Source organism: Loxodonta africana, chromosome 10 (genome assembly GCF_030014295.1).
Source record: "Loxodonta africana isolate mLoxAfr1 chromosome 10, mLoxAfr1.hap2, whole genome shotgun sequence".
Lineage (NCBI taxonomy): Eukaryota > Metazoa > Chordata > Mammalia > Proboscidea > Elephantidae > Loxodonta > Loxodonta africana.
The window spans coordinates 20,369,067-20,945,782 of NC_087351.1; the positions used below are offsets into that span (position 1 = coordinate 20,369,067).

Here is a 576,716-nt window from a genome sequence, read left to right on the forward strand (position 1 = left end):
AAATCTGTTCTTGAGATGGTGTCTAAATTCAAGTGGGATATGCTCAAGGTCGTACTTCGGCTCTTGTGAACTTGTTCTAATTTTCTTCAGTTTCAACTTGAACTTGCATGGGAGCAATTGATAATCTGTTCCATAGTCAGCCCCTGGCCTTGTTCTGACTGATGATATTGAGCTTTTCCATCATCTCTTTTCACAGATGTAATGAACTTGATTCCTGTGTATTCCATCTGGCAAGGTCCACGTATATAGTTGCTATTCATGTTTTTTGGAAAAAGGTATTTGCAATAAAGAAGTCATTGGTCTTGCAAAATTTTGTCATGTTATCTCTGGCATCATTTCTATCACCGAGGTCATATTTTCCAACTACCTATCCTTCTTTGTCTCCAACTTTCACATTCCAATCACTAGTAATTATCAATGCATCCTGATTGCATGTTTGATCAATTTCAGACTGCAGAACTTCGTAAAAATCTTCAGTTTCTTCATCTTTGACCTTAGTTGTTTGACTCTAGTTCTGGTTAATAAAAAGTAACTTTTATCTTTACTGCTATTTTTTTTCTTTTTTATTTCCTTCTCTCATTTTTACCTATTCTGTTGCAGTAACTCATTTTACCCTGCTTCAAACTCTGTAGGACCACTCTTGGGTATTTGCCCAACTCACACTGACTCACATCTCTTTGCAAATTGTTCTTCCATTCACAGTTGGCTGGTCTTTGTTACTTCATTTCTCTGTTCCTGTGGCTTTTCTAGGAAGTACTTCAATCCTTTTCTGAGGACTGGCTGCACTCTTGCCCTCAGGTATCCAGCAATGTCCATATAGTCCTATAACAAATTCCCAATGTTTGCTTAAGCAGTTTGAGTTGTTTTCTGTTCCTGGAAAACAAAAGTTTTAATTAAAACTTAATCCTGGGCTTGAAACTTTTCCCACTAGTTACTTCTAAAAAGATGTCTTCTTTTCCTGACCATCTATGGAATTCTAAAACCAACGCATCTAAGCATTAAGAGTGAGTTCAAACTGTCTCATTTTTCTTTTCACCCTACAGATGTTTCAAAGGAATTGCACAGTCAAGTTTAAACAAGGTTTAAGACCAGCTAGCTACAATCAAGTTCCTCCTAACAGCTTTAAAATAGTAATTGAATTCAAGGGAGGATCATCAGGGTCTCCCATAGACACTAACTGCAAGTTTATTGACTTATCGGAGCAGTTCCATTTTAAATCGAACTTGAAATAATATTGTTACTCCCTGTTTTCACACACTTATATTTATATGACCTGATATGGTAGCTTGCTTAAAAAAAAAAAAAATCAGTAGAGCAAATATATGTTTATATAATAGCATGGCATAATGATTTAAAAGACAATATTTACAAAAGAAGGTTGGTTTTTGTTGTAGACTGAGTTGTGTCTCCCAACAATATGTGTCATAAATCCTTACCTCTATAATTGTGGTTGTAATCCCATTTTGGAATGGGTTTCTTTGTTATATTAATGAGGCCATATCAGTATGGTATGTGTCTAAAGTCAATCACCTTTGAGATCTACAAGGAGGAGGTAGGAACAAAGAAGCAAGCACAAATGGGGAAGAGAGGTGCCACATCATATGAGATCTCCAAAGAACCAAGAAACAGAAGCTGAAAAGAGACAAGGACCTTCCTCCAGAGCCGCAGACAGAGAAAGACTTCCCCCTAGAGCCAGTGTCCTGAATTCAAACTTCCAGCTTCCTAAACGATGAGAAAACAAATTTTTGTTTGTTAAAGCCACTCACTTATGGTATTTCTGTTATAGCAACACTATATAGCTAAGACAGTTTTATAATCAGAATTCCTAAGTAAATCTGAGGAGAGAAAGGGTTAAGTACACTTAGAATTAATTTCATATATATATCTGAAGAGAAGAAAATATCTATGAGAAAACAGAACGCTTTCACTGGCTAATAGAAAGGCATCATCCATAGTCACGTAAATGCATCAAGAATAACACCGAGAGACTTTGGTTCTTGCAAGCAGACTTATGTTTTCTGAAGAATCACTAATTGCATGTTTCCTCAGGAAGCTCCCAGAGACCATGAAGCATCACATTCCCACCTTCCATGTCTTATTACTGCCCTTACCCTTGACACCATCATTATTATAGAATAAGTCAGGGCCAGCTGTAGGCTCAATTATAAAGCAGAAATCTTTTTCAGTGTACTTTCCCCAGGTAGGCCCCCCAGAGTCCTCACACTACCTTGTCTGTCCAGGAATTCTCTACCCATAATGCTCCTTTCCTGTACAATGCCCAATGCTCTTGACTGCACCTTCCTCCACTGCCATCATTTACCTCTCCAAGTCCTCTTACTTCAGAGCCCTGATCTTTGCTAATAAAAATAGAGCTTTTAGTTGGTGCTAATAAATTAATCCATTACCTCAATTGGCTAATTAGGTTTGTATTTTAAGAGGGCTTCTGGAGACATTACTTATATTCCAGAAGGTCAGGAGTGTATCTGAAACATCTTCTACATATCCTACAGAATGTAACATGATGCAGAATTTGTTGTAGGTACCCAGTATAAACTTGTATTGAATTCATGAAGAGAATTAAACCAGATGACGCATTGTAAGTTTTTCTTAACGTCTTTCCACCCATCTCTCCTCTCCTTCCCCATGCATCTATGTGTTCATGCCAGAAGAGGCTAAGTTAGTCAAATTATATGAGACTTTAAGCACAAACCACATAATACATCTGGAATTTACAAGCTTTTCTCTGTATTATAACCCCCATTGAAGTCGTTTAAACATGCTTTATCTCAATTTCCTCCTCCATGAAACCTGGTTATTATTGATCCATTATTCCTACAGCCATTGGTAACATTCTGTTTTGGTGAAACACTTTGGGAGCCTTCCAGGAAAACTGTCAGAGAAAACTAAGTATATACTAATAAGTTTTTTTTTTTTAAGGTATTGAGCTTCTATTGTAAACAAAGTATTGTGTCAGATGTTATGAAAGAAACAAATATGACTATCACTTTCTGTCTTTAGAGAGCTTACAATCTAATATGAAACTTTATAATATAGCTTATCTTACTAATGGTAAAATCACACCATGAGCAACACCAAAGTACAGTTTTTACTCATCTTTCAGAAGCTTTCCTCTAAATAAATGTGAAAAAATGGTGAAGAACCTCACAAGTTCTAAAAAGATGAAGTCCGAAGAACCTAGGTAAGTACCTGAATGGTTTTCTATGCTTGACTAGGTGGCTGAGCAGAAATTGACCTCATAATATCTTCATAACGGTCCTTTAAATGACATTTCTCTCCCTGGAATCTAGGAATTTACCATAGAATGCCATGCTAACAGAGTCTGCACCTTGTTAACATTAACAGTGAACTTCAGGTCTTGGCGGATGTACTTAAGGGGCAATATAACACAGAACTTCAAAGCCCAGAAGCAGCTGCAGAGGAATGAAGATAATGGTTAAGCTAGGGAAGTTGGAAGGCTGGTTAAACTTTGAGTAGCTCTAAACAGGGTTCCTTCCCATACACACTCAATCCAACAGAAGGCACATCAGATCAGATGTTTGACTTTACCCTGACCCTGTCATACAGCTTAGTTGTTTGGGCAAATTTATATTATTCCAAGCACTTCTGCCTCTGGAGAGAAAATTTATCTGGAAATGGCGCTGTGTTATTTGGAAATGCTGAAATTTTAACACATAGTCCTCTTCTGTCAATATTACCTAATGGAAAATCCCAGAAATCAGAAGGTCAAATACACCTACCAATGTTCAGAACACTCTTTAAAGATGCTGTCATTAACTTGTCCCTAGGATTAAGATAAGACATTGTTTTTCTTCCTAATTCCTGCTCATATGGTGGGAACACATTTTTGAAAAGATTGCTCTTTGAATATTCACTTCAAAAACAAGCATGGAAACTTGAGTGTGAATCATATTCTCCCATTCTGCACTTGGAGATTGACCTGCCAGCTTCTTACCTAACACTCCAAGGAAAAGAAGATTTTCTTTCTAAGAGTGAAATAAAAGCATCTCTCATTTCAAACTTTCCTCTGTATAAGTCAGTTTTTGAGTCAGGACATGAACCTAGCATTGAATGCAGCTATCCAAGAAGTAGGTGTGTCCAGGAAATGGGAGGCTGACAGATGGGGAACAGTAAAAGGGCATTTTTATCTGGTCTCTGAAGAAGACTTGTGGAAAATTTTTCCAATTTTTTTCTAGAATAACGAGAGTAAGCAAATGTTTGGGAATTAGGTAAAAGCTCTACCTATGGAGAAATATGGCAGTTATTAAGGCACAACATTTTCTAACTTTAGGCTAACATTGTTAAGGCTCTTTGTGTGTGTGTGTGTGTGTGTGTGTGTGCGCGTGTGCGTGTGTGTGTGTTGCTAAAGTTAATTCAAGTCTTGCACCATCACAGTTTTTCTTTCTTACCCACATATTTCCACCTATATTAATTGTGGGTTTACTTCACTAATTTTGCCTATAATTTTAAAGCAAAGAAATTGGGCTTGTTGTCTTACTTGAGTATGACCCTACTAGATAAGTTATGGGTTTTCTCTTCCTTCCTTCTTTCATACATTTTGTATAATGATTCTTCCTGAGTACTACTCCCAACACTCTTCCCTGTGTCTACTTTGTGAACTCAGCGCACCAAATCACACGATTGGGTAATGAATATCAAATCAGAGTTTTGTTGCAAATCTTGCTTGCAAAGAAAGTGAACACAATTGGTTTAAAAATGAATTCACTTCAAGAAACCCAACTAAAAACTTGGAGCAGAGAGGTGGAGCTTGGCCATCACTGTATCTCTGCAGGCTACCCTTTTTAAATTGATTCTTGACCTGACCTGGTGACAAATTTAGTTTTAGGGAAGCCTGGTGTTTCACACACACACACACACACAAAATCGATATTCTGCCCATGTATCTGCTTCTTATCCTTTTGTATCATTTTATGTTAAAATAGCCAGCTTGTCAAGAGCTTTGGCCTTTCAGAGATGAGCGCTAGAAAAACATGAATACATAGATGTCTTTTTATGTATGCTTTTACTAACCAAATTTAGCTGCAGAGGGATATAAAAGACAAATGTGTTGACAAATGACAAGATGTTACTCACTGTAAAAATATTATTGCATGCACACAATTTCCTGTTATGGTGCATATATTGACTGCAACTTTATTCAAAATGAGCTGCATATTAAGGGAAACATCTTGCCTTCAGATCTGTTCTAGCATGATTTTGAATGCTCTGCAAGTAACTATTTCAAAAACCTTGCCCTGAACCCAATAATCACAAATAGATGTGAATTCCCCCGTGAGATACCACAAATTAAAAAATGGATTTTATTTGAATCAAAAGTGGTTTTGGCCTGAAATAGATAAAAATATTTCAGATAAAGTCTGTGAAGGATGCGACTCTGGGGACACATTAAGGAGTGTAACTGCCAACCTCTGCTGAAGTGAGTGCTATTCAATAATGATGTACAGATAGACATGTGGTTATTTGAATTTATTATCCATCTTTCAGTTAAGTCGAAGTCTTTAAAGACAAATTTGGCATCAAAAATATCATTAGTGTTTGTGAGGAACTTGAAAACTCTAACCTTTTAAGTGTTTAGATAGGTTGGTTCTAATATTTTGATTATCCAGAGGATATATATGGATGATCTTAGTTTCAGTATCTACTAGCAGTATTAACTGGATTAGGTAGTCTAACTTTTTAGCTGAATTAGATTATGTTTTAATAAAAAATACAAGACATCAAATGTTAATAGAGTCGTAATCAGGAATTCATATATAATACTTCTTACTCTCCATCAAAACTTGGCATACTTAAATCTAGGTTAATATCATACCATGTAATCATAATTGATGGATCAAAATTAGAGCCAGTAACTGGAACAAGTTACACATGAAAGGAATAAATTTCCAGGCACTCTTCTTAAGCAAACCCAGACTCTTGGACACAGAATTCAGTGGGCTTTTAAAAGTTATGTCACAGAGGCCATCAGACCTCAGCTAGGGTTATGAACTTAGATGTCTTATTTTGCTGGACTCAAACAGTAGAATCAAAATAGCTGCAGCCAAAGGTTATTCAGTATTCTCAATGTTAATTACAGTTTCTCCTGGTGGCTTATGTTATGTCTGGAAAGAGCATGACAAGCGAGCCCATTCTGGATTAGACAAGGCAAATGACAGACACAACACTGAACTTAAGGTCTATATTTGGGCATCAGTGTGTCTGGCAGAAATGCAGGTCTAATGATTCTTCCCAAAACTAGTCCAAACATAGGCAAATGGCTGGATTTGGTAAGGTTTTCAGCATCCGTCAATTTCATACAAGAAATAGGTCCCCTTCTTTGTCCAGTCTTACTTTAAGTCAATATCTGACTCTAAATTTTTCCTATTGTCTGTTCTAGCCTTCATATCTTACAGAGCCACCACACACAAAGAGGCAAATATTTTTCTGTTAGATCTTCAGGGTGGGGATTCTACTGAGGTCAGTGTTTCAGAGCTTAGTACAGGATGTCCCTTCAGCTTTCTGAATCCTGGCTCAGTGAAATCACTGATAAGCCAAGCCTTTGCTCCTGATTTCCCACAGAGCTGAAAAAAAGTATAGCCAAAGTAAGTCAGGGAGAAACAAGTAAAATGCATTTTCCCAGCCCAGCAAGTTCCCCTCACCCCCACCATATACTCCCACACACCATCTCTGTCTCTTTTTTTATTTTTTTTTCTTTCTCTTTGGCTTATGCTGTTCTTTTTTGGTCTCTGGCCCTAGTTATGACAGCTGATTGACATAGCTGGCAGTTCCCCTGGTGTCTGGTTAGGCAGAATTCCCCCTGCAAAACTAGGATACAAAACAAAGAACAGACAACAGCGTAGAAAGGAAGACTGAACAAAACAGAACCAGGAGAAATGCAATACTGTTTGCTGAAAATATTTTTAAATTTTTCAAAAAAAGGGAACAAACCTTGAAAAGATTGTTTAACGCATCTGTGTTGCTTTTCTTCTTCCTTCTTCTCTTTCTAGCCATCCCTCCCATCTACCCTACCCCCACCCCAACATGCACACCGCTTTTTGGATTCTATTTCTCCATCTGCATTTTTCCTTGTTTTTTTTTTTTTTTTTTCCCCCTGAGTCATAAACATTTTATCAGGAAGAATTCTCCCTATTTCTTACCCTCCTCAGAAGGTGGACTCCTCCTAGATGATGAAATCATGATTGCATTAAGTGAAATTGTGGGTAACTTATTGCTGTTTCTCCTCCCCTTTAATACCTTTTCCCATCTCCCTACTAAAAAAAGAAAAAAAAATTCAAGCTACCCTGTGTACTATCACTATGCAGGGTCCAACACTCCCAACCTAAGAAAGCCTTTCTGCAAATGTTCTTACATGATAGATAGCCCTCTCCCTCCTCCCTCTATTGAAACACCTATTGTGTGGGCCATTTCCCTGATACATTTCTCTCACTTCTCTATCAAACTGTAAAAGATCAAATAAAAGTGTTTATTAAAGTATTTTTTTTATGGGTAACTTAATATGTCATCCCTTTTAGTGGTTGTCTTAGTCTGGGTTGTCTAGAGAAGCAAAATCAGTAGAGCCTATAAATATACATAGAGAAAAATTTATATCAAAGAAATGGCTCATGCAGTTGGGTTGTAAAGGCTGGAAAGTCCCACATCTGTGGGTCAAGCAGGAGGCTTCTCCTGACTCACGTAGCTGCAGGGGCTGGTGAACCCAAGATCAGCAGGACAGACAGAGGCTTTTGGCTCACGGGCTGCAGAGACCAATGAATCCCAAGAATGGCAGGCAAGATGGCAGGTAAGCTGCTAGCTCAAGTCCCAAGAACCTGAGGTCAGACCAACAGAAGCCAGCTGCAGGATCCAGAATGAGTAAAAGCCCATGAGACTTACCGGAAAGTCCACCTATATAGGATGCAGGCCATACCCCCAAGAAAACCCCTTTCAACTGATTTGCTATTCACAGCAGATCCCATCATGAAGGTGATCACATTGTATCAGATCTTATCACGGATGTGATTACATCATTATACGACTGCCCAACTGCATCATAACTGCCAAGCCACTGAGAATCACAGCCCAGGCAAGTTGACATACAACCTTAACCGTCACCGTAGTATATACCTTTTTATTATTATTAAGTCAAAGATAAATATCTGATGATGGAAGTTCAGGCTTCAGCAACAGGCCTTCTGAATTATATTCTGATTTCATAATACAGGCAACCATCTATACTGTTTATCACACAGGTTTGCCCTATGTATCAGACAGGAGCATAAAAAAAAATAGCAGCTCCTTAATCACGTTTATCTTAGAGTAACTTTTTATGAGATTTGAACTCAATACTTTTCTGTCACTCATTTTTATATATTAAGTTTTCCTGAACTTTTAGAAGGAATCTTGGTTCACATAGCTATTATACCTTTACAGAGCATTCTATTCTGTTCCTTTTGTGTTATGTTAATTAAAAAAAAAATGGTGCATCTAACAAAGAACTTACATCCAGAATATATTAAAAATTCTTAAAGCTCAAAACTAAGAAAACGAGCACCCCAGTTTAAAAAATGGGCAAACGATTGAGCAAACACTTCAAATTAGCATAAGATATTAGTCATTTGTTGTTGGTGTTAGGTGCCATTGAGTTGGTTCGGACTCATAGCAACCCCTCTGTACAAAGGAATGCCTTGTCCTGTGCCCATCCTCATAATTCCTGCTATGTTTGAGCCCATTGTTGTTGCCACTATGTGAATTCATCTCATTGAGGGTCTTCCTCTTTTTTGCTGACCCTCTGCTTTACCAAGCATGAAGCCCTTTTCCAGGGACTGACCCCTCCTGATAACATGTCCAAACTATGTGAGACAAAGTCTTGCCATCCTCGCTTCTAAGGAGCATTCTGGCTATACTTCTTGAAGACGGATTTGTTCGTTCTTCTAGAAGTCCATGGTATATTCAATACTCTTTGCTAACACCATCATTCAAAGGTGCCAACTCTTCTCTGGTATTCCTTATTCATTGTCCAGGTTTCACACACATATGAGGAGACTGAAAATGTCATGGCTTGGGTCAGGTGCACCTTAGTCCTCAAAGTGACAACTTGCTTTTTAATGCTTTAAAGAAGTCTTTTGTCACAGATTTGCCCAAGGCAATAAGTCATTTAATTTCTTGGCTGCTGCTTCCATTGGTGTTGATTGTGAATCCAAGTAAAATAAAATCCTTGACAAATTAAGTATTTTCTTTCTTTATCATGATGTTGCTTGTTGGTCCAGTGATAAGGATTTTTGTTTTGTTTACATTGAGGTGTAATCTATACTGAAGGCTGTAGTGTGATCTTTATTGGTCATTAAGAAAATACAAACTGAAACCATGGGATACTACTACACACCTATTGGAATGACTAAACCTTTAATAGACTGACCATGCCAAGTGTTGATGAAGATGTCGGTAAACTGCAATTCTCATATACTGCTGGTGGGAATGTAAAATGGTACAGCCACTTTGGAAAACAGTTTGGTAGTTTCTTAAAAACTTAAACTTACACCTACATTATCATCTAGCCATTCTACTCCTAGATATTTACCCAAGAGACATAAAAGCATATGTTCATAAAAAGACTTATACACAAATGTTCATCGCTGCTTTACTTGTAATAGCCCTAAATTGGAAACAACCCAAATGCCCATCAATAGGTGAATGGATAAACAAATGATGACCTATCCACATAATAGAATACTACTCAGCATTTAAAGAGAATGAACTAACACTACATTCAACAACATAGATAAATCTCAAAATAATCACACTGAGTGAAAAAAAAGTCGGAAAAAAAGAGTACAACTTCATGATTTCATTTATATAAAACTCTAGAAAAATGCAAACTTATCTCTAATGACAGAGTGTAGATCTGATTGTTTCAAGGGGATCAAAGATGGGCAGGAGGGAGGGATCACAAAAGGGCAGGAGGAAATTTTGGGGAGTGACGAATATGTTCACTGTCTTGAGTGTGGTGATGGTTTCCTATGTCCAAACTTACCAAGTCATACATTTTTTTTTTCTCAGAAGAAAGGCCTGGTGATCTATTTCCAAAAGATCTCAGCCTTGAAAATCCCGAGCCAGAATCAACTAGACAGCAACTGGTTTTTCATCGGTAAAGTGAAGATTATTATACATATATTAAGAGTTTCTATTTTTTTCTTTTCTTTTCTCTTAATCATTTATAACTTTCATTTAGAAAAGAAAGTACTGTGACAACTGTGATTTCGGGATTTGAGGGGCTTATGTACAGTTATCCAAGAGCCCCATACTTGCTTTTTTTTTTAAATTATACTTTAGATGAAGGTTTACAGAACAAATTAGTTTCTCATTAAACAAATAGTACACGTATTGTTTTGTGACATTGGTTACCAAACCCATGTCAACACTCTCACTTCTCAAACTTGGGCTCCCAATCACGAGCTTTCGTGCCTCCTCCTGCTGTCTAGTCTTTGCGCCTGGGCTGGTGTGCCCGTTTAGTCTCGTTTTGATTTACGGGCCTGTGTAATCTTTGGCTAAAGGATGAACCTCAGGAATGACTACATTACTGAGCTAAAAGGGTGTCTGGGGCCCATACTCTTGGGGTTTCTCCAGTGTCTGTCAGGCCAGTAAGTCCGGTCTTTTTGTGCGTGTGTGAGTTAGAATTTTGTTCTACATTTCTCTCCAGCTCTGTCTGGGAGCTTCTATTATGATCCCTGTCAGGGCAATCAGTGGTGGTAGCCAGGCACCATCTAGTTGTACTAGATTCAGTCTGGTGGAAGCTGTGGTAGTTGTAGTCCATTAGTCCATAAAGTCATACATTTTTTATATGCGAGATCCAGTGTATGTCAATTAAACTTCAATAACACTGTTAAAAAAAAATAGAGAGGGTTGCCTTCTGAGATTTTCTCTTTGTTTTCCTCCCCTTATGTTTAACTGTACCTTCTGTTTCCTTTTTCTGTTCAATTTTGATTCTGCTCCCAGAGTTTCTCCTCATTGTGGGGCCTTGTCCTGAAGAAACTCCTTCTCATTGTGGGAGCTCTGGTATCAGTTTCAAGAGTTCCTAGGAGCTAGACTTCTCTAGAAACTTTCGAACATGGGACCCTTGAATTCTTCTGCTCTTTGAGTGAGAAAAGACTCTCCCAGTTTCACCTCTGCTCTTAAATTGGCCCACTGCCTTTTCCAGGTAATACTTGTTGGTTATTTTGAGGTTTCCTTCTTCTCAAGTCTATCAGACATTCCATTGCTTCTCTCTGCTTTCTCTCTAACAGATATTAATAGTGCACAGCTATTATGGCTGTAGGAGGTGGTCCTTATCCATTCGTCTTTTGGGGTTTGTGAGGATACCTAAGTACCTAGTTTTATCCTAAAGGTCGTGTATTGGTTTTGAGTTTGCTATCTGTTTGTTCTGTCTGTTTTTATACAGATTTGGGGAATTATGAAAACTGCTTTCAGTGCTGCCCCTATCTTCTCAGAATCCCTAGTTGACATTCTTTTGAACTTTAGTTTTTTTTTTTGTTTGTTTTCCAGAAATACTGTCATTGCTCTGTTGACAAAAATCGTGCTTTGGTAAGATATCACATGCTAAAATTGGTCATTTATTCACATACTATTTATTGAATGCCAACTACATGCCAGATACTATTTTAGGCTTTGGGGATATAGTGGTGAATAAGGTAGATGAGGTCCTTGAGTTCATGGAGCTTAAATGAAAGAAGGGAGGCAGACTACCAAATAAAATAAGAAAGACATACTATTCCAGTTTGTTAAATGATCAGCATTCAGGTAGTAACTGAACCCCTGTCAATAAATGATGTGACTCAGGACAAGCATGTAGAATTAGAAGAAACAGAAACCCCAATAATTTTGCAATATTAGGTGTAAGAGCCCTGGTGTCATAGTGGTTAAGAGTTCAACTGCTAACCCAAAGGTGAGCAGTTTGAATCCACCAGCTGCTCCTTGGAAACTCTATGGGGGTGGTTCTACTCTGTCCTATAGAGTCCCTGTGAGTCGAAATCAACTTGACAGAATGCTTTTGTTTGTTTTGTTTGTTTTTTAGGAGTAGACTTAGAAGAGAAGCCATGACAAAGGCTGAGAAAGGAAAGTCAGAGTGGCAGAAGTAGGCCAGTATGCCAGGAGAGAATGAATGAGATGTGAAAATTTGAGAAGACAAATGATTATTTCATAGAGCTTGTCCATGAAGGAAGAAAAGAGATAGAATGTCTTAGGTATCTTAAAAAAAAAAAAAAAAAGAAAGAAACCCATTGCTGTAGAGTTGATTTCAACTCTTAGCGACCTTATAGGACAGAGTAGAAGTGCCCCATAGAGTTTCCAAGGAGCACCTGGTGGATTCGAACTGCCAACCTTTTGGTTAGCAGCTGTAGCATTTTTTTTTTCACTTAGGTATCTAGTGCTGCTTTAACAGAAATATTGCAAGTAGATGACTTTAACAAACAGAAATTTATTTTCTCACAGTTTACCATTACCTGTTGTCATCAAGTCGATTCTGACTCATAGCGACCTTGTAGGACAGAGTAGAAGTGCCCCATAGGGTTTCCAAGGAGCAGCTGGTAGATTCGAACTACCAGCCTTTTGGTTAGCAGCCAAGCTCCTACTTAACCACTGCACCAGGGCTCCTTCTCACGGTTTAGGAGACTAGAAGTCTGAATTCAGGGCACTGGCTATAGGGAAAGACTTTTCTCTTTTTTTCGGTTCTGAGGTAAGGTCCTTGTCTCTTCAACTTCTGTTTCCTGGTTCCTTGGAGAACTCCATCGGCTTGGCATCTATCTTCCCCCATCTCTGCTTGCTTAATCTGCTCCTTTTATATTTCATAAGAGATTGATTTATACATATCCTACACTAATCCTGTCTCATTAACGTAACAAAGACAACCCATTCCCAGATGAGAATATAACCACATGAATAGGGGTTAGGATTTACAACACATATTTTGGGGGGACACAACTCAATCCATAATATAGAGTGATAGGACAGTAGCAGAAAGAGGATGCAAGAGTATGTTTTGTTAAAAAGAGGGAAACTTAATGTATTTAGGGGTGGTGAGGAAAGAGCAGTGTTAGAACGAATATAAAGAAATAGTGATTTTTGCACCACTAGAATCTCAGTATGGAGCACTTCCAAAAATATCCCAAAACGCTTTGGTAGAAGGAGGGCTAGACACTCAGCTAGGCACTGGATAGGCAGAGATATAAGACTCCATCCTATCCTGTCCCACGAGATTCTCACAGTCTAGCAAAGAGGGTAAACAGATTTACTTAATTTATTAATTATATTGGCTATCTTGGAAACCCTGGTGGTGTAGTGGTTAAGAGCCACGGCTGCTGACCAAAAGGTTGGCAGTTCGAATTTACCAGGCGCTCCTTGGAAACCCTATGGGGCAGTTATACTCTGTCCTTTAGGGTTGCTACGAGTAGGAATCAAATCGACAGCAAGGGTTTTTTTGGTTTATTGACTATCTCAAATTGTCTGCCTCAGCATTGTGTGCTGGATTGTAAACTAGTTGGTGGAATTTTGTTCCTGGAAGAGGCCCTAGTGAATATCTACTGTCTCTTTTATTTAATGATTAAACTGAGTCATAAACAGTTTAATTAACTTGTCTAAGGCTGCTACAGCTCATTAATAGAGATCTCAGACTAGAATTGAGTGTCCAGACTCACAAGCCAGGAATCTTTTTGCTTACACAGTGCAACACTTTACTAAAGCATGCATATTTATATTATTTTTGAATACTTCTTTTGTGTTTAAAATATTTAAAATCTAATCCATCAATTTCAGTAAAAAAGAACACTTAGAAAAATCCAAAACCATCCTGCTACCAACATTCAGAAATAATGGGAAAAGACAACAAAATTTTTAATGCATATCTAAGCTTGAAAGAGAAAATCCCAGGTGGCAAAAACAAAGAAGGAACTGAAAGCTCTAATAGCAAGCTGACTGTGATCCGACTGCAGCAGCCCTCGGGTAGGGTCCTCAGGCTTGGCAATAGTCAGGGGATTAGGGCTGTAAAGCACCTTCAAGGAGAGTAGGCATTACCTTGGACCTACATGACACAAGGACTTGGAACAGAAACTGGGCATCATGTCAGGACCTTTAAAGTCATACACTTAGACAAAGGAAAATAGAAAAAAAAAAAATACCCCGCCACCCAAGGAAGATAGCAAAGAAGTCTGTCTATAAGCTCTGGGAAAAGAAAATGATTAATTAAAATCCCAAGCCTGCAACATGAACAGATTTAGAGACTGATTTTAAACCACTTTCACAGTGCAGAACTCTCCCCAAATGAGGAATTAATATAAAAATTTGCAGAAGCAAATTCAAAACTATTCTGGAATTCACACGCATACTCGCCCACCCCAGTACACACACATACACACAGCACCGCTAAAGATGAGCTCAATGATAAACCCTATCAAACATACAGAAGAATATGCAACATCAGAGATTGTTTCTTTCTGTATGTAAACCTTTTCATGAATTTTTATAATAGTGATCTCATACGGTGTTTGTCCTTTTGTGATTGACTTATTTCACTGAGCATAATGTCCTCCAGATTGATCCATTTTGCCAGATGTTTTGTAGATTCATCATTGTTCCCTACCATTGCATAGTATTCCATTGTGTGTACAAGGGAGGGGAACGGCGGGGAGGGAAAAACACTGACTAGACAACAGATAAACTTGACCAAGGCAAAGTCATAGAAGATTCATAGACACATCCAAACTCCTTGATGGTCTGAGTTACTGGGCTGAGGGCTGGGGACTATGGTCTTGGAGAACATGTAGCTCAACTGGCATAACACAGTGTATAAAGAAAATGTTCGACATCCTACTTTGGTGAATAGTGTCTGGGGTCTTAAAAGCTTGTAAGCAGCCATCTAAGATACCTCTACTGATCCCACCCAGTCTGGAGCAAGGGAGAATGAAGAACACCATAGACACAAGGGAAAGATTACCCAAAGGACTAATGGACCACAACTACTACAACCTCCACCAGACTGAGTCCAATACAACTAGATGGTGCCCGGCTACCGTCATTGACTGCTCTGACAAGGATCACAATAGAGGGTCCCAGGCAGAGCTGGAGAAAAATGTACAGCAAAATTCAAACTCAAAAAAATAAAACAAAAAAAGACCAGACTTACTAGTCTGACAGAGACTACAGAAGCCCTGAGAGTATCGCCCTGGACACCCTTTTAACACAGTAGTGAAGTCACTCTTGAGCTTCACCCTTCAGCCAAAGATTAGACAGGCATATAAAATAAAATGACACTAAATGAGCACACCAGCCCAGGGGGAAGAACAAGAAGGCAGGACGGGACAGGAAAGATGGATGAATGGAAAAGGGGAAACGAAGCTCAAGAATGAGACACTGTTGACATGTCATGGAGTTGGCAACCAATGTCACAAAACAATTTGTGTATTAACTGTTTAATGAAAAACTAATTTGCTCTGTAAACTTTCACCTAAAGCACAATTAAAAAATATATTAAAAAGAAAAGTCAGCAACAAAACCAATAGGTGGATTAGCTTCCTACAAATGTTGATTGCTGTCCCAGTATGGCTTGGACTTTACTACTTAATGTTCATTGTCAACTCTCAACTGCAGGCATCTGACATCTTTGCCTGGAGCCTTTCTTCAAAGCAGCAGCAGCAGCCACACTGTCCTTGTGCATGGAAGGCTACATGTTCCAAGGAGTTAACATCCCCCAGAGTACTCTTTACCCAATGGGTAATATACAAATGTCCCAGGTCCCTCACTCCTGGGTGGAGGAGTAGGGGTGTGATAACTACTTCCCATGTATTTCGCATACTACTTCTACACTGCTTCCCATACATTTCCTTCATCTCCCAAATAAGCCACTTACACTTGAATCTTCTCGAGGTCTGCCTTTGGAGAAATCTGACCTAACAGAATAATAGAACAACAATCTGACTGAGAATATAAGACAACTGTGCAAAAGACATGAAAGAAGGAAGAAAAAGTATAAATAAAGAACTAAATCTATGACAAAAGAAGAGGCAGATTTTGAAAAGAAAGAAACAGCTGTTATAGAGTAAAGTACGCAATCATTGAAACTACAGTGAATGGGTTAAAGTAAAAGTCAGTTAGTGAACAAAAGCATGTCTTGGGAAATTATCAAGAATTTACAGCACAGAGAGGAAAAGAGATAAAAAGTACAAAAAAGAATAAAATCTACAGAGTATAGACAAAGAAGGGCAGTATACCTTACAGGGTGACTTAGAAGAAATGGTATAGATAGTATTCAAATATAAAATAGCTCAGCATTTTCTAGAATTCAAGAAAGATGAGAAGACTCAGATTCAAGAAACACAAGTTCTGAACAGGAGATATACATATGTGGTTTAAAGTCAAGAAAGGTGTGTGTGAGGGCTGTAGCCTTTCACCATACTAATTCAATCTGTATGCTCAGCAAATAACTCAAGACACTGGACTATATGAGAAAGAACGTGACATCAGGATTGGAGGAAGACTGATTAACAACCTATGATGTGCAGATGACACAACCTTGCTTGCTGAAAGTGAAGAGGACTTGAAGCACTTACTGATGAAGATCAAAGGCCACAGCCTTCAGTATGGATTACACCTCAACATAAAGAAAACAAAAGCTCATAACTAGGCCAATAAGCAACAGCATGACAAATGGGAGAAAAGATTGAAGTTGTCAAGGATTTCGTTTTGCTTGGATCCACAATCAACAGCCATGGAAGCAGCAGTCAAAAAATCAAATGATGCATTTCATTGGGCAAATCTGCTGCAAAAGGCCTCTTTAACATGTTAAAAAGCAAAGATGTCACTTTGAGGAATAAGGTGCACCTGACCCAACCCACAGTGTTTTCAATCACCTCATTTGCATATGAAAGCTGAACAGTCAATAAGGAAGACCTAAGAAGAATTGCCTTTGAATTAAGGTGTTGGCAAAGAATACTGACTATACAACATGGACTGCCAAAATCTGCCTTGGAAGAAGTACAGCCAGAATGCTCCTTAGAAGCAAGAATGGTGAGACTTTGGACATGTTATCAGAAGAAACCAGTCCCTGGAGAAGCACAGCATGCCTGGTAAAGTAAAGGGTCAGTGAAAAAACGAAGATCCTCAATGAGATGGACTGACACAGTGGATGCAACAAGGGGCTCAAGCACAGCAATTGTGAGGATGGCACAGGACCAGGCAGTGTTTTGTCCTGGTGTAAACGGCATTGGTATGAGTCGGAAGCATTCATGGCACCTAACAACAACAAATACATATATATATATAATTCACATTTGAACACTCTCAGTGAAATTGCAAAATCATCTTAAAGAAAGTGAAAATCTAAGAAGCAACCAAAGCAAACAGTGCCTGTGTGGGATTGACATAAGTACAGTAGACTTCTCTCAGTAGCAACAATAGAAATAAAATATAATATCTTCAAAGTGTTAAGAGAAAATAACTGATAGCCCCAAATTCTATGCCCATAAACAATTATTCAAGAATAAAAGCAAAATAAAAATGTTCCCCAGAAAAACAAAAACTGATAAAGTTTTTTATCATTTACAGATCCTTATTTAAAAATAAGGTGCCCTGGTTGTACAGTGGTTAAGTGCTTGGCTGCTAACCAAAATGTCAGTCGTTTGAACCCACCAGCTACTCCACAGGAGAAAGATGTGGCAGTCTGCTTCCAGAAAGATTGCAGCCTTGGAAACCCTGTGGGGGAGTTCTACTCTATCCTATAGGGTCACTGTGAGTTGGAATTAACTTGACAGCAATGGGTTTGGTTTTGGGTTTTTGTTTAAAAATCTACTAAAATATGGGTTTAAGACAGAAGAAAATTACAGAAGAAAAAGTAAAATTGGGGAAGCAATACTGAGCAAAGTAATAGATAAATATGTGGGAGAACCTGAATAAACATTGACTATAAAAAATAATAATAATGACTTACTTAGAGGGAGGAGCTAAAACCAAGGTTGAACTGGAAATACTAGGAATATTAGGTAATGTAGCACGTCATATAGGGATGGTACTAGAAGTTGAAATACTCAAATGTCCTGGTATTATTGAAGGGGAAGATAGATACCTTAATTATCTTCAGATTTTACCAAGTTAAACATGCACATTTAAAATGTAATGATTTTTAAAAAAGCAATGATAACCACTAAGGAAAAAGTAACTTATTTCTACCAAACTAGTAGTAGGCACTAGTTTTTTTTCTCAGTAGTAAGGAAAATGAAAAAAAAAAAATTTTTTTTTAAACTTTGTCAATAAAATATAAAGTAAAAAAGGAGAAACAATTAAAAACAATAAAAAGGTAAACTGAAATCAGAGAAGATGGTGTGTATACATGTATCATAATGAAACCAAATGGACTAAAGAACTCGCAGATTGGATTTTTTTAATCTACTTGTATTATCTTTTCAAGAAACTCAAAAACATAGTGTTGGAAACTAACAGTAAGATGCCATATTTAAAAACAAATACAACAGCGATTTAAAAATGAAAGAGATCACAGATAGATCATGAAAGAAAAAGTTGTTATCAGTTTTATTGGTTACCTATTGCTACATAGCAAACCACCCCCAAAATTTAGTAGCTTAAAAGGATGTTTTTATATATATATATATATACACACACACATACATACACACACACATAGTCAAATACAGCTTTCTTTATATGTCTGTCAGATAAAGTGTGCTTATTTTGCTATTCTAATCTTATATATTCTTATTAATTATTAATTGCTCATGAGTATCATGTCAGCTGGGCACATCTCCTGATTTTGGCCAGGTTCAGCTTTGACTTTGGACTCAATCATGCTTCTAGGGGTGGGAAAATAAATTTCTTCTTTTGATGGGAGAAGCTACAAAGTCACATGGCAGAGAACATGGATATATATATAGAAAGGTCATTGACTAGGTTCATCAGTGCATTCAGTCTAGGACATCCAGCAATTACTAACAAAAATAAAGCCAATATTGCTATAATATTAGAGAAAATAGATTTTATGGTTAAGACAATAATAAGAAAATAAGAACCATGATATAATATAAAAAATTAACTAGTCTCCAGAGAGATACAAATTATATACATGAAATCTATATCTACCTAACAAAAAAAAAAAAACTGAAATTTTAAATGAATTACATTGGCAAAACTTATAAAATCACATTATAATGAGAGATTTCAAGAGACCACACTGACAAGTTGATCGAAAAGACTTAAAATTAATAGGGATATATAAGATTAGAATAGATAAGCACACCTTATCAATGGACATATAGAGAGCTCTGTATCTGACAATTAGTATGTGTTTGTATGTGTGTGTGTGTGTGTGTGTGTGTGTGGTGTGTTCCTTGTAAGTTTATATGAGAATATTTACAAAATTGACCATGATTTGGCCAAAAGCAAAGTCTCAATGAATAGTATAGAATTGATATCATAAAAAAAATTTTTTTTACCAACTATATTATATCTCTGATCATATTGCATAAAAAGGGAAAGCTCAGAAATTTATATCAAAAAAGATAACTTCTGATACTCCACTGGTCTCACCCCTTTGGGAGTAAGGAAAAATGAAAAAAAGCATAGACACAAGAGAAAGATGAGCCCAGAGGACTAATGGACCACATCTACCACAGCCTCCACCAGGCTGAGTTCAGTACAACTAGATGGTGCCTGGTTTACCACCACTGACTGCTCTAACAGGGATCACAACAAAGGGTCATGGACAGAGCTGGAGAAAAATGTAGAACAAAATTTTAACTCACAAAAAAATACCAGACTTACTGGCCTGACAGAGACTGGAGAAGCCATGAGAGTATGGCCTCTGGACAACCTTTTAGTTCAGTAATGAAGTCACTCCCAAGGTTCACCCTTCAGCCAAAGATTAGACAGGCCCATAAAACAAAACGAGACTAAAGAGGCACACCAGCCCAGGGGCAAGGACTAGAAGGTAGGAAGGTACAGGAAAGCTGGTAATAGGGAACCCAAGGTCAAGAATGGAGAGTGTTGACATGTCATGGGGTTATTAACCAATGTCATAAAACAATATGTGTACTAACTATGTGTACTAATGAGAAACCAGTTTGCTCTGTAAACCTTCATCTAAAGTACAATTCAAAAAGAAAAAAACTTCCCCTCCAAAAAGAAAAAAAAAAAAAAAAAACCCTTAAGTTTGGAAATTTAAAAACACATAGATAAATGGATCAAAATTGAAACAGTAAAGGAAATTAGCAAATATTTAGACCCGAAGAACAATGAATATACTAAAACCTAAACTAAACCCAGTGCTGTCAAGTTGATTCCGACTCATAGCAACACTATAGGACAGAGTAGAACTGCCCCATAGAGTTTCCAAGGAGTGCCTGGCAGATTTGAACTGCCGACCCCTTGGTTAGCAGCTGTAGCACTTAGCCACTATGCCACCAGGGTTTCCATGAATATACCACACATCAACATTTAAGAGTATAGCTAAAGCTATACTCCACAGGACCTATGGAATAAAACTAGCAAAAAAGAATAAGATCACTATAACCAAAAAAACCAAACCCAGTGCCATCGAGTCGATTCTGACTCATAAGATAACTGTAACTAAGGTTAATTCAATATTAGTGCTCTGTCTAATTTCAACCAATCTTAGAAGAAATAAACTCAGAATTTTCCTTAGAAGAGAAGATGGTAAGACTTGGACTCACTTATTTTAGACACCTCATCAGGAAAGACCAATCACTAGTAAAGGACATCCCTCAATGAGATGAACAGACATAATAACTGCAAAAATGGACTCAGACATAGCAATGGTCAGAAGGTGGCGCAGGATGGGGCAATGTTTCCTTCTGTTATATGTAAAGTTGCTACTGGTCAAAGCCAACTAGACAGCAACTATCAACAACATAAGTTCATTGATCTCAGAGCAACCACTGCGTAAACTACTATATTATCTTTATTTTACAGATGAGGAAGTTTAATCTCAGAGAAGTTCATAATTTGCCCAAGATTATGCAGAAATTACACAAAGGTGCAAACCGAGGCCTTCTTACATAAGAGCCCGGGTACTTAGCTGATGTTAAACTATACATGGACTGCCATGGAAAGATCTCTAAGACACATTTTTCAAGTGAAAAAACAAGATTTCTAATAATACCTATGGTAAAAACCCATTTATGTAATATCAAATTTCAAAACCACATATGTGTATAAAAACACATATTTATGTATTTTTATGTAAATGATTTATGTAAATGAATGTTTTATCTGTTAAATCTGGGAAGTGGAAGTGAGGAAGATGCAGGGTGAAAAAAGACGTTGGGTTTTAAAACTACATGCTCACTGAATATTTTTACATTGTTAATATACTCACAATACTGGCGCACTTAAAAATAAACAGTTGCGGGGGGAGGTAAATTAGAATGTGATATTGAAAAATAACTCCAGTGGGAAAACTTCAAAATATAAATGCACATGAGAATGGCTGCACAACTCAAAGAATGTAATCAGTGTCACTGAATTGTACACACAGAAATGGTTGAATTGGTATATGTTTTGCTGTGTATATTCCCAACAAAAACAAAATTAAATTGAAAAATAAATAAATGCACATGCGTAAATATATATACATATATATAGCAGACTGCCGTATTATAAAAGCAGTATAGTTGTTTAAGCTAGTAATCTGGAGAAACAGTGGTAGGGGTGTATGTATACTACATATACTCCTGGTACGCCCTTCGGTGTGATATTTGTGATTCCAGGTTTGGATTGTTTTCATACTGAAATGCCCTGCAATCATAAATAAAGATCAAGTTTATTCATTTAACACATCAACTGCGTGCCAGTCACTGTTCTAGATTCCAGATACAATGATCAATAAGATAATGGCAATTATCACGTCAGTGAAAAATAGGAAGATCCTCAACAAAATAGATTGACACAGTGGCTGCAACAATGGGCTCAAACATAGCAATGATTGTGAGGATCGTGCAGGACCTGGCCGTGTTTCGTTCTGTTGTGCATAGGGCCACTAAGAGAACCGATTGAACGGCACCAAGCAACAGACAACAATTTTCCTAAAGCAACTTAAGAGTTTAGTGGAACCTGATGGGTCTCTGTGTTGTTCTACATTCAATATTAGAGATGTCAGGAAGTCAGTGGCTAATACATAACATTTCTGGAGGAAAGAAAACCCTGAACTGCGTAAAAAAATATATATATATACATATGTATATATATATATATATTGCATTTTTTAAAAATTGTGCTTTAGGTGAAAGTTTACAGAGCAAATTAATTTCCCAAGAACTGAGTAAAAATATTTAAAATTAGTAGATATCAGAGGATCCAAAGCAAAATTGTTGTAGCTGCTGTCAAGCTGGCTCTGACTCAGGGTGATGGTGATCCTATATACAACAGAACAAAACATTGCTCAGTTCTCTTCCATGTTCATGATCACTGGTATGTTTGAGTCCATCGTTGTGGTCATCGTGTCAAGTCATCTCCCTGAGGATCTCCCTCAACCTTCCTGGCCCTCCACTTTAGCAAATATGATGTCCTTCCCCGGCAACCTGTGCCTCCAAAGTAAGCGAGTCAAAGTCTCAGGCAATATTCTGTGAGCCATAGGGTTTTCATAAGCTAATTTTTTGAAGGTGATCACCAGCCTTTACTTCCTAGTCCTTCTTTCTTTCATCATTCGAACTAGACAGCAACATTTGGAAAGATAATTACAAAAATGAAGAAAGGTAGGGGTGGGTGAAAACATGTTTTTTTTTTTCTGAAGTAGCCTGCATGCATCAATTTTTAGATTATGAAAATACCCTTTCTCCGCTGCCACCACCACCATCACAGCCATGTGTAAAATATCCATTGTATAATATTTGCCCTGCTGTTGTGTGCCGGTGAGTCCATTTTGACTCATGGCAACCCCCTGTGACAGAGTAGAAATGCCTCATAGGGTTTTCTAGGCTGTAACCTTTATAGGAGCGGATCGCCAGATTTTTCTCCCTTGGAGACACTGGATGAGTTCGAACCACCAATCTTTTGGTTAGCAGCCAAGTGCTTAACCATTGTGCCACCAGGACTCTTGCTTATATCCTAAGCAACAGTAGCAGTACATGCATTCCAAGGGTTATGATTCCTCAGAATAGTTTTCAAAAGCAGAAGCATTTCAACATGTTATGAACTAGTTATTTTACTTTCTTGCTGCTTTTGAATTTAATCCTTCCAATTTAGCTGACAATTACAGAGAGACAGGCAAATTCTCGAAGTCATTATGCCTAGGGAGTTCCATAAAAAAGGGACGCTGTTACAGACCACCAGAGCATTGGATTGACTAAAAAATTCCTGAGAAAAAGGTCAGAAACAGTTGGGCACGTCAAATTAGATTGAAATTCTAAGTATTCACCCACTGAAGTATAGAATACATGTAGACTAAAAAATAGAAAAAAAAAAAAAAAACTTAAGAAACGATTGTTGTCTTTATGACTTTTTTTTTTTAAACCTGTACAATTCATTTGGGCAAATAAAGGTACAAGAGGAATTAATCTGAGAGATCAGAGAAAGCAATACTTGAAGTATTTTAGGAGGTGAAATTTGGCACTTTAACGAAAGTGTTTTTCTCAGTATCTAAAAAGGATTTTCTGTTTTATTTTCTCAGTAGCCTTTTAGAATAGCAAAGGAAAAACAATTACCTCGTGGTAGATAGAAAAATGAAAACCAAGGAAAGTAATGTGGATTAATCATGGTTATACACTAAGAATCAAGCACTCAATACCTTTATTAGCAAATATGAAACAAAAACCTGTCCATTCTAACCCTCTTTGTCTCAATGACCATTATTTTACAAATTTAACTTCAATTCTTAGAAAATTTCCCGCGAGTCACCTGATTTGATCGGCAAGTTTACAAATTGTAAGATACACATGAGGCTAGGTCTCTTCTTGAATAGATTCCCTAAGTCCAAGGCAAATAAATAAAATGGGTAATCTATACTAGATATTTGTTCCCTGAAAATTATCGATTCTTTTTTTCCTTAGTATCAGAGGCGAGTGTGGTTAGAGGCAAAATAACATTTTGTCTGATTAAAAGATGTTACATTGATACTATTCAGTTGAGAATAAACTTTTTTTTTTTTTTAGCTCCTGATAAATCATATGAGAATAAGTGTCAGTGCACTGACTTCAATCTCGGACAATAAATCATGTCCTTTAGGCCAGTTAGTCGTGAATATCCAATCACTTCAGTGTCCTCTTTTACTGCCTAGAGAAGATGAGACCCTGATAAATATTTATAAATGGCAATTGTTTATACAAACTGTGGTATCTTCTGGTGCAAAAGAATGCAAATAAAGTTAAGCAAAAAAAAAAAAAAAAAAAGGAAGAAGAAGAAGCTCTAGCTTGTTTTTCACAGGAAAGTATATCCTCAGACTCTCAGCACTTTTCTACTTGCTTTTTCCATATTAAACTAACTTTGAGCTAAAATTAAGCAGCCCTGGTGGTGCAGTGGGAACCCTGGTGGCATAGTAATTAAGAGCTATGGTTGGGCTGCTAACCAAAAGGTCAGCAGCTTGACTCCACCAGGGACTTGGAAACTCTACGGGCAGTTCTACTCTGTCCTACAGGGTCGCCATGAGTTGGAATCAACCAACGGGGACAGGTTTTTTGGTTTGGTGGCACAGTGGTTAAAGTCATCAACTGCTAAACAAAAGGTAGGTAGTTCAAAACCACCAGCAGCTCCTCAGGAGACAGGTGTGGCAGTCTGCTTCCACAGAGATTAACAGCCTTAGAAACTGTATGGGGTCACTGTGAGCTGGAATCACTAGATGGCAGAGAGTTTGGTTTTCAGTTTTGAGCTAAAATTACTGTGAGACAATGAAAGAAAACAGAGCAAGAACCATGCTAAATGGTTGAGGAGGATCAGGATCATCAGTCAGGGATATGTGGGAGAAAGAGAAGTCACAGAGTTTATCATCTGGTTAGGGAGAGAACACCTACACACATAAGGTGACTTACCAGGAGTGAGAGAATATTGGCAAATATAAACTAATGTGCACAAAACTTCCGTAACCATGCCACTGACTGATTGTTGGTGTTGTTAGTCAATTCACCATTACACTTAATTAATTAGCAATGAGTTACTTTTTATTCGTATGTGTGAGACTGGGGGCAGGAAGAAGCAATAAATACACACACACATACTTCTATTGTTTAAAAATTATCCAAAATGTGCTCTTCTAGCAAGTATAGCTACTGTAACCATAGATATTGGATTTTCTGGGACAGTTCTCATTTCAAATACTGGGCCTTGCTGCTGCCATGAGTACATTTGCACACGTCATGCCATGTTTCTAGATTTAAGGTAGATGATCTGCATTGGATCTTTCCGTCAGGATTTTGTAGACTTCAGGCTATCAGGATGAACATCAGCAATCTCATAAGTCTTTTATGAAAGACCTCTAGGTTCATTTTAGTAACATATTTTTCCTTGGAAACCCTGATGGCATAGTGGTTAAGTGCTACAGCTGCTAACCAAAAGGTCAGCAGCTTAAATCCGCCAGGCGCTCCTTGGAAACGCTATGGGGCAGTTCTACTCTGTCCTCTAGGGTCGCTATGAGTCGGAATCGACTCGAAGGCAGTGGGTTCGGTTTTGGTTTTTGGTATTTTTCCTTAAAAACAAAGAATATCAAAAAGATTACAGTTTGTTCAAGGTTCTAGTTAATTAATCTAATAAAGCATTCACATATATAAAAGAAACATTCATGGAGACCTCATCAGAGTTAATGGAATTAATCTAGGCAATAGATTTAACTAATGGCTATGGAAATGTAAGCTGGCATTTTTCATACATCTCAATATTAATTGCAACATCATATTAGGCACTGTAGGTTAGTCCACTCAAAGCTTATTCCCAAAAAAGTTTTTTCCTCCACTTCCTCTACTCTAAAAATTGGAGCATTAAATATTCAATTTCACAGCCTCCTTGGTAACTATGGCGGCCAGTCGCGTGACACAGCTCCTCACAAGGAAAGCTGGCAGGATTCTTCTGCTGAGAAGACTCTCCTTCCAGAATAAAAAGGCAAAGCATTACAAGGTAATATTTTCCCCTCTCCCTGTTTGGAATACAGACATGGTGCCTGGAGGTTCGATAGTCATTCTTATACTAATGAATGAACACAGTAAGAAAAAGGCTAAGACCACCCAGAGACAGGGGCTCTAATGTTGTTAGGCTGCGAAGTTATTGCCAACAGCAGCTGATTTCTGGCCTTTTTTGTATGCAAGACAAAAAAACACCTCTTTTTTTTCAGTTATTGTTTACTTTGTTTCTTGCAAATGAACACACCCCTAACTAACGAAATTGTCTTCTATGCTTACCAAGTTTAACAGGGGCACTGTCCTGTCTACTATTATCTGGTCGTTTCTAACCACAAACCTGTGCTGTAGGCATAGTAGTATCTCATAGAAATGGTAACAATAATAACAATTGTAGTAATAATATTAATAGCAGTTTAGCTTCATGGCATTTACCAAGTGCTGCTGGTATACTGTGTTTTATTAGCATTATCTTATAAAAGCCTTAGTCTTTTTAAAGCACCCTCAAGATTTTTTAAAGTATAAGGTTCAGAAACACAGCACAACACATTTTATACACTCACTCAATTAAAACTCAAAATACAAATAATTCTTCATCATTTTTAAAATCAGTTTTTTTTTCCCCCAAGAAATTTCAGCATGAAGCATTTAGCCACAATTTACTTCTACAGGTCTGAATGAGATGACTTTCTTCCTTCCACCCTACCCTCCAGGCCAGAATGGGTGTTGCTCCTCTTTGCTCGCATAATACCATCGGAACATTTCCATCACACTATTTGCCACATCTATTAGTTTTTTTTTTTCTATTAGTTACCTGCCTGCCAGTCCCCGCAATGAAACTTTCTTATGTGTCCTTGGGTTGTGGGTACCTAGCATACTTCATAAAACATTGTGACTATTCAGTGATTATTTGTACAGCAAACAAATTTAAAAACTTTTTAAAAATTGTCTTTAACTTTTTTTTCCCCCTCTTATAACGCTGTTCTTCTCCATCAATTATTTCATTGGCTTATACCATCCTTTATATTTCTGCCCCTAGCAACATTTCTGAAATATCTGAAGAGGGCTTCCAGCAGTTTAACTGTGATTGTAAGGGCTGTGTACCTTCAGGATGTCAGTACATTTTGTTTAATTCATAAGGATGGCAAAAAGGGTCAGAACAATCAGTAGATCTGATGTTGAGTCAAGCTACTTGTTTCACTTAAGTGATTGGCAAGCCAAGACACAGTAAATAGTAACTGTCCATGAGGAGTATAGTTTAAGTTCTGATTATACATTCAAAAAATATTTCCTCACTGGCTAAGACTTTTCTTTCTTAGTTGATTTTTTCGTCATCAGAATAATAGCAGTAGTTTTTCGAAGGTCAAAAAAATGCATAAATACACATATGTATACATGAAGGGTCGCTTTGAGCAGCAGGTTTGGTTTTTTGGTTATATATGTACACACACATATATACACATTCACATAACCACATGAGAGCCCACAGCGCTAGCATTTCTATGAAAAATCAGTGAGTCACCACATGTGTGCCAGAATTGATCAAATTAAAATTTCAACCTCTGGACACCTAAAAAATAGTAACAGGGTCAATAAAACCCCGAAGTTAAGGAAAAAAATGAAATACCAGGTCTCTGAATCCTTTAAATGAACGATTCACCTTCACAAGGTCCGCTAGCTTGGCGTTTATATTTACTGTGCCAATATACGTTTTATACTGAGAAATCAACAAAACGATTCAAAGCGCAAGGAATAACATCTGTGTCTTTGATAACTTTACTCTTGGAAGTAATCTCATTATTCTAGCTATCGATACAAAGGTTTTAAGCAAAGGGTATGTAAACGTATTGGTCTAGGTCTTGTTTAGACCATTATCAGTTTGCAATTATACGCTTTTTAAAATGCATTGAGTCATTAGATCAATACGCCTAAAAGGAACCAAGGAAGGAAAATTGTTATTGCTATAATTGTTTTGTGGGTCTGAAAAGCTACCTACGAACAGGTTTTTTGGATGAAAAAAAATTCAGTTATAAAATTATGGTTGCATGTGGTTAAATTGCACATGTTTGGGATTATATTATAGAAGGCAACAAAACTGTGAGCATCATCTTTCCTTTCTCCCTTCTGAGCAGGCAAGATCCCCAAAGTAGCTTTGAGGGTACTTTATTTATGGGCCTGCTAGTTCAGGAGCCACACAACAATTCATCACGCTCCTGCTTTGTGCCATCTGTTACAAATAAATATCCCTGCCTGCAACTTTCTTTCGGGGCATGTGTTTACTGTTATGCAGATGAATGCAATATGGGAAGACATTAAAGTTTAAAAAAAAAAAAGAGAAATTGCTTATGAAAATGTCTATCGAACGTATATATTCCTCCTACTTGTGTACAAAGGTTTAGATCACGAGAGGCCCACAGCCGGAGCAAGCGCTAACTCAAAGCTCCTCGTTTAGCTTGTTCTCACCTGGGGAAAAGGTGAAAACAAGCGGGGGCAACACTGCCGGGTTAGCCAAGAAGTGCGTGACCAGCGCCTTCTTCTCAAAGTTCTTTTAGTCATTTCACACAACATATTGCTGTGACTCGGGGGAGGAAAGGGCAGATAGGTAATGCGGGAACAGCATTAGAGAGGTTTGAAGGCCGCAGTCAGCATCCAAGCTAAAGAGTGAAGCAAAGCCTCTAGGGGGTTGTGAGAAGCGGAGTGACACGGTCAGAGCTCTCGGCGAGCAAAGCAATTCTGAGAAGTGTGTAGAAAATGTCTGAAGTGGGAAGAGGCTGGAAGGTTGGGAATCAAGCCAAACAAAAAATGATGACAGTGACTCCAAGTGTAATAAACCCTAAACAGCCTCTGGAACCAGTTACTGACTCCTCACAAATACTTGAGACAGTAGAAGGACCTTTTCTCCTCTATCATCCTATGCTTCTTTTTCGCCTCTCCCCAGAATTCTCACAGACCTACAGACATGAAGGTTTTAAAGGGCCAGCCACAAGGACAGAGCAGGGTATACCCTCAACACACTAAATTTCAGTACGGAAGTAAAATTATCTTTATCCCATGTGGATGAGAACACCAAAGTTACAGAACAACAAAAAAATCACATGCAGCAGCCCTAGAGGACAGGTAGAACTGCCCCACAGAGTTTCTAAGGAGGCGTGGTGGACTCCAGTTGCCGATCTTTTGGTTAGCAGCCGTAGCACTTAACCACTATGCCATCAGGGTTTCCAACGATAGACACAGTGATGAGAAAATATCTCATTGACTTAACAGAAAAAAAAAAAAAAAAAAAACCTTGAACCAGGCTTTTTTTCCCTAAACAACCAAAAAGCAAACCAAGTGCCGTCAAGTCGATTCCGATTCATAGTGACCCTGTAGGACAGAGTAGAACTTCCCCATAGAGTTTCCAAGGAGCGCCCCCGGATTCGAACTGCCAACCCTTTGGTTACCAGGCATAGCACTTAACCACTACGCCACCAAAAAAAAAAAAAAAAAAAAACAGAAGGAGCAAAAAATTAGGAGAAGCAATCTAAAGATACTCATTTGACTTTTGGGTGCTTCAACTGGTTGGATAACTCTATGGGGCAGTTCTACTCTGTCCTATAGGGTCGCTACGAGTCGGAATCGACTCGACGGCACTGAGTTTTCTTTTTTTTCAACTGGTTAAGTTTAGAATGTATATGAATACTTATACATAATAACATTAGAATAATTTTTCATACCAGTAGTGCATATCACAAAAAAAAAAATCTCACTTTTTTCAGTGGTGGAATAAAGAAAGTTGGTACTTAATATGGACAATTTTACCCTAAAACTCAATTTACAAAAAAAATTCTATTCATGGTTGTGATTTATTTTTCATGCTATAAATAAACTGTATACAATCAGCTATGAATTTATTAGAGGTACTTATGGTCCAGGTAGAACGTTTTCCTTGGTAAATCTAAAAGGGTACCTCCAAATTAACATAAGAGAATAAATGATTTTCCAACTTCAAGATAAACTACAACTCTTGTCCCCAGGGTGTCATTAAAGACCTTGATGTATCTTCTAAGGCATATTTTTGAAAGTCTCTTCTCTTAGCATTTTAATATTCTGTAATGTTTTCTGTTAGTCACTTTATTACTTCCTTTAAAGATTTAATTCAATTCTCCTTGACATGTTTCTCAGAAGATTAATTGTTCCTATTATTTATCTTTAGAATAAGACATCTCCTTAAGATCCTTTCCCTTTTTATTGGACTTAAATATCTCTGGTTGGGAATTGGGAAGATTGCAGTTAAATTTAAATCACCAAAAAAAAAAAAAAAAGGAATGTCTTTCATTCAACTTGGATATTACACCTTAACTAGTTCATTTTGCTCACAGTATTTTCCAATTTTGAAAGTTCCTAGAATGCTAATTTTAAAACAGCTTATTATAAAAAGTAGATTGCTGATTTAAAAAAATAAATAAAAGCACCTACAATTACCATTATTTACTAAATTGTTTGATTCGGGGTTGCAGTAATTGCTAAAACTGGTAAAAACTAATTAATTGTAGGGCAAATTGATAAATGCCCAATTACACTGCTAAATCACTATCTAAATAGATTAACAGGTCAGGTGTGTAGGCAATACTTGTGTATTCCTTCAAATGGAATAGTTAGAAATGAAGAAAACAACTTTCACACCTGGAACCTTGAATGTCCTGGAGTGAATTGTTCTTTTAACCATGACACTCATTTAAGCAATGGCACCAGCCAGCCTTTACTGGGAATGGGCTTTGCACTAAACTAAATCCACACTTGAATAAAGTCAAAGAGGCGGCATGAACCTCTATGGCTTAACATAAAGGGGGAGAGGGGACAGTGAGAAAAAGTTTCAGGTCTTGATATTTTCCACTTTGCCAATCAGGCTGAGTATTTCTTATTTCCTTTTCACCTGAACTGTATGCTGGGTACCAAAACCCCTTGCCGTTGAGTAGGTTCCACCTCACAGCAACCCTATAGGACAGAGGAGAACTGACTTGTAGGGTTTCCAAAGAGCAGTTGATGGATTCAAACTGCTGATCTTTTGGTTGACAGCCAAACGCTTAGCCACTGCACCACCAAGGCCCCATTTGCTGCATAGGGGACAGCAAATAATGGAAGGAAGGTAACCTTCCAGTGAGTGAGAACAGACCCTTCTATTTGAGAAAAAGAATGTCAGGTCTGCAAAAGCCAAATAATCCAAAGCACCCAAGAGGAAAATACCCCGAGTGACTCCAGCACCTTGTTCTCCTCCCCAAACAAGCCCTACCCTGCTATCAGTTTTGATAAGCAGGCTTTCCTCACCCATGAGACTATAACATGATAATGTCATTCAATAACCCTCACACCCTTTCCTGCTATTTGTCCAGCACAGGAAACTGAGGATTTTCTTGTCGTGTGGACACAGAGGAAATATCGAGCCAGCAAATACTGACCCTTGCATGCAAACAGACCCATATCCTCTTTCCGCCTGACAACTTCCTTCCTGCATGCTAAGAACAATCTACCCTTCATTTTTTTTTTTTTTTTTTCCGGATTTCTTTATACTGACTACTCTGAAAGCCCTTGGGGAGAAGACCACTGTAAACTTCCACCCAACAGCTGGATTTTCAAACAAATAGGCTGACATTGAACATGGCTGAAGGTATTGGAGACACCCTCTAAATACAGTCATAATTGTATCGGAAACTGTTCACCCACCTCAAAGAGAATTTGTGATTTTGCAGTTACCTAAAGAATTTGGCCCATATGGACAACCACATTAGATGTTTCAAACTGAAATCCAAAATATTAAAAATAAGATTATAGGCCAGAAAGATCTCTTCTCCAGCTGTTCTGAAGAAATGAACCTGGTATTGAATTATATTCTTCAAACCTGGGTATTTAGAAGACAAAATTTAGACCTAGGAAGGCAGAGAATCCATGGCTACACATCCAACTTAAGCCAACAAATCTATTTTGCTCTTTCAGTTAGCTTAGGCTTACCAGAGACATTCCAAATCACCACTGAGCTTTGAGTTGATAGTAAAACCTGGGGAGATAAGTTGTTTTCTGGCCAATCACACGTCACACCACAAGCAAGGACATATTTCTTCCTGAGCTACTGAAAGCATAAGCCTGACAGTCAAAAAACCATGTGAGTGTGGGCTCTGTTTGGAATTACTCATCCAAGTATTAAAAAAACAAAAGATCGCAAGTTCTGAAAACCTGTTCTAATTCTGAAAAAGGTTAATAGGTAGCTCTTTCATCCTTCCATGGAAGTAGTTTCTTAGAATTTGGTGGTTTATAATGGGCAAAGTTAAAAAGCTCTTTGAATACCGTTGTCAATAATTTCATTTGGTTTAAAACATTTTACTTCTGGGTCAAACCTATTATCAGGACATGCCTATGCAGCTAAGGCTCGGTGCTGTGGAACAGGGAGGAGAAGAAGGCTATCAGAGAAAGCAATGCTGCCAAGCACAAGGACTATCTATTATCACCAGCTGCCTCTTACCTCATATATATATATATATATATATGCGAGCACTCTCCAACACATCTTCTGTACATATAAAGTGATACTTCACAATGGCAGAAAAGAATAAACACGGCTATTTCTGTATGGCAGTAGTTGAACCTGTAAATAGTGTTCATGGCCAAATGATTACTTTTTATCATTTTATCCAACTAATAAGTTTTAATGTTTTTAAACCTTACAGCATATTTAAAAGCATATGATACTAAAAGGAATGAAATGAAACTATGGATGCTATCTCCAGTATTCTAGTGAAGGAGAGACTAAAACTTAGTTTTCCAGGCCCCAAACCCATGTTTCATTTGATCATATATTTCATCACCATGGTGGAATAAACATACACAGCTCAGCTGCTAACCAAAAGGTTGCCAGTTCTAATCCACCAGACACAGTTCTACTCTGTCCTATAGGGTCGCTATAAGTGGGAATTGACTCGAAGGCAATGGGTTTGCTTTTGATTTTTAAAAATAAAAATGATATTAATATATTCCAAACACTTACTGAGTGCTTCCTATGTGCCAAGAAATGTTCTGAGTTTTGTATGGATTATTACATTTAAGCCCCACTGCAACTCTAATTCATTAAAGGAAACCCTGGTGGGGTAGTGGTTAAGTGCTATGGCTGCTAACCAAAAGGCTGGCAGTTCGAATTCGCCAGGCGTTCCTTGGAAACTCTATGGGCAGTTCTACTCTGTCCTGTAGTGTCGCTATGAGTCAAAATTGACTCGACGGCAGTGGGTTTGGTTTTTTGTTTTTGGCAACTCTAAAAGGTATTATTATTTCACAGCATTGGCTGGCCCCTACTGAGCGCTTACCATGTGTAAGACACTGTTCTTAGAGAACCAATTAAATTAATCCAAAAAGAACCCTAGGATGAACCGGCTATAGCCATTTTAACAGAGGAAGAAACTGAGGCACAAAAACACTACACTACTTTCCCAAGCTCATAGCCCTGGGAAGTGGTGGAGCTGTAACTAGGAATTAGAGAACCTGAATTCTAACAACCCTGAGTCTTGGAATCTAAGACCTTGAGTGAGCCACTGGGTCCCAGTTTCCTCCTCTCTAAAAATAGCCATCCTGCCATCCTCACAGGGCTGTTATATGGAGCAAATGAGAAAAGGAGTGTGAATAATTAACATGGAACTTCTCTAACCCTTAACACACACAATTTCACTTGACTAAGGCTAAAAGGCAGGCTGTGTGTCAATTCAACATAAAAGCCAAAATTCTCCTCTTGTGGCTTTTTGTTTGTTCGCTTTCTTTAACAATCGCTGACATTTTCATAAGCTTGTTCAAAAGGAAGAAAGCCATGCCATTTTGAGAGCAAAGAGCAATTTACTTCATAATTGATTGGGGAAAATGTCAAGAAAACTAAGAAGCAAAGAGATATTGGTGTTGGCTGCAGCAATAAAAACAACCCACCAAACCTGGAAGAAAGTTCTTCAAAAGCACTTAGAAGAGAATCTTCTGCAGCTATCGTGATTTGTTTAAAGGTGTTGCTGTATGGGCTCTCATACTCAACCAAGAGGTGCCGATTGGCTAATTTCAGCTCAGTGCTTCCTGAGGGATGCCTGATCTCAGAGGGAAGGCATGGAGCAGCAGGGACACTCAGGGTCTCCAGCCGCAGACCCCAGCTTTGCGGAGGTTTCTGCTACACCCCCACACCTCCACATGGCCCCCAGTGCCACAGAGGCAGCTCATAGGACCACTGAACCTCCCAGGAATGAAGGCTGGCAAGCACGAATGGGCACATACATAGTGGACTCTCAGCTTTGTTTGGAAAGATGAGATTCCAGAGCTTGAAAGAGTTTTTTTTGTTTTTGTTTGTGTTTTTTTTTTTTTTTTTTTAATAATTTCATGTATTATCTACCTCTGTTCTCCCTTCAATGGTGGTGGCTGGTTAAAACCCGACTACATGCTTTTTCAATAATGGCAATGGTAAGATAGCTAATGTTTATTGAGTGCTTTCCTCACGTAAGAGGCCCTGTGCTAAAGGAGCAACCACACATTCTCTCTCTTAATCCTCACCACATCCCTTGACGTAGGTATTGTTGTAATATTCATCTTAAACATGAGGAGTTTGAGGGACAGAGAGGTGATACAAACCCTTAAGATTTGATTTCAGCCCCCAGGCTCCTAACCCATACATTAAGGAATAACTTCTGATAAAATATGGAGAAGAATAATCAGTGAATTTATTTCAGTCAATAAATCAACGGATAGTTGTACCATCCTAGATAAAATGTGTGAACCAGGCAGACATGTATTGTCTCTGGCAATATAGCGCTTACAAGCCAGCAGAGGAGATAGATGTTGAAAAAAATAATTGTAAGCATATTGAATCTTAAGTAGAGTAAGGGGAACATTTCTCAAGGGCATTTAGCCTAATCCAGGGAATTCCTGAGAAAGGTGCATTTAAATGGAAAGAGGAAGGATGAGTATTAACTAGATAGAAGGAGGGTGAAGAGAATGAGAGAAACAGAAAAACAGAGAGAGAAGCAGTGGCATTTGTGAAGACAGGGAGGAGCATATCAATACAAACCAAGCCCATACATTTCTACGCACATACTACTTATATACAAAGGACCATGTGAGTGTTCTGCACTATACAAGGACGAATAAGATGAACCCTCCCCTTCAGAAACTCAAAACGAGAGATATGGGTGGCATAATGAAAGCAAAAAAAATACCATGGGAGGATAAGAGAAATTAACATTGACATGGAAGCGATCGCTTAACTGTCCTTGACAGATGGGAATAACCTTCAAAATGTGGTGAATTTTCCCCTCTTGATTAGCCTCGCCATCCTCCCTTCTAAGGAGCATTCTGGCTGTACTTCTTCCAAGAGAGATTTGTTCTTTCATTCCTCTGATATATTGATATATATTCAATATTCTTGTCCAACACCACAATTAAAATGCATCAACTATTCTTCAGTCTTCCTTGTTCATTATCCAGCTTTCACATGCATATGAAGCGATTGAAAATACCATGGCTTGGGTCAGGGGCACTTTAGTCCTGAAAGTGACATCTTTGTTTTTTTAACAATTTTAAAGAGGTATTTTGCAGATTTTCCCAAGGAAATATGGCATTTGATTTCTTGATTGCTGCTTCCACGGGCGTTGATTAGGAGTCCAAGTAAAATGAAATCCTGTACAACTTCAGTATTCTCTGTGTTTATCATGATATTGCTTATTGGTTCAGTTGTGAGGATTTCTGCTTCCTTTATGTTGAGGTGTAATTCATACTGAAGGCTACAATCTTTGATCTTCATCAGTAAGTGCTTCAAGTCCTCTTCACTTTCAGCAAGCAAGGTTCTGTCATCTGCACATCCCAGGTTGTTGGTGAGTCTTCCTCCTATCCTGATGCTATGTTCTTTTTCATATCATTTAATTCTCAGATTATTTGCTCAGCATACAGATTGAATAAGTACGGTGAAAGGATACAACCCTGACACACACCTTTCCGTATTTTAAACCATGCGGTATCCCCTTGATCTGTTCTAACAGTTGCCTCTTAGCCTATGTATAGGCTCTGCCTGAGCACAATTAAGTGTCCTGGAATTCTCATTCTTCACAATGTAATCCACAATTTGTTATGACCCACACAGTTGAATGGTTTGTACAGGCAATAAAACGTGAGTAAACACCTTTCTAGTATTCTCTGCTTTCTGCCAAGATCCATCTGACATCAGCAATAACATTCCTCATTCCAGGTCCTCTTCTGAATCCAGCTTGATTTCTGGCAGTTCCCTGTTGATGTACTGCTACAATCATTTTGAATGATCTTCAGTAAAATTATACTTGTGTGTGATATTAATGATATTTTTCAATAATTTCCACATTCTGTTGGATCACCTTTTCTTTAGAATGGGCACAAATACGGATCTCTTTTCCAGGTTGGCCAGGTAGCTATCTTCCACATTTTTGGCATAGACAAGTAAGTACCTCCAGTGCTGCACCCATTTGTTGAAACATCTCAATTGGTATTCCGTCAATTCCTGGAGCCTTGTTTTTTGCCAATGTCTTCAGTGCAGCTTGGACTTCTTCCTTCAGTACCATTGGTTCCTGATCATATGCTATCTCCCAAAATGGTTGAACGTTGACCAAGTCTTTTTGGTACAGTGACTCAATATATTACTTCCATCTTCTTTTGACGCTTCCTGTGCCATTCAATATTTTCCCCGTAAAATCTTTCAATATCGCAACTCAAAAAAAAAAAAAAAAAAAAACTCAAAACTTGAATTTTTTCTTCAGTTCTTTCAGCTTGAGAAATCCTGGTCATATTTTTACCTTTTGGTTTCCTAACTCCAGGTCTTTGCACATTTCATTATAATACTTTGCCTTTTCGAACCACCCTTTGAAATCTCCTTTTCAGCTCTTTCACTTCATCATTCCTTCCTTTTGCTTTAGCTACTGTGCTTTCAAGAGCAAGTTTCAGAGTTTCTTCTGACATCCATTTTGGTCTTTTTCTTTCTTTCCTGTCTTCTTAATGTCCTTTTCTTTCTTCATGTCTGATGTCCTTGACATCATCCCACAACTAGTCTGGTCTTCAGTCATTAGTGTTCAATGCATCAAATCTATTCTTGAGATGGTCTCTAAATTCAGATAGGGTATACTCAGGGTCATACTTTGGCTCTTGTGGACTTGTTTCTGTTTTCTTCAGCTTCAGCTTGAGTTTGCCTATGAGCATTTGATGGTCTGTTCCGTAGTCAGTTTCTGGCCTTGTTCTGACTGATGATATTGAGCTTTTCTATCATCTCTTTCTACAGATGTAGTCGATTTGAATCCTGTGTATTCCATCTGGTAAGGTCCACATGTATAGTTGCTGTTTATGTTGTTGAAAAAAAGATATTTCCAATTAGTAGGTGGTTGATCTTACAAAATTCAATCATGCGATCTCCAGCATTATTTCTAAGGCCATGTTTTCCATCTCCCGATCCTTCTTTGTTTCCAACTTTTGCATTCTAATTACCAGTGATTATCAGTGCATCTTGATTGCATTTTTGATCAATTTCAAACTGCAGAAGTTGGTCAAAATCTTCAATTTTCTCATCTTTGGTATTAGTGTTTTGAATATTATTCATATTAACTGGTCTTCCTTGTCCACCCACCTTGTAGGTGTATGGATATTACCCTATCAATGACAGTGTTGTACTTCAAAATAGATCTTGAATGTTCTTTTTGACAATGAATGTTTGACACCATTCCTCTCCAATCTGTCATCCCCGACATAGTAGACAATATGATTGTGCCATTCAAAATGGCCAACATCAGCCCATTTCAGCTCACTAATGCCTAGGATATTGATCTTTAAGCACTTCATTTCATTTTCGACAGCTTCCAATTTTCCCATATTCTTACTTCCTACATCCTATGTTCTGATTACTAATGGATGTTTGCAGCTGTTTCTTTTCATTCTGAGTCAGAAGTAGCTACTGAAAATTGAGGCATAGAGATGACAACAAGGACAGTGGTAACAGACTAAGCAGGAGGGCTGTGCTGAGCAAATTCCTGGCATTGTTCACAACTGGTTTTTACCAGACAGAGCATCCATCTGCACCCTATACAGCAATGTGAAAAGAACAAAAAGGTTAAAAACAGAAGGAGAAAAGACATTATCATACTTCAGAAAACAACAGTAAAATATGTAGTCCACAGAACTTTTTGTAGTTGGGACCACAAAGACCCTGAAACATAATAACTAGTCATGGAGTAAATGTAAAGAGAATCTGAAAGCCCTTGAAATATATACATGAACTGCTCAGCAGCAGAAAAAAACTAAGATGGAAAACATGGACACAATAAAGAGAAGGAAGAAGCTGGTGAACTGCCTGTGACTAATAAACAATTGTCAACTTCCTAGCACAATATGCTATAATAAATAATAAAAAGCAGAAATATATCTGTACCATATGCCCACAATAAATAATGACATATATTTGTAGAATTATTTATAGCACCTGAAGCATATACTTTGACATGTATTATTTCAACTAATCTTGTAAACTGCCTGGTAAGATAAGTGTAAAGCATGTCAAAATGGAATGCCAGTACATACTTATCTATTGAGAGATAAAAGGCCAAGAAATAAGATTCTAAATACCTAAATCTTGTCCTAGACCAGTCATCCTTCCACAAGGTCCCTGAATGAAAAAAATGTCCAAGGGGACAAAGAACAATTTTTTGCTATCTGGGGCTTTGACTCCGAACATTAACACAAGACTTTAGTGTTCTGGTATGGTCCATGTTGAGACTTGTTTCACCCCAGAAAAGTAAACTCCAGTAAAATATAGGCAAAGTAGGTCTAAAGGTCTGTACTGATTACTATCACTTCAATCCAAAGCCTAAATATCAGATCTTACCATTACAATGAAAGAAAAGGCCAATCTAGAATGCTAGTGAAAAGTAGTAAAGATTCCAAAAGCAAGAGAATGACTGCCATAGTATTCACTCTGGACACTGGAAACCTCTTCCAAGTCACTCTCACTTCATCACTCATGTGGTAAAAAGAGAGATGGCCTATTCCCCCTAAAGGGAACTTGTCATAGTCCCTCATGGGACTAGAGGCTGGAGGAGGGGCAGAGAAGAGGAGAACCTAAAAAGGCCACATTCAGCCTTTACCATGGCATAGCTCTTAGCGCTGTGTCAGCACCATGAACCCCAACAACTCATAGCAGTGTTCCTCCATGAAAGGAAGCCTCGGTTTCTTTCTCCTACAGAGATGTCTTAGTAGTCTTGCTTTATAGCTCTCAATGACTTGACTAAGAACTTACAATAATGAGAAGTAAAACCAGGAATGGAATCCAAACCATCTACTTCAAATTCTCTGCTATTAGTTAAAATGGAAATTTCTATGTTTTATTAAATTAAATCTTTATGATGTGATTGATATATTCTCAAATAATATCTTTTTTTCCAAAGCCCCATTTATCAATTCGTTTTCTGAAGTAGAAATGCTGAGGCAAGATGAAATAAAACAGCTATACTGTCACTGTTCTGATCTCTTCTGAGAAACACATTAGCATCTAAGGAGGGACTTCAGACTGAGGAGCACAGCTCTTGGCTTATACTGACTATTTGCTGAAAGTGAGGAAGGTACTCTGAGCCCAAGTATATCTGGTGCTCTTGAAGTAAGGGCCCTAGTTATCTTTGCAAACACAAGTGAAAGCACCCCCATAAACCCATTGCTGTCAAGCCAATTCCAACTCACAATGACCCTGTAGGACAGAGTAGAATTGTCCCACAGGGTTTTCAAGGCTGCAGAGCTTTACAGAAGCAGACTGCCACATCTTTCTCCTGTGGAGTAGCTTGTGGACTGGAACTGCTGACCTTCTGGTTAGCATCTGCGTGTTAAACAACTGCACCGAAGGTTCTATACCAAGTGACTAATATGGCCTGCCAGCAAGTTGATGGAAGCCACCTTAATCTAATAGTTTGCTTCATGAGAGCTTATTTGGTTTTAATAAAAGTCCTCAATAAAGATGGATTATCCAGCACATAATTTCTCTTGCTTCTAATTTAAGAATCTGGTAGATAAAAGCAAAGAAAATGTGAAGGACATGGATCATAACCTTATGACATTTGGCATGATTTCTGAATCAGGTATCGGATAGGTTTATAAGCAACTATCTTGCCAAATCTTATCAAAACCTAAAAGACAAAAAGAGAAAAAAAAAATACACACTTATAATTGACATCAAAAAGGAAGTCATTTTATTTTTAGTACATTTGCTTTGGAATGAGAGCCAACTAATTGGAAAGTGTCCATAATTTAACCAATATCAGATCCCCTTACTACATTCCCCATTGAAACTCAATAAATGTTATTTTCCAGATTTACTGACTTTACAGTTTTCTCCAGTTAATGATCAGCAAGCAACTTTTATTACTTTAAATGAAAACAAAATGAAGACCTGAAATTCTGTGATCAAGAATTGATTTCTGGCGGACAAGCAAAATTGTTTGGTCTATTTTTATGGTTGATATAATTGTATTCAAAACCCATAAACAATGTACATTCACTTCAGTACTTTTTTTCAGCTCGTCTTTGGTCATAAAGTTTAATTAAAACAAAACATCCCTTAGGTAAATCAAAGGAAGTGCCATTGAAATAATATAAACACCCAAGAAAACCTTGGGCTGTTTCCACACTCAAGTCTGATTAGATGGAAACGCACCAAGCACTTGTGTCAGTAGACCAACCAATAGAGCTTGTGATTAGGAGAACTGCCTCTAGTATTAAAGGCCTTTGGCATAGTTTCTTGGAAAATCTGAGCCAAATTTCTCTATTCCAAGAGAGGGTTTTCCACTTGGAGGCTGTAGTATCTATAAAGGCTATCACTCATGAACAGGGTGTCCTCTATTTAGCTGTCAGAAGGCCTGTCTATCGCAGGATTCAGACTGTCTGTCCCATTTGGCTGATGTCAGAAACTTACGCAAGAGTTATGGCAGAGAAAACATGTTTTCCATTACGCCTGTACCGAAGTGTTGATTAAGGTGGCACATGCCAGACCTGGGAGTAGCCAGCACTCAAAAATAGTATAGACCTTTTATGGATGCTGAAATTGTTTCCAGAAAATTCAGTATCTAGCTTATCTTTTTTTTTTTTTTTTTAAGACAGGAAGGAACCCAGAGCCATTTGTGCTTATTTTTAAGCTAGGACTTTAACCATTTCTGATTTTTTTAAACCATATTCAGACCTTTCTTTTGTGTTCGTGGTCAAATAATCTCTTGATAATTGGCAAGTAGATTCTATGGGGGGAAAGATTTCAAATGTTACTTACAGTATGGTGCTGTCTGTAAAGAAACTCTATGAAAATGATTCTTAACCTTTTAGAATGATGAGCCCTTTGAAAATCTATCAAAACCATACATTCTCAGAAAAAACTTATGCAGGAACACTCAGAGTTCCAAGAGCCTCAGGTTGAGGATCCCTATTCCAAACTAAGCCAGAAACCAGTCGAATTTTTACTAGTAAGAATAGAATCCCTTTATTAAAAAAAAAAAAAAGTAAATCCTGATGAGTCCATGAAATTTAAGCAGGTTTGAGGAGTTAACAGTTTGTCATTCTGCAAAACTGTAAAATAAAGATTATCCCAAAGGTCAGCAGGACCTTTGTGTGTGTGTGTGTCCCCTACTGAAGGCCAACCCATTGGTGTGTGTATTGGTTTCCACTGAACATCAGTCAAAAATGCATTGCTCTCCTTTTAGGAAATATACGGACCATAATCTCTGAGAGTCGCAATGACTTGGTTTGCCAGATTTAGCAAATAAAAACACAGGATTCCCAGTTAAATTTGACGTTTAATAAATGGTGAATAATTTTTAGTTTTAGTATCTTACGCATATTGCATGAGACATGCTTACACTGAAAAAAATGTGCATTGTTTTCCTGAAGTCCAAATTGAACCTGGGGCCCTGTATTTTACCTGGCAGCCCTATGCTGACCTAATCCATAGCCAACCACTGGCTATCCCTGAAAGTGGGATCTGGCCTTCTAATACTTTCTCAATAGGAAGTGATGAAACTTGCCGCTCGGTTTCCCAGTGCCACTTCAGCAAACTCCTCAAGCAAGCCAAAGTGCTATAAGATTGACATTTCCCATTCCTGGTTTTCCTCTCTAATTATCTGACTCTGGTTTTTCAGCTCTTTGATCTCCATCTTTCTAAATCTGGGCATTTGACAATCATCGGTCCTTGGCCCTTTTTCTTCTTTATCTTTTCAGACTTTCTTTGCATTTTCATTCACTCCCACCACTTCAGTATCTTTACCAATGACACTCAAATGAACATTGCTATTCTCCCTAACTTCAACTTGCTTTTTTCTTTTGTCTGCTGAGTGAGCCTCATGTCAGAAATGGACTCATTAAATCCTCAAAATAGTTATCTTGACCTACTACCAAATAGCAAAACATTGTTTATTCTTTTTAGCTCCCTTTGTATCTATTTCTTAAAATATTTTTCCTATCCGCTGCCTCCTTTGATGGCCCTCCACCTCTACTCTAGTCCAGATTTTCATCATCTCTTTCTGGTATTATTGCATTAGCCTCAAATTTGCCTCCCACTTTCTAGTCTCTTGCCTCTAAAGTGCATCCATATCATGGCCACATTAATCTTTCTTAATTAACCATTTATTTGGTGCCTACTACATTGCAGGATGGAAACCCTGGTGGCATAGTGGCTAAGTGCTATGTCTGCTAACCAAGAGGTCAGCAGTTCGAATCCACCAGGTGCTCCTTGGAAACACTATCGGACAGTTCTACTCTGTCCTATAGGGTCGCTATGAGTCGGAATCGACTCAACGGCAGGGGGTTTGGTTTTGGTTTTTTATATTGCAGGCACTTTTCTGCATGCTGGATATACAAAAATGATAAAACTGGTTTTGCCCTCAAGAAAAGTATATTTCAGTGGAGGAGACAAAACTTTACGCAGAAGAATGTAATTGACCCTAGGACAGAGAATAGCACAAAGTACAGTGGTTGCAGGAACATATTAGGGGTCTGGGTGATGCTTAGATAACATCTAAGCTGAGTTTTAAATTGGATTTAATGGCAATAATGGCATTAGCCATTAAGCAGAGAGACTTGAGTTCCTGGCAGAGAGAATACCATGTGCAAATACATGGCAATATGAGAGAGTGTGGCACTTTCAAGAAACTTCAAATAGTCCAGTATGACCGAAACGTGTAATTCCAAGAAAGGAGTGATGAGGTTGTATAGATAGGAAGGTCCATATAAGCAGTATCAAGGGTTTGAATTTTACCATGAAAGCAGTGTGCAGCCATTTAAGCATTATACGTACAGTAGTGATGTGATCAGGCCTGTATCTCTGAAACAGGGATGAAAACAGCACAAAAAATGGTCAGTAGGGGAGGGACAAGGCCTGAGACAGGGAGACAGAAAGAAGTCCTCCAGGAATCGCTGTGGGAATGACAAAGGCCTTTCACAAGTCAGTAGCCATAGTGATGCAAAGGAAGGATTCAAAAGATAGGAAGGAGATTTTAAATTACTTGGTGATTGTTTAGATGTTGAGGGTAATGAACACTATGTCTTGATTATATCATCAAGCCTTCTACAATTCCCATTACCTACAGTAGTGGTTTTCAGCCAGGGCCATTTTTTGCCCCTCAGGGCATTTGGTAAGGTCTGGAGACACTTTTGGTTGTCAGAAAAGCAGAGAGTAGTAAGGAGGAGAGGAATGCCATCAGGCCAGGGATGACGCACAGGACAGGCCCTCACAACGAAGAATAATCTGGCTGAAAATATTCATAGCACCAAGGTTCAGAAACCCTTGTCTACAGGACTAAATGGATCCCTCACTTTGAAATTTAAGGCTGTTTACAATATCGCCTAACTTCCTTTCCAAACTAAATTTCTACCACCCTACAAGTGCTCTATGTATATAAAAAAACACCCTACAAAAATAATCTATCCCTAATGAGCCTCTCACTTCCCATCTTACCAATCTTGCTTTTACCAGTGTTATTCTCTCATCCAGGAACATCCTCCAACCCCCACGCACTTGTCAAAAGGCACTGCTGCCTTCTCCAGGAAGCCTTTTATAATTTGCCCTTTTGGATTATCTTAGTTAACTTGTGCTGCTGCAACAAAAAATATCACAAGTGGATGGTTTTTAAGAACAGGAATGTATTACCTCACCATTCTGGAGGCTCGGAGTCCAAATTCAGGGCATTGGCAGGGCTAGGCTCAGCTCTCTCTGTTACCCTCTCCGTCTCTCTCTCTCTCTGTGGGCTTTATAGGAAGGTCCTTTGTCTCTTTCAACTTCCAGTAGCTGTTGGCAATACTTAGCATTCCCGAACTTGCAGATGCATCTTCGCATGGTGCCTGTCTTCCCCTTGTATGTTTGTCTCTGTGTCTATTCTGCTCTTTTTATGGCACCACTAAGAAGTTACTAGGTTTAGGACCAACCCTACACTGGTATGGCCTCATAACAAAGAAAACCCCTGTTTCCAAACAGGGGTTTGGACTTCCAGTTTCTGGGAGGATATAATTAAATCCATGAGATGGATAACCTCTCTCCTTCCTTTGCCCCTCTTTTGTGGCATTCACTACATTGTACCTGTAAACGTGCTACCAGCTGGTTCACCTTCCCACCTTACTCCTTGAAGAAAGGCCCTGACAGGCCTAGTGTAGTGCCTTCAACAGAATAGGCATTCAATGAATATTTGTTAAAATTGGGTATGATTTTCTAAATATCAGTTGTCTAAAACCATCAACGTCTAGGCTTTCCTTTTATTCATGCAGTCTAATACTTAGTCCTGTAAATAAGGTTGCTTTCTTAGAAAATTAAATATACCTATCTTCATGTTCCATGAAATATATCAGAGTTTTGTCCTCAGGTTCTTTTCCAGTCCAGGTTTTGGATCTGCTTTGTAGAGGAGATGCTTAAGATTCCTTATATATTTTTACACACTGATTTACCTGTCTACCAGGTGTTCTACATTGCCCTCCAACTGCTCATTTTAAGCTATTTAATTCTACAACGCATGTTTCGTTGCTGATATCCTTAGAAAATTTTTCTGCCTGGTAAAATAAAACCTCTTGCTTGTCAGCTTAATAAATGTCACTAAACTACCTCATAGAAACACTGGGAAATATGAATGGCATCGGTGGCCAAGACTTTGCTTCTCGATTGTTACTTTATTGCCTTTTGACTTATACAAGACTTACTTAAGGACAAGGATTGAATATTGCTTACTCTTTTGAGGGCCATGCATTCATGACGGGCATTTCCTTTGCCCACACACTAATTCATCTCTCGCCACCTCTGAGACAGTTTATTTTTTTCAAACCCAGTAAGCTCTATGAGATTGAAAGGAATCCGTGAATCGCCGTGTTGCTGTATACAGTGAGGGTAGGCTTGGCAGTTCTGGTTGTTGCTGCCGTGTTTGGCCTCGAGATGTGCATACCAGTCTCCAGTACAGGGCATGACAAATCAAGCCATGATACCTTCTAATCTATATGGACTATCGGCTGGTAAAAAGTCTGATCAAAAAGTTATGCCTCATCCCCTTTCTCTCAAACATTTCAGCCTTTGTGACAATTGGGTTTTAGGGTTATAGACTATTTTGTGCTACAAAGGATGGGTTCCAATTTTATTCTTTGGTCTTAGTTTATCATTAGTGCCAATTGTATTCTCGGAGATATCTACCTATATAGACTATAGATAGATATACATAGGTAAAGATATACGTATATATAAAACCACAAAAATATATCTATATATACAGAGAGAGAGAGAGAGAAATACAAAATAAAGCCCTAAGAAGTCAATTGTTCCTGAGAAGATAAAAAAGTGGGAAGACAAAGTGTCAGAATGTTTTGATGTTTTCTTTGAACTATTTATCCTAGTCAGAATTATAAGCCATTTACTTCTATGCTCCTTCCTCTGGATTGACACAGGGTAAATGCAGCCTTCTGGTTTATGCCGGACCAAATATGATCATATTGCACCACAGTATGAGCCCCTGAAGATCACGAACCACATCTTATTCATTTCGTTTGCCTTCACATTAGCTGGCCCAGGGTTCTGCACGTTCTAAGCGTCCAGTAATTGGTGTTGCCTTTGAACTTGGTCAGTCTTGTGGTATTAAGATGGGTGTAGTCTGAAACGGCTCCAGTAAATCCCTCTTAACCACTAGTTCTTTCTTGTAATGGTAAGTGTTGAGTCTTCAATTTTCAGATAAAACTTCAACTAAAAGTTATCAAGCTGGCATAAAAATATATTTGTCTCCTATGAAACTTGATAAAATATCAAGAATTATTTAGAAAGAAAAATGGAATGAAAACAAAGAAAATGATTAATATTAGAATAGTAAGAAACTGATTATATCTAATTGTTCAAATGATTTAAACATGTAATACAGTTTAATCTAGTTATGTATTTAATCCAAGTGCTAAAATTGTCCAAATGCTTACTGTATTGCATTGTTTTGGTACAGTAACAACATTGAAATGAAACCCAGTAATCTCCAAAAAAAAAAAAGGATATTTAACCAAAAATCTGATTCCTAATAGATGCTTCTAACAACATCATTCCCAAAATGTTCAGATAACTAACGTTCAAGGTCTCCTTTAGGGCAAGGCCAGCCAATATAAAGTGAAGCACATATTTCTCAATTATATGTTAAGTATGAACAAAAACTTTTATAATAACAATTCTGTATACAAAGTCATGAAACACTTTTTACATCTTCAAAGAACTTCCACAGATCGCTTTGATTCTCATTATCTTGAGCTGGGCAGGCTCTTCCCAGAGAAGGAAATAGGACACACGATTTTTTAGATAACTTGCCAAGTTCACCCTCATCTAGCAAGAGACAGAGACAGGAATGCCACCCATCAGAACGGAATGCAGAGACCGCACGTGCCTCCTGTGGCTGTATCACCAGAATATACATAGCAGATTGCCTAGCAACCGTAAACACTCAAGCGTTCCCATCATTCATTCATTCAAAAGCAATTTACTGATTATTCATAACGAAGGAAGGAATGCAACTCATCTGGCTCTAACAGCAGGGTTTTACCCTAAATGTACAGACCATAAATTCAGAATCAAGGTGAAGGATAGTGTGGTACAGCACTCAGATTCCCCTGCAGGATTGAGGCATTCATTCTCTCAATTCGAAGATCACAGCCGCACCCCTTTGCAGACTGCCCTCATCCAAAGGAAACTGCCTCACCCAAGACATGTTTCCTTCTGAGGACAGCCTGTATCCAATGACTGGCCAAAGAAAGTGCACAAAGCCTGCACTTTGGGAAATCTCTGAAGGATCATCCCAGCTTCAAAACGCCAAATCAAAAATCATCTGAGACTGCTATTGCAGCTACATTGCAAGTCAACTTCTTCCTCTTCCCAACCCTGCTTTACTTGCTCCCTCACAGGTGGTGTTCCCGGGAGCACACCTCAATAAATCGCCTGTTGCAAATCTCCAAGTCTCAAGTCTGTTTTCCCAAGATCCTGAACTGTGATACTTGGTACCAGAGGCTGTCCTATGATACATAATCTAAAATGGGATTTTGACTTTTGGGATACACCCAAGAGGCCTTTTACACTGTAAGCTGCAGGTGCGTCTTACTTTGGGCTCCTCAGATCAAGAGATCAGCAGGTAAGGAAAGGTGCCATCATCCTAACAAAGACAATTGACCCTGATAATCAGGAGGAGGTTGGGCTATTTTTTCTCAATGAGTAAAAACAAGAAAGAATACGTTTGGTGCCAAGTGGTCCACTGGATGTCTCTTGGTGCTCCAGTGGCCAATTTTAACTGTAAATGGACAAACACCTCAGTTATGGCCTGAGAAGAACATGGTAACCATTGGCTCAGGGTTGCCATTGAGTCAATTCCGACTCATAGTGACCCTATAGGACAGAATAGAGCCCGCATACGATTTCTAAGGAGCAGTGGGTGGATTCAAACTGCCAACCTTTTAGTTAGCAGCCAAATGCTTAACCACTGCGTCACCAGGGCCCCTGAACCAGAAGAGGTACGAACCAAGGGTGAGGGGAAATCTAGAATGCATAGTGGAGGAGGGAAATGATAATATCAGGTACAGTCTTGAGACCAGCTGTCCTGACAGGGGCTGTAGCTCCTCCAAATTCTTTTGTAAGTTTCCCAGGAAAAGAAACCAACCAGAATATTGGAACAGTACTTCCCAGGTGGGGTGAATTTACTACATAAAGCAAGTGGATTTGAGTTGCAGAAGGAGTGGACTCTACTGGATGCTGTGGTTGTCCCCCAAATCTCCCTTCAGAACCAAGTTACTTATTTCCTCATCTGTGGCCCTATCCAAAAATCACCCCTGGCCAAAGGTTGCTGTTTGACTAAGTTTATGTCCCCTCCCTGGGTCAATCCACATTCAGTGATTGGCCAATGCAGAGGAGCAAAGGCTCAATCCCCTTGCTCCTGTTTGGAATATCTTTGCAGGAGCACCCCAGTTCCAGAGTCTCCTGTGGAGTCACCCGAAGCCGCTGTGACAACTGCATTGCAATTCAAGTCCCCCCTGCCCTGTTTTTGGTTGCCCTTGCCTGCAACCAAATCACCAGGTAAGACTCAGTGTCTCAGGAAACCTATCCTGAAACAACCAAGAATCCAATTCAAAAACAGCTCTATTCTTTATATTATACATCCTTAAAATATTTCAAAGTTTGGTTTTTCTTCCTCTGGGTTAAAATTTGTCATTCAGGTAACAGACTTGAAAAGGAAAAACAAACCAACTTTTTTCCTTCTAATGATTCTGGGGTAATTTTACCGGCTCTTGGCTTACGATCAGCTTACTTATCAAAAAACTGCATATGACATTATTGAGCTTTAATTTCACCTTATGCAGTTTTTTTTTTTTTTACAGTAATATTTTACAAGGCTCCTCTGCCTGCTGACTCAGAACCCGTGTGGTAGCAGGTCTGACAAAATAGATTGTCAAGATGTATTAAATCAATAATCCGTGCACTAAAGAAAATTTACACTATGAGTTCCACTCTATTCTCTAATATGCATCACTACAAAGTTTGGGGAAAAGCCAGCTGCTGCAACCGGTGCATAAAGAGGTAATTTCTAGGTTTTTTCTTTTTTTTTTTCTTAAATGTGTTGTTTTTAATGAGTGGAATTTTGTCCTAAGGCATTCAAGTCAACCGTACCGAAATTTAGCATCACAGAACCACAGAGACCTCAAATTGAATGGGATCTCAAGAGATGGTTTCATGCAGCCTGACTCAAAGCAAAGTTTGCCTAAATTATGCCAAATACGTTATTTTCTAAGGTGTTCTTAAAGCTTTCCAATGGATTTACCCATTCCACGACTCCAAAATACTCACTGACAATAAGTTCTTCTGCATGTCCTAATGGTAATATTTTGGTGGTGTTGTTCCCTCCATACCAGAAAAGTGAAGCATCTGTACATCTTCCTAATCCTCTTTCCTATACTTGGGAACGAGAAAAGGCTCTGAAAACTTTTCTTTAATAAACTTTTTTTTAACCTGTTATTAGATCTTATTTTCCAAGATATCATCTAAGTTTTAAATCTTTCTTTTAAATACTGAAGTGCTAAATAGAATAAAAATTTCACTAATTGAATAAAAATTAGTAGAAAGCCCTGACCAGTGGCATTTCATCTTAGGAATGTCAAATAAAAATAGATTAATTTGAGGCCGACACAGCTGATGAACTCATTAAAATCTCCATTCCCAACCCTCTTCTCTCCTGAATCACTATAGAGGCTGGAGGAACTTAATGCTGAGTGTTGTTTTTGTGTACCTGAGAGTGGATTCCAGTGCTGATCGAGTGGGGTTTTACCAGCCTTCCTTGCAGCTATGGGTGGCCCGTACTCATTGCCCCCGAGTTGATTCTGACTCATAGCGAACCTGTAGGACAGAGTAGAACTGCCTTGTAGAGTTTCCAAGGAGCACCTAGTAGATTTGAACTGTCGACCTTTTGGTTAGCACCTGTAGCCCTTAACCACTACACCACCAGGGTTTCCAAAGGTGACCAATGGGATGTAAACAGAAGTCTGCCAGGGGCTTCTAGGAAAGTTTTTCCTTTCTTCATAAAAGGGGATGAAGTTTACATGGCACTTTTCCCCTTTCATCCTGCCCTGAACATAGACTAATGTGTGGATTACAGGTGCCATTTTACAACCATGAGGTAACAAGCAAGTAAACAAAAAGCCAAAACAGTAAGGACAAGGGAACAAAAATGTAGAAAAGGAACTTGGGTTCTCAGTGGCCTTTTTCAGCAACTGAACCAGCAGAAGCAAAAGCCTGTCACACAACTTATTGTTATATGAGAAGAATAAAACTGTGTTTCAGGCATTACTCTCCAAGTGTTCTGTTCCTTTTGTCCCAACACAGTCTTAATCGATACCATGATCATGACGATGATATACTTAATGTGCCACTTCTATGAATGAGATTCCTAAGTATGTCCCAGCACCAGCCTCCTCTTCTTGTGCAAATGTTCAGTTAGTAGCCCACATTATCCATTTACATCATTTAAATTATTACGAAATCTTTTTCAAGCAATATAACTTGTTTTCCCCCCCTAATTGCATCACTCTTCTGTTAGAGAAGGAAACGATAAGAGCAGCGATGGCAAGAAAGAAGGCATATGTAGATTTTAGGGTCCTTGGTTTTAATATTACCATGTACTACTCATGCGGATTTTGAATAGATTATTTCATGCTGGCTTTGCGTGGGTGGATGGGGAGGGGCTGGACAGTGAGAAGAATCCTTAGTCATCTCAAGACCCAGTTGCATATGAATTGTTTTTTCAATGGGTGTCTTGTTTCCATTCCTTGCCACATGAAAAGTCATGAGGCAAATACACTCAAACCTCACTCAAGATTTTTTTCTTTAAAAGAATTTCTGGCAAAGGCAGTTTCTTTCCAACCAAAAAGGATTTGTTTTCAGTTCTAAAGGTCTTTTTAATAAGGTTAGTATCATTCATTGGGTGGTCCTACAGCTTCAATTCCAATGACAGCATAATAATGAGATTCCAGTTTTTACTCTTGCGGTAATAGGAAGCAGGTATTTGCAAACATATTATATATGCCAACATCATCAGCAGGCTCAGAGAACTCAGAGAGCTTTTTAACACTACCACAACCATAACCCCAACCACCACCCTAATGCTATTTACCTTCTTTTGGTGGATACGATTTATGCTCTAGATTTCTAGAAACGAACTTATTTTACAGATATAAAATATATGGGGTAAGGAAAAACAATTTTCTATGCTAATTTTTTTCAGATACTTGTACAATTCAAAAAAGTAACATGGTGGGGAGATAGAGTGAACAATAAGGAATAATTATGCACAGTGTAAAATGTTGGATTCTTTAAGCTTTGATTAAAATATTTTCATATGCCCAAGCTTATGAAAATAGCTACCATGTCCACTGAGCTTTAAATAGGTTCTTTTTAGGGGTTGATAATCGAAGGAACTAAATGCAAAAAACCATTGCTGTTGAGTTGATTCTGACTCACAGAGACTCTATAGGACAGAGTAGAACTGCCCCATAGAGTTTCCAAGGAGCACCTGGTGGATTTGAACTGCTGTAGCTCTTAACCACTATGCTACCAGGGTTTGTATTGAAGGAACTAGAACTCAGTAAAAATGTTTAACCTGTGGTTGGCTTTGCTAGCTAAGATGAAGAAAAAACCTTACTCCTTGGAAATGAGACAGTCTTGGTCTCATTATAAAGGTGCACTAAACACAATCCCTCAAAATACTGTAGTTAATCAAGAGAGTACTATAAAATCACATTAGAAGCCATCATAGACACTTAGATCACATTTTGTAGCTTATCCATCACACTTGTCATAATTCAATAGGAACATGTATGATCATTTGTAAGTGGAGTTTCATCACTGTCCTATCTGACTTTTCTGGTCATTAAATAGTAAAATTCACTGTTTAAAAATCATTTCATGTGCTTCATTAAAACCTATAGGAAAACTGAGGTTTCCTAAGAATTCTTTGTAAAAATACTATAGTGAACAAAAGATGCCAAATTCTATCAGGAGTTGTTGGTGATTTACTGCAATAAGACCAACTTGAAGACAAGTTTGTACCTTGCCCGATTCTATCTAAAGACTACATAATGAAAAAGCTTTTGACAAGTTGATTAATAATACCGAGCTGTTAAAGTTCAGCTGAGTGAGCAATTAAACATTCCAAACAGCAATGAACCTTCAGAAGGTAATTTATGTTAATTTTATGCACAAGAGCTCAGTAGCTTTTTAATTTGATAGAATGTTAGTAGCACGAATTTCTAACAAGGGAGTGTCAGGGTTCCATACATCATTGAGATTACTTAAACATTTCAAACGTGGCTGATGAATGAAGTTTCTTGAGATGTGGGGAGATACAGAAGGTGTTGGAAGGTTGAGATTATTCATCATATCAATTATTGAGAGTGGATGCACTGACATCATACTCTCTGATTGTGTTTTATGTCCACAGTAAAGATAAGTCAAGCTTGAAATAACAGACCTTCCTGACTACAGTATCTGCAGGTAATTCAACTCCCTTTACTTCTCTCCCCTTCCTCTTTATACCTTCCTTCAAGCTCATTGCTCTTCTTTTATTCGTACCTCTTTTATTCCTCAAATATCCAGTCCTCTTGCTTGAACAATCACAGTGAAAGAACTAGGAATAAGGGCAGGAAGGAGCCCTAGTGGCACAGTGGTTAAGAGCTCAACTGCTAACCAAAAGGTAGGCAGTTCGAACCTATCAGCCACTCCTTGGAAACCTTATGGAACAGTTCTACTCTGTCCTTTAAGGACACTATGAGTCAGAATCAACTCGACAGCAACAGTTTTTATGATTTTTTAAGGGCAAGAAGAGAAGAAAGAGAAAAAGAGAGAGAAGGAAGAATAAGTTCAAAGCTAGAATCACAGTCTCACAAAGTTAAAAAGAAATGATAGAATAATTTAGTTTGGACGCTTTTCTCTAATATGCTACACTCACATGCATGCACACACATATACACACACTTGTGCATATACACACACACACACCCCAAACATGAAATCCCCTCTACCACATCCCCACCAATGACCACCCAGCCTCTTCTTTACCACCTTCCTCTTTGAATTAACGTACCACATCCCTAAAAAAAAAAACTTTTTTTTTCTTTTCAGATCATTCAAAAATAATATGACCTCATTGAGCAGACATGAACTCCTTTTTGCTGGAATTTCTACCCTAGAATCCTGGAATTACAAAAGTAGAAGAGATCTGCTGATCATGTAGACTAGAGGTTCTAAACTTTAGCTCATGGAATACAATATAGTTGGCTGACATGTTTGTTTAATCCACATCTTTAATTAAAAAAAAAGTGCCAACTTTGAAAAACTGGGTTATTTTTCATAAAAGTCTGGAAACCTAGGTTGAAAAACTGAAAATAAAAATTTGAATCTTTGAAAACACATGTCCTTCTATCCCCACATGGCAACATTTGGCTGGAGCTTAGTAGTGGCTGCCTATTTAAAGGAGACACGCTCTCTCCAGTCGAGCACAGGCCCTACCACCCCCTATAGTCTTATATCGGGGCAGATTTACTCATGTGTGATGCCAGCCTGGGCTATGCAGGCATTTGAGTTCATTGTCTCTGACTTAGATTAGCATCTTTATTTTATAGTCAGGGAAATAAACCCAACAGTAATGTGACTTTAACCAAAGTTACCAGCTAGTTAATAGCAGAACCAGGATCTTTTAACTCTAGTCTAGGTCCATTTCATTACACTACAGTATCATTTAGTTCAGCTTACTGTCCGATCATTTTCATGTGTTTTTTTAAGGTAAAAAGGAAAAAAAATACATTAACCTGTCATGATAATACAAGTTATACCTTGATATCAATTTCTAGCGATAAACATAAGAATAAAATGAATAAGGATAAATTTAGCCTATTAGCAATTAAATGTTTTTGACACAGGGGTGTTCGGTTTTCTATCAATGTGCTCCATCATTGCTACAGATCCGTGCTCTAAAATCAAAGTAGCTCATTAAATAGAAATTACATCATTGGAATAATAACAAGTATGGTCTGTCTTATACATATGTCTATAAAAAACCCACTGCCGTCAAGTCGATTCCGACTCATAGCGACCCTATAGGACAGAGTTGAACTGCCCGATAGAGTTTCCAAGGAGCCCCTGGTGGATTCAAACTGCTGACCTCTTGGTTAGCAGCCGTAGCATTTAACCAGTACGCCACCAGTGTTTTCTCTCTCTCTCTCTCTCTCTCTCTCTCTATATATATATATATGTAGGAACAATCCCAGTGAAATAACTAGGAATAAGGGCAAGCTATCTACACAACATGTACCATTTGCTGACAAAAGTCAGTTATATTTCTCTGCTTCAGACACAGAGATTGAGTACGAGATCACCATGACTATTTTCTAATGCTTTTGTTTCATCAAATGGGTTGGAAAACAAAACCAAACAAGTAAACACAAGCTCATCTAGCTATCATCTCTGCAGATGTCGTTTTTGGTAATGTGCTATTAGAATTCAGGTCAAGTAAGCAGTCTTGCAGATGAAGTCAGAATTATTTAGGCAAGTTTCTTCATACTGCCCTGTAAAGCTGTTTCCTTCACATGGGAAACTTCCACAAAGACTACTTGTTTACAGGGACCATGTGCCTCATGGTCCTCCTTTGTGTTTCTCCCTCCCTGGTACTAAGCATATGTTTTTAATGTTAACACTCCCTCATCTACAGAGACCATCTGCTTATTAAAAAGAGTGTTCTCCTCCCTTCTAAGGCAGCTTTTTCATGGAAACTCCTCTCTGCCAGTTCCATAGATTCAGGGGAAGGGGAAAATGCTATAATATCCAGTTCCAAACAACAGGGTGTGGAGAGCTGGGTGGCCTTTGCAGAAGTGGAAGGTGCTTGTGTGAATCCAAGAAAGGGAGGTGTCTGTACTGAAACTGTGGGCCTGAAACTGTGCTTCTTCTGCCCATATTAAAAAAAAAAAAAAAAACCCGCTGCTGTTGAGTTGATTCCGACTCCTACTGACCTGAGCTCTGCCTATGTAGCCAGCAGATAAAGCATGATGGTCCTGTCTCCCCTCCACCATCATGATCTAACTCAATAAATTCAGGTATTTCGTTTTCCATCTTTGCATCTGTGCTCAATCTTAGCAATAACCATTGCTGTTGAATTGATTCCATCTCATGGATGACCCCATGTGTTACAGAGTAGAACTGCTGCATAAGGTTTCCTGGCTGTAATCTTTATGGAAGCAGATAGCCAGGCCTTTGTTCCACGGTGCTGTTGGTGGGTTCAAACTGCCAACCATTAGGTTAGCAACCAATCACAAATTGTTTGTGCCACCCCGATACCTACTCTCAGGAACACAGATATTATAATAATAAAATATAGGTTTCCCCAAAAACGATGCACTTAGCCTTGAAAACAGTAGAAATTGGTCAGTCCAATGAAGGTTACAGACAGAAAGCACTCCATGAGCAAAGGTGTAGTGAGAGCATGTGGTCTATAGTAGTACAAATTTCACAGTATCTTTAGAGCTTAAAAAAAACTCATTGCCATCGAGTCAATTTCGACTCATAGGGACCCTATAGGTCAGAGTAGAACCGCCCCATAGAGCTTCCAAGGAGTGCCTGGTGGATTTGAACTGCTGACCTTTTGGTTAGCAGCCACAGCATTTAACCACTATGCCACCAGGGTTTCCCTTTAGAGCTTAGGGTATGTATAAAAGAGAAGCAAGAAACAAATGAAAGAGAACTAGAGGAAGACAAAATATTGAGCATGAAAAACCTCACACGCACTTGGGATGTGTGTCTAAGAGCACAATAGCCCTGAAAAACCTCAGCTATCATCAGCATCATTGGAGTGTTCTCTACCTAAACCACAGCTGCGGTCCACAACCTTTCAGCTGCACAGCCTGGGGAAGATTGGTTGAGAAAGTGTTGTAGTGTGGTAAAGAGAACTTTCCCCCAGTGAAGAGGTGCCTACTTGTATTTGAAAGAAACTTCGTAACTTAATAGGGAGTAGTATTGGTGGGTGGGTGGTGATGAGCAGGAGAGGAAGGCAAGAGAGGAAAATACACCCCTGGTGGACCAAACCACCAATTCCCCTCTCTGGAAGGAGAAAAGTGGCCAGAAAAGGGCAGGAAAAGCAATCTTCTGCCCACCACAAGGACATTGTGAAGTTAGGAGAGGAACAGGAGAAGAGGTTCTGGTAGTTAACATGTCCGACTACTTTGTTGCCCAAACTGATACATTTTTGAGATTAAAACAAAGCACAATAATTGTGGGACAACAGACACAAACTAGGGGTATCCAGGATACACAAAGACAAATGATCACTCTGTTTAAAACACCTCTGGATTTAAAAGTCTTAGTCTTTAGTCTCTCCTCACTTAGTGTCTATACTTCTCTCCTGCTTCTCTCTCAACCTTCCCTAACTCAGGGGATAGTATTATCCTCTACAGTTGACCAAAGCCAGAAAATTGATTCCAACCTACCTATTTCTTATTCCTAAAGTTACTCCTTCGCTTAATTTAACTTCCTCCCAGGTTTTAACGCATTCCCACTGCACTTAGAAAAAAATTCGAACTCTTTGGCCTACAAGGCTATGCATGATCTGGCCCTGCCTACATCTTGAACTTCAGCTGATGTCATTTTCCTTCTTTTCTCTATCTCTCTGGCCTTCTTTCCATTTCTAGAGCCTACCAAGAACTTTCATGCCTTGTGGCCTTTGCACAACAATTTCCTGTAATGCACTTCCCCTAAACCTTCACATGCCTATTCTCAGTCTTCATCTTAACCCAAGCATCTTCTCCTGGAATAGGCCTTCCTTGACCCCATCCTCCACCCACAACCCATCTAAAGAGGTTCTCTCCCTCTCCACACCCACATGTGAATATCAGAGTAAACTGTTTTATTTTCTTCACAGCACTTATCAGAGTCTGAAATTATTTTTTTTATCAATCTAGTTCAGTTGCATATCATCTGTCTCTCCCATTAGTAAGCAGAGAGCAAGACTGCCTTGTCCATTGCTAAAGTACCAAGAGTCTAGCTCAGTACCTAGCTCTCGGTAGGCACATAGTAATTCTTTACTTGAGTGAATGTTGAATCACTGAACCACATCTAAGGCGCTTTTCCATCATTAGAGCCTACGACTTTTAATCAAGACAAAGAGGAGGAAAGGGAAGATAATGAGCCCCCACCACACACACCCGCTCTTGAAAAAACAAAGAAGACGAAACAGAGCCCACAGAACAGTTTCATGTTCTTAGCCTTTCCCTTAAACATCCTTCAAGTCTTCCAGCTCCCTGCTCAAGAAATCGCCTCCTAAAGGATTATGGGGCCTGAATAGGGTCCATTTAAGTGCTCCTGTTTCCAACTCCCAGAACTTCTCTCCTGCTGTTTCTAGTACTTCACAGACATCAGCTTGATATACTTTGAACATGGCTAAGAACCAAAACTGGGCCTGCTGGTAGATTTCTCATAGCTCCAGGCTAAACATCTTTAGTTATCTGACAATCAATATGCACGAATGTAATTATTTGTTTTCTAGGAGTTAGATGAACAAGATCATTCAAAACTCTTGTGTTATTAATACATGGTAATGAAAGTGAAATATTAATGACTTAGTCAAGTGTATTAAGAATGCGAAGTGCTGTGCAAACTGAAAACTTGCATCTTAGAGGAAAAAAAGCTCAAATGCACCAGATGGTTTGGTGACAGCCATTATATTTAGTGCAGTCTCAGCAGATATGTTTGATAGCCTTCAGGAAAGGCCATCAACTATGCAAAGGCAGGGTGCTGTACCTGATTGTCTGGGAGAGAGGTGCTGATGAAATCAAAAGGATGGAGCTGAGTTGTGCTTCTTTGTGTCTTAAGTGTGCTCTGCCCTGAATGAGATATAAAGCATCTCGGGCTGACAGTGAACTGCACTGGCAAGGTCTGCCATTTGCTTCCCTCACTCCTGCACTGAGCTGTCATATCTGTGACTGACCTTAGAGTAACTAGAGTAACGGTTCTTTATACATCTTAAAATGTGATGGAGTAGAAAAAGCACCAGACAAGAAGTCAGCAGAACTGCGTTCCATACAGCCGAACACGGAGCAGCGCAGTAGTACTGAGCAAGCAGTATCGTGCTTTGTGTCCAAGTTTCCTCATCTGTAACATGCCGATGACAAAGCCTACCTATCTACTTCTCTGGGATTTTTGAAAAGATTAGAGATAACATTTTACAAACAGATGATGCAAAAAACATAATTTAAATCTTCTAGAGACCCTCTCCACGCCCAGCTCTCAAGTTTTAGTCTCAGGCCCCATGTTAATTTTCTTATGACCTTCTGTTTTGAAGCTCAATTTGCTTTTTCTGTTACATTTCACATCTGGCTTATTCATACTTATATAAGAGGTATAACATTTAATAATATTTTCTTCATTTACTCAAGGATTGTCTTTTGGAGGGATACTCTACATATCAGGCAAACGCATATATGCCTTTTCTGTCATTTCAGTCTGTCCTTAACTATTCTGGCTGATAATTAAGAAGAGAAAATAAAAGCCAAACCCTTTGCTGTCAATTCAATTCTGACTCATAACTAACCCCATAGGGCAGAGTAGAATTGCCCCATAGTGTTTCCAAGGCTATGGGGAAAGAGCCCTGATGGCACAGTGATTAAGTGCTCAGCTGTTAACTGAAAAGTTAGCAGTTCGAACCCACCAGCCACTCCACAGGAGAAAGATATGGCGGTCTCCTTCCGTAAAGATTACAGCCTTGAAAACCCTATGGTGTAGTTCTACTCCCTCCTACAGGCAAGGGTGGATTATCCAATTGGCAAGGTAAGTACCATGCTTACCTTATCTGTAGTGAACAATTTCACATTTTTTCACCACATCAAAGATTCTGCTTCTAGCTATGACTGGCATTTTTCTCTCTCCCAGCCCCACATTACCTTCCTGTAGAATCAAAACCTCTTTTCAGATTTACAGTCCCTGACAGGGGCAGATGACCCAGTAAGGAAGGTAAGCATAGGCTTACTTGTGCTTACTAACTAATCTGTAGTGAACAATTTCACATGGGTTTCCTCACATTTTAGAAACTACAGATGATCTGGTAAGCAAGGTAAGCATCGTGCTTACCTGTGTATTGGATAATCCTCCCCTGCCTATAGGGTTGCTATGAGTCAGAATCAATTCAACAGCAATAGGGAATCTTAATGGCTTAACCATTGTGCCACCAAGGTACACTTAATCACTGTGCTACTACCATGGATTGAATTCTGTCCTCCCAAAATATCTGTCAACTTGGCTAGGTCATGATTCTCAGTATTGTATGATTGTCTACCATTTTGTCATCTGATGTGATTTCCCTATGTGATGTAAATCCTATCACTATGATGTTAGCGAGATGGATTAGGCGCAGTTATATTGATGAGATCTACAAGATTAGATAGTGTCTTAAGCCCACCTCTTTTGAGATATAAAAGAGAGAGGCCAATCTCTTTTGAGATGTAAAAGCAGCACCGGGAGCAGACCAGTTCTTTGGACCTGGGGTCCCTGCACCTGAGAAGTTGCTTGACCAGAGGAAGATTGATGACAAGGACCTTCCTCCAGGTCGACAGAGAGAGAGCCTTTCTCTGGAGCTGATGCACTGAATTTGGACTTGTAGCCAACTGGACTGTGAGAGAATAAATTTATCTTTGTTTTAAAGCCATCCACTTGTGGTATTTCTGTTACAGCAGCACTAGATGACTAAGACAGCCACCAATGCACACTTAGCCACTGCACCACCAAATCCCCTAGATTAAGAATACAGAGGTAAAACGACAGAGGAAAGAGAGAGAGAATACTTATTTATCTATCTACCTATTTATTTATACATATATACATATACACACACACACACCAAAACCAAAAACTCACTGCTGTTGAGTTGATTCCAACTCATAGCGACCCTATAGGACAGAGGAGAACTGCCCCATAGGGTTTCCAAGGAACAGCTGGTGGATTTGACCTGCCAACCTTTTGGTTAAGTAGCCAAACTCTTAACCTTTATGCCGTCAGGGCTCCTACACACACGCAGACACACACACACACATACATATATTTTTACATATACATATGGATACACACACACAAGTCCCAAGGTGATGCAAATTGTTAAACCCTCAACTACTAGCCAAAATCTTGGCAGTTTGACCCGCCCAGAGGCACCTCAGAAGACAAACTTGGTGATCTTCTGAAAGGCCACAGTCTTGAGAACCCCATGGAGTACAGCTGTACTCTGTACATATGGGGTTGCTGTAAATCAGAATCAACTTGACAGCAACCAGCAACAACATATATGCAAGTCCTATCATTTTACCTCCAAATAAGGAAATGAATCAACTAATGCATTCACATTTTCCCCAGTCTGGCACCATAGCTAAATATCCACTAGCCACAATTCCCACCTTCCATCTAGGGTATAGAAATGGAAAGCATTAGCCCAGGTCACATGACAGAGAGTAGAAAGCAATAATGGTTGGAGAAGTAATTTCTAGAAAGAATACTCCCCTTCCTTGTACTTTGTTATTATCCTGCTATGGCATCCAGGCAGTATCAGTCACACATGAAACTCCAAAAAAGCTACGACTGAGGTCTTGAAACTCCTATTCATTCTCCTATGGAAGGGGCCTGGTAATTTAGAGATAAAGATTGATGTGTTTAAAGGACTGACAGAATTTTCTCACTAGCCCATACCTGTCTCCTGCCCCCAATAAATCAGAGAAGCCAGCATACCATCGGGTACTACTGAGGGAGTCTGAAATTCAGAGATCCTGCCAGTTCGACAGAATTTTTCATTTTCTAATCCTTAATCTTCTTCTTGATAAACTCTGGTCTCACTCTATTTTAGTCTGCCTTTTATCCTTGTTATCTCCTCTGGCTCTGCCCTAATGATTTCTCCTTAAAAATACCCATGGCCCCCAGACCTTCTGTTGGCCCAGGACAGGAACCATTCCCAAAGCCAACCCTTCAGACACGGATTGGACTGGACAGTGGGATGGAGAGGGATGCTGGTGAGGAGTGAGCTTCTCGGATCAGGTGGACGCTTGAGACTAGGTTGGAATCTCCACCTCGGAGGGGAGGTGAGAGGGTAGAGGGGTTTAGAAGCTGGCGAAATGGACATGAAAACAGAGAGTGAAGGGAGGGAGCGGACCGTCTCATTAGGGGGAGAGCAACTGGGAGTATGTAGCAGGGTGTATATAAGTTTTTGTGTGAGAGACTGACTTGATTTGTAAACTTTCACTTAAAGCACAATAAAATTTTTTTAAAAAATACCATAAGTTTTTGTTGTTTATCCATTCAACAAATATTTACTGAATGCTTGCTATGTACCTAGCACAAGGCTAGACACTGAGAAAGACATAATCTTTACCCTCAAGCATCCAACAACTTAGTCAGTGTTGAAATCATTCAAACGTCTTTAATAATCTGACCATTAACATCCAAAAATAAAAGTATACTCTTTGTAATAAACAAGACAAAAAAGGCTTTGCTTCACTAACAAACAAAACACAAAATCTCAGTAGCTGAACACAAGAAAGCGTTCTTCACACTCACACCTCAATCTGATACAGTTTACATGGCCCTTCTCTGCTGGTCCCATCAACTGGAGACTCTGGAGCTACAGGCTATATCCAGCTTTAAGTTCTGCCATTTCACATCCAAGCATACAGATTTAATTTCCCTCTTACTCTTTCTTGCTTCTGACCAGAAAAAAAAAAAATTAATGGTCATATTCCATTAGTAAAAATTAGTCACACAACCCACCCAGATGCATGGGACCTGGGAAACATTGAGGAGCACATGAATTTTGGTGATTACTAACATTCTCTGGCAAAGTCTTCTAAGATGAGCAAGCTCTAAATTTTATATTACCTCATAATTTTAAATAAATTGAAAATATTAATGTCCACCTACAAACTAATTTCTAGCACAATGTCTGACACAAAGCAGTTACTCATTAAATGTTTGTTGAATCTTGCAAAGAGTAAACAAAAGAGTAAACAATGTCAATGAAATTAATGGTTTACCAAACACTAAAGATATGCATAGTGGAAAAGTTATTTAAAGATAAACAAAAAGTCCTAAACCATTCTATATTGCTCTAAACGGGCAAGTAAGTTGTACAAGTAAACGGTACTTAAGAGGTGGGAGCAATCACCTTGGATTGGCATAGGCAAAAATGCTATTTTGTTTTAAGGCAGTGGAATTTGGTTGAAATGGTAAAGATTTGGACTGAGAGGTCCTATCTGATAGAAATCAAAGATGTACATGTCCGTAAATGCAAAATGTATTTGAGAATCAGTAAGTTAAACAGCCTGGTTGGATAACAGGACCTACGTAGGGAAATTACTATAAGAGAAGTTTGGAGGCATAATTTAAACTTAAATTATTACCTGCTACACACAAGGTAAAAGTTTTGAAGAGACGAACAAGGTAAAAGTTTTGAAGAGAAGAATAGCATCACAGATGTTACGGAAGGGAATTTGGGCTCTTGGATGTTCTTGGCTCTTGTCCTTAGGTCTAATTCGTCCCTCAAAATAAGACACAAGAATAAGTACAAAGAAGGTATAAATAGAGTCCTGTACTAAACAAATGTGAAATAACTGTTCAACATTATGGCAATTTCAAACTTTATGGACTGAGGCGGGGTAGACCATGAAATTGAAATAGCAAACTTTGGCCAGTCTTGAGGTCCCTGGGCATCTATGAAAGGCAAATAATTCAAAAACCAAAAAACCAAACCCGTTGCCGTAGAGTCCTTTCCGACTCACAGCGACCCTAAAGGACAGAGTGGAACTGCCCCATACGGTTTCCAAGGAGTGCCTGGTAGGTTCGAACTGCTGACCTTTTGGTTAGCAGCCATAGCTCTTAACACTATGCTACCAGGGTTTCCAAATAATTCAAAGGAGGTATGGAATGAAGATAAAGCTAGTCTGGGTATGTTGGTACAACAGGACACATTATCTAATTATTTAGAGAAATGATTTATGCATATTTGTGATTTATTGATGATTATATTGAAAACATTTTTTTTGGAAAGAAATGCAGATAATTTGGCTTCCATAATTATTTTTATGGGTCTCTTTAGAAAGTTTGTTTAAAAACATCAAATTGATGAAAAAATTTGAACCACGAGAATGGTTTTCAGTTCACAAGCATATTCAATAACTGTTTCCCTTTAATTTTTTCCCCTGATACATTTACATTTGGTTTTATTTTTAAATATTTGATTTTAAGACTTTTTCAGGCAGATTGCAAACCACTTGGTTGCAAAGGTTATCCTTGGCAACATTGTTCAGCTTCATCTGAAATAAGTTCCAAAGCAGGTCAGCACTTCGGTGGGAGTAGATATTTGCAATCAAGCCCCATGATATTGAGTCCTATGAAGCTCTTATTTTATCCAAGAAAAAAGAAAACTAGTGATTGTTTTCAGTAAGAAGAAAATATGGCAAAATGTGTTTGAATAACATAGGAACCAATTGCAGGACTTAATCCATTTGGCCAATTTTCTATCCATAACCTGGATCAGTGGTTTCTAAGCTGCTGGGTGTCAATTTAGGTTGCACTATTTGGAAAGGACACTGTACAATACAATACAATGCAATGGATCCAAACATACCCCAAATAGTAAAGGTAAACATTTATGAAAATTTTGTTTTAGTTATATATGTGTGTGTATATTAGGATGTAATATAAAGTTATCTCTTACTGTTGGTCAGGGTCAACAAGTTTGAAAATCACCAACCTAGGGAGGTTGTAAGGAACGTGCATAATTATAAACAGTTGTGTCAAAATGGGTAAATAGTAATTAGTTCTCATTGTGATTATAGCATAGAATCACAACCACAAAATACATTCCTTCAGATACTGAGTAGATCCTTGAAAGTACCCAGGTATTTTCTAACCATTTTAACAGGTCTTTTTCTCTCTTAAATGTGTAAGGTCTAGCCCTTCTTGACAGAGGAGAAATAAAACTGAGATTAAGTAGTTCTAATTTATCTGTTACCATTATGCCATTTACTCCTAGCAGAGGGTCAAGAGTTTCTAGTTTGTAAAAACTAGATGCTTTTCTAGTTTTTCTTACTCTGAGCAGAACTAAAACCAAGCTTTTTTTGGTCACCCACTGTCTTAGGCTGGGTTCTCTGGAGAAGCAAAACCAGTAATGCGTATAAATATATATAGATTTATATTTAGGAAACAGCTTATGCAATTGTAGGGGTAGGAATGTCCCAAGTCCTTGGATTGGGATAGAGTCTTTTCCCAATTCACTGAGCCAAAGAAGCTGGTGAATCCAAGATGAGCAGGTTGGAGAGCAGGGATCCCACTCATAGGTTGAGATGGTGGAGGAACCCCCAAGGTCAGCAGGCAAGACTGCAAGGATTCTCCTGAATCACTTAGCTGCAGAGTCTGGTGAACCCAAGATAGGCAGGTTGGGGAGGATCACTGTTGCTCAAAGGATGTGAAGATTGGTGAATCCCAGGATGGACAGGTAAGCTGCTAGCTAAAGTCCCAAGAACCAGAAGTCAGACAAGAGACAGCTGCTGGATCCAGAACAAACCAACAACTTTTGCAAGGTGAGCAGGAAGGAAGTAGGTGGTAGAAGGCGGAGAGATAAAGGCTGAGGGGCGGTGAGCTGCCACAGGCCCCACCCCCCATACCACTCAGCAGGTTCCATCATGGGGGTGACCACTTATCAAATTTCAAGAGGAAAGTGATCACAACATTACACAACTGCCAAAACACTGAGAATCATGGCCCAGCCAAACTGATACACAATCTTAATCATCACACCCAGAATTTCACTTGGTCCCTCAGCCTTTAGCTTCCTAACCCCGTTCTTATTGATTTGTGCCACTCCGTATGTTGATTTTAGCCACATAACCTTTCTTCCATTTTTGGTCAATGACTGTTGGAAAGATGGATTCACTTGAGGTCTCACATCTAGCAACAGTAAATTATTACACTGTCTCCCGTTTTCCTCTCTCTCATCTATAATTTCATGCCAGCATATAGTATTACGTATTGTTAACCACCTATTTTTGTGCCCTTTGGTGGGAAGCCTTTGACCTAATTTTCTCAACGTTTCACCTTTCCTTGGCTTGTATCCCTACCTACAGAACAAATCTCTTCCCACACCACTACTGCTTTATTCTCCACTAACATCTGGTCTAATTCATTTTTAAATGTCTATTCTCAGTTCTCAGGGATGCTCTTGGCCTTTTGGTAAATCCTTCATTTCCTCCTGCCTCACTTGACCTTTCTCCTTGGCATCCATACATGCTTCTTTATTCTCCAATTCAATTTGATCATTAAAGCCTGTAGCTATCTCCTGCGTAACAGCCCCTTCAGGTCTCAATATATACAGTTTTCCTCTTGACATTATTCTCTACTGAACTCTTTGCTTCCAAAAAAAGGTGACCTAGTTTAAGTAGGCTTTTTATGAAGGCAGTTTTCTTCATTTCCTGAAATATTAGGTACTTTCCCTGCAGTTATTTCACTTTTCACAAAGTAATGAGAAAACATGAGCTTTTTCACTATAATAAAAAATGCAGGATAATTTAATTTGGTGAATTTTGGAATTTTTATATTTTTCCCCTTTAGAAAAGCCAAACAATGCTAATAATTTTGATGATCCATTCTCCCTTCCCTGCCTTTACAGTAGGGGCTTTCCTTCTTCCATTTCTCACTGGGACATGCGACATAGTATTACATTCATAGTGTAGCACTGGAACACGCAACATAGTATTGCAGTGACATGTTAGCGCAGAATCACCACCAGCTTGGCAAAGGCAATCCAAAGAAGATTTTATCAAATGATTCACTTTTTTTGACTCCCACTTTTCTCCTCTTTCTGAACCCTGTTTTCATTTTTCCTATGTGGCCTTCCTTCAAGCCCAGCGCTCTCATGTACCCAAAAACTGTCTGACAGAGCAAAAGATAAATATGATAGCCTGGTTTGTAGTAATATGTTAGTGACTTACAGTGTTACCCCTCGCAAGAGAACCTGATGGAAGAAGATCATATTTAAATTACTTTCATTGTGAGACTTGGACTCTGTGACATGAGTTTTAAGTGAGAAATTAGAAGTAGGGGTGACTCACAAGCTGAACCCTGTAGGTGACAGAGTTCTGCATCTTCATATACATCTAACCCAGAGCTTACCTTGGAAAGGTCCTTGTTTCACTTTGTCTCTAAAGAGACATCCTTCTGCTAGGGAGTCTGCATCTCTAGTCAGCCATGAGCAGTCCATTTCCCCTTGCTCACTACCTCTCTATAAAAATTAAGGCAGATCCCAGTGATACTCACTGTATGCCTTGGGCTTTTTGGAATGTAGGCAATAATCAGCTACAGAGATTGACTAACATAACTCCTAAATATTAACTCTGCCACATTTTGAATGTTCAGTAAATTTAGAAACATAAACTAAAATGGAAAGAGTGTGAATTCCACGTAGAATACAATAAAGATGTATAGGGTTTTGCAAAATATTTGCCCCTCGCAAATACTGAGAGCTGAATTTATATGCCCTTTTTTTTAGCTTAAAAGAAAATGGCATCTGAAGAGTCTCAGGAAGTAGCAGTTTTAAATTCTGGTTGGGCTCCAGGTGCTAGCTTTACCATACTGCTGCTCTACTTTAATAGAAAGTTATATGTATCCAGAATTCACAGGAGTCTGGTTGGCTTCTATTCAGGACAAGAGTGAGAGGAGAGGTAATCAATATGCCCTAGCCTGTCCTGCAAGGTTTATTTTAAAGATTACTTTGAGTTATGGTAGGGTCTTTGTGAAATAGATCATCCTTACAGAGTAAAGCAGATCCATGGAGGTGTCCCGGATGGGTCTTCAGGGAACCAGAGCAAAATGTCAAGAAGCCCTCGAAGTCTCTGTTTTTATTTTATGAGGAGTGGAGGGTCGATAGTAGTGATTGGTAGAGCCCAGTTGATGAAAAGGTCCATAACATGGGAGGATGCTTCCAGCCGTGATTGGCAGAGGGACCAGGTTGCAGCTTAGAGGCAAGAATTAAAGTTGCATAAGCAACACGAGCCAAGCCCAACACTGGGTAATCTAGAAATAGCCTTGTCAGAAAAGCCATGCTAGAGAGAATTACAGAAATCAATTTTGGTTGCAAGCAAAGCCTTGTTTAAAATTTCAGCTTGCTAGATACTAACAACTATGAGAGATTCTTCGATTCAAGAAAATAGGAGGCAAATGCTTTGGGGCACCACTGTGTGATTGACATGGTTAGGTTGCAGGAGAGAAATGTGGTGTCTTTATAACGAGTTTGGAAAAATCTTCACATACTGTTACACTGTGGTAGTTTTTATTATTACTCTAAATATTACTAGTAAGTGAAATAAAGTAATGTTTACGGAAGTTCTATATGAACTTTAAAGAATTTACATTTGTAAATAGTTGCTACCAGTTTACTCCCATATTAACTCATTCTCTCAGAACTAGTAGAATCCCTTTTGTAGTGATTCAGAGCTTGTGGTAACTGAGATTATATTCGTGACAACTAAAAAGCTTAAGTAACAGAAAGTAATTATTATAGAACTATCTTTGGTGTAGATGAAAGAAGCAGATGGAGGCTAGTGAAAGTCCATTTGATCCATGAACCTGATCAGATAAAATACACACAAAGGTAATTTGACTAAAATAGCTTCTCAGAAACTCTTGATCCTCAGGGAAATTTCCTAGCTCTGGTTGTTTTCACTGTTTCTCTTTTCTGCCTTCAATGCTCATGCTTATCCCTCAGCTTGTAAACTCTTCATTTTATTCTGCTATTCTTTCTAAGTATGGGGCCAATTCATAACTATGTCTGCCTTGATTTATTCATCCTGAGCTTCAGTATAACCATGTAAATACTTTGTAATCTGGCCTTTATCACCATAACTCCACTACAACCAAATTTCTTCACGCTCATCAATGGATTCTTCTACTTCACATACTTCCAACTTCTGTATGACACTTTAAGAGAGTCCCTGGGTGGAACAAATGTTTAAGTTCCACCCTGACTACTAACCAAAAGGTCAGTGGTTCAAACCTACTCAGAGGCACCTTGGAAGTAAGGCCTGACAATCTGCTTCCAAGAGGTCACAGCCTAGAAAACTCTATGGAGCAATTCTGCTCTGCACACATGGGGTCGTTATAAATTGTAATTGACTCGATGGCAACTAATAACAACATGACATTTAATGTTTTGATCATTTGCGTCTCTTTTACCAACAAGTTCTCTTCTAATCTCTGCAACTACTCTTTCTCCATACCTAGTTTAAACTTCTAGAAACTCTTCTCCACTCCCACCATCCAGTTCTTATTTAGATTTTAGTCTTTGACTCTATACTACCTTCCCGATGCCATCTTTCCTTCACAGAGCTCATCTATTCTTGAGACTTCAACCACCATCTTTAACTTCCAAATATATGACTCCACAAATCAGTCTTGTAATACCATTTCCACTGTATCACTCAAACTCCTCTAAAATAACAATCATTGTCTTCTCCCTTAAATTTTTTTTTTTTAATTAGCTTCCTTTCCAAATTCTCCAAAGTTAGTTCATTTTATTACTATTCTCCTGGTCCCAGTCAAAAAAGAAAATCTCATACTCTGTTAAGTGTGAAAGAAAATGAATTTTATTTCTATAGCTGAGCAGCACTAGATAAAAAATTCAATGTGCTCTGCAGTTCAAGTGGAGAGAGGGGTCTATATACATAGAGAACAAAGGAAATATAGGGGGTTGATCTATTGTAAGTAAGATCAACTTCAGCTTGAAGTCCTTTGAAATGCAAAAGTAGACCACTTGGTTAGGGAGGAGTGAGTTACCACATAGGTGTAAGACACCAGCTGATTTGTTTATACTTGATTGTAGAACTGTAGTCAGCTATTCGTGATTGTGCACCTGACCCAAGCCATGATATTTTCAATGGTCTCATGTGCATGCAAAAGCTGGACAATGAATAAGGAATACTGAAGAATTGATGCCTTGAATTATGGTGCTGGCGAAGAATATTGAATATACCATGGACTGCCAGAAGAATGAACATGTCTGTCTTAGAAGTACAGCCAGAGTGCTCCTTCTAAGCAAGAATGGCGAGACTTTGTCTCGCATACTTTGGACACGTTATCAGGAGGGACCAGTTCTTGGAGAAGGACATCATGCTTGGTAAGGTAGAGGGTTAGTGAAAAAGCCATGACAGGATGGATTGACATAGTGACTGCAACAATAGTCTCAAACCTAGCAACCATGGTGAGGATGGTACAGATCTGGGCAGTGTTTTGTTCTGTTGTCCAATTCATGGTGACCCCATGTGTGCAAAGACAGCAGAACCGACTTGACAGCACCTAACAACAGCAGCATTCATCACTGTAGTCAGTTCTGGGGGCAAATTATTTACACATTCTTCCCAAGTGATATACATCCTGACATTTTGTTTCCTGAGAATGCATATGGGTCCTCTTATTCTTAGTCTGTCATGAGCACCTCCAGTTTGAAACTCTTCTGTTTACATTTCCCCCTTTTGATCAATCCTCTGCTAGAGAGTGCTTATCACCCACAATGGAGTAGCCTTTCTTCTGCAAGAACTTTGTCTGTTTTCTTGAGTAAAAAATTATTTTCATCATCTTGCCGAGCTAATAGGTCTCATCTTCAAGGTGAGTAGGTTTTATGGGGAACCTCGTAACAGACAAGTCCATATTCAAGGAACATTTTTCAGGCAGGATAGAATGATAGAGGTCAAGATGAAATACACCCAGGGAGACAAAAGAAAGGTGATTAAACAATACAATCACCAGTGAAAGCGTGTGAAGCCCGTATGATTTTATGTGAAGGGTCAAGTAGTTTTGAAGTACAGCATTTCATGAATAAAATGCATTGAACTGAAACAAAACAGCATTTTATAATTACAATAATAGAAAAGATGAGGAATATAAAGATTCCAAAATAAAGTACCAATTTTTCCACCATCCACCTCAAGAGGAAAACTAATTATAGTATCTGTTAAGGAAGGAACAAGATCACTGAGATTCAACACTATGCCTTGTATATGGGAAACAGTGAGTAATATTAGCACTATTAGCAGGAATATAAACAATCAGTTTTAATAATGGCATAGGTGCCTCTTTGTATAATAGTAAGGATGTTGATAGCTATTTGGTTTTGAAGAAATACTTCTCTCATCGTAGTCATTTCAGTATTCATTTCTTGGAGTCCATGGGCAGAATCATTTAAAACACTCTAAATATATTTAGTCAGAACTTTGACATGTGCCATAACATCTTCTAATCCTACTTAAGGTACAAAAATGGAAGCCAAATGATTATACCATTGAAATGCAGATCTGAACTAACAAGTTCTTAAAAGGGGGACATCAGCTGGAAGAGGTAAGTCAGTTAATATTCAGCCTTGGGTCCAGCTGAATCTTATAGTACATCTGCTAATCTATCTAGGTGAGAGCCAGGGCCAAAGGTTACAGGCACATAACCAAGACATGTTTTTTGAGCTAGTCAAATAGCAAGAATCAGAAGATGAGAAAAAGCCTTTACCATACAGTATTCTGTAGCCAGCATAGTGTTATCAGTTACTGAAATAGCTGATTCTTACACCAAAAAAGAGAAAGAAAAAATGGTTTTTATATCTAAAAAACAGAATATTGAGTGTCAGCAATATTCTCATACAAACCTTATAGAGATTCTTTAATTTACTCAGTCCTATGTAATTAATTATGGTTCTATGCAATTCTGGACCAACAATACTCTGAAAACCACATCAGCTTCTACATAAGAGTTTTTATAAATCTTGATTTAGTTAAATAATATCCACTTTTGATATATTATAGTCCTCTTTAGAAGTCTGATACAGTTCATTTTTGTTGAAATATTTTGGTCAAGCATTTTCAGTGAATCAGCAAAGTAAAACTTATCTGCAGATGACAACTTAAAAATGCCCATGGTTAAATTATAAAAATAATTCTTAAAAGTGAAAGACCTGATGAGGACTAATTACAAAACTAATGCAAAGTAAAAAAAAAAAACTTTAGAAAAAATATCTCTGAACATAATGATTATTTTTATTTTCAAAGAACTTCCAATATAACACATAATAATCTTGAGACATAACACTAAATAGTCAGGATATACCAAGAATATGCCAAGATTATCACATCTATAAACACCTGAATAGTAATAAAAACTCCATTGGTAAACGATGTGAATTCCCCAGTTAAAACCATTGGCTTTTATGATGCTAGATTTAAAGGAAACAAAGTTGCAACCAAGTTAGCAATTTAAATAATGAAATTATGACATAATATTATATGTTTGTTGTTTAATATCAGGCAAACATTACTGACACATAAATTTTAACTTAAAGAAAATTTGATACTACTCCCGATTTGACAACACATTCACGTAATTTTATAACATATTAAATAAAACTTTTTTAGCACTTTTGTCTTTATAAAACAGAAACAAATTTTTGTGGCTTTCCACGAAGTTTCAAAGTTGGCAGGAGTTTATCGTAGGTCACCGAGAAACAACACTTAAGTTCTTTAACCAAAAATCTTAAACATAAAAACCTTAACTTTTTCCAAAACCATGCAGCTTGGTTTTCAACGCAGGAATTTATTCTGCCAAACCCTTGTCTTCAAGGCAGATTGCATGAAGAATAAAATTAACTCTTCAACCCAGTAATAATTTTATCACAACAGTGAGAAATCCAATTCTTTGCTTTATATGCTATTTGACATAAAAGCTTTTATTAAAAATTCTCATAAAATAACCCATTAAACTTTTACACAAAGTAAATAACAACTTTGACCACATAAGATAAATTCCTTTAATAAACTTTTTAAATTTCTTGTCCTTTAAGTGGCAAAAATGATCACACTTATTACTAGACCCAAATACATATATATGCATGTGTAATTTCTCTGTGACTTAAAAAGTAATAGCCTACGAACTTCAATTATAGTGAATATCCATTAATTCAATTTAATACCAGTAGGTTACCTAAAAATCTTGAAAATTAATTTAAGCCCATATAGTACAAAACATAATTACTGTTGAAATAAAGTTTGTCTAAATAGTCTATATTTCCATTCAAATTTTTAACATTTCTTATATTTTCTCAATCTAACAGATTTGTCCATGGATTTTTTTGTGTTGGGGATCCACCCAATTTCCAGTATATTAAGACAGCATTTTTCTTTTTTATTTTAGACCTCATTAATGTCCACATTATTTATCTCATTTTCTTTTGTTTTAAAAACATTTCACCTGGTTGGGAGAGGTCTTTTCAAAACCTTCTCTGGAGTATTGTAGGTCTCAGAGGCTTATTATCAAAAAAGAATTGGTTAATATCAATTAATTTACATTTGTACAAGTTGCCCTAGGTATTTCGAAAGACAAGAGATAGCTAAATTATTTTCCTTCTAATTTTTTACTATTCTCTTGGTAAGCAGTTTAGCCTTCCTTCTTCTCATTCTGAAATTAATAAAAATTGCTCCCATTCGCTATATAAAACACATTTCATATAATGTCTAGCTTAAAATACTAAGAAAGGTTTTCCTTTCAAGATTTTGCTTTCAAGGTTGAAAAACATAAAAACTTTCGTCAGAACAAATTTATTTTCATTAATTCTTGGGAATATTAGGACTATTTAATTTACATAAGTGCTTATTTATCATCAAACTAATTAAAGTTTTTGAGGAAATGTTATAATCTAATTTAATAATACTATAGGGTCGAGATGAGTCAGAATCGACTCAATGGCAACAGATTTTTTTTTTTTTTTTTTGGACCCAGAGATAGGAAATTATTATATTTTCATAACCCCATCTTTTGCATGCTTTATAGGATCCTTTAGAGAAAAAATTTAGAATAATTTGTCCTTTTAAAGGCCTTGTTATACCAATAAAAATAAACAATCCATCCTTTTTAGTGCACCTTTCAAACAGACCAGTTAATATCAAGTTTTTCTCAATGTAGATACTGAAAACCCAACTCATAACACAGATGCAAGAAGCAGTTTTTCTTGGAAGAGAAAAAAACTAAGGCAAAAGACGGCCTCTAAGAAAAAAAAGAAAAACCTAGCAATTGCTACAGCTTTCTAAGGCAAGATGGAAATGGAGACACAAAATGAGACAGAAAAATGACATAAATTCACCAATCTGTGAGACCAGCTCAAAACCTAGGCTTACAACACAAACATGAGATAATTGATGAAGGTGGCTACACTAAATAACAGATTTCAGTGCAGATGAAACAGCCTTATATTGGAAAAAGATGCCATCTAGGACTTTCATAGGGAGTAGAAGTCAATGCCTGGATTCGAAGCTTCAAAGGACAGGCTGACTCTCCTGTTAAAGGGTAATGCACTTGATTACTTTCCAGTGCTTATTTACCATTCTTAAATTCCTAGGGCCCTTAAGAGCTATGCTAAACTTACTCTGCCTGTGCTTTATAAAGGGAACAGCAAAGCATGGATGACAGCACATTTGTTTAGAACATGGTTTCACTGATTACTTTAAGCTCACTGTTGAGACTTACTGTTCAGATAAAAAGGTTCCTTTCAAAATATTACTACCCATTGACAATGCACCTGGCCACCCAAGAGCTCTTATGGAGATGTACAAGGAGATTAATGTTGTTTTCATGCCTGCTGCCTTAGGCTGGGTTCTCTAAAGAAGCAAAACCAGTAAAGTGTATAAATACATATAGAGAGAAATTTATATCAGGGAAAGGACTCATGTGGTTGTAGAGGCTAGAATGTCCCAAGTCTGTGGGTAGGGATAGAGATTGGCAGGTCAGAGAGCAGAGCTCTTGCTCATAGCCTGTGAAGATCGATAAATCCCAAGATCAGCAAGCAAGACGGCAGGTTAGCTGCTAGCTCAAGTCCCAAGGACCAAAGTTCAGACAAACAGGAGCCAGCTGCAGGGTCCAGAGCAAACAAAAGCCCGATAGCCTTGCCAGAAAGTCCACCCACATTCCACACAGGCTAAACTCCCAAGGAAACTCCCTCTCAACTGATTGGCTTACTCAGAGCAGATTCTATTACGGAGGTGATTACATTATATCAAATATCATCATGGGAGTGATCATATAATCATACTACTGCCTAACTACATCAAAACTGCCAAACCACTGAGAATCATGGCCCACCCAAGTTGACACACAACCTCAATGATCACACCTGCTAATATAACATCTATTCTGCAGCCCATGGATCAAGGAGTAATTTCAACTTTCAAGTTTTACTATTTAAAAAACATATTTTATAAGGCTATAGCTACCATACATAGTGAGTCCTCTGATGAATCTGGGAAAAAGAAATTTGAAAACCTTCTGGAAAGTACTCACCATTCTAGATGCCATTAATAACATTTGTGATTCGTGGGAGGAGGTCAAAATATCAACAGTAACAGGAGTTTGGAAGAAGTTGATTCCAACCCTGATGGATGACTTTGAGAGGTTCAAGACTTCAGTGGAGGAAGTAACTGCAGATGTAGTGGAAATAGCAAGAGAACTAGAATTAGAAGTGAAGTCTGAAGACATGACTGAATTGCTGCTATCTCAAGATAAAACTTGAACAGATGAGGAGTTGCTTTTTATGGATGAGCAAAGAAAGTGGTTTCTTGAGTTGGAATCTACTCTTGGTGAAGATGCTGTGAACATTGTTGAAATGTAACAAGGGATTTAGAATATTACATATACTTAGCTGATAAAGCAGCAGCAGGGTTTGAGAGGATTAACTCCCATTTTGAAAAGAAGTTCTACTACGGGTAAAATACTATCAAACAGCATCACATACTACAGAGTAATCTTCCTGAAAGGAAGAGTCAATCAACACAGCAAACTTCATTGTTGTCTTATTTTAAGAAATTGCCACAGCCACCTCAGCCTTCAGTGACCACCACCCTGATCATTCATCAGCCATCAATATTGAAGCAAGACCCTCCACCAGCAAAAAAATTACAACTCACTGAAGGCTCAGATGATGGTTAGCATTTTTTAGCAATAAAGTATTTTTTAATTAAGATTTTTTTTTAGACATAATGCTGTTGCACACTTAAGACTACAGTATAGTGTAAACATGATTTATATGCACTAGGAAATCAAAAAATTCATGTAACTTACTTTACTGTGATATTTGCTTTATTGCAGTGGTCTGGAACCAAACTGGCAATATCTCTGAGGTAAGCCTGTAGAGTAATTCTTGGATGAGATTCACTTAATTTAACAGTAAAACTGGTCCTAGATAAATGCATTAACTTGCCAGAGTCTCCAACGGACAAATTTTATTCAGACCCTTTGACTAAGACTGAGTATTAAAAAAAAAGTTTTCTAAACAAAAAAGAGAGAGAACACAAATGGGAACTCATTTTCCCAAAGTGATCACTGAAATTCTAAATTTCTTCAAATATATTCAGCTCATAGTGTTTTTTGAACATGAATCCTGAATCAGCATCCCAGTGGCAGGTGTGGGAGCAGTGGGAAATCCAGGCTCATTTATCAACGATGTTAAGAATCTTATTCTCTTAAGTTGAATTGTGCTTTCCCAGAGTCAAATAAAATTCCTAGCAGGGAGTTTGCCATGTTGTTTGGTGTTTTGTTTCACAGTTTGTCTCTGTTGCACGAGAGTTTTCTTGCAACTGGTGGGCAGCCTATTGCTCTGTCCCATCTCATATTCCAGCTTATCCTTTCACAGGTGTCCTTCTGTCCTTGGTGAATGCCATAAGGACATCTAAGGTGCTCAACCTATGCCCACATATTTTTGCCCCTCTAAACACTCTGGGATTTCTTCATAACAACCACACGAAATCTGGTTTCATTCTTCCTGAACCTAACTAATTCTGCCAGCTAGAGGCCTCGTCTCTTATTTTAGACCTTAAATATACTGGTCTTTCCAATTGGAAAAATCCCCAAAGTGACCACTTATTTTCCAAACTGTCTCTAGTGAGGTTATACCCGACAGGAACCAAAATGCTTGTCAGGCAGTGAGCAGGAGCCCCGGAAGGTGGCTCCAAATTTCCTTTACATACAGTGCTCCTCAGTTTATAATGACAGTCAAAACAAACTTTTACTTGCAAGAACCAAACCAAATTTTTTTATTGTGGAATAAAGCTTAAAGAGCTATCAATGCAAGAGAGTGCAGCTCAAATTTGAGAGGTTTTTTTACCTTAACAGATTCCTGAGTATTTGCAGAAGTGGATAGTCCAAAGCAGCTCAGCTGGTACTGTGCCCATGTCCTTGATGCCTCAAGGATCAGAGAAGATAATGCACTTTCAAAATCCCACTTCTGATACCGGAAATGTCAAAGAAAAAAATCTCGTACTCTGTTAGGGGTGAAAGAAAAGGAGTTTTACTGAGGAAAAATAACAGCTATAGCTGGGCAGCACTAAGTAAAAATACAAAGCGCTCTGCCATTCATGCAGAGAGAGAGGTCTATATACCTAGAGAATAAAGGAAAGGTAGGGGGTTAATGATTGTAAATAAGATCAGCGTCAGCTTGAAGTTCTTTGAAATGTAAAGGTTGACCGATTGGTTAGGGAGGTGAGTTAGCACTTGGGTGTGAGACTTCAGCTGGTTTAGTTACACTTGATTGTAAAATTGTAGTCAGCTATTTATGATTGTGGAGCCCTGGTGGCATAGTGGTTAAGAGCTTGGCTGCTAACCAAAATGTTGGCAGATTGAATCCACCAGCTGCTCCTTGGAAACCCTATGGGGCAGTTCTACTCTGTCCTCTAGGGTCGCTATGAGTCGGAATGGACTCGATGGCAATGAGTTCAATTTTTATTCATGACTGTAGTCAATTCTGGGAGCAAATTGCTTACACATTCTTCCCAAATGGCTTGCATCCTGCTGTCCTTTTGTTTCCTGAGAATGCATGTTGGCCCTATCATTCTTAGTCTGACATGAGTACCTCCAGTTTGAAACTTTTCTGTTTACATCCCCCATATTTCAAATATATTATTTTTGACTTTGTCCAAATTAAATCACTGCCAAATCCTAGGAAATTACTCTCCTGGGTTCATCATTTCTTCTTTAATTTCCATTACTACCACATGAACATGGTTAATTGCTCATTTCCTGAATCATTCTGATAGCTTTGTAGAGGTATCCTTGCCTCTATTCTCTTCTTCTCAAGCTGAACCAAAAGAAAATATTTACTGCATGTCTATTATATTCTATATAGACATCTTGTATATCTCTGCCTAATCAATCTTCAAAAACTGCTGCTATTGTTATGCTGCTTTCCATTTTAAAAGCCAGGAAAAAATATTACCTCCTTCTAATCAAACTGATCTCTTCATTTCCTTAACTACGCAGTTATTATTCTCTAATCTCTGAAATGCTGTCCTGTTTTTGCCATTGACATTAATTCTGCACTTTTCTGAGAACCATCCTCCACTATTGACCTCTTCTATGAGGCATGTTCTGACTAATCTTAGTCCAAAAACGATATTGCCTTAAGTTTTTCTACCACTTTTCTGTGTCATACAATCTAGACTGTGCCTTTCGCTGCTTGATATTATCTAGTCTATCTGGACCATCAGTCTCAAGAGATAATATAATGTATGATTACATTTAGATGATGTTTTTGAAAAAGACAAATCTATAGTGATATAGAATACATTAGTGGTTGCCAAGGGGTAGCCAAGAATGTGACTAAAAAAGGATAGCACGGGGGAGGGTCTGGGGCAATCAAACTTCTATATCCTGACTGCGGTGGTGGTTACACAAATCTGTCTGTGTGTTAAAATTCAAAGAACTGTACACTCCAAAAAAAGTCAATTGTACTGTATGATCATTTAAAAATTACTCAGGGATATGGGAAATGTTTCCATCATTTTCATTTTGAAAACTTTGGAATAGAAAGGGGGCTATGAAAAGATTAGAGCTGGTTCTGTGGATAAAGTTTTTAAAATGGAATTTATCTCCTGGGTTATGCATGGCTCCATAATGAGTGCGTGGGCATACGTAGATGTTGTATAGATTGCTATAAGCATGAAGAGAAACCATGAAGTAAATTAAGATTTTATAGTAAATGCCACTCAGCCAATTTGGCAAACAGGCAAAAATCTGTCTCTCAAAATATTTTCACATGGATTGTGGCTATGGGTGAATGTGACAGTAAAAAGCTAAGCATAGGCACAAAGAATCAACTCTGAAGGTATAGAACTCTGGAAGTGTTTCATCACAATTCTTTCTCTTAACTCAAGGTTATTAATAACTAGTAAAGAGTACAATCGCGCCCAGAGTCCACGACTTTTCTGTGTTTTTATTTCCTATCTTGATAGAAACAATTGTGATATTTACACATTGTCACAGAAAAAATAGAACAGTGACTTGTTTCACAATTTATGCAGCTGGTGCTGTGTGTGTGTGTGTGTGTGTGTTTTAATAACATTATCATGTTTCTGAGATAAAATTTTCTCCTTCTGCAATTTGGGATACAGTGGGGGTGGTGAGGGAGCAATAATATATCATCTGTGACTCCTGTCTGATGCTACATTTGTGGCTAAGTGCCTGACTCTGGGTGAGCTTTACCAAAAACTCTCATTCTTTGGGAGGCTTTTCCTATTCTCTTGTAATTTTCATCAGTCAAAAAGTTACCACCTTAGGGAATCATGCCTTCTTTGCAGGCAGCTGAAACTTCCACAACTTTTTGTCAGGCAGAACTCTTCTGACCCAAGGCATGATCGATATATCTTAAAGTTAGGGCACTCGCCTTTTCTAACATTATCTGCAACAATTTCTTTTATTGCCTACACAGCTGGAGACTTTCTTATTGAAATGTAATCAGCACCGTAATAGCCCTGGCACTCTTCATGCTCCCAATGATCTCTTCAAAGGCCTTGAAGTGCTCCTCCTTGAGGAAAGCTGGATCAAATATAAGAGTTTCTATAACATCTACTGCAAAGGCCCCAGGCTCTCTGTGGGACATCTTAGATTTTACATGATAGGCACTCCCCCCTCCCCAACCCCACACCCCTGAAGCATCTCTTCCAAACATACTAGTCAAGGTTCAAATGCTTCTTTCCCAGGAACAAAAACAGGACTTGAACATAATCTCTTTTAGAGACCTTGGGTTCAATCAGATGAGAGCTCTAAAGCTTGTTGAATGGCTTGTCACACACCATGTGAGTCCAGGCTTTGGACTGGACTCACATGGTGTCAAGGAGGCCAGGGAAAAAAACAAGTTATCCCCCAAGAAGGTCCAGCATATCAACACTACCTCTCCCCTCTACCTCAAGCCTCATTCGTATGGGTAGTATCTCAAAACCATTTTCTTAAAGATCTCTGTGTCAGTTCAGGAAGTCTTAACTACCTCCAGGCACCATTCCTTAGGGAGTTTAACAGGCTCTACAGAGAACCCAGAGCGACAAGTGCAGAAATTCAAAGAAAACCAGCGTAATTAACTAGCTATGTTTAACAACAGCAGTAATCCTAATAAAGGAGAAAATAGAAAAAGGATATCACAAGTCAAGTTTAAACAACAGGAAAATTACTAGATAAAAGGCAACAAGGCTGAGGGTAATCTTGATTTCAACCTCAAAATGCTAAAATTTTAACCTTTCTGAAAGATCCCACCCTTGCAACATCCATTGTTTCTGGCCAAATTTTTCAATTAGTTCCATCATTGTCTCTTGTTTCCCCTTTCCTAGCTGTCTTACTCATCTAGTGCTGCTATAACAGAAATACCACACGTGGATGGCTTTAACAAAAAGAAATTTATTTTCTGACTGTCTAGTAGGCTACAATCCAAATCCAGGGTGTCGGCTCCAGGAGAAGGAGTTCTCTCTCTGTCGGCTCTGGGGGAAGGTTCTTGCCATCAGTCTTCCCTTGGCCTGGGAGCATCTCAGTGCAGGAACTTCAGGTCCCAAGGACATGCTCTGCTCCGCCCAGCACTGCTTTCTTGGTGGTATGAAGTCCCCCCTCTCTGCTAGCTTCCCTTTCCTTTTTATCATAAAAGGTGGTACATACCACACCCTAGGGAAACTCCCTTTATATTGGATCAAGTATGTGACCTGGTAAGGGTGTTACAAGCCCACCCTAATCCTCTTTAAGATAAAATTACAATCACAAAATGGAGAACCACAGAATACTGGGAATCTTGGCCTAACCAAGTTGCTATACACACTTTTGGGGGACATTATTCAATCCATGACACTAGCCCAAATGCTTCCCTGTTTACCATTCTCCTTCTCTTCTTATTTCTCTTTTTTCTGTGTCCTCTCTCCATTTCTTTTCTCCTCCCTGTCATGCCATACTTGTTAAAAATTGTTATTTGCATATAGCATTCATAATAACTTCAGATCCTAGCAAAGTGACTTGCACAGGAGAAGCTTTCAATAAATAATTCATTTAAGATGACTTTTTCCCCCCTCTCCTTTTGCCAGTTTTTCACTCCACTGAGCCACCGATCTTTTTGTAGGTCACAGAATAAATGGAGTGCAAGGATTTTACTTCAGGAAGAAACAGGAATCAGGACTTTTGTCACCGACTTTCATGAACTGGGCTTCCAACTTTTAAATGTGGTGCATAATTGACACTTTGATACTTTTAGGCTATGGTGTATTCTCACACTCTCATAGAGAAAAAATACTTGCTGACACAATCAGGAAACAGATGGTGACAAAGATCTTATACTTTGGTGCCAATCAATATGTTTTACTTGCCATGACTAAAATCTCAATTGTGGGACCCAGGAATTTAAAGGAATTTTTCTGTTCTTTTTTTTCTATCCTTCAAAGACTATCTTTAAGAATCTTCAGGACTTAAAAGTTTCACTTCATTTTCCCTCTTCAGTATTATTAAAGCAATTCTAGGCAGGTTTTGACTTGTATCTGCAAGAAAAATAGTGAATTAAGGTATTTTGCTCTTCACTGTTAGTGAGAGAATAAGCCTCTGAACTCTTGCTCCCTACCCCTACAAACACCACTCTGCAGTGTAGCTACCCTGGCCTTGAAAAATAATCTTCTAGAGAATGTTGAATTCTGCAATTACTTATTGAAAGGCAACAGAACGACTCTCCCCAACCCTTCATACCTGTTCATTTACAATATATTGACTACTTGCCAACAAGTAAATAAAAGGTATATTTCTAGAAGGGGTGGATGGTAAAACTGTTAATCAGAATATGAAAAATGTATGAGTCAACAGTCTGTGTTTAAAGGTAAAGAACCAGGTCATCTCATTTGACTGGAAACTCTTCCACCAGACCAGAAGTTTCTAAAGGGCAGGGACAACGCCTTCTTCTACCTCAGTGCCTGCATAGCCATGTTTAACAAATATTTGCTGAGTCGCATCTGAAGCTCTCTACGAACGGGCCAGATGGATGTCCACGAAAGAATCCCTCCTTGTTAATGTATCCTTAAAACATTTAATTTTCGTTATGACTTTCAGCATTTGGAATGCCTAGAAATGTGTAGGTGAGTGAATCTTTAGGTATCATCTTTTTAAGCAATTGTAGGAACCTGCTTTAATCAGCTATCTTCTCTTTCATTGGGATTTTTTCTTCCAGTATTAAAATCAGTCACTGATACCTTTCAAATAATTGGAAAATATATGTTGAGCAAGAACTACATGAAGCATATAGAGCCAGAAAACTACAATGTGTTGACATATACTTTATGCAAAGTGCACGTATGATATATAATTTAACCCTCAAAAAATTATGGAAGAGAGCTATTATTATTATTTCCATTTCATAGACCAGGAAACAAAGATTCAAAGATATTATTAGTTAACTAGCCTAACACCACATAGTTTGTGGCAAAGCTGGGGTATAAACCTAAGTCTGTCTGTATGCAATCTCTGCTGCACAAGAAGATTAATCCTTGGGTCTGCACAAACCCTGTGCTCTTACTTCTAGGATCATAAAGAGATCATTACTTGTAATTTCTCAATTATTTCTCCAGTAGTTTACCCTGTACAGTTTTTGGCTCTGACATCCCAAAGGAGCTCTGCTGATACAGGTCTGGTTTTCATCCTTATCAGAAGTTCTTCCTAGAAGTTCATCAGTGGTTAACTCCAGATCTAACACTTCCTCACATTTCAGGCTTCCTGATGAACTATCGAAGGAGCCCTGGTGGCACAGTGGTTAAAAACTCAGCTACTAACCAAAAGCTCAGTGGTTTGAATCCACCAACTGTTCTGCAGAAGAAAGATGTGGCAGTCTGCTTCTGTAAAGATTACAGCCATGGAAACCCTATCGGTCAGTCCTACTCTGTCCTATAGGGTCACTATGAGTTGGAATCGACTGGATGGCAACAGGTATGAATAAACTCTTTCAGCTCCAGACTGGTTACAATATGAGAAAACACACTGTCATAGAAATGAATGCATGATATATGCATGATATATTTCCTCCACTTCAAATCCTCCAACCAATGTCCATTTCACTCAGAGCACAATTGGCCTACAAGGCTTTTGTCATCTGCACCCACATCTATTACCTCTCTGATGGCTCACACTGCTGTCCTTGGTCCATTCCACTCCACTTCCACATGCTACACTCTCCTCCAGCTACCCAGATAGCTTATCCCCTTACTTCCTTCAACTACTTTTCAAAAGTCACCGTCTCAGTGATATATATACTGACCTCCCTATTTTAAATTGTAATGAAACGTGACCTAGTGCTCTTAATCTCCTTGATCCTGCTCAGCACTTTTTTTCATAACATTTATCACTTTCTAGGAACTCTGGTGGCAAAAGCTCAGCTGCTAACCAAAAGATCAACAGTTCAAATCTACCAGCCACTCCTTGGAAACCTTATGGGGCAGTTCTACTGTGTCTTATGGGGTCACTATGAGTCGGAATCGACTCAATGGCAACAGATTTGTTTTTTTTTTTTTTTAATCACTTCCTAAGAGATTCTATATTTTAATGATTTATTGGTATCATTACTTATTACCAGTATCCCCTACTAAAATATAAACTCTACAAGAGCAGAGATTGTTTCAAATTTTGTACATGGATGTATTCCAAGCACTTAGGCCAGTTTATATAATAGGTGTTCATTAAATGAATGACTATGTACGTAAACACATATATACATGTACACTCTGTCATCTGAATTTCTCAGAAGGAAGAACATAACACAACATTAAGAACTGTAATAATTAGCCTAGTTTCTGAATTTATATTCAACCCACTCTACTTCATTTTTTTTGCATCAATAAATCCAAAAACTGTAGATATCAGTCACTGATACCTCTCAAATAACTTGAAAGTCAAAGCTCCAGCTGCATACATACATACAAGAGCAGATATCATATATATGTAATATACATACATGTATATATGATATATACATGTATATATATCATGTATATATGATATATATGCTGTAAAATGGTTTATTTGAATCCAAGACCTCAAAGTCTGCATATCAGAGGAAAAATACTCTTACATAAACTGAAAAGTGTACACAGGTCATCATAAAGATTGTTCTGACTAGTTTGTCTTTTCATCTGTCTGTCTCCAACTGTTTGTTCATCATTCAGCTTCCTGCTGCCTCCTTAAGTCTGTGCTATTCTCTCGGATGTAGCCCTCTATTTCTCCCAACTCAATAGGAAAACAGTCTTCCATGAAACATGGTGCTGTAGCCCAGACGTCCTTAAGCACTGAATCAGATTTATTGCTGGCTTCATCACTTATCAATAAAACCAGCTTACACACCTTACTCTATCTCGACAACCGCCTCTCCAGACATCAGGAACCAAGGTTTACAGAGACTCCTGACTTTATCTGGGCCCTGTGATGTACAATATCATGGCAACAAGGCATTTTCTCTTTGTTCTGGGGAAACTTGAGCCATAATGTGCCAGCCTGGTGTTCATGCTGATTGTGATAAGGAGCAACACGCCAAGCTTTTTCTCTCACTTTTCTTTCTCTTCTCTCTCTCTCTCTTTTTTTTTTTCTCTCCTCTCTCTCTCTTCTAAAGAAACAGGTGTTGGCATGGATTAGAGAAAAATTACATCATCTCAAAGAGAAAGGAAAAATGGAAAAGAGAAAAAAAATAGGGACAAAAAAAAAAGTGGCAATGAGACCCAAATACATTTGCACATATAAAGCTGTTCTAATGAGAGCCAAATTGATTTGACATTCAGTGGCAGTTTGAAGCCAAGAAAAGCAAAGCAGGCTACAAAAGGCCTAGCTCATTGTTTATGGAGTGTCATACTCTATCATCTGCGAGACCAATAACAGGGATGGGAAGACCTTTAAAGGCAGGGTGTGTACTGGGAAGGGCTGCGAGGATACCACCAATGTCAGATCTGATAGACGGATTGGACACAGCTTCTCTGGGCTGAGATGGTGCTTGTCAGATGAGGCAGATATTCTCCGCAGATTATACATTAGCCAGCAAATCTGTAAAGTGTTAGCAATCTTTGAGGATTTCTGTTATGCACAGGAAGGCACATTTTGTGTTAATCTAAAAAAAAAAAAACTCATAAAAATATAAACCAATAAAAATGAGTAATGAATTTCATGTCATTCTAAGGAAACATGAGTAATGTCATAGAAGCATCATTACTATCACAAAAAAAGGTGGTTCCCTCACAGGAAGCAATATACATTGCAGGTATGCACACTGATACAGTCAGAAGAAAGAAGAAAATAATATTAAAATAAAATTTATTTCCATTAGCCTTAATTTTTAAGAGGAAAGCTTTTTAAATTTTTGGCTATTTCAACACTATTAACTGACCAGGGATTTACTATTTTTCAGCTCTCTGTTACAAATACCTGGAGAGGAATGAGGTGTTTATTAAACGTCAACACATGACAAGGTGGATTAAGTAAGTCTTCCAGGAAATATGTGAAATGCTAGAGAGTTGCAGTCTGTGTCTAAAGAAGGGTTTTTCTTTCTCCCTGCCTTCCAGCCTGAAGCCCAGTCTAAGTACTGCTTTGATATTAGATTCTGTATAAGATTCAGATATTAATGTTTACTTTTGGACTTCACAAAGGAAAGCTGATTTCATTGCAGAGCAATTTGTTGAGTGATATCAAATCCAAAAATTCAGCTTCTTTCATCTCAATTTTCTAAACACTCATAGGGCTAAGAATAGAATTTGACCTTAAGTAATTTAGACTTCACTGTGTCTCTCTAGTATAGATTTTATGGCACCATAAAATCCTGTGTATACAGAAGAAAACATTCTTTGATGGTTACGAGGATGGGGAAACTGGAGAGGGGAATTTACCAACTAGATAGTAGACAAGAATTATCTTATGTGAAGGGAAAGACAACACAAAATACAGGGGAAGTCAGCACAACTGGACTAAGCTAAAAGCTGAGAAATTTCCTGAACACAACCAAACACTTTGAGGGACAGAATGGCAGGGGAAAGGGTCTGGAGACCATGGTTTCAGGTGATATCTAGGACATGTAGCTCCTAGATCAAGGGAAGATTGATGACACTAACCTTCCTCCAGAGCTGAAAGGGAAAGCTTTCCCCTGGAGCTGATACCCTGAATATGGACTAGTACTTTACTAGATTGTAAGAGAATAAATTTCTCTCATTACAGCCATCTACTTATGGTATTTTTTTATATATATAGCAGCAGAAGATAACTAAGAAACTAAAAAGAAGGACCCAGCGGTCTACTTCTGAAAAGATTTAGCCCGCGAAAACCTTCTGAACAGCAGTGGAACACTGAAATATTGCTAGAAGATAAGCTCCTCAGGCGGGAAGGGACTCAAAAGACAACTGGAGAAGAGTTGCCTCTCCAAAATAGAGTAGACCTTAATAATGTGGATGGAGTCAAGCTCTCGAGACCTTCATTTGCTGATGCGGCATGACTCCAAATGAGAAGAAACAGCTGCAAACATCCATTAATATTCAGAATGTGGACTGTACGAAGTATGAATCTAGGAAAATCAACAGTCATCAAAAATGAAATGGAACGCATACTTATTGATATCCTCAGCATTAGTGAGCTGAAATGGACTGGTATTGGTCATTTTGAATTCAGCAATCATATGGTCTACTCTGCCGGGAATGACAACTTCAAGAGGAATCGTGGTATTGCATTCATCTTCAAAAAGAACATTTCAAGATCTATACCGAAGTACAACACTGTCAGTGACAGGATAATATCCACACGCCTACAAGGAAGACCAGTTAATATGACTATTATTCAAATTTACACACTAATCACTAAAGCCAAAGAGGAAGAAATTAAAGATTTTTACTAACTTCTGCAGTATGAAATTGATCGAACATGCAATCAGGATGCCTTAACAATTACTGAAGATTGGAATGCAAAAGTTGGAAACAAAGAGGAAGTATCTGCAGTTGGAAAATACGGCCTTGGTGATAGATATGATGCTTGAGATCAATCTCATGATAGAATTTTGAAATATCAACAACTTTTTCATTGCAAATACCTTTTTTCACTAAAATAAACAGTGACTATATACATTTTTTTTTTAGACCTCAGCAGATGGAAGACACAGGAATCAAATCAACTACATTTGTGGGAAGAGACAATGGACAAGCTCAATATCATCAGTTAGAACAAGGCCAGGAGCCAACTGTGGAACAGACCATCAATTGCTTACCTGCAAGTTCAAGTTGAAACTGAAGAAAATTAGAACAAGTTGACGAGAGCCAAAGTATGACCTTGAATATATCCCACCTGAATTTAGAGACCACCTCAAGAATAAATTTCATGCGTTGAACACTAATGATGGAAGAACAGAGGAGTTGTGGAATGACATCAAGGACATCATACATGAAGAAAGCAAGAGGTCATTAAAAAGGCAGGAAAGAAAGAAAAGAACAAAATGGATGTCAGAAAAGACTCTGAAACTTGCTCTTAAACGTCAAATAGCTAAAGCAAAAGGAAGAAATGATAAAGTAAAAGAGTTGAACAGCAGATTTCAAAGAGAAGCTCAAGAAGACAAAGTATTATAATGACATGTCCAAAGACCAGGAGATGGAATACCAAAAGGGAAGAACACACTTGGCATTTTGCAAGCTGAAAGAACTGAAGAAAAATTCAAGCCTCAAGTCACAATATTGAATGATTTTATGTGGAAAAATATTAAACGACTCAGGAAACATCAAAAGAAGATGGAAGGAATACACAGAGTCACTATACCAAAAAGAACTGGTCGACATTCAACCATTTCAGGAGTACCACACAAGCAGAAACCAATGGTACTGAAGGGAGAAGTCCAAGCTGCATTGAATGCATTGGTGAAAAACAAGGCCCCAAGAAATGACGGAATACCAACTGAGATGTTTCAACAAACGGATGCAGCACTGGGAGTACTTACTCGTCTATGCCAAGAAATTTGGAAGACAGCTACCTGGCCAATTGACTGGAAGAGATCCATATTTATGCCTATTCCCAAGAAAGGTGATCCCACTGAATGTGGGAATTATACAACAATATTAATATCAAACACAAGTAAAATTTTGCTGAAGATCATTCAAAAGCAGCTGCAGCAGTATATCGATATGAAACTGCCAGAAACGCAAGCCGAATTCAGAAGAGGTTGTGGGATACCACTGCTGATGTCAAAGGGATCCTTACTGAAAGCAGGGAATACCAGAAAGATGTTTACCTGCGTTTTATTGACTATACTAAGGCATTCCACTGTGTGGATCATAACAAATTATGAATAACATTGAGAAGAATGGGAAATCTAAAAGAGTTAATTGTGCTCATGAGGAACTTGTACATAGATCAAGAGGGAGTCGTTTGAACAGAACAAGGGGATACTGTGTGGTTTAAATCAAGAAAGGTGTGTGTCATGGTTGTATCCTCTCACAGTACCTATTCAATCTGTAAACTGAGCAAATAATCCAAGAAGCTGGACTATATGAAGAAAAACGGGGCATCAGGATTAGAGCAAGGCTCATTAACAACCTGTACTCTGCAGATGATGCAACCTTACTTGCTGAAAGTGAAGGGGATTTGAAGCACTTACTGATGAAGATCAAAAACCACAGCCTTCAGAATGGATTACAACTCAACAAAAAGAAAATAAAAATCATCCCTGATACCAAAAACAGCTAAAAACACCAAAAAAAGAAAGAAAATTACAGACCTATATCCCTTTTTTTTTATATCCCTTATGAGCTTAGATGCAAAAATCCTCAACAAAATTCTAGCCAATAGAATTCAACAACATATCAAAAAAATAATTCACCGTGACCAAGTGGGATTCATACCAGGTATGCAGGGATGTTTCAACATTAGAAAAACAATTAATGTAATCCATCATATAAATAAAACAAAAGAATCACATGATTTTATCAATTGATCCAGAGAAGGCATTTGACAAAGTTCAACACCCATTCATGATAATAGGACTAAAGGAAAATTCCTCAACATACTAAAGGGCATTTATACAAAGCCAATAGCCACCATTATCCTAAATGGAAAGAGCCTGAGAGCATTCCCTTTGAGATTGGGAACCACACAAGGATGCCCTTTATCACCTCTATTATTCAACATTGTGCTGGAGGTCCTAGCCAGACCTATTAGGCTAGATAAAGAAGTAAAGGGCATCCAGATTGGCAAGGAAGAAGTAAAAGTTATCTCTATTGGCAGATGACATGATCTTATACACAGAAAACCCTAAGGAATCCTCAAGAAAACTACTGAAACTAATGGAAGAGTTTGACAGATTATCAGGATAAAAGATAAACATACAAAAATCAGTTGGATTCCTCTACACCAACAAAAAGAACATCGAAGAGGAAATCACCAAATCAATACCACTTACAGTAGCCCCCAAGAAGATAAAATACTTAGGAATAAATCTTACCAAAGATGTAAAAGACTTATACAAAAAAAACTACAGTACACTTTTGCAAGAAACCAAAAGAGACTTATAGAAGTGGAAAAACATACCTTGCTCATGGATAGGAAGACTTAACATTGTAAAAATGTCTACTCTGCCAAAAGCGATCTATAGATTTAACGCAATTCCAATCCAAATTCCAAGGACATTCTTTAGTGAGATGGAGAAACAAATCACCAACATCATATGGAAGGGAAAGAGGCCCCAGATAAGTAAAGCATTACTGAAAAAGAACAAAATGGGAGGCCTTACTCTACCTAGTTTTAGAACCTATTATACCACCACAGTAGTCAAAACAATCCAGGTTCTGGTACAACAACGGATACATAGACCAATGGAACAGAATTGAGAATACAGACATAAATCCATCCACATATGAACAGTTGATATTTGACAAAGGCTACAAAGCAATTAAATGGGGAAAAGACAGTCTTTTTAACAAATGGTGCTGGCATAACTGGATATCCATTTGCAAAAAAATGAAACCAGACCCATACCTCACACCATGCACAAAAACAAGCTCAAAATGGATCAAATACCTAAATATAAAATCTAAAACAATAAAGATCATGGAAGAAAAAATAAGGACAACTTTAGGAGCCCTAATACATGGCATAAACAGTATACAAAACATTACTAACAATGCAGAAGAGAAACTAGATAACTGGGAGCTCCTAAAAATCAAACACCTATGCTCATCCAAAGACTTCACCAAAAGGGTAAAAAGATTACCTACAGACTGGAAAAAAGTTTCTAGCTGTGACATTTCTGATCTGCACCTGATCTCTAAAATCTACATGATACTGCAAAAACTCAACTACAAAAAGATAAATAACCCAATTAAAACATGGGCAAAAGATATGAACAGACACATCATTAAAGGTGACATTCAGGTAGCTAACAGGTACATGAGGAAATGCTCACGTTCATAAGCCATTAGAGAAATGCAAATCAAAACTACAATGAGATTCCATCTCACTCCAACAAGGCTGGCATTAATCCAAAAAACACAAAAGAATAAATGTTGGAGAGGTTGCGGAGAGATTGGAACACTTATACACTGCTGGTGGGAATGTAAAATGGTACAACAACTTTGGAAATGGATATAGCACTTCCTTAAAAAGCTAGAAATAGAACTACCATAGGATCCAGCAATCCCACTCCTTGGAATATATCCTAGAGAAATAAGAGCCTTTACACATATGCACACCCGTGTTCACTGCAGCACTGTTTACAATAGCAGAAAGATGGAAGCAACCAAGGTGCCCATCAATGGATGAATGGATAAATAAATTATTCACACAATGGAATACTATGCATTGATAAAGAACAGTGATGAATCTGTGAAGCATTTCATAACATGGAGGAACCTGAAAGGCATTTTGCTGAGTGAAATTAGTCTGTTGCAAAAGGACAAATATTGTATAAGACCACTATTACGAGAAATAGTTTAAACAGAGAAGAAAATATTCTTTGATGGTTATAAGAGGGGGGAGGGAGGGTTGGAGAGGGGTATTCACTAATTAGATAGTAGATAAGAACTACTTTAGGTGAAGGGAAAGACAACACACAATACAGGCAAGGTCACCACAACTGGACTAAACCAAAAGCAAAGAAGTTTCCTGAATAAATTGACTGCTTCTAAGGCCAGTGTAGCAGGGGCGGGGGTTTGAGGACCATGGTTTCAGGGGACATCTAAGTCAAATGGTATAATAAAATCTATTAAGAAAACATTCTGCATCCCACTTTGGAGAGTGGTGCCTGGGGTCTTAAACGCTAGCAAGCGGCCATCTAAGATGCATCAATTGGTCTCAACCCGCCTGGACCACAGAAAAATGAAGAACACCAAGGACACAAGGTAATTACAAGCCCAAGAGACAGAAAGGGCCACATAAACCAGAGAATATGTCAGCCTGAGACCAGAAGAACTAGATGGTGCCCAGCTACAACCGATGACTGCCCTGACAGGAAACATAACAGAGAACCCCTGCGGGAGCAGGGGAGCAGTGGGATGCAGACCCCAAATTCTTGTAAAAAGACCAGACTTAATGGTCTGACTGAGACTAGAAGGACCCCGGTGGTCATGGCCCCAGACCTTCTGTTAGCCCAGAACAGGAACCATTCCCAAAGCCAACTCTTCAGACAGGAATTGGACTGGACAATGGGATAGAAAAAGATGCTGGTAAAGAATAAGGTTCTTGGATCAAGTAGACACTTGAGACTATGTTGGCATCTCCTATTTGGAGGGGAGATGAGAGGGCAGAGGGGGTTAGAAGCTGGTGGAATGGACATGAAAAGATAGAGTGGAGGGAAGGAGCAGGATGTTTCTCTGGGGGAGAGCAATTAGGAGTATATAGCAAGGTGTACACAAATTTTTGGATGAGAGACTGACTTGATTTGTAAACTTTCACTTAAAAAAAAAGATTTCACTTAAAGCACAATAAAAATTAAAAAAGAAAAAAATCCTCACAAATGGACCAACAACCAACATCATGATAAATGGAGAAAAGATTGAGGCCGTCAAAGATTTCATTTTACTTGGATCCACAATCAACACCCATGGAACCAGCAGTCAAGAAATCAAAAGACTCATTGCATTGGGCAAATCTGATGCAAAAGACCTCTTTAAGTGTTGAAAAGCAAAGACGTCACCTTGAAGATTAAGTTGTGCCTGACCCCAAGCGATGGTGTTTCCAATCATCTCCTGTGCATGTGAAAGCTGGACAATGAATAACACAGAAGAAGAGTTGATGCCTCTGAATTGTGGTGTTGGAGAAGAATAGTGAACATATCATGGACTGCCAAAAAAAAATGAACAAATCTGTCTTGGAAGAAGCACAGCCTGAGTGCTCCTTAGAAGTGAGGATGGTGAGACTACATCTCACATACTTTGGACATGTTGTCAGGAGGGATCAGTCCCTGGAGAAGGACATCATGTTTGGTAAAGTAGAGGGTCAGCAAAAAAGAGGAAGACCCTCAATGAGATGTGTTGACACAGTGGCTGCAACAATGGGCTCAAGCATAACAACAATTTTGAGGTTGGCACAAGACCAGGAGGCAGTGCTTCGTTATGTTGTACGTAGGGTGGCTTTGAGTTGGAACTGACTCGATGGCACCTAACAACAACTGTAGAACAAATGGGAATTTTGTTAGTCACATTTTTTTTTTGGACAGCTATGAGATCTTTACTTGATATTCCTTGAACCTGATACATCTTGATGCCTGTCTGCCCCATATCATGAATTGTGGGGCAGTGAGGGGAGACAGAGAAGTAGCGTGTGAAAAACAACTGAGTTTGCCAAGCCCTCTAGTTACCTAGGTTCAGATGGTGGATTAGAGGCTTTTTATAGCACCCTCATGGATCATAGACACCTTACTCTGAACCAAAACAATATCTCTTAGCCTGTACCTTGTGCAGGATACAAGGCATGAAACTAAGGAAGTAGCCAGTGTATGACTCACTGTTTCTCTTCCTGCCACCACCACGCTAAGGGAGACACCACAAGGACACCACAAGGAATTCAATTCTACAAGCATTTATTGTACCCAATATATATTAAAATAATAATGCTAACAATGGTAATAAGTTTAAAAAAAATTTTTTTTTTTAATTTAAGGAATAATCCTTATGACTTACTTAAAGCAATTCAAAATTTGTTCACTGGATTTGTGGTGAAATTTTTCTTTTGCAATTTTGGCATTGATGGTTATATTAACTAGTAAAAGACAAAGATTGGAAGCAAAAAGTTTACTGATCATTTCTTTTTTTTTTATTGTACTTTAGATGAAGTTTTCCAGAATGAACTAGTTTTTCATCAGTTAGTACACACATTGTTCTGTGACAGTGGTTAACAACCCATGACATGTCAACACTCTTCCTCCTCAGCCCTGGGTTCCCTATTACCAGCTTTCCTGTTATAATCAAGTAGTATTTCTTTAAAAAGTGCTAGATTGTTTCTACTCACGTCATATTTTTCTGTGTTTTTGTTGGCATATGAGTATGTGGCTTTCAATATTGGACAAATCAATGGTCTGTTTTCTGGCATGAATTATCAATTGTTCATGGGGTTTCTTATTATGTATGACACCACTGCTTTCCTTCACAGGCCACGACACACATTTTTGTAAAGTTGGCTATCCTATCCTTGGTTCAATAAGTCTAAAACTGAATATCAAACTAATACGTATGTTATTCTGTCTCTGAAACAAAAATTATAGAGAAACATTCATGTTTCTTTTCTCAACTTTGTTAAAAACTGTCACTGGACATAAATAGAAGAAAAATAATAGCTACTGTAGCTAAGTGCTCTTGTTTCATATAATACGTTAATACACGAGACAGGTCTTATTACTACCTCTAAGTCTAAGATGGCCTAGACTGGACAGCAACTAATAAGAACACGTTGAAAATGTCTAGGAAGTTCAGAATGGAAAGGATCATACAGCCAATATGTAGCTAAATGAAGATTAGCTTGGTCTCTCACGCCCTTAACTCCAATTATATTGCCTCTTAGCATTATAACTAATGTCACTTCATACAAATCCTAGCCCTGGAGAGCAAAACTATAATGGGCATCTCCTAGTGATAAAAAAAATTGGCTGCCCTTTCAAACTCAACTGTTAGTTATTTGGATTTGTGGCATGTACACCTCTGAGAAGTTCAAGTCACATGGTTTTCATAAAATTTTTATGAAGTCATTTATGCTCACTAAACACGTATTAATGATAAAAATAGACAAAAATATCCATTTAATCCCACTGGCCCAACCTGAAATCTAACTTTCTACTTTTAAATTCATCAGTACGTGTTAATATGGGTGTTATGGATTGAACTGTGTCCACCAAAAATATGTGTTGTAAATCTTATACCTGTGATGGAGCCCTGAAGGCACAGTGGTTAGGAGTTCGGCTGCTAACCAAAAAGTCAGCAGTTCTGATCAACCAGCTGCTCCTTGGAAACCCTATGGGGCAGTTCTACTCTGACCTGTAAAAAAAAAAAAAGTCAATCTAAATTGGAATATACCTGTGGTTATAATCCCATTTGGGAATGGGTTTTCTTTGTTATGTTAATGACACAGAATTAGTGTAGGATGTGTTTTAAATGAATCTCTTTTGAGATAAGAGCAGATTAAGCAAGGAAGCACAGTTGGGAGAAGATACAAGCCACATGATCACCAAGGAACAAAGAAACAGAAGCTGCAAAGAGATAAGAACCTCCCCCTAGGAGCAACAGAGAGAGAAAAACTTCTTCTAGTGCCAATGCCCTGAATTCAGATTCCCGGTTTTCTAGACTGTGAGAAAATAAATCTCTGTTTGTTAAAGCCACTCACTTGTTATATTTCTATTATAGCAGCACTGGATAACCAAGACTCATAGCGACCCTATAGGGCAGAGTAGAACTGCCCCATAGAGTTTCCAAGGAATGCCTGGCGGATTTGAACTGCTGATGACTCGATGGCACTGGGTTCTTGGTTAGATAACCAAGACAACGAGTGTTTCAGGTACTTTTCACTGTTACACTTAACGGAGCGCTATAATCAAATAAGTTTATAAAGTAACATTACTAAGCATTTGGCAAAGCTAGTTTGCCATTATCCCCCACCCGCCCACCCGTCTCCTCCACAATTACTTTGCACAGAATGACAGGTTAAGAAATGGCATGTGAAATGACAAAAGAAACCGGAGTTTTAAATTGATGTATGCATTTGCTGCTCTAGAAAACATAGTTTAGCATTGGATCTCAACAAGCTGAAAGCATCATGCCCCTTCCAAACATGAAGAGTTGGTTTCTGCTTGGCAAGCCAAAACAGGTCCATTATTTCTACTTTGTCCCAGTGAACTTCATTATATTTAAATCTCAGATACTTGAAACTTTAGTTCTCAGGCCAATAAGTTTAGATCACAGATCATAACTTTGAGACAAACAAACAAGCAAACAAATGCCTGTGACTAAGAAAAATGTCACTATCCACCACCATAACTTACATACAGGGAAAGAACCCCGAGTTTCTCACTCAAAACATATTAATATCTGCTTTATCTCCAGTTCAAAAAACCCCAATTTCTCCAATCACCAATCTCATGGAAGATTAGATGAAAGAAATTAATTGGTAAAGATTGCTATTTGCAGGTGCAGTGAGAGAATGAAACATTTTGGTTGGTAGTCTGATAGCAAGAAAAACATAAAAACAGACATAATTTGAACCGCATTCCCACCTGAGGCTACTTACTGTAGGAGCAAGCAGCCACCCACAAATGGGACCCCACAATGTTACATGGATCATTAATATATTGTACAACACTATAATTTGCATCCTTGGGTAAACAGGATTTCACAAAAATTATAATGAGTATATTCTGTATAAAAAGGCAAAGAATTCCTAATACATTTTTTCAAAATTATTTCCTTATGAAATGCTTCAAATTTTTCTCAGTTTTGATATTTAAAGGATAAACATTAGAATAACCAGAATACTCAAACACAAAAAATTATGCATTCCCTGAAGCCTCTAGGCTGTGGTGGTTTTATTAAATATAATTGTTTTTTGAAGAATGATACTGGTATGTCTGAACTGGCTGGTGCCCTTAACAGCTCCCTATCTACCCACAAACAAAGCCAAGGGCTTTTTATAACTGCAATTCCAAGTTCCAGAAGATTTCTCTAAGCTCCATTTCCTAACCACCCTTCCAAATCCACTAGGTCAGGCTTGGTGTCCCCAGCCACTACGCTGTTGCTTTGTACCTGCTTTGTGGTTCAATTGCCTACTTAGTTGCCAGTTCTGGCTTCATACCTAGACATAATCTTTCAGATATCTCATAGCTCCATGCTCTAGAGGAATACTGTCTAGTAGACATATAATGTGAGCCACATAGGTAATTTAAAATTTTCTACTTGGAAACCCTGGTGGCATAGTGGTTAAGAGCTACAACTGCTAACCAAAAGACTGGCAGTTCAAACCCACCTGGCACTCCTTGGAAACCTTATGGGGCTGTTCTATTCTGTCCTACAGGGTCACTATGAGTTGGGATCAGCTCAACAGCTATGGGTTTGGTTTTTTTGGCCACATTAAAAAAGTAAAGAGAAACATACCATTTTGATACTATAACTGAACTCAAAAAATTGTATTTAAATCAACATACTAAAAATCATCATCATAAAAATATTGAGATACTTTACATTCTTTTTTAATACTAAGCCTGAAAACTGGTGCGTATTTTACACTTACTGCATATCTCATTTTGGACTAGCTTTATCTCAAGGACTCAATGGCTACATGCGGCAAATGACCACTGCATTGGACAGCCCAGCTCTAGAGCACTTGGGCCATACTGGCTTACAACTCCCAGAATCCACTCCCCGGCTGGAGCTTCAGATTCCCTGGGTGTCCCTGAGGGTATTCTATGAAGTATGCTACCATATTATTCACAAAGGTACTGAGTATGCATTGATATTTACCTAATAATAATACCATTTTTAAACAACACTGTCATTTACTTTTTCTGCCAAAACGCTTTTTCCCCCAATTGGCATCCACATCAACTATGTAAGGCAGATAAAGCAGGCTTCAATATCCCCATTTTATAGATAGGCAAGCTGAGACCCAAAGAAATTAAGTGGTTTATTTAAGGGCATTCAACAAAGATAACATCTCAATGGAAACTTCATGATTTCCAGTTCAGAACTCTTTCTATGATTCCATATTACTCCTTCATACAATATAGCAATGAGTCTACTTATTGATTCTTGGATGCAAATTCCTAAATAATGCAGACATCTGGTCAGCGGTAGCCTAATTCACTCTTTTGAGCAATGATATCAAATATAGATTGCAACATGCACAACCAGCCAATAGAGATCAAGGATAATAAAAGAAACCCTGCATGAAATATGTGGGAAAGAGGTTTTCTCTTCAAGTATAAGCAGAACTAACACTTGGGTGATGATTAAGTCACATTGAGAAACCTCAAAGACACATAAAAAGAGAAATTCTTTGGGGGCTTGGCTTCTTGTTTATTTTTTAGAAATGAAGTGATCTAAAAAGAGCGGACAAGCTTGTTCAGTTATAGCTTTCATATAATTACCACAAACTCTAATGCAAATTAGACTGTAGGTCTGCTCAATGTACATTTCTGAGCTTGCCAAATTATGTTTGGCAGTGTGGTCAAGCAAGAACAGATGCACACTGGGCCGAGTTTTCTTGGGCTGTTCAATAATTAGGAGGACCGTGTATTATAATAAACCACATCCCCTTGGCTAAGGTTTGCATGCAAATTGCACACTAATTCACTTCCAAGATTTTTGGAAGCTCACCAAGAGAGAGGAAAATCAGGAAAATATACTGTTTACTTCAGGAAATTTGTTTAAAACTAAATATGGCTCATTTATAAGAGGCATTGGGGAACTCCGTAAGAAATGTAACAATAGCTTTTTTTCAGATTCCATTCAGCAAGAATAAGGAAGGGCTAACAGGCTCCTTTGAAGAGTTTTCCTGTGTCATATGCCATTTCTAACCATCTCCTTATGAACGCATGGGGAGAGTACTAAGTGGAGGATAAACAGCGGCTTCACGTATCTGTAAAATACCACATTGCTCAAATGGAGGGTGAAATCAGATCAGTGAGTGAGACTTTGTCAACATTTTCTGCAATAGGTAGCCAGCCGCCTCTGAGATCAGGAAGTGAGTAGGTTGAAACTAGTTTCTGCAAAGCCAAAACATCCATTTTAATAATAAGAGCACTTGCATTTCAGCTGTTATTTCTTAGCAATCCAACAATTGAAAACACTGTCTAGAACGTAATATTAAAAGCACGAGGACTCAAAAAAAAGCGAGAAGCAAAGGACCAGAGCATATGCCACAATTGCTATATATTCTCATCTCCTTGCAGGGAGAAGCCAATACATTCTAGCCTCCTAATCAATCACTAGGTAGAAGGCTTCTTCAAATCAGAGCAGTGGGCAGACAACTCGTACTCTGAAATAAACAGTCACTTGTTATCGTGACTCGACGGCAGTGGGTTTTTTGTTATCATGTTGTTGAGGAGACCTGCATGCTTGTTCCCAGTAGTCTTTTTCTCCGAACTCCCTATTTAGACTATTTGCTTGAGTCCAATATTAACTTACTCACTACCTGGGTCTACATATGCTAACTCTGGTAGATACAGAGATGCACTGCTTGGATCACCCCTTCCAGGCAGGACTTGCAGCCCAGGTGTGAAGAATGCAGGCAGCAGACAGCCTTCAGCTGTCAGCTCTTTCAGGTTCTGCCTCAGCCACAGAGAACCACTTCTCCCGAGTTGGTACCCATTGGGGATGGCCCCCATCTGGTGACTGAGCAAGGAGGGAGTATAAAGGCCAATCATTAGGCACAACTCAGGATGGCTCTGAAAAGCCATATTCACTCCAGGGCTCTATTCAGCTCAATCCTCCATCTTCCTTTCATATGTGTTAATCCCCAACAAACATCTTGTGCTATAAATTCCATCTCTTCATCTGCTTCCAGAAGATCCACCCTGTAGCCAAGCTTCTGTCAGTGCCCTCTGCCCAACCACCCTAAACCTATAACATGAAAGCTAGCACTTGAACGTGTCCTCCAATTGGAGCAGACGCTCACGCCTCTGATATCCATGATCCTTCAGGACTCAGAGTAATCATGTCTCTTAGCAGAGTTCCTGGTCCCAACTCTTTCTAACCTGATTATATTACTCACTTGATAGCATTCTACAGAAATGGTGAGTACAGACTTCAGTAGTAGATGCATAATGGTAGTGAATAATCATCTTTTAAACGTTATTTTGCAGTAATTATAGATTCACATGCAGGTGTAAGAAATAATACAGGAAGATCCCATATATCCTGTACCAAATTTCCCCCACTGGTAACATCTTGCATAACTAATAACTGTAGTACAATGTCACAACCAGGAAATTGACACTGATACAATCCACTGACTTGTTAAAATTTCCCTAGCTTTATTTGCATTTAATTGTGTCTCTGTGTGTGTAGTTCTATGCAACATTATCACATGTATAGATGTGAGTAACCAGCACACAGTCAAGATTCAGAAGAGTTTCACCACAATGATCCCTCCTGTTAACCTGTTACCCATTATACTCTCCTTCCATCTCTCCTTTCTAGTCCCTGGAAACCACTGATCTGGTCTCCATTTCTAGAATCCTGTTGTTTGAATACTGTTATATAAACGGAATCATGCAGCAGGTAATCTTTTGAGACTGCCTTCTTCATTCAGCAATATTCCCTTAAGATCCATTTAAGTTGTTATGTATCAATAGTTCTTTTTTTTTTTTTTTTTTTACTGCTAAGTAATATTCCATGGAATGGATGTACCACAGTTCATTTAACCATTCATCCATCGAAGGACACTTTGTTTCCAGTTTTTAACTATTAAAAATAAAGCTGGTATGGACATTCACGTACAAGTTTTTATGTGGACATACGTTTTCATTTCTCTGGGATAAATGACCAAGAGTAAATTTGACGGGTCATATGGTGAGCACATGTTTAGTTTTGTAAGACACTGCTACACTCTTTACTATAGTGGCTGTTCTGTTTCCCATCCCTATCAACACTGTACTAGTGATCCAATTTCTCCACATCATCACCAGCATTTGGTGTTATCACTATTTTGCTTTTATTTTAGCTATTCTGATTGGTATGTAGTGGTATCTCATTATGTTATAACTTTTTCTTTTCAAAATATCTAAGATGTTGAGCACCTCTTCATATCCTTATTTGCCATCTGTATATCTTATTCAGTGTAATGTCTGCTCATGTCTTTTACCAATTTTCTCATTGAATTGTTTGATTTTTTTACAGTTGAGTTTTTAAACTTCTTTTTGTATTCTAGGTACAAGTTCTTTGTCCACTACATAATTTGCAAACATTTTCTCCCAGGCTGTGGTTGTCTTTTCACCACCATAACAGGGTCTTTTGCAGAGCATCAGTTTTTAATTTTGATGAGGTCCAATCTATCATTCTTTTCCTTTTATGGATGATTTTTTTGTTGTTGTTGTCAAGTCTGAACAATTCTTTTTCTTTTTTTTTTCATTTTGACTTTTTGATAGAATTGTATTTCTATGCACATGGTAAAAATAAAACTCAAACAGTCCAAGAAGGCATAAAGTCAACAATGTGTGTGTTTTTCAAGGTATAAATTCAACAATGTGTGTGTGCAAATTCAAAATTTCAATCTACAAATGACTTTTAAAATAAAACAGCAGTAAGCATCACTCTACAAACTGGGAAAAATTACAGAAAACACACGTTGCATAAAATAGTGAATATAAATCAAATATTTTATTGTAGAATATTTTCAGATGATGTATTTCTTCCCAGTTCAGTGAGATTCATTATTAACATACATGAGGATAACTCACATGGCATTCAGTGTTTTCCCATTTATTCATTCAACCAATGTTTTGAACAATTACTGTAAGCTTGGTGTAACCACTCACTCACTTTCATTCAAAAACCCTTAACAATGCAGTTTTATATTTATTACTAAACCAGTAGTATTTCTACTACACCGTCCTGTAGAACTCTGGAAAAAATGAAGTTATGTACTTTCAATTTTTGTTCTAAACCAGTTCTTGATTTATTAAAGATAAAACAGTGATATCTAGTTTTAGGGTGGAAAGAAGTATAGTAAAGTGTCAAAGGATGGAAAAATTTACAACAAAGACAGTTAATTCACTATGTAGTTAATAAACTGTTCAAATGCAAGAATTGTTGACAGCACCAAACAATTTAGTTAAGATAAATTTGAGAAGATATGATGGCTTCCAGAAAAGCCTTAATAATGCTAGATAACTGAGCAATGAAATGTAACATAAGATTGAGTACAAGTGAATATAAAATAATACACAATGGCAGGAAATTTTTAATTTATTTGTAGACACATATGGACTATAAATCAGTTGTAATGGCTCAAGAACAAATAGAAATGTCATTATAAATAGTTCAACAAAGCCATCAACAACTGTTCTTAAAAATGAGTGAGGCTTCATGCTTTGCATGCGTAAAAAATAATGTGGAGGATATGTTAATACTAACTATATTGCCACATTAAATACTGGATTCAAATTAGAAGTACCTAAAATTCATCAAAATTTAGAAATATTAAGCATATTATTTAAAAATGTTAATATTAAACACTACAAAAATTGTAAATAAATGCATTTTGTAAAGGAAAATATTCCAGACAGGAGTTTCTGCAAATGACTGGAACAATATTATGTAAACCTGGCAGCTGAGGCGTGGACACATCCAACAATGAAGACTGGAGAAACAGAGAGAGCTAGTCTTCAGAGGCTGAAAATGACAGAGAGACGCAGAGATGAAAGAGAAAAAAGGATTGCTTGGGTGCTAAAACTTATAAATTTCTCACTTTTAAGGCTTAATTGTATTTCTGTCCTTGAGTCCTATGACATGCGTTTGTATTCTTATAATAAATGGCTTTTTTTTTTTTTGCATTTAAAAATATTATGCCCAGCCATGATGATATAGGAAGTACTAGATTTACCCTACTGCCTTAAACAATTGGAAAACCAGACAAAATAGATGAAACAACATAGACATTGGACAACAGGCAAAACTGGACAGTGATCCTTGAGAAAATGGAAACAAATTATTTGATCCCAACAAGTGCCTCAGCTCACTGCCTGAAGAGACTTTCCGGGCCACAGCACGGGACAGAAACCCAAACATAAACTGCAATCTTGCTGAGTTTAAGAGACAAAATTTCAATTTTGGGAAGACCATGGTAGCTAGAATTTTAAGAGCAAAGTACCAGAAAGTAGAGAAGATTGCTGCAAAGAGAAAGAACACTGGAGAGCTGCAGAAAGACTTCCCTTGAGTCCTTAGCTGAGTACTGACCTGTACACGAGTGTGAGGTGAAGAAAAGAACTACCAGAAGGGAACAGACAGAATAATCCTCAAAGACTACATAGTTCAAGAAATAGTTCTCACCAGGCAGAGTAGAAAGACCTCCTACAACATGTGGCATTAGGTTGAGTTCTCAGAGGTATTGTCTCTATAATGAGGGAAAATCGGCCTACACTAAAGGCTGTTCTGGACATTCACTAACAAAGTTTGAAAGGAAACCCACAATGGAACAAATTTATTCCAAGTAATTTAACTATACCCCAGAACCAAGCTATCAATATGTAAAGGATTATTACTCCTTCCCAAAAAATCCAGCAACCAACAATATAAAATTCATCAAAACTACCAAGCATACAAGAAGTAGGGAAATGTGACCTACAACCATGAGAAAAACAAATTATTAGAAACGTACTCAAAATGGCAAAAACGATAGAGCTAGTAGAACAGAATGGTAAAGCAACTAAAATAAATATGCCCCATGTGTTAAAGAAGGTAGGGGAAAGCGTGAGCATACTGGGGAAAGAAATGGATGATTTTTTTAGAATGATTTTTGTGGGTGAACAATACAATACAGGAAATAGAAATTACGCTGAATAGGATTAAGTATGGACTAGGCTTTTCAGAAGAAAAAGTTAGATAACTTGAAGACAGTATACTACAAGCTATACAAAATGAAACACACAGAGAAAAAAACGAGTAAAATACAAATAAAAGGAGCATTGGGCACTGTGGGAAAATATCAAGTAGCTTAACATAAGGATGACTGACGTCTCAGAAAGGGGAGAGGCAGAAAAAATATGTTAAATAATAATGGTTGAAAATATTTCACATTTGATAAAAACTATAAATTCATAAATCCAAGGAAGTCACTAAAACTGAAGCAGAAGAAACATGAAGACTACACAAAGGCACATGATAATAAAACTAATCTAAACCATGGATATAGGGGAAACAAATCTTAAGATCAGCCAGAGAAGAAAAAGACACATTACTTATAAAGGAAAAAAGAATTATAGCAGATTTTGCATACGAAATAATGCAAGCCAGAAGAAAATGGAAGAACATCTTTAATGTACAGTTATCCTTCAGTATCTGTGGGGGATTGGTTCCAGAGACTCCCACAGATATCAAAATCCAGGATGCTTAAGTCCGTTATATAAAATGGCGTAATATTTGCATATAACCTATGCACATCCTCCCGTACACTGTGAAAAATCTCTAGATTACTTATAATAACTAATGCAATGTAAATGCTATGTAAGTAGCACTTTACGCTCCCTCTTAGCTTTTTAGGAACTGAACTGATCACTTAATTGCTTTTTAGAAGCCATTTTTTTCACAGAAACAAAAAGATGCACGCAACACAAGTAGCAAACGAATGAGATACAAGGCAAACAATGCTTAAACAGTGAAAATATGCGAAATGGCGGGAGGCTACAGCAAGGTATGTCTGCATATCATTTCATTCCTGTGGATTCAGTGTAGTGCTTGGCACACAGCAAACTCGAGTTTTGCTTCTTGAAACTTTTTTTTTTCCCAAATATTTTGATCTGCAGTTGGTTAAATCCGCAGATGCAGAACCCATGGATGCGGAGGGCCAACTGTACAAATAAAATAAACAAACAGATAACACCTGTCAACCTAGAATTCTATAAGTGGTAAAAATATCTTTTAAAAATGACGGTAAAATAAAGACTTATTCAGACTTAAAAAAAAGCAGACCAAATTCATCCCCAGGAGACCAGTACTGCACAAAAGATAAAAAGAAGTCCATCAGGCAGAAAGAAAATAAAACCAAATGGAAATTTGAATTTACTCAAAGAAATGAAAAGGACAAGAAAGGTAAGTATATGAGAAAGTGTAAAAGATGTTTTTCTTTTCGTTTTTTAACTCATTAAAGTAAAAAAAAAAAAAAAAAACATGTATTACAATCCTTGTAACCATTAAAAGGAAAAAAAATTATAAAAATAACACAAGCGGGGAGGGGAAGAGCCAAAATGGCTCCCTAGACAGACACACCACACTGTCCCTCTGTAGCAAAGATCTGAAAAACTAAGTAAAACAGATACAAACATTAACCCCTGTATCCCTAAGCATCAAATGAAGCGATAAAGAACTAGATCAAACACCAAATGGAAGAAGAAACTGATGGAAAACAAAGAGGAGAGATAAAGAGTGGTATCTTCCGCCAACTAGCACCGCACAGTATCACCATCTTGAAAAACAGCCAGCAAGGACCCTGGACAGGGAGTATGAGAAGGCAACTCCCACAGGAGACAGAGCATCCCGTAACCAGAGAAACACACTTTCCCACCTTTGATACTTCTGGTGAGTAGACGCAAGAATCCTCCCAACTCAGCAGCTGCCACTGCAGGGGTTCACAATATAAGCCCCCCACCCTGGGGTTGGCCCACCCCTTCCTACCTCTTGACATTTTTTTTTTCTTTTTTCCTTTTTCTTCCTTTTCTTTCTCCCTCCCACCTAGGCCAATACATCACTTCACCCCTTTCTGCTAGCCCCTGCCACCCTGTTTGGGCTAGAGAGCCACCAGCCCTCCACCGCCATGGGTCCACCCTGCCCCTACCCACTGGCTCCCACTGTGACCTCATTTTTTTGTTTGTATGTTTTTCTTTTTTTTTTTTTTTTTCCTTTCTTCCTTTACTTTCTTCCTCCCACCTAGCCCTGTAAACCACCTCCCCACTCATGCCTGTTGAAACCCCATTGTGTGACAACAGCTAGAGAGCTGTTGTCCTGGGTCCACTATGTCCCCACTCACTAGCTTCTGCTATGCTGCCATTTTTTTCAATTTTTTTTTCTTTCTCTTCTGTCTTTTCTTTCTCCCCCACATTTATCACCTCTTCTCCCTTCCCATTGGCACCCAGGTATGCCCTGCCCTCACTCGCCATCCTCCACAGTGCCACCATTTTTTAAATCATTTTTTTCTTCATTTTCTTTGTTTCTCCCACCTAGCACCATACCCCACCACCCACCCTCCTGCCAGCCTGCGTCACACTGCTGTAGCCAGAGAGCCACTGGCCTGCCACTGCCCCAGGTCCATCCCACCCAAACCCACCAGCTCCCACTGCACTGCCTTTTTTTTCTTTCTAGTCTTTCTCCATCCCTCCTAGCCCTGTACACCACTTCTTCCCTTCCCACCAGCTCCCATCACACTGCTGTAGCTAGAGAGCCACTGGCGCACTGGCCTGCCACTGCCCTGGGTCTACTCCATCCACACTCGCAGGCCCCCACCATGCCGCCATTTTTTTTCTTTCTTTTCTTTCTCCCCCCCACCCTGCCTTATATGACACCCCCCTCCCTGCCCACCAGCCCCTGGGTCTGCCCTGCCCCACTCACTGGCCTTCACCATGCCACCATTTTTTTTCTCATTCCTTTTTTGTTTTATTTCTTCTTTCCTCCTTTTCTTCCTCCCTTCTACCTAACCTGTACATCACCTGCCCCTCCTTCCTGCCAGCACCTACCACATTGCTGCAGCTAGAAAGCCACCATCCCACTGCCACCCCAGGTCTACCTCACCTGCATCAGCTGGCTCCTGGTGCACCACCATTTTTTGTTTGTTTTCTTTTTTCTCATCCTTTCTTCAATTTCTTTATCCCCCCCACCTGGACCCATAAGTCACCTCCCCTCCCTTCCAACTGGCCCTCAGGTCAACCCCACCCCAAATCATCGGTGCCCACCAGACTGCCATTTTTTTTCTCTCTCCCACCTAGCCCTGTATGTCACCTCCCCTCCCTTCCCACCAGCCCCCAGATCTGCCCATCAACATTTGCTGGCCCCCACCATATCACCATTTTCTTTTTCTTTTTTCACTTTCTTCATTTTCTTTCTCACTCCCACCTACCCCTACATATCACCCCCCCATCCCACTGGCCCCTAGGTCTAATCAGCCCCCACCCACTCACTGACCCTCACTGTGCCCCATTTTTTCTTTTTCTTTTTTTTTCTCTTTCTCCCACCCACTTAGCCCCATATGCCACCTCCCCACCATCCCACCAACCCCACAGCACCACCATGGCTAGAGAGCCACTAACTCTTCACTGCCCTGATCCACCCTGCCCCCACTTGGCTGCTTCTGCCATGCCATTTTTTTTCTTTTTCTTTTTCTTTCTTTTCTTTCTTCCTCCCACCTAGGTCTGTACATTACCTTCCCTCCTTTTGCTGCCCCTGGAAGAGCCCCACACCCACTCACTTTGCTGCCCTTGTTTTTTTTATTCTTTTTATTTTTCTCTCTTTTTTTCTCTCACGTCTAGCCCCATATGTCACCTCTCCCCCTTCCTGCCAGCTGCTGCCATGTTGCTGCAGCTACAGCATCCCTGGTGCTCAGGCCCACTTTTGCACCAGGTCTGCACCATGCCTCCCCTCCTGCTACTTGACCAGCTACTGAAAGGTGGGAAGCAAGCCTGTATCACTCCCCATCTGACATCCTCACCCTTCTGGTGAGGAGTTGTGAATGCTTCCACACCGCTGGACCAACATCAGGAGGCAAGCAGTGCCCAGCCTGTTCACCCTCAGCCACCTTGCCAAACCAGTGCACAGCATAGAGGGCTCACCCTGTCTGCTGCTGTCCTGTCAACCTGGACAAGGTGGTAACAGCTATTATGCCCACAGATGAGCAAACAGCAAAGCACGTCCTGCTGGACTGCCCTGATATATCAAAACAAAACAAAAAACCATAACGAAACAAACAAACATACAACAAAAAATTAAGAAAAGAATACTTTAATGTGTTGGAAACAGAAGACAATGTCAAAACATATTTTAAAAAGCAGGACAAAATGGCACCAGCAAGTTGCAAAATAAAGAATCAGATAATCTTCTGGAACTACCTAATATAGAATTCAAGACTAATATTCAGTGCTTTCCAAGAGATTAGAAAACAAATCAAGGAAAATACAGACAAAAATGAGGGAAACACAAAGGAATAGAAGAATTCAGGAAAATAACACAAGAACAAAGTGTCAAAATAAATAAACAATTAGAAATCATACAAAAACAGTAACTAGAAATCCGAAAGATAAATAACAAAATTTCAGAAATGGACAACTCAACAGAAGATTTTAGGAGTGAATTTGAAACACAGAAGGACAGAAGCAGCGAGATTGAAGGCAAATCCATGGATGCCACTTTTTTGGGGAAAAAAATCAAGAAAATCTAAGAATTATAGGGGACACAATCAAGAGCAAAAATTTGCATGTGATCGGAGTTCCAGAACAGGGGGAGAAAATGGAAAAAGCAAAGAAGATTGTTGAAGATTAGCTGGCAGAAAACTCCCCAAATATCATGAAAGACAAAATGCTGACCATCCAAGAAGCTCAACAAGCCCCATATAGAATAGACCCCAAAAGAAAGTCACCAAGACATATCATAATCACACTTACCAAGAGCAGCTTAAGAACAATGAAGTCACATACAAAGGGGAAACAATAAGATTAAGCTCTGATTACTCAGCAGAAACTACACAGGCAAGAAGAGAATGTGATGACATACATAAAACTTTGAAAGAAAAAAACTACCAATCAAAAATAATATATCCTGCAAACTCTCTTTCAAATACAATGGCAAAACTAGGACATTCCCAGATAAACAGAAATTAAGGGAATTCATAAGAACCAAGTCAAACTTATAAGAAGTATTACAGGGAGTCCTTTGTTTTGTTTTTTTTTTGGTTAGACAACAAACAATATCAGACAGCAACCTAAGTCGAGGACACAGGACAGCTTCAGCCAGATACCAACCTAGATAAAGAGCTCTCAACAATAAAACAATAAATAAAAGACTTAAAATAGGAAAACAGAGATGTCAATCTGAAAATGACAACAATGTCAAAACAATAAAAGGGGGACTAAATGGTTTAAGTATAGAACTTTCAAGTGAAAGGAAGTCAGAGTGATGTCCAGTAATAAAAGACTGGTTCAAACTTAGGAAGATAAGGGTAAATTTCATGGTAACAACAAAGTTAACAAACCTACTCATCAAAATAAAAAAGAAGAAAAACATATAGACTCAATAAAAACAAAATCTATAATAACAAAAAAAAAATTCACAAACAAAAGCACAGGAAAATAAGAGGAACAAAGAAAACCTCAGCACCACACAAAAAAAAAAAAAAAAACACAAAATGACAGCAACAAACACCCATCAATAATCACACTGAATGTAAATGGCTTCAATGTACCTATAAAGAGACAGAGAGTGACAGAATGGATTAAAAAACATGACCCAGGAAGGGGCAAGAACTGGTTGGACGGACACAGTGAACCCAGGGTGGAAACGGAGAGTGCGCTGTCATGTTGTGGGGACTGCAACTGATGTTGCAAAGTAATATGTGTATAAACTTTTGCATGAGAAATTAACTTGAGCTATAAATTTTCACCTAAAACACAATAAAAAATAATACAATCGATGCAAAAAAGGCATTTGATAAAGTCCAACACCCATTCCTGATAAAAATTCTCAATAAAATAGGAATGAAAAGGAAATTTCTCAACATAATAAAGGGCATTTATACAAAAGCAATGGCCAACATTATTCTCAGTGGAAAGAGGCTGAAAGCACTCCCCCTGCAAACGGGAACAAGACAAGGATGCTCTTTATCACAACTCCTATTTAACATTGTGCTGTAAGTCCTAGCTAGATCCATAAAGCAATAAAAAGAAATAAAGGGCATTCGAATTGGAAAGGAAGAAGTTAAATTATCCCTTTTCACAGATGATATGACCCTATACATAAAAGAACCCCAAAGATTCCACAAGAAAACTTCTGGAGCTAATAGAAAGGTTCAGCAGAGTAGCAGGATACAAGATCAAATACAAAAATCAGTTGGATTCCAATACGACAACAAAGAGAACTTTGAAAAGGAAATTAGGAAAGCAGTGTCATTTGTAATAGCCCCTAAATGGATAAAATACTTAGGAATTAATCTAACTAGGGATGTAAAAGATCTATTCTAAGAAAACTGCAAAACACTATTGCAAGAAACCAAAACAGACCTACATACATGGAAAAACATACATGTTCATGGATAGGAAGACTCAACATTGTAAAAATGTCAATTCTAGCCAAAGCAATTTACAGATATAATGCAATTCCTATTCAAATACCAACAGCATCTTTAACATGATGGAAAAACTTACCACCAGCTTTATATGGAAAGGAAGGAGGCTCCAGAAAAGCAAAGCATTATTGAAAAAGAACAAAGTAGGAGGCCGCACACTACCTGATCTCAGAACCTACTATACAGCTACAGTAGTCACAACAGCCTGGTACTGGTACAACCACAAACACATAGCTCAATAAAACAGAACTGAGAGACAGGACATAAATCCATCCATCTATGGTCACCAGAGTCCATCAGATGGGGAAAAGACTGTCTTTTTAACAAATGTGCTGGCAAAACTGTATGTCCATCTGTAAAAAAAAAAAAAAAAAAGAAACAGGACCCATACTCACACTATACACAAAAACTAACCCAAAATCGATGAAAAACCTAAATAGAAACCCTAAATCATGGAAGAACAAATAGGGACAATACTAGGGGCCATAGTACATGACATAAATACAATACAAACCACAAGTAACAATGTACAAACACCAGAAGATAAACTAGATAACTGGGAACTCCTAAAAATTAAACACTTATCAAAAAAAAATTTCATTAAAACAGTAAAAAGAGAACCTACAGACTGGGAGAAAATTTTTGGCTATGACCTATCCAACATGGGTTTAATCTCTAAATTCTGTAGAATACTTCAACATCTCAACAACAAAAAGACAAATAATCCATTCAAAAAAATGGGCAAAGGATATGAATAGATACTTGATCAAAGAAGACATTCAGGTCACTAACAGACACATGAGGAAATGCTGGTAATATTAGCCATTAGAAAAATGCAAATCAAAACCACAATGAGATACCATCTCACTCTGACATTACTGGCATGAATTAAAAAAAACAGAAAGAAAATAATGAATGTCGTAGAGGTTGTTGAGGGGAGGATTGGAACTCTTAAGCATTGTTGAGGGGAATGTAAAATGGTAAAACCACTATGGAAAACGATATGATGCCTCCTTAAAAAGCTAGAAATAGAAATACCAGCAATTCTACTCCTAGAGATATATCTTAGAGAAATAAAGCCATCACACAAATAGACATACGCACACCCATGTTCCTTGCAGTATTATTCATAATAACAAAAAGATGGAAACAATCTAAATGCCCATCAACAGAAGAATGGATAAACAAATTATGGTACATACACACAATGGAATACTATGCAAAAATAAAGAACAATCATGAATCTGTGAAACATCTTACAACATGGATGAATCTGGAGGGCATTACGCTGTGTGAAATAAGTGAATCAAAAGGACAAATATTGTATGAAACCACTATTAGAAAAAAACAAGAAAAAGTTTAGACACAGAAAAAAATAATCTTTAATGGTTAGGAGTGCGGGGAGCGGTGGGGAGGAGAAATCACTAACTAGATAATAGGCAAGTGTTAACTTTGGTGAAGGGAAAGACAACGCATAATATAGGGGAAGTCAGTACAAATTGAACAAGGCAAAGTCATAGAAGCTTCCTAGATACATTCAAATGCCTTGAGGGACCGAGTTACTGGGGTTGAGGGCTGGGGACCATGGTCTTGGGTGACATCTAGGTACATTGGCATAACATAGTTTATTTAAAAAAAAAATTTCTATATCCTACTGTGGTGAGTAGTATGCAGAGTCTTAAAAGCTTGCAAGTGGCCATCTAAGATACATCTACTGGTCTTGTTCCATCTGGAGCAAAGGAGAATGAAGAAAACCAAAGACACAAGAAAAATATTAGCCCAAAGAACTAATGGACCACATGAACCACAGCGTCCACTAGCCTGAGCCCAGAAGAACTAGATGGTGCCCAGCTACCACCACTGACTGCTCTAACAGGGATCAAAATAGAGGGTCCCAGATAGAATAGGAGAAAAATGTAGGACAAAATTCAAATTCACCAAAAAAAGACCAGATTTACTGGTCTGACAGAGACTGGAAGAATCCCCGAGACTATGGCTCCTGGACACTCTGCTAACTCAGAACTGAAGCCACTCCCAAAGTCTACCTCTCAGCCAAAGATTAGATGGGGTCAATAAAACAAACAATAAAACATGTGAAGAACATGCTTCTTAGTTCAATCAAGTATACGAGACCAAATGGGCAACGCTCGCCCAAAAGCAAAGAAGGCAGGAAGGGATAGGAAAACTGTACGAATGGCACAGAGAACACAGGGTGGAAAGGGAAAGGTAGGGAGTACTGACACAATGCTGGAATCGCAACCAATGTCACAAAACAATTTGTGTATAAATTTTTGAATGAGAAACTAATTTGTGCTGTGAACTTTTACCTACAGCACAATAAAATTAAAAAAATAGTAACACAAAGGCTTAGAAGGGCAAAATGGAAATGTACCTTTATAATTTCTTACACCACACATGAAGTGATAGAGTATTATTTGAAGGTAGACTGTGACAAATTAAAGGTGTGTAAACTCTAAGGATCCCTAGTGGTGTAATGATTCAGTGCTCAGCTAACTGAAACATCAGCAGTTCAAACCCACTAGTGGCTCCATGAGAGAAAAGACCTGGCAAACTGTTCCCATAACATTACATCCTAGGAAATCTTATGGGGCAGTTCTACTCTATCCTATAGGTTAGCAATGAGTCGCAATCAACTTGACAGCACACAACAACAACATAATGTAAACTTTAGGACAACCATATAAAAAATAAAGAAGCGTTGCTAATATGACACTAACAGAAATAAAATGGAATTGTAAAAAATAACCAATCAATCTAACAAGAAGAAAGTAAACGTTGGAAAAAAGGAGCAAAGAACAAACAGGACAAATGAATTCTAAATAACAAGATGGTTGATTTAAACCTCACCTTATCAACACTCGCATTAAATGTAAGTGGTACAACGGGTCAGTGATAGAAATGTTAATTATCTTGATTGTGATGACAGTTTCATGTATATATATAAGTCAAAACAATTTATATTGCATGTGTAATTTATTGTACTTCAATTATGCCTCAATAAATTTTAAAATAACATAATTATAGAAAAAGAAAGAAAATAATGCAATTTAAAATGCCATCAAAAATATGAAACAGATAAATTTCCAAATATTCCAAGTAAAAGGCAAAAATTGTCAGTTATATGAAAACATCCAACACCTAACACTATTCTTTCTAAAAGAAACTTATTTTAAATATAATGATATAAATGTTAAAAAATAAAATAATTTAAGAAGTTATACTATGAAAGTACTAATAAAAGAAAGAAGTGGTTATATTAATATTAGACAAAGTGACTATAGAACAAAGCCTATTACCAAGGATACTATAAACCACACCTATTGCTATTGAGTTGATTCTGACTCAGCGACCCTGCAGGACAAAATAGAAGTTTACCATATGGTTTCCAAGGAGCAGCCAAGCCTCTTAGCCACTGTGCCAACAGGGCTCCCATGACCAGGGATCGAGAGGGTCAATTCATCATGATAAAAGGGTCAATTTACCAACAGTCCATACAAATCTAAATATATTTGAACTTAATAACAGAGCTTCAAAGTACCCAGAGCAAAAACTGATAATACAGAAAGCAGAAATAGACAAATCCGAAATTATGGTTGGAGATTTCAATACCCCACTCTTAATAATTAAAAGGCTAATTAGAAAAAAATATGATATGATATGTGTGTCTGTAGAAGACACGAACAACACTATCAACCAACTTTACCTAATAAATATTCATAAATAACTCCACCAAGCAATAGCAAAAATACACATTCATTTCAATTGCGTATGAACCATTTAGAAAGACAGACCATGTTGTGCCATAAAACATGACGTACTAAAATTCAAAATACTGAAAACATATAAGGTGTGTTCTCTGACCACCATATATTTAAATTAGAAATTAATAATAACAAGACATCTAGAATATAGAAATAAACAACAAAACAATACCTGGAAAATCTCCAATTTTTCAAAATTAAATGACACACTGAAAATAACCCCTAAGTCACAGAAGAAATCACAAAGTAAATTAGAAAATATTTTGGACTGAATTAAAATAGAAGAATAAAATTTGTGAATTGCAGATAAAACAGTGCTTATATTAGAGAGAAAAAAGGAAGGCCTCAAATCAATGATCTAAGTTTCTACTTTAAGAAATCGGGTAAAGAAGAGCAAGTTAAAGTAAGCAAAATGAAGAGTATAATAAAGATAAGAGCAGAAATAAATAAAATAGGAAACAAAACAACAACAACAAAAAAAGAAAGAATATCAAGGAAACCAAAAGTAGGTTCTTACAAAAGATCAATAAGATTGATAAACATCTAACCGAATGATCAAGAAAACAATATCAACAATAAGAAAAGGGACATCACTACAGATTCTATAAACATAAAATGTTAATAAGGGAATTTGTGAACAACTGTATGCCAATAAGTCTGATAACAAGATTCAATAAAAAATTTCCTTGAATGACATGAACTACCAAAACCAACTCAAGAAGGAATAGATAAGCTGAATTGCCCTGTATTTATCAGAGAAATTGAAATTATAGTTTTAAAACTTTCCACAAAGAAAACTTCTGGCCCATATGGCTTCACTGGTAAATCCTACTAAACATTAAAAAAGACAAACAATTTTACAGAAACATCCAGAACGTAAAAAAAAATTCTTCCCAGCTCAAGCAATGAAAACAGCCTTATCTTAATACTAAAACTAGAAAAAGACATTACAAAAAAGAAAACCAGGAAGCAATATTCCTCATGAACGTAAGTACAAAAATCATTAACAAAAATTTAGCAAGCCAAATCCAGCAATACGTTAAAAGAATAACGTATCATTATTTTTTCAGGAATGCAAGATTGTTTTTACACTAAAACAATTAATCATTATAATTTACCATACTAACAGACTAAAAACAAAAATCCATATAATATCTTCATATATGCATAAAAAAACTCACTCATGATAGCAACTCTCAGTAAACTTGGAATAGAAAGGAATTTCCTCAACTTGATAAAAGGCATCTATGAAAAACCAACAACTAAAATAATAATTTGTGGTAAAAGGCTGATTCTTTTCATCCCAGATCACGAAAAAGGAAAGAATATCCACTCTTACCATTTTTATTCAATATCGAACTGGAGGTCCTAAAACCTGTTACTGTCAAGTCAATTCCAACACATAGGAACACCATAGGACAGAACAGAACTGCCCCACTGGGTTTCCAAGGAGCTGCTAGTGGATTTTAACTGCCAACCTTTTAGTTAGCCGCGGAGCTCTTAACCTGCACCATCAGGGCAGTCCTAGCCATGGCAATAAGGCAAGAAAAAGAAATAAATGGCATACGAATTTGAAAAAAAAGAAGAAGGAAGCTGTCTATATTTGCAGACAGCATGATCACCTTCACTGAAAACTCTCTAAAAATTACAGAACTCAAGTGAGTATAGCAAAGACACAGGTACAAGACAATACACAAAAATCAATTGTATTTCTATATACTAGCATTGAACAATTTCTATACACTAATAAGACTGAAATTACAAAAATAGTTTAGCTGTTTCTTAAAAGTTAAACATTCACCTACTATATGTCCCAATCATTTCACTTCTAGGTATTTACCCAAGCAAAACAAACAAATAAAAATATGTCCACACAAAGACTTGTACAAATACTCATAGTAACTTTATTGGCAATAGCACTAAACTGGAAACAACCCAAAATGTCCATCAACGGGTGAATGAAGAAACAAATTCTTGTGAATCAATCCATAAAATACTACTGGCAATAAATGGAAATAAAGTATTCATATGTGCAACAACATGCATGAATCTCAAAATCACCATGCTTTGTGAAATAAGAAAAAAGAGGGTATAGTACTGGGTGATTCAATTTACATAAAATTCTAGAACATACAAGCTCATTTCTAATGACAGAAAGTAGGTTAGTTGTTGTCTGGGGCTAGGGGTTGAGGGAGGGATCACCTGCAAAGTGATATGAAGAAATTTGGGATGGTGATGAAAACGTTCATTATCTTGATTATGGTGTTGGTCTAGTGTGTGTATATAAAAGTAAAAACTGATCAAATTGCATACTTTAATTGTACATGCAGTTTATTGTACTTCAATTGTACCTCAATGGAACTGAAAAATAAATAATTGAAGGAGATAGGAAAAGAAAGAAAAGGATGCAATTTAACACAGCATCAAAAATAGGAAACCCTTAAGGATAAATTTAACAAAATATGTATAAGAACTTTATACTGAAAGCTATAAAGCATTATTAAAAGAAATTAGAAATTGACAAAATTTATATGGAAGTGCAAAAGACCTAGAACGACCAAAACAGTTTTGAAAATTAAGAACAAAGCTGGAGGACTTACTCTATGATTTCAAGGCTTATTAAAAAGCTACAATAATTAAAATATTGGTATAGAAAGACATATGTGTTAATGGAAAGGAGTCTCTGGGGGGTGCAAATGGTTAAGCGCTCAACTACTAGCTGAAAGATTAGCAGTTCGAACCCATCCAGAAGCACCTGAGAAGACAGGGCTGGTGATCTGATTGTGAAAACCCTATGGAGCAGTTGTACTCTGCACACACGAGGTCACCAAGGGTCAGAATTGACTCAACAGCAACTACCAACAACAACAGGTTAACGGAACAGAAGCCCAGAAACAGACCATATAACTATGGTCTATTGATCTTTGATAAAGGTGCCAAACTGAAGATTTTCAACTGGAAAATTCTATTTCAATGTGCTGAAACAATTGGAAATTGGATATCCATAAGCCAAACGACAAAAAGACCTCTACATTGAACCCTTACCTCACTATATACAAAAATTAACTCAAAATGGATCATAGGCCCAAATTTAAAACTAAAATCATAAAAATTCTAGATGAAAACCTAAGAGAAAATTTTAGATTCTGTAATTTTTGAAATCCTCTTAAATAGGACTTCAAAAATTACAGAATATAAAAGAAACTTGATCAATTGTGTTTTATCAAAATTTAAAATGTTTTTTTCTTCAAAAGGCACTGTTAAGACAAATTTATGTCTTACTCCAGGCCTACAAAATCAGTATCTCTAGGTAGGTTTCTATATGTTATTTTGAACTACAGTGAGGGACGAGAATTATTGCCTTAATGCTTCAAAACTAAAAACTTGATAATTTCAGGCACAAGAGGAGCCTTCTTAATGCCCTCAAATTATACCATATTGGTGGTGTCCATATAAGACCAAAGAAGAGCCATAGGGAGGAAACATGAGACATATATATTCTTCAGGAAGTAAGAAATTAGTCCTAGAGAAGAAAAGGATCAATTAATATTGGCCTACAAGTACATCTGGAAACCCTAGTGGAGTACTGGTTAGAAGTTCAGCTACTAACCAAAAGGTTGGCAGTTCGAATCCACCAGACGATCCTTGGAAACATTACGGGTCAGTTCTACTCTGTCCTACAGGGTCGCTGTGGGTCGGAATCGACTTGATGGCAATGGGTACAAGTACACAGAATGATCTTCATGAAGTGACCTGGGAACAGAGTGCAGGACAACAACAGCAACAAAAGGCAAAATGAAATACGGAAAATTTAGGCTAAAAACATTAACTCGTTCTTGATAGGAGGTTTTTAATGGGTCCTGGAATCTTCTCAAATATTTATTAAGATAAATCACCCCTCAGTAGGTAAAATGATTCTATTCACAGAAAGATAGTTTAGGGACCTCAAGTTTCTCTTTCAGGGCATTAGACTCAGGGACCCACTCTGTGCAACTGGAAAGAGTGGCATCAAAGTCCATTCTCAAGGAGTGCCTTTTCACAAGTCGCAGGTCAAGAAAGTCCTTGCACAAACACAATATATAACCTTGTAACCCCTTGTAAGTTTGTACCATGTTAATGTAAAGCTAAAAAAGCTGTAATGCTATAGTTGCCTTTTTTCAGTCTACTTATAAGCAAAGAGTAGTAGCTAAGAAGGAAGATGTCGAAAATTTTTATATTTTTACTACTTAATTATTACAAAAGAAATGCATGCTTATTTTAATAAATTGAGCTAAATACAAGAAAGAAAATAAAAATTATTCATAGTTCAACCACCCAGAGATCATTAGAATTCATCCCTTAGTATCCATCTATGCACTGACATCCAGATCACAACAATGGAATCATGCAGTACATACTGTTTGAGCTCCTGAGAAATACATTCTCATGTTGATATATGGACGCCTCTACTGTCCCAACTATTACGCAGGATGAGATTCAAAAAGCTTCGATTAAACATGTGGTCCTAAAGAAATGTAAGTAGACTCCCAGCCAAGAAGAGCTCAACACTATGCTGAGAGTTTGGTAGTCTAATTTACCTAATTGCAACGACCATAGTTTAATTGTGTCTATTTTTTATTCTGGTGGCTTTGAACTGCCTACCTTTTGGTTAGCAGCCATAGCTCTTAACCACTGCACCACCAGGGCTCCATTATAAATATGGGAAGTCATTATTAATGGAAATGTCTTTCATTTTCTCTATCCCCAATTTTCTCCATTGTTTGCAAAGTGGACATTAACTGCTAGAAGAGATCAAAGAATCAAAAGTTATCATCCTTAAAGAAATTTAGATTCCTGGTCACTTTTTTGTGAGCTTTCACTCCTAAACTATAACAAATGATAACTTTTTTGCTTTAAGAAAAATATTATATTAATAGGAGATATTATCGTTGCTCATTCTTGCTATCCTTTTCCAATGACCACAGGGAGCCAAATTGAGACACCCAGCTAATTACTAATTCTTTATTGGATTTATCGCCAGAAGTGTTGCCAACAGGGAATTGGAAAGAGAAAACAATAGAGCTTCCTAAGTAGAACACGGACCACAAATCCTCAAATTAGCTCTAATAATTAAGGCATCTTTTGAAAGGCTTCAATGACAGGATAAACTCATCTGTCTCTAGTGTAGGACCCATATCAATTACCCTGGGCATGGAGAGGCTGGTACACAACAAAGAAAACCAAAATACAGAGGGTGACAGTCCAGACAAAGCCTGACTCTGGTCAAAAGGAGCCTCTCCAAGAACTATCTTTAAGCCAAGTGGTTTTAAATAAGTTTAAATACCAACAGGGGGTTAATTTGAAACCAATTTGATTCTATTTCTGAATTAATGCTTTTTAAATCTGCTTTTATAATTTCTGCTTATAAAGGATTGCCCTTCTGGTATAAAAACTGAGCCAAGACTCAGTTATCAAATACTACGAAGGGTTCTGCTAATTAGATAGTTTATGTGTGATGAGTTGTTGACACTGAAATGATGTGTGTTAAATAATTTTAAAATATTCCTTGGGGCACTAACTTGGTGGCTCAAAGCATCGTTCTTCCATTTTTCAGACCGTGCTTTGAGTTAAACTAGTAAAATTAATGTGATAGTTGTAGCACATTTCTTAAATAGAGACTCATTCATATCTCAAAATTATCTATACGAGAGAATAAATCTTCTGGCACTCTTTATGAGGCTGCTCTAGACTATTCTAACTAATCTAATACTCTTTCACGTGCTGGTTGGTCTTTAACTGCTTGGTACAGACTGCCAGAAAATTCATCATTGCTGCTATTAAACAAAATTCTCAGGGTTTGCGCTTTTCATAGTGTTTCTTTTAAGAGTTTTTTGTTGGTTTTTCCTCTGGCTTCTTTTTCTACCTCCAAATAGGGTAACCCAGGAAAAGTCTCAGAGACTGAAATATTTTTTCCCATGTAGGTAAATTGAAGCTCCAGCTGTTAAGCGTTTTTCTTTCTGTCAATTTTCTTTTTCCAGTTATGGTCTGCAAAGGCACGGGCCAAGAACAGTCCACAGGGAATGACTTGGAGCCTTAGAACAAGCTGGTATCTTTCTATTTCCTAGAGGAAAAAATACTGGACACCAGTCTTTAACATCAGGAAAGCCACTAATTAATTAACCCATAGTTAACAGCACAAGTCATTCTTCATTATATCTGGGATTTAATTTTATGCTCCCTTTTAAAAACTGATTTTATTTACTCCTTTGTTCCTTTAAATTTTGCCTTTTGCCTTTTCTTACTCTTTAAGAGACATCGTCTTCTAAAGCAACTGTATCTTATGGGATTTCAACCCATGTCTCATAAGTCTTCCTAGTTTTTAATGTTTAATTAATAGCCATAATTTGTTCAACCTCTATATACATGACTCAGAAAAAGAAATGGCTCTTTTTAAGTAATGTAGCTCTCTACAAAAGTCACAAAACTGACAGGAACCTTGAGTTCATATCCTAGTGTTGCCACTATCTGCATAGCCTCAGGCAGGTTATTTACACCCTAAGCCTTGGTTCTATATTTGTAAAATAAGGAGCCCTTGGTCTTCGTATTTGTAAAATGAGGAGATTAGAATGTTTCCTGCTCTGATATTCTATGATTCTCTTTATCCAAGAAACTTACTGTTGTGAAAGAATAAAAATGGAATTCACAAGAGGAAATATTTGGCAAACATTCATTCTAAACTGTTTTTGTTAAGTTTCTTCAAAGGAGGTTTTGAAAAAAATTATCAACAAAGAAAAGAGAACTTTGGGCATCAGGTAAAAGAGCAGTGGACAAATTAGATAGTAGATAAGAACTACTTTAGGTGAAAGGAAAGACAACACACAATACAGGCAAGGTCACCACAACTGGACTAAACGAAGAGCAAAGAAGTTTCCTGAATAAACGCAATGCTTTGAAGGCTGGTGTAGCAGGGGTGGGAAGTTTGAGGACCATGGCTTCAGGGGACATCTAAGTCAATTGGCATTATAAAATCTATTAAGAAAACATTCTGCATCCCACTTTGGAGAGTGGGGTCTAGGGTCTTAAACGCTGGCAAGCAGCCATCTAAGATGCATCAATTGGTCTCAACCTGCCTGGACCAAAGAAGGATGAAGAACACCAAGGACACAAGGTAATTACAAGCCCAAGAGACAGAAAGGGCCACGTAAACCAGAGACTACATCATCCTGAGACGAGAAGAACCAGATGGTGCCTGGCTATGACTGATGACTGCCCTGACAGAGAACACAACAGAGAACCCCCGAGGGAGCAGGAGAGCAGTGGGATGCAGACCCCAAATTCTCGTAAAAAGACCAGACTTAATGGTCTGACTGAGGCTAGAAGGACCCCGGTGGTCATGGTCCCAGACCTTCTCTTGGCTCAGGACAGGAACCATTCCCAAAGCTGACTCTTCAGACAGGGATTGGACTGGACAATGGGATGGAGAAGGATGCTGGTGAGGAGTGAGCTTCTTAGATCCGGTGGACACTTAAGACTATGTTGGCATCTCCCGTCTGGAGGGGAGATGAGAGGGTTAGAAGGAGGTTAGAAGCTGGCGGAATGGACAGGAAAAGAGAGTGGAGAGAGGGAGTGGGCTGCCTTACTAGGGGAAGAGCAATTGGGAGTATGTAGCAAGGTATATATAAGTTTTTGTGTGAGAGACTGACTTGATTTGTAAACTTTCACTTAAAGCACAATAAAGATTAAAAAAAGAAAAAAAAAAAGAGCAGTAGATAAGGAGTGGGGACTTGGTTCTAGTCACAGTTGTACTATTAACAATTGAGTAACTAAGAACTAGTTATGGAATTGAAAGTTCTGAGGCCACAATCGGACTCAAAATTGAAAAAGTTTTGATGATCTCTTAGTACCTTTCATTTCAAAAATTCTATGACTCTATAAAATGGTCCAAAACCAAGAAGGAGGACAACTGGAAATATTCTAACAGTTATTAGCAATGAACTCTGCTCTTTTGCTCCTGGTTAGGTAAATGCTGTCCCAGATGATCTCCTCAGAAGTAAAACATACTTTTGGGGACCCTGAAAAAATGCTTTGACTAAGGGCAAATTTCTGAATCTACACTGTGTAAGTTCTGATGATGAGCTCAAACTTAGTTGCGTTGAATCAAAAGCTCTATGGAATACCCAAGGGGAGCTATTCAGTTAAAAGTTGGGCATATTGGTTTGAGCTTAATAGAGGCATTGTGACTTAGCAGTCATTATCATATAAGTCATAATCGAAGTGACGTCAATGAATGAGATTACCCGGAAAATAGTTATTTAAAAAAAAAAAAAATGGCTGGGGAGTGTGAGGGGAACCAACATATGGTTGTGAAGCTTTTACTTTTTCAAGGACATTAAAAGTGTATAAAAGTAGCCACCTACTTTTACTTTCGTTTCCTTAAACAGAAGAAATGATATTTCGATGCAAAAAATATGAATGACATAACCTTAAAATGAATGATTATCATTCAAATTAACCAATTAAAGTTTATAAAAGACTTATTACATTGTCTTTCATCATAAAGTGACTTTATCATGGAATGACACCATTCTGAAGACCAGCATTTGGGAAGCACTGGTACCCACGAGAAGACCAAGGACAACATTCACCCAGGGAATACTCCCTATAAGTGCTCATCAGAAAAAAGAAGCCTACAAAGGAGATGAGAGTAGTAGGCTAGAGAAGCCAGGGAAAAAAAGCAAGAGAATTGTGGTATCTTAAAAGCAAGGGAAAGAAAATATTTCAAGAAAAAAAACATACCCAATAGTTTAGATGTCACTGAAGACCCAATATGTTTCTTAACAGAGTTTACTGATGTTCTGAAAAAGAATTGTTTCAAGGTGAAATGACATGACATGAGGACTTGACCTCAGGGCTGACTCAGGGCAATACAACAACTTTTGTTATGACTCCTAAATTCAAATTGGTAAGCATTTGTTGAGCACTTAGTGTGCCCAAATCAATTTAATAGATTGCTCTGAAAGGTTAAAGGATTAATAACACACTCTCTGCCCTCAAAAAGCTAACCTCAGAAAAGACATAAGAAATGAACATTAAAAAAACCTATAGAATACAATGTTGTAAGCCATATGAGCCATAAAAGAGTTACCAAGCACTGTGAGGATATAAAAGAGGATGAGAACAATCAGAAAACTAAAGAAAGTGATGGTATGTGTGCTGGGCTTTAAAGGATGGCTATGATTTGAAATGCAGAGATAGATACAAGAAAAAGTATAGCAGTAGAAGCAGAGAGAAAGGCAGAAAAGGCAGGAAAGTGCAAGTCATGTTCAGAGAGCAGACAACAGCCTTCCTCGGCTGTCATAAGATAGGTGCAGGCTAGGAGGGAAATAAAAAATCATGCTGCATATAGTTTGGAAAATCAGGTACCATTCTCTCTTCCAGAGAGTGGCATTTCTTCTTGGCAGTCAGCTGTGACAGCGTAGTCTTTGCAGCAGAAATCTGAATCCTTGAAATGATTCCCACAGAAAATGTCTAAATTGTAAGTTCTTTCTACACCTTTCCTCCCCATATCCATTTTTTTTTTTTTTTTAACATTTAGTAGATTTAGGACAAACAAGATCAATTAATATCAATTAATTATGAAAAGTTCTTGATACAGAGAAGAAACAAGAGTTCTGCCTTCCCACACAGGTCCTTTATGGCTGTAAAATGTCTATACATTGGCATGCAGTGTCAGCCTCCCTGCTTTAGAGCAGCTTTGGTAGTTACAAAATCCTAAACAGCAGCCAGTTAACTGGATGTTTTTTTTTCCTTCTACGATTTCATAATATAAGTAGGCCAAGAGATTTTAAACATACTCCACATAGCTAGGTCACAGCAGAGGACACAGACACCTTAGGTCTCTAAAATGTTGTGGAAGGAAGATAAAATTTAAGAACTGCAAGCTTATGAGATGGCACAAGGCTAAGAGAGAGAAATTTAACTCCTAGTTAGGAAACATTTCAGCAGCATACATGGCACACAGAAAGCTGAAGGATGCTGAGGAAGGCCTCTAACCTTAAGCTGCTCTTTCTTCCATAGAGCCCTGGGACAAGTTTCTGGTATCTGACTCTGCATCTTTTCTCGGAGTGATGTTGCCATCACAGTCATGCTGAGGACGGATATGTAGGACCAGCTGCTCACCATGACCTTCATCATGATCACAGTCATCAACACCACATAGTCATGAAGAATCTACATAAGTATAGGCCAATTCGCACTTTATATTTACATAAACAGCATTATGTCTCTGTGGCAGACAAACCCTAAGGTAGACCCCCATGATCCCTACCTCCTGGTGTGCACATCTTTGTGTACTCCCCTCCCCTCAAGTGTAGGCAGGACCCGTGACTTGCTTCTAAATAATGAAAAATGCCAAAGATAACAGAATGTATGTGATTACATATGTGTGATTACATATTATTGAAGGGCCCATCTCTTTCTCTCCATTGTTGACTTTGAATAAAAAAAAAAAAAGCTGCCATGAATCCTACAGCTTCTAAGAAGCAGATCCTTCCCCATTCAAGTCTTGGTGAGAACACAGCCCTAGCCAATACCTTGGTTATAGCCCCTTGAGACTTTAAGCAGAGGACCCAGCCGAGTCGTGCCTAGACTCCTGTCCCACAGAAACTGGGAGATAATAAATGTGTGTTGTTTTAAGCCACTAAGTTTGTGGTAATTTTTTATGCAGCAATAGAAAAAATAATATAACCTCCAAAAAACACACTCTTTAAAATAAATAATTAAATACACCATATACAAACAACAAGAATATGAATTAAATATAGCTATGGGCTCTTTTACTCTTTCTGCAGCAAAAAGAAATAGCATGACACTAGTTAGGAATGTTGAGCATATAAATATCTACAACGCCTCAATGTCGTTGTTGTCGTCAGGTGCCATCGAGTCAGTTACAACTCATAGCAACCCCATGTACAACAGAACAAAACACCACTCAGTCCTGCACCATCCTCACAATCCTTGTTACGTTTGAGCCCACTGTTGCAGCCACTGTGCCAATCCATCTCATTGAGGGTCTTCCTCTTTTTTGCTGACCCTCTATTTTACCAAGTATGATGTCCTTTTCCAGAGACAGGTCCCCCTGATAACGTGTCCAAAGTACGTGAGATGAAGTCTAACCACCACAGTATGACAAACTGACTGACACGTGGTGGTAAAGTCTCAATATTAGGGAGCCAAACAAGAGGATTAAGATTATCATGACGTCTGAGCAGGCAATTTAAGGAGTGTCAGGAGAGCTCCTATGCCCCCAATTCTCCTCAATCCAACACCAGAAATATGAAAATGTACCTGAGCCCTTCACCATTTTAGCCAAAGCTGTTGAGCCCTGTGTTTATGTAAATACTCATCAGAAGATACTTTAAACTCTTATCTATTATTTTCACATACTGAGAATGAAGTTCTGTATCAGAAATGGAGAAAAGCATGAGAATGCTGCTGATCAGGCCAGCTCTATTCCTGTAAGTCTCTGCCCTTAATCTGGCAGAGTTCTCTAAGATCCACATGAAAGCAATACTCCAAGATTGCTCTAGGTTTTCAGAATTGGATATTGAACCAATCATTTAAACAGCTAGTTCATTTCTCCATCCTCTCTACTTCCCTCATTGTGTTTCACTGGTTGTGTCTTTGCCTTATCCTTCCAGTTAACTCATTGTCTGGCTACTTTCCAACTTCCCAATTTCCAATCATGGTTCCATGACTGTTTTTATCTTACTTACCATTTATTCTGAGGCTCCTAGGACATTTTTCTACATAACATCCTCCGTGACTTCCTCCGGTTTCAGTGAAGCACTGTTTCAGCCAGCATCTCACCTGGGCAAAGTTCATTCCCTGCAAATAAGATCCAGATACAGGCACCTGAGGAAAGAGGAATGAGAAGAGCATGAAAAACAACCTTTACATAATCCTGCACGGTTGTTCTTTAGTGTTTATACAAGCAGATATTTAGACTCACTTGAACTTGAACTGTCTGATTCTCCACCTCTTCACTATCCAGGACTCAGCAGTGGTATCTGTGGGAAATAATGAGAATATAAAATTATCACTTTCTCCTGATTCATTTCAACATTCATTAAATAACTTATATGCAAGGCACTGTGCAAAGTACTGTTAACCAAAAAAAAAAAAAAAAAAGAACAACATTGCTGTTGAGTCATTTCTGACTTGCAGAGACGCTATAGAACAGAGTTTTCAAGTCTGTAATCTTGTACTCTTTACGGAAGCAGACTGCCAAATCTTTCTCCCACAGAGCGGCTGGTGGGTTTGATCTACCAACCTTTCAGTTAGCAGCCAAGCACTTAACTGCTGTGCCACCAGGGCTCCTAAAGTACTGTTAGTGGTCTTGAAATGAATAAATCAGGTCCCCTCTGCTGTGTTGAAAAATGGGAGTAAATAACTCAAATAAGTATAGTATGAGACAGAAAAATAGTGCTATGATAGACACAAAGCGACAGAAGGAAAAGGTTGTATCAGGTTGGAGTAATCAGTAAACTTTTGGAGAGGAAGGAGTGAAAGCAATTGACCGGTGATGTTACTAGAAGAATGAAGACAGTGACTCAGTCTAATCTTATAAATATGATAACTGAACTTCTGCTTAAGTACACTGATAATGTAGAATGTCTCTGGTTTAGGACTGCTTACAGTAAACAAGTCTACAATCTAGGGATGTATGTGGCATGGCTCTCTGAGAATGTGATATAACTATATGACTGTCTGGGGCATAAAGTGGAGATGTTCTAACTTAAATGCTTCCCACTCCGTGAGGTGGCCTGCAGTCCTCAGTACAGACCTGCCTATTATCCTGGGCTGTGTGCAAAAACAAGGTTGTGGAAAATCTTGTGGGATGTCCCAGCTTTCTCTCTACCTTGCTTGTACCTTATCAGAGCTTGTATCCTTGAAATTAGCAGTGAAGCTTGATCCTGGGTAAGATATCTGATTCCTTCGGGTCTGATTTGACAATCTGATCCTTGGTGTTACCTCAGTCTTTATGGAGGAGGTGGAATTTGGAATGAACTTTGAGAGGTGTGTGGGATTTTAAAAGGTAAAGGTGAGGCAACTAACATTCCAAGCAGAGGGGAAAAAAAATCAGGGAGGGACAGAGATAAGAAAGTAAACAAACATAGGATATGTTCTGGGTATAAAACATAAATTCTAGTTTGGCTAGAGTATAAGAGATACCTAAGGGAATACTTAAAATTATAAAGCTATAAATTATAATGAAAATTGGGAGCTTCGAGTTTCAAGCTGATTCCTTACACTTAATTTGGCTGGAAATCAGAAACCATTGAAGGCTTTTGTTGAAGAGAATTACAGCATCACACCTGTGCTTCAGGTAGATTTCTCTAGCAGCTGTGTGCAGGTGGCCCTGGATCAGGGAGAACTTATTCAGATTAAAGCAACAAATGGTTAGCTCAGTGACTCATAAAATGAGGTCCATGAACTCAGGTGAATGTACTGGCACGATCTGAAGTTTTCCTTGAGGTCACTGTTGTTGTTTGTTTTTTACCATTAAAAAATATTGTATGTGCTTTTTGATAACAATTTTTAAGTGCATATTCAGGATCAACTAGATGACCACATTATAATTTAATTTTGCCATAAATCTCAGTGCTCATGCCTTCCTTCTGTTTATCATCTTGTTGGCGCTAATTACAATTAAATATTCATGAACTAATAAGGAAAAAATAAAAGACTTCAAATGTAAAATTGTATGCATGCCAAGTGAAAGGAAAACATTTTTGTATTCATTTGAATTAAAAAAAAAAAAGAGGAGAAAGTTGTGAGAGAATTACATCATCACAAAGTACCTGGTAGTACTTATTGAACCCCAAAAAACTGGAATGCGTATTTTCCTTTTCCCTTCAGACTACTCTCTCTACCCTTTTTTACTGTTTCTTGCTCAGGACCTGCACCAAGGGGATTCCTGACCCACTAGCTTCCATTTGGGTTAAGCCAATGGGAGTCAGTAGTAGGAGGCTGAAGTGGTAGAAAAATGAGATCAGAGATCAGAAGAATGAGGTCAGATCACTTTCTTGTCTTCCTCCCTGCTGGATTCCTACAAGTTGATTGTGTGCCTGTAACAAATGAACCTGCCTTGACTGGACAGTAACTAACATCAGCAACAACAACAAAGACCACACTCCTCTAAGTTGTCCCCCTCCTGAAACTGCAGCCACGCTCTCCAGGTACTGGTAACGACTCCTTCCTTTAACTCTAAAGTCTCAGAGGTGATAATAACTCTTCACTGTTTCTTTCCCAAATTACTTTTGATTTCTTTTAAGCCCATCTACATCCGGTAGCTCTTCTAAGCCCATCTACTAAAGAGAGTTTAATGTTCTCTTCATATACTCCTTCTGAAGCGCCATCCATTTTCTGCCATGATCATTCTGCTAATGACGCGCCTCAGTGGTCATTATTTTGTTCATATTGTGAGCATCAATTTGGTTTCTGCAAAGCAACGTCATCTGCCCCATTAAAGTAAATGTGTTACTCTGCATCTTATCGGCTTTATAGTTTCACTTGTATTTAATTTATTAGTTTATTTTGTTTTTATAGTTGAGTATGTATACTCTAAACATAAGAAAGTTATGCCTAGTTTTATGTTTGTATATATTTAGGTAAATTAATTGTAATAATTAATAAATCAACTTTAAAATTGTTTTTTCTTTCAAATGAAGGTCGTATATCACTCAAGTTTGAGAATCACTAGCCTAGCTTATTGCTTCCAACACAGCTTCCAAATATCTCTAAGAAGTGTCATAAAAGTTGTCAGAGTGTGAAATAGGCAATTGATACTGAATGCATACAGAAAGCCCAGAACTTCATAAAGCCTATTTATCTCTAGAAGCTATGGCCGGGAACAATGCACATTCTCCCATCCACACAGGGATCTGAGATCTACATTAACCATTGTGGCTTTCATGAATGCCAGTCTTCAAACTCCGTACCAGACAATTGCATTCAGAACATCTTCTAGTCAAGCTAGTGGAGTGAATTCATGACTTGACACACCCCTTACTCCAAACACATAGCAAGTATGAAAATAAAAAAATAAAAGACATAGCAAGAAAAGTATATATATATGTATAGCTGCATACTTGCAGCTATGTTAGGGGAACTTTTGCTGATTGATGCCTTGGACTAAAGAAAAGTCTCATGCCTAGAGAATTAGGAGTACAGAAGTCAGCCTTATAAGAAGGACTAATAAAACCTGTCTGTTGACTTCGTGATTGAGGCTTCATTATCCCAAATATCATTATAGGGAAGAGACTTCATCATTTTATAACCTTGTCCTGGAATAGAAGCTGGCACAGGAGTTGTGGTATATCATCAGTTAGAGTAGGCTAAACTATGTTATAGTAACAAATGAATCCAAAATATCAGCAAGTTTATACAACAAAGATTATTCCATGAACACATGACAGTGCAATGCAGGTCAGGTGATTTTCCTTGGCAGCTGTCCTCTGAAAGTTACCTGGGAAGTTGGGATGATTTCATCTAGCAGCTTTGCCAATTCAGCATTCTTTACAATCATTAACGATATGGAAATCACAGCTATCTCACACATGCCCTTAATTGTTTTGGACTACAAGTGATATATATTATTTTCACTGCCAGCCCGTTTGCAAACTACACACATAACCCCATAATAAACAAAAGGAATGCTGGGAAGTATGAGAGCACATGAATATTTGCTGAGTAGGACCCAGTGGATGACCCTCAAACTTTCTAGACAAGAAGGAGGTAATCCCAGAGAGAGCAAATAACTTCCTACTGAAAACAAGCTTGCAAACCACTGTTTCAAAACATATGAAGAAACTTAATCCTAAGAAAGAAACCGATAAAAACAACAAACAGAATATGAATTCTTTTCATATGAAATTAATTTTATAGAAAATATTGATTGACAAAGGCTTTAAAGTTAAGTGTATTTCATATGCACAGTAAGATAAATTAATTAATAATGTCTATTCTGGGTTTTGTTTTATTTACAAATTATTAAAAAGGGAAAAAATTATTTCAAAAAATGGGGACTGAGAGCTGAAGGGTACAGGGTCTTATTTTGAGATAATAAAAATGTTCTAAAATTGATTGTGCTGATGTTTACACAATTCTGTGAATATACTCAAAGCCGTTGAATGGTATAATTTAAATGAGTGAATTGTTCAGTACATGAATTACATCTCAATAAAGCTGTTATAAAAAGAAAAGGAAAAAAAAACTATCAGAAATAGTCACTGAAGTTAAAAATGCAGTGAGTGAATTAAACTAAATTAAAAAAAAATTTTTTTTTTAAATCAAGTTGAGGAAGGAATTCCTGAAGGCATGCTCAGAAAAGACCTGAGAAGACCCTAAGCTTTCACCTCTAAGTAATCTGTAAGTTCAGTGTAATCAGGAAATGAAGGCTAAAAAATAGTTATAAATAATCTAAGTATTGAAGGAGTATTCTGGAAAGTTCTTCACCATCATCTTTGTTGTCTCCTTCACCATTTTCTCCTCCTCCTTCTTCCCCTCTCTGATTCATTCTCTCCCTCTCACTCTCTCATGCTGTTACTCTGACTCCAGCTCTCCCTCTCTCTTGGTGTTGGTGTTCAAGGATATCTGTCAAAAAACTAGCTGAACACAAGCTAAAGGAACAGGGACTTCAGAGGTCATACATGAAAAAATACAGACTTTACAAAAATTTGTTTAGAAAATCGCTAAACCAACAACAACAAAAAACAGCTACAGCCTACAACAAGCAACAAAAACAAACCCAAAGGAGAAGGAAGAATCTAATTTCCAGAGTTACCACATTACAATACAGCATGCTTGGAGATAATGCGGATTCGGTTTCAGGCCACCACAATAAAGCAAATATTGCAATAAAGGGAGTCACACGAATTTTGGGGTTTCAAAGTGCATATAATAGTTATGTTTACACTATATTTTAATCTATTAAGTATGCAATAGCTTTATGTCTAAAAAAAAATGTACATGCCTTAATTAAAAAATACTTCAATGGTGAGAAATGCTAACCATCATCTGAGCCTTCAGCAAGTTGTCTCTTTTTACTGATGAAGGGTCGTGCCTTGATATTTATGGCTGCTGACTGATCAGGGTGGTGGTTGCTGAAGATTGGGGAGGCTGTGGCATTTCTTTAAATAAGATAACAATGAAGTTTGCCATGTTGCCTGATTCTTCCTTTCACAAAAGATTTCTCTGTAGCATGTGATGCTATTTGATAGCATTTTACCCACTGTCGAACTTCTTTCAAACTTGGAATCGATCCTTTGAAACCTTGCTGCTGCTTTATCAACTAAGTTTATGTAATGTTCTAAAAGCTTTCTTGCATTTCAACAGTGTTCACAGCATCTTCACCACAAATACATTCCATCTCAAGAAACCATTTTCTTTGCTCATCCATAAGAAGTAGCCCCTCATTTGTTAAAGCTTTATCATGAGATCGCAGCAAGTCAGTCATGTCTTCAGGCTTCACTTCTAGTTCTCTTGCTATTTCCACCACATCTACAGTTACTTTCTCCACTGAAGTCTTGAACCCCTCAAAGTCATTCATGAGGTTCATAATCAACTTCTTCCAGACTCCTGTTAAGGTTGATCTTTTGAATCATGAATGTTCTTAATGGCATCCAGAATGGTGAATTCTTTCCAGAAGGTTTTCAATTTACTTTGCCCAGATCCATCAGAGAAATCATTGTCTATGGCAGCTATAGCCTTATGAAATTTATTTCTTAAATAATAAGACTTGAAAGTCAAAATTACTCCTCAATCCATGGAGTGCAGAATGGATGTTGTGTTAACAGGCATGAAAACAACATTAGTCTCCTTGCACATCTCCATAAGAGCTCTTGGATAACCAGGTGCATTTTCAATGAGCAGTAACATTTTGAACGGAATCTTTATTTCTGAGCAGTAGGTCTCAAAAGTGGGCTTAAAGTATTCAGCAAACCATGTAAACAGATGTGCTGTCATCCAGGCTTTGCTGTTCCTTTTATAGAGCACAGGCAGAGTAGGTTTAGCATAATTCTTAAGGGCCCTAGGATTTTCAGAAAGGTAAATGAGCATTGGCTTCAACTTAAATTCACCAACTACATTAAAAAAAAAAAAGTGTCAGCCTGTCCCTTTTAAGCTTTGAAACCAGGCATTGATTTCTCTCTAAGCTTGAAAGCCCTAGATGGCACCTTCTTCCAATGTAAGGCTCTTCCATCTACGTTGAAAGTCTGCTGTTCAGCGTAGCCGCCTTCATCAGTTTTCTTAGCTACATCTTCTGCATCACCTGCTGCATCTTCTACATCACCACTTCCTGCTTCGCCTTGCACTTTTATGCTATGGAGGCATCTTCTTTCCTTAAACCTCAGAAACCAACCTCTGATAGCTTCAATCCTTTCTTCTGCAGCTTCCTCACTTCTCTCAGTCTTCAGAGAATTAAAGAGAGTTAGAGCCTTGCTATGGATTAGGTTTTGGCTTAAGGTAATGTTATGGCTGGTTTGATTTTCTATACAGACCACTAAAACTTTCTCCATATCAGCAATAAGGCCACTTCTCTTTCTTATCATTTGTGTGTTCACTGGAGTAGCACTTTTAATTTCCTTCAAGAACTTTTCCTTTGCATCCATAATTTGGCTAGCCATTTGGTTCAAGAAGCCTAGATTTTGGCCTGTCTCAGCTTTTGACATGCCTTCCTCGCTAAGCTTAATCATTTCTAGCTTTTGATTTAAAGTGAGAGATATGAGACTCTTCCTTTCACTTGGACACTTTGAGGCCATTGTAGGGTTATTAACTAGCCTAATTTTAATACTGTCAAGTCTCAGGGAATAGGGAAGCTCAGGAGAGGTAGAGAGACTGGGGAACAGCTGGTTGGTGGACAGTCAGAACGCACACAATATTTATTGATTAAGTTCACCATCTTATTTGGGCACAGTTCATTGTGCCCCCAAACAATTACAGTAGTAACATCAGAGACCACTGATCACAGATCACCATAATAGACATAAGAGTAATGAAAAAGTTTGAAATATTGTGAGAATTACCAAAACGTGACACAGAGACACGAAGTGAGGACATGCTGTTGGAAAAATGGCACCAACAGTCTTGCTCGATGGAGGGTTGCCACAAACCTTCAATTTGTTTAAAAAAAAAAAAAAACTGTATCTGTGAAGCGCAGTAAAGCAAAGTGCAATAAAACAATGGTTACCTGCATTCAGAATTTTCAGATTTCAACAACAGATACAAACCATTCAAAGAAACAAAAAGAATGACTTATTCACAGAAGAAATTAACAGAAACTCTACCTAAGGAAACACAGATCTTGAACTCAAAAATCAAAAACCAAACCTGTTAATGTTAAGTCGATTCCTACTCAAGCAACCCTGTAGGACAGAACAAAACTGCCCCCATGGGGTTTCCAAGGCTATAAATCTTTACAGAAGCAGATTGCCACATCTTTCTCCCATGGAGTGGCTTCTAGGTTCAAACCACTCACCTTTCGGTTAGCAGTTGAGTGCTTAACCACTGTGCCACCAGGGTTCCTGATATTCTTAGTAGAGTTTAAATCAACTCTTGTTAGTATGCTCAAAGAGCTAAACTGTGGGCAAAGAGCTAAAGAAAACTCCAAGACTGATACATGAACATAAAGAGGATGTCCGTATAGAGATAGAAATTATAAAAAGGAACCAAATAGAAATTCTGAAGCTGAAAAATATAATAACTGAAATTATAAACTCACTAGAAGGTTTCAGTTGCAGATTTAGGAGGCTGAACTTGAGGGTAGGACAATTAAAATTATCCAGTCTAAGAAGTAGAAATAAAAAAGCATGAAGAAAAATGAACAGAGCATAAGAGACCTGTGGGATACCACAAAGTGTACCTATATATGCATAATAGGAATTTCAGAAGGAGAGGAGAGAAAGGGCAAAAAGAATATTTGAGAAAATAATGCCCCCAAACTTCCTAAATTTGATAAAAGACACAAATCTACATATTCAAGAGGCTCAATGAACTCCAGCAAAGATAACACGAGGAGATTCACACCGTGATACATTAAAATCAAACTGTAGAAATCCAAAGACAAAGAAAACCATGAAAGCAGCAAGAAGTGGCTCATCATGTATAAAGGATTCAGATTAACAGTAGATTTCTAATTAGAAATCATGGCGGACATAAGAGAGTGGGATGACATTTTTTAAATGCTGGAAGAAAAAAGAAAAAACCATTAACCAAGATTTCTACAAGCAACAAAACTATCCTTCAAAAAGATGAAGGAGAAATAAAGACATTCCCAGATAAATAAAAGCTGGGGGATTTGTTGCTGGTGGATTTGTGGTACAGGAGATCTAAAGGAAGTAGGGAAGTTCTTCAGGCTGAAAGAAAAGGACAGTAAACAATAACTCAAAGCCATATAAAGAAATAAAGAACTTTCATAAAGATAACTACATAACTAAATATAAAAGTCAGTATTATTGTATTTTTGGTTGGTAACTTCTCTTTTTATTCCCTACATGATTTAAAAGAAAAACGGATAAAGCAAAAATTATTAATTGATATTTATGGGCACACAATGTAAGCAATATGTGGGCAAATATATAAAGATGTAATTTGTGACAATAACATAAAAGAGGGGGGCGAAAGAGAGTAGGAGCAGAGTTAGTTTATGTGACTGGGGCTAGGTTGGTAACAATTAAAACTAGATTGTTTTAAATTTAGGATGTAAATTCTACTCCTTGAGGTAACAACTAAGAAAATATCTTTAAAAGTATGCATGAAAGGAAACGAGGAAATGAAATAGCGCACTAGGAAAAATCAATTAAACACAAAAAAAGGCAGAAACAGAGGATATGAGAAACAAAATGGTATAAAATATAAAAACAAACAGCAAAATAGCAGAAGTAAGCCCTTCCTTACCATTAATTATATTAAATATAAATGGATTATGCTGCAAACAAAAGGCAGTTTGACAGAAAGTATTAAAAACACATGTTCCAAATATATACTATCCACAAGAAACTCATGTTAGATCCAAAAGACACAAATAGCTTGAAAATAATATATAAAAATATATATACAGCATGCAAATAGTAACCAAAAGAGAACTGAGGTGGCTATGGTAATATTAGACAAAATAGACTTTGACCAGTAGGATAAGGAGCCACTACTTGTCTGTCAGTTCGTCACACTGTGGCGGCTTCCATGTTGCCGTGCTGCTGGAAGCTATCTCACTGGTATTTCAAAGACCAGCGGTGTCACCCACGGTGGATGGGTTTAAGCGGAGCTTCCAGGCTAAGACAGACTAAGAAGAAGGACCTGAAAATCTTGGCAAATGAAAACAGTATGAATAGCAATGGAACATTGTCTGATATAGTACCAGAAAATGAGCCTCTCAAGTTGGAACATACTTAAAATACCCCTGGGGAAGAGCTGCCTCCTCAAAGTAGAGTTGACCTTAATGATGTGGATGGAGTAAAGCTTGCGGGAGCTTCATTTGCTGATATGGTACAACTCAAAATGAGAAGAAACAGCTGCAAATATTCATTAATAATCAGAATCTGAAATGTATGAAGTATGAATCTGGGGAAATTAGAAATTGTCAGGAATGAAATAGAACAGTTGAAGATCAATATCCTAGGCATTAGTGAGCTGAAATGAACTGATATTGGCCATTTTGAACTGGGCAATCATATGATCTAATATTCTGGAAATGATCTACTGAAGAGGAACAACTTCACATTCATTGTCAAAAAAAAAAAAAAAATTCAAGATCTATCCTGAAGTACAACACTGTCAGTAATAGGATAAAGGGAGAAGAGTTAATATGATTATTATGCAAATTTAGGAAACAACTACTAATGCCAAAGATGAAGAAATTGAAGATATTTATCAACTTCTGCAGCCTGAAATTGAAAAAAAAAATGCAATAAAAATGCATTGATATTTACCGATGATTGGAATGTGAAAGTGGGAAACAAAGAAGGGGTATCAGTCTTCGGAAAATATGGCCTTGATGACAGAAATGACACCAGAGATCTCATGATAAAATTTTATAAGACCAATGAACCATATGTTGGAAACACCTTTTCTCAACAACGTGAATGGCAACTACATTTGGACCACGTCAGACGGAATACACCGAAATCAAACCCACTACGTCTGTAGAAAGAAACGATGGAGCAGCTCAATATCATTAGTCAGAACCAGGCCAGGCGCTGACTGCAGAACAGACCACCAACTGCTCATTTACAAGTTCAAGATGAAGCTGAAGAAAATTAAAACAAGTCCACGAGAGCCCAAATATTACCTTGAGTGTATCCCATCTGAATTTAGAGACCGTCTCAAGTATAGATTTGATGCACTGAACACTAATAACCAAAGGCCAGATGAATTATGGGGTGACACCAAGGACATGATACATGCAGAAAAAAAAAGATCATTAAAAAGACAAGGAAAAAAAGACCAAAATGGATGTCAAGAGACTCTGGAAGTTGCTCTTGAATGTAGAATAGCTAAAGCAAAAGGAAGAAGTGATGATTTCAGAAGACAAAGTAAAGTATTATAATGAAATGTGCAAAGATCTGGAGATAGAAAACCAAAAGAGAAAAACATGCTCGACATTTGTCAAACTGAAAGAACTGAAGAAAAAATTCAAGCCTCAAGTTGCGATATTAAAGGATTCTACAGAAAAAAATACTGAACAATGCTGGATGCATCAAAAGAAGATAGAAGAAATACAGAGTCACTGTACCAAAAAGAATTGGTCGACTTTCAAACATTTCAGGAGGCAGCATATGATCAAGAACTGATGGCACTAAAGGAAGAGGTACGAGATGCACCGAAAGCACTGGTAAAAAACAAGGCTCCAGGAATTGACGGAATACCGATTGAGATATTTCCACAAACGGATGCAGTGCTGGAAGTGCTCATTTGTCTGTGTCAAGAAATTTGGAAGACAGCTACCTGGCCAACTGATTAGAAAATATCTATATTTGTTTCCATTCCAAAGAAAGGTGATTCAGCAAAATGCAGAAATTATCGACCAACATCATTAATACCACACGCAAGTAAAATTTTGCTGAAGATCATTCAAAGATAGCTGCAGCAGTACATTGACAGGAAACTGCCAGAAATTCAATGCGGTTCAGAAAAGGAGGTAGAAAATATTAAAAGGAAGTAAAAAAGGCTCCGGAGTGACAGATACACGTAGCTAGCTTGGATAAAATACAATTTTTTGTGCTTTGGTATGTTCCCCCACCCCTATACCTTTTCTTTTCCAAGAGTCGAAAGATAATCAGTTCGGACCTGGTTTCATATAGTGAATTCATTTAAAATGTTTCCTATTAGTCCAGGTAAGTATTGAATATTAACTATTCATAAAAGGTACGTGTATTTTTGAGACTATAGAGAAGTGTTATATTTCTGACTTCTGGTGAGAACAAAGTATCTTTGTCCAGTTCTCCCAATGGAACACAAAATTACACACCAAAAAAAAAAAAAAAAACCAAACCTGGTGCCGTCGAGTCGATTCCGACTCATAGCAACCCTATAGGACAGAGTAGAACTGCCGCATAGTGTTTCCAAGGAGCGCCTGGTGGATTCGAACTGCTGACCTTTTGGTTAGCAGTCGTAGCACTTAACCACTTAGCCACCAGGGTTTCCAAATTACACACACATACATACAATTAAAATGCGCTTTTCCCTATGTTGCCAGGCTCTTATAGTTCAGAAGCGTAATACCCTACTCCACGGGCCATTCCAATTGTTGCATGATGGTATCTTCGTCAAAATTAAATTTCCCACCTGCAGGTGGGAAATATGGAAAGAATATGACACCCAGGTTTTATAGAATGAATTAGTTTGTTAAAAACATTATATATATATATATATGTTTTTTGGCCATGAAAAATAAAGATACTATGTACTATCCACCATGCAGAGCTTTAGTTATAGTAATTGTTTGGGGTCAATCATGTCAAAATTTAGGTGTTTGGGTCTTTTTCTCTGGCTGAACTGGCTTTGCTATATTAAGGTGAGAAAAGGTTAGCAAAGTGGATATGTAGTTGCTGTTTGATTGTGGCATGAAACCACTGTAATGAATTCATCTACAGTTCATTATTGCAAGCAGCAAATAAGTTTGTTGCTTAGTGGTGGTGTTTATAAGACAGATAAGCAAACGCATTTTTACTGTAGAAAAATAGTCATTATATAAAATTCTTTATAATATGAGCATTCTTTCATCAGGAAGCTCACTGAATGGGATAAGCTTTGTTATACAAACCCCCTTTTTGTAATATAATTTGATACAGTGAGCTTTTTTATTCTTTTTTTCTGTCATATTTTAAAAGCCCAAGTCATATGAAATGCAGTGGTCATTCTGTTATAGCTCTGTGGTCTGTGTCACAAGAAAAATGCAAAACGTTAATAAATTATCGTGTACATCAAAGGAACGGAGAAATCATTCAGTGACGATGCAAAACATATGGGAAATCTGGTTTCCAAGAAGACCATGACTTACAAAAGTTTGGAATTTCTGGACTGATTTTTTAAAGAAGAACAAAAAAATCTGATTTCAGCAGATTTTAATTCATCCTTGCTTCAAAATGACATCACTTTAGTTACAGATTGGAGCTGGATTTTCAAAGAGCTATATAATCAATCATTATTTTCAGAGCCATAGATGTGGCTTCCATTAGTTCTTACTATTTAATTTCAACAGTTTCTTAGAACGAAAATGCCTAAACATGTAAGAAGAGGGAAAAAAATTAGATTTCATTTTACCATGGATCAACTCAGATAATTTTGACAAAATTGAACAATTTCTAGCTTTCTAACTACTGACTCCAAAGAAAAGGTCTATGAGTGAGGCTACTAGTATTTATGCATAATCAATAAACTACTAATCTGTTACTTGTTACTCCAAGGCATGGGTTGAGTAATAAGAGAATACAGTCACACTGAAACTAGAAGAAAAGCAATGTCTGAGTACCAGAAATTCAACAAAGTCGCAAGGAGTTATCACAATTTTGCAGAGATCTTGGGAGGAAAAGTCAGGAGTCCAAGAAGACATGAAGTTCAAGGTACAACACAAGTAAGCAGAACAACACCAGGAGACATTAATATTGGAGTTTTAGGGGTTTGTCTTCTATGTACTTTAACTTCTTGTTATAATGCAAAGTGATCACGGGATTGAAATAGAAAAGCTATACGTACATATAAAGTTAAAACAGAAAACAAGACAGTTTACAGTTTAATGCTAAATGAATGGTAATAAATTATATAACTGAGCCTCCATCATTTTCAAAAAATGGTCTAATGTTTCATCTCTCAGTTTATTTGAAACTTACATTTAATTACGCTATTTGGCTATTGTTCCTTGGGAGGTAGACATTGTGTATAGAAGAAAATTATGGTAGATACACCCTTTAGCTCTTGTCTTCCCAGAGTCAATTTGCCATAGCACACAATTTTTGATATTTTACTGAGTCTATTATATTCAATTACATATTATTTTAAAGGTAGTCTAGTCAAACTGAACACATAGCTCTAAATAATCATCATTAGCAGTTTTCATTGCAGAATGCAAGATGAACAATGGAACAACATGTTGATAATACACAGCTATTCCACCTCTGAGATATGATTTTCTGTCTGTGTTTGATCAAAAGCAAAACAAGCTTACTGATATTAATACAGGCCATTTTCTAACTCTGCCTCAAGCTATTTCAACCTCAAGCTTCCCATTTTCAAAGACATTAGGTCTTAAGGGACATGTTGTATTTTAAGCTACTAGTCAAATTGTTCAATTTAAAAATACATCTACCTATGATGTACATCTCAAGCAAAATCCATAACAAAAACGAATGAACAGTGTTTGATGGAATTTAGAAAAATAACCCTATTAGAATAAAAATTTGGATTAAATTCAAAAGCAAGCAGACTTACGTGAATTTTTCTAACTTTAAAAAATTCATAAACAAGAATAATAAAATAAAATATCTCAATCTCTCTCTCTCTACCTTGTTATTTCTAGGACCCAAGCTTTATCTAATATTTCCATCTTTAGCTGTGAAGTACATTGCTTTGAAGTTGTACCATTGTCTTCTAATTTGTGATAAAGACTCAAAATAGTATCGGTATTATTTAGTGTTAGGCAATAACTAGCCATCTTACTGAAAACACAGGAAATTTGAGCCCCCAGTCCTTTAGTTACTTGTGAGTTGGTAAGTACTTATGAATTGATTTGAAAAGGAAACACAAAATTCCTGCTGGTTATCATGTGAAGGATGATGTTAGACCCTGGTAAAATGTAAAATAAGTAAAGTTTGCTTTGGAAGTCCCACCTGCCCCATCACTCTCATTCTCTTCTCCCCCCTCCCCACCCATAACGGGGACAATTTTAAGCCTCACAGACGTGAAGGATACACATCAGGGAGGCACTGTGGAGGGAGGAGGGATATTCAGCAGATGGTAGTTAATGGTAGTGACTCTGAAAATAAAACATGTGTGTGACTGGGTTAGGATGCTTCCAACATGCTCTCTAAAAGGTTTTGAATTATTGCCCTGGTCTTTAAAAAAAAAAAAAAAAGTAGTCATTCAGTCAAAAAATACTGATGACGCATACTGTGTTTATATTAGTAAGAAGGCATCTTGTTTGTTCCCCTTGTCGTATAAATTAACTACACATAAACAATCCATTAATGATAAATCTATTTTTAGATGATGTTAGATGCTGAGTGCTAGAACTGGCGTAAAAATATCCCACATTCTAAGTTCAGAGAACTGCCAGCAATTGAAACCCCCTTCACCACTCAGGGCTTGCAGACAGACATCCTTTCAATATAACCACAAAGACCACCACCACTACCACCACCCTGGTTGATACAAAAGAAAGACTGGGTATGGAAAACAAATCAAAAACCCATTGCCGTCGAGTTGGTTCCGACTCATAGTGACAGAGTAGAATTGTCTCATGGGGTTTCTAAGAAGCGGCTGGTGGATTCAAACTGCCGAACTTTTGGTTAACAGTCAAGCTCTTAACCACTGCACCATCAGGGCTTCCTGGGAAACTAGGTATAGCTTTTTGGGAGAGTGCAATGGTGTTTGGAGTCCCTGGGTAGCGCAAACAGTTAAGCACGCCATTACTAACTGGCAATTCAAACCCAACCAGAGGCACCTTGGATGACAGGCCTGGTGCTCTGCTTCCAAAAGGTCACAGCCTTGAAAACCCTATGTAGCAATCCTACTCTGCACACATGGGGTTGCCATAAGTTAAAATTGACTGAACAGCAAATAACAACAGCAGTGGTGGTTGTTAAGCTGAAAAGCAAGGCTATTGCTTCCCCATCACTTTTCCATAGAGGAGGAGAGATGGTGTACATCTTCCAAAATAGAAAGAGAAAGGCCCTCAGAGAATTATTCTCAGAGACTGAAGAATCCTGCCCTCCAGTAAACTGGAAACTTCTGATCACCATTTATTTAAAAGTTTCCAGGCCACTTAGCCCTCAGGCTGTCTGATGCTGAGTGTGAATAAAGGGCAGGAAGATGGTGTGAGAGAGAGGGCAGTGAAACGGCTGGCATTCCACGGTTATTTGTGGCCCGTGATCCATGATTTCCTATATTAACCCCAAGTAAGATGGCTAGCCTTGAGCCATCTTGCCAGTATCAACACACCCCTCAAAAAGGCTGACTACTAAGGAAGGGGATTCCAGCAGTCAGAAGCTGTGGGTGAATGGCTTGTAAGAAGGGTTGAGTCTAGAAGGAAGAGATTAAGGCCAATTTGTATCGCCTATGCAAGGGGATTATGGAGAGGAGCCTCCTGGAGCCCTCTAAGTAACCAGAGAATGGTGGCCAGTCAGCATTAGTAAGAGAATAGACTTGTGTAAGAAAAGAAGCCGTGTGCACCAGAGAAAAAGTGCAGGAGAGAGGGAAGGAGAATGAAACCATAAATCAATCTGAAGGCTGTAATATTGAATATAAAATTAAAGTTCCAAAATATACAGGACTGGGTCTTTCAAAACTAGAGAGATACTGCTCTGATAACCAAAAATGACTGGAGAGTCCTAAGTTGGATGGAGATATGGTTAAGGTAGTAACTCAGCAAAAATCGGAGAGGTCAGCATAGTACAGAGTCATCCAAAAAGTTGATGTATTTTATGTTTATCCACCAACAGATTGAAGCTTCTCAATAAACTCATTACACATTTTAAATTCTTTATCATAGTAAATTTTTGAATAAAAAGAAATTCCTGAAAATCATACCATACTCACACACTGATGTCGGTTACATATATTTCCTTTTAGTTTTTGTCCATGTATATAGTTACACATTTTACATCCATACATTCATAGTGCAAGTAAAATTTTACACTTTTTTTTCTGTATCAGCTTCTATCATATTACGGCCATCTATTGTAAAAGACATATTCCAATCCATTAAATTATTGTTTTATAATTTGTCATTGATGTCTGGTTTTTTAATATTTGTTTCTAATTTTTGCTACTATAGATAACCAGAATTTCAGTTCACATAGTTTTTAATTATTTTCTTGAGTTATTTCTTAGACTCACGGGTCATTAATGTTTCTCAAGGTTTTTGATAGACTAAAATTATCGAAATTGTTTCCATAAGTTTTATGAGGGAGCTAGCAATGAAGTCAAATACGCGCTTCCCCACAGTCTCAGTGACATTACTTCCTATCCAATTTTAAAGCTTCGCTTACTTTAATAGATACAAAATGGGCCATTCTGGTTGCTTTAATCTGCATGCCTTGGATTCCTAATGAGGGTGAACATCTTCCTTGTTTGTTTAGTGGTTTTGTTTTTTCCTGGAGAAGTTGTCTCTTCATATTCGTCGTACATTTATCTATACTTCTCTTGTTCTAACCCCCCTTACAGCACACATGTGCATGAACAGGAGCACAAACAGCCCCTTACAGTAAGGACGGTCCTCTTGTCTTTATTAAATTATTAAAGAGCTCATACCATTTGGGAGGAAAGGCTCATCATTAAGTACATGATTTCTACTCAAGTAATTACATTCTGCTAATTGGGCCTGTTCTCGTGGCATTCCTGAGGGACAGGATTCTCCGAGGCTGAGGAGTCCAATGTGGCTTAATTTGAACAGTCAGAGGACAATGTGCTTCATGTGTGGGCAAAGCCATCCTTTTCTGACATTGCTTTTACCCTGACAATTATTGGGAAAGATCCACTTATATTCACATTACACATTCTAATCCTCCATTCCCATCCCAGGGCAGAAAGTTTAGAGCTGTTATACAGTCTAGCAGAGACCAAGGCTCACACAGTCTTTAGTAGAGGACATGCTTGGGAAAAATAGGATGGGGACAAGTGGCTCTCCTACAGCAAAGGACACTAGAGATGGTGCCCTTCAGATGCCTCTGGTCCAAATATGCTTAGAGCCCAGGCTCCGACTCTCTCTAAGGGCGAGACCTTCCAGCAACATGAGTAAGAGGAAGGTTATGTGCATTTCTGTGAACCCTTAAAAGAGTTCCTGTTCACATTATTGAGGCACAAGTTTCCCTCAGAGCCCTCTTATAAAATCAAGGAAGTTGTCCTCGAATCTGTAGCTACACTCCTTTAGCCTGGGTCCCATGGTGAAACAACACTGTTACAATGAGAAGTCAGTGACTATTTCCCATAAGCCTTCTTCTTTGCCAAGAAAGTTAAGCCTTCAGAGAGAGAAGGAAACTTCCAGGAGAAAGTTAGGTGGTGAGCAATAAATATGTGATAAGGCTGTTTGATTTTTAGGTGAAGACAAGTTGTTTTAAAGACTCTAAAGACTTTTGGGTGCACTTACAACATTTGTGAATAACCACAACAACAGTCTCCATTGTTTTATTCATGAATGATTTATTCCAACCACCCTGTCTAGTTTCTTAAATTTACAAAGGACCAGTTTACATTATAACTTTCTGCCAACCATCTCTCTGCATTATATAAATAAAAGGATTGTCAAAATGAAAAAAAAATATGAATCCAAGGAAAGAAGAAAATTATGAATCCATAGGCTGCCAGAAGAATGAACAAATCTGTCTCAGAAGAAGTACAGCCAGAATGCTCCTTAGAAGCAAGGATGGCAAGACTTTTTCACAAGTACTTTGGACATGTTACCAGGAGGAACCAGTCCCTGGAGAAGGACATCATGCTTGGTAAAGCAGAGGATCAGGGAAAAAGAGGAAGACCCTCAGTGAGGTATAGCTCAAAAATAGCAATGATTGTGAGAATGGCACAGGACTAGGCAGGGTATTGTTCTGTTGTATATAGGGTTGCTATGAGTCATAACTCGATGGCACCTAAAACAACAACAGTAAATATAAAGAAATAGTAAATTTTATTGTGACAATTACTCACGTCACCAGTTCAGACCTGTGTTCTCTCTCTGATAAGTCATTGATTTCTTTCTCCCATTTAACAAATATTTATTCATTGTTGATGGATATGATGGAGATATGATGGTTTATAAAATATGCAAAACCCTTTACTTCTTAGCACTTATATCTAGTTTCCATAAAAATATCTCATTCTCTAGGAGACACGGTCATTAATTTGAGTGGCACTGACTGAATATTTCACTTTTCAACTGGTTATCCTGGTATCATATAGAACTCAAAGCATCTGCTCTATATAGGTTCAAGAATATAGTTTCTAAAGGGGAAAATACCACTAATGTCATTCTTAAATATAAAACGGCGGATACTTGAAGGAGTGCTGCAAGATATACAAATTAAAAAGAAAAAAAAATCTTGTCTGAGCAAAGACCCACCTACGGTTTTTGTTTCCTCCCTTTTGCATTGGCCTTTACTCTTGTATTTGTTTGAATAAAGTAATGGGGGAAGAACGGATGACAGCCCTTCCTGATGCTCAATAAAAAACTGGCTTGTGCCTTAGACACTGAGGGGAGTGTTCTGAGAAGCAGCAAACTTGCAAAAAGATTAACCAGCCAGCCTCTCCAGCTTCATGATAGCTTACTTATGTACTCCAGACTCCAGTCACATGCTTCTTGAGACCAGCCATGAGGCCCTTTATCGGTTGGTGTTTGGGAGTGTCTGATGTATAGGGACCAGCATTTTGAGTGCATTTAGGTAGGAATCAATTTTTACTTTGCTTTTTCCTCCATGGACACAGCAATCTTGGACTGGTCCCAAGTGCTCCCCTGGCTCCATAATGGATGAATCTTTTATGGAGATAGCTGATTTGGGAAAAGGCATAATGTAAAACAACCTGGTGTAAATTATAAGGAACTGGAGTGGAACTCAAGCATACAGTATGCCATTCGCAAGTGTAACTCAGAACGCACAAGTCTGGATACACTGTATTTTCCACCGGCTTAGCTCTCTGCTGTGATTTAGATCTAATAGGATACACATGCTGTTTGTCTTTATATTGGCGATATGCTTATAATGAATTGTATGGCTTCCATGAACATACTAAGGATTGAGTGAATTAATTTTCCTGTTTGGTGACACCAGCTCGTCCTATTCCAATGCAAAATGTTGATGGTGTCAGAATTGTGCTGGAGTATAAAATGTAAATATGAGCACCTACATTTGAATATAGGCCTAGGAGTCTCTGTGTTCTTTTTGATTAGACTATTAAGCTTATGTGTGAAAACACATGAGTGCATGCCCAAACACATATATGCACACTCACACGCACCTTCCTTATAGTTTGCTCTTAGGATGGTTCATTCAATTCCTGCACGTGAATGTAGCCTTTTTATGCTTCTATTTTTCCAGAAGAGCACTAATTGATTCCAAACGAAGATGATCTAGAGGTAAGCTGAGTGCTAGAGCCCTGGTGGCACAGTGGTTAAGAGCTTGGCTGCTAAGGTCAGCACTCTCTAAAACTTCTTGTCAGAAAGCCTAGGAGTAAAAACCTTATGCTGTGTGATTTAGCCAGGATGCCACACCTGTTCTGTGTTCTTGATGTAGCATGAGGTCATTTAGATACTCTAGTCATAATGTTCTAATTTTGAAATGCCAAAACCCAAAAAAACCCAAACTCTTTGCCATTGAGTTGATTCCGACTCACAGTGACCCTACAAGACAGAGTAGAACTACCCCCACAGTGTTTCCAAGGAGCGGCTGGTGGATTTGAAATGCCGACTTTTTGGCTAGCAGCCGAGCTCTTAACCACTGCACCAAAAATTTCTATTATGAATTTTGTTGATGATGTGATTTAAACAAAATAATTTTGGAGGATTACGCAGTGTCTAAAAGCAGGGAAGATGTTCAGGGTGTGTTCCACCTTTCACACACATGCACCTGGAAATACACTTACTGGTGGGAATATCTTGAAAAATTAAAGGTACACTGCTGTCTCATTAGGGGGAGTAGGAGTATATTGCAAGTGTACATACATTTTTGTATGAGCGACTGACTTGATTTGTTAACTTTCACTCAGAGCACAATAAAATTTAAAAAAGTGAAAACACAAGCTACAAACTGGGAGAAGATATTTACAACAAATACACCCCAAAAAGGATTAATATTAATAACTTTATTTTTTGATCTATTAAACAAATATACGGAAAAAATTAAAGGCACATGAGGATGGCAAAAGAGTTTAAGAATAATTTTCAAAGTGAAAATAAAGATAAAACAGTTAAAGAAAATAAACTTATTTCTTAATTCACTTCAGCTCAATTCCACAGAAAGATTAATTAGTTGTACAGCCATTTATTAGCTTAAAAGAGGAAAATACCAAATTTTGCCTTACTACATTTAAGTGTTTAGTCAAACTATAGATGGCTGTACTTGTATCTTGCCTCCCAACACTCCCAAATACCCACATGTGTGCACGCATGCACGTACCTGCACACGCACATACCACATTCTCAGAATAAACCTGAAGAAGACTGCTGCTTGCATCAGAGTGTACTGATGCAAATCTAAGTCGCTTCAATATTGGTTTTCCAGGGCAAACGATGCATAAACATGGGAAAGAGGTGCGAGTCCTTCTTGTCTTCTCCAACAGACACATAAATAGAACCCATGAGCAATTAATAATTCTCAACTCAGAAGATGAGATAAAAGGACGGAACACTTTCTGAGCAGTAAAATATCAAATCCTATACGAGGACAAGATAATCTCAAGAGGCTGGCAAACATGTTCTCTCTCTGTGGGAATAGATATTTTGATAATGTCTCTTATCACTGCTGTTGTTGAATTTACTCATATTATTGCAAACATCCCTGTGATTGACTGGCATGAGGTTGTTTTCCACGGTCCCTCACCTATGAATCTATGTTGAGACTAAGTAAGTATCTAATATTATCACTGGGGTCTGATATAATCTGAAAAAACTAAACTTCTAAATACGTAAATCCTTAGATCTCATAATAGATTAGTATGGTGAGCTCCAAGAGTCAATTCTTAGGTTTTCTTTGTTTCCTTTTACTTCTGGTATCAACATTTCTGAACGATAGGTCTAAAATATCTCACCATAACACTCAAGGTTGACATATACAAAAACACATTATTTTTCAAGCCAAATTTCATAGAGAGATATTTATAAGAATACACAAAATATTACCGATAGTTAAGAAAAATAGTAGCAACAATAACAGCTTTTTACATTCAACAAATGACTTATAGATTAACAATTTCATGATTGGGTTCTTAAATCAGAAATGTTTCTAGTCACTGTAAAAATCTGTGTATTAATTTAAGGAACCCTGGTGGCAGGCACAGTGATTAAATGCTCAGCTACCAACTGAAAGGTCAGCAGTTGGAACCCACCAGCTGCTAGCAGGAGAAAGATGTGGTAGCCTGCTTCTGTAAAGGTTTAAAAAAAAAAAAAAAGTTACAGCCCTGGAAACCCTACGGGACAGCTCTTCTCTGAACTAGAGGGTCTCAACTGGAATCAACCGGACGGTAACAGGTTTGGTTTTTTTGTTTTGTTTTTTAGTGTATTATTCTACACAAGAAATATCTTCAAAGACGGTCAAAAGCTCATCAAAACTGAACTTTTACCACGCATTTAAAATCTGCCCTATGCATGGACTTCAAACATTTGTAGTTATTTCCCTCAGTCTTTGCAATACACCTGCTAAAATTCCCATCTTGTGAAAATCCTCCAAAATATAACTGTTATTCTGCTGGGAGTGTGGCAACTCAAGCAGCAGCTCTGACATTAAAACCATCGCTGGTGTTTTATCTTCTTTGTATCGCTTACCCCCCAACAGGCCTGATAGCTACATGCCTGAAGCTAGGTCAGAGCAGAGAAGGCTTCTTAGCCAGCTCACTGAGGATGCTGCAAGCCCCATTCCGACCTTTCTTCTCCAGCAGTAAGTGGGGCTTCCTCTGTGCCATTTCCACACTTGTAAATATTTTAGTCAGTAGGATCCCACAGAAGCAGAAAAAAAAATCTGACTCTTGCCCCTTCTTTCTTCTCACATCTTTTTCTTCTCAGAGGGAGGAGAAGGTTTTTTGTTTCTTGTTTGTTTGTTTTAAGGCTTTGATGCTTAGAAAAGTAAGCAAGGCTGTAACAACTTGATATTTTTCCACAAATAATTAAATATTCCTCTTCAGAAAGTTTACTGTCAACATTGTTAGTGATAATGTCGGTGCTAATGATAAAAATAAACACTACTTATTGGTTGGTGCTGCCGGTCAGTGGCCTCTAGATTTTCAAATTTTATGAACCTGAAAATTAATCCACAATAAGAAAAAAGTGGGAAATTGACATAAAGTTGCCAATTCTTCATTTTCTCATTTTTTATTTTCCCACATGAGGTAATTTGAATAAACAACTACTATCCTTTATCACTTTCATATCATAAAAAGACAATTTGACACTAAAGTAGTAAGAAGAATTCCTGAATATAGGTAATAACTTGTTAAACTGGATAAATTTGGCTTAATAAAATGCTCACTACTTTGTTTGGTTTTCTTTTTTTGCCAGATCAATAAAAAGTCAGCAAAGACTGTGATCAATTGGTCTAGGTTTTGCAAAGTACTATCTAAGTTACGGAGCCCTGGTGGTGCAGTGGTTAAGAGCACGGTTGCTAACCGAAAGGTCAAAGGTTTGAAACCACCAGCTGCTCTGCAGGACATAGAAGTGACAATCTGCTTTTGTACAGATTTACAGCCTCGGAAACCCCGTGAGGCAGTTCTACTCTGTCTCATAGGGTCACTACGAATCAGAATCTGCTCAACGGCACTAGGTTTTATCTAAGGTATAAACGTATGTCAGCGAGGGGAGAGACGCTGTCTTTTCAATGACTGGTGACTTTTCCATCATTCTTTTTGTATTCATTTTTGTTATCAGCGCTTTTGGGCCTAGAAATAATCTGATTACAGTTCATCGGCATCTTGCTTGTCAATTAGAAACAGTTAGAATTTCAGAGACCTTCCAAATCCACTACTTAACAATGCCTTCATTTTGTAGATAAGAAACCTCGGTCCAGTGAGCCCATTTTATAAAATACCACACAATCTTCCGCAATTACAGGTGTCAGCCTCCACCTATTACCATATGGTAACCTTTTAAGTTTATATGCAACATTCTAATGCTTAATAAGTATCAGATACAGTTACACGTTATTTTGGTTAATACTTATCACAACCTTATGTTGTAGATGTTAGCAGTCCCACTATACAGATGTATATACACGCTATACTCTTAACCACCAAAAAAACCCACTGCCGTTGAGTCATTTCTGACTCATAGCAACCCTATAGGTCAGAGTAGAATTTCCCCATAGAGTTTCCAAGGAGCACCTGGTGGATCTGAACTGCCAACCTTTTGGTTAGCAGCCGTAGCTCTTAACCACTACACCACCAGGGTTTCCTCTTAACCACCATACCACCAAAAAAAACCTGTTGCCAAGGGGTCAATTCCAACTCATAGTAACCCTATAAAACAGAGTAGAATTGCCTGGTAGGGTTTCCAAGGAGTGGCTGCTGGATTCGAACTGTCGACCTTTTGGTTAGCAGCCATAACTCTTATATATATGTGTGTGTGTGTAAGAGCTTGCTATGAGTCAGAATCGACTCAACAGCAACAGGTTTAGTTTTATATATATATACATATACATATACATATACAGATACAGATACAGATACAGATACAGATACAGATACAGATACAGATACAGATACAGATACAGATACAGATACATATACATGAGGGTAAGACAAAAAGTATTGCCACTAGGGATCCAGTTCATACATGCATGGGTTTATTCTAAACAAAACATGTTTAAACACGTCTCTGCAATCAGTGGATGGCTGCAGACAAGTTCTTTCAGTAATATACTTGTCTCAGTCTCATCAGGGTGTCTTCAAAGAAAAAAAAAAAAAGGATACTTTTTGTGCCATGGAAAAAAAAAAACTATTGTAACAAGTTTATATGAATGATGCCCCAAGTAAAACAATAGATGGATCCAGCATTTTAAGGAAGGTCAGGAAGACCTCAAAGATGAGCCAAGAGAGGGAAGACTGCTCAGACGGTTATGGCGACTGTTCCTTGGGGCTCTAAAGGGGTACCAGCCACATGAAATGAAGAAAAACGTGGTTAATTATGAAATAAGTAAGAAAAATATTCACATGTGGGTGTTAGGTGTTCCTCATCTTTTTGCCTCTTTGTTTTCTAAAGAAAACTCTCTTTGCCAGCCCAATTTCCAAGCTTAAATGCAGAAATGGCAAAATAGAAACAATCCTGGTCAGCTGAGAGGAGGGAGGATGGACACAAAGGACAGAAAGCAGAGAGGACTGGGGCTTTGGGGAAAGATTTTTGGAAGGATTGATAAATGACAGGCTCCAATTCAGCTCTGTGGTATAAGGCCAACAGGGAGAGAGACTTTTGTGAAATGTGGTATGGGTTATGAATTTCATCTTCTTTAGTGTTCTTCAAGAAATGAACATAAGATTGGAATTCTATTTCAATATTTTTTGGTTATTAATTTTTTTGGTTATTAGACATATTTATTTCATGTGACAGCACATAGTTTGGACTACAAGTAGCTCTGGATGACATGTGGGTTACATAAGAATAGTTGTGTTTTACATTTGACTAGCAATTTATGCTTTTCAAAGATTATAAATCCGTATTATTATGTTGGGCTCACTCAAGAAATCTGTGAGGTAAGCAAGGCATCATTATTATCCTCATTTGAAAAATGTGGAGATCACAGCTTAAAATTAAGGGATTTGTCCACGGTTATTTATACAATTGTATAAAGTAAAAAAAAAAAAAAAATTTTTTTTTTTTTTACTTTATACAATTAAAGTAGCAGGACCAAAACTATGACTTCAATTTCTAGACTGTAAATCCAATGCTTTTTCTACTACCACATAAACAGCATAAGACAATTAATAAACAATATAATAAAGGGTACAATTAAGTACATGTAGACCCACGACTGGCACAGAATTGGATCTCAGTAAGTATTTGTTGTAAAGAATTTCGGATAAGACAAAATGAGCATTCAATAAATTTTAGTTGTTATTATTATTAACCAGCCTTATGATCTATGTAATCTCTTAGGCGTATATGTGGTTTTACATGTTCATCAGACATTATCAATGCATACATTTATTCAGTTCATCCATTGATGCATCAGAACTTATTGAACATTTATTGTAAAATGAACAGCATACTACGAATAACAGGAATAACTGAAATAACTTAAAATTGTAGAGCCCATTGCCATTGAGTGAATTCCAGCTCCTGGTGACCCTAAAGCACCTTGCATGTGCTCATGTTTATCTCGTCTGATCCTAACTAGAAGAAATGGTTTCTGCCCTCAGGAGCTTACAGTCTCCATAAGAAAACAACAGGTTACAAATAAATTCTGCCAAACACTAAAAAAGTGTTTTATTTAAGTTTTGCAATATTGAGGATCAGCACTCACTCAGGACTGAGATTCATTAAAAAATTGAGTGGGTATGGGGGATGGGGAGCACCGAAGTAGGAAATGACAAAGTTTCCACCATCTGAGCCTAGACTGGGCTCCTCTCTCACACAAGGCTTTGAAGACTAGACTCAGGAGGTTAACAAGGCCTCAAAGTTCAAGATAAAAAGAACAACAAAAGTGGGCAAGGTAGGAAAGGATCCATGGTGGCAGTAGCACCTCCATGACTTCTTCCATGGAGCAGTTAAATCCGCTGTACAGATTTCCAGGTCTATGCAACTTCCAAATAAGAAGGGTTGAAACCCCGAGAAAAAACTATTCGGGCAAAACTTCTCAGGTTACATACAACCTGAGAAAATCTTATAGGGCAGACACTATGTCTCTTTCCCCAGAGTTGGTATTTTGATATATCCACTTACTCTTTCATACATAAATCATTGACTGTATAGCCACCTCACACCTTAGAGGATGGTGTAGGGGGAGTTTGGGTGGTATTCCTGAAGAAAAAAAGAAAAAGATCCATACAAAATAGGTAGACTGGGGAACCCAAAAAAAAGAAACCGCAAATGAGAGCATAGGACAAGAATTTCAGCTTGAGTGTTCCATTCTTTTCACTAATCTCTTGAGTCAAGCTGCCTGCCCATCAGGAGATTTGCTCTCTGGTGGATTTCTGGAAGAGAAAGCCACCATTTGCTCGCTTTGCCCTGGGGCCACCCAGCTGCCAAGTGCCAAGTGAACAGAGGTGCATCAAGAGGCCTGCAGTCAAAAGGCAGCAGCATGGCCAGTTGCCATCAATTTCTGCAGCAAGTCTGGCATCTTGGCATCTTACTGCTCTCCCCCTCCCCCAGGTTAACTGCTAAGAACCTCGGCCTTGAAAGCTGCTTATACTACCAACTTCAGCTGCTGCCCTTCTTCCCTGCACACTCTAACGCCTCACCTCCTTACACCCTGGGAGTAAAATGAAGTCTCTCATATATCTGGTTCTGTTGGTGAGACCACCCAAGCTCTAATGTAAATGTTTCTCTCCCCCCACCCCCATGGGTAAAGGCAGAATTGCCACGTCCCCCTTGGACCTGATTGCTAGGCAACACTCAGCCATGTGAATTTGTCACTTCTGTTTGGCGCAAATTTCAATTTCACCTCCAACTGTAACAACACTGCTCGATATATTTTAGATGCCACTGTGGTTGGATGGCATCCCAGGAAAGATGTGAAGTGCTACTGCCAGGAATGAATGATTGGCATTGGGTAAAGCAATTCTCTGAACTCAGCCTTGGCATACCATTAATTGTTAAGTCTGTTCTGCTACCACCAACCTCTTGTCAGAATCATGTCTATTGTAAGCCTTTCCGACAAGAGTCCAAATGGTAAAGCTCTCTCCCTCTGTAAGATCATGCTTCGACAATGAAGCAATGGGTTCTCGGCTCACAATATATTACTTCCTCCTGCTTCCATCTATTGGCTGTACTTTCATGTGCAAAGAAAAATAGTTCCAAGTCAGAATATTACTGAGCTAAGAGCTACTGTGTTCCCTTGCAGGCTCTGGCCCTGAATAGTTATTTTACCTTCCCTTTGTTTTCTTCATCACAACCTGTTTTCATTCATGGTTACAATTAAACACTGCTATGCAGAAACAAATTATTAATAGAAGAAGATAAAATTAACACTGAAAATACTCTGCTGACAATAAATGTATAATATTTGATGTGTAAAATTTACATACTGACATGAAATCAGAAAACATGCAACATGCAAACAACTATAATTTTTAAATAAACCCGTGCCATCACTGGCAAGATATGATGATATAATTCTCAAAGACTCCACCTAAAATGGTCTGCTCAATGTTTCTACATGTGTGTTGAATATTGCTTGCCCTTAAAGACACATTCAGTTGCCTAGCCATCTATTTGAATATCCTCAGATGCTATGCAGTTGTTTATAACCTGTTGCCATCAAGTCGATTAACAATTTGTAACCACCCTATAGGGTTTTATAGGGTAGAGCAGAGCTGCCCCACAGGATTTCCATGGAGTGGCTAGTGGATTTGAACTGCTGGCCTTTTGGTTAGCAGCCTGTGCTCTTAACCACTGCACCACCAGGGCTCCTGCAATTGTTTAAATGACTCTAAATGTACAATGCTTTGATTTCTGTACTCTGTGCTAAATAATGACCAAAATGTGAAATCTGTTTTCTTTCCCATTCCCCTTCAGTCCTCTATCCACCAACTTTTCAGTCAGTTGATTATGGTTTCCTCAAATCAAAACATCCTCAGAAAGCTTGGGAATATTTTCCTAGAGACTAATTAAATAGAAGGAGTCAGGCAGCTATGAGTAAAAATAGTATTTCGGGCTTTACGTGCATTTCCTAATTCATTGGGAACAAAAGGAGTTTCTGTAACAGTGTGAATGAACCATGAAGTGTGCATGTTCTTTTAAGAAAGGCCAAGGGTGCAGTTCTATTTTCTTAGCTCTGCTTTCATATTTATGTGTCTCATTTCCAGCTCATTGCTGTTGCCTCAGTTGTGCTATCCATCACCACTTTTATCCTCCTTGTTCCTCAAAAAGAACATAAAATCCTTTTTTATGTGGTGGTAATATTATTGCAAATAAAAGCAAATACCAAAATCTTTATTAGTCTGCCAAAATAATAAACTATTTAATAAAAGCATGCTGTAAAAATAAGGTCATTTGCATCACTCAAGTTACTTGCAGGAAATACAGAGAATTATTGGTCAAAAAAGTACAAACTGACAGCAATTATTTCTGTCCTTCATCTGATGTGCTGTGCAATAGGGTTAAAATTTTGTTGATGCTCTGCATATTTTCTGGTTTTAAATGCCTTTAATATTACTCAAATGCTGGTTGCACACTGGGAAATTAAAAAAAAAAGTCCAAATCTCACAAAATACCGATTTCCTCTTTGGAAAAAGATTTTTGGTGAGGAAAAAGGAACAGTTAGACTGGACTTTTGTGGGTACTTTTTTCAAAAACGTGGAAGCTGACCTTCTGACAACCTTGATATTCCAAGATTTACTGCCTAAATATTTACCATTTTAATATCCAATATTAATTTTATTTGCTTTGGATTTGTGTCCACGCTTGAGCTGTATAATTTTCCCCCTCTTTGTATTTCTCTTTTGTCATTTCTGTATTCAGACCAATATAAGATGGTTTATTTGAGAAGGTTAGTTTAATACCGAAAGTTAACAATAAATGTACTATTTCTAAATAAATGTCTAATGTTTGATCTTTTAGCCTATTGTAATGTAAACCCACCAATCCTTTTTCTTTGCAATTTCCATCCCCAGCTGGCAGAACTGCAAATGTATTATTGATATGTTTGGAACGTAGCAAAATCAGTTGCCGTGGTGAGGATTAAAATATCATTTTTATAGTCCCTACATTCCCAAGAACAACCTGTACACCGGTTCTTCTGAATAAGAAGCAAACATGACAATTAAACAAACATAAATCTTTTCAAAACCAGATATTAAATATTTACATTACTTATGGCATGAAGACATTTAAAGTCAAGAAAAGGTTTTCAAACTCTGGTCATTGCTAGTTCTACTTTATAAAGCCTTTTGTCTACGGCTGTTTGCTTTGGATCACACATTAACCATTGCCAGTCTTATTGATACCAGGTAAACATAAGAAACTTAGGTGCAATTTGTACACCATGTAATGATCCTGAGGGATAATTCCACTATGAAAACGTGTACATGAGAAATAATCACTTAGAGGCAAATTGAGGCAATTAAATTCAAATACTATGCAATATAAATAGGATTTTTTAAATTTTATTGTGGTAAAAATACACTTAACAAAGCATATGCCATCTCAACAATTTCTGTATGTACAATTCAGTAACACTGATACATTCTTCAAGCTGTCCAACAATTTTGGTATCATTTTCCAAATCATTCCACTACCATTAATGTAACCTCTAGGAAAAACACCTTCTTTCCCTGTTCCTTCCACCCCTGGTAATCACTAATAACCTTTGGTTTCTGTATATTTGCTTATTTCATGTAAGTGAGACCAGACAAAATTTGTCCTTTTCCAACTGACTGACTTCACTCAGCACAATGCTCAAGGTTCCTCCACGTTGTGGCATGCATCAGGACTTCATCTCCCTTTATGACCGAGTAGTATTCCATTCTCACACTATACCATATTTTGTTTACCCAGTCATCTTTTGATGAACATTTTGGTTGTTGCTGCATTTTGGCTATTGTGAAAAGTGCAGTGATGAACATTGGTGTCCAGGTTTCTGTTTACATTCCTGCCTTTACTTTTTCCGAGGAGATACCTAGGATTGGGATTGCTAGGTCATATGGTAGCTCTATGTTCAACCTTTTGAGGAACCACCAAACTGTTTTCCACAGTGGCTGCACCATTTTACATTCCCTTCAGCAATGCATGAGAGTTCCCATTTCTTCACAATCTCGACAATATCTGTTGTTTTCCATTTTTTTTGTTGTTTGCTATTCTAATAGGAGAGATGGAAATCAAAACTACTCCTATTAGAATGGCAAACAACAAAAAAAAAGGAAAAGGATTCGACGGCACTGGGTTTAATGGCTAATGAGAAACGCTGGTGGCAATTCGAATCCACCAGGTGCTCCTTGGAAACCCTATGGGGCAGTTCTACTCCGTCCTATATGGTCACTATGGGTCAGAATCAACTCAACGGCAATGGGTTTTTTGATTTAACAGCTAATGATATTGAATATCATTTAATGTGCTTGTTGGCCATCTGAATATCCTCTTCGATGAAATGTCTCTTCAAGACATCTGTCCATTTTTTGATTGAGTTGTTTATCTTTTTGTGTTTAAATAGAAATTTTTAAAAATCTATTGTATGTTACACCAAATCAAATATTTATTTTGGCCAATGCTACCACTCAAATGGATCAAGGCATACAATCTAACCAACTATGAGCAACTCATGATAGGACAAAAATCAAATCTAATTCCCTACATTCTGTTTTCTTACACAGATGTAGGATCTGAAAAATTTTTTGCCACATCTAAGGTTCTTTGTATCTCAAGAGTTCTTCATCTGAGTCCAAAATGTTCTAAGTTTATTACAGGCCACATTTGGCATGTATTATAGAATAAATTGTGCCCCCCCCCCAAATTTATGTTAAGGTCCTAATCCCTGGTAACTGTGAATGGGACTTTGTTTGGAAACAGGATCTTTGAAGATGTTATCAGTTAACATGAGGTCATACTGGAGTAGACTGGGTCCTAATCCATTCTGAGTGGTGTCCCAAAAAAGAAGAGAAGAGACACAGAGAGAAGGAGGAGAGTGGCTAGGTGAAGATGTATCCACAGGTCAAGCAATGCCTGGGGCTACCAAGAGATGAGAGCAACAAGGAAGACCATTCTCCTAGAGCCTTACACGGCCCTATGGAGACCCTGAATTTGGACTACCAGCAGCCAGAACTGTGAGAAAATAAATTTTTGTTGTTTAAGGCAACCCACTTTGTGGTACTTTGTTACAGCAGCCCTAGGTAAGTAATACCATGGGCTTTGCATGTATTCATTGTTATGAGATATGTGTGTTCCCTAAAAGTTAAGCACCACTTTATATCTTGGGATATTAAGGGTTTCCATTTGACCAATCAGTAGGCAATAATACTGTTGCCTGAACGGAAATAAAACCTAATGTTGTATATTTTAACTAAGAGATTTAGGTAGACGGTGAGATGTTACCATCAAATGAATAATCTGGCTGGTCTACAGTGAGATGTTCAGCTCAAGGAAGAAAATCATAAGACTTGAAATTTTTGTCCAAAGTCCAAATAAACCATTTTTCTTTTTCCTAGAAACCAAATGATTTCTAAGATACTGGCCTTTTACCTTCTAGCCTCATAAAGATCACACTGGTTCTGCAGAACTTGCAACAGAGTAAGCCCTGAGTTAAATATCTGCAAGTTATGGAATCCCATTCTATATGGAGAAGAGCCTGAGATTATATTTCTAATCTGGGCCAAATGCTGTGTTTTAGTCAGTGACACAGTGTGATAGCCCCTACAAGGTCACAGTTCTTTTTTTATTTCATCTGCAAAAGATTAAGAGTCTATCCTAAATAGAGCTAGCATCTCCTGAATAATATTCGCTGGATTTGTCGACTGTAAATTTATCTAAATTCTTCCACCATTCTTCTGGATTCAGCAAACTCAGTACTGGGGATTGTGCCAGGGGAAAGTAATCATGTGTAGGAGACTCAAAAGAGCTGAGATACAAAATCACTGGGATGCTGCTTTGGGGTAAGGTTATTTGTTATGGAACATGCTCTGGCTAACTGTAACACAGAGGGAAGGACATCTGCCACCCTCTGCCTGGCCATTTACGTCAAGAATCCATTCTTGCCATTTTTTTTTCTAGAGACAGTGCAAATCTGCACAGAGGGCACCAAGATGAGGCTGCAGCTTCCCTCACAGGTGGAGGAGGCAGCAGAAGTGGCATTTGGGTCCTCTGGGACCAGTATATGCCAAGGTCTTCTGAAGACCATTACAGAGGCATCATCCCATTTGCTGCTCCATTCTCAGGTACAGTGATGACTTCGAGCCCCAGAAATATTTGTTCAGGGGAACCTCTGGAAAAAGACTGGAATTCATGCTACTAAAGGAATGTAGGCTTGGAGCATTGTGATTTGGTTATAAATATAAATGAAACTTAGTTTTTACCACATGTGGCACTTTTTATAAATCCCTGTTTTACACAGGAGGAAACCACATCTCAAAGATGATAAAGGTCTCAAAGCTCACATAACAGACCCAGGATTCATACCTGGATTGACCTGGCTCTAACATCAGTACCCTTTCCATTACACCAAATGCTTCCCTGACTTGCCCATCTACTTCTTGCTTTTAAAACTTGCCATGTCCCTATGCTTATATTTAGGATGGTTATGCCACCTAAAAAATAATATTAGCATAAGTCAGATACTTAAAGAATGTGTGCTGGGAGAGGTAAATCAAGCACAGGCAGAAATATAAAAGGTGGTTTTCTGGTCAAGGGCCTCTCAATAAATGCTGATAGCTCTGTCTAAACACTTAAAATAAAACAGGTGTAGAGACTGTGGGGAAAACAATAGAAATTTATAAACAAGTAGATCCATATTTTGATTGTGTAAACTAGATAGTCATACCTTCCCGTCTTAGTTATCTAGTGCTGCTGTAACAGAAATACTATAAGTAGATGGCTTTAACGAACAGCAGTTTACTCTCTCATAGTCTAATAGGCTAGAAGTACAGGTTCAGGGCGCCAGCTCCAGGAGAAGGCTTTCTCTCTCTGTCAGCTCTGGATGAAGGTTCTTGTCACCAGTCTTCCCCTGGACTAGGAGCTTCTCTGCACAGGAACCCCAGGACCAAAGGATGTGCTCTGATCACAGTGCTGCTTTCTTGTTGGTATGAGGTCTCCACTCTCTGCTTGCTTCCCTTCCCTTTTCCCTCTTGAGAGATAAAAAGTGGTGCAGGCCACACTCCAGAGAAACTCCCTTTACATTGGATCAGGGATGTGATGTTAATAAGGGTGTTACAATCCCACCCTAATCCTCTTTAACATAAAATTACAATCCCAAAACGGAGGACAACCACACAATACTGAGAATCATGGCCTAGCCAAGTTGACACATTTTTGGGGGACACAAATCAATCTATGAGACTTCCCATACTTATTTCACCCCAATTAAAAAAAAAAAAAACACTGTCGTTGAGTTGATTCCGACTCATACAGACCCTGTAGGACAGAGTAGAACTGCCCCATAGGGTTTCCAAGGAGCGGCTACTGGATTCAAACTGCTGATCTTTGGTTAGCAGCTGAGCTCTTAACCACTGTGCCACCAGGGCTCCAGGGTAGATGGTTAATAAATACATTTAATTAACTAATTAAAGAAAAGATGGTACAGCATTGTATTAGTTTCCCATGGCTGTTGCAACAAATTCCCACAAACTTAGTGGCTTAAAACTTCAGAAATTTATTCTTATAGTTCTAGAGGTTAGAAGTTCAAAATCAGTTTTACTAGGCCAAAATCATGGTGTCCCTCTGGAAACTCCAGGGGGGAATCCTTTCCTTGACTTTTCCAGCTCCTAAAGCTACCTTCCTTCATTGTGGCTCCTTCTACCATTTTCAAAGCATCTTGCTTCAGTCATCAACATTGTTTTCTTATTCTGTTCTATAGTCAAATCTCTTTCTGCCTCTCACTTATAAGGACACTTATGGTTACATTTAGAGCCTTCCCAGAGAATTCAGGATAATCTCCCATCTCAAGTTCCTTTTGCCATGTAAAGTAACATTCACAGTTTCCAGGAATAAGACCTAGATATCTTTGGGGGCCATTATTATAAAATTTTTATTTATTTTTTTTATCTTTGGGGGCCATTATTCAGCCTACCGTGGCATTCATACAGAATCTTTGTTAAACTGGAGAATTGAAACTGCTATTCAGATATTTTAAACAAAAGACTATATATGATTAGGGCATGAGAAAAATATTTAATGAGCGCTTACTTGTGTGAAGCACAGATGTAAATACTTTACAGGTTGGTAGTAACAAAACAAATTATGAGGTAGGTACTTTATTATTCTCATTGTATGGATGGAGAAACTGAGGTGCACAAAGTAAAATTATAAAACTTGCCCAAGGTCACAACTATTTCTTTAAATTATCCAGATTAATTATTTGCACATACAAATAAATTTCTTAAAAAGTTGTTTGATATTGCTTATGTGGTTATGCCAGTACAGTATGGACATGCGGCTACAATTTGTTCATCGTATCAAAGTTATTTTCCCAACAAACTTTAATCCCATTACTTTGATATTCTTACTTGGCATCATTTCTAAACAATAAGCTCACTATTCTCTCATTCTGCTACCATTAATGACAATATTAATTTTATTTCCTGAGCACCTTTCTTTCCTCCAAAGGTCACAAAATCTAGGATAGGATTATCTAGTAACAGACAGCAATTTCTGGCATCAAATAGCGCATGAGATAGACAGTGGGCCTGACCTATTCTTAATTTCTTTTGTCACTTAATTCATTGACTGTTTATTTTTATCTGAAAGTCTTCTCTGAATTTGTTCCACATAACTTCAAATTTATTTTCAATGGCCCATTACAGGCTTACATACAGAAATGTTTCCCTGGTCCTTATAGGTCGCCCATGTTCTTGTTTTTCTTTGCGGTGAGAGAGAGGAGAGTGAGCAAGAACAGCTCTGTCATTTAAGATCTCTTGCACACATTCCTTTGAGAATCTTGGAGTTTTCTCTAAGCATCAACGATTCTTTTTCTCTTTTTTCCTTGAGTTTTGAAGAACACACCTTAATAACAGAAAAGTTGTAAATTTGAAGACACAGATGTAGAGTTAAGTTTGCTCCCAAACCCACTGACAGCAATTATGGTTGTTACTTTGTTTACAGATAGGTTTTGAGTCACTCCTAAAATGCATGAGTTCTTGTGTTAGTGGATTATTTTCATTCTGGCATTATCTAGTTGTGTAATTGTCTTGGATCCTTCAGCTTAACTTAGTGAATTGACCCAAATGGTGAGTGTTTTAGACACTAAACCATTTAGAAGGAAGAATGGTTTTCGGCAAACTCTGGTCTTTTAGCATCTTTTAACCCGTGATACTGTTAGTGGTTTTATACATTTCTCTCTATCCCAAACAAAAGAAATAAATATCCCATTTTTTTTTTTTTTAATATTATACATACAGAAGATTTCCAAGAGATAGCAGCTGAATAAAATGGGGGCTAATTGGCTGTGGTGATTGGTCATTTTCAAACAAACCTTAGAGGAAAGGATTTAATTTTCTTAAACTATGAATATTGACAGAGCAGGTGATATTGAGAACAGGCAATAGATATATGAACCCTACGAGGCACTATGCAGTCAACAGGGCCATAAAGTGTAGAGGTTAATTAATGCAATGGTAGAAATCTGTGAGATAATTAGAGAAACGAGACAGATATTGTATTTGTACCTTTATTTCAGCCTTGAGAATAGCACTTATTTTAATCCCCTGGAGAATTACAAATATATATATATATATATATACACACACACATACACACGAGAGGAAAAAAATGTCAAAGCATTGGTTTTACGACTCATAAGTTTAGCGTGATCTGTAAAACTTTTTCATTAAAAAGTTACTGGAGAAGAAGCATCTGAAGTGGAACAGGGAGCAGGCTCAAGTGACTTTGCAGTTTTCGGTAGCATCAACTGCTGCAGTGAAAACAAAGATTTCTAATCTTAGAATTTGGCAGGTGAGTGAGTAAAAGATTTCCCAATATCATGATTTTATTTTTGAGAAATAAATGGATTTGTGGGGCTTTTTTTCTTCTTCTTCTTCTTTTGCCTGTTCCACATTCAGTCATGTATTTTATTACCCACTTAGGATGTTGATTACGAATATTTTTAATTAAAAGGATTCTAGGTTCTCTATTAACTGAGCATTTTCCTAGACCTTTTGCGTCTTTTGGGATCAGTAAGGTAGTTTAGGTCAGCCAAAGTGAGTGTATCCTTAAATACGCTGATACTAAGATATATGTAGGCATGTGCATGAGTATGTTTGAAATGCTAAACAGGACCTAATTAAGAGGTTGAGGTTTTTAATGTTAGAGTTTCTTTCTCAACATTATTGGTTTCTGTCACTTTATTAATTTTTCTCTCAACGTTTTTATTTTACTGATTGCAAGTGTCACAAAGAAGGTGCAGAGTTGCTGGAGATATTTTTACACCCTTGCAGCACACCATCTTAGGTTTCCTTCAGTGCAATGAATGGTGTATTAATGAGGGCTGTTGTCAACGCCATGCCAATAAAACTGCCAATTAAGACAAGAAAGGTATTTCTAGAGTTTTTTAAAAGATAAATTAGTCGAGTAATTGGACTGTATAAAAATACATTAGAAAAATAAATTCCACACTATTCAAATGCTTTTGAATAGACTGTATTCCACCTATAAATTCTGCTGTTCTTCAGTCTGTACACCAACCTTGCAAATATTCCCTTATTTAGTTGCCCACTGCAAGTAACCATGTAGGCTTCGGGAATAATAAAGACTATGAATTTACTATTCAAGTCTATGTCTCCTGAGGTGAGGGCAGGTAGGGAAAATAGTAAGCAAGTCAATTTTTAAAAATTATTTGCAAGACTGCTGTAACATGCTTTACAGAATGAAAACAGATGGCCTTTAGAATTTGCATTATATTGATAGGGAAATTACAACCCAGAATATTAAGGGTATTTTTTACTACTGTGGTGAAGGGATACATGCCAGCCTCTCAGAGAATATGGTGGTTTGCCCTGACTGTGTAAATCTGTGAAAAAGCCAGATTTCCACAATATTACATCTTGCTGGATAAAGTCATGTAAGTTAGTAAACCCTGTTAGCTGTCATTCTTCAGTGGACTGAGTCCTTCACTTATTGTACATTATTTTTTAAGACATGCTATGGTTTATTGCCAAGTATTTTATACCTAAAATCCTTAAATACTTTTAAACATTCATTAATTGCTCTTAATTATTAGCATAAATTTAAAAATCTTTGGTAAAAGTTTTTTTAAAACACATAAGGTTGGAATCATCTTAACTGTTTAGAAATGGTATAAAAATAACCACACCATTTAGTTATAGTTATTTAATATTGAGCCAATTCAGTATGCATTTTTACCTCCATAAACTTGGTAATCCTCTAAAAAACTCCCCTTACACTAATGTGGAAACCCCGGTGGCATAGTGGTTTAAAAGCAATGGCTGCTAACCAACAGGTCAGCAGTCTGAATCCACCAGGCACTCCTTGGAAACTCTGTGGGGCAGTTCTACTCTGTCCTATAGGGTCACTATGAGTCAGAATCGACTCGACGGCAACGGGTTTTGGTTTCTTTTTAGTTTACACTAACGTAGACTTGGTGACTTGATTTAAACATCTTTCTCTCTCTTTTCCCCCCCTTCTCTATCAGAGGAAGACAATTACTTCTTTAACATTAATACTTTCCCTATAAGGAACTGAATCCAGCCATATGAGTGAGCTAGGAAATGGATCTCTCACCAGTTGAATGAGGCTTCAACTTTGTGGGAGACCCTGAACCAGCGGACACAGCTAAGCAATGTCTGGATTTCTGACCCACAGAAACTGTGAGACGATAAATGATCATTGTTTTAAACTGCTAAATTTGGGGATAATTTATTATGCAGCAATAGATAACTAACACAAGAGAATGGGTACGACAGAGAATAACAAGCACAGTTTACCCTTTTTGCCTCACAACATTCCTTTCTGCCCTTCAATTTGACAAGGAAACTCTTGCCTCCCACACAGAAGTGACACCAAGTCCCATCAGCTCTCATAGCAGTGGAGTGATTTCAGTTTATTCATTCTCTTTCCCCAAATTTAAATTGTATCATTAATCATCCACAAGAACACTTGATATTCTGTAGCAGAGAAAACGGAAAAAAGAAAATGCAAATTAACGTAAGATGTTGTTGTTGTTGTTAGGTGCCGTCAAGTTGGTTCCAACTCATAACAGCTCTATATACAACGGAACAAAACACTGCCTGGTCCCATGCCATCCTCACAATCATTGTTACGCTTGAGCTCATTGTTGCAGCCACTGTGTCAATCCATTTCACTAAGGGTCTTCTTCTTTTTCATTAACCTTCTACTTTACCAAGCATGATGCCCTTCTCCAGGGACTGGTCCCTTCTGATAACAGGTCCAAAGTATGTGAGGCAAAGTCTTGCCAGCCTCACTCATTTGATTGCCACAGTTTCCCAATGCCCATTCTTATGGAATAAGAGATGCCTCAGTGAATGCCCTGAATTCCACACATGTTCTCCTTTCCACTGTTACGTAACAGTAACCTAATTTCCCATGGCAACTGACTACAGTTACCTTGGCTAGTAGTAGCATGAGGAGTCTAAAATAGCCAGGAGACAGTCTCTGTTTCCATTTTAATGGGTCCTGGCAGAAGTGGTTGGGAATTAGGTCTTTAAAACCTTCTGAACCCTTAAATGAATTACTAGGTATAATAGTAAGAGAGGTGCCTCCCACTTTCATGTTTTTAGGATCCTGAGCCTGTTTTCTGCGATGAGGAAGATGGCATACATATTTACTACTAATTGAGGGCATATATTACATGCTGAAGGAAAGCAAGCTAACAATACAGGCTGTTGTTTCTAAGCTGGTGCCTTAGCTGAGTTCTCACCAGGCCATTCCACTGTATAAAGCCAGTTGCTTCTATGACATGTATGTAGTAAGATTGCTAAAGTTTATGGGCATGAGGTCACTGCCACTTCTTTTGTCATAAAATTTAGTTCTAGAAGCAAATATGGGATACCATGGTGAAGGATAAAGCATTATACCAAAAACAAACCAAAGCCGTTGCCGTCAAGTTGATTCCGACTCATAGCAACCCTACAGGACAGAGTAGAACTGCCCCATAGGGTTTCCAAGCAGCACCTGGTGGATTCAAACTGCCAGCCTTTTGGTTAGCAGCCGTAGCTCTGAACCACTATGCACCAGAGTTTCCATTATACAGGCCCACAAACGGTGGTGCTAGCAGAAGCTTTGCTGGCAAGGAAGACAAATCTGTATCTGTAATACATATCTATTCCTGTGAGACCAAATCACTGCTGTCTCCACTGTGAAATCATCCAATGTAATAAACCTGTCGTCAAGCATCTAATTGGTCCCTCTGGGGAATGGTAACATATTGGTAGCTCAGCATTGATTTACACTCTTGATAGATTGGCTATTCATCAACGGCAATAGCCAGATCAGCCTTGATGAGGTTCATGCTTTTGAGTCCATGCATAGTCTCCATGCCTCCCCCCAAGACCATTTTGAACTTGGGTTCACTGAACAACTACTGGGATGGATAGAGAAAGAGGCATGCAACTGAAACACAATTACTCAAATTTTCACTGGTATTATATGCAGTAATACCCTGGTGGCATAGTGGTTAAGTGCTACAGCTGCTACCCAAGGGGTCGGCAGTTCGAATCCACCAGGTGCTCCTTGGAAACTCTATGGGGCAGTTCTACTCTGTCCTATAGGGTCGCTATGAGTCGGAATCGATTCGACGGCTCGGCGGGGTTGGGGGGGAGTATGGAGTGTCAAGAGGGACAAGGCATTAGAATATCATGTGGCTACGACACTTGATCACCATGACAACAGTGTGTAAGGTACTATGAGACAACATGGAAGGTCTCTTTCCTAGGCTGCAATATAAAGGAAGGTTTGCTGTGTGAGATGTTGAAGATTTTACAGCCAAGAATAGAGAGGCAAGTACCTATGTATTTATATGTTTTAGCAAATAGGATCCTCTAAGTATATATGTGTCTTTGTGTCAAAAGGGTCTGTGAACTAAAACTGTTTGAGAATCTTAGGAACTTTAAAGAAAAAAACTTTGTTATTTTGGTATCTGCCAGAATATGCAAAAGCACCCCTAATTCAATTTTCCAGTTCGTTCTCCCTGACCCAACACCCTTAGAAGTCATTCCTATATATGCTTTCAGGCTGCTGCCCGTTCAACTTGGCAAGATTGTTTGCCTTCCTGAAATAACTCAGTGACCTCCAAATCTTAGTGACCTCCAAAATGTCAGTGGTTTACAAAACCAAAGATTCACTTCTCAATCATGCTATATGTCCATCATGGGACATCTGTGGGCTCTGTTTGAGAACTCAGGTTGATACAGCAACCTCATTACAGAGGGCAAAGGGAATCAGTGAGCCATGTGCTAGCACTTGAAGGTTCTTTCCAGAAGTGGCTTCGATCACTTCTGCTCATCTCACTGGCCAAAGCAAATCACATGGCCACTCCTGAGTACGACAGGGTAGAGGTGGATGATTCTCCCACAACAAGGGGCTCCACAGGGAAGGAAAATAGAAAATTTGGTGAACAGTAATAAAATCTACTACATCTACCAGATGAGATCCTACCGATGGATGGAAATGGAGTCCTGAGAAGTCTTGATAAGTCTTAGAAAACAAAGATCTTCTCCACGAGATGCAAAATTAATGCTGGGTTTTTAACTAGGTTTAACTGATATGGAGGAGTCCCCAGATGTTGCAAACTGTTAATGCTCTCAGCTGCTAATCAAAAGGTTGGAGGTTCGAATCCACCCAGAGTAGGCACCTCAGTAGAAAGGCTTTCTTATCTCTTTTGAAAAAATCGTGCATTGAAAACCCTATGGAGTACAGTTCTACTCTGACACACAGGGAGTCACCATTAGTCAGAATCAGGTCACCATGGCAACTGCAACTGATATGGACAAAATGTTCCTATTCATTCACACTTTGGTATTCTGCGCTAATAGCATCTGAATATTTTTACTGTCAACAAATACTGTGCATTTCAAAAGTGAGCAGAGTTAAGGATAACACACATTTTCTTTTGCCTGAGAAGGAAAAGGAGTAAGTGAGGAAGAAAGAAAATCTATAAACAAATCAGGTAGTTTATTTATTTGCTCTTTATTAATTTGTGTCACCACTTTTTATTTTAAAAAAGATTTGAGGCGGAGCCAAGATGGCGGACTAGGCAGACGCTACCTCGGATCCCTCTTACAACAAAGACATGGAAAAACAAGTGAATCGATCACATACATAACAATCTACGAACCCTGAACAACAAACACAGATTTAGAGACGGAGAACGAACTAATACGGGGAAGCAGCGATTGTTTCCAGAGCCTGGAGCCAGCGTACCAGTCAGGTACGGCACAAGCACAGAGACCTGCTCTACCCTCCTGAACTAACCCCGGGAGGGGGACCAGCCGGTTCCACGGGCGGCGTGGGACGCAGCCGGTAGGAGAAGTCCCCGGGAGGCAGTGACTGGTCTTGGAGCAGAAAGAGCAGCATCCGAGCCGGGGAACCGTCCCGCAGGGATTTGGACTGGACGCAGGTACGCCATAAACACGGAGAGTTGCTCCACTCCCCTGAACTAACCCTGGGAAGGGGACCAGCCGGGTCGCGCGGGCGGCGTGGGACGCAGCCGGTAGGAGAAGCCCCCGGGAGGCAGCCACTGGTATTGGAGCAGGGAGAACAGCGTCCCAGCCGGGACACTCGGTCACGGCACAAGCACGGGGACCTGCTCCACCCATCTGAACTAACCCCGGGAGGAGGCTCAACGGGTTCTCGGGACGGCACGGCCACGCGGCTGGAGGGACGAGAAGTCCCCGGGAGGCAGCGACTGATTTTGGAGTCGAGAGTGCACCGTCCCAGTAGGGGAGCCTTGACGCTGGGCGTGGGGCTGGAAGCGGAGGATCTGACCGTGACTCCAGTGGGCCAGACCCCCTGGGGGCAATCTCCACACAGCCAGCACACATAGGTGACGCGCCCGCGGGAATCTCAGATATAATAGTCATTCCAAGCAAGACAAGCAACTCTGGCTATATTCTGAGGTGCTACTCTCCTATCTCTCTGTTCCCTCCCCCACCCTCCCCAGGCGGCTTCATTAACATCTGAATAGCCTGAGCCAGAGGGAGAACTCTTGACAGGGATCTGACTGCATTTTTTTTTTTAGCGGATTTTCTGGAAAAACTAGTTTCCCAGTGATGGCTCGGAGACAACAATCCATATCAAACCACTTAAAGAAGCAGACCGTGACAGCTTCTCCAACCCCCCAAACAAAAGAATCAAAACCTTTCCCAAATGAAGATACAATCTTGGAATTATCAGATATAGAATATAAAAAACTAATTTACAGAATGCTTAATGATATCACAAATGAAATTAGGATAACTGCAGAAAAAGCCAAGGAACACACTGATAAAACTGTTGAAGAACTCAAAAAGATTATTCAAGAACATACTGGAAAAATTAATAAGTTGCAAGAATCCATAGAGAGACAACATGTAGAAATCCAAAAGATTAACAATAAAATAACAGAATTAGACAATGCACTAGGAAGTCAGAGGAGCAGACTCGAGCAATTAGAATGCAGACTGGGACATCTGGAGGACCAGGGAATCAACACCAACATAGCTGAAAAAAAATCGGATAAAAGAATTTAAAAAAATGAAGAAACCCTAAGAATCATGTGGGACTCTATCAAGAAGGATAACCTGCGGGTGATTGGAGTCCCAGAACAGGGAGGGGGGACAGAAAACACAGAGAAAATAGTTGAAGAACTCCTGACACAAAACTTCCCTGACATCATGAAAGACGAAAGGATAGCTATCCAAGATGTTCATCAAACCCCATTTAAGATTGATCCAAAAAGAAAAACACCAAGACATATTATCATCAAACTCACCAAAACCAAAGATAAACAGAAAATTTTAAAAGCAGCCAGGGAGAAAAGAAAGGTTTCCTTCAAGGGAGAATCAGTAAGAATATGTTCTGACTACTCAGCAGAAACCATGCAGGCAAGAAGGGAATGGGACGACATATACAGAACACTGAAGGAGAAAAACTGCCAGCCAAGGATCATATATCCAGCAAAACTCTCTCTGAAATATGAAGGCGAAATTAAGATATTTACAGACAAACACAAGTTTAGAGAATTTGCAAAAACCAAACCAAAGCTACAAGAAATACTAAAGGATATTGTTTGGTCAGAGAACCAATAATATCAGATATCAGCACAACACAAGGTCACAAAACAGAACGTCCTGATATCAACTCAAATAGGGAAATCACAAAAACAAACAAATTAAGATTAATTTAAAAAAATAAATAAAAATACACATAACAGGGAATCATGGAAGTCAATAGGTAAAAGATCACAATAATCAAAAAGAGGGACTAAATACAGAAGGCATTGAACTGCCATGTGGAGAGTGATACAAGGCGATATAGAACCATACAAGTTAGGTTTTTACTTAGAAAAATAGGGGTAAATAATAAGGTAACCACAAAAAGGTATAACAACTCTATAACTCAAGATAAAAACCAAGAAAAACGTAACGACTCAACTAACATAAAGTCAAGCACTATGAAAATGAGGATCTCACAATTTACTAAGAAAAACGCCTCAGCGCAAAAAAGTATGTGGAAAAATGAAATTGTCAACAACACACATAAAAAGACATCAAAATGACAGCACTAAAAACTTATTTATCTATAATTACCCTGAATGTAAATGGACTAAATGCACCAATAAAGAGACAGAGAGTCACAGACTGGATAAAGAAACACGATCCATCTATATGCTGCCTACAAGAGACACACCTTAGACTTACAGACACAAACAAACTAAAACTCAAAGGATGGAAAAAAGTATATCAAGCAAACAATAAGCAAAAAAGAAGAGGAGTAGCTATATTAATTTCTGACAAAATAGACTTTAGACTTAAATCCACCACAAAGGATAAAGAAGGACACTATATAATGATAAAAGGGACAATAGATCAGGAAGACATAACCATATTAAATATTTACGCACCCAATGACAGGGCTGCAAGATACATAAATCAAATTTTAACAGAATTGAAAAGCGAGATAGATACCTCCACAATTATAGTAGGAGACTTCAACACACCACTTTCGGAGAAGGACAGGACATCCAGTAAGAAGCTCAATAGAGACACGGAAGAGCTAATTACAACAATCAACCAACTTGACCTCATTGACTTATACAGAACTCTCCACCCAACTGCTGCAAAATATACTTTTTTTTCTAGCGCACATGGAACATTCTCTAGAATAGACCACATATTAGGTCATAAAACAAACCTTTGCAGAGTCCAAAACATCGAAATATTACAAAGCATCTTCTCAGACCACAAGGCAATAAAACTAGAGATCAATAACAGAAAAACTAGGGAAAAGAAATCAAATACTTGGAAAATGAACAATACCCTCCTGAAAAAAGACTGCGTTATAGAAGACATCAAGGAGGGAATAAGGAAATTCATAGAAAGCAACGAGAATGAAAATACTTCCTATCAAAACCTCTGGGACACAGCAAAAGCAGTGCTCAGAGGCCAATTTATATCAATAAATGCACACATACAAAAAGAAGAAAGAGCCAAAATCAGAGAACTGTCCCTACAACTTGAACAAATAGAAACTGAGCAACAAAAGAATCCATCAGGCACCAGAAGAAAACAAATAATAAAAATTAGAGCTGAACTAAATGAATTAGAGAACAGAAAAGCAATTGAAAGAATTAACAAAGCCAAAAGCTGGTTCTTTGAAAAAATTAACAAAATTGATAAACCATTGGCTAGACTGACTAAAGAAATACAGGAAAGGAAACAAATAACCCGAATAAGAAATGAGAAGGACCACATCACAACAGAACCAAATGAAATTAAAAGAATCATTTCAGATTATTATGAAAAATTGTACTCTAACAAATTTGAAAACCTAGAAGAAATGGATGAATTCCTGGAAAAACACTACCTACCTAAACTAACACATTCAGAAGTAGAACAACTAAATAGACCCATAACAAATAAAGAGATTGAAACGGTAATCAAAAAACTCCCAACAAAAAAAAGCCCTGGCCCGGACGGCTTCACTGCAGAGTTCTACCAAACTTTCAGAGAAGAGTTAACACCACTACTACTAAAGGTATTCCAAAGCATAGAAAATGACGGAATACTACCCAACTCATTCTATGAAGCCACCATCTCCCTGATACCAAAACCAGGTAAAGACATTACAAAAAAAGAAAATTATAGACCTATATCCCTCATGAACATTGGTGCAAAAATCCTCAACAAAATTCTAGCCAATAGAATCCAACAACACATCAAAAAAATAATTCACCCTGATCAAGTGGGATTTATACCAGGTATGCAAGGCTGGTTTAATATCAGAAAAACCATTAATGTAATCCATCACATAAATAAAACAAAAGACAAAAACCACATGATCTTATCAATTGATGCAGAAAAGGCATTTGACAAAGTCCAACACCCATTCATGATAAAAACTCTTACCAAAATAGGAATTGAAGGAAAATTCCTCAACATAATAAAGGGCATCTATGCAAAGCCAACAGCCAATATCACTCTAAATGGAGAGAACCTGAAAGCATTTCCCTTGAGAACGGGAACCAGACGAGGATGCCCTTTATCACCGCTCTTATTCAACATCGTGTTGGAAGTCTTAGCCAGGGCAATGAGGCTAGACAAAGAAATAAAAGGTATCCGGATTGGCAAGGAAGAAGTAAAGTTATCACTATTTGCAGATGACATGATTATATACACAGAAAACCCTAAGGAATCCTCCAGAAAACTACTGAAACTAATAGAAGAGTTTGGCAGAGTCTCAGGTTATAAAATAAACATACAAAAAATCACTTGGATTCCTCTACATCAACAAAAAGAACACTGAAGAGGAAATAACCAAATCAATACCATTCACAGTAGCCCCCAAGAAGATAAGATACTTAGGAATAAATCTTACCAAAGATGTAAAAGACCTATACAAAGAAAACTACAAAGCTCTACTACAAGAAATTCAAAAGGACACACTTAAGTGGAAAAACATACCTTGCTCATGGATAGCAAGACTTAACATAGTAAAAATGTCTATTCTACCAAAAGCCATCTATACATTTAACGCACTTCCGATACAAATTCCAATGTCATATTTTAAGGGGATAGAGAAACAAATCACCAATTTCATATGGAAGGGAAAGAAGCCCCGGATAAGCAAAGCACTACTGACAAAGAAGAAGAAAGTGGGAGGCCTCACCTTACCTGACTTCAGAACCTATTATACAGCCACAGTAGTCAAAACAGCCTGGTATTGGTACAACAACAGACACATAGACCAATGGAACAGAATTGGGAACCCAGACATAGATCCATCCACGTATGACCAGCTGATATTTGACAAAGGACCAGTGTCAATTAACTGGGGAAAAGATAGCCTTTTTAACAAATGGTGCTGGCATAACTGGATATCCATTTGCAAAAAAATGAAACAGGACCCATACCTCACACCATGCACAAAAACTAACTCCAAGTGGATCAAAGACCTAAACATAAAGACTAAAACGATAAAGATCATGGAAGAAAAAATTGGGACAACCCTAGGAGCCCTAATACAAGGTATAAACAGAATACAAAACATTACCAAAAATGATGAAGAGAAACCCGATAACTGGGAGCTCCTAAAAATCAAACAGCTATGGTCATCTAAAGACTTCACCAAAAGAGTAAAAAGACCACCTACAGATTGGGAAAGAATTTTCAGCTATGACATCTCAGACCAGCGCCTGATCTCTAAAATCTACATGATTCTGTCAAAACTCAACCACAAAAAGACAAACAACCCAATCAAGAAGTGGGCAAAGGATATGAACACACATTTCACTAAAGAAGATATTCAGGCAGCCAACAGAAACATGAGAAAATGCTCTCGATCATTAGCCATTAGAGAAATGCAAATTAAAACTACGATGAGATTCCATCTCACACCCGCAAGGCTGGCATTAATCCAAAAAACACAAAATAATAAATGTTGGAGAGGCTGCGGAGAGATTGGAACTCGCATACACTGCTGGTGGGAATGTAAAATGGTACAACCACTTTGGAAATCTATCTGGCGTTATCTTAAACAGTTAGAAATAGAACTACCATACAACCCAGAAATCCCACTCCTCGGAATATACCCTAGAGATACAAGGGCCTTCATACAAATAGATATATGCACACCCATGTTTATTGCAGCTCTGTTTACAATAGCAAAAAGTTGGAAGCAACCAAGGTGTCCATCAACGGATGAATGGGTAAATAAATTGTGGTATATTCACACAATGGAATACTATGCATCGATAAAGAACAGTGACGAATCTCTGAAACGTTCCATAACATGGAGGAACCTGGAAGGCATTATGCTGAGCAAAATTAGTCAGAGGCAAAAGGACAAATATTGTATAAGACCACTATTATAAGATCTTGAGAAATAGTAAACCTGAGAAGAACACATACTTTTGTGGTTACGAGGAGGGGAGGGAAGGAGGGTGGGAGAGGGTTTTTTATTAATTAATCAGTAGATAAGAACTGCTTTAGGTGAAGGGAAAGACAACACTCAATACATGGAAGGTCAGCTCAATTGGACTGGACCAAAAGCAAAGAAATTTCCGGGATAAAATGAATGCTTCAAAGGTCAGCGGAGCAAGCGCGGGGGTCTGGGGAACATGCTTTGCGGGGACTTCTAAGTCAATTGGCAAAATAATTCTATTATGAAATCATTCTGCATCCCATTTTGAAATGTGGTGTCTGGGGTCTTAAATGCTAACAAGCGGCCATCTAAGATGCAGCAATTGGTCTCAACCCACCTGGAGCAAAGGAAAATGAAGAACACCAAGGCCACACGACAACTAAGAGCCCAAGAGACAGAAAGGGCCACATGAACCAGAGACCTACATCATCCTGAGACCAGAAGAACTAGTTGGTGCCCGGCCACAATCGATGACTGCCCTGACAGGGAGCACAGCAGAGGACCCCTGAGGGAGCAGGAGATCAGAGGGATGCAGACCCCAAATTCTCATAAAAAGACCAAACTTAATGGTCTGACTGAGACTAGAGGAATCCCGGCGACCATGCTCCCCAGACCTTCTGTTGACACAGGACAGGAACCATCCCCAAAGACAACTCATCAGACATGAAAGGGACTGGTCAGCGGGTGGGAGAGATGCTGATGAAGAGTAAGCTAATTATATCAGGTGGACACTTGAGATTGTGTTGGCAACTCTTGTCTGGAGGGGGGATGGGAGGATAGAGAGAGAGGGAAGCAGGCAAAATTGTCAAGAAAGGAGAGACTGAAAGGGCTGACTCAAGAGGGGGAGAGTAAGTGGGAGTAGGGAGTGAGATGTATGTAAACTTATATGTGACAGACTGATTGGATTTGTAAATGTTCACTTGAAGTTTAATAAAAGTTATAAAAAAAAAAATCTTTAAAAAAGCAAAAAAAAAAAAAAAAAGATTTGAAGGGGTTTAACAAGGATTCTTCCTCATTATTTAAAAATACCTAACCAAATAAAAATATCCACTAAAATTTTCCCCCAATTTTTTTTCTGTAAAAGGCAATAAATTTCTCAATGCAAAATTGCAACCACTCCACATAAAATTTATGCTAAAATGATGTGTATGCATAGGTACAAAAAATAAATAAATAAAACATAGGTACAAATAAATAAATAAATGCTTATGAGGAGATAGGACAGTGTTCTTTTTTTAACTTCTGGAATTATCAATTTTTTTTCTGTTTTTCAGAAGATTTCTTTAAAAGATATATTAATTTATTTCTTATTTATTTTTTTATTGTGCTTTAAGTGAAAGTTCACAAATCAAGTCAGTCTCTCATACAAAAATTTATATACACCTAATTGCTCTCTCCCTAATAAGCCTGCCGCTCCTTCCGTCTACTCTCTCTTTTTGTGTACATTCTGGCAGCTTCTGACCCCTCTGCCCTCTTATCTCCCCTCTAGACAGGAGATGCCAACATAGTCTCATGTGTCTACTTGATCCAAGATGCTCATTCTTCACCAGCATCTTTTTCTACCCATTGTCCACTCCAATCCCTGTCTGAAGAGTTCGCTTTGGGAATGGTTCCTGTCTTGGGCTAACAGAAGGTCTGGGGACCATGACCACCAGGATCCTTCTAGTCTCAGTCAGACCACTAAGTCTGGTCTTTTTACAAGAATTTGGGGTCTGCATCCCACTGCTCTCCTGCTCTCTCAGGGGTTCTCCATTGTGTTCCTTGTCAGGGCAGTCATCAGCTGTAGCTGGGTACCATCTAGTTCTTCTGGTCTCAGGCTGATGTAGTCTCTGGTTTATGTGGCCCTTTCTGTCTCTTGGGCTCATAATTACCTTGTGTCCTTGGTGTTCTTCATTCTCCTTTGCACCAGGTGGGTTGAGACCAATTGATGCATCTTAGATGGCCACTTGCTAGCGTTTAAGACCCCAGACGCCACTCTCCAAAGTGTGATGCAGAATGTTTTCTTAATAGATTTTATTATACCAATTGACTTAGATGTCCCCTGAAACCATGGTCCCCAAACCTCCGCCCCTCCTATGCTGGCCTTTGAAGCATTCAGTTTATTCAGGAAACTTCTTTGCTTTTGGCTTAGTCCAGTTGTGCTGACCTCTCCTGTGTTGTGTGTTGTCTTTCCCTTCACCTAAAGTAGTTCTTATCTACTATCTAGTGAATACTCCTCTCGCTCTCTTCCTCCCTCCCCCTCTCGTAACCATCAAAGAATATCTTCTGCTCTGTTTAAACTATTTCTCGTAATAGTGGTCTTATACAATATTTGTCCTTTTGCAACTGAGTAATTTCACTCAGTATAATGCCTTCCAGATTCCTCCATGTTATGAAATGTTTCACAGATTCCTCACTGTTCTTTATCGATGCGTGATATTCCACTGTGTGAATATACCATAATTTATCTATCCATTCATCCATTGATGGGCACCGTGGTTGCTTCCATCTTTTTGCTATTGTAAACAGTGCTGCAATGAACACGGGTGTGCATATATCTGTTTGTGTAAAGGCTCTTATTTCTCTAGGATATATTCCAAGGAGTGGGACTGCTGGGTCGTATGGTAGTTCTATTTCTAGCTTTTTAAGGAAGCCCCAAATCGATTTCCAAAGTGGTTGTACCATTTTACATTCCCACCAGCAGTGTAGAAGTGTTCCAGTCTCTCCACAACCTCTCCAACATTTATTATTTTGTGTTTTTTGGATTAATGGCAGCCTTGTTAGAGTGAGACGGAATCTCATTGTAGTTTTGATTTGCATTTCTCTAATGGCTAATGATCGTGAGCATTTCCTCATGTATCTGTTAGCTACCTGAATATCTTCTTCAGTGAAGTGTCTGTTCATATCTTTTGCCCATTTTTTAATTGGGTTATTTCTCTTTTTGTAGTTGAGTGTTTGCTGTATCATGTAGATTTTAGAGATCAGGAGCTGATCAGAAATGTCATAGCTAAAAACTTTTTCCCAGTCTGTAGGTAATCTTTTTACTCTTTTGGTGAAGGTTTTGAATGAGCATAGGTGTTTGATTTTTAGGAGCTCCCAGTTATCTAGTTTCTCTTCTGCATTGTTAGTAATGTTTTGTATACTGTTTATGCCATGTATTAGGGCTCCTAACATTGTCTATAATATCAATTTTGTAATAAATAATTTTAAATATTCATTTTCTATTACTATATCATCAAGTATCTTCCATTATTTTGATTTCTTGGATACATTTATAGTAAATTTTGCTTGCTTAAGAATCGTACCTGTTGCATTCTATTATATCTTTTAGATAAATTAATTCATACCAACTATATGCTGTCCTTCCTTATACCTGTTGCTGTTAGGTGTCATCAAGTTGGTTCTGACTCATACTGACTCTATGTACAATATAATGAAACACTGCTCGGTCCTGTGCCATCCTCACAATCGTTGCTATGTTTAAGCCCACTGTTGCAGCCACTGTGTCAATCCATCTCATTGAGGGTCCTCCCTTTTTCACTGACCCAAGCATTATATCCTTCTCCAGGGACTGGTCCTCCCTCCTGATAGCATGGCCAAAGTACATGAGACAAAGTCTCATCATCCTTGCTTCCAAGGAGCACTACAGCTACACTTCTTCCAAGACAGATTTGTTCGTTCTTCTGGCAGTCCATAGTGTATTCAATATTCTTCACAAACATCATAATTTAAAGTCATCTGTTCTTCTTTGGTCTTCACACTAGTTCTCAAGTACCATTTCTTTCTATGTGTATGTACACACGCTCAGATATACACATCTGAAGCAAAATTGCTGGTTGCTATGAGTCAGAATTGACTCCATGACAACAGGTTTTTTTTAACACAATAAAATTTTAATCTATCAGGTTCTGGAGCCCTGGTGGTGCAGTGGTTAAGAGCTCAGGCTGCTAACCAAAAGGTCAGCAGTTCAAATTCACCAGCTGCTCCTTGGAAAGCCTACGAGGCAGTTCTACTCTGCCCTATAAGGTTACTATGAGTTGGCATTGACTCAAAGGCAACAGTTTTGGTTTTTTTGTCTTTTTTATCGGGTTTTACAAAAAGAGCAAAGCCGATGTACAGAAATTTTATCATTGATGAAGTAAAAGCTCAAATAGAAAGAGGCCATAATTAAAATGTTGATCATCAAATTCTAACGTATTGCTATAACTGCAACAAATTTTTTCTGAATTTGAATTATTTTTTCATAAGCTAGTTTTCCAATTCTTACTTCAAATTGCTCTACTTCAAAGAGATACGGGTTTTCCACTTAAATGAAGGAATCTATTCAATTATTCTTGTTGCCACTAAGTTACCATTTAGAATTTAGTTTGTTGGAATTTTGAATTCCCCTAATTACTCAAAAATACACAGCTGGGGAGAGAGGGCTATTCGTAAGCGTTTTCCAGAGCCATGAGATACTGTTACGAATGATGGCAGGTTATATATGTTCCATGATGAAAAAGAAATGACAGATGGGCACTGACGATGCTTCCAATATTTTCCAAGCTGTAGTCGACGAGTTTCAAATGACTAATTTAGAGTCCAGAAGTATTTAAATATTTGGACAATGTTTTAGAGGAATAAAAATAGGTGTAGTGTTGAGTCTGACGTCATCACATACTAAGCTTATTTAACAGAGAAGTTCTCAGTGAAGAGAATCAGTGGTTGAATATATCTCCTCTACATTTCTTGCAAACTAGTTTTCCCCCCGAATGAGATTCTCTAAAGAAGAAATGTTTTCTTTTTTTAAATAGATTATTAAAGCTCTAAAAATTCAGAATGTGCAAGAATATACGCCATTACTCTTTGAAGAAAAATTGCAGAGTAGACAGTTTTATGATTCTGAAACTTATAATCTAGCTTGTAAGTCAGGAAATCTGAGCTCTAGTTCCACTTCTGCCACTAACAAACTGTATGGCCAAGTACTAATTACCTGATATATCTGCATTTCTGTTCCTTTATTTGTAAAATTGGGAAGAAAGTATTTTCTTCAACCTATTCCACAGGGATATTATTAGAATAAATGAAATAGTATTTGTCGAAGTACTTGGAGCTGGTCAAAAGAAAGATGATCCATAAATCTAAGCTGTATTTATACAACACTATATATTGCACAGAGCACTGGTGGTGCAGTGGTTAAGCGCTATGGCTGCTAACCAAAAGATGGCTCCTTAGAAACCAGCAGCTGCTCCTTGGAAACCCTATAGGGCAGTTCTACTCTGTCTTATACAGTTTCTATGAGTTGGAATTGATGGCAAAAGGTTTTTGGTTTATATATTGCACTGAAAGGAGCCCTGGTAGCTCAATGGTTAAGCATTTGGCTGCTAACCAAAAGGTTGGCAGTTTGAACCCACCAGATGCTCCAGGAGAGAGAGATGTGGCAATCTACTTCCGTAAACGCTACAACCTTGGAAACCCTATGCGGCAGTTCTATTCTGTCCTATAGGGTCACTATCAGTCAGAATCGACTCTGTGACAATGGGTTTGGTCTGGTTTGGATATATCCCACTAAACCTGAAACATATTCCTATAAAACAAAAACAATGAATAAAATTATTAAGAAAGAATCTGGAAAGACAATTTTTGAATAAGGGAATATTAAAAATATCAATACATCACTTAAAAAAATTCTTAAGTTCTTCCATGATGTAATTTTATAGAAGAAACATCTGGCCGTGGAGATGGTATTGGTTGTAGCAGATATAGTCTTATTTTTAATACACTGAATATGTGACAAGGAACTCCAAAAAGATTTTCATCATTGATCTCCAACTTATTGAGACACCTTGACAGTAGAATCTACAGGACTTGGTGGCTGATTGGGGAAGAAAAAAGGAGAAAGGGAAGTGAAGAATTACCCCGGAGACCAGGTTGGTTGGAAGCTGGTGATGCCTTTAAAAAGCAAGTTGGTAGGTGTGTGAGTTGTGGCGAAGGATAGAGGAGTGTGGCATGTGAACATATTGACCTTAGCTTTGACCAAGCTGGAGATGAAGGTGGTCACAATTCTTTAGAGTAGTTACATTCCACTCATATTTTCATGGGGCTTCATCTAGCCACTTTAGAATTTGGAGAACTTGGTGTCTTTGATGAAGACTTTTTTACAAATCACATTCTTTACCAAACAGTAGTCAAAAATTTCAGATAAATCTGTATGTGGTGATACAGAATAATGTCCTAGATATACTTGAAAAAAACAAGTACAGACTAGTGAATATAATATGCTCCCTTTGGTGAAAAATAAAAGTGATACAGGCTTAAATGTTCATAAAGTCCTTTGGAAAGACACACAAAAATGGGTAATGTTTTGCCTCACAGGTAGGGATCTGCGGGATTGGAGGTCTAAGGAGGGAGGGAAACTTTTTATTCCTTTCTCTGAAATCTACACTGTCTGATATGTATATAGCCACTGTAGCTTTCTTTTCAGTAGTGTTCGTTTATCTTTTTTTCCCCCATCCTTTTACTTTTAACCTGTCTGTGTCTTCATATTTAAAGTGAGTTTCTTGTAGACAGGATATAGTTGGGTCTTGCTTTTTTTGTCCAATATGACAGTCTCTGCCTTCTTAGATGCTTAGACCTTTACATTTAATATAATTACTGATATTGTTGGGTTAAAATATACTATCTTGATAATTGTTTCCTGTCTCATCTGTTTTTTCTTACTCTTTCCTATTTTCTCCTTTGTTGGCTTAATAACCATGATTCTTAGTTTTGTATTTTTTTTAGTATTTGTTTCAGGACCTTCAAAAACCGGTTTGTCTGACTCCAAAACATATTACACTTTGTAGTACTGGAAAATACTAGAATAACCTTTCAACCTTTGATAAAATTACAGTCCATAAAAGATTGGCTGTACCATTTTTGTATTCCCACTAGCCATTTATGAAAGTTCTAGTTGTTCCATATCCTTGTCAACACTTGGTATTGGTAGTCTTTTATTAATTTTAGCTATTCTAGTGGGTGTGTAGTGGTATCTTAATGCGGCTGTAATTTACCAAGCAATGCTTTATTTATTTTGCTTTCAGTGAAAGTTTACAAATTGAGTCAGTCTCTCACACAAAAACTTATACACGCCTTGCTATGTAACCCTAGCTACCTTCTCCCTAATGTGACACCACACACCTCCTCTCTACCCTGTATTCCCCATGTCCATTCAACCAGCTCCTCTCCCCCTGTGCCTTCTTATCTCGCCTCCAGACAGGAGCTGCCCACATAGTCTCATGTATCTACCTGAGCCAAGAGGCTCACGCCTCACCAGTGTCATTTTCTGTCCTATAGTCCAGTCCGATCACTGTCTGAAGGGCTGGCTTTGGGGATGGTTCCAGTCTTGGGCTAACAGAGGGTCCAGGGACTGTGACCTCTAGGGTCCCTCTAGTCTCAGTCAAACCATTAAGTCTGGTCTTTTTCCGAGAATTTGAGGTCTGCATCCCACTGTTCTCCTGCTCCATCAGGGATTCTCTCTCGTGTTTCCTGTCAGGTCCGTCATCGGTGGTAACCGCATACCATCTAGTTCTTCCATTCTCAGGCTGATGTAGTCTCTACCAAGCAATGTTTTGATGAGTTCTATTTCCAATTTGGGCTTTCTTGTTGGCAAAAGAATGAGTTCACTTGTGGAACGTTCTCCTTGATTTGTGTGTGTGCATATATAAAATGTGTGGCATTCTGGTTTATTAATGAGTCTTTGTGAATATGCACATAGCTTCCATCAGTTCCCTACTGTTGACGTGGTAAAGTTGAGTTTTTTGAATGTATAGCAGTGAGGACGACTACTACTACTACTACCACCCACTGCCATGGAGTCAAATCCGATACATAGAAACTCCATAGGACAGAGTAGAACTGCCCCACAGTGTTTCCAAGGAGCGCGTGGTAGATTTGAACTGCCAGCCTTTTGGTTAGCAGCTGAACTCTTAACCACTACAACACCAGGGTTTCCCTATAATTCTCTGTAATTTCATCAAAGTATTCACCACCTGTGAGACCTAGCCTGAAGCAGTCAGATGGCCTTCTGTCTTTCTTCCTTCTTTCCCTCTTTCTTTCCATTCCTCCAATAACACATTCTTCCAACTACCATCTACTCTAATAACAAAGATAAAATGTGTTCATTTTCAAAAATTCAAACACTTTGGAAAGCAAAAATATCCATTCAATTTCACCACCCAGAGACAATCACCACCAAAATTTTGATGATTTTTTTCCAGACCTCTATCCAGGAAAAATAATAATAATAATAGACTATGTTATTTTTTTTTTACTATCTCATTTAATCTTTAAAACAGTTTTGTGTCGTCGATACTATTTCTAACTCCATTTTACAGATAACTAAATACATTTTCAGTAAAAAGATTTAAATTACAAAGCTTAGTAAACTGAGCTTCAAATTGAGATAATCTGATTCTAGAGCACAAGCGCTTAACCACAATTCTGTACTATCTCCCATAGGTACGCCTCTTGCTGTGGCAGATATCACTTTCGTGTGGCCTTTCTAGCCGTGGTCTTTAACTCCCACCCAGGTGTATGGGTGGGACTGTGCAGATAGGGTAATTATGGCCCACCAAAAGGATTGGCCAGTTTTGCTGGGCTTGAGGTGAGCCACCCCAGAGGCGGGAGGGAGAAGATACCACTACCAAGGAAGGAGAGTCAGCACATTCTTTGGACCTGGGAGCTCTGCGCTGAGAAGCTCCTGGGACCAGGAGACGGGGAGAGAGAGCTCTAACACTAACAGCAGCGGAGACCTGGCAGCAGGAGGTGACATAGTGGGCTTCCTAGCCCACGGAGTGAGAAAGCTGGGTACCTTTGGGCAGGGGCCTAGGGCCAGGGACAGGCGTGCCTGTGAGCACTGGCTGGAAAGAGCCTGTCCTGATGGAGGAACTGTATCCTGAGTGTCCCTGAACCTGAATCGTAACTGTTACTTCCCTAATAAACCCCATAACCATGAGTATTGTCTGGAGTTGTGTGTGGCCATTGCAGTGCATTATAGAACCCAGGAGAGAAGTAGAGAGTGCCATGGAAGGGGCAGTTGGCGTCAGAATTGATAAAGACGGCGGAGAGAGGAGGCATATCTGACCCCTGCCTCATAGGAATCAGCCTTGGGCAGTTGATCTCGATTCCTCTTTCCCCTTGTGAAGTTAGAGGTCAGACACTGCTCCCACACCATTTTTACATATGTGTGTATATATGTGTGTATGTGTATTCTTTGTATGTTAATGCAATCATATTAAATCTCATGGATATACTAACATGTTAATACATAGAAATAAATAAATATCATTGTTTTAATTATTGTGTAATCTTTTACTATATAGCTGTATTATTTACATTTACTGTTTGCATGCAACATGTATCATTTATTTAACCAATTCCTTAATGACCGACATTTAACTTGTTTTATATTTTCCAAAATGATAAACAACATTGCAAGGAACATTCTAGTATATACACCTCTGTACTATTGTTCAGTTATCTCCTTAAGATTAATCCCTAGGAAATGGAATGCTTAGTCAACGTGTACGTACTTCAAAGATTTAATAACCCAAAAAACCCAAACCCATTGCTATCTAGTCGATTCTGACTCATAGCAACCCTATAGGACAGAGAAGAACTGCCCCACAGGGTTTCCAAGGCTGTAATCCTTATAGAAGGCAGACTGCCACATCTTTCTCCCATAAAGCAGCTGGTGAATTCAAATTGTCAACCTTTCGGTTAGCAGACAAGTGCTTAAACACTGAACTGCCAGGGCTCTTTAACGATTCAATCCATAGCCCAAATAGCCCTCCAGAAAAGTTATATGTTATACATACAGTTGTATGCCCTCCAGAAAAGTTGTTATCGACCAATTGAGCATAAGATTATTCCTTTCTCCATAGGCTTGTAACATTGGTCTCTATTCTCACCAGGTTTATTTTTTTAATCTTTGCCAACCTTAAAGTTAAGAAATCATATCACATGGTTATTTTATCTGCCTTTACATTTGTTAGTGGGGCTAAATATCTTGAACAGTGTTAAAAATATATAAGTACTGTACATAAAAAAAATTTTTTGTACATACATTCTTCTAAAATAGTCAAACAATACAGACATATATGTTTAAAAAGTAGAAGTCCCACTTCCCATTCTTCTCTTCAGAAGTAAACATTATAACAGTTTAGTATATAACTTTCTAGAGTTTTTAATATCTACATACTCTGCATATGCATATAAATTTTATATTATATATGATTTATAAAATTATATATAACTTACATATAATTTTACATTGCAAAGAATGGGAATTCCAGAACACTTAATTGTGCTCACGAGGAACCTTTACATAGATCAAGAGGCAGTTGTTCGGACAGAACAAGGGGATACTGATTGGTTTAAAGTCAGGAAAGGTGTGCGTAAGGGTTGTATTCTTTCACCATACCTATTCAGTCTGTATAAAAGCTGAGCAAATAATCCGAGAACTTGGACTATATGAAGAAGAACAGGGCATCAGGATTGGAGGAAGACTCATTAACAACCTACGTTATGCAGATGACACGACCTTGCTTGCTGAAAGTGAAAAGGACTTGAAGCACTTACTAATGAAGATCAAAGACCACAGCCTTCAGTATGGATTGCACCTCAACATAAAGAAAAGAAAAATCCTCACAGCTGGACCAATGAGTAACATCATGATAAACAGAAAAGACTGAAACTCTCAAGGATTTCATCTTACTTGGATCCACAATCAACAGCCATGAAAGCAGCAGTCAAGAAATCAAGAGTTACATCACATTGGGTAAATCTGCTGCAAAGGACCTCTTTAAAGTGTCGAAGAGCAAAGGTGTCACCCTGAAGACTAAGGTGCACCTGACCCAAGGTGTGGTATTTTCAGTCGCATTATATGCATGTGGAAGCTAGACAACGAATAAGGGAGACCGAAGAAGAACTGATACCTTAGAATTGTGGTGTTGATGAAGAATATTGAATATACCATGGACTGCCAAAAGAATGAACAAATCTGCCCTGGAAGAAGCATGACCAGAATGCTCCTTAGAAGCAAGGATGGTGAGACTGTGTCTTACACACTTTGGGCACGTTGTCAGGAGGTATCAGTCCCTGGAGAAGGGCATCATGCTTGGAAAGATACAGGGTCAGCAGAAAAGAGGAAGACCCTCAATGAGGTGGACTGACAGTGGCTGCAACAATGAGCTCAAGCATAACAATGCTTGTAAGGATGGCACAGGACCGGGCAGTGCTTCATTCTGTTGTGCTATGAGTTGGAACCAACTCGAGGGCACCTAACAACAACATATATAATTTTATTTTGTCTTGATATGAATGAGAACATTTCTGGAGCTTATTCAAAATACATCTTGGAGAATTTTTCTTCATCTGTTACACAATATTTCATTGCGTGGAGGCACCATATTTATTTAACCAGTTCTGTTAATGAACATTTAGATTCATTAATTATATATATATTTTTTCCCAACAAATATGTATTAAGTACCTACTGCATGCTAAGACTGTTCTAGAAATGAAGAACACAAAATTCCTGCCTAGATTGTTTCCATTTTGCAAATAATGCAAGGTACATCCTTACACATTTTTGCACATATGTGAGTGTAAAATATTTCTGTAGGATAGATACCTAAAGTGGAAAAGTGAAATCAAAGGACATAAGCACTTAAAATTTTTGATAAATAAACACAGAATAGACCATCAATAAATACTGGGTGAAGGAATAAAAATTACTCGTGAAAATTAAATTATAAAATGAACACCTGGGCAGATGTTTTATTTTGTGTGTGTGGTGTTCACAATTTAAAAAGTAGTTCCCCCCCACCCCAAAATTTTTAACAGCATTTAAGAAAATGAAAATTTCTGTTACCTCTAAAAACCGAAGGCCTGGTGTCATTGTGTTCACATGTGCATGGGGTACCCAGAGCTGAGTGATGAGGGAGCAGTGGCTTGCCAGTCCCCAGCACTCCAAATTGTCTTATGCCATTTCACTCGTTTGTTACTTGTCTCGTTCCTATAGCCTTTGAATTTGCTGTCTTCCATTATAGAGAAAAGAAACCTAAAAGAGACAAAACCACTCTCAGGCCTACAATGTTTAACAATAGCTTCATGTAATATATCAATTCATATAATAAAACTATTTGTGTCTTTCAGAAAAGGGTTTGTTAGCTTAGAAGCATAGAAAAACAAGGAGAGTCAGGAGGTGAATGACGGCAATGCCCTTCCAAACACATCTAGGGAATAGGATATTTTGGCCAGATAATTAGCTGTACACTTCAATGGCAGATACAGCAGGTGGTTAAGAGCATAGTTCAGAGCTTGACTGCCTGGGTTTGAATCCTGGTCCTGCTACGTAATAGCTCCAGAATCTCAGGCAAGTCATTTAACTTCTTTGGGCTCAGTTTCCTCATTTGCAAATGCATTGGTTTGCTGTGATATTTAAATGCAAGGGTGGATTATCCAACAGGCAAGGTAAGCACGGTGCACACCTGGCTTACCAGATCATCTCCAGTGAACAATTTCTCATTTTTTCCACCACATCGAAGATTCTGTTTCTAGGTATGGCTGGCATCTGACTCTCTCCCAGCCCCACAGCCCTCTTCCTACAGAATCAAAGCCTCTTGTCAAATTTACAGTCCCTGATGGGCAGATTAACCAGTAAACTAGGAATGCATGAGCTGTGCTTACTTACTAATCTGTTGTAAAAAACTGCGCATGGGCTTCACGTCAAAGATCTGGTGAAATCCATGTGAAATTGCTTGCTACAGATGATCTGGTAAGCAAGGTAAGCATCGTGTTTACCTTGTCTATTAGATATTCTGCCCCTGATTAGATGACTCACTATACATAAGACACTTAGAAGATTGCCTAGCCCACAACAAGCATTACAAGAGTTAGCTGCCATTACTATTAACATAGATGCAATAGATGCTCATATTCTGATGCCCTGAACATATGCTCTAAATGATAACTTAATTCCTTGTTCCCTAACTCCTCATCGAGACCTTCTGATGGCTCCCTATACGGCATGCCTGCAAGGAGAATGTGCTGGTTTGAGATTTAAATCCTTCAAAGGTATCTGGAGTAACTACCTGTAGCTTCTTGATTTGATTATTTCAGTCTTTATCAATCAGTGCATCATTGAGATGTGCTGCCAACAAAGCAGCAATCAGTGACAGCTTGCAACTTTTATTACCAGCAACACTGTTTGGCTATGGAGAGTTTCCCTTAAGTAAGCTGGCAAGGGATTGAGGTTTCTTGAGGCTGACTTTCCATTCACCTACTTTGTTGGCTCTATAAACCAACCTATAATCATTTACATGTAATACTTTGAGACTGTGGGAAGTGAGTTCACGATGCCTTTGAAAGGTGAGTCTTGTGCAATTCATTTCAATATATTATAAAAAAATTACTTTAGGCTGTACTATAGGATCACTATGAGTCAGAATCGACTCGAGAGCATCAGGTTTGGTTTGGTTTGGCTAGACTTTACTGACATAAAATCTTCTCACTTGTTGACATTGACTGGGCTGAAGTTACCTTTATACTATCCATGTAGAACGCTAAGCATATAGGGGCCTTGCAAAATCAACTGTTCCTGAAATTTGGGCAAATTATTTATGTTGTTGTTAGGTGTCATTAAGTCAGATCCAACTTACAGGGACATCACGTACAACAGAAGGAAACACTGCCTGGTTCTGCATCATCCTCACAAGTCATTGTTATGCTTGAGCCCACTGTTGCAGCCACTGCGTCAGTCCACCTGATTGACGGTCTTACTCTTTTTCACTGACCATCTACTTCACCAAGCATGATGTCCTTCTCCAGGGACTGGTCCCTCCTGATAACATGTCCAAAGTACGTGAGATGAAGTTTTGCTATCCTTGATTCCAAGAAGCATTCTGGCTATACTTTTTCCAAGACAGATTTGTTCATTCTTCTGGCAGTCCGTGGTACATTCTTCGCCAACATCATAACTCAAAGATGTCAATTCTTCTTCAGTCGTCCTTATCCATTGTCCGGCTTTCACATGCATATGAGGTGAATGAAAACACCATGGCTTGGGTCAGGTGCACATTAGTCCTCAAAGGGACATCTTCGCTTTTTAGCACTTTAAAGAGATCTTTTGCAGATTTGCCCAATGTAATACACCTTTCGATTTCCTGACTGCTTCTTCCATGGGTGTTGATTATGGATTCAAGTAAAATGAAATCCTTGAAAACTTCAATCTTTTCTCCATTTATCGTGATGTTGCTTATTAGTGCGGTTGTGAGGATTTTTCTTTATGTTGAAGTGTAATCCATACTGAAGGCTATGGTCTTTGATTTTCATCAGTGTGTCAAGTCCTTGAATCAAGGTTGTGTCATCTGTATATCACAGGTTGTTAATGAATCTCCCTCCAATCCTGATGCATGCCACGTTCTTCATACAGTCTAGTTTCTTGGATTATTTTCTAAGCATACAGATTGAATAAGTATGGTGAAATGATACAACCCTGACACACACCTTTCCTGACTTTATACCACCCAATAACACCTTGTTCTGTATGAACAACTGCCACTTGGTCTATGTACAGGTTCCTCAGGAGCACAATTAGGTGTTCTGGAATTCCCATTCTTTGTGACTGTTGTCCATAATTACGATGCACACAGTTGAATGCCTTTGGATAGTTATTAAAACACAGATAAACATCTTTCTGGTATTTGCTGCTTTCAGCCAAGATCCATCTGACATTAGCGATGATATTCCTCATTCCACGTCCTCTTCTGGATCCAGCTTGAACTTCTGGCAGTTCCCTCTCGATGTACTGCTGCAACCACTTTTGAATGATCTTCAGCAAAATTTTACTTGTGTGTGACTTTAATGGTAAAAAAAAAAAAAAAGGTCAATAATTCCCACATCCTGTTGGATCACCTTTCTTTGGAATGGGCACAAATATGGATTTCTTCCATTTGGTTGGCCAGGGAGCTGTCTTTCAAATTTCTTGACAGAGACAAGTGAATACCTCCAGCACTGCATCTCTTTGTTGAAACATCTCACTTGGTATTCTGTCAATTCCTGTAGCCTTGTTTTTCACCATTCCCTTCAGTGCAGCTTGAACTTCTTCCTTCAGTAACAGTACTTCTTGATAATTTGCTATGTCCTGAAATGGTTGAATGTTGACCAATTCTTTTTGGTATGGTGACTCTGTGTATTTCTTCCATCTTCATTTGATGCTTCCTCCATCATTCAATACTTTCCCCATAGAATTCTCCAGTATTGCAACCCAGGGCTTGAATTTTTTCTTCAGTTCTTTCAGGTTGAGAAATGCTGAGTGTGTTCTTCTCTTTTTGTTTTCTAACTCCAGGTCTTTGCACGTCGTTATAATACTTTACTTTGTCTTCTCAAGCCGCCCTTTGAAATCTTCTGTTCAAGTTTTTTACTTCGTCATTTCTTACTTTTGTTTTAGCTTCTCGACACTCAAGAGCAAGTTTCAGAGTCTCTTCTGACATCCATTTTGGTCTTTTCTTTCTTTCCCAGCTTTTTAATGACCTTTTGCTTTCTTCATATACAATGTCCTTGATGTCACTGCACAACTTGTCTCGTCTTTGGTCATTAGTGTTCAATACACCAAATCTATTCTTGAGATGGTCTCTAAATTCAGGCTGAGTATGCTTAAGGTCATGTTTTGGCTCTCATGGGCTTCCCCTAATTTTCTTCAGCTTCCATTTGAACTTGCATATGAGTAAATGATGGTCTGTTCCACAGTCTGCCGCTGGCCTTGATCTGACTGATGACAGTGAGCTTTTCCACTATCTCTTTCCACAGATGTAGTAGATTTGATTCCTGTGTATTCCATTTGGTGAGGTCCATGAGTATAGTCACCGTTCATGTTGTTGAAAAAAGGTATCTGCAGTGAAGAAGTAGTTGGTCATGCAAAATTCTACCATGCAAACTCCAGTGTCATTTCTATCACCAAGGCTATGTTTTCCCACCACCAAATCTTCTTTGTTTCCAACTTTCACATTCTAATTGCCAACAATTATCAATGCATCTAGATTGAATGTTTGATCAATTTCAGGCTGTAGAAGTTGGTAAACATCTTCAGCTTCTTCATCTTTGGCATTAGTGGTTGGTGTATAAATTTGGGTAACAGACTTATTAACTGGTCTGCTTTGTACGTGCATGGATATTATACTATCCCTGACAGCATTGTACTTCAGGGAGAAATCTTGTCATGTTCTTTTTAACGATGAATGTGAGCCATTCCTCTTCAATTTGTCCTTCTCGGCATAGTGGATCCTGATTGTCGGATTCAAAATGGCCAATACCACCTGTACGGTAATGCTATTCAGCTACATGCACCCCCTCCCTAATGGAACCAGCTTTCCTCTTCCCTGAAGCATGCTGGGGATGAATTCACCAGGGACTCGGGCTAAAGTACAAGGCCGGGAGTGGCATGACTGGGCCAGCGGCCAAAATCAAAGAATGCCTTAGCAAAAAGAAGGAAAACATCTGGGCCTGGACGTGAAGTCCCTGGAAACACTGATTGCCTAAGGACGTGGAAGAAAATGATGGCCCTTGGTTCCAGCTGGAATAGTATATAAGCTTGGGTCCCTTGCTAGGTGGTTGTGGAAAATACCCCAGCCGGCTGCCACTGGAGAGAGCTGCTTACCCATGTCAGTAAGTTTCCCTGAATAAACTCATGAATCTGGAAAGGGCTATGTGGCAGTTTTTCAGATTATCTGCCAGGATGCATAGTAAGGTCCTTTCCTTGCTGGGGCTGTCCCCCGACACCAGTCTTACTAATGCCCAAGGTCTTTATGTGTTCCATTTCATTTTTGATGCTTCCAATATTCCTAGATTCATAGTTCTCACATTCCACGGTCCAGTTATTAATGGATGTTTACAGCTGTTTCTTCCCATTTTGAGTCATGCCACCTCAGCAGATGAAGGTCCCCAAAACTTTACTCCATCCATGTCGTTAAGGTCGACTCTACCTTGAGGTGGCAGGTCTTCACTATTCGTATTTTGAGCGTTTTCCAACCTGAGGGGCTTTTCTGCTGGCGGTATACTAGACAATGTTCCACTGCTATTTGCAAAGTTTTCACTGGCCAATTTTTTTCCAGAATAGACCGCCAGGTCCTTCTCCCTAGTCTATCTTAGCCTGGAAGCTCTGTTGAAACCTGTCCACCATGAGGACCCTACTGGTATCTGAAATACTGGTGGTGTAATTTCCAGCATCCCAGCGACACGCAAGCCACTATAGTACAACAAACTTACAGATGCATGAGGAAATAACTTATAGGCAAATGCATATTACTAGTTAAAAATAAGTTTTACCTATTAATTTGAGTCTTCTCAAAAATGCTTTGCCAGGATTCAAAGTTAGTATGTTTGCATATTTGTGTGGGAAACCCTGGTGGCATAGTGATTAAGAGGTATGGCTGCTAACCAAAGGGTCAGCAGTTTGAATCCACCAGGCACTCCTTGGAAATTTATGGGGCAGTTTTCCTCTGTCCTATAGGGTCATTATGAGTTCACATCGACTTGATGGTAACAGATTTCATATGTTTGGAAGTTATTTAAAGCATTTAGACTTTCATAAATTCAGCTTAGTTCTCCTTAAAATACTGTTCTTAGGTTTGAATTAATTCTTCATTCTACATTTCTTGCTCCAGCAGGAACAATGTGAAACGAGTGTAAGTGTTCATTTCCCTCATTATGAGATTTTGTGAGAGTCATCCTATCTCAGTCTGGCAGCCATGGAACCCCCCGATCAGATGTTTTTTCAAAAGAACCTGCTGTGGGGAGAACATGTGACTGATTGCCTCCAGTTGCAGTAACTTTGGACTCACTGTTCACTCCATGTAACCCTTTCCTAGGGCTACTCCCAGTCTTTGATCGAGCATAGTAGGAGTACTAACACCTGGCTTTCCCTGCCTGCACAGCCTCACATGGCCCCACTAACAAAATACCTCCATAGGCATGGAATCCCACCCAGCAGGGCATCCATAAGGAAACCCACTGTACAGAGAAGGTGTGGGAGTGGCCCATACTTACGGGATCTAATTGCCATTATCACAAAGTGTACCATCTAGATGAAGTTAGCCTCAGGAGGTACTAGAAACTTAAAGACTACTAAAGTCACAGCTGAAGCAGCAGCTCAGAGGCAATAATTTGCAAAGATGGAGTGCTGTCCTTCAGGGTATAGTACAGGTGCTAAATCAGAGATCACATCCCATTGCTACTACGTCTCCAATACAAAGAATACACGGATCTGTGAACCAAGAGGTGAAAACAAGAACGGCCCAATGGCCATCCCTCCCACCCACCAGGGAACTCTGTGCTGTTTAGAGTTGTAAGTCTTGGTTTCCAAAGGTTTGCTTTCTTGCTGGGATTCCACTGAACTCCAAGCTACAGCTACCACCAGGGCATTTTTGATTCTTTGCACCCAGAGGCCAGCAGGCAGGAATAATTGACTCTGATTAGCAGGAGGTGGGCTGCTTTTACACACTGGGGGCAAGGAGGAATACATCTAGATGATGTATGATCCACTTGGGTGCCTCTTGGTACTCCTTTGCCCAGTTGTATCTGAGGAAGGACACATGCGGCAATTCCAGACTAAGAAGGGTATGACAAACAAGGACTAAGATCGCTTAGGAATGAATGTCTGGGTCATACCACCAGGTAAGCCAACAAGATCTGAGCAAGAAGGGAATAAGAGAATGGAGAGAGGATGAGAGCTTGAGTACCAGTTGAGGCCCCAAGAACAACTGCAATGACAGGATTTATACTTCGTCCCCTTACCCTCCCTTTTCGAAATTTACCCGTAGGAAGAGAGGTTCGCAAAAACCATGGTGAGCTGCGACATGAACACTGTCAAGAACCCATTCATAGTCTCCAGCTGCTGAACTCTGGATCCACCACTGAGTCTGCAGCAGGCCAAGCTTCCCCCCACCCCTCCCAGCTCTCAGACCATGGCCGAGCACAGTGGAGATACTAGAACCAGGCCATTCCTGCCCAATTTGCGATTCCTCTAATGGGCAACTTTGACTCAGGGCTCCCCACTGGTCTGTCCGAAACTCCTAGAGCTGAAACTGTAGTCAGGCAAGGGGAGAGGAACTTTGCCTTCACTCAGCTACCCCCAGAAACCCTGATGGCATAGTGGTTAAGTGCTACGGCTGCTAACCAAAAGGTCGGCAGTTCCAATCCGCCACGTGCTCCTTGGAAACTCTATGGGGCAGTTCTACTCTGTTCTATAGGGAAGCTATGAGTTGCTTTGGCAACTACCGCCCCCCCCCCAAGAAACTAACTGCACTCTTTAGCTTTTCAGCTTTTATCTTCACTCTTCTTCAAACCTGTGGAGAGGATCCAAATGCGAACCCGAATTCCTCAGGGAAGAGAATCCTGCCAACCGCAGCATATGTAAACTTAACTTTGCTACTACAAAAATCCAGCGTCGCCACGCTAGGGCCCCGCGACGCCTTCTTTACCCTTCCCCCGGCAGCTTCAGTGCCCTCACTTAGGTGGCTAGGTCGTGCCTAAACACTATTCTGTTCTAAGCCGGGATGTCCCCGCCACAGGGGCATGGCGTCGATGTCGCGCATCCTCCGCGCCCAGGTCCCCAGCAGGTAGTAGCCGCAAGGGCCTCAGCGCAGGTGCGCGGACAGGCGGCGGAGCGAACACCCGGCCGAGGCCCCGCGCGCGTCACGGCGGCGGCGACGCCAGTCCCGGTTCCAGCCCGCGCCCGCGGCACGCACGCGCACTGCGCCCAGCATGAGGGTCGCGGCTCTGATCAGGTAACGTGGCGCCCAGGCTGCCTTCCACCTTTCCTGCCAGCCTCTCGTGCGGTCAAGTCAATGGGCAGAAACCGCCACCGCCGCAGAAAGAGAGGGCGAGTCTGCAGGAACCGCGTGTGGGGGCTTCGGCTGGCTCTCTTGTCCACAGGAAAAGGCGGAGCTTTCGATCTATTGCCCGGCCTCTCCTGTCCCCTAAACTCGCGCTCCTCCTCCTGCCCGTCGCCGTCCCTCTGGTCTCCTGGTCCTTAAACTTGGTTGCACATTGGATTCACCTGGGGAGCTTTAAAAACACTGATGTTTGGATCCAGCCCCCAAGATGCTGATATAATTAGTCTGGGTGCGGCTCGGCGTCGGATTTTTAAAAAAAACTCTTAAGGGGCAGCGAAGTTTAAGAGCCTCTACTTGACTTATTCAGCTATCCCTGTCCTTTTCTCCTCACTCTCTTGCTTCTTATCTGTAGTTCCCTTCTGACTTCTTGCTAAGCCTTTCGCTCCTGGATTCCCCCTCCTCGTCCTCACTGTTCCTTATCCGTTTCCCTCCCACACAGCACTACCCCTCCTTCACCTCTGTGCCACGTGTGTGGCTTGGAAGGCGGGAGAGATGTGCGTTGCTTGTGGCATGGATTTTTTTTTTTTTTTTTACCTCGGAGATAAGTACAGAGAGATGATAACTCCCCTCGTGGTGGAGACGAAATTCTAGCAGTTTTATCCTAGATCCAGATCCAGTTGCCTTTGCCATTGCCACTTACACATTGTTTTAAGTGATCTGCGGTTAAAGAGCTTGGCTAATAACAGAAAAGGTTACTGCTTGGAACCCACCAACCCACCAGCCACTCAGGGAGAAAGATGTGGCAGCCTGCTTCGGTTACAGCGTAAGGAATCCACAGGGCAGTTCTCTGTCCTGTAGGGTCCTATGAGTCAGAAGTCAGTCGACTACAGTGTTTTTATTATTATTATTATTGTTGTTGTTGTTTTTAGGTGCTCTCAAGTGGATTCGGACTTCTAGGGACACTGAGTACAGCAAAAGGAAACACTCTCCAGTCCTGAGCCATCCTCACATTGGTTGCCATGGTTGCGCCCATTGGTGCAGCCACTGTGTCAATCCATCTCATTAAGGGTCTTCCTCTTTTTCTCTGACCCTCTACCAAACATGATGTCCTTCTCTAGGGACTGGTTCCTCCTGATAACATGTCCATAGTATGTGAGACATAGTCTCGCCATCCTCACTTCTAAGGAGAGTCCTGGATGTGCTTCTTCAAAGAGATTTGTTTATTCTTTTGGCAGTCCACAGTATATTCAATATTCTTCACCAACACCACAATTCAAAGGCGTCAGTTCTTCTTCGGTCTTCCTTATTCATCCAGCTTTCGCATGTATATGATGCAACTGAAAATACCATGGCATGTGTCAGCCACACCTTAGTTTTCAAGGTGACATCATTGCTTTTCAACACTTTAAGGAGGTCTTTTGCAGCAAATTTGTCCAGTGCATTGTGTCTTTTGATTCCTTGACTGCTGCTCCCATGGGTGTTGATTGTAAATCCAAGTAAAATGGAATCCTTGACAACGTCAGTCTTTTCTCCCTTGATCATGATGTTGCTTATTGGTCCAGTCCAGTTGTAAGAACTTTATGTTGAGGTGTAATCCATACTGAAGGCTGTGATCTTTGATCTTCATTAGTAAGTCCTCTTTGCTTTCAACAAGCAAGGTTGTGTCATCCACATATCACAGATTGTTAATGAGCCTTCCTCCAATCCAGATGCCCTGTTCTTAATATGGTCTATCTTCTCAGATTATTTGCTCAGCATATAGAAGGCACTGGGTTATAGATTGAATAGGTGTCCTGAAAGGATACAACCTTGACGCACACCTTCCCTGACTTTAAACCATGCAGTATCCCCTTGTTCTGTTCGAACGACTGCCTCTTGATCTATGTACAGGTTCCTGATGAGCACAATTAAGTGTTCTGGAATTCCTATTCTTTGCAGTGTTGTTATAATTTGGTATGAGTCACACAGTTGAATGCCTTTACATAATAAAACACCAGTAAACGCCTTTCTGGTGTTCTCTGCTTTAAGCCAAGATCCATCTGACATCAGCAGTGATATCCCTGGTTCCACATCTTGTGAATCTGGCTTGAATTTCTGGCAGTTTCCTGTCAACATGTTGCTGCACCCACTTTTGAATGATCTTCAGCAAAACTTTATTTGCGTGCAATATTAATGATATTTCCACAGCCTGTTGAGTCAACTTCCTTGGGAATAGGCGTAAATATGGATCTCTTCCAGTCGGTTGGCCAGGTAGCTGTCTTCCAAATTTCTGGGCATAGCCGAGTGAGCACTTCCAGTGCTGCATCTGTTTGTTGAAACATCTCAGTAGGTACTCTGTCAAGTCCTGAAGCCTTGTTTTTCACCCAGTGCCTTCAGTGCAGCTTGGACTTCTTCCTTCAGTGCCATTGGTTCCTAATCATATGCTACCTCCTGAAATGGTTGAACACTGACCGATTATTTTTTTTTATGTCAACGTACTGGAATAAACAGAAGTGTGAAATCTATAGTAACCCATGTTATTTGGTAGCTAAAGTAAATCCTATGATTTACAAGCTAAAGAGTGTTATTGTCAGCTGCCCTCATGTTGCCCCCACTTATGGTGACCCACACAATGCAGAGTAGAACAAAACCTTCCCTGATCATCTGCCACCCCTGACTGGTTGCAGATGGGATCATTGTTGTGGTCCACGGGATTTTATTTGGCTGATTTTCAGAAGTAGATCACCAGACCTTTTTTCTAGTCCATCTGATTCTGGAACCTCTGCTGAAATCTCTTCAGCATCATACCAAAACACCAAACCTGTTGTCGCTGGGTCGATTCTGACCCATCTGTACTGACAGATGGTTGGTGGCTATGCGGAAGGTGCGTTAACCATGAATTCCACTAGGGTCTCCCACGGGGAAGGTGAAGATGCTACCGCTGAAACTAAAGACTGAAAGAACACCCAACACCAGTCGTCACGGACTCAGTTCTGACCCCACGTGTGTCAGGGTAGAACTGTGTCCCGTAGAGTTTTCACCAGCCCTTTCTTCCAAGGTACCTCTGGGTAAACTGGTAACTACCAACCTTTAGGTTACTTTAGGTTACCCTTAACCAAAACTAAAGGTAGACCAGTTTCAGTGCTTTAATTCTCCATATATAAAGTGAAACCAAATTTAATAACCACATAAAAAAGAGTTTAGATGTGTTTGTATCGGTAAGCCCACTTAATATTTTATAAGTGTCCTAGTTCAGTGTTCTAGGTAACTCATGGAGACCCTGGTAGGGTAGTGGTTAAGTGCTATGGCTGCTAACCAAAGAGTCAGCAGTTCTAATCCACCAGGCTCTCCTTGGAAACTCTGGGGCAGTTCTACTCTGTCCTATAGGGTCGCTAAGAGTTGGAATTGACTCGACGGCACTGGGTTTTTAGGTAACTCAGTCCTGACTTACTGATCTTTTAAGGACTCTTGATAAAACATTTAAATTCCTTATATAGTGATTGGAATATTCCACTTCTACTTCAGTGTCATATTTAGGAGGCTACATTATAATATCACAATAATTATTGTTATTTAGTAAATTTCCCCTGTAAAGTGAATGATTAAGTTTTAACCTTTGTGGTTTTCGTTTGATCTAGATAGATAAAAATTAAAAGTAGCCCAGGAAATCAGTAATTCATCCACGGGCAGTTTGCCAAATATTTAACTATTTAAGTAAGAGACAGACTGAAGACTCAAAAATCTTGGAGGAGGAGAAGAGAAGAAGATGGGTGTAGCCCATTAAGCGGAGTTTCTTAACTGGGATCATTGCACGCCTAGGGCAGCTTTAGATGAGGGGATTTATTAAATTGCATAAAAGCATTCTGTGGGTCATTTGTACATTTTTCTGTGAAAGGGTCTGTAGCTTCCATCTGTGACTCAAAAGAGTTATGTCAAAGGATTTCAGTAGAACATTGAGTTCGTTTCTTAAGCATTATGGTCTTGATATATTTATAATTTTTAGTGGTGGTTCAGTGGTAGAATTCCTGCCTTTCATGTGGGAAACTTGAGTTCGATCCCTGATTAATGCATCTTACGTGCAGCCACCATTGGTCTGTCAGTGGAAGCTTGCGTGTTACTATAATGCTGACCAGATTTCAACAGGGCTTCTAGACTAAGATGGGCTAGGAAGAAAGGCCTGGCTATCTGCTTCTGAAAAACAGCCGTTGAAAACCCTATGGATCAACGAAGGTCCCATCACAGCTGATCATGGGGATGGCACAGGACCTAGAAGCGTTTCCTTCCATTGTACATGGGGTTACTGTGAGACAGGGCTGACTCCACGGCGGCTAAAAGCAACGGAGTTTGTAATACCTCTTTGAAAAGTTACTAAATACCACTAAGCATTTTTGCAGATTATCTTCAAAAAAAAAAAAAAAAAAACAGAGCAAAAATGGATCTTGTATGAAGTCATTGAGAGTCAAGGTTGTTCAACTGGTGGAGACCAAGAATTTTATTTATTTAATTTTATTTGTCTCGGGTGTGTGAATAAGGTATAGTGCTCATTTCCCACAGAGGCACAAATACAGAATATTTGGCTTGAATGGTATCATAAGAAAGTTCAGATGGTAAAGAATAGGCAAGGAACCAAGAAAATCTCTGTGAACTCTTTATCTGTGCATATCTGAAAATTGAGAATAGACCATAATCTCTTTCAGGTGATTGAGGTTTTACTGGCTAGAGTCTTCAACCAGTTGATTTTTGGGATGTTCATTCCAAAAAAAAAAAAACACCCCCAAACCTGTTGGTGTTGATGTTTTACTGCAAGATTTATTTGTTTATACCCCGCCTTGTTCTAGAAGGGGTTTTGGACTGCTTACCGTAAATGGGTGCACAAAATGTAAGAAAGGTGGCCTGCAGAAAGGGGCTAGCAAAACGCTGGTGAAGACAAAGATGAGACAGAAATAAGGCTAAACATGCACAGCACATTTTCAGTTGTTGTTGTTAGCCGCCGTTGAGTCGTCTCAGACTCACGGCAGCCCCATGTGTTACTGAGTAAAACTGCTCCATAGGGTTTTCTGGGCTGTAATCTTTACGGAAGCGGTCTGCAGAGCCACTGGATGGGATTTGAACTGCCAACTTTTGGCTTAGGAGCCAATTGCAAACCGTTTGTGACACACAGGCTCATTACATTTTAAAATGCAAATTATTCCAGATTCCACCAAAAGAAATCCTGCTGTTCATGTTTTGTTATATCCTTCGCTCTACTTTGTGTACGTATTTATGTAATTTATAAATACAGATTTTGTATATTTTTGTCAAGGTTTTTATTTATTATGGGATTTGGCCAAACTGCTCACAGTGTTAACTACCTTGCTATGTGGCTGAAAACTTCGAGATCATTGAGCAAAAATAATAAAATATCATCATAAATTTATTGAGCATTTGCTGTATGCCCGCCAGTGTTAAAGTATTTATACCTTACTCAGTAAATGACTATTGAATGGATGAAAACATATATTCTTATTTCACCCTTACAGTGAACCTGTTGTTGTTGCTGTCGAGTCGTCCCCCAACTCATAGTGTCCCCGTGCACAACACAATAAAACCCGGCCAGGTCCTGCGCCGTCCACATAATCGGTCGGGGATAGGATGGTTGTGATCCATAGAATTGTCATTGGCTGATTTTCAGAAGCAGGCCACTCCCAGGGCTTTCTTCCTTGTCTGCCGCAGTCGGGAAGCACCACCGAAACCTGTTCAGCATTGTAGCCTCACCCAAGCCTCCCCTGAGAGAGGCTGGTGGCTGCACTTGAGGTGTGTTGAGTGGGGATTGAAGCGAGGTCTCCCTTGTGATAGGTAAGATTTCTACCACTCAACTCGCATCGCCCCCGTAGGCCATACTGACTCGTGTTTGTGTCTTCACATTTAGTATTATATGCAGCACATAGTAGATGCTCAGCTAACTCTGAGTCTGTGAAAAGAATCTGACCAGTTTTTCTAGGCTTTTCGGTTCAGGCAGGCTAGATGGTGATACGGCTGAAGTCTTCCTGGCATTAACTAAGTGCTTTGTTCTATTGTCCAGTAATGTTTCACCTGTTTAGAATCTCAGTATTTCCTTTAGCCTTTATTTTTGTGTTCTTTTTAACAAACTGCAAAAACAGGGGCAGACAGTATTTCAGAGCATTGAGATAAAATGTCCTCGAATGCTGGCTGTGTTGCAGTGACTCTTGTGCTTCAGCCTGAGAAGCGTTGGGTCCCTTCTAGGCCTACAGTTTAGTTTTTCTAGGTGTTTTAGCTGCTAGCTTCTTTATAGGGAGATGACTTAAATACTGACATAAATATTTAGCTATTTCATTACTGTTGCAGATACCTCAGTTTAGAGTTCCTAGCCCTAGAAGATTTAGAAAATGAATACTCTTAGGCTGTTCTAATTTTTCATTTATTTAAAAAACAAACAAATAAAAAAAAACAGTTGTTGAGTTGACTCCAACTCACGGTGACCCCACTCTGCTCCTTAGGATTTTCAGTGGCTGATTTTTCAGAAGTAGATTGACAGGCCTCTCTTCCTTGGCACTTTTGGGTGAACTCAAGCCTTCAACCTTTCCGTTAGTAGGCGAGCATGTTAACCATTTGCGCCACCTAGGGATTCTGTTATCAGTATGTATTCAAAGTACTTTACATACAGAATTATCAACCTTTGAGTCTGCATAAATCATTATTTTTAATATTAAAGGAAGATTTTTCGGTTCATAAGAATAGTGCTTTGAAATAAATGAGAGTCCCTGGGTGGTGCAAATGGTTAACATGCTCAGCTGTTCACTGAAAGGCTGGAGGTTTGAGTCCACCAGAGGTGCTTTGGAAGAAAGGCGTGGTGATCCAGTTCTGAAAAATCAGCCATGGAGCCTTGTTCAACTCTGACACACGTAGCCTCACCGTGAGTTGGAGTCGGCTCAGCAGTGGTTGATAGTAATGAGTGCTTATCATGTGTATGGTCTATATAGTGCATTTGTATTATAGTTTCATTTCTCGAAGAATATACTTATGTTTTTGTTTTTCAAGATACCACTGAGCCAGAATTTACCTTAGAGTGTGATCATTAGCAGTGTGTTTATAGGTAATTGAATAATAAGCATAAATGACAATATAGGATCTTAGGGATAATTTTAAGCTGATGTGAACAGGTGATGGATAATATAAATTTTGTGTACATGTTAAAATTACTATTGTTTTTTGAAAAGCTCCACAACAATGGGATAGAAGGGAATATAGCAAAGGGACAACAGCATAATACTCGCTGAGTGGGATTGTGAGCCATTTCTTCCATTTCCTAAACAGCTGTAGTAAATTCTGTAATAAAAAGCAATTAAAAAGTAAAGGTAATGATGGATGCATTCTATACATTTTATAAGATTGAGAAGTATGTGACTGTAGCTTCCAGCACATATGAGGATAGAAGCAATGCCACAGGAACTTCAAATACCAACAGAGTCATTCATGGTGGGTAGGCTTCAGCAGAGCTTCCAGAAAAACTAGGGAGGAAGGCCTGGTGATCTGCTTTTGAAAATTACCCAACAGAATATTGTCCAATATGGTGCTGGAAGGTGAACCCCCTAGACTGGAAGGCACTAAACAGTAGCCACAACAATGGACTCAAACATACCAGTGACCATGAAGATGGCACAGGACTATGCAAAATTTCATGCTATTATATATAAAGTCATCATTAGTTGGAACCAACTAGTCAGCAACTGACAACAATTTATAACTGGTAAACGTGGCTATGGTACAATCGAAAGAGTCACGGAGTTGAAGGCAGGATGTCTGAGTTTGAATTCTTAGGCCGAATTTCTTCTAGCTCTGTGACTTAGGTCAACTGACAACTTTTTGAGGTTCACTTTTCTCATGAGTGTAATAGAGATAATAAATCCTACTTACTTACACCCTGGTGGTATAGTGGTTAAGAGCTACGGCTGCTAGCCAAAAAGTCAGCAGTTTGAATCTACCTGGTGCTCTTTGGAAACCCTATGGGGCAGTTCCACTCTGTCCTTTAGGGTTGCTGTGAGTTGGAATCAACTCAGTGGCAACAGGTTTTTGGTTTTTACTTATTTACAATGTTAATGTCATAATTAAACAGGAAAATATATTTGAAAATTCTTGTTCAACTGTAAGACCTGTGTAAATGCTAAGAGATATGCAGTGTGTATGAATGCATAAGCAGGTATATACATATATGCACTTAAACTTTGATACAATGAGTCTTTTTGCAGTTCATCTTTGTGTAGATTAAAATGAGAAATGGTGTGTGTGTGTGTGTTTTAGGGAATATGTGAAACTGAAATTCTTATGGTCTGTCATTAGCTAGGAAACCCTGCTGGCACAGTGGTTAAGTGCTATAGCTGCTAACTGGTCAGCAGTTCAGATCTACCAGGCACTCCTTGAAAACTCTATGGGACAGTTCTACTCTGGGGTCGTTATGAGTTGGAATCGACTTAACTGCAGTGGGTCTGGTTTGGATTTTTTTTATCATTAGCTAGACTGCAAAGAGCATCATTTTTGTAATGAAAGAGTGAGCCATTCTCTGATTTTACGATGAAGCACTTAAACTCAAGTATATTGAGTAACTTAGCTTAGCATCCCAGAGTTGGGAACTAAAATTGTGAACTGTAGGACCTGTACCTAACATATGCTATTTTGTGGAGTTCTAGGAGGAGAGTATGGTAGTCAGCATTTCCCAAGCTTATTTGATCTTGAAAACCTTTTTTTCTTAGAGTACTTGTTTAAGTTTTGTTGGGCACAAGTGTTCACAGAGAACAATCAGAATATACTACTTTAAAACTGTATTTGAAATGTTGGCATATTTTAAAATAAATTGTAAGGCTAAGTTCTGATTGTTGATGTAAACTGTTTAAACTTTTATATTCTGAAGAATTAGTAAAGTCTTCTTGTGCTGGGAAACTAGAATACTGAGGTTTAATAAGAAATTGGGGAGCACTTTCTTAGGGGAATATCAGAATCTGAGGAGAGGGAGAGTGGACCTTTTCAGACTTCACTTTGCTGCTTGCGCTCTCCCCTCGAAAAGTTCTGGAATGAGAGTTGTTACTGATGGGCTTGGTGGAGACAGACAAATACTGAAAACTAATATAAAAGGCAAAAAGCCTAGCTCCTTAGGTCGTTGGTTTCTGGGGCTCTGAATAGCTTGAAACATTGCATGGGTAGGGGTATGTTTGCAGACCTTAAGCAATGATTGGAAAGAAGCTAAACAGGAGGAAAACAAATATAAAAGAGAGAGAGGCAATGATAAAAGGAAGGAACGTTTATAGTGGGAAGTAGTAGAGTGTCAAACCAAAATACCACGGAGATTGCCCCTCAGCCTTGTTACAGATGAGCTACCACTTGTCTCGACTATGTGATTTGCTGCTGCCTTAGGCCGATTCGGAAACCCTGGTGGCGTAGTGGTTAAGTGCCTATGGCTGCTAACCAAGAGGTTGGCAGTTCAAATCTGCCAGGTCCTCCTTGGAAACTCTATGGGGCAGTTCTACTCTGTCCTGTGGGGTCGCTATGAGTTGGAATTGAGTCGATGGCAGTGGGTTTGGGTTAGGTCGATTCAAAACCAGAATTTAGAAGTTCCCTTCAAATTGTTATTAGATTTATGGCTTAAGCCTACTTCTGCCATTATGTATTCATATATCTAAGGTGATGATTAACCTTATCGGTGTAATTCAACATTTCTTTTTCTATCTCTGTGGAAGTTGAATCCACAAAATACCTAAAACTGTCATTAGATTGGGTCTCAGATCTTTCATTTGATCCCTTATTTGATGATGGCAGCCAGTCGTTGGATTTGTAAGAGTGGAACAGAATAAATGTTTTTCCTACTTTATTATAGTGAATTTCACCTAAAGAGCATGTATTATAAATGTTTAGCTGGGATGTAAAATTAAATCATTTTTATTTGCGTATTACATATTTGTATATTGCATATTAAATAAAGGCGCTGACTAAAGTATGTTTGCATATTGTGCATTAAGTAATGGCACTTGTTACATACCAAGAAGTTACCGTGTTCTGTTTAGAATGTTCTTTGCTATAATGGCATATAATTTCATAAGCTCTTGTGAGTAACAACCTTAGATATTCAGATTTATCTGCTCAGCTTGCTTACAATTTGGAAATGATGTGTGTTTTTTGCATTCTAAGTACAAAACAGCCCCTCGAATAGTTCGAGAAGTTGAATAAATATTTTATTCTATGTTTACACTCAGGAACCTGTGTTGAAGAACGGTAACCTGCTACTTGTTTCTTTCTTTCTTAGTGGTGGCAAGGACAGCTGTTATAATATGATGCAGTGCCTTGCTGCTGGGCATCAAATTGTTGCTTTAGCGAACCTGAGACCAGCTGAAAATCACGGTGAGCTCATGGGTTAATGGGGAGTTCTCTAAATGACTTAATCTCCAGCTTGATAATTGCATATTGTATGCTGTATATGAAGGCAAAAAAAAGGAACTAATATATTTCGCGGGGCCCTGGTAGCACAATGGTTAAATGTTCGCCTGCGAACCGAAAGGTTGGCACTTTGAATCCACCAGCCACTCCTAGGAGACCCTGTGAAGCAGTTCTAGTCTGTCCTATAGGGTTGCTGTGAGTCGGAATCGATGGCACTGGATAGATGCTAAGTTCTAGGTGTATTTTCATTTATGTATCCTTTAGGCCTCATAACAGCCCTTAGAAGGAAACATCACTAATCTTTCTTTTTACGGACAGGAATTCTGAGACTCAGAGTTTAATAAGTTTGTCCAAGGCAGAATAGCTAGAGCAGACTTGCAGAGCTGAGACTTGCACTTTCACTGTTATAAAAGAAGAAAGCAGAATCCACTTTCAGGTTGATGTTCTGTGAGCAAAAGAAAGACATTCCCTTACTCCTTGTGGCAAGTCAGGCAAGTGTGTTTTTAAGGCTTCTGCCTTGAGACGTCTTGGTGTTTAAAAAGCAGATGTTTTTATAATATATAACACACATATAATTATACTTTCCCCTCTTAGTTTCTATCTTGTCTTCAGCTTTTATAACGTGAATTATTGTGGTTACCATGTGCATTAATGTATAATCTCCCATGTGCTCATGGCTCATTGGCAGGGTGGATAAGATGACAAGCAAAGTATATCTTTAAATTATACCTCCTAGTAGAACAGAGACATTTATTTAGAGTACTGTTAGTGAGAAAAAATGTAATAGTAAATGGAATTAGAATATTATCAAGAAAAAAACTGGAAAAAATCTTTTGAAAGTATAGTTCTAGTAAAAGAGTGTAGATGGCTGTGGGTTGGTAAATGGAGAGGATTTAGCTAATTTTGATTTAAAGTCAGCAGGAAGTTGGTCTTTGTTAATGATGAATTGATTGGTAAAGTGAACCTTAGTGAGAAGTGACTGATTGCTGATTGAAATGACTCTACTTCCCACTGGAACAGAGGTAGACAGATTTGTGAACATAATGTGAGTACATGGAAGCTAGTCTGATGTGAACATAATGTGAGTACATGGAAGCTAGTCTGATGTGAACATAATGTGAGTACATGGAAGCTAGTCTGATGTGAACATAATGTGAGTACATGGAAGCTAGTCTGATGTGTTAGGTTCAAAAACCTTGCGTGTGAGAATGTGAAGGTAGCCAGTGGTGGTTTAGATTGTTGAGGGGGCCCTTAGGCTATCATTCCATCATCCCTTTTGGTAGGAATATTTACATTTATTGGAAAGACTAGACCTGTTTTGTGTATATGCATGCGTACATACATATATTTCAAATACATTGCTTTGTAACCCTTTTTTTCTTTTTTAACTTAATAATATAATGTGAGCATCTTTCCACGTCATTAAGTATTATTTTGCAGTAGCATTTCTTATGTCTTTCTTTGGAGCACAATTCCTAGGAAAGGTACTGCAGGAAGAAAAAGTGGTCTGTGGATAGATAAATTTGAGCTTTCATACTCTACCCCTTATTGGAGCATCTTTAGAATCTTACCATAGGAAGACGTGTAGCAAAGACACCTATTTAACATCGTTTATCTCCATGTGTTAAAAAACTATTTGCCCATAGAATCCTTTTTTCGTCTCATACCTATTAATATCTAAAGGGATTTATATTCTTTAGAACGCACTTTAGAAAATGCTCTTCAAAATTATATCATTGGCTTCATAGTGTTTTATAATGTGACTGTACTATAATTTTAAAGCTATTAAACTAATGCTATGATGAATATCTTTGTAAATAATCTTTATTCGTGCTTTTATTTCTAAAAAGTGGAATTACCAGACCAAAACGTTTGGGGTGCAGGTCTAATCTGACATACGTGGGGTCGCCATGAGTCAGAATTGACTCAGTAGCCACCAGCAACAAGGTTTTGTTGAAGTACTGAATATAAAATATGTTAAGAGCATCTAAATTTTCTTCCTACAAGTATTTGTCACTTATTAAATGAGTAGATATTTAATTAAAAAACGTTCTTTCTACAAGTGTAGATGACTTCATGAATAACCTTGAATGATCTGAAAGTACATTTATGTGTAGTAAAGTGCTCAACCAGCAGCTGAAAAGTCAGCAGTTTGAACCCATCCAGAGGCACCTCGAAAGACAGGACTGGTGATCTGTTTCCAAAAGGTCACAGCCTTGAAAACTCTATGGGGCAATTCTACTCTGCACACATGGGGTTGCCATGAGTTGGAATTAACTTGATGACAACTAACAACAATGATAAAGTCTTTAATTGAATAAACGAATCAAAATTTATTGGATACTTTTGCTTTTTTAAAAGTCCATTGTGTACAGTTTTTAAAAAATTATAATTGTATTTGTAATTAGTGGTAGAGATAAGTAGAGCTGATATGAACTGCATGTAACTATGGACAAATATGCAACTCTTATATTTTATTTCACTCCATAAATGCAGAAAGACATAGTATAAAAAGCTTTAAGTTGTGTGCTGACTGCCGTCCAGGCAGTAAAACCTAGATCAGCTTTCAAATCCACTGTCTTTTTCACTCTGTTTTGCTGATTATTTCTGTTTTAATTGTTGCAGTTGGGTCAGATGAACTGGATAGCTACATGTATCAGACAGTGGGTCATCATGCCATTGACTTGTATGCAGAAGCCATGGCTCTTCCCCTCTATCGCCGAACCATAAAAGGAAGGAGTGTGAATACTGAACGAGAGTACACCAAATGTGAAGGCGATGAGGTTGAAGATCTCTATGAGCTTTTGAAACTTGTTAAGGTATGCAGAGTGACTAACTGTATCTTCTGAATTTAATGTGGGAAACATAGAGTAATAAATAATTTCTGTTAGTAGTCTGACTATTCTTTGAAAGGATATTTTGTTTATTTTTAGACAGAGAAGACTGTTAGTTTGACTTTATATTAAATGGTATGTAAAATAAATAAGACTTTTGGTACAGTTTTTTGGCTTTCAGTATTCTCATATAATATTTAAGTTTTTGTTTTCTTTAGGATATTGGAGCTGATGGTCATTGAATCACTGTTCCAACAAATACTTTTTGAATACCTGCTATGTGGTTGGCGTAGAGTGCTAGGAACTGGAGATTGGGCAGTGAACAGTTCGGAGGGAGCTTACTTTCTAGTGGGAGGAGACAAACAGTAAGAAAACAGATGACATGCTTGGTGGTGAAGACTGTTAATGAGGAAGAATAAAGCAGAGTGAAGGTGATTGTTTGATGGCAGGGGTGGCTGCCGGGGTGGTGCTGTATGTGGTGGTCAAGAATGAGAGGACTGTGCCTTGCTTAAATCACTTACGTGTTAGAGTTTGGCAGCCATTGTGCACTCATTGCAAGTTTCCCTCAACAGAAAATTTAGGAGAGAAAGTGTGGAGCTTTTATATGGGTAATATGCTCAGTGAATGCTAATTAATAGAGATGATTTATATTAAGCAGTTACCTTTTCATTCTCGTTGATAACCAACTATTAGAATACAGTTAAGTATTCCTCTTCTTAAAAAAGAATTTTTATCTGATAAAACGGGGAATGTAAACCAATATTTCTAGGAGTCTTAACATTTTTCATACATGAAAGAAAATTTCTGCCTCTACTTCTACCAAGTGATGTTACTTTTTATTTTCTTACTCTTAGTGAACTTGAGCCTTTTCAGAAGTTACATCATGAACCCATATCATGAAAATTTGCAAGTCCCCAAAAAGCTACTTCAGTGCTACTCTTTAGTGCTGATCAAAGTTTAATATCAATTAAGGATTTTTATTCGAGTAACATATGAAGCATTTGAATTCTTTTAAATTTGCTTGATTAAAATATTTCTTATTTTGTATGTCAGAACAGTTTTATTTCTTCTTTGTACTTTAAAAAAAAACTGATAGGAGTGGAGAGAAGGAGTGTGCTATCTCATTAGAGGGAGAGCAACTAGGAGTATATTGCAAGGTATATATAAATTCTTGTATGGGAGACTAACTTGATCTGTAAACTTTCACTTAAAGCACAATAAAAATTAAAAAAAAAAAAAACACCCTGACAGAAAACACCTTGAGTTCTATAATTTACTGTTTAGTTATGGATAGCATAAGAGGTAGGTGGTTTTGAAGGAAATCATAAGTGCCTGGTTTCTTCCTCCTGGGAAGATACATGCTAATAACAATTCTTTAGATTATCAAACAAAGGGGAAGGCATGAAAGAGTACAGCTTGTTAATAGTACTCTTTTCAGAAGGATGTAGCTAAGACCTTGATAGTGTTCACTTTGATGGATCAAATATTGAGTGCAAAGCCTGGGTTTTCAAATTTTCTTTTTCACAGTACAAAGAAACTGGGTATTAAGATTTTAACAGACACCATATTACAAAATTGGTAGGATTTACACTAGAAGTAATTGAGTTGCTGAAAAATCTCAAACTTGATAACTTTGGAGAAGCTCTGTGATAATAACAGCCTTCCAAGAAAGGGAAAGATAATAAATTACTAATCAATTTAATTAAAAATGGTCAGATTAGTAGTAATTAAGAAGAAATTTCCCTTTCAATCCATGCTGTCTTTGGAGAAATGGATGCCTCGCCATTATCTTTATAGTAGCCGTCAGTTATGACATAAATTAATGCTAATGTTAAATCTTGACAACTTCTGCTTTGGAAGTTCGTACATGATAATTATAACTATAGTTGAAAGAGATGTTATCAAGTTGTCTGGGACTAAATAGGTCCTTCTTTTCCTGTGTAGAAATATTAATTTCACTATAGGATATTTTAAAGACATAAATATCGGAAATATACTGCTTTTATGGAAGAGATTATATAACCAGGCTTTTATAGTTAAATTCCTTTATGAAACACTGGTACAGAGAGTCCAATAGAGGACTTACATATTCTAATGAATAATTGAGTAATTATGGGAAAAAACGAATCTAGAAGAGCTATAATTCTTCAAGTTTGTCTCATTCTTTCTGAGAAAATGATAGAACTGCATTTTTTAAAATCTTTTGAATATTAATGGACTACTGAAAGCATTTAGATTCATTTTCTTTTTAAACATTTATTTATAGCAGGTCGCAGTTTTGTGACTTTTGCACGTCAGTCAGTCTTTTGTTTTTGTAGCTCTTTTTTTCCTTCAAATATTAGAGCTAATTTTTGACTAAGAGATGTTCCTTTTTGCAAATAATTTACTAATTAGTGAAAAAATAGGAAAAATTTGCAAGAACTTACAGAGTTACAAATCTGTTGTCTTGTAGAAGTCATAGAAACTAATAGGAATATAATAACTCTATATGTCTCATAGATTACTGGTTACTATGCAAACTAGAAAAACATATCTCAAGCTGTTTGCAAAATATCTAGTGTTCATATAGCTAAGCTTTCTTTTTTTCTTTGGAATTTCTTTAAAATAACGTTTTGGTTCTCATCTGGATTAATTTGGCAAATATATAACCTGTATTATTTCCTGAAAGTATAGTAACGTTCGAATTCTGCTTATGTTTTTTTAGTCACATAGGTAATAAAATATTTAATGAAGTATGTATAAAAGCACCATATCTCTATATAAAATATATTTCAGGATCCGCATATTCTTTCATTCTCCACTGGGTTGGAGCTACTGCTTATTGTAGCTGAAGTCCTCCTCTTTCTTCACTCACCCATCTCAGTGGAATCCATCTTTAAGAAACTTCCTTAGAGAGGGTAATTGCAAAACCTTATATTTTGAAAATGTTTCTCTTTTGCCCTCACATTTGATTGATATATTGGTTGGATTTAAAATTTTAGGTCGAAAGTCATTTTTCCTCAACTCCTTGGAGGCATTACTCTATGCTCCTTGCATTTTATTGATGAAAAGTTTGATTCTAATGCAAGTTTTGTCCTTTTTTTAAAAAGTGACTGATTTTCCCTCTCTACATATTTTTCTGATTATACCCTTATTCTTGGGTACGGAAATGTTACAGGGGTGTTGCACTGGACACCGCGAGTTGCTTCCTCTGCATCCCTTCCACAACTCCCTACAGGAAAAAAAAAAAAAATTTTTTTTTTTTTTTAAAGTAGCGGCATATTCCTGTCCTCTCTGCCTCATTGATGATTCAGGAATGAGCATGTAATGCAGGTGAAAGCCAGTCACAAAATGGTATTCCCCTGGCCATGGTGATTGGATGAGGGTTGGTTATGTTAACTTAAACTGGTCAAAATAGAATGAAGCCCAAGATGATGGCTGGTTGGCAGAAAATAAACTCTTACTCTTTCTGTACAGGGGGATATAAATGATTGTTTTATCTTCTCTCTCTCTGACGGAGAACCTTAGAACTCTCACTAGTTGTTTTATTCTGTACAACCTTTGGGTTATTGTCATAATACTCACTGGATCTCTACTTACATGATGTTGTGCTCCAAATTTAAATCTCCAGACTAAACCTGTCCTCTGAGCTCTACCTAGCCAACCTAACCTAACCTTTTCAACCCTTCTACTCTTTCCTCCTTCTTTTCCTCTCTTCCTTCCTATCCTTTCCTCACTTTCCTCCTATTTTCTTTTAAAAATAGTTGGCCATAGAGACTACAGCAATGATGGTACCCTTTATATTAAGTTGCTTATTATTTCTTCACCTTAATAGCCTACCAAACCAAACCAAACCAAAAAAAAACAAAAAACCAAACCCTTTGCCTTCAAGTCAATTCAAACTCATATCAACCCTATAGGACAGAGCAGAACTGCCCCATAGGGTTTCCAAGGAGCACCTGGTGGTTTCGAACTGCCGACCTTTTGGTTAGCAGCTGACCTCTAAACCGCTGTGCCACCAGGGTTTATCCTATTAAAAAAAAAAAATCCTATAGGCATGGTAAACTCAACAAGTTCAAAACTTATTCACTGTCTTTCTACCCAAATTTGTTCTATTTCCTCTATTTCTCTCTTGATTATAGCATCATCGTTTACCCTGTCACCTACGTCAAGACCTGAGTCTCAGTACTAGACTTTCTTTTTTTTTATCAACCCTCCCCTCCTCACCCCAGCCACCACCATTAGATCTCTAGGTCCTACTGATAATACTTCTATGTCTTCCGAAATCTGACCATCTGACCTCATTCCCACTGTTAGTGTTTTGTCATCTGTACTGTGTAGGAGTCTCCTAATTAGTTTACTTTCAGTATTGCCCTGTGCACCATCACGGTGTCTGTCACATTGTCCACAAATCTGTATGAATACTCACAGAATTCATTATTACGATAAAGTTCACACACCTCAGCCCGGCACGCAAGGTGCTTTAAGATGAGGCCCTTGCAGTTCTACCAGCCTGAGGCCGTCGTTTCCACAGAAAGCTCTGGGTTCAAATTATAATCAACTAATTAGGTTTCTAGGAGATTGCTCCACATGTCTTGTCTGTGCTTTTCTATAGCGTCATCACTCTGTTTTTTAGAAGAGCTTCTTCTCACTTCACACCCTTCTGTGAAACCTATTCTAATTCACGTTTTTCCTAAGTCTGTCTTAGCGGTTTGTCTAGACCTCTGTATGGTTGTCTCTCTTGCTAAACTGTGAGACCCTCAAAGATGTGCTCAGTGCTGATCATTTTTTGTCCCTAGTGCCTAGCAGAGATGGTATATAGATGGCTCTTAAAAGTTTGTTGAACAAATTAGCTTAGTCCAATTTAGAACCACACATAGAAATTATTATAAAATATGCTGTAAAACCATTGATAAATTAATTTTGTTTTTCCATTTAGAAGCTTAAATGGAATGGGCATTATAGTAAAACTTTTCAAAATAAGAAATCCTATTTGGTGGTACAGTGGTTAGGCACTCAGCTGCTAACTGAGAGGTCAGCAGTTTGAACCCACCAGCCACTCTGCAGGAGAAAGATACGGCAGTCTGCTTCCATAAAGATTATAGCCTAGGAGACTCCATAAGGAGTTCTACTCTGTTCTGTAGGGTCACTATAAGTTGGAATTGACTCAGCAGCAGTGGGTTTTATCATATTTGGCAGTGTAGCCGCAAAGTGTCCTAAGGTCAATTTCCAGCTGATTGTTTCATAAAAATGCAGAACAGGTACTTTTCAAATTTTTGGTATCCACATTCTAGAAAACTGGCTTATTGTGGTGAAAAATTACCTTGTGGATATCTTTTCACTTCAGGTCCGGATAGTGGGACCCTCAGGACTAGATTGCTGGGGGACTCTGAGGCAGATGCAGGGGGTTTGTAGTGGGAGAAACATTCATAATGGTCTTAAGATTTGAAGGAAGGACCCAGACATAATGCTAATTAAACAGGTGCATCGCCCTGTACAGATTGCTCCTGGCTGTTCAGCACCGCACAGCTTGCCTCAAGCCTTGTCAGTTCCCAAGATTTTGGCCATTAAACCTGGCCCCTTGGCATAAGCAATGCTTTTCTAGTGTTGATTCTGGACTCCAAACATGAAGAGTTAGAATTGGAACATAGAAGTGTTGTTTTCGGTCCCAGGTGTGGTTTATTGAGGCTGTTTTTTTTTTTTTTTTTTGTCAACTGTGGCCCTTGCAGATGATTGAGTCAGACGTGTATGGTGAAGCACATGATGGAAGATCAGTCCGGAAATAAAATGCTGGGCCATACTTGTCAATTATTGCAGTTCCTAAACTTATCACATGTCCAAAGTATCATCTATAGATTCCCCCCAAAACCCTAGAAAACATGATTCCCTCGTTGTAGCAAAGCTGCCATTCTTTCTTCTCAACCTTGAACTTTCTCCACTTGGTATCAATGATTGTGTGTGCTTGTTAGACATGCACATATGTACTTTTTTCTGTTTATCTTTTCCCTGATTCAGTGCATCTCTATCGATTTAGCAACTGACTTTTATATCCTTGTATTCCTTTTTTCTACACACAATAGGTTCTTATCATCTAGTCTGTATATTTCAAAGTGTGTTAGATAAATTTGACTTCTCTTTCAAATTTCATGTTTTATTTTTCTTTATGCTTTTCAACCCCTGGTGTTTGTGACTTTTTTGTTTTTTTCTGACTATGCTACCATTATTTTCTAGGAAGCCTTTCTTAGATGCTTCTCTCTAGACTTGTATTGCTTAAGATGCCAGGTATATGTTTTTATCCTACAGCTTTTTACCTTATTTCTAGACCTGTAGTTTACCTTGTCTTTGCTATATTCTCTACTACATGACTGAGAGCATGTCACCAAGACTGGCAAATATGAATTAATGTATTCCTTTATTGTCAGTCTTACAAAATTATTCATTTTTTGAGTACAGGACTTTGTGGGTGCCCACACAAAATACAGCAATTGCTCACACAGCACGGTGCTGATATATGATAGATACTGAAATGTTCTCTGTGCATCGACTTTCCCTTTTAAATTGGATACATCATCAATTGGTAGATTTGTAATGCCTAAATCATAAGATATCCACAAAAAGTGATGATACTAGCAGTACATATCTGGAGGATTTTTTTAATCGGTAAGAGATGATTTGATAGGAGTTTGTTCTGTGATGTGCTGAAGTGAGAAAAAATTGAGCGAATCAAAAAGATGTCTTAGTTGACCTTGACTTTTCCTATTAACTTTAATCCACCCTGCTGCCCTTTAGAGATTTTTCTTTTTTCTTTCATTTATCAAACACTTATGGAACACTTGTAATATACCAGTACTGGAGAGTAAAAAGGAGTATGAGAACATAGTCTCTGCTGTTATGGACCCTGAGGAGATGAGACACATACACGAAGAAACTGAGGTATAGAGGAACAGTTGCCATCAGAGCGTACAATTAAAGGGCTATGGGAATTCAGGAGGAAAGAGTCCCCTTGTGTTGGGGGATCAGGAGAGGCCTTATGGGGGAAATTACATTTTATATCATTTTTTAAGGTTGGTTGGATTTTGACAGAGGTAGAATGGCTAAGGAATTGCCAATTAAAGGCAGAGCTAGCTAAAGTCGTGGAAACCGGAAATCATAGATACATTAGGGAAATTGTCAGCAATTCAATTTGGCTAGAACTTAGAGTTTCAGAAATAGTGGTGGGAAATATATCTGGAAAGGTTGACTGATGCCAGAAAAGAGAGTGTTTTAAGTTTTACGTGGTGGAGAGTCCCTAAAGTGGAATCTTCCAATGTCGGCTTAATGGGTCACAACCAGTTTTTTTTTTTTTTTTTTTAATGAAAGACTAGAATAAGAAAATTTTGCAAAGTGCATTGTATACAATAAGGGTAATTATGAAATGTGTGTTTCACGCACAATATGTTACGTGTATACTGTGTATGTATATATTTCTTACTTTTAAGCAAGTTCTGTGGCCAAACCAATTTGAAAGCCACTGCCTTAAAGGATTTTACAACAGGAGTGATGGAATTGTAGAGTTGGAAGGGAACTTCAAGGTCATCAGATTGAACCAGTGGTAATGCAAGAAATGGATTGGAAAAGTATTGCCCTGGTGATGAGTTCAATTTGAAAGCTAAGATACTGGGCTAGCTGAAAGTTCATGAGGACCTAAACTGAGGGAGTAGCAGTGGGGAAGGTGAAGAAGGGACATTGAAAAAGTAGATTGTTGGGGCTTGATGATAGTATATACATAAACAGGGACAGGGAGTATATATAAGTTGCCTTGAAAACTGTTGGTTCCATGGCTAATATTTATTCAGTTCTCCATGGGCAATATTGGTAGTCAAAGTGAATTATGTTAAATATATATTGCAGATATAATGATCCTCGATTTTACAGCATCCTATCTTTGTCATCTCTTTAATCTGGTATAAGGTGTTATAGAAGATGCATCGTATCAATCTGGCTTCATTTAATCAAGATTAACTCTTACAAATTTTGGTTATCTTTGTCATCTCTTTAATCTGGTATAAGGTGTTATAGAAGATGCATTGTATCAATCTGGCTTCATTTAATCAAGATTAACTCTTACAAATTTTGGTCCTGGTGGCCCTTTCAGTTGAACATTTAGCATCTTCTTCATGAAGTTTTATGGAATACACATCAACTAAAATATTTTATCCTTGTTTTTTGACTCTAAATAAAAAATAGCATGGATTCATAGAAAGCAAAATACATGATATTAATGTGTTTTAACATGATAGTGCATGAAGATGCAATTTGAATTATTATTATAATTATACTGAAAAATTATTTACTGGTAAATCAAGCAAAGTATGATGTCTTAATAGGTTCTGTAGCCTTTTGGGCGTGACATCAGATTGAGCCTGGCTTTAGACCTGTAAATTAATTGACCCCTTATATCCTCCTTATGGTCTCCCTCCAGTGTCTCACCCTCTGATTTATCCCTCAAATTCCTAACAGGTTAATCTCTCTAAGGTACAGATCAATCACATTTCTCTCTCCTTCAAAAATCTTCTTAGCTTATCATTGATTCATTTGGCTTTTCACAGTATGTTTAGTTACTGTGCTTTTGTGTTAATCTTGTATGCTTTTCTTTGTTTAAAGATTATAAGTATGTTGAGGGGCAAGGAGTGTCTTTCATTCTTTTTTTTTCCTTATGTAACAGTCCTTGTTTTGTACTTCTCTAGAACCCAGTTATTCTATCTGTAAAATGTGTATATATCTACCCTTTTGTCTTATTCATCTGTTTTGAGAATGAATGAGTAGATACATAAGAGCTTCTTTTGGTTTCTAGAAAGAAAGATGCTTTGTAAATTAGGTTTTTTAAAAAGTTTTCCTTAGCCTATTATGCTTATGCGATTCTTAGGTCTTCTCCTCCTCTATTCCTCAGCTTCCAAAATAATCCAGCAAATTTAATGTCATTTTTTTCATTGCATATAAATTTCCATTATCATATTAATATTGAGTAGTAGCTGCTAGTGGGCATTGAGATGAGTGTAATTCCTCTTGCCTTTATTAGTAGTTAACGCAGAAAAGAGAAAAAACGGTAATCATTCAAATCGTGAAAGAGGTTTTAATGGCGGCAAATTTATATTATATATTGGGCTGAAATTATCCTTCTAGATTTGTTGCTTATAATTTTTGGCCTTCTCCAGACTTTAAAACTCTTTCAGTCAGGTAATTCACTCTTCCAAATGGCATGTGGAATTAATTTTTTTTTTAATCTAATTTTTTACATGGGTAAATTGAGGCACAGTTCAATAGAAAATAAAGAACCAAAGATGACAAAGATTCTGGTTAATAGATGTTTTCATTTCATTAAAGATTATTTTTGCTTTCTTCCTATGATTTAACTCTATGTTTATCTTTAAAATCTAAGTAGTGTATTTTCTATTAACTTATTTGTAAAAGTCTCCAAGCAAGGTCTTCCATTTGAGAGTTAGGTGAATTGAGTGGAGAGAATGTAGACTTTTCAAAGACTATGTAAAAAATTAAAAGTTAAAAAAAAAAAAAAGAGACAACCCCTTGACTGTCCAGAGACAGTAGACAGGGCAAGTATGCACGCTCCTGTGTGTAAAAGCAATTAACTGGCAATACCAGCAGTTACACCGTATGTATTAAAGCATTCACAGTGCTGGAGCTGTGCGGTCACTTTGTGTACTTGTACACAGTGGGTGCTCAACAAGCAGCTGTTGTATCAAACTTACTGAGCAAAGTTAGACCTATCTGACCTTGACAAAATTCAGCTAATATTGATCCACGCAGATATCTATGATGGTACATTGACAGACCACCAGAGGCAGGAACTATTTATCAGACATTGGAGTCCCTTCCTTGTGCGGAATTATTTGCTGCCTACTAGAGGACTGATTTTAGATCCGTCGAAATGGCCTATGGTCTATTTTGAGAAAGGCCCTCATGGACTCTTTCTTAGGTGGTGATTTTGCAGGGAGCTGGTGTGGAGAGAGAGCATCATCGTTTGATAAAAACCCATAGTCTTCCCTTTTGTGCCTCCCACAGTTTAGCTCCTTTAAACATTTCTGTTGGTGTCACAGTCATTTTTGTGGTGTTCTTAACCGTCACCCAAGCTCTGGTCACAGATTTTGAGTGCTCATATAGCTTGCACTTGACCATAGGAAGCTAATGAGAATGAGACTTCACAGCATAGGATCATGCAATTCTTTAAGACAGGACTTCTTAGCCTGGAGTGAAGTGTGGGAACTCTTTGAAATTTTATGCAAATTTTTGTGTATGTAAATTTTTTGGAGAGGTCCAAATTTTTAGTATATTTTCAGAGTAGAACTTCTGCTCTAACGATCAGTTTCAAAAAGCTTTGTAGCCTGTGGGTGTTCATGGCTACCCAAGTGAAGAATCAGTTGTCCTCTGAAGTTGGAATAGGTGGTACGTTATGTGCTATGAAGTGAGAGGGGCTTCTCGGGCTTCCAGAGAGTGAAGAGTCACATGGAGGCTTTACCTGCGAGCAGATGAGAATGCCGTGCATATCTCAAGGGAGAAATCAAGATGTCAAAGAGTAGCGTGTAAGGTGGCATCTTAAAATTTCAGGTCAGAAGTGATGAGAGCCAGCGAAGGGGCAACAGGCTAGGGGACCAGTGCGTGCTCTGACTGGTTGAAGGAGCAGTGGATAGGGATGTGAGAGGCATTCCTTCTGATTTCCTCAAGTGTAGTGTTCTTTTTTTTTTTTCCAGTGTTCTTTTTTGAATTTCTTTTGCATTTGGTACCTTTTTTGGGTAGTTATATTCTATTTTTTTTTTTTTCTATTATGCCTTGTTTTATGTAATTATCGGCATATATAATATATCCTCTGTTTTAGTTTATAAATCTCTTGAAGGCAGGCCCTGTGTGTTTCTCCACTGTGGACACACTGCTAACTCTTGCTCGCCCCCAGCCTGACCCGTGAGAGGTGCTCCAAATGGATGTGTTACATATTGGCTGTTGGGTTGCTGCTGAGGATTCTTACCATATCACACAGTCCAAGTTGTGAGGATCCAAGGGTGGTATTTTTCTCAGGACTCAGTATTTGTAATGGTTTTGCCTTACCTTAGCTATTGGCGAGTTTTTATTGTATGGGCACTGTAAATTATGCAACTGATTTTAGTTTCCTCTTTGTAATAGTTGTTAGAAAACTCAGAGTTTTGATTTTTTTCACCTTATTGTAATTATAATTGCTATTATTTATGCAGCACTATCTGGTGCCCTGGTGACACAGTAGTTAAGAGCTCCTGCCACTAACCAAAAGGTCGGCAGTTCGAATCTATGAGCTGCCCCTTAGAAACCCTGTGGGGCAGTTCTACTCTGTCCTATAGAGTCGCTGAGTCGGAATTGACTCAACATCATCAGCTTTGGGTTTTTTTTGTTTTGTTTTTATCTGCCTGGTAGGAGCCATGGTAGCACATTGATTAAGCACTCAGCTGCTAACAGAAAAGTCGGTGGTTTGAAACCACCAGGAGAAAAATATGGCAGTCAGTTTTGGTAAAGACTTACAGCCTTGGAAACCTTATGGGTCAATTCTACTCCATCCGACAAGGCTGCCACGAGTTGGAATCAACTCAGTGTCAATAGGTTTGATTTTTTTTTTTTTTTGGTATCTGCCAGGCACTGTTCTGAGCTCTTTACGTGTATGTTCTAAGTTATCCTTACATCAGCCCTGGCTTATTATCCCTGTTTTGCAGATAAGTAAACAGATACAGATAGGGTAAGTAGCATGTCCAAAGTTAAACAGCTAGAAAGTGCCAGAGCATGTACTTTTAATCACAACATTTACTGCCTCCCAGCATTGCATTTGTGTTAATTACTGCAGATATTGCAATATAAGAATGTATCTGTAGTACATATATAAATCAGTAAGGCGTGTGAACTGGCAGTGAGACAGAGAGGCAGGTATATGGTTTAATAAGGGAAGGTGGGGTTATTGAGTCAGGAATTAGTGATCTGTGTTTGATCTCAGCTAGTTTCAGAGTCCCCAGAATAATTTTAGATCGTTGCTACTCAAAGTGTGGTCTAGGGGCAGGTGCTAGCCCATGAAGTGTTTGTTACTCATCCAAGGTGAGATACATACATGGATATACACACACACGTATGTAGAAATGAAAAATAAGCATTTCGAACCTTTTGTAGTCATTTGAAAGAGTAATTTTACATCTGTTGAATCTAATAATAGAATTTTGGCCTTGTATTTTCTAGTATTTTAAAAATTTCACTTCTACTGCAATTTGTTTTTATTATATTTTACAAAAGTTTTGGTCTTTTGAGGGTTTGGAAATTTTCAAAAGCGGGCTTTAACATAGACTGCGAAGCACTGTGTTATTTTGTAAGATTTTAACCATGGTTTGTTTGAAAAAGAAAAGAAAATCTGCAGTTTGACATTATATTCTAATATAAGCCTATTTCTGAAAGTGAATTAGTACATTTGGCTATCTTGTCAGTTTCTAGCTTCCCTGAGAAGAGGCCCTAAATTGAATTGGTTTTTTGGAGGGAAGGCATTTTTCATTTTTTCACACACTTAGTACTTTTCTCAAGAATAACACATTTTAATTAAGACCTTGATCTAAAGTGATAGCAGGAGAAACTTTTCCATCATCCATAGTTACAGTTCCCTTTCTTGATTTATCAAAATAGCTATAAAGCAATTTGAATTTTTAAAAAATCTGTTCAAATTAGATATAGTTCCCTGGAATAACAGAAAAATATAAACAACAACAACAACAACAAAAAAAAACATTGCTGATGATGGCAGCTTAGTATTACAGGTTTTCTGTCTATAAAAAACAAAGGTAGCTTCAGTGAGATAATATTTGCAATACCAGTTCAGATTTTTAATTTTCTTTTTTGGGTGGATTGGGGGTGGGGAGTCCTCTAATATAATATGTTCTAAAATAGGCTCATGTAAAGTTACCAATCCTAACAAGGGTCTTTGGATGTCCATAAAGTTATAATTTCCTCTTTAAAACAATCTCTAATTAGTGGTCCCCCTAAGGTGGCTTTCAATAACCAAACCAAACCAAACCAAACCCAGTGCCGTCAAGTTGATTCCAACTCATAGCGACCCTATAGGACAGAGTAGAACTGCCCCATAGAGTTTCCAAGGAGCGCCTGGTGGATTCGAACTGCCTACCCTTTTTTAGCAGCCATAGCGCTTAACCACTACGCCACCAGGGTTTCCTGCTTTCAATAGGGAATCCCTTACTATTTTCTGGATGTTTGAAAGTATGCCTTCAAATAGAGAAATGAGTTAAGGAGATGAACAGGCATTTCACAGAGAAATTCCAATGTCCAAAAAAAATGGGTCGCTCTGAGTCGGAATCCACTCGATGGCAAAGGTTTTTTTGGGTTTCACTAATCTGAAAATGCAGCTTTCACTTTGGCAGCACTAGGAAATAATAATGCTTGGTTTTGGAGAAACGGGTACCCTTATGAGCTGCCAGGAGCCTTGTAAATTGCTTCAGCCTTTCGGGAGCATAATTTGGTAGTATTCATCAGACGGTAAGATATATGAACTCTTTATTAAGTGATTTCATTTTGGGGAATTTATCCTAAGGAAATAATTGAAGATGCACTCAGAGATTGAGAATTGATTTGCAGACTAAATTATGGCGTGTCCAGACAGTGAAATACTGTATAACATCAAAAATGAAGCTGCAGAAACATATATATATATATATATAATTAAGAGAAGGAAATACACCATGTTCTGTACTAGTACATTTTTGGTAAAATGTATCTGTATAAATATGTGTATAGAACAATCTCTGAAGAATATATGTTAAGTCTTTATGTGGGAAGTATTAAGGGGGTTTTATGATGTTTGCACGTTTTATTTTTTTTATAATGAGCGTGTACTGCATTTGAAGCTTTTTTGAGAGGAGGGTGAAGGTGGGGTTCGAGTCCTGTATGAGGAGGAGAAAGGCTCAGTTTTTGGTACTTGGCAAAAGGCAGTTTCGGTTTGCTGCTCTTTGTATTTTATGTGTTGAAGTTTTGGCCTCCTTTTAAAAATGCACAGAATGGAACAGGGGGAAAGGAAACCTGATAATCAACAGGATGTCAGCCGTTCCCCAGGTCCTTTCTGAAGGTTCAGGAGGGGCCTGTTTTTCTTTCAGAGCTGGTTCTTGAAAGCTGTGTTTGGGAGGGTTTTTTTTTCCCCCCTGACAAATGCCTATCATTTTCTAAACAAGAAGGCCAATGTCCTAGTTAGGTGTGTGGAGTTATTTTCATTCGCTTTCAGTCCTGTTGTGTTAATACTGAATAAGCAGAGACAGCCTGGCTGGTGGTGAAAGATGGTAAGCCGGCCTCAGGGCTTTTTCTGGTCAGCCTAAACCTCTGATTGCCACGTTTTCCTAATTTCCCGTTTCCAGGGCATCACTAGAGTGACCTTGCTTGCTGAATACGATGCTCTGAATCTCCAAGATTTTCACATGCCTTTGGAAGTGGGCAGCCAGGCAATTGTTTACAGGACTCCCAGTGAACTGTGCACTCGCAGCAAGTTTGATAAACACACATTTCCTCCTTTTATCAGTGAGATTGCAGAATGTGAAGTATGAGTTTCCAGTTTTGCTCATTCCCCTCAGCCCTTTTCCTGTTTAAAAACTTAGACGTACTAATTGGATGCTGATTTGTCCCTGTTTTTTATTTTGCTTACTGGTAGGTGACGGCTTATTCCAATACTTACCTAGGCAAGGCTTGGCAAACCTTCAAAAATAAACTTTCCACGTATTCAGCTTAAAGGAGATTCATCCCAAGGAATGTAATGTGAGCACTAATTAACAGTAATGACTGCTAATCACTTTGCTTTTTACACTCCTTCAGGAGTGCTGCTATTATCCAATGTACTTAAATAAAATGCTGGTATGTGAATCAACAACCCTACGTTCCTCTTAGCAGCGATTGCTCACAATCAAGCTTTGCATGAATTAGAGTTAACTAAAATTGATTTTAATATGCTATGTTTCTTTCTATGATAATAAAACTAAAATATTTTTATTGAGTTAAATATCCTGACTATTAAGACATTACCTGGTTTTTTTTTTTTTTTTTGGCAGTCATCCTCGTGGCCGATGAAAACCAATATTTCAAGTAAATTTTCTCACAGTTCATACCATTCTGTCTTAGATTTCCTCAAAATTGCATGTGACATACTCTTCATAGTCACAGCAGTACTTTGATTCTGTTGTAAACATTTTGTAAGATCAATGAAAAGCAATAGGCTTGTGTTTAATTTTTCTGAATTCGTGCGTTTGCTTCCTGGCGGGTCTTACAGATTCTTTAAATTATATAGTCCATTTATATAAACTTGGTTCATAGGACTATGTGTTCAACGTTCATTAAAAAGGCTCGTTTTATTATGTTTAGTGTGTTATTAGACCATTATAAAAGCTTTCTGCTTATTTACATGCGTTCAACGTACCTACAAACTGCCTTGCCTCAGGAGGAGACTCAGCAAAACTCATAAATTAATAATTTAAGGGAGCAATACTCAAGTAGCATTTTGGTTAAGTTAATAAGTTAAAGCCTTAGAGTTAGGGCTAGTCACTTCAACAGTGCTTTATTTTTGACTTTTATTGGCTGAAAATAACTTGTTAAACGGGTGCTTTAGTAATAAAACGAAATCTACATACCATCCAAAGCCCCTTCCCTTCTTTGGATTTATGAGTAGGTTGACATATTATTGAAGAATTTTTAGCACTTTCACAGTTCTGCGCTTTGATTTCAGAGAAGGCGCTAATCTCTCTAGAAGTTTGAAAGTGGCAAATGAGTTGCATATCGTTTCTCCAGGGAGTTTGGGGGTTCTCATTACAGGTTCGCTATGAGTCAGAATTGACTCGACGGCAGTGGGCTTGGTTTTTATTAGAGGCCTTAGTCTAATGCTAGTTACCTGTATTAATGTTGATTTAGCTGACGTGTGGTGTGGTGTTGTGATTTGATGTGAGTTAATAGAATATCCTTTCTGATTTTACACAGTATCTCTAGTTGACGGGGGAATGATGTTATAATTCTCTTAGCCAATATCAGTGTTTCTTCAGAGGTTCAGCAATTCAAGGCATTATTTTAAATTACCAAAAGTAAAGTAATGAAATTTCCCTTTTGACTTTTGTATTACTTGTAGTGCTGAAAAACTTAGACATTTTTGGTGACTAAACAAGTGGGAAAATTAAGTGGTAGTGTCATAAGAAGGTTTATATTTTAAATACCAATCTATCGGGAACATTGCAAACGTGTGTATTTAAAAGGAAAAAAAAACTGCTTCTGTAGTTGTGAATTGAATTTGGTTTCAAAGAATTATAACAGGAATAATGGGAAGAAAATAGAAAAATATATGGACGCTTCATTGAGTGCTGTCCATATGGAATCATGAAATTCTTGAGGATTACCGTATGTGATTATTTTATGTTGAGGAATTATTTCACAATAGCATAAAATGTAGATCTATGAGGAGAAACTTGCTTCTCCTATTTTTCTTGGACGTTGAGTTCTTACGTGAAAGAAAACGGTGTTTAAAAAAAAGGGAAGGATTTCAATTTTTGATCTGTGTTTTTTGCAGTGTTTTTACTCTCTTGTGAGAGTGATTGATTTGCAGCTGTCATTTTACCCAAAGAGGGGACAAATGGAACTGGCCTTTTAGACAAAAGTATGCAAACAGACTGCATTCTTTCCCTCGATGGAATTATGGAAGGATTGCATGAGGTGCCACATTCATTTTCCCATTGATTGTGAGCAGGAGTCTGCAGTGGGGTGCTGTTTCCAATGGATAAGGAGGTGCTCTGATTAGTTACCTTTTTCATTAAAGCACCACAAAGGGAAATGCCAAATGTGTGCAGTGCTGTGCTCTCATAGTGACAGTTGTTTTTGTCAAGTTTTTTTTTGCCCCATTGAAGTCTGGCCTATTTTAGAAAAACATACATTTTTTTTTTTCCCTCCCCTCTCATATTAGGCTTAGTAGATTTCCAGCCTTTGACCCCTTAAAGAAATTAGACATTATAGACAATTTTCTTTCTCTAGGCTTCTATTGTAAAGCTTCAAAGCTGATGCAGCAGTGCCCTCTATAGTCTTTTCGTGAACAGTAGATAAATGTTGATGGTTTGGAATATTCAGGTATGAAGCAGATACTTAAATTTATTTTTTGCTCAGACAAGCGACCCCTTTTTCCTAAGTAGACATTCTTGTTTTTCACTAGTGGCTTTACTTTAAACAAAGGGAACAAAAGACCATTCTGAATTTTCATTTAGGATTATTGGTTACCTCTTGTTGTTAAAAAAAAACCCAGTGGCAAATCTCAAGTTTTATCAGACATTCATCTGAGTAATCTGAGATAGGAGTCTTACAAGCTGTACTGTCTCTTCATGAAATATCTTTTTGAAGTTGAGCTCCAATAGGTGTATGTTCAGAAATAATTTAGTTCCTTTGTACTTGTTTTTTGTATCTAATTAGAGTCTGAGTGGGCTCCCTGGAACTGAACTTTTCCTTCTTCCTGAATTGAGTAACCCAGGCTTTATGTATGACATTATTTGAATTCAAACCAAGGGAGTTACACAATGACTAAAGTATTTGTCATGCATTAGCATTGATTTAAATTTTACATTCCCCTGCCTTCCGTTTTGAGTTACCTATTTGTGTATATACGTTGACAGCTCAGTATTTCACTGTAAAATACAACTCTATGTGAAATTATTAAATGATAATAAAAGCAGACATTGTATTTCGATACGAGAGGAAGAGAAAAATTATTTTGCTTCTAAAATTTTTTATTTTGCTTCTAAAAGTATTTGAGTAAAAAGAACATGGCCAAATCCTAGCTATTTTTACTCAAATTAACTAATATTGAAAGCATCTCTTAACCTCTGATCCTACTTTCTTATCTATAAAATGGGAGTAAGAATGGCTTATCTTCTGAGGTTTTGGTGAGGATTAGAAATAATGTAGATGAGGTGCTCAAATGGTAACTGTTATTCTAAACATTACAGCGTAAAGGTCAGTGGCTTTGTTTTATATTGGGAAACTTGTAGTATATACCTAGAACACATCTAATGTGCTTTAATAAGATAAGAAAGAAAAAAAGTAACCTATCTTGTACCTTGTGGTGATGTATATGAATCTGAAAGCTGGCGTGCATTTTGGTGATGTGGACTGACAAGGTGAGAGGTACATTAACTTTCAACTCCCTGCCAGCCTCATCCCCGAACTTCTCAAATAGGCCATGTTTATAAGTTTTATTTTAGTAGGCCATAGATTGGACCAGTAGTTGGAAACATGCAAAAACTAATAAACCAAACCCAAACCCAAACCCGTTGCCATCGAGTCGATTCCCTCTTTTAATGACCCTGTAGAACAGAGTAAAAGGGCCGCAGAGGTTTTCCAAGGAGCAGCTGGTGGATTAGAACTGCCAACCTTTTGATTAGCAGCCAAGCTCTTAACCACTGAGCCATCAGGGCTTTGTGAAAAGTAATAGTAAACTTAAAAAAAAAAAAAAGAGCCTCCCCCCCCCCATTAGTGTATCTGGGAATACTTAGGAAAATGTTCCCAGTTGTAGTCTAGAGCTCATATTCATACTCTCTAGGTTAGTGGCTTTGCTGTCACAACCCAGCTACAGAGAAGACTGACATGTAGAACAAATGAAACGGGAGCTTTTCTAGCTAAAGTGGCCATGGCCTAGAGTCCTTCCCCTTTGAAGGAAAAAAGTTTGAAAGCCACTTAGTGCTGTACTGTGTATGTATATATGTGAGTGCACACAAACACACATACATGCCTTTTGTTGACTGCGGAGACCTTGTCTTGATTTGATTTCATAGCACCTAGTTCTGTCTGTACCTAGCACATAAAAAATGCTCAATTAGTGTGTGCTGAATGCAGAATACTTCCAACATCAGGCTTTCCCCTCTTACTGATACATAGAATTTGAGATGCCTAATTTTTTTTTTTTTAATGTGGTTTTTTTTTTTTTTAATGTGGTAGTGTAATATTATTGTAATTCTTTCCCAGTGAGCCATTTAAATAAAGCATACTTACAATGGAATTTATGAATTTACTTTTTAAAACTCAAGCAGAAATTGTTTCAGCTACAAATAATAATAGGAAATGAATGAAAAAATACTCAGAACATGTCTGTAAGAACTGTCTTTAAAAGCTGAGGTATTATACAATGATGAATTTGGCTAAAAATTAGACATTTCAAATGACCCCATGATAAAAACAATCTTGAATAATCTTGCACAAGGAACTTCTGAATTGAATTGTCTCAAGTTTCAGTGAAGCATTGTTTTTTTTTTGTATTTATTTGTGTTTCATATTGGTTTCAAGTAACCTGGAATTTAGTGTTATAATAAACCACCTGTTCTTTTCAGTATATCACTAGGTTAAAAATTGGGAACTGTGAAATTGTCTTAATTTTTAATCATTACAAAGAAGAAACCAAGACTTAAAGCCAATAGAAAGAAAATGAACAAGGTTTTAATAAACCAAATATGGTGATTCTTTTTAAAAATAATGACCATTGCAATAAGAAACATGCTTAAAATTAAACTCTGGCTTACAAGACTGACAAGATGCTGTCTATGAAAAAAAAAGTTGAATAAGATTTTTTTTCTTTGCAGTGAAGGTAGCAAATTAAGAATCCTCTTAATTAAAATAGTGATAAATGTAGATTGCATTACTGAAGACAGTGAATTACAGCTGCTCTGTCTAGTGAGAGCCTGCATAATTTACCAAGACTGTACAAAGAAGCCACGGAGCAGCCGCTGCAGACGGTTAGAGGATATGTCCTGTTTATTCTACATACATATCTTTTTTTAATTAAAATGTCAATGATAATTTTATAGCAGTCCTCAAAAAAAATTCTTTAAATTTTTCTGTAGTGATAGAATATGAAATAAGATCATTACTGTTGCTGAATGAAGCAGATTAAAACTGAGGAAAAATAGCATTTTATTTTTTATTATTTTACTTTTTTTTATTATGAGCAGATACTGAAATAAGTGATGATATGTATGTAAATATGTTTTCTTTTTTCTTTACGTGAGCCTTGCATGAGAAAAATGTGGCAAAATCTTTGACTATACATTTTATTTACAATTCTTTTGGAGCCACATGCAAGACTCGGTTGGCACCGCAAGTAATATCGTTTACAAATAACGGTGTACGTGGGTACCAGTGTACCAGTTGCAATCATGTTGAGCTTGAGTCGTGGTGACCCCATGTGGGTCAGAGTAGAGCTGTGCTCCGTAGAGTTTTCAATGGCAGATTTTTTGGAAGTAGATCTCCGGGCCTTCCTTCCGAAGTGTTTCTGGGTGGACTCGAACTGCCAGGCTTTGGGTTAGCAGGTGAGCGCGTTAACCATTTGCATCACCCAGGGACGACTGTGGAATTCTCCAGGTGAGGCAGCCACTTCGTGGGGTATATCAGAATTAGCTGGAGGGATATCACCCCCTCAGCCCATCGCTGGATGTATGATGAGGAATATTATACTGCCCGTATGATGTCTGGAGGCACACACACACACAAAAAAAAATGGTTAAGAACCCCTGTTACACTGCATATAATTTTTTCCTTTGATAATAACTGATGGTATCTTCATTATTAAATATCTTTAAGAAAACCAATATTGTAGGTACCAAGAAATTCTTTTTTCTTTTTTTTTTTTTTGCCTCTAAGGGGTAAATGAGGACTTTGGAATCAGACTTGGCCTGTGTTCTAGGCTTAGGACTCTAGGCTCCATCACTTGCTTGCTGTATGACCTTGGTTTAGTTGACTTTTCTACACCTTGGATTTCATATTTGTGAAGTGGGGTTAATAATAGTACCTAGGGTTGTTGTGAGCTATAATGGGATAATTCATCAACGGGCTGTTGTAAAATGGATCATTTGGGAAGTGTTAGTAAATGTTAACTGTTATGTTGTTAGTAGTAGTAGTATTTGTCACGAAGTACAACAGTTTCTCTTGCATTGGGGCAGTAAACCAAACTGGTTCCTGTTGAGTTGACCCTGCTTCATGGCAATCCCACATGTGTCAGGGTAGAACTGCACTCCACAGGGTTTTTGATGACAGATTTTTCGGAATTGCCAGGCCTTTCTTCTGAAGTGCCTCTGGGTAGACTCAAACCTCCAACCATTGGGTTAGCAGCCTGGCCTTAACCATTTGCACCACCCCAGAACTTGCTTGCATTTAACTTTTAAGATGATTATTTTCTGTCATGATTCTGTCACGTAGATCCGATTCTTCGGGAATTTAGGCCTGCCCCTACATGTTTTCAGTGTCGTGTTGTGGAAATGCCTCTGCTCCCTGTTTTGTCTTTGACTGTCCGTCTTCTTTGTGCTTCATATATCAGCTGCTTTGGCATCAGTAAAAATGATCTGAAAGTTTGCACATTTCAATATGTCTGTCTGGGGCTTTGGTTTAGCTTCGTATAGGCTTGAACTAACTGAATATTTTCCATTGTTCGGTTTTCCTAAATGGTTGTTCCGATGATCACCTACTAAAAACTTGTTACCTGGAAAAGCTTTTTAGGCAAAAAATGGGCACATCACAAAGGATTTGAAAAACTTCTATGAGGGAACAATATGAGGAAGAACTTCTTAAGGCGATTTTATTCTATGTAGCTTTTTACTTTGAGTTTCAATAAAATAATAAATGAAAGAGGTACAAAGATAAGAAGTCACGTGCTATATAGAACCATCACTCATAATGCTTACACATGCTGATTGAGTCATAGAAGGTTAACGTGCATCTTTTTTTTTTTTCCTTGCTGCGTCCTAGGCATTTTTCTAGCTGCTGGGGATGCAGATGATTAAGGCGCAGTGCCTGTCTCAAGGACTTGGCGTTTTAAGTTTTAAGGGAGAAAGCTGCTGCTATATGTTAATCAAAATTAATACTTGTGGTTAACTCTTTGCTCTTTTTAAAATGCTCCGTATTCCTTATAGTTTACCTCTTTGCTCCATGACTTGTTGTCTATTCTTTGCTTGGCCGGTGTGACTGCATTTCTCCTAGGAAGATTCAGGATTGCTTAATCTGTGCCCTTTTAGGAATTAATGCATATGATTCATGATTTAGCTTGTACTTTGGAAACCCTGGTGGCATAGTGGTTAAGAGCTGCAGCTACTGTCCAAGAGGTCACCACTTTGAATCCACCAGGTGCTCCTCGGAAACTCTACAGGGTGGTTCTGCTCTATCCTATAGAGTTGCTATGAGTCGGAATGGACTTGATGGCAGTGGGTTTGGTTTTTGATTAATACTTTGAAGTAGTTGATCAAGTCTTTTCTTAATCAGTTTAGTCTTAAAATCTCTAGGTTTCTTGGAGATTAGTTAAGCTTCCCTCTCCTGGTTTTCTCCAACAGAGAACAGTTAATTACATATTGACATAGTTTTTTCATTGCATCTACCACAGTACTTGGAAAAGGTGTTTGCCAAAGTGAAGTATGATTCAGTACTAAGATAAAATCAAACTTCCAATTCAGCGTATACTGAAGTCATGGTTTGGACACGAATTTATTTCGTATTTTGAATTAGTTGCTTTGGAAAGCCAGACACCTCCCTTATTTATGGAAGCATCATCACAGTTATTCCAGATGCTCTTTAGGACTGTTATGGACTACATTCAGTTAAAGACTAGGTACAATTCTATAAACATTGATTTTAGATTATTATCAAGGGACCTTGTTTTCAGATGGAGTTCTAGAGCACATATTATTAATAAACAAACAAATCCATTGCTGTCGAGTTGATTCCAACTCATAGCGACCTATAGGACAGAGTAGAACTACCTGGTGGGTTTTCTAAGGAGTGGCTGGTAGATTCGAACTGCCAACCTTTTGGTTAGGAGCCCAGCTCTTAACCAATGTGCCGTCAGGGCTCCTTATTTCTTACAGTACCTGAAAATGTTTCTTTTTGAAATATCATGACTACCAGAATACTTATGTAGAAATAAGTTGTCTTTAGCTTTGAGCCCTTGACTTCTCCTTCACACAATTGTGCATATGGTTTCTTCTCAAACTGTTAACTGTGTATATTGTAGACAGAACAATGCTGTGTAATAAGTAAAACTAATCTAGTCTCTGAGGAATTTACATGGTTATATAATGCCAAATTTATGTTGATACTGTCTGCTTTATGGTTAACTGATAATTACCGACTCTCTACTGTGTGTAAAATCATGACTGTTTACTGAATTTCCTGTTTCGGCACTGGGTTTTTTTTTTTTTTTTTATATAATGGATTTAGTGCGACTATAAAGATTTGTACTCTTTACCTCATCTATTTATTGACTTGAAATTAATAGATCAATCAAATAATTTGAAATATACATGTTGTGAAAATGATTATGAAGCATTTGTAGCAGAAAAAAAAAGATTTTTATAAGAAGTTAAGGGAAAATGTAAGTTTCAACTTAGTAATTAAATAGTAATGACAATATTGTATTATAAAAAGACATAGCTTGTGAATTATACACCTATTTAAATGTATAATATTTATTATCTTGACAATTCAAAGATGTGTTTTAACTGTTTGGCAAAAGAAAAGAGCAGTCTTTGTTGCTGTCAACTTTGTAGAAAATAGAATTAAGATCTATAAGTTTTGTTTTGATATGACTTGATAGTAGTAACGTCTTTCCTGATGTTCAGCCCGAGACTTGGAATAAACCTCCTAAAACTAAATGTTGTTATCATTTACTTTATTAATTTATTTACTGCAACTTTTTAATATCTTTTCGTAGCTAAATAACAGCGTTAGATGGTTTCCCCTTTGACTTCGTCAAATTCTTTTCTAAGTAGAATTTTTTTTCAGTAGAAAAAAAAAGTAGATCTCTAGATCTGACTTCACTGCATTTTTTAAAATTTTATTCTATATTGTTTTTATGTTTAATTATCTGCTTTTTTTGTCCACCTTCTGCCTGTCAGACAGTCTGAAGAAAGAGTGTGTTTCCTCTGAGACTCGGTCTTTGGTGCACCTACAGAAGCACACAGTGTCTTTCTCAGCAGAATGGTTTAATTATAGCCTTGCAGGGTCCTCACCCCTGCGCTTCATGCTTTGTTTTTCATCTGAATTCTCATTTAATTTCATTTGATACTTAAAAAAAATTATGCTTTTTAAATTAAAGAAAGTACATAAAAGTTTAAAAAGCATGATGAGTTTACTCAAAATTCATTTTAAGTTTAACATTTCGAGTTAACATTTTGACGTATTTCTACACATACCCATAAGACACACACAACTACATATACACATGTGTGTATGTACACACACACACACATACATACTCATTTTCTCTGCCATTAAAACCTCTTCATGAACATAATTTAATGGCTACTTAAAATTCCACCATGTGGCTATATAATAATATCCTTAATGATTCCCTAATTTTGTAAATTAGGTTGAATCTAATTTTTACTATAAATAATAGCATGTTGATGTGGGTACATAAATTATTGTCTACGTTTTAAAAAATTATTTCCTTACTGTAGATTTTCAGGCATTGAATTAATGGATCAAAGTATATAATTACTATTAAAGCTATTGATACATATTGCTTTTTCGATATCTATAAATAATATACCTGTTAATGTGTTTATTATTTATATTTTGAAATTCTAAATCTTTGTTTAATATATCTGAAACTTCAACTTTGAAATTCTGTTTTTATAACTCATAACATTTGGTGAATATATGCTGGTGAATACAAGTAGCATTCTGCCCATCTTTGTATTTTATTTTTGGAGCAAAGTGAAAGAGACATGATTTAGGGTAGCTCAGGTAATGTAAGAGATAGGGTCATTTTTCCCTATGATCATGAGAAACTGGTTTCCAGTGACTTAATATGGCTACTTTGGGTAGATAAGCAGCTGCAAAGTGAACTCGATTTTAGTATACTGTGTACTAAAAAAAAAAAAAAAAAATTTTTTTTTTTTTTTTTGGTACTAAAAACACTGTGGATGGACACGGACACAGATATAGACACATAGGTGTTACTCTTTCAACAGTTAGAGATACAGTGTTAATTATGATTTATCTGTTTTCAATAGGTTCCGTTTTCTAACGAGCCACAGGATATTCTGCTACTGAATATCAGCTTACTTATTTTCTATTGACTTTGTTAAGTTAAGCAGTGTTTAGAAATGATTTCTAATATTGGCTAAGTAAAAAAAATGATGATAAAAATATTGAATTAATCATAGTTGATTAATCATTTTGGGCATATGTTTTTTTATATCAAACATGTAATATCTTAGATATATTTCAAACTCCACAGATTATTACTGTGGGCGTAGACCATTACTTTAGGTCCACTAAATATCATCTAGAAAATTTCTTATGCTTCCCTTCTTTCTCAAGAACTTTGTTGGTGATTACTGTTACAGTATTAAAAACAAAATTATAGCCTACTATTTTTAATTTAGTTACTGGACCTAGTACTATTATAGTATGTTTGTAGGAATAAAACAAATAATGCTTAATGCTTGTTTTATGATTATTATTAAATGATTACTTAGACTTTGGAGAAAATTTCACATCACCTTATTATTGTAACTACCTTTAGTTGCTGATCCCATTAACTCTCTTTCCATGTTTACTTGTATCTTTTAATGCAAATTATAGAATACTGGCTTCTGTGACACACTTTTTTTTTTTTTTTAAATGCTTATGTCTTGGTAGTTTCTTGTTAGTGTTATGAAAAACGTTGCTACCACATTGACTAGGACATGTATGTGTGAGTGTGTGGGTGTTGCTGAGAGGGGCCGTTGCTGCTCTTTTCCAAGCTGCTGGGCTCTTAGTTTGTTTTTTCAACTTTTCATCTACAAACATGTTTACATATATACACCATGCACGTTTTCACAAGTCTGCTTTCCCCCTTTCTTACTCTCGTTCTTGTTCTATCTTTTCTTTCTTTTCTCCTCTTTCTCAGCTCTCATGTGCATGCATACATGTACATACACACACGTAAATGAATTTTCAAGTGTTAAAAGTGAAGGCTACAGAATCCAGATTTAATGTAGTAGCTTCAGTTTTACTCAGATTTTATCCCTGTTTTCTCTTTCATTATTTAAGTTCTGGTCATCGTAGTATTTCTGTGTTTTTATGAGTACCAGCTGTTCACTGTTTTACATCTCTTGATGATGAATAAATGGTGGAACCAGATAAACTCTTAGACAAGAGCTTCTCAAATTCTCGTATACAGATGAATCATCTGGGGATCTTATTAAAAATTAAAGTCCTGATTCATTGGGCCTGGATGGAGCCTGAGATTTTTCTAACAAGTGCCCAGGTGATGCCTATGGTGCTAGACTGTGACCACACTTTTTTTTTTTTTTTTAATTGTGCTTTAAGTGAAAGTTTACAATTGAAGTCAATTTCTCATACAAAAACGTATACAGACATTGTTATGTGACCCTAGTTGCTCTCCCTATAATGTGACAGCACACTCCTCCTCTCCACCCTGTATTCCCTGTGTCCAGTCAACCAGCCCCTGTCCCCCTCTGCCTTTTCTTCTCACCTCTGGACAGGAGCTGCCCACATAGTCTCATGTGTCTACTTAAGCTAAGAAGCACACTCCTCACCAGTATCATTTTATGCCTTATAGCCCAGTCTAATCTTTGTTTGAAGGGTTAGCTTTGGGAATGGTTTTAATTTTGGGCTAACAGAGAGTCCAGGGGCCGTGTCCTCTGGGGTCCCTCCAGTCTCTGTCAGACCATTAATTCTGGTCTTTTTATGGGAATTTGAGTTCTCTACCCCACTTTTCCCCTGCTCCATCAGGGACTCTCTGTTGTGTTCCCTGTGGAGTCTCTGGTTTATGTGGCCCTTTCTGCCTCTTGGGCTCATATTTTCCTTGTGCCTTTGGTGTTCTTCATTCTCCTTTGCTGCAGGTGGGTTGGGACCAATTGATGCATATTAGATTGCTGCTTGCTAGCTTTTAAAACCCTAGATGCCACTCACTAGAGTGGGATGCAAAACATTTTCTTAATAAACTTTGTTGTGCCAATTGACCAGACCCCTGCCCCTGCTACTCTATTTCTCGAAGTGTTTGGTTGTGTTCAGGAAACTTCTTACCGTTTTGTGACCACACTTCTAAGTAGTGAGGTTTTAGACTCTTGTTTGCTGCTAATTTAGTATCATTTATTTAGAAAAGGAAATTTTGAGTTCGAAAGTCAGTTTCTTCATGTATTAGCTATGAGAATCTAACATCTACAAGGATTGGAGTACTTTTTTATTTTTTTTTTTAAACACCCAGGTGGTCATGTGTTTCCCTAGTTGCTCTCTGAGTTAAGCAGTTTTAAAGCCTGGTGATTTAAAAAATCCGTGAGTCCCAGATCTTTTCTGGTGGTTCCACACAGAGCTTTCTTAAGTAGTTTGCTACTTAGTCTAGACTAATAATGGCATGTATCAAGGGTATTTTTGGTGATTAAATTTTATGATATCTCATTCCCATTAATGATTTAAAAACTTTTCTGCTGGTAGTTGCAGGAGTGGGGGTAGAAGGGGTTGGGAACAGAGTTGGAGACCCTAGGGTAAATCTGAACTAGCTTACCTCAGACAGATGCTTTGATTCTTTGTCACCTCAATGATTATTTTTCTAAGAGAATCATGGACAACTGGATGGATATGAATTACCTGTTGAAAGTGAGAAAATCACCAAATATGTACGTAGGAGTTGTTGTTCTCGTTTTGCTTTTAAATAAAAAGAACCACACAGCTCCCTTTACAAAAATGGGTAGAGCTTCCAGTAATAAGGACATGTGTCAACATCCTGATAGTAATTGAAAAATGGGCTGGTTTCAGAAGGGAGGTGACATGGACAAGTTCTGCAGGTTGGGCCATTACTTACAGCCCAGTAGTCAAACGTGACACTGTCAAAACAGCTGTATCTTTAATGCTGATAGTTATAGTTTTTTTTCACTGTACTTTAGATGAAGGTTTACAGAACAAACTAGCTTCTCATTAAACAGTACACAGATTGTTTTATGACATTGGTTAACAACCCTGTGACATGTCAGCACTCTCCCTTCTGAACCTTGGGTTCCCTATTACCAGTTTCCTGTCCCCTTCTGCCTTCTAGTCCTTGTCCCTGGGCTGGGGTGCCCCTTTAGTCTCATTTTGTTTTATGGGCCTGTCCAATCTTTGGCTAAAGGGTGAACCTCAGGAGTGACTTCATTACTGAGCTAAAAGGGTGTCCGGGGGCCATACTCTTGGGATTTCACCAGTCTCTGTCAGGCCAGTAAGCCTGGTCTTTTTTTGTGAGTTAGAATTTTGTTTTACATTTTTCTCCAGCTCTGTCCAGAACCCTCTATTGTGATCCCTGTCAGAGCAGTCAGTAGTGGTAGCTGGGCACCGTCTAGTTGTACTGGACTCAGCCTCTTGGAGGCCACATCTAGTTGTACTGGACTCAGTCTCTTGGAGGCCATGGTAGATGTGGTCCATTAGTCCTTTGGACTAATCTTTCCCTTGTATCGTTAGTTTTCTTCATTCTTCATTGCTCTCAAAGGGGTGAGTGAAGTGGAGTGTCTTAGATGGCCGCTCACAGGCTTTTAAGACCCCAGATGCTACTCACTGAAGTAGTAGGTAGGACGTTTTCTTTATAAACTGTATTATGCCAATTGAGCTAGATGTTCCCCAAGACTATGGTCCCCATAGCCCTCAGCCCAGCAATTTGGTCCCTCAGGGAGTCTGGATGTTTCTATGAAGCTTCCATGACCTTGTCTTGGACAAGTTATGCTGGCTTCCCCGGTATCATGTACCGTTTTACCCTTCATGGAAGTTACCACTTATCTATTGTCTATTTGGTATTTTCCAATCCCCACTTCTCCCCTCCCTGGTAATCATCAAAGATTGTTTAATTTTGTGTGTAAACCTTTTCATGAATTTTTATAGTAGTGGTCTCATACAGTATTTGACCTTTTGTGATTGACTTATTTCATTCAGCATAATACCCTCCAGATTCATCCAGGTTTTGAGATGCTTTGCAGATTCATCATTGCTCTTTATCGTTGTGTAATCCTCCATGGTGTGTATGTACCGTAGTTTGTTTATCTGTTCATCTGTTGATGGGCATCTAGGTTGTTTCCATTTTTTTGCTATTGTGAACAGTGCTGCAGTGAACATGGGTGTGCATATGTCTATTTGTGTGACGGCTCTTATTTCTCTAGGATATATTCCTACGAGTGGGATTGCTGGATCATCTAGTATTTCTAGCTTTCTAAGGAAGTGCCACATTGTTTTCCAAAATGGTCGCACCATTTTTCATTCCCACCAGCAGTGCATAAGAGCTCCAGTCTCCCCGCAGCCTCTCCAACATTTGTTATTTTCTGTTTTTTTCATTTGTGCCAGTAATGCCTGGGTGAGATGGTATCTCATTGTGGTTTTGATTTGCATTTCTCTAAGGGGTAGCGATCTTGAACATTTCCTCAAGTGCCTGTTAACCACTTGAATATCTTTAGTGAAGTGTCTGTTCATTTCCTTTGCCCATTTTTTAATTAGATTATTTGTCTTTTTGTTGTAGAGGTATTGCGTTTTCCTGTAGACTTTAGACATGAGACCTTTGTTGAATTTGTAATAGCCATAATTCTTTTAGTCTGTAGGTTCTCTTTTTACTCTTTTGGTGAAGTCTGAAGCATTTTGGTTTGCAACGTTGTTGAGAAAAAATGGTCCGGTTACCTAATGTGGTTGGTTTCTAAGGTGGCAGAAGCCATATCCTCTCTTATAAACTCTAAGAAAGGTGGAAAGCCTTGCCAGTAAACACTATGCTTGAAAATTAATTGCATTTTAATTTACGGTAAAAAAAAAAAAAAAAGTCATCCAGCATGGATCTTTCATTTTCAAATCTTTTCAAACGTTATTTTAGACTGGGTACAACATTCAGGTTATATTTCCAACCTGATTTGTCTGCATACTTTCAATGAATATAGATTGCCCCTTCTTTAGTCAGCATACACTTAAAAAGCTTCTGTTTTCCCATAATACAGTAGAATTATTTGTGGTAATGTTATAAGTCTCTAAACTGCATGAACATTATCCTGCTGTTTTATTGTTTTATAATGTAAAAGTAAATGCAAGCATTAAGAAATGTGCGGTGCTGTCAGGCTCCTCCAGGATTTAAGAAAATTGCCCTAACTATTGAAGAACTGAAAATAATCTTTCAGGTCTCAAAGAGCAGTTGTTATAATATTGCCTAGCATTTTGCTTTCTTTTTTCTCTAACTATAGTGGTGATTTGAGTCAATGCTGAAGAAATTCAGATTTTATTTGATTTCAACAAACTGCTATTGCCTTGTAAGAATTACATATAAAATGGCATGGATAAAAACAGCAGGAAAATAGAGAACCCATTCTTAATTCTGCATAAGCTTAACCAATAGGTCTGTTTCCTGTAATAGTACCAAGTGTGCAGCCCAATTTCTTGTTCTGATTTGTGAATTTGATCTAACGGGCGTAGCTAGTATGTGTTAATCACAGAACTGTGAAATTATGTTGGACTGCAAGCTCTTCAGAAGATGAAGGAAATATACAAAGTCTTAAAGTCAGGGTCTTCCCAAAAAGTTCTGATACGGCATTTTGGATTTTCAAAATGTGAAGAAGTAGGTATTCCTTATGGTTTTAGCCTTATTATAAAATATTTCCATTTAAATGCAGATTTTGATTTTCCATCTGGGACTAGACAGGAGCCGTTCTATTATACTACTAAAAGAATAATCCACTTTAACATAACATTTCTCCCTAAAGGGATGGTCTTCTCTAGTCATAAGGTATTATTTTTCTGAGAAAGATATTAACATTCATGATGTAGCGATTTTACCTTGATTTGAAAGATGTTTTGTTCTGGCAGTAAAAGGGATTAGGAGAATGTCTTTTGTATCCTGTTGCTAAAAAAATAGCCTTACCTTGCTCAAGATTAGGTATTAGTGATTTTCCAAGTGTTTTGGAGTGAGGTATGCTTTATATACTTATAATATAAAAAACGTTAAGTTTAGTGAAATGGAAATTGTCCGATTCATTCAGTTGAATTCCTAAACATTGAGTTGTACAAATATGTTTGTTTTTTTTTTTTCTCTAATTCATCGAGTAGCATGTTTGAAAATTTCTGAACATGTTGCAACACTTTTTTGCCTTTCATTTTCTTTATGCTTTGTGAAGAAGCTTTCCGGATACACAAGAAAAGCATTACAGCAACTGGTTACCGCATTCAGTAGTGCAGATGTGTTGATTTTGCTTCAGCCTCTAAATTTATTAAAACTTTAGATAAAGAAGGATTACATTAATTAAATAGAATGTCTCAGGCAGAAGAAGGAAGGCTGTGAAAGCTGCTCTGCTGTTTGCTGGGCAAAGTCTTGGCGTGCAGAACGTAGCTATCCCAGGCTTAGAGCACGTTGGGACCTTGCGTGGGACGCCAGCGCCATGCCCCTAGGCGCACTGTCACTCAGCCGGCAGATTAATTAACCAGAGGCTGCACAGTCCTCTGCGGAGCCTCCTGCTTTCAGTCAGCCCGTTCTTGAGGCAGAAGATACAAGGTTTTAAAAACCTTGAACATCCAAAAAAGTTTTTTTTTTTCCTTGACAAAATCACAGTGTAGTGACACTTTTCTGGAAGTCGTTTTACGTGCGCGTGCACACACACACACACTTACACGTATTTTTTTCTTTTGCATCGGTGAGTGATTTTAATGCATCAAAAACTTTAAAACCCAACTAAAGCATGACGTTTATAGCACCCAAAAGAGGGTTTTTCTAATATCAGCGTGCATCCTTAAACAGTCCTAATTAGTGGTTTATTAAATCACCCTGGATAGTGAGCTTCCAGTTATGAATTAATAGCAGCAAATTAACTTAAGTAACTCAGAATTGTACCTCATTTTTTAAATAAGTACTTTTTATTTTGTAAAATCCATTAAAACTTATTTTGTTTCTTGGGTATAATTTTAATATGTTACTCCTTATTTCATTGTTCCTAGAAACAGATACCCTGTTGAAATTCAAAATGAAGTTATATCTATAAATTTATGCATTTCAAGAGTTAACTTTAAAAATACTTTGTGTGTCTGACTGATTACAAACTTTGTTCACTCAGATTTTCATTAAGATTGATTTTTATCTTCAGCAAGGACATTTCCATTCATAAATACCTAGGAAATGTTTTGGGATGAATGATGATTTCTACACTGTAACAAACACTGAGTTAAAAAAAAGTTTTAATATATTTTACCTGTATATGCATCTTTATAATTGAGAACATTAAATTTGCTTGTTACCTATTTTTAATTTGCCTTATTTTATAATTATATTAAGCATCATTAATCGCTTATACGTAAAATATTAATAAATATGAGTATTTTCTAAATATAGATCAAAGTCTGTGCACATAATTAATATTTTGTTTGTATTTTAAAATTAGGAAAGAACAAGGAAATAACTAAATGCAAAAAATACATGTTTTCATTTTTATTTTTTAGCAGTGTAGAATCCGACACCCTACCACCTCCACCTTTTTTTCCCTGACACTGTCAATTTTTTAGTGTTCTCACTGGAATTTATTTTGTTGTAGTAAATAAAAGACAAGTCATTATTAAACAGATTTTGCTGTTAATTCAATGTATGATTACCCTTTGCCATAGGTACTTGTAAGGGCTTTTATCCAAAATAAAATTCATTAAAAATGCAATTAAAAAAAACTATTGTTAATGACTGCTTGAGTGACTGGCTCATAATTGGCTCATTACAATAAAAAAAGCAACTGTTTAAAAATCCTGACAATGAGATACAGTACGGAGTGAACACTTTACTGTAAGGCCCTATGTAATTACAAGATCCTGAAGGTGAAGCAGAGAAGCATGCAAGCCTGAGACTCCAACACAACTTTCTCTTTGACACCATACAGTGAGCTCAGGTCATGGCCCAGCATGGGCTGTGGAAGTAGGAGCCTCTTAACTTGCCGTGTCCCACACCGAAGATTAAACTTAGGTAGTATTCCACTTAAATGCTGCCACTCAGACTCCTCTTTGTTTCCCTTCCCCAGAAATCTTTTCAGTTGACTTAGATTACAAAGTTGTAATCAGGAAATCTTTAGTTCTGTTGGGCCTAAACTAACAAAGACAATATTGTCATACAAGCCGTCATTATTACCTGCCCTCTTGTTAATGCCAGAAAGCATGTCAGTAGCTCCTTTTCAAGCTCCAGAATTTTTTTTTTTTTTAAACATTCCTACAGATTCGTTTTTGTTCTAGTATTTTGGTGATTACTATTTTTATTAAATTAATTTTTAATAAATTTTAATTCTCTTTAGGCCACGTGTCTTAAGTAAGATAAAAATAAACTTAGTAATACAGGAAAAAAAGAATTTGTACATGATAAGTTTTTCATTTAACGAATGGGAAGTTTTCTCTCTCTTTTGGCATCTTGAGCTTGCCAGGGATTTGACCCACTGTGGTTCTAATGATGAACTCTGTGTTGTCAGATGTCAGCTGTTCTCCTTAGAGAATAAAATTTAAAAATGCTGACAAGTGTAAATAAGAAAGTCATTGAATCTCTGCTTAGAGTTCCACCTATAAGGCAGAAATGTTGAGTTCCAACAGCAGTTTAAAGGGCCTCTTTAATGAGCTCTATACTTCCAAAATGCCTTTCCTGTTTGAGGCTAAAAAAACAGTCCCAGTTGTAAAGACTGATGGCTCCTGCTTTTGTTTAGTCTACAACCACAATATTAATGTTGCTTTTGTGTTCTGGTGATTGACTTAGGTATAATTTTTCAGTACACATATTAAAAGTTGAGTTATTTTGAACCCTGAACCTTTATAGGCCAATCCATGTGTGAACCTTAGAGATAAGCAAGGCAGCCAGTGGCTTCAGGACTGGAATTAGTCAAGGCCACTCACACCATTAAATGCAATCAGAGGATGTTTAGTTTAGGAGTTAAATATAAATTAGGGGGGAAAAAATCAATGAGATATTTTATTCAACAGTTTTGAAAAGAAATAAAACAAATTTAATTGACTTCATTGTAGATTAAGTAACCAAACTGCTGGATATTTCGTCATTACTCTGTTACTTAACCTTCCTTTCAGCACCTTATTTGGTAACCTTTTGTTTTTTTTTTTTTTTTCTCAGTAGAATTAAGGGAAATGCCTGCCAGGAAACAACCATTTAAAACATAGTAGAAATCAAATGGATTTCTGGTTGAATTTTTCTTTAAAGATCTACCCAATGCAGTTTTCTATTACTCTTATAAATGAAACTATGTAATACAGTGGTTCCCACGCTTGAGGCTGAATGAGAAGATATTCAGTCCACCTCATATTTAAGTGCAGGTGGACATGTAAGCTGATGCCTTTGTGATTTGTAAATGTAATTTCACAAACCACTTGATAAATGCCATGACTGTCACACCAGTGCCAAAATACTTTATATATCCAGGAATTAGTGGATCTGAGAAAACTAACACTAATACTTCAGTGTTTGGTTCATGAGGATATTTTGTAATATTTTTAATCTGATGGCTATTCATGCCTATGTCTCGTGGCTTGGATACAAGCCTGTCATTTCTATCATGTCTTCACGTATCTAATTTACTCAAGGATTGCCTTTGTAGATGGTAGAGTTCTTTGCTTACTGGTACTTCAGAAATGATGGTCTATACTGGTATTAACATTTAAACAAAAGTGCCCTTTGCATGTTGCTAAGATTTTAGACGTTTCCTAGACAATGATTAATTAAGATTATGATGTCTTCTATGATGGATTAATTTATCTTGCTATGTCCAGAGCACATTGATTTTGAATATTAGAAAAGAGCTACATCCATTCTTTCATCAAATGTGTTCTGAATGACTGTGCCGTTCTGGGTGCTGCATGCAAATATCACTAAGATAATGTCCCAGCTCTCAGAGAGCTTATTGTTCGGATTGTTAATTACAATATAATATTATGTTGTTATGATAGATATTTTTAAACAAATGTGGGAATATAGAAGCTGGAGAGATTAGTTATTTTTAAAACCTGGAAAGGGATGGAATGCGTAGTTGAGAAAATATACATGAGTAATGATTCATTAAGGGAAAAAGATGAAGAATGACTTTCCAAACTGAGAGAACATTCTCTGTGAGCACAGGGATGTGACAAAGCATGGTGTATTTGGTGAACCTCTCATAGATTGGTATGCTTAGAAGAGCAGGTGTGTTTATGTATACGTAATGGCAGCAGGGATGGATTACCCAATAAGCAAAGCGCACATGGGCTTAATTGTGCTTACTTACTAATCTGTAGCGCACAATTTCACCTGATTTTCATTGTGCACTAGAGATTAACAAGTAAGCACGTTTAAGCCCATGCGTACCTTGCTTAACATAAGCCGGCACACACCGTGTTTATTGGCTAATCCACCCCTGAATGGCAGGAAGTAGGAATGAGAAGGTAACCTGGAAGCAGATTGTAAAGAGCTTTGTGTACCCTGCTGAGGAGTTTGGACTCTCCATTCTGTAGGTTATGAGGAGTCATTGATGGTTTCCAACTTAAGAAGCAAAATGGATAGATTTGTATTTTGTGACAGTGTGGAGGAGGCCTAGAGAGAATAGAGGTGAGGGCTAGGTGTTTCAAATATACTTCAATTAAGATATCTCAAAATAGGATGTAATGCTACTAAATAGGAAGAAATTAGGACTAGATAAATTGATCATAGGGGTCGTCAGCATATAATTAATAATCAAAGTCATATGAGTAAATGCACACGCCCAGGGGATGAAGTGTAGCACTGTGGGGAAGAGCTAGGGCTTTGGTGCCTGGCTGCCCACCTGCCACTTACTAGCTGTGTTACGCTGGGCATGTTGCTTTACCTCTCTATGCCTCAGTTTCCTGTTCTATGAATCCACTGCTGTCGAGTCAGTTCTGACTCATAGAGACACTACAGGACAGGGCAGAACTGCCCCATAGGGTTTCCAAGGCTGTAAGTCTTTATGGAAGCAGACGGCCACAACTTCTTCCCATGGAGCGGCTGGTGGATTCCCACTGCTGACCTTTCAGTTAGCAGCTGAGCACTTAACCTCTGTACCACCAGCGCTTCTTCCTGTTCTATAAAATGGGAATAGAAATTCCCTGTCTCATAGAGTTGCTGTGAGGATTGAATGAGTTAATACAGTGTTAGTGTTATTATTGTGATGCTATTATTTAGAGCTGAGGGTAAGAAGGGAAAAACGTTTTCCCCCGTGGTCTTTCAGTAAGGAGGAAGATATGTTTAATCAGTAGTATTATTTTTAGTAAAGCATTTGGTAAGATGAGAGAGATTTGGATGTGTTTATAAGTTAGGAAAAAGCAGCCAATAAAGAAATGTTTGGAAGGTACAGGTTAGAAAAGAGACAATTGATAGAGCAAGGTCCAGGAAGATTTAGAAGTGATGGGACAAAGAGAATAGGTGAGTGGGCTAGCTCTGGGCAGAAGATGGATATGTTCAGATGTGAGAAATGGAATGACAAAGGACCATCCACCTAACAGCTTTTTTTCTGTGAACTTGGAGGCATGACCATTTACTTCAAGTGAGTGGAGGTGATGGGATAATTAGGGGATTTGAGGAGAATTTTAAATATTTGGAATGATCTCTTAGGAGAAAGGAAAAGGAAGCTGAGGATTGTCAAACTGCCCAGAGCCCAGGTGTGGCTGGAATTCAGAAATTTGGAAAGGGAACAGTCTTTAAAACTTAACTTCAGTTAAATTGAAAAGAAAACTAGAATGTTTGTTAGGTAAGATGTCTTATTAGGAAGCAGGTTACTTACTTATCTTGAAGATAAATAATAAATATATTTTATTATGGAATATATTTAAAAAATTCCAGAAATAGCAAACAATTGCTAACTAAACTTTTTATGAGAATAAATCTTTCATACTTCAGATTGGAGAATACGAAATTAATATGAATTTAAACGAATACAACTGTACAAGGAATACCTTTCTGGGCAAGAAACCACAGCTGTGCAGTCACTTTATGATGGTCATTTAATATATCAGTGATGAAAGAATAACACACCAGGAAACAATTCATAAAATCAAATGAATATTCCTCCCGCTCCAGTGGTAATAATGGTGCTAAGCAGAAGTAGGTGTGAATACTGTCTACCTAGATCAATTAAAAACAAAATGACATACCCACAAATGACCAAAATAAATGCACAATGACATAGTGTTGCAATTTTTCTTTGTCATCCCTAAGTTACTTCAAGGAAAAAATTATACCAATTAGCATTTTTACTTTGCAAATATTACTTTTTAAATGTTTTCCTATATTTAATTTATAAAGCAGTTTTCCCGTTTTTAATAATTGAGAATAATCTTTAAAGTATTGTTGTTTAGTATATTAATTTGTATTTCAAAGGTTAATGAATACCCCAATGTCAGCTACTTACTGTTCTTTTATTGTTGAGAAATGGACTGCTTATAGTTTGGATTCATTGGTTACAAAACAAAACCCTGAGAGATTCCTTGTCAATAGGGGAACAGTGGTTGGAAATAGTAATGTAGAAATTTTAGTAGTGTTTTATTTCCTCTCATTTCTAGTAACTACTCAGGGTCTCATTTAATAAATTCTTTTTTTTTCTAACTGAAGAAAGTTTTAAATATATATAAAAGTGGAAAGAATAGCGTAATCAACCCTATGTATCCATCCCTCAACTTCAGCAATTTACAAATAATGGAGTACTTCATTTAAAATGCACAGATTCCTGTGATGTCGTGTGTGTGTGTTATTGTATTTTAGATGAAGGTTTACAGAGCAAATTAGTTTCTCATTAAACAATTAATACACATACTGTTTTGTGACTTTGGATGCCAACCCCACGACCTGTCAACACTCTCCCTGTCTCGACCTCAGGTTCCCTATTACCAGCTTTTCTGTCCCCTCCTGCCTTCTCATCCTCGCTCCTGGGCTGGTATGCCCATTTAGTCTCATTTCGTTTTATGGGCCTGTCTTTGGCTGAAGGGTGAACCTCAGGAGCAACTTCAGTATTAAGTTAAAAGTGAGTCCAGGGGCCGTATTCTTGGGGTTTCTCCAGTCTCTGTCAGACCAGTATGTCTGGTCGTTGTGTGTGTGTGTGTGTGTGTGTGTGTGTTAGAATTTTGTTCTGCATTTTTCTCCAGCTCTGTCCTGGACCCTCTATTGTTATCCCTGTGAGAGCCATAGGTGGTGGTACCCGGGCATCATCTACGTGTGCTAGACTCAGTCTTGTGGAAGCTTTGATACTTGTGGTCCATTAGTCCTTCGGACTAACCTTTCCCCCACGTCTTTGGTTTTCTTCACTCTCTCTTGCACCAGATGGGGTGAGACCAGTGGAGTGTCTTAGATGGCTGCTCACGAGCTTTTAAGACCCCAGATGCTACTCACCAAAGAAGGATGTAGAACATTTTATTTATAAACTGTGTTATGCCAGTTGTGCTAGATGTTCCCCAAGACCATGGTGTCCAGCTGTCTTGACTCCAAAATAACAATTAGTTATGTCTTAATTATAAATATAGAAAAGTCCAGAGTAGCATTTAAAAATTAAGCATAATTTTGTATAAACAGACCTTGGAAGGAGCAACTTTTTTTTCCTCCCCAGTACCCTAAATGAGCATTTTTAAGCTCTTGCTTTCATTATTTTCTAGTTAGGAAAATCAAAGCATCATAATTCTAGGTAATTTATCCCAAAAATTAAAATCAGGTAAGAACACCAGCCACTTAGCTGAATGAGGATTGGACTTCTCTTGGGATTGTTACGTGCTAAACTTAAATTGGGTAAGTTAGGGTCCGGGTTGAGGGCATCTTTGAACCATTTGGTTGTCCTTTATTTCCTGCTTAGGAGAACACTGAGATTCTCAATTATTTTAAAATACTGCCACCCTTAAAACTAAAAAAAAAATTAGAATGACTTCCTACTTTTTCTCTAATAAAACATCAATTTAGTAATGTGAGTTTCTGAAGTTTCTTAATGAGGGAACAAAAATATGTTTAGAATTTTGTATTTTGCTTTATGGTTAAACGTATTTGCTCTATTTACTAATAAATAAATAAACAACAAAAAAAAAAACCCTAAATGACTGGACCGACTTTCCAATACTCATATCAACTCAGTGGTTTCTAATATTTCTTTAAGTATGTGTGTAACAGAGACTAGGCTTTTGTATTTTACTAGAAAATTGAATAAAAGTTGTAATATGCAACTAGGTCTTCTTTGATCTTTATCTTTTTGTGTGAGACAAGATGAAAAATCCCAGAAAAAGTAATACTTGTCGGAAATTTACTCCGTATCAGCAGTTTTGAGGACTAATAGAATCTTTGAGAAATAAGCTAGCAGGAAGGCTACTTTTGCATTCATGAGCATCACTTTGCTAAAAGATACAGAAACTAGATACAAATAAAAGGCTAAGTTTCAGTAAAAAAGTGACATAAATATGAAAGGAAGGTCTAATATCTTAGATCATTATTACTTTTAATTGTCATATGGCATTGGGGGAACTATCTTGTGGAAGGAGAATGGGCAATGAGAGGGGAAAAAGAGAAGGAATAAGTGGACAGTTTCTGAATGGAGAAATTCATATGATGGATAATCAAATGGAGTCCCATTTTCTTTATGTTAAAAAATTAGTCAATATGTTAAAAAAAAGTACATATATCTACCTGCTGACTTGTAATAGAAACAAATGCTGGAAGATATCACAGGTTTGCATGAGTATGATGCCTTGCCCGTATTTGGATACCCTGTTGTTAGTTGTTAGGTGCTGTCAAGTTCTGACTCACAGTGACCCTATGTGCAACAGAATGAAACACTGCGCGGTCCTGCACCATCCTCACAATTGTTGCTGTGTTTGAGCCCATTGTTGCAGTCACTGGGTCAGTCGAGCTCATCGAGGGTCTTCCTCTTTTTCACTGACTCTCTACGTTACCAAGCATGTAGTCCTTCTCCAGAGACTGATCCCTCCTGATAACATGTCCTAATTATGTGAGATGAAATCTTGCCATCCTTACTTCCAAGAGGCATTGTGGCAGTATTTCTTCCAAGACAGACTCGTTCCTTCTTCTGGCAGTCCACTGTATATTCAGTATTCTTCTCCAACACCATAATTCAAAGGCATCAATTCTTTGGTCTTCCTTACTCATTGTCCAGCTTTCGCGTGCATATGATGTGGTTGAAAATACCATGGCTTGATTCAGGTGCACCTGAGTCCTTAAAGTGACATCTTTGCTTGTTAACACTTTAAAGAGGTCCTTTGCAGCAGATTTGCCCAGTGTGATGCATCTCTTGATTTCTTGACTGCTGCATCCATGGGTGTTGATTGTGGATCCAAGTAAAATTAAATCCTTGACAACTTCAGTATTTTCTCCATTTATCATGATGTTGTGTGTTGGTCCAGTTGTGAGGATTTTTGTTTTCTTTATGTTGAGGTGTAATCTATACTGAAGGCTGTAGTCTTTGATCTTCATCAGTAAGTACTTCAAACCCTCTTCACTTTTAACAAGCAAAGTTGTGTCATCTGCATATCACAGGTTTTTAATGAGTATTCCACCAATGCTGATGCCCCATTCTTCTTCATATAGTCCAGCTTCTTGGATTATTTGCTCAGCATACAGATTGAATAGGTGTGGTGAAATGATACAACCCTGACACACACATTTATTGATTTTAAACCACCCAGTATACCCTTGTTCTGTTGGAATGACTGTCTCTTGGTCTATGTAAAGGTTTAGCATGGGCACAATTAAGTGTTCTGGAATTCCCATTCTTTGCAATGCTATCCATAAGTTGTTATGATCCACACGGTCGAATGCCCTTGGGTTGTCAATAAAACAGAGGTAGATGTCTTTCTGGTATTCTCTGGTTTCAGCCAAGATCTGTCTGACATCAGCAATGACATCCCTCATTCTACGTCCTCTTCTGAATCTGGCATGAATTTCTGGCAGTTCATTGTTGATGTATTGCTACAACTGTTTTTGAATTATCTTCAGCAAAATTTTACTTGCATGTGGTATTAATGATAATGTTCGATAATTTCAGCATTCTGTTTGGTCACCTTTCTTTGGAATGGGCACAGCTATGAATCTCTTCCATTCAGTTGGCCAGGTAACTGTCATTCAGATTTCATGGCATAGACAAGTGAGCACTTTTAGCGTTGCATACATTTGTTGAGAAATCACAGTTGGTGTTCTGTCAATTCCTGAACCCTTGTTTTTCACCAATACGTTCAGTCCAGCTTGAACCTCTTCCTTCAGTACCATTGGTTCTTCATCATATGCTTTCTGTTGAAGTCGTTGACCGTTGACGAATTCTTTTTGATACAGTGACTCTGTATATTCCTTCCATCTTTTTTTGATGCTTCCTAGGCCATTCAATATTTTGCCCTTAGAATCCTTTAAAATTGCAACTCGAGGTTTAAATTTTTTCTTCAGTTCTTTCAGCTCGAGAAATGCCACACATGCCTTTCCCTTTTTGTTTTCTAACTCCAGATCTTTGCATGTTTCATTATAATTTCATTATCTTTTGAGTCGTACCATATCAGCAAATGAAAGTTCCAAAAGCTTTACTCCATCCACGTCATTAAGGTCGAGTCTATTTTGAGGAGGCAGCTCTTCCCCAGTCTATTTTGAGTGTCTTCCAACTTGAGGGGGCTCATCTTCTGGTACCATATCAGACAATGTTCTGCTGCTGTTCACTGGCCAATTTCTTCAGAAGTAGACTGCCAGGTCCTTCCTAGTCTGGGTTAGTCTTCCACAGTGGAAGCTGTGCTGAAACCTGTCCACCACTGGTGGCCCTGCTGGTATTTAAAATACTGGTGGCATAGCTTCCAGCGTCACAGTAATAATGCATACCATCACGGTATGACAAACTGACTGATGCATGGTGGAGTTCCTCATTAAGCTGCTGAAAACATTTGCAGGTTGGAAAGTGTAGCCATCAGTGACCCGTTCATTGACCTTAACAACATGATTTGACTCATGGCAAGTCTAAGGTTCAAGACTAAGAGTAAGAAATACTTGATCAAGGTAGAGCCCATCACTATCTTCGTGGAGTACGATTGCATCGGCATGGTACTGGAATCATTATGATTCTGATTATATGATGGTATACCCTGATGTATTCATTGCCCTGAAAAATGGAGGGCTTACTTAACCAATGGTGTCAAAATATTCCCCATGTTCATGATAGGAGTGTATCTAGAACACAAGGACAACTCCCTTAAGATTATGAGCTACATCTCTTAGCTCATTAACTGCTCCACTTCCTTGAACTGTGGAAATCTGCATGGTTATAGTCAGCGACCTTGTTGACATCAGCGGTCTGGGGCCTCTTTCCTTACAGCAGTAGCCAGAGGACTGTCTTCCTCAGCTCTTCCCTCCTTATCTTCTCCCTTCCCCAAAACACACGGGGGAAAAATTCTCATTTAACTTAAAATTTTCCCTCCATTTCTTTGGAGGTGAAGTAGGGGGGCAGAAATATTTCTGTATTTTGTGCCATTAATAAAATTTCCACTTCACCCAGCATTGGTGGAGTGAGAGAGGAGGTACAAACATTAGATCAATATGCATTTATAACCAAAAAGATCAAGGAACTCTCATATTCATCAAGAGCTGAGGAAAGAAGGGGGAGGGAAGAATGTAAGGAAGGAAGAAAAGGAAAAAGGAATGAAGGAAGGATTTATCCTACCATTGTACAAGCTCTGATGGTCCTGCCCATAGATTATTTTATTTGGTTCTGTTCATAGTATCTCAAAAGAAAGTTTGTTAAGGGTAAAGGAAATTGGAAAGGAGTGTGAGTAGAATAAGCAATTCATCCTAGACTTGGTATTATAGAACTGGCAAGAGACACATTTAGGAAAAACAGAAAAGTATAGGCTGGCTTACACAAGGAAAAGTCTACTGCCAGAACTCGCTACTCTGAGATGTGCAACGTTGTGAGAATACTAAATAAATTATCCCATTCAATGGAATTTTGTGCAGCCTTAACGTAATTGTTAAAGTCTATATATTGATACATCAAATGTAGCATATAACAAGATCCAGACCACACATATATTTTGACAATATCTATGTAGAAACAACTCTATAAAGGGCATATAACAAAAACTGGATGATGGGGTACATAAATTGGAATGGTAAAATGTAATGCTGGACTTACATTGTGAAAAATATTACAGCATTAGGAAGTGTCGGTTGTTTGCAATGATACACGAATCATTAGGGATCATATTGTGTCTATTCCCATGGTGGAATGGCCCATTCCCATCAATGAAACCTGTACTCCCCACTGGCAGCCGTTTCTTAACTGTACTTCCTGGGAGTGTGGGTTTCGTGAGAGGAAAGAATAGAGTCTTAACTTTATGCTTTGGCAATCCCTGACAACCTGTGCATATTATAACCTTTTTATGATAGTCAAGGAATAAGAGGACTTTCTAATTCTGTATCCCAAGAAGTGATTTCATTTCTAAACCCGAGAGTAGGGAGGAAGGAGAGAATGAGGTATAGGGAAGCGAGAAATTATTACTTATACAAGCCCATGACTTTGCTGCTAAAAAACAAAAGATTTTAAAGACATTTTATCATGCTAGATGTATTCAGGGCAAGCCTCTTGGAGAGCTGACAGACACATAGGGCTATGGCAACAAAGACATTTGAGAGAGATAGTATTAAGGGCTTTTAAACTTCTGAAAAAAGGAACATTGCTTAACTCAGTGTAGGAGGTTCTAATCATTAAAACTTGATCTTGCCTGATGCTGTGCTTAGTAGTCTTATGTCTGTTCAACCTGTGAAAAGTGAAAAGGATGGTGTGTGCAGTGATAGACTGATGTTGCATAGACTTCCTTCTAGTTGTGAGAAAAGAAGAGCACTGTTAACAATGACAAGCTCTTTTCACAGATGGCACTCTTGGTCTGCTTTTATCAGTTAATTGGTGTGGTGTTTGACATTTCTAAACTGTTGTACTCGTATTACACTAGTGGATAATATTAGAATAGTCATTATGTCTTGAATACTGGGTATTTATAATAAATGATTTTGGAAAGGCATTGCATACATAAATGTTAACTAAATAGATTTGAATTAGATCAGTTTATTGCCTTGGTTTTATTACTTTTAAATATAATTTTGGGTCATCCTTTTGCCTCCTTTTTATTGAGAGTTGATTGGAATTTTGAGAGAGCAACAGCATTCGTAGTCTTTTTTCTTTTCCTTTCTCTCCCCCAGAATATTAGAGATTGATAAACTGCGTGTGTATTTTACTAGCACTGAGTTGTCTATGTTATGGAATAGCACTTTCAGCTTCCGACTATGAATATGCCTATCAAAAACTTATGAGTATGCTCCCTAAAAACGAAACAAAAACCCATTGCCGTTGAGTCGATTACAACTCATAGCAGCCCTATAGGACAGAGTAGAACTGCCCCACTGAGCTTCCAAGCTGTAATTTTTACGGAGCAGACTGCCATGGCTTCCTCCCACGGAACGACTGGTGGCTTCAAACTGCCAGCCTTTTGCTTAGCAGCTGAACTCTTTAACCACTGTGCCACTCTCCCTAGGTCAAGGAAACTTGCTATGTAAAAAGGAACCCATTATTGAGAGTAGAATTGATTCCAACTCTGCTGGGTAACTTTATATTTTGATGTCATTGATGATTTTCAAAATGGGTAAAAAGTTGGGAATTCACTCTCAAGTCATAACAAAAATAAAAATTGCAGTATAAAGGAAAGCTTCACTAAGTCTATTTTGGATTTCAAGATATTTCTTTATAGTTTGCTTTTATCATATTTTCTTTCATTCATGTATATATTTAGCAAATTTTTATGGAGTACCTATTGTGTGACAAGCAACTATGCTTGTTGCTGGGAGTATGATGGTGAGCAAAAAGATTCACTTTCTATGAGCATCTGTTTGGAGTCCAGTAATTAATGCTTATGTTAATTAGTAATTAATTACATAATTAGATATTAGTGTCTATAGCCATTAATCAAATAAATCATCTGAAAACATAAAAGTGCCACTATGGCAATTACAAAAGAGAAGTACAGCAGGCCGTGAGAGGGAGTTTAAACTGGTCAGAGATTAGGAAAGACTTACTCGAAGAAGTCAGGCTTGAGTGTAATAGGTTTTCCCAATCAGGCAGCCACTGATTAAATGCTGGGAAACAGGAGTGTTTCAGCCAAAGAGATGGGCAAGAGTAAAGACCACTGGGCAGGAGAATAGCCTGGTGAGTAGTAGAGGCTACAAGAAAGCCATGTGGCTGCAGGGCCCAGAGCAAAGGCCCAGAGTATGTTCAAAGAGGAGGAGAAGTAGCTAGATCTGGCAGCAGTCATTCCAAAAAAACAAAAAACCCACTGCCGTCGAGTTGATTCCGACTCATAGCGACCCTATAGGACAGAGTAGAACTGCCCCATAGAGTTTCCAAGGAGCACCTGGTGGATTCGAACCACCAACCTCTTGGTTAGCAGCCATAGCACGTAACCACTATGCCACCAGGGTTTCCACAGCAGTCATTAGGTGTGTTTTATTTGTAAATATTCATCAAGATTTCCACTTAGATACTCTTTTCTGTATGTATATTATACTTCAGTAAAAAGTTTACTTGAAATTTGTTGGGATATTCTTCTGTAAATAGTTTAAGTCTCCAAAGATTTATACAACAGAGCACCCTGGAAATCCTCTTATACCCCTTCCGAGTCACTAGTCCCCTTTAATCAGAGGTAACCACTATGCTGGCTTCAATCACAATAGGTTATAGGTTATTTTTGCCTGTTCTTAAACTACATGTCATTGAAATCATAATATTTATGAGCTTGTATCTGACTTATTTTGCACGATTTTATGTATACGAGTTACTTCTGTTTGTTAACTTTTATTGCACCATAGTATTCAATGAAGAAATTGAAGATTTTTACCAACTTCTTCAGTCTGAAATTGATCAAGGAAGCAATCAGGATGAATTGATAATTACTGGTGATTGGAATACGAAAGTTAGAAACAAAGAAGAGGGATCAATAGTTGAAAAATACGGCCTTGGTGATAGAAATGATGCCTGAGATTGCATGATAGAATTTTGCAAGAGCAACAGCCTATTAATTGGAATTATCTTTTTTTCAACAACATGAATGACAGCTATACACGTGGCCCTCGCCAGCTGAACTACAAAGGAATCAGATCAACTACATCTGTGGAAAGAGACGATGAGGAAGCTCAATTATCATCAGTCAAAACAAGGCCAGGGGCTGACTGTGGAACAGACCATCAATTCCTCATATGTAAGCTCCAAGTTGAAGGTGAAGAAAATTAAAACAAGTCCACAAGAGCCAAATTACCACCTTGAGTATAAAAACCCATACCAAACCTGTTGCTGTCAGGTCGATTCCAACTCATAGCAACCCTAAAGGACAGAGTAGAACTGCCCTGTAGAGTTTCCAAGGAGCGCCTGGTGAATTTGAACTGCTGACCTTTTGGTTAGCAGCCATAGCTCTTAACCACTATGCCACGAGGGTTTCCACCTTGAGTATATCCCACCTGAATTTAGAGACCACCTCAAGAACAGATTTGATATATTGAACACTGACTGAACACCAGACAGGTTGTGGGATAGTATCAGGATGTGATACGTGAAGAAAGCAAGAGGTCATTAAAAAGACAGAAAAGACCAAAATGGATGCAGAAGAGACTCTGAAACTTGCTCTTGAGCATTGAGTAGCTAAAGCAAATGAAAAAAAAAAAAGGTACAGGTAAAGAACTGAATAGAAGATTTGAAAGGGCAGCTTGAGAAGACAAAGTATTATAACAGCAAGTGCAAAAACCTGGAGTAAGAAAATCAAAAGAACATGCTTGGTATTTCTCAAGCTGAAAAAACTGAAGAAAAAATTCAAGGCTGAAGGATTCTATGGGGAAAATATTCAAAATATTGAATGATGCAGGAAGTATCAAAAGAAGATGGAAGGAATATACAGAGTCACTGTGCCAAAAAGAATTGGTTGATGTTACAGCCATTACAAGAGGTAGCATATGATCAGTCAAGAACCATAGTATTGAAGGAAGAAGTCCCAGCGCCACTGAAGACACTGGCGAAGAACAAGGTTCCAGAAATTCACTGAATACTAATTGAGATGTTTCAACAAACTGATGTAACACTGGAACGCTCACTCATCTATGCCAATAAATTTGGAAGACAGCTACCTGGCCAACCGACTGGAAGAGATCCATATTTGTGCCCATTCCAAAGAAACATGATCCATCAAAATGTGGAAATTAATGAGCCAGTTAGCATTACGCACAAGTAAAATTTTGCTGAAGATAATTCAAAAAATGGTTACAGCAGTACATCAACAGAGAACTGCCAGAAATTCAAGCCAGATTCAGAAGAGGACATGGAACAAGGGATATCATTGCTAATGTCAGATGGATCATGGCTGAAAGCAGAGAATATCAGAAAGGTGTTTACCTGTGTTTTATTGACTACGCAAAGGTATTTGACTGTGTGGATTGTAACAAATTATAGATAACGTTGCGAAGAACGAGAATTCCAGAACATGTAATTGTCCTCGTGCAGAACCTGTAGATAGACTAAGAGGCAGTCATTTGAACAGAACAAACAGGTATTGTGTGACTTAAAATCAGTAAAGGCGTGCATCAGAGTTGTATCCTTCCACCATACTTATTCAATCTGTATGCTGAGCAAAGTAATCCAAGTAGCTGGACTATATGAAGAAGAACACTTCAGGATTGAAGGAACAGTCATCAACAACCTGCAGCATGCAGATGGGACACCTTGCTTGCTGAAAGTGAAGAGGACTTGAATCACTTGTTGATGGAGATCAAAGCCTTTTGTATGAATTACACCCAACATAAAGAAAACAAAAATCCTCACAACTGGACCAATATACAACGTCCTGATAAATGGAGAAATGAGTGATGTTGTTAAGGATTTCTTTTCAGTTGGATCCACAATCAACACCCACAGAAGCAGTAGTCAAGAAATCAAACAATGCACTGCATTGGGCAAATCTGCTGCAAAAGACCTCTTTAAAGTGTTAGAAAGTAAAGGTGTCGCTTTGAGCACTAAGGTGTTTCTGAATCAAGCTTCATGGTATTTTCAGTCACCTCATATGCATGTGAAACGTGGACAGTGAATAGCAAAAACTGAAGAAGAATTGATGCCTTTGAATTATAGTGTTGGTGAAGAATATTGAATATATCATGAACTGCCAGAAGAATGAACAAATCTGTCTTGGAAAAAGTACAGCCAGAATGCTTAGAACGGAGAGTGGCAAGACTTCGTTTCAAGTACTTTGGACATGTTACTGTGGACCAGTCCCTGGAGAATGACATCACGCTACATAAAGTAGAGGATCATCGAAAAAAAGGAAGACCCTTGGTGAGAGGGATTGACCCAGTGGCTGCTACAGTCAGCTCGAACATTGCAATAATTGTGAGGATGGTGCAGTATCAGGTAGTGTTTCATTTTGTTATACATAGGGTTGCTATGAGTCAGAACCAACTTGAGGGCACCTAACGAAAACAGTTCAATTTATTAATATACTGTATTTTGTTCTTTCTATTATTGATGGCCATTTGGGTTATTTTCATTTTGGGACAGTTACAGAAAGTGCTGTTATGAATATTTTTGGATGACTTTTGCTGTACATATGTAGCTATTTTTGTTAGGAAGGTATATAAAAGTAGAATTGCTAGGTCATAGAGTATGCATTTGTTCAACTTCAGTAGGTACTGCTGTACAGTTTTCAAAATGGTTGTTACAGTTTACACTCCCACCAGCAATGTATGAGAGTTCTAGTGACTCCACTTCCTTGTTAGCACTTGGTATTGTCAGTTTTTTTTTTTTTTTCCTACCGTATGGATATCCATTTGTCCTAGTGTTGCATATTGAAAAGACCTCACTACATTGCCATTGTCATAAATTAATTGATTAAATATATGGAAATCTGTTTCTGAACTTTCAGTTCTCTTTCATGGGTTCATTTATTTCTTCTTGTGCCACTAGAACACTTGCTTATTATGGCAACTTTGTAATGAGTCTTGCTATCTGGTGGTGTATGTTTTCCAACTTTGTTTTTCTTGAAGAATGCCGTGACCATTTTTCACTATTTTACAATCAAATTCTAAGATACAAAACTAAGTTCCAAAAGTAATCAGCTGGCGGTTTGATTGGGATTACATTAAATCTGTAGATTAATGTGAAGAGAATTGGTATTATTGCAATATTGGGTCTTCCAATTTATAAACATTAGTACATCCTTCCATCTATTTGGTTCTTCTTTAATTCCTCTCCGTAATGGTTTGAACATTTCTGGGTGGAGGCCACGCACGTATTTTGTTCAGTTTTATTCCTAGGTTTCTTTTCATTCCAGTGGTATCAGATTATTTGTTGCTGACATATAGAAATACAGTTTTAATTTTGAAATAAATACTTTGTACATAGCAACCTTGCTAAATTTACTTATTAATTCTAGTAATTTAACTCTTTATTGTTTTGGATTTTCTAAGTACACAATCGTATCATCTCTGAATAATGACAGTTTTATTCCTGATCTCAGGATGAAAGATTATAGTATTTCACCATTAAGAACGATACTTGCTGTAGGCCTTTTTTAGGTACTTTATATATATATATATATATATATATATATATATATATATATATATATATAAATCAGGTTAAGGTAGCTCTCTTTTTCTTTCAGTTGCTCGTTTGATAGTTTTTATTATGACTGGATTTTGAAGCTCTTAGACTATATGCTAATAGTTACTATCATGAAGAAAAAATTGGTGGGATTTATTGTGATGTGGAGAATGGCGGAAAAAAATGTTCACTGGAAATTGAAGTTTTGTGATGTTACTTAATATCTGAGAAATTTGAAAGGAGTGATTTAGAGGAAACTGGTAAAGCTAGTTTCAAGTATGAAGTGTCATTGAAAAAGTTAAAAATTTGGTCATCTAATATTTGTAAAACTTTAGGTGTTTGTAATCATCAACAATTGAATGATTTTAACATAATTTTTGTTTCTTTAGTGTTTGCCAAACAGGTGGACAGGAAGCCTGGTTGGTCAGTGGTTTAAGCCCTTGGCTGCTAACCAAAAGGCCAGCATTTCGAACCCACCAGCCACTCAGTGGGGGAAAGATGTGGCAGTCAGCTTATGTAAAGATTTACTGCCTTGAAAACACTACTAGGCAGTTCTGCCCTGTCCTGTAGGATTGCTATGAGTCGGAATTAACTCGACAGCAATGGGTTTGGGGGTTTGAGACAGGTAGACTAGTGTTGTTATCCAGTTTGTTTTCAGTTAACAGTAGAAATAACTGCTCTGGTACTTTGCCTTGATAGTTTGAAGTTTGGTATTGACACTGGAAGTATGTGCAAAAGGCTAAACTATACCTTGTAAAAACTGTTATCATTTGAAACTGTCTGGAAATCATTAAAAAGACTTGACTTTGGGTCATTCGGAAATAGATGGGTGACAAGGAGATTTAGTAATAGTAGTACTAATAGTAGTAATAATTAAAGGTAGTGTTCTTTTGAACGATTAAAACGTTCTTGGTTTTGTTCTAAATGATTTACACGTATTAACACAACCCTTACGTTGACACTCATGTTTTTGCTGTTGTTGGTTGCCATGGAGTCAATTCCAATTCATGGAATACTATTTTATTCCCCCTGTTTTTACAGATATGGAGGGTAAGACAAGATAAGGAACTTGCTCAAGGTCACATAGCTTATAAATGGTGGAGTTGTCACTTCGGAGCCTTCTCTGTGTTATGCTGGTACAGAAATCATTAATTATGCAACAGACTGTTAAAAGAACTGAAGAAGTAATAGCACATTTTGTTCCCAGATTCAAAAATACAGAAGGAACAGCAGAAAGGTTAATAAAATACCCCCATGTGAAATACAAGAGAGTTTTCTACCTTAGGACTCCCATATTTGTCCTTGTCCCTGTCTTACATGTTAGGTGCATGGTCCCTCTGCCTCCTCATTCCCGAATCATTTAGTCTAACCGCCACCCCACTGCTCCCCTTTCCACCCCCAACCACTTCACTTGCCCTTGATAGCAACAAAACTGTTCTGAAGTGAAATTAGAAATAATGAAGAATTTAGTTTCAATAGCAATAAAACGAGTGGAACTTTTTTTTTAATATCTAAAATTCTGGGATTGCTGAACGTAACCTTTAAGACTCTTGAAAATGCCTGAAACAACCCTTTATACATCCTGGAATGTGCCACAATACTTCCTCCTATTTTTCTCATTAAACCTGTTGTTCCTCAAGCATTGTGTATTTGAGAAAAAATCTTTTATTCTTGTGTTTTAAATCCAATTCTGTTTTGTTACTGTTGTTATTACTTATATTTTAACTACCGCTTTCTTCTCTTTTTGATTATATAGGTAAAATATAAATAAAACCCTGCTGCTGTTGAGTTGATTGCGACTCTTAGTGACCCTATAGGTTAGAGTAGAACTGCCCCATAGAGTGTCCATGCAGTGCCTGGTGGATTCGAGCTGCCAACCTTTTGATTAGCAACTGTAGCTCTTAACCACTTTGCCACCAGGGTTTCCGTTACATAGGTATATATGGATATATTATTAATTCAGTAGGTTAGCCTGAGAATCTAAGCATCATTTAAAATAGTAAGGTGGAACCTAATTCTTTTGTGGGTTAAAATTTGCCTACACACAACGCACACTCAGTATGTGTGGCAGTTTAATACATTATTTAGACTAGTGAGTGAGCTGGTTAGGTTTTTTCTGTCTTTAGCTACAGATTCGATTTCTAACCAAGGAGAACCACCGTGGGTATGTTTTATATTGACTGCAAAAAACAACCAAGTGAGAGGGTTTTGATGGGTCACCATGAATCCACTACTCTTAGATAAATAGCTTAAAATCATTAGCCTTCTTAGGAACTTAACAGAATTATCCATTTTTGTTTTAATTTTTAATGTAAAAGATAGCACTAAAAGTCAGATCAAAGTAATTTGCACTTTTGGATCTGTATTTGTTAAGTTCTGTCTTGTGTCAAGTAAACAGAATAGTGGAATTCATCATTTTATTTCTTCTATACCTTTGCTCTAATGTATTAGTATAGTGGTTGTGAACCCAGGCTCTGGAGCCAGCCCATCAGTGTTCAGATCCTGGGGCCATGTGACACTTAGTAGCTGTATGTTCTTGAGCAAGATACTTGATCCCTCTGTGTTTTGGTTTTCTTATATGTAAACTCAAAAATAAAAGAAAATACCTTGTGAAGTTCTAGTGAGGATTGTAAGAAAATGTACGTGAAACTCTTAATAGAGAACGTGCACTTATTAACTCAATGGCTGTTAGCAGTGCCCTCAAACCTGAAAATCTGAATCAGTGTTGATGGAAATTATTCTTTAGGAGAGAAAAAAAAAAATTCTGAATGTTAGGAAATCTTATTCCTATAGATTACTGTTACTGATAAAGAAGGAGGGAACTTTTATTGATTACCTCCTAGCAATTACATGTTATACGGTCTTCATCTGTTGGCCGGCAGATATTCTCAAGTCTGTAATGAAGAACTTGAATAACATAGTAAGTGAATTCATTACTTTTCCTGTCTGAAGGCAATGTGACTTATGGGAGAAAGTCTGACTCCCTAATTTACAGCAAATGGGCTAGGCAGGAATAGGAGAGACCAAGAAGATATTGTGTCATAACTTTAGTAGTTGAGCCATATGGCCTAAATCCTGAAGCTGCATGTGTCTCTAGAGCTGGGACTGTATTCATGGTTGGGCACTCTTAAGAAAATATTGTGGCCTTTAGGAAAATATTGATATCTTCAATATAAAACTGGCCGAAATAGTCAACTTTGAATTGTTGAGTATGGCAGGTCAGGTGATTAACAATGCTACTGAGGAAGTGATTACGAGAAAAACTTGAAAGGAGTTGTTGGTTTAGGGCACTTTGTGGAAATTTTTCTTTTATCATCCAATCCAGTCATCCTACTGTCAGCCAAACCAGGTAACCAGCAAACATTATGGTGCTTTCGTTTACCCTGTGCCAGACAGTATTCCTAGATATCCATTAACTTCCTCTTCGCTAGTATTGAACAGCCTTTCGTCTGTCTTCCTTCTCGTGTTCTTTAACATTGTATACATACATAATTCTCTTTAAATTCCCAAAGCAAGCCGAGATGGCACAGTGTGTTTTAAGCAATGTGACTTTGTCAGACATCACATTCTTCCAGATATATTTTTCCAAATGGAAAGATGGCTCAACATTTTCTATTATTATTTTAGATGAAATGCTCTGCAATATGTTGTTGATATTGTACTGGAGTAAATACTGTATGCTCAAGTCTCTCAGGGACCCTCATGAAAATGAGATGCATGTCCCAGGAGGCTATCGCAGAAAAAGAGAAATTCTAAATAAAATAGCATGAATGAAGAGGCACACATGAATTTATTACAAGAAAATACTCTTTTGTATAATCCTGGACCTAAAGAAAATGACACTTTTACAGAGCAGATTGCTGTTGTTGTGTGACTCCATGTGGTCACATATAGCTTAAAAACATATAATAACTCATACTTTCTCTTTATTGGTCAAATAGACTGATGGTGTTTGTTTTACAGTGATAGAGCATAGTTCAGTTATTAACTGTATCCCATATTCATTTCATCTACTACAGTCCTCTCTTCATGACTGAAAATCCAGCTTGTCTTTTCTCTCTCTGTATGTGTGTGTGTGTGTGTGTGTGTGTGTTTAAGGGATAGCCACAGAAATCCCAGACCTTACTGTTAAGTGAAATGCAAATTAACTCAAGAATTGAGGTGCAGTTGGCAAAAAGACTACTGAGCCTAGAGTACATTTATACCAAGTAAGGAAAAAATTACTTAAATACTGTTCTTTTAGCCTCAGGATGTTTCCTTTAAGTTAGGGTGCCCTCTCTGCATGAAGGATGTACTTTCTGGTCTTGAGCATTTTCCGTAGTTTTGTTTATTTGTTTGCCAAAAATAGTTTATTTCCTTTTGCAATTAAAAAAAAAAGTAATCACTACTAGGTTTTTTAATACAGAAAAAAATACTAACACGTGTTTTGTAATCCCATAACCCAGATAACCTTTGTTGACATTCTAAAAAAAAGTTAATTATTAGACAAATAAAACTGCACAGGAAAGCATAGAATTTATTCTCCATCCTCCCAAAGTAAAATGTTACAGTTTTTATACATTGCTCTGGAAAAAAAAATTTTTTTTTATTTAATCTTTTATTATATAGACAAAAAGAATCTTAATCATTTTTTGTACACTGTTCTATACCTCATTATTTTTTCTCCACTTAATATTATGTTGAAGGTCAAATATTTGCTCTTGGCTCGGTATTTTTGATGACTATTTAAAGAAATTTAAACACAAGGAACATATAGGCCCTTCACTGCAAGAGTTTAGAGAATGAATTTTGGCATAATTCTAGTTAAAGTATGTGTAGTATTCCTTTGAAATAATTTATTAATTGGGTCTTGTTACAAGTGACAGAAACCAAATTAAGCTGCCTTAGGCTAAAATAAAAAAGTTTTAAGAATGGAAGGCAATCTCATAGTACTGGGACTAGAGATTGGAGCACTTTCAGAAGCCTGATTCTCTTCTTTGCTTATCCGCTTCATTTTCTTTGAGTAGACTGGTTTTCTCAGATCCTCAAATCACATGGTAAAATCATGGCTACCGCATAGATTCAAAGTTTATAACTCTCTGTTTAACAGTCCATCTTAGCCTGAGATTGAAATCTCTTAGGTCCAGTTTCAGATTTCTGAGAAACAAACTATGCCCAGCTCGGGGTAAGTGCCTAAGTGTTGAACCAATTAATATTACCAGGGGGACAGAATCTTGTAAAAAATGACTTCCAGGGCCAGCAGTGATTACCTCATAAATGGTAGGCAGGTGCTTTACAGAAAAGAGGAAATGGACATACAGTTCAGTATGTATTTACTACATTCATTGACTGAAATTACAAGCTGTTAGGTGACTTTATAGCTTGCTGTGTACAAAGTTTCCATATCAATCTTATAGTTTTAGGGGATTTAGTAAAATTCAAGTCTCATTATTTCTGAATCACAGATTCTATGGCCCCGAACCACATTACTTAATTCTGTTTTCCTGGTTATAATTTCCCTTTCATCTGGGATCATTTTTTATCTCTTTATAGCCCCATAGAACTTTATTTTACCTAATGTACAATTTATTCCCTTTCTTGATTTTCAAACTGAAATTCAGTTACTTAGTCTGGTTAGTAACTTCCAGTCTTCCAAATTCCAGAACCCATTTAGAGGAGGATAGTGGGGTGTACTGAGAAGGGCATGAGCTGAGAAGCAGGAGGTCTGCGTGTAAACTTGGCTTTCAATTATATCACTATAATTCAAATATAAAAATAATGTAGTAAAAAATCCCAAGCTTACCTCACAGGATATTGTGAAAAGTATCATTTGAGATAATGTATTTAAAATACCTTGTAAACTCAAAAGTATTATATCTAAACAGGTTATTATTAGACATTTGTCTTTGACGTAGGGAGATTGAAGCATGGGAAAAAGGAAGTCTTGCCTTGCTGACTGATAACAGTGTGTGACTTGGTAGAAGAATAAAGGAGAATTGAAAAGAATAGTTGACCGTATTAATAATATGTATAGAGAATTAGATTCACTTTTAAGGTTGCCCATACCTGAAGATAATCCATGCTGATGTTTTCCTGCAGAGGCTGAACCATAGTATTCTATGGTTTTTGCAATTGCCTTTGTAACGATCTGATCTTGTAGTGGGGTTGGCAAAGGGGAGTAAGGCTGTTTAGTTATTGTGACGTAATAACATTTCCTAACACAGGAGTTGTGTAGTAATGAGTTAAAACACTAATAAGACAACACATGGTAACCCAAATAAGAACAATAAAATTATATTAAAAATAAGAAATGGTTGCTTGTGTTTAGTTTCTGCAAATAGTATTTTCTCCCTCTTTTTAAACCTTTTATTACGAACATTTCGGATATACACAAAAGTAGAAGATACAGTATAACAAATCCCATTACCCATCACCTGTTATGGTTGTTGTCATTGTTGTTAGGTGCTGTTGAGTCAGTTCTGGCTCATAGCAACCCTATGTATAACAGAATGAAACACTGCCCGGTCCTGCACCATCCTTAAAATGGTTGCTATGTTTGAGCCCATTTTTGCAGCCACTGTGTTAACCCATCTCATTGAAGGTCCTCCTCTTTTTTGCCGATCCTCTGCTTTTCCAAGCATGATGTCCTTCTCCAGGGACTGGTCCCTCCTTATAACATGTCCAAAGTACGTAAGGAGGAGTCTCACAATCCTCCCTTTTAAGGCGCTTTCTGGCTGTACTGTCTGCCTGTTCATTCTTCTGGCAATCCAAGTTATATTCAATATTCTTCACCAACACCATAATTCAGAGGCATCACTTCTTCTTCCATCTTCCTTTTCTAGCTTTTGCATGCATATAAGGAGATTGAAAACTCCATGGCTTGGGTCAGGCGCACCTTAGTCCTCAAGGCAACATCTTTGCTTTTCAACACTTTAAAGAGGTCTTTTGCAGCAGATTTGCCCAGTGCAATATGTCGTTTGATTTCTTGACTGCTTCTTCCATGGGCCTTGATTGTGGATCCAAGTAAAATGAAATCCTCAGCAACTTCAGTATTTTCTCCATTTATTGTGATGTTGCTTACTTGATCCACTTATGAGGATTTTTTACCTGTTGTGGTAGGCAACCTTTAAGATAGGCCCCCAAAAGTCCCTGCTTCCTGGTATTTATGCCTCTTGTAATCTCTTCCCCTTGCATGTGGGCTGGACCTAATGACTCCCTTCTAGTAAATAGAATATAGCAAAAGTGAAGGGACGTCACTACTGAGAGTGGGTTACAAAAAGATTATGGTTTTTAACTTGTGTGCTTTCTTTTGTGATCTCACTACTCACCCTGAGGGAAGGCAGCTGCCACGTTGTAAGCTTCCCTATGGAGAGGCCCACATAGCAAGGAACTAAGGGAGGCCTCTGCCTTATAGCCAGTGAGAAACTGACACCCTCAGTCTAACAGCCCTCAAGGAGCTGAGTTCTGCTAGCAACCATCTGAATGAGCTTAGAAGTGAAACTTTCCCTGGTTGAGTCTTCAAATGAGATCACAGCCCTGCATGACAGCGTGACTACAACTTCTTGCAAGACATTTTTCCAGAGGCCCCAGCTATGCAATGCCCAGATTCCTGAAACACAGAAACCGTGAAATAATAAATATTTGTTGGTTTAAACCAATAAATGTTGGAGTAATTTCTTTTACAACAATAGGTAATTAACCCACCCATCTTTAACAATTACCAATGTATTGCCAAACTTGTTTTATCTATACTTTCCCACTCCCTACCCCTTGCTGGTTAATTTTTTTAACAGCTTTATTGCATGTTATAAAATTCACCCATTGTAAGTATACAATTCAGTGATTTTTAGTAAAATTTATAGAGTGTGCAGTCATCACCACAACAGCTGTAGAACATTTCCATCACCCCAGTGAACTCCCATGCCCATTTGAACCCCTACTACCATCCCTCAACCCCAGACAATAATATATACTTTTTTGTGTCTGGATTTTTTTCACATACCATAGTATTTTTGAGATTCATACATGGTGTGCATGTATCAGTACTTTATTGCTTTTTATAGCTGGATAGTATTCCATTGTACAGGTGTACCACATTTGGATTATCCATTCACCATTTAATGGAAAATTGGACTGTGTTCAGTCTTGGGGCAAGTATGTAAGCGCTACTATGAACATTTACATACAATTTTTGTCAGGACATGTGTTTGTAATTCACATGAGTAGATACCAGGAATGGAATTGCTGGCCTTTATGGTAAATTTGTGTTTAACCTTTTAAGAAACGCCAAATTGTTTTTAAAAGTCCCACGGGCTATGGATGAGGGTTTCAGTTTCTCTACATACTTGGTACCAGTTGTTACTGTTTGACTTTTTGATTATAGATACTTTACTGAGAGTATATTGATATTTTATCATGGTTTTAATTTTCATTTTCCTAGTGACTAAAGAGGAGCCCTGTGGTTAAGAGCTTGGCTGCCAACCAAAAGGTCGGAAGTTGAAATTTGCCAGCCGCTCCTTGGAAACCCTATGGGGCAGAAACTCTGTCTTACAGGGTCACTATGAGTCAGAACTGACTGGACGGCACCTAACAGTAACAACAACAGTGACTAAAGATGCTAAACATTTTTTTGTGTGCACTCTAACCATTCATATGGCTTCTTTAGTGAATTATCTATTGAACTATTTCCCTCATTTTAAATTGTTGTTTGTATGCTTATTGTTGAGTTGTAAGAATTTTTATATATCCTGAATACAAATCTTTTATCAGATATGTGATTTGCAAATAATTTTCTTTCAGTCTATGACTTATCTTTTCATCTTCTTAATGGTGTTTTTTAAGTTCCAGAAATTTTAAATTTTGAAAGCTAGCATGTCAGTTTTTTTCTATTATGGATCATGCTATTGGTGACATTTCTAAAACAATGTGACTCAGATTGTCTCCTGTGTTTTCCTCTGTGATTTTTACAGTTTTACTTCTTACCTTAAAGCCTATGATTCATTTTTTAGTTATTTTTTCAGTGTGTGTAATGTGAAATAAAGGTCCAAATTAATAATTTTGCATAAAGATATCCAATTATCCCAGTACCATTTATTGGAAAACTATCCTTAGCCTTATTGAATTGTCTTGGAACCTTTGTCAAAAATCAATTGGCCATAAATGTAAAGGCTTATTCTTAGACTCTTGATTCTGTTCCTTTGACCTATGTGCTTATTCTTACTCCAGTACGATTATCTTGATTACTGTGGCTTTAAGGTAAACACAGAATGTTCAGAAACCAGGTAGTGTTAAGTCTTCCACTGTATTCTTTCCTCTGTCCTCTCTGCACAAGCCAGTGGTCAGCCAGTGATGTGTGAATAGTTTGGGCCCTTTCTTGTCTCTGCTACCCACGTGTCTGTAGACCCTGTCAGTTTCTTCTATGGCTGTTTCACTTCCTTGATCTCCCTGTTAAATTTCTGGCTACTCTGAAGGTCCATTGCCTGCCCCTATTAGGACTGCAACTTCAGGCTAGCTGAGTCACTGGTCTGGTGTCTGTTAATTTGCACAGTCATTACTGACAACATTGCTGGCCTGGGAATTTTCCATGCCTCACTCTAAATCAAGCCAACTCCCTCTGGCAATGAAAACTGCTGGCTTTCACAGTTTGCCCAGCCTTGGTATGGGAACAGCCTCAGGCAAAAATGCCAGAGACTCCTACTCTCCTTACTTAAAGCTGAGTCATTTTTCATGAATAGCTACTTTCACAATGTAGTGTATACCTTTGGTCAGTTTCTAGAGCCTTAAGATAATTGTTTTTGACAGTTTTATCATTGTTTTTTGGGGACAGGTTTGCTGATAATAAGCTTACTATATTGGAAGTCTTGCCCATTTTTGTTTTTTCTCTTTTGCAATGCTTTATTATTTTTCATTTTCAAAAAAATTTAAACTTATAAAGAAAGTGAGGTATCATAATGAGATCTTGTGTACCTGCTAGTCAGTTTCAACAATTAAATCCTAACCCATCTCGTTACATCTATATATCCACTTACATTCCTCCCTCCATTATGTAGTTGAATCAAATCTTAGACATCATATTTCATTCATAAATATTTCAGAATTTGTCTCCAAGAGATGAGGTTTTTAATTTTTTTTCCAACACAATGGTAATACCATAATCACACCTTTAAAAAATTCATGTTAATTATTTAATCCATCAAAAATTCAGTAAGTGTTCAAATTTCCAATTGTTTCATAAATGTCTTAAATTGTTTTTGTTTTGTTTCTATAGTTTTTAAAATAAGTTTCCACCTAAGTTTTTCTCATTGCAGTTGGTTGATATGCCTTTAAGTCTCTTGTAATATATATATATATATTTTCCCTCTCTCTTTCTCTCTTAACTTATTTGGTGAATAAACTAGATCACTTGTCTAGTAGAATTTCCAGCAGACTGATAAAATTTCCACAATGTACTGCATTGTGTTCCTTCGTCCTCTATGATTTTCTGTAAATTAGTAGTTGGAGCTAGAGTTGTGCTATCCAATATGGTAGCCACTAGCCACATGTCACTATATAAATTTTAATTAATTAAAATTGAAGAAAATTAAAAATTTAGTTTCTCAATCTGACTAGTCACATTTCAGATGCATGGTACGCACATTTGGCGAGTGCTCACCATGTTGGATAGTGTGCAGATAGAACATTTTTATTATTACAGAAAGTTTGATCAGATTCAAAGTTGATTTTTTATTTTTGTTTATTTAAGAATACATCAAATGCTGGTTTGTTATTCCATTAGGAGGTACATAATATCTGATTGTTTCTCTTTTTTTGTGTATGATGTTAGCAGCTGTTGATGATTATTGCTTAGGTGTATTCTTTCATTAACTGTAGCAATATGGTAATAGCCCAACCCTGTCATTCCTACTTCGTTTATTACCTGGAATATTCTATAAAAAGAAATTTTTCGTCCACTACTGTTTGGTTACCTAGTGGTTAGCCAGTAATACAATATAGAAAAGATAGGATAAATTCTTAATTCTTTCCCTACTTGAAAATACTCAAGTGTTATCGTTGTCATTAGTTGTGGTTGAGTTGATTTCGACTTGTGGAAACACCAAACACTATACCCAAGTTTAAATATACAGTAATTTAATTTCTCTTAAGTTTTTCTAGTAGAATCCTTAATTTAAGACTGATGTTAGTATGCTGTTGGCTAAGCACTCAGCTGCTAACCGAAAGGTTGGCGGTTGGACCCCAGGGAAATCAAATGTGACAGTCTGCTTCTGCAAAGATTACAGCCTAGGAAACCCTACTGGGCAGTTCTCCCCTGTCCTATACAGTCACTATGAATCAGAATTGTCTCAGTGGCACAGAGCAACAACATGTGTAAAATATTATAGTTCTTGTTTTAAACTTTAAATCTTTAATTCTTGGATAAAAAATATTAAACTACTATAGGTTTTAAAGTCATCCTACATAAAATTCCGCAAGTATATTTGCTATTTATGTAGTTGGTATTTGGGAAACCCTGGTGGCTTAGTGGTGAAGTGCCACAGCTGCTAACCAAAAGGTCGGCAGTTTGAATCCACCAGGCACCCTTTGGAAACTCTACAGGGCAGTTCTACTGTGTCCTATAGAGCCGCTATGAGTTGGAATCGACTCGACGGCAGCGGGTTTGGTGTTTTTTTTTTTTCGTAGTTGGTATGGCATGGGAACCTATATAGCCTTAAGATTGAATTGTTGGGCGTGTTCATTGACACCTCATCTCTGCAAAATAATGTTAGTTTATTAAATCTTGGAAAGCTTGTTTATGCCAGATTTGATTTTAACTATAAATTGTGATTAAGTCTCTGATGGTGGTCATCCTTACACAGGATTTCCCAAATTGTCTTTAGGCAAGTGTTCTGTAAATATTTGAGCTTTTAGAATGAGAAGCCACAAAATAATACATATTTATTTGGTTACAAATAATCATCTACCTGATATTTAGCTAACGTTCTAAACTCTTCTATTGCGCTGAACCAACCCCCGAAACCAAAAAATCAAACCCGTTGCCGTTGAGTCGATTCCAGCACATGGCGACCCTGTAGGACAGGGTAGACCTGTCCCATAGAGTTTCCAAGGAGCACCTGGTGGATTCCAACTGCTGACCTATTGGTTAGTAGCCGTAGCACTTAACCACTACACCACCAGGGCTTCTGAACCAACCCCAGAGGGAAAATTAGATTGATAGTATAAAATCAGAAAATTGTTTGATTACTTTTTATTTTGTTTTTTTCCCAAAGTTTAATATTAATTTATTTCAGTCATTGCATATCAAAATAAGTATTAATTATCATTAGAGTCCTCCCTATTCTGGAAAATAATTTGAAAATATATAGATTTGTATTCATAATCCAATAGTAAATACATTATTTTAATAGATGACTTTTCTTGTTTTGCTTTCAGTTAATTTTGGAGGATGGACCTAGTGTTGGAATTATACAGTCTCAACTAAAAGCTTTCGATAATTCTCTTTTTGACTAGAGTTTTTAATACTTACAAATCATTGTGCTTTTTATTTAAATAAGCTCTTACCACTGTTGCATAGATCTGAAGTTATATAGCACTAAAAGGGACAGTGTTGTGACCATTAATGTGGGCATGTGAGGTCAGAGGGAGCAGACATTGACAATTAAACCCTATGATATGAGAAAAGACCAGAAAGCTGCAGGGACTGCTAGAGGCAGCTAGATTAAGTCACCTCTTGGCCACCGGTTTGGATTTCATCCTGTAACTCTCAGATAATTTTTCAGTTGCTCTTTGGTGAACTCTGAAATGTGTAGAAGACTTGGAGAAGTGTTACCTAATTGTAACCAGTGTTAGCTCTTAATGGAATTCCATCGTCAAAGGCTTTTCCTGAAAGGTATAAATTGCTGCATAGCAGTTAGGAAAACAAAACCACTTCCTCTGTACTTCGGCTAATTCTTGAATAAAGCAGTGGTTTCAGAGGGTCTGTATTAAGGTCTTCAATGTGTTGAAAATCAGAACATTAAGCCACAATGATCCCATACCCATCTATAGGCAGTAGCTGTGTTATTCTGCTGGATCACTTTAATCTGTATGGGTCTCTGGCTTAGCAGCTTATATTTGTGTAGAATTGGCCCAATTCTTCTGTCATAGGTCTGCTTACTGAGAAGTCGCACTTGATAAAGAGGAATGAGAATCTTCTCGCAGTTGAATACATTATCTGATCACAGCAGACAAGAAGAATAAAGATGATGAGGCATTAATTTGAAATTTTCTTTGAGGGTTTGGGGCTCCTATTCTGCTTTGTCCATGGATTTTTCATAGCTGCTGCCTATTTTGTCTTTCAGATGTAATTTCTTATTCTTTTCAGATTTAGTTTCTTGTAGTTGTTACTGATATATCAGTTTATAAGATAGCCTTCTTTTATAGTTAAAGCAATCTTCATTAGGAATCTGAGAATGCTTTGAAAATCATAATATGCTCTGAAAGTTTAAGGGTTTGCAAGCCTGTCTATCGAATAATTGTAGGAACTTTTAAATCCTCTTACTAAAATAATCAGGTCCCTGATAATATATGCTGTTCTAATTGACAATGTTGTACATGGCTGTTGGTGCTCATTGTCATAGATTAAAAATGATCTGTCTTAAGGAATTTAGGACCTCACTATAGTTTTAGACTACCCTAGATTTAATTTTTTTTTTTTTAGATTTAAAAAATTTTTTTTTTTTTTTAAGAAATTGCATAGATTTCATTTTATGCATTATATGGAACTCTGGATAAATGATCTTGAAATCATATGCCTTCCTTTAATAAACTATTAAATATTTGGTTTACTTTATAAAATTCTTGAAGTAGCATGAGGGATAATAAGCTCTTTCTTAATAAAACCTCTCTGAGAATGTTAGTTTTAAGAATCCCACTTCTCCAATTCACTGCATATTTTCATCATCTTTGTGTGGGTTTGTTTATGCAGGCGGTGCCCGGGTTCAGAACACCTGACTTAGGTACAACCCGTAGTTTTGAACCCACCTCCATAAAGCCTATTACATTAAAAATTCAAGATATATACAATGGTTCGTAATAACAAATGGCTGGTACTTTTCAATGAGTATCAAAACATTATTACTATATTATGTTAAAGATGTTTTAGTGTATCTGGAAGTATTTCTTTAATGTTTTTTATATATAGAAGTGCACACTAAATACGAAAACAAACATTGAACTAACCGAAGTTAGTTATGAACTGTACCTAACTGTTCTGACTTACGTATAAATTCGACTTAAAGACAGATTTAGGAAAGGAACTCATTCGTAATCCAGAGACTTGCCTGTATACATAGGTGTGTGTATGTGTGTTTGTATGTGTATATATATAAACTGTCGCTGCCTTTCCTCTAAGTTCTTTTTTTCTTAAAAATTTGAGAGGTAATTTGAATGTTGACTCTAACATTTCTCTCCAGACGGACATTGTTACATTGGAAAGCAGTTCTGTTTAGTTTATAGGCTTATCAGTAACCTTTACACATAATGTGATATTGTCTGAATGTCTTATTTTGTTCAGCTTTCCCTGGCACTGATGAAGCCTAAGGCTGCTGTTTCTTTGAGTTACTGATAATTTTTTATCTGATTAACTGACACATTTAGTTGAAATCAGACACAGCCCTTAGGCTGGGCATGGATTTAATTTAAAAAGTATCAAAGGTTTGCTCTGTGTGCTATTTAATCATCATGTTTATCAGGCAAAGAAAAATTACCGGAAGGACCATAGGGAGAGGGTTATCTCAAGGAGCAGTAGCTTGGGAAATTGATAATAGCTACAAGGTAATTTACTGCTAACTTTTACATTCATTAATATAACATTTCCCGCTAATAATTACACTGCATGTAATATACTAATTAAATTGAAAGCATTATCACTAATTTTCTTTTTGCTGAACCCTAAGATGGCTGGATAAGAAGTGAGAATACGAAATTGAGGAAAACCCATGTAGTCACACCAATTTAAACAATTGGTTTGTTGGCTAGTTAAAACATTTTGGAGCTAAAAATGAAATCACTATGAACATTTAGAAAAGCTCTCATGTTAGGCTTTGACAAGGAAATGAAAACTCTTAATGAATGAAATTACTACGTACCATATGCTTATAAAATATTGCACTGGTCTGACTTGTAGAAGTAATATGTCTACCAGGAACCAATGCATCACTACTATGCATGTGTATGATGGCACCACTCTAATGAATGAATATGCTGGGTTGATGGAGTACCCTTACGCTGTAAGGCCTTTGCAGTAACTATGCTTGTTATATAGCTCTTAACGCTTTGTGATATAATTCATTTTTTACTTCAAAAAATATTTCATGTGCATAACAAAACACAGTAGCTCCAAGTCAATATTTAAGAGAAAACCTACACCCCTTAAAGATCTTTTAACAAAAATAACAACAAAAAAAATTAAAAAGGAGTTTATTTAAAATTTTATGTAATTCAGACAATAAATGTTATACTTTGATATATTGTTATTGTATAATTGTACATTTTAATCTAGCAGTAAGCCTCCAGGGTTCCCCCCCCCCACTTTCATTAATGATATGCATGGGGTATAATAAAAACCAGAATAATACAACCATTTCAGCTTATATGAAAAATAAGACCCGTAATTAAGAAGTCTTATCTTTGTAGATACAGTAAAGTATTGTTACCTCTAAATGCCTCTTGCCACAATTTTCAGATATTTTTGTTTTTGAAAGGCTTATGTTGTGTTCAATTTTAGAACAGAAAAGTTCGGTGGTTTTCATGGAAAGAAAATGTTATGAAATGAAAACCTTTATTAGCTGAAAATCTGCATAATCTTTGGCTGTGTATTCTTCATAGATTATTTTTCTTAACAATTAGCATTCTATAACTTTGAATTTTGAATGTTCTGAAGATTAAATACATTGGAGTTTCTCTAAAATACTCATTGTTACTTTCAAGTGGAATTCCATCTAAAGTCAGTCTTGGACCTGATTAATCATAGGGACTTATTTTAAGGAACTTTCACCCCTAAGTAATCCCATAGCATAGATCTTGGTGACTTTGTAATTGTGAAGTTTCAGTGCAATTTTGGAATTGACTCAACGGCAAGGGGTTTGGTTTTTCATTTCAGTGTAATTTATTTTTTCGTCCATACATTGCGTATAGTAGCAATAAGCTAAAATCATCAAGTAGAGAAAACACTGACTCAGTGCTTTTGTGTGGACTTTTTAAAAATTACATTTTCAGATTGCGTTTAAATGATAGTTTTCTAATCTGCTTTATGTCAAGTGAGGCCGTGCTTCATCTGCTTGGTTTAACGCAGCACGACTGAGTCAAACTCCGCCCTCTGAAATCGCCTGTGAATCCATCACCTCGACTTTAGACACGACCGCGTTTATTAGTCGCACCAGCTCAGTATCAGAATAAAAGACTTGGGAATAAATCTGAGAGCTTGTCTACTGCACCCTCTTATTTTACTGGTGAGGGAACTGAGACCCAGCAAAGTTAAGAATCTTGGCTGAAAGACTCACGTCTAGTCATTATCAGAAATGTTACTCAGTAATATTCTATTTCTATTATGGTATCTCAGTCAGTTAGGAATGATTCTTATTTTTATAGATCACATCTAATAATTTAAAAATTCTGCACATTTCAAAAACTTTTTATTAAAATGTAGTATGCCTTCTCTTGTCCCAAAACTTTCTTTTTCATTTCTTCTAGGCCCTTTGTGGCCATTCCACAGTGATATCTTTATATTTTGTTCTCCTGTAAAATTTTGTACTATGTCTTAGTTATCTAGTGCTGCTATAAGAGAAATACCACAAGTGGATGGCTTTAAGAAAAAAAAAAAATGTATTCTTTCACAGTTTAGGAGGCTAGAAGCCTGCATTCAGAGTGCTAGCTCCAGGGGAAGGCTTTCTGTCTCTGTCGGCTCTTGGGGAAGGTCCTTGTCATCAATCTTCCCCTGGTCTAGGAGCTTCTCAGCACAGGGAACCCGGGGCCAAAAGACACACTCCACTCCCAGCTCTTCTTTCTTGGTGGGCAGAGGTCCCTCTCCACTCTGCTCAATTCTCTCTTTCATGTCTCAAAAGAGATTGACTCAAAATACAACCTAATCCTACAGATTGAGTCCTTCCTCGTTAACATAACTGCCTTTAATCCTACCTCATTAACATCACAAAGGTTAGGATTTACAGCACATAAGATAATCACATCAGATCCCAAAATGGTGAACAACCACACAATACTGGGAATCATGGCCTAGCCAAGTTGACACACATTTTGGGGGACACAATTCAATCCATAACGTACTATTAATTACCTATTCGTGTATCCTTTTTTCTCATTTAATTTTTTTCTTTCAGTTTACATTATGACCATTACTGTTATATTTGCTCTTTCATGTTTACCCCTCTTCTTGACTGTCTTTTTTATCAAATCATTATACCATGCTTTCAGCTTCCTCTTGTACTTTATGTCCAGAAATTAATAATATTAAAATGGTAGCAATACTACTCTGGAGGAATATAAAATGATTCAAGCCAGCATTAAAACTCCTAGTTTCTTGAGCAACTGCATCAGAAAAGTCTGTTATTCTGTAACTGACCACAAAGTATCAAAGGCTTGACTTGAGAAATACGTAATTCAATTCAGTCAATTTATGCACAGTAGGATTGCAGTCTCTTTACTGTTTACCATTGGTTGGCCGTCTCGGTGAATGCTGGGTCTGCAAAGACCTTGGCGAGTTTATTGTACTAGCTCTGATTAGATTCTCCAGTGTTGGTTTCTGAGCACCTTTGATTGCAGAGAGAGTTCAGAGAAGCTAAATAAACATTCATGTCTCTAGCTTCTGAAACCATTTCTGATCTTTGGGTTTATTTCTAGCTCTGCCCTACGACTGACATGTGACCCTAAAACTAAAAAAGTCACCCTAGCAATCTCTTGGGTGTGTGTGAAGCTTAACAGGGAGAGAAGATCTATAAAATACCATCTCCATGTTTTGTTTAATTCTTACTCTTCTTCCTGTCCCTCTATTCTAGTCAATATTTAATAGATGGCAGCTGGAACCAGGATAATTATATTTAGATTAAACATGCTTCACTAGGTCTGCTGGTACAGCGCTGCATTACTCAGATGCAAGCGTGAAGCTCGAAGGAGGGACCAAATCAAGAATGGTGATCATTGTTTAAGCTTTTTCTTAGTGCATGAGGGGCAGCATTCTAACTGCTCCCTTCATCGCACTAAGCCCTTATGTTCCAACTCTTGATGTCCAGGCTCTTCTGAACGAACAGTGGTTACTGAAAACATTTCATGCATTTACTGCTGCTTCTTGCAGCTGATGCTCATTACCATATGACGCTTATTGATGAGTAATAAGTGTTTTTTAATTATTTGTATTCTTTACATTTACATAGTATTTAAATATGGTTGAGAGAAACATCATTTGCTTAGCAGTCAGTATTCTTTTTCCTCATGGATCCTAAAATGAATAACTAAAAGATCGTGTACCAAGAAAAACTGGCAAATAGAACTGTGTTTTGACTCTATTAACTATTCATTTACATCTTATTCAGGTCATACGCAGGTTAGCCTTAAAAGAATTCTGAGAAGCATGGTATTTATTTTGAAACTTTGCTGTTCTGGCTGTTGGTCTTTTAAATTTGTATTTATGAAGGGCAAAAAAGAGTGAAGAATGTAACTGGTCCTCAGTATTTGCTTTTCCTTAGCGCAGTTCCATATGTTTATGTGGCAACATTCTGCTGGAGTTTAAAAACCTAGTGACTCTATAATTGTAACACCACTTCAGGCAATAATATGTAGAGCAGGGCTAATTGGAAAATTTCCTTGAATTTTTCTCTTAGAGAAAGGGAGAGGAAAAAAAAGAAAAAGCTTTGTTTAGAAATCAGTTTGCTGCCAGATTTGCTAAGGGCAAGGATTTAGAGGATTTTCTTCTTGTTGTTAATTTTCTTTATTTATTGAATAGACAATACGCTTGCCTGGTACAAAATTCAACAGGTTCAAAGGTATATCTTCACCTGCACTTACTCAATTTCCTCTCTCTTCCAACCCAGCCAGTGTTGTCAGTTTCTTATGTATTCTTCTACATGTGAGGTATTTCACGTATATGTAAGCAAACACACAGACGCACACACTTGCACAGTGTACTGTCCCTAGCTTTTTCCATTTAATAATATATCCTGAAGATAATTTCATTTCAATAAATCAAGAGCTTTCTCATTATAATGGTTGTATAATATTCCATTATCTGTATATATTATTAATTTAACCACTACCCCATTTATAAGGAGCCCTAGTGGTGCACTGGTTAAGCGCTCAGCTGCTAACTGAAAGGTATGTGTTTGAAACCCACCAAGTGCTCTGCAGGGGAAAGATATGGCAGTCTGGTCCTGTAAAGATTACAGCCGTGGAAACCCTGTGGGACAGTGCTGCTCTGTCCTACAGGATGCTATGAGTCAGAATCAAATCGATGGCAGTGGGTTTTTTTTTTTTTTTAATCCCACTTTTGAACATTTAGATTGTTTCTGATTTTTTGCTATTATCATGAATATTCTGGTACATATTTTGTTTTATGCACTTAAGATAGTTTTCTAGGTGGAATTTCTAAGGGTCCAAAGGGGGTGTGTATCTGTAATTCTTTATAGATATTGACATAATCCCAGTATAGGCATTCTAAAGAGGTATACCAATATATATTCCTTTTTTCCTACCCCCTTTAAAGTTCTTTGAAAGAGACACTCTGATTTTGATGAAGATTTAATGATATTTTTAGTTTTCAAATCACCAGTTTTTAAAGAGACTTTTATGTTTGCAAGCAGATCAAACTAGGTAGGTTTGTACATGACTATGTGATTTCTGACCTGGGCTTTTATTTTCGTTTCCTTAATGAGAAGAACACATAACTAACTAGGAGTAGCGAGACTCCAACCGGACTATGAATTTTTGGTTTTCTAGCAATGTTATCAGGCTTCATGATAAAAATAAAGGAAGCCCAGCTGTTCAGTAATCTACATGGTGCTGATAAATTAAGGCATATAAACGTGGATTTTCTTGCTTCTCCCAGCTTCTAGCAAAGTGATCTGTAGTTTGAAATTGAGCATCTTAAAGATTGCTCCACCTAAATGTCCATGTTTGATATAGCCAGTGAAGTTGATAATTTCCAGATTTGTACCTAAGAGAATCAGAAGAAAAGAAAGTTACAAATAGAGCTAGTATCTCTCACTTTTTAACCTGTTATGTGACAGTGCAGTAAGCCATTTTTGATGCGTTATTGCATCTTATTTGTTAAGTCGATGTGCTCAAGGAAGCCCTTGCTAGACAGTAAGCTACATGGAGGCAGGTACTATGAGTGCCTGTGGACTGCTCTGTGTGGAAAGACAGCATTTCATGTGTTGAATGAAAAAAATAATCTGTTGGGCTTTTCTGTTGCTGATTTTTAGACGCTTTACTTTGGTTAATAGTTTTTTCTTTTCTTTTGAAAAAATTTTCTTAAATTTATTACATATGGTTAAGGTCACTGTGTTGGTCCTAGGCCTCTTTGTCTTTATATCCATTTCTTCCTATTTCATGCACTCCTTGGTATCCCAAAGGGGCCTGATTTTTGTGGCTTATTTTCCTATTATTCCATTAGCTAGCTTTTCCTTAGGTTTGGACAGTGGGAAACACTGGGGAGATTAGAGGACAAGAGGAAGGAAGAAACCTTGGCCCTTCCTCAGTTGAGACTCAACTGTGGCTGGCTGTTCTCTTGCTTGAGCTCTACTTGACAGCCCTGCTGAGATTCCAGCTTCCACCAGGGTACTTGGTCCCTGGGCTCGGGTAAAATCCTGCCTTTGTGCCTTCAGCCTAGGGATAGTAATTGCTTTCTGCTATTGAGTATCCGCAGGTTCTCTCACTGTGCCCTGTTTGGCTTCTCAATTCTGTCACCAATTCCCTTACTCAAGAGTAGTTTAACCAATTCCCTTACTCAAGAGTAGTTTCCATTTTCCTGGTCTTAAGTCATCATAGTTCTAATTTTATAAAATATAACTTTAATACACTAAATAATAAAAATAAATGCCTATTCCTTTACATTTATTATTATTGGATCCATGCAATTAACTGAATTACTTACATGCATTCTTTTGATGAATAAATAGAATGTACTATCCTGGATGTTGTAGGAGCCCTGCTGGTGCAATGGTTAAGGACTCAACTGCTAATTGAAAGATTGGTGGTTCAAACCCACCCAGTGGCTGTGTGAGAGAAAGACCTAGAGATTCGCTTCTGTAAAGATGGCAGCCAAGAAAACCCTATAGGGCTGTTTGGCTCTGTCACATATTATAGCAATAGTCAAAATTCACTCCACAGCACCCAGCAACAACAACATGCTAGGTGCTATCGGGATGCCAACAGAATCTAATAAAACAGCAAGCACGTACATAAAATAACATGTAAAATGCCCGAGTAAATACAGAATAAGAGGTATGAAAGGTTTACAGAAGGAAGAGATCACTTCTGATTGGAGGCATCAGGCTATAGTATCATGGTTTGTGAAGAGGGAGCAGGATTACATTAGGTGGAGATTGAGGACAGATGGGTAGAAAATTCCAAAGAGAAGAGTAAGACCAAAGACACGGTTATGGGACGTTAGTGTATTTAGCCTAAATATTAGATAATTATGAGAAAGATTTGTGAAAAATAAATGTGGTTTTGAGAGAAAAACTTATTTGGCAGGTACGGAGGGATTTCATTTGAGGAAGATAAATCTTTTAGTTGGATCAATTGGAGGGAGAAGAAATTAGAAGCTGAGAAAGTAATGGTGGGTCCATTAATATGATTCTAGGGAGAGATAAGAGGGTCTGAACTAGGAGTACTGTTGTGAAATACTTAATTTTGCAGGCCTTGGTGACTGGATATTTAGAATCTTTGTATTCCCAGTGCTTATCGGTATAGTAATCACCACAGAGATTGGAGACAGCTTGATATGACTTCTACATTTTGAGCCTGTGTGATGTTAGTGACAATAATCGAGAAATGAGGAAATGAAGAACATTAATGAGGGAATAAGTAGTATTTATATCGCCCTTATGATTAATGGAGCACTTCCCCATATGTTACGGTAGTTGCCTCACATAACCCTATGAACTAGATATTAGGATCTATATTATAGAGATGAGGAAACTGAGTTTATGAGAGTTAAGGGATTTGCACAAGATTTTTATTACTGGTTTTCTGTGAAGCTGAGCCTTTCAACTCAAATCTTCTGGCTTTATGTTTTTCTCTTTTTAATAATTCATTTTATTAGCTTCTTCTTGACCACATTTAAAATCTTGTATTCTTTTGACCATAAATTACAGTTCTGTAAATAATTAGGATGAGATTGATTTTGGACATGTTTTTAAAGGAAAGTTATAAACCTTTAAAAAAGTTTTTCTTCTCATAGAGAATATAGTTAGTGTTCATAATTGAGGTAAAGATAGGAGGTGTTGTTGTTTTGTTTTTAGTGAAATGCCATGCTTTAAAAAAAATTTGAAGTTAGGTGCCTTTTCTCATGCTGTGTTATTCTTGAACTAGATAATGTTTTTGTATGTTAGTAAAAATGAGACTGAACTAGGAAATGGCATATCAGATTTTTCCCATAGTAGTGCCACCCACATGTTTTGTGAACGTGTACAAGTCATATCACTTGTTTTTTTATTTAGTACTAGACATGATACTTCTTCCCTTGACCCTACATTCCTTTATAGAAATTGTACCATCTCTCTTTGCAACAAAACTTTTTGAAATATTTATGTATATTTTCTTTCTGGGCTCCCATTCTCTTCTTACCCTGGTTTAGATCAGCTTCTGTCAACCACCAGTTTATTGAAACTCCTTTTGTCAAGGTCAGTCACAGCTAAATCTAGTGGACTCTTTTTTAGTATTATTTCTTAATCCCATTCTTTTTCTTTCTTTACTTCTTTGTAATACTTCGCACTGTAGACTCCCCATTCTTTTTAAAACTTTAGCCTTGACTTCTATGATAATCTGTCCCTCCCTACTAGTTTTCTATCTCTTTGTCTTTAGTTTTCTTTCAAGACTCTTCTTTCTCTGCTAACTTTTTACATGTTGCAGTTCCTCAGGGCTTCATTCTTCACCCTTTTCTTACAGTCTTCATCTCCTCATTGTTCGATTGCATCTCTTTTCAGGGCTTCGCTACCAGTGATATACACTTTTATATCACTCCCTTATACCTGTTTTTTGAGCTCCATACCTGATTGCCTACTGGACATCTCATTGAATGATCAAAAGTTACATAAGACTCAGTGATGCCCAGAATGGTACTCATCTTCCATCTCTGTATTTCTTACCAAATCAATGACATTGCTCTTCACCAAGCCAAATACTTGAGGGCATTCTGAGTTGCTCAGCTACATTCCACCAAAATCTGTTGCTCTTTCCTTCTAAACTTAACAGGAATCTGCCTTTTCCTTGTCATCATTATAAGCACTGCCTTAGTTTAGGCCTTCATCATTTCCATTTCTTAGTTAGATTTCTTTAGGATTTTCTTAACTAGTTTTGCTTCTAGTTTTTTCTGATCAATAATCCTATATAATCTTTCAAAAATATAAATCCAACTATGTCCTTATCATGCTTAGAAGTCTTTCAGTCAACCAGCCTTCCTTTTTCCCCTTTTTTTTTCCTTCATTTACAGAATATAATCTAAGCTCTTGGCTGTGGCCTGAAAAGCATGGCATATGACTCTATTCATGTTGTGGCTTCTGTCCAGCTTTTATGTCTGATCTTCTGCTAATTGCACTCTTTCTACTAGCTTTACCCTTTCCACCAGCTTTGCCAGTTTTTTTTTTTCTCCTTTGCTTTTTCTGTAACTTACCCCACAACTCCTGATAGTCCTGCCCATTGAGAAAATAGGTTTGGTCCTTCAAGATGGGTCTGGTCCTCTTAATGACTATTCAAGCTTTAGCCTCCCACCCCCACCCGACTCCAGACTCCAGAGGCTTTCCTTGCTCCTACAGTGGAATCAGTGAGAGGGGGAAAGAGAGCAGTACAGGATGAGGATAGAGAAATAATGGAAGGATCTGTCTTACTTTGAGTGAAATGTGATCATTGGAAGGTTTTGAGCAGATGGAACATTTAGCTAAGAGCATTGAGGAAGCACTGTGAGTTAGGGGCTGGGACAGTCAATAGCTCACTCAGGGTGGATAGTCAGGCCAATTAGAGTTAAGAGATTTTACCTCTCCCATTTATTACTGAGTGACCTTAGGCAAGTTATATAGCCATTCTTCACCTCAGTTTACTTATCTGTAAAGTGAGGGTAATGAAAGCTTTCTTGAAATTTTTAGGACGATCAAATGAAATAATACATGTAACATGATAAGCGCAGTGCTTTCCAGTTGCACTGGTAAATTCAGGTTAAGCAAGTGAATGTTGAAACAGGATAAAGTTTCAGTAATAGCATTATTCATATCCAATGACGTTATTCTTCAAGGAATCGAGTTTTATCAAATGTGTATGATTTTACGTGTGTGTATATATACACACACATTCTAATGTGATCCCATTGCAATTGGAATTTTATATGAATTATTTTTTCTGATAGTACTGATCTGAACCTAAATTTTAGATCATTATAAACCGGTTTATGTAAGCTGCATTTTAAAAGTTATTTTAAACGAACCAAAGGCAAATTTCCCTCAGAGTTTGGAAAATGAGTTCAGAAAGCAGCTCCTGAACAGATTAAACATTGCATATCAGATTGGGATCCTTAGAAACGAAGACTTTTTAAGTGCGACTTTGTTCTCCTAGCAGGGGTTGAACAATTTAATCTTTATTTTTTTGCTAAAGAGTTTTACGTAAGTTTTCAAAGTGTCACCTTATCTTTTTTAGCAAGAAGAGCATTCTTGGCAGACTCAAGGAAAAGAGCAACTGCAGCTCCCGACTCCTCTTAGCTTTATATGTAGGTTGCACTTGGTGTGAGAGGACTTCATACCATTGCAACTAAGATGGAGACTCAGAAGTAAAATAATACAGTGTTAGTTTTAAATGTCCTGGCAAATGATTATGATCTTCTGTGATGTCTTTGCCATTTAATTTTTAACCTTAACAACTTTTTCCCTGTTTAATTGAGAAAACAGCCCACAAAGTGTGATGATAATGCTACAAATTAGTGACCTCATACTCTGTCATGAGCTTGCTGTTTAATGGGCTGACTCCAGATGGTGATCATTTCTCATTATATATATATATATATTTTTTTTATGTTGATGATGCTAAGAAAAACAAAAGCTTTTTTAGAAGAAGTCAAACGAAATTTTTATTCAGATGACTGAATATATCACTTGGAAATTCTGCGTTCCTTTCAAAATGATATCGTATAGTTTTCATTTCTGTGGTTATTTTTTACTGGTTTGGACTTGTGTGATTCTATCAAAGCGAAGAATTGAAAAGTTTAAGGAAAAAGCAGCTTGTGCTTTACTAGCCATATAAATTTTATGTTTGGTTATCTAAGCCCTGGAACATCATTGGCATTCACAAATGTTTCTTATTTAATAATGTCATGTTGCCAGAAGCCCAAATATTGCCACTCAGCTATAATGCAAGTGCGCTTCTTTAATGAATGGTTCATATTAAAAATGTTAGAATGCCTTTCAGATGAAAAACACTTTAAATTCAGCAGATCATTTTTTTCTCAACAGGCACAAACTCATTAACAGAATAATACTGGTAACTGAGGCATTTTTCAAAGAAAATAATATCCCCGATAAATGCATGCTGCACATCTTCTCATCTTTAGAATAAGTAGCCCTAATTTTCATTGTAAGAAAAGGGCAGCTTATTTTCAATTTATCTTGTTGGCTCTGTGTACCAACTTTTCAGTACCAAGACAAGCGAATATTGAGTGAATGGTGTCTAATTTGGGTCTAGATCTCTACCGTTCTAATCTTCTAAACTTTCAGTTGTCGCCATTACCAGGTAGCTGAATGCCCTCATCACTCCGATGTCTGTGTTGGGTGCCTTTTGGCTGTGGGGGGTATGATTGAGCCTTGCGTGTGAATTGGAATACGCCTTCCAGCTCTGGATACGTTTTGTAATAGAAGTCCATTCTATCTAATACGTGCACTGGTTTTAAGGGGAGTCATTGATAAGTCTTTAGGACTTATAAACTCTTGTGGGCAGGTCTATGCACATTCTTCTTTTGGTGATTAGAACATATTAGGCCCTTACTGATTGTTTAAAATGAAGATTCAACCACACAGTCAGCTGCCAAATAGAGATCTACCATTAGGGATTGTGTAGATTTGTTAGCTGATATTATATATATATTTGGAAACCCTGGTGGTAGTGGTTAAGTGCTACAGCTGCTAACCAAGAAGTCGGCAGTTCAGATCCGCCAGGCACTCCTTGGAAACTGTATGGGACAGTTCTACTCTGTCCTTTAGGGTCTCTATGGGTTGGAATCGACTTGACGGTAGTGGGTTTGGGCTTTTTTTTTTTTTTTTTGGTTATATATATACTTAGAGCCACATTTGTTTCTTTGAAGAAAAAAATTAACAACAACGTTTGGTGGATTTTGTTCATAAATGCTATATTAAGGAGGAAATAGGAAGACACTAGTAGGAGCTGTTATTTATTATGCATCTATTTTCTTATAGTCAGCAAGGGCTAAACCCATTGCCGTCCGGTCGATTCCAACTCATAGCAACCCTATAGGACAGAGTAGAACTGCCCATACAGTTTCCAAGGAGCACTTGGTGGATTTGAACTGCCCACCTCTTGGTTAACAGCTGTAGCTTTTAACCACTATGCCGCCAGGGTTTCCAAGCAAGGGCTAGGGAGCATCATTTTGACTGTTTAGTGTTTGGAGTATAATTTAAAGAAAATAGTATTTCCTGATGTCATCTCCCAGGCAGTAATCCCTTCCTTTGTGGCCTATTATACTCAAAATAAGGAGCCCCTGTGGCATAAACAGTTAAGCCCTCGTCTGCTAACCAAAAGGTTGGCAGCTAACCAAAACCTACCCATTGGCCCGTGTGAGAAAGACCTGGTGATCTGCTTCTGTGAAGATTACAGCCAAAAAAAACCTGTGGGGCAGTTCTACTGAGTCACATGGGGCTGCTGTGAGCCAGAATCAGCTCGACAGCACCTGTCAACAGCACACAGCACATAGACGTATGTCACATATTTTACGTATTTCTTTACATGGCCATCACCCTGCCCACCTCACCACTAGATTTTAATGTCTTAATGTCAGCGACTTTAGTGTTTTCTCCTTTCTAGTTTAGGATCTGTTCCACAGTAAAAAAGAAAAAAAAACAAACCAAACCAGATGCTGTTGAGTCAGTTCTGACTCACGATGATCCCTGTGTGTTCCGGAGCAGAACTGCGCTTCCTGGTGTCTTCAGCAGCTGTGGCCTTTCGGATGAGGATTGCCAGGGCTCTCTTCTGAGGCACCCTTGGTGGATTCGAACTGCCGACCCTTCGGGTAGTAGCCGAACGATTAACTGTTTGCACCATTCAGGGACTCTACCTTTTAAAATAACTGTTTAAGAAGTGCACAGATAATTTTGTCAGTTTACCAGCACATACGATAAGAGATGAATATGTATATGCGTATATGTATTTTTAATAACTTTCTTCCTGAATAGAAAGCAATACATGTATTTAAAAGTACACAGTCATAAATAAAAGAGCAAAATCAAATACTGCCGTTCAGAAATAAACGTTATTTCAATTTGTTCTATTTTTGGTTTTCTTTTAAAAAAATATCCATTTTAGCGTACACTCTATGGGCTTTTATTCCACTTAACTTTATATCATAAGTATTTCTTTATGTTAAATATCCCCTGAAAATATGGTTTTAATAGCTGCTTTGTTTTCTCCCTTCTAAAAGTACCACAGTTTATTCAAGCGTTCTTATATTGTTTAGTATTTTAGGACTTTCCAATTTGTGTGTGTATGTATTTACATAAAAAACTACATATGTATGTAAAATGTAAACATGGTAAATACCCTTATATAAAAACTTTTGTGCACATTTATGGTTATTTTTATAAACTAAAGTAATTACTAGAAGTGAAATATGAAATTGCTTTTCAAAATTGTTGCACTGGTCACAGCCTCGTCAGTATAATACAGTTTCCCATATCTTCATCAACTTTGGATGTTATCAAATTTAAGTAAATATACACACATACACACGCCATTGCGTCGGACTGAACTCATAGTGACCAAAGTACGACAGACCAAACACTGCTTAGTCCTGCACCAACCTCACAGTCATTGCTACAGTCGAGCCCATTGTTGCAACCGCTGTGTTAGTCCACCTCGTTAAGGGTTTCCTCTTTTTCACTGACCCTCTGCTTTACCAAGCGTGAATATCCTTCTCTAAGGATTCATCTGTCCTGATAACATGTCCAAGTAAACGTTGTTGTTAGGTATCATTGAGTCCATTTCGACCTATAGTGACCTTATGTACGACAGAAAAAAACACCACCCTGTGTTCTGTACCATCCTCACAATTGTTGCTGTATTTGAGCAGCCACTGTGTCAGTCCATCTCATTGAGGGTCTCCCTCTTTTTCACTGACCTTCATTCACCACCCAGTGCTACTTTCCAGGATAAGTCATCACAGTTGGCAATGTGCCATGAATTCATTAAGATTTTGTCTTTCTCTCCTTTAAAATAAATGCTCATCACAACTAAGAGTTTCCAGCATTTTCTTTCGAAGACTAAGGGCCGGACTTATGTATACATGTACAGCATGTGAATGCATGCACAGAGACACAGGTTTTCATAAATCACCTGTTTGCTACACAGTTACTTTCACCCTCAGTGGAGAAGCCTGGAAATTGCTGTGACTTTTCTTCCACATTAGAAATTAAAAATGTATTTTGAGAGGCATGGCTGTGTATCTTATATGCAGCCCTTGGTTTCTTAAACAGTGTGTTGACATATTGGTTCTTCCTGAATAAATCCTTGGTATAACTCCTTTTTCCTACCGGTAAGTGTGGAAATAGTAATACTGATGAAGCTATGCCTGTACCAGTTTGTGACTATGTATGTATGTTTGCTTTTGCAAGGGCCTTCTCCGCTGTTATGATTGGCAGTGTAGTTCAGATAGCCGCCTAGACAAGCTTCCCAGGAATCTTGCAAGTTTGTCTTACATTGACAAAGACTGAGGGGGAAAAGTGATGTAAGCAACAAATGGACCTGTGATGTCTGCTTTTTAATCTGGTAGTAGCTGACTTTGTAAGAATCTCTTAGAGTCCCTTATTTATGAAACGAGGATGATAATGATAACCTACTTCAGAGCATTGTTGAAAGCAGTAACTAGTATAAATGTTTAATGACATTAGGCACTGCTGTTTCTAGTACCTCAATGATGCTGTTGCTGACTTTATTATTTCCTGGGTTGAACTTACATATTCATCATTGATAGTGATACTGGCCTAAGCCGAATGGTTTCCGTTTGTGTCTGAGAGACCTTGTGGCTTAACAATTTGCCAGGCCATTAGGGTCCATTTTTTGTCTCTAAGTTCTGTCTTACTGACATTATTTTTAAAAATTTTCTTCCCCCTTCGGTCTTAACTACTTATTTAGCTTTTGGTCACCTTGATGTTTGGAAGATTGGAAGATGTGTATTCAGCTTGTCAAATTCTCTGAATATTGTTGAATTTGATAATAGATATTCATTGATTAATTAATTGTATTTATTTCACTGGGTCTGAAGTTTATTGTTCGAAGAATTTGGCAATGATTTGTGCTGTTTCCCTTCAGATGTTTTTTGGTTTTGATTCCATCAAAAATGACTGTAACTTCCCTCTCAGCGGTCATCACCAACCTCGTAATTATAAAATCATGGTCTTGTTGAACTTTCTACAGTATGTGGTACCACGTATATAAGAAAGAGCACAAGTGTGCTTGGTGGACAGATACCAGTTTAAGGTTAATGATGCTACTTATCATCTATGTCAGCTTGAATGTGGTTAATCTTCTCTTCTCACGTATAAAATCAGTTCAGTAGTATCCTGGGTTGTTATGAGGATTAACTGAGATAAGATATATAAAGTACGTAGCACAAGTCTTGCCACATACTGAATACTCGATGATTTGTTACTTTAGGCTTCCCTTTATACCAAAATACTCTCTCTGTCTTTGTGCGAACACCATTACTATCTCCCGGTTGTGTCCCCTATCAGTATGAGCACTCTTTTCTAGTGTCTTCACTGAATTCTTCTCCCTCTTCTTACATGCTCATATATGCTGTCATCTTACACTCAGCCCTCTTCTCCTTTTATGTCCTGTCTCTTGAGGACCTTGTTTACTCCTGTGCTTCAAGTTCTATATGCTGATAACACCCACTTCTTTCTCTCTACTTTTTGGAGCTCTAAAGTTGTATTCAATGTACCTAAGAGCCTTATTGTCTTTGAATATCTAGTAAACATACTGAACACAACATATACTAAGCTAAATAAACTCCGTATTTTAAAATGTGTATTTCCATTTGCGGTTAATAGTCATGGAAACTAGAATCTTAGGTCCCACTGTTTACATATGCTTCCTGTCTCTGTTCAGTTGGCTCCACTATTCTGTTAATTTTGTCTCTAAATTATTACTCGAATTTGGTCTCCTATTCTTCAATTCTTTCAGACTAGGCTCCTTCTCTTTCTGTACTCTCTAATCTGTCCTTCACATTGTCACCAGGTTTGTCTTGCTACATGTAAATATATTGTCATACTCACATCTTAAAATCCTACAGTGAACCAAGAGAAATAAAAACATATGTCTACAAAAAAGACATACAGGAAAGTTTATAGCAACTTTATTCACCAAAATCTCAAACTGGAAGTAACCCAAATATCTATCAACAGGTAAATGGATAAACAAAATATGGTTATCCATACAATGGATAAAAAGGAATACGGGAACGAACTCTGGATAAATGCACGTACAACATGGTGAGCGAAAGAAGATAGAAACAAAAAGATAGATACTGTATGATACCATTTATATAAACTTCTAGAAAATATAAAGTATAGTAACGGAAAGCAGATTGGAAGTTGCCTGATGCTGGACAAAGGGAGGATCGGGCTGCAGAGGATCTTCCGGGTGTGATGGAAACAATCTGTGTCTTGATAGTGGTGGCGGTTTTACTGGAATCTAAGTTGTCCAAACCCCTGAAATATACACTTGAAATGCATGAAGTTTTTTGCACATGGATTGTACCTCAATAAGACCCACTGCTGTTGAGTTGATTCCGACTCATAGCGACCCTATAGGACAGAGTAGAGCTGCCCCACAGAGTTTCCAAGGAGCACCTGATGGGTCCAAACTGCTGGCCTTTTGTTTAGCAGCCGTAGCACCTAACCACTACGCCACCAGGGTTTCCATGCCTCAGTAGACTAGATTTAAAAAAAAAAAAAAGAAAAAATCCTATAGGGAGGGGCTTTCCATTGCCTTTGGGATGCAAGCCACATTCCTCCGCAGTTTGGGCCCAGTTTGCTTTTCCAGTCTCTTAATACTTCCACTCCTTGATGTGTGCTCTCAATTCCAGCTATTCCCTTAATATACTGAGCACTTAATTTTGTTGCCTTGGATTAATTTCTTCACCTGCTGAGTTGTTCCCCCACCCATCTTTCTTTCCTTTCTCAACAAAGCCAAATCAGGTATGTCCTCAAAGATTAGGACCTTCAGTCACCTACTCTGTGAAACATTCTCCAACTCTTTGGTTTGATGTCACTTTCCTTATTACTTAGTTTTAATGCCTGAACTTCTCAAGGGTAGGGATAATATTATTTATGAAACTTGTATATAGTATAGGCATGTAGAGCATTTTGGTAGTCTGTTTTAATATTAAGTGTAAAAATTAAAGAATGATAACACAGCAACTAGCAGTGTCATTGGGAGAGGTTGGTTATGTGGCTGCTCGTATTTGGTAATATTACGTTGGTGGGTACTGTGTGGTAGCTGTCCATGCTAAAGACTTCAGTTTGTGTACCAAGAAGTTATCAGTCTCTCTGGTATAGACTAATACAAACCAAACTCATTTAGGCTAATGTCTAAATCAGAATGCCAATTCATTAATTTATAAAGCAGACCACTTGTGTTAACTAGATAAAAATGCTTGTTTTGATGGATTTGCATAATCTTTCAGGGCTGGAAAATAAGGCAACCAAAACTATAGTCTGAAGGCTGCTTAGTGGGCATAAAATTAGAGCACAGGGAGTTGGTTAGATATTCAGTATATTTTGCAGCACACCCATCTTTATTTCAACTGTGGCATAATGTGATTTGTTTGCTTATGTCTTTATGCTGCCTCAGTGTGATATCTTTTATCTAGTAGCTGTTCTCTCTTGGTTTCTCAGCTGACCATTGCTGTAATTTTGCCACTATTGTTAATTTACTGACTTTTCTTCCCCCAAAATGATATGGGTCAGGGTCTGAAGTGTGAAGGGGCAGATGGACTATGTGATAGATCTTTATATTTTAAAGGTGTTTTTCTTTCTTCCAGTGAGTATTTATGTTCAGAATGATTAAGCATTCAACAGAAGTCTTACCTATCTCTGATTATTCAGAACTCGCTATTTTGGAGAAGTTTGTGGTAACTAGAGTGAGAGTTGCCAAGGGTTAGTAGGCTACTATTGAGAAGAGATAATGGACCAGAGGTTATGGTTCAGGAGTGAAGGGCTTTGTCTGTCAAAGTAATGAGGCCTTTATCCAGGAGGAGGAGGAGGAAGAGTAGCAGTAAATAGTAGTAACAGTAAAGTAGTGGTAATAATAAGAGTATGATAGTGAAAGGAGAAAATATTTATTGAGTTCTTAGGAAGACCTGGACACTGTTATTTACTTGAGTTATTTTACTCAATCCTCACAGTAACCTTAAAACAAGAGTGATTATTATCACCACCCTACAGATGGGGAAGCAGGCCCGGAGGAATTCAATGACTTGTTCAAAATCACGGATATAGTAGGTGGTAGGGCTGGATTGCTAACTGGCAGTTGTAGTCATGCTTGTTGAGCAAATAAAGCTAATGGTCAAGGTATAGGCCTAGTGCTGAAGGCCAGTCAGAATGCAACTAGGTCTGTGATTCCGGAGCTGACGCTTTAACCTAACCCAGAGCTGACGCTTTAACCTAACGCGGAGCTGACGCTTTAACCTAACCCGGAGCTGACGCTTTAACCTAACCCGGAGCTGACGCTTTAACCTAACCCGGAGCTGACGCTTTAACCTAACCCGGAGCTGACGCTTTAACCTAACCCGGAGCTGACGCTTTAGGTGTCATCACACAGAAAATAAAACACGGAAGTAAAGAGAATTTCAGAGAATGCACGTAGACTAAAAAGAATTAAATAGTAATTATCTCAGGGTTATAAAGAATAGTGAGCATTAAAGAGAATCATAGCACATTAGCAATGTATTAAATGGATAATAAATGCGAATTATTATTTTAACAGTGATTAGACTTAGCTTAGAATGAAAAACATCAGTGGTTCTTTTCTTTGTTTTCATGATCTGTAGAGAAATACACAGGTCACATGCACACAGTACTTCATATTTTCTTGTGTCAGAACTTCAGATAAGCAATTACATGGGATAGGAATATAACTAAAATTTTGATCTTCTGACAAGTCTTTTGACTATTCTGTGGTCTCTTCCCTATTGGCATTTAAAGAGTAACACTATGCCTTGACTTTTTCTAACGAGTACAGTGACTTTTATGAAAAGAAAATGGGTAGGAAGGTTAGAAAAAGGTTACAACCAAAATGTTCTCACAAAGTTGCTGAAATAAGAAAGTAAAGGAAATAGCTCTTTTCCTGGAATCTTATCTGATAGAATCATTTTATTTTTGGGAGGTTTGATCAGATTTTGGAGGGAAAATTTTAAATTGACTTTATCTCCAAAGACATGAGTGATTCTTGTGCATTTTTGCTTATTTATTATGGCATCCTTTTAGGACACATGGGGTTATTTCAGTTTTACTTGAAGCATTGCTTTTGTTTGATGTGAAACACTATTGTTTCCTTTTGTAGGCATGATGAAAGTGATGAGAGGTTTCCAAGTTTGGAAAGACCAGTGTATTAATAATGAAGTCATTTCTCTGAAGCAGTTTCTTCTGTACCTCCACACGCTCAGATGGATTTTCTTTTATTCCTGTTCGAGAAATTTCTATTCAGTTTGTTATTAGTAATGACCCCCCAATCACTTTCTTCATATCTGCTTCCGAGATAACAGTCCCCTTGTTTATACCTGTATTCTGTGTTACCCTGCCCTAGGTGTATTGTCTTACACTTCTTTACATTAAATCTCATCTTAGACCTCTCCTTCCAAATCCCCAAGTTGTCCATATCCATCCATGTACTTGATTGATCTTCTTTTCCTTTAATCCATCCTGGCTTTGTGTCATCCACAAACTCAGCCAAACCTGAATTTACATTCTCTACCAGGTCATTGGAAACCCTGGTGGTGTAGTGGTTAAGTGCTACGGCTGCTAACCAAAAGGTCAGCAGTTCGAATCCACCAGGTGCTCCTTGGAAACTCTATGGGGCAGTTCTACTCTGTCCTATAGGGTCACTATGAGTTGGAATCTACTTGACAGCAGTGGGTTTGGTTTTTTTTATTTTTACCAGGTCATTAGTAGGTATGCTGGATAGAAAAGTCCTCGTCCCTATGGGACTCTGCTGCTTATACTGCTGGATGTTCTTACTAGTAACTGTTGATAATAATGTATGCCTTCTTTCCTACTGTAGAATTCTGTATCCACTGTGCTATATTGTTTTCTAGGCAATGCCTCTACCATCTCTTTTTCATCTTTTACTAAATTTCAGATAAAAATCATCATATTGTTTAATTAAAAAAAAAAAGTTATTCGTTGTTATTGTTGTTAGGTGCCGTTAGGTTGGGTCTGACTCATAGAGACCCCACGTACAGCAAGGAGGTGTCCTGCACCATCCTCACAGTTGTTGCTGTGTTTGAGCACATTGTTGCAGCCACTGATTTAATCTATCTCATTGAGGGTGTTCCTCTTTTCCGCTCACCCTTGACTTTGCCAAGCATGATGTCCTTCTCCAGAGATTTGTCTCTCCTGATAACATGTCCAAAATTTTTGAGATGAAGTCTTGCCATCCTTGCTTCTAAGAAGTATTCTGGCTGCACTTCTTCCAAGACAGATTTGTTCGTTCTTCTGGCAGTCCATGGTATATTCAATATTCTTCATCAACACCATAATTTAAAGGCATCAATTCTTCAGTCTTCCTTATTCATTGTCCAGCTTTCCTATGCATACGAGGCAATTGAAAATACCATGGCTTGGGTCAGGTGTACCTTAGTCCTCAAAGTGACACCTTGGCATTTTAACACTTTTTAAAAAGGTCTTTTTGTAGTAGATTGGCCCAGTGCAATGCTGCCCTTTGATTTCTTGACTGCTGCTTCCATGGGTGTTTATTGTAGATCTAAGTAAAATGAGATCTTTGACAACTTCAATCTTTTCTCTGTTTATCATGACATTGCTTATTGGTCTAGTTGTGAGGATTTTTGCTTTCTTTATGTTGAGATGTAATCCGTACTGAAGGCTCTAGTCTTTGATCTTCATCAATAAGTACTTCAAGTCCTCTTCACTCTGAGCAAGCAAGGTTGTGTCATCTGCATAATGCAGGTTGTTAATGAGTCTTCCTCTGGTCCTTATGCTGCATTCTTCTTCATATAGTCCAGCTTCTTGGATTATTTGCTCAGCATACAGATTGAATAAGTATGGTGAAAGGATACAGCCCTGACGCACACCTTTTCTGATTTTAAACCATGCAGTATCCCCTTGTTCTGTTTGAATGACTAATGTAAGCTGAAAAAATATTGTTCTTAAGTAGAAATTTCACAGAAAATTTCTATCAGACATCAGTAAGTTTGTTAGTGCTTTCTCTGTGGAAAATGACCTCTATTTCTTTGAGCTTTTAAGTGAAAAGATTAATGAATAATTTTTTTCCTCATAGCTAGGAGAATGACTTAACACACGCTTTTTTTCTTGAATACTCATTGTATTTTAAGTAAATTACTCTGCTTCAAGAAGACTTCCTAAATGAGACACAGTTCATTTATAGTTTTCAAAGCATGATGCAATACTGTATGTTTATTTTTTTAAGTTGTATATTTTTTCTTTATTTTCAGGAAAAAGAAGAAGTAGAGGGAATATCAGTAGGTGCTATACTTTCTGACTATCAACGTGTTCGAGTAGAAAATGTGTAAGAGAACACTAATTTGTTCTGTATCTTGAACATATATGTATTTTAAGAACATGCGCAAAGGAAAATGAGTAATTTTATCCAAACAATAAGTAAATGTGATATTCTGCATGCCCAATGGAACCAAATTTATGTATTTGCCAAAGTAACAAAAGCCTCACATTTACTTTTTTCCCGCCCTTAGATTATACGTGAGAGTTCCTTAACTTAATATAACCAAAAAACCCGTTGCCATCGCCTCGATTCCAACTCATGGTGACCGTACAGGACAGAGTAGAACTGCCCCATAGGGTTTCCAAGGAGTGACCGGCAGATTTCAACTGCCGACCTTTTGGTTAGCAGCTGAGCTCTTCTTAACCACTGTACCACCAGGGCTGCTAACTTACTGTAAGGAAAAAATATATTTATAATAAAAAATTGAGATAAAATTTGAAAACTAAAAAATATCTTAAGTATTTTCTTATTTGATTTCATATACCTTATTAATCTCTTTTAATTCATCATCATTTGTACTACAGATAAGGAAAGTACTAATATTTTAAAGGAAATAAAAAAGGCTTATTGAAGGAATGAATCTGTTTGGTTCATAGAATTCAGATATTGGCCAAAAATATTCATTAGTTTGAAATACTTCTATAGATAGCCATTCAACTTTCAAGGAATTTTTAAATTGTTGTTCCACCATCTTCCCTCCGTGGGATGTAACACTAATAAAAAAATTAATCTGTATCTACAAATACCAAAATGGTAAATTCTGTTGACACATTCTGAAATCATAAGAACAAATGATAATAGTGATTATTTAATGTTGACTTAGAAAAACACCACCTGAATTAATTTATTTTTCATTTTTAGCTTATCATTGGGACAAATAAAATACATTCATTAGAGATTTTCCACATAATTATATTAGCAAAAAAAAAAAAAAACTGTGGCCTCCAAAATTAATCTTGAGCACAACTTGACTTGGAAATAAGTTATATTTTCCATTCAGAAGATAAATGGAATTGAGGTGAGGGTCGTATTTATGTAGTAGTTTCATATTATTAGCAAAGAAGTGTTATATTGACTGTGTCATTGAAAACGTGTATTAATAAACTTGAAAATATGTTTTATGTGATTTGTATTTATTTTCTGATACATTCCAGAATGGACTTAAGGCAGTTAAAATATAAACCAAAAAAACCAAACCCGTTGCTGTTGAGTTGATTCCGACTCATAGCGATCCTATAGGACAGAGTAGAACTGCGCCATAGAGTTTCCAAGGAGTGCCTGGCAGATTTGAACTGCTGACCCTTTGGTTAGCAGCCGTAGCACTTAACCGCTGCGCCACCAGGGTTTCCAGTTAAAATATACAGAACATTAAAACCAATTGAAGGGAAGGCAGATTAAATTACAGTCAAGTGAAGGGAAGCATAATGGTTTCACAGTTAGGGGTATATCAGAATCTCTGGAGAATGGAAGTTGGAAGTGGGGCAGGAGATCAAGCATGTGTGTTTTGTAAAACCTCTGCTTCCCTTGTGCTGCTTCCATTTGAGCACAACTTATCTACACTTGGGATGGCCTCCATGCCCCTTAAGCTATACATTAGATATAATATTATTCTCAGCAAGTTTGGAATGCCAATGAATTTTAGGTTGTATTCTCTGAAAATTATTTAGTTTACAGATCTATATTTTGGAATAAATTCAAACCCATGTGGTTTAATAGATAGCCAAAATGAAGATAGGACTGACATCTGTGAAAGTTAAAAAAAAACAAATGGGGATGTGCTCCTGATTAGGAGGTTGTCTTATGTCTGCATGAAGGTGGCCCACGGCAAAGCCATGTGTGTAGGCAAGGGTTTCCTCAAAACTCAGTCTAAGGGTTGAGATACCCAAGTTCTATACCATAGACCGTATCTGCAATAATACTATCCTTGAAATTTTTAAAAAGACATGTTACTGGGAGTCAGTTAGTCTCCAAACTCAGTTTTGAATTAGCCTACCCCAATTTGTGATTTGTGTATCATCATTATATTTTCAAAATATGAAGAGTTTAATAGACATCACAAGATCAAATGCAGCATTGCTTTACAGAGGAAATGTTTTTGAGCTATGGTATGAGGAATTTAAATAGGTAAAAATTTTTGACTAGAGTTTAAATTAATTAGTCGAAAGGTTATGATGATTAGTGTATCTCAAAGCAAGAACTAAGGATTTTGCAGTAGGCGCAAGCAGGAATAAAGTTTTATTTTTTCAATTAAAAAATTTTAGTAGCTAACAAAAGGGTAGCAAGGCTAGTGTAATTAGTAGGCATTAAACAGTAGCGAGAGGACAGCAAGAATTGTAATGTACATGTCACATGGGTAGTTTAAGTTTTATTGTGTTTGTATTCATAAACTGTCTCAGCATTGCTTTAGGTGATCTGGAATGTGCATAGAAAAATTATATAAAACAATCTCTGTAGTGAGGAAGGGTTTAGCTTCTTTGGAAGTCCGTGTATATGTACAGTAAAAACAAATAGTGATATCTTTAAGACCATGTGTGCGTAAAGGCCACCACTTCTCTGTCAGTTGGTCATGCTCTAGTATCTTTTGTGTTGCTCTGATGCTAGAAGCTATACCACCAGTATTTCAGATACCAGCAGGGTCACCCATGGTGGACAGGTTTCAGTGGAGCTTTTAGACTAAGACAGACTAGGAAAAAGGACCTGATGATCTAGCTCCAAAAAAAAAAAAATCACCCAGTGAGAACCTTTTAGATAGCAATGGAAGATTATCTGATATAGTGCTGGAAGAAGAGCCCCTCAGGTTGGAAGGCAAGTGCTGCCTCCTCTCAAAGTAGACGTGGGTGGAATTATATTTCAGAAACTTCATTTGTTGATGTGGCATGGCTCAAAATGAGAAGAAACAGCCGCAGACATCCATTAGTAATCGGAAGTGGAAGGAACGTATGAAGTATGAAGCAAGGAAAATTGGAAGTTATTAAAAATGAAATGAAAGATCAATATCCTAGGCATTAGTGAGCTGAAATGGGCTGGCATTGGACATTTTGAATCAGACAATCATATAATTTAATGTGCCAGGGCTGACAAATTGCTGCGTTGTATTCTTGGCGCAAAAAAAAAAAAAATTCAAGATCTATCCTGAGGTACAGCGCTGTCAATGATAAGATAATATCTATATGCCTACAAGGAAAACCAGTTAACACAACTATTATTCAAATTTATGCACAAACCACTTATGCCAAAAATGAAGAAATAGAAGAATTTTACCAACTTATGTAGTTTGAAATTGATCATAAATGCAATCAAGATGCATTGATAATTGCTGACGATTGGAATGTAAAAGTTGAAAACAAAGAAGATTCAGTAGTTGGAAAACATGGCTTTGGTAATAGAAATGATGCCAGAGATTGCATGATAGAATTCTGGAAGACCAACAACTTATTCATTGAAAATATTTTTTTTGCCAACATAAATGGCAACTATACACATGGACTTTACTAGATGGAATACACAGGAATCAAATCGACTACATTTGTGGAAAGCGACCACAGAGAAGTTCAATATCATCAGTCAGAACAAGGCCAGGGGCTGACTGCAGAACACACCATCAATTGCTAATATGCAAGTTCAAGTTGAAGCTGAAGAAAATTAAAACAAGTCCACAAGAGCCAAGGATACAAACCTGAGTTTATCCCACCTGAATTTCAAGACCATCTCAAGAATAGATTTGATGCATTGAACACTAATAACCAAGGACCAGAGGAGTTGTGGGATAACATCAAGGACATCATACATGAAGAAAGTAAAAGGTCATTAAAAAGTCAGAAAAGAAAGAACGAAATGGATGTCAGAAGAGACTTTGAAACTTGCTCTTGAACTTAGTGCAGTTAAAGCAAACAGAAGAAATGATGAAATAAAAGAGCTGAAAAGATTTCAAAGGGCAGCTCAAGAAGAAAAGTAAAGTATTATAATAACATGTGCAAAGACTTGGAGATAGAAAACCAAAAGGGAAGAACACACTCAGCATTTCTCAAGCTGAAAGAACTGAAGAAATAATTCAAGCCTCAAGTTTCTATATTGAAGGACTCTACGGGGAAAATACTGAAGGACACAGGAAGCGTCGAAAGAAGATGGGAGGAATATACAGAGTCGCTGTACCAAAAAGAATCGGTCAGCATCAGCCATTTCAGGGGGTGGCATATGTATGATCAAGAACCAATGGTACGGAGGAAGAAGTCCAAGCTGCAGTGAAGACATTGGCAAAAAAACGAGGTACCAGGAATTGACGGAATACCAATTGAGATGTTTCAACAAACAAGTGCAATGCTGCAAGTGCTCACTCACCTACACCAAGACATTTGGAAGACAGCTACCTGGTCAACTGACTGGAGGAGATCCATATTTGTGCCCATTCCAAAGAAAGGCGATCCAATGGAAAGTGGAAATTATCAACAACATCATTTATATCGCATGCAGTGAAATTTTGACGGGCATAATTCAAAATGGTTGCAGCAGTGCATCAACAAGTATCGGCCAGAAATTCAAGCTGGAAGAGGGTGTGGGATGAAGACTGTCATTGCTGATGTCAGATGGATTTTGGCTGAAAGCAGAGAATACCAGAAAGATGTTCACCTGTATCTTATTGACTGTGTAAACCATTAAACCGTGTGGGTCATAACAAATTATAGGTATCATTGAGAATAATGAAAATTCCAGAACACTTTGTCGTGCTCATGAAGATCCTGTACATAGACCAAGAAGCAGTCATGTGAACAGAACAAAGGAATACTGCACGGTTTAAAATCAGAAAAGGGTAGTAGTTAAGGCTACTGGTTAAGGCAAGCCTACTAGTGAAGCATACTAGTACGGCAAAGGTACTAGTTAAGACTACTAGTTCAGGCAAGGCAACTAGTTAAGGGTCCTAATTAAGGCAAGGCTACTAGTTCCGGTTAGTAGTCAGGCTAGGGTACTAGTTCAGATGACTAATTTAGGGTACTTGTCAAGGCAAAGGTACTCTTCAAGGCTAGTTGTCTAGGCTACTGATATATGCCACTAGTCTTGCCGACTAGTCCAGCTGACTAGTCTAGGCTACCACTCTAGCCTTCTCTTGTCTACTATACTGTAGTCTGCTTTCGTCTACCCTAGTCTACCCTATCATAAACTACCCTACCCTAACCTTTTCTAATCTATTCGATTTGATTCGTTTCAAAGCATTTCGATGCTTGTGGACGCGATTACGCTTGAATCGGCTCGATTCGGCTCGATTCGGCACCATCAGCTCGATTCAGCTCGATTTGGCTCCAATCGCTTCGATTCAGCTCGTTTCGGCTCGATTCGACTGGGTTCAGCCTTATTCGGCCCTATTCGGCTCGATTCGACTCTTTTCTACCTGTTTGTCTCTATGCGACTCCATTTTCACTCCATTCTACTCTATTCTGTTCTACCCTACCCTGCCTTACTCTAATCTATTCTCATGGATTCCATTCGACGCGATTCGAAACAATTTGACGCCATTCATCTTGTTTTGTTGCCATTTGGCTCGATTCGCCTAGAATTGGCTCTCTTCAGCCATATCCTGAACTATTTTACTCTATTCAACTCTATTTGACTCAATTCTACTCTACTCTTCTCTACTTTTCTCTGCTGTACCCTACTCTACTATATTCTGTTCTTTCTATTCTGTACTGTTCCATTCTATTCTGTTCTACCCTGCCAGCCACTCCCCTCCCCTTCTCTAATCTATTTCATTCGATTTCACACATTTCCACGCGATTCGACGCGATTGGGCTTGAGTCAGCTCGATTCACTTCGAATCAGCTCAATTTGGCTCCAATTCACTCCATTCGGCTCGATTTGGCTCAAATTGCGTCGATTCTGCTGGATTCTGCTCAATTAGGCCTTCTTTGGCCCTATTTGGCCCTATTCTGCTCTAGTCGACTCTTTTCGTCTCTATTCTAAGCATTTCACACCATTCTACACTATTCTGCTCTACCCTAACCTACACCACTCTAATTTGCTCTAATGGATTCGACGCGATTCCTCGCAATTCGTCTCCATTCGGCTCTATTCGACTCTACTCTATTAGACTCTAGTCTACTCTATTGTACTCTAGTCTACTCTTCTCTATTGTATTGTTTCTGTTCTATTCTACTCTATTCTACCCTACCCTATGCTACCCAACTCTAATCTATTCTAATCCATTGGATTGGATTCGATTCAACCCATTTCGACGCGATTCGCCTCAATTTGGCTCTGTTCAAATCTCTTCTACTCTACTCTATTCCCCTCTACTCTACTCTTCTGTATTTGTTCTGTATTGCTCTATTCTGTTCTGTTCTGTTCTCTTCTATTCTGTTTTATTCTATTCTACTCTATTCTACCCTGCCCTACCCTACCATACTGAACCTCCCCTACTGTAATCGATTCAATTCGATTCGACGAATTTGGACGCGATTCGGGTCGAATCAGTTCCATTCGTGTCCGTTCGGCTCCATTTGGCTCGAATAGTGTCGATCCGGCTTGATTAGGCTCGATTTGGCTCCATTAGGCTCGATTCACTGGATTCGCCTCCTTTTGGCTCAATTCAGCTTGATTCGGTCCTCCTCGGCCCTATTCAGCACTCTTCTGCTCTGTTCAGCTCTTTTCTACTCTATTTGACTCCATTCGGTTCCATTGCACAGGATTTTACCCCATTCTACTCCTCCCTACTCTGATTTCATGGAATTGATTCGATGGGATTCTACGTGGTTTGTCTTGTTTCATCTCCATTTGGCTCGATTCGACTCTGTTCTACTCTACTCTATTCCGCTCTGCTCTACCCTTTTCTACTCTATTCTGTTGTATTCTTTCTATTCTCTTCTACTGTGTTCGATTCTATTTTAACTCTATTCTATCCTGCCCTATTCTAATCTATTCTACTGGATTCGATTCCATGCATTTCAATGTGATTCAGCTCAACTCGGCTCCATTGCGCTCCATTCATCCCCCTTCAGCTCAAATCATTTCGATTCAGCTGTAATCGGCTCCATTCGGCTCTAGTCAGCTCTATTCGGCTCTATGAGACTCTACTCAACGCTATTATCTCTTTTCGACTCCGTTAGACTCCATTAACTCCATTCTACACCATTCTACTCCATCCTTCTCTATTCTATTGTATTGTACTCTAATCTACTCTAGTCTATTCTAATCGATTGGATGTGATTTGACTTGAATCGATGGGATTCAATGCGAATCGATGGGATTCAATGCAATTCGATGGGATCTGACGCGATATGGCACGATTCCGCAGGATTTGGCGCGATTCGCCTTGATTTCTATCGCTTCGGCTCTTTTTGGCTCTATATGGGTGTATTTGGCTCTATTTGGCAATACTCAACTCGATTCTTCTCTACTCTTCTCTACTCTACAGTACTTGACCCTATTCTATTCTTTCAGTTCTGTTCTGTTCTATCCTGTTCTGTGCTACTGCATTCTATTCTAGCCTACCCTACCCTAACTTACCCTACCCTAATCTCTTCTATTCTGTTCAACACTCTTGAACGGGATTCAACCTGACTTGGGCCATATCAGCTCGATTCAGCTCCTTACTGTGCCATCAACTCGATTCGGTTCTGATCGGCTCTTTTCCACTCTATTTTGTCTTTTCAGCACTATTCGATTCTATTTGACTCTAGTCTATTCTTTCTGTTCTGTTCTATTCTACTCTACCCTACCTTTCCCTAACCTGACCTGCCCTACACTAATCTATTTGATTTGATTCGACACATTTCAATCCGATTCTACATGATTCGTCTCGACTCACCTAGAATTTGGTCGATTCAGCTGCCTTCAGCTCTGTTCGGCTCTATCCAACTCTATTAGACTCTATTCTATTGGACTCGTCTCTACTTAATTGTATTCTATTGTTTCTGTTGTGTTCTACTCTAACCTCTCCTACCCTACTCTACTCTAATCGACGATTCTATGCATTTGAACACAATTCCATGTCATTAGGCTTGAATCGGCTTGATTTAGCTCAATTTGCCTTGAATTGGGTCAATTCGGCTCGATTCTGCTCGATTCAGCATAATTAGGCTCGTTCCAACCTTATTCGGCCGTGTACGGCTCTAGTCAACACTTTTCTAATTCATTCGTCTCTATTTGGCTCCATTCAACACCATTTCACACCATTCTACTCTCTTCAACTCCATTCTACACTATTCTACTCTATTCTATTCTGTTCTACTCTGCGCTACTCTAATCTATTGTAATTGACTCAAGTCATCGTGATTTGTCTCTTTTCCAATCCATTCGACTCGATCCAGCTCGAATTCGATCTGTTCATCTATATTCTGCACTATTCGACTCTGACTATTTTACTCTACTCAACTCTACTCCATTCTACTCTTTGCATTCTCTTCTCTTCTACTCTATTCTAGTTTTCTGTGCCCTACCCTACTGAACCCCAGCCTATCTTACACTACTCTAATCTGTTCAATTGAATTCGATTCCATTCAGTTCGACCCCATTTGACACAATTGGACGGGATTTGGTGAGATTCCACGAGATTTGACGAGTTTTGGTAGGATTTGATGGAATTCGACGAGATTCGCTGCAATCGGATGTGATTAGGTGCGATTTGGCTCGGCTCATTTTGTTTGTCTCTATTTGGCTCGTTCCAGCTCCATTCGGCTGCATTCAGATCAAATCTGGTCGAGTTGACTCGATTTGGCTCAGTTCGGCTCTATTCGGTGCTATTCAGCTCTATTCAACTCTTCTCTACTCTATTCATCTCTCTTCGATTCCATTTGGCTCCATTCCACACCATTCTACACTATTCTATTCTACAGAACCCTATCCCACCCTGCTGTATCCTAATCTAGTCTCTTCTTTTCTATTCTGTTTTATTCTATTCTCATTTGCTATTTTCTCCTTTCCATCCTATGCTATTCTACCATACCCTACACTAAACTAACCTATCCTGACCTATGCTCTTCTATTCTATTTTCTCTCTTCCACCGTATGCTACCCTACCCTATGCTACCCCACTGTACCATACCCTACTCCATAGGGGTACTCAATAAGAGTACTAATTAGGCTGTCTGTTGGGTGGAGCCAAGATGGCGGACTAGGCAGATGCTACCTCGGATCCCTCTTACAACAAAGACACGGAAAAACAAGTGAATCAATCGCATACATAACAATCTACGAACCCTGAACAACAAACACAGATTTAGAGACGGAGAACAAACTAATACGGGGAAGCAGCGATTGTTTCCAGAGCCTGGAGCCAGCGTACCAGTCAGGTACGGCACAAGCACAGAGACCTGCTCCACCCCCCTGAACTAACCCCGGGAGGGGGACCAGCCGGTTCCACGGGCGGCGTGGGACGCAGCCAGTAGGAGAAGTCCCCGGGAGGCAGTGACTGGTCTTGGAGCAGAAAGAGCAGCATCTGAGCCGGGGAACTGTCCCGCACGGATTTGGACTGGACACAGGCGGCTTCATTAACATCTGAATAGCCTGAGCCAGAGGGAGAACTCTGATAGGGATCTGACTGCATTTTTTTTTTAGCGGATATTCTGGAAAAACTAGTTTCCCAGTGATGGCTCGGAGACAACAATCCATATCAAACCACTTAAAGAAGCAGACCGTGACAGCTTCTCCAACCCCCCAAACAAAAGAATCAAAATCTTTCCCAAATGAAGATACAATCTTGGAATTATCAGATACAGAATATAAAAAACTAATTTACAGAATGCTTAATGATATCACAAATGAAATTAGGATAACTGCAGAAAAAGCCAAGGAACACACTGATAAAACTGTTGAAGAACTCAAAAAGATTGTTCAAGAACATAGTGGAAAAATTAATAAGTTGCAAGAATCCATAGAGAGACAGCATGTAGAAATCCAAAAGATTAACAATAAAATAACAGAATTAGACAACGCACTAGGTAGTCAGAGGAGCAGACTCGAGCAATTAGAATGCAGACTGGGACATCTGGAGGACCAGGGAATCAACACCAACATAGCTGAAAAAAAATCAGATAAAAGAATTAAAAAAAATGAAGAAACCCTAAGAATTATGTGGGACTCTATCAAGAAGGATAACCTGCGGGTGATTGGAGTCCCAGAATAGGGAGGGGGGACAGAAAACACAGAGAAAATAGTTGAAGAACTCCTGACACAAAACTTCCCTGACATCATGAAAGACGAAAGGATATCTATCCAAGACGCTCATCGAACCCCATTCAAGATTGATCCAAAAAGAAAAACACCAAGACATATTATCATCAAACTCACCAAAACCAAAGATAAACAGAAAATTTTAAAAGCAGCCAGGGAGAAAAGAAAGGTTTCCTTCAAGGGAGAATCAATAAGAATAAGTTCAGACTACTCAGCAGAAACCACGCAGGCAAGAAGGGAATGGGACGACATATACAGAACACTGAAGGAGAAAAACTGCCAGCCAAGGATCATATATCCAGCAAAACTCTCTCTGAAATATGAAGGCGAAATTAAGATATTTACAGACAAACACAAGTTTAGAGAATTTGCAAAAACCAAACCAAAGCTACAAGAAATACTAAAGGATATTGTTTGGTCAGAGAACCAATAATATCAGATATCAGCACAACACAAGGTCGCAAAACAGATCGTCCTGATATCAACTCAAATAGGGAAATCACAAAAACAAACAAATTAAGATTAATTAAAAAAAATACACATAACAGGGAATCATGGAAGTCAATAGGTAAAAGATCACAATAATCAAAAAGAGGGACTAAATACAGGAGGCATTGAACTGCCATATGGAGAGTGATACAAGGCGATATAGAACCATACAAGTTAGGTTTTTACTTAGAAAAATAGGGGTAAATAATAAGGTAACCACAAAAAGGTATAACAACTCTATAACTCGATAAAAACCAAGAAAAACGTAACGACTCAACTAACATAAAGTCAAGCACTATGAAAATGAGGATCTCACAATTTACTAAGAAAAACGCCTCAGCACAAAAAAGTATGTGGAAAAATAAAATTGTCAACAACACACATAAAAAGGCATCAAAATGACAGCACTAAAAACTTATTTATCTATAATTACCCTGAATGTAAATGGACTAAATGCACCAATAAAGAGAGAGTCACAGACTGGATAAAGAAACACGATCCATCTATATGCTGCCTACAAGAGACACACCTTAGACTTAGAGACACAAACAAACTAAAACTCAAAGGATGGAAAAAGTATATCAAGCAAACAATAAGCAAAAAAGAAGAGGAGTAGCAATATTAATTTCTGACAAAATGGACTTTAGACTTAAATCCACCACAAAGGATAAAGAAGGACACTATATAATGATAAAAGGGACAATTGATCAGGAAGACATAACCATATTAAATATTTACGCACCCAATGACAGGGCTGCAAGATACATAAATCAAATTTTAACAGAATTGAAAAGCGAGATAGATACCTCCACAATTATAGTAGGAGACTTCAACACACCACTTTCGGAGAAGGACAGGACATCCAGTAAGAAGCTCAACAGAGACACGGAAGATCTAATTACAACAATCAACCAACTTGACCTCATTGACTTATACAGAACTCTCCACCCAACTGCTGCAAAATATACTTTTTTTTCTAGCGCACATGGAACATTCTCTAGAATAGACCACATATTAGGTCATAAAACAAACCTTTGCAGAGTCCAAAACATCGAAATATTACAAAGCATCTTCTCAGACCACAAGGCAATAAAACTAGAGATCAATAACAGAAAAACTAGGGAAAAGAAATCAAATACTTGGAAAATGAACAACACCCTCCTGAAAAAAGACTGGGTTATAGAAGACATCAAGGAGGGAATAAGGAAATTCATAGAAAGCAATGACAATGAAAATACTTCCTATCAAAACCTCTGGGACACAGCAAAAGCAGTGCTCAGAGGCCAATTTATATCAATAAATGCACACATACAAAAAGAAGAAAGAGCCAAAATCAGAGAACTGTCCCTACAACTTGAACAAATAGAAAGTGAGCAACAAAAGAATCCATCAGGCACCAGAAGAAAACAAATAATAAAAATTAGAGCTGAACTAAATGAATTAGAGAACAGAAAAACAATCGAAAGAATTAACAAAGCCAAAAGCTGGTTCTTTGAAAAAATTAACAAAATTGATAAACCATTGGCTAGACTGACTAAAGAAATACAGGAAAGGAAACAAATAACCCGAGTAAGAAACGAGAAGGACCACATCACAACAGAACCAACTGAAATTAAAAGAATCATTTCAGATTATTATGAAAAATTGTACTCTAACAAATTTGAAAACCTAGAAGAAATGGATGAATTCCTGGAAAAACACTACCTACCTAAACTAACACATTCAGAAGTAGAACAACTAAATAGACCCATAACAAAAAAAGAGATTGAAACGGTAATCAAAAAACTCCCAACAAAAAAAAGCCCTGGCCCGGACGGCTTCACTGCAGAGTTCTACCAAACTTTCAGAGAAGAGTTAACACCACTACTACTAAAGGTATTCCAAAGCATAGAAAATGACGGAATACTACCCAACTCATTCTATGAAGCCACCATCTCCCTGATACCAAAACCAGGTAAAGACATTACAAAAAAAGAAAATTATAGACCTATATCCCTCATGAACATTGGTGCAAAAATCCTCAACAAAATTCTAGCCAATGGAATCCAACAACACATCAAAAAAATAATTCACCCTGATCAAGTGGGATTTATACCAGGTATGCAAGGCTGGTTTAACATCAGAAAAACCGTTAATGTAATCCATCACATAAATAAAACAAAAGACAAAAACCACATGATCTTATCAATTGATGCAGAAAAGGCATTTGACAAAGTCCAACACCCATTTATGATAAAAACTCTTACCAAAATAGGAATTGAAGGAAAATTCCTCAACATAATAAAGGGCATCTATGCAAAGCCAACAGCCAATATCACTCTAAATGGAGAGAACCTGAAAGCATTTCCCTTGAGAACGGGAACCAGACAAGGATGCCCTTTATCACCGCTCTTATTCAACATCGTGTTGGAAGTCTTAGCCAGGGCAATTAGGCTAGACAAAGAAATAAAAGGTATCCGGATTGGCAAGGAAGAAGTAAAGTTATCACTATTTGCAGATGACATGATTATATACACAGAAAACCCTAAGGAATCCTCCAGAAAACTACTGAAACTAATAGAAGAGTTTGGCAGAGTCTCAGGTTATAAAATAAACATACAAAAATCACTTGGATTCCTCTACATCAACAAAAAGAACACCGAAGAGGAAATAACCAAATCAATACCATTCACAGTAGCCCCCAAGAAGATAAGATACTTAGGAATAAATCTTACCAAGGATGTAAAAGACCTATACAAAGAAAACTACAAAGCTTTACTACAAGAAATTCAAAAGGACATACTTAAGTGGAAAAACATACCTTGCTCATGGATAGGAAGACTTAACATAGTAAAAATGTCTATTCTACCAAAAGCCATCTATACATTTAACGCACTTCCGATCCAAATTCCAATGTCATATTTTAAGGGGATAGAGAAACCAATCACCAATTTCATATGGAAGGGAAAGAAGCCCCGGATAAGCAAAGCACTACTGAAAAAGAAGAAGAAAGTGGGAGGCCTCACCTTACCTGACTTCAGAACCTATTATACAGCCACAGTAGTCAAAACAGCCTGGTATTGGTACAACAACAGACACATAGACCAATGGAACAGAATTGAGAACCCAGACATAGATCCATCCACGTATGAGCAGCTGATATTTGACAAAGGACCAGTGTCAATTAACTGGGGAAAAGATAGCCTTTTTAACAAATGGTGCTGGCATAACTGGATATCCATTTGCAAAAAAATGAAACAGGACCCATACCTCACACCATGCACAAAAACTAACTCCAAGTGGATCAAAGACCTAAACATAAAGACTAAAACGATAAAGATCATGGAAGAAAAAATTGGGACAACCCTAGGAGCCCTAATACAAGGTATAAACAGAATACAAAACATTACCAAAAATGATGAAGAGAAATCCGATAACTGGGAGCTCCTAAAAATCAAACAGCTATGGTCATCTAAAGACTTCACCAAAAGAGTAAAAAGACCACCTACAGATTGGGAAAGAATTTTCAGCTATGACATCTCTGACCAGCGCCTGATCTCTAAAATCTACATGATTCTGTCAAAACTCAACCACAAAAAGACAAACAACCCAATCAAGAAGTGGGCAAAGGATATGAACACACATTTCACTAAGGAAGATACTCAGGCAGCCAACAGAAACATGAGAAAATGCTCTCGATCATTAGCCATTAGAGAATTGCAAATTAAAACTGTGATGAGATTCCATCTCACACCAGCAAGGCTGGCATTAATCCAAAAAACACAAAATAATAAATGTTGGAGAGGCTGCGGAGAGATTGGAACTCTCATACACTGCTGGTGGGAATGTAAAATGGTACAACCACTTTGGAAATCTATCTGGCATTATCTTAAAAAGTTAGAAATAGAACTACCATACAACCCAGAAATCCCACTCCTAGGAATATACCCTAGAGATAGAAGAGCCTTCATACAAACAGATATATGCACACCCATGTTTATTGCAGCTCTGTTTACAATAGCAAAAAGTTGGAAGCAACCAAGGTGTCCATCAACGGATGAATGGGTAAATAAATTGTGGTATATTCACACAATGGAATACTATGCATCGATAAAGAACAGTGACGAATCTCTGAAACGTTCCATAACATGGAGGAACCTGGAAGGCATTATGCTGAGCAAAATTAGTCAGAGGCAAAAGGACAAATATTGTATAAGACCACTATTATAAGATCTTGAGAAATAGTAAACCTGAGAAGAACACATACTTTTGTGGTTACGAGGAGGGGAGGGAAGGAGGGTGGGAGAGGGTTTTTTATTAATTAATCAGTAGATAAGAACTGCTTTAGGTGAAGGGAAAGACAACACTCAATACATGGAAGGTCAGCTCAATTGGACTGGACCAAAAGCAAAGAAATTTCCGGGATAAAATGAATGCTTCAAAGGTCAGCGGAGCAAGCGCGGGGGTCTGGGGAACATGGTTTGCAGGGACTTCTAAGTCAATTGGCAAAATAATTCTATTATGAAATCATTCTGCATCCCACTTTGAAATGTGGCGTCTGGGGTCTTAAATGCTAACAAGCGGCCATCTAAGATGCAGCAATTGGTCTCAACCCACCTGGAGCAAAGGAAAATGAAGAACACCAAGGCCACACGACAACTAAGAGCCCAAGAGACAGAAAGGGCCACATGAACCAGAGACCTACATCATCCTGAGACCAGAAGAACTAGTTGGTGCCCGGCCACAATCGATGACTGCCCTGACAGGGAGCACAGCAGAGGACCCCTGAGGGAGCAGGAGATCAGAGGGATGCAGACCCCAAATTCTCATAAAAAGACCAAACTTAATGGTCTGACTGAGACTGGAGGAATGCCGGCGGCCATGCTCCCCAGACCTTCTGTTGACACAGGACAGGAACCATCCCCGAAGACAACTCATCAGAAATGAAAGGGACTGGTCAGCGGATGGGAGAGAGACGCTGATGAAGAGTGAGCTAATTATATCAGGTGGACACTTGAGATTGTGTGGGCAACTCTTGTCTGGAGGGGGGATGAGAGGATAGAGAGAGAGGGAAGCAGGCAAAATTGTCAAGAAAGGAGAGACTGAAAGGGCTGACTCAAGAGGGGGAGAGTAAGTGGGAGTAGGGAGTGAGATGTATGTAAACTTATATGTGACAGACTGATTGGATTTGTAAACGTTCACTTGAAGCTTAATAAAAGTTATTAAAAAAAAAAAATCAGAAAAGGTGTGTGCCAGGTTGTATCCTTTCACCACACTTTTTCAATCTGTGTACTGAACAAAATTATGCGAGAAGCTGGACTATATGAAAAAGAAGCAGCATTAGGATTGGTGGAAGGCTCATTAACAACCTGTGATATACAGATGGCACAACCTTGGTTGCTGGGAGTGAAGAGAACTTGAAGCACTTACTGACACCCATGTACTGAGCAAATCTGCTGACAAAGACCTCTTTAAAGTATTAAAAAGCAAAGATATCACTTTGAAGACTAAGGTGCACCTGACCCAAGGTATGGTGTTTTCAGTCACCTCATATGCATGTGAAAGCTGTACAATGAATAAGAACAAAGAAGAATTGATGACTTTGAATTATGGTGTTGGTGAAGAATGTTGAATATACCACCGAGTGCCAGCAGAATGAACAAATCTGTCTCGGAAGAAGTACAGCCAGAATGCTGTACTTCATCTTATGTACTTTGGACATGTTATAACGAAGGACCAGTCCCTGGAGAAGGACATCATGCTTGTTAAAGCAGAGGGTCAGTGAAAAAGAGGAAGACCGTTAAGATGGATTGACACAGTGGCTCCAACAGTGGGCTCAAGCATAGCAATGATTGTGAGCATGGTGCAGGACTGGGCAGCATTTTGTCTTTTGTACATAGGATTTCTATGAGTTGTAACTGACTGGACTGCACCTAACAAAAACAATGTGTAAAAGACCAAACATGTGGTACATTTAGTAATTATTGGGATTCTGTAGGAGAGAGAGAGAGTGAGATCAATGTTGGCCTTAGTGGTCAGCCAGGCAACCTACTAGGGATGATGGCTTTTAGAGTCAAGTTCTTGGTTTGAAATCTGATCTTAGCCATTTCCTGTTTGACTAGGGCAAGTCACTTGAGTTTGACTGCCATTTATTGAATATCTATTTAATCCAGGCATTTTAGTACATTCTTTATCTATTTTAGTTTTATTTGATTAATTAGTAATAGTCTTCCCTGAGAAATTGACATTTGAGACAAGGCATGAAGCAAGTGAGAAAGGTAGGGAGCGTGCCTAGTACATTAGGCAAGAGTGAGTAGACCAGGGGTGGTAGTTTGAAGTGAGAGAGAGAGGTCGATGAAGTCTGAAGTCTGAGAGGTAACCAGGGCAAGATTCATGAATATCCATGGCAAGGACTTTAACTTGGAGCGATGGGGAGCCACTGGAGGATTTCGAGCAGAGGGGATCTCATGGTCCCTTTTATGTTTTAAAAGCATCATGTTGGCTCTGTACTGAAAGTGGGTTTTAAAGCGTCAGGGATGGGAGCAGGAAAAGAAGTTAGGGGGGTATCGACTCCAGAGATGATGGTGGCTCAGGTCAGAGTGTTAGCAGTGGTGTTGTTGAAGAGTGATAGGATTCTGTATTGTGCCAAATTGGATGTGGAATATGGGGAAAGGAGGGTTAAAGGATGACTTCACTCTTCTTTTGATCTTCTCAAGAACTTTGGTAGGAAATATTTTTATTTTTATTTTGGACTAGAAAACTAAAGACAAGGACTTATTTTATTTAACTTGCCAAAGCTTTACAGCTAGTGAGTAGCAGAAACAGATTTCAAACCCAGATTTGTCTTGACTCAAAAATCCATGTCCTTTCTATTGCGCCAGGAATATAAAGTATCTAGTAAAATCCCTGCAACATAATAGGTACTCAATAAATTGTACTTTTTGTTTTAATTTTGTTCTCTTTGCTCAGAGCCAAATTCTGAAAAATATTTCACTGTTAGTAGATAAGAATAGTTCAGATAATCATAAATATTATAAATTTAACCAATGTTATGTTTATCTTATTAGAATAAATTTGCCTATTTTATATTCGCTTCCCAATTTTGATACCCAACGACATCCTAAAAATGAGAATAATCATTAGTATTTGGAAGCTCTTTTGCATAGATTTCTAAACTTAGAATCCTACTAAAAATGGTATTTTTAATCTGGAGATTTCATTTTTATCTGTTTATGCATAGCATGTGGAAATTAAATATGTTTATGCTGTATATATAAACTTCATTATGCAAAACATGTTTTTTAAAGTATTTTAAATGCTATGATCCTTGAGAGATGCAGTATGTTTAAAATAAAAGTAATTGATGTAGATTCAAGCATAGAAAATTAAGATATCATCTGGTTTTTTTTTCTGTAGGTGTAAAAGGCTTAATCTCCAGCCTCTAGCTTACCTTTGGCAGAGAAACCAGGAAGATTTGCTTCGAGAGATGATATCGTCTAACATTCAAGCAGTGATCATCAAAGTAGCAGCTTTTGGTACGTAGCCAGACTTTCAAGGGACTCTCTGTTACCACACAGATAATCTCAGTTCACTAATAAGCAGTTACAACAAAAAAGGAAGGATGATTTAGGATATAAAAATGGAAAATCTATGTGGAGTTAAAAGCTGAAGAAACTGAGTAAGCATCATGTATAAAGGGGAGTTTAAAATAGGTCTTTGACCATTTATAAAGGGTTAATAGTGAACCATTTATCTTTTTTTTTTTTTTTAATATATAACTGACTCAAAAACTGATATTGTATTATGGTCCTTCATTTGAAGTTCTCTTACAGGATTTGGAATTCAGGCCTAGGAAACAGAAAATATAGACTAACTTTTTTTTTGGATGCTTTTTAAAATCTGTATTGGCAAAGCATAATATTTTCCTCAATTTTTTTTTAACCTATTTTGAATAGTACTTCAATAAAAAACTTGCTTTTGTTTACGGTATCAGAAAATCAGAAATAAAGAGAGCAAAGCGGGGAGGGTGAGAAGACCATGTTTGAGAAATTGTCATTTGGTCTGTTATCACAGACATAGCAGACAAATGGTAATCGGATTCAAATATGGATATTACGTATGGACAAATTTAATTTGTTTTGAATTTTTATGATTATATTCATTTTCAAGAAATCACAGAATTTGAGCCCAATACATTTATTTCATGAACCTGTTAAAGAAAATGCCCTGGGTCCTCAGGTTTCTCAAAATCTAAATCGTGTAACTAATTTGAGAGTGTTTATCTCCCTGATCTCTGACAAAATGAGGTCTCAAGCTGTGGAAGACTTTATAGGTAAGTTCACACTTTAAGCAGTATTAAAAGAAAGGCAAACAGTGTAGATCCCATAATATTTCTCCTCTTTTCTAGACCAGCTGAAGTTGAGGTATGGCCTTTAGTAGAAACCCGTATTTAGAGGATCAGCAGTTGTTCTCCTTAGCTGTTAGAAAGATTGAAGTGTAATTGTGTTCTCATTTTTGAGGAAAGGTTACTTAGTAACTCATGATTAAAGTTCTCACAACATATTACTTGTCATATGAATTTCTATGTGAATCTGTATGCTTTCCCTATGTGTCTGTCACTCTCAATCTCTCTTTTGGATTTTCTAAGATTGCATAGTACTGTAATGAATGTATGTGTCACCTTAATGGAAGCAACATATGGTATCCGTTTTACTGTCAGAAAATGAGATGGTATAGGACCTGAGAGGCAATTTACCTTTTTGGAAAGACAGAGCCATAGAATTTAACTTTACTGTTACCTTTATGGAGCTCTGGTGGTGCAGTGGTTAAGAGATTGGCTGCTAACCAAAAGGTCGGCAGTTTGAATCCACCAGCCTCTCCTTGGAAACCCTACGGGGCAGTTCTGCTCTGTCCTATAGTGTCACTATGAGTCAGAATCAACTCAACGGCAGTGGGTTTGGTTTTGGTTTTTGGCCATCTTTATAATTATGTGTAACCGATATTGCACGCCCCTTTATTTGTGTGTGCCTCTGTGGGGGTTAGAGATTTTCTTCACATACATTTCTTCTGCTGCACAAGAAGAAGTGTATGTGCCAAGAGTTGTGACATCTGTACAACAGACAGCTGGAAGAACAATTACACTGAGAATCACAGGGAGATGTGATTTTGCTTCAAAAAATAGAAATAGTAGTGGTTTAACTATAATGGGAGTTTTTCCTGCCGTGAGCTCAGTGGTGTGGAAAAGCATCATTTGGTCACAGTGCAAACCATTCCTCAAGCTACTGCAGCAAAATGTTCCCAGTCTGTTCATCCTGAAAGCAGTACCTCCACTTCTAGATCTCCTCTCGGAACCAGGTCAACTCACGCCAAGGCTCTCACAGGCATTCATTCCATAAAAGTGGCTGACTCAAGTGAATATGTTTATATTGAGGTCTTTTAGTTCCTCTGATTTTACTAGTGATTAGAAGACTTTAAAAGGTTTTCCATGTTCTTAGAACACTATGGGTATATCATGTTTTACAAGAGACTTTTTTCAAGCTGTACCATCCATTGTAACTATATGTAGAAATTATTTTAATGTTATTTTTTATTTAAGCAATTAAGTAAAACTTTTTAAACTAAAAGAAAAACTTAAAAAAGATTAGCCATATTAAACTTTTTGTACAGTATAAATCTTAATGAAAGATACCATTGCCGATGTCAGATGGCTCTCAGCTGAAAGCAGAGAATACCAGAAAGATGTTTACCTGTGTTTTATTGATTATGCAAAAGCATTCAACTGTGTGGATCATACCAAATGATGGATAACATTGCAAAGAATGGGAATTCCAGGACACTTAATTATGCTCGTGAGGAACCTGTGCATAGACCAAGGGATAGTCATTCGAACAGAACAAGGGGATATTTTGTGGTTTAAAATCAGGAAAGGTGTGCATCTGAATTCTATCCTTTCGTCATACTTATTCAATTTGCATGCTGAGTATATAATCCAAGAAGCTGGACTATATGAAGAAGAAGGTGGCATCAGGACTGGAGGAAGACTCATTAACAACCTGTGATGTGCAGATAACACAACCTTGCTTGCTGAAAGCAAAGAGAATTTGAAGCACTTATTCATGAAGATCAAAGATTACAGCCTTCAGTAAGGATTACACCTCCACATAAAGAGAACAAAAATCCTCACAACTGGACCAATAAGCATGATAAACAGAGAAAATATTGACATTATCAAGGGTTTCATTTTACTTGGATCTACAGTAAACAACCATGGGAGCAGCAGTCAAGAAATCAAACGATGAATTGGGCAAATCTGCTGCCTGAGACCTCTTTAAAGAGTTAAAAAGCCAAGATGTCACTTTGAGGACTAAGGTGCCACCTCACCCAAGCCATGGTATTTTCAGTGGCCTCATATGCATGCAAAAGCTGGAGAGTGCATAAGGAAGATCAAAGAAGAATTGATATGTTTGAATTGTGGCGTTGGTGAAGAATAGTGAATATACTGTGGAGTGCCAGAAGAATGAACAAATCTGTCTTGCAAGTAGTACAGCCAGAATTCCCCTTACAAGGGAGGATGGCGAGACTTTGTCTTACATACTTTGGATATGTTAATAGGAGCAACCAATCCCAGGAGAAGAATACCATGCTAGGGAAGTAGAGGGTAAGTGAAAAAGAGGGAGACCCTCAACAAGATGGATTGACAGAGTTGCTGCAACAATGGTCTCAAACATAGCAAGGATTGGGAGGATGGTGCAGGATCAGGCAGTGTTTCATTCTGCTGTACATAGGGTTTCTATGAATTGGCATCTAACAACAACACAGCAACATAAAACTGAGCTAATTTGTCCTTGGTATCTCAATGACAAAAGTGTACATGTGATTTTAACAATTATAGTGAATGATTTCTATTGATTACGTATAGGTGCACAAAGATGAAAGTGATTTTCGAGAACAGTGTTAAATAAAAGTTTATTGAGTGGCACATTACTTATACATGAGGCAGTGCAGGTCTCCAACCCCCCCCCCACCACCCCCCTTTTAAAATTTTCAAAAAATGATTTAAGTAAAAAAGAGGACAGTAGGACCTTTCCTTGAGGGGAAGGGGTTCTTTAAGTTTTGTGGCCGATTAGACCACAGAATGATCTTAGAATAGGAAAGGTTTAGTTCTACACGGTTGCATAAAAATATATTTCTGATAATTATATTACATAACATTGGTGTTTTACAGGCGTCAATGAACTCATGAAATCTTTACATTAATGACTTAATGTTTAAAGGAATTTCTACTGGATTTTAGTCTTATTTAAAGAGTTATTTGCTCATTGTATTTTAAGAAGCGTTAAATCTTTTAGAGAGGTTTGTTTTTAATTGTGTTCATGTTGCATTGTTATATAACGTTCAGTCTTCATAGATAAGGGAAAGATTCCATTTGTTTTCTGTCCTCCCTCCTCCCCAGCCACTGCCTTCCCGGAGATACACACCAAAGGTACACTGATCATCTTTCTGGATTACTTTTTTTTATTTATATATGTACAATTAGAAATACCATGATTGTTTTGTGGATTTTTAATTATTACATGAATGGTGTCTTACACTGTATATTGATCTACAACTGGCTTTTTTTCACTCAACAATACATCTTGAAGATTTTTTTGCCTTGTCAATAGATATATAGACTTGCCCCATGTTTTGTTTTCTTTTTAAGTAACTTTTTATCAAAATACAAATATAAAAAGGTACACAAATAGTAAGCATACAACTTAACAAATTTCACTCAATCTAAATAGAAGGAAGAACTCACATAATCTTACAAATACATTGACAGATGTCCTGTCAAAAACAAACAAAACAAAATACTAATGGTATTTATTAGGAGGTGACAGTTCTTATCTTTGGACTGCTTTTAGTAGGATGTATCTGGTTGCTACTATTGCTTTTAGCAAACAAGCCTGGAATCTTTGGATTTGGGAACATGGTTCCCTGGAACAGGTCGCACAAGATATGTGGCTATCTGAATATGAAATGGAGATGGCTCATCACTGAGATAGCTATCTTCTGTGTAACTAATGAGAACTGCATGCATTGTTGAGGGACCTCACATGATAACCTGGATTAGACAGAGCGTGTTCAGCATGGCAAAGAAGGCCCTGGAGAGCTGCCCTGATGATCCTGGGCATCTCTCTTCTTCCCTTGTTTCTGTTGATTGTTTCAATCTTTTGAAATTATTAGTAAAGCTCGATAGTAAGTAAAGTCTCTGATTGTATGAGTCTGAATGGACAAGCCAATCTTTGTCATTGCAGATTGGCTTAGTCAAAAGGATTGTCTTTCCAACCCACAGATATAAGATATAATGCATTTTGACACAAGAAAAAGAAGGGGATGGAAAAACACGATGAGATCTTAACTACTGTTAGCGCCTGGAAAAAGCAAGACCCTTAAAAAAAAAATGAAAAAGATGGTAACCCACCACCCAGTGCCATCGAGTTGATTATGACTCATAAAAAAGATGGTAGTTGGAGAAAAAACAGTGAGACCAGTTTTATGCGTCACAGGAAAATCTGCTTCTTGAAAGATATATTTGCTTTCAAAGTAACAAAATTAAGACTATTGGCCATTAGGAAAACCAGACAGATAGTTGAAGACCAAGGTCTGGTGACTACTGATTGCTAAGAATATTCTGTGTAAGAGTTAGGGAACTTTATAGGAAAATATCAGAAGAAGCTTGAGGTGTAATTATTGATACAGATTCTTAGAATTGACGTCAGGGAGCCACATCTCTATTTTCTATTCTAGACATGGTTGAATGAAAGGATTACTTACACTGAGCAAATACTTCTAGATGATACGATAGTTCCTTTTGGATGTTTCTGAATGGTATGACAACTAGCCTCCAATAGTAGGTTAAGGCTGGAATTTGGCAATCTTACACTGAGGAGGTAACTGCCTCACCTCCTTCCCAAACCACAAATGGAATACTTCTCCCAAAGCAAGAACAGGAATGGTACAAGTACAAGCAACCGTAGGCTAGCTTTATGATGACCAGAAGGAGACACATAATTTAATGCCATTGGCACAAATGATGATGTGATGAGGGTAGGTCACCAAATGTAACCTTACTCTTGGGATGTCAAGAGAATATTCAGGGGCAGTAACAGATCTGTTGGCTTACCATGCATAGTGCTGCATAACAGAATAAAGTTCTAAGCCAGCCAAAAGAAAGGGGTCCCAAAGGTGAGAAATGAAAAGACAGGAAGACGACAGATAACTGGCTGGACTGAGTAGAGTTTTTAGATGACTTTTGAAAAATAGAGTGAAAAAATAGGAAATTGATGGAATTTCCACTAAGGAATGTAGAAACCATTATTAAGCTTTAAAGAATGGGAGAGGCATCCTGGCACCACCTTTTAAGTTGCCATAGCAAATTCACTATTTATTCTATTCCAGAGGAATTCAAATCCAATTTTGAGGATCATGATCTGAAATGGAAAATTCTTTAAGAGGGGACTGAATTTATTCCCTCCGTGCAGCCATAGAATCTGGAAAATACAGACTGAGTAGTCAGATCTACTTGCCTAGCCCCCAGCAGGGACTCTTAAGCCATATACAACAATGGGGATAGAATACAGAACTTCTTAGGATTGGCAGGCACTATGTTCAATGAATACCAATCCCTATGGGAGATAGTTGAAACTTGTGGCATATGGAGACTATGTGGTGGAGAAAACCAAAGTAGAATAGGACTCAGGGTGCATGTGTGTTTGTATTTGTGTGTGTATGTGTGTGTGTGGCTGTCGAGTCAGTTCTGACTCATGAAGAACCCATGTGTTTAGAGTAGAACTCTGTCTTTCAAGGTGCCTCTGGGTGGGTTGATTATTCTGTAGTTATTTGACCTCTACCTGAATGTATAATTGTACATATAATGTATAATTGACATGGATATTGTGTGTGAATAAAGTATGTTCTTCTTACTCTTTTCACCAAGAATACGTACTAAGTCTGGCCCTACATCTAGTTTTGGCCATGTTAATTGGGAACCTTTGAATTTCCCAAGCCCTCTTTACTAGTAAACATTAAGCAATAAAGAATTCCAAGTGGTCGATAGAAGGTCACTGTCCAGTTTTAACAGTCCTGCCTGGCTAGTACATAAGTTCCTGGGGTTTAACAATCCACTGTCAAGGATTATACAAGGAGGTTCGTCTGATTGCTATAACTGTACCTGATATGAAAAGACTGCACAGAAACTGCAAAAGGACAGGGGAAACTAGATGCCATTATAGCCCTGGCTACTGCCTTCTTTTCAAATTCAATTTTGAAGCCCAGCGAGGTACACTTTGTATTCTCATGGGATGGAACACAACATACATGCACCATATGCCAACTGAGATATTTAAATTTATCATCGTAATCCAGTGAAGTGAGACTTGAGCTTGAAAACATTAAGATCAAGGTAGTGCATTATATTAATGAACTCATGAGAATTGCCTCTTCAGAGGAAGAAACTCAGAAAGAGTTAAGGACTGTAGTTACTCATACAAAAGATAGAGACTGGCTGAAGAATTCAGCCAAAATTCAAGGGCTAGCCCAGTCTTAGGAATTCCTGAGAATTATATGGGCTGGAACAACCTGGGACAGTCCTTAAACTGTGAAGATTGAGTTCATAGCACACACGTACTCCACCAGTAAGCAAGAAGCTGAGAGACAAACAGGGCTTTTGGGATTTAAGCAAAGCCATATTCCTCTTTCAGGAATCCTGTTGGCCCTTATTCATAAAGTCTCCATAAAGAAATCTCAATTTGAGCGGAAACCTGAAGCAAGTATTAAAAGAGGGTTTTGGTAAAGGCAGTTCCCTAAGAGAAGGGAAACAAGTGAGAGTGCTACTGTTACCCTGGCTAACTGCCTGAAGGTAATTTCCACAGAGAGAGAGAACTGAGAGTCCAGGTAATTTCATTAAATTATAGGGGACAGAGATCAAAGTTCAGGGGGGCTGTCATGGATTGAATTGTATCCTCAAAAAATATCAACTTGATTAGGCCATAATTTCCAGTATTGTGTGATTGTCCACCATTTTGTCATCTGATGTGATTTTCCTATGTGTTGTAAATCCTATCTCTATGATGTTACTGAGGCAGGATTCGAGGCAGTTATGTTAATAAGGCAGCACTCAACCTACAGGGCTAGGTTGTGTCTTGAGCCAGTCTCTTTCTGAGATACAAAAGAGAAAAGCCAGCAGAGAGGAGAGGTACCTCATACCACCAAAAAAGAAGCACCAGGAGCAGAGAGCATCCTTTGGACCCAGGGTCCTTATGTTGAGAAGCTCCCAGACCAAGGGAAGATTGATGACAAGAACCTTCCTCCAGAGCTGACAGAGAAAGCCTTCCCCTGGAGCTGGCACTCTGAACTTGGACTTCTAGCCTTCTAAACTGTGAGAGAATAAATTTCTGTTTGATAAAGCCATCCACTTGTACTTCTGTAAGAGCAGCCTTAGATATCTAAGAGGCCAAGGGCCTAGAGTTTGTGGAGCAGAATACCACAGAGAAAGTAGTTGCATGGAGGTCTCTGGAGACCTGCAGAAAGATTCCCTCCAATCTTTGGCTGAGTACTAATGTGCACATGCGTGAGAGGAAACTGCCTCAGGTTGGGTAAAGAGCCATCAAAAAGAAGTAGACCGAACAATTTCCAAAGTTTATGCAGGACTTGAGCTAGTTTGTGTTTCCACCAGTGAAAACATCTCAAAATACATAAGGTAATGGGTAAAATTCTTAAAAACGTATCACCTTAATAGTAATGAGTCCTATACTAAAGGCTGCTCTGAACCTGATCTAATGAATCTTAAAAGCAAGCCTTAGAAGAATCAAACTGTTTCCAAATTACCCATCCCAAAGCAAAATCCAAAACCATAAATCCAATACACAGTAAAAAAAAAATCCACAATGTCCTACATCCAAATTACTAGGCACACGAAGAAGTAAGAACATGAGGAGAAAATTAATCAATTGAAATAGACTCAGATTTAAAATTAGGAGGTAAGGAAGTTAAAACATCTCTCATAAATATGCTTAGTTGCTTAAAGAAAAGTAGCAGAAAACATGATTATGACAAAAAGAGAAATGAAAGATATAAAAAAGACCCAAATGCAACTCTAAAAAAGAAATATCCAAAATGAACAATACACGGCAATTAGGCACTGCAGGAGAGAAGGCAAGTGAACTTGAAGACTTAGAAGCTATCAAAAATGAGCCATGGTGGGGGGCGGGGAGACTGAAAATACTTAACACAACATCAGTGAGCTATGGGACAATATCAAGTAGCCTAACCTAGGTGTAATTAGAGTCCCAGGAACAAGATGGGGGAGAATATTTGAAAAAAATCATGGTGAAAATTTTCCCCAGTTTAATGACAAGTAAATCTATAGATCCAAGATTTCAGTGAACCTCAAGAAGAAGAACATGAAGAAAACGATAAAGCCCATTATAATCAAATTGCTGAAAACCGGTGGTAAAGAAAAAATCTTAACAGCAGCCAGCCAAAACGGATTCACCTTGTAGAGGCACAAGATAAGAATAACTACAGATTTTTCTTCAGAAACTATGCAAACCAGAAGACAGTGAAGTGACATCTTTAAAGTACTGAAAGACAATAAATGTCAACCAAGAATTCTATACCCAGTAAGAATAATTTTCAGAAATGAAGGTCAAATAAAGATACTTTCAGATGTACAAAAGTTGAGCAAATTCATCATCTGCAGCCCTGTACTATAAGTAATATTGAAGGAAGATGTTCAGTCAGAGGAAAATATGTTTGATGGATTTTTGGATCTATACAAAGGGATAAAGAACAATGTAAATGGTAAATGATAAAGGTAAAATATGTTTTTCTCAATTTTTGAATCTCTGTAAGATATAAATCAGATTATTTAAAGCAAAAACAATAGTGTATTACAGGGTTTAAAACGCATGGAAAGTAATATATATAATTATAATAGAGGAAATGACCAAAGGGGAAATGAAAATATAATATTAAGATTCTTACATTATACGTGATGTATTACAATATTATTTAAAGGCAGACTGTGATAACTTAAGTATAACGTAAACGATAGAACAAACACTAAAAAGTGAGTCATTTTGTCAGTTTGTTGTACCGTGATCATAATGTGTAGCTATGATGCTGGAAGCTGTGCAACCGGTAATTTTAATACTGGCAAGGGTCACCCATGGTGGACAGGTTTCAGCAGAGCTTCCAGATTAAGAGAAGCTAGGAGGAAAGGTCTGTTGATCTGCTTCTGAAAATTAGACAGTAAAAACCCTGTGGATCAAAGCATACTGTCCAAGACTTTGACTCAGTTACTTTGGACATGTCATCAAGAGTGACCAGTCACTTGGGGAGGAACATCATGTTTGGTAAAGTGGAGGGCCTGTGAAGATGAGGAAAACCCTCAATGAGATGGACTAAAACATTGGCCACAACAATGGACTCAAACCTACCAATGATCATGAAAATGGTGCAGGACTGGGTAACATTTCATTCTGTTACACATAGGCTCACCATGAGTCAGAGCCACTTTGCCAGCAGCTAACAACAAGAACAGAAAGTAAAACATGGGAATATAATTAATAAGCCAGTGTTGCCGTTGAGTCAGTTCCGACTCATAGTGACCGTATGCGCAACAGAAGGAAGCACTGCTTGGTCCTGCGCCATCCTTACAACCGTTGTTATGCTTGAGCCCATTGTTGCAGCCACTATGTCAATCTACCTTATTATTGAGGGTCTTCCTCTTTTCCCCTGACCCTGTACTTTACCAAGTATGATGTCTTTCTCCAGGGACTGATCCCTCCTGACAACATGTCCAAGGTACGTAAGATGCAGTCTCGCCATCCTTGCTTCTAAGGAGCATTCTGGCAGTACTCCTTCCAAGACAGATTTGTTCGTTCTGTTGGCAGTCCATGGTATAGTCAATATTCTTCGCCACACACCACAATTCAGAGGTGCCAATTCTTCGGTCTTCCTTATTCATTGTCCAGCTTACACACACATATGATGCCGTTGAAGATACCGTGGCTTGGGTATTCTTCAAGTTGACATCTTTCCTTTTTAACACTTTAAAGAAGTCCTTAGTGGAGAGTAAGTCAGATATTAAAAAAGAATAAAAAAGGAACACAGAACAGATGGGGCAAATAGAAAACAAAATGCAAGGTGGTATATTTAAATACAACAATTTCAGTAATTACGTTAAATATATATGGCTAACAATTTCAATAATTACGTTAAATGTGGCTAAACACCGCCAATTGAAGAAATTTTCAGATTGGATTAAAAAAAAAAACAAAAAAACAAGACCCAATTGTACCATTGTCTACAAGAATCCCACTTTAATTATAAAGATATAAATAGTTTGAAGGTGAAAGAGATTGAAAAATATATTCCATGACAACACTAATTAAAAGAAAGGTGAAATGGTTACTGTATTTTTACACAAGTAATGCACACCTTCTACATTTGTTTGCCAACTGTCCCTCTCCCCTGTGAGTTATTTTTATGAGCATACTATGCTAATTTTTTACAGCAACATGTGAAAAAAAAATTGGCATAGCAGTGCTTATGAAAATACCTCGTGAGGGGCAGGGCATGTTTGACAGAAGAACATAGAAGGTGCACGCTATTTGAGCACAAATACAGTATATTAACATCAGATAAAGCATATTTATTCTTTAACATTCCTACTAAGGAATATTACCAGGGATAAAGAGGAACATCTCAAAATGGTAAAGGGATCAAATTATGAAGAGCATATAACAATATAAAGGTTTATGCACCAGTAACAGAGCTTCAAAATATGCAATGCAAAACTGATACAAGGAGAAATAGACAAAGCAGCAGTTATACTTGGAACTTTGAACTTTCAATATTTCTTTGTCAATGATGACTAAACCAAGTAGACAGAAGATTATTAAGGATATAGGAAGTTTGAACATTACTACCAACCCACTTGTCCTACTTGCCATTTGTAAAACACTCCACTTATCAACAACAAAATACACGTTCTTTTCAGGTGTACATGAACTATTCACCCAAGTAGACCATATTCTGGACCATAAAACAAATCACATTATATATAATCATATTGAAATGATACAAAGTATGTTCTTTGGCCACAGGAGAATTAAAGTAAAAATCAGTAACAGAAACCTGGAAAGTCCCACACATTTTAGGGAGTTAATTGATACACTTCAAAATATGTTGGTCTAAGAAGAAATTACAACGGAATTAGAAACTATTTGAATTGGATGAAAATAAAACTGCAACACATCAAAACTATTGGGATACACGTTTTATGATTACATTTATGATACTTTTAAAAGAGGAAAGTACAGTGAGAGAAGGTAGGTTAGTGGTTGCCAGAAGCTGGGGATTAGGAAAAGATTGAAAAGCAGGAATGAGATAGACTGCAAGTTCTGTTATCAATTTTTGGGGTGTTGTTGTTGTTAGGTGCTGTCGAGTCGGTTCTGACTCGTAGCGACCCTATACACAACAGAACGAAACACTGCCTAGTCCTGCGCCATCCTTACGATCGTTAAGCTTGAGCTCATTGATGCAGCCACTGTGTCAATCCACCTCGTTCAGGGTCTTCCTCTTTTCCACTGACCCTGTATCATTTCAATATGATTATATATAATGTGATTTGTTTTATGGTCCAGAATATGGTCTACTTGGGTGAACAGTTCATGTACACCTGAAAAGCATGATGTCCTTCTCCAGGGATTGATCCCACCTGACAACATGTTCAGAGTATGTAAGACGCAGTCTCGCCATCCTTGCTTCTAAGGAGCATTCTGGTTGTACTTCTTCCAAGACAGATTTGTTCATTCTTCTGGCAGTCCATGGTGTATTCAATATTCTTCACCAACACCACAATTCAAAGGCGTCAACTCTTCTTCGGTCTTCCTTATTCATTGTCCAGCTTTCACATGCATATGATACGATTAAAAATACCATGGCTTGGGTCAGGCGCACCTTAGTCTTCAGGGTGACATCTTTGTTCTTCAACACTTTGAAGAGGTCCTTTGCAGCAGATTTGCCCAATGCAATGCGTCTTTTGATTTCTTGACTGCTGCTTCCATGGCTGTTGATTTTGGATCCAGGTAAAATGAAATCCTTGACAACTTCAATCTTTTCTCCGTTTATCATGATGTTGCTCATTGCTCCAGTTGTGAGGATTTTTGTTTTCTTTATGTTGAGGTGTAATCCATACTGAAGGCTGTGGTCTTTGATCTTCATTAGTAAGTGCTTCAAGTCCTCTTCACTTTCAGCAAGCAAGGTTGTGTCATCTGCATAACTCGGGTCATTAATGAGTCTTCCTCCAATCTTGATGCCCCGTTCTTCTTCATATAGTCCAGGTTCTCGGATTATTTGTTCAGCATACAGATTAAATAGGTATGGTGCAAGAATACAACCCTGACGCACACCTTTCCTGACTTTAAACCAATCAGTATCCCCTTGTTCTGTCCGAACAACTGCCTCTTGATCTATGTAAAGTTTCCTCGTGAGCACAATCAAGTGTTCGGGAATTCCCATTCTTTGCAGTGTTATCCAGAGTTTATGATCCACACAGTCGAATGCCTTTGCATAATCAATACAACACAGGTAAACATCCTTCTGGTATTCTCTGCTTTCAGCCAGGATCCATCTGACATCAGCAGTGATATCCCTGGTTCCACGTCCTCTTCTGAAACCGGCCTGAATTTCTGGCAGTTCTCTGTTGATACATTGCTGCAGCCGTTTTTGAATGATCTTCAGCAGAATTTTCCTTGCGTGTGATATTAATGATATTGTTCTATGATTTCCACGTTTGGTTGGATCACCTTTCTTGGGAATAGGCATAAATATGGATCTCTTCCAGTCAGTTGGCCAGGAAGCTGTCTTCCATATTTCTTGGCATAGACGAGTGAGCACCTCCAGCGCTGCATCTGTTTGTTGAAACATCTCAATTGATATTTCATCAATTCCTGGAGCCTTGTTTTTCGCCAATGCCTTCAGAGCAGCTTGGACTTCTTCCTTCAGTACCATCGGTTCCCGATCATATGCCACCTCTTGAAATGGTTGAATATCGACTAATTCATTTTGGTATAATGACTGTGTGTATTCCTTCCATCTTCTTTTGATGCTTCCTGCATCATTTATTATTTTTCCCATGGAATCCTTCACTATTACAACTCAAGGCTTGAATTTTTTCTTCAGTTCTTTCAGCTTGAGAAACACCGAGCGAGTTCTTCCCTTTTAGTTTTCCATCTCCAGCTCTTTGCACATGTCATCATAATACTTTATTTTGTCTTCTTGAGAGGCCCTTTGAAATCTTCTGTTCAGTTCTTTTACTTCATCAATTCCTCCTTTTGCTTTAGCTGCTCGATGCTCAAGAGCAAGTTTCAGAGTCTCCTCTGATATCCATCTTGGTCTTTTCTTTCTTTCCTGTCTTTTCAGTGACCTCTTGCTTTCTTCATGGATGATGTCCTTGATGTCATTCCACAACTTGTCTGGTCCTCGGTCACTAGTGTTCAATGCGTCAAATCTATTCTTGAGATCGTCTCTAAATTCAGGTGAGATATACTCAAGGTCGTATTTTGGCTCTCGTGGACTTGCTCTGATTTTCTTCAGTTTCAGCTTGAACTTGCATATGAGCAATTGATGGTCTGTTCCACAGTCAGCCCCTGGTCTTGTTCTGACTGATGATATTGAGCTTTTCCATCATCTCTTTCCACAGATATAGTTAATTTGATTTCTGTGCATTCCATCTGGCGAGGTCCCTGTGTATAGTCGCCATTTATGTTGGTGAAAGAAGGTATTTGCAATGAAGAAGTCGTTGGTGTTGCAAAATTCTGTCATTCGATCTCCGGCATTGTTTCTGTCACCAAGGCCATATTTTCCAACTACTGATCCTTCTTCTTTGTTTCCAGCTTTCGCATTCCAATTGCCATTAATTATCAATGCATCTTGGTTGCATGTTTGATCAATTTCAAACTGCAGCAGCTGATAAAAATCTTCTATTCATCTTTGGCCCTAGCAGTTGGTGTGTAAATTTGAATACTAGTTGCATTAACTGGTCTTCCCTGTAGGAGTATGGATATTATGCTGTCACTGACAGCATTGTACTTCAGGATAGATCTTGAAACGTTCTTTTTAACGATGAATTCAACACCATTCCTCTTCAAGTTGTCATTCCCAGCATAGTAGACTATATGCTTGTCTGCTCCAAAATGGCCAATACCAGTCCATTTCAGCTCACTAATGCCTAGAATATTGATGTTTATGCGTTCCATTTCATTTTTGATGATTTCTAATTTTCCTAGATTCATACTTCGTACATTCCAGGTTCCAATTATTAATGGATGTTTGCAGCTGTTTCTTCTCATTTTGAGTCGTGCCACATCAGCAAATGAAGGCCCCAAAAGCTTTTTACTCCATCTACTTCATTAAGGTCAACTCTACTTTGAGGAGGCAGCTCTTCCCCAGTCATCTTTTGAGTGCCTTCCAACCTGGGGGACTCATCTTCCAGCACTATATCAGACAATGTTCTGCTGCTATTCGTAAGGATTTCACTGGCTAATGCTTTTCAGAAGTAGACTTCCGGGTCCTTCCTAGTCTGTCTGAGTCTGGAAGCTCAGCTGAAACCTGTCCTCCATGGGCGACCCTGCTGGTATCTGAATATTGGTGGCATAGCTTCCAGCATCACAGCAACACACAAGCCCCCACAGTACGACAAACTGACAGACACATGGGAGTTTTGGAGTGGTAGAAATGTGTTTATATGTTATAGTTGTGGTTACATGCCTATGCAGATTTATCAAAAATTAACACATTTTACATTTAAAATTTAATTTTATTCTAAAGCAATTGATAAGATTCCCCCAAGGGTAAGCACTGGCACATAGCTGGCAAGTGGATTATATTAGGCTTATTCCAGTAGCTCCAGAAGACTACAAATGGGTATTAACTGAGATTTATGTCTATTCTTTTCTAAGCCTTATCTCGCTGTTAAAAAAGCAACATTGGAAAGTATAATTAATGATTTGAACAGCCAATTCTGTATCATTTTGTCCAAGCTTGGTATTTTCTGATCAGTGTACATTGCCCAAAAAATGGACCAGAAATATATTTCATGGACATGCTACATTTTTTTATTACTCTCAGAGCGTGCTGCCGTCAAAAATTAGAATGAGCAATTAAAGAACTAGTTTATTAAAACACCGGGTTAAGAAAAGTTTTAGATCAGGTAAGTAATGCTGGAACTCTACTGGAGAGGTTTCTAGGATGGGGAAGTAGGAATGAGGTGATGGGAGAGGATACGAGTACACAGCTGCACATCTCCCTTTTCACAAAATTTGTCTTTTGTTTTGCCTGACCAGGTAGTCCCAGGCTTGAGTTTAAATTTATATGTGCAAAGGAAAGAGATATCGGGACCCAAGATGCAGTGTCAGTGCCCTTAAATTTGACAGTGTGTGTTATTTAAGGCTCTTAGGGTTCATTGTAATTTCACCCCATGTAGGCAAATTAGGGTCTGTTAGTTATCTAGGACTGCTGTAATGGAAATACCACAAGTGGGTGGCTTCAACAAACAGAAGTTTATTCTCTCACAGTCTGGTAGGCTGGAAGTCTGAACTGAGGATGCCAACTCCAGGGGAAAACTTTCTTTCTCTGTTCGCTCTGGGGGAAGGTCCTTGTCATCAATCTTCTCTTGGCTGAAGAGCTTCTTAGAGCAGGGATCCCTGGTCCAAAGGATGTTCTGTGCTCCTGGTGCATCTTTCTTGGTGGTATGAGGTCCCCATGTCTCTCTGCTCGTTTCTCTCTTTTATATTTCAAAAGAGACTGGTTTAAGACACAGTCTAATCTTGTAGATTGAGTCCTATCCCATTAACATAACTACCACTAATCCCTTCTCATTAACATCACAGAGAGGATTTACGATACATAGGAAAATCACACCAGATGACAAAATGGTGGACAGTCACACAATACTGGGAATCATGGCCTCACCAAATTGATACACATATTTTTGGGGGACACAATTAAACTCAAATCCTGGTGGCGTAGTGGCTAAATGCTGTGGCGGTTGACCAAAGGGTCGGCAGTTTAAAACTGCCAGGCGCTCCTTGGAAACTCTACGGGGCAGTTCTACTCTGTCCTGTAGGGTCACTATGAGTCAGAATCAACTCGATAGCAATGGGTACGGGTAATTCAGCTCATGACAGGGCCTATCTGTAAACGTAGCCCCATTACCAAATAGCCTGTCAAATCCTGCAACACCTTCCTGGGTGTGGGTCCAAGCTGAAGTGGTAATAAAGCTGCTGATTTTACTGGCCTTTTAGGTTTTCCACAGTCCAGAAAGCTCAACCATAGGGGAAGAGTATGATTCAAAACAAGTAATTAATAGAAATAAGAGGATCGTAGGAGAAGGAAAGGCACTTCTAAGTGGATTACAATTCTGTAGAGAAGTCCAGTCATGTGACTTCCGTACTAGAGCCTCAGAGCTGGAGAATAATACTTCGGTATCTCAGATCCAGTGCAAAATACTTCTGATGTTACAAGAAAAATCTGGACCTGTTTTCTCCAGAAAAGGAAAACAGCACTACTTGAAGATTCCATGTAGATAATTTGGAGTGATGAATGACAGAGTACCACTTGATGCCTCAATGTAGGGGTAGTTCACTACAGTTATCACTCAGTTCTTGGTTTATAGGTTATATCTACCATTCTGCTTATTTTTAGATGACTATTACTAATGAATTATATAGAATAGAGGACTCTGAACTGCAGATCTTTTGCAGTCTTTGTGGGCATAAATTAAAACAATATGTTGCTAAGACATAACGGAAAGTGTTATTTTTACTGCTTACTATTATAGCTTGATCTATGCATAGTGTATGCAGAATGTATGAAGGTGAATAGAATTCATTGAAGGAAACTGGAAGTAGAACTAGACCACCTTTGAGGGAGATGGATTTGGGGTGTGATACAGTGAACTGATATCACTGATAACTCCTCTCTGGAGATGTGCAAAGTGCGTTTATGGGAGATCTTTGACACACCCAGGCAGACCTATATTTGAGGGGGCATAAGGTAATAATTGACAATCTCGTGGGACATATTATTTTTGTGTGCAAACCTTTTTCCTGTTGCACAAATTTCACTACTGTGCCAAGGTAACCACACACGTGGTGGCTTTACTGGGACTGTCCCTGCTGTGCTAGACGTTCTGCAGGGATTTTAGGTACTGTGTCAGACCAAAATGGTGTTCTTGAAAGCTCATCATGATGAAAGAGCTTGATAATCTAAATACAGACAGTAGACGGTGCTCTTTCTAGAAGAGTGATGTATTTGGAAATGGCCCTGGAGGGACAACAAAGCTTTAAATAAATTGACTAATTGATTAATTAATGGAATGGCATACTAGTCAACAAAATGTGGGAAGAGGGCCTCTACCCTTATCCAGGAAAGTCTCCTGGATATTATAATCACTATGGAAGTTGCTACTTTCAGAGGTCTACCCACTTGTGGGAACACTGTGGTGACCCTAAATTGTGATAAGGCATTAGTAGACAGTGTGGCTGTTATATTTGTTCTCTAATGACCCATTACCACAGATAAAGGGGATTTCTCTTTCCCATGTTACAGCTGATAGGGTTTGGACAGATAAAGGAACCACTGACATGAACATGTTGCATAATAGTGCCTGGAAACCAATGACTGTTAAAACCTGTATTGTGATACCTGGGATATAGTTAGGTCCAGAAACCAGATGAAATCCACAATTTACTGAGCAGTAATCTCTGGACACTAAAAAAACCCACCACTCTGTGAATCAGAATTGACTCAAGGGCAATGGGTTTGGTGTTTTGGGGGAGGTAGCGTCCTTTCTTCTTCTCTGGACACTACCTCCCAAAAAACACCAAACCCGTTGCCCTTGAGTCAGTTCTGATTCACAGTGACCCAGTAGGACAGAGTAGAACTGTCCCATAGGATTTTCTAGGCTGTAATCTTTATGAGAGCAGGTTGCCAGATCTTTCTCCTGCAGAGCCGCTGCGTAGGTTCAAACTGCCAACCTTTTGGTTAGCTGCCAAGTTCTTAACTGTTGCACCACCCAGCCTCCTTAGAAAAGTAGTTTTTGTTGGGAAGAAATGGAGAATGGTACTGTAATTCCAACTTTACATATTAATCTGGGCCAACTACATCCTGTGTGGAAAGGAAGGACTTGGAGAGCTATTATGATGGTCCTGGACCTCTCCCTGATTTTCTGTGCTTTTTTTGTTCTATTTTTGAAATTATCAGTAACGATTGATACTGGGTAAGGTCTACGATTTGTCTAAGTCTGATTTGAAAATCCAGTGTTTGGGGTTATCTCACTGTCTCATTCACTTTATACCACATTATATATGTGGCACTGTAGAGAAAATATTTTTATGTTTTTATAGAGTTAGGGCTTTCGGAGCAAATTTTACCGAAACTTGGAACCTAGGATAAAAATAAAGCATTAGAAGTTAATTCATGACTGAACAAAACCACTTGCCGTCAAGTTGATTCCAACTCATGGAGACCCCATGGGTGTCAGGGTAGAACGGTACTCATAGGGTTTTAATTTTTTTTTTTTAATGTGGTGAAAACATACACGCTAAAACCTTTGCTAGTACAACTTCCACATTTATAATCCAGTGATATTGATTACATTTCTCATGTTGCGGCACCATTATGGCTATCCTTTTCCAAAATATTCCACCACCATTAACATAAACTCAATGCCCTCCAGACAGAAACTCCCCTTTTCTCCCTCCATGCCACCCCTGGTAACCATTAATAATATTTGGCTTCTATGTATTTGTTTATTTCATGTAAGCAAGATCATACAGTATTTGTACCTTTGTGACTGCCTTTTTCGCTCAGTGTGTTTTCAGGGTTTATCCATGTCATGACGTGTATCAGAACTTCATTTCTCTGTATGGCTGTGTAATATTACATCGTATGTGTTACCACATTTTGTTTACCCATTTATCTGCTGATGGACCTTTCAGTTGTTTCTCCCTTTTGGTTATTGGTAAAAGTGCTGCAGTGAACATGGGTGTACAGGTTTCCATGGGGTTTTCGATGGCTGATTTTTCAGAAGCAGATCACCAGGCCTTTGTTCCAACGTGGCTCTGTGTGGACTCAAACCTCCAGTTTTTCAGGTAGCAGCCCAGCATGTTAACCATTACCAGAATGAACAATGGTTTTCAGCCTTGGTTGTACATCAGAGTCACCTGTGGAGCTTTTAAAAATCCCAGTGCCCAAACTGCACCCCAGACCAATTAAATCAGAATACCTGGGGGTGGGACCCAGACACCCAGCAGTCTTTTATATCATTTCAGGTGATTCCAAAGTGAAGCTAAGGTACTGAACTTCTAGTCTGGAGTAGAAGTCATAAACTACTGCCCACAGGCCAAATCTGTCTCACCACCTATGTATGTAAATAAAGGTGTATTGGAGCACAGCCGTGCTCATTTGTTTACATATTGTCTGGCTGCTTTCATGCTAAAATGGCAGAAATGAGTAGTATGACCCAGACTGTCAGCCCTACAATGTCTAGAATATTTAGTCTGGTCCTTTATAGAAAATGTTCGCCGGCCTTGGTCTAGAGTGCCTGAATGGGTTTCTCAGTCTAGTTCGGCACTTTCATTGTTAGCTGGGTGTCTTCAAGGAGATTTTAAAGCCTGGAGGCTTGCCGTCTGCCTGGGAGAATTCCACTGATCCTCCTCCTTTGAAAAGTTGTCTTCACGCAGTGCAGTTCTTATTTCTAACTTAGATTAAAGGAATTTGAATCCTTTGCCTGTACGTATTGGTGTTTATGTCAGTCACCATCACCATTTACTTTTTTCCAATCCATCCCTTCCCCTCCCCATTTTCAAGACCCTGAAGTTTGAACCCATATTGTTGTCGCTGTTATTATTATTTGAAAATCCAATCTTTGGGGTTATCTCACTGTCTCTTTCACTTTATACCACATTATATATGTGGCACTGCAGAGAAAATATTTTTATGTTTTATACAATTAGGGCTTTCTGAGCAAATTTTACAGAAACTTGGAACCTAGGATAAGAGTAAAGCGTTAGAAGTTAATTCATGACTGAATAAAACCGCTTGCCGTCAAGTTGATTCCAACTCGTGGAGACCCCACGTATCCTCCTCTTTCAAAAATGGATTCTGGCACTTGCATTTAATAGTTGAATTTGCAAAACTTCTTTGACATGACTAAGTATCTGACTGGATTTTGATGTTTACCACTAGTTAGTTTATGTCAGAATTTCTCTGCTCTTGACCCCTTTATTATCTTCATAAGTCATTCAGATGGAACATACCAAGTCCCTGGCTCAGGAATTGTATTTCAAAATATTTTTTCTTTTCCAAGCCCAGATTATGTTTCTTTTGCCTTAACACATGAAAGCTAACACATGCTGGTAGATAGAGTTTTCCCCTTCTACAAGTAACTTTTTACCTGCTTGCTTGGAGAGAGAGAGAGAGTGTGTGTGTGTGTGTGTGTGTGTGTGTGTGTGTGTGTGTGTGTGTGTCTCTGTGCGCGTGCGCACATGCGCGTGCTAATAAGTCAACATTTTCTGTGGAAGCATCTCTTCCCTCCTTCACAGGATGCAGAAAACGCTTTCAGTTTAATTCAGCAAGCTTTCCCCATCCCCGCTGCTAAAATCAGGCTCCTTTTTCTTTTTCCTGTTGTATTCGTTGGATTGATTTCTGGTAGTACCTATGCATGGCCTAACAGCTCTGTTACAGATTCCTACCCAAGAGGATTGTCAGTGGTGATGGAAAATCCCATTGCAGCAAACACTGTCCGGAAGCCTGAAGCCTGGCACCTCTTTAAGGAGTGTAAATCAGTTGAGTACTCTTCGGTGAAACATCATATAAAACCAAAACCAAACCCATTGCCGTCAAGTTAATTCCGACTCATAGCAACCCTGTAAGACAGAGTAGAATTGCCCCAGAGGGTTTCTAAGGGCGACCTTCTGGTTAGCAGCCGAGCTCTTAACCACTGCACCACCGGTCCTCCAAACATCCTATGGGTTTTTTATTGGTTTATTTCCTTCTCCTGCAATCCTGTAATTTTCTTATACTGCTACACTTTGTGCTTCACTAGAGGACTCTTGTCCATATTTGCTGGCCCACCTGTTGACATTACTCTGTATAATTGGTTCCCAACCATGGCTGCATATTAGAATCCCCTAAGGAGCCTTTGCAAAAGTACTTTCATGTAAGCCCCACTCCCAGATACTTTGATTTGATTTGATTTTTCTGGGGTGGGGCATAGGTATTGGTATTTGTTAAAAGCTTGCCAGCTGATTCTAAAAAGCAGCCAAGATTAAGGACCACTTTCTGCTTATTACAGTAATCTAGTGTATTACTCCATAGATTTTTTTCCATGTCTGCTTGATATTAAATTGCTCATCTCTGTTTTATTCCATTATTTTGTCTATTTTTTCACTAATTCTTTTAACAGAATTGTTTTTCCAGGAAAGTAGGCCGTGTTAATCTGGGCCTTTATTGCCTATGGCACACTGCATTTATGCACCTTAGCATAAGGAGTAGTTCTTTATTTTATTGTGGTTTAACTTGATCTTTCAGGCAAAAGTGTTAGACTCAAAGTCAAAGTATGTCATTTCAAGGCCTGATTTTGCCACTTCTTAGCCTTATAATCTAGAAAATTTATTTAACCTTAGGGCTTCCATTTTTAGAGTCTCTGTGTGGGCACAGTGGTTAAGCACTCCGCTGTTAACTGAAAAACTGGTGTTCCAACGCATTCAGTGGCTTCACAGGAGACAGACCTGGCGATCTGCTCCTGTAAAGATTACAGCCAATTATAAAACCCTATGGGTTCTCAGGAGAATTCTGGTTTTACTTCTTCTAAGACAGATTTGTTCGTTCTTTTGGCAGTCCATGGTATATTCAATATTCTTCGTCAGCACCACAATTCAAAGGCGTCATTTCTTCTCCAGTCTTCCTTATTCATTGTCCAGCTTTCACATGCATATGATGGGCCTTACATACTTTGGACATGTTGCCAGGAGGGATCAGTCCCTGGAGAAGGACATCATGCTTGGTAAAGTAGAGAGTCAGGGAAAAAGAGGAAGACCCTCAACAAGAATGATTGACACAGTGGCTGCAACAATGGGCTCAAGCATAACAAAGATTGTGAAGATGGCACAGGCCTGGGCAGTGTTTCATTCTGTTGTACACGGGGTTACTATGAGTCGGAACCAACTAGATGGCACCTAACAACAACATGTAAAACAAATGGTATAATACATGTGAGGAATGTGCCTCTTAGATCAATCAAGTGTATGAGACCAAATGGGCAACTCCTGTCCAAAGCAACAGAAGGCAGGAAGCGACAGTAAAACTAGACGAATGAACACTGGGAACCTGGGGTGGAAAGGGGAGAGTGCTGACTCATTGTGGGGATTGCAAGCAATGTCACAAAACAATTTGTGTATAAATTTTTTAATGAGAAAGTAATTTGCTCTGTAAACTTTCACCTAAAAAAAAAACAATAAAATTTTTAAAAAGTCAAAAAAAAAAAAAAACCCTATGGGGCATTTCTGCTTTGTCACATGTGGTTGCTAGGAGTGGAAATTGACTCAATGGCACCTAATAACAACAGCAATGTATGTGAACAAGTAAACTGAGTGGTTAAGCTTTTCACATGTCCTTCATTTGTTGTTTCATTTTCCTGTTTGAATAAGGAGAATCTTAGGTGTTGTGTAACTGTGTTGCCACATAAATCCAGCACACCTCTCTTTCTTTTCTCCACCTTTAAAAATCACTGGGAGTGTCTTATGAAACCGATGGAATATAGCGAAGAAAGTTAAAGCCTATGGTGTTCAAAGGAACTATAACTAGGGATTTTTTTTTTTTGGACAGGTTCATCAGAATCGGTTTCTAAAATGTGGTTCAGCCTGGGGCTTTTTGTTTCCTGTACTGCACTTGTTAATTCTCACATTTTTATTTACTTCTTTAAACATATTATAGATCAGATATAGTCATATGTTTTAGGAAACGAGCTGAATCACTGTTTCTAAATAGCAATAATTCTAGTTTATCTTAAAATGTTTAACTTGAAAGATACAGGAAGTACATTCATAGTTGACATTGGTGGTGATTTACACTAATTTTTCAAGGATGAGCTATTTGTATTAAAATTTAAGCAGTTAAAATTACAAATATAATGGTTAGTGCACAAAGCCAGCTTTATAAGGTCTTAAAGAGGAAATACCCCAAATAGTTTTAGATAGTAATTAGATTGAAAATCACTGATTTTATTTCATTTAATTTCTCCCCCCCACCCCCCTTTTCTTTTTTTGGCTACAGGGTAAAGAAAGATCTTATCACAATGAATTTCTCACCTGGCTCTGGCAAGAGTAATTAGATGTAAACAAATTTAATGGAGCCAGTGTGTTCTGGGGCCATTCAACTGTGCTTCAGTAATTGCAGTTTTTTTTCAGTATGAAGATTGCTTAACATACCAAGTGGCAAAAAAATTACAGCACAGGTTACCTACTTATCTTTTAGGTCAGTAATCATAGGTACTTTTAAAACCCTGTGGCAGTGAACGCATTAAAAAAACAGACTCCAGTCAGGAAAAGTGAATGCTGGTGATGGTATGCAGTTATTAGATCTGTGCCTCTAATTTATCAGCATTGGCTTGGCTTCGAACTACTCCTGTCCTTAGTCTCCCTTCGTTCTGTTTACTCTCAGTAAAAAGGTTCAATATACACTTAAACAATATATGTTGGAACAATTAAATATCTTTTTTTTAATAATTTCCCTTTCAATTCAATGCACATAACTTTTTTACAAATCAAGAAGGTTAACCTTTCTCCACAACCCAGATCTGTGTTAAGAAATTAATCTTTTCCTCTTTTGTGTAATAGATTAGGTTTAGCCCCCTGTGTATGATCTCCTACAGTTGAGCTCCCATTCAGTCACTGTTTTGACTTTCGCACTCCTAGCTCATAAAAACTGTACAACAATATGCAATTAAGATAAAACAGCATTGTTGTGGTGGTTATTAGGTGCCATCAAGTCTGTTCCGACTCATAGCAACCCGTGTACGACAGAACGAAACACTGCCCGGTCCTGTGCCATCCTCACCTTGTTGCAGCCACTATGTCAGTCCATCTCACCAAGGGTCTTCCTCTTTTTCTCTGAGCCTATACTCTACCAAGCATGATGCCCTTCTCCAGGAACTGGTCCCTCCTGATAACACGCCCAAAGTATGTGAGAGGAAGTCTCACCATCCTCCCTTCTACAGAGCGTCCTGACTATACTTCTTCCAAGATGAATTTGTTCTTTCCTCTGGTAGCTCATGGTATATTCAATATTCTTCGCCAACACTATGATTCAGAGGCATCATTTCTCTCAGTCTGCCTTATTCATTGTCCAGCATTCGCATCCATATTTAAAAAAGCGACTGAAAATACCCTGGCTTGGGTCAGGCACACCTTAGTCCTTAAAGTGACATGTTGCCTTTTTAACTCTTGAAAGAGGTTTTTCCAGCAGATTTGCCCAGTGCAATATGTCATTTGATTTCTTGACTGCTGCTTCCATGGACTTTGATTGTGGATACAAGTAAAATGAAATCCTTGACAATTTTAATATTTTCTCTGTTTATCATGATGTTGCTCCTTGGTCAAGTTGTGAGGGTTTTGGTTTTCTTTATGTTGAGGTATAATGCATACTGAAGACTTTGACCATCATCAGTAAGTGCTTCAAGTCCTCTTCACTTTCAGCAAGCAAGGTTGTGTTGTCTGCATATCACAGGTTGTTAATGAGTCTTCCTCCAGTCCTGATGCCCTGTTCTTCTTTATTTAATACATCTCCTTGAATTATTTACTCAGTATACAAATTAAATAAGTATGGTGAAAGCATACAACCCTGATGCAGTATTCCCTTGTTTTGTTTGAAATGACTGCCTCTCAGTCTACATACAGGTTCTGCATGAACACAGTTAAGTGTGCTGGAATTCATTGCTATTCTTCCAGAGTTATCCATAATTTGTTATGATCCACACAGTCGAATGTCTTTACATAGTCAATAAAACACAGGTAAACATCTTTCTGGTATTCTCTGCTTTCAGCCAAGATCCAGCTGACATCAGCAACGATATCCCTCGTTCTATATCCTCTTCTGAATCCAGCTTGAACTTCTGGCAGTTCACTGCCACTGTACTGCTGCAGCAGTTTTTTAATTATCTTCAGCAAAATTTTACTTACATGTGATATTATTGATACTGTTTGATAGTTTCTACGTTCTGTTGGATCACCTTTTTTTGAAATGGGCACAAGTATGGATCTCTTCCAGTCGGTTGGCCAGAGAGCTATCTTCCAAATTTCTTAGCATAGACAAGTGACCGCTTCCAGCATTGCATCCATTGGTTGAAACATCTCAGTTGGTATTCAGTCAATTCCTGGGGCCTTGTTTTTGGCAAATGCTTTCAGTGCACCTTGGACTTCTTCTTTCAATACAATCTGTTTTTGATCATATGCTACCTCCTGATATGGTTGAACATCATCCAGTTCTTTTTGGTACAGTGACGCTGTGTATTCCATCCATCTTCTTTTGATGTTTCCTACTTCGTTCAATATTTTGGCTGTAGAATCCTTCAGTATATACAACCTGAAGCTTGAATTTTTTTATTCAGTGCTTTCAGCTTGAGAAATGCTGAGCATGTTCTTCCCTTTCGGTTTTTGAACTCCAAGTCTTTGCACATTTCATTATTTACTTTGTCTTCTTGAGCTGCCCTTTGAAATCTTCTCTTCATCTCTTTTATGTCATCATTTTTTTCTGTTCACTTTAGCTACTCAGTGTTCAAGAACGAGTTTCAGAGTCTCTTCTGGAATCCATTGTAATCTTTTCTTTCCTTCCTGTCTTTTTAATGATCTTTTGCTTTCTTCATGTATTATGTCCTTGATGTCATCCCACAACTTGTCCTGTCTTTGGTCATTAGTGTTCAGTGTGTCAAATCTATTCCTGAGATGGTCTCTAAATTCAGGTGTGATATACTCAAGGGCATACCTTGGCTCTCGTGGACTTGTTTTAATCTTCTCCAGCTTCAACTTGAACTTGCGTATGAGCAGTTGATTATTTGTTCCGCAGTCAGCCCCTGGCCTCTTTCCGACAGATGGCTTTGAGCTGCTCTGTCGTCTCTTTCCACAGATGCAGTTGATTTGATTCCTGTGTATTCTTTCTGGCTAGGTCCCCCTGTATAGTCACCATTTATGTTGTTGAAAAAAAAGGTATTCCCAGTTAGTAGTCCATCGGTCTTGGAAAATTCTATCATGTGATTTCGGACATTATTTCTGTCACCAAGGCCATATTTTCCAGCTACTTATCCTTCTTTGTGTCCAAGTTTCACATTCCAATCACCAGTAATTATCAGTGCATCTTGATTGCATGTTTGATCGATTTCAGACTGCAGAAGTTGGTAAAAATCTTCAATTTATTCATCTTTGGTATTAGTGGTTGGTGCATAAATTTGAATGATAGTGGTATTAACTGTTCTTCCTTGTAGGAGTATGGGTATTATCACTGACAGCATTGTACTTTAGGATACATAATTATCAAAATATTATTCATATTAGGGATATTTTTTTATTACAGAATTCTTTTCAATATTGAATCCTGTTTGAATTTAAAATGTGATTTAATTTACCTATAGTTTCTCAGAAACGTATCTCTTGTATAAAGACACCAGATTTTGGGTGGAACTGGGGTTTATAAAGAATGTAAGATAAAACAATGACTTGGTAATTAATTCATAATTAGTTAAACAAGTAAACCTATTGTACAGGTAATAAGAGATCTGTACCAAAATGTAGGGAGGCCTCTACTGACATGTCACATCCTTCTTTCTTTACCCTACCCTTTTTACTCTTTTAGACAATCATTTGAATGAGCACGTGAATGGCGTGCTGATTGCGTTTGCAGTTGACTCAAGTAGTTGTTGGATCAGTAGTACTTTGAAGGATAGAGTCAGAATTCTGATTCACAGTAACCGATCTGAACTAGTGACTAAATATGACCAAGTCAGAAATAATAGGGGTAAGTGTAAAGTCCCTAAAACCGATTCACAATATAAGATGGAAGAGACATAACTGAACAATAGCGCTCAAGATAAAAGTCTTAAAGGTTCTGTGGCACTAAGATTAATATTTGCCAGTGGCACATTGTGGCCAGCAAAGCAGCAATGAGATTGGAGGTCGCACTCAGTGGTAACATGGAATATTGTGTTTGTTATGGACGCCTTCGTTTATGAGGGTTACAGCTACATTGTGATGGACACCTTTGTTTATGAGGGTTACAGCTACATTGTGATGGACATCTTCGTTTATGAGGGTTACAGCTACATTGTTATGGACACGTTCGTTTATGAGGGTTACAGCTACATTGTTATGGATGCCTTAATTTATGAGGATTACAGCTACATTGTTATGGACACCTTCGTTTATGAGGGTTACAGCTACATTGTGATGGACGCCTTCGTTTATGAGGGTTACAGCTACATTGTGATGGACGCCTTCATTTATGAGGGTTACAGCTACATTGTTACGGACGCCTTCGTTTATGAGGGTTACAGCTACAGTGTTATGGACACCTTAGATTATGAGGGTTACAGCTACAGTGTTATGGACGCCTTAGTTTATGAGGGTTACAGCTACATTGTGATGGACACCTTAGATTATGAGGGTTACAGCTACATTGTTATAGACACCTTAGTTTATGAGGGTTACAGCTACATTGTTATGGACGCCTTAGTTTATAAGGGTTACAGCTTCATTGTTATGGACGCCTTAGATTATGAGGGTTACAGCTACAGTGTTATGGACGCCTTAGTTTATGAGGGTTACAGCTACAGTGTTATGGGCGCCTTAGTTTATGAGGGTTACAGCTACAGTGTTATGGACACCTTAGTTTATGAGGGTTACAGCTACATTCTGATGGGCACCTTCGTTTATGAGGGTTACAGCTACAGTCATTCAGGAAACAGGCAAAACCAACCATTAAATCTCAAGTGTGTGGAAAAGATACCGTAGAAATAGCCCTGAGAATGGAGACGCCAGTGTGTTAGCAGCAGAGAGCTACAGACAGGGTTACGGTCAATGTAAATGTTCTTTTTCTTTTTTTTTTTTTTTCCTACTAAGAGCAGAAATTGTTTTTTATAAACAGAGGGAAAAGATTGCATTAGAATGAGACATATAAACAACTGTAATGCAGTGAGTGGAGAGTGACCATAACAGCGAAAGGACAAGAGGTAGTGCCACATAAAGACTATTTAAAGGAGCTATTTAGCCTGCAGAGCAGGTAGAAGGTTACCGGGCTGAGGAGAACGGGGGTTTTTATAGCAATCCACAGGATTTGAAAGGCTGCTGGCATTTTGCATAACATCAGAAGGCTATTTTACGAGCAAGTGGTTGGTATACAGTGACACCGGTCTTGGCTTGGATCTGGCACTTCCTAACGTTTGGAGCTCTCAAATGGTGGCATAGGTGGTTGCCCCAGGCCTTTGCGTGTTCCCCGTGGCCACGTTTGTTCATGTCTATACCGCATGGTCTTTCTCTTCCCCTGCACAATACTGCTCTTTCGTGCTGACACAGTAGAGGTCGTAGAGTTGGTCTTTCTACTAAGGGTGCATTTTTGGGCAACAGTCCATCTTCTCTAATGGCCTCTGGCTTCACCCTCAAAGATTTGGATGATATGCCACTGCTTTTGAAGGTAGTTCTGTAGAAAAAATTTTAGAAATGGTTTGATCAAGGGCAAATATACGCTATTAGAATAAGTATGTAGCATCCATGGGTGACCACTTTGAAGGAGACAGCCCTTATTCAAATACACAGAAATCAAACTCACTACTTTTTCACGTGATTTCATGAAATGCTGATGCATATACAGAGCACAGCGATAAGAAACTTAAACTCAGTTGTGGCTTTTAGGTTCCATTTGATTGGTAAAAATGTGTTACAGTCTTAAACTTTGCTGTTGCCTATTCGTGTCTTGTTTCCTTCTACATTTGGGAGTGCTTCTCCTTTCTCTACTGTTATTCTGCATCTTATCCATAGTGGTATTCCTTTTTTGTTTTTTTAAAATTTAAGGTTATCTATACTACTGGAAGAAGTAATCCAGTGTTAGGGAAGAAAAGAGAAATTGTCCCTGAAACTGTTTTCATTACTTAGCAAGTTTTTTAAAATTAATGACAGAAGTTTCTCTTGTGGCCTCTCCTCCCAAAGACTGCGCTTATTTATTTTCCCCGATAGTCTCATGTGACCTTGTTAAAAGCTTCATGTAATTCCCAAATAAATTACATTTACTGGTTTACTTCTATCTAGTATTTTATTGACATTTCCAGATAAGTTTAATAGGATGGAGAGAAACAGTGTTCTCTTTATAGACTCACTGGGTGATTTGACCTTCACAGGTTAACCTTATCCTGATGTTGAAGGAAGCTATTCTTAATTAGACTCTATCAGTTTCCCCATTATCACCGGGAGAACCTCTGCTCTGTGATTTTATAAATCTTAATTTGATTTTTCTTTTTTTCCTTTCCTAAAGAAAAGCTTCATATTAGCAAAACCGTAATATTTGGAAAGAGTTGCTGGTTTTCTAGATACATTGCGTGCCCTCGTCTGTAGCTCAGCCATTTCACACTTTATTTCCTTCAGAAACTCTCAGATGAATACCATCTGGGCATGGTGATTTATTGCTGTGGAATTTCTCAGGTTGCTCTCTTATTGCTTCCTAGGAGATTGCTCTCTGCTACTGCCCCACTGATTCCCTCAGAAAGTGCCCTTGGAAGAGTCGTTTCCCCGCTAGCCTGTACAGCAAAGGTCGATGCAAAAAAAAAAAAAAAACTAAAACTTCAGTGCTACTTCTCATCCTCTTACTTGGGGCTCTCATTGCCTGATGAGGGGAAGCTCAGAGTTAGTAAGACCACTCGTATCGGTTGTCTAGTCCTCGTGTTACCTTTTGTCTTTTCATTTTTCACATTCCCCCTTCCCTGACAATACTTTTTGGTATTTAATTCAGCAAAAATAAATTGTTAAAAGATGTTCTAGATACTTTCAACATGCTCATAGGTATCTCTATAGAATTGTTTCAGTTTTTTGTTTTTGTTTTGTTTTTTTACCACCCACAGATTTTTTTTTTTTTTGACCTGTAAAGTAATGACACAGTGCATGTATCTCTCATAGCCAGTGGCCTTATCTGTCTTCCAAGAAGCCTTAATGGTTTTGAAACTGTTAACTTGAGCCTGAGAGCTGCTAAACTTTTTTTTTCTTTTGTATTTTCAGCATATACTTTTTAGTCTCATTTTTTGAGTTAATATCAAGAGATGCCCGTACTAATTAGAACATGAGCTTTAATTGTGCAGCCTTTCACATTGCCAGGTTCCACTCCTCTGCAAAGTCACCTGTGGTAATCCCCCTATGTTACAGTAATTTGTTTCTTCTTTTATAGCTGCCCAAATAAGCCAAGACAAGGCATATTAATTATTGCTTCTACTTATTGTGCTCTTCTGTCAATCATTTGGCTAATAATGGACATAATTAAAATCATTTATTGTGATAGCCTTCCTAGAAAAGAATGTTGAACAGTAAAAGTTGAAAGCAATTTGCATTATTCTTTCATACTCTATAGTTAACATAACGTTTTTTTTACATCTGAACTTTGTTCAAATGATTATTTTGTTAAAATAAAAAAGATTACTTAATATGCTTTCAAGAAACGCAGGTGGTGCAGTGACTAAGCACTCGGCTGCTAACCAAAGGTCAGCAGTTCGAACCCACCAGCGCTCCACAGGAGGAAGATGTGGCAGCTGCATCCATAAAGATTAAAAGCCAAAAGAAACCGAACCTGTTGCCATTGACTGGGTTCCAAATAATAGTGATCCTACAGGACAGAGTAGAACAACCCCATAGGGTTTCCAAGAAACAGCTGGTAGATTCAAACTGCTGACTTTTTGGTTAGCAACCAGGGCTCCCCATAAAGATAACAGCCTTGGAAACCCTATAGAGTCCTATAGGGTCACTATGAGTCAGAATCCACTCGATGGTAATGGGTTTTTCTTTTTTTTGTAATGTGCTTCCAAGTATAGTTACTTGTGATTAGAATACATTTCTACCTTTATACAAAGTACTTCAGCTTAGATTTTTGAACTTATAACTCAAGTATTGAAATATGAAAAGTTAAGACTTTTTAAAATTCTAAAATGTGTTGTAAATTATCTAATTACCATTTTCAATTTAAGGAAAAAATCGAGGTTTAAATATTAAATTATGAATATATATGATAAAATCTTAAATTTTAAATTCAAATATTACCGATCACACAGCTGTCTCTGAGTAGGGTAGTGTGTAAGGGGGGTAACAGATTATAACAGCAGAGTAAATCAGTGCTGATTTAGTTCATTTTATTGGTGGCAAGTCTTTTCTTTCACGTGGTAGGGCATATTCTAAAATAAGTTAGGGCTATACTTATTTGATGTTGGCATTGATATGTTCTGTGAATTTTTTAAGAAATTAAGGTTCTAGTCCATCCCAAAGCTATTTTGTAGATAAATACTTATATTACCTTCCAAGAAATATTGGTGGCACATTGGTTAAGAGCTTGGCTGCTAACCAAAAGGTCTGCAGTTCAAATCCACCAGCCGCTCCTTGGAAACCCTGTGGGGCAGTTCTGCTCTGTCCTGCAGAGTCACTATGAGTCCAAATCAACTCGACAGCAGTAGGTTTTTTGGTTTTATAATTCTAAAACCTTTCTTTCTCCCTTTATCTTAACCAGTAACTCCAATTCCCACTACTCTTTAAAAGTAAAAACAAAAAACATAGAATGCAATGTTCACAAAGAAATAAAATAGAATCTTTCTTAAACCCATGCTATTATAAAAGATAGCCCTCTGTAGTAATATTTACAGCTGTGTCAGGCAGCATGCACTCAAACAACTTTGATGGTAATATGTAATTAACTGAAAACATCTTCGGAAAAGGTAAGTCCACAGAATCTTTTTTCTGTTTATCTATGTAGTAGTCAGACTATTCAAAGACTATACTATTCAAGAAGATATTTATGTGTAGTACCTCAGTACCAGTATTATTCCATATTTGGCGTGGCTGCAAAATGACTTATCGTAGCTGAGGGCTCAGCATTTATGTATTAAAGCTACTTGAAGCAAGGATATATTATAAAGGTTGTAGGTCTTGTCCTCTGACAAATTCTCTTTCAGGTAGGTAACATAAACCTCACGATGGTAATGATCAGCGTCCATGTATTATGAAAGCCACCTCAATAAAAATAGAGTTAAGTCTCCTTAAAGATCCCTGAGTGACGCAAATGGTTTATACTTTATTGGTAACCTAAAGGTTGGTGGTTCAAACCCACAGAGCGGAACCGTGGAAGAAAAGTCCTTAAGATCTGCTTCCATTAAGATTATTGTTGTTGTTAGGTGTCCTCGTGTAGATTCCAACTCATCACGGCCTATGTCACAGTGTAAAATTGCACTACAGTATTTTCTTGATGATCATCTTTACGAAAGCCAGGTCTTTCTCCCACGAAGTAGCTGGGTGGTTTTAAACCACCAACTTTTTGGTTAGCAGCCAAGTGCTTAGCCAGTTGCACCACAAAGGCACCTTTCTGTTAAGATTACAGTCAGGAAAACCCTATGGCGCAGTTCTACTCTATAACGTATGTGGTCGCCATAAGCCGGAATCAATTCGACAGCAACTTACAACAAGTTTATCTGATAGCCTTTGCTAAATAGGATAAATCTAGAGGGGAAAATATGATCTTTCATGCAATCCTCACTCAAGTAGAAAGGAGAAAACTTCTTAGAAATGTAAAAAAAATCTCAATAATGAGGTGCTTAGAAAGTATGCATATTAAATTTACGTGTTATATTAGTGTTAAAAATACAAGTAAAATTTGCATAAATATACATAGGTCAAGGACAGTGTAAACTTATATAAGAACCAGGTGAAGGATTGCATCTCCCAATGCAAGGTCAACAAGATCAGAAGGGCAAATGCCATGTCTCACCCACAAAGACTGTGAGATTTGGTCTAAGACCAATAAGCTGAGGAAGCCACAGTCCACGCTGGAAAGTTTTGAAGCCTGGAACCCACCAAAAGAGTAAGTCATCCAAAGTGTGCTGAACTTGGGAACAAACTAATCTAGGCTGTTGGATAATCAGATGCAAGAACTGACTAGGAAAGTTGAGGTATGCCAAAATAGATGAATACCGCTGTATGAGCAAGTCCTAGTGCTGTAACAAAATAATGTAAATAAGTCAACCAAAAAAAAAAAAAAGGAAACAGAAGTGTGAAGAGGATTCCAAGAATGAGAAAGAGAGAGCCAGAAATGGAATGAAGTGTAGGGGAAGAAGAAAAGTAAGTGAAGAAAGGGAGCCAGAGTCAGTGCAAAAAGACACAAGTAATTCCCTGTGGCATTAGGGGAATTGCATCTCACTCTTCCGTTCTCAACTCAGAGGTTTGGGTTGTAATCAGGGTTCTCAGAGTCCCCCGTACTTCCTTTTATAGCAAGTTATTCTCTCATGGGAGAAAAGTCATAGTACAGCATGTCCTTTGAATATGATTCCATCTTCACTGTAGCAGAATTTAATTGAGGTTCTGGGTATGTGAATAGTATTCTTTCCCACTTTCAATCCTGATATTTTCTTCTTCCTTTGCTCAGTAATCTTTTCAGTGCAGCTTGGAATAGGCAGGGAAGAAAGAGAGAAAATTAGATGCCTGTGCTTATCTCGCCAAGAAGTACAATTGAAGGATTTTAAAATAGAAGGAAATCCAATCAGACTTGCATTTTGGGCATTTCATTCTGACTACAGTGTCCATTAAAGTTTGGTATTTCTTAAGACTTTCTTGTATTTTCTCTTCTCACTTTAAATATTCTCCTTGAATGATTTCATCTCAGGGCATCTATTTCTGTATTAGTATCTGCAGTCTAGACCTCTTTCCTAGACTCTAACCTGACATACTTAACAGCCAATTGGATATATCTTCCCAGGTGATTCACAGGAAACTCACACATGTCTAAAATTAAATTCACCCTTTACTTTTCTTCCCAAACTCTTCTGTTCAAGTGTTCTAAATATGAAGTAAGTGATGTCACCATCTTTAAATTTACTCAGAGCTCAAAATCTGAAAATGATTTTGCCTTTTCCCTTTCCTCTAGTCTCCACACCGAGTTCATAAGCAAGTCCTATATATCTTTTCTACCACATGCTGTTTTCAAATCTGTTCTCTTCCTTCCATCCCAATGCCTTGTCTCATACATCGCCTCTCACCTCGACTACTGGAGGAACCTCTTTACTCACCTTCATACTCCAACCTTGTTCCCTTTCAAGGAGCTAGCCCACAACTACACTGGTCTTTCTAAAAGACAACTTAGATTATGTCATTCCTCTGCTTAGAATTTCTCTGTCTTCTTTCTGACCTTACTTTCAAGTAGAAACTCCTTAAAGTAGAATACAAAGCCCTATAGGGCCTTGCCTTTGTCCATTTTTTAGCCTCAACTTTCACCTCTTCAAACACACTATACTTGTGTCGAGCTTCTTTCCACTACCATCATGTTGAAAACTGATAGTAAAGATTAGGAAGATGTTTCTAAAATAAATACTTTAAATCCTCCTTTTTTAAAAAATTTTCTCTTTGTTCTACACGTATCTTTCACTTTTTAATTCTCTATATTTAAAAACTGTGTAGTGTTTTTAAAGGTAGAAAAGAGACCATGAGCTATATCACCAGCAGGTATTGATTATCTTTAACTGCTTAATTATACTTAATATGATTTATTGGTCATTCATTTCATGGATGCTTTAGATCTTAAAGGAGCCCTGGTGGTGCAGTGGTTACGATCTCAACTGCTAACCAAAGGGTTGGCAGTTCAAATCCACCAGCTGTTCCTTGGTACCCTATGGGGCAGTTCTACTCTGTCCTCTAGGATCACTATGAGTCGAAATCAATTCAGTGGCAACAGGTTTATAGATCTTAAAAGTGAATTCATAACGTATCTGGGGCTACTTAATATTACTTACACTCAAAGTAAAATACCAATTTTAAGGTTTTAGAAAGAAACTACATGCTGAGGTAAGTCCTAATGCAACCTTTAAGATGAGTAAGCGTTTTAGTGCTGTAATTGTAGAAATGGAAGATCTGAAACTTGAAATAAGTTCCCAGACAGTCACTTTCAAATATGTGTGGTTATTTTTTCTTTAGAGATTACGTAACCAGGATCCTTCCTTATTTGTTTTTCTTTTTTAACACAAATTTCATCATGTTATTATCAAAATGCCCAATTATAGAATAATGGTGGGCTCAGCTTGAGTCTGGGAACAAATAAAAGTTATATTTACCAATGAAAGCATTTAAGTCTTGAAAATGGAACCTACTTGTTCTGGTGGTCGGTGAGCCTGTTAGTAACAGAAAAAGATTATCAAGTTTTTTTGTTTGTTTGTTTTTTTACTTTTGAAGATACCTAGGGTAATCAGTTTCTATCTGAAATGGATTTAACAAGACTTATAGGCAGACTAGAAATTGCTTCTCAGAGTGATTATACCTTTTCTAATATCACCTACTGATTTTACAGTAAAAGTCTAGGCTACCAAAGTTGAGATGAGAACACAATTCATTTTGCTTGACTTTGTTATAAATAGCATTATCAAACATTTTGTGATGTTTCTCTCATCATATATTGGGCTGTCTTGAAGAAATAAACCTCCACTTGCTTTCATGACAGTAGATAATAAATTGACTGGTATAATTCAGTTGAGAAGTTGAAAAATGCCTTGAAAATAATGGGGCATAACATTGTGGGGTTAACATTTATTCATAGATGATGCAATTAAATAAAACAGGCATTAACTTCAAGGTCAGCCAGTAAAGTAATAAAATTGAATATTTTAATTGAATTGTAATTGCTTCCCATTGATACATGCAAGTAAAGTAAAATAGATGTCAGCTCTGCAAATTATGATTCTTCCTCCTAATTAATTTCTTCATTCTGCATAGAGTTATCCAATGCCTAGGTCTTGTTGTGGGTTTATTCATCCACCCAGCTTCCATCAAGGAATGTCTATAAAACATAATTAAATGGTTTGGTGTCAGGATTTACAGTAAATTTTTTTCTGCACTTTGGAGAATAAGCTTGTTAGTAACTTAAGGTGATTTATACATGTATTTGAGTCGACTGTACTCTAAATATAATATCATCCTGGGTCCTATGGATTATAATCATCTTCGTTATTAATATTGATATTTCTTGTTATTGATATTTATATCAGCGTTAATAAATGTAACCATCTCAGTGATTATAAAGGTTTTCGTAAGGGAGATAGATACCGTTGAAATTCGCATGCCACAGCTGACTAGTTCAGGAGGTAAATTGAACTGACTGCTAGGGTTCTGGTATAGCACAATTTATGTCCATTCATGGCCCAGGCTTCACTGGAAAAGAGACAACTAAATTGAATGAAACTGAAAAAGAAACATCTTTTTCAAGGTCTAGGATAAATTAAAGTTTTTAGATAAAGTTGAATTGCGTTCAAAAAGCCCATGAACCATTGTGGCTTTTTCATAGGCTTTTCACAGCCCCTTGAAGGACTTTAAAGCAATGCTGCTTTATATAAAGTAAAATAGGAATGATGACATTACAAAGATTAGGAGGGAGATTTTCAAATTATACTGTAATTGTATTGGATCTAGATACTAGGGTTTATTTAAAGAGAGAGAAAATGGTGCATATTGGACTGGCTGCATTTTCCCATTAAGTGGCTACTGTTTAAAAAATTGAAAATAGAATGAATGTATAAAATGGATTTAAAATTACTGAGGCATTGTTATATATTCTTAGACTTTAAAATGATTCTGTGTAAAAGAATCATTTGAGAGCAAATGTATATTAGCATCAGTCTTGAGTGTGCTCAGAAATACAAGTGGATTCTTCTTGGTAATACAAGTAAATTAAACTGAGGGTTATTTATGTTGTCTAAGCTTTAACTCAAGCATATCTCATTATTTTAAATGTTTCTTTATGAACCACGTAAAACATAAAAATTAAAAAAGTAAGTTCAACAGTAAATACATTATTCATGTTAATCTGACACTGACCTTCCATTCTTAATTATAAAAAGAATCTTGAATGGAAAAATTCTCAGTGTGCATCATCTAGTTAGAAAGTACCAAAACCAAAGTATGTGAGGTCAAAACTAAAACATTAAAAGAACTTCATAATTATAGATTAGATTTTTTTCATGTTAAAGTGCTCTGTTTTTAAACTTATTTTACTGATTGTCTTTTTCCATTAAGAGAAATGAAAATAAATGTTATAAAGTGTGTACATACAATACTATCCCATAACCTGTTGCCATCATGTCAGTTTGGACTCATAGGGACAGAGTAGACAGAGTGGAACTGCTCCATAGCGTTTCCAAGAAGCAACTGATGGGTTTGAAGTGCTAACCTTTTGGTCAGCAGCCTGACCTCTTAACCACTACACCCTCAGGGCTCCATACAATACTAAGATGTTTTTAAATGAGGAAACTTATAAAAAATATATATATATATATATGTATATATATGGAGGTATAAGAAATTAAGTATTGAATCATTCATTATATTTATAAAAATAAAGTACAAAGAGTTTTCATTTGCATGTAGTTTAATATTTATGGAATCAATATTCAAAGCGTTAAAAAAAATTGTCAAAAAAAGTTCTGTATCCGAATATATTCTGGGGTAGAATGAATCCTTTTCCCACTACATCCCTGACCAATATCGTCCCACATATAATAATAGCCTCAGCCCATTTAGAAAAGATCTCAGAGATTAAGATCATTTTAGGCCATTGCTGTCTCAAGGGCAGTGGCTTGAATTGCAGGGATCTCTGGATCTTATCCAAGAAAATATTTTATAAAAACAATCTGAAATGCATTTCATATGGCCAGTGATCATGAGGTCCCCAATGACCTGTCACTTCCTAATGAACAGAAAAATAGAAGCAAAGGCAGACTGCACTCGGATGGAGTAACTAGCAAGGCATCAGGAGAAAAAGACCTAGATAGTCTTTATAATCAAGTACAGAGGAACATCTTAGCCTCACCTGAATATGTGTTTTATGTTGTGTTGTTAACCCAAGGGTCGGCGGTTTGAATCCGCCAGGCACTCCTTGGAAACTCTGTGGGGCAGTTCTACTCTGTCCTATAGGGTCACTGTGAGTCAGAATTGACTCGATGGCACTGAGTTTGGTTTGGTTTTGATTTGACTTAAAGCAGAAAGATGCATTCAGAAGAACATGTAGGCTGTTAATAATGATTCTAGACAAGCAGGTTCATTATTCAAACTTGGACTTCTTTGGGAAAAGAATTACAGTCAGTTTAAATTATATTATATATAATATTATATTATTAGATAACTCCTAAGTCATTATTCATGCCAAAAAGTCTACCTAAATTACCAAATACATCCTTCGTTAATTTTAAAATGTTAAAAAGTTGTTTATTTCTCAGGTCCTGCCCTTCTCTTGCTTATATATGTCCACTGAAATCATCTGTTGTTTTGTGTATGTGAAATGTTATTACTGATTGGTCTGCTTTATATGAAACGTTGAAAGCATCAGACCCATGAATCATAGTAGCTTGTACCACCCTCGCTAAACTTGGCGCAGACCCCGTTACGAAACCTGTAAAACCCCACACCTGCAGTTTATTTCATCATTAGCTGGGAGAGAAAAGAAATGTGGCTCTTTTATTTTAGTTACTTTATAGTTTTAAAATAAATTTCTACAGTAGCGAAATGGCCTATAGTGCATTTCAGGAACGTAGTTTAAAATCTTAATATTTTAAATTTTGACATACTTGTTTCAGCTTCATAGAATTTTCAGTGCTTAAGCCAGGAATAGCTAAATTGAAAACTTATTTTATCAATACAGAAAAATCTTGAAATAAACAACTTATTTTTGCCAAGGTGTACCTGTGTGATGGTTGGAGATTCATGTGGAGAAGTCGTGCCCAATATGGCTTAGATTTACACATTTTGCTGACTTTCCTGTGTAAAGACAAGTCAGATTATTTTATCCACCACAGAAATGCAGCCATCTCTGAAATAAGATATAAAAGCTGTTTTCTATAATTTATCAGTTTAGAACTGGGGCCTGATGAATCTATAATGAATAAAAAAGACTGCAAGAAAAGCGGAAGGACCACCAGTTTGATCTTTTATTGCCTAACTCTGCAAAACCATATGCTCTTAAGTTCTCTTTCATGCCTTTTATACAGGCATGTATTTACTCCCAGACCCTCATTTATAATGTAAAACATGAATTCTTAGATTCAGGCTTCAGAGACTTTTAAAATGATTTTAACAATGTGTACCCTAGTTACCATATGCCGAGTATGTGTTCTGTGACCAGTGTATATGAGAATCAAGGAACTGGGAGGCTAAAAACAGACTTACACATTCATGCTTTGAGTGTTCCAAATTTCCATCCCAAATCCATAGCAATGGTAGAGGAATATATGAAGGAAAAATTTTGAAAGACATAGCTGTGTCAGAAGACATTGTAAACATCTCTGTGAACTAGAAATGAAAGGACATATAAAGTAGTAGGCAGCACTGAAGCTTGGGCCTGTAATACAGGAAACAGGAACAGGCAAAGGCAGTTGAAAGATCGTATCCTCTGAGGAAACAGACTAAAAGCATTCCACATGAGGAAGAACCTTAGAGAGATAAAGAAAAGCATAACATCCAATTTTTTTAAGCAACCAAATTAGAAGAAAAAAAAAATTCAGTCAGACTGAAACAGCAGGATGATGTGAAAAATAACTGAATAGAAGTTTAGAAATGAAACATACAGTCATTAAAAAAAAAAACACACACAGTTGGCAGAATAAATTCTAGATAAGCCAAATCCAAAAGAGAGCTAGTGAAGTAGAAAGTAATTCACCCAAAGGCAACAAGGAAATAGAGGGGAAAAAAAATTGCAAGAGCAATTAGGAAATATGGAGGATAGACTGAGAAATTGTAGTATTTGTGTCATATGTGTTCTAGGAAAAAAAAATAGAGGAAGAGGCAGAAAAACAATAATCACACATATAATGGCTGAACATTTTCTAGATTTAAAGAAAGGCTCGATCCTTTAGATTTAAAGTGCATAGTAGGTCCTATACAGAATAAATACAAATACGCATGTCGTATTAAAATTACAGTGTATCTCAGGTAAGTTGAAATTTTTACAGCCTTCGTTGTGATTTGCCGTTGAGTCGGCTCTGACTCGTCACTACCTCATGGACAACAGAATGCGACGTTGCTCAGTCCTCCACCCTCTTCACGATTGTTGGTTATCTTCAGGCCAGAGCTATGGCTGCTGTCTTTTCACTGCCTTCCAGCCTAGGGGCTCATCTTCCAGCGCTGTATCTGACTGTTCCGTGGTGGTCCGTAGAGTTTTCACTGGCTAATTTTCAGAAGTAGATCACCAGGCCTCTCTTCCTAATCTGTCTTAGTCTGGAAACTTTGCAGAAACTTGTCAACCATGGATGACCATGCTGGTATCTGAAATACTGGTGGCACGGTTTCCAGTATTACAGCAACACACAAGCCACTGTATTACTACACACTAGCAGACAGGTGGTGGGTGTGCAATCTAGTATAGAGAAAATAAAGATTCCTTATATGGGAACAGGTGTGAGACTGACAGCATAATTCTCATCAGGAATGAAAAAGGCCAGGAGAAATACTACATTACAACTAAATTATGTAATGGTGTGAGTGAAATAGAAGTTTTACAGATACATAAAAACTAGGAGAGTTTACCACTCATAGATCTTCAGTGAAAGAATAAAGCATGGACTGAGTAAGAAATAGATTGTGTCCAGGAAAAACAAATGAGAAACATTGATGAGAATAGAAATTGTAAAATATGTTGGTAATCTTAATTATTATTTATTTTCTGAAAATAATGGAATTAAAATTCTATACAATAATAGCAATGTGGGAGAGCTTCTTTAGTGGCTAGTTAAAACATGCTCTTTTTTCTTGGTCAGAAGGGGGCTAAAGATGCTTAATAACTTTAGACTTGGAAATTATGGTTTTGAATGTATTTTAAAAAATTACAAGTGATTACTGAAAGAGTAAAAATTCAACTTACACCTTCAAATCAGCAGAAGGAAACAAGCAAAGTGATCTTTTTCAATCCAGTATGATGTAGAAAACAGAAAAGAAAAAAATATGAAATAGGTTGTAACAGAAAATCCACAATAAGATTATTGAAACAGGTTTATACAGATAAGTAATGAAAATAAATGTAAAAGTATATTTAAAATGTATTTGTAAGATGGGATAAAACAAACAAATCAATGTATGCAATTTGCAAGGGGCATTCAAAACAAAAGTACACAAAAAACTTGAGAATAAATGATGAGAAAATATATACCAGAAAAATATAAACAAAAGAAAACTGGCATTGTTTACGACAAAAATCCTCGATGGAGATGAAACTGACACTTTGTCTTAATAAAAAAAAAAAAAAAAATCCCACCAAGAAGCTTTAAACTTATGAATTTGTATGTACTTAACAACATAACTCTTACATATATAAAGTAAAACTGACAGAATCATGAGAAGAAATGATCAAAACCATAATCATAATGGGAGATCTTACCACTTCAGTTAGAAACTGATGGGTCATGAGGACCAAATGCTAATAAGGCTGTAGAAGCTTTGAATCAAATAAATTGGGAATCAGCAAAAAAGTTGTAAAACTAAATAAGCGTATTTTGAAACTTACAAGTACAACCCTGTATAACTCAATAAAAGAAAAAATACTGAAAACTCTATGACAGTAAAAGTAGTTGTTAGGAACTGTCAAGTCAATTCTGACTCATAGTGACCCTGTGTGCAACAGAACAAAATATTGCCCAGTGCTGCACCATTCTCAAAATCGTAGCTATGTTTGAGTCCATTATTGCAGCCATTTGTCAATCCATGTCATTGAGGGTCTTTCTCTTTTTTTGCTGACCCTCTAACAAGCATGATGTCCTTCCCCAGGGCCTGGTCCATCTTGATAACATGTCCAAAGTACGTTAGACAGAGTCTAACGATACTTTTAATGAACATTCTGGCTATACTTCTTCCAAGACAGATTTGTTTGTTCTTCTGGCAGTCCATGGTATATTCAGTATTCCTTGCTAACAGCATAATTCAAAGGCATCATTCATTTTCAGTCTTCCTTATTTGTTGTCCAGCTTTTGCATGCATACGAGGCGATTGAAAATATCATGGCTTGGGTCAGGCAAACCTTAGTCCTCCAAGAAACATCTTTGTTTTTAACACGTTAAAGACAACCTTAGCATCAGATTTGCCCAATGCAATGCGTCATTTGATTTCTTGACTGTTGCTTCCATGGGTGTTGATTGTGAATCCAAGAAAAATGAAATCCTTGACAACTTCAATCTTTTCTCCTTTTATCATGATGTTGCTTATTGGTCCAATTGTGAGGATTTTTGTTTTCTTTATGTTGAGGTGTAACCCATAATGAAGGCTGTAGTCTTTGATCTTCATCAGTAAGTGTTTCAAGTCGTCTTCACTGTCAGCAAGCAAGGTTGTGTTATCTGCATAATGCAGGTTGTTAATGAGTCTTCCTCCAATCCTGATGCCCCGTTCTTCATATAGTCCAGCTTCTCGGATCATTTGCTCAGCAAACAGATTTAATAAGTATGGTGAAAGGATACAACCCGGACGCACAACTTTCCTGATTTTAAACTATGCAGTATCCCCTTTGTTCTGTTTGAATGACTGGCTCTTGATCTATGTACAGGTTCTTTATGAGCACACGTAAATGTTCTGGAATTCCCATTCTTCACATTGTTATACATAATTTGTTACGATCCACACAGACGAATGCCTTTACGTAGTCAATAAAACACTAGTAAACATCTTTCTGGTATTCTCTGCTTTTATCCAGAATCCAATAAGACATCAGCAATGATATCCTTCATTCCATGTCCTCTTCTGAACCTGGCTTGTATTTCTGACAGTTCCTTGTTGATGTACTGCTGCAACTATTTTTTAATTATCTTCAGCAAAATTTTATTTACGTGTGGTATTAGTGATATTGTTTGATAATGTCTGTATTCTGTTGGATCATCTTTCTTTGGAATGAAATAAGGACAAATATGGATCTCTTCCAGGCAGTTGACCAGGTAGCAGTCTTCCAAATTTCTCAGCATATACAAGTGAGCACTTCCAGCACTGTATCCGTTGGTTGAAACATGTCAGTTGATATTCCGCCAATTCCCGAAACCTTGTTTTTGGCAAATGCCTTCAGTGCATCTTGTACTTCTTTCAATACCATTGGTTCTTGATCACATGCCACCTCCTGAAATGGTTGAATGTCGACCAATTCCTTTTGGTACGGTGACTCTGTATATTCATTCTACCTTCTTTTGATGGTTCCTGCATCATTTAATATTTTCCCCATAGAATTCTTCAATATTGCAACTTGAAACTTGAATTTTTTCTTCAGTTCTTTCAGCTTTAGAAATCCCAAGCGTGTTTCCCTTTTTGGTTTTCTAACTCCAAGTCTTTGCACATTTTATTATAATACTTTACTTTATCTTCTTGAGCTGCCTTTTGAAATCTTCTGTTCAGCTATTTTGCTTCATCATTTCTTCCATTTGGTTTAGCTACTGCACATTCAAGAGCAAGTTTCAGAGTCTCTTCTAGCAGCCATTTTGGTCTTTTCTTTCTTTCCTGCCTTTTTAATGACCTTTTGCTTTCTTCATGTATGATGTTCTTGATGTCATCCCACAACTCGTCTGATCTTCAGTCATTAGGATTCAATGCATCAGATCTGTTCTTGTGGTGGCCTCAATTCAAGGGGGATATACTCCAAGGCCGTACTTTGGCTCTTGTGGACTTGTTTTAATTTTCCTCAGCTTCAACTTGAACTTGCATATTAGCAATTGATGGTCTATTCCACGGTCAGTCCCTGGCCTTGTTCTAATGATATTCAGCTTCTCCAGCCTCTTTTTCTACTTTTCTACAGATGCAGTCAATTTGATTCCTGTGTATTCCATCCAGCTAGGTCCACTTGTATAATCACCGTTTACGTTGTTGAAAATGGTATTTGAAATGAATAAGTCATGGTCCTGCAAAATTCTAGCATGTGGTCTCCAGCGTCTTTTTTATCACAAAGGCTGTATTTTCCAACTACTGATCCTTCTTATTTGTTTCTAATTTTTGAATTTTAATCACTGGTAATTATCAGTACATCTTGATTGTATATTTGATCAATTTCAGCATACAAATGTCAGTAAAAATCTTCTATTTCTTCATCTTTGTCATTAGTGGTTGGGGCCTAATTTGAGTTATAGTCATATTAACTGGTCCTTTTGATGATGAATGTGATGCCATTCCTCATCATTTTGTCATTCTCGGCATAGTAGACGGTATGATTGTCGATTGAAAGCTGAGCTCAGTAATGCCTAGTATATCCATCTTTATCCATTCCACTTCATTTTTGACAACTTCCAGTTTTCTTAGATTCATACTTCATACATACTATGTTTTAATTATTAATGGGTTTTTACAGCTGTTTCTTTTCATTTCGAGTCGTGCCACATCAACAAATAAAGGTCCTGAAAACTTCACTCCATCTGCATCATTAAGGTCGACTCTTCTTTGAGGAGGCACCTCTTCTCTTCCCCAGTCATCTTTGGAGTGCCTTCCAACCTGAGGGACTCATCTTCCGGCACTATATCAGACAATGTTCTGTTGCTATTCATAAGGTTTTCCTTGGTCGATTTTTTTAGAAATAGATCACCAGGTCCTTCTTCCTAGTCTGTCTTAATCTGGAAACCCCACTGAAACTTGTCCACCATGAATGACCATGCTGTTCTTTGAAATACCAGTAGCATAGCTTCCAGCATCACAGCAACATGCAAGCCACCACAGTACAACAAACTGACAGAAAAGGGGTAGACAATGAAAGTACTACCTTTAAAATCTGAGATGTCCCTCAAAGGATACTTAAATTCTTCTACTTATAATATATATGTACATGTAAATGAAACATTCAAATCAAAAAGCTAGAAATAAATAAAATATTAAATAAATACCAAGAAAGGTGGAATGACATGGGAAGAGTAAAATTCAGGGCATTGGAAAGGGGTGGGGGTGGGGGACACTTTGATGAGACTCCCAAAATTGCCAGATATCTTCCAAGATCTACCAAAAATAGAAGAACAATCACCAATAAAATATGCTGTCCTAAAGCAAATTCGTAAAACAAATGGCAAACTCTAGAAAAAGCACACATGATAATTTTCTAAACCAAAAACTAATGACCTTGGCCTTGGTTTAGAAATGTTTCCATATTAATAAGAAGAAATAATTAATCTTTTAGAAAAATTGCTAAAGGATACAAATAGGCAGTTGACAGGAAAAAAGTTAAAAACCTGGCCATAAATTTCTGGATGAAAAAGAGAGTAAACCTTAATCATACAAAATTAAAGATAGGCAAATAAAACTACTAGTGAGATAAATATCATTTTTTCTCTATCAGAATGGCAAAAGTTTTAAATTTAGGAAAATTTGATAAAAGGAGGAGCCCTGGTACACAGTGGTTAAGTGCTCAGATGCTAACAGAAGGGTCTGCAGTTTAAAAACCACTAGTGACTCCATGGGAGAAAGATGTGGCAGTCTGCTTCCATGAAGATTACAGCCTTGGAAACCCTATGGGGCAGTTCTGCTCCGTCCTTTAGGATCACTCTGAGTGGGATTCGACTTGATGGCAATGGATTTAATGTCTAAAATCACTGAAAATATTGGAAAACACATCTCAGTAAATTTGGACAAAGTGTATGTAACAATGTCTGCTCATGCTTTAAAAAAAAAAAGAACCAGGAAATCTTAACAAATGAGGTATGGAGGGAAACTTTCTTAACCCAGTAAAGAGATGCAACATGGCATGGTAATTTAAAGCATTGACTCTACAGCCAGGCTGCCTGAGTTTGAGTCCTGATTCTAGCTCTTGGTAGTGGATGACCTAGTCAGTTAATCTCCCTGTGCCTCCATTTGCCCATCTGTTAAATTGCCACACTGATAGTATCAGTGGATTATTATGAGAGCTCAATTACTGAATATTTGTAAAGCACTTAATAACAGTACCTTGCACATAAAACCTTTTGCCCTCGAGTCGATTTTGACTCACAGTGACCCTATAGGACGAAGTAGAACTGCCCTATAGAGTTGCCAAGGAACAGCTGGTGGATTTGAACTGCCAACCTTTTAGTTAGCAGCCAAGCTCGTAACCACTGCACCACCAGGGCTCCACCTTGAATATAGTAAGTACTATATAAGTTTTTTTTTTTTTTGGAATTAATTTCCCAAAGAAAATTTAGTTGTAACAGTCACCATGTTAATTAGCAAACTTTCTACTGATGATCTAAGTAGTAAAAAAAGATAAAGACAATTGTAGCACCAGAAGTTGTAGCTCCTGGAGTTATGAGTTCTGATTAGAGTCCTTTTGTAGCCAACTAACCACCTCTAGGGTATAGATTAATACCCACTGCCATTGAGTCGATTCAAACTCATAGAGACCCCGTAGGACAGAGTCGAACTGCCTCATAGGGTTTCCAGGGAGCACCTGGTGGATTCAAACAGCCAACCTCTTGGTTAGCAGCTGAACTCTTAACCACTATACCACCCGGGTTTATCATGGTTGATAGCAAAAACAAGGGCCATCCTCAGTGAGATGAATTGATGTGACACGATAGCCACCACAACGGACTCAAGCATACCAGTGATCGTCAGGGTGGCACAGGACCGGGCACCGTTTCTTCTGTTCTGTGGAAGATCGTCAGGGTGGCACAGGACCGGGCACCGTTTCTTCTGTTCTGTGGAAGATCGTCAGGGTGGCACAGGACCGGGCAACGTTTCTTCTGTTCTGTGGAAGATCGTCAGGGTGGCACAGGACCGGGCAACGTTTCTTCTGTGGAAGATCGTCAGGGTGGCACAGGACCGGGCACCGTTTCTTCTGTTCTGTGGAAGATCGTCAGGGTGGCACAGGACCGGGCACCGTTTCTTCTGTTCTGTGGAAGATCGTCAGGGTGGCACAGGACCGGGCACCGTTTCTTCTGTTCTGTGGAAGATCGCCATGAGTCAGAGCCTCGTCAAAGGCAGCTAACAACAACAACAAATACTTAAGTTTATTATAGTAAATTGCAGGTGGCATCACACAGACTGGTACACATATGGAAGCTTTGCTTTTGGCAGACATGGCAGGTACCTCAGTAGGGAAGGGATTTCATAAATAGTCTTGATTATCCGTAAATGAGAGACAAAATTGCAACACTACCATATATAATAACTGAGAGTAAATTCCAGGCGAATTAAAGATGTAAATGTGAACAGCAAAATTTTAAAACTTTGAAAAGAAAATGTAGGGACTAACATTATGACCTTGGGGCTAGAAAGGATTTATTAAGAAGCAAAGAAAAATAATAATAATTTTGACTAGTATAAAATTAAAAACTCATATTTATCAAAAGACCCATACCTTGTCACCCCCCGAGAAAGAGTATAAAGACAAGCCACTGATTAGGGAAGACACAATACTGACAATGAAGGTTATTACTCAGAATATATCAAGAACCTAAAATCATGAAATGAGAGACAAAATTCAACATTAAAATTAGGCAAATGGTATTAATAAGCATTTCCCAGAAGTGCAAACCTGAATGAATGGCAGTAAAATCTGAAAAATGCTTATTCTTATTGTAATCAGAGAAATGGAAATTAAAACAAGTATGCAGAACAATTTCGTATCTATCAGATTGACAAAGATTAAAAAATCTAACAGCAACAAATTATTTTTAGCGTATGTAAAATGGGAATTCTAATTCCCTGATGTTGGCATTATAAATTGGTAATACTTTTTTGCAGAGTAATTTGACAAGATCTAATAAAGTTTAGATATATATATGTAGAGAGAGAGAGATACATCGATTAGAGTTAGATACGCTGTGGATTCTATTGTGTCTGTGATATTTTATTTCTTATAGAAAGAGTTTTGGAGGAAATATGACAAGATGTTAATGCTTGTTAAATGTGGGTGGTGTGAAATGGGTGTTTGTTTTGAAGTATTTCATTAATGTATTCATTTTTAAAGATTGAATTCCAAAGCTGTTTACAGGAATAGAGGAACTGGACAAAATCAAATAGTTCACATACATGTTCACTCTGTCAGTTGAAACTTTAATTTTAGGGAACATAACATGAGAAAGAATAAGATCACCAAAGGAGGAGTTGACTCATCTAACCTAGCTAGCTCTACTAGTCTAAGTTGTTTTGCCTAGGGTTCGATCTCCTTTAATACTCACTGACAAGAACCCTGAATCTTCACTTTGTTTTTATTACTCAGATACATTGTTATAATATCATGTTACCAAAAAGGGCAGCCAACTAGAAGCAGAAAAATATTATTTCGTTTGTGTCATTTATAAACTGAATGGTTTAAACCAGTAACAAATAAAAATAACTTTATATGAGGCTAGGAAACCGTGGTGGTATCGTGGTTAAGACCTCAACTGCTAACCAAAATGTCGGCAGTTTGAATCCACCAGGCGCTCCTTGGAAACCATATGGGGCAGTTCTACTCTGTCCTGTAGGGTCACTATGAGTCAGAATCGACTCGATGGCAATGGGTTGTTTTTCTTTTTTTTGGTTTATGAGGCTAAGGCAATTTCATATATATGAAAGCAGATACCTAAAATGAACTCATTCATTTCTTTGTCCACTTCAGCACTTTTTTGTCCCCTGAGTCTCGATGTGCAGGAAGAGTTTTTATTGCCACACATTTGTGTACCTGCGCCCCATGATCTGCATAAATTCTACTCTTATATCAATTGAGTGTAACTATCAGAGGCCACGCCTGTGCTATTGACACAACAATGATTTTTCAGGACTGTTTGTTTCTGTCTTTACTTGGAAAACAGATTGTTGCATGAATGGTCATCAAAATGAAGTGTCATTTAATTTGCCGATACAGTTCTTTGTTTCCCATATGCTACTGTTCAATGAATTAATTATGTAGGCATAACAGTCTGCCATTCTAGTATTCCCTTCACTTACTCACTAAGTAAGAAAGGTCAAGTGCAGATAACATAGGGATGAATTGGGAAATTTATACCATTATCCATGAGTAAAATAACAACAATAATTTTAAGGCCAAGAATTCAAATTTTTTATCTTTGTTGCTTTTTTTTAAATCATAATTCCTCAAAAAGGAGAAAAGAACCAAAACAATGTGTCTGATAGTTGACACAGTATAGTTGGAATGAATCTTATTTTTCAGAAGCAAGAAAATCAGTCACCCAAGGGTAATTAGTAAAGGACATTTTACTTTAGGATCAAAGCAATTTAAAACATACACGCAGACAGGTTTCGGTGAGGAGGGGGCAAGAGGAGGGGACTGTGTCTTTAAACTTCCAATCTGGTACTTATCTTTAAAAAAAAAAAATTAACCTTTCTTGACAGGTTTAGATCCAGATAAGCATCTTGGAAAAACCCTGGATCAAATGGAGCCTTATCTCTTAGAGGTAAGAATTTACTCCAGTTCTCACAATATAGGCATCCAAAGGAGGAAAAAAATAGTGCCTTGACATGATGATAATAAAATGAACTTTATTTTAGAAAAAAATCAGCTACTGTCATAATATATTTTTGTGGAAAAAATTAAAGTTCTAATGGATATAAGAATACATTTTATGTTATGAAGATTATTACCAGCCTTGTTACTTGAATGTGAGAGTGAATAAGCTATATACCTAAAAGGAAATTGTTCTGTCAGAAAGTTTACTTTCAATCAAACGGACATTATGTGCCATTGGAAAAGTACCATACTGCTGGAGTTCTCTGCTGGTCTCTGACCAGATGCTTTGTTGTCAGAAACATGAGTGGAAACTTCTTTTAGAGATGATCTAATCTAACCTCCTCTCTTTTACCAATCAGGAAGTTAATCTACAGAATAGTAAAGACACTGACTGTTCCAAGGATTCAGGTTACAATGTTTAACCCTTATCATTGTCAAATCCTGAAGTGTTCTAAACCTTAAAGAAAGATTCAGTTATTTTCATTTGGTCTTTTCTAATAACTGTATTGTATATTGTCAGATTTTGGAGGCAAATACTATGATTAGTATGGCAATGCCTCATAAACTAGAATAGTATATTACTAAAGTTTAATTTCCACAATCATGATGGAAAAAAGAAAATCAGCCTACTTCTATGAAAGAACTGAATTCCTCTAAGTCATCATTTCCCTGTCCCATACTCTTAATTCATCAACATTGTCTCCAGGCATTGTTAATGTCATTGCTATGATATAAACTGTTAAAAGTTACAGTTCTCACTAACTTTATGGGTTTCACATTTTCTTTCAGGGTTATGTCTAATTGATTATATTATAATTTGTCGATATATACCAAATGCCTAGGAACACTTGAAATATTAATTCCTTCTTTCATTAAGCATTATTAAATGTGCCAGGCAGATAAGATTAAAAAGAAAAATGAAATGATTTTGTAACTGTGACAGATTATATTTGGTTTCTAGATAATTTGATCTCATTTTTTTTTTTTTATAGGGTAGAGCTGCTTTCCATTACCCTCTGTTAGGACTTATCTCTCCAGTTCTTTGTTCCACGGCCACCACTATATCTACATTCACATCTAGTCACTACCCTCTAACTAGATTTGTTATTAGATGTTAGGTGCCATGAGTTCAGTTCTTACTCATGGCGACCCCATGTACCACAGAACAAAACACTGCCCAGACCTGTGCCATCCTCACAATAGTTGCTATGTTTGAGACCATCGTTACAGCCACTGTGTCAGTCCACCTAGTTGAGGGTCTTCCTCTTTTTCACTGATCCTCTGCTTTACTGAGCATGATGTCCTTGTCCAGGGATTGTTCCCTCCTGATCACATGTCCAAGTCTCTCCATCCTCGCATCCAAGGGAGCACTCTGGCTGTATTTCTTCCAGGAGAGACTTCATTCTTCTGGCAGTCCGTGATACATTCATTCAATATTCTTTGCCAACATGTTAATTCAAAGCCATCAATTCTTTTTTGGTCTTCCTTATTCATTGACCAAATTTAACTTCTGCCAAAACAATGTAGATAAGTAGTTAAATTAAATTTATGGGAAGTAAAAGAAAGAACTTCGGAAACAAGAGACTGATTTTGGCAAAAGAGCTTCTTCTAAGCTGCCTCTAAAATTTGGAATTAGGAGTTCAAATATCATGTGTGTAAAAATTCTTTTTAAGAAAAGCAAGTAAGACTTTGAGGATTGCCAGGATGTTGGTTATGAGAATATTTAAACACAAAAGTGCAGAAATGATATGATTCAACATCAGCTAGCTCCTCAACATGGCCTGGCAATATATCTCCCTTGAAAAACTCTTTCTGTGTTCTCTGTTAAGGCTATTTCATTACTTCTCTGCTCCCTTCAAATCTCAAATCACTTCACCTTTCCCCTCACTTGGAGTGGACGACTTTTCTTCTTCACAAAAAGAAATAGAAGGCATCATGCTATAAATCTTTCCTCCCCCAGCACCACACCTACAACCTTAGATGTGCCCACACCTATCTTTCTTTCTGTAACAATGGGAGAAGTGTCCTTTCTCTTGTCTATGGATAATCCCCCTCCTGTGCTCTAGATCCCATCCCCACCTGCCTTTTCAGGGACTTTAATCATCCCACCCCCTCCAGTATCTTCAGCCTCTCTCTTTATTGTCTGTTTCACATCAGTGTTGAAACATGTCCAAGCCTCCCCAACCTAAACAATCCCTCTCTCCACTTTAGCTCTTTTCGTAGCTGCCTCTCTTTCTTCTTCGCTTCGAAACTGAAAAATGTTTAAATAGTTCCCTGTATTCCTTATCTGTGCTTCTTCATGTCTCAGATCCTTCGTGTACCTGGAGCCTGACTTCTGCCTCCACCTCCAAATGGCTTCAGCTCTGACCAAGATCGCCCAGAGTCTTCATTGTACCATCCCCAATAGACAGCTTTTACTCCCTATTTGTCAGAGTTTTAAATACTCCTCCCTTCTTAAAACGCCCACATTGACATTCATATGCAGTTCTTTCGTTCTTGTCACTCTTTCTTAGTCTCTTTTGCCGGTTCCTAGTCTAGGTTATCTTTTCACTCTATACACTTATTGTGCATGATCTCAGTCACTCCCATGGTTTTAATTACTGGTTCAATTCTGATGACTTCCAAATCTTTCTAGCCCTGATTTCTCTGCTAAGCTCCAGTACCCAAAAGCACCACAAACTAAACCTCTACAAACTGGATTGTGGCTTTTATATCCATTGCCTTTTGCCATCTTCTTAATTCAGGTACCTGTTACTTCAAGCCTCGAGTATTACTGACACCTTCAGATTTGCCTCTACCTTCTGTTTTATTTCCTAAAGAACCAATTTTGCTTACTGCCTCAAGATAATTGGTCTAATATATATTATACTTTAATTGTGTCACTTACTTCAAGACTTTAAATGAGTCCCCATTGCCTACAGGATAAAATCCAAAATTGTTATACACTTCTCTTTCCCTCTCACACCGTATGCAACCCTTTAACAAGTCTTACCTGCTCCAGAATATATTCCGATTCCAAGCACTTCTCACTGTCTCCACTGGTATCACTAGACCATCGCTTGTACTAGGCTATTACATCAATTCCTAACTGGCCTCCTCACTTACACAGATGCCAAAGTGATATTTTTTTTAATTGTAAATCAAATCATATTATTCCTTTGCTTAAAATTTAAATAGCTTCTCATTGCAATTAGAATAAAATCCTGGGTTATTGTAGCTCTACCTCAAATCCCTATCTTCTCTAGCTTGTTGTCTTCTAGCTCAAGTCCCTATCATCTCCCTGTCTTGCCCCTTGTCCATCCATTGTCCATAGCACCACCATCATGGTATATATGAAATGAAAATGTGATCACATTACACCCTCCTTATAAGTTTTTCAGGGGCTCTTTCTCTGTCTTAGTTATGTAGTGTTGCTATAACAGAAATACCACAAGTGGATGGCTTTAATAAACAGAAATTTATTCTCTCATAGCTTAGGAGGCTGGAAGTCCAAATTCAGGGTGCCAGATCTAGGGGAGGTCTTTTCTGTCTCTGCTGGCTCTGAGGGAAGGTCCTGGTTACCAGTCTTCCCCTGGTTTAGGAGCTTCTCAGTGCAGTGATCCAAAGCACACACTCTGCTCCCAGCTCTTCTTTCTTGGTAATAGGAGGTCCCTGTCTCTCTACTTACTTCTCTGTTTTATATCTCAAGAGAGATGACTCAATATGCAACCTAATCCTGTAGATTGTATCCTAACTCATTAACGTAACCTCTAATTGCTAAATAAGCCTCCTTTGAGCTGCCACTTTCCTCTTTGTCCTACGTATGTAGCAGTTATTATGCTTTATTATATTTTTCTCTTAGTGTTTATATAAAACTAAGGCATATAATATATAAAAAGTAGGTTAAAACCCTATACAATGATGAAAAATCTTCCACTGACTCTAACTCCTGGTTTTTCTGCCTTTCTCAGAGCAACCACTTCTTTCTGTTGTAGTGTATCTCTTCAGAAACATTTTTCGCATATGCAAACATGCAATTTTGGATCCATTTTTACCTAAATTCAAGCATACTGTACACATTATTCTCCATCTCCCATTTTGGCACACATAAATCCAGGTCATTTGTTTCCATAACTTCATTGTGTTTCACACAAAGATATGCTATAATATATTGAACGCATCTTTATTGATAAACATTTCGTTAACGTTTTCTGCTGTTATAAATGATGCAGGAATGAACATTTTTGTACATATATTTCTGGGGCTATGTATGAGTTTATCTGTAGGATAAAATCCTAGAAGTAGAAATGCTGGGTCAAAGGCATATATGTTTTACATTTTAATGGATATTGAAGACTTGCATTTTCAGCTATGGTGGGACAAGTTGCACCAGACCAACTTTCCCAATGCAAACAATAAGAAAAAGTGTTTGAAATTAAAACAAAAATAATTACTTGAAAACATTAAAGAACTACTAAAGCAGAAGTAAATTGAGGGACCAGAATTCCAGAGAGAAGAGAACCCCAAGGCATTGTCTCTTTTTCTTTCAAGGCATTTGCTGATTTAAAAATGACACAGATGTGGTAAGAAGTGAAGTAGAAAATTCCAGCTGAAAGGCTGAGCAGGGCTTTCAGTAGTTTCATAAGGTTCAGAAAACAAAAGTTGGCCCACCAAAGAGCACCTACCAAAGACCTGGCTAGCATTCCAAGTTTTCAGCTGGGACACCTAAATGGCTTATACCTTGGGAGTAAAAGAAAATCAGAAATAGCCCAGCCCTTGCAAATACTCATATGCAGCTTTGAATCAGTTCAGTCTCATCTGAATTAAGGTGATCTCATCCTAAATTTTTTTTTCATCCTACTCTTACTATCTGTGAGAAACAAACAAAAGGAATTCCCCCGTAGAGAAAGAGAAAATAATCCGAAGCCTCCATTATCTCTAAAACATTTTTCAATTTTTCACACCATTTTCAATAATCAAAAATTACTAAGCATATCAGGAAAGTGGGTGACATAACTGAAAACTAAGAGAAAAACAGACAATAGAAACAGTCCCAGAGTATATCCAGATAGTTAAATTATCAGACACAGAATTTAAAATAATTATGGATAATATGTCCAATAAATTGGATGAGAAGATGGAATATTTTGGGAAGAATTGGAAGCTATAAAAAGAACTAAATGGAAATGCTAGAACTGAAAAAATATAATATCTGAAATTAAGACACTATGAATGGGTTTGCCAGTAGTTTAGATATAGCCAAATACCAAAACAAAAACCAAACCCATTGCCGTTGAGTCAATTCCAACTCATAGCCACCCTATAGGACAGAGTAGAACTGCCCCATAGAGTTTCCAAGGAGCGCCTGGTGGATTCGAACTGCTGACCTTTTGGTTAGCAGCCGAATTCTTAACCACTACGCCACCAGAGTTTCCATAGCTGAATAGGCAGTTAGTAAACTAAATATCCAGAATGGAGAACAGGATGAAAAAATGAAGAAAGGAGTATAAGAATGCAAAGGATGGAAGTTTATCATACATGTAATTGGGATTAGAGGAGTAGAGGAAAGCAGTGCTTGAAGAGATTTTACTCTAGGACTTGACTTTGGTTGTCTCTGCTGGTTTTGACAAGTAGATTCTCAGGATGATTTTAAAAAATCCCTAAAAGAGATGGAAGAATATTAGTGGATAGGTGTACATTTTGAATAGGAATTCTATTTCCTGAAAGTTACAGAAAATTATACAAAATAGTCAGAATGTCTTTTCCTTTAATCTTTTCTCCAACTTCTACATAGTCTAATCCATGTGTACGTGAGCTCTCCATAAAGGAAATGCTCGAGAAATTTTGTGCATCTAGCAATTTGTTTCTCACCTCATTCATAACAGTTATCTAGCACAACCTGGGTTTTAATTCATACTACCTAGATTTTTTTTCCCCTCTGTTGCTTTGTGTGTGCGTGCGTGTGTGTGTGCGCGCACTTAGAGCCTCAAACAGTTGTCTGAGAGTTTGTGTATACATACAGAATGAGTCACCCATCGTCTGTCAAACTTTTATCTCCTTTCTGCATTTAGGTGGTATGAATTTTCTTTTTAATTACCTAGAGCCCTATCATCTTCATCATTGCCTAAGACAAATCAGATATTAAGGGGATGCCTACAGCTAACAATTTTTATAAATAATGTGATTAACCTCATTAACTGAGATGAAAGATCAATCACATATCCATTTTTCAACTTGTTGACACAATTATCATGAATAGTCAAGGAGTACAAAAGAAAGGGAGAAAACAGGTAAATCTTGAACTGGGAGGGTAGGAGAAGGAGGGTTAAGTAGAGGAACCCATTTTGTTGAGCCCTTATGCACCCCTTGTGTAATGTGGGGCCCTGTGCTTCAGGGATTTGGACGTGATTTGTTAATAGTAGTAAACAGATTTAGCTAATATACTAATGCTTTAATATGCCACTATATCCAAGAGTTAAATTTTTTAAACTAAGTGAATTTTTCAATTTTATTTTTGCAGAAATTAATATTTACTTCTGAGCACTGTAGACAGGTTATTGGCAGGGATGTGGAGAAAAGGTGATACTTTTGGGCAAGCAAGAGTAGTCTTCGTAGTTTATTCAGATCATACAGGATAAGGGGCAGTGTGGGACAGTGATCAGTAGAGGTGTACCCAGATGCCCAGGTGTGAACCCTGGCTCTACTGCTTACCCGAGACCTTGGTCTAGTTAGTTCCCCATGTATATAATGGAAATTATAACAATTGAATGTTATAATAAGGTGCTTAGCTTTGTATCTGGCACATTTTATGTGCTCAATAAATGTTAGTAATGCTTACTGTTTTAAGTTCACCACATTTGTTGAAAAATTCTGAAACTTTTCTTCTTTAAAGATGTATAGACAACTGACCAGATACTATAATGGGAATAATGTCAAAACTGTCAAGAAATTATTAACTGGCATTGCCAACATGTAAAATGATAATCCTTACATAAAATTAGGCAAAGGCTTTGGACAACCACTAACCGGTACAGAATGCCTCAAAACATCTTACGTGGATGTAAGGAAATACTTGAACTGATTAGTAATCAGAGAAGGACAAATTGAATCAACAGTGAGCTGTTGCTTTGTGTCGGTTCATTTGGCAAAAAATAGAAAGCTAGATAACACCATTTGTTGACAGGTGTGGGTTTTCAAGGCTGTGATCTTTTAAAAACTGGTCACCAAGCCTGTCTTCCCAGGCACCCCTGTGTGGTTTTGAACTGTCCACCTTTCAACTAGTAGTCGAGTGCTTAACTGTTTGCACTACCCAGGTATTGAGATTATTGGAGGTAATATGGATGTTTATCTCTGCAATAGTTAAAATGTGGTAGGTACAAATCATGAAGTATAAGTCTGCAGTTAGAAAAACATATAGGCATACCTCGGAGGTATTGTGGGTTCAGTTCCAGACCATCCCAATAAAGCAGATATTGCAATAAAGTGAGTCACATGAATTTTTTGGTTTCCCAATACATATGAAAGTTATGTTTATACTGTAGCCTGTTAAGTGTGCAATAGCATCATGTCTAAAAAACATGTACATACCATATTAAAAAATACTTTGTTGCTAAAAAAATACTGACCATCATCTGGCCTTCAGTGAGTCATATCTTCTTGCTGATGGAGGGTTTTGCCTCGATGTTGATGGCTGCTGAGTGACCAGGGTGGTGGTTACTGAAGGCTGTGGTGTTTGTGGCAATTTCTTAAAATAAGACAACAGTGAATTTTGCTCTTTTGAGTGACTCTTCCTTTCACGAAAGATTTCTCTGTAGCATGTGATGCTGTTTCATAACGTTTTACCCACAGTAGAACTTCTTTCAAAACTGGAGTCAATCCTCTCAAACCCTGCTCCTTCTTTATCAGCTAAGTTTATGTAATATTCTAAATCCTTTGTTGTCGTTTCAACAACGTTCACAGCATCTTCCCCAGGAATAGATTCCATCTCAGACACCACTTTCTCTGTTCATCCCTAAGAAGCAACAACTCATCCATTAAAATTTTGTCATGAGATGGCAGCAATTCAGTCACATCTTCAGGCTGCACCTGTAATTCTAGTTCTCTTGCCATTTCCACCACTTATGGCAGTTATTTCCTCCACTGAAGCTTTGAACCGCTCGCAATCATCCAGGAGAGTTGAAATCAACTTGTTCCATGCTCCTGTTAATGTTGATATTTTGACCTCCTTCCATGAATCACGAATGTTCTTAATGGCATCTAGAATGGTGAATCCTTTCTAGAAGATTTTTACTTACTTTTCCCAGATATATCAGAGAAATCACTGTCTATGGCAGCCATAACATTATAGCCTTACAAAATGTTTCTTAAGAAATAAGACTTGCAAGTCAAAATTACTCCTTGATCTGTGGGCTATAGAATGGATGTTGTGTTATCAGGCATGAAACAACATTAATCTCCTTGAACATCTCCATCAGAGCTCTTGGATGACCAGCTGCATTGTCAATGAGCAGGAATATTTTGAAAGCAATCTTATTTCCTGAACAGTAGGTCTCAACAGTGGGCTTAAAATATTCAGTAAACCATGTTGTAAACTGATGTGCTGTCATCCAGGCTTTGTTGTTCCGTATCCTGCACAGGCAGACTAGACTTAGCATAATTCTCAAGGGTCCTAAGATTTTCAGAATGGTAAATGAGCACTGGCTTCAACTTAAAGTCACCGGCTGCATTAACTGCTAACGATAGTCAGCCTGCCCTTTGAAGCTTCGAAGCCAGGCGTTGACTTCTCCTCCCTAGCTGTGAAGTCCCAGACGGCAGCTCCTTCCAGCCTAGGGCGGTCTTGTCTGTGTTGAAGCCCTGTCGTTTAGTGTGGCCACTTCGATCAGGTACGTTAACCACATCTTCTGATTACTGGCCGCAGCTTCTGTGGCAGCACTTGCTGCCTCATCTTGCACTTTTATGTTATAGAGACGGCTTCTTTCCATAAACCTCATGAACCAACCTCTGCTACCTTCAGACTTTCCTTCTGCAGCTTCCTCGCCTCTCTCAGCCATCACAGAATTGAAGAGAGTTAGGGCCTTGCTGTGGATTAGGCTTTGGCTTAAGGGAATGTCGTGGCTGGTTTGATCTTCTATCCAGACCACTAAAACTGTCTCATATCAGCAATCAGGCTGTTTCGCTTTCTTATCATTCGGGGGTGTTCACTGGAGTAGCACTTTTAATTTCCTTCAAGAACTTTTCCTTTGCATTCACAACTTGACTAACTGTTTGACACAAAAGTCTTAGCTTTCAGCCTGTCTGTGCTTTCGACATGACTTCCTCACTAAGCTTAATCATTTCTAGCTTTTGATTTAAAGCAAGAGATATGCGACTCTTCCTTTCACTTGAACACTTAGAGGACATTGTAGGGTTCTTAATTGGCCTAATTTCAGTATTGTTGAGTCTCATGAAATAGAGAATCCTGGGGAGAGGGAGAGAGATGGGGGAACGGCCAGTCAGCGGTGGAGCAGTCAGAACATACGCAACATTTAATGATTAAGTTCACCGTCTTATATGGGCAAGGTATGTGATGCCTCAAAACAATTACAGTAATAGCATCAAAGGCCACTGATCACAGATCACCATAACAGATATAATAATACTGAAAAAGTTTGAAATATTGCAAGAACTACCAATATGGGACACAGAGACACCAGGTGAGTGCAAGCTGTTCGAAAAATGGCACCAACAGTCTTGCTCGACTCAGGGTTGCCACAAACTTTCAATTCATAAAAAACATGGTATCTGTGAGGTGCAATAAAACGAAGTATGCTTGTTTTAGATATACAAATAGCAGCAACAGTGCGGGGGGTCGGGGGGAACAACAACATCTAAATAAATTAAAAAAAAAAAAAAAACAGGCACATAAAATAACAATACATTTGCAGGACCATAAACAAAAGATACAAATTAAACACATTAGAATGGTGGCCTAAGTGTGTGGGGGAAAAGGCAGCTAAGGATTAATTACAAAAACAGGATATAAAAATACCTGGCCACTGCCAAAAATTTGGGAGATACTGTTGCTGTCAAGTCCATTCCAACTCACAGCGACCCTGTGGGGTAGATTAGAACTGCCCCTTGGGGTTTCCAAGGATCAGCTAGTGGATATGAACTGCCGACCTCTGGTTAGCATCATAGATCTTAACTACTGTGTCACCAGAGCTCCATCATAGCTGTTGTGCCCCAGAATGAACACCAGTAAAATAGTGGTATATTCCCTGCTGGTTTATGTCCTGGGAGTGTGTTTATACACAAGTTCACTTAGTTGTATATATGTTATTACATAATTAGGTTCAACTATACACACAGTTTTGTCTTCTTTTTTCTCCTAACATTATGCCATGTTCATTTTCTCACATAATAACAATGTATCTTGAAAATACATTAATTAATGGCTATATAAAAAAAAATAGTCTATCATATTCATATTCTACATATGGATGCATTGTTAAATTCTTAAATGAGTTACCTTTGTTGAAAATATTGGCTAAATTATTATAAATAATGTTATAATTATCATTCTAATAAATTTTCATGCACATTTCTGGGTTTTTTTTATGATTAAATTCCTAGGAATGTAATTTCTGGGTCAAAGAATACAACAGCTTTAAGGCGTGTATGTTTATTATTCTAAATTAATTATGGAATAATTTTAACCATTACTTCTTAAACTTCTGCAGCTTCCTAAAATTATCATCTGATAGGTTAACAGTGGATTCTAAATCCATTTTATCTTTTGTGCTTTTTTTTTTTTTTTAACCCAGGACCATTTCTCATTATTCAAAAAAAGGAGGTAAATTTTAATACAAAAAGTGAATCAAATTTTTAAAGGTCTAGGACTGTTCTTTAAATGTTTATTAGCAGTATTCTAATAATTAAATTTAAAATGGCAACCATTTTTTAAAAAGTATTCTAATTTTTGTGATATTTCAAAACGTTTTGAAAGTTCAGATTGTTCACTGGTGCTGCAAACCTTGGTACAAAACCAACTTCTCGGTCTTTTCTTTCTCCCATTTCACCATGTCTTATACCTCATTATTTTGATATTTATTTTCATGTTTCTAAATAGCGCATTTCTATTACTATTTTATTTTTTTCCCCCAACTTTAGCATTTTTTATTGACTTCCTGCTCTAGAATATGCAGATTTACCTGTCTTTTCTTCATTTGTCTCAATCATATATAAACAAACCTGGTCCCGTCAAGTTGATTCCAACTCATAGTGACCCTATATAGGACAGAGCAGAACTGCCCTGTAGGGTTTCTAAGGAGCAGCTGGTGGATTCAAACTGCCGACCTTTTGGTTAGCTAGCTGCTGTGGCTCTTAACCACTGCGCACCAGGGCTCTTTGTATCACAAGAGGGGTGTAAAAATACAGGCTTCCTTTTCTAATTACTCCCTACCTCATAAGAGTTTAGGCCCAGTCTTTTATAAGTTAACTTGTCTTCCCTATGGGCTTGACACAAGCTCAATTTGTAAATCCCAATTACCTGTCACTTAAATAAAAAGAAAAGGGAAAGAGAATTTCACCAAAACTGATTTGATCTGTGGGTGAGAGACAAGAATTTAGTAAGGCTTGATGCCTGCGAGGCCAACTTTACGGAAGAAAACACCTTTGACTTTGGAATCTAAGAGGAGGCAGAACATCTTTGATGGGAGATTTTGAACTTTGAACATACTGAGTTAGAAAGATATGTGGAATTTTTGGTGAAAGTGTCTGATGGTGCATTGCAGTGTCCTCTAATAAAGTACAAAATATGTATCATGGAATTTCAAAGAAAAAAAATGCATGTTGTTGAGAGAGTTCAGCATAACCTCAGAGATAATTGGCGGCCATAATAGACATGAAGGATAGATAGAATTTTTAACTGGCTGGGCAGTTAACAGGGGAAGAGAATAGTTTATACTAATTCCTGAGGCACGAAAAACATGGGGTATTTTTGGAGGTTCCCCTCATTTGATTGGAGTGTAATTTGAGTGCTATGAGATGAAGCTGAAAAGGAGTTTGAAGCCCTAATATAGTGAGAGGCTCTGAATGATATAAAAAAAACTTAATGATCTAAACATTGAGTAACTAAAGGTTTAAGAGGGAAGAAGTCAAATTCTTAAAGATGTGCTTTAGGGAGTTTGACTCTGCAATACTATCCCTTGGTGGTTATATTTAAAGGGAAGTGGCAAAGGTCCTCCATAGTTAGTGGCTATTCCAATATATGATTTTGAACAAGTCCTTCACATCTCTCTGAGTGTGTATTGTAGATGAGCTCTTAGTTTTACTGCCATGTGGTACTAATAGAATTGGATAATAAATATATGTGAGGACTTTTTAGGTGCCTAGTTCTGTGTCAGCTACTATGAGGAGTACAAAATAAGTCAGAGACTTAGCGCTTTTGATGGACTTTAGAGTCTAGCAAGTGGGAGGGGGACCCTGATAATTGGATCAGATAAAGCCAACTGCTACTTACTTTGAATGCAGTTGGGAGCTAAAAGATGGCAGAAGGCTATATGCCCTAAAGTAGCTAAGGACAATATCATGCAAGGGTTAGCATTTAAGCTTGATTGGAGAATGGGTGAAATTTACATGGCTGGTGGCAATAAAGTGAATCAATATGGATGAAAATTTCTTGGCATGAAGACCCGCAGGGTCATTGAGGACCTTAGTCTAAATGAAACTCAGAGTTGGTGTCGTTTGGTTAGTAAGAAACAGGTGTGGTGGGAACGTGCATCCCAGTCATGAAGGGCCTTGAGAGACAGGCCAGGTGAGTTGGAGTAGGAAATAACAAGATATTGAAAAGAGATTTATATTATTAAAAGATATTTCAGGAAATTTAGTCTGGCAAAAGTATTCATGAACTGGGAGGAGAAGAAATTGGAAATGAAAAAGTCTAAGATGCTGTTTATAAGAAACAGCTGCAAGAGCTCAGAGTATGAAGCTGCTGATAGTAGGAATGGACAGAGAGGACAAAACTGAATAAAAGATTTTGATGGACAAATGGAAAAGAAATTGCCACCAAATTGCCAGAAGCTGAGAGAAGGAAAGATCAAAGATTAGTCCACACATAAATGTTGGAGAGACTGAAAGCATCTATTTCTGCAGAGGAGAACAGGGATGAGAAAGAACTTGATGAGCTTAGTCTGAAAGATACTGAATTTTAGATTATAACACATAAACCAAAAGGCATATGTTTTTAAACTATGAGATTGAAGCACAATTGAGATGTTCAAGATAAAGATCAAGGTTTGTTATCTATCAGCATGTTGTAAAAGAATTAGGACTCTCGACTTTAAATCCTGGTTACGTTTAGTTCTAAGCTTTGTGACCTTTGCAAATCAATTTAGTTTTCACCTCTGGAATGGGAAATAAATAAAATTAACACCCATTTAAATTTTTTTATTTATTTTGTTGTTGAGAAAATATACACAGGAAAACATACATCAATTCAGCAGTTTCTACGTGTACCATTTAGTGACACTGATTACATTCTTCGAGTTGTGTAACCATTCTCACCCTCCTTTTCTGAATTGTTCTTTCTCCGTTAACATAAATTCATGGCCCCCTAAAATTCCTATCTAATCTTTTGAGTTGCTATTATCAATTTAGTCCAATATAGATAGTTCTTAAAAGAGCATAATGCTCAAGGCAGACATTTTTTACCAGTTAAGCTAAACTATTGTTTGGTTTTAAGAAGACTTCAGGGAATATTTTTGGATTAAGATTTAAAGATTACCTCAGGGCGGTAGTTTCAGAGATTCATCCAACCTTCATGGCTCTGGGAAGTCTGGAGTCCATGAGAATTTGAAATTCTGTTCTGCATTTTCCCCCTTTTGATCAGGATTCATCTATAGAATCTTTGAGTAAAATATTCAGTAATGGTGGCCAGGCACCACCCAATTCTTCTGATCTCATGGCAAAGGCATTTTATTGAGTATATGTCATGTACTGGACAGTACATTAGGCATTCCTCTTGTACAGTTTTATTCCTGGAAATAGCTCTCTTATGAAGTAGGTTCTGTTGTCATCTCTGTTTTACAGATCAGCAGTCTGAGCCTCAATGAATATATGTACCCCAAGATCACACAACTAGAAAGTGACAGAGCCAGGATTTGAACCATAGACTGCCTCTAAAGCCAGTCAGTGCTTTTACCAGTTATGCAATGCTGCTTTCACTATGCATCACTATAATATGTGTGCTTTTGTTAGTTTGTTTTCATGAGCTGCCGTGGAGTCCACCCCAATTCATGGCGGCCCCATGTACGTTCAGACTAGAACCCTGCTCCACAGGGTTTTCAGTGGCTAATTTCCAGAAGTAGATAGCCAAGGCTTCTTCCAAGGCACCTCTGAGTAAACTCAAACCTTTCGTTTAGCAGCCAAGCACATTAACCTTTTGCGACACTCAGGGACAATACGGGCTTGATCTACAGTTAAGCCTGTATTTATTAAGTGCTTAGTAAATATACTGTGCTAAGTGCGTTTCATGAATTGTTTTATTTAATCCTCCAACAAATCTATGAGGTTGAGACTATTGAATTTTACATTTTACAGATGAGGGATCACTGAGAGGGTGATTTTTCCAAAGTCACACAGCTGGGAAATATCAGAACTAGAATTTGAGCTTAAGTCTGATTTCAGAAAGTATGCTTTTTTTATTCTTAAAAGTTGTTTTGAGGCTTAAATGAAATAATTATATTGTTTTCCTAATCCTTAAGGCATAAAGCATTTAGTCTTTAATTAGTAGTAATAGTAGTATTAATATTAGCAGCAGCAGAATAGTGTAAAGGTGATGTTTGAAGCCATGGAGTGCATGAGCTATCAGTGGGAATAAATTGAGAGAGAAGAACCGTTGTAGAGAAACATAAGGGATATTTATAATTCAGGAGAAGTAGGAGGGAAGGGAGTCAGAGAAACACAGAGGTAGCTTTGAAAATATGATATTATGGAAGGCTAAGGAAGATAATTACAAAAATTTGAAGCATTAATGGTGTCACATACCACATAAAGTTTAAAAAGGAGAAGGCTTGGGTTCTTCAAGCAAACTGCTGATCTTGCTCAGATCTCTATACCAGTAAACAACATACCGTCATCCATTTTCCCAATGCAGAAAGCTGGGAATTTTTGTTAATTTTTTTAATTTCCCTCACTCCCTCATTTAGTTAATCTTGCTCAGATCTCTATACCAGTAAACAACATACCGTCATCCATTTTCCCAATGCAGAAAGCTGGGAATTTTTGTTAATTTTTTTAATTTCCCTCACTCCCTCATTTAGTTAATCAACTTACTCAGTCTCAAAATCTCTCTCAAAATATCTTCCCTCTGTTATCTTACCAGCTCTGAAAACTTTAACCTTTGCCTAGATTCTTCCAGTAACTTCTCAGTTCTTTCTGCTTCTAGACTTGTTCCCCTCCAGCTCAGTCTCCAGTCTGTAACCAGAAGGATTCTTGTAAAATGCAAATACCATTAGTTCAGTTTTCTGCTTAAAACTTACCCAACTCATAGCGGCCCTATAAGACAGAGTAGAACTGCCCTGCAGGATTTGTAAGGAGTGACTGGTGGATTCAAACTGCCAACCTTTTGGTTAGCAGCTGAGCTCTTAACCACTGCACCACCAGGGCTCCATGAATGGATATATGCAGCGTAAAATTATTTTGCGTGTTAAACATACCATTTATAAAATGAAATCTTGGTAGTTTTCATAAACCCATGGTTTTCTCTGGATGGAGGTGGAGAGTAAAGTGTATTTTGATTTATTTTTTTATTTTTGTCATGGGCTGAATTGTGTCCCCCCAAAATATGCTTCGTCTTGGCTAGGCCCTGATTCCCAGTATTCTCTTCCATTTTGTGATCCAATGTAATTGCCCTCCATTTTGATATTGTATGATTATCCTCCATTTTATGTGTTGTAAATCCTAAATCTCTCTGTTATTGAGGCAGGATTAAGGTTGAATGTATCCTGAGTCACGCCCTTACTAAAGGGCGTGACTCAGGTCACAGCCTTATTGAAGTCATGCCCTCACCGCCTTACTCAAGTCATACCCTTGCTTGAATCGCACCTTTTATTTTAACAAGAGGAAAAAAGAGAAGCAAGCAGAGAGAAGGAGGGACCTCACCATCACCAAGAAAGAAGAGCTGGGAATGGAGCATGTGCTTTGTATCCTGGGTCCCTGCACTGAGAATCTCCCAGACCCAGGGGAAGATTGATACCAAGCGCCATGGAGATCTCCAAGGAATGCCAGGCCCACAGATGTTGAGATAAGAGCCTTCCCCCAGAGCTGACAGAGAGAAAGCATTTCCCTAGAGCTGATGCCCTGAATTTGGACCTCTTGCCTCCTAAACTGTGAGAGAATAAATTCCTACTTGTTAGAGCCACCTACTTGTCATATTTCTGTTACAGCAGCACTAGATAACTAAGACGAAATTTTGTGGTTGGGGTGAGGCGCTGCTTTAACAGATACCTAAAATGTGGAATTGGTTTTGGAACTGGGTAATGGGTAGAGGCTGGAAGAGTTTTAAGGTTCCTAATAGTAAAAGCGCACTGGGTTTTTTTTTTTTTTAATAGTAAAAGCCTAGATTGCCTTGAAGAGACTGTTCGTAGGTTATGGACATCAAAGGCAATTCTGGAGAGGGCTTGGATGGAAGTGTGAACTACAGACAAAGTCTTTCATCTTAGAGAATATATATGGCTCCTGCAACAGAATGTTGCTAGAAATGTGGACTTTAAATGTGCGTCTGGTGAGGCTTTAAAATAAAATGATGAACATGTAATTGGAAAATAGAGGAAGGGCGATGTTTTTAATGCAGTGGCAAAGAACTTGTCTGAATTTTGTTCAAATGTTTGGTGGAAAGTAGATCTTGTAAGTGGTGAACTTCGATATTTAGTTGAGGAGATTTCTAAGCAAGACCTTAAAGGAGCCACATGGTTTTTCCTTTGGCTTATAGTAAAATGTGAGAGGAAAAAGGTGGCCCTAAAAATGAACCACGCACAATAAAAACAAAACTTAAAGATCTGGAAAATTCTCTTGTACAAACTAAGGACATATGATCTAGAATTTTCACAAGGATGTGGCTACACAAACATTTGTTAAAGAGATTAAGCCTGTGACTGATGGACCTAACCAACTACCACAGCAGAAAACCCATAAGCTTAGACTGAAGGGAACAGAGAAAGGAAGAAAGGAGAGAAAGCTGTTTGTCTCTTGGAATTCTACAGACTGGAAACAGGTCAAAGGAGCTACATATGTTGTCCTTCAAGAAAAGAAAGAAGTCATCCCTGGAGCAAATCAGAGATCAGCAGAACTGTTGGAAGGAACAAGGGAAGCAGAGCTGCCTTTGTCGCAGCGGGTGGGGCCAAGGCCTCAACAGTTTCTAAGGGTGGGTTCGTGGTCTCCGGGATCAGAGTTGCCTTTCCAGTGGGCCTGAAAGTTGGAGCTGAAACCCAGGGCGAAGGGGTCTCCACTAAGAATCCGGAAAGCATGGCTAACACCCAGAGTTTAGAGTGCTAGGCTACTGCCTAGATGCTGTCAGATAACAGAGGATTATTTTCGAGCCTATAATGTCAGTTGTTCTGCTGGGTTTTGGACTTCCTGGTGCCTGACATCTCTTCTTTCTCTCCAGTTTCTCCCATTTGTCTGCCTTGTGCCTGTTCTACCACGATTCTAGATTTCACACATTCACAGATGAATACGAATTTTGCCCAAGGATGGAATACTCCTAGTCTCACATATATTTGATTTAGATGATTACTTTTGGGATGATATGATGGGGTGAATGTGTTTTGCATGTGGCAAAGACATTAATTTTGGGGAGCCAAAGAGTAGAATGCCATGGATTGTATTGTGCCCCCCCAAGATATGTATCAATTTGGTTAGGCCATAGTTTTTGTGTTGTTTTTCAGTTGTAAGATTAATAACAGATAAATGAGACTGGTTTAAAAGATGAAAAATCTTTATTTAACAAGAAATTCTCAGAACTTTAGTTTTTTGAATTTTTAAAGGGCTAAAAATTTAAATAGGGAAATAATAAAGCCCCTAACCTTTTCAATTCAATAATCAGCATTCAAATGGAATTATTATAAATATGAATGTCACTGTGAACAATAAGAATTCCAGAACACTTAATTATTAATCATGAGGAACGTGTATATACACCAAGAGGCAGTAGTTCATACAGAACAAGGGGATACTGAGTGGTTTAAAGTCAGAAACGCTGTGTGTCAGGGTTGTATCCTTTCACCATACTTATTCATCTGTGTGTTAAGCAAATAATCTGAGAAGCTGGACCATATGAAAAAGAACATGGCATCAGGATTGGAGGAAGACATATTAACAACCTGCGATATGCGGATGAGACAACCTTGCTTGCTGAAATTGAAGAGGACTTGAAGCAGTTACTGATGAATATCAGTAAAGACTACAGCCTTCAGTATGGATTGCACCTCAACATAAAGAAAATAAAAATCTTCACAACTGGACCGATAAGCAGCGTCATGATAAACAGAAAAGATTGAAGTTGTCAAGGATTTAGTTTTACTTGAATTCACAATGAACACCCATGGGAGCAGCAGTCAGGAAATCAGACAATGTATCGTATTGGGCATACATGCTGCAAAAGACCTCTTTAAAGTGTTAAAAAGCAAAGATGTCACTTTGGGGACTAAGGTGTGCCTGACCCAAGCCATGGTGTTTTCAGTTGCCTCATATGCATGTGAAAGCTGGACAATGAATAAGGAAGACTGAAGAAGAATTGAAGCCTTTATTATGGTTTTGGTGAAGAACATTGAATATACCACAGTCTGCCAGAAGAACGAACAAATCTGCCTTGGAAGCAGGCGAGGCCAAGATGATGGAATAGACAGACACTTCCAATGAGCCCTCTTACAACAAAGACCCAAAAAAACAAGTGAAACAAGTATATTTTGACAAGATAGGATCCCTGGACATCAAAGGGAAGGTTAGAAAATGAAGTGAGGGGCAGGGGGAGGAAGAAACTGTTCAGAAGCAGAGAGGAGTTACTGGACCTGAATCACAGGGAGCCCTCAGGCACCATTCCCGGGAGCAGCTGCGGTGGGATGGTACTACCCCCCGGCTGCAGTTTCCTCAGGGAGAAGCAGCCAGCCACATGGCCTACTCATACCTCTGGAACCAGAGAAGAGCGGTGCACTCAGCAAAAGCTAAGTACTTGCGTATATTTTACCACACCCCCCACCCGCAAGCCAGCTTCAGGCTTCAGTGGCTGTTCATTTCCTTGGGCCTGAGATAGGCCCTGTTGAGCACCTGGAGCCATCCTCCAGGCCCTGGAGAAGAAATAAGTCTGCAATTGGGGGAAAAGATAATTTGCCAGCTCCACTAACCAGGGGAGCTCAGGACAGAACCGGCTCCTGTCCAGGCATAAATGATCTGTGGACTTTGAGCGCCTTTCCCCCCTGCATGGACCTGTGTGGTTCTATTTCAGGAGAATAGGCCCTTGTTGGCAGACTACAACTGTTTCAGCTGTGCAGTAGAGAGGTGGGTGTTTGATGTTCGGCACTGCTTTGCCTATTAAATAGGGTCTTCACCTACCCACATCAGGGGCCTAAGAACTGGTGGCTTCACTCAGGTTACCCAGCCACTGCAACCAGGGTCCTAGGATAACCAGTACCTCCCAGTCCTTACAACCAAAAACATTGGGTGCCCATGGTCCATCTGCAGAACCCGCCTACCTATACGCTCTAGGGAACAGGGACACACTTTCCTCAGAGACACTTGGGGGATGTCAGAGCGTGACCCCCTACTGCAATCAGATACCGGTACCTACACCAATCACCCCTGCCCCTCTAAGACTGTAGGACAGAGCCTATACCATACACTTTATGGTCAGCTACCTGAACACCTGAGCTGAGACCATACAAGAAAAGTGAATGGACTCCTAGACTGATATACCTGATAACAGCTCTAGGCATCTGGGGACAGGATGTCAGAGCTCCAAAGGTGAAAATAATCAAGCTAGCTCACTCAAGCAACCCATTTGGGCATATCAAAACAAAACAAAGCAAGGACCTATGATACAGTAAGCAAACATAAGATAAACTAATACAATAACTTATAGATGGCTCAGAAACAGCAGTCAATATCAAGTCACATAAAGAAACAGACCATGATCACCTCAACAAGCTCTCAAAATAAAGAATCAAGGGATCTTCTAAATGAAAGTGCCTTCCTGGAATTACTGGAGGATGAGAACCTCCGGATTGGACTGGACAATGGGATAGAAAAAGATGCTAGTGAAGAATGACCTTCTTGGATCAAGTAGACACTTGAGACTATGTTGGCATCTCCTATCTGGAGGGGAGATGAGAGGGTAGGTGGGTTAGAAGCTGGTGGAATGGACACAAAAAGAGAGAATAGGGGAAAGGAGAGAGCTGTCTCATTAGGGGAAGAGCAATTAGGATTTTTTTTTAGCAAGGTGTATATGGATTTGGTTTTTTTTTTAATATATATAATTTTGTAAGAGAGACTGACTTGATTTGTAAACTTTCACTTAATGCACAATTTAAAAAAAAAAAAATCTGCCTTGGAAGAAGTACAGCCAGAATGCTTCTTGAAATCAAGGGTGGTAAGACTTCGTCTTAGGTACTTTGGACATGTTATCAGGAGACACCAGTCCCTGGCGAAGGACACCATGCTTGGTAAGGTAGAGGATCACTGAAAAAGAGGAAGACCCTCAACAAGATGATTGACACAGTGGCTGCAACAATGGGCTCAAGCATAACAATTGTGAGGATGGTGCAGGACCTGACAGTGTTACATTCTGTTGTACGTAAAGTCACTCTGAGTCTGAACCAACTCGATAGCATCTAACAGCAACGTGTTTATGTAAATCAGTATGCCATAAAAATGACTTGTTTGAGTAATTTTCTTACATTTTCTATAAATTTACTTTTAAAATGCTCAGACTCTAAGGCATTCTTATAAAGCTATGAAATGACCTAAGTCAGCCACATCTTCAAAATATTTGTTACAAAGCTTATCTTAACAGTATATAGTTACCTGCAAACCAGTGTTCCCCTTCTCTAACAATTTTATCTAAAAGAGAACATAGAACAATTTAGATAGTTGTGAAACAATAGCATTAGTGACATCACTGGTTTGGTGGCTAATGAGATACTAAAAACACTATCAGGTGTGAATTTTATTCAGCATTTTAGGATCTCCAAAAATAGAGGATTTGTAGTAGGGAAGGGTGTTTCTGTTTATTTTTCCCTACTCTCTACCATCTCCCATGTTTTTGTCCTATATTCTATTTCTCTAAAAAGAAGTCAGTACTTTCTCCTCCCTTTTACTTGCTAATTCTGTTCAGGAGTGGCTCGTGTTCCTGGTTCATATTAGGCCTGTCAGTGCATGTCAGTCGGGCCCTTTTCTGGGAGCATGCAAGGGTTTTGGACCATGGGGAGGATAGCCAGTCAGTCCTTGAGTGCTGTATGCTAGATGCTGCTAGGAACACACTCTGAGAGAGTCTAAGAAATTTAGAAACTGATAGACTTCCGAAATAAGAGCCACATATGAGCTATTTAGTATTTTTTAATGACTATGATGCTGATAAAAGAACTTACTGAAGAAAAATAAAAAAAAAAAACACCAAACCCATTGCCATCAAGTTGATTCTGACTGATAGTGACCCTACTATAAAAACTATTTGGAATGATTAATGCCAGGTTTGAGTTAAATCCAGAGACAGGCCTGAGACATGTTAGAAATAAAGTTTCTGCTTTTCTGTGAGCAGTGTAGACATTACTGAGACTGACCTACAGGTTTTAGAAAAGGAAATTGAAGGTTCTACAACAAAAATATGTCTCTAGAATGTATACATCTGAATTCTTCACCTACCTAAACTGGCCCTTTTTATCACATGCTTTTGTGCTACAAAAATTTTGCTGTGTTTTAGCAGAATATTCATTCAAGGAAGTGTCTGGCAAAAGGCTAGTGTATGCTTTGTTTCTTGACAGGGGTCTCTCAAGACATCCAAAGGCCTTGGAATTAGCTAACAAACAGCCATGTCGTAGTTTCCTAGTGCTGCCATAATAGAAATAACAACACATGGGCAGCTTTAAAGAACAGAAATTTATTTTCTCACAGTTCTAGAGGCTCAAAGACTAAATCAGGTCCTCTGCCATTCTTTTCTTTCTGTGGGCACCTCTCCTGGTTTCTGGTGTCCACTAGTAATCCTTGTCATTCCCTTGCTTGTAGATGGATCCTCACACAGTGTTTGTTGTCTCCTCCTGTATGGGCTTCTGTGTCTCTTTTGCTCTTTTTGTATCTCAAAACTGATTAGTTTTAGGACCTACCCAACTCTGGTGTGGCCTCCTTAACATAACAAAAGAAACCCCTATTTCCAAATAGGATCACATCCACAGTTACAGGGGCCAGGACTCCAATACATACTTGTAGAGGACACAGTGAACTCCATCACAGCCAGTAAAGATGGATTTTTCTCTGAATGCTTACGTCCATTACAGCTTGAATAGTAGAGTTTAGAGGGACTGCAAAAAACATCCTAAGTATTCATAATCAGATTTCTTTGTTTCTCAGCCATAGAAACCCCCTGACTTTTTATCCAAACTTCTTGACTTGGAATCTGTGTGTTCATGCTAACGAACGAGTAATAGGAGGAAAGAGAAGAGATCATGCATAATCATCTATTCAGGCAACGTAATTATTTCATCATTATTTTGTAGTGTTGGAAAGTAAAATGGAGTGAGTTTGGAGCCCTGGTGGCACTTGTTTTAGAGCTTGACTACAGGCCAAAAGGTCAGCAGTTCAAATCCACCACCTGCTCCTTGGAAACCCTATGGGGCAGTTCTGCTTTGTCCTGTAGGGTGGCTATGAATCAGAATCAACTCGATGCCAATGGGTTTGTTTTTTAGTTTTTTTTTTTTTTTCAAGAGACTGGGGATATTATCTTATTGTTAAATCTTCATCATCCAGCAAGGTCTGGCTAATAATCACTGTTCAATAAATATTTGTTGAAGAACTGTTTGAATGTATGTTGGGGGACTGTTTTATATGAATTGAAAATATCACTGGACTGTACATCAAGAATTTAGTGAATTCTGTCTTGAATATATTATTATTTTTATGATGGCAATATGTTTGTTTAACATAACAACCTACATTATTTTTACTAGGGACTGATAGAGCCATTTCAGTATAAGAACATGCCGATCTGAATTTTTAAAAAAATTATTAATCTTTGGTGGTGGATTGCAGAAATTACATAAAGCTTCAATGAAACAATATTTTGTAATATAAGGAAGCTAATAATTGATAAAGTATACCCAAACCAAATCAAACCCGCTGCCATTGAGTCGATTCTGACTCTTAGCAACCCTATAGGACAGAGTAGAGCTACCCCATAGGGTTTCCAAGCAGCCGGTGAGCTCAAACTGACTTTTTGTTTAAGCAGCCAAGTGCTTAACCACCGTGCTACCAGGGCTCCTTTGATAAGGTATACCAAAACCCAAACCCATTGCCATCAAGTAGATTCCAACTCACAGTGACCTAATGGGACAAAGTAAAACTGCCCCATAGGTTTTCCAAGGAGTGGCTAGTGGATTCGAACTGCCGACCTTTTGGTTAAGAGCCATAGCTCTTAACCGCTGTACCACCAGAGCTCCTTGATAAGGTATAAAAAAAAGAAGGTATACTCCCCATAAAAAGAAACTGGCCATTAAAGTGAAAAAATAAATAAATAAATAAATAACAGAAATACCACAAGTGGGTGGCTTTAACAAACAGAAATTTATTCTCTCAGCATTTAGGAGGCTAGGAATCCAAATTTAGGGTACCATTTCTAGGGGAAGTCTTTCTCTGTCTGGTGGCTCTGAAGGAAGGTCGTTGTCTCTCCTGAGCGTCTGCTCCTGGGTGATCTTCATGTGGCTTGGCATCTCCCTTCCCCCTTGTCTGCTTGCTGACTTGCGTGTTTAATCTCTTTATATCTCAAAAGAGGTTGACTCAAAATATGCTCTACTCCTGCTTCATTAACATAACAAACATAACCTAATCCTTATTAACATACCATAATTCTGCCTCATTAATATAAAAAAAATAACCTATTCACAAATGAGATATAACCACAGGCAGAAGTTAGGATCTACAACAAATCACAAAGTGGAGGATAATTACATCAGATCACAAAATGAAGACAAACACACAATACTGGAAATCATGACCTGGCTAAATTGACACATATTTTGTGGGAGCACAGTTCAATCCATAACAGTTCACTTGGTGGAAAGTTATTGAAATGAGAAGACTAAAAAATAGGAGATCAGCAGAGAATAGAAAGGGACAGGCATTAGCTAGCTGGCAGTACAAGGAAACACCCTGGAAATCTGTATCCTGTTAATATCCCTACATTTTTTATTGCAAAACAGATATTAATTTAATCTGGTTTAGTATGGTAATCTGTTCTCTTTTTCTGCTCCTGTAAGGAGCAACTCCCATAATTCTGCTTTGCTGATTCTCTACTTCATGACCCAACAGTATGAAAATTTACCTACCTTGCTCTTGTGAGCTTCTATAGAAAATGCCACCCAGTTTTCTTTCCCTTACTTTTCTTGCTGTTTGGCTTTAATGGAATCTACTTATAGTGCCCTGGTGGCATCGTGGTTAAGTGCTACAGCTGCTAACCAAAAGGTTGACAGTTCGAATCCGCCAGGCACTCCTTGGAAACTCTATGGGGCAGTTCTACTCTGTCCTATAGGGCCGCTATGAGTCAGAATCGACTCAACAGGACTGGGTTTGGTTTTTTTTTTTTTGGTTTACTTATAGTGCCATTCACTTTACTACTGATTCTTGTGGGGAGCCGTAGAATTCTCATAGATGCATGCTTGGATTCTGAATGGTAGCACAACTACAAAAATAATCACGTAAGTAAATACATAACCATGCAGGTAAACTAAAGGACTTAGGCTATAGTCCCAGGACTGACAATAACAGAGTAATAGAACGTCAAAGAAATCACTCTTCCTTTGGGCTAGGAGGACTTTGGGCTAGGAGAGGCTGAAAGCAGGAAGAGCTGTGAAATTCGGAATTGAAGAGATGGAATCATAGAGATAAAGTGTCAACAGGGAAGCAGAAAGAGTCTTATCTATGACACACCCAGGGAAAATGCTCCCCTGGCACAAATTTCCAGGCATGGAAGAATCAAATGGATTGTTTACTTTCAGTATCTAGATTATTTGAATAATATAGCTTATATCAAATACAAATAAGGGAGTTTTTGACTGCTTGCTTTTGTTTGTTTTTTTTTTAATTTCAGTTTTGATCAAACAACTTTACAAGGCAACCCCAACCTTTCTTGGAATTAGACCTTCCTAAAGCCTGGAATTAAACCCTGGTAGTGTAGTGGTTAAGTACTGCGGCTGCTAACCAAAAGGTCACCAGGCGCTCGAATCCACCAGGCGCTCCTTGAAACCTCTGTGGGGCAGTTCTACCCTGTCCTATAGGGTTGCTATGAGTCGGAATCGACTCAATGGCAATGGGCTTGGTTTTTGGGTTTTGGAAAGCCTGGAATTAGACCTTTTGTCTGGAAACCCTGGTGGCGTAGTGGTTAAGTACTATGGCTTCTAATCAAAAAGGTCAGCAGTTCGAATCCACCAGGTGCTCCTTGGAAACTCTTTGGGGCAGTTCTGCTCTGTCCTGTCGAGTTGCTGTGAGTAGGAATTGACTTGACGACAACGAGTTTAGTTTTTTTTTGGTTTTTTTATAGCTTGTGTGGAGGGACGCTGGTGGTGCAGTGGTTAAATGCTTGGCTGCAAACCAAAAGGTTGGTGATTCAAACCCACCAGCTGCTCCACAGGAGAAAGATGTGGCAGTCCACTTCCATAAAGATTTACAGCCTTGGAAACCCTACATGGCAGTTCTGCCCTGTCTATAGTGTCACTATGAGTGGGAATTGACTCAACGGCCGTGGGAAATGGGGAAGGCTCGTCTACAGCACTGAAACTTCACTAGCTCTCAGTACTTTTGCAAGCCTCATAATAGTAATGACCTCGTGCATAGTAACTATATCTGTGACTCTGTGACTTCTTTTTGTTCACGGGAAAGGCCTTGAGTTGCTTTTTCTGTGTTGCTGAGAAACTCCCTAAACAAAACATATTCCCTCCCCCCCGTAAATGGGTCAAAAAGGGGAGGGACATAATTTGGCTACATACATTCCCATTTACTATGTAATGACTTAGTTCCTTTCCTCTTTAGCCTGCCTCTGAATCTAAAGCTAGTGTTATTCCTATAATTCATAGCCTTCTCATTATATACAAAAATGTTGGTCCCTTTCAGCTTTTTATAAGAGTCTTGGGATTATTAAAAATCCTGTGCCTTATGATACCATTTTTGAAATGGCTTTGAACACATCTTTTAAACAGATAGATAAAGTGATTTTCCTATAGCTTGCAGTCAGTTTTGGAATTAAAACTTCCTGAATGGATATTTTTTTCAGGACAAACTAATGCAAGTTAAGTGAGCATTCTTGGTGTCTAAGTTCCCTGTTCCTTTTTTCCCCTTTTTTCAGCTTTCTGAGAAGTACGGAGTCCATGTTTGTGGAGAAGGTGGAGAATATGAAACGTTCACTTTGGATTGCCCTCTATTTAAGAAGAAAATAATTGTGTAAGATACCGTTTCATTCTTCCTGTTCCTTAAACTTAAGTGATGGAAGCAACTTAACATTAACCTTGAGGCAACTTTTGTTGGGAGAAATAGAACACGTCCTCTCAGTTCACAAACACTCAATTTGTTTAATACTGGTGAAGTCGTCCGAATACCTAAATCAATACCTGACAAGAGGAGGCCTTCGTAGAAGGTTGTAAACTTTTTAGACATTGCACTTTGGTTTACTTGCTGATTATGGCCTGCAGTAAAACTGGTACCTACACACTGACACTTTTATCCTTTCATGAAGTGTGAATTGCCTGTATTATTTATCTTTCATTACAGCTACATTTGATAAACTGCCACATCAGTAGCCTGTGGGTTCCATTACATCCGTCCTCTTTTTCCTTTTTCTTGGCTTTAACCCCTTAGAATGGTAACACTCAACATTTCTCTTCAATTATTTGGGGTTATTTTTTACATATAAACTTAGTTTCAAATGAATTCAGTTTATGGTGACTGGCGTAATTTCTTTGCCATAAATTGTTAAAATTAGTGTGGGGAAAAACAGGAACTTTTCTTCAGTTCGTTACGTTATTACCCGTGCTCTAATTTATGTAGCTCTTCTTGTATGCTAAGAGAGCACTTTATCTGCTTTTCCTAAGCTTGTCTGCTTCTTGGAAAAGATCGTCAGAATTATACTTGATTTCAAAAACCTTATCTGATGAGAGATTGAAATCTGTCTTGAATGGGCAGCTCCTATATTTTCAACACTATGAGCCAACTTCTTTGTACATATTAATAATGGGAGAAGGGGTGGTATAAGAAAATTAGGACAACCTTAAGTGAATTTCCTAAAATATACATTTATCTAGTGAAACATAAGCAAGTCATTTTCCTTACCATATTAACAGTGTTCACGCAGTCTTGTTTCCTTCATGTCACTCTAACTTTCTTGTCATTAATAATAATCTTACAATAATGATATATTTGGCAAATATTTATCAAGTACCTATTACGCCCAGAGCATTCCACTGGGCATCACCAATGTCAAAGATAGTTCTAGCTTTCAAAGGGGTGGGATGAAAACACATCTGTCAATAGTTATGTTGCTGTTGTTTGTTGCCGTACAAGGTGGTAAATAAAAAGAGTCATAATAATAAGTTTCTAGGTGGGAAATTTTACTTCTGGCCCAGATGATCCCAAAGTGATTCATGATGAAGTATGCATGAGCCATTACTTCTATGAAGTAATATTGTTTGGCTGTTCAATAAATGATTTGCACTCTAGGGTGAAATTATAGTATAATGGGAAACTTGCAATATATTCGCTTGTTAATATGGGACTCACCAAATTAGGGGGAAAAAAGTACAACAATAAGAGAAAGAAAATTTCAAAGCATAGTAATTTTCCCATTTGCCTGGAGACTTGAGGTACTAGAACATCCGGAGTCTTAATTCACAACGCAGTATTCTAAGACATGCACTGCATTATGCTCCATAACCAAAAGTCCTGTTTAGCATAGTACTGTAGACCTGCAAAATGAATCTTTTTCAGCCTCTTCATTTTGCAGACAAGGAAACTGAGGCCACACCCGGACAATGACACGAGGGAACTCGTCGTGCTGTTAAAAGAGGAGTGCTAGGGAAGGTGTATTAAAACCTTCCAGTGCCAAAATGAGCTGTTCAGTTCAGTCCAGCTGAGTAATCATTTATTGAGGCCAGTTATGTGGGTAGAACTCTGCAAGCTGCTGCCTGCTCTGTAGGAGTTTCCATGTCCAGGAGAGACTGACAGGCACATCAGCAGTCTGTGATAAGTGATAACATGTGGGTGTGTACTGGAGAGCACAGAGGAAGCCCTGTCTTTTCATTCCCCCCTTATTCATTATTAGTTAACCACCAATCTAATTCTGATGCTAAGTATATCCCTTGCATCTCTACCATAATAAAAACGAAGGTCACTGTGTACAAATTTTTAAATACAAGGGACATAGTCAATGAGATGAAATGAATTCCCAGGTGATACAGGACAGCGGTTTTTTTTTTTTTTTTTTTTTACAGGACAGCTGTTAGAAGGGAGGTAAGGTAAAGTACTTGCTTGTTTCCTCCTCACTGCTGAGTGCCATGTTGTGGTGCTCTGTACTGTTGTGCCTTAAAAGGTAGAAAATACAAGTAGGTGAGGACAATGGAAAATGGATGTAGGTGTCATTGGCGTGAGTAAGCATGCATATGTTAACGTGCTTGTATGTGGAGTGTGCACGTATGAGAGTATGTATTCATGTAAAGGTAGGTAATTGAAAAATCAGTATGGATGTGTGATAGTTCTACTTTACATATGTGTGTAAATGTGAGGTTACATAGCAAAGTTTAACTATCTGGTCACTTATTTATTCAGCCAACATCTAATGAGTACCAGGCAGTGCGCTATGTACTGGGACGAGGGGTCGGTGAGCAGGCGCAGGCAGACAAAGCTGAACAAACTTCGTATGCCTGTCTAAGAAGGAAGACAGGCACACACACACATGATCTAGTGGATGTGTTATGAAAGGGCTATAAACGCCTACTAATGCACCTAAAGGAGATAACTAGCACTGTCTAAATATGTCAGGGAAGGCTTCACAGAAAGGACATTTAGGATGCCTATGAGGTTATGAGGATAAGAAGGATCCCTTTTGGCCCTGTGGTTAAAGCACTCGGCTGCTCCCAGAAGGGTGGGCAGTTTGAACCCACCAACCACCCCACGGGAGAAAGATGTGGTAACCTGCTTCTGTAAAGATTACAGCCTTGGAAACCCTATGGGGCTGTTCTACTCTCTCCTTTAGGGTCACTGTGAGTCAAAATCCACTGGATGGCAATGGCTTTGGTTTTGTGTGTGTGTGTTTAATGGGGATAAGTGTGAGTCTATGGTGATTGTATGTATACATTTTGGTGAATACGGGATCATATGTTTGAGCAAGAGAGGTAAACAGTGCCTCAGCCCCAGACTGGCAGAGTTATCTTTTTATTGGAGAGGTAGGAACAAAGATCATGGCTGATCTGAAGAGATTATGCCGTTTTTCTCTTTTGAAATGAGGGATAGGGCCTGACCTGACACTTCAGGAGTCTGGCATTGGGTAGGAGAGGCTTGGACTTGATCAACTGCCCATTTGAAGTTGTAAGTAGGAGTGAGCCAAATGCAGCAATGGAAGGGAATAGGGCAAGTTCTTAGCTGTGGAGAAGCCTCAGGCGTTCGGGAGCTAGTGATGGCACTGATCACTGCATTAATGGGGAAAGAGAGGAGGACAGCCAATGGGAAAGCATTTTCCCTGGGGCACAATTGTCCTTAATTGTCTGAGTTAATCTAAGGATATTTCAGTAGACCCCACCTCGAGATTTTAGGGAGAGTAAGATCCATGAAGCAAATGGAGACCAGTGATCATGGAAAGTTGTTTCAGGTGATAATTTATGGAAGCAAAAAGGAGAGCAGTAGTAGCATTATTCTGAGACTCTAAGCTGTTCAGTTGAGATCTAGTCTCTCTCAGTTGACTCTGGCTTTGTACAAGTGAATGGAATGACGATAGTCCATTAGACATTGTGGATTTAATAAAATCCATAAAAATTACATTCTTCTTCATTTGGTGCTCAGAATGCTGTATATTTTCTCTGGATAACAGTATCAATTCAGACTGCAGTGATTACATCAATTAAGGGAGCTGTTTGCTGTCAGCCTTCTATTTCTAGTGGGGATAACTGTCATGAGAAGAGAGGGCTTATAACCCTTTCTACTGAGGGTAGTGTTGGTTAGGGTTAATTATAGTTGAGGTGCACTCCATTGTCAAGGATATCAAAACCAAGCTCCTTAGTTTAGGCGTAATTAAGGAACAGGGTCAGTTTCTAAGGCGGGTTCAGGAACAGAGTGATTGAAATTTGATGTAAGTGTGAGATGGTAAACAGAAGTTGAGGTTTGATTCTGGTTGCTAAATCAAATAGGAACAGAGCTGATAACTCTAAAGGAAATGGAGAAATAAAACTAGGGCTAAGAAGACAAGAGGGGCTGCAGCCAGAAGGGCAGGTAAGAGGGCCTCCTTCTCACTTCCTCTTCCTCCTCCTCACTGTACCTGTGGCATCTTTTTGCTACCTCACAGTGGCTGAAAGGCAGCCTGTGAAGTCAGGTTATACCTTCCCATAAGGATCCTCTTTAACGATTCTTTTTCTATCATCAGTTGCTTTGCTATTTCAGCTCATAGAAGCCATTCTTCGTGTTACTTGTCCTGAGCATTAATGAGACACATATTTGATACTACAGATTCATGAATGATTTTTTTTTAATCAAACACTTTATCTGAAATCTTTCAAGTGGAAAGTAAGATTTTGTGCATGAAAGTTTAACATTTTGGAGGTAAGTATTTTGAAGTCCCTTCTATTGGCGCTAATTAACTTTGCATTACAAACTTGATGCAATTTTTTTTTAATTTGTTGTATTACTACTGTTAAAATGCTTACAATAAATTCATAAAAACAATGTAACAAATTCCTGAAGCATTAAAGAGATATGCGGGACTTCTATTTTTTTAAAACTTCAGTTGAGATGCAAAACATTATCACTTTCTTAATAAACAACAGTAAAAAGCAGTTAGTCATTAGAACTTCACACATAATGTTAGTTACTCATATGTGCTTTACAGGGTACCTTTGATAGAAGTTAATCTACATGTATCCATATGGTACCAGCAAGCAGTTCATACCATTTTACCTGAATGTGGTAATTACTGTGTCAGACGATCAGTCTTAATGGCAATGAAACTGCACTATCAAGAGTTCATCTAGAGCTAAAACCATCACCAGTATTGCTTTTGTGAGGGATAATTGAGACTTTGTGTGAAACACAGAGCGAATTACTTTTTTGAAAATGAGAACAATCATGACGATAAAGCACTATTGTTTAATGTCTATCCCATACCAAGCAACTTTGTGAAAATGAAATTGAATAGAAGTTTAAATCTCAAGATTGCTAGAAGAGCTTTGAGTGAACCCAAAAGTGAACTATGTGTCCTTGTAAAGGGAGAAAGCCGTGTTACTTTTTCTTGAAAGCTTTGTGTTCTCAATCCTTTCTTAAGTGTTGGATTCTTAAAAATAGATACTAATCTCTATACATCGTATATCAGTGGAAATAGATACAAAATGAGAATTCATTGGCCTCTTCCAGTTGGTAGCAGGAGTGATTTGCCACAATTAAGATAGTAGATGAGCGCATTATAAAACGTTTGTGTTTCAGGGATTCCTCTGAAGTAGTCACACATTCAGCCGATGCGTTTGCACCCGTAGCCTATCTGCGCTTTTTGGAAATGCACTTGGAGGACAAGGCAAGTAGCCCTGAGATGCACGGTCATTTCAGGAGAAAATAGAGATGTGTGCGTTGGCTCTTATATATAGTTCTTTAGCACCGGATCAAAGGGTAAAAAAATTATTACGAATTTTTTTTTCCAGATCCTCAGTCAATAAAAAAGAATTTTACATACTTGAATAGTTTTGAGTACAAAAGATAGCACAGTTCTGAAGATGTTGCAGTTCAGTTGGAAATGGAAATCAAACGATGAGAAGACAGGACAATATATAGACAAGTATTAAATCATCTAGTAAACTCAGGGTAAGGCTTATTGTACATAAACATTAGGAGAAAGACTTGAGGATGAATTGGATCTTCATTGTACAAAGTTTAAGAAGGGAGGAGAAATAAAAGCTTTTCAAAAAACAGAAATGAAAGATGGAAGATGGGGAAGAAACATGCAGAGCTTTATTTTAAATACACCAATCGTCAAGGTACAGCAGAATGTTGATTTAAAGATGTCTTGTGGAATAGGTAAAGATGTGGATTAGATTAGATTGAAAGATCGGTTCCTTGTCATATTTGCGTTATATTTATCACCATAGAAAATGTTAGCTGAAGTTATGGGAGGAAATGAGAGTAGTGACAGAAAAAAGATTGCAGTAAACCCTGTGCGTCTTTTGTATTATATCGCCAAATCTCGAGGCACATCCACAGTTATATGGCAGGTCATCTGAATAATCAACAGGATCAATGAAGTACAAAAAGAGTAAGAAGGCCAGAAATCTCAGGCCAGGATGGGAGAGTTTTCAGAAATAGAGACTAGTTATTGGTGTCAATTCTCCATAAAATTTAGGATGGACAAGATTGAAAATAGGTCATTGAATTGGGCTGGAAAATGAGTATTGGCAACCTTTTGTTGAAGAGCTGGTAACCCTCAAGAGAATGAAGTTACGTTGTCCAAAAGTCTTTCAGACCCACTGAAAGGAATGCCTTACTTCTAGGTCTCTACAACTTTTGCTGCCTGTGTACATTCACAGAATATCAGAACCACTGAGTTCTTGTTTAGATGCTTCTGCCATCGTGTTTATGTTCAGCTCTACCTGAATAGCTCACTATCCACTTTGTCGTTTTGATATTTCATTGGTCTTCACAGTCCATTTGACCTATTGCAGAAAACAGTGTTACTTCCTGAAGGTGAGATATTTACTGACACTGAATAAATATGAGTGTATTTTCCTTGTTTTTTCTTTTTTTTAGGTGTTCCCGGCGCCTGACAACAACAGAACGTCTAATTATGTACATAATTCTTGAAAAGCGTTTTGCACGTGATTGACTAAGCTACCATTTCTATTTGAAAGCATCCCATGACATTTTCTCAATTATTTTGGCCAGATTCTTCTTACTACAGTTGTTTTGTTTTGTTTTGTTTTTTGCTTTTGGTTATTTACAAATGTATACCTTCATCAGATGAAGTTAATGGAACCATGGGTTCATTGGGGAAATGTGTCTTGTTTCATTATTAGTACTGCCGGCTTCCTAGGATTCACTCTTTCTCTGTCTTTTGTTAATACATCCTCCTCATCTATAAAAAAACTATGTGATATATGAATTATGATCGATGTGATACATGCATTTTTTTTTTTTTTACCTCATATCCAACACTCATTTCTGCAGCCTTTTTTCACTTTCGTCACAGTGGTTTCTTTTCCTCCTTCCCTCTTTCTTTTTCCCATCTCTGCCCCTAATATCATGATGCAGAGGCATTTGAAAATGAAGACGGGAAGGCAATCACTTCATTTAGCCAATCAAGCTTCTTCTAGTGGGTGTCACCAAAGTGATGTATCATTTTTGTTTTGAATGTATTCATTATCGGTTAATCAGGAAAAATATCGACTCATTGTTTTATAGTTGATAACAAAATGCAATTTTTTAGTATTGTGCTGATGTTAAAATAACTTTCTTTTATCTTCAATGTTATAACTTAATATGGTAAATGTTACCTCAGAACTGTTTTTGTAGCAAATAACAGGCTGTAAGGTGGCAAGCTTATTGCAGCAACCAGAAGTTTTATACCCTCTTGGTGTGAATCCAGAGGGAAATAGTTTTTTTTCCCAGAAATCCTATTGCACCTCAGTGACTTTGGATTAATTACCATGTCCCTCCATAAGTCAGTCACAGGGTCCACCGCAGAGTGCTGGCCAAGTCACCAGCCGTAACCCTGAGCCTACCCAGGTAGTAGAGAAAATGATTCTCCAGAGGAAAAACAAAGTTTGGTTACCAAAAGAAAAATGAATAGATGCTAAAGAACAAAACTAACAAACACTAACCCACAAAACTACATTGCCATTTCAAACACAGATTAGGAGTCCTCCCCAAATAACAGTGATGCCTAGACTGAACAACCTTGAATACTGCTCTGAAATCTGTATCTCTTCCCCAAATTGCTTCAGTTTCCATTTGCTCTATAACATATTCTCAGTCCAGTTTGATCTCACTTTACATTGATGAAATTCTGTTGGTCATTTTGCATCCTCATAATCTTTTTCTTTGATAATATTGGCCACCATCTCCTTCTTGAAATTTTCCCCCGTAATACTTACATACCACTGTACTATTCTGACTTTTTTCTACTGCTCTCAAGGTTTCTTCTCTCTTGTTCAGTATCTTCTCTTCTTACCTTCCACATGTACATATGCCTCAAGTTCTATTTATGGTTCCTTTTTTTTCCCAATGTTTTTCTTTCTGGAATTTTCCCACAATTTTAGTTACTGCCTCTGTGCAGATGATCCACAAATCACTGTTTCCAGCCTATCTAGTAATCCCTCTTCTTTCTCCTTAACTCTACATGCTTATTTCTGACTAGTTGTTTGACATGGCAGCCAGTACATCTCAGTTTTAATATGTACAGACCTTGAACTCATTATCCCCTCCAGTTGTACTTTTCCCCATTTTTGTTATTTAACCCAGCTGTTTTCCCCCTGAGTAACTGAGGCACAGAATATTGGCGTCATCCCTGACAGCTCTCTCTCAATTACCGTCGACATTCAATTGGTTACCTAATCCTTCATGTTCTAGTGCTAGATGGCTCTCGCACCATTCCATCCTCATGCCCTCACTAAAGTTATATCTTGCCCAAGAGTTTAGGCAAGATACAGCTTCTTTAAGTGGCCTCCTTACTTTCATTCTCTCTCTGTTCGATTCCACTGACATATTAAGTTTCTTTCTGGTTTTCAGCTTCCTGCACAAAACCCCACAATACTGCTAAATTTTCTTCAAAATAAAAATATTTAACAGTGGCTTGAAGGCCACCTGACATGTTCCTTTAACATCCTTTTTCAGTCTTGTTCCAGTAACTCCCCTGCATGTATCCTTTGCTCCAGTAATACTGAACCATTAAATACCCCCTTACTAGGCCCTGGTGGCACAGTAGTTAAGAGATTGAGTGCTAACCAGAAGGTCAGCAGTTCGAATCCACCAGCCACTCCTTGGAAACCCTTTGGGGGCAGTTCTACTCTGTCCTATAGAGTCAGTATGCGTCGGAATCGACTCAACAGCAATGAGTTTGGTTTTTTGTTTTAATTTATTTTTTTAATACCCTCAGCTACTACATTTGTTTGCCTTTGCTTGTTGTATTTTATCTGCCTTCCTTTTTTCTTCCCGTCCTTTAACTGTTTGCATCCTGCCCATGATGCAAGACTGACCTCAAATACTCTCATACATTTAGCCACATACAGGTGAATTGCCTTAGCCCTTTGTTTCTCTCTTTCTTGTGACTACTATATTTATTCACCTTTATATTAGAGTTGTTTGAGGGCATGTCTTATTATTTCTTCTAAGTTGTAAATTTCTTGAGGACTGAGATTGTTTCTTTTTCATCTTCATACCCTTTGTAACAGCTGTTAGTTCAAATAAAAATTTTTGAATTTAACTGATTATTTGTTACTGTCCATTATTTTTTCTTTTTACAGACTCTTTTAATAGACATGTACATCCATTTCATTTGGCATATCATTTAATGACAGTCACTTGCTTATTTTTCTATCTCATTAGAGAAAAATGCACCAACCAAACTAGAATATAAAATGCAGCTTTTAGAGAGGTTGTTAGTATAAATTTTTAGTTATCACTGAGATTTTTCATTTTATATATGATAACCCTTAAACTTTTCTATTAAATAATTGATCTATTTGAATTTTACCTTTAAGTAAAATCTTAATTTATTTCTGAGTATAAAACTGATATCAACTAAACATGGAATCCCAAACAAAATAGCTGAATAATGGAAAGCTCTGGGTTAAAAATGGGGAAATATATTAAAATTTCTTAGGGGCCCTGACTTCATTGCTTATGGCAAAATTGATGCTAAAATATACCATATATCACTACAATGACAAGCTTGAGAAAATGAAAAATACAAAGCTTTACATAAATCAACCGAAAGATCATATTAAAATGTATAACCTTTTACAGAGGAATCAAGATTTTTACTTTTAACTATTCAGAAGCTGTTCTGCCTTAAGTAGCTGATTTTCAAACAGCTTATGGGAAATCATATTTCAGATTGTTGACAAAGCCATTGTATTTTTAATGGGACAGGGTTCACAGAAACTTAGCCCCAGTTTTACTGATGTACCCTGCTATCACTTAGTGCTTAATTTTTAATTTTGTTGATATAATTTCATGAGTACTAACGTACCCTATGAGCCCTGGTGGCATAGTGGTTAAGAGTTCAGCTACTAATCAAAAGGTAAGCAGTTTGAATCCACCAGGCACTCTTTGGAAACCCTATGGGGCAGTTCTGCTCTGTCCTGTAGAGTCACTATGAGTCAGAATTGGCTCAACGGCCGTCGGTTTTTTTTTTTTTTTTCATGTACCCTGTTATCACTTGGAAACCCTGGTGGCATAGTGGTTAAGAGCTATAGCTGCTAACCAAAAGTTTGGCAGTTGGAATGCACCAGGCGCGCCTTGGAACCCTGTGGGGCAGTTCGACTCTGTCCGATAAGGTTGCTATGAATCAGAATCAAATTGACAGCAACGGGTTTGGTTTTGTTGTTGTTGCTGTTGGTATTATCACTTAGTCCTTAATTTTGTTTTTTATGGAAATAATTTCATGGGACAATTATGTGTATTTTTTATATAATTATAAAAGCTCACATTCTTAAAAGTTGTAAATGTTGAGCAATACCATTGGTCTCAGAGTCCATTCTTTGCTCTTGCAGATTATTTTGCTTTATTTCAGAAATATCAAATATTTTGAGAAACTTTATAACATTAAACTATCCTTGTACTTTTATTTTTCTGTTCAATTTGACAAATACCTATAAGCATCTGCCTTGTTTTAAGAACTGTGTGGGTCTACATGGGGTTCACTATAAATATGGGCAAATTACAGAAAAATTCCAACTTTAAGTTGAAGTAATTATCAGTAATTACAGTGAAAGTTATCCCTCGTTTGGCTAATCTGAACTAAAGTTATGACCCTAATGTATATTTTATGCTCCTCTTTTTCTAAAAACTAGTGATAGAAGCAGGGACCTTACATATTTATTCATGTTTAAATGAGAATAGTAAGAGATGGGGCATATAATCACAAAAACCCATTGCCATAGAGTCAATTCTGACTCATAGTGACCCTATAGGACAGACTAGAATGGTCCCATAGGGTTTCCAAGGAGTGCCTAGTAGATTTGAACTGCCAGCCTTTTGGTTAGCAGCTGTAGCACTTAACCACTGTGCCACCAGGGCTCTTACAATCATAAGACTGATAATATTGGTTTCTTTGAGGGGGAAGACTGGAAAGAGGAAAACACAGGAAGCTTAATTCTTTACGTATCTGTAACTCATTTTTTAATTTGAAAAATATTTGATAAAGAAAATTAACAGAGAGGATAATGAGTTTCTAGTGCTAAATAAATTTTATTCTAGAAGGTTTTAGCAGTCTAGGTGACAAGAGACATATTAGGGCCCTTAAAAACTTTCCATAGAACTCACATGAAAGCAGTATCCACAAGTCAAAGTTGAAATCTAGTTAACCCTAAAGTACAAAATCTTAACAGAGACTCCTAGGAATAGTATATGAATCAAAGATGCCTAAAAGTTCTGTGATGGCTGGCCTCCTTAGTATGTCCTGCACCGAAATTTGCTCTAACTGCGCAGAGCTACCTGCATAAATTCAGCAGTCTCCTCCATGGAGATATGGCTGCCACTGTCTCTATTAACCAAAGCCAAACCAGGTGCCGTCGAGTCAGTTTCTTCTCATGGCAACCCCATGTGTGCAGAACAGAACTGCGCTCCACAGGGTTATCAAGGCTGTGAACTTGCAGAAGCAGAGCACCAGGTTTTTCTTCCTCGGTGCCTGTGGGTGGGTTTGAACTGGCACCCTTTCGGGTATTAGTTGATTTAACCGTTTGAGCCACCCAAGGACTCCTACTATCTCTACAACCAAAAAAAAAGGCATTGCTGTCGAGTCAGTTCTGACTCATAGCAACCCTACAGGACAGAGTAGTATTGCCCCATAGGTTTTCCAAGGAGCGGCTTTTTGAATTCGAACCGCAGACCTTTTCGGATAGCAGCCAAGCTCTTAACCGCTGCCGCACCAGGGCTCCACTATCTCTATGCCACCTCAAAAACATTCCCCAACAAATGGGACAACACCCTTTGCTATCAAGTTGATTCTGATTCATAGCAACCCTGTAGGACAGAGTAGAACTGCACCATAGGGTTTCGGTTTCTGAGGAGTAGCTGATGGATTCAAACTGCCGACCTTTTGGTTAGCAGCCAAACGCTTAACCACTGCACCACCAGGACCCCAAATGGGGCAGAGGAAGGGGATAAATGATGACTTTTACTCACCAACTTTTGGTTCAGCACTACCTTATTTTTTGTCCACCTTTGCCATCAGGCTAAAGAGCAGAAAAACAGATTTGATAAGAAGGAGCAAGGCACTTAGAGTTTAAAACCAAAACCTAAATAATATGACTTGGGCTAGGATTGTTCTTGGGACTTAGGTACCACTTGACCACTGATGCTGCAAATGGTCACTGGGGCAGGTTATTAAATCAAGAGTCAAATACGTATAAATTTAGAAGGCTTCTTGACTCATTTCTGTCCCTAGTGCATGGACGTCAGTAGTAGTAACAGCATACACCTGTATCCAGAAGTCAGGAAACAAACTGGGCAGAGGAGGAGTGTTCTCGTACCCTAAACTGTGGGAGACTTATCCCTTAGGGGAGAGTAATAACAAAAATAACCAATCAATTGATTTCCGTCTCTGCTTTCAAATTCTAATTGACTATTTTTTAACTCATTATTTAATTGTTATAGTATACTTTGCACCTTTTGTTGTTATTATTGATGCTGTCATTGTTTTAAGAAATAAAGTTTCTGATTAGTGTTTTCATAAAGTTTCCATTGCATACTATTTATTCATTTAACAGGTATTTATTAAGTGTGTACTACTATTAGCCTGGAAACCGTGGTGGCATAGTGGTTAAGAGCTACGGCTGCTAACCAAAAGATCAGCAGTTCAGATCCACCAGGTGCTCCTTGGAAACTCTATGGATTTAGTTTTACTCTGTCCTATAGAGTCGCTGTGAGTCGGAATCGACTCGATGCCAGTGCGTTTGGTTTTTGGTTTACTATTAGACTGGCGGTGTTTGGACACTGGAGATACAATGAATTGAACAGCCAAAAAATATTGCCTGCATCGAGCTTACTTCCAATGGAGTGAGACAGACAAACAAATAAATAAAATATATAGGATGAAGGGATGATGGGAGAGTTGTCATACTGCCCACTGACATGGGGATTGCATCTTAAGGGATAAGTATGATCTGGGAATTCTGTGATTCATGTGGTGAAAGATTTAACCCCAGATTGAGAGTAAAAAAATGAATCCTTTTGGACTCAAGCCAGATGGTAGTACTGAGCTATTAGTGTTTGGGGAAGGGGAAAGGGCTAAGAGTCATCAGGAGAGTGTAAACCCAGCCAGTGATTTAGTGAACTGGAAGATAGGCTAAAAGAAAATATTCAGAATGAAGCATGGAGAGAAACATAAAAAATATACATTAGAAATAGGACACATAGAAAAAGTAAGAAGGTTGAAAATACAGGGAATTAGTGTCAGAAAGAGAAGAGAGGGATAATGGGAAAGATGCAATATTTAAAAATACAATGGCTGAAATTCTGTTCTGCAGTTTCTGCCCTTTGATTCAGATTCTTCCATAGAATCTCTCACTAAAATATACCCAGACTTTCTGGAGCCATATGGGCTGGGTGAACCCCCAAAACTATTGCTCTAAAATGACCTTTAAACCTTAAACCTCAAATTCTAAAGTCTTCTTAAAACCAAACAGTAGTTTAGCTTAACTAGTAAAGAATGTCTGCTTTGTGCATTGTGCTCTTTTAAGATCTATCTATATGGGCACAAATTGAGAATAGGAACTCAAAACATTAGATAGGAACCCTAGAGGGCAGTGAGTTTATATTAATGGAGGAGGAGCAATTTGGAAAAGGAGAGTGAAAATGTTGCACAATTTAGAGAATGTAATCAATGTCACTGAATTGTGCATGTATAAATTGTTGAATTGGTATGTGTTCTGTGTATATTATCAACAACAACAACAAAAATAAAATCTGTTTTTAAATAAGATGGAAAAAAAAAAAGATAATGACTGAGAACTTTCCAGAATCAATGAGACACACCAAGTTACAGAGTCAAGAAGTTTTATGAATCTCAAACAAAAAAGAGATCCATATCTGAGCACATCATGGTAAAATTGTTGAAAATAAAGGACAAAGAAAAGATTTTAAACAGCCAAAGTTGGTTAGAGTGAAACCTAGCTTTTCTGTGGAAAAATTAGAGCAAAAAGAATGGAATCATATATTTTAAATGCTAAATGAAAATGCCTGCCATCCTAGAATTCTATACCCAGAAGAAGATCCTTCAAGAATAAAAGTGAGGGAACTTTCAGGGATTATAATAATACATTTGTCAAAACTCACTGAATGGTACAAGTATGGTGTATCCATTTTCCTGTATGTAAATTTTTCCTCAAGATATATACAAAATATGGACTCTAGTTAATAACATGCATAATGAAGTATTTAGGAATAAACCATACTGTTTGCAACTTAGTTTGAAATACATCAAAAATATAAACTGTATCAATGGTGAATGTATGAGTAGATAGTTACATGATAAAACAAACAGAGCAAAATGATAATTGTAGACTTTAGGTGGTGGATATATTGGTGGTCATTGTCAAATTGTTTCAGCTTTTCTATATGTTTAAAATTTTTCTTAATAAAATATTGGGAAAAATAAAAGTGAAGTTAAGAAATTTTCAAACAAAAACAGAAAACTCATACTAGCAGACCCACATCAAAAGATACAAAGCAATGTTAAGGGAGAAAAATAATCCCAGATGAAGGTCAGAGATGCAGGAAGGATCTAAGAGCAATGAGATGGGTAAACATGGAAAAATCTAAATGAATATTGTCTGCGTAACAACAGTGTAATATCTCTTGAAGTTTAAAGTATACACAGCATATAAAATAACACTTCATGTAAGTCAGGGGATAGGGAAATGAAGTTAAATGGTTAAAGACTTTGTATTCCTTACTAGGAAGGCAGGCACCGTGGTGGCACAGGGTCTAAAAGCTTGACTGCTAACCAAATGCTTAGATTATAAATCAAGAAAACATAAACTCTAGGATATCCACTAAAATAATATAAATGGGTATAACATGCAATCTAATGAAGGCGGAAATGTAATAATATAAAAAACAATTTTTAAAAAGGCAACATAAAAGAGTGAAAGAAACAACAGGTAGCACAAACAGAAATCATATGGCGTGATTATGGATTTAAACACATATATTGCTAATTGCATTAAGTATAAATGCTTTAAACATTCCAGTTAAAAGACAAGGAATATCAAAGAACATAAGTACGCATAAAAAAAAAATCAAACACTTTGGAAGAGGTGCAGCTAAAAATAGGGTATAGAAAGTTTGAAAGTAAAAGGATGGGAAAACATGTGCCATGCAAACACTAGGCAAAAGAACTTATGTAACTTTTAATAAAAGACAAAACATGCTTTAAGATGAAAAGCATTACTATAAAGTGCACTTCATAATGTTATAAGAAACAATTCACCAGGAAAATGTAACAATTTTAAATTTGTATGCTTGTAATAGTATAGCCTCAAAACATGTGTAACAAAAATTGGCAGCGCAATAGGGAGGAAATTGACAATTCTATAGTCATTGTGAGAGATTTTCACGTACCTCTCTCAAGTATAGATAGAAAAAACAGGCAAAAAACAAAAAAAGTCTTTAGGAATACGTTAAAACAGCACAATTAGCAAACTTGACCCAATGGGCATAGAGAAACACTACACCCAACAACTGCAGAACACATATTCTTTTCAAGCAAACTAGAAGTTACTTTAAAAAATGACCCTATCCAGGAAACCCTGGTGGTGTAGTGCTTAAGTGCTACAGCTGCTAACCAAAAGGTTGGCAGTTTGAATCCACCAGACGCTCCTTGGAAACTATTGGGCAGTTCTACTCTGTCCTACAGGGTCACTATGAGTCGGAATCGACTTGATGGCATTGGGTTTTTTGTTTTTTTTTTAATCCAGAGCCATAAAACAAGTCTACAAAGTTTAAAGAATTGAAATTAACAGGAAATACCCTCATACCACAATAAGATTAAGCTATCAATCAGTCACAAGAAAGATAGCTAAACGTTCTTCAAGTCTGTAGAAGTTAAGCAATAAATTTTTAAATAATCCATAATACAATAAGTAAATACCAAAGGAAACTAATAAAAAATTTAACCAAATAATATTGAAAAATCTGACATGTCAAAACATGAGAAAAGAAATAACATTAAAGGAGTACTGCTAGTGAAATTTACCTTCAAATATATACGTTACATACGAAGAAAGGCTGAAAATCAATGAGCAATCATCTTTAAAAGTTAAAAAAAAAAAAGAATAGCAATTTTTGCCAAAAGATACCCAGAAGAAAATGTAAGGATAAAAAGAAATTGATTAAATAGTAAACATATAATAGAGAGGTCACCAAAGCCAGGGATTGATTCTTGGAAATGACTAAAATCTATCAATCCCTGACAACACTGACCAAGATAAAAAGAGAGAAGGCACAAATATGCAATACCAGAAATTTAAAAACAGAGGTCATGACTCCTTCAGATGTTAAAAAAAAAAAAAAAAAGAATATTGCTCTATAACCACATTGTTGTGGATTGAATTGTGCCCCCCCCAAAATTCATGTGTCAACTTGGTTAGGCCGTGATTCCCTGTATTGTGTGGTTGTCCTCCATTGTGTGATTGTAATTTTATGTTAAGAGGATTAGGGTGGAATTGTAACACCACCATTACTCAGGTCACCTCCCTGATCCAGTGTAAAGGGAGTTTTCCTGGGGTGTGGCCTGCACACAGATGAAAGGGAAGCAAGGAGAGAGTTGGGGACCTCATGCCACTAGGAAAGCAGCACCAGGAGCAGAGCATGTCCTTTGGACACAGGGTCCTTGTGCGCCTGAGAAGCTCCTCAACCAGGGGAAGATTGAGGACAAGGACCTTCCTCCGTAGCCAACAGAGAGAGAAAGCCTTTCCCTGGAGCGGACGCCCTGAATTTGGACTACTAGACTGTGAGGAAATAAATTTCTCTTTGTTAAAGCCGTCCACTCATGGTATTTCTGTTATGGCAGCACTAGATGACTAAGTCACACGTTAAGTCAATAAACTTGAAAACCTAGATGAAATGGAAAAATCCCTTAAAAAAAAAAAAAAACTTTGACACCAGAAAAAATATGGCAAATCTTAATAGATCCATAGTTATTAAAGAAATTAAGTCTTTTATTAAAAACCTTACACAGTTCCAGGCCTAGATGTCTTCATGTGTAAATTTTACCAAGGATTTAAGGTGCAAAATGCCAATTTTATAAAAACGTTTCCAGAAGGCAAGAGGGAAATCATGAGGCTTGCGTAGCGTAGATTTTGGTGAGTATAACCAACATTTTTGTTGAAAATGTTTTGGAAAGGGTGATTGTGCGTCCTTTCAGTGTTATTCTGGAGCATTGTGGAACAGGCGCTCCCTAAGATTATTTAAGTCTCTGGAGAATGAAACTTTGTTTGACCTAACTGGTGGCCGTCGAATCTATTCTGGCTCATGACAACTCCATGCCCCATAGGGTTTTCAATGGCTGACTTTTCAGAAGATCACCAGGAATTTCTCCCAAGGCATCTCTGGGTGAACGCAAGCCTCCAACCTTTCCGTTAGCAGGCAAGCAGAGAAACCGTTTCTTTGACTTACTATTCACTTATTAAGGCCCAGACTCTATGAAGTCAGTTACTAATAGATTTTTGTTTGGTAGGAATGTGAATGATTTTGTTAGATAGATAGAAGAAATAACCCCCAAAGTTATGATGTTATTGCCCTGTGGGACATTTACGAGTTGCGTATCTGTCCATCGATCTTACCCTGACGTTCTTTCATTATGTATGTATTTTTTCTCAGATTCTCTCGGAACCAGCTTTACTCAATGGATTAATTAAATCTTTACTGCTATTTGATGCATGTTCAATCTGTACATTGGACTCATGTTTCTAACTTTTAAGAAAATATACTTCAGGAAGGCCCTCAATGAGATGGATTGACACAGTGGCTGCAAAAATGGGCTCAAGCATAACAACGATTGTGAGGATGGCACAGGACCAGGCAGTGTTTCATTCTGCTATATATGGAGTCACTATGAGTAGGAACCAACTCAATGACACCTGCCAACAACAGTATTCCATTGTTATATATATTTACACCACATTTTGTTTATTCATCTGTTGATGGACATTTAGGTTGTTTCTGCATTTCAGCTATTGTGAAAATTGGTGCAATGAAAAAATATATATATACTTGGAGATAATTAAACCCGATAATGATAGTAAGAAAAAGGAAAATTGTAAGTCAACCTTCCATGTAAACATAGATTTAAAAATCATTCACCAAATTCCGTCAAATTGAATTATGACCAAATTGGGTTATTCGATGGATGCAAGTCTGGTTTTTAGCATCTGAAAATCGATCAATGCGTTCACTGTGTCAACACACGGAATAACCCAACTTGGTCGAGATGAATTATCACCAGATTCAATCTGATAGTATCTTGAGTTTAAGGAAAAGGTAAGGGTGCCTGAAATCACCACTTCTATATAACTAGTGGCACAGTGGGAAAGTCAAGAAAAATAAATAACTAAGTTAGGGAAAGGTAGAATGCAAACTATCATTATTTGCAGATGATGACTGTATAAACAGAAAATACAAAACGAAACTTACACATACATTCTTGGAATTAATACTGCATTTAGCAAGGTCTCTGGATACAAGGTTAATTGATAAAAATGGTTTTACTTATGTATACCAAGATGTATTTCGAAAGCAAACCAGGCTGCCTTTCACTTAATGTTGAGCGAGCTCAGGAGAGTGTCCTAACCTCTCTTGCCTCAGTTTCCTCATCTGTAAAATAATACTGTATTTTACTGATTCTAAGCCATACTTTTTTTTTCATATTTTGACACCTTTGAAATTATGATATGTGTTACAACTTATGTTGTCTTAGACTTCCTGAAACAGGGTAACATATACCTTATAAGGTGCTTTTGAAAATTAAACTCGTAAATAAACTTAAGGTACTTACAACAGTGCCTGGCACTTACCAAATGTTCAGTAAATGCTGGCTTTAATTATGGCTTGCTTCTATTATGTTTTCTAAGAATTCAGTGTCTCCATAAAGTTTTTAATTTTTTATAAATTCATTTTATAAAACTTCCTTACAAAATGTTATTTCTATTACCTTTTTAGTTGATTCTCTAGGATTTCACAAGAATATATACAGCAATTCAGTTTGAATATTTATACATCTAGTTTCTTTGAAGTTTCATTCTTTTCTAGTACCTAAAGAACAGTTATAATTGCAGTGATAAAGCAACGATAACAATAATGATGATGATAATGAGAGCCAGCGCTAATGTTTGTATTCCAGCTTACTGTATACCAGACACTTCTCTAAGCGTTTACCAGTGGATTCCATTGCCTTTTTCTTTTTAATGCCAATAGCTAAGTTACAGGGTATCATCTCAGTGAAATATTATGCAGCCCTTGAAAATATTACTTATAAAACCAAAAATAAAACCCACTGCTGTTGAGATGATTACTAATTCACCAGTCGCCATCGAATCCATTCTGACTCTTGGTGACCCCAGTATGTTTCAGAGCGGCACTGTGCTCCACAGACTTTTGAGTGACTGTACATTTTCAGAAGTAGATCACCAGCCAGGCCTTTCTTCTAAGGTGCTTCTGGGTGGATTTGAACCACAGCCTTTCAGTTAGTAGTCAAATGTTTAGCCATTTGCACCATCCACAGCCTCCCATCGAGGTGCTTTTGACTGATGGTGACCTCATGTGTAGCAGAGTGGAACTGTGCTCCATAAGGTTTTCAATGACTGATTTTTCAGAAGTAGGTCACCAGAATTTTCTTTCAGGTGCCTCTGTGTGGACTCGAACCACCAACCTTTTGGTTAGCAGCCAAGCGCTTAACATAGCTTTGAATGATAAAAGCACGATTTTGTCTATATTATGATTGTACATGTCTAAAATTTATGCATCTGAAAAAGAACAAGAAGAAACTTAGAAGATGGTTTCTTGACAAGGAATTCTAGATTTGCTTCTAAAAATTCTTTTATATGTGTTGAATTAAGTAAGCGTTATCTAGATGTGTTATTTATAATCTGTACTTATATGCTAAAGTTTCTTTATATGCGTATAAAGAAATTATATGCATAATTTCATTTGTTGCAAATACAGATTCTTAGTTTTTTCTTTTTTTAATTTTATTCTGTTTTAGGTGCAGGTTTACAGTGCAAATTCGTTTCACATTCAAAAATTTATACACAAATTCTTTTGTGGTGTTGGTTGCAAACTCTGCAATGTGTCAGCACTCTCCCCCTTTCCCTTTGTAGCCTGGGTTCCCCATGTCCATTCTTCCAGGTTTCCTGTCCCTTCCTGCCTTCTCATCTTTGTTTTTGGTCAGGTGTTGCCCATTTGGTCTCGTATACTTGATTAAACTCAGAAGCCCATTCCTGACCTGTGTTATTATTTGTTTTATAGGCCTGTCTAATCTTGGACTGAACGGTGGACTTTGAGAGTGGCTTCAGTTCTGAGTTAGGGTGTCCAGGGCCATAGTCTTGGGGTTCCTCCAGTCTCTGTCACACCAGTAAATCTGGTCTTTTTTGTGTGAATTTGAATTTTGCTCTATATTTTTCTCCCACTCTGTCCAGAACCCTCTATTGTGATCCTTGTCAGAGCAGTCAGTAGTGGTAGCTGGGCACCGTCTGATTCTTCTGGGCTCAGGTTCATGGAGGCTGTGGTTCTTGTGGTCCGTTAGCCCTTTAGACTGATATTTTCCTTATTACTTTGGTTTTCTTCATTCTCCTTTCCTTCAAATGTGATGGGACCAGTAGATGTATTTTAGATGATCGCTCACAAACTTTTAAGACCCCAAATTAGGATGTAGAACATTTTCTTTATGAGCTGTTACACCAGTTGACCTAGATGTTCCCCAAGACCATGGTCCCCAGCCCTCAGACCCAGTAACTCAGTCCCTCAAGGTGTTTGAATGTGTCTAGGAAGCTTCTATGACTTTGCCTTGGTCAAGTTGTGCTGACTTCCCCTATATCGTGTGTTGTCGTTCCTTTCACCAAAGTTAACCTTGTCTACTATCTAGTTAGTATTTTCACCTCCCGACCCCTCCCCGTCCTTGTAACCACCAAAAATTGTTTTTTTCTGTGTATAAACCTTTTTTTGAATTTTATAATAGTGGTCTCATATAATATTTGTCCTTTTGGGATTGACTTATTTCACTCAGCAGAATGCCCTCCGGATTCATCCATGTTGTGAGACGTTTTGTGGGTTCATCACCATTCTTTATCATTGCAGAGTAGTCCATTGTATGTATGTACCATAATTTGTCCATTCATCTGTTGATGGACACTTCAATTGTTTCCATCTTTTTGCCATTGTTAATAATGCTGCAGTGAACATGGGTGAGCATATGTCTACTCGTGTGACGGCACTTATTTCTCCAGGATATATTCCTAGGGCAAATACAGGAGTTTTGTGATTAAGCAGAAGGATGTTTGTTTTTCAATGCAATGCTTTTATTATGAGGCAGGGTCTTTTCAATATAGTGGAATGAGGAGTTGAAGTAGCAGTAAAGTAGTGGACAGAAGAGAAGGGGGTAAAAGTCTGAAGAAAAATTAATGCAAACAATGCAATTAATTAATGTAAACAATGCAAAAAATGAGTCTCAAAATTAGAAATTAGCTAAACGTAGAACCTTTATGAATTGTCATTGGAGGGATAATGTTTTAACAGTGGGTGTTAGCAGTAGGTGGGACACTGCGTTACACCGAGGGTTCTACCTTGGGAGGCAATTCTGCTCTAATCCGATGTTTTGCAGCAGCATACTTGATAATCTCTATTGATGCTTGTGTGTGTTTAAGCGAATGGGCCATTGACCAAGTCAACCGTACAAAAACATTTTCCTTTCAAAAATTACTCTTTTCTAATAGTTTTAATAAAGACAAAAGGTTAAAAATCACTTTAGAAATAAGATACGGTGCTGTTTTAAAAGTAATTCAACTGGATTAGGACCAAAAATAGTTCAGATTCAGTTTGAAATAAAATATAGGTTAGAGAAATTCATCTGCTTGTATTTTTTCATGTTCCCGCACTATGACATCATGTATAAATAAATAATTTTCCATCTTCCTTGTAATTGAATCAAGTTCAGAACAGCTTTTTATTTTGTTTGTAATTTAGGCCCCGATCCACATGTATAGGAATGTTATACAGTGTATTGTATTATATACTTTCTAATTGATTCTTTTTGTTGATTCAATTTGATATTTATCATTAGGTCCTTTGTTTGCCTACAAAGCTGTCTAATGAGATAATATAAAGGAATCTAGCATTTTTATAACTTCCTTTTAACTCTCTCCTGAATTATGTTTCCTAAAAGAATGGGGGGGTGGTAATTGAGTCTTTCCCGAGAAACTTCAAACATTTAGCTTTCACTTAACTGGAGACTTTCTTTTCTTATTCAGGTCAAGTATTTTCTGTATATTTTGAATTTCTGGTTTAGACTTTTGACCGAAGCCTAATTATAAGCCAAGGGTCAGTTCCATTGCATAAAATGGAGCTTTCAGCTTGGAACAAACATTTTTCTAAAAGCAGAGAACATTTTTTCAATGGATTTAGGATCGGCAGTTTACATTTCCTCTTTGAACTTAGTGTATGTTCTTCCAATCCTTTTTTCTTTCCAGTCTGGCTTCTCTTTATCATCAGTGGTAATCATAAACTTCTGAAATAGAAAGCCGTCTTATGGTAAAACATAGACTTGATGTTTCAAACATATCTTAATTGACTACTTCATCTTTAATTACAAGTTGTTTTACCTGCCTTAAACACAGCTAGCTGTTACGAAACATGAAGAGTCCCCTTATCCAGGGAAAAGTTACATATGTCTTTGGTCGGTTTAGTGTCACTAACGTTAGTTGAGTGGCCTCCTCTATGCAGTTTCCATCCTCTCCTCATTTTTTCTCCTAGTAAAGTCATATTTTTCCACATGTAAAACATATTAGACAAATTTTGTTTTATATGTAACATTTCCTGATTTTAGAATTAGATTTATTTGGGCATTGCTTTGGCACATTTTCACAGTTTTCCTACTAGATTAGATTATAACTCAATCAGAAGGGAGATCATTTCTCTCTTCTTGACTGTTAAAACATCACAGGGCCTAGCATTTAGTAGGCGTCCAATAAGTATTAGTAAAATGAAGTTGAATTGATTCTCCCACCCTTTAAATTTCTCAGAAAAGGAATGATATATTTAAAAGTTATCTTTACAATAGACTAGAGTCCTATCTGTTCATTCTTTCGATAGCTAAAGCAGTTACTGGAAGATGAGTCAGTGTATAATGAGGCAGCCGTGTAACTGGAAGACGTCATGGGCTTCTACGTGGTGTGCATAGAAGTAATATCACCCTTTTTAGCTTGTGTGCACGTGTAAATACCGAAAGCCAGGGGGCTAACTCGCCAAGGGCACACACTGCCCATTACTCATTAGTGGGTACTGCATCTTCCGTGTTTAATGGAGATTTTAAATTAAATAACAGTGGATACTTAAGAGCTTTGATTTGATAGTAATTCGGATGAAAATAACATTTACTTAATTTTTTAAATTAAGCCACATAAACAGATTAGGTGCAGATTTTGCTTAGGCCATTTGTTGAACTATTTGCTCAGAATGGTATCTTACGTTTTCTTGTTTTTCATTACATTTTAATGTGAATATTGGCGAAATAGTTGATGATATTAAGGAATTATCTTTTTAGATGTGATAAAGATGTTATATGGAGTCCCTGGGTGGCGCAAATGTTTAAGCACTCGACTACTAGTTGGAAGGTTGGTTTGAGTCACCCAGAAGCGCCACAGAACACAGGTCTGGTGATCCGCTCCCAAAAGGCCACAGCTTTGAAAACTACACAGCATTTCTGCCCTGCACACGTGGGATTGCCATGAGTCAGAATCAATTCAATGTTAACTAACAAACAACAACAAGCCATAAATTACTGAACCTTCATTTAGGATTATTGACTAAAACAGACCTGGCAGCATGAATTAATCATCTTTGACTTTTTATAAATCTCTAATTCATTGGTTACTTGTACAGAAAAGCATTCAAAACCAATATTTTAAGAAGCACTAAGTTTTTTTTTAATTGAGCTTTAGATGAAGGTTTACAGAACAAACTAGTTTCTCATCAAATAGTTACTACACACATAGTTCTATGACATTGGTTAACAACCCCCCAACATGTCAACACTCTCCCTTTTCAACCCTGGGTTCACTATTACCAGCTTTCCTGTTCCCTCCTGCCTTCCAGTGCCTGCCCCAGGGCTGGTGCACCCCTTTAGTCTTGTTTTGTTCTGTGGGCCAGTTCAATCTTTGACTAAAGAGCGAACCTCAGGAGTGGCCTCATTACTGAGCTGAAAGAGTGTCCAGGGGCCATACTCTCAGGGTTTCTCCAGTCTCTGTCAGGCCAGCAAGTCTAGTCTTTCTTTTTGAGTTAGAATTTTGTTCTACATTTTTCTCCAGCTCTGTCCAGGACCCTCTATTATCATCCCTATCAGAGCAGTCAGTGGTGGTAGCCAGGAACCATCTAGTTGTACTGGACTCAGTATGGTGGAGGCTGTGGTAGATGTGATCCATTAGTCCTTTGGAAGAATCTTTCCCTTATGTCTTTAGTTTTCTTCATTCTTCCTTGCTCCCAAAGGCTTGAGACCAGTGGAGTAACCCAGGTGGCCACTCACAGGCTTTTAAGACCCCAGATATAAGAAGCACTAAGTTTTGATATAAAAACCCTGTTGAAAAAAACACAAATTCCACTTTGAAAATCTAAAGAAAAAATGTATTTTATTTAACTACTATAATATACAGAAGCCCTGGTGACACAGTGGTTAAGTGCTATGGTTGCTAACCAAAAGGTCGACAATTCGAATCCACCAGGCACTACTTGGAAACTCTATGGGGGGCAGTTCTACTCTGTCGTATAGGGTCGCTGTGAACCGGAATCAACTCGATGGCAGTGCATTTGGTTTTGGTTTTACACTAATATACTGTTTACCCGTATTATTGACTATGCAAAGGCATTCAACTGTGTGGATCATAACAAATTGTGGATACCATTGCAAAGAATGGGAGTTCCAGAACACTTAATTTTGCTCATGAGGAACCTGTACATAGACCAAGAGGCAATTGTTGGAACAGACCAAGGGGATACTGCATGATTTAAAGTCAGGAAAGGTGTGTATCAGGGTTGTGTCCTTTCACCATACATATTCAATCTGTATGCTGAGCAAATAATCCAAGAAGCTGGACTATATGAAGAAGAATGTGGCATCAGGATTGGAGGAAATCTCATTAAGAACCTGCGGTATGCAGATGATACAACCTTGCTTGCTGAAAGCAAAGAGGACTTGAAGCACCTCCTGATAAAAATCAAATATTACAGCCCTCAGTATGGATTAACAACAATAACAACAAAAAAAAAAACCACTGCTTTCAAGTTGATTCCGACTCATAGTGACCCTGCAAACAGAGGAGAATCACCCCATAGACTTTCCAAGGAGTAGCTGGTGGATTTGAACTGCTGACCTTTTGGGTAGCAGTCAAGCTCTTAACCACCGCACCACCAGGGCTCCCAGCATAGATTATACCTCAACCTAAAGAAAACCAAAATCTTCACAACTGGACCAATAAGCAACATCATGATAAACAGATCAAAGATTGACGTTGTCAAGGATTTCGTTTTACTTGGATCCGCAATCAACACCCATGGAAGCAGCAGTTAAAAAATCAAAGGACGTATTGCATTGGGCAGAGCTGCTGTAAAAGAACTCTTTAAAGTGTTAAAAAGCAAAGATGTCACTTTGAGAACTAAAGTGCACCTGACCCAAGCCATGGTATATCTTCAATCGCCTCATATGTGCATGAAAGCTGGACAGTGAATAAGTAAGAATGAAGAAAAATTGATGTATTTGAATTGTGGTGTTGGTGAAGAATATTGAATATACCATGGACTGCCAGAAGAACAAACATACCTATCTTGGAAGAAGTACAGTCAGAATGCTTCTTAGAAACAAGAATAATGAGACTTCATCTCACTTACTTCGGACATGTTATAAGGAGGGACCAGTCCCTGGAGAAGGACATCATGCTGGATAAAGTAGAGGGTCAGTGAAAAAGAGGAAGACCCTCAATGAGTGGGCTTAAACATAACAAGGATTGTGAGGACACTGCAGGACCAGGCAGTGTTTCCTTCTGTTGTATATATGGTCACTACGAATTGAAGCCAAGTCCCCAGCACCTCACAACAACAACAATATACATATGTACCTGCAAGATGTGTATCTACCTAAGTTAAATCAAACTTTATTAGAAATTCATGAGTCTGTTGGAACCGATTGATGGATGTTGTTGTTTAGGTAACTTTAGACAGTTTTTCATCTTTAAAAATGATGCTTCTTGTATAGCAGAAATTAGCAGAATGTCGAGTAAGTACCCTTCCCTATTCTACTTTTAAATACAAAATTAGAGGACTTTTTAGGAATTAAAAATGGATAGCCAGTGCCAGTTTACCAAAACAAAAAAAACAAACCAATTGTTGTCGAGTCGATTCCAATTCATAGCAACCCCATAGGACAATAGGACTGCTCCATAGTATTTCCAAGGAGCAGCTAGTGGATTCGAACTGCTGACTTTTTGGTTAGCAGCCATTGCTCCAGTGCCAGTTTAGTGTCCGCTAAATCCCTGTAGTATTTTAGATCCGTTGTACCAATATGCATTGGCAAATTTAACCCAGATTGAGCATAAATTTCATTTTTCACAGGTATGTCCAGTGCTTTAAGTTTCTTTGTTTATATTACTTTGCCCTACTTTGAAAAGTGTTATTTATGCATAAATTTATTGATTTAATTGGACTCATTTTTAATGGTGCTAACTTCTGAATTTCTAATGGTGGCCTGCGCCTGCATAGTCAACCTTTCTTCCTGCTGGAAATTTTTTTACCTGATGCTTTTTTACTGTGTCTCTTTTGCCTTTATTACCTATATGGTATTTCTCCCTTTTCTTTAAGCAATTCACAACCTAACTCTGTGCTACTGTAGTATAATGCTTCTGCTCCTTGTATGATTGCAATGCACCACATATTTGTACGATTGCAGTCAAACTGTTATTATCTCACATTGGTCATTGACCACATAGTGTCACCACGTCAACTGGTTTGCCATTCCCAGATATTGCATGTTCCTATTAATGCAGTTTTACTCTTTAGGGTCACTCTGAGTCAGAAGCGACTCAATGGCAAAGGGTTTGGGTTTTCTACTCTGTCCTACAGGGTCAATATGAGCTGGAATAGATTCTACAGCAATGGGTTTTTTGTTGTTGTTTTATTAATGGATGGGAGCCCTAGGTGGCACAGTGATTAAGTGCTCGACTGCTAACCAAAAGGTTGGCAGTTCGAATCCATCAGCTGCTCCTTGGAAACCCTATGGGGCAGTTCTACTCTGTACCGTAGGGTCACTATGAGTCAGACTCAACTCAGTGGCAATGGGATTAGTGGATGAACTTCTCACATTTCCTTTGTGTTCTATCTTGAGTAAATGTAAATCGCACTAGCCCATCCAATTTCATTTTCTTTTTTCAGCTTTCTGTTTCATCATTTATTATTCTGATCACTATAGTATCTTTTTCCTTAGCATGTGGCACCTTCAGACAAGCTGTTTATGGAGAACTGCTCATGTGAGGTGAACTGTAATGAGATCACCTCCCCACTCTAACAGAGGAAGATGACCAGAATGAAAACCCAGCTCCCATCTGGAAATCATTGAATCCCACTGTACAAAACGGTGAGTTTATATGTTACTCAGTTATATTCTCTTTATCTCCTTTATTGCCTTGTAGTACAATTGTATGTGAATGCACGTATGATTACAAGCTTATTATGAGTTTTTATCTCCTAATTTATGTAGAATATTAATAATAATAATGACTAATATTATGAGAAGTTCTTATGAAGTGCACACTTTTCTGAGTGCTTCATATGTAATATGTAATTTAATCCTAAATTACCAGTTACTGAATATGTTACAAAATACTGTCGTTGTCACCATTTTGCAAATAAGGAAACTGAGGCACAGTTGGTAAATGGCACAGCTGGTAAGTTGTTGAATGGGAATTCATATATAAGTGTCTGACCCCAAGACCTGAGTAATTTTAACCACGATGATATATGACCTTTTAAAAAAAGTACAAGTAAGACAGTGTGTTCATGATGCTGAAACAACCAGTTTAAAAATGTAAAATTAATCCAAACCAGATTGTTCTTTACTGGGATTTAAGAAAAGAATAAAATTGATCAAATTACATTCTTTTCATCTAAATCATTTTTAGCGTAGATAGGATGTGAAAATTAGTTGTCATAAATATATTTAAGTGACACTTTTTCTTTCTTTTAACATCATTGACTCCTTCCCTGTTTGTTTAAACCTCTAATTTGTACTTTTGCATGGTTGTAAACTTAATTTCTTCTGAAAGCACACACATTCACAAATACAACAACTGTTAATTTGGAAAGAAATAGGGTTGGTTATATGGACACATGAACTGTTTTTATAAATTATTTTATAAGATTATTTTCAGATTGATTTTTTTTAATTTAGGAATAAAACTGTGTTTTAGGACACAAAAACTTCAGATTTATGAAGAATTTTACTGATCTCCATGCTGTGAGCTGACAGGCTTTTGGTGCCCTTGTCGCCACCCGATGGCCTACCTCTGACCCCAGCCATGGCGGTGGAGAACGCTTCTGGGTACTCTGACAGTGTTCTACCGTAAGCTCCGGCTGTACATTTCTTCATCCTTTGCCTGAGGACTTCCCCTGAAGCCAAGGAAACTGACTCAGCCCTTGTGCCCAGGAAGCCTGGAAGGGTGAGGTAGCTACTGCTACTCACAGCAACCTTCAAGTCATGGGAAACAAGATATCGTGAATAAATGCTGTAGCCTGACACCCTTCAGGTGAACAATTCTGAAACACCTCCCAAATAAATTACCTACATCCAAGTTCGTATCTTAGATTCTCTTTTGGGACAACCCAAACTAAGATAGGAATTTAGAAAGGAAACCTCAGATAACTGACAGAACTCAGCGTTCTTTTGAGTCCCGCATTTTAATTTTGGCTGTTCAGTGGCTCCCTTAAAAATCTGCTTAGCCCTGTGTACATGTTATACTGTAGCCTGAAACATCTGTATCAGGCAGATAATATATTTATGCATACCTGAAATGTACATTTTAGTTCTTCAACTCTATATTTCAAAGTAAAAACTTTTGAATAATTTGAAAAACATTTGGTGCTATAGGTTTACCTTTTCTGACTGTGGATAGCTCTCTTGTTAAAATCCAGTGATAAGGGAAGGAATGTGTTTCCTTAACTTGACCTTTTATCCTATAGGATGTTGTTTTTTCCAGGAATTCCGTTTTATGGGACTACATTAGGAAAGTGTTGATTTGACAACTGTCATTATAAGTTTCATTTACTGTTTTCTTTTTCTTTTTGTGATTTTTCTGTTCCGGGTCAAAAACCAGTGTGTTCAGGAAAATCTCTAAGTGGTTACCAGTGGATTTGTGACATTACGGCCAACTTTCTCTCATTCAGTGAAGAGTGTTATACATGCAGCCACTCAAGCATTTTCTTCTCTCCAAGATGCTAATTTAGTTACTATTTTAGTAAGGAAACTACCCTTAAAATTCAGAAAAAGTGATTAAAATAGGTTTATATATTTCTATTTATTCTAAACCTCCTCAAAATGCAAACCTGTTTAAAAAAATACAAAAAAAAAAAAAAATGCCCTCCAGTCGATTCAGACTCATGGTAATCCTATAGAATTGAGTAGAACTGCCTCACTGGGTTTCCAAGGAGTACCTGGTGGATTCAAACTGCTGACCTTTCTTCCATTAGCAACTGTAGCTCTTAACCACTCTGCCGCCAGGGCTCCATATTCAGTATTAAAATGACCTTTAGTGGTTACCTGTGATTTAAAATTGACTGTCCAGTGATACACACTTATTTGGAAATTCACAAACATCAAGGTGGTAAGGAGAAAAAGAAAAACTTGTAAACTTGAATTACCTCTGAAATCTATTCTAAAGCTTTATGCAGATGGCCATGGCTGCTTTCTATAGTTGGTTCTCTTAGATACATGTGTGTATGTGTGCTGCGTATGTTGCAAGTTCCTGAAAGTGCTTTTGTTAACACCATAATTTTAAATTAAGTTTTCCAGAAAGCTGTTCCTGCTGTACATTTTGGCATCTAAGATTAGGTCAGTGGCCATAAATCTCATTTATGTACTTAATGCAAAGGAGATAGTGCTGTCTTGGGAATCCTGTGAGCCAGATTCCTTACTTTGCCCCTCTTACGAGATATTGACATATAAAACAAAATGCTCCCATTTTGTTATGCATCTTTCTTCATTTAAAACTTTAAATAAAGAATGTTTATGCAAGGTTCTTTTTCATTCATAAAAATGGAAATCACCCTTAGTGTCTGCATGAGTAGACTTGTATTCTTGTTCACGAATCCGCATGATGGATTGGCCCATAAAATCTTTACGTTTGGCTTGTGCAGCTGAGTTCATGACTGAATACAGAATGATAAAGAAGCTTTAGCATTTTGTAGAAAGCAAAGAAATCATGCCTTCTAGATGGCCCTTAAGCTAGCTTTTAACTGCCTGGAAATCAGCAGAAAAGTATAATCAAACTTGGCGTTAAAGGCAGAGTTTAACGTAAATCTTTGGGCCATAATCTGTAAATTAATGCAAAGGGATTCTTTCACATTTACTTGGTTTTCATTATATTTGCATGGAAGTCTGCCAATCCAAACACGGTTTTTTTGTTTGTTTGTTTGTTTGTTTGTTTTACCTTTCCATCCAACAGAAGTTAAAATAGAAATGATGAATTGTGTCACTGGCCAGCCCAGCAGCCTATTTCTTTCAACACATTGCTGTGTATTTACTGTTTTAGCTGTATTGTTTTCAATTTCTGGCCAAAGAGTCAGTTTTTGATCCTGGGTAGAAAATGTCAGTGCTCACATTTCCTGTGGGGTTCTGGCCTTTTTGTGCAAAGGTAGGGGAGAGCTAAATGAATTATGATGTTGTCATCTGAAGAAACCACAGTGTGTGTCTTTGCCAAATTTTAGCAAGAACAGAACTGCTCATCTGCTAGTATAAGCCTTTTCTTGCGTCCTCCCAGCAGTTCCCCCAAGCTTCCGCCTGTTCTTTTTAATGCTGAGAATGTAGCCGACAGAAGTCCTTTTAACCTTCCCCTCGCAAGGTTAATTGATTTAATAATGCCCAAAGAAGACACATTTTGCCACAGGAGTTTAGAAATCTACTTTCACAACCGAGCTTAGGTAGTATTACAATTAAGACTAAGTTGCTTCTTACTGCAAATAGTTCATGGAGAATGCAGTATCTGTTAATAATTTATTGAAAGCTGACACCCTTCTCGTCCTTCACAACTTCATTACCCTATAGTCTGTGGAAAAACAGACATTACCGGATTGCATCTGTGCATTATAATCTTAGAAATCAATGCATTTTAAAGGTTAGTAAGAGCGAATGTTCATTGTAATCATCTTGTACCATGTTTACCATGCTTATGTGCTCCTCAAACCATCCGTTTATACCTTCTAATACCTTCTACTGACATCCCTGGGTGGTGCCAACAGTTTGCTCTTGGCTGCTAACCAAGAAGTTGGTGGTTTAAATCCACGCAGTGACACCACAGAAGAAAGCCCCGGCCGTCTACTTGGGTAAAATCACAGCCTTTGAAAACCGTAGGGAGTGCAGTTCTGCTCCAAAACACATGGGGTCGCCATGAGTCAGAAGCAGCTCCACAGGAACGGGTTTGGTTTTGCTTGGACTAATAGCATTATATTCCTACCTATCTGGAATAACTCATAGAAAAAAAAATATATATCAATTTTAAGACTTGTGATCTATGAGGATTCTTCTTTAGTTTAATTTTTTAGCCATTATTTTGTAACACTAGTTTTAAAAGACGTTTTAAGAGTTGGATTTCATCTATCTTCCCTGACGAATACGTTGAGTATCTGCGGCGTGCCAGAATCTTTACCCCTCCCTTCCACCCCACCAAGGACTTAAATTCTAGCCAAAGAACACAGAGAATAAGCACAGCTGAAACAGTAAAAAATACCCTACGTTAGGTAGGGATGAGTACTAAAGGGACAGTGTCTTAGTCATCTAGTGCTGCTATAACAGAAATACCACAAGTGGATGGCTTTAACAAAGAGAAATTTATTTCCTCCCAGTAAAGTAGGCTAAAAGTGTCCAAATTCAGAGTGTCAGTTCCAGGGGAAGGCTTTTTCTCTCTGTCTGCTCTGGGGGAAGATTCCTTGTCCTCAAACTTCCCCTGGTCGAGGACCTTCTCAGGCACAGGACCCTGGCTCCAAAGGACGTGCTCTGCTCTGGGTGCTGCTTTCTTGGTGGTATGAGGCCCCCATCTCTCTGCTTGTTTCCCTTTCCTTTTATCTTTTGAGAGATAAAAAGTGGTGCAGGCCATACCCCAGGGAAACTCCCTTTACATTGGATCAGGGAGGTGACCTGAATAAGGGTGGTGTTGCAATCCCACCTAAATCCTCTCAACATAAAATTACAATCACAAAATGGAGGACAACCAGACAATACTGGGAATCACGGCCCAGCCAAATTGATACATATTTTGGGGGAACACAGTTCAATCCATTACAGACAGTGAAGACAGGGACTCAGTAGAAGCAGTGTTAGAGTGAGAGTGTGGCCATCATAGGTAGGGCAACCCGGAAGGCCTTACTGAGAAGGTGAGAGTTGAGTAAAGACCTAAGAGAGTGACAGACAGTGCTTGAGGGAGTGAGGTATGCTGGTATTTGGGAGAATATTCTAGCCAGAAGAAATCATAAGTGCGCCTTTTCTTACTTTTAGGCCAGCTACATCCTTGGGTTCCTTTTTTCCGTAACATTCATTCTGCAAATGAAAAACTGTGCTGGATTTGGGGTTTACTACAGAGAATAAAATAGACTTATTTTCTGTGTTCACAGAATTTAGAGTCTGGTGGGGAAAATACACATAATTAACCAAAATAAGGGTGTGTGTGTGTGTGTGAGAGAGAGAGAGCAGGAATAGGAGGAAGAAGATTGACCTAACCTACATATTTTTGGGTTCTGCGTGTCTGAAGTCATAGCATCAAAACATTATAGCTGGGAGGGACCATAAAAATGTTTGGTCAGGCAGATAACTAAGAGCCAAATGGTCCAAGTATAAGATGGTAAATTTTGATGTTTACTATGAGGAAATATAGAGTTAAACTAGAAAGTGTATGCTCAGTCTAAAGTTATTCAAAATATTGTATTTCTCTAACAAAACACTGACTTAAGACTCCTGAATCAACCTTCCTGAAGGATTATGTAAAAATATAGGTACTTTTCTCAAGCTACTTAGTCACAAAATTTTAAGTTAGACGTTACACATTTAAGTCTAGAAATTTGTCAGATGTACAGTAAATTACTTCCAATGGAATTCTAATATCAATGGTTTCTCAGTGTCAAAGCTCAGCAAATACTGGATGATTCTGGTGCTTCATTTAGCTTTTAGTTAGTGACTATAAAAATAATGACTTAGTATTTTTAAAGCAGTTCAGTGATGGAATGACTTTAGAACATTAGTCCTTACTTAAAAATAGATTCACCTTGGGCAAACAATACATAAAGAAAAAAATGATACGGCTTAAGGTGAACAATAGGCTTTTGTTACCGTGTCTAAATGTGACAGTAACTACAGAGGTCAGCTGGCAACTGTACAGTTTTGGAAAGCTACCGACTTTGGGAACAAAGCAAGGCTGACAAAGTCACCTCTACTGTTCAGATCTGGAGGCTTGATGTCATCCCATGTTCACCCTGTAAACAAAAATATCCAAAGGAAACAAAATGTTTCCCCGTACTTCCCCAAGTGACACATTTTTTGGCTGTTGTCCCAAAAATATGTTCACTGAAATAAGACCAAAAAGAATTTTTAAGTCAGACATAAAACCCAAATTCTCTATAAGAAAGCTAATTCAAAGGCATTCACAGGAAAATGACAGGTCAAAAGCCTATCACACCTTCCTAACATCATCCTTAAGTAGAACTTTAGGGTGGAAAAAAACAGGCTGTATTCACAACTTGGCCTTATCTTTTTACAGTCTAATTTTATGTCTCCACTGTATACGATTTGAGGAGTAAGGATTTAAAATCCTTCTGAAACTCATTCCTGAGCATTGTCTTCATTATTTTGTTGAAATAATATAAAATATTATAATGAAAACAAAACAAAAAATTTGGGAACAGTCTAGATGCTTCCAAAGACATTGATAAGTTAATTATGGAAACTGATGTGACTTTTCAGATTTTTTTTTCCTTTCTTCTTTTGGATTCCTGCAATCAAGTAGATATAGCCTGAGTCTTACAGTATGTTCAGAGGCATGTAGTACAGTTCAAAACACAAGACCAAGCTGGTGATCTGGTAATTTCCAAGTAGTCAAAGATATATCCCAGAATATAGAACGAACAGTTACAGAAGATACGGAGAAAAGCTAAGAGGCATGTAAGAAAGATCTAGGAGGTCCCACTTTCAAATAAAGAGAACAGAAATAGCAAGTAAGGAGAAATAATTTTTGAAAGTAGAGGAAAATTACCCTGAATTTTAAAAAGACATGAATACTCAGATTAAAACTCCCACCAGAAACTACTCTTAGATGCTATCTACGTGATATGCTATAACTACAAAGAAAAAGAGAAATACAGTCATGTGGAAAGGAGGATGAGAGGAAATACAGGTATGAGCAAGTTGATAAGCACGAAAAAATATGTCTGTCCAGAGTCACATTTTGATAAATAAAATAATATTGGGAGGATCTGTGTTAGGGAATCCATATAATTATTTTTTAACTTTTTACTGAAGTATGCTGCACATACAGAAAAGAACAAGAATCAAATGTATAGCTTGATGGATTTTCACAAAATGTTCACACCTGTGTACTACTACCCAGGTCAAGAAATAAAACAGTAGAGGACAACAGAAGTCTTCCTTCCCCTTTGCCTTGTGACCTTCCCAATCAATAGCCTTTACTTTCCTGAAGGTAACCACTATTCTCACGATTAATACCACAGGTGATTAGTTTTGCTTGTTTTTGAACTCTCTCTAGATGAAAATATTTGGATTTATTTCTTCAAATTCTTTCGTGTCTGGCTTCTTTCACTCAGCATTACAGTGATAAACTTCGTCCATGTTGTATGAGTAGCTTGGTTTTAGCTTTTGCTTTTTTTTCTTAGACTTTATTTTTTTAGTGCAGTTTTAAGTTTACGGAAAAATTGTGGAGAAAGTACATAGCTCCCATATGCCCTTTCCCCACAGCCCTGCATATTATTTAGTTGTTCCAGCACCATTTGATGAAAAGACTGTCCTTTCTTCATTAAACTGCCTTTGTTACTTTGTAAAAGATCAGTGGACTATAATTGTGTGGGCCTATTTTGGGTTTTTTTTTATTTTGGGGCTCTTTGTTTTTGTTCCACTGATCTATTCTCCTGTTCCTTCACCAATATCACTCTATCTCGATGACTGTAGCTTTATAGTAGGTCTTGAAGTCATGTAGTGTCATTCCACCAAATCTGTTCTTCGGTATTGTGTTGGCTATCCTAGGTCTTTTGCCTTTCCATATAAACTCTAGAATCAGTTTGTTGATATCCAAAAAAATAACTTGCTAGGATTTTGATTGGGATGGTGTTGAATCTATAGATGAAGTTGGGAAGAATTGACTTATTAATAATATTAAGCCTTCCTATTCATGAACATGGAATATCTCTCCATTTATTTAGAACTTCTTTGATTTCTTTCATCAGAGTTTTGTAATTTGCTTCATTTAGGTCTTGTATATATTTTTGTTAGATTTATACCTAAGTATTTCTGGGGCAATTTTTGTTTTATTTTTTTTTTAAGTGTATTCCATTGCAAAAACTATACCACATTTTTTTTATCCATTTTACTATAGTGGACATTTGGGCTGTTTTATGACTATAAATAATGCTGATATGAACATTACTGCACATCTCTTCAGTGCAAATATGTATGCATTTTTATTGAGTAGAACTTCAGGTTTTCCAAAGTGGTTAAAACAACTGACACTCCTACCAGCAGTTTATTAGTGTTCCAGTTGCTCCATAGCTTCACCAACACTAGTATTGTCAGTCTTTTCCATATTTGCTACCCTAGTGAGTGCATAGTGGTTTTAACTTGCAGTTTTCTGATTATATATGTTTTCTGGCTACTCAGACATCTTCTTTTGTGAAATGCCTGTTCAAGTCTCTTGCACATTTTCTTATAAGATTGTCCGTCATATTTTAAATTGATTTTTAAGAGTTCTAACATTTGAGAGGTAAGCCCTTTGTCAGATATGTATTTACAATACTCTCTTCACGGTGTCTTTTGATGTACAATTTATTCTTTTTTGTCCTTTAAGGTTAGTGCTTTCTGTGTCTATTTAAGAAAAATCTTTCCTATCTCAAGTTCATGAAGACTATATTGTCTTTCAAAAATTGTATTATCTTTCACATTTTAAAAATGGACTATGACCATTTTGCTACATTACCCTCCAAAAAGGCTGAACCAATTTATATCCCTACTAAAATATGCATGAGTGTGCTAGCTTCTTCACACAGTTGCCAAAACTTGCCCAAGCTACCTACTAATCATATTTTATCTTTATCAAGATGGTAAATTACAGATAGCTAGGTTTTGTTGTTCTTTAAATTTATGAAATATTTGAGACATACAAAAGTGATTAAAAATATTATTAAAAACACCCAATAATCTACAACCCAGATTTTTTTTTATGTATAGGCTAGTTGGAATAGAGTCTTGAAAACTGAAGAGACCAAGTACTTTGGGAATTGTGATCAGTTATCTCTTGTTTATAAAGTTAATGTGATAACAAATTCCGACAAAGTTACCAGCAAAATACATTTTCCCAAGTGTCTGTCCTAAGTAATTTTTTAATTGAGAGGTTTACGTGTATAAATAAAATTCTCTTATAAATTGCATCTAGGATGAAAAGAGTTAAGGTGCTAGTAGAAAATCTCCCAGGTTAAAACTTTGGACATTAAAGAGTCATGAACCTTAATAGTCCAATGGCATAACAGGATTGATAATCTCTACAGGAATAAAGAGCTGTAGAGGGTATCCTGATGCTCCTTGGGTAGCATTCCTTGGCACTCTTATCCAAGCACTAAGACTTGCTTGGAGAAAAGGAGACTGGCCACAGTAACTAGCAATCTTCTACCTTCTGAGGAGCCATGGATAATAGTGGAACTCTCAGCCCATCTCTTATCTGCTACTGTTTGGATGGTAGCTGCATGTCAGCTGGACACCTAGTATTCACAGCATAGTAGTACAAGTATGTCAGTGCCCCCCAGGATGTCAGAAGTAGAGACAGCTCCATCCCAAGCGTTCTTAGCAGACAAGCAAGCCAGTCAGGTTTTGCCAGCAAATGGGCCAGACAACCTTTATAATCTGCACATCCTCCTCAGAGAGCACCTTTGGATTGAAAAATCCAAGTCTCAGTAGCAGACACATTTGGCACAACCTATGAGTTCCAATGTGAGATTTTTCTTCAGCTGTCAAACACTGTTTACACCACAGATGTGAGTGAGGAAAGTTTCTAATTTTCTTTGTTATTTCTAGGACAAGAGAAATTATAGAAAAGTTGTGACACATGAACTTAAAAATCCCTTGCCTCTTAGCACTGTCCTCTGCCTCCTAGATGCAAATGTTTTTGGGTGTCATATTTATCAAAAATCACCAAACAGAAAGGAATGGAAAGAGCTCATCTGGGCCAATTCTCTACTCAAACTCAGAAAAATAGCAGTCTATTTTTCTTCGAAATATATAACAAGACTCAAAAACCTCTCCAATAATCCAATGCTTCATAATTCTTGCAGCAAGGAAGTTCTTTATAAATGTAAAATTTGGCTTTGTTTTTTTGTTTTATATTTTAAGACTAAATCTTTTAATACTTGTTTAGGAGTCTCCCCCTTAAACCTGTATCTTTGGTTCGCCTTTAAGTATTTACTTTGTATCTCAAGCTATGTCATCTTGAAAAAGAAAAAAAAAAATCTTAGAATCCTTTTAATTCATTTTCTTAGTTTTTTTTAAGAAAATATATAACCAATGAATTTTGAACAAGTGACTTTAGTGACCAGGAAAAAAAATGTATCTGGCATCACAAAAATGGTTGTTTGTTGACACAGGAGGCAAATTTGGTATTGTATTTGACTTAATTTTTCAGTGTAGAAAAACTAAGAAACATTGATTTAGAAAGCAGCTTAAGAGACTCAAATGGAATTCATTGTAAGTTATTATAGTTTCCATCTATTCTACTCTATTCTGATGAGGTAACATATATAAAATCACATTCATTATGTCCATTACTTTTTTTTTGAACTATAGATGAAGGTTTACAGAACAAACTAGTTTCTCATCAAACAATTAGTACACACATTGTTTTATGACATCAGTTAACAGCCCCACGACAACGTCAACACTCTGCCTTCTCAACCCTGGATTCCCTATTACCAGGTTTCCTGTTCCCTGCTCCCTTCCAGTCCCTGCCCCAGGGCCGGTGCGCCCCTTTAGTCTTGTTTTCTTCCATGGGCCTGATCAATCTTTAGCTGAAAAGTGAACCTCAGGAGTGGCCTCATTACTGAGCTAAAAGGTTGTCCAGGGGCCATACTCTCATTGTTTCTCCAGTCTCTGTCAAGCCAGCAAGTCTGATCTTTCTTTCTGAGTTAGAATTTTCTTCTACATTTTTCTCCAGCTCTCTCCAGTACCCTCTATTGTGATCCCTGTCACAGCAGTCAATGGTGGTAGCCAGGCACAATCTCGTTGTACTGGACTCAGTCTGGTGGAGGCTGTGGCAGATGTGGTCCATTAGTCCTTTGACTAATCTTTCCCTTGTCTCTTTAGTTTTCCTCATTCTTCCTTGCTCCAGAAGGGTGAGACCAGTTGAGTATCCTAGATGGCTGCTCACAGGTTTTAAGACCCCAGACACTACTCACCAAGGTAGAATGTAGAACATTTTCTTTATAAACTCTGTTATGCCAATTAAGCTAGATGTTCCGAGACCACGGTCCCCACAGCGCTCAACCCAGCAATTCAGTCCCTCAGGGAGTTTGGATGTGTCTATGGAGCTACCATGCCCTTGCCTTGTACAGGTTGTGCTGGCTTCCCCAGTACTGTGTACTGTCTTACCCTTCACCAAAATTACTGCTTATCTTTTGTCTATTAAGTGGTTTTCCATCCCCACTCCTCCTCTCCATCATAATCATCAAAGATTGTTTCTTTTTGTATGTAAACCTTTTCATGAGTTTTTACAGTAGTGGTCTCATATAATAATTGCCCTTTTGTGATTTATTTCATTCAGCATAATGTCCTGTACTGAGTTGCTTTTGTTTGTAGATTTCTTTTCCATTTCTTTTGTTTTTGTAGATTTTGTTTTTATTCAGACTTTATGTTTTTCTTCTTTATTTTGGTGAGGAGGTTCGTTAACTTTCTTTGTGGTTACATTGAAATTTACCCTTATCTTCCTAGGTCTGAACCAGTCTGTTATTACTTGATATTGCCTTGCCTTCCTCTCCATTAGAAAGTTCTATACCTGTACCATTTATTCCCTCTTTTATTGTTCTAGCATTGTTGTCATTTACAGATTAACCTCTCTGGTTCCCCGTTGCAATTGTTTTGCTTTGGCTAGTCCTTGAGGGTTCATTTCCTAGGTTGGTATCTGGCTGGTACAATTTTGCATCCTAGATTCAAGCTGTGGTCTGATGTTTGTTCTCAGGCCAAAGGACTCCCTTTAATAATTCTTGAAAGTTTGGTTTGGTTTTTACATATTCCTTTGATTTCTGTTTATCTGGAAATGTCCTAATTTCACCATCACATTCCAACAAAAGTTTTGCAAGATGTATTATTCTCAGTTGGCAATTTTTTTCTTTCAAGGTTTTATATGTGTCACCCCATTGCCTTCTTGCCTGAATGGTTTCTGCTGAATAATCAGAGCTTAGTCTTGTTTCTCCTCTGTATGTGACATTTTTTTTTTTTTTCACAAGCTGCTCGCGGGACTTTTTGTCTTTGGTTTCAGCGAGTGTGATTATGATATGCCTTGGTGTTTTTCTTTTGGCGTCTATCCTATACGGGGTTTGTTGAGCTTCTTGGATGGTCAGCTTTTCATCATTCATGATATTAGGAAAGTTTTCTGTCAGCAGTTCTTCAATGATCCTCTCTGTGTTTTCTGCTTTTTCTCCCTGTTCTGGAACTCTGATCAGTGGCAAATTTTTGCTTTTGATTGTATCCCACATAATTCTCAGGGCTTCTTCATTTTTCTTTGTTCGTTTTTCTGATTTTTCTTCAAACGGAGTTTTATCCAAGTGTTTGTCTTCAATTTTACCAATTCTGTCTTCTATTGTTTCAGACCTGCTCCTCAGCCTTTCTGTGACACCGTCCATTTGTGAAATCTTGTTGTTTATCTTTTGGATTTCTAATTGTTGTTTTTGTATGATTTCTAGTTGTGAATTTATTTTTGGCATTTTGTTCCTGTATTACTTTCTTGAATTGTTTCATTTTTTGGTCTGTATTTTCCATGAAATTTGTCTGACTTTTCCAAAAATTTGTCTATTTTTTCCTCATTTTTGTCTGCTTTTTGCTTCAACCTTGGATTACTCTGAATACTAGAGATTTGAATTCCTTGTCTTTTCTTCTACTGGAAAGTCATCAGGTATTTTATTTTGGATGCCTACTGAAACCATCCTGTCCTTTTTTTAATATATTTTTTGATATTGTCTGCTGTCTTTGGGACATTCAGTAGTTATTTTCTTCATTTCTTGATTGTAGATTTTTTTATTTTGTCCTGTTTTTTGTTTTATTTAGTTATGTCTGTGAAGGCAGGCTGTGAATTCTTTATTGTTTGCTCATCTGTAGTCATGATACTTTTCACCTCCTTGTCCAACAGGAAGGGCCAGTCATTCAGCTATGGTGCAGCAGAGCAGGTCCAGCTGAAGGGGAGGGGCTGGGATGTGTTGTTTGTGGCACATACTAGGGCTGACAGGGTGGCCCAGGAATCAGTGCTGGGCAGGTTCCAGTAAGCCATGCCTGTGCTGCTCGGGGGTGTGATGTTCAGTGCGTGGTGCAGGTAGGCAGGAAGGAGGGGGGAGGTTGTGATGTGTGGAGCTAATAAGGGTGTGGGAAAGAGGAGAGCGAGGAGAGAAAAACAGGAGCCAAAAACAAACAAGCAAAGAAAAAAAAAAAAAAAAGAGTGATAAGGGATCTTGCTGTTGGAGTGGAGTGAAGAGAAACTGAGAAATGGAGAAAAGCAAAAAGAAAAAGGTGGGGGGAATAACTAGATCAAAATCTGGAAAAGAAAAGCCCCCAGGACTCCCAGAGTCCCTCCAGTGGGGCTGCTAAGACTGAGGGATTGGCTCCCAGGCTGCACAGTATAGCCTGGCTAGAAGGGGGTACAGATGTCACCCAGCACCAGGTATTCAGGAGATAGGAAAAGAAGATAAGTGTAGAGAGATGAGAACTGAGAAATGAAGACAGACAGAAAGGGAAAAAAGAGAGAAAAGAAAGAAAGAAGAAAAAAAGATATTTCCCCAGGGATCCCACCTACATAGGTGTGCAGATTGGGGGAGTAGCTCCTAAGCCGTGCAGTGCAGCCAGCTAGAAGGGGCTCCCAACCTGTAAAATGAAAAAGAAAACAAATGAACAATGCAAAACAAGGAAAGAAAAAGCCCCAGGGAACCCACCAACGTGGAGTCACAGGTCGGGGGAGTGGTTCTCCAGTTGAGCGTCTCTTCATAGCCTTTCGTGAAGAAGCAGAGATGGCACACGGAGCCAGGTGTTCCAGAGAAGGGAGGGGGAGGTGGTAGGAGGCATGAAAGAAACTAAAAGAGACGGAAAGAACCAACACCAGCTCAGGGGCCTGGCCAGTGTGGGCAGAGCGAATCCAAACAGCCTGAGGGCAAAGCCGTTGCCTCCAGGCCAAAAGACTGCAGCTGGTGGGAAACAGAGGAGGCTGAAGGGTGGGAAGAAGGGAGGGCTAGGAAAGCATATATCGCTCACTACCAGGTGCCCTGTCTCCTGTTGGGAACTTCGTGAAGCTGCTGTCCCGTACTCGCTGTCCTCTGATCTCTGACGTGGGTGGGGCGAATCCAAGCATCATGGATACTGTGCTTCCTGGCCAGCCGAGCCACTGCAGCTCAGAGGTGGAGGAGTGGGGAGAGAATGGGGGGTGGGAAAGCGTGTATCACCGGTTACCAGGTGCTCTGTCTCTTGCTGGGAGCTCTGTGAAGCTGCTTTGCTATGCTCCCTGTCCACCCATCCACAACAGGAGTCCAAGATGGTGGATCCATGCCTTATTAGCTGATAGGGCCTCCTCACGTATCTCCTCGCTTTCCGTCCTCTGTCAGTTTCTTATTTCATTCAGTGCTTGGCTGAGCTCTCTCTCTTTTCATTTGGCACTTCAGGTTCCAGGAGTGACATTTGTCTCTGTTTTACTTAGTTTTTCTGGTCTTTGCTGTGGAGGGAAAGCGTGGCACTTCTGTCTGCGGTGCCATATCTGCTTTATTGATGGTTACTTGCTCAGGTACCATCTAGACACTCTTTATAATTTTCATTCTAGCTGGGACACCCTTAGAGAGAGATACTTTCTCTCAAGTTCTTTAATAGTTGAGCCCTGTAAAGTTAACGATCATCCCGGGATTAAGTTCATCTCAAGGATGTTATTGCCCTTTTCTCTTTTACTGCTTCAGTCTCATCAGGTGTGGTTCTTCTGGTTTCTTGCTTCTTTATCATTTAAATCCCTTTAGCTTCTTGGCTCCACAAAGATTTTTGCCATTAATATCTAGAGTTTTGAAAAAAGTCAGAGATAAAAATATATGAAAATAATCAGCATTCATTAAGAAAATAGCATTTATCTTAACTCTCTAGTATTCACAATCTATCGTCTACACTGGGTTTAACAAGGAAGTTTCTATATCTCAGATCTAGTGTAGAGGAAATTCCAATTAATTTCAGAGGTCGAAAACAAGATCAGTTTGTTTTAATTGAAATTTGGAGAATCTTTTTTTTCCCCTACTATTGTTTTCCCTACTGTTGCTAAATGATAAGGTATTAAAGTCATTGAGATTACTCATTAAAGAAGTATTTATTCTAAAACAAAAACTAATGGATTGTTTCTTCCATAGGGTAACATTTTTTAAACGTATTCGTTGATTTAACCGTATTAATATAAAGTAGATAAAGAAAAAAAACTTTGGTTAGTCATAGTTGACTGATACCACAAAACGTAAAATTTAAATAAGGCCACACCTAAGTTTTTTCAAAAGGCTGTCAAGGTGGCTTTAAAGCCCGTTACTCCAGGAGTCAGCAAACTACAGCCTAGAGACCAAAACCAACCCACCACCTGTTTTTCTGCCACCCGTAAGCTAAGGATGATTTTTACAAATGAACATTTGGAATTTATTTGATGTTAGAGAATACTAACTTTGAACCCTCATTAAACAAAATGTTATCCCCAGAGAAAAAAGAATTTTGCTCTTCTTATTAGTAGTCAAGTATTTTTTTTAATGTATTGAATTTTTATTATGACTTTATTTTAAATTTTGTCAATAGAACACTTTGTTTTTTATTTTGTAAGTAACTACATAATATCCTCACTATTGCCTCTTGGCCTGCAAAGCCTAAAATATTTGCGATCTGGCCCTTTATAAAGGAGCTCTGTCAGTGCAGTGATTAAAACGCTCAGCTGCTAACCAAAAGGTTGGCTATTCGACCCATCTGCTGCTCTGTGGGAGAACGATGTGGCAGTCTGCTTCTGTAAAGATTTACAGCCTTGGAAACCCTATGGGGGAGTTCTACTCCGTCCTATAGTGTGGCTATGAGTCAGAATTGACTCAACAGCAATGGGTTTGGGGGTTTTTAGGGGCCCTTTACCAAAGAAGTTTGTTAACCCCTGCATGATTCCATCACGAGAGGCTGCAATCATACTATTGATAATCATACCATTATAAAGATGAAATATATTTTGTGTGAAGTCTACTCAAGATACCATTAATAATTTTTAGCACAATTGTAATTTTTCTAAACTTGTGAATATGTATATATATATACATATATAGATTTTTTTTTTTTTTCCTGCAGCTACTCTTACATCTAGGAGATTGACATTCAATGACATTATTTTGGCTCATCGCTATGTGAAAAACATGAAGGATTTTTCAGCAATAAACTCAGCATATGTGACCACATTCAAGCTCTGTCTACCTGCAAGGTATTATAACTATTACCATCATGCGAAGAGAAAGTTGCCAAGTGACTGGTGCCAGGCACTTTTGAGTTTATCTCATTTAATCCTCACTAATGTTCACGCTCCAATTTCTCTGGCTCTAAAACTTGCTCCGTATCGTGTTCCCTCCCTTACACTGGCATAGTGGCCTTACTGTTTTTTCCTCCTTGTGTATTTTTTCATGTCTCCTAAATGGATTATTATCACAAGTTTCTGTTCTTTTCCTTTCTTATTTACCTATTATTACTATTTGTTAACAACTGGTGTCAGTAATCCATAGAAGGAGACACATATTTGTGGTAATTCTTGAGAAGTAAAGGGATTCTGGGATATAAGGCAGAGGAGAATTAATATTGGATAGTAGTGTTGTCAGTGAGCCCGAAAAGTAATCTTTGTGGAGCTGGTACACTCACTGTCTTACTGCCTCAATGCTCTATGCCTCCAGCCTGTAGACATTGCTAATGGTCTAAGATGGACCTTTGAATCAATGATTTCAGACACAATCTAAAACAACTGACGAATAGAGGTTTTGTTGTTATTTTGCCCTCATAGGACTGACCTTGGAAATTTATTAATATTAATGATCTTGTCCAATTATTTTTACATACTTAGCTATCAAGTTCAGAAAAGAAAAATGACTTTTGTAGTATAATAGAACATGCATAAAGAAAATCCCAGTATGTAGCTTCATAGAAAAGTTGATTTTATAGGAAATTTTCTATAAGTAGATTTTTATTAATTTTGATGGCTAACGTTGTACTATGTTGAATAGTAGGAAGAACAGGCTAAAGATCAGTTTAGTGAACACAGAGATTCAGCAGACTAATTTTTACATAACCCCATGTAAAATGGCAAAGAGGTGAAAAGCCCAAGAATTTGTTGTACTTAATGTCCTTTCTTTTCCCTTTTGGGGTTTGCAGGTTCTCAGCTTTGTCATGATTCTTTCTCAGTCTTGCTTTTTACCTTCTAGAAATTCTTTACTGTTCTTTTATTCTGGTAGCACCCCTCCAACTTTGTAGCGTGACTACAGATATATCTTTGGAGTTATATTTCTCTTGTCATTTCAGTAGAATTTGGGAAGGGACAAGAGCTAAATGCCTAGGTTCAATCAACCACCGTGGACCACAACAATATAATCTTAAGATCTGAGAGAAGAGCTTTTCCATATTTATTACCTTGGTTTTTAAATTTTATTTCTTTTTCAGGGTGTGTGTAGAAACCGTGTTGCCAGAAGAACTACTTTTCTCTGTGGATTGCCTTGTTCACCAGAGTGATATGAAGATTGGTGATGGTCTCTCTCCACCCAAATACATCTTGCATGTTCAGATTATTTCTCACTGGGCACCTCCTAGCATTGGACCATGTAGTCAGTCCATTAAGGTTAGTAGGTTTGCTTATGATTTCCTTGGTTTTGTGACAATTAACAGAATACGAGAAGTAAGTTGAGAAGTTGGCCCTTTTTTTAACAACAAAACTTATAACTGAAATTTTTATTGTGTTAGGGGTCCCAGATAGCACTGGAAAGGGGAAACTTGATTCGTAGGCAAAAATAATTAAGAAAAGTAATTCTATACACTATTTCATCCAAAAAGTTTATTCAAAACAAAAGCTGTATGTATTTTTTGGTAATGAACCGAAAATAAGCAAATTTATTTTATAAGGCAGTTTTTTTAAGTTTAAAGTGATTCCTTGATTAGTTTTTGCAGTGAAAAACTTTTGGTGGTTCTTCTTTGTTGTAGTCTTAGCTTAGGATATGAAGCAGAGGTGTTTGTTTGTTTGTTTGTTTTCATTGTTGATTCCAACTGAATTAAATAGTGGTCGAAGAATGTCCTCTGGATGATTTTAGTCTCATGAAATTTGTTAAACCTTACTTTACAGCCCAGCACAGGATCAGTTTGATAAATGACCCACATGCACTTGTAAATTCTGTGTAATTACTCTTGAGTTCGGCATCGTATATATGTCAGTTAAGTAGGATTTATTAAACGTGTTCTCCATATCTTCCATATCTTTGCTGATACAGTGTTTCCTTGCTTTACCGGTAATAGAGTGAGGTGGTTGTGTAGATTTGTCTTTAAGCTTCTTTTAGTGTGTACCCTAAAAAAATACACTATACAACCTTGACTGACTACATTTTAATATAACATCATGGATTTAATACTTATGAGACAATCAATTTTTGCCGTATATATTTGAAGGTATGTGAAAGGAAATTTAAAATAGTTTTATCTTCCTGGTGGATTTCCTTTTACCAAACAATGTCTAATTTAATAGTAGAATAACTGCACCAGTCTTTTGCTGGTTAGTGTTTCCATGGTATCTTTTTCCATCCTTCTATTTTCAAATACTCCCTCTCCTTATATGTAAGGAGTGTGTCTTAAGCAGCATCTATCTGTGTGTGTTTTTAATACCTTTTGAAAATATTTGTCTTCTAGTTGGAGCAATTACATTTAATGTACAACCCATTGCCATCGAGTTGGGTCCAATTCATAGCTACCCTATAGGACAGAATAGAACTACCCCATAGAGTTTTTAAGGAGTGGCTGGTGGATTCGAGCTGCTGACCTTTTGGTTTGAAGCCATAGCTCTCAAACACTGTATCACCAGGGCTCCATATTTAATTGGAAATTACATATTCAATGTAATTACTGATACCCTTGTGCTTATATTTATCCTCTATTTTCTGTGTGTATCACTTGTTTTATATTTCTTTCCTTCCTTGAATTATTTAAGGTTAATCAGACATCCTCTATTATTCTATTTCCCCCTTTATTGGCTTGTCAGTTATATATATATTTTTACTATATTTTAGTGTATACTCTAAAGAATACAACATACAGCCTTGACTTATTACAGTTTAATATAACATCATGGATTTAACACTTATCAGACGATTCTAGGACCTTAGAATAGTTTTACTCCATATATTGCCATCCTTTGTGTTATCATTATTAAAAATTTTAATCCTATATGTTTTTTATTCTCCAGAAGACATCATTATTACTGTTTTGTACAATCAGTATTAATTAATTTTTCTCCCATTTTCACTCTTTCTGTTGTGTTTCATTCCTTCCTGAATTTCTGTGTTTCCGTTAGGGATCATTTTCTTTCTACCAGAAGAACTCACTTGATTATTTATTTTAATGAGGTTAAGTTGGTGACAATTTTTCTTGGTTTTTGTCTGTCTGAAAATATCTTTATTTCATCTTCACTTATGGAGGCTATTTTTGTTGGGTATAAAATTCTGGGATGACAGATTTTTTTCAGCAGCTCAAAGATGTTGTTCCATTGTTTGTCTTCAATTATTTCAAGTAAGAAGACAACAGCCTTTCCTGTTGCTGTAACTTTGAAGGTAATGCATTCTTTTCCTTCGGCTATTTTCTAGGCTTTTTTTTTTCCCCATTATCTTTGTTTTTTGGCAGTTTTACTATCATGTGCCTAGGTGTGAGTTTCTGTGCATCACCCGGTTTGAGACTTGATTTATTTCATTTCGAAAATGTTGTGCCTTTATTTCTTCAAATATTGTTTCTGTTCAGTTTTTCTCTCTTCCCTTCTGGGGTTCAAATTAGACACATCTTTTTTAACAGTTACATAGTACAGCTATAATCTTTTCTATATGTCCATGCTTTTTATTCACCAAGTTTCAGGTGAAATATTTTCCAGACCATTTACCCTCTTATCTACTTCTAATATTCTAGTTAACCCTCCTAATGAGTTCTTAATTTTAGTTATTACATTAATTTTAGTTATTACATTATTTAATCCTGGAATTTCTATTTAATTCCTTTTTTTTGTAAGTTTTAGCTCTCTAGAATCCTGTCAGTTTTTCACCATGTCATATGATCTTTTGTGCATATTAATTGCAGCTCTTTTTATCCAACCTAATTATTTCAACAAATGGATCTGTGGATCTTTTTTTCCCTCCTGTTTTGTGTTATGTCTGTTACTTCTTTTATACGAATATCAGATACTGTGTTTGAAAAACTGTAGTGACTCTGGATAATGTTACCTTTCTCTAGAGATCTCTGTTGGCCAATATAATGTTGGCAGATGATTGTATTCTGTTCTGGGACTAGGTTGCAGATTTTGTAGTGCTCAGTCTACCTCTGGAGTGTCTCTGCTTCTAATATATGGATATTTGGATTCCCAATTAAGTTCCTGGATTTTTATAAGGGCCCCTTCCCTTTGGAAGTTTCTCAAGTTTTTTCTTCTTAGCAATGCGAGGCTGTGAAAAGCCTTGCTTGGTCATTCAGTAGCATTCTGCATAGCTTCTCATTCCCCTGTTTCATGCAATTCATAATTCAATTAATGACTTCTTATTCTTCAGATCATTCTTTTAGAAATGTATACTTTTTTGTTTATAAAACACTTGCATGCATCGCAAAATATATACTTTCTAAAAGGTGGTAGCTTTCCTTATCAGCATTGAAAACAAAAGGCCCATATAGTTTGCTTTTCCCTGATATCCAAGTAAAGTTTCCTTGTTTGCTTTCTTCTTCTTTTTTACTTTCTTAACCAGGCTTCAGACTTTGCATCGTTAAAGTAATTATCCATCTTTAGATTAATTATAAGATTATGAAATTTAGCATTGTGAGGGACCTAAGATACCATCTACTGTTGGCTTGCCTCCCACACAGTGCTGAAAGTTTCCTGCAGCATCCTTGGCATATGCTCATCCGGTCTCAATTTGGATATCTTCAAGCAAAGGAGCTCATCATTTCCTGAAACAATCCATTCTGTTGGACAACTCTATTTTAAAAATCCTTATGTTGAGCTAAAATATGCCTCTTTGTAACTTCTCATTTACTCATTGTTTCAAGTTTTCCTTCTGGAGTAAGTCAAAACAAGAGAACATTTCAGATAGCTGTACTCAAAGCAAATCTAAATGGCATTTCTGTCTTTTTTTTTTTTTTTTTTTTTGCTTTCTTGTCCCAAAGCATTGAACATAAATTACTCAACTTGGGTTAATAATCATAATGAAGGGCATCTATCTGGTAATGATTAAAAATTAGCTTTGTATTATACAAATCACCCTGACATTTTGAAGACACAAGCCCTTTTGTAATTATCTTAAATTATAGAAAATTCTGTATAGAAAAAAAGAGTAAAAATATGGCCATCCGTTTTCAAAGATACTGTATAACCACTGTGAGAATGTGGAGACAGCCAATTGCAGAGATGTGATTAAAATCTGAGGGTGTGTATTTTTGCTTCCATTTGGTAATTGTAGACTATCTTTTTTAAAACCTGTTGTTTCCAAATTAATGATAACAATCATATAGCAGCTAAAACTTGTTAAATATTTGCTGTTGGATCTTGTCTCTATAGGGTCTTTATAGGATTGCTATAAAAGTTTTTAAAAAAAATCAACCAATTGTTCTTGTCCTCTTTCCTCAGCTAAAATAGGAGTTCAGGGCATCGAAGAAGTCCCAGATGGCACAAATGATTAAGTGCTTGGCTGCTAACTGAAACATTGGAGGTTTTAGTCGACCCAGAAGTGCCTTGGAAGAAAGGCCTGGTGATCCACTTCTGGGAAGTCAGCCATTGAAGACCCAGTGGAAACAGTTCTACTCTGACACACACGGGTGACTATGAGTCGGAATTGACTCCATGGCATCTGCTTTGTTTTTCTTTTTTTTTGACTTTAGGGCATTGAAGGCTAGACTGACTGTGAATCTTTAGACAATATCTTATCTGCCCCTCAAAATGTGAGAAGAGGTGGAATCAGAACTGTTGTATTTATAAAATTTAAAGGGCCTAGTTCAAAGGCAAGGAGCCCTGCTGGTACAATCGTTAAGGGCTAGGCTTCCAACCAAAAGGTTAGCAGTTCGAACCCACCAACTGCTCCACGGGAGAAAAGACCTGGTGATCTGCTCCCATTAAAGATTTTAAAAAAATATATAGCCTAGGAAATCCTATGGGGCAGTCCTTTTCTACCCTATAGGGTCAGTAAGAGTTGGAATGAACTCTATGGCACAGAGCAACAACAACAGTTAAAAGGAAATGGTGGGAACGCCTAGTGCCTCAGTTATTTTTCCCAAAATGCCATTTTTGCAAAACTAATCCTGTGATCCTAAAGAATGCCCATCCTCATTCCAAGCAGATTTCTCATCCTTTGCTGCACCATCAAACAGGGAGTTTTAAAAATACTGATGCCTGAACTCCATTCTGATGTAATTGGCCTGGGGTGGGGCCTGGGTTTGGGGAATTTTAAAAGCTCCCCAGGTGATTCAAATGTGCGAAGAAGATTGAAAGCCATGGTTCTAAAACCACTTTGGCACAGGACAAAACATTGTTTTTCTTGCTGGAGTCCGAGATTTGTGATTGCAAAGGCTGGCATGATTAAAGTGCTATTGACAGCTAAAAAGTGTGGCAGGATCATGCAGCTTACAGATATTCACACCTCTGGATTGATGAATCAGCCTGTGAAACATCTGATTAATTCTAAACGAATCTTTCAGAATCCTGCCCCCCCAAAAGTATGTCTTTTTTCAGCCTCAACCTGATGGAAGGTCCTTTCTTCATAAAACAAAGAACTTGGTGAGTTAGTTCCTTTTTGCAACATCACACACTAAAAACTATCAAATCAACAATCAGGCAAACTTTGAAGAAAAACACACGTCTTTTCGCTTTATTAGAAGAAGAGAAAAACAGAGCGTGGATATACTTCTGTTTGACTCCGTTCTGCCTTCTTTGGGTATAAGGCAGTTACTGTTTCTCCTTTTTTTAAGGAGGAGTTTCATAAAATTAATTTTCATCGGTAGTAATATTAGATGATCCTCATACAAAAGGGCCTCCTCTCTGGTAATGCGTGCTAGCTCTAGGCTGTGTTGAGGAAGATGTTTTTTCACCTTTATATCAAATACTCTTTTTCCTAATGACTTTACATCATCCTGTTTTCTTTTCTTTCTTTCTTTTTTTTTTTTTTTGGCATATCTTTTCTTTCCTCCTGAGAATGACTAAATTATATCTGGAAAAGGTAGCTGCCAAATCATGATTCTGACCCATTTGTTAGGTGTTTCTAATTCTGCCTCCTAGAATGAAATGAATCTCCCATGAGCCAGCAGCTCAACTCTCAGACTAGCCACTGCTCCGTAACGTAACAGTGCCAGAAGGCCCCGCTGCAATCAGACTTCAACTCTGAGAGTTAACAGTTTCCTCACGCTCCCCCCTCTGTTGAGTACTTTTAGCTGAGCCTGTGCATATGACTTCAGTTCATAAAAAGTTTACAAGCGCAGCTGGAATGCTTAGCATTTGATTGTTACATAAATAAGTATTTGAGAACATATGTAAACTTGACACTGTTAGTACTAGATGTTCCAATAACAAAATAATGTACTTTGAATGTCCATTCTCACTTTCAGCCTGCTTATTTTGGCAGTATCTCTTTATCTGCTAACTTCCAGATAAGCACATATTTACTCTATCCATAGTGTTGATCCACTTCTTGGTTTTTTTTTTTAATGACATTCAAGTTACATTTATTACATTTAGCGTATAGAAGTACAAATAACATGGACATTAATACCCCATGTCATTCTTTTTACATGTCTCCATAAAACACACAATATTTCAGCTCCTAAATGTTTATGGCATCTAAAGAAGAGAGAATGCTTCTCTGGACATATGTTTGTACTCTCATTGCAATAGGAATTTGTCTTTCTAACTGTGAGATTATCCAAGTAGTTTCTTCCTCTTTTTACCATTCAGGCACTTTAAATTCAGAGATTTTAATCTATTGTACAAACCTTTTAGGAATATCTTTCCAAATTTTCCTGCCTTTCTCAGATCCTGCCCACCCCCTCCCTATACCTGACTGTACTTTGATCTAATAGAAACTATTGACAGTCAAGAGCACAGTTCTTGTTTCTTTGTGGTTTTATTTTGTAATTATTTCAAACTTACAGAAAAAATTGCAAGAATAGTACATAAAAAAATTAAAAAAAAAATCAAGCCCATTGCCGTCAAGTTGATTCCAACTCATAGCAACACTATAGGACAGAATAGAGCTGCCCCTATAGGGTTTCCAAGGAGCAGCTAGTGGATTTGAACTGCTGACCTTTTGGTTAGCAGCTGAGCTTTTAACCATGGTGCCACCAGGGTTTCAAGAATAGTCTATAGAACACTTAAATACCCTTTATCCTGACTCACCTGTTGTTGATATTTTGCCCCATTTGCTTTATCAGTTGAGTGTGTACATGTACCCCCCTTTCTCTTTCTCATGTGTATAACATGTATGTGTATATACACACATACACACATATTTGTGTGTGTATACACATGTGTACGTACATGTATACATACACACACACACACTTTTTTTTCTGAACTTCCTTATAGTTAGTTGCATGGCCCTTTACTCCTAAATATACTTAAGTGGGTAATATTTCCTCATAATTGTCTTACAAAAGCAAGACCCAATTGTCTTGCATACTGAGTGCATTTAAAATTGATGCAGTAATTTATTTTTTCTGCTCTTCCGTTTGTATTCTTACTGACCCAGTCATATCCTCTATGGCATTTTTTTTTCCCTGCAGTACAGAACTCAGTCCAGGATCAGGTGTAACGTTTAGTTTCTTTAGTCTGCTTTATTCTGGAACATTTCTATATAGCTTTTCTTTGCCTTTTACAACATTTTTTTACAGACTGCCATTCCTTCTTTTAGTCATAGAATGTTCTCCATTTTGGTTTTGTGTGATGTTGCTTCATGAGCAGACTCGGGTTATGCATTCTGTGCCTGAATACAACATAAGTGATGCCGTGTATTTCTCAGGGCATTACATCTGGAGGTGCACTATGTCCATCAGCTCTCACTGATGATGTTAATTTTGATGACCCAGTTAGAATGTTGCCCAATTTCTCCACTGTACAGTAATTAATTTTTCTCTTGCAACTAAGAAGAAATCTGTGGTGATACAATTTATTGTGTATAGAGCACAGTTTTTTAAATGAGTAGAAGGAAAGTTTTATCGCTATACTATGAATAGCCAATGATTATAACAACAATTGTAAGGATGGCGCAGGACTGGGCAGTGGTTCGTTCTGTGGTACATAGGGTAGCTATGAGTCAGAACAGACTCGATGGCACCTAACACCAGCAATGACATGAACAGCCAAAGTAGCAGAGTCCTAACGTTGGCCAAATTTTTCTTTTCTACCTTTCCTTAGTCCTGAATTGCTCCTTTTTCTCTCACCCACTTTGCTTTTGTACTGCTTGGTCATCTGAGGCCATTCGATAGCATCCACTTAATCTTTGCTCCCTGGGCTGCCGCAGACCGGGTCTTGCTTTTGGAGGCAGATTGAATATGGTAGGTATGTTCTCTGCAGGGGAGTATGCTGAGGTAGCAGTCATCAGGCTCTGGAGCCATAGTGGCCCAGCACTTTACTGAAGGAGGTAAACTGTTTGAAGGGGAACTCCAAATATGGTCAAGCAAGAAAGCAAAACTATGAGCCTGAAACTTGGTTCTAAGCCTCAGAACAACAGATTGTGTAAGGCCCAAAAAGGACAATCGATCATGAGATTCAAAGGCAAGATGAGCAGGTTGGGAGACAAGGTACAATATGTGTTAAGGCAAGAGGTTTAGAGCTAATGCCCTGAGATTGATGGAGGTCTAGCTTTATGTGAAAACATCTTTATAACAAAGAAAGAAGCTTGACAGCCTAAAAGAGCCTGAGCCTGCCTTCCTTGGGCTTTGACTAATAGAAGACCATAACTCATTAAAGGGCATGGCTTTATGAGATGAGAGTTCCCATCAGTGATCCTCTGGATCAGATCCTAGAATAGACTTCAGAGAGAGAGGAGTCCAGGACCTTCTGCACTGGTTGTCTCTAACCATGAGGAGGGGGATAGAGCAGGATTCAAATAGGGTAACCATAGTAAGGAATAACAGGAAAAAGGAATAAAGGGCAAGTGGGTAAATGATTTCTAATATTCAGAGTGGGTCTAGGACTCATGCTTCAGGTTTGTAGCGTAGATGCAAGGTACAATGCTGAAAAGAAGGGAACCAACAGAGTTCACCACTTGAATTGTTTCCCTTGGTGGAGAATGGGTTTTCTTTATTTGTAATATTGTAAAAGTTATTTTAAATACCACACTGTGTTATATAAACCTCAAGCTGGCCTCCAAAGATACAGGAAAACAAGAAAAATGTGTATGAAGTTAGTAAGAGTAGATCTAATTAGCATTTTTATAGAATGAGATGTAGATTTACTGGAGATTCAGTAAAGGGGAAAATACCAGAGCACCAGACTAGCACATTAATCATCTGAGAATGTCCGACAGTCTTGAAGAGGATATCCTGGCTGCAGAAAGCACATTGCTGTCTTAAGGCTAGGGGCCCAGGTCAGAACATAGTAAGAACAAAAGATGAACAGTTTTGAGAGGAACCAGCTGGCTTAAGGTGACCCAAAGTGCACAGATGTTAAAGGCTTACTGTCCCAACAATACCTTTACCTAGCACAGGAATAACAGAATAACCATTAAAGAAATTGCAGAACTTGATTTACCATGTTGACCTCGAGGTTTAACTATTTGTGTTTCTTTTCCGTCATGCTGATTTTCTGTTTCTACTGTAATGCTATTTTATTTTGTGTCTTCTGTGTGATGGTTGGAAACACTGGTGGCATAGTGGTTAAGTGCTACAGCTGCTAACCAAAGAGTCAACAGTTCAAATTCACCAGGTGTTCCTTGGAAACTCTATGGGGCAGTTTTATCCTGTCCTATAGGCTTGCTATGAGTCAGAATCAACTCGATGGCAATGGGTTTGGTTTTTGGTTTTGGTGTGATGGTTGTAAGTAAAACAAGAGTTTCTTTTAAAAATTGGAGAGTAATATGTAACTGATCTTGGTTAAAACTATGTACAGCATTCTGTTGCTGTAAGTCTTTAGTAAGTTTACTAAATGGTCTAAGCACAATAACCAAGAATCTATCATTTCCTTCACACTTGCATTAAAATTCATCAAACTATAACACAGGTGGATTTGTGGCAAGTAGAGAGATGGTAGCTCTAGAGTCAATTATGAACCTTCTGAAGTGGTAATTGAATGTACCGGGGAATGATCTAAAACTGAAAACCTACATAGTTGGAATCATGGGATTAATTCAGGAACTAAAAACCTGTTCTGGAAAACGTTAATTATGTTATTGCAGAGTGTGTGGGTGTGTGGTTCAAGTCATGAAAAATTTTTCTACCTTTAAGGAGGTGATCATTGTTTTCTATTCAGTGATAATGAGGGTAAGGAATATTATTAAAGTTATTTGGAAGCATTACACATTCTAGATAAGAGTCACTGTTCATCCTTTAAAGATATTTAAAGTAAAGCACTATATATGGTAGAATCAACATCATACTACCTGACTCAGAGGTACCCAAGCTTATTCATTCAACAAGTATGAACACTTCATAAAAAACCTTTATGGATCTCTCTGAAGCATTATTTAGTCCATGGATTGGCCATGTGAAAATGCCATGCTACATGTATCCAAGCCATACAAGCAAATCTCCCCATTTGCTCTCATACGAAGACGTGAAAACAGTAATATTTAAGCGTCCCGCCTGTGTCTGCCTCTGTTTTTAATTCTAGGACATAGTAATAGTATAAAATAAGCAGAACTACAAATTTGACTATCAGAATCTGAAAGTACATCACGTCTGTTTGTTATTTGTATTCAGGGAATGTGAGGGTGAGTCTATCTAATTTAGCTGCAGCTTGCTTTTTTTTTCTTTTAAACTATCAAACTAGCTTCATGGAGATGAGCTTTGAGGAATGGCTTCAACATACTCCTTTTTTTTTCTTTCTTCTCAGGTTAGTGTCACTTCAGAAATAAAAACAAAAATAGGCACACTTATTGGAACATCAGGAGTAACGCTGGGTATAAACGGGCTTAGAATATACTTAACTGTCCTAATCCTTCCTGACACACATCGAGATGAATTGATAACCGGATTTGGCATTTCAAATATTTTTTACCCAAGGCAGGGGCTTTAGGATATTTTCTTGGAATTAGAGAGTTTAGAGATGAAAAAGGTACCATTTATTATTTTCTCTTCCTGTCAGCTTGGAACTTCTCTTTGCAATCATGTCTATAATACTGGACCTGTCTGTTTTTAAATGTTTCACCTGTGGAAGGATGGTCCATCAGAGGATGTGCTAAAATCTTCGATTGTGTGTACAAAATCTTCGGTTGTGTGTACAAAACTTCGATTGTATGTACAAAAATCTTAGATTGTGGTTTTGACTGGATAATGGTCAGATGAACTCAGAGAAGGTAATTTATTGGGAGAGGACCATAGACTTAGAATCAGAAGTGATGAGTTTAGTCAGGAATCTGCAACATCGTTTGTGTGTTATCTGGAGCAAATGGCTTCGTGTCTCTCGATTCCCTATTTCCTCATGTGAGACATGAGAAGTTTTGGCTAGCCTGTAAAATTCCTCCAGTGTTAAACACGTTCCATCAGTTAGACATCAGTTTAGTAAGTTACTTTATCAGATTAGCCACATCAATTGATCAGTTCAGCCAAAATATGTAAACCATTTACGTATTGACTGTAAACAATAAGAAAACTGGATTGTATACAGAGACCTTCAATATTTGCTTTCTTAATATTGAAACTACTTTGCCAGATAATGGCAATTTAAAAGATTCTCCTCTCAAACATGGTAGTATTATGTCATTTTGCTGCAGTATTCTCTTCTAAAATATGATCAGCTTACCTACTAGTAAGGCCATAAAATATAAATGAAAAAATCATTTATTTTTAGAACCCTACTTTCTCACAGAACTTAAGGAAGAAAGTAACTACCCCTTAAAAAAAAAGATAACCATATTCCCATTTGGAACCCTGGTGGCACAGTGGTTAAGAGCTCAGCTACTAACCAAAAGGTTGGCAATTCGAATCCATCAGCCGCTCTTTGGAGGCCCTGTGGGGCAGTTCTACTCCGTCCTACAGGGTTGCCATGAGTTGGAATTGACTCAACGGCAACAGGTTTGGTGTTTTTTTTGTTTTTTTAATATTGCCATTCCTCCAAGAAAAACAATATCCAAAGAAAAACTAAGCAGTCATTAACCCCCCCTTTTTTTTTTAATTTGAGAGCACAAAATGATTGGAATGATTTTCTCTTCATCGAATTGATTGTATATTTTTCTACATCAACAGGTTATTTCTGATTGCAAAGACATAACATAGTCTTACAAAGAAGAAGGATTTAGAGTCAGGAGATCTGGCTTCAAGAATCAGTTCTATCACCTACTGCATATATATGATTTTAGCAATTTCCTTAACATCGCTGTGCCTCAGTTTCCTTATTTTTAACAAGATAGTAGAAATAATACATGTTGTTGGAGTTTCTGTCAGAATGAAATGAAATAATGAATGTAAACCATAAAGGCTAGTATGCATTATTATTAGCGTTAGCTCTTATAAAAAAAAAAAAAAAACTCCTAGTATTTTATATCTAGTAAAATGTGTTATTACCATCTAACTGTATGCAGATATCTTTTTTTTTTTTTAGATTTACTGAAATTATTATTGGACTGAAATATTAAAGGTGAAAGGAAGAGGAATGGAACCAACATCTATTGAGCACCTGGCCACAGCACCAGAAAAAGCCAGACAATGGTCAAATGTATTTTCTAACTTCTACATCAGAGGCAGGGCCTGGCCATGTTATCCCCTCCATAAAAGGAGAGAACTCTTTAGATCATTGACTTTCTGGGAGCCAGAAATCACGGAACAAAGAACAGTTTCCCCAAAATGAGGAAACTCTAGGCTTTCCTTCACCACCTCGCTCCTGCACCGTTTCTCCAAATTTTATTATTTAGTATATAAACTATTCATAAGTATACAGCTTGTAAGTCTAATTGATGCAGTTCCACAGCAAGCTGTGAACTGATGTGTGTATCAGAAGACTGCTGTTAGGGTATGAATCCAGGTGGATATTTAGTTGAAACGCCATGAGAAAAATAGGAAAAAAGAAACACCTTCTTCATTCTGAATATGAGATAATTACTTTTCAAAAATCATTGCAGCCCCAATCCAAGAAGGGACCACAAGGTTTAATTGTGGGTGTGCTATTTACAGATTAATTAGGACATTTAACTTCATTTTTTATACCACAGAATTAATCCCATAAAAATTAGCGATCTCGAAGGAGTCAGTTGTCAGCTCTGACAGGATCTCTTTGCCATAATCTATTAAAATGCTGCTTTTATCTTGTCTTGCCTGTGTCATATTTTATGGATTTTTTCATAAACACTGCCTATACTTCATAAATGTCTCAATTTTCTAGTCTATTAACATTACTTCAAAAGCAATTGATAAAAGAGTAGGGCATGCATAAAATAATACACCAATAATGTGAAGAGCTGGAGGCAAGAACAGTGGGTAGGATCTGCACAGCTTGTGAGTGGAAACAATGAAAGGATGTTTTATCTACTACAATAAAGAAACAAATGATCATTTTTGATAGTAGAAAAAAGATTGCTGGTAATTGGGCAGATGAAAAATGGGTGACACAGAAAATATAGCGTATTTTGAAAATGATAACTGAAATGAGAAAATAAACATCCCCAAGTATATATTTACATCATGGGGACAGTTTTCCCTTTGGTTTGATGTGCTATTCAGCTTGATTTGGCTCAGTTATAGTTATGATGGTCTTATGCTATGTGTAAACAAATTTCCTTTGTATGCATGTTTTAACAAAACTATCCATAATGTACTTTATGTATTACTGCAATAAGTGTTGGAATTAGGTTTTTTAAAATCTTTATAATTTTATTATTTTGGTTTTGGGGGGTTTTGAAATTTGTTTAGTTTTTCCCTTAACGTATGAATGATATGTCTGTAACATCCTGTTTATAAAGTCCTGGTATATGGCCTAAATTGATGTAATGAAATGAAAATCTTATCTGGATTTGTACCACAAATATAATTCACAGGGATATAAATAAATTGACTTCAAAATTAGTCAGTAATTATATATTTAAACCAACCAAATGGAAGACAAAGAAGAGAAAGAGCATTAAGCACATACAGAATTCCTGATTTCCCTTTGCTTTATTTTTCCTGTTTTACCACTCGATTTAGCTAAATGAAACCAGGTATTTTTCCAGGCTTTTATTCCTAAAGCCTCATGCTTTATAAATGGAGGTTCCATAGTGCCTCATAGTGTCTGGACAGTCCCAGCTTACACTTGTAATGATCTAAGCTCCCTGTTTCCCTCACAAACATATCCTGACTTGGAACGCAGGGTATATGGTCACCTATTAAACTGTGATCAAATAAATATTGGAAGGAATGTTTTAACAATATATACATTTTAATTTTTTTTAATATACATAGCACTATCTGAAATAATTTTGATTTGGTGTTAAGTTCAGAAAAGTCTTGATTTCTATGATTCAGTTTTGTTTACTGGGAAACAAAATCATTTGATTGTTATTCCAGTAAAGAAATAATCTTGAATAACTCCAGTGTGTCATTCAGTTCCAACGCTTGGCAAAGGAGATGATTTTCTAATGCCCTGAGAAGTGGTGATAGAATTAGTCATTGACTCATACTAGTGGTACTCTTACGAGGCGGGTAATAGAGCTGCGTAAAGTACAGGATCCAGAATAATGATGATACTGTATTTTACTGAGACCTTACAGGGGTCAGGATGGTCATGATTGAGGGGATTCTTTAGCTCACAAAAGTTTTCAAACAGTATTTGAGAGCCCCAGGAAACAGGCTATGTGGGTAATATCCAGGCTTAGCACGAGGGGCAAAAGACAATAAGCAGCATAATTGTTACCCTGACTTGATTTCCACCCCTCTCCCAAACCCATTATGCTTTCAATCTTCCCCATCTCAGGAAACAGTATAAATATGTGCCCAATTGCTCAAGTCAAAAACCTAGGAATTTTCCGTTTCTTCTTCTGCTCATCACATCCATCAACAAATTCTGTCACCTGTACTTCCAGAACTCGTTCAGAATCTACCCACTTCTTTTTATCTCCATCCTTACAGTCCTGGTCCAAGCTACCTTCATTCTTCTACATGGTTTTACAGTAGCCATATTATCTAGTCTCCCCAATGCTCCTCTTGCCCTTACCCTCACAATTTATTCTCCATAAGCACTCAAAGTGATCTTTTAAGAATGTAAATCTGATCACATAATTCAGCTATTTCCCATTAATTTTACAATAAAATCCAAGTTCCCCACTATGTGCCCTACATGGCAGACTCTTTATCTGCCCTGTCTCCTACAATTCTCTCCTTTTACATGAGCTCCAGCCACACCATTTTTTATTCATGCGCATCCAGTATGCCAAGATTGTTCTTGCTTGCTGTTGCCTCTGCATGGCTGACTCAGATCATGTCATGGAAGTGATCACATTATATCACAAAATGGAGGCTAACTACATCATTACATAACTGCCCAGTTACATCATCACATAACTGCCAAATTACATCAATACGTAACTGCTAAACCAATGAGAATCATGATCCAGCCAAGCTGACATACAACCTTAACCATCACAGCTAGCATTTATCAAGTACTTACTGTATGCCAGCACTACTGTGTGCTAAGCACTATTATTTGCATGAATTAACTACTTCTCACAATTACCCTATGAAATAGGTACTATAACTAGTCTCTCACTACAGGTGAGAAAACCCCAGCACAGAAAGGATAAATAACTCACTAGGAAATGGAAGAACCAAATTTGAACACAGACTGGTTCTTCATCACTATACTGTGCTGCTTCATATGCAGTAGGGTGGACCATGCCATGTAGTCAGGGGAGCCTTTGGGGGATTTGAAGCAAACATGGATGCAGGAAAGGTAAAAGCAGGTCAGTACTCTTGAACGGAGACTATAAACAGCTTAAGTGAAGCAGCACAACTCAATATGGACAGATCAAAAGCAGAGCCTGGCACCAGTATCTGGTAGACATCCTTGTAGCTATATCAACTAGGTAGTTGTGAGTCTGGAACTCAAGAAAGTGGCCAGGGCTGGAGATATGAAATTCGAGGTCACAACACATAGATGGCAACTATAATCTAAAAAAAAAAAAAAAACCCTTAATCTAGGAACCGAATAAAATCACTTGCAGAGAAAAGATAGAGAAGTGAAGAGAAGGATCAAGTCCTGTAGCACTTTTAATAAGATCAGATAATCTTTTGTGAATATATTAAAGGTTAAAAGAAAATCAAGAAAGGGTGGCATTTCAGAAGTGAAGAAAGTATTTCAAGAATGAGGAAGCAGAGAAAAAAAGAAAGAATATGGAAGTGGGACAAGTGTTGCTCTGAGTAAAATATGATAAACAGAGGGAACTGACCTCCAGATTTTGCAAAATGGAAGTTGTCGAGGACAACAAGACTGGTTTCAACAGACTTTTGGTGGAGACGAAAGCCTGATTGATGTTGGCTAAAGTGAAAATTGGAGAAGAATAAACAGCAAATATGGAATATGCTTTCAAGGAGTTTTGCTCTAAAGGGGAACAGAGATAGGGCAATTGCTAGAGGAAATTGGTGTCAAGTGAAGATAGTTGTTAAAATGGGTATTATTACAGCATACTTTTATGCTGATGGGTCTAACCTAGTAGAGTGGGTAAAACTGAAGCTACAGAAGAGAGAAATAGTAATTTCAGAATCCAAGTCTTTGTGTTGGGGAGAGGGGGTGGGAACTATTGTTTAAATAGAGTGTTTAGCTTTAAATAGGTGCCGGGATAGTTCTATTGTGATCTAAAAAAGGTGCAGTACAGGAGTTTATCTGTTTGTAGATTTGGTATTGGGAAGATGAAATGAGAAGCCAGGTCATCAGCTTAGAGAAGACAAGGTATAAAATTGTTTCTCCAGAGACTAAACCCAACAAACCCAGTGCAAAGACTAGAAAAGTTAAAATACTATGAGAAGGTAGTAGAATGTGGCAGCAATGAAGGCCTACTTAAAATTTGTGATCACAAATTATGTATGTGCTTTTCTCCTGCGACTTTCAGCAGCTTGGGTGGTGACACAAAGCAGCTGGAGAATTGGGTGTAGATTTTGGAATTTTGACCAGAAAACACAATAGAGCCTGGAACCCGAGTGAGGTAAGGTAGGGTGTGAACACATGATGTATGCATGTGGAGGGAGGGGGATAATAAAAAGTAGTGGGATCAGTGAATTGGAAGTCTAAATGAAGTTAAAAATTTTGACAGGTGGATACGAGAATAAGTAGGCTGTAAATTTAAGAGGTGTTACTTAGCAAAGGGAACCCTGGTGGCGCAGTGGTTAAGAGCTACGACTGCTAACCAATAGATCAGCAGTTCAAAGCCACCAGCTGCTTCTTGGAAACCCTATGGGGCAGTTCTACTCTGTCCTGCAGGGTCACTATGAGTTGGAATTGACTCAACGGCAATGGTTTGGTTTGGTTTGGTTTTTTACTTAGCAAACGAAGTGTTTAAAATCAGGATTGTGGAAGTAATATGGCTGTTGATAATGAGAAGACCAGTCAGTGCTTCTCGGTCTTTTGGAACTGGATGCTGTAAGGTAAAATGGTTTTTGAAGCACCCCAATATGCCCATATATATAATATGTAATTGAAAAATTTTCATGATGCAAATTTTACCTTACTACATGAAATAAACTCTGATTTTTTTTTTTTTAATTTATTCTCTGTTGCTTAAAAGAAACGACCTGGTTATAATTTATTTAATTGATTTTATTATCACTAATGGGCCAAAACTTGCAGTTTGAAAACACAACTGCACTGTCCAATGATATGGGGTGATTGAGGTGGGATGGAGAAAGAGGTTGTGGGAAATGAAGAATTCAGATACCTGAGAGTCCACAGTGTTAGATGGATTGTCTCCAAGCTGTGAAAGCCACCAGGGATAATGACAGGAGTAATGGCATAGAAATGTGGGAAATGAAGAATTCAGATACCTGAGAGTCCACAGTGTTAGATGGATTGTCTCCAAGCTGTGAAAGCCACCAGGGATAATGACAGGAGTAATGGCATAGAAATGGGAAATATGTGCTAAATTAGCCCATGAATGAGGGGAGTGCCATGCAGATAGGTACTTGATGATATCAAGGAGGGGAAGTAGGTGGGGTGTGGAGGCTGGAAATTTTGAGGAAATAAGGAGGTCACAGCAGCCCCAGATCCTTCAGAATGTGGGATAGAAAAGAAAAACCAGCCTCCATTTGTGAAGGTTTCAGGGCAAAGTGTAGACTTGGAGTATAGTCTGGTTTCACTCTGAGCAAAAAGGTGAGAAAAGTGTTCAGAGAAAAGATTACGGACATGAGCGATTTTGTTGCTGGGAGATCCTGAATTTCATGGTGCTCGGGGAAAGGCTTTAGGAGGTCAGAGAGGGGTAGGAAATGGGATTAAATGAAAAGGATTTGGGAAGCTTGGGCTGAGATTAACAGGAATCTGATTAGTCTTGGGAAACCCTGGTGATGTAGTGGTTAAGTGCTATGGCTGCTAACCAAAGGGTCGGCAGTTCAAATCCGCCAGGTGCTCTTTGGAAACTCTATGGGGCAGTTCTACTCTGTCCTATAGGGTTGCTATGAGTCGCAATCAACTCAACGGAACTTGGTTTGGTTTGATTAGTCTTGAGGGTAGCACAGGGGAAGGTGGGTTATTGCTCCATATTAGCTTCCTCCACATGGTTGCTTTCTTGACTAGTTTATAGAGGTGAGATGGTGGTGTTTCAGTTGAAGAAGAGCAACCTCACTGAGAGCAACAGCCCTGGTGTCTTCTCTTAAATCCTAAGGTAGCTGATGTAGCAATGGGGCAGGGTTTTGGAGCTGTAAGGAGAAGCAAATTCACTGAGCCCTTTGATCTCACCATGCCTCACTGTTCGTCTTCTCTAAGATCTCTGCACAAGCCTCATATCCTCAGGAAAACCTTCTGAATCCCTGGCCTCCCTGACCAAGGTCTTATAGCACCTTGTGCTTCATCATTACCCATACCTCACAGTTGCGGTTTTAAATTTATTTGTGCAATTATTTCATTAAGCTTGACCTGTTACTAGACTAGACTCCATGCCACTGCAAATATGCCTGATTTGTTCACCATTGTATCTCCAGCACATTGCATGACATATAGTTAGTGCTCAGCAAAGATAAATTGAATGAATTAAGGATATCAGGGCTATCAGATGTTGATGACCAAAAAAAAGGCAAAGGAAGCTTCTTAGGAGCAACAGAGGTACTGTTGAAGTTGCATGGAGATCTTCCTGCAGTTAGTGAGCCTACTTTTGAAGGCCTGTGTCTCAGTCTTCCTCTTAAAGGGACAATATTATAAGCCCAGTGTCTGAAAGGAAAGACCTATTTAAAAACTATATTAATGGCAACAGTGATTGGCAGACAGGTATGAGATGAAAATACTTGAAGACAGCAAAAATCTGCATACTTACTCTAGTATCCACCTCCTTCAAAGGGAGGTCCTGCATGAACCTCCTCCTGATTACTTAAATGAGCTGTTATAGATCTGCAAGGGCCTGGGGATGCAGGGTGGAGCCATGAGAAAAGAGGAGCTTTTGGGGTGGGGGTGGAATGAGGGGAGAGGAGGACAGGAAGTAGCATTGCAGCATTCTGAAGCAGGGAAACAATTAGTCAAACAGGGAGTCGATTCAGGAACTGGGGCACTTCTAGGCATGTGGTCATGATAAAGCCCATTCGTTGGGAAAAGTTGGAGTTAGTCAAAACTGGAGCTCTTTCCTTATGCTAGCAAGTGTCACTCAAGACAAATGTTATAAGACAGTAATACAGATTTAGGTCATCTGAAACAAAAGTCATAGCAAAGTTGAAGAAGCACCTCTGGAGAAGGTTTCATTCTGTTTCCATTTTGACTCTGTCCCAGTCAGGAGCACCATTCCATTTCTTCTGCACCCACCTCCTCTGTACATTTACAGAGCGTGCTCTTCATCTGTCTTGTTAAGTCTTACGTGTGAGAAGTGAGTTTCTATTCCTTGTTGGATCATCAATCAATAGCAGAGTGGGACACCTCTGAACAATCACTGAGTCTCATCTTTCTGACAGAAAGGAATTCAGTGACTCACCTCTTGCAGCTGCCATTAACTCCTTCAGGCCAAGAGGGCACTGGCCAGCTTTTTGGGGGAAGTTGTTTACTGAGAGGTGCCCTCGTGGCAAAAAGGCTCACCACACCTAAAAGAGAAAAACCATGCATTCTATTTCTCCTCCTTAGAGTGTTGGGAACAATTTGGATTAATTATCTGTTTTTTGTGTGCAAGTGATGATAAGAATTTCAGTGGCATATAGGAAAAGGAGATAAGTCTATTTTTTAAGGGGAATAGTGGCAATTTAGATCCATTATAGTTATACAATGTCATTATGAGATATGAGGAGATAAGTAAATTATTCATATTATAATTTTATTTGTATTCCATTCTTTATTTTTCCTGTAAAAGTCCCTATTTGTTATGAAAACTAGCATGTTTCGTAAAGACATTTATGTTAATTATACAGAAAGATGCTTTAGTCAGAATAGCAAATTCTGTAGTGAATTTCAGGGGTTTTTAATGTGTGATCTCTATGGTGTAGGATATTTCTTGCTAATGGTTCATGCCGTCCATATATCTAGTGATCTTTGAACCCTATGTTCATTATTATGGTTATAGCTGTACCCAAATGGCAACATATTATTAAAATATGAGGTAATGATTGAAGAAACTACATATAATTATGCTTGTAAAGGAAAACAAACCTTCTCGAGTAAGTTTTCAGAAGACAAAATAATAGCTTTAAAATGTTATACTCAGAGTAAACACATTATGACAGATGAAAAATGCCAGTTTTCAGAGAAAGAGGGGAAGAGACTGAACACAGTATCAAAGGTTATCTGAAAAAAGTTGCTCACTTCCAAAAAATGTACTTTTTTTTTTTTAATGGGAAGTTTCCCAGGATTTCCTTTTGATAAATTTGAAGCTTTTTATTATTATTATTATTATCCACATAAAATAAATAAAATAGAAAATCATTTTTATTTCAACAAGCTTTAACCCTGATCCTGCCAATGAGTAGCATCACTGTTTACGTAGTGGTATTAACTTTTAGCTCAGTAGCCCTATTTCTGTGCCGTAAAGCTAGCAGTTTGAAAAAATAATGAAGACTAGTCCCTTTCACCAGCTGGATCAGTTTCAATGCCATATTAGTCCCAAAAATTTAGGGGAAAAAAAAACAGGTATCAAATACTGTCATATCAAGAGGCAGAAAAATCATGTCTCACAACAGAGATCCAGACTTGGAGGGCTGATCTCAAGCTAGATGTTCCTGTGGACTGACCAAGAGTAGATCATTGGCCCACTGAACTTCTGCCTAGAAGAGGATATATACATTATCAGTTAAGCCCAACCAAGGAGCTCTGATGACACAGTGTTTAAAGCACTTGGCCACTAACCAAAGGTTGGTGGTCCAAACCCACCAGCCACTCCGCAGAAGAAAGATGTGGCAGTTTGCTTCCTTAACAATTTACAGGCTTAAAAATCCGATGGGGCAAGTCCTTCTCTGTTTTATAGGGTCACTATGAGTCAAAACCAAAGTGGGTTTGGTTTGGGTGGAAGACCAGGCAGACAATTCACATTTGTCGAATATTTTTAATGTACCGATAGCTTGATAATACTGCCAGGCATTTGAAAAACCTGTTTACTTTGGCTTAAGTATAATGAATATATCCTTAGTATGATGGCCTTTTTTCCTAAATACTTTATCAACAAATAATTTAGGAAAGTAGATTTTGGAATGGCATGAATATTTAGACATTTGTGCTGATAATTCTTTTAACACTAGTACTTCTATAAGGACTCTGTCCTGAAAGCTCTCCTAAGAAAGAAAAAAACTGCTTACTTGAGGAAGCAAGAAAGTTGGTAAACCAAAAAACCCCGCTGCCATTGAATCGATTCTGACTCATAGCGACCCCATAGAAAGTTGGTAGTGAATCAAAAAGAGCGGCAGTGGCTCAGGTCGGGGAAAACAAAGCAGCAGGCAGTGAGAACTGAACAAAATTACGGAAGAGAACAGTGAGAATAGGATAGGATACCTCCCTGACTACATGATTGCCATAAATCTCGACCTGAAAACCCTTCTTCGTGTCTGTCTGACCATTCATAAGCAGAAAGGCTGAGCTAGCTACCTGCCTTAAGCCTTATGGTATCACAACGTCATCTTCCCTAGGTAGCTGAGATGCCAAAGGTAAACCCTGGAAAATTTGGAAGGCATTTCAAACTGTTAAAGATTATAAGACTAAGCCATTAAGTCAAAGGCAGTTTCCTCTTCCTAAGAGTATACTATTCATATGAGCAAAAAAATATGAAAGAAGAGCCCAAAATCCATCAATTAAAGGGCCCATACATAAACACAACTCAAGAGTGTAATGTTGAGGGACTTTATCATAGCATAAAATCTGTAGGCTGACCGTGTGAGAAGAACACGCTTCTCTTCTGTTGTCATTTACCTGGGTTGCTAACCAGTGCTTAACATACTTTTTCTACCTATTGTTGATTGTCAGGTTATAAGCATATAGGTTTTTACTTTATTCTCAAATTGTCAAAACTTTTTTTTTTTTTTTTAAGTCAAGGAGGTTATTTTTTTAATACTTCTGCCTTCACCTCGTTGAGGACTAGGTTAGTTTTCTGCTAATGGTTTTGGAGCCTAGGTAAGTAACTTTCCCCATTGCCTGTGAGTAAGTTACACGGTGGACGTTGTTTCTCTTAGACAAATCTAACTTGTGTGAGGAACCTCTAATTATTAACTTCATGAGAGTGGAATGGGGTTTGATTATTTTCTTATTTTTTTCATCCATTCTAATTCATTATTTGGGGTTATATGTGCCAACAATAAAGCAGAAGTGATAACCTTCCAGTGACAAACAGTACGTTAGGCACAAAGGACGGATGCATTAAGTGACGGAGGGCGGGACGGAAGGGGGTAATTATTTGTAGCAATGCTTTTCCCGTTGTTCGGATGAGACAGACTAACAGTGGCAGCAGTCATTTTGCTGAATCAAAGTCCATGTTAGTCGCATTATACACTGCCACAAAAGGTTGTTAAGGCTGGTATTAGCATGTACCACTGAGGACATTCGAAGGACTCGATCTGTCACACTAAATGGCCTTCTTGCCCTCAACCATTGAAGTCTCCAGCTCCTCTGACATGTTCTTTCATTAATGGCCTGGCCTTGACAACTGATCCTAATTGCCTCTGAACCGCACTTCATGTATTATTGGTGTCTGACTGCCCTGGTTCATGTCAACAAGCCACAGCACACACAGGGTGTGCCCACTGCCTTTGCTGAAACCACGCTCACATCGTCATAGTCCTCCCAGGGGCTTGGGTCTCACTGGGAGTAAAGCAGAAAGCAAAAGATCTTTCTGTCTCTTAGTAATACTTGATTGCCGGTTTATGCTGTGTACTTATTAAGCTTCCATAAAGACTCACTAAAACATTAAACCAATCGTGCAACATTGCACTGAAGCGCAGATGTAAATGCCAACATGCCCTTATTTTAATACACGGTAAAATGTGCGCTTATTGTAAAATCCTTTTTCAGGTTTAGATAGTATAGTTTCCATTCTTTTTCTTTGATTATGAGTCACAATTTCAGTTTGATATGTACTAATGGCCAAAATAGGTCTCTAATGTTATATAGTTTCCAGACGGAAGTACACATTAGACCAGAACTCCCCAAAAGTAAATTATTGAAAGTTTGAGTAGAATATTTTACTCTTAACGCTTATCAAATGATTTATATCTGCTGCAGTTTGTAGAAATAGTTAAAATAATTAATGTTAGTGCACTGTATTTATTAAAAAGCCTTTATTTTGTTCCAATATTTCAGAAGACACTTGAAAAGAGACAAAATAATTTAAGATACATTTTAATTTACTATCCTACAAGGTATGCCATTCGCTTACAGCAGAATAATTTAAAATCCAAAACATACCATTGGAAATGCTCAAGATATTTACCATTATTTTCTCAATAGTGTTTCTGTGATTTAAAATTTGCCTCATTCCTCTGACAATTTTTTACAATCACATCTCCGAACGCTAATACAAGATTCTTTCAATCTTTTCATCCTTTTTTATTTATTGAAGGCAGTTTTCTGGTGAGCCTGTTAAGCATGCAAGTTCTACCCAGGATCATAAAAAATAAATCATAGAAGCTCTTTGGTGCTAGGTATCATTTAGCCTAATCTAGACAGTGACATTTGGGCCACTAACAGCATAATCATGGTTATTGCTACAAATTGCTCCATGTTTGAGTTTTAATGTTATAAGTAAATTATGCCACCGGATAAAATATATGTTTCTTTGGGAATTAAACATGTTTATTTCAGCAGTGCGGCTATGGAATCGCACGGAGACTTTAGGTTTCTTTCATGTAGTAATACTGCCACCTTCTGAAGCATGGAGAAATTGTCCTGAAGGTTAGCCATCTTTCTCAGGTGGCCATTTACAGTAAACCAGAAGCAAAAAGCTCCCAGTCAAAGGTATACACATCTAGAAACTGTCTGGCTGTTATCATGTAAATGATAAGTTTGATTTTAACTGTCCGTTTTAAGTAGCTATAAATGAGTGACAGTATCCAACCATCATTCAAAATACTATGTCCGCTTTTCATTTTATCCCCAGATACCTTTTATTTTCTAGACTGCAGAGCTATCTTGGGTGGTGATACGGAGTTTTCTGTCAAACAGCTCAGTTGATGTAAAGTTAATTCTGGCATGGAAGTGCACAGCAAGAGCCGTTGCCTGGCAGAAGTGGGACAGAGGTGGCCGTAGCTGGGGTTGTGAGAAGGGGATGGCAAATGTTGTTTTCCTATCATTCAATCAGACAGTATGCCCTTCAGCAGAACAGCCAGACCTCCTAATTCCTTAGAATTAGTGAGATTAGCATGAAGCATATAATGCAGGATGATGGAATTTGTCATAATTTGCATCGTCCTGGAAAAATGCGGGTTGATCGAGCAATGCATCTTGGAGCTTGTCATGTCCCACGGGCAGGTCACGGAGGAAGCTTGGCAGAAATAATTTTGTGATATGTGCATCAGTTGCAAATGCTTCATAAGTGATTTGTCTAAAATAAAACAAACAGGAAGAGGTTCGGAAGGTAGAGAGAGTAGGGTCAGTGCAGAAGCATCTCCAAGAATGGGGTATGCCACCCTCCAATATCGTATTCCCAGTGATTAAATGCAAAGACATACAATGAAGGCCTTCATTTTCTTTTTGGTTTTGGTTTTAATGTCTCACAGCCTTAGACCCTTCTTCCATGGTTCTAAGAGTAAGATCTTGGAAAATACACGTGTGTTCTTGCAAGGTTTATTTCTAGAAGCCCCTTACAGAAATTATTAAATGTAACCACATTTAGGAAAGGTTTTCTGCGAGATTGCTCCTGACCTTGATAATGTTCCCAAACTGCAGAAAGGAAAGGATAATCAGCATGTAGTTGACAAAACGAATATGACAATGTTACTTACCTGCAGCAGCGTTTCTGGAAATGGGCATGTAGAATTCAGACAGGCAAGGGGAGCGTGCTTATTTAGCATAGCAGGGCAAGACTCAGAGGTCCAATGTCAGGAACTGACCATGGCTTATTTATGGAGCGCCTGACAGTGATGCCACCATCTTTGATGTTTAGAAATTTCTTCTACCCAAGAACATTATAACTAGCATTTGCAGGTTCTGTTACTTATCATTTCCATGTCTGCCTCTCTTTCACAAAGACAGTTTACAGTGTCTCCTTTATTTGTCTTTCTTTATACATTTCAAACAAAAGATTAATGCTGGCGGTTCAGTGACACTGATCTTTTATGACAGTTGAACATTTGTGGGTTGAGGGTCTAATAAAAAAAATTTAAGTAAGGAGTTTAAGGAAAATGAAAAAAGTAATCACTCGTGAGGATGAGGCTTATAATAAAACTTCTCACTACAGTGTTAGATAGGAAGAATGCTCTCGGTTTTTTTTTTTTTTCAGATGGTTATAATTGCAGAATTAGGTCTTATGAAAATGAAAATTACCTTAGGGCACAGCTCAACATGAATAAATCTTTCAACACCAAGTAGCTGAAAACGTGATACACGTGAAACTAATCATGCCAAACAATTACAAGTAGATCAAGGAGAACCATGTGAAGTTTTTAAAAAGTATTATTTATTGAGTCCTATAACATGAAAGTGACTCCGAATAATGTCAGTTCAGACCATTTGAAATCATTTGTTGTTTGTAAAAGAATAGGCTCAGTATAACCCTCATGTTTTAAAACTTGCCTTCCTGTCCATATTCTTCAGAGCTGATTCCTTTCAGACAAATTGTTTTACTAATCAGAGTTAATAACTGCTTTATGGTGTCAATTGTCAAAAAGTAGGGTTTTTTTTATGGCCATTATTCTGCTCGTATATCATCTATTCACTCTTTAAAAGTTTTGGGGTTTTTTTGGTTTTTTTTAATGAACCCTTTTTGCTGGGTTGTAACATTTCAGCCCAATTTCAGCGTTGTGGCTGTAAGTGGATCTTATGTGCAATAGTTGTTTCAGTAAGTGCTGGCATTGGAGATGACACTTTTATTCTGTTTTATACCACATTGTAACTAATTTTTTTTCCGTTGTCTTCTTTTCACTGGATACTACAGTACAGACGGTAGGTACCTGTTGCTTCTCCTGTGAAATTTCATTGCTCACAAGAAATGTTTGCAGTACCTGATACTTTGCCTCGGTGGGAACCTTTCTCATATTTTTCCCAAATGGCAAAGACATAGGACTCTTAGATAATCCTTGGGGATTTGGGGCGCCTGTTAGCTTTTTTTTGTAGAAAATTATGATAGGTAATAAATCTTTTTCAAATAAGTATATATCTCATCGCCCACCCCCCCCAAAAAAGTTAAATAAAGTGTTAAATTATATTTTTCATACAAAACTTCCTATATTGAATAAACAGGATAAAATAGATCAATTTTTACAGTGCTTTTCAACTTTAAGATTCTGTTATTCTGCTTGGTGACGACTAACCTGGTAATACTAGGTTAACTCTTGATGTTTTATGAACTATTTATTTAGTCATTTGTTCACTGAGTTAGTATGTGGTCCTACTGTTTATGGGGTCCCTACTATGTCCTGTGAAGGATACCATGAGAGAGTTTATTTCCGATAGGGATGGACAGTGAAGTGAGTGTGGGAGGCCCAATCCACTAATTTAATCAAGAGGTATTAATTGGGCAAAGTGCCTCCTCTAGACTTAATACCATTGTCACTCTGGGAATGAGTCTCAGAAAATGAAGAGATAGCTAAAAGAATTAGCTTATTAACACGCTGTCATCACAGCTGGACTGGATCCAGGTCTCAGTGCTTGCCTAGAAATCCATTGCTGCTACATTATCAAAGTACCTGGGTATCCTCCTGTTTTAAAAGAAGGGCACCTGATTTGTGGGTCTTTGTCTGTCCAGACTGTGAATCAACCCAAATCACCAATTTATTTGACAATAAGAGTATTTTATTTGCCCAGGACAGGAGACTTTAGGAAGCAAACTGTACTCGTTCTCCATTCTGCTTTCACTATCTTACCTTCTTTAGTAAGCTTGTGATTCCAAGACTGTCAATGGTATTTGGATTCTTTTTCCATTCTGTCCCAGCTTCAATAGCTACCTCTATTAAGTCTTACTATCATTTTATACCTGTTCTTTAGGATTCTCTATGGTGGACAAGTAGCCTCAAGGAAAAAAATCAAAGATAAAATGATAATTGAGTAAGCAAAAAATCTCATAAAGCCCATATAGCCTAAGGAAGAGTGTGTCTTAGTGATAGCTATTGTTGATGTTTCAGGGAAGACAAGTGACTGCCTTGAGTAAACAAGGATCTTAATTAAAGTATTATCCAATGAATTTGATGCTAAATGCTTATTTCTAAATATAAGGAGAACAAATTAAGTAACTAACAATTTATATTAAAATTTTTTATTTAGAAATTACTGCTGTAAAGACAAATGTTTGGCCACCAGAAATTATTTGAAAATCTGTCGGCAATGGAAAATAACTAAGAAAGAAACATCAAGGTTAGGACTAGAATACGCTTATTTTAGGTATAGTTTTTTTTGTTTGTTTCTCCACCAGAGTTGGTGATTTTAATGCACATCAATGTATATAAATTTTGGAGGACTCATGTATGATCTTCCCTTTCATATCTGTTACAGGTTTACTTTCTCTTAGTAGAAAAGTCACTGTACTTGTGACTGGCCCTAACTTGCCATGCAAGTTCTGAAGTTCTTTTACTGGGGTTAAAGGGGAAAGAATATTTTTCCTCTCTGATCTATTCTTATCCTTCCAACTTCATGCCCCCTGTCATGGATTGAATTGTGTTCCCCTAAAATATGTGTCAATTTGGTTAGGCCATGATTCCCAGTATTGTGTGGCTGTCCTCCATTTTGTGATTGTAACTTTATGTTAAAGAGGATTAAGGTAGAATTGTAACACCCTTACTAAGGTCACATCCCTGATCCGATGTAAAGGGAGTTTCCCTGGAGTGTGGTCTGCGCCACCTTTGATCTTACAAGAGATAATCTGCGCCACCTTTGATCTTACAAGAGATAAAAGCAACGGGAAGCAAGTGGAGTCGGGGGCCTCATACCACCAAGAAAGCAGCAAAAGGAGCAGGGTGTGTCCTTTCAACCCAGGGTCCCTTTGCAGAGAAGCTGCTAGTCCAGGGAAAGGTTGATGACAAGGACGTCCCTCCAGAGGTGACAGAGAAAACCTTCCTCTGGAGCTGAGGCCCTGAATTCAGACTTCTAGCTTCCTGACCTGTGAGAGAATAAACTTCTGTTTGTTAAAGCCGTCCACATGTGGTATTTTTGTTATAGCAGCACTAGATGACTAAGACACCACCCCCCCAAAAAAGTAGGAGTCCATTTGACTATTATAAAATAATTTATATATATCTATATACATCTATATACATATATGTATACATATATGTGGAAACCCTGGTGGCTTAGTGGTTAAGAGCTATGGCTGCTAACCAAAAGTTTGGCAGTTCGAATCCATCAGGCACTCCTTGGAAACTGTATGGGGTGGTTCTACTCTGTCCTATAGGGTCACTATAATTTGAAATCAACTTGACAGCAACAGGTATATACATATATATAGATATATATCATTTGTATTTTGAAAATAAAGCTGAAGTTATAAAATAAATAAAACAGTGAATTCTCGCACTGCTTTTTCTCTTCATTAATTTTTATTGCCCAGAAAATTTTTGCAGTCTGCTAGTCCATGATGTGGACAGGGCTCCTTGGAGTATTTCAGAATGAGAATTTAACCAAGCGACAGTCATTTTACCTTTAAAAAAAAAAAAAAAGAAGCATCACTTCATTTCCCTCACATGCATGGTAATTTTATTCCTCATGGACGATTCAGAAGGATTTCATTTTGCATATATTATATGGGAAAGATATTATTTGTAAATACGTGATAAGATCATACTCTATGCTTATTAGGTTGGGATGTCATCCGGCTTTCAAAGTTTCCGAACATGCATGGCAGAACGTGCATGGTGAGTGAGAATGAGGTGAAAATAGGTATGAAGCCTTCAGTTTGACTGTGGGAGATGATCAGATCACACTTGACAGAACAGAACTGAAACCCAAAAATACTGTCCTGTCAAAGAAACCTTGGTGGCACAGTAGTTAAGCACTCATCTGCTAACCAAAAGTCCATGGTTCGAACCCACCAGCCACTCCGCCCTAGAAAGACGTGGCAGTCTGCTTCCATAAAAATTACAGCCTGGGAAACCCTTTGGGGCAGTTCTCCTCTCTCCTATACGGCCACTATGTGTCAAATTTGACTCGACAGCAATGGGTTTGGTTTGTTTTTTATGTCCTGTTGGCCCATGGAAATGGAAGATAATTAATGAATTCTAAAATGTATCCTATTGGGTCACTATGAGTCAGAATCAACTTGACAGCAGTGGGTTTGACTTGATTTTTTGGTTTGTCCGTGTAAAGATGAACCGTCTTTCTTGCTATAAATGGTGGCCATTGTTTTTACTTTGGGTTGAAGGTGTTTTGATATTGGTGATGAGACTCTAGAGGGTCTTTACCTGAGGGAAGGACCACCTGAGTAATGAGTCATCTGAAATGACCACAGCAAAGATATACAGAGCCAGAAGATACCTGGAGAACTAGTTATCTCATGATCAGCTTGTAGTGCTATGGAATATATTATATACACAGGATGTCAGAAGTAGTTTTCCAGGGCATTTAGAGTATGAGTAATGTTATGCTTATATATATGCTATCTACCCATATAAAAAAGCCCTGGTGACATAGTTGCAGTTCAAATCCACTAGCTGCTCCTTGAAAACCCTATGGCGAAGTTCTACTCTGTCCTATAAGGTCTCTGTGAGTCGGAATCAAGTCGACGGCAGCAGGTGTGGTTTGATTTTTTGGTTTATCCATATGAAAGTAAACAGTCTTTCTCACTATAAATGTTGGCCACTGTTTTAACTTTGGGTTGAAAGTGTTTTGATATTGGTGATGGGATTCTAGAGGATTTTTACCTGGGATTGCAGGAGAGGGAAGGACCACCTGAGTAATGAGTCATTCAAGAACACCAAAGAAACAGATAGCTGGTGCCAGGAAGACAGACAAGCTTGCTTCTGAGAGGCAGTTCTATTCTGACCTATAGTGTCACTATGAGTTGGAATCTACTTGTGGGCAGTGGGTTTGGGTTTGGTTTGATCTGACCAGGAAAGCGAGTTAATGTGATAGAGTCAAGGGCCAGGAAAAGATGGTATGCCCCTCCAGGACCACATAACTACTATGAGAAAAGACCCAGAACGTAAGTGACTATCAAGTGGAAAATATTAGGATCATTCTTAACTGTATGTTCAAAACTATTAGAGAAACTGGTCAGGGCCAAGGGTCCAAAGCCATGTAGACTGAATATATATTCCTGATACTATGCCAAGCACTTGATATGGTTTATGTAATTCAATTCTCACAACCGTCCTGTTAGATAAATATTGTTATCCCCATTTTCAGGTATGCAACCTGAGCTTCAGAGAGGTTGTGTAACTGATCCAGAATCACACAGCTAGTAACTGGTAGAGTAAGAATATTAACCTCAATTCTGACTTTAAACCTATGTTCTTATTATACAGTATTTTTCAGTTTTGGAAAAGAAGGAATCCAATAAAAAATATTGATCTCCTTTAAAAACTATGTGCAGAAACTGAATCCTGTCTGAGGAGTAACAAAAACAAGTAAAGGGCTGGAAAATTAGTTTTACATGAGGAGAGAACAGAAGAATTGGGGATTGTCCTGGAGAAGCAAGAACTAATAAGATGAGGTGAATATTGTACTTTTGAATATCGTTATATTGTCGACAATCATACAAAGCATCTTCAGAAGAAAAAGGCTGAAGCTATTCTTTTATTAACTAAAAACAGTATACAAAGAAATGCATTTAAGAGAAAACAAGCAAACAAGCAGAATACAATTTGTTGCATATGAGAATATTTTGACCAGAGGATTTTGCAAGAATGATGTAGGCTGCCTTCCTGGAGCCTCTGTCACTGAAATGTACGTACAGAAAACCTGGTTTGTTGTTGTTAGGTGCTGTCGAGTAGATTCCAACTTACAGCGACCTTATGTACAACTAAATGAAACACTGTCAAGTCCTGCGCCATCTTCACTATTGTTATGCTTGAGCTCATTATTGCAGCCACTGTGTCAATCCATCTCATTGGGTCTTCCTCTTTTTCCCTGACTCTCTACTTTACCAAGCATGATGTCCTTCACCAGGACATCACTGGTCCCTCCTAATAACATACCAAAGTACATGAGACGAAGTCTCGGCATCTTTGTTTCTAAGGAGCATTCTGGCTGTACTTCTACCAAGACGTATTCATTCTTCTGGCAGCCCATGGTATATTAAATATTCTTCACCAACACCACAATTCAAAGGCACTAATTCTTCTCCAGTCTTCCTTATTCATTGTCCACCTTTCACATGTATATGAGGCAATTGAAAACTCCATGACTTGGGAGAGGCACACCTTAGTCAAAAGTGATGTCTTTACTTTTTAATACTTTAAAAAGGTCTTTTAGAGCAGATTTACCAATGCAATGCATCGTTTTTCTTGACTGCTGCTTCCATGAGTGTTGATTGTGGATCCAAGTAAAATGAAATTCTTGACAACTTCAGTCTTCTTTGCTTATCGTGATGTTCTTTATTGGTCCAGTAGTGAAGACTTTTGTTTTCTTTGTGTTGAGGTGTACTAAAGGCTGTATAGTCTTTGATCTTCATCAATAAATGCTTCAAGTCCTCTTCACTTTCACCAAGGTTGTGTCATCTGCACAACACAGGTTATTAATGAGTCTTCCTCCAATCCTGATACCCCATTCTTCTTCATATAGTCCAGTTTCTTGGATTATTTGCCCAGCATACAGATTGAATAAGTATGGTGAAAGGATACAACTCTGACCCACACCTTTCCTGACTTTAAATCGTGCAAATCCCTTTGTTCTGTTCGAACAACTGCCTCTTGGTCCAGGTACAGATTCCTCATGAGCACAGTTAATTTGTTTTTTCAAGCCACCCTTTGAAATCTTCCATTCAGCTCTTTTACTTCATCATGTCTTCCATTCGCTTTAGTTACTTTATGTTTAAGAGCAAGTTTCAGAGTCTCTTTTGACATCCATTTTGGTCTTTTCTTTCTTTCTTGTCTTTTTAATGACCTCTTGCTTTCATCATGTATGATGTTCTTGATGTCATTCCACAACTCTTCTGGTCTGCGATCATCAGTGTTCAATGCATCAAATCTATTCTTGAGTTGGTCTCTCAATTTAGGTGGAATATACTTAAGGTTGTACTTTGGACCTTGTGAACTTGTTCTGATTTTCTTTAGTTTCAACTCAAACTTGCATATCAGCAGTTGATGGTCTGTTCCACAGTCGGCCCCTGGACTTGTTCTGACTGATGATTGTGAGCTTTTCCATCATCTCTTTCAACAGATATAGTTGATTTGATTCCTGTGTATTCCATCTGCCGAGATTAACATACATTCTATGTGGTTTAGTATGTGGTTTCTAGAAAAGGTGTCCAGCACCCCTCCTTTCTAACACTAACCCTGTATTCTTTTTTTTTTTTAAGGTTCTTTCTTTTTTTTTTTAATAATTTTTATTGAGCTTTAAGTGAAAGTTTACAAATCAAGTCAGTCTGCCACATATAAGCTTATATACACCTTACTCTATACTCCCACTTACTCTCCCCCTAATGAGTCAGCCCTTCCAGTCTCTCCTTTCACGACAGTTTTGCAAGTTTCTAACCCTCTCTACCCTCCTATCTCCCCTCTAGACAGGAGATGCCAACACAGTCTCAATTGTCCATCTGATACAAGTAGCTCACTCTTCATCACCATCTCTCTCCAACCCATTGTCCAGTCCCTTCCATGTCTGATGAGTTGTCTTCGGGAATGGTTCCTGTCCTGGGCCAACAGAAGGTTTGGAGACCATGACTGCCAGGATTCCTCTAGTCTCAGTCAGACCATTAAGTATGGTCTTTTTATAAGAATTTGGGGTCTGCATCCCATTGATCTCCTGCTCCCTCATGGGTTCTCTGTTGTGCTCCCTGTCAGGGCAGTCATCGGTTGTGGATGGGCACCATCTAGTTCTTCTGGTCTCAGGATGATGTAAGTCTCTGGTTCATGTGGCCCTTTCTGTCTCTTGGGCTCATAGTTGTCGTGTGACCTTGGTGTTCTTCATTCTCCTTTGATCCAGGTGGGTTGAGACCAATTGATGCATCTTAGATGGCCGCTTGTTAGCATTTAAGACCCCAGACACCACATTTCAAAGTGGGATGCAGAATATTTTCATAATACAATTATTTTGCCAATTGACTTAGACGTCCCCTTAAACCATGGTCCCCAAACCCCAGCTCTTGCTCCTCTGCCCTTTGAAGCATTCAGTTTATCCTGGAAACTTCTTTGCTTTTGGTCCAGTCCAGTTGAGCTGACCTTTCATGTATTGAGTATTGTCCTTCCCTTCACCTAAAGCAGTTCTTATCTACTAACTAATCAGTAAAAAACCCTCTCCCACCCTCCCTCCTTCCCCACCTCGTAACCACAAAAGTATGTGTTCTTCTCAGTTTATACTATTTCTCAAGATCTTATAATAGTGGTCTTATACAATATTTGTCCTTTTGCCTCTGACTAATTTCGCTCAGCATAATGCCTTCCAGGTTCCTCCAGGTTATGAAATGTTTCAGAGATTCGTCACTGTTCTTTAGCGATGCGTAGTATTCCATTGTGTGAGTATACCACAATTTATTTAACCATTCATCCGTCGATGGACACCTTGGTTGCTTCCAGCTTTTTGCTATTGTAAACAGAGCTGCAATAAACATGGGTGTGCATATATGTTTGTGTGAAGGCTCTTATTTCTCTAGGGTATATTCCGAGGAGTGGGATTTCTGGGTTGTATGGTAGTTCTATTTCTAACTGTTTAAGATAACGCCAGATAGATTTCCAAAGTAATTGTACCATTTTACATTCCCACCAGCAGTGTATAAGAGTTCCAGTCTCTCTGCAGCCTCTCCAACATTTATTATTTTGTGTTTTTTGGATTAATGCCAGCAAAAAAAAAAAAAAAATTTTTTTTTTTTTTTGTTGGAGTGAAATGGAATCTCATTGTAGTTTTAATTTGCATTTCTCTAATGACTAATGATCGAGAGCATTTTCCCATGTATCTGTTAGCTGCCTGAATATTTTCTTTCGTGAAGTGCGTGTTCATATCCTTTGCCCACTTCTTGATTGGGTTGTTTGTCTTTTTGTGGTTGAGTTTTGACAGAATCATATAGATTTCAGAGATCAGGTGCTGGTCAGAGATGTCATAGCTGAAAATTCTTTCCCAGTCTGTAGGTGGTCTTTTTACTCTTTTGGTGAAGTCTTTAGATGAGCATAGGTGTTTGATTTTTAGGAGCTCCCAGTTATCTGGTTTCTCTTCGTCATTTTTGGTAATGTTTTGTATTCTGTTTATGCCTTGTATTAGGGCTCCTAACGTTGTCCCTATTTTTTCTTCCATGATCTTTATCGTTTTAGTCTTTATGTTTAGGTCTTTGATCCACTTGGAGTTAGTTTTTGTGCGTGGTGTGAGGTATGGGTCCTGTTTCATTTTTTTGCAAATGGATATCCAGTTATGCCAGCACCATTTGTTAAAAAGACTATCTTTTCCCCAATTAACTGACACTGGGCCTTTGTCAAATATCAGCTGCTCATATGTGGATGGATGTATATCTGGGTTCTCAATTCTGTTCCATTGGTCTATGTGCCTGTTGTTGTACCAGTACCAGGCTGTTTTGACTACTGTGGCTGTATAATATGTTCTAAAATCAGGTAGAGTGAGGCCTTCCACTTTCTTCTTCCTTTTCATTAATGCTTTGCTTATCCAGGGCTTCTTTGCCTTCCATATGAAGTTGGTGATTTGTTTCTCCGTCACATTAAAAAATGTCATTGGAATTTGGATCGGAAGTGCACTGTATATATAGATGGCTTTTGGTAGAATAGACATTTTTACTATGTTAAGTCTTCCTATCCATGAGCAAGGTATGTTTTTCCACTTATGTAGGTCCCTTTTAGTTTCTTACACAAGTACATTGTAGTTTTCTTTGTATAGGTCTTTTACATCTTTGGTAAGATTTATTCCTAAGTATTTTATCTTCTTGGGGGCTACTGTGAATGGTATTGATTTGGTGATTTCCTCTTCGATGTTCTTTTTGTTAATGTAGAGGATTCCAAGTGATTTTTGTATGTTTATCTTGTAACCTGAAACTCTGCCTAACTCTTCTATTAGTTTCAGTAGTTTTCTGGAGGATTCCTTAGGGTTTTCTGTGTATAAGATCATGTCATCTGCACATAGGGGTACTTTTACTTCTTCCTTGCCAATCCGGATGCCCTTTATTTCTTTGTCTAGCCTAATTGCTCTGGCTAGGACCTCTAGCACAGTGTTGAATAAGAACGGTGATAAAGGGCATTCTTGTCTGGTTCCCGTTCTCAAGGGAAATACTTTCAGGCTCTCTCCATTTAGGATGATGTTGGCTGTTGGCTTTGTATAAAAAAATAGATGCCCTTTATTATGTTGAGGAATTTTCCTTCAATTCCTATTTTGCTGAGAGTTTTTATCATGAATGGGTGTTGGACTTTGTCAAATGCCTTTTCTGCATCAAGTGATAAGATCATGTGGTTTTGTCTTTTGTTTTATTTGTATGGTGGATTACATTAATGGTTTTTCTAATATTAAACCAGAAGCTTGCATACCTGGTATAAATCCCACTTGGTCGTGGTGAATTATTTTTTTGATATGTTGTTGAATTCTATTGGCTAGAATTTTGTTGAGGATTTTTGCATCTATGTTCATGAGGGATATAGGTCTGTAATTTTCTTTTTTTGTGATGTCTTTACCTGGTTTTGGTATCAAGGAAATGGTGGCTTCATAGAATGAGTTAGGTAGTATTCCGTCATTTTCTATGCTTTGAAATACCTTTAGTAGTAGTGGTGTTAACTCTTCTCTGAAAGTTTGGTAGAACTCTGAAGTAAAGCCATCCGGGCCAGGGCTTTTTTTTGCTGGGAGTTTTTTGATTACCTTTTCAATCTCCTTTTTGGTTATGGGTCTATTTAGTTGTTCTACTTCTGATTGTGTTAGTTTAGGTAGGTAGTGTTTTTCTAGGAATTCATCCATTTCTTCTAGGTTTGCAAATTTGTTAGAGTACAATTTTTCATAATAATCTGATATGATTCTTTTAATTTCAGTTGGGTCTGTTGTGATGTGGCCCATCTCGTTTCTTATTCGGGTTATTTGTTTCCTTTCCTGTATTTCTTTAGTCAGTCTGGCCAATGGTTTATCAATTTTGTTAATTTTTTCAAAGAACCAGCTTTTGGCTTTGTTAATTCTTTCGATTGTTTTTCTGTTCTCTAATTCATTTAGTTCAGCTCTAATTTTTATTATTTGTTTTCTTCTGGTGCCTGATGGATTCTTTTGTTGCTCACTTTGTATTTGTTCAAGTTGTAGGGACAGTTCTCTGATTTGGGCTCTTTCTTCTTTTGGTATGGGTGCACGTATCGATATAAATTGACCTCTGAGCACCACTTTTGCTGTGTCCCAGAGGTTTTGATAGGAAGTGTTTTCATTCTCATTGCATTCTGTGAATTTCTTTATTCCATCCTTAATGTCTTCTATAACCCAGTCTTTTTTCAGCAGGGTATTGTTCAGTTTCCAAGTATTTGATTTCTTTTCCCTAATTTTTCTGTTATTGATTTCCGCTTTTATGGCCTTATGGTCTGAGGGGATGCTTTGTAATATTTCGATGTTTTGGATTCTGCAAAGGTTTGTTTTATGACCTAATATGTGGTCTATTCTGGAGAATGTTCCATGTGTTCTAGAAAAAAAAGTATACTTTGCAGCAGTTGGGTGGAGAGTTCTGTATAAGTCAATGAGGTCAAGTTGGTTGATTGTAGCAATTAGGTCTTCCGTGTCTCTATTGAGCTTCTTACTGGATGTCCCGTCCTTCTCCGAAAGTGGTGTGTTGAAGTCTCCTACTATAATTGTGGAGGTGTTTCTATCTCACTTTTCAGTTCTGTTAAAGTTTGTTTTATGTATCTTGCAGCCCTGTCACTGGGTGCATAAATATTTAATATGGTCATATCTTCCTGGTCAATTGTCCCTTTAATCATTATGTAGTGTCCTTCTTTATCCTTTGTGGTGGATTTAAGTTTAAAGTCTATTTTGTCAGAAATTAGTATTGCTCCTCCTGCTTTTTTTTGCTTATTGTTTGCTTGATATATTTTTTTCCACCCTTTGAGTTTTAGTTTGTGTCTCTAAGTCTAAGGTGTGTCTCTTGTAGGCAGCATATAGATGGATCGTGTTTCTTTATCCAGTCTGAGACTCTCTGTCTCTTTATTGGTGCATTTAGTCCATTTACATTCAGCGTAATTATAGATAAGTATTTAGTACTGTCACTTTGATGCCTTTTATGTGTGTTGTTGACAATTTCATTTTTCCACTTGCTTTTTTGTGCTGAGACGTTTTTCTTTGTAAATTGTGTGTTCCTCTTTTTCGTAGTATTTGACTTTATGTTTGCTGAGTCGTTATGTTTTTCTTGGTTTTTATTTTGAGCTATTGAGTTGTTATACCTCTTTGTGATTACCTTAATATTTACCCCTATTTTTCTAAGTAAAAACCTAACTTGTATTGTCCTATATCGCCTTGTATCCCTCTCCATACGGCAGTTCTGTGCTGCCTGTATTTAGTCCCTGTTTTTGATTATTGTGATCTTTTACATATTGACTTCAATGATTCCCTGTTTTGAGAGCTTTTTTCTTTTTAAAATTAATCTTAATTTGTTTTTGTGATTTCCCTATTCCTGTTGGTATCAGGATGTTCTGTTCTGTGACCTTGTGTTGTGCTGGTATCTGATATTATTGGTTTTCTGACCAATCTTCTTTAGTATTTCTTGTAGCTTTGGTTTGGTTTTTGCCAATTCTCTAAGCTTGTGTTTATCTGTAAATGTTTTAATTTCGCCTTCATATTTTAGAGAGAGTTTTGCTGGATATATGATCCTTGGCTAGCAGTTTTTCTCCTTCAGTGCTCTATATATGTCATCCCATTGCCTTCTTGCCTGCATGGTTTCTGCTGAGTAGTCTGAACTTATTGATTCTCCTTTGTAGGGGACCTTTCTTTTATCCCTGGCTGCTTTTAAAATTTTCTCTTTATCTTTGGTTTTGGCAAGTTTGATGATAATATGTCTTGGTGATTTTCTTTTTGGATCAATCTTAAATGGGGTTCTATGAGCATCTTGGATAGATATCCTTTTGTCTTTCATGATGTCAGGGAAGTTTTCTGCCAACAGATCTTCAACTATTCTCTCTGTGTTTTCTGTTATCCCTCCCTGTTCTGGGACTCCAATCACACACAAGTTATTCTTCTTGATAGAGTCCCACATGATTCTTAGGGTTTCTTCATTTTTTTAATTCTTTTGTCTGATTTTTTTCCAGCTATATTGGTGTCAATTCCCTGGTCCTCCAGATTTCCCACTCTGCATTCCAATTGCTCGAGTCTGCACCTCTGACTTCCTATTGCGTTGTCTAATTCTGTAATTTTATTGTTAATCTTTTGGCTTTCTGAATGCTGTCTGTCTATGGATTCTTGCAACTTACTAATTTTCCACTATGTTCTGGAATAATCTTTTTGAGTTCTTCAACTGCATTATCAGTGTGTTCCTTGCCTTTTTCTGTAGATTGCCTTATTTCATTTCTGAGGTCATCCCTGATGTCTTGAAGCATTCTGTAAATTAGTTTTTTATATTCTGCATCTGGCAATTCCAGGATTGTATCTTCATTTGGGAAAGATTTTGATTCTTTGGTTTGGGGAGTTGTAGAAGCAATCATGGTCTGCTTCTTTATGTGGTTTGATATCGACTGCTGTCTCTGAGCCATCACTAAGATATTATAGTGATTTATTCTATATTTGCTCACTGAGTCTTGTTTTGTTTTCTTTCAATGTACTTAGATGGGCTACTAGTTTGTGCTGTCTCGATTGTTGTAGCCCTTGAGTCACTTATGTCCTATTACCAGCTGGTTTGGGCTGTTACCACATATATAAGCCTAAGAGTCCATTCACTATTCTTGAGTAGAATCTGATTTTGGGTCATCAAGTGTGTGGTGCAGACTGTCACCTATCCACCTAAAGAAGTAGTGGTGATAGTTGTGTGCACCAGATTCTAGTAGCAGCAGGGGTTCACACTCTAGGGGGGGCAGGATGCTGACAGACTTCCCCCAAGTGCCAGTGAGGTAGGTGTGTCTCTATTCCTAAAGCACTTTGGTGGGTGGGCTCTGCAGCTGTACCTTAGGCCCCCAATGCAAGTACCTCCACAGATTGGTAGGTGTCACCCTCCTTAGACCCCTAAGGCAGGAGGCTAGGTGGTCTGGGGGGAGCTTCAGCCCTCAGTTCCCTGTTGTGGGTCAGTGAGGGCTCTGTTGAATATGTAGAGATATCAGACCTGGGGAACTTGTCTTTCCAGTAATCCGCTAAAACAATTACAGTCAGATCCCTATCAGAAATGCCTTTGAATTATAATAGCCACCTGGTTCCCTGTAGGGATGAAAGCCCAAGACCGTGGGTCACATATGCTTGGCTGGAGCTGGTTCTGTGTTTTTAGTCCAATTAGGGAAGGATTTTTGGTCCCTGGGTTTTTTATAGCTGCTTCTCTCAGGCCAGGAGAACGGGTTAGGAAAAGACCAAAAAAAAAGAAAGAAAGAAAGAAAAACTGCAGCGCAGTTCACTTTCTGGCTCAGGAAATTCCAATGTTAATGAAGCCGCCTGGGAAGGGGAGGGGAGGGTTCAGATAAATAGGAGAAAGTAGCACCCCGGAATATAGACAAAGTTACTTATCTTGCTTGGGATGACTGTTTTATCTGAGGTTCCTGAGGGGGGCACATCGACTGTGTGCGCTGGCTGGGTAGAGATTGCCCCCGATGGTCAGGCCCAGGTCCCGTGCTTGCACTGTCTCAGAAGCCGCAGTTAGTTCCTCTGCTCCCAGTCCAAAGCCCAGCACCAAGGTTCCCTGGCTGGGACGCTGCCCTCCCGGCTCCAAAACGAGTCGCTGCCTCCTGGTGACTTCTCCTCCTGTCAGCCGTGTCACTGCGCTGCCTGCGTGCACTGGCTGGGCTTCCCCCGAGGTCAGTTCAGGGGGCTAGGGCTGCGCCCCGTGTTTGTGCCATCTCAGGATGCCGTGCTCAGCTCCCCTGCGCCCAGTCCAAAGCCCGGCGCCAAGGTTTCCTGACTGGGACGCTGGCTCCAGGCTCCAAAAACAGTCGCTGCTTCCCCGTGGTTGTTCTTTCTCAGTCTCTGTAACTTGGGTCAACTCTTTACATCTGTGTTTGATGGTCAGGGATCGTAGATTGTCATGTATGTGATCGATTCACTTGTTTTTCCAAGTCTTTGTTGCAATAGGGATCTGAGGTAGCTTCTACCTAGTCAGCCATCTTGGCCCCACCTTCCTAACCCTGTATTCTTAAGTCCATCCTCTCTTCTACATCTGTATTGCTCCATCTGTCATCTACCCCTCCTCTCTCCTCCCATTGGCTCCTTCCAGTAAGCCTCCAAAGTGTTCAAACTTCCCCATGCTAAAAAATTTAGTTTTTCCACTGTTTCCTTCTCAGGATATGGCCCCATCACCTTTCTTCTCTTCACCAAACCTCTTACAAAAAGCTATCTACAAAAGTCACAGCCACAATTTCAAAAGGTTGTATATTGTATGATTCTATTTATATAACATTCTTGAAATAACAAAACTGTAGAGATTTAAAGCAGATTAATGGTAGCCAGAGGACAGATATAGTGCATAGGATCGGGGGACGGGGGAGGCTAGGTATGAATACAAAGAGGTAGTACAAAGGAATTCTATTGTAGTGGTGGAATGGTCTGTATCTTGATTGTTACGGTGGTTGCATGAGTCTGTACATGGGCTAAAATTGCATAGAACTATGCGCACATACACAAATGAATGAAAGTTGAAAAAAAGTGGTAAAAACAATAAAGTCTGTAGTCTAGTTAACAGTAATAAACCAATGTCAATTGCCTGTTTTTTGTTTGTATGTTTTTATTTGTCATTGGGAGAAGCTGAGTGAAGTGTACCCAGGACTCTTTGTACTATTTTTACAACTTCCAGTGAGCCTATTAAGTCCCTGGGTTGTGCAATAGTTAATGTGGTTGAGTGATAACTGAAAAGTTAGAGGTTTGAGTCCACCCAGAGGTACTTCAAAAAGAAAGGCCTGGTAATATACTTCCAAAAAAATCAGCCATTGAAAACTATTAGCACAGCTCTACTCTGACACACATGAGGTCAGTGTCATGGATTGAATTGTATCCTCCCAAAATATCTGCCAACTTGGTTAGGCCATAATTTCCAGTATTATGTGGTTGTCCACCATTTTGTCATCTTATGTGATTATCTATGTGTTGTAAATCCTACCTCTATGATGTTGATGAGGCAGGATTAGAGGCAGTTATGTTAATGAGGCCAGACTATCTACAAGATTAGGCTGTGTTTTAAGTCAATCTCTTTTGAGATATAAAAGAGAGAAGCAAGCAGAGAGACAGAGGGACCTCATTACCACCAAGCAAGAAGAGCCAGGAGCCTGCATCCTTTGGACCTGGAGTTCCTGCATTGAGAAGCTCCTAGAACAGGGGAAGATTGATCACAAAGACCTTCCCCCAGAGCTGACGGGGAGTGAAAAACTTCCCCTGGAGCTGGCACCCTGAATTTGGACTTCTAGCCTCCTAGACTGTGAGAAAAGAAATCTGTCTCTTAAAACCATCTGCTTGTGATATTTCTGTTATAGCAGCTCTAGGTAACTAAGATAGCCACTATGAATCAAAATCGACTCAACAGCAACTGGGTTTTTGTTTGTTTGGTGAGTCTATAATTATGTCAAAATAAAAAGTTTAAAAAAAAAACAAACCTCACAACCACCGCTTCTTCCCATCTTCCTTCAAAGCATTGAACTGTAACTTCATCCATCACTCTTCTACTGAAGTTGTGCTTTCAACGTTAGCATTGACCTCTCTGCAGCCTTCGGCGTCCCTGAGATTATCTCACTGAAATACTTTCTTTGATTTTCACGTCTCTGCACTCTTTGGAGCACTGACCTGTCCTTCTTAGTCTCCTTTCCTGACTTATTCTTCTGCCTACATCTTAAAGTAAGCCTTCTTCCCCTTCCTCTAATGCACCAAGCTCATTCCTGCCTCAGTATCTTTGCACATGCTAGCTGCTATGACTGAAACGTTCTTCCCCCAGGTCTTCACATAAGTGACTGTCTTCGTTCATGTCTTAAATCAAAAGTCTCCCTTCTCAGAGCAGCTTTTCAACTATTCTCTCCGATGTTGTACCTCCTCTCCCAGACATTCTTTATCACATTGCCCTGTTTTGTTTTCTTCATAGTTCTTTTCACTATTTGATATATGTTATTAGTTTTTGATAATCTTATACCTTCCTGCCAGAAGCTCTATGACAGCAGGAGACTCAGCTTTGTTTAGCAGTATATTCTAAACACCTAGAACAGTGCCTAACACATAGAAGATAGTAAATATCTCAGGAATGAAACAATGAATGAGTATTTTCCCACCCAGCCTGGGAATTCATGAAGGCTTTCCTGACATCTGCACAGTGGGCCAATTTTATGGAAAGAAGAATGGATTTTGAGAAGTCATGACTTTGTTAAAGGCCATAGAAAGGCAATGAGCTTCCTGGATTCCAGCCACTGACACAGGTCAATGGCATATCTCCTCTCAGTCATTTTCAGTGACATGAAAAAAAATGGATTATTAGCACATGTTTTCTGAATTAAAAATAAATTAATATGGGTCAAAATACACTAATGCATATTTAAATAACAATTTTCAGGTGATGTTTTTCGTGACTCTTAACTGTACAAACTATTTGAGGGGATATACCCTGAGACTTTGTTTTAAAATGGGTTGATTATCTTTAAAGTTTTAAAAGGACGTATGATGAAATTCACCCTTGAGGCCTTCTATAAACAAGAGTTTGCTTAGGGAAGCAAGTCTTAGATGCCCTTTGATTTTTACATGACAGATTACTCAAAAATGTAAATGAAGTGATTCTAAAAGACAATTGTTTGTCTATTGCAATATTTCATTTGAAGAAAAATTCAAAAAACAAAACCAAACCCGTTGCCGTCGAGTTGATTTCGACTCATAGTGACCCTATAGGACAGGGTAGAATTGCCCCATAAGGTTTCCAAGGAGCACCTGGTGAATTCGAACTGTTGACCTTTTGGTTAGCAGCCAATCTCTTAACTACTATGCCACCAGGTTTTCCCATATACCAGGAGAATACAGAAAAGTAGTCATTTGTCTGTAAAACAAAGACTTAGAAGAACTAACCAGCTTGTAGTGATATCTGAGAGAACTTAACCTGTTAAAAAAAAAAACTGTTTTAAATAAATATTATAAATAAAATTGAGAGAATTCATAGGATTTCCATCCTCACTGAATATAACATAAAAGAAAAATACCAATTTCTTACCTTAGTTAACGCTGCTGTAGGCTTTATTAAAGTATCCTGATTTTTAAATTTGAAATTTGTGCTTTTATTTAACATGTTTAAGATGAATCTGTAAATAGTTCTCAGTAGCTATAATATGGAGTACCCAATTTTACATTTAGATTATTACCATCGGGGCTGATGTGTGCTGTTGGGATGTGTACGACTATATGTTGTGGGCTCAGTTGTCAGTGCATTTTCTCTTCCTACCTTTTAAATGTCTACCCTTTTTTTAAGTTCCAGCTTAAATCCCATGTCTTCCATAATACCTTTATCCCAGCCATGAGCCAGAAGTGACTTTTGTCTACCCTAACCTCCAATATCCTTTACTGGTTAAGACTCTTCGGTTACCAATTACAGAAGCCTACTTAGCCTATTTAGGCAAACAGTAAGAAGTGTGTTATTATGGTGCTGCTCTACCTCCTAGAACCTCAAGGTAGGAGCCCTGGTGGTTCAGTGGTTAAGAGCTCAGCTGTTAACCAAAAGGTCTGCAGTTTGAATTCACCAACCAGTCCTTGGAAACCCTATGGGGCAGTTCTACTCTGTCCTATCGGGTCACTATGAGTCGATATCCACTTGACAGCAACAGATATTTTTTTTCTAGAAGGGTGCTAGAATTGGGAACCAGAACCATAATAATGATGATAGCTAAGTTTTATGCCGTGCTTCTTGGATACCAAACCTTATTATAAGCACCTTACATATATTAAGTTATTCAATGCTGATGAAGCCCCTAAAAAATAGGTACTATTTTCATCACCCTTTCATAGATGAGGAAATGGATGCAGAAAAGGTTTTGTAACTTGACCAAGGTCATGCCTCTTATAAATGATGAACCCAGGTTTTAAACCCAGCCATCTGGCAGTACAGCCCATGCTTGTTAACACTTAGCTAAATTGCCCTTCTGTTGTCTCAACTTTTTACCTGACTCTTCACTCTCTTGTTGCATCTCTTTGCAGTATAACTTCCTCTCTTTCTTCAGTGCACTTGGAAGAATATGGCCGGCTTTCAGCCATAGAGTTTACCTGTTATAATTCTCTCAGTCCCAGTTCCTCAGAATTCTACTACCAATGTGGGTCAGCTTTATCCTGCATAGTGCCTGACAATACTGATCGAAGGAGTGAAGAAATAAATGGTCACTATGAACTACACTATCCTGCTTATGCTCTATATGTGTTACTCTGACTGTTCAGATGGATGGATCATGCTCTCCTTGTGTTCACTCGTCTTTTATTTACTGTTGTTTTTCCTTGAAATGGTACATTGATTCAGATGCTTTCCTTTGAAGCGAGTTTAATTGTTACGGGTGTTTTTATTAAATGTTCATTTTATCTACTTGCATGAGACAGCGTTTACAGAGGATATATTTTCTTCCTCGTCTTCTTCAAATTATAAAAAGAGATTTATCTAAATGGTAAAGCAAAAAAGAACAAAACAACAAAAAAAGCCAGAAAGAGTGGATAACTTGTTGGTATGTTTAAATCAATGGACAGAACTCTGTTCAGAGCTCTGGCGGCACAGTGGTTAAGAGCTTAGGCTGCTAACCAAAAGGTCAGCACTTTGAATCTACCAGCCACTCCTTGGAAACCTTATAGGGCAGCTCTACTCTGTCCTATACAGTTGCTATGAGTTGGAATCGACTCAATGGCAATGGGTTTGGTTTTGGCTTATTCCCAGGGGAGCTGTCTCTGATTTTGGCAGTATAGCAGCATTGTGGGACTAAGGGTTAGTTTCATACATGAAAGGAGCTTGGCTGAACTAACCCTTTTGTACAGATGCCATATATTTTGCTACCAGTGGTTTTCAAGGTGTGTTCATACCTTACCTCCACATTAAGCCCTTCTCTCTATCTCACTGGAACTGTGGTTAGACCAATAGCTAAATAACAAGAGTTTTTTTTTTTTATGTATGTAGTCTTGGCTTCGACTCCCAGTTCTGCCATGTTACAAGCTATGTGACCTTTGGCAAGTTGCTGAGCTTCTCTTGAGTCTATTAAGCAATAAAATGGAGATGACCCTTATATAATAAAACTGGTATGAGAATTACATGTAAATGTATCTAAGCATCTTTCATGTGTTGGAAGCTCAACAATGTTGGCTTTGTTCCCAGTTTCTTTATCAATAGAATATGACTGCCTTAGTCATTTAGTACTGCTACAACAGAAATACCACAAGTGGATGGCTTTAACAAAAAGAAATTTATTTCCTCACAGTGAAGTAGGCTGAAAGTACAAATTCAGGGTGTCAGCTCCAGGGGAATGCTTTCTCTCTCTGTCAGCTCTGGAGGAAGGTCTTTGTCCTCATCTTCTCTTGACTGAGGATTTTCTCAGGCACAGGGACCCCAGATCCAAAGGACATGCTCTGCTCCTGGTGCTGCTTTCTTGGTGGTATGAGGATCCCCAACTCTGCTTGCTTCCCTTTCCTTTTATCTCTTGAGAGATAAAAGGCTGCGCAGGCCACATTCCAGGGAAACTCCCTTTACCTTGGATCAGGGAGGTGACCTGAGTAAGGATGGTGTTACAATCCCACCCTAATCCTCTCAACATAAAATTATAATCACAAAATGGGGGACAACCACACAATACTGGGAATCAAGGCCTAACCAAGGTGATACACACATTTTTGGGGGGCATAATTCAATCCATGATAATGACCATAGTAAAAAGAGTAAAAAAAAAAAATGTGGTAGTCTGGATCCTCCTAGGAAGTTGTCATCCCTTACATATACAAGAAATTTTGAAGGAACATTTAGTACTTCAGGATGTCAGAGTGTATTCGAGGGATAATTTATGACTTTTCCTAATTGGCCTTAAGAGATAAAATAGACAAGGTCTCCATTATTGTGGACAAAATGCACTAATTAATTAAATCCAAAAACCTGTTAGCTGTAAAACCTGCTGCCATCAAGTCGATTCCAATTCATAGCGACCCTATAGGACAGAGTAGAACTGCTCCATATGGTTTCCAAGAAGTGCCTGGTGGATTCGAACTGCTGACCTTTTTGGTTAGCAGCTGTAGCTCTTAACCACTATGCCACCAGGGTTTCCAAAATCCAAAAAATAGTTTTTTCTAAATCCAAAAACTGTGTAGAAAAAATTGTTAAAAATTAGCTATACTTGTATTATTGGCATACTACTACTTGAGGGTACAGTTTGTAAATCTGAAAAATATTTATGACATTCAGTCCTGTCTGTCTCTGCCCATGATTTGTGAACCAAAACCCAGATGTTTCTTTCCACCACTGCCATGATCTTTCTCCTGTGGAGCAGCTGGTGGATTTGAACTGCCAACCTTTTGGTTAGCAGCCAAGTGCTGTAATCACTGTGCCACTAGGGCTCCTTACCTTTGACTTACAAGTATGAAGATACTTGACAAAATTAGCAAAACTGACTGTACTCTTTCACAGTATTGTTTCTCTGAAAATGAATTTCTACTTCAACACAGCACAGACTGAAGATTTATGGCAACTGTTAGCCTTTCCTTTGTTTCTTTTTCTTTCATTTTATTTCCTAGTTGGTGCCAGCATTCCATTCTTTTGGTTGCTAACAGACAGCAGTTTTGACTCTCAGGATCGCTTCTTGTATTTCAGTTAGCATTTTTAAGAGTTTAGAAATACAGCCTTAACAATGTGAGGAGGAAAAAAGAGTACAAAATGTGAGGTTCTGAAATTTGTTAAAGTACGTTTATTCTTACTGAAGAAAGCCTTTATTTATTTTATTGTACTTTTGGTGAAGGTTTACGGAACAAACTAGTTTCTCACTAGTTAATACACATTGTTTTATGATATTGTTTAACAATCATACGACATGTCAACACTCTCCCTTCTCGACATCGGTTTCCCTAGGAAAGCCTTATTTTCTAAATAAGTCTAAACATGTCATTGTGCTTAAGAGTCTCAGGAGGTAGCACACATTCTCCCTACTCTTGGAGATTTAGAAAGACCAGATATTTTATCCTAACAGCAAGCAATATCTTGGGCAGAGTTCATAAGACAGCAGTGAAGATACAAGACTACGGGGTCTTAAGGAATTGGAATTCTTTAACTTAGAAAGGAATGCCTTCAAGAAAAATTAATAGTCTTTAAATATATGAAAGGATTTCATTTAGGTGATCCTCATAATATGCTTTCACTTTTTAGAGGAAACAAGGGGATAAGCCTGAATAGCAGCAAAAGACTTGGAGATTGATATTAAGGAACTATTTTAAATGATCCATCAATATAATTACCTGATGAGAGATTTGTGTAATCAGAAAGGTGGTTTCTACATTGAAAACATTCACCTCGACATTCTTTTGCATGTAAACTATTTAGCATTCTCATTTTATTTCCCTTTTGCCTAATGGCCTTTCTTAGCTCTCTCCTTGTACCTTGCCAACCTCACTTTTTTCTATCTCATTTTCCTTCACACATGCCCTGACTGTGGGTAGTTTCACGAAGTCCAATTCCTGGCCCTTTGTTCTTTTTTATACCTTCTATTAATTAGCCTGTCTGTCCTTAAAGGGTTTATAGCACGACTTCATTCATGACTTCATGCATTTTTAATTCCACCACCCTCCTGCCTTCCAATCTTATGTTTAAAAAAATACGGTATTAGAAGGCATCCTGTAGTCATCTACCATTCACCAAATTTTATCTGCTTCCACCTTTAAAAAATCAAAATAAAAAAGACTCTTCCTCCCCAGTGTTCTATTTATTGGCATAAAATCACTAATCTTACAGATTCCGAAAATAGGGACTCTGAAGTCACCCTTGAATATTTCATCACCTTGTGTCAAATTTGGCACCAAGTCCTGCCATTTTTTTCCTAAAAAATGCCTCTCAGCCTTGTCCTTTCATCGTCAATCTCACCATTGCATCCCACCATGACATCTGGACTCCTGCAATTACCTTCTATCCGGTCTACCTATCTCTAGTTTTCCACCTTCCTAGTTCTTCCTGAGGAGCCTTGGTGGCACAGTGGTTTAACACTCGGCTACTAACCAAAAGGTCAGTGGTTAGAGCCCACCAGCTGTTCCGAAGGAGAAAGATGTGGCAGTCTGCTTCCATAAAGATTACAGCCTTGGAAACCCTATGGGCCACTTCTACTCTCTCCTACAGTGTCACTATGAGTTGGAATCAGCAGCACGGGTTTGGTCTTTTTCGTTTGAATTCTTCCTGACAACAAAATGTGGCTCCAATATTACTGTTTTATTGTAACTGTCCTGCTCAAAATCCTGGCTTCCGTTAGGTTATATTGATAGCATTAGAATCCTATTGGACCACTGGGCTAAAAGACCCATATCCAGCTCTACAATTCACTTCTTTTCCTCATGAAGCTCCCAACAGAGATATTTACACAAGGAACAATAAAAAATGAGAAAAGGGGTTAAATGTAATTTTAGCAGGATGTCTGAAACCTTCAGATTAGAGTGTTCTAGAATACTGATCACAGTGGGAGGTTAGCCTAAACAAGGCCTCGACCAGATACTGTCATGAATAAATCACCAAGCATGAGATAATAAGAACTCCGGGAAGCTAAGTGCTGGTAGGATTGCAGAAGACGGAAAGAGACAAAATGAAAGATATGCAATAGTAGGTAAGGATAAGTACCTGCCTTCAGAATGTCTGACCTCTTCTAACTGATGGGTGAGAAAACAGCAACAGAGAGAGAGCTAGCTAACCAAAGAAGAAAACCTTGCCTCTTGCAGGTCTAGTTTCACAGATAGAAGAAAAGCAGGAAAGAACATTCACCTTCCTACATGACCTTTTGGCACACATAAGTAAAAGTGGCCCAGTCCCACACAGTCTGATTGGTGGCTCCTCCCTGCCCAATTGCCACAGTTTACAAAGTTTGCAAGACTCTTGTAAGCAGGTCCCTGACGGTCTTGTTTTTCACTGCTCTTTCGTTTTGTTTTAATTTATTAATGTTTTTCTCTGTATCTTATGCCGTCCAAGCTCATTTCCATTTTCTGGATTCTAACTTTTCCATCATCTCATCCTTCATCTATCCAAATCCTTGCATTCTCTCAAGACCTATTCATTACCGTCCTCTTCATTTAAATCTTCTACTACTGCTTCCTACAATGATTACAAATTCCTCTGAACCTCTGTGATTTTTATAATTGTCTATCCAGTTTTGTAGCTAATTATTCTTATCTAATTTTTTTGTATCTTAGTAAACTCCTGAAAGCATGTACCATGTCTTTCTTTTCTTTCAAGCAAACTTCCTAGCATATGCCTGTTACACTGTAGAAACACAGCAGTGGAAAGGGCCATAGAGAACAATTTTAGCTGTTTGTTGGTTGATTGATTAAATAATTAACTTTTTTACTCTTAAGCTGTATCTACAGGGTATTGTTAAAAATAAAATTATAATAAAAGTATGTACCCTGATCTCCCTCCTTTAGACATGTGAGACCAAACCAGGGTGATAATCAAAATATTTAACAATCATTATAAACAGGCACTGACCAATCAGAATGGACTGTGACTGGTACAATATCCAATTTATATTAATCAGTTGACAGTATAAGCTTCAATTAGTTCAAAACTAAGATAAACTAAAAGTTTAACCCCTGCTCTACCAGAGATAAGCAGTTGGTCTGTATAGCCATATTTTATATATCTTAACTGACTTTTTATTAGCTCTATCTATAATGCCTATCAAAGCCAATTAAGCTAATTCTATGTTTAACTGATCATATTTTCTTTTCCTCCTTCTATCATAGCTCTCCTCTATGTATGTGTGGATGTACGTGTGTGTGTGTATACACATATACATACAGGCACATACACACACACACACATATATGTATTACATACTATAGTATGATTGCCTATTCTATGCACTGTCTATTTAAAACTTTATAAACCTATAAGCATCATATTTGGAATGTCATGTTCCACAGTACATGGTAAGCCTCTCCATGGGCTGCCCCCATAACTATGCAGTGGGTACAATATCAAGCACCAATGAATAGCAACCCCATGCCCTGGGAATGATGTAATAAAGTCCTGTATGATTGCTTCTTATGGAAAAATTACTTTTGGCCCCTATATTTTTAGATTAACACAGCTTTTAAAAGGATATAGCCATTACATGTATCCTGAAGTGCCTGTTTTCAGAGTCAACCAGTTAAAACTGTAAACAACATGGTTGGAGTGTAGAAATAGCCATCTACACATTTCAACATTAATAAGACAATTCAGACGTATTGTTACACTGAGGCAGTCACATTACTCCAAACTAGTGATAATGCCACAACTGTTAAATGACAGCAATATAAAAGAAAGACTACGTTTTTTTCAAACTTGTCAATTTACTTTTTTTTTTCACATTGGTTTCATCTTTTTCCTGTCAAGTGTTGAAAATTTGTATCCTTAAACTGAACTCTAACATATTATGGCGATATGTGTATGTGTTTTTAAAGACGACAAATTAGTCTTAATCCAACACATAGAAGCTATGTAATTTCTTAAAAAGGCCGGGAGTGATGTCTGGCCGGGTACTAACACCTTCAGAAGCCATTAGCACAGAGCAGCAGAGAAGGACTATCCTGCAGATGGAGAGAGTAATGTTAAGATTCACACCAGACCTTGTCCTTCTTTGCCTTTTCCCCCTGTGCAAAGGAATCTGTCAGATCTTATTCCTTTCTTTGAAGACATGCCTAAAGAATGTCAGTTCAGTCTGGCTACACTTAGACATCATGTGGAAGACTGTGGATGCCTTCAAGAAAAAGAGACACATTCTGAAAAATGTAATTTAAGAGTCATCAAAAGGAAGTATTTTTCTGTGACTGGGTTGAAAGTTGATGCCTTTTTCAGAATAGTGATGTCTTACATTTGTATTGCCCTTTTTCCTTTTCAAAGCATTGTAGGAGTACATATCTTATTTGGTTCTCATCCCATTCTAGATTCAATTTAAAGTTACAATGCTATGTTTATAATCAAAAATAGTACTGTTGTTTTGTCTCTGACCACTAGAACCAGTAGCTTACGTTTGGTTATTTTTCTAGTAGCCATGACGGATTATTTTTCACTGGCGTGGACTACGGACAGCATGGCCCAATCTAAAATGGTATAATTATTTCTCTCAGTCATAGTTATGAACATTGGATTATAATATGCTTTCATTCAGTTGTTTCTGAACGCCCAGGAGGAGTCTTCGAACTGTGCTTCTCACGTTATGTTCATAATCAGCCAATGGAGGCGAAATGTCTCCTGTCAAGGAAAACGTCCCTGACCCCACCCAGCAGAGCCAGGTACTCACTTTGTGCCCTCAGAACATCATATATGCTTACTGCATTGTATTGGGAATTCAATGCCAGTTGTATGTCATATTTATCTCTACATTCGCGAAACCTGACTCAGTAAATGTTTGTTAATGAGTAAATGCTACAAATGAAAAACGAATATGTGTGTTGTGCTTTGTTGTGCTGACCTGGCATCTCATTTAACCAGCATTCTACATGACTGCTGCTGGATTTCCTCCTACTGAATCTCAGTGTAAGCTCAGCAACCGGATTGGGAGATTCAGTATCTACCTAAGGAATTTCTCTACTAACTATAATGACGACAAAAATAATAAACTATTTTTTTTGTTTTACAGACAACACTTGTAGACTAGTATTCCAGAAGAGAAAATTAAGACTTAAAGGAAGTTTATTATGATATGACCACAAGATAACATAAAGGAGATACGGGGTTAGGTCAAGTCAGATTAGAAACTTTAAGTGCTATTTTGAGCAAACCTTTGAAAATACCAAAGGGGTAGAATGGCATTGCCTGTAGTAGAAAAAGAATTTAGGGGAAATGAATGTCAAATTCAATCTAATTTCTGAGGAGCAAGATAGTACTGAGAAAAAGAAACAAACTTTATTCTTTGTTTTAAAGCATCCTATTTTTTTTTATCGGTTGTTTAGAAACATACTACATTAATTCTTTGAAAGAGATTTTGCTCCTTGCTCTAAAGAGGGGGGCAGGGGAGGGGAACGGTAACATTTAATAAAATGCTTATTTTAATACTTGTGTCCTTTCTTTTAACCCCAATAAAAAACGAGGTTTGCTCCATATGAGTAAATTTTCTGTGTGAAAAGTCAGCATGGACTAGAACAAAAAGGCCATTAAAGAATTACAAGCAGTTACATTTCATTTAAAATATTTCCTTGGTATTTTCATCTTATAAATTCAAGGATAATACAGAAGAATCTTCTAGAGTTAATACCTGTATATTCCCTGTACCACAGTCTCACTGGGGGTTTGTGAAGATAAATGAGATGTTTATAAAGTGTTCTGACACCTCTGTTTGAAATGTGATATGTGAGTATTGTTATTATTAGTTGGTATAATAAACTATCAAATAAAATGTCTTCCGTATTTTTCAAGGGTAATGAGCTCAAACCCATTGAGAGGTCTCTCTTCATGAGAAAACGTTCATGTCTTTTTTTCGTAAGGTGTCAAATGGAAATCTTACTTTTGGCACTTGATTATCTGCATCAGGCTAAAATGCCCCAAGACTTAAATATTTTAAAGGCATATTCCTATTTTGAGTTTAAATTTAAATTTTCTAATGATTCCTAAGGGCCAAAATTGCATGACTATCCCATTTTAGTTGTCTGTTTTAAAACATGGAAGTATAAGAATAATCTTATCACAGCCCCCTGCACAGTATTTTGGTAAAGATCTCTCCATTAAGTCTAGTAAGAAAACAGATGTTTATTCATTTGGGATGTAAAGAAAATCTTTAATAAATAGTGATTCATTAAGATTTCTAAAAAATCATTTAGAAAATGTAAAAAGGAAAAAAAGAGAGAGAGACTTAGAACAAATCAGTAAATGTGAATTAAATGTATCCTGAATCACTATTAGAATTTTTTTTTTTTGAAATTTGTTTATCTTCTTTTAGAAGCAGATTGGAGATGACATGAAAATCTGTGATCACACTTTTCAGATAGGAAATTTGTAGGGACTCTAGAAGCCACTATCTGAGAAATCTAAATTAAATCTTTAATGGGAAAAAAATGGCACCAGTCTACGTAAATTTAGTGACCATAATAGAATCTTGAGTTACAAGTAACCTTTCTAATACATTCATTAGTTGTATTAGACAAAACTCCCAAAGTTGTGAATACAGAGACTGCAGCAGTGGTACACGGTAATTTTCAAGAGGACCCTTTTTCATATGACTCCACCTCATATCATCTTTTACGTACACGTGGTATTCATTTCTCTTTCACTACTATAATTAAGTCCCTGAATGGCTCAAACACTTAAGTACTCAACTGCTAGCGGAAAGGTTGGTGGTTCAAACCCACCCAGAAGCGCCTCGGAAGACATGTTTGGTTATTTGCTTCTGAAAGGTCACGTCCTTGAAAACCCAATGGAGTTTCTATGAATCAAAATCGACTCTATGGCAGCTAAGAACAACAGCAAAACTGAAATTAAATGAAACTATTTTTTTTTTTTTTATTCTAATTCATGTGCTGGGCAACTTTAACTTAAAATTTCCGTTCTTTTCTGTGATTCAAAAGACGCTTTTCCTTTTTCCAGTAAAGTCCTAGATTTAAGTCACTACCCCATCAAGACACATCAGTTTATCTAAGTATTTCCACTGCAGATGAAGCGAAACTTTAACATTTCTCTGATTGGCTCTCTTTATAGCTTCATTAATTAAAAAAAAAAAAAAATGAACCTAAAGAAAGTTTCTGTAACCTTAATATCTAATAATTTGGAGAAGCCAAGCTCTGTATTTGTGTCTGCATTCTGTATGAATGATCAAAGTGAAAGTATTAAATTATCAGTGGCATCTGTAGAAGATAGCAGAAATAATCATCATGAAGCCAACTAGGCTCCACTTGAACTAAGACAGAGCAAAAAAGATCTTCAAGAGAAGAAGAAGGAAAAAGCAAAAAAATAAAACTTAAAGGTAACAAAGACTTCTAGGTAATACTGGATATCAGATGAGCTGAAAGTTTCTAGTTCTGCGTGATAGCAAAGAGAGTGGTGTAATTATGGGCAACGTGCTGGGAGGCTGCTGTATCGCTGTACGGCATGGGAAGGATAAAAATCTCTCTATAAAAGCCTAGTGAAATTGCATAAGGAACGTATTTCCAGCATCTCACGAAAGAAAAAAACTAAGTCATCTGGGTGCGAGATGGGGAAAAAAGGACTGAGGTATGCAGGAATGACTTCCAAGAGGAGATGATTTAATAGGTTGTAGGATTTGACTTCTGGGAATTTCTTTTCATAAATCAGTAATCGAGACATGAATAACTATAAGGATGGGTGGGTGTTAAAATGTTATATAGAAAAATATATAGAGAGAGAGGTACGACTTACAGTTCTTCGAGAAAAATTAATGAATATCACCAGGCAACAATTTTGCTGGACTCCTCTACAGATCTTATTGATGTCTTTAGGCCCAATACACCCAGAAACAAAGAAAAGGATACTCTGAAGGAATTGAGAGGCTTTCTGTAATGGATTGCCTGAGGTCAGAGGTCAAAAATAAGAACCAGAAGATAATATACTTGTTAAGGAACTCTGCCTTTGAGATAAGGAAGGATAGGAAAAGCAACTAGGTAAAATAAATACAAATTAGTATCTGAATTTTCATCAGCACTGAAGTAGGTTGAGGGACCATTGTACAAAACCACTTCATTTATCCTAAATTCATAGGAAATAAAATATTCTATTTAAGCGAAGTATTCAGATTATTTAATATGATTTAGTTAAACATTTTGAGTGAAAATCATTCTGAAATACATTCCACTGTCCCCTGGATGTTAAAAAAAAAAATGCTGAAGATTTTACTTATTCTTAATGATTTGTGGTCACACTGTGAACATCAATTATTTTACTCTGAAATAGTAATTCTCTCAAGGGCTTTTGAGGTTAATAGGACTGTTTTTCCCTGCTTGGATTTCTGAGTGTTTGTACTTGCTTTCTGTAGTCTTTATGTGTTCTCACTGGCTACTGGTTGACCTGCTGTCACTTCTTAATATCCATGAGCTAAGTCTAGTGACTCCCTCCCTGCCTCTCTGCCAAAGAAAGGTGACCCAACAGAATGCAGAAATTGTCAAACAATTTCATTAATATCACACGCAAGTGAAATTTTGCTGAAGATCATTCAAAAGGAGTTGCAGCAGTGCATTGACAGGGAACTACCAGAAGTTCAAGCCGAATTCAGAAGAGGACATGGAACAAGGGATATCATTGCCACTGTCAGATAGATCATGATCAAAAACAGACACTACCAGAGAGAAGTTTACCTGTGTTTTATTGACTATGCAAAAGTATACGACTGTATGGATCATGACAAATTGTGGATAACATTGCGAGGAAACAATTATGCTCGTGAGGAACCTGTACATAGACCAAAAGGTAGTCTTTTGAACAGAACAAGGGGATACTGCATGGTTTAAAGTCAAGAAACATGTCCATCAGGATATTGTGTCTTTCACCACACTTAATTCGATCTGCATGCTGAGCAAATAATCCGAGAAGCTGGGCTATGTGAAGAATTAGGCATCGGGATTGGAGGAAGACTCATTAACAACCTGTGTCATGCAGATGACACAACCTTGCTTACTGAAAGTGAAAAAGACTTGAAGCACTTACTAATGAAAATTCAAAGACCACAGCCTTCAGTACGGATTATACGTCAACATAAAGAAAACAAAAATCCTTCACAACTGCAACATCATGATAAACAAAAAAAAAAACAAAATGAAGTTATCAAGGATTTCATTTTCCTTGGATCCACAATCAACACCCATGGAAGCAGCAGTCAAGAAATCAAAGGACAGCATTGAATTGGACAAATCTGCAGCAAAATACCTCTTTAAAGTGTTAGAAAGCAAAGATGTCACTTTAAGGACTAAGGTGCGCCTGACATGGTGTTTTCAATTGCCTATATGCGTGTAAAAACTGGACAATGAATAAGGAAGACTGAAGAAGAATTGATGCCTTTGAATTATGATGTTAGCGAAGAATATTGAATATACCATGGACTGCTTTCAGAAGAATGAACAACTCTGTCTTGGAAGAAGTACAATCACAATGTTCCTTAGAAGAAAGGATGACGAGACTTCCTCTCACATACTTTGGACATGTTATCAGGAGGGACCAGTCCCTGGATGAGATGGACATCATGCTTGATAAAGTAGAGGGTCAGTGAAAAAGAGGAAGACCCTCAACAAGATGGACTGACACAGAGGTGCAACTATGGGCTCAAGATGGCGTAGGACTGGGCAGTGTTTCGTTCTTTTGTACACAGGGTCGCTATGAGTCAGAACCAACTCGATGGCACTTAACAACAACAACAACATACTGTGGGCAGGAAAATCAGACAAGAAGCTTGATGTAACCATAACTAATGTAAAGCATGTTTGGAGGGGACATCTGAGAAATTTTATTAAGATTGTGAGAGCTTAAGTATGTAGCTCTTTTAGAGCCTATATTGATGGCTTGATGCCTTTATTTTAGAGAGGAAGGTGAGAAGGGGCTTGCTCTGTGGTTCTTAATGACTGCATTGTGGATAGTAAACGTTGTGACAACTTATTTTGATGTTTCATTTATCAGTTAACTTGTTTGAAATTATCAGTGTCATCACTATTCCAAATATACAAGGAAGTTGTAGAGCATGTTCTGGAAGCCAATCCTGTGAAGCTATGCTTTATAACTGAAATCTTATCTATTTTTACATTTATTGTGATGAATAGATACTAACATTAATTACAGGAAAAATATATATATGTAAAACATACACACAAATATACATATATATGATATGTGTTAAAGACAGCTACTCCTAGTAGGAAGCGTACTGTATATGCATAGTCATAACAAAAACTCCCCTTTGAACAATTCACAGGCAAACTAATCCTTCTCTTCCTTGAGTTGCCCCATAAGGTTTTGCAGAAAGTGGAGCAAGAAGCACTGAATTGGGCTTGCCTCTACAGAAATATGACAGAAGTTAAAACACACCAAATAGAAATCAAGAGGGGTAAGTGAAGGAGGGATGATCCTGTAGGAAGAATCTAAGGAAAGGATGAATATGGAGAATATAACAGAAGGGCCTTGGTGGCATAATGGTTAAGCACTCGGCTGCTAATCAACAGGATGGCAGTTTAAACCCATCCAGCAACTCTGTGGGAGACCTGGCAATCTGCTCCCATAAAGATTACAACCTAGAAAACCTTATGAGGCAGTTCTACTCTTTCACATGGGATCACTATGGGTCAAAATCGACTCCAAGGTACGTAACAACAATAACAAGGGAAGTAGAGTGGATTTTAGAACCTAAAGAAAGGGTAAGTGAGTATTCAACTAGTGGAAACAAAGGAATCCTTATGAAACCACGTTGTTGTTGTTAGGTGCCATCAAGTCGATTCCGACTCATTGCGACCCTATGTACAACCGAATGAAACACTGCCCGTTCCTGCACCATTCCCACAATCACTGTTATGCTTGAGCCCTTTGTTACAGCCACTGTGTCCATCCATCTTGTTGAAGGTCTTCCTCTTGTTCATTGACCCTGTACTTTACCAAGCATGATGTCCTTGTTCAGGGACTAACCTCTCCTGACAACATGTCCAAAGTATGTAAGATGTAGTCTCGCCATCCTTGCTTCTAGGAGCATTCTTGTTGTACTTCTTCCAAGACAGATTTGTTTGTTCATTTGGCAGTCCATGGTATATTCAGTATTCTTCACCAACACCACAATTCTTCTCTCTTCCTTACACATACATATGATGCGATTGAAAATAGCATGGCTTGGGTCAGGCACACCTTAGTCTTCAAGGTGACATCTTTGTTTTCAACACTTTAAAGAAGTCTTTTGCAGCAGATTTACCCAATGCAATGCATCTTTTAATTTCTTGACTGCTGCTTCCATTGGTATTGATTGTGGATCCAAGTAAAATGAAACCCTTGACAACTTCAGTCTTTTCTCCATTTATCATGATGTTGCTTATTGGTCCAATTGTGAGGATTTTTGTTTTCTTTATGTTGCAGTATAATGCATACTGAAGGCTGTAGTCTGATCTTCATCAGTAAGTGATTCAAGTCCTCTTTACTTTCAGCAAGCAAGGTTGTGTCATCTGCATAACGTAGGTTGTTAATGAGTCTTCCTCCAATCCTGATGCCCTATTCTTCTTCATATAGACCAAGTTCTCAGATTATTTGCTCAGCATACAGATTGAATACGTATGGTGAAAGGATACAACCATGACATACACCTCTCCTGACTTTAAACCATGCAGTATCCCCTTGTTATATCTGAACAATTGCCTCTTGATCTATGTACAGGTTCCTCGTGAGCACAATTAAATGTTCTGGAATTCCTATTTTTCACAATGTTATTCATAATTTGTTATGATTCATGCAGTCAAATGCCTTTGCAGAGTCAATAAAAAAAACAGGTAAACATCCTTCTGGTATTCTCTGCTTTCAGCCAAGATCCATCTGACATCACCAATGATGTCCCTGGTTCTATGTCCTCTTCTGAATCTGGCCTGAATTTCTGGCAGTTCCCTTGTCCGTATGCTGGTGCAGCCACTTTTGAATGATCTTCAGCAAAATTTTACTTGCATGTGATATTAATATTGTTCAACAATTTCCTCATTCCTTTGGATCACCTTTCTTGGGAATAGGCATAAATATTGATCTCTTCCAGTTGGTCAGCTAGGTAGCTGTCTTCCAAATTTCTTGGCATAGGCAAGTGAGCACTGCCAGTGCTGTGTCCATTTGTTGAAACATCTCGATTGATATTCTGTCAATTCCTGGAGCCTTGTTTTTTGCCAATACCTTCAGTGCAGCTTGGAGTTCTTCCTTCAGCACCATTAGTTCCTGACCATATGTTACCTCTTGAAATGGTTGAACATTGACCAATTCTTTTTGGTATAAAGACTCTGTGTATTCCTTCCATCTTCTTTTGATGCTTCCTGCATCATTTAATATTTTCCCCATAGATCCTTCACTATTGCAATGCTAGGCTTGAATTTTTTCTTCATTTCTTTCAGCCTGAGAAATGCTGAGTATGTTCTTCCCTTTTGGTTTTCTATCTCCAGCTCTTTGCACATGTCATTAGAATACTTTACTTTGTCTTCTCAAGCCTCCCTTTGAAATCTTCTGTCAGAACAAAGCCAGGAACCAACTGTGGAACAGACCATCAATTGCTCATATGCAAGCTCAAGTTGAAACTGAAGAAAATTAAAGCAAGTTCACAAAAGCCAAAGTATGACCTTGAGTATATATCCCACCTGAATTTAGAGACCATCTCAAGAATGGATTTGACGTGTTGAACACTAATGACCAAAGACCAGGCAAGTTAAGGAATGACATCAAGGACATCATCCATGAAGAAAGCAGGAGGTCATTAAAAAGATAGGAAAGAAAGAAGACCCGAATGGATGTCAGAAGAGACTTTGAAACTTGCTCTTGAATGTTGAGTAACTAAAGCAAAAGAAAGAAATGGTGAATTAAAAGAACTGAACAGAAGATGAAACCATGTACTAACTGTAAAAGATAAATGTCTAAGTATTGGGAAAAAAAATGAGTAAGCATGTTTCAAGGAAAATTGAGTTACTATCTTGACTAAGGTTCATTGCTACATTAGCATATCTCTAAATTTTCTGAGACAACTTGGTGTAGAAGAAAGGACATTAAGCATAGCTGGGCTGGTAAAGAGCATTCCAATATTTAGCAGATACTTAAGCCAAATTTGGAGCCCAGGTGATGCAGCAGTAAAGAGCTTGGAGGCTAACCAGAAAGTCAGCAGTTCGAATCCACCAGCCACTCCTTGGGAATCCTATGAAGAGGTTCTACTCTATCCTATAGGGTCACTATGAGTTGGAGTCCACTCAGTGGCAATGGGTTTGGTTTTTTGGTTTGGGTTTTTAAGCCAAATTTCCTTTTCTCACTTATGAAATGAGGTATTTAGACCAGATGATTTGCAACATCATTTCCAGCTCTAAAATTCTATGATTTTCTGAGGAGCACATTATATGATATTCATTTGGAATCTGTATAGCCTACTAAGTGTCTTTGAATTTTCATCTTACAATAGTCATGACTATTATGATGGCTGTCATGTCCATTGTTCTCTTCTAAAAGAAACTCCTGTCCATTACCCTTGTGGACTAAACCAGCCCCACCTCTCATACCATCCATGCCTTATTGATCCAAGGAAGGCTCAAGGACAATCAATCCATCAATAATCCAATGGCATTTTGAGGTTGTGACACACAAACCAAGAAGCAACAAGAATAACACCTTACCCAAAAAGATATGAACTGGGCCAGAATTGGGCTGCTAGGGTGAGAAGAGTGCATAGAAAGATGTCATAAAACAGGAAAAACCGTGATTGATGTTCCATAGGGGAGCTAAAGGTAGAGTCCATGAGAAACTAGAACCTAATAAGTAAAGTTCTATGGTATAGTATATGAGAAAACCATTTGGTAGAGTTCCTTTTATTGTTTGCATTTATGTTGTAAGTAACACATTCAAATTGTTTAGTAGTACCACCACTCAATCAATAGATAAAATTTTTAGATTGCTGGTGACTTACACTTTCTTACTTACCTACTTATAGGAGAAGTGCAAAAGCACACATACACACACAAAGCTGAGACTAGAAAATAACTTCCATTAATGTTTGAATGCTACGAGGGATATCCCTGCACAACTGCTGTTGAGAATGTCATGTTGTTATTGTTAAAAATATATATATTGTTAGGTGCCATCAAGTCAGTTCTGACTCCTAGCGACCCCGTGTACAACAGAATGAAGCACTGCCCAGTCCTGAACCAACCCCACAATCATTGCAGTGCTTGAGTCCATTGTTGCAGCCACTGTGTCAATCCATTTCGTTGAGGGTCTTCCTCTTTTTCACTGACCCTCAACTTTACCAAGCATGATATCCTTCTCCAGGGACCGGCCCCTACTGATAACATGTCCAAAGTAGGTGAGACAAAGTCTCTCCATCCTTGCTTCTAAGAAGCAGCATGGCTGTATTTCTTCCAAGACACATTTGTTCGTTCTTCTGAAAGTCCGTGGTATATTCAATATGCTTCGCCGACACTGTAATTCAAAGGCATCAATTCTTCTTCAGTCCTCCTTATTCATTGTCCAGCTCTCCCATGCATATGGTGCAATTGAAAATACCATGCATTGGATCAGGCGCACCTTAGTCTTCAAGGTGACATCTTTGCTCTTTAACGCATTCAAGAGGTCCTTTGTGGCAGATTTATCCAATGCAATGCATCTCTTGATTTCTTGACTGCTGCTTCCATGGCCGTTGATTGTGGATCCAAGTAAAATGAAATCCTTGACGACTTCTGTCTTTTCTCATTTACTATGATGTTGCTTATTGGCCCAGTTGTGAGGATTTTTGTTTCCTTCATGTTGAGATATAATCCATACTGAAGGCTGTGGTCTTTGATCTTCATTAGTAAGTGCTTCAAATCCTCTTCACTTTCAGCAAGCAAGGTTGTGCCATCTGCATAACACAGGTTGTTAATGAGTCTTCCTCCAGTCCTGATGCCGTGTTCTTCTTTATATAGTCCAGCTTCTCGGGTTATTTGCTCAGCGTGCAGATTGAATAAGTATAGTGAGAGGATACAACCCCGACACATACGTTTCCTTATTTTACACCATTCAGTATCCCTTGTTCTGTTTGAACGACTGCATCTTGGTCTGTGTACAGGTTCCACATGAGCACGGTTATATGTTCTGGAATTCTCATTCTTTGCAATGTTATCTATAATTTGTTATTATCCACATAGTTGAATGCCTTTGCACAGAGGTTCTTGTAATGGCCTTCAATCTAGAATAACACTTTAGTTCCAGTACTTATGAGGTATTTTCTGGAGTTAAATTTCCTGTAGTATCTCTTTTATCCCTTGTATGTTGTTGTTGTTGTTAGGTGCCATCGAGTTGGTTCTGACTCATAGTGGCCCTGTGTACAACAGAGCAAACCACTGCCCAGTCCAGCACCAGCCCCACAATTGTTGCTGTTTGAGCCCGTTGTTGAAACCACTGTGTCAGTCCATCTCGTTGAGGATCTTCCCCTTTTTCACTGACCCTCTACTTTATGAAGCATGATGTCCTTCTCCAGTACCTGCTCCCTCCTGATAACATATCCAAAGCATTTGAGATGAAGCTGCGCCCTCCTCATTTCTAAGGGGCATTTTGGCTATACTTCTTCCAAGACAGCTTTGTTCATTCTTCTGGCAGTCTATGGTATTTTCAGTATTCTTCACCAATACCGTAATCCACACGCAGCAAATGTATACCTATTAATCCCCATTTCTTGAGCCTGGGTTGCATATAGCCCAAAGAGCCTACTTAAGAAGTCGTTATACTTTCCAGATCACTCCCACATCTACTAAATCTCTTGACAACATTTTGAAGTAGGTTGAACCCCTTTTCATCATGTGTGTGGAAATTCAGAAGCTGCAAGTGACCTTCCAGGAGCTTTTGGGCATAACTGGTGTTTTACAGGCCTATAGGAATGAATATAGTCAAAGTAATTGTCCAAAATGGTATTTCTTTGACTATATGCTTTACCCTCTCTGTGGAAAATCCAGCTCCACAAGTTTTTCCCAAAGAAGTTATATGTTCCTAAGAAATAGCTTAAATAAACACACACACAAAAACGAATACCCTTGTGGCAAAAAAAACCCTAAGTCATCTGGCTGTTTATGGAGCTTCCACCGTTTCTTCCCCTGCTCCTGGTTTCCTATGCTGATGCCATGTATCAAAGCTGATGCCTGCCCATGTCATTACTGACACTTATTATGCTCAGTGTTGAAGGCACTAAATTTTATGGCAATAGTACCTACTCTTTTCCCAAGTCACCAGCACTCTCCTGTATCACTATCAAACCAATGATGTTGTCTATCAGACCTGAAGTAGCTGACACCATTGCCTCTAATGTCCATGAACAGACTCTTTTTTAGTTTTTCTTTATGCCCTCTGCATATTTCTTACCCCCAAATTCTGGAATGATATATTCAAAATCATTACTACCTTCAGCCATCACTGTCACCCCCTTAACACACACACACACACACACACACACACACCTGCACACAGTGAAGCTTACACATTAACCCTGAACCAAATTTGTGAATTTCTACTTTCTTTCCCTTTAGGTCAAGATATGGGCTCTTTCACTCCTATCTCCAGCATCCTAACTCTCTCATGTAAATGGATCCCTAGTGGACCCAGCCTACTGGTCCTGCAGACAAGTCCAAACCGAGAAAAAAAAAAAAAAAACCCACTGCCCTTAAATAGATTCTGACTCATAGCGACCCTATAGGACAGAATAATACTGACCCATAGGATTTCCTAGGCTGCTATTCTTTTTGGAAGCAGATTGCCACATCTTTCTCCTACAGAGTAGCTGGTGGATTCAAACTGACTATCTTTTGGTTAGCAGCTAAGTGCTTAACCATTGTGTCACCAGGGCTCCTAACATAGCTAAGTCCTAGAGTGAACACAGATCTTAACATCTACATTACTAATTATTAGTGGAGCATTTTCAATTATATCCACGCAGCCTCTTCTGTAGATTATTGCTGATAATTTATATGTTACTTTTTATTTCTAAACATACAAAATATTGTATTTTAGGCACATTGAGTATCTTGAGAACCCTCAAAAGTAGATTTCAAAACATATCACTTAGGAGAATGGTATTTTACCTCTGTTATTTTCCTCTCAGAAATTCATAACCTCAGTCTAAGTATGAGAGAAAATTCAGGCAAATCCAAATTGAAAGTCAGTCTACAAAGTACCTGACCAGTACTACCTGAAATGTCACTGTCATCAAAAAAAAAGGAATGTCTAAAAAACTGTCACAGTCAAGAGGAGTCTAAGGAGACATGACGACTAAATGTAATGTGTTATCCTGGATGCAATCCTGGAAGAGAAAAAGAACATTAGGCAAAAACTATGAATCTGAATAAAATACGGTCTTTTTAGTTATAATAGTTTGTCAGTATCGATATCTGCTCATTTGTTGTGAGAAATGTACCATGATAACGTAAGGTGTTAACAATAGGGAGAGACTGAGTGTGGGGTATTTGGGAACTCTCTGTATTATCCTTTCAACTTTTCTGTAAATTGAAAACTATTCTAAAATAAGTTCATTAACATAGATATATGTATATAGGTGTATTTACATATATACATGTATGTGTTTATATTATATATTATTTTTATCTATACCAAAACTCAAACCCATTGCCATCGAGTCGATTCCAGAGTAGAACTGCTCCCTAGGGTTTCCAAGGCTGTACTAGACTGCCATATCTTTTTCCTGCAGAGCAGCTGGTAGATTGCAACTGACGACTTTTTGGTTAGCAGCCAAGCTCTTAACCACTATGCCACCAGGGCTCCATATTGCTCTATACATATATAAATATAATACATATATATGTATACATTAAATATATATTTATATACATACATATATATAAAATATACACACACACAAACATATACACACATATATGTAACCACTTGCCTTTACTCGGTATATATTATTGCCTAGTTGGACAAAGATGGAAAAAAATGGACCCTACTTGCTAGCATGAGGATTGTATAAGGTTACCATTCAAATTATTTAGGAGTATCACCACTCAACTAATAATTCATCTGGTTAATTATTTAGCAATAGACATCAATTTGTAAAATCAATGCAGCTTTTTAATACAGTTTACACTGAAATTACTGAGAGTAAACTGGCACATCCAAAAACGCAAAGACATATTTGGATGCTCTAAAGATGGTAGGATTGCTGCACGTAGTTTGAATAACTTCTAGTGGCTGCGGAAGTGATGCCTAGATAAAGATCAGAGAAAATATCAGAGAGGAAAGTAACATTTTTCTGTGGGGGAAACAGCTTCCCAAATAAAATCAGTGTTAATTCTTGAAGAGGTTGCAGACACGTTTGAAGGAATATCTTTGTGCCAAGAACTACTGAATTTCAGATCATTTATCTTGAAACCTTTGGTTAAGTATCATCTTTAGTCCTCATTTATCTTCAGTCACTTTTACTCTATTGATTTTCAAACTGATGGATGATTGAAGGTTTTGAAGTATGGTTTCAGTGCAGCTGGTCTCTTTGAAGAGATTTGAGGACGCTCCAGTTCAGGGCTAATATATAACCTTCATTTCGTGATGTTAATGTTTATTTGCTAAGTATCTTGTCATAACGGATCATTCCACTGTCACAAAAGGAAGTCTGATACCATCTTATTTCATTTTTCCCTGTTTTCAAAAGCCCTCAAAACAATTTTTACATCACCTTTTATACTTCATATTTTCTAGAACGTTAATGCCTCTAGAGTTCAATGTAAACCATAGTTGCAAATTGGACTGCAAACAAATTTTGCTTAAGGCACAAATCATGAATTGAAGTAATAATCACCTCAAGATGAAACTTTTTTTCTGTCTTTTAAAATCAAGATGAAAGTAGGTCAATGAAATTTAGGATATTTTCGACTATGGATTGTATTGTTTGCCAGTACCTAATTTACAATTACAGAACCCCATGAATATTGAAATGATTCAGCTTCCCATTATAAATGTATGCGGCAGTTTGGTTGTTGATCAGTTTATGAAGTTAATGCAAATGGAACTGTCTTCCTGTCAGCATTTGAAATCTATAATGCAGTCATGTTGTATATTCAGGGACAGGCCATTGACAGTCAATTAACAAGTTTGATTGGTATGTCAACTCATTCTTTTGAATTGTTAATAGTATGTTAATAGCATTCATTTCTTTGTGCAGCCCCATTTGCAGCTTCACAGTTACAGCTATTTTTTATAATTCTGAGTAACCTAAAATAGTGCCTTAATAATAGATTATTAAACACCTGTCTAGTGTAGCTTAGGGAGGTTTTTCTAGACTGGGAGTTTGCGGTGGATCCCTTTGATATTCAAATCAACAAATGATAGCCTTTTTATTCAAAACGTAAAGTCTTTTGATGGTTAGCTTGTTAAGAAATATTCAGCTCTAGTCTGACCTGATCTGGTTTCCCATGGAAAAGATCTGATGCCGTTTGAAGGTTCATAAATGGAATGCCAATGACAATTTGTTGTTGACATTCTGCCGCCTCAGCCCTCAGATGCTGCTGGTTGACGTACCGCTTTAGCTTCGCCAAATAATCCTTGCAGGTAAATGATCTACGGATTGAGCAGATAGCTTCAAAGCAAAGAGGGCTCTTCTGTGGTCTGGATTTTTAGGCTTGGAGGGGTACTTAAAAAGATGCATCAACGCTGACAGATGAATCTTAAGGCATAGAATGACGGGAGAAAGCCGAAATGTGGGAATATTTTTTAAGTGACTAGCATATTATTTAGAGTTTTGAAAACCTTCAAATGTCGATCAAATCTCTTCCCCATAGCAGATTTATTTCTACCTTGGTTTTGTTATGGTTGTTTCGTCTGTGTGCACAGGTTTACCCTCACTTTCCTGGGGAAGTTGATGAGACATTAAATGTATTATTCCCGAATGGTGCTTTGGAATAAGGTTGTGAGTTCATTTGCACAGCCATGTTTTATTCATATAGCCTCTGTACACCAGAATATAAGAATCTGCCATTTCTCTAAGCCTAAAAAAAATTGTCTATACCAAGAAGGCAGTAAAAATTTTATTCCTTTTTCCCTCGTTCTCCACTCCCCTTGATGATGCTTTCTAGGACCTACTATTTGTATTTAATTTCATGAGCAGAGTTTCTTTCGGATAAAGAAAAAAATCCCTATCAATGTAGCTCAGATATTTAAAATTTTTTTATGCTTCAATGAATTTGGAGGATCAATTCGCTTCTATTGGAATTTTAGAATTAGATGGTGCTTGAACAGATTGCTACTCAAACACCCTTAATATACAGATAAGGAAACTGAGGCAAAGAGTAAGATATCACACGCGGTGGTGCAGACCTAGGTCTCTTTATCCCTAACCCTTTACAAATTGTGCTTGCTACCTGAAGTTTTCTGGCTGTAACGTGAAAATCTTTTATACGGTGGTTTAAGTCGGAGAGCTATACTCAATCCCAGTTTTTTTTTTTTTTAAAGATATATATACAAAGAGTATACATTTCTCAATATGTAACTAAAATATCTATAAATCAGGAGGAGAGAAGGGAGAAAGGAAGTTAACTACTGTCTTGGATGGTTTATTTGTTCACCCTCTGCCCTTAGGCTGGACCACAGAACTTATGACCTATTTCAGAATGGGCGAGGAGAGGAAAAGAAGGGGCATGCAAACAGTAATTGAGAACAGATTTCATTGTGTCTACCTTAAATAGCCATCTGGCCATGTTTCTCAAAGTGTGTTTAATGGCTCACTAGTCCCACAGGGTGCTTGGCCACCAAAAGTTTCCGTGGCTAGCGAGTCAAGGCACATATGCCCCTGATTGAGTTTCACCTATCATAATGCTTGTTGGCATAGTAAAGACTCTGAGAAGTCCTGCAGTAAAGTAACTTGTTCAACTCTATTTTAACCCAACATTTCCCAGACTAATTTGAATACATTTTTTGTTTGTTTGTTTGTCTTCAAACCTATTAACATCTTCCCATGGAAATTTGGGAGATGCTAGAACACGGTGTGTAACCTTGGGCAAATTATTTAATTTCTGTATGCTTCAATTTCTTCATCTGTAAATGAGGATAATAATAGCACCTATTGGCATAAGACGTGAATGAGCTAATGTACGTAAAACACTTAGAACAGTGTCAACCATGTTGTGTTATATAACTATTTGCTATATTAGACTATATAGCTATTGCTATATAAGAGATGCGTAGATTAAAGAGACAATTCTGAGGTAGAATTGACAGCAATCTGGAAGGGAGGGGGAGAGACAGAGGAATGGAAGAACCAAGGATAACACTGGTATTTCAAGTTTAGGGGATGATTGAATTTAATTTTATAAATAGAGATCGTATATTTTTCAGAGAGAGACTGTTCCGTGTGTCCACAGCTTGCCAGCAGTTTCATAACAGCGGCCTTCATCTCAAGGGTGACTAATTGAACATACGTGTGGACTGCTTGGCACAACTACTGGTAAAATAAGACAAAAGTGACTAACTCATTAACTAAATTGGAAGTATATAGGTAATTTTTTTTTAATATTAATGGCATGTACAGTGTTAAAAATCATAGTAAAAAAATTGCTTCCTTATTTGTATGTTCACAAAAGTTTACAGATGGCTCTGCTAAAGCCCTTCTAATGTTTTTTATTCTATTTACTGTTTCATTAGCTTCCTCCTCTCTCCTCTTCCACTTTCACATTTAGAGTTTCTTGGGGTCTGGATCTTTTTTATTTTTTTATTTCCATAGCCATTCACAATTGATATCTAAACCAAAAAAAAAAAAACCCATTGCTGTCGAGTAGATTCCAACTCATAGCAACCCTATAGAACAGAGTAGAACTGCCCTATAGAGTTTCCAAGGAGCACGTGGTGGATTCAAACTGCCGACCTTTTTGGTTAGCAGCCCTAGCTCCTAATCACTACGCCACCAGGGTTTCCAGTTGATACATAAAAAAAAAAAAATTTTTTTTTTTTATAGTAGGTGCTTAATGAGTGGTTCGGATATATAATACTTTAAACATCATTACTCTAACTTTATTCAGAAAACAGAAATTCAAAAATATTCAGTAAATTTAAAACCCTAAAATGGTATTGGCCCACGGCATAAATATGAACTGCCATGTTACTTGAACGTTGATAAAAAAAATTAACCTAAACTTTTGGTTCAATGCTTATTAAATAAGTTTCTCTGATTTATACAGCACCTCATGTTGTGGCGAGGACATTTTAAATCACCTACTTTAACACTACGCCTCTCTTGGCTGCTGTGAGACCCCCTTCTTGGCATGACCTTCTCTTTGAAGACACAGGAAGCTTTAGTCTTTTAGAGATGTTAAGCCATTAGGTTATATATTACACATTTTTATCAGAAGTTGGTTCACTGCTCACCCTACTACCTCAAGCTGTGCTTATAAGTATTTTAATTGACTTTTATGTTGTGCCAGTTTTCCTGATCTCTAACACGTCATGCAGATGTAAATGATGGCAGAAAAGGCATTATCAGCTCCCAATTCAAGACTACATATGCTATTTTTAAAGCTCTTTTTAACTCTCCAATTGAAGAAGCATATTACTTTGTACTCTCCACTCTATTTAAGCAATATCGAGATTATAAATCTCACCTACAAAGTTGAGACAAGAAGTAAAAAATAACCAATATAAAGACTGTGAAAGGTCTTCAAAGTTTTAAAGAAAATTCTACATAAAATAATTTATTCATGCCTAAACTACCCCCCAGGAATATAAATTTACACCACACGTCTCCTTAAGTATTTCTAAGGTTTATTTTTATATTTAGGAAAGGAATGTATGCTTTGAAAAGGGTGACCATGAAAAATTCTGTTATTCCAAAACCTGTTTGTATTTAAATACCTAACTTTTCAATCTAGGTATTTTTCTGTAATCACACATCTTTCCTAATTTCCTGTAACATGCCAGCTTTTCTCCAGGTGGTCATTTCATCCACGGGAAGAGAGATTGCTTGTTCCAAGGCCCCGTCAATGACTACAGTGCCTGCAAGTATGAGGGCTATTGTTATTCAGTAAAAGAAGCACAGGCCTAATGTGTTCAACCGCTACATAAACTTTTGTCTTTATATGGACCATTTCTTCTTCAAGTAATTGTCAAATATCCCAAAGGTCTGGAATTCTGTAATATAATTCTATATTATGAGCTCTCGCCATCCTTATCCATTGTCAATTGTGATATTTCAGACACATTTTCATTAGCGGTATTATTAGAGCAAGGAAACTATAATGTGTATACTTGTATTACCTGCCTTTTCATTATATAACCATTGCTGGCAATTATATTTAGAGCTCTCCTAGACTGGGTAAAAATCTAATCCTATGTAAATTTACTGTTTGTTTAAAAAAAAAATAACTCTTGCCATTTAAATAAGTCAGTAATAGTTTGCTGCTAATGTAGTTTCGAACATAAGAATTCAGCCACTGGCAAACCATTATGACTTTGCACTCTTTACCACTGATTTTACACTGTCATCCACCCTATTCAACTTTAGAATCAGTAGAATTTGTCATATAGTTAGTCAGGGTTTCAGACTTGACTCCACGATCTGACCGAAAAAAAAACCCATTGCCATCAAGACGATTCCGACTCATAGTGACCCTATAGAACAGAGTAGAACTGCCCCATAGGATTTCCAAGGAGTGCCTGGTGGATTAGAACTGCCGACCTTTTGGTTAGCAGCCGAACTCTTAACCACTGTGCAGCAATCAAAACAACAGCAACTTTGATCTGATATCTGGTTTTAATGCACAGTTTCTTATTTTTATTATTACTTTTTTTTTTTTTCTTTATTAGCTCAGAGAAACTAGTTAAAACAACCAAAAGCAGTATTTCAAGAGGGGAAAAGAAATTGCATGCATGTGACTTTATCTTTGGGTATGGGGGATAGTAACAAACTGTTGTTGTTGTTGTTGTTGGGTGCAGTTGCGTCAGTTCCAACTCATAGTGACCCTACATACAACAGAATGAAACATGGCCTGGTCCTTCGCCATCCTCACAATGGTTATGCTTAAGCCCATTGTTGCAGCCACTGTGTCAATACATCTCCTTGAAGGTCTTCCTCTTTTTTGCCTACTATGTGCTTTACCATGCATCACGGCCTTCTCCAGGGACTGATCCCTCCTGACGACATGTCCAAAGTATGTGAGACGTAGTCTCAAACGTCATGACAAACAAGAGAAATAATAAAAGATCTCCCCACTCAGGTGTTTTCTCCTCCTCCTCCCAACTGATTGGAAACCCTGGTGGTGTAGTGGTTAAGTGCCACGGCCCCTAACCAAAAGGTCAGCAGTTCGAATCCGCCAGGCGCTCTTTAGAAACTTTATGGGGCAGTTCCACTCTGTCCTGTAGGGTCGCTATGAGTTGGAATTGACTCAATGGCAGCTGGTCTGGGTTTTGGTTTTCTCCCAGCTGAAGCAGATATACTAAAGTTCTTATTAATTACTTGGGGCTAAAGAGATTCAGTTTAAGTAAGTTAAAGAAATGCAGATTTATCCTGCAACTCGCTGGAAGTTATTTGGTGGCAAGAAAGTGGGTTCCAGTAAGGAAAGCCGGCAGGCCAGGAATGGTGCTTCACTCTGATAGTGTATGAAATTATAGCACATGGTTCAAACAAAATCAATAATCCAACTTTTATGTCCCTTGCTAGGTACAGTGAAAGTTTTATTATTCTGCCATCATTTTATTCTTGCTGGATTAGGTAGGTCATGTACTATATAGCAGGACGAAGCAGCTCAAATAGAATATACAAGATCAAAACTTGTGTTTTTACTAACATACTATAATGATCATATAATATTCAAGGAAAGATGCTATAAAAGCCAGACTCTTATTTCCTTAAATCACTATAATGTCTTGAATCATATTTAGATACTCAATTTTACCTTTTAAAAAAAGGAGAGAATTTTGCTCCTTGGCATGGAATGAGGAAACTGAAGTATTCCTTAATTGGAACTAACAGAATCAGCAAGAGAGAGTTTGTTTCAACATGAAAATTGCTGTACATGAACAAGGAGAGAATATCTGATCATACTTCTGCTCCTTTGATTTAGCTTTTTCTGCCTCATTCTTTTTCTTTGGAACAAGAGTATTTTCATAGAAAAGAAAAATTGTTCTGAGGGACGATCTGCACAAGCCATAAAAGCCAGATAATAAATTTACCTGAAAGCATCAACTTCTAAAGTATGTTTGCATAGTAAAGTATGGACCAGGCCAAAATACAAGCTTTAGCATTTTCTCCTTGTTATCACCTCGTTAAGCTCCCCATGTCTAAGCCATGCCTCCTACCGTCACAGGTATGGTGCCACTCATTAAGAAGAAGGGGCTCATTACCAATTCTCATTAACATCAATTGGAGTTTTAAAGCCAAATCCCTGGGCTGAAAATTTACCCCCTTAATGTTCAACACAGGTGAACGAATAAAATCGTTTAAATGCTTGTGTCATGGGGTAGTGCAAATGTGCTCTCCCAGAATGAACTAATTGCTTACTGCAGCCTGCCACTAAGGCCATTGCTCAGTAAAAGGCAGGCAAGAGCCTTTAAGGAAACTCCGACCCAAAAGGGAGACACTGATGGAGAAACAAGTGGGGGGCTGGGGGAGGGAAAGCGCTGATTTCAGAGTACCCTAATTATCATCTGGATATGAGTCATCTTTTTTTTTTTTTTTTGAGAATATAGGGATGAACAAAATCAGCAAAAGGTTGTTGGAAACGCTGACAATTAAGTGATCAACAAATAGGATTGGAATGAATGAATTATGAAATAAATGCATGTTCCCAAGCATGTTTTAACCTGCTACTGAAACTTATCTCTCAGAATCATTCAGCGTTTACTTGAGAATATTCTGGATCATACTCCTTAAGCTTTTTTTGTTTGTTTTGTAATTGTAATTTCCAATGGATAATACTGTAAATTATTTTCTGGTGGGAAGCTCTTAAGTTAAAACATTTCAAAATGCTTCATTTCATAAGAAGTTAAAATGTGTTGATTTGGTTGATTTAAGAGAGTCTTCCTACATTCTTTGAAGTGATAAACCATATGGGAATACATTTTCTAGGACTGTAAAAGCAACTTCCCCTTGTATCAGATAAGACTTTCTCTCCTTTATAAATCCAGAGAGTAACTAATTTTTAAACTAAAATTTCACTTTCCTTCCCAATTTCCCTTCTTTACTTCAGTTTAAACATTGACCCAACAATATCCATAAAATTAATATTTGTCTCTAGACTGTTTGTGGGTTGGAGAATTGTTTCTAGTTTTATGGAATCCTGAGTTACATGATAGATTCTTTTATACATTGTCCATATTTTTCCTAAGTGGACACATTGTTTATATTTAAATCATATTAATGGTGTGTACCATGTTTACCCTCCCTGCAAAATGTAATGATTTTAGTCTAAATTTTTCATGAGACTCAGATTCCTTCATAATGTTGCTGTCTGTCAACAGCAGTTGTTAAATCATGGAACATTGTGGCTGGAAGGAGCCTTCAAGCCATCTAGTTTTATTGAAGAAAACTGAGGTCCCAGAAATTTATTTGACTTCCTCAAGCTCCCAGCAATGACAAAACCATAAGTAGAATTTTGGTCTCCTGATCCCTGGTTCTGCCTTGGTGTTAATAGCTGACTCAACCCAAGAATCAGTAGCATCGACGCCCCGTTTTATGCCATCTTCTTTCACAATTCCAAAATTACTTTAAATTTGTAAGTCATGAGAGTAAAAGGAAACCTCTAAAAAATATTCTTCTGAATATATGGGGAGATCAGATCTTTTACTTCACCTGCTTAAAATTTGAAAGACAGTGATAATGGATGCATAAATGCATCATGGGATGGATAAATTGTGTGAGTTAGAGAAGAGAAAATGAATGTGCTCATGAGAGAGCAAGAACATCAATCAATGGTTGCATGGTGTTTGCACCAGTGTGTCTAGGGGACACCTCACCAATCAATCATTCAGGAAGTTCCCTCCAGCTTTCAGAAGGAGAAAAAGGTTTTATACTAAAACACTATAGAGAAAGCCAAGCATTTGAAGAGGTCATTCAAGGGATTCTTCTAGTTCCCAGTGGGGAGGTAGGGAGAGGGGGTGCAAAACGCCACAGCCAGCTTATAGTTTAGACTTTTTTTTTAATGCTGATTTTATTATCATTCTCATTTTATATTGATTCAAAGGTATTAGTTAAATATCATTTCGTACATCCCATTCTGAGCATTAAAAAATGATATTTGTATATAGCCTGTGCCCTCTGCTTCCGTAAAGATAGCAGCCTTGGAATCCCTGTGGGGGCAGTTCTACTCTGTCCTATAGGGTCGCTGTGAGTCATAATTGACTCCATGGCAACGGGTTCGGTGGGGTTTTGTTATTGTTTTTTGTTTGATTGGTTGGTTTTTGTTCGTTTTTTAGCCATCGCTTTATCTTTATAAAAAAATTATTTTTTTATTGTGCTTTAGGTGAAAGTTTACAGAGAAAATTAGTTTCTCGTTAAACAATTAATACACAAATTGTTTTGTGACATTGGTTGCCAACCCGGCAATGTGTCAACACTCTCCCCTTCTCTACCTCGGGTTCTCCATTTCCATTCGTCCAGTTTTCCTGTCCCTTCCTACCTCCTCGTCTTTGCCTTTTGGGCTGGTGTGCCCACTTAGTCTCAGATACATGGTTGAACTAGGTGTGTTATTGTTTGTTTAATATGCCTCTCTATTCTTTGACTAAAGGGTGAACTTCAGGAGTGGATTCACTAGTGAGTTAAAAGGGTATCCAGGGGTGTTGTTGGGTTTTTGTGCCCTCGAGGGAGTTAAAAGCGATACAGTATTTACTCTTCAAAGTTTTCATCACTAATCCTAAATTATAACCAATATTCAATTTTTCTTGAGCATTAAACATCCATATATTCACTGGAAATATCTCAGTTTCATGAACCGTTTATCCAATAATTATTGTTTATGTGCAAGGTCCTACATTAAAAAAGAAAACATTAGCTGCTGCCTTTAAGTAACTTGCAGACAAGTAAAGCAAATAAAATTTGTTTATAAATGATTATGATGCACAACAGAAAAGAATTAAGTGACAGAATTTTGTAGAAGACATTGTCTATTCCAAAATTCCCAAGTAGATAAAGAGAAGCACAGGAAAATGAAAAGGTCTGCCCAAGATAATTTTGTTACTGAGTTACATGTCTGCGAATTGGCTACCCAAATGGCCCAGTTCTCAGTGTGGTATTTGACCCTAAAGGTGGTGTACCATTTGCATAGCTCATTGAAACAGGAAACATGTTGAAATGTCTTATGAAATGTTGCCTAGGCATGAGGAAAGGCAACTATTGCCACAAAAAGTGGAGCCCTGATGGCCTGTAGTTCGAATCTACCAGCTGCTCTTTGGAAACCCCATGGGGCAATTCTACTCTGCACTATAATGTTGCTATGAGTTAGAATTGAATTGACAGCAGCGACAGGAGCAACATAAAGTGATTTGGTAAACAGGAAGACATTCTTACCACACAATCCTGACAGAAAGACTTAATTTACTGCTTAATGGCCATTCTTTCTATGATGACTTTTCAAATTCAGAAACTGGGAGAGATACTATGTAAGGATAACCATCAAAGTGAAACTGTAGAAGTGAACCCAAGCAGCCAAACAATAACTATGTGTATTCATCCATTCCCAACCAAGAAAAATGGTATCAATTATGATTTACAGTATGAAAACTACAGCAACTAAAACAGCGTGTGGATCTTAGTATAGGCGTTGAAAGCATGGGCTTGGAGACTGGACACATAGGGTTTTAATCCAGTCTTTGCCATTTGTTAGCTGAAGGACCAAAGATTTCTCTTTCTCATCTGTAAAAAATTAAAGTACATTCCTCCTTTACCACTCTTGATACAAAGACCAACCTTCCATTTAAAAACCTGAGCTCTTATCATACTTTGTTTCGTGTTATTGTTTGCAGTAGGTTTTTCTGTTGTTCTGCTAGCTGATAATAGTAGACATATTAAACTAAGTGGGGACAAGAATCTCTTAGTGCCTAAGCAGTATTGTACACATAACAGGCACTTGATAAATGACTGTTGATTTGAACTTTGTGGATAAAGATCAGAGAAGCCAACCAGAGTTAAGGTCTTGTGATTAATCAATAAATCCTTACCAACCCCACGCCATCCCAATTTCACTAGTATCACTATGGGTCAAAAGCAGTATTCAGCCCATGAGTAATTTTCTAGTTTCATGAGTTTTCTAAGACCACCATCAGAAATAACAATAATAAACCAGAAAAAAAAAAAAAAAGTTGCCATAAAGTCGATTCCAACTCATAGTGACCCTATAGGACAGAGTAGTACTGCCCCATAGGTTTTCAAGGAGCAGCTGGTGGATTCGAACTGCTGACCTTTTGCTTAGCAGCCGAGCACTTAACCACTACGCCACCAGGGCTCCGTAACAATAATAGCTATCATTTATTGACAGCCAGTTGTAAGTCTGGTGTTTTCCACATACTAACTCACATAGTCCTCATAACCACTGTCCACAAGAGATATTTTAACCCCACTTCCTTTTATATCATCAAAATGAGACTTACTTAGATGGATGTTAACTAGGGGGACAAGGTCACACAGCTTGGAAGTGAAAAAGCCTGGATTTTAACTCAGGTCTAGCCCAAATGTCCTTTTTTTTTTTTAATTCAGTTATATTTACAATATTACAGGTCTTACCTTGCAAACTTTCCTACTTTGTATTTTATTGAAAGGATGATATCCACTAGTGAAATTCAAAGGTGTGTAAAACATTTATACAGCTTATCAGTAGCATTTAATTTAAATCCCCATGAGACTTCCTTCTGGAGTCCCTGGGAGGCACAAACAGTTAAGCACTAGATGACACTAACTGAAAGACTGGTTGTTCAAACCAACAAGAGGCGCCTTGGAAGTAAGGCCTGATGATTTGCTTCTGAAAGGTCACAGCTTTGAAAACCCTGTGGACCGGTTCTACTCTGCACGCATGGGGGCACCATGAGTCGGAATCTACTCAACAGCGAATAAAAACAAAGACTTTCTTAACACCTTAACTGTTTACTTTCAGAATTCTCAGGTCCAGTTCCCTCAACAACTTACCGTATGATGTAATTTGGGGGTGCCATGTATTATCTACTTATCAGTTCTTTCTGCTATAAACTACAAATGGCGTCTATTAACAGAATACATCAAAGCTGTCATGGGAAGCAGCATGTGAGAGGTCCAGGGCTTGGGATCTCCATGTGGCATTGACCTTCCCCAGTTTGTCCTCGCTTGCTTCTATGCCTAAACTGCTCCTTTTATATCTCAACACTGATTGGCTTAATACATACCTTACACCGATATATCCTCATTAACATAACAAAGAAAACTCTATTCCCAGGTGGGATTATAGCCACATGTATACAAAAAAAAAAAAAAAAAACCCTATTGCCACCAAGTCAGTTCCGACTCATACCACCCTATAGGACAGAGTAGAACTGCACCATAGGGTTTCCAAGGAGCGGCTGGTGGATTCAAACTGCCAACCTTCTGGTTAGCAGCCAAGCTCTTAAGAATTGAGCCACCAGGGCTCCTGCACATGTACAGAGATTAGGAAGTACAACACACATTTTTCGAGGGCACAGTTCAATCCGTAATAGTGACCCTGTGTTTAACGGAATGAAAGTTTTCTTTGTCCTGCACCAACTTCATTATCATTGGTATATTTGTGTCCCTCGTTGCTGCCATTGTGTCAATCCATGTCACCGAGGGTTTTTCTTGCCTTGGCTGGCTCTCCATTTTACGAAACATGATGTTCTTTTCCAGCAATCAGCCCCTCCTGATGATGTGTCCAAAGTAAGTGAATCAAATATCCTGGATCCACAGTTTTCCTTGGCTAATTTTTTGAAGTAGATCACCAGGCCTATCTTCCTAGTCTGTCTTAGTCCGGTAGCTCCGCTGAAACAAGTCCACCATGGGTGTCCCTGCTGGTATCTGTAATACTGGTGGCGTAGTTTCCAGCGTCATAGCAGCATACATGCCACCACAGTACAACAAACTGACAGACAGGTGGTGGTATATGAGTAATAGGTACCTGACTATCAAGAACACTTAAGGTTTTCTAACATATGATTAGAATAAAGTACATCCCCTTAAAGGTTACATGGCCCTATAACTATTGCTTTTTAACTGTCCCACATTATTCCTATTGGAAAAATTTCACCAAAATCCAATTTGAAACCTCCTACTTCTTGGCTACTTATATTGACCTAGGAATCATCTTTATAAAATGATATAATTTTTCCACAAATAGTGTAATGCTGACATAATATGCCAGACATGTGACATCTTATATTTACACATATAATGAGATTAAGAGCATAAAACTTAAAGCCAGAAATCTGTTGTACATTTCTATATAAATAGTACATTAGAAAGCACTTAGTTCTTTAGTTCCATCTTATCACACATCAAGCTAAGCATATGTTGTGGTGGTGTTATTTCAATATACTATTAGTCACGGTTTTCTTTTTTTGTTTCTTTTTTCAGTAAAAAAAATTCATACCACAAACTAAACTTAAAGACACAATCAGTAATTTCTAAGTTGAATATCCTTTAACAGTAATATATTTTCCTACAACACAGACAGCAAACCTAACACAGTGTATGTCACACATTGCGGGAAAGAATAATGTTGTAAGCAGAGACCTTGGTATACAGGAATTCTAGCATTTGGGAAATCATTACTGGACAACACTAAGTAGTCCTTATGAATTTCGAGTTTTTAAACATTGTACATTCTAGAGTTTGCCCATATTCAAAATTGAATTTTTGTGAGCAAGAGTGTGAAATTGTAGTGCAGTAAGGCTCTCTCTGTTCCCTCAGGAGCTATATGAGTCAGACAAAAGAGAAACTTTTCATAGTTCTAATATTTTTATTGGACCCTTTCTGGCTACTCATTGACCCTTATACATACATGTGGAGACTCTATCCTAGAATCATCTCCTAAGACAAGGATTTGTATACAAGTGATTTGTGAAAGAAGTTCAGGGTGGGGAAGGGAAGGAAACCAGGCACGGTGCTGTCTCAGGCAAAAGTCCCCAAGGTCCAAAAGTCCTAAACTCTAGAGTATACATTATACTGTAGAGAACCAAAAAGCCAAACCCTTGCTGCCGAGTCAATTCTGATTCATAGTAACCCTATGGGACAGAATACAGATACCCCATAGGGTTTCCAAGAAGTAGCTGGTGGACCTGAGCTGTCAACCCTTTGGTTAGCAGCTGAGCTCTTAACGACTGTGCCACCATTGCTCTTTAGACTGTAGAGTTGTCCCCAAAAGGCAAGCAAACTGGACTTCCCTACCCCTGGATGGTCACTGAGAAACTTCCAGACTCTTTGCCTGCTGAGAGCCAAATGACTCCAGTAGCCCAATGGATGTGGCTTTGAAAGCTCACCAAAGGGAAGTGAGCACACAGAAAAGGTGGAAGAGAACCCAGGGGGATCTGGCCAGGGAACAGACATCGTCTGCCACACAGGCTCTCTCCCAGATGCCAGAAATGGAAGTAGAGCCTGACTAAAGATCTGTTTTCCTTGGTATCAGTTAAGAATATTTTGGTTTCAGAATACAGAAATAGAACAGATCTCCCTCCATCCAGTATCCATGCAACATCTTTTGGTTCCATTTCTCAGCTCTGCTTCCTCTGGGCTTACTGCATCCTGAAGTGACCTCCCATCAGCTCAAACCTCTCCTCTTATGGCCATAGCTATTCCAAGCTTCATATCCCTGTACCACCAAAAACGAGTAGAAAAGAGGGACTTTATATCCCAATTTTCCCAGCAAAAATTGTAGATTACTTGACTGGACCAGTTTAGATAACATGCACAATCCTATTCTAATTTATAAGGTCATAGACATGCATTACGTTCATTGGCTTAAGCCTATTCCCATTCCTGCATTCCTGGATCTGGCATAAGTCAGGAGCGGAGTCAATATCATTCAAACGTCATAACTTGAACATTCAAGACAACCTTAGAAAGGAAGAAGAGGAAAGTGAGTGTTAGGAAAGAAATTAATAAATAACCACCTTTCTCTTGTTCTTCTTATAAATTTGGATTAACTGTATTCTGAACCTAACTAATTTTAGCCTACAGATATGGCAGTGTTTGAGTCAAGTTGTAGGCCAAATCTGTGTTAGCATGATTGGTTTTAACTGGAGGAAGGGATAAGGAATTCCCCAAAGTTAGGCTGTGGTATGTGAAACACAGCATATATTACCACCATCATCACTCCACGCCCACAGACAAAAGAAGCCTTATACTGTACTTACTCTGATGAACAAAGGTTTGCCATTAAATATGGCTTTTTAATTTGATGTCCCAAAAATTTCCTATGGCCTCAATATTTGGGGCAGGCCAGAAGAGCAGCCATTCCTTCATTCATTCAGTAAATATTAAGCACCTAATATATACCAGGAGCCCTAGTGGCTCAATGGTTAAGAGTTTGGTTGCTAACCAAAAGATTGGCAGTTTGAATCCACCAGCCACTCCTTGGAAACCCTATAGGGCAGTTCTACTGTGTCCTATGGGGTCGCTAAAAAATAGGCAAACAAATAAAATATTTTTAGAGGGTGATAAATACTACGAAGAAAATAAAACAGAATGACTTGAAGTCAGGGCAGCGGAGTGTTTATGTGAAGAACTGAGACTTGGTTGACAACAGGAAGCCAGCCATGCTAAAATCTCTGAAAAGAACATTTAAGGCAGTGGAAAGAGCAAGAATAAACCCAAGAAATAGGAATTAACTTAGCGTGTTAGAAGAAGAGAAGAAAAAATCCAGCATGGTGTGTGATGAAGGCAGAGGCGGGTGCAGCTGGAGAGGATGCCAGGCCAGAGCCCATGCCCGAGCCCTCCATGTCTCTCCCTGAGGGCAATTAGTGTTCGGTCTGCCCGGTGAACATATAGGAGCTGGAGATGAACTTCAACCTCCTGCTGTCTTCATTCTCCAACTCCATTCTTAGGGCAGGGACTAGGGTTCTTTAAGCCACTGGTGCACCCTCCAAAGCCCTGACAAATCCTTGATGGTATGTTCTGTACAACACTAATTCCTTTAACTTTTATTGATTTTGCATTGGAATATCTTTACTTTTTCCTTACTTTAGAACCTGTACAAGTATACAATATCTAGGATTTTCATCTCTTTTAATAACAAAAAAAACTATCTCGTGCATACCATTTTATACTTTTTCTTCCCCCACTTAATAAGAGACCATGGACATTATTCCAGGTCTGTACATGTAGCTTCTCTTCATTCTTTTTCATCTCTGCAGGATATTTCACTGATGTTGTTGTTGTTGTTAGGTGCCGTTGAGTCGGTTCTAACTGACAGCGACCTTATGTACCACGGAGCAAAACCCTGCCTGGTCCTGCGCCATCCTCCCAATTGTTGCTGTGCTTGAGCCCCTTGTTGCCGCCGCTGGGCCAGTCCATCTTGTTGAGGGCCTTCCGCTTTTCGGTGATCTTCTAATTTACCAAGCGTGATATCCTTCTCCAAGGACTGATTTCTCCTAATAACATGTCCAAAATATGTGAGACGAAGTCTCACCATCTTTGCTTCTAAGGAGCACTCTGGTTGTACTTCTTCCAAGACAGATTTGTTCATTCTTTTGGCAGTCCGTGGTATATTCGGTATTTGTCGCCAACACCACAATTCAAAGGCATCAGTTCTTCTTTGGTGTTCCCTGTTCATTGTCCAGCTTTCATATGCATATGAAGCGATTGATAACACCATGGCTTGGGTCAGCTCCACCTTAATCCTCCAGGTGACATCGTCGTTCGCTTTTTAACACTTTAAAGAGATCTCTTGCAGCCAATTTGCCCAGTGCAATGCCTGTTTTGATTTCTTGACTGCTGCTTCCATGGGTGTTGATTGTGCATCTACGTAAAATGAAAACCATGACAACTTCAATCTTTTCTCTGTTTATCATGGTGTTGCTTATTAGTCCAGTTGTGAGGATTTTTGTTTTCTTTGTGTTGAGGTGTAATTCATATGGAAGGCTGTGGTCTTTGATCTTCATTAGTAAGTGCTTCAAATTCTCTTCACTTTCAGCAAGCAAGTTTGTGTCATCTGCGTAATGCAGGTTGTTAGTAAGTCTTCCTCCAATCCTGATGCCCCATTCTTCATATAGTCCAGCTTCTCGGATTTGCTTAGCATACAGATTGAATAGGTATGGTGAAAGGATACAACCCTGATGCACTCATTGATGAGTGTACCATAATTTATTTCACCAATTGCCTATTGATAAAACATCTACGTTATTTAAAATTCTTTGCTACCGTAAACATTTCCACAGTCAAGTATTCTTGTACAAATATGTTTGCATCCTTGTGGATCTATTTATGTAGGATAAATTCTCCATGATGTAATTGCTGAGTCAAAGAGTATGAGAATTAAGATAAATAATGCCAGATTGCCCTATGAAAATGTTTACCATCTCCCACACTTAGCCAATACTAGAACTAATCAAACTTTGCAAATCTGATAGAAGAAAAATGTTGCAGAAGCTCTTATTTTAATCATTTACAAATTCCTAGATTATTGCCCTTCATTTCTGGAATATTTTAACTCCAGGCCCTCTGTCAATTCTTCGTGATTACAAAGTCCTTCCAAGGTAGGTAGTCCTTCCAAGACCTACTTTTCTCTACCCTCAGACAGCAGACCTCATGCTCATACACTGAACCTTGTCATTATCCATCAGTGAAACCCCTCTGCAATCTTACTTCAAGCATCTCACTCTTTGACTGCCATCTGTTATTTCTCCAGTTCACTGCCCATAGTCCTCTCAATGCTTCTTAGCCCTCTCTTCTCCTCCTTTTCTCCTTTTCCCTGGATCTCAAGGCCGCTCATTATGATCACGCTATGCATTCACTCTCACCTTCCTTGTCCCTCTTTCCTTCCCTCCATTACATTCACCTGACAGAACTCCAGCCCCAGTTAAACTCAGCTCACTGCCTACGCTTCATCTGCACCTGGACAGCTAAACATGGCTAAAGAACAACCACAGCCATACTGTCTCATCTCTCTTTAAATTTGTGAGCATTTACCTTAACTGAGCACTTAGTGCTAAGCCAGCAATCTTACTATATTCCCTAATCTACATATCCCAGGACACTTCTTAATGACTAGTTCACAATTTCCCCTCTCATCCCAGACCTCCAACACCTCTTCCCTCCTCTTGACTTTCTGATGATGACCTTAATTTACTGAGATAATGGATGCAATCAGAGGAAATTTTCTATACCCCCTGTCCATATTTAATATTGTATCCACATCTGCCTTCCTCCTGTTACTGCAGATGAGATATCTTTGCAAGTATCTAAGGCCAATTTTGAGGCAAGGTAACTTGAAACTGTAAATAGAAATACTGAAAACAATTTAATTGAATCTTTGCATGTGAGCAAGTCAAGGTAGAAAGGGATAAGTTTGCTGTTAGCCCTCATTGTATGCTGGACATGACAGTACATGTAATCTAATGCTTCATTTCATCATGGAAATGGAAGACAGGCCTTGAATTATTTGGCCTCCACCCTCATTTAATAAATTGTGACTCAAAGAAGTAAAATGACTCTCCTTTAAAAAAGGGGAGAGAGGGCAACTAGAGGAACAATGGCAGGCAACATAAGGGTAGGTTCACAAACTTTTTCTTTTTTTCTGTAGAAATTATCAAAAATAAATAAAAGAAAGTAAAAACAAAAATGTGTGATCTATACTATAACTAGAGAAGGATCAAAACGCATTATCTAGATATAGAACAATTTAATCCAAATTGAAATAAGACAATAGAAATCTACACAGAATTCCTCTTCTAGAGAGCTATGTACTGAGGGGATAAAATGTGAAGGAAATTGTTTTTAAAAAACAACTTACTGGGTATCTCCCAATTGTATCCTCAATTTGGAGGGATAGAAATTGGAGCAAAGAAAAAGATGTTGTTAATTCCATTTGGAAGCATCAGTCTTTTATTGTTTCAAAAATTACCTGAAGCCCTGATTGGAAGAGCTACCAAGCTTGATCATTTCTGCCTGGACTCAGGAGGAAAGTGTGAGAAAAAGTCTCTATGGAGCAATCGTCTTTATCAGAAACAGCAAGCAGCAGCCAGCAAAGTCAGGAAAAAAATGTTTGACCAAGCCGTACAGAACACACAGGAAAATATCTGGGTTACACTGAAGAAGGGAAACAAAGTGAAGAACAGACTACCACTCAACCCTAACTCTACTGACGTATCAAGGAAATGGAGAGGCTAACAAAAACAAAATCCCTTGACACTTCCTCACACCCTCCCCCTCAACAGCTATGAGACAAGTGACACTGCACATTGGCACATGCCCACAGTGTATGTTCTGATGGCAGATTCACTGACTTCCCAAGCATTCAGGGAGGAAATCAAGAGAGACTTGGAATGAATGACCTCATTGAGAAATGAGACCTAGCAAATAAATTTTGCTCCTACCAAAAAGAAAACGGGGGACAAAGAAACGGAACATACAAGATTCAAATAGAGAGGATACTTTGGAAGAAAATGTACTTCAAAAAATGGTATAAAAATTTTTCAACTGCTTTGCACTCTCCATGAAATTGAAGAGAATGTGGACTTTATGAAATAATAGAATCAAATGCGGCATACGACAAGGAATAAGATGAAAATTAAGCTGGAAGAATTATAGAAATGAATTGAGGGGAAAATAACACAAGGAAAAAAATTCAAAGTATTAGAAAAAGCAAAGAAGAGGCTCAGCAACATAGAAAACCCAGACAGTGATGAACTATTGGGAAAAGTCACACAGCAAGAAGAGGTTAGAAAGAGTTAAGTACTTCAAAATACCAAACTAGATGTGAAGAACAATGAAAATTTAACATGTGGAGCCCTGGTGGGGCAGTGGTTAAGAGTTTGGCTGCTAACCAAAAGGTCAGCAGTTCAAATCCACCAGCTGCTCCTTTGAAACCCTATGGGGCAGTTTTACTCTGTCCTATGGGGTCGCTATGAGTTGGAATAGACTCAACGGCACACAACAACAACAAACAACATATGGTTAGTGTATGCTGAAAAAAGAAAACAGAATAAATGAAATCCACAAAAATTCAAAGAAAAATCTCTGGAAGTGAAGGAAAACCTGAACCCACAGATCAAAAAAGTTCAATTTGTTTCAGAAAATGTTCATAAAGAATGACAAATATGGAAATATATCTTTAAGTTATTAAACTTTAAGGGTAAAGAAACCATTTAGAAAAAAGAAAATGATTATATAGGTTAAGGGGGAACTCACAGGCTCAGGTTTTTTTCACATTACAGATGTGAAAACAGTGGAACATTGTCTACAGAATTTTCTGGTGAAAACCGTACACTTCAGCCAAATTGATACACTTGAGAAAAAAATTCTTAAATATGTAAGGACCCAGGAAACACATCACCCATAAGTGATTTCTCAGAATCTTAAGACATAATCCACACTTCCATTTCCAACAATATGATAGATTAGATTCTAGGGTTGAAAGATTTAAACAAAAAACCAAAATCATTGCCATTGAGCTAATTCCGATTCGTAGCAACCCTATAAGACAGAGCAGAACTGCCCCATATGGTTTCCAAGGAATGGCTGGTGGATTCAAACTGCCAACCTTTTGGTTAGTAGCCGAGCTCTTAACCATGCAATATTTGAGATGTACTTAGCCTAAATGATTATTCCTTGTTTATCTGAAATCCACACTTAACCAGGCACTTTGTATTTCTAGCAACCTTAGATAGTCTGAAGAACATCCCAAAACATACATGTAGAAATGTTGGATTAAAAAAAAGACAAACAAAAGCAAGAGAAATCTTTAGATGAATAGATAGAAAGCAAATTGGTAAACTGAAGCTGCAACTGTGGAAATCATTTGCTAATCATGGTAACCAAAATGCTTTTGTGTGGTTATTTAAAGACAAAAAAAAAAAAAAAAGCTTGGAGCTGTATAAGCTGAAGAGCCAGATCTGAGGCCTGTATTCAAGGACTCTTGAAGGGCTACAATGCCTGTGAAAGGATGGTGTCGTCGATTGAGTTATATCCCCCCGGAAATACGTGTCAACTTGGTTAGGCCATGATTCCCAGTGTTGTGTGGTTGTCTTCCATTTCGTGATTGTAATTTTATGCTAAAGAGGATTAGAGCGGTATTGTTACACCACCCTTACTCAGGTTGAGGTCGCTACGAGTCAGAATTGACTCAATGGCACTGGGCTTGCTTTTGGTTTTTTAGTTATGTTGAGGTGTAATCCATACTGAAGGCTGTAGATTTGGATCTTCATAAGCAAGTGTTTCAAGTCCTCTTCACTTTCTTCAAGAAAGGTTGTATTATCTACATATCATTGGTCATTAATAAGTTTTCCTTCAATCCTGATACCATATTCTTCTTCATATAGCCCAGGTTCTCAGATTATTTGCTCAGCATACAGTTTGAATAAGTATGGTGAAAGGATACAGCCCTGACGCACACCTTTGCTGACTCTAAACTGCAAAGTATCCACTTGTCCTGTTCAAACACCTGCTTCTTTGTCTATGTTCGGGTTCCTCATGAGCACAATTAAGTGTTCTAGAATTCTCATTCTTTGCAATGTTACCCATAAGTTGTTATGATTCACACAATCAGATGTCTTTGTGTAGTCAATAAAACACAGGTAAACATCTTTCTGGTATTCTCTGCTCTCAACCAAGATCCATCTGACATCAGGAGTGATATCCCTTGTTCCACGTCCTCTTCAGATTCTGGCTTGAATTTCTGGCAGTTTCCTGTTGCTGTACAGCTGCAACTGCTTTTGAATGATCTTCAGCAAAGTTTTACTTGTGTATGATATTATTGATATTGTTTGATAATTTCCATATTCTACTGAATCACCTTTCTTTGGGATGGGCACAATTATGGATCTTTTCTAGTCAGTTGGCCAGGTGGCTGTCTTCCAAATTTCTTGGCATAGACAAGTGAGTGCTTCTAGTGTTACAACCATTTGTTAAAACATCTCAACTGATATTCCACCAATTCCTGGAGGCTTGTTTTTAGCCAATGCCTTCAGTGCAGTTTGGACTTCTTCCTTCAGTATCGTTGGTTCTGGATCACACACTACCTCCTGAAATGTTTGAACGCTGACCAATTCTTCTCAGTACAGTGAGTCTATGTATTCCTTCAATTTTCTTTTGATGCTTCCTGCATCATTCAATACTTTGTCCATAGAATCCTTCAATAGTGCAACTCAAGGCTTGAATTTTTTCTTCAGTTCTTTCAACTTGAGAAATGTCAAGCATGTTCTTCCCTTTCGGTTTTCTAACTACAGGTCTTTCCACATTTCATTATAATACTTTACCGTGGATGACCCTGCTGATATTTGAAATACCAGTTGCATAACTTCCAGCATCACAGGAACACACAAGCCACCACAGTATGACAAACTGACAGACAAGTGGTGGTTTAGTATCTTAGTTTTAAAAAAGTGTGCCATTGTAATTTAAGATGTTAGCATTGGGAAAAGACTGAGTAAAAATATACAGGAAATCTCTGTTATCTTGGCGACTTTCGTAAAAATTTTAAATTGTTCCAAAATAAAAAAGTTCTTTAAAAATAAATCAAAATAGCCAAAATGTTTTGAAGAAATGATCTTTGTGGTAGATGGAAAAATACATGATATAGCAAGTATGGTAAAATGTTAATGGTGGTGGTGTTATGGATATTCGCTGCAAAATTCTTTCTACTTTGCTCTGTGTTTTTAAATATTTCATAATAAATATGAGAAAGAGGTCATTGTGGGTAATATGAAGAGAAAGCTTAGCATAGTAAGGTCTAAATGAGCCTGTGGGATTTAATTCTGACTCCATTGTGGATTTCTCATATGATTCTGTGCAAAATATGTAGCTTGATTTAACTACCTGAATTACTAATTTAAATTATGAAACCAGTCCATCCTATCTTCAGGTCTAGATAAAATTGCCTTATTGTTTTAGAAATACTAGATGTAAACCCAATACTGTCAATTCCAACTCATAGCAACCCTATAGGACAGAATAGAACTGCCCCATAGGGTTTCCAAGGAGTGGCTGGTGGATTCTAACTGCTGACATTTTGGTTAGCAGCCAAGCTCTTAACCATTGTGCCACTAGATACTAGCTGTGTGTTATCTCATCAGCAGAGGGATGTTAGTTGCGCTTGGTACTTTTTTAAATGATACTAATGACATGGTGGTAGAATCGGAACAACTACTGCCCTGGACTTGGTCAGCATTCTTGTTATGCTTCAGCACCGTTTTATTTACCATCCCAAACCGTAATTTTTTGGTTACTCACTCCAATACGACAGTAACTCCAGTTTTGAATGGTGCATATTTCTCATTATGAGTCTAAACACACAGAAATTGCTCTGTTTTCAGTCACTACATGGTGTTAGAATAGCATATTAAAAATAGTATGACACATTTGCATATTTTTCGGTATTAAAAACCTCATGAAACAGTTATGGAAGATACACAGCTGGTGCTTTTGAAGTATTTTTTTTAAAGAAACCCTTATCTCCTTTCCTATATTAAAAAATACACTTTCAAATGTATCGTCTGAGCCAAAAGAGTTGCAAACCTTTAAGCAGGAAAACTTATTCATAGAAGAGAAGAATTTCAAAGGAAAGGAATTGTAAATTTTCAGTCATTGTGTCCAAATGATAGATTTTTAACCTAAAATGATAAACTACTTCTTCACCAAGTCAGATATACATGGTAAGCAAAAAGTAATCAGGAAACTCCTACAAAATATGGCTGCATTTCAGCAGAGAGACTATTTACCTAGTCTACAGAATAGTTAAAGGGATGCTGCTTTATTGTAAAAGAGAAGACTACACTTTGTGACTTAAAATGACAATTTCTGATCTAATGTGAAGGACTTTTTCTTTTCAGAGCATTTTCCGTATCTTCATGAAAACCAATAGTAACACCTTACCTTATAATTAAAAAGGAAACTGTATGCCCTTGAAAAGCTAACCACTCTCATTTTAACAGTTGCCAAAAAAGAGACCCAAATTGAAAAACAGTGTTGTTGCATTTTATTATTTTCTCTAGGATCTAAATATGGGCTCTTTCAGTTTTAAGAAAACATGTTTTTTTCAACTCTATGATCACATCTTGTTCACTTGATTAACATATAATTCAAATGCAGACTATAAGTTCTCATTTTGTTTCTGAATTATAGGTTTGTTTTTTTTTAAAGCTTTTAAACATAGGAAGTAGAGTCAAAAATTTCACATTTCATAGTTCAATTTCACATTAGCTAACAAAATAAGAGGGTCCTAAGTAAAGGAAATTGTCATATACGAAATTAAAAGTTTGCCACTTTGAAGCTCTAATCCTACTAGAAAAAAGATGATTTCTGTCTAACTTGATCAGCAATAGGTCTTTATTGCTTTAAGTATTAATTGATTAGGTTCTTATTAAGGTCAAAGGTACCCTTGGCTGACCAGAGGTGACCAATTAGCCCCCCTTGTCAGCCATGCTTACTTACATTGACTGAACACGATGGTAGTTATTCGACTGTCAAGTCAGAAGGTCAGTGAATCTTTTGTGCCCTTTGTCCTCCAAAAGTGCACCAGTCATTCAGACACCAGAACGCATTCGTGACAAAGACTTTGTTTATTACTTATTGACTTAAATCACTCTTAGAAACAGGTGTTTCATTCTCTTTGGACAAATGATATATCATTTCTTTGTGAAACACTTGAGGTCAGGTTGAAATCCTGTGGTTAATTGTGTCTGAGGATTTTGTTCAGCAAGCAGCTTGCCCTTAAAACTCTAAATGGCTTTCTAAAAAGCAAACTGAGCAGGTGATGATATCCTTTTACAATATAGACATTTCTTCTCCTGCTGAAGTGACTTTGCTGTAATTGCAGCAAGCCGGAACAAGTTGGGGACCCAGGTGCTGAAATGCCTCTGGGGCACCAGTCTCAAAGTTGAGGTTGAAAACCACATTTGAGCCTCACCTTAATGAGGACTTTGGTATGTTTTTTAAATACATTACCGCTGACATGGGAGATTGAATGTTTGCATGGAACAAAAAGGAAATGAGAATTCAAAGATTATGCATAAACTGGTCATCTTAATTTTCCACCTATACTCCCAATAATTTTTATCATCATAAAGCATTACTCCTAATTTGTATTTTACTGATGTAACTAGTTGCATTTGTTGGGATCTAATCATTTTTAATTCTTTTACTTTTCCCACTTATCCTCCCCTACTTAAATTTAATGTCGTTATCCCTTATATTTTCTGTTATTGATTCAGATATCCCTGATGATTCCAGGAATTAGATTTTACAGAAAAAATTGTTTAGTACAAGTGAAGTTGTGCCTCCAGATCCAAGTAGAAACTCAAGAGTCAGCCAGGTCTTTCCTTTACTTTCTGTCAATCCCAAATATATATCCCAACAAGCATCATATTCCACAATTTTACTTGCTGAATATCAATAAATACAAGTGCCCTCCACTCCGGCCCCACGACCCTGCTCCACTTCAGCAACTTGTCTCTTAATTGAACTGTTATCTTCTTTCCGGCCTCTCAAATGATTGTCTGGCCCTCTGTTGGCATAGGCTAAACTGAGATTCCTTCAGGATAGGGACAGTACATTTTCATATTGTATTCCCACCACATAGTTCAATGCCTTGAACACATAGGTAGTCAGTAAAACTTTACTGAATTAAGACATGAATGACCATCGTTAGCTTTATGCTTTACATAAAACGTAAACTCTGACAGTTGGTGATTTTTCTAATTTAAGAACCCATTAAATCAATCTTTCCACTAGTATTAAATTATCAACTAGTACTTTCTTAGACCATCCTAAGAAACCATAAATTACAAATCAATAGCATTGAATATGAAGACAGTATAGAAAGTTAGGGTTAAATGAAAAAATTACTACCAAAATTCTTGAGTAATTAAGGTATGAAGACAATATAAACTTGTTGCCATCGAGTCAATTCTGACTCATAGCAACCCTATAGGACAGAGTAGAACCGCTGCATAGAGCTTCCGTAGAGCGCCTGGTAAATTCGAACTGCTGACCCGTTGGTTAGCAGCTGAGCTCTTAAACACTGCACCACCAGGGTTTCCACCAAGACAATATAGGGATTTATGTACACTAAAAATAATTACTTTGTTTAAAGTGAGATCATTTGATTTTTCTGATGATTCAACATTACGTTGAAAGGTTGTTGGCTGCCGTCAAGTCGGCCCTTGACTCATGGCTACTCCAAGCCCAACAGAATCGACACTCCCCAGTCCTGCGCCACCGCCATGATCTGTTGCAGATCAGACTGTCTTAATCCATAGGGTTTTTACTGGCTGATATTCCGAAGTATATCGCCAGGTCTTTCTTCCCAGTCTGTTTTTGTCTGGAGGTGCTACGGACACCTGCTCTGCATCTTAGCAACACACAAGCCACCACCGGAAGACAGGTGATGGCCGCACATAAGGTGCATTGGCCACAAATCAAACCCACAACCTGCATCGAAGGCGAGAATCCTACACTGCACCAACACTGCCCTCATAGATTAAAACTCAGCACTTTTGCTTTGGAAACCCTGGTGGCATAGTGGTTAAAAGTTCAGCTGCTGACCAAAAGGTCAGCAGTTTGAATCCACCAGGCGCTCCTTGGAAACCCTATGAGGTAGTTCTACTCTACCCTGTTGGGCCGCTATGAGTAGGAATCGACTTGATGGGTTTGGGTTTTTTTTTATTTATATATTGTCTACCATGTACTGAACACTTATAATATACTATGTGTAGTCCTCTCAAGAACCATGTAATATAGATATCCTAATTATTATTTTACAGATGAGAAAACTCTGGTTCACAGGGCAACTTGTCCAAAAGCACATAGCCCAGGTTTTACTGGCTGCAAACCCCAAGCTCTTACACTAATTGAACTCCACTTTGCATCCTTCTTTAGAACAACCTATTTAAAATAGTTCTGAAACTCCACTAAAGTTTGTATAAAAATGCTTCATATCCAATGTTGGGGAGGGGGGATATGCCAAAGATGAGAGAAGTGGCAGTAAGAATTAAAGGTAATATGACTTTGTAGTTAAGACTACATAGGCTTTGACATCACGCAGCCCTACTCCTGAGTTCCAGGTCTGCCTCTGTAACCTTGAGTGAGTTAGTTGAACTCTCCAGGTTTCAGTGTGCTTATCTTTAAAATAAATATAATAAAAGTTGTGCGAATCAAATGAGATTATGCAGTTAAAATCTTTACCACCATTTGTGCCTCGGTAAAATGGTAGCTATTGTTGTTGTTAATAAAGGTTTCTTGGCAACTAAATAGTTTGTGGTATATGTGCTTCCCTCCTTGGCTGAATCTGTGTACTCTGGTATTGTGGTGTAGGCGGTCTCTGGATTACAAACAAGATCCATTCTCCTGTCTAAAGATAAGTCGGAACAGGTGCACGCGGTTCTTGCTTAGCCTTACTTTAGTGCAAGAAAAGGCTGCAAACCTATTCAGTGATTTAAAAGCTTCAGGTACAGCAAGTGAAGGCGATTGTGATGAAGAATTTGTTGCAAATAGGGATTGGTTCAAGTGTTTCAAAGTGAGGTCATATTGCACATTTACATAACATTGAAGGGCAACTAAGAGTTGTCCACAAGTCAGACTCTTGTAACCCAGGGACTGCCTGTATATTCCAAACGCCAGGTATTACCCTGAGATCTGTAAGACCATACGATTTTAGGGTTGGTTTAAAGATGCTGTTGTTCTTAGTTGCCATTGAGTTGATTCTGACTCACAGTGACCCCAAGCGTGCAGAATAGAATTGCCCCATGGATTTTCAAGGCTGTGACCTTTTGGAAGCAGATCACCAGGACTGTCTTCTAAAGTGCCTCTTAAGATACCCGAATATCTAAGTTTGTGTGGGAGCCTCGACGTTGATGATGTTTACCAAGTAGGCAAGTGGCACAGAGAGTATTGTGTGTAGAGCAAGCTATTCCTGGTCCCTCAGGATGCTACTCAGATGAGCCATAAAGGACATTCACCTTTTTGGTGAATTACCATGTTAACTGTTGTTATGATGATTTAAAAACTAAATTCACAGAGTTTGCCTGTTTGAGCACCAAGCTCTATGATACTCTCCTAGTTACACTGCATCAGAGTTGTTGTTGTTAGTTGGCACTGAGTCAGCTCAGACTCATGAGGACCTTATGTGTAACAGGACAACTGTGTTGCCTGATCCTGCATCGACTTCATAATCTTTAGTGTGTTTGAGTGCATTGTTGTGGCTATCGTGTCAATCCATCTCATCGAGGGTTTCCCTCGTTTTCACTGCCTGCCTACCAAACATGATGTCCTTTTCTAGTGATTGGTCTTTCCTGATGGCATGTCCAAATTAAATGAGCCAAATTCTTGCCATCTTCACTTCTAAGGGGCATTCTGGTTGTATTTCTTCTAAGACTAATTTGTTCATCCTTCTGCAGTGCATGGTGTATTCAATATGCGTCACCAACACCACAATTCAGATGCATCAATTCTTCTGCCTTCCTTTCTCATTGCCTAGCTTTTGTATGCATATGAGGCAATTGAAAGTACCAGAGTTATGAAGATATTAATTCATGATTGAAACGATCTCTTGACTTCTCTGATGTGCCTCAACCGTTTGTCTCTTCTGCTTCCTTACCACCTCCATGGGTGAAAAGTCCTGAAGTTCAAGGGGATAGGAGCTCTTCATCTTCTTCCATCTGATCCTTGGCCCATTCTGGTGAGGTTAATTAGGAAAAAAATATGGTTATTTTATTTAACAATATTTTTTTTAAGAACTGGCCAACTCTTACTGTTTTATTTATTTTACTTATGCACAAGGAAGTCATGTAGAGCACAGGTTTTATTATTTTTATGCCCTTTATTGAGGTGATGTCAAAGACTCTATAGTCGGGCAGAGGAAGAAGGAGCAACAAAGTGAATTTCACCACACTGAAAGTATGTTGACTTTGGGCATCATCTACTCATTAATAAGCGTTTATTGATTGCCTGCTGTATGCCGATAACTTAGACCTTATGCTAGGTGTTGAGAATGTTATTGTTGTTGTTGTCCTTGTTGTATCTTGTTGAATCAATTCCAACTTATAGCAACTCTATATGACACAGAAGAATTGCCCCCATAGGGCTTTCTAGGCTATAGCCTGGTCACCAGATCTTTCCCCCCTGCCGAGAGCAGCTGGTGGGTTACAACCGCCAGCCTTCCTGTGAGCAGCCAAGCACTTAACCCTTGCACCACCAGGGCACCATAGGTGTTGAGGATACTCTGCCTGTTTCCCCGAGTTCATTTTCACTCATCCTTAAGAAGAAATACAACACTGATTTACACTCACAATAAAATGCTGTGATTCAGCCATTAATGCCAAGTTAAGCTCTTGTTCAGATATCCTTGGAATAATCACAGTTTAAACTTAATGGTTGGTATGCGATCTTAAAGGAATAAACTTCTCATATTTTACTGTTTTTTAGCATGTCCAGACAATCCCCTGTTGTATCTTGCTATTAGTTTGTCTAACCTTTTTCAATCACTTTTTATTGCTATAATAATAGGTATAGTTGCCTAGTTGTTACCTATTATCTCTGGCTCTGTTCTCACAGCTAAAATAAAGCATGATACCATGTATCACCTATTTAAAAATATATATTTTTGTTTATTTTAAGCAAAGGAATTGTGTACATTGGAAGTAGAGGGATATTCTTTATTCTTTTTTCCATTTTTACAGAGTTTCCAGTGATTTTTAGTATTTGGTCTTATCAGGACCCTTCCCTTCTCATCCATGACATTGCTTCAAAAATGAGTTGTTTCAGTAAATATTATTGAGTACCTACCTTGTGCTAGGAAACCGTGGTGGTGTAGTGGTTAAGTGCTATGGCTGCTAACCAAAGGGTTGGCAGTTCGAATCCACCAGGTGCTCCTTGGAAACTCTATGGGGCAGTTCTACTCTGTCCTATAGGGTCATTATGAGTCAAAATTGATTCAGCGGCGCTGGGTTTGGTTTTTACTTTGTGCTAGGCTCTATTCTGCCCTCATAGAACTTACATGCCAGTAGGGGGAGACAAAAAATAAACAGGATAAGGAAGATCGAGGATGGGAGTGGTGGAAAGGGGAGGAGAGGGGGAACTGGGGTTACAATTAAATAGGGTGCTCATAGAAGGCCTCATTGAGAAGGTGTCATTTGAACAAAGGCCTAAGGAAGGTGAAGAATTCAGCCAAGGAGGTTAGTGGGATAAGCCAATCCAAGTAGAGGAAATAGCTGGTGGAAATATGCTGAAGTGGGAGTGCTGGAGGTTTGTGGCTTCTTGGAGGGAGAGTAAGTTAGGCCATATGGCTGGAGAAGAGTGAAAGAAAGAAATAGAAAGCGAGGTCAGAAAGATAGGGGTAGAAGGCCAGGGATTGTGTCAGGCCATATTGGCCCTGGGAAGGAATTTAGACTTTACTCTGAGTACAATGGGTAACCAGGGAGATTTTGAAAGGACGACTGACCTACTCTGACTTATATTTTGAGAAGATCTCTCTAACACTGTGTTGAACATAGACTCTACCTGGGCAAGGGTAGAAATGAGGGGGGCAATTAAGAAGTTATTTCAGCAATCCAGGTGAAAAATCATAATGGCCGGGATCAGGGAGGTAGCAGTGAACTTGGTGAGAAGTGGTTGGGTTCTGGATATATTTTGAAGATAGAACTGACAGTATCTCCTGACAAAAGAAAGAAGGGGTAAAGGAAAGAAAGCACTAACAATATAGTCTAGTGGAGCTGGGGGCAAGATCAGAGAAATACAAATAAATGTAAACAAGCACAAAAATGTGTGATAAAACAAAAATTCATATCCACAATGAATTATCTTTACTGGGGTTCTTCATTACTTATATACTTGCTTTGCTGACATTTTGGGCAATACTGTTAACAGCATCTCGTTCGATAATTACAAATTTGATGACATCTTTTTTTTTTCCCCCTAGATTTGGTTGAATGCAAAGAAAAGCTTTGAAATGTAAATACTTGATAATTTCTTCTTCCCCCAAAATGGATTGAAACATGGCAAAATCTTGAGTCAGTCTTAGAAAGGACCATCTAATTCCAGAGAAACGTAGGAATCCTGGGTCTAACTCTCAGGCAGATAAGAAATAGCTGAATACGAAATACAGACTTCGGGCAACTTTAATTCTTTCCCAAATCAGGTTTACATGAAATATTTTTTAATTCCTTGAGTCCAAGTACATGAATGTCTCTAATAGTTGATACGAAACCAAAAGCCTCTTGCCATCAATTAAAAAACACACTCTAATGTCAAGTAAAAATTATTTTGTTGTTATGTTTAATAGTAGATAATCCTTTTCTGTTATTTACATTAGAACAAATTGTAATTACTGAAGTCCAAAGAATTGTACAGCACTATTTAAGCACTCATGTAAGAATACAAAGACTAGTATGTTGAAAGAGTAAAGTTTCTGAGACAACGTGGGGCAAGTTTGGAAAGATTTTTAAGGAGTGTAAAAATGGTGTGGGGGCGGGATCTGACCTCCAGCCCCACAGAGGGGAAGGAGAACCAAGGTCAACAGTGCAAGGATGACTCCCATGAGGCAGAGGCCAGACAAGCCTCCTCTCTCCACCATCTTTAATCAATTTTGACACCAACCATCCCGCCCACAGCACTCTCTACTGGCTTCAATAATTCATTGCAATGGCCACACAGAACTCACAGATCATACTTATGATTACGGGGTTTATTAGGGAAGTAACAGTTACAATTCAGGCTCAGCAACACTCAAGATACAGTTCTTCCATCAGAATAGCTTCTTCCCAGTCTTGCTCACAGGCACACCTCTCCCTGCCCCTCAGTATCTGCCCAAAGGCACTCAGCTTTCTCTCTCGGTGGGGTGAGAAGCCCACCAAGCCGTCTCCTGCTGCCAGGTCTCTCCTGTTAGTCTCTCCTTCCTTGGTGGTGATAGGCTCCTCTTCTCTGCTCTGGAATTGGCTGTCTTCTAAGGCAAAACTGACCAATCCTCTTGGATTTCCCTATCACACAGTCCTGCCCAATTACCTGGGTGGGAGTTATAAGACCATGGCTAGAAAAGCCACACAAAAATAATCAATCAGTAATCAATCACATCACAAGAAGAAACTATGATATTCAATTTTAGAAGAAAGGGAGATGACATGGTTTGACAGTGGCTTTCTTAGTACACAGAATACTATTTTGGTTATCTTCATAATTGAGTCTGATGATATACTTTGTCCTTTAACAGAAAATTATATTTCTAGTATCTTTCTGGGTACATTTCTCTGACACTAAGCAAACTATTTGTCGGAGGGAAGTTGAATTTACCAAACCAGTCAACCCCAATTCACGGCAGCCCCATATGTGTGTCAGAGTAGAACTGTGCTCCATGGAGTTTTTCAGTGGCTGATTTTTCAAAGGTAGGTCGGCAGCCCTTTCTTCCTAGGTGTCTCTGGGTAGACTCGAATCTCCAACCTTTTGGTTAACATCTGATTACATAAAATGTTTCCACCGTCCAGGGACTCCAACTGAATTGAAGATGGTTTGTATTATTTTAAATAACCTTTTCCTCTGCCCTTTGCATCAGAAAGCCTTAGTCACTCAGCACTGGGTCAGACCAAACCCACTTTTATTACTTTTACTGCAGAACATCAACCCGTATTGCTGGATCAAACATGTTGGTGTTTGCTCCTTCATCTACTCAAGGTGACCTCTAACAAAATTCTGACTGCTTTTCTATCCATTTGTCTGTGAAAAGAGTTTCCATTTTAAACTCCCAATTTAACAGTGGGAAAAGGTTAAAAAGAAAGTCAAACCCTCCTCCAAAAAAAAAAAAAATCGTCCACAGTTTCCCACTGAATCGGAGCCAAAAGCTCTGCCAATTTTGCTCTCATATCTCCGAGCTGTAGCCTGACCCTTTATGTGACCAGTCGGGCTTGTTGCACAAGATCTATCTGGGCGCCTTTCTGAAAGTGCTATCTTCGTCCATATTTCAAAACACTCACAGATATTTTATCATTAATTAGTATTCATATTATGTCTCAAACAATCTGTTCAAGAATAGGGGAAGTGAACTAGTTGAACAGCTCCTCTGTTTGTCTAGTAATTAACATGGATGATGTATGTAGAGGGAAGGCCTTGTAAGGGGAGAAGGTGGACAAATGTTGGGTAGGTAACTCCTGGGACATTTAAAAACTTACCTATCTCAGAGGCTGGGCTTCTACAGAAAATTGTACTTGGCAAACAGGGTGGGGAGACACAGGCCTCTTTAAAAATAGACCCAGGCCTCTTGGATTCACAGCCTCCTAGATTTGCTTTTCATCATGTTAGCATGCCACTTGGGAGCTGGCTGGACTCCCTCGTGCAGTGACATATATTTCATAGTGTGTTGTTTTTTTTTTTTTTTCAAACCATTTGTTCTTTCAACCACAACATGGTTTTCATTTCTCTTTCGAATTTGAGGGTGTATATATAGATTGATCAAAACAATGTTTTCAACATTCCAAACAATTTAGAAAGATAGTGGATGGGTGTCAGTTAATCTATTATGTTCCTCTCCTCCTCCTCCCCCTCTTCAGCTGCTAATCTTAGATCTTGTGTGCCAAATTGTGTAAGATATTCTTCCAATAACTACATGTGTGACTCTTTTGTGAGCTCTACAGACAGTTACGAGGACAGATTTGGAGTTGCATATGGGACTGTCACATGGTTTGATTGCCTTGTCTTCCAGGCACTGCGATTTCTTTTCACGGAGCTTTAATATTGAGGAAATTTTAGTTGTGATAAAAGTTCAGAAAAGTCTCTGTAAAAGGATTTAAACAACCCAGGAATAGGAAGGATTTTTTTTTTCTACTTACCACCAATCTATATTTTGCATTTATATTCACTGAACTGTTCAAATGTTTACTCTTTCTAATAGTGGAGCGGGGGAGTTGGGAGGGATTCAGGGCTTCTTTTGAAAATCAGGAGAGTTAAGAGACTTTATTGTCCTTCTTGCTCTTTTGGAGCAAAATCTAGTAGATGTCTGAACCGAAAAAGAAAGCAGATGCTTTGTAAAAAGGTCTCATAACTCATGTCCAATTATAGAGGCTGATTTGCAGAAAAATGTGATCTACCAACTGTTAGGAGCCAAAAATCCTGTATCTTTAGTCTCTGAAATGGATAAGGTGCAAATCCATTTTCAACTTCACAGACACTTGCTGAAATTTTTCTTTTGAGACCCAAGCCCCATGTATCCCTCTCATCCCGTGAGGGATACATAGCCGTAAAGCAAGGTCTTTCTCCTAATCTTATTTTACAGGTTTCTCAAGGGTAAATGATGTCCTCATTATACCTGTGTTCAATGAATTAGGACTTATGACGCTGTACAAATGCTAATCACACATACTCACAGATAATTATTTTGAGGCTCAGTATGTGTGGCTATGTGTCCTCAGATTAATTTCATCCAGTAAAACAAATACGGTGGTTAATTTTTCAGAATTGCATTTTTAGTCCATGAGTAAACTCAGTCATCTTTGTCGCTCTGGAGGAAAAGTCTTCACTCAGAAATAATAATAATGGATCTCAATTATTGATTGCCTGCTCTTAACCAAATCCTCATATAATAGATGTTTTATGTATATTATTCCTAAGCCTCAGAAAAATCCACCAAAGTAGATATTGTTATCTCCATTCTTCCAGTTGAATAAGAACTTGATAGATAACTTGAATGAAGAGAGAAGTGTGGTTTCTTATTTTGGAGCTTAATTTTTTTTTTCCTGTTTTAGGTTGGAGAAGCACGGTACCTTGCTGGGCAAATCGCATTAGTACCTTGCACAATGAAGCTTGTGAGTGGTGGAATACAAACAGAAGCTACCTCATCCTTAAGTCACACCCTGAAAATCCTGGAGGCTTCACACAGAGGTGCTGGATTTCACCACATCCTGGTGGCTCACTGCTACATCACAAGCAGCAAGTTCATTGCCACTGCTCTTGCAACCTGGCAGAAGAACTTGAGAACACAGAAAAAGGTACCTACGGTATCCATTTTATTTCTCATCTGCAAAAGAGCAATTTATGCAATGGTTTTCTTCAGGCGGTATCAAGTCTTTCTAAGCGCATTTCTTAGGGGTTTGAACTAAATCTGGCATGATGAGGTTTGATTGAGCTGTTATGTTCTGCCTCGTAAGTGGCTGTGCACAATTGAGAAAGAAAATTGCTTAATAGAAAGTTATAGTCATCACTAACTTTATCTTAATTCCCCAAAGCAGTAAGTTAAGAATTCTTAAGAGCAGCTTGGAGCTCTTAGAAAATCCTGAAAAATACTCTGTTTAGAAATATTTCTTTCTGCTCATAAGTCACACTGCACTTTATGGGGATGGGGGGTTATCCTTCTCATATTTTGTTCACTTGGGGAAGGTTTTATCTATTTCTCCAAGGACCTTTAAAAAAGGCCTCATCTTTCCATTCTTCTAAAATATTTAAGAGATTCTTTTTCTCAGCAGGAGGTCTGGTTTAGGATTGTAATTTTTAGGGGTCCCACAGACATCAAAACTGGTTTCTGAAATATATTGAATTGTGATCGTATAGTATAGTGTCATCAGAAAGAAAGAGATTAAATAATAATAACATATTAAGTTGATGATGGGAATGTATTCTGGGAAGAACTTATAGGGATCCATTCTTTGCTGACACCAAAGCTACATTGACAGTACAGTTATTATTCTAGGATGATAGAATTATCCACCCAGTAAACTCATGAGCCTCACCTGAATAAGCAGAATAATAAGAGTTTAGTAAGGTTACTAGATACAAAGGATATGTGCAAAATATATCTTACCTTCTGAATATCAGCAATAACCAGTTAGAATAGATAATGGGAAAAAAGATCCCATACACAGTAGCATCCAAAACTACAAGAAATTTTAGGGTTGCTATATTATATGAGTCAGAATCAACTTGACAGCAGTGGGTTTAGTTTTAATTTTGGTTTATAAAGAATACCATAAATCTTTATAGCAGGATGAAGGAAAAATATACCATGTTTCTGAATGGAAAATATTTAATGATACCTATCTTCTATGATTTTAAAAATAAACTTATAGAATCAAGTCTTATAGGGAGTGAACTTAAAACAGTATGTCTGAAGTAGATGTGAAAGAATAAACCAGGCAAAAATAGCCTGGAAATTTTTACCAAAAGAAGAAGAATGAGGAAGAGGAAGAGACGGAAGAGAAGAGAAGGTGAGGGGAAGGAGAGAAAGAAGAATGAGAAAGACTTCTACCACCAAATATTAAAATGTATTGTAAAGATACAATTAAAATCATGTGGCATTGGGGCAGGAGCAGATAATAACGAGTGGCTCAAAATTGAAATCACTCTTAAAGTTGTGTGTGTCCATGTTTCAATCAAACAGGAACACAGAGGTCTTGCCGCCTGTTTCTGACTTGGCAAGCCTTATTTGGTGATACCTTGCTTTCCATGAATGGGCTTTCTCCTTGTCACACCTGAAACAAGGTGGCATTTGCAAGCAGTCAGCACTGTCTGCCTCCTTCTTTGGTCATGGCACTTGTGGGTTTTTTGAAACTAGTTTTAGTGGAAACTAAAGCTTGCATCTCTGGGAAGCTTTCTTCTCTTTGTAACTCCTGGGTCTCTAGAATTCTTGCAAAAGTTGCTTTCCCTAATTCGTAGGGAAAATATTTCCTGGATTTATACTTTGTTTTAATTTATTTTTGCTGTGGCTGACACATTTAAATTTTAGCTATTTCACAGATTTTTCCCACTGGCTTCATTTGGTATTCAATGAAAACTAAAAATAAAATGATATCAAATTTTAAATTATTTAAGCTAAACTTAAGTTTTAATGTAGAATAAACGTATTTGTTCATAATGTATTTCCTCGCACTTATCTACAGATGTGTGTCCCGATTTGGGAAGAGTTGCACCAAGGAAACAGTTTGTATGACATCTTTCAGAGAGGCTGGTGGGCAAGATAAGTGCTGGTCATCTTTATAAAACAAACCAAAATCAAACCCGTTACCACTGAGTTGATTCCAACTCATAGTGACCCTATGGGACAGAGTAGAACTCTCCCACAGGATTTCCAAGACGCAGCTGGAGGATCCGAACTGCTCACCGTTTGGTTAGCAGCTGCATCTCTTAACCACTATGCCACTAGGGCCCTGGTCATCTTTACAGATCTTGCAAAATGAAGGGAATTTCTAGACATACCAATCAAACTCACCTTACAACTAAATATAATGCAAATTACCACAACAAACAGAAAATCTGAGCATTCCAGTTAGTTGTATTTAGTTTCCTACTTAGTTAATGTCAATTAGGTACTATTTATAGTAATTTGCTACATAATCATTATACGTTGTTCTTTTGATGCTGTAAGAAGGTACACTTATAGTTAAGAAGAAAACGAGTTTGGAGAAAAGATCATTTTGCTGAGTTGAAATTTATAGCCAGTATTGTAAGGCATAAGGTATAAAGGAATGTATCCAGCTTTGCTTTAAAAATGGCATGCTATCAGAAGTTAAGTGATCATTTTATAATTTTCTATAAAGTGAAAGAAAAGTGTTTTTAATTTAATTACCCATGCCTAAAAGGATATTTGAGTATATTCTTAATGGCATAATTAGTAATGGAAACACATCGTAATATGCTATTACACTCTTTCCTGAAATTTTTCCGTTCTTCAGTTTTCTTTGAAGGTACTAGGAGAGTGTAGGACTGCCACAATATTATTCAACATGCCGATACTTTTTAGAATCATAATGTTGGTTGTTCAAACCTTACTAAATCGACTTGACAGTTCCAAATTAAGTATCATCTTGTGTTTTTCCTTTCTCCATATCTTTTTAATGACAGTGTCATACAATATGATGGTTTTATGAGTGATTTTGATACCTCATTCACCAGAGTAATCAATGGGGAAAGGAGCCATATGGGTTGCAGTCCATTTGTATTGGATAGGACAGATGGCATTATTGATAGATGGAAATATTCCAGATATTTATTGTGTAATGGTATCTCAGGGACTTTGACTTCTGAATTGTAATATGTTAATTTCTACAATAACTGGCAAATCGAGTAATTTATTTGGTTATCATGTATCCATTTAATCATAACAATGTGTGAATTTTAGCATTAATTACCTTTCAGTTAATACTTTTTTTTTTTTTTTTTTTAACATCATGGGCATTTCTAAGGCTTTATGTTTATTTACCTGATTTCTGACCAACCTATCATTTTGGTCTGGAGGACCTTAAAGCTAACAACAACATTTGGAGCAAACAATAAAAGTTGAAGACAGGATGCCAGCAGGTTTCTCCCAACAGCACCTTCGGCCCATGGGAAGTAGAGAAAGAATGGGTAATGTTACAGACTCTCTTTATATTTGCTCCTTATAGAAGTTTCTACCCTCAATAAACTTCCTAAAATTATTTTATAACATGATTGAGGACAAAAGAACATGATAATGGGATTCAGGTTCTAATTAGATTTTATTTTTTTAATTTTAAAATGAGTCATTCATAGAAGCGTTCCTGCCGCAGTAGTATCATTAATGCACTGTCATCCCAAATGTTTGCCTTCATTCCAAAACTATATTAGCACTGGCAGAAATAAATGAAATCCAGGGTGGATAAGGACTTGACTTTTTACTGTGTATACTTTTGTATTGTTTGAATATTTAGTGTAAGCATATAGTCAGTCATGCCTTATTTTTACAACTGCAAAGTTAAAAATGATAAATTGAATGATTCCAAAATTTCTATTGCCATTGTTTTATTTTGAAAATGCTATCCATCCCTATTATTGAGGGCCTACTGTGCCTTTAAACACTGCCAGGAGCTCTCTGATAGTACCTGCAGGTTGCTTACTATTCTATGTAGAAAGCAATGTAAACTCCTTAAGGGTAGCGACAATGTTTTCCAAACTAAAAATTGGAACACATTGTACAACAGTGGCTTTGTTTGTTTGTTTTAGTTTATGAGATTGTTATTGTGAAAAAATGGCAAATGCCTAAAAACTAAAGGTTCTTACGTACAACTAAAATTTATCAAGTTGCCTTCATCAATGACTGACACCCCTCAATTTCCAGTACCTAGCATTCCATTTTGCACATAGCAAGAGCTCAATGTTTGTTGATTGTGGTATTGATAAACAAGGTAGGATGATGTACATTTACAAAGAAAATTGGAAATATTAGCTTAGTTACACACTTTCAAAAATGATAGCATGGTCCCTCTAATCAAATAGAACTTTATACTGGATTTTGATAAGATTGTCTTTTAAATAGATTTTTATAAAATAATAATAATAATTGCTTTGAAAGAGTAAGTTGACCAAGCTTTATTCAGTCAAAAATATCTTATCGTGCTCAGTGGGCCAGGAGAAGGAGCTATTTTAGAACAATCCAGAGACATGGCATTAAAAATAGGCTCTACCTTATGATTTAGAGAAAGGACAGTAATTGCATTCCTCCTCCTCTTGCAAATACAACTGGGCCAAATAGATCCTGATGACTCCAGATATTTGCATTACTCTAGAACAATTTCAGAAGCATTAATTAAAATGGCATAGATAATTTTTCTGATAAAAATTTCAGGACCAATAATAAACCAAGTAATAATAGACTAGCCCTAATTGAAATGATATGGAATTTAAAATATTCTATGTATATATTCACCATTTCTCTAAAAAAAAAAAAAAAAATCAAAGTCTGAGTAATATAAGGAGCCCTGTGTATTTTGTTGTCACTATAGGGTCACCAGGAGTTGGAGTCGACTTGAGAGCGATGGGTTTGATTTTGGGTATGGGGGTGCTATGACTCAAAATTGACTGGACAGCAATGGGTGTGGTTTTTTATTTTTGTTTATTAAAGCCTTTTATTTCCTTTACTTCTGAAATAACATATATAAGAGCTTGCTGATAAAATTTGGGAATGCATAGTTTTCATGTTGAAATTTGTATCTATTTTGCAGCTTTTAACCTTCCCTGATCTATTCTCAATATTTTCATTGTCTGTGTTTCTTTATCTCCCTCCCTCCTTCTTCCCTTGGTACTCTCACTCACTGAAGGACAGAAAGGCAAAGACAGGCAGATCAGCTATTACTTTGGATCACCAGACAGGAAAACTTCTTCTCAGGCAACACTGCAATGTGATTGGGTTGTTGTTTTTGCTTTTTCTGTTGTTGTTTTAAGACTTTATTTCTTCCTTTTTTTTTAATGTTTTGTGTATATGGAGAAATTTTGTCAGATCACTCTACTAATGGAAAGAAAAGAAGAATCCGTCTCTAGAACTGAGCTGTTTGGTTACTTTTGTAGTGAATGAGTGACTTTTTCATTATATTTTGCTACAGGTTTTTCCCATGAAGCTTCTTAACCAGAGTTTTGAATACGACTCCTCTCTCCCACCCCACACCACACCCCGAAAAAAGAATCATACATTCCTAAGACTAAACCTCAAATTGTAATTTGTGGTTCGAGGATTTTCCCAAATCATTTAAAGATAAACTCTGTGTATTAAAAGTGCTTTAGGTAAGCAAAGCCTGGGTGGAAGCAAATTTTCTTTGTAATATTTTCAGAGCACTGGAATATTTATCAGCTTAACCATCTTTAAAAACAACACCAGAGTACTTAATATAAATTTTTAAATTTAGTCCTGAGTCATCTGGACTTTGATTCAATCAAATTTATCAAGAAAAAGAAATTTTTTCCCAAGCCACCTACCTAATTTCCAAGGCAAGACAATGGCAGTTGATCATGCTGGTGAATAAAGAAATTAATTTTGGCACACTAAGGCAGTGTATAAGCTGAAGTTCTTGAACAAAAGCAGCCTGTCAACTATGGTGCATTTAAGTACAGGAAAGATTGATGTTTGCCAAATGTAAAATCAGAGAGAAGCAAGTATGTTTTCAAGCTTAGGGGATTGCCAACAATGAAAGGGAAAATAAATAAAAATTTAGTTGTACAATATTGTTATACCTTGTCAAGGAAATGTTAATTGAAATCAGGCCTCCTTTTAAAAAAACATAACATGAAGATTTCCTCCAAAAGACTACACAAGAGTCTGACGATTAATGCAAAATGGGGTTTTAAAGGCACAAAATGATTGCTGACATTAACAAAAATTGTGCTGTTAGATCATCAAAAAGCTAAACCCTAGATTTTGTTGTCAATGATCTGTACTGATTAATTAATATAATCAGTTATGTTACTAAGAGAAAGCTAAGAGTTTTGAAAAGTATCTACACGAACCACGTGGAACTCCATCATAAATTCGATAGCTAAAAAATACTCAAGCTTCTGTTTATTCCTTCTGCAGTATCAGGTTTATGGCATTTATCTGGTAGCTAGATATTATTTGAATGTGCAATGATTTGAGTTATTAAAATACAGTTCGTTTATGATCCATGTTAAGAACACGCAGTGCATTCAAATAACTGGGTAGCACTGGGTCTTTCACCTCAGACCTGGTATGTTTCATTTCCCTGAGGTTGGGGTTAAATTGAGATTTTGTATTCATTCAAAGTAATTGTAATGAGAATATTCAACACGAGTCAAATGGAGAATAGTGGCACCCTAGAAGTGCTTAGAAATAATTTCCTTTTTTTTTAATACATTGCTCCATCGTGGGATTGAAAAAGATTACCACGCCTTGTTTAACGATGTTATATTGTTCTGTTTGTGAATCTAATGAAGTCTTTGGCAGTAAAGAACACAAATTGTTCAAATGAATTTTAGAAAATAAGAAGGCATCTGAATCAAATAATTACATATTTGAAATGCATGAGATACTATTAACAATGTTTACCTATAGAAAATCAGAGATTTGTATTTAAAAAAAAAAACCCTCTTAGTATTTTCTTTTTATTCTCATAATGGAAAGGGGGATGGGTAGGTGGAATAGTACTTCATTAGCCCACAGACATGGGAAAGGATTACCCAGTAGTAGAGCTATGTACCCACGACAGATTTTTCCAGACTACTTTTTCCCTGAAGCAGTGTTTCCATTTGAGCATCGTAAGTGATTTTCCGTCTTTCTCACTAAAGCGCTCAGGTATATTAGCACCTCTTTCCCTCTCAGGATATTGACTTTGCTGAAGCCAAGAGGAAATAAATTATTTTTGTGTGCCAGTTGTTTATCAGCGTCTTCTCTCTTGTGTTTAAATAGTAATCGTCGTTGCTAAACTAGATCAGCCCATAAGAACTGGTCTCTCACTGAACGACCTGCTACTGAAAACCCTATTATGTTATGTTGAATGGTATCATGTGATCTTAGAGAGATCCTTTACAAAAGAATGCAAATGTCGATAAAACTCATTGAGTTCTAAATGATATTCAGAAACTGTTTTAGAGATAAAACATACATAGTGATCGCTAAGGGCCAGGTCATACTCTCTCAGGAGTATCTGGTAAGTTGAGTCTATGGAACAGGCTGAAATAATACAACATTTTCTAATACAGTTGTAGGCTTCTACACTAAGTGGCAATGTGTTTATGATGGGCATATTCTGGCATAGAAGCATATTTTGAATATTCCAATAAATTCAGCTATTACTTTGGGAAGAAAAAAGTGTTGCTTATCCTAAGAATTACTAAAGAAGAGAAAGTCTTCCATTTGGTGAACTCCCTGTGGTAACTTGAAAGTTCTGCTTTAAAATGACCATTCTTGGTCTTCCCATTACTATTCCAAAAAAGCCCAGATCAGTTGCCATCGAGTCAATACCAACTCATGGCAACTCCATGTGTTTTAGAGAAGAACTGCGCTCCATAGGGTTTTCAATGTTTGCGATCTTTAAGAAGCAGATCACCAGGCCTTTCTCTCAAGGTGTCTCTGGGTAGATTAGAACTGCCAACCTTTCCTTTAGTAGCCAGTCGTTTAGCTGTTTGGGACACCCAGGGACTCCTTTCATTACCGTTAAACCAAAACCCAACCCACTGCCTTCAAGTCGGTAGTTACTATTCTTTGTTTGCTTGGTGAAGGCCTTTCAACTGTGCCTAGAATATAACCACTATACTGTAAACAGCAGAGACAGTCAGCATCTGCAACAAGGCAAGGATTTCTGCCAATAACATCATAATTTAACATTATTCTGGAGGTTCTACACAATTCAGTAAGGCAATGAACTGAAGTAAGATATATTAGAAAAAAGGAGAGCAAAAAATTATTTTCATATAATCATTTCCAATACAATTTTGATCTCAGGCATTCCTAAATTGCCCAGGTCTCAATCACCTTGTTTCAGAAGAATATGGTAAGTAGGGATAATGGAAATGGCCTAAAATAATATAACTTTTTCTGATACAGTTCCAGGTTCTCACCTTAAGTGGACACGTATTTACATAGAGCACATTCTAACATGAAAACATCCAACATAAACGAACTGAAAAACTACTTGAAATTAACAAGAGTTAATACGGCAGAAGGTAAAATAAATAAAACATTTTTTAAAATTTTCATTCCATTAATAATATCTTGCTTTGGGGGTGGGGAAGGGAGAAATGAATCCATGGTGATAACCCCAGTTACAAAATATCTAGTAATATCCTTAATAAGAATTACACGAGTAATTACAAAACTTTCCTGAGCACCACATAAGAAGACAAATAAATGTCATGAATTATGCTTCTGGATGCGAATGTTGTAAAGACAGCAGTTAATGTACAGGTATAACTTTAGCACATCAGTCAAAATTCTAATGGGATTATTTTAGGAGCATGAAGAAATTATTCTAAAATGTTTAGGATTCATAACAGCAAAGAACAATTTTAAAAATATAGTAAAGGGGAGTATGACCTGTTAAATATAAAAATATTTTCCAAAACTACATATTTAAAATGGTACAGTACTACTACAGCTAGAATCCACAGGTCATTGGAATGAAACAGGTAAACATAAAGTTAAACCTAGTATTTCTATGAATGAAATATGACAACAGAAGATCCAAACAATGTGAATAGGTTGGATTGTTCAATGAAGGATGGTAAGAGATTTGACAAGAATTTGGTGAGAAAAAAAAAAAGAGTGATTTAAACTAATACAGACATTAAATATACTTTTTGAAGAATTTTAAATTACAATGAAATTCTCAGAAACTATAGAAAAAATATACAGTTGTTTCTAGCATATAAGTCTAAATAATAATAAGTCTAGTCAGGGAAATATGTGTGTGTTTGTATGCACACGTGGAGCCCTGGTGGTACAGTCAGTAAGTGCAAGCTACTAACCAAAAAGCTCAAACCTACCAGCTCCTTCCTCCTCAGGAGAAAGCTGTGGCAGTTTGCTTCCATAAAGATTAAAAAAAAAAAAATGGAAACCCTGTGGGCAGTTCTCCTCTGTCCTATAGCGTCGCTATGAGTCAATGGCGTCTTCACGGCAACAGGTTGTTTGTTTGTTTTTTTATATGTATGCACATGGAAAATAAACTGGTAGGAATTATACCAAAATAGGATAAACGGTAAAAAGAAGGAAATGTTGGTGAGATTGCAGGTGGTTTTAGTTTTCTCTTTTATTACTTTTTCATTTCTAGCTTTTTCCTTCAATTATAATATTCCCTAATCAGAAAAAAGGGGGGGGGGGCCCTGTTTGGTTTTTAAAGCAGTCATGTTATCCAAGTACCTTAAAAAAAAAAATCGAACCCATTGTTGTTGATTCGATTCCAACTCATATTGGCCCTACAGGACAGAGTAGAACTGCCCCATAGAGTTTCCAAGAAGCGCCTGGTAGATTTGAACTGCCGACCTTTTGGTTAACAGCCATAGCACTTAACCACTATGTCAACAGGGTTTCCATCCAAGTACATAATCACTATTATATATGTCCTAGCATATTTTAGCATAAAGTAGAAACTTGTTTTGACAAAAATAGTTTTGTTGTTCTTTTTAATCTCTAAAATGCAAAGGATTTCATTTTCTTTCCCTTTCATAATATACAATTAGAATAAGATCTATAAGCTGGGAGCGTAGAGCAGCGCCCACGGTTGTATCTCCACCACATAGCAAAATGCCTGATGTGTAGGAGGCATGCAATAAGTGTTTGACTGAGGAAATAACTAGTTAATTAATACAAAACTGGTCCATTTCCCCTCCCTCAAAAAAAAAAGGCAATGAATTGCTTCTTTCAAATAATCTTCTGTGTGTTAGTCTTCTGTTTTTCAGGATACAATCTAATCAAGGAATGCCAATACCTAGGTTAAAAACAAAAAACCAAACCCAGTGATCCCTAGATTATCTAGTATCAAATGTGGACCAATTCAAAATTTTCCTGTTTTTATTTGTAGTCCACCTAGTTAGAAGTAGTACAATTTAAAAGACAAGAACTGAGAAGACCAAAGAAACATCTTTCCATTCTCCATTTTGCCCAAGCTAACCCTAGAATTCTGTAATCTTCCTAGGGAACTATTGGCTTTGGAAATCTAAAACCAAACCCAGAGCCATCCAGTCGATTTCAACTCACAGTAATCCTGTAGGACGGAGTAGAAATTCCCTAGGTTTTCCAAGGCTGGAATCTTCATCAGAGCAGACTGCCACATCTTTCTTCCGAAGAGCCTCTATACCACCCAATAAACAGCAACACCATGCCTTTGTTCCAGACTTGATCTCCACTATCATCCTTTCTTTAGCTGTGTTTCAGAGACTCTCTGAGCATTTGGTTTAGGTTCTCTGTTTTCTTGAGATTCAGTTTATCTCTTTTGGGGAGGCCACAACAACTTCTTCCACGGGAGAAAAGAAACCACTCATTTGCACTTCTCAATTTAAGAGTTCACCTTTAAATTCTTGGGAATCTTTTGCATTAAAACAACTCCCTGGAACCTAAAACAACTCCCTGGAACCTAAATTGTAATGATATCACAATGATGGATCTTTTCTTTTCCTCCAGGCCTGCAGTAATTTTGAGAGCTGTATTTTTTCTCTTTCTTGCATCATATACCCCACTTTCCTCTTGCTTTCCCTTAAGCATCTTCTATTCTGCGTGGAGAGGTGTTTCTTTGTCCAAAATGGTTTATATTCTGCCATTTTACTTTGTGTTCTAAGTGAATTACCTCATTCTTTTTACATAACACAAGGACTCTCCAGTTAAAAGAGTCCTAATGTATCATGCTTGAAATACAACATAAGATAGCATAGTGACATGAAAAACCACTGGTCTAGGAGTTAAGAAATTTGGGTTCTAGGCCTTACTGCTTTTCTTTCAGCCAAAACCTAAAATGAATGGCAGGTTATACCACTGGGTCCTCAATTTCTAAAGAACTATCTCTAAGATGGCTTCTACCTATCACAGTCTTTGATCATATCATTCATTTATTTATCTAACCAAGACCATTTATTGAATTCTTACTAATTTCCAGGCACTCTGCCAGATATTTGGGATATAGAAATGATCAAGTCACAGTTCTTGTGTCCCTGATACAAAACGCATTGCTTTCCCCATGAGACCATGAGGGAAACAGTTATTCTACCACTGAGATATTTAATCTTGATTTCTGATTGAGCTTCCTAGACGGGGACTTTTAAAACTAGAACATTAAATTGTGTTATATGTTAGTGTACTCAAAAGTATCTGGACCATTGATATTTACAGGAACACATTTATTTTTATAATCACTTCCTGATGGGACTAAGAGTAGGGCACTATCTGTATACAATTTCTAAAAATCAGTTTTGAGCACTTCCATGATGATTTTTCAAATGAAGACTTCTGAGTCTGTTATGCTACTACTTTCAAAAATTTAGGAAGGTGCACCTTTGGTATTCTTCAGGAAGAATGTAACACATTTCATATTTCTTCGCCTGAGGAAATTGCTTTTAAATAAAAGAATAGCCAGATAGCTTTCTGAGACAAATAGTATTGCTTTGCACTTGACTCAATGGGTAGAATAAATGAATAATTTTCTATGCAAGTATCTTGGTTTGCTTACAACTTTCTGCTAAGGCTCTGAGACCTTTAAGCAAAGGATTCCACCAATTACATTTGTTGTATATATGTGTGTGTACATTTTTTTCAGAAAGCATATGTTAGTAGGGCTATTAAGCAATTAGCTTCATGCATATAGATAGTTCATTTTGCACCAAACCATATGATGTGACTGGAATTTATAGAAAACCATCTTTCTTGCCAGGAATTGAGGCTAGTTAATTCTCTAGCTTGGAAAAGTGTGGTCTTATGGCTGCAATCTGTATCCTTCAAAACTAAAAGCCGAGTATTCTATATGTGATAGCTTTGAAAAGTCCATAAAATACAAAAATTTTGTTTTTATTAAATGAAGAAATTGGAAAGAGGGTAAGAAAATCTAAGTAGAGTACCTGGTTCGCAGTGCCTCCTCACTAAATGTTTGTTAACTGCCAATAACATGAAGCCAGCAGGCAGTAAGTTCGTTTTTTTATAAAAGATGTGCCACGAGGTCTTACGTGCTTGTCAGATTTGGCTGTGAGCTTTCTAGCAGTCTATGCAAAAAGGGAAATGCAATCAGCAGCAGAATCTGTAATGCCCATGAGATGAAAACAAACTGGCTGCTCAGGAGAAGCCTGGCTATTTTTAGGGGTTTAATAACTATTTCCAGAATGACCGAATACTGCAGAAATCTGAGACATTTGGCACGAGGTCACTGGGGTCTTAACCATCTTTACAGCAAACACAGAAAAGAGCTTCATGTGGCTGTTTTTCAGACCAACAGGATGATGTCATTGGAAAACTGGTTTTAGGGAGGTAAAATGTCACAACTACCTGATAATGTGCCTTAATTAAAATAGATATATACTCTGAAACACCCAGAAATCCTGAAGCAGTGGGACCTACTGCATACACTTCAGGCACGTATACCTTTTCCACACGTAAAATAAGGTTCATTGCCACTTCTTGAAGTGCTAGTTATACTTTACAAAGATAGCGTATTACTGTCTTGTCTCATTTTTATAGCACTTACATCATCCTAGATCCTTGGTCATAGCCGTTAATCAGGTTTGGGTTTTGTTTCTTTTTTTTTACTTTTTAGAGGGAGAAGAGATCTTGGATTATTCTAAAAATCCATGGAATGTCTACCACAAGATGCAAAATTCTACATGATTGGCCTTTTGTAAATATTAAGCAAAATCAGTAAATCAGAATGATCAGATTAACATATCTTAGCAGAAGCATGCATACAAAAGGAAGTGTTGACGGTCTTTATGAAAGCTGTGTTTCCCGTTTACTGCTGCCATTTTTATTGTGGATTTCCCTGTTCAGCACTTAGTTCCAATTTTTTAAATGATCCATTTCAACGCTAGAAAGCAATATTCTTCGACTCATATGAGTTTTTGGTTGCGTTTTATTGCATTAAAGATTGTGGAGCTCTACTGTGAATTACAGTATTAGCATTCTTTATATTTTAGAGGACTGTGTTCACAAGAATTATTATGACTGATTCCAGGGGTTCTTTGCTTGGACCTTTGAAGACAAAAGTCCAATGCAATTTAACCTTCAATAGAAATGAGGTCATTGTACAATTTCAAAAATTTGAAAAGTACAAAAAACAGTGGGTATTTCATTCAAGAAATGAATTTCAAGATGTACCCATTTGAAGATAATTTCAAGTAGCAACCAATTTACCTAAATATAGTTTGCAAGAACTTTGCTTATAACTTGGTTGCTTGGAGCTCAAAATACGGTTTTCATAGAAAAAATGCTATAAATTCAAGTCCATTCAATGGATACTTAAGTGCCAAGGCTATCTCTACCCTTCAAGAACTTGCTTGCTGGTAGTGTGAAAAAAAGGCAAGAACACAAATAACTCAGCAAACCCCTTTTCAACACATTGTCAAGTGCCTTATAAGGCAAGCTCAAACATGGCAGAAAGCCACCATCAAATTTCAGAGTCAAAGAATTCATAAATTGTTACAAGTTTATTCTATAATTGACTACCAGAATTTGGATGGTTTGTACTAATATCTTAACCTCTTCTCATTTTTTTCATCTCCCAGCCTAACTACCTCACTGTCCCACAAAAGGAACGGGCAGGTATGAAGCTGAGCTCTAGCTAACAGTGATCAGAACTTTACTGAATGAAAAAAAAAAAAAGTTTTATTAAGCTTAACACCTCTACCAAGGATTCCCCCATTGCTTAAGTAAATGACTGATACTCAACCAAAAAAAAAAAGACAAATGGCCAAAGCTTTGGTGCTTTTTACCTCTTTGCTAGAACTATGTATGAAGGATGGCAAGCTACATACTAGCAAAGTTTCTGACACCATCATCTAATTTCACCTGTGATATTTTTGTTTAGGAATTCCTAGGTGGCACAGATAATTAAGTGCTTGACCACTAGCCAAAAGGCAGGCAGTTCAAACCCACCCAGAGTATCGGACCTGCTCACAACCCCTTGTAAGGAGCTGAGTCTGCAGCCTTTAGGCAGTTGTGTGGGGACAGATGGTGGAGTTCGCCTGCTACTTAAATATTTCCTTGCCTCCAACACCTGAATCTGACCTTCTGCTTTGCGTGTAGGTTCAATGCCTGCAAGACTTTCAGTATCTGTTTACCCAAATTTTTGACTGATCTTTTAAGCCTCAGTTTCCTCTTCTGTAAAACAATTTTATTAATAATACCTCAACATACTGTTGCTGTGAGGCTTAAATGAGATAATGAGAGTGAAGTCCTTAGTATAGTGCCTGGAATATGGTAAGTACAAGCCATTATCCACTTTTCATGAAATCTGCTATTAATAGATTTTATCATCCTTTATGCAGCTAGATGGCCGATTTGGGACATTTGACTAGAGGAAAAAATAGATTAGTGTTGGCTATGGGAAGTTTTCATGCTTTCATACACTTTAGTGCTGTGAGTACTCTGATGACTTGAAGAAAGCCTGGGGTTTCAGGGGCTGATGTCAGTCAGTGGCTTCTGAGCTTTTATTCTTAATGAGGAAATGGTATTCTCTCTCTCTCTCTTTCTCTCTCTCTGTCTCTCTCTCTGCAAAGAGGGAGAACCTAAGTCAATCTTCAGGTCTCCTTGTCCTCATATGTTATCTTTTCCTTTGACTTCTGCTCAAAACTGGGGAATAGAACACCAAAGTCAGAAAACCCCAGGCTCTTCCCATTTTGGGGCAACACAAATGAGAAATCTGACATAAAAGAGATGGAATGTTAGGAGGAAATAAATGAAAATGGATCCTAGAGGGCAGCATTAAAAAAAAAAAAAAAGTGTATAGAAAAACTCTGTTAACAAGTAAATGAGTATTTTTGACAAGGTTTTCTTGTCATCCTCTTTGCCTGGTATCAGAGTCTTCATTTAAACCATGTCATGTTAGATGCTCTGAGCAAAAGCCAACTATATTCTAGATGCCTGATGAAGACTGAACATCAGAATAGAAGTTTGAAGGCAGTGCTGTGGCAAACCATTTGCTGAGAGCCTGTTTGAACCATGTCTATTGGTTTCCTTTTCTCCCTTGGTGTTTTATCATATTTACAATGTATTTTCATGTGTTGTGTCTTCCTTCTTGAAAGTCTTATTTACAAGTGGGTGTCATTGTCCCAGATACATATTGGTTTAGCAATGACTATTTTTCTTGATGTTTTCTTCATCATCTGTAAAGTGGAATAAATTTCTCTGATGCATTTTAAAAACTCCCAGTTAATTCTCTAATTCTGGTTTCTAAATCAAAACTGGTCACAGCATTCTGACTCTAAAATGTCTTAGTCTGAGGAGTATGTTGAATTGACATCCTTCTTTGAAGGGGTCTTATCTAGAATACTTCCTTTCAGATATTTGCATGTGGCTACTTTCATTACTACTAACAAACAACTACCGTGACCCTCTGGATCAGTAAGTAAAAGTCAAGAATACAAAGGAGAGAAAAGTGGGAAACTGATTTTACATATGAAAAATTATTCAACAATAATTGTAGAAATTAAGCAATATCCAAGTATTGGTCATTTGTCTTTGATTTGCTTGTCTGTTGGGATGACTTGCTTTCTTTATTAAATGAAAACTCCTTGCCCTCTTTTGTAAACTTTGGATCCTTTAGCAAAGCAGAAGTTACTGAGTGTGCCCATTTCTTTATTTGAGTGTCCCAATTTTTTACCTTGGCATTGTTCTTATAAAGGAGAGAGGCCTGAAAACTTTTTTTTTCCTTTTCAGTGATGCTATTTCCCACAAAAATGTCATCATTTCAGATACTAATCATATAGATTATATATTTTCAACATTATATTTGCCCTTTTTATTCATAATAATTTTGAGATGAAAGATAGGAGTTTAGTGTTATAAATGTGTGACGCGTTCTGTTGGATCTCTTAGAACTTTGAATATAATTCGATATAGCATGTATCATCCTGAGTTACAGTCTCTGGTTTATGTGTCTCTCTACTACCCTTTTTCTCCCTCCCTCTCCTTTCCAAAGATTGGTGGTTTTCAGAAAACAAGAACGTTGCCTACCTTACGCTCATTCCTTATCATCACACAAATTCTTGGCATGGTGCTTAACAAACAGTGGGTGCTCAATAAGTGCTCTGTAAATGAATAAGTGAAAGAGGTTGATGTTACAGATACACGCAAATTGTGTTGGATTGCTATAAATTTTCAAATTCATTGTTGTCATCAGGTGCCGTCAAGTTAGTTACAACTCATAGTGACCCTATGTACAACAGAACAAAACACTGCCTGGTCCGGTGCCATCCTCGCAATTGTTATTACTCTTATCAAACAGTGTTCATTTTCTTATCTTGTTCATTACTCTGGTCAAATAGTGTCAATTAGTTATCTCTATCTTGATATATACAACTAGGGACAGCAGCAAATTCTATAAGTATCAATCCTGAAACTTAATCTCAAGCAGGTGAAATGGTTTCATGCTGTGAATGTGGTCACTGAAGGCCTTTTCTAAGCTTAGAGTGGGATTTAGAGTTGCTTACACACGTGAGGAATAATGGTTAAACTGGAAAGTAACACTGCCAGTAGGGGAAAAATAGAGCCATTCTGCCTTCAAATGGCACAACTACCACCTAAAAAGGGGTGAGTCGGTGTCAAAAGATAGAGTAGGATGAAGAGGGAATTAATACTTATTATCACTACTTTGCTTATCACTACTTTGCACCAGCCACCATGCCAGAACCTTTACATGTTACTTCCTGTAGTTCTTACAGCAGCATAGGAGCTGTGTAGTATTATTCCCTTTTATTAGGGAGGAAATGGGATCGAGTGGGTGTGCTGGGATTTTAGTTGGGGCTCTGCAATCCAAAAACCATTCTCCTGCACTGTAACAGAGAGCGTAATCGTGTTTTACCTGCCTTAAATCCTTTCTGGAATAAGGCAGGGAGTGAATCAATTATACAAATTATTCCCACCAGCTTTTTCTGAAGTCCCATTCACCTCAGCGGTGGAATGAGTCAGTGTCAGGAAGGGTCTTCATAGTGGAAGAACGCAGACACTGACTTGAGATGAACTTTGGTGCATTCCCCTGTTTTGCCTCTTCATGACCCTTTTTAAATTATTCATCCATGCTAATATTTAATTCTAACATTTGTGAATGAGGATGTTTATAGGATTTTCAAATGCCAAATACGATGCCCAAAACAAAGAAGGCCTTCAAAAATGGCCGTTGAATCACCATTTGAACAGAATATTGCTTCATTCTTCTTCCTGGAGGTCTGCTTAAAGAAGGACTTGGCCATTAGAGCAGAATAGAAAAAGAAAAGGATTATCTCCAGGGAGAGCTTGGCTGATTTTATGACAAGGGGGATATACCTCAGGGGTATGGGTCAGTTTGATGTAAAATGCCTTTGACATACAATGAAATATGGCATATTACATTGAGTTTATATTCTTGTTTGTTTTTTGCTTCATTAAATCGTGATTGATGGTACATCATGAAATTCATCAAAATTTTGAACAAACTATTTTTGAGAGAAAAGTTACAAAGATACCTTCAAGGATTTGCAAATATGTTTTAAATTATAATCAATGCCATAATAAATGCACTGCAGAAGTAATATAATTCCAAATTTGGGTTTTTCCTGGGTCTTAAATCATAGAATGGACTTTCCTAAACAAAAATAAAAAGGGGAGGGGGGATTACATATGAGGCTGAGTCGCTGGTACGGTGTTGAGTTGAAGGAGAATAGTGGGAGGGAGAAAAGAAAAGAGAGGTTGGAGAAGTTAAGGCAAAGTACAGAAAACATGTAATGGAAGCCTAAGGAATTAAAAGCAAATAATCTGACAAATTACTAATTTGCTATTCTCTAAATTATATAATTTCATCTCTCAGAAGCTAAAGAAACATGAGAAAGATGGGAATGGCGCATCAAGACAGACATCTTTGTGGTACAAACACAGGAATGGTGATAGAAAAAGTACGTGTAGCATGAATGAAAGCTGTTGAAAACACTAAAATATTTAACAATAACAAGTCATTTAAGCACAATTTTTGGAGTGAGAATTAGAACAAAGAACTGATAGTCTCATTGCTTGGGAAGCATAAAAAGTTGAAAGAAAAGGTGTCATCATTCACTTCTTACTCTGCTTCTATCTTGATGATCTTCAAATTAGAAAGGGCAGAGAAAAAACAACAGTAATAACAGTAAAAGCGGAAATCAAACCAGCTACTGTGGAGTCCGTTCCAACTCATGGCAACTGCGTGTGTTTTTCCGAGTAGAACTGAGTTCCACAGAGTTTTCAGCAGCTGCAATCTTTTGGAAGCAGATCTCCAGAACTTTCTCCCCAGGTACCTGTGAATGGGTTTGAACCACCAACCTTTCAGTTAGTAGACAAATGCATCACCATTTGCCCACCCAGGGACTCCAGTAATAACAGTAGTACCTTGTTATTGACATCAGGCTTGGCCTGTTTCTTCAAATTCCATAGGAAGAGTTCTCCAAAATCAGAGCGGACAGAAATCACGAATTCTAACTGGTGAAAAGTAAGACTGTCCCATTTCCACCTTCTTCTTTTAAATTCTAATTAAATTACATTGTATACCCCCTTCTTAGATCATAAAATCTAATAAATCGAAAATCATAATAAAAGAAGCAGATCTAAGGAGCAGCTAGATGACCCTGGTAATTACTGCCCCTGAAAAGCAGCTGGGGATAAATATTAAAGAAATTTAAACCATTACATTTGGCAGCTATTATCCAACATATAAATGGATACCACTAAGGAAATCTATCCAACTCATTTTCAGCAGTTATACCAATTCATTCAGCTACTGGTGGTGCATTTGCAACTTATCCTGATTAAATCATTCAGAATAGAATACTATGCAAAATTAGACCATATGTGGAGACAACATCCTGAAGCGGGAAGATCATAGGCTTTAGACAGACCTGTGCTTGTATACAAGTTCCCAAAGTTGTTAGCTGTGTATTATGGATTGAATTGTGTCCTCCAAACATGTATGTCAGCTTGGTTAGTCCATGATTCCCAATATTGAGTGATTGTCCGCCATTTTGTCATCTGATGTGATTTCCCTATGTGTTGTAAACCCTACCTTTATGATGTTAATGAGGTGGGAATTGCAGCAGTTATGTTAGTAAGGCAGGACTCAATCTACAAGATTAGGGTGTTTTAAGTCAATCTCTTTTGAGACATAAAAGAGAGAAGCTAGCAGAAAGACAAGGCCTTCCTACCACCAAGAAAGCCGGGTTCTGCTGGGAGCAGAACTCACCCTTTGGACCTGGGGCCCCTGTGCTGAGATGCTCCTAGACCAGGAGATCAATGATAAGGACCTTCCTGCATTGCTGACAGAAAGAAACAGTCTTCTCCTGGAGCTGATACCCTCAATTCAGACTTCTAGCCTACTAGACTCTGAGAGAATAAACTTGTTTGTTGAAGCCATCCACTTGTGGTATTTCTGTTATAACAGTGCTAGATAACTAAGACACTGTATAATCAGAAACTGAGGATAATAGCACCCATTTATCAGTTGTTATAAGAATTCAGTGAAATGATGTACTTGATGCTTTCGGAACTCAGAAATATTCATGTGAAAATTGCCATCTACTAGTAAGTCCTGTAGGGTCTCTATGAGTCAGAATCGACTCGACGGCAGTGGGTTCTGTTAGTCGTTTAGTAGCAAGCACCTACCACCTGAAAGGTCCATCAATGTTTCAGCTCTACCTTCTAGATAATAATCAGCTTGAAATTTTTTTACTAAAGAACCACAACTCTTCCTCATAGCTACATACCAGGCTGCTCTGTCACCTACTGTCATAGTCATCCACAGTTAATTCCAGATTGCTGTAGGCTCTGCTTCAATAGTAATTTAAAGCATTTCTCTGTCCTCCCTGTTTGGAAATACCACACTTCAGAACACTATAACCCAGCTTGTTGAGTATCCTGCTGTTGTCTCTTCCTCATACATAATCAGTCAGAAGAATTGTGTTTTGATGAGTATCCCTTCAATCTGTTGGTCTGACTGCTTTCAAGGACTTTATAGTTATTACTCTTTTCCTGTCACTTGATATTCAGTTGGGATGGCAGGTAGCCTCGATTAAATTATTTCAAAAGGTAGATGTAATGTCAGCACTTGTCCGTGTTTTATACACTTGTAGAATATTAGAGAGCACTTTTTTTCAGTCATTGTGTCGTGGATTGGATTTTTCTGCCACACTGAAGCTGTATTTTTTGTCAATGTATATGAATTTTGTCAATTATATACACACACACACATACTTTCTATTCCATTTTCTTAGTCAATTTCTAGATAAAACCTGAAAGCTTTCTTTTATTTCCATATTTCCAATGGAAAATCTTAGATTACCCATTGGATCTTTGCTAGAGATTGCTAAAGGAGCTTGATTGTCTTTAGAGCAATTGAAAATACATAGTGAAATGCTGACTCCATGATGTGATCCACTGTCCTATGAACAGTTCAAGGCTACACAAGTCCTAGGTGACTGTTACCTTGGCTTCCAATGTTACCTATAACCTACTGAGTATGAAGAATTAACCCAGGTTTCCAAAGGCATCATCTGATTGATATATGCTCTTAGGACCTAGCTGCATCTGAAGGTGAACAAAAATGTTTGCATTAGAGAGAATGTATCAGGAAACCCAACTTTCCTCCTTTTACAATGGAAAATGGATCAAGCAAGCAATCAACCTTAGTGTATATAAGTGAGAGTTTTTTAGGTCAGCTTCTTCATACCATGATGATCCTCTTGACCTTGCCATTTGAATGGAGAAATTAGCCCCTATTTGAAGTTTTAGGTCTGCTCTGGGCTTTGACACCAATTCAATCACTGCAGTGCAAGGCTCATGAGTTGATTATATAGCCTGGAATATGTGTCCCCACTCTTGCGGTAACTGCACTTCTAGGAAACTCAGCTTCCTTTTCTTTCTTGGACAGATTTAGAGTAGTTTTCCTGGAACATCATTAATGTCATTCTTCTCAAAAGGGTCCTGCCTATCAGACTTGGCTGAATGAACCCATTGCAAAAAATAAATCTACACAAACACAGCAAATAACCAGAGAGCATCAGCTTTTAGAGTAATTTACAGAGTTGTGAGAATAAGCAGATAAATTTATCAGTCGTTACACTTACATCTGTTGCAGTTTGATTTGTTGGAAACCATGTGAGGTGGAATCTACAGTATATATTCATTTTTCTAACAAATTATGTGCCAACGAACTATCCTGGACATCTAGAGTCTCGCGGGTGAATTCATACTGATGCTTCAACTCTTCAACAGTATCTTGGTTAAGTACTGCTTTTAGCCCCAGGAAATGATTTTAATCTACAGGAAAGAATTTTTAATAAATTTGTACTAATATTCACAACTACAGGCATGTTAATTTAGTTTTTAATTTAGATATTGCTGTGTTGCCTCAAAGATGGTTATATTTCAACCTTGTACACAAGGGAAGAAATCCTAGCTTAATAATTGGAGATTGTGTTTTTTGGGATTCCAGATTTTGGTTTATATCATAATTGATTTATGACTTTGGCCCTTGCAGAGTTACCTTTTCTCTATTCTGAAACAATCATCATACTGAATGGCAGATATTGCAGGACATATCAAGCGAGTTTAGCTTCAGCAATTACTGATTTCATCCAGACTCAAGAACTTCTGTTTGTCAAGAAGTTAATATTTTTTAAAGAAGATAAAATGACTTTACAACCTATAATTATTTTCTTATTAATTACGTTTTTATAGTATCTTGATTAGCTGGCACTTGATGCTTAACTTTACAGTTTAGCTCTGCAGGGTCCTTTTAGACATTATTATTGCAAAGAAAAATAAAAAATCAAGCGAATTCTGAGTATTATACTTGAAACAATGGAAGGTGCAATTGCGGAAACAGCAGCTAAGCGTGGCGCTATAGAACTTGCTCGCAGCTTGGTGCCCAGTCCCTGCTGAGAAGGCAATGTAGGGGAACTGGCAGAGTTTGACTACATCTGCTCCCTGCTGCTTTAACCTGTTTCATTCTTATTATCCTTACTGTTTAGATATTTTGCCTGCAAAATTAATTCTTTAGCTGGGAGAACACATGATGAAAGAGGACGTGATTTGGAAAGAAGGGCTGTTTAAAAATTAAAAGGTATCAGCAAGGGAGATTAAAGGCTATAATGAGTGATATGTTTACTTAATATCAGTTCAAGAGCAGAAGCTCAGGGGGTAAAGCTAAGCTGTTTCCCGGTTTCAGTTTTCTGAAAAGTGGGCTACAGCTTCACGAGGTGTGTTCTTTGTTTTGCATTGTGTGTCTATACCAATACTGTTATTATTTATCAAAGAGATAAATAAGAGGTACCAAAGTTTTGGTGATGCGGAGACCCTGAAAATAATCAGCTTTTGCCAGCAGTGTTTTATTGTAGCCACGTACTGATGAGCGACCTATACCCAACCGCTTATAACGTATGCCTGATCACCTAACAGAAACAGGAGCTCAAAGCGCAAGTAGCCCCTAAGATTATTAATGAGATAATAATAATGTTATTTGTATGGCCATGGAGGAGCCCTGGTGACGTAGTGGTTAAGAGCTCGGCTGCTAACCAAAAGGTCTCAGTTCGAAACCACCAGCCGCTTCTTAGAAGTCATGTGGGGCAGTTCTAATCTGTCCTATAGGGTTGCTATGAGTTGGAATTGACTCGACAGCAAGGGCAACAGATACAGCCATTGAATCTTGCTATTTAGACAACTTTCCCACATTCCTTTGTTCCTCACCTCAGCTTTCTGAGAGACTATCCAGGTAGGTTTTATTGTCCATTTTATAGATGTGAAGATGGGAAACTTGAAAATACATGCCATTTAGGTCTTGGGGAACATCTAGCTCAATTGGCATAACATATTTTATAAAGAATATGTTCTACATTCTACTTTGGTGTGTAGCATCTGTGGTCTTAAAAGCCTGTGAGTGGCCCCCTAGAATACTCCACTGGTCTCACCCCTTCAGGAGCAAGGAGAATGAAGAAAACTAAAGACACAAGGGAAAGATTAGTCCAAAGGATTGATGGACCACATCTACCACGACCTCCACCAGGCTGAACCCAGTACAACTAGATGGTGCCTGGCTACCACCACTGACGGCTCTGATAGGAATAACAATAGAGGACCCTGGACAGAGCTGAAGAAAAATGTAGAACAAAATTCTAACCCAAAAAGAAAGACCAGACTTGCTGGCCTGACAGAGACTGGAGAAACCTGAGATTATGGCTTCTGTACACCCTTTCAGCTCAGTGATGAAGGCACTTCTGAGGTTCACCCTTCAGCCAAAGATTGCACAGGCCCATAAAACAAAATGAGACTCAAGGGGCACACCAGCCCTCGGGAAGGACTAGAAGGCAGGAGAGAACAGGAAAGCTGGTAATTGGGAGCCCAGGGTTGAGAAGGAAGAGTGTTGACATGTCGTGGGGTTGCTAAACAATGTCATAATACAATATGTGTACTAACTGTTTGATGAGCAACTAGTTTGTTCTGCTCTTCATCTAAAGTATAAGAAAAAAGAAAGAAAGAAAATACATGCCATTTATCATAACTGGATGGAAATTGTCAGTAAGCTGAAACCAAGCCCATTTCCACTGAGTAGATTCTGGCTCATAGTGACCATATAGGACAGAGTAGAACTGCCCCATAGCTTTTCCAAGGAGAGGCTAGTGAATTCAAACTGCCGACTTTTTGGTTAGCAGCCGAGCTCTTAACCACTAAGCCACCAGGGCTCTGGAAATTGTCAGTAGGTCATAAATCAGTGCACAATCCTATTGATGAAGGGTAGGAACACCATCTTTGGATTTGCAGTATCGTGATCACCATTATATTCGTTGTCTCTCTTAATAATAAACCCACAAAGGATCCTAGTTCTTGAATTGTTGTTGTTGTTCATTGCTGTCGAGTCAGCTCCAACTCATGGCAACCTCATATATAACAGAATGAGTGCTCACCATCCTCATAATTGTTCACATGTTTGAGCCCATTGTTGCAGCCACCATGTCAATCCATCTCATGGAGAGTTTTCCTCATTTTTGTGGACCCTTGACTTTACCAGTCCTCAAATAGAAGCCAAATATATTAGGTTTTCACCCAAAATTGCACATTATTTTTGGCAATGATATGGTTAGAAATATTCTGCAAAGAAAAGTATGTGAAGTCTAGAACATTTCTCAAACTCTTTACCCTTAAAAATATGAAAAAATTCTTGCAAATGTCAAGTTTTTGCCTACATTACCTTTTGTATACTGTTACCCGCTCATGTAAAACTATAAAACTAACTCTGAACTCTTTACCTGTAGCTTTTATACAACTATACAGCCAAAAATGTAAAGGTTAAATAAAAGCAAACTTACAAAACCAATACGATTATACTTAAAAGCATTTCTTTAATGTGATACATGCTGTAATTACTTTATTTTTATCAACAAATACATGTGCCTTCACTTAGAAGGGTAATCATTTTAATAGCCCTCTTTATAACATTGATTAATAAATAATATAATTTCGCAAAGAATCCTTATTATGTATTTACTTCTACATAGTGCTATTGATCTACTGCAAATTAATACTTACAAAAGTCACAGTCATGTGATTTATCACCTTGCCAAAAATATGGTGCAGACCCCTATGGTACAGCTTCTTTCCTGGCTGGCATGGCTATTTTGCCAACTGTCATGTAATGACTCATTTCTCCCACTCTTTCTGTCTACGTGACCCTCTGTAAAGCCTTCTTTTGTGCAGCATGTCATAATATCATTTGGCCTCTACTTGGGACAAGGGCATCATTTATGTGTTAAGTCCACCTCGGTTCTTTCCCTTTTAATGTAAGATAGTTAAAGTAGTGCATTACTTCACTGCAGTATCATTCCCTGATGTCAAATCGTAATTTCAATTTATTAAACAACTTAGGAAGCTGAAGTTTTATTCCATTAAAATATCTTTCAAAGGCGAATTTTTACTACAAGTTTTGTCTTTATAACTGGCAAAAGAATCTGAAGGCAATAACAGTGTACACAGGAGAAATAAAAGCAGTGTTAATGCCCATGTTTGCACATATTGGTGTCAAGTGAACACTTTAACTGATAGGTCCTTTAGGTACACTGGCACAAACACAGATGTAAACATGGGCATAAACACATGTGGCACTACGAAATGTGAGGTGGTCATCTAGATGAATCTAAAAATGTTTATGTTATCCTCATAATGACCCTATGAGATGGCAATTAATGCTATCTCCATTTTATGTATGAGGAAATTGAGAAGTTAAATGACCGTCCTAAGATTGCATAGCTAGTAAGTAAGTAGTAAAGCCAGCATTCAAGCCCTGGTTGTCTAGATTGAGTATCAATACTCTTGATCAACGGGAGTAACAATTGGGAGGACAGTAATGTCAACACAACTACATTCAATAGCTTCTTAAATGCACATGTTATCTGACTTGTATTGCCTTTAGTGAAAAATATAAGAATGGAATTTTAAAAATTGTTTTCAATGCCCATTTCATTGTGGACACAAGAAATAGATGTTAAAAATGTTGCTAAAATATTGATTTGAAAGGACAAGATACAATTTTTTCAAGACAGTAATATGGGAAAATTTATTATTTGTTTAATGAGGTATTGTAGAAATCATTGGATAAATATATATATACCAAAAAAAACCAAACCCATTGCTGTCGAGTCAATTCCAACTCATAGCCACCCTAGGACAGAGTAGAACTGCCCCGTAGAGTTTCCAAGGAGAGCCTGGTGGATTCAAATTGCCGACCTTTTGGTTAGCAGGAGTAGCACTTGACCACTATGCTACTAGGATTTCCAAATATATATGCTTATGTAAAGATTACAGCCTTGGAAACCCTGTGGTGCAATTCTGCTCAGTCCTATAGGGCCGCTATGAGTTGGAATCAACTTGATGGAAACATTTTACGTATATATGCACTAAAGCCAAGTGTCTTATTTCAAAGGGCAACCAAAAACTGAAGGAGACTCAGATCTCATATAGACAGTGTATATTAAAGCCATTTCCATTTGAAAATGTACTTTAAGTCTTTCTCAAAACTATCATTTTAAAATGTGGTACAAATGAATATCTCTTAAACCCAAGACTCTGAAGTTTCAACAGCAATGTACTTCCCACGCCCCATGAACCTGGCCATAGCAAGCATTTACAGGCTTCGGTTTTCAGGATTACAAGAATGGAAGCGATATGAGGAGAGATGGATGGAAATGGATTAATCTTCTGGGAAAGGCTCACTGATGGCAATTTCCCAGATGAGTAGACTAATAAAATAAATTAACAAATACAGATACATTCAACCCTATGCGTATACCTTCAAGCCAAGCAATTCTTATCACCAACGTTTTTAGGCAGAACCACGCACCATAAGATTGTTGTTTCTGATCCTGTATTTTAGGAACGCAGAAAGGTATTAGTCACCTTTACATTTCATATGTCACCTGAAAAACATTATGGTCTGAAGTGGTAGTTAAAAGAGATAATTTTGTGTAATTAAGGCTGGTAAATAAGCCAAATGACAACAGATGCTTTAAAAGACCTACATTGTGAAAGATGGCATGAAAGGGAACTCTGAAAGGCTAAGAAAAACAGGGGTGATGGCAAAGTTAGGCCTAGTGATAGTAAAGCCTTTAGATACCCTAGCTCTTCCTTTTTTTTTCCATGTTAGATGACTAGATAATCCTCATTTCTCTGAGTGTGACAGCACTTTTCCTAGGTATAAATTAGAGATAGTTATTTTAAGACCATCGAAGAGGCATAGTGATAAAAGTTAGGAAGGACATGGATTTAATTTCAATAGCTCCATCACAATGCTATGCACAATACCTTACCTTTTAAACGGCTTAGCACACTCACAAAAGATGGAATATGTGTATTTGTGTGCACCGGGTAATCGATCACAAGGAATGATTATCATTTTCTTTTGGGAAATAAACTGCATTTTGCCTTAAATTCTCACATTTCTTCCCAAGGTTGAAGTGTCAGCTGACAGCATGCAGAAATTTAAAGTAATTGATTTAACAACCTCGGACAAGGAGAGCATGTATGAAAGTTTGTCTCAGTGTTTGACTTGACTCTGAAAGAGTTTCTCTAGACTTATTTTCTAAACAGCACCCTAGTACTTTGGATGAACAAAATGGCCTTTAAGCTTGCATGAACAAGGTGTTTCTTTTCCTCTAGTGCGAAGCTTCGCTATTTCATCTTTTCAAACTCTTTTACTGCACTCGGTGCAGACTTATATTGACAAGGGTAGAATTTATCTCCTGGAGGAGAATGCCATGCTTCTGTTAAGTGCTAATATAACATTTATGTGTTGGTGCCTTAATAACAGCTCCAGCTTACCTAATGAAAGTTGAAAGCAAACAGTACTCTCTGAGATTTTATTATGACTGAAGTGACTGCAATTTGAGGCAAATTATCCTTATTTTTGTTCCCATATCAAAAACAGAGTTGCTAAAGCAATTGCTACGTGTTTGGTATGGAATTAGGTTCCACTCTCCTTAATCTACAAGGAAGAGCATTTTTCATGTAAACAGCTCAGGAGGGTCAGAGAGAAGAGCTGTTTCTGTGAAAAATGCTTGTCAATAACTTTGTGAGTGAAGTTTGGAATAAAGTGCTTGTAACCTGTCATTATTCCTTCCTCTCAAAGTTGAGAGTGAGTGGATGAAAATTGAACATGTGGATTGAAAGCAGGGTGAGTGTTATGGCCTTATCGACTTCAGGTAAAAGGACTGTTTTAACTTGTTATTATTTTTCCATTCAGAGGTCAGGCAAGGTACAGTATTACCAGCATAGACTGCAGTGTAAGCAAATTGGTATACAAAAAGGCTATTACCCACACTCACAAAGCGGAGGAAAGTATAAGTCAGTAGTATCAAGTGCACTTGTGATCTCCACAAAAACGAAACAACTGACAGTGATTTGAAAAAGCATAGATAGGTAAGCATGAAGCAGCTTGTGTTGTTAGGTGCCGTCAAGTTGGTTCCGGCTCGTAGCAACTCTATAGGACAGAGTAGAACTGCTCCATAGGGTTTCCAAGGAGCGGCTGGTGGATTTGAACTGCCAACCTTTTGGTTAGCAGCCAAGCTCTTAATTACTACGCCACCAGGGCTCCATGGAGCAGCTGGGAGGCAGAAAATATAAACTTGCTTAAATAAAGGTGCATATGTTCAGAAGGCAGGTGAGAAATATACATTGTAGTGACCTTTTTTTTTAATCACATATTAATAATACTTGTTTTACAAAGGAGTTGTGGCACAATGATTAAGCAGTTGGCTGCTAACCCAAAGGGTTCAAATCCACCAGCGGCTCCATAGATGAAAAGACTTGGCGATCTGCTCCTATAAAGATTACAGCCTAGAAAACTCTATAGGGCAGTTCTGCTCTGTCCTATTAGGTCACTACGTGTCAGAACTGACTCAACGACACACAACAACACAACACTGAATGTTAGACATCCTAGTTCTTCATTTTACCTTATTTTTTTTCCTGTTTACAAATAAGAAATACCTGGGTAGCGAAATGGTTAAGTGCTCGACTACTAGCTGACAGGTTGGCTGTTCAAATCCACCCAGAGGTACCACAGAAGATAGGCCTGGTGATCTGCTTCCAAAAGGTCACAGCCTTGAAAACCCTATGGAGCCGTTCTATTCTGCACACATGGACCATCAAGAGGTGGAATTAACCTGAGGACAACTAACAACAATAACAGTGAGCATTTTGAAAGTAATTAGCTGCTGAATTTTCAAGAACATCTGATGTGCTATTTTCAAAAGCAAAATATTGCTGTGGTCTTCCTTTTCCTTAGAGGATAAAAAAAAAATCAGTGAGGCTTCCAAACATCAAATACCCTTTCCTTGTCTTCTGGAGTCTTATTTCTAGTTATGAAGAACAGCTTAGGAGTTTAATGGCTATTTTAGGTTTGCAAGAAAAGCATCCTTTTCTCCAGGTAGTCCAAGCCCATTGCCGTCAAGCTGGTTCCGACTCACAGTGACCGTACAGCACAGACCAGAACCGCCCCATGGGGTTTCCAGGGAGTGCCTGGTAGATTCCAACTAGGTTTTTCGGTAATCCAAGGCCTACAGAAAGTATATATTTAGTGGTATTGTTTAAACACTTTTATTCTTCCATTTCTGAAGGCCATCTGGTGTTTTGACTTTGACACCGATATTGCCATTATAGAACCTCTTGGTCAGAAAATGGGGAGATTGGCCTAGAAATTAAAAGCAGTTACATAAGGGCTCAATGATTGGAAGCAAGTTTGGAGGGAGGAAGGCTTATACCTAATTTTTTTTCTTTTATTGTGCTTTAGATGAAGGTTTACAGAGCAAATTGGTTTCTTATTAAACATTTAATAGGCATATTGTTTTGTGCCATTGGTTGCCAACTCCACGACGTGCCAACATTCTCACCTTCTGGACCTTGGGTTCCCCGTTTTCATTCATCCAGCTTTCCTGTCCACTCCTGCCTTCTTGTCCTTGCCCCTAGGCTGCTGTTCTTGTTTAGTCTCGCATACATGGTTGCGCTACGTGTATTATTGTTTGTTTTATGGGACTGTCTAATCTTTGGCTGAAGGGTGAAGCTCAGGAGTGCCTTCAGTACTGAGTTAAAAGGGTGTCTGCGGGCCACATACTCGGGAGTTTCTCCAGTCTATGTCAGACCAATAAGTCTGGTCTTTTTTTTTTTTTTTTGCGAGTTTGGATTTTGTTCTACATTTTTCTCTAGCTCTATTGTGATCCCTGTCAGAGCAGTTAGTGGTGATAGCTGGGCACCATCTAGTTGTGCTGGACTCAGTCTGGCGGAGGTGTGGTAGTTGTGGTCTGTTAGTCCTTTGGACTAATCTTTCCTTTGGGTTGTATATAATTTTAAAGAAATGTTTATGTGACTATTCAATAAAGTCTCAAATATTACAAAGAGTTTGTGTTCCTTTTCTTTTAAATACATTTTCCCTGGGTTCAAAATAATTATAATAATGACCTACGGTACAAGAAATATGTTGACATTTCCTTGCTTCCGATTTGCTCCGTCAATTCATTTATTTAAACAAATATTAACTGGCTGGACATTGTGCTAATCATGATGATAGAATAATTTTAGGAGAGTCCCTGCCTTCATCTAATGAGAAAGGGCGTCAGGAACATACTAATGAGAAAGGGCATCAGGAACATAGTGAGATAAATTGCCATGATAATGCTAGAAGAATTCAAGCTCCAGAGTGGCTGGGATTTTTATCTGTTCTGTGCCATGTCCTAACCACCTAAAGATAAACCTGTACGTGGCATACAGTTGACATCTGACACATATTTGTTGAATGCTGAATGGACTTGATAGGGACATGTACAGGGTGTTTAGGAGGCTAAAGTCCTAGTGGTGCAGTGATTAAGGGCTCAGCTGCTAAACAAAAGGTCAGCAGTTTGAATCCACCAGCCACTCCTTGGAAACACTTTGGGGCAGTTCTACTCTGTGGTACAGGGTTCTGTGAGTCAGGATTGGCTCCACTGCAATGGGTTTGGTTTTTGGTTTTTGTTTTTTTGTTTGTCTTAGAAAAAGATTACTCGGGCTGAAGTGTTACAAATAGATTGAAGAAGATTGGAGTTTGGAAGACCAGTCAGGAAGCTTCGCAGAAATCTAAGCAACATATAAATAACAGTGACCTGAGTTAAAATAAAAGCAAAGGGACAGAGATAAATAGGCATACTTAAGTGATTCTAAGGAGTTAGAAATAACAAGATTAATGATTGCTTGGAATAAAGTGGGGAGAAGGAGCTAGGGAAGACTGAAGAGACAAGGACAAGACCCAGCTCTCCAGCCTTGAACAACTGAGTAGATAGAATACATTTCCCAAATGAGGAAGATATGATCAATAGGGAAGGTGGCAAGTTCATTTTTTGACACGCTGAGTTGCTTAAGGCATCATGTTGTTACATCCAGGGTTTCTGTACTGATACCCTCCTTCCTGTAGTCCCAGACTAGACTGCACAAATCCATTACAACTGTTGTCTTTGTTGTTGTGTGCCATTGGGTTGATTCCAATTCATAGAGACCCTATAGGACAGAGTAGAACTGCCCCATAGGGCTTCCAAGAAGCAGCTGGTGGATTCAACCTACCGACCATTTGGTTAGCAGCCTGAGCTCTTAGCCACTGCACCACCAGGGCTACCCATCACAACTGGATGAAACAAATACAAGTACCTATCACAGTAATTATAAACATGATTTTCTTACATACAATATAAATTGCATTTTACAATACAAAATATTCTTTCCAGATAAAAGTCTTTATGGAATACAAAAGTATATGAAGAGTAGACTGTTTCTTTCATTTATTTATTTATTGTACTTTAAATGAAAGTTTACAAATAAAGTCAGTCTCTCATAGGAGAAGTTATACACACCTTGCTATGTACTCCTCGCTGCTCTCCCCTTAATGGGACAGCGCATTCCTCCTCTCCACCCTATATTACCCGTTTCCATTCAACCTGCTCCTGTCCCCCTCCTCCTTCTCATCTCTCCTCCAGGCAGGAGTTGCCCACATAGTCTTATGTGTCTACTTGAGCCAAGAAGCTCACTCCTCACCAGTATCATTTTCTATCTCATAGTCCAGTCCAATCCCTGTCTGAAGAGCTGGCTTTGGGAATGTTTCCAATCTTGGGCTAACAAAGGGTCTGGGGACCATGGCCTCCAGGGTCCCTCTAGTCTCAGTCAGACCATTAAGCCTGGTCGTTTTATGAGAATTTGAGATCTGTGTCCAACTGTTCTGCTCCATCAGGGATTCTCCGTTGTGTTTCCTGTCAGGGCAGTGATCGGTGGTAGCTGGGCACCATCTAGTTCTTCCAGTCTCAGACTGATGAAGTCTCTGGTTTACATGGCCCTTAAGAGTAGACTGTTTCTGAGAGTTAAGTTATTGTGATTATTCTGAGTCATGACTCATCAATGAAAACTACACCACCACTAACGAAGTCACAGCAAAGGAAGCTTTGTAGCCTTTAGGAGTTAATTATGAGTGTATCTGTGCAGGTAAATAGACTTAAATATTTTTGCATTTACAGTTATTTGCCATGCAGGCACTAAATTAGTGTGCTGAATTGAATGTTTGTACCTACATATGTATTTAAACATAGTATAATTTTTTCTCTTATCTCACTGAATTCTACCAAAAACATTGAAATAAACATGAAAGAGCTATTCAAAATGCAAGCATAATACCAGAGCTCCCACTTTGTATTGTTACTTTAGAGTATAATATTCAACTATTGAAAGAGCCCTGGTGGCACAGTGGTTAAAGCGCTCAGCTGCTAACCAAAAGGTCAGCAGTTTGAACGCACCAGCTGTTCCACAGGAGAAAGATGTGGCAGTCTGCTTCTGTAAAGACTTACAGCCTCAGGAGCCCTGTGGGGCAGCTCTACTCTAACCTATAGGGTCACCGTGAGTCAGAATCGACTCGAAGGCAGTGGTTTTGGTATTCAGCTATTGATTGATTAAATAAACAGCTTATAAATTGAAATACTGTGTATCTCACCTTTATTTCAACTTATTTCTATTTCTTTATTATGTAATTATTTAATTTACCACATACTTAAGCGCGTATGTGTAAATTATTTCTAATAAGTTCCCTGGAACACCAGCAGCTGCATTCTGACATCAGCATCTGACGGTTATCTTTTATTTCTGGGAAGAACCCGAGTGTCATGGCAATGCCAATGACACTAGCAGTCTACTGGTAGTGGTGGTAGCTCCCCATTTTCCCAGAGATGCTGCCATCGAGTATCATGTCATTGCAGTGGCAGATGGACCATTTAAAAGGATGTATTTTGCATTGAAGGAGATATCTGAGGGTTTGCAAAATGAATGTGAAGCTGAGGAGTCCAGCTCTGCTTCCAGTGCATGATCTCCATTTCTTTAAGACGGACATCATCTTCAATTTTATTACCTAATTTAAACAGGGCTCTAAATGATCTGATGGCTGTGTTTATACGAGCAAGGAGAAGATTCTCAGAAGACAACAAGGCAGTGCCGTTGTGTTCTAGAATACTCTATAAGAAAGACAGCACTGATGCCGAAGTTCTGCAAGCAGGTAAGGGGACTATTAGGAAGGCGGAAGAAAAGTACAGACTGTGGAGTCCTGTCATATGTAATTGTCAAAGACAGGAAAAGAGAGGTTGAGAGAGCATGGGAGATTTTTGCCACCCGTCCAGCCAGTGCTAGTGAGCAACAGATGGCAGATATGAATCCACTTTCTCTCTGATGATCTCAAGTCTCTTGTGCCTTTTGTGTAAAGCTCTAAGTGATTCAAGTTTAAAGAAATGTAATTTTTTCCTACACTATAACTCTCTTTATTATATTTCATGTTGTACACTGTAAACATTTATACTTACATACATTCATTCATATTAACAAATTGTTACATATACAGTACCATCAATACTATACTTTAGAGATATTTAAGGGATCTAGACCAACCCCAATGCCAATCTGACCCCACAGTGTACACACATAAATGAGCGCCAAAATCTCATCCCCAAAACTGGCTCTGACTCAGTGTGGACTTCCACCACCCATGTGCTGAAAAGGCTTTGATTCATCGTCCCAAGAGATAGAAACATAACCACATGCACTCGGTGTAGCTCACTGTGTGGCTGGCGACCAAAATGGGAGGTCTGAATCAAAAGGTACATCTCATTGTCATCAAGCAAGCCAGACTCAAGAGTCAGAACTTTTAGGCCAGCAACTAGTTAATTTCCAATCTGAATATCAGTTGGAAATTCTCACTCTTCCCAAGCCAATGAAAATTTTGATTTTCATTGAACCAGCCTCACGTAAATGGGACTGAAATGACTGCATTGATTCAAAATAATTAATCCCAATTCTTTATAGTATTAGCCTAAATTGTGTGCATAGCCCTTCAGTGGGTTTTTAAATGCAGTTGTACCTCAGGTCTTGCTATAGGTGCATTTGAATTCAATATTTGCAAATTGAATTGTACCTTGAACACTTTATGGAAGTTAGCTTTTCAAATGCATCATTTTCTACATCAGCTATTTCTAAAGTAAAGGGTATAACTACCTGTTCACCTATCTTTTGTTTAAATACAGACTTTAATGTATTGAATATATTTGAACAAGAAGCTTTCTGTAGCTAATTTTTTATCTTTAGGTTTTTGGTGATTGTTTCTTTGCAGACGAGAAAGAATAACAATTCTATCACACCAACCTTGTGGATTATTTATATTACAGGGAAAAGAGCAAATCACAGGTGGTTCTGGTCACCATTTCAAGACCATTCACCTGTTTCCTTAGTGAATAGTCAGGTATAGAATCCTTATTATCCAGGATCTAGTTCAGCGTTCTTTTCACCGTTCCACCATCGAATGGAAGAAGAAAGGGAAAATGGTTGTTGGAAAATAGAGAAGTGGGTATTTACCACAAATGCCATTAGAAGGCCTATTAATGTCTCTGAAATCAGCTCATACAGGAAAAAACAGGAATTATACTAACAAACTTAGTGACTACTGAACACAACTAAATCCTTGTGCAGCTTTGGGTTTTTTTCACAGTTTCATCCTTTCTGAAATAAAATGTACCATAAATGGCCTTCACACACCACCCTAAGGCAACTTTAGTTTGGGAAAATATTTGTTATACATGCCTTCATAAAAATAATTCTGGAAATATCTTTTTTTTACCTGTATGCTGCTATGTAAGGACAGGGGTCTATACATTTACATTTTCATGAATATGAATATGAAATAGTAGTTGATCTGTATTAACTTAACCGGTGTAAAAGATGGCATTCTAAGATCCCAGTATTCTATTTTTTCCCCTTTTACCCTGGAGCAATATTAGAAAGAAATTTCAACTTGACATTTTTAATAGATTTAAAATATGAAGTGAAGAAAGCAATGACAATGTAGCAGAGAACAAGCTCCTCTTGTTCAGGAAGGAAGGAATGAACATAGAGCCAGGCAGAGGGTGGTTGTTCTGCTAAGACTAGTTTTAGAGGAAAAAAGAAATCAACCTTATCAAATGCATATCCTTTTTTGCAGTTTGCCTACTTGATGGCTGACATTCCACCATCTCATAACATTCTTTCAATAAGTTATACTCATTTTGTTTAAAAAAGAAATTTAACATATATTTAAATAGTGCCATTTTGTGGTGGAGAGGAACTGTGTGCTGAGTTGTGCGTTATACTAATGGCATTGGGTGCAGAATGAGTCATCATGGTTTTTATTTATTCATTCATCCTTGGATCCTTTTAAAACTCTCCAAGGCCCTAATGACCATCATCATTATCATCAGTAAAAACTGCTTTCTGGTGAAAAGGCAATAGGCATTAAATTTAGAGGCAGCATTAAATTATCGGTAAAGAGGACTTGAAATAGCACTACACGTATATTCCTGGACACAATATACTGAGGGTTCATATAGTGGCCATGAGGCAATCTTCTTTATAAACTTTGTAGGAAGATACTCTTTTTTCCTTTACAAGGCAATATCATTTAGCTCAGGAGAAGATAGAAGCCAGTTCCTATGCTCCAGTATTAAGCACTGGAAGTCAAAGTTAGCAGCCATAAGAAGGGTTGTTAACTGCAAATAAAACTTAAAAAAAAAATTATTGATATCAAATTTGAATTTTAAGCATTTCCTCTACCCACTACAGTTCCTTGCACGTAGTAAATAAACACTGTCCAGTGAATGGGTAAAAAATTAGGGAGAAGAGTTTTGAGCTAAACCTTATAGAATCCTTTCTTAGTATTTTCAATATTGTGTTGTCATTCAGCAAACATAAGAGCAGCAATACTTCTCTGGGTAATCTCCAACAACAGCGTTAGAATTACAACCTCTGGGCCAAGTTCTGCTCATTTTGGGGTGAATTTAGTGTAGCATCTGAAAGTGAGGGTACCTTGTGATAAATCCAGAGGGTCAGTATGCTCGGGAGTCCCCCTATCCTTCACTTATCAACAATTGCATCACAATTTGGACAGTCTTCCTCTCGTGGAGACATTGTAGGTTAGTGCAAAGTGTTCGGAATTTGGACCAAGGCTGAGTTAGAGATTGTTTCCTGCTGTGAATGGTCCAATACCTTAAACCCTGTATCAAAGATCAGGGACTGGCAGATGTCTGACTTTGAAGTATCTGGTCAGATATTTGAACTTCCTGCCTTGTAAAAAAAAAAAAAAAAATATATATATATATATATATACACACACATATATATATATATATATATATATGAAGCCTGGTGGCGCAGTGGTTAAGAGCTCACCTGCTAACCAAAAGCTTGGCAGTTCGAATCCACCAGCCTCTCCTTGGAAACTCTATGGGGCAGTTCTACTCTGTCCTATAGGGTCACTGTGAGTCGGTATCATCAACTCAGCGACAAGGGGTTTTATATATATATAGAAATTTCCATATGGAACAAAAGAATTACCATGTAATGTAAAATATAACTTTTAGTATAGCCTTTTGTCAATAAATTTTCCATCCCTATGAATACAGTTCTTTTTTTTACAATTGGTAATTTTTTTTTAAATCACAAATGACAGGTATCTTTTTTAAAACAACTAGCAATTTCTTCAGAATCTCGATGTCCTTTTCTATAAAATGGAAGTGATAGCTAACCTTGTCCGTATTTAGGATGGTAATGGTGATAAGTCCAGATAATGTCTGTGGAAGTGATTTTGTTCATTGGTAAGTATTGTTAAGTTGTTATTGTTGCTGCTATTTTTCTGAGACTCCTAATGACCTTAAAAAGGCTTTTAAAAGGGTATAATTGGGGTCTCCTTTTTTAACATATTTTGGCATATTTTGGTATTTGTTTGTCCAAAAATTTTAAGACATGGTTTAAAGATATGTCTAGTTTTATTGTTGAACTTTATAAGTAGAATCCCTAATCTAGGCATATACAGAAGTAGAGGACATCCAAGGGAATTCACTTCCAATGACATGCTTAACTCCTCTGGCTCCTTAATATTCTAAAAAAAAAAAAAACAGAAAATATTTTTTTCCTTGATCAGAACATTTTTGTCTATTTTCTTTTGCAAAGTGAGTTCATATCTCCCTTAAGCTCCTCTTTCCAACTCTTTTAGAGTGGCGGGATTTTAAACCTCCTATTTATTTGGCTAGCCTCCCTTACCACAGCGGATTGACCAATGCCTCCCCAAGCTGACATGCTTATCCTGGAGATCCTTTTGAGAAAAGTTCTGCAGTTTGACATTTTTCAATAGTCTTTTCTTTTTGTTAAGATCCTTAACATCAGAATACAAGCATTCCTTACTTTTTGTTTAAGAACTTTGAACAAGGTGCAGGTAGGGTTTCTCACTGTATTCTTGTTACATTCACAGCATCATTATCTTCTAATTCTCTATAACATGTTAATGGAGGCCCAAGCTACATCTTTTACTTCTGTAGTTAATGTTTTTGAGCTAGAAAAGTCATTCTTAGCTATTGGTTTGAAATAAGTTCTGTATTATCATCAATTTTATAGGAAGTACGTTAGGAAATCCAGTCTATAGAAGTTCTCTTAAATGATGTTTTAGTCAGTAACTTGATTGTTTCTATTACTCTAAGGAACCTGCCCCAAAGTTATTTGAGATGAGATGTGTAATAGTTAAGACTTTACAGGCATATAGAATTCTACTGATCTCTGGGAGTTTCTGGACAATTCAAAGCTTCCTAAATCTTGAATACACTACAGACTTGTGAAGTGAAATGGCAGTCCTGAAACTTAGGTCGTTCTGAATTATAGACTAGTATTAGTATTTTTTTTTTTTTAGCTGGCTAAGTAGACTTGAATCCACCAGCCGCTCCTTGGAAACTCTATGGGGCAGTTCTACTCTGTCCTACAGGGTCGCTATGAGTCGGAATCGACTCGATGGCACTGGGTGTTCTGGGTAAGTAGACTTGGGTATTCTAATTACTGATCAGAATAACTTAACTAAACATATTTAAGCTAATTAAAGGTTTAAACAGCTTTTGTCATTAAAATAACTTCTGGGCTGAGCATTTGCTCTGTTTCAAAACAGGCTGAATTGAGTCCTGGCAAATTAAATTTCGTACAGCATCTGCAAGCATCTTTATATAGATTTGAAATTAGTTAAGTAGAACAATTTCAGTTTCCATACTGGTACTTAAAGAATTTGGAATTTAAAACCAGAGAACGTTTATTGTTGCTGATGTCCTTGAAAGGTTCACCACCAGTTCTCCCTTTGTTAGCAAATTTTTATATAGTTTAAAAAATTTTTCTCTTAAAAATTGAGTTCCTTGTAAGTGAATCAAGGCACCCTGAGTGGCGCAAACAGTAAAGCACTCAGTTGCTAACCAAAATATTGGTGATTCCAACCCAACCAGCAGCTCCATGGGGGTGGGAAAAAGACTTGGCAATCTGGTCCCATAAAGATTACAGCCAAGAAAATCCAAAGGGGCAGTTCTCCTCAGCCACATGGGGCCACTATGAGTCGAAAACAACTCAACAACATCTAACAACAACATAAGTAAATCAAAAAGGGATTTCTGCCAAAGTGAACCATAGAATGAGAGGAGGCTTTCAACTACACAACACTGAAAGTTCCGTTTGACAAATATGTATTGGGGTACGAAGATTAATATGACACAACCACTGTCCTCTTATAACTTAAGTCCTAGAATAAAGAGGGGATATGTATTGAAGCAATGGGTTTGGTTTTGGCTTATGTAATGAAGGTGAGCGCTGATGGCCCAGTGGTTAAGAGCTCAGCTGCTAACCAAAAGGTTGACAGTTCAGATCCCACCAGCCACTCCCTGGAAACTCCATGGGGCAGTTCTACTGTGTCCTATAGGGTCACCACAAGTCGGAATCAATTCTACGGCAACGGGTTTGGCTTGTTGGGTTTTATGTAATGAAAGTGTTAGACTGAGGGCTGACCTCAATTTGTTTGACTGCAGTATTTGTGTGATCCTAACAATTCTAAATATTAATCTGTAAGAATAACAGAAGATTTTTCATTATCACCCACTTTTTACCCACAGCTCGGATGGGTCTCATTTTGAAGAAAATGTTGCATAAGTAAATTTATTAAACAGGTAATCTGGGATAACAGTGGCGGCATACTTATTGCATAAAAAAAGAAGGAAGGACAGGCTCTTTCCTAAAAAAATTCATTGTTAAGGTCATTTAAATCGCATCTGCCTATAGTGGTATTAACATAGAATCAATTTTGCAGATACTCAGTTTACGTCCAGTTCTCCAAAGGTGACAATCTGTAAGACCAAAGCCTAGGATAGTGATGGTTATAGACTGAACATTTTGTAATATGAGAACACCTTTCAAGAGTTGACATATTTGATTGGCATTAGCTGTTAAATTGACAATATACCTGATCACTCTACCCAAAGCCAAAGGATGGATATAAGGCACAGGGGAAAAACTATCGCATTGTGGCCCATCTAAAATTTGGCTTTTCTCCCCGCCAACAAAACTACTATATTACAATTGAAAATAGAATATGGGCAATGAACTATTTTTATTCCAAACTGTTAATTTAAAATGAATACATTAAAACAAAACAAAACTGGGAAAGTTGCTGACTGCATAGGGGAGGAGAATTTCACTGCTGTTTCTTAGGTTTTTTTGTTAAGAAAGCAATGATTTTGCCAAGTTTTGTGGTTCAGGCATCAGAACTCTGCTGCTATTCCAAAAAATAAAAATAAATAATAACTAGTTAAATTAGAGTTTGGGGAAATAGATTAGATTGTAATGTATGCAACCAATTAGGCAACACTGACTTGATTCACTGTGATGTCTAAAATGGCATTTTAAAAAATGAAAGTAGCTAAATTTGGCCCTGATAAAATATATAGCAGCAATGGGTTAGGAATTTTGCAGTTTTGCCCAAAGAGTCCAATCAAACAACCCATATATTAGATGGCCGTTAACATGCTGGCAGCTGAATTTTTTACATCAGTTTCCAAGGTTGCACAGTAATTACATCTACTGTGAGTCATTTTTGCAGCATATTTTATAAAACTTTTACAGGTTTGCTGGGAAGGGATTATTCAAAGTCACCTTTTATAGATTCTGCCATGAATATTAGACAATTCTGTGAAAATGTTAGTGTTTATCACTTACATTGCTTCTGGTTTAAGTGTACTTGGCATTTGAGAGTGTAGTATAGTATATGAGTGGCGCTTCCTTTTCTGTGTAGACCGTCTGTTCCCTAGCATTGCTAGTTTATGTTCCCGCTGAGTTGCTGCCAGAACAAAATAAATCCAGTTGCCTTTTGCTGCTCAAGGCCAACCTAGCAACCATGGAAGGAATTAGTTGTTGGGAGCATTCGTCCTAGCGTGGCACTAGAGAACGGTGATGTTCAATATCATGACCAATACAGTCCACAAAGGGCTTGCTCGTTTGGACGGCCGACCGATTTAGGTTTAATATTTTGGTGCATGCCCTTTTATTCTTATTCCCAATTATATCCAGTCAGTGCCCAGAGATGTATTTGAGACTGTGGTTGAGCAAGCTACTTAGCATAACTTTTAGATCCACTGCTTCTTAAATCAAAAGTGCTTTAGTTTATTCTATTTGCATTAGTACATTTTCACAGCTGAGTGAAAAGTCATGATCTTTTCTTCAAATTAATATTTGGAACATACCTACCGTCTTATCTCAAGCACGGTCATGCATTCATTCCTAGAATATAAAAGCCAGGTGAGAAATATAAGATGCTGTATTGGGGGAGGAGGAGAGGGGCGTGTATAAGGTACATATACCCAAGCAGTATCTGTACTAGATTTCAGGATGGAGAAAGTATAAATGGCAGTAAAGCTTGGACTCTATGGAAAACTTAAAGGCAAGAGAGAAGGGGCTAAGTTGGTCTTGTTTGCTAGAGAATGCGTCAGCACAGAGTTCAGTAAAGCCCAAATAAGAAGTGGTGATTCTCGTTCAAACAATGTGGGAGAGACAAGATTAGGATTGCCACAGCAGAACCAGCCTCTTTCACCTTGCTGCTCACACAAGGACCCAAAAGCAAACGTAATTTTGTTTTCTGCCTTGACCTCACTTTTGCCATCGCTCAGTACAGGTGTAAGCTCTGCTGGAAATCTCCGTCTTTATCACTTTGAAATCTTGATTTGCAAAGAACTCTTCTTGGCTGTTGTGGCTATTTGTTTATGTTTTTTTTTTCCTTGTTCAAAGGAGAACACATTTTTGAAAGCAGAGCTCAGACCTCTAAAATTCATAAATAGCAATTTCTACACCTTTAGAAAACTACTTGAAAACTGCTCATTTCTTCAATGTGTATGTCCATTGAGCATCTGCTTCTTACTGGGCACTCGGCTAGGCACTGAGGAATCACTGGTAAACAAGACAAAGATCTTGCCTTCAGAAAGCTAATGTTCCAGTGGGAGAGAGTTGATAAATAAACTATTATAAGTGCTATGGAGAGAAATATAGCAGACTAAGGGAGAGAGAAACACAGGGTAGTGGCTGTTTTAGATAAAATGCTCAGGGAAGGCTTTTGTGAGGAGGTAACACTTGAAGAGAGATCTTGAGGTTTGATGGACCAATTTTATATGGCCTTTCTTGCCATGGCCTTATAACTCCCACCAAAAGATTAGGTGACACTACGCAAATAAGGTGTTTGTGGCCCGTCAAAGGGATTGGACGGCTTGCTAATAACATGAATAAGGCCTATGGCACCCTTGTGGGGGTTGGGATCATGCAAATAAGGTGTATGGAACCCTAACAAGGCGATTGGTCAGTTTTGCCATCCATTAGGCTCAGTGGCTTAAGAGCTTGACTGCTAACCAAAAGGTTGGCAGTTCAAATCCACTAGCTGCTGCTTGGAAACCCCATGGGGCAGTTCTACTCTGTCCTATAGGGCTGCTATGAGTCAAAAGCCACTAAACAGCACTGGGTTTAGTTAGTTTTTTTTTGTTTTTGTTTTTTTTGGCTTAAAATGAGCCATCCCAAAGGCAGAAATGGGAACTTCCCTACCACCAAGTAGAAGAGGTGGGAGTAGAGTATGTCTTTTGGACTGGCCCTCTGCCTCTCAGCCCTCAGTCCGTAGGCTCCTTAGGCCTTTTGTGCTGGTCTGGCTTCTGCCCTGTTTGGGCAAGTGTTACAAAACTCCTAGAGAACCTTGAGAACCTCCTAGATCCAGGAGACAGAGAGAGCTGTAACACTGGAAACAGCAAGAGATGTTGAGAAACAGCAGCAGAGAAACAGTGGCAACAGAGGCAGAAGAACCAGGAGACTGGCAGGAGACAGTGTGGTGGGCTTCCTGGCCACAGAGCAAGAAATCTGAGTGTCTTCAGGCAGGAGGCTCATCAGCAGAGTGGAGTGCCTGTGGGTACCTGGTGGAGCTAGATTTGCTGATGCACAGAGTGAGATAGCTGTGTAACTTCAGGTCGAAGCTTACTGTTGGAATGGGTACCTCTAGGTGCTTATGGATGAGTAAAGAGTTTTGTAACACTTGCCCAAACAGGGCAGAAGCCAGACCAGCACAAAAGGCCTAAGGAGCCTACGGACTGAGGGCTGAGAGGCAGAGGGCCAGGGAGAGGCCTGCCTGAGGGCCTGACTGAGAAGAAGCTATCCTGAACTGCATACTGAGTCACATCTCTGTAGGACAGAGTAGAACTGCCCCATAGAGTTTCCAACGAGTGCCTGGTGGATTTGATCTGCCGACCTTTTGGTTAGCAACCATAGCTCCTAACCACTACGCCACCAGGATTTCCTATGCGGCTGTAGCAACAAATTATCAAGCCCAGCAGAGAAGCAGACAGTGCCCTGGGAAAGACCGCTGGTATCAAGATTAGTAAAAAAGGTTGGAGAGAGGAGGCGTGTCTGACCTCCACTTCATAGGAATCAGCCTTGGGCTAATGCTAATGGTGATTCTCTCTCCCCCTCATGAAGTTAGAGGAGGTCTGATGCCCCAACATGCCATTTTTACAGACCTAGATGAAGTGAGGGAATCTACATCGTGAATATTATGTTGGGGGAGGTGAGGGGGGTGAAGGAGTGGGGGCAGGAAACCTATTCTTAGGCTGTACAATAGTTTAGGCTAAAGATATAGATGCCTTGGACTACGTTGGTAGCTCTTGAGGTGCTGAAAGTTGGTCAAGATTCGTGATGTATTTTGAAGGAAGACCTGATAGGATTTGTTGGGTGATTTCTATGAGAAATGTAATGTGGCAGGGAGTGGAGGTGGCTGCTGGCACTCTGGCCCTAGCAACTGGAGAAATACTAAAACCTCTTGTCAAAAGGGGGAAGGCTGAGGGGCCATATTTTTGCTCTTCTTTACAGCAGATGCTGACATGTGTATCAGCCAGTCAGGTGAGATGAGTAGACATAGATACACAAGTGTGGATCTCAGGAAGAGTTCAAGGCTGGAAATACAAATTTGGAAGGTGTCAAAAGGGATGAAATCACCTAGGGAGTTGAAGGAGAAGTAAAAAACATCAAGGACTGGGGGTTCCTTTTAGAAGTGGAAGAGTTAGAGGATTCAGCAAGGGAGACTAAGAAGGAGAGTCCCCTGAAGTAACATGAATACTAGGAGAGCACGGTGTCCCAGAAATTACAGAAGGAAAAATGTGTTTCAGGAAGTCCAGACAGCTTAACTGCATCAAATGCTGCTGACTGATCAAGTAAGAACTGACCATTAGATTTGGCTAGAAGAAGAATGCTGGG

At 37.9% G+C, this 576,716-nt stretch overlaps 1 protein-coding gene and 2 long non-coding RNA genes across 4 annotated transcripts; 2 read left to right on the forward strand and 1 right to left on the reverse strand.

Moving 5' to 3' along the window:
- Window positions 1–74,543: 74,543 nt before the first annotated feature.
- Window positions 74,544–192,260, reverse strand: LOC111753001 (uncharacterized). Its single transcript, XR_002787858.2, has 7 exons — window positions 191,934–192,260; window positions 184,463–184,651; window positions 124,753–124,810; window positions 124,517–124,655; window positions 76,358–76,514; window positions 75,316–75,380; window positions 74,544–74,675 (listed from the first exon to the last, which is right to left on the reverse strand). It is a non-coding gene; the product is annotated as an uncharacterized LOC111753001 (long non-coding RNA).
- A 37-nt stretch (window positions 192,261–192,297) lies between these two features.
- On the forward strand, window positions 192,298–406,538 carry DPH6 (diphthamine biosynthesis 6). 2 transcript variants are annotated; one of them, XM_010598317.3, is made up of 9 exons: window positions 192,298–192,374; window positions 202,693–202,787; window positions 205,449–205,642; window positions 291,401–291,474; window positions 309,511–309,629; window positions 359,703–359,764; window positions 386,372–386,466; window positions 391,702–391,789; window positions 393,013–406,538. In XM_010598317.3, the coding sequence occupies exons 1-9, from the start codon at window positions 192,352–192,354 to the stop codon at window positions 393,064–393,066; spliced, it is 804 nt and encodes a 267-aa protein (XP_010596619.1). In that variant the 5' UTR covers window positions 192,298–192,351; the 3' UTR covers window positions 393,067–406,538. The 2 variants fall into 2 exon arrangements, with proteins under 2 accessions (XP_010596619.1, XP_010596620.2); XM_010598318.3 differs by lacking the exons at window positions 291,401–291,474; window positions 309,511–309,629; window positions 359,703–359,764; ... (1 more) ...; window positions 391,702–391,789; window positions 393,013–406,538 and adding an exon at window positions 220,045–228,884.
- Window positions 406,539–411,290: 4,752 nt separating this feature from the next.
- On the forward strand, window positions 411,291–446,225 carry LOC111753000 (uncharacterized). Its single transcript, XR_002787857.2, has 4 exons — window positions 411,291–414,310; window positions 430,733–430,862; window positions 432,083–432,257; window positions 444,390–446,225. It is a non-coding gene; the product is annotated as an uncharacterized LOC111753000 (long non-coding RNA).
- The last annotated feature ends 130,491 nt before the right edge of the window (window positions 446,226–576,716 follow it).

Excerpts from the sequence above, each read along its gene's own strand:
- DPH6 (XM_010598317.3), top strand. The coding sequence starts at position 192,352 with ATGAGGGTCGCGGCTCTGATCAG. Across the intron at positions 309,630-359,702 it reads CATCAAAGTAGCAGCTTTTG|GTTTAGATCCAGATAAGCAT; the intron begins GTACGTAGCCAG and ends CTTTCTTGACAG. Across the intron at positions 386,467-391,701 it reads TTTAAGAAGAAAATAATTGT|GGATTCCTCTGAAGTAGTCA; the intron begins GTAAGATACCGT and ends TTTGTGTTTCAG.